The sequence below is a fragment of the Sciurus carolinensis genome, chromosome 3 (assembly GCF_902686445.1).
Source record: "Sciurus carolinensis chromosome 3, mSciCar1.2, whole genome shotgun sequence".
NCBI classification, from domain to species: Eukaryota; Metazoa; Chordata; class Mammalia; order Rodentia; family Sciuridae; genus Sciurus; species Sciurus carolinensis.
The window spans coordinates 91,540,355-92,117,070 of NC_062215.1; the positions used below are offsets into that span (position 1 = coordinate 91,540,355).

The following is a 576,716-nucleotide window of genomic DNA, read 5'->3' on the forward strand; positions in this document are numbered from 1 at the left end:
TGTCTAATTATATTCACAAATGATAGTATGGCAAGCAAATTTACTCCATTCCTGAAAATAAAGTTAAACCTAGTAAAGAATGTATTCTATGGAACTTTAATCAATTTTCAATTATAGTTAGGATTAATGAAGTAACAGTTTATTAGGCAAAAAGTATGAATCTAATGCAATGTTGTTTATAGGGATAGATAGATGGTATAGCTGTAGCTATAGCTATAGTTATAGATATATAGCTTTCCTGTACAGGAGATCAATAATGCCAAATTATAGTGGAGTGATTTAGATCAGGAATCCCACATCTGTATTATTTCTCCCATTGTAAGAGTCAGAGTTAGAATCTGACAACCACCAGTACCACACACACACACACACACACACACACACACACACCAAAAGGATACATCCTGAGCAGAATTTCAGTGGTTTCTCTGCAAAATAAAATTCAGGCAGAATTGAAAACTGACTCCAAGTAAAGTAGCAAGAATCACATGCAGTTTAATGTGCTCTGTTTTCCAGAAGAATCACAAGTTCTAAAGAATGCCAATTATAATTTAAAAAAAGAAGGAAGATACACATATAGGGTGAAAAGAGACTTTTTGCATTATGCTTAAAGTGAAATTCTCTGAATCTATTAGCTTTTTTTTTTTTTTTTTTTTTTTTTTGTGTGTGTGTGTGTATTCTATTTGTTTTGAATTCAGGAGCTTTGAAGACCAGAAAACTATGTTCTAATATAGGCTGTACCCATGTCACTTAACAGCTAATGAAGCTTAAGAAATCATTTTCTTTTCATGAACTATAATTTCTTCTTCTGCAAAGCATGAATAATACTGCCTACTTTCAGAGAATTTTTAAAGAGCAGAAGCAACATATATAAATTCTAGCACAAAACCTGGAAATAGTTGTTTTTATAAATTATAGTTATTATTCCCATTATTATAACTTTTCTCCTTTTTATACCCCCATTTCAGTTTTCAGCTTAAGGATTTTCTGCTGATTCATTGCCTCCCTTCTTTATCATTCTGAAATGGTATCTCTCTCATATAAAGCATTAGAAGACATTAACAACGCTGTGGTAGGCACCCTTCTAGGATGGCTTTCAATGACTTTGAACACCTAGTTCACAGTCCCCATGGAAATCCTTTCTTTTCTTAATGTGGGCAAGTGACTGGCCCCTAATGAATTTAATATGTAAAAGTTATAGGATGTCACCTTCCAGGATAGGGTATGATGAGCTGACCTCATTTTGTCCTACACTCATTTTTTTTTTTTTTTTTTTTTTTTGTGGTTAGCTCACTCTGATGAACCCATCTGGGATATTGCCAGCTGATCCATGAAACATTCCACGTATCATACATGAAGGAGGCTTCAGACCACGAGCTCGTGAGGAAGCAAGGCTTCCAGTTCAACAACGTGTAAAGATTTGACCTCTGCTGACAATCACTTGACTGAGCTTAGAAGTGAATCTAACCACAGTTGAGCCTTAAAAAGATTACAATGTCTGCCAATACTTTTATTCAACCTTGTAAGAAACGCAGAGTCAATGGATTGAACCATATTACTTACTCACAAAAACTGAGATAATGACTGTTAGTTTTTTGGAAAGCCACTAGATTTTAGAGTTACTTGGTATATAGCAATAAATAACTCATGGAAATTCATTTGTACTATACTCCTACTTCCCAAACTGTTCTATTTGTAATTCATTTTCTCCTGAGTGTTTAAAAACAGACTAGCTTTTATAGTTAACATATTTTCTTACATACAAATGTTCTTTTTTCTCTTACTTTCTGCCTTTTCTTTTCAGTCTGCTTCCAGAGCTTAAACCAAGGACTGCTTTGCCATTGAGCTACATATCCAGGCCTTTTTATTGATTTATTTTTGTTTTTTTGAGACAAAATCTCATGAAGTTGCTCTGAGTCTCACTAAGTCGTTGAGACTGGCCTCGAACTTGTAGTCCTTCTGCCTCTGCCTCATGAGTTGACATAAGTCTTTTAATAGCTATTTCCTCTCTATCTTTATTTCCAAAAAAATGATCAGGCAGTATTTTTCTTCAAAGTAGATATCAAGTGAAAGAAAAAAATATTTGATGTTCCAGGAGGGATAAAATACTGTATTTGGATAAATCAATTATGTAATAGAAAATGATTTTGAGCATCTAATTCTTTAAGACACCTCAGAAATACAAATAAAAATAAACTACTTCTTTTCTCATAGAGATTACATTCTAATTATGAAAATAAGATCTATACAGATTAAAAGTTTACTAATATTCCAAGGTAATAAGTGAAAAATGGGGTTCACAGACAGCAAACAATCTGGAAATAAAGAGGAAAAGTCACTTTCTAGTAGGAAGGAGAACATGTTTTAATCCTTTAAAACTCTTAGAATTAGGAATTAGCTCAATTTTTATGCCTCTGCTTTTGCAATACTAGTGCTCTGTTGCTAGTTCATTTCAACCCTGATTATGTATTTCAACATGATATCAATTCGTTTTACTTACGAATCTATAGAATGCTACAGAAAGTTTAAATAGTTTCCCTAAGGTTGGCAGCAGGGTTAAAATAAATCAAGGTAGAAGAACCATTAAATAAATAGGAATAAGAAATAAGGTCAATCAATTTATTTTTAAAAATTAGCTTAAAAAGGAACAAAACAATCTATATCTATCATATTGCTTGTTTGATATTGCATAGATATAATATCAAAATTCACTTTCCAGTAAATTGTTTTTAAACATTTCCATGTTAAATTTCAGAAGATATATAAAATATCCAATCAAATAAATATCTTAATTTTGTGGTACGGATGAAGTGCTCCTCGTAAACAATCTTCTAACCATTATGAAATTGTGATGTTCTTAAAGAGAAATAGTTGAGAAGGAGTGTATAATGCCATTTTAAACAAAAAGAAATGACTAATAAAAACAACTTCAAAACATTATAAAGACTTGGAAATTCCTGCCAGATTTAGAACTTTGGAGGCTCTTTGTTAGATAACATTAGTAAAGTCATGGGACAAAAGTTGGAATTTAATGGATTAAGAGTGAATATGAATATAAATATAAAACTAAGTTTTATATTTGGCACTATGGTTTGTTGCTTACCTAGATGAATATATAATACCAGCTTATCCTAAGGCTATCCACGTACTTAGTATACTTAAGTGTTCATTTTAAGTAAAGTACTCACTATGTATAGGAATTTGTATTTTGGAGGTGCTTGATCTATCTACAAGGGAAAATTAGGAATTACTTTATTACAAAATGCTACTAGTAGTCTTAACTGTATTTATTTTTTAAAAATACTATAATGTTAGACTTGTATGCATGGAAGTAATTAAGGTACATCATTATCATTATTGTAGTTTAAAAGTTGTACCCAATAAGACATTTTTTGTTTTTACCATATGTTTTTATCAAATGATCTAGTCCCCATCCCAAGGCAAGCATAAATAAACTTAGATTAAATATAGCATGTGGCACCACAGTCTCTTAGAATTTGTTTCATCTATTTTATTTTACTGAATACTATCTGTTTCTTTGGCTATCCTGTTTGAAGAAAAAGGACAAATAAAACATGAACAGCAAAAAAAAAAAAAAAAAGTGGTTAAAAGATAGTGACGATAAGAATAGATCATTGTTTTAAAAAATTTAGACAAAAAGCACAGAAGAAAGATATGGATATTGGTTATTGGAAGACATTCATAAGTTAATGAGGAGGAGGAGTGAGTGATGTCCAAAAGAGAACCTAAAGCAAAACTAGGAAGTAGAGTCAGGTATACAAGAAGGAGAAAAGCCATTGCCTTTGAATAGGAGGGTGGCAGTGTCTCCTGAAGGTGGAGGAAAGCACTGCAAAGGGGCAAACTTCAAAGTGTGGTTGTGTGAGAGGGACATTGTATTTGAGAAGAAAAACAGCCTCCCACTTTTCTCTTTGCAGTGTGTACTAGGTGGAGGGATAGAAGATAGAGACTGTGAGGAAGATACATGAAGAGAATGTATTGACCAAAGTCAAATAGAAGACTTTATCTGTATTTACCTTTATGAATTTATTAGAAAATTGTTTCTGTTTTAGGCTGGGGGTGGGAAGCTGTTGTTGTCTTATGTTTTATATCAGAGTCGACTTCAGTGTCTACTATGAAAACGTTTGCATTTCAATTTCTTATATTCATGTCATTTTATGGGATAACAGAAAAACATTATGAGTTATGGAAAGAAGGCAATTTGTGACCTGTAGAAGAAATACTACAGTTTACATTAAAAATTTTATGCATTATTTTAAGTGGAACATCAAATGGGAGTTTTCTAGAATCGAAGCAAATATTTTGTATACAACTGTAGGCAAAAAAAAAAAAAAAACAAAAAAAAAAAAAACAAAAAAAAAAACTGCTTGTAAAACAATTGTAAAAATATTTTTTATTTTCCCAAATAATTTGTCATGACATACAGGTGCAGTCAGAGGTTATTCATGTACTAAGAGATAATATGTGCAGAAAAATGTCTTGGGTTCAGAGTTATGAAATGGGAATTTGAGGCTCAGTTCTGACATTTACTAAATCTTTGGTCTGGGACAAGTCATTTAACCTGAGTCAGAATTTCCTGATTGTGAAACAAGGATAATGCTTATTGCCCAGGGAGATTGTGTGAAAAACACGATGACATATATTTCTGAAAGTATTTGTTGAAATATAAAGCATTGTGAGATATCACTTTTATTTGAAGAGTTCAGTAAGAAAAATTCTATCTGCAATCAGTTTGTTTCTGTACATTTCTGACAGTGTAAAGGTTCTTTATCCTAGGTTGTGGGGAAGTCCATGTAGGCAAACCAATATTAAATTCAAGTGAGACATAATTCATTTTTGTATCATGAAAATATTTTTAGGAAATTTGGTGAATACAGAAGAGAAAAAATCTATGGTCCTGTCAGTTAAGATAATGTAGGCTATTGTCCTTTCCATTGGGGATTTTTTTTTTTTTTTTGAGAACACTACAGAGTATCTAGCTATTATTTAACACAGGGAGGACATAAATATCATTTATTATTAATTAAAAGAAAATATACATATACATCAAATGTTCTGTTACTGCAATCTTTGTAGACATGTTCAGAAGGTTCTGTTATTTGCCATTGACTATCCATTGGTACTGTATAACAAATAATAGTTATTACTATTATTATATACTACTAATAAAATAGTAATAAATGTTATTGATAAATTAGTATATTTGCAGTGTTTCACTGCTTTGTTTAATATATCTACATATAAACATATATATAGATTTATTTATATGTCATTGTTGTATTTATCATTTTGTTTTTATCCCCATGGAACTGATTCCTTAGGATTCAATTCCTAGATAGCTGAACAAGCTATGTTTTAATATATTTTTTTTTTAAATTTTGAACTTCTACTTTCATTTATTTTCTTTAAAATCGTGTCTTTAAAAACAATGGATTGATAGAATAAATGTTCTATAGTAGGTACTCTCATTCTTAGGAGACTATTCTTTGTAAAGATTCAGATTGGTTCATTCACTTTTTGGAGTCCCCCAAGGCACTCAGAACAGTATTTTAGAGAGAGATGGTACTAAATATTTTCAAAAAAAGTTGTTTGTCAGTCTAAAAGATTGGTTCATTCCCAATGCTAAAGAAGTTGGTCTGTTACAATGACTACATAAAAAAAACGGTGTCATGGCAAGGTCCGTAAAGTTTCCTCATATAAAATAGATCATTTCAAGGCTAGTTGGACAAATGATAATGTAGGCAGAACACATCCACAAATAGGATAAACAGATGGACTTTTATTGCTGGAAATAATTTGTTCTTGGAAGGAACATCTAACACTGGTGACTGTCATATTCTGACAGCAGAGTGACATTTGGGATTGGAGTCAGAACTGATCTGGCACATTTCTGATAGAAGGAGTCCCTGAAGCAAATGAAGATCAATTATTTATTAAGATAGCAAATTTAGTAAATTATTTATCTCAAATCATATTTACTTAGGTTTATTATTCATTCCTAAATGTATTACCTTTTTATAACAAATAAGTACCTGAAGTCTCATTTGTGCTAAAACTCATCTTTGTTTATACATTAGACAACTCTAATGCCAAGTGACTACATTCAGAAGCATTTCATTACAGTGAAATGCTAAGATAAAAATCTGATGTCACATCTTAATGCCAACTTAAAATTGATGTGGAATCTTCAAATTCTAGGTAAGCAAAAAATAAAACTACTATTATTTATATTTGTTTATATTATGAACAATGTGAGGTTAGGAGCTAGCATAGTTCATCTGCTTTATTTGTATTTTCCCATGTCCACTATTGATATCACTAACAGATTTTCAAAAAATCTTGATGGTTGATTGACAAATTGGCCCAACATCTCCAGTTATTGCCAAACTTGTCCCGTTTTATCTTTAATACCTGAGCTTCTTTGAATTCTGAAGTGTTAGTGACGATGATCATTAACTTATCTTTCTATTCACTCAATGACTATGTTTTGAAGGTCTACCATGAGCTCAACACTGCAAATGATTCAATACTCTTAACATTGCAATGGCAAACAAAGAATCAGTGCTTCAAGATTACAATGTAGTAGACAAATGGCATGCATGTTCTAAGAAGTCTTAGAGGATGCAACCAAAGTACTTATGACAGGTGCTTAAATTGCAGGTGGAAGGTAGTAGAGGGGAGGGTGAAGAGTCAGAGAGATAATTAGAGAATGTGAGAGACAGAATGGCTTCGAGGAGTAACCATGAAACCATTCAGTGAATACATCCATTAAAGATGTTTTATGGCATCAACTTGTGTCAGGCACTATGACAGAATTCAGAGAAGCTGTAGTGAACAAGAAATATACAGTTGCTACCATTGTAGACTTTGCAATAAAAGGACCTAAGTGTATGGTCTGATTGAAGCAGAGGATGGATGCAAATAAATGAGACAAAGACTGGCAGTTCTCAGTGAATAAAATTCCCAAATGCACCAAATGACTGAACAACATCTGATATAATAATAAATGAAAAAAATTAATCTTCATAATATCCTCAAGCAACCTAATTAACTTGAAATAACTATACATAGGAAAGTCAAAACTCCTTTATTGAACACCTACGATATGCCCGACTTTTTCTCAATACTGTCTCCTTACTTATTTTTAAAGTGACATAAACTTTATTTTGCAAATGAGGTCATTAAGATTAAGAAATATTAAAAATTACAAAGACTAAATTACAACTGGATGATTAATTAGGAATTCAAAACAGATTGCAGCATTCTGATCACTCTCGGCCACATGCATTTAAAATAAACTTTTTTAAACCAAAAGGAAAAGAGAAGGTGATGAAAGTTTTTGTCCTTACTAAGATTTTGTGTTTCGGCTCTTGATTAGAAAAATACAATGCAATAAAAAGAAACTGCAATAGTGAGACTTCAAGAGAAAATATAGTTAAATACATTTGTGGCCTTAAGAGAGTGTTTATTGTTTTTTAAAATATAGATGCTCAACCTGATTTTCTGAGCATAATCTTCTCAGTTTCTATTAAATATCCCCTTTCTAAGCATAATACATTATACAACCCTGTGCTTACTATAATTTATAGATGCCCATGGCCCCAGGAGGGGAATGACCTCTGTCAATACTGTATAAATAAGACATAATACTGCAAGGATTTTCAAAACAGAGAAATGAAATTCTTTCAGGCATTTTGCTGAAAGAGTGTCAGATTATAGTTTTATTTATTAAAGATAAAATAGTTTGACTAACATAAATGTTACCAATATATTATCTGCAAAAACAAAATCAGTGTCTAGAGTAAAATTGAAAAGAAAGAAAAGGAGAAGCACATTTGAACCTTATGAAGAAATATCTCTCCTGGTTTTTGCTGGGAGAAAGTCAATAAAAGTTCAAACGATAATGTGATACTAAATCTCAATTACTCTTTGTGGTACCATTAAAACTATTACATAGTTTCATTTATTTGGGAAAGCATATTGATGGTTCCTCTGTTCTTGGTTTTAGTAGTTACCTACTGCGGAAGCTGTAGAAGAGGACATATAGCATATCAATTATTTCAAGGGTTTTGTTTAACACATCTTTTATTTTATCAAGTGGTGACCGTCTAGCATGAAACAGGAACCTATAGTTTAGCCATTTGGACAATGAAATGTACAGCATATGAGCAATTCACAGAATGCCAAACGAGTATGGATCAAATTAGTATAAAATGGTGAAAATTTAATACTATATATTTACACAGTTCTTTCTTTCCAAAAGTGAAAGATGATTCAATTTAAGCATTATAAAGTGGGTATATATTAATTGTAATAATCACTTTATACATGTAATTGAATATGAACTTATAGGTTGTTTTTAAGAGTGTAGTTTCAATTTTAATCACTTATAATGAGCATGAGGATCCTCAACTGCAGAAGGAAATGAAAGAATAGGCAGATAGAGCTAGAGAGAAGGTAAATAAATTTTTATATTGCTAAAATGTTTTGCTTTATTGTATCTGAAATATATATGGTGGGAGAGATAGGGAGTGAATTAGAACATCTCACCCTAGAGAGCTTTATATATAATGTGGCAATAGAATAGATAGATGAACTATAACAGATTTTACTTATTTATTTCATTTCAACTGCTAAGGAAAGATTTGAGTCAGTTGGTATATTCGTCATTCATAATATAAGTAGTATTATATTTTAGTATGTACATTTTTAACTGGTTGTTTTAATTAATAATGTATCATTTCTAACAGAAAGTGGAACATAGACAAATATAAATACATTTCAGAGTCTACTAGAAAAAGAAACATTGCCTAGTCCCATTTTTAAAAACTTTTCTAATAGGTTATGAAATTAGTAACACATTTTTATTATACAAATATTGGAAAATTTACATGAACTAATAAACAGTTATATTTTTATCCTGTCCTAGAAATAATTATAACCAACATTTTCATAAAGATTCTCTCCAACTTTTTTCTTTACATATTATTAATTATTGTAATTTTTAAATTTAATTTTATTTATTTTACTTTTTGAGATGGTGGTCTCATCTCACTTTGAACTCCTCATTCAAGTGATTTTTTTGTCTCAGCCTCTGAAGCATCTGGGACTACAAGTGTGTGCCACTACATCCAGCTCTTTGTTAAATGTTTTTATAGGACCAGACAATATGCTTTTCCTTACTAAACTACATATAAGAACAATGTTTCTATGTTATAAAAGTCCTCGAAAATATTATTTAATTCATAAATTAATCACAGTTTTTTAAATTGTTATAAAAAGAATGAGAAAATTTAAATGCCTAAGAGACCAATATTGGTCTGAATTATACAATAGGGGCCTGTGAAACAACCATGGAATCTAAGTTCAGCTTAATGGAATTTAGGATTAATTTAACATGAAAATAGAAATAAAAGTTACAATTCTATCCAAAACAAATTCACCTTTTGGGGAGTAAACAAACCTACTAAAAATTTTAGAGTAAAGATTGTTTAGAGCATTCTATGTGTCAGACACATAGACCTCAGAACAGCCGTAGTGAATGGCAAAAACACAGCAGCTAACACCTGCCATCTTAACAATTTAAAGGTCAAACTTTACAATCCAGTTTAGCAAATGAATTGCTGTAAATAAATCAGGCAAGGAGCAGCGAGTTTCAGAAGTTCAAATTCCCAAATACTGCCTGAGGATTACTAGATTGTCTCCATTTAAACCAAAATATGTAGTTGTTGATATCTAGTTTTGCAAAAGATAGCTTACTAAAATTAACCACGTATAGATTAGTTAAATATTACCACTTTACCCTATAAGAGACAAAGCAGATAGTATTTAAAATTCCTTCTCTTGAAGGAAACAGAGGGGATACAAATAGGAAAGAAAGAAGTCAAATTATCATTGTTTGCAGATGACATGATCCTGTATTTGGAAGCTCCAAAAAATTCCACCAGAAGACATGCAGAGCTAACAAACAAATTCAGCAAAGTAACAGGATATAAGATCAATGCACAAAACTCAATATCTTTCCCATGCATCAGCAAAAAAAAAAAAAAAAATCATTGAAAAAGAAATCAGGAGAAAAACAATAATGAAATTTATTTGAAAACATAAGAGGCTCAGAATAGCCAAAGCAATCCTTAGTGAGAAAAGTGAAGCTGGAGGCATCACAATATCAGACTTTAAATTAAAATACAAAACAAAAACAGCATGGTATTGGTACCAAAACAGACATGAAGACCAAGGGAACAGAATAGAAAACAGAGAGAGAGAACCACATAAATACAGTTATCTCATACTAGACAAAGACACTATAAACATACGCTGGAGAAAAGATAGCCTCTTCAACACATAGTGTTGGGAAAACTAGAAATTCACATATAACAGAATGAAATTTAACCCCCATCTCTTACACTGCACAAAACTCAAAGTGGATCAAAGACCTAGGTATTAGACCAGAAACCCTGTGACTACTAGAAGAAAATGTAGGCCCAATGTGCCTTCATGTCAGCTTAGGAACAGACTTCCTCAATAAGACTCCTAAAATGCAAGAAGTAAAATCAAGAATCAACAAATGGGATGGTATCAAACTAAAAAGCTTCATCACAACAAAGGAAACAATCAAGAGTGTGAAGAAAGAACCTACAGAATTGGAGACAATGTTTGCCACCTGCACCTCAGATAGAGCATTAATCTTCAGGACATATAAAGAAATCAAAAAACTTAACATCAAAAAACCCAAATAACCCAATAAATGAATTGGCAAAGGAACTGAACAGGCACTTCACAAAAGAAGAAATATGAATGGCCAACAAATACGTGAAAAATTGTTGATCATCTTCAGCAATTAAAGAAATGCAAATTAAAACTACACTGAGATTCCACTTCACTCTAATCAGAATGGCAGTTATAAAGAATACAAGTAACAATAATATTGGCAAGGATGTAAAGGGCTACACTCATGCATCCCTAGTGGGACTGCAAATTGGTACAACCACTATGGAAAGTGGTATGGCAATTGCTCAGAAAACTTGGACTATAACCGCTATTTGACTCAGTTATCCCACTCCTCATCAAAGACCCAAAATCTTAAAATAATTATACTATAGTTACCTGCCACATCAAAATTTATAGCAGCTCAATTCACAATAGTTAAGCTATGGAACCAATCTAGGTGCCCTTCGACAGATGAATAGATAAAGAAAATGTGGGGTATATTCACAGTAGAATATTACTCAGTCATAAAAAGGAATGGTTATGACTTTTGCCAATAAATGGATTATCTGGAGACTGTCATTCTAAGCTAAATAAGCCAATTCCAAAATACCAAAGGTTGGATGTTCTCTCTGACAAGACGGTTAGAGGGTTAGACAAAGGGGATTGAAGGGAAGGGATAGAAAGGAATAGGAAGATAGTGGAATAAATCTGACTTAACTTGCTTATGTACATACATGAATACACCACAGTGAAACTCAATATTATGCACAACCACAAGACTGGGATCCTAATTAGAATAAGATGTACTCCACGTTTGTATAAATATGTCAAAACATACTCTACTGTCAAGTAAAACTAAAAGAATAAAACAATGATATTATGAAGACGATTTCATTTGCAATAGCCTCAAATAAATAAATAAATTAAATATATAGGACGAAATCAAATAATGAAGGTGAAAAATATCTACAATCAAAATTATAGAACGCTGAAAAAAGAAATTCAAGAAGATACTAGAAGGTGGAAAGACTTCCTATTTTCATGGATAAGCAAAATTAATATTGTTAAAATTACCATATTATCAAAAGTGTAGTGAAAATTCAGTAGACTCTCCATAAAAATACCAATGAAATTCTTTACAGAATTAGAAAACAATCCTAAATTCATATAAAAGAATAAAATACCCAGAATAACCAAAGCAATTCTAAAAGAAAAAGAAAAAGAAAGCAGCAATTCTGCAGACATCATGATCATCAATTTTTAAATTATACTACAGAGTTATAGTAACAAAAAAAAATGCATGGCATTGACTTAAAAAACTGACACATAGACCTATGGAATAGAAGACAGAGACAAACCTACATAAATACATCCATTTGATCTCTGATAAAGTTACAAAAAATGTTGAAGAAAAGGAAAAACAATGCTGCTGGAAAAATTGATGTCCATATGTAGAGGAATGAAACCATGTCCCAATATCCTATAGGGAACATTCCTCAAGCTTATCTGACAGCAGTCACTGACACCATGGTCTAAGTAAGCCAAACAGTCTGAACAGAGAAACTGAGGTAATGGTAAAGACTCACCATGGAATGAAGAAGGTCTTTGTAGCTGTTGAGGCTGAGTTTGAACTGAGGGGAGGCCTCTTTCTGACATGCATCACAGAAAGCTGTGATGTGAGCTCTCCTGAGCTGCCCTGCCTCATGCTGTGTGCTGGAGCTTGCCATTCCCCCAGTCCTTTGTCTCAGACCTGTTGCTGGGCAGAATTGCTTAGGCATGGTTGGTTTGTTCACACTACCTGGACCCTCGACGTATAGTTCACCTGACTATACTACAGTTCAGGCTGACTCTGCTATACTTTAACAAGCATGTTAACCTGATTGGATAATGTGCCTATATATGTCCTGTGCAACCCTAAATAAAATTAGATTTGTGCCTTCAGAGCTCGATCTCTGATGCCTGAGTAAGCGCGCTGGGTAAGGCTAGGTAGGGTAGGCATTGTTCGTCCTCACCCTCAGCAAACCCGTCTCTGAACATCTACAATATCCCACCCTGAACAAAAGTAAACTCAAAATATATCAAGTACCTAAGAATTAGAGCATGTATTAGTCATGGTTGTCTAGAGGAACAGACCAACATGACAGATACGTAGGTATGATTATAAAAACGGGATTTATTAGAATGGCTTATCGAATGAGAGACTGGGTAGACCCACAATGACTGTAGGCTGGAGAGTTATAGGAACCAGAAGATGCTCAGTCCAAGAAGTTGGAGCCTCAGAACAAGAAGGATCAATGATACAGCTCCAGTCCAGGACTGAAGGCCTGGAGCCTCCTTGGAGAGTCACCAGAGTTCACTTTGTAAGAATGAAGGAGCTGGGGCAGTGAACATGGCTTAGTGGGAGAGAGCTGTGCCTGGTATACCTGAGGCCCTGGGTTGGATCCCTAGCACCTGATAAAAGGAAAAAAAGTGAAGAAATTTGAGTCTGATGTTCTCAGGCCCTTGCCACAGCAATCCAAACACCAGCTAAAGATGAATCTTGCCTGCATCTGTTCCATCCAGACCCCCAATATATTAGATTGTGCTGCTCACATTTAGGATGAGTATTCCCCTCAGTTTGCTGTCCCACATGCCAGTCTTACCCAGAAACAACCTCATTGACATACTCAGAAGTCTCATAATATTAGGCATCTCTTAATTCAAGCAAAGTGACAATTCGGATTAATCATCAAAGACCAGAATGTTTGCTATTGCTAGAAGAAAGCTTAAGGTCAATGTGCAAAAATAGAGGGAGGCAATAACTTTTTCAATAAGATTCTAAAATTCAGAAACTAATGATAAGAATTAATAAATGGGATGGTATCAAATTAAAAAGTTTCTGCACACACAGCAAAGGAAACAATTAGGAATATGAAGAGGGAGACTATAGAGGGGGAGAAAATCTTTGCCAACTAGTCTTCTGTAAGAGAAGGAATATCCAGAGTTAAGAACTTAAAACTTCAAATAACCTTAATCGATAAATGACCAATGAACTGAACAGACACACCTCAAAAGAAGAAATATAAATGGCCAACAAATATATTAAAAAGAAAGTTCAACAATTTTCATCGATCAGAAAACTATAAATCAAAATTATATTGAGATTTCATCTCACTTAAATAGAACGGCAGTCTTTAAGAATATAGATAATAATTAATGCTGGCAAGGTTGTGGAGGAAAAGGAATATTTACATACTGTTGACAGGATTGTAAATTAGAACAAACATTATGAAAATCAATACAGAGATTCTTCGAAAGTCTACGAGTGGAAACAGTGTACAACCCAACTCTGTCACTCCTCAGTCTTAATCCAAAAGAATTAAAGTAAGTATACTATAATCATATTTGCATACCATGTTTATAGCAACACAATTCACAATAGCCAAATTATGGAGATAGCCTAGGTGTCCCACCAACAGATGAATGAAAAATGTGATACATACACACGATAGAGTTTTATTCAGCCATGAAGAATTAAATTACACCATTTGTAAGAAAATGGATGAATTTTTGAGAATATTATATTGAGTGAAATAAACCAGATTGAGAAAGTTAAGGTTCAGATATTTTCTCGTATACGTGGAAGCTATGTGAGAAAAGGTGGATGGAAATAGAAGGGAGAACAGTAAAGTCAAGGAAGAGGAACAGGGAGCAGGAGGAGGGGAGAAAAACGAGAGGTACTGGGGAATAAAATTGACCAAATTATGTTATTTGCATGCACGAATATTTAACATCAAATCCCACTATTGTGTATAATTATAATTTACCAATAAAAATTAATTTAAAAAAAGAACTAATAACATTCTCATTTTAGTGGAAATTTCTGCTTTTCAAAGTTGGATGATTAATATTGAAATGTGTCTTTAAAAATTAATATGAAATACAAAAATCTGGAAGTGGATAAATACATGCTACACACATGCTACAAAATGGTAAGAGTAATTGTCTCAGGAGCAGCTAGTATGCTTAGTTTTCCTTGTATACTCTGATCTGTAATATTGAGTTTAATCATGGTTTGACTTGGTATGGCTATTTTTTTTTAGTGTTTTGATATCTGTTAGACTTTTGAATAAGAGACTTCAATTTCTTCATTAATTCTGAAATTTTCTTAACCCTAACACTTATGTTAGTATCAAAACAAATGACCATAAACTAAGTAATTTAAAACAAAGCAAAATTTATTTTCTCACTGTTCTGAAGGTCAGAAGTCTGAAATCAAAGTGTCAGTGTGTCAATTCCTTTTGGAGGCTCTCAAGTTAAATTCATGCCTCACCTCTCTCCTGGCTTCTGGTAACACTCCTTGGTTCTTGGCATTTTCAGCTCAGATGACTCCCTGATCTCTGCCTCTTTCTGCACTTGGTCTGCCATTCTTCAAAGACAACCCTAATGGGATTTCATGGTCCATCCTAATTCAGGATGATCTCATTTTGGTGTTTCTTATCATAATTATATCTGCAAAAAATCTTATAAATAAGATGACATTTTGAGATTCTTAGTAGATTTATCTTTAAGGAAAGTGAGACACATTTAATCACTTCACATTTTTTTCTTGAAATATTATCTCTTCCCCATTCTATGGTTTTCTCTAGAATTTCAGTTAAGAGAGCATTAGATCTTTGAGTAGTATCTTTCCTGTCTCAAAATCCATCTCAAAATTTCTATATCTATGTCCAGGATACTCTGTATGACTTCTTCACATACATATCAGCTAGTTTTACTGCTTATCAACTGCTCTGAACTTGGAGATCTAATTTATTCAGCTCATGATTCTGGTACTTTGGTCTGTTCCCTGGGGGTTGGTGCTTTTCCTATGTGCAGGCTTAGCTGAGGCAAGCAAGGTGTGCTTATACATCTGTGATACATTGCAGGGCCTGTTGCCTGCTTTGGAATATGCCTGGAACAATTTTTACTGCTTTGGTCTCTCATCATTCAGCATCTCAGCCTGGACTCATTACTATCAGAGAAGTATAGTTTGGAGAGCATGAACAGAAGCTTTGTAATGCTATTTTGAAATCTGAATTTGGAACAAACTCAGTGTGGATTCATTGACATACCGTTGGCAAAATCAAGTTATAAATTCAGAATTTTACTCTTGTTGACTTTTAATTTTAGTGATTTTACTTTTTATTTATAGAAGTTCCACTGGAATATGTTTCAAAATTGGATTTTAATAGGGTCTTTTCATGTATCATGCTTTAACTTTCATTTTTAATGGTTTTAGTCAGGAACATATAAAAAAGTACATATAATTTAATTCAATATTTTTGGGTTTTGCCAGGTAGTACTGCATTATATAGATATACCACAATGTGTTTATCCATTCACCTTCTAAATGACATCCTGAGTGTTTCACATTTGAACTCTACTTTTACCTTTATCTGTGTTTGGTGCTGGGATTAAAACCAGGACTTCTCACATGCTAGTCAAGTTCTCTACCAGTAAGCCACACCTGAAGTACCTAAGTCTGATAATCTTTTTCTTAAATGCTGCTGTGTATATCCATATTCAAATCTTTTTATGAACATATGTTTTTATTTGTCTGGGATAAGTATCTAGGAAATAATGGCTGGATGATATGATTGACGTGTATTTAACTTTTCAGAGATAGTATGCTTTCTTTCCAAAGGGTTGTGTCATTTTGCATTCTGACTAGCAATATATGGAGCATTTTAATAGATATGTGTTTGTCATTCTATAATGACTGATTTTATTGAATATCTTATCTGCCTATATCTGTGTGTTTTTCAGTAAAGTGCACCAGTGTATTGCATATTTTTTGTGGGTTGTTTGCTGTCATATTTCTGATTTTAGACACAATATATTCTTTTTAAAAAATACTCTTAGTCGTAGATGAACACATGCTCTTATTTATTTATGTGGTGCTGAGAATCGAACCCAGTGCCTCACATGTGGTAGGCAAGTGCTCTACCACTGAGCCACAATTCCAGCCCTAAAATATTCTTGATATTCTTTATCAAAAATATTATTTTCAATGATTTATGTTTAACTTCCCACCAATTCTATGGCTTTCCTTCTAATAAGCTATTTTGTTTTCTTGGCAGTACTGGGAATTGATCCTGGGGGCACTTTATTACTAAGCTACATCCCTGCCACATCCACCCCTTTTTATATATATATTTTTAAGACAGAGTTATCCTAAGTTGCCTGAAGTGGCCTTGAACTTGTGATTCACTGCCTCTGCCTTCCAATCACTGGGATTATATGCGTGCACCAATGCTCCTGGCCTTCTAACTTCCATCTTAATAATAATTTTGGGGAGAGGTTACTGGGGATTGAACTCAAGGACACCTGACCACTGTGCCACATCCCCAGCCTTTTTTAAAAATTTTATTCAGAAACAGGGTCTTACTGAGTTCTTGGTGCCTCACTTTTGCTAAGACTGGCTTTGAATTTGAGATCCTCCTGCCTCAGTCTCCAGAGCTGCTGGGATTAATGCATACACCACCATGCCTGGTTTAATGATAGTTTTAGGAGAATGGAAATTCTTAATTTTGATGAAGCATATTTGCTTTTGTAAAATTTTTGGTTTTGGTGTTGTATAAAAAATATGTGGTTCTGCAAATGAGGTGCTTGGAAGTCATCATTTCATGTTAAAAGCAAATAAAAAGCTAAACAAACTGAAAAATAGAAAATATTCTTAGAGGACTGGGGGACTAGCTCAGTGGCAGTGTTTGGCATGTATGAGATCCTGGGTTTGTTCCCCAGCAACACACACACACACACACACACACACACACACACACACACACACAATCTTCTTAGTTCCATAAGAGAAATGAAGCCTCAGGCAAAGCCACTATCCCCTAAATTGTAGAAATCAACAAGAGGAATCATAGAACATCAGAATGGAAAACCCTGAGAGAAGTGTGCCAGATTAGAAGAATCTGAACTGTAATTAGTGTATTGCTCAAGGACACATGTGCACAAACCTGAGCATAAATAACTCCTTTAAGATCCAGTCATCAGGGAGAGGAGGTCCCGCAGTTTTGTGAATTTAACCTCCAGGAATTCAACCAGGTTACTATAGGAAATACTGGAGAAAAATCCTCTTGGACAGAAAAACAAAGTTGTTGGGAACAAGAGGAAAGACAATTCTGGTATAAGGTAGAGAGAAGACGGGGGCACTTGGTTGAACCGAATTGTATTTATGTCCGACTCTTCTGTAGAAGGTAGAACTTATGAGGAGTTAATTGAATATTTGACTGAAGAGATGTCTAAGCAATGTGCTGAAGATGTGACTTGGTTCCTAATACATAAAACAAAGTGTGAAAAAAGGAGATGATTTCAAATGAATTTCTGCTTCCAAAAGGAAACAGAATTAAATATTTGAAAAATTCTCAGCCTACCCATATTGAATGGAAAGATAAATTAAGTTTAGCAGAAAACAAGGGGTTAGACAACAGCACTGTTTGATAAGGAGATTGATGTGAACTTCCACCCCTACAGAAGCCAGGTTCTGTTCATCAAGATGATGGAAGACTGACCCTGAAGTCATTTCAGTGATGATTGAGGTTTCTCCCATTACAGGTCTAGAGTACCCAGGTCAGGGAACAGAACAATTTCAAGGTTATGCTCCCTGCATTCCAGCACAGTGCTCCATGGCTGCCCCAGGTGTGGCACATGGCATTATGCATTTCTCTAGACCCATAAATTACACCAAATCACCAGCGAGCCCTGGTAAGTTCTATTGAATTTGGTGATAATGATGCATTGATGTAGTTACATCAGGTAGAACAATTGTTCCACTCTGGTAGGAGATGTTCATGATGTGGGAGGCTGTACAAGTGTGGGCAGAGGGAGTATATGAGAAATCTCTGTACTCTCCTCTCAATTTTGCGGTGAACCTAAAGCTACTCTAAAAAAATAAAACCTTTAAATCAAAATGTAGTCTGTAAAAAATTAAAAAAAAATAAATAATTTTAAAAACTGTATAGTGGGCCAAGAATGCATCTCTATGTTTTCCCAGCATGGCCAGGCCCTTGGTTCAATCCCCAGCACTGCAAAAATGAACAAATGAATAAATGAACGAATGAATGAAAAGATATGTTAGAACATCCCATCACTTCACATATTTCTTTTGTGTCTCTTTTCAGGGATCCCCCCACTATTCTCATTCTTGCCTGTCTAGAGTTAATCAATATTCTGATTATTATAAACAACAAATAGTTCTTACTGTTATTGATCTTTATATAAAAACAGAATTATATAATACTACCCCCCAAAATTCGCTGAAACCATAACCACAAAAGTTTTCCAGTATAATTCATTTCAGAATTTTTATTATTCTACCTTTAAAGTTTAGATCTTTGTTCTGTTTTTAGTTCATTTTTATAGGGTATAAGTTATGAAATCAATTTCACTTTTATTATTGCATATGACTAGTCAATAGTTGTGCCATTTGTTGAAAAGTTTATTCTTTCTCCACAAAATTGATTTGGCATATTTGTTAAAATCAATTAACTATTTGAGCATGATTTTACTTCTTATCCTCTAACTTTATTCTATTGATCTATTTTTGTATCTTCTAACACTGTACAATCTTTATTACTACAAGATCATATAATCAATCTTGAATTCAAATAATATAAGTTCTCTTTTTCCTTTTCAAAATTGCTTTGACTATTTGTAGGCCATTTAAAATCTTTTATGAACTTAAATATTTGTCACTTTCTATAATAAGGATCTGTGATTATTTTTAGTGAGATTATTTTGAATCTATGGACTAATTTTGTGAGAATTGACATTTAAATATTGCAGTTTCTGAGCCAGGAACATGGAATAAGTCTCTAATAATTTTGGCTGTCCTTAATTCTTAGTAATATTTCCAGCATTTCAGCATATAGGTTTAAAGTATATATTTCTACAATTTATCCCTAAATATTTTGTACTCGATTTTATATAAATGATATTTTAAACATCAATTTCTTGTTGTAATTATTGTATCTAAAAAAGGAATTAATTTATGCAAGTTAGTTATATTACTAAACTCAATTATTGTTTCCTATAGAGTATTTTTTATTTGTTTATTTTTGTAGACATCACAAGATCTTGAACAAGAACAATTACTCACATGATCTTCAAATAAAGATACTTTTGCTTTCCAGTGCATCTTTTATTTCTTATATCAACATTGTAGTGGCTAGATGATACTGATTTAATAAAACAGGAAGGAGAATACATTTTTGCCTTCTTCCTTACATGATGGGAAAACTGTTGTTTTAACCCATTAAGTGAGATACTAAAATCATCAGAATTTTTGTTTCATTTTGTTTTTGATGCTACCATTTCTTTGTCTGAGGAGATTCCCTTGTATATACTCTTCTGAGATTTTAACATTGAGAATGTATGGTAATTTTTCTCAAATCATAAAATGACACTCTTTTATATCTAATAATATCCTTTATTCTAAAATCCAATTGGTCTGGTTTTGACATAGACACTCTATTATTCTTTACTTAGTGCTCATTTTTGTGTCTTCACTCATTCTTTTACTTTTACCTTATTTTTGTCTTTACATTTTTAACTAATCTCCTGTGACTGGGAGTGTAGCTCAGTGATTGAGTGCTTGCCTAGTATGTATAATGCCCTGAATTCAATCAGCAGAACCACAAAAAATAAAAAGTAAAAAATATGAATAAACAAATCATTGAAATCATTGTTTAAATAAAATGAATTTTTTTATAGGCAGCATTGAGTTAGGTCTTGTTTATTTATCCAATCTGAAAACACCTCTTTTTTTATTGCAATCTTAAGATCGCTTATATTTTATATGATTATCGATGTGGTCAGTTTTAAAACTTCTTCCTTATAATTTGTTTTCTAATGATTCTGATTTTTTTTCTTTTCTTTTTTTATATTTTTGTATTTTGTCATATTTTGGGTTAATTACATAATTTTTTTGTCATTGTCATATTATTGGTTGCTTTAGGTTCAATGTCTACATCTTCTTTTCATCACAGTCTACATTCAAGTCTACATATAAGTGATTCTTATACCATTTTACATATGGTATAAGAATCTAAGAACTATACACATATTTGTTCTAGTCTTTATGCTTATTGTATACAATTTACTATTTCATATGTTTTAAATATTATGCTGTTAAAATTTTATTCAAATAGTCCATTATTTAATTGTTTTATTTTTTCCATAGCTCTATTGATGTAAAATTGAAGTACAATAAAATACACATATTCGAAGTACATAGTTTGATCAGTTTTGACATGCATGTAACCAATACAATCAAAATAAAAAGCATATCCATTACTTTTTTAAATTAAAATTCAAGCAGTTTTTCTTACATGATTTATCACAGTATAAATCAATCACCTTAAGATATATAGAACCCCACCCCCAATGCCAACGAGTTTTATTTTTTTTGAGAGCTGGAGATTGAACCCAAGGCAAGCCCTCTACCAACTGAGCTATATCCCCAGCCCCAATGTCAGCTATTTAAAAATTAAATGCACACTTATAAATATCTCAGAGGTCAAGGAAGAAAGCACAAGAAAAGTAAACAAAAAGTGCTTTGAACTACATGATAATAAAAGCTTAAAATATCAGGATCTCTGGGATGAAACAGTACTCAGATGAACATTTAAAACTTAAAGTACTTTTATAAGAAAGAAGCTAGAATAACAATCAAAGTACTTTCAAATTTTGTAGTAGGAAGGAGAAAATAAGAGTAGAAGCAGAATTATATGAAGTAGAGAAGAAATAATACAGATAAAATTTGATAAAAATCAAACAAGACTAATAAAGAAAAAAGAAAAACATAAAAATTAATATCAATGGAAAGGGAACTATCAAAATAACCCTATGGACGGTAACAATATGTTAAGGTAATATTACAATTGTATGGCAACATACGTGTTAGCTTACATAACATTATCAATATTAGAGAAAGATCTGTGTGCTGAGAAGAAAGTGTATTCAGTCATTGATGAATGAAATATTCTATATTACTGTTAAATCTAAATTATCACCATATTTTTCACTTCTATAACATCTTTATTTAGTTTTTGTTTGTAATATCTATCCAGTCATGACAGAGGCATGTTAAAGTTGCCCAAAATTATTGTGTTGTGGTCTGTTTGATTCTTGAAATTGAGAATGTTTTGTTTGATATATGTAGATGCTCCTTGTTTGCAGGATAAATATTTACAATTATTATGTGTTGTTGATAGATAATTCCCTTAAGCAGTATGAAATGGCTTCCTTTGTCCCTTCTGATTAACTTTGGTTTAAAGTCCACTTTATCTGATATGATAATAGAAACTCCTTTTTGTTTATGTTATCCATGTGAGTGATATATCCATTCTTTCACCTCCAGTCTGTGGATATCTTTACCTATGAGTTGAGTATTTTGGAGAGAGTATATTGTTGGGTTTTGTTTTTTAATCCAATCTGCTAGTCTGTGTCTTTTGATTGATTAGTTTAAGCCATTAATGTTCAAGATTATTATTGAGATATAATTTGTATTCCAATCATTTGGGTTTATTTCTAGTTTTTAATTTGACTTAGTTTCTCCTTTGATTGACTATTCCTTTAGTGTAGTTTCTTCCTTTGCTGGTTTTCACTTTTTTTTTTTTTTATTTCGTCTTTATGGAATATTTTGTTGAGAGTGTTCGGCAGTGCAGGCTTTCTAGTTACAAATTCTTTTAACTTTCATTTATCATGGAAGGTTTTTACTTCATTTTCAATTCCAACGCTTAATTTTCCCTGATATAGGATTCTTGGTTGGCATCCATTTTCTTTCAGAGTTTGGTATATGTTATTCCAGTACCTACTAGCTTTGAGGGTCTGGGTTGAGAAATCACCTGAGATCCAAAATGGTTTCTCCCCATATATAACCTGATATTTTTCTCTCACAACCTTTAAAATTCTATCCCTATTCTGTATGTTAGATATTTTCATTATAATGTGCCTTGGAGTGGTTCTGTTGAAATTGTATACATTTGGGCTCCTGTAAGCCTCTTATATTTGATTTTCCACTTCATTCTTTTGGTTTGGGAAATTTTCTGATATTATTTCATTGAAAAGATTGTGCATTTCTTTGATTTCTATCTCTATGCTTTCCACTATCCCAATAAATCTTAAATTTGGTCTTTTAGTGTTATTCGATAATTCTTGGAAGTTCTGTTCATGGTTTTTTAGCATCTTATCTCCATGGTCAACTCTATTTTCAAGATTAAATATTTTGTCTTTATTGTCTGAGGTCTGTCTTCCAAGTGGTCTAGTCTGTTGGTAATGCTTTCCATTGAATTTTTAATTTGGTTTATTGTTTCCTCCATTTTGAGAATTTCTGCTTGTTTTCTTTTTTCCCAGAATGTCTGCCTCTTTATTGAAGTGATCTTTCATTTTCTGTATTTTGTCTCTGATTTCATTTCTTATACTGTCCTTTTCTTTGCAGAGCATTATAACTATATACATTCTAAACTACTTCTCTGGCTTTTTTTGCACTGTGGTGTTGACAGATTCTGTTATTGGAGTATCTTGGTTTGCTTGGGGCAATTTTTTCCCTTGCTTTTTCATGTTGTTTGTGTGTCTACCTATCTAACAGTATGAATCTGTGGCAGCAGATTTTCTACCCTGTGGATTTATAGTGTCTCTGAAGGTTTCCAGTACCTCTCCCTCACTGTTCAGGGGAAGAAAAATAGTAACAACAACCAATGCAAACAGTGCACAGCATTAAACCAAATAGTTCCTAAGACATCTACAATGTTAATTATCACAACAAACAGAAATGATATGATCAGTTATTGCCTACAATAAAAACAGCAAGTTTGAAAAAGGGTTTATAATTTCAAATGATGGACAGGGAGAAAACAGAAGTGATGTAGGATGTGATGATTATGAGAGATAAGGAGAGAATAAAAAGTAAAAATTAAAGGGTGAATGAAAGAGAGAACGATAGAGATTGGCTGTTAGCAGAAGAAAGAAGAAAATCAAGGGAAATAGGTAGGAGAAAAATATATATATATAAAGTAAAAATTTTTAAAAATTAAAAATAAAAATAAAGAATACAAAACAAAACTAGAATATACTAATCAACATTCTAGTTCACAATAAACTAATTCATGAAAAATAACTGGCTTAAAAAATGCTAGAAATGAGAAAAAAACAAATATCAATATGTATAAATGTTCATGTACAATTAAGGTCACCATTAGGGGAAAGACTAAAAAAAATATTGACGAAAAGTCAAAGAATTCTTTCCATTTGAGTTCAAAAGTTTCTCAGTTTCTCTTCTCAGCAGTTGTCTGGAGTGTGATGCTCCATTCTCTGGATTGCTGGAGTGAGAGAGGTAATCTCTTAGGCAGAATTCCTGAGGCAGGGTTTAGGCTTAGGTGGGCTCCCGGCTCGTTGTTAAATGCCAATTGGTCTGGAGATTTCAAATAAGCACACCTCCAGTGCCTAGTACTTGGTGGAAGACTACACCCAGGGATCTCCCCTGGGTTCCACTCATGTGGTAGGGGACACTTAAACCCCTAAGTCACCTTTAGACCCCACATTTCCTGATCTCAGGTTCACTCTCCAAACAATCGCTCCCTTCACACCCCCCATCCTTCCGAGTTCCTGGCCAGATGCATCTCTCCCAATTGGTTCTGGAAGCAGTTGGATTGGAGGAGGAGGGATAGAACCAGGTGGGTTTCCATGACCAATTGTCCCCTGTGCAAACTTCTCTCCACGTTTGAGTTTTCTCTGGGTCACTTAAGCACACTCTGTGTCATGCAGTGTGTGTGTTTACCGGTCCTGTATTTTGGGCCAAACTAGGATTTACCACACATTTCCTCCTCCCCCCACAACCCCTGCCCACCAGACCCTGTGCTGAGGCTGCAGATTTGTTTCTTCTATTGTCCTTCAAACACTGCCTGGAGAGATGGCAACTTCTTTCTCTGCATGTGGATATTGTACAGCTCATCTTTCAGGTTTGCAGGGCAATGTCCTTGATCTCTAAATGCTCTGTACCCAGACATGCCTCAGGCCTCCCCGAAATGCAGGTTCCTTCAATTCCCTTGTCTATCTACTATGCTCACGAGGGACCCCTCTGGCTGGTGCTTCCTGCCTGACTGAGGCATTGGCTATGCTACTGGGAATTTCTTCCTTACTTTATTACATTCAAACTCTTGAGTGCTTAATCTGCTTTGAAGTGCAGTTTTATATTCCAGTAAAGTCCCCCCACTATTTTCTGTTCACCCAGCTTGCTGAGAAGGTTCCTGTCTGCTTTCTTGGTTTCACTCCATGGAGCCAGCACTCGCACTATTTTAAGGGCGTTTAAATAATAGAAAACATTATTTTCATATTTATTCAAATACTTGTCATTTTTGGAGATTCAGATTTTCATTTGGTGTTGCTTTTTCTCTGAAAGACATTCTTAATATTTTTGTTTTATAGTTTCAATAGCAGTGGATTATTTAAGCTGTATGTTTTGTAAAAGCCTTTATTATTTCCTGGGTTTTGAGTAACATTTTCATTGGATATCAAATTTTAGGTTAACACATTAATTTCACTTTATATACTTTAAAGGTATTTTCCCACTGGTTCCTGGATTTCAATTTCTCCTAAAAGCGATTTGCTTTCTTTCATATTTTGTCTTCTATGTGTAATTGGTCTTTTTTGTTTAATTGTCTTTAAAATTTCCCTTTTGTCATCAGTTTTAAGAAACTTGATTATGATATGTGTTCATGTAGTTCCTTGTTTTGGAAGTCTGTTGACGTTCTTGGATATGTGAAATTTAAAATTTATAAATTTTGGAAATTTTTTGTCATTTTCTCTAATATTTTTTCTTTCAACCCTCCACTCTCCATTTATGGGTGCCAATTAGACACATATTTGACTGCTTGGATTTCTTCTACCGTTTTCTTATATTCTGGGTGATTTTTTTTTTTTTATTTTAAGTTTTTTCTTCCTCTTTGTGTTTCACTTGTATGGTTTCCCATTAATTTGTTGAGTTCATTAATCTTTTCTTCTCTATTAACTTTCTGTTCCTCCTACCCACTGTGTTTACACTTCAGATACTGCATTTCTAAGTTTTAGAAGTTCAATTTGTGTTTTTGTCTTTTAAACTCCTCTTGTCCATACTTAACCATGATCAATTTTTCCTCTGATTTTTGAATGTGTGAAATAGTTGCATAATGACCAGTGTGCTAATTTTGCCATCTGTTCTTCTTAGGTCAATTTGAAATAATTATTTATTTCCTCTTATGAATAAAGCCACAGTGTTTTATTGTTTTCTATTGTTTTTCAGTCATTAATTTTACCATGTTGGGTGATGCATATTTTTTTTTATTTTCATAAAAGTTCTTCAGTTTTATTTTGAAGAATTTTTATTTTTTATTTATATTGCCTACCTTTCTAGGCAATATTTTTTTTCAAGTTTGCTTTTAAATTTTGTTAGGTGAGATTAATAGCATTCTATTCCATTCTAAGGGTAATGTTTTTCTCACTACTCAGTCAAATTCTTTGGGGATACTTTATCTGATACCCATAAATTGTTAGGTTTCCCACTATATTTTTTGGAAAACCATGACTATCTTTGGCAGTATTTGAATTTCAACAATATTTCCCTAGAATCCTTTTATGAGGATCATATTGGCTTATGCAATGATCAGTACTCATATGGACTCAAATAGGAAAATCTGAATATAACCAGAAATTCACTGGGCGACTTTTACTTCTTTATTATTGTGTACTTTGCAACCTTCAAACTTTTCTCCAGATACCACTCTCTGTTTTCTTTACTCAGGGCGAGTGGTGAACTTATCCTGGGATTTCTGTCCCTGCACAGAAGACTAGACATTTTCTACAGACAGTAATCTGGGCAATCATAAAGCTCATTTTGTTTCTTGCCTACAAAGCATTGCTGTTCTTCATTGTCTGATATCCAATGTCAGGATGACAATTGTTTCATATTTGTCTGGATATTTTTCAGTATTTTTCAAGTAGGAGGGTAAATCCAGTCCCTTTTACTCTATATTAGTCAGCAATGGAAGTCTTCATTTTTTAAGTGAAAAAAATTCTTTAGGAATTTTATTTTATAGTATACATCTGATAGTTTATATGTAAGGCCTTTAGCGGATCTAATTCAGTTAAGTGCCATTCTATTTTCTGCTTTCACACTTTTGAGTCTGTGATTTTCTAGTAAGGAAGCACTATTCTGAGAATTCCAGGTTGGGGAAGGTATCCTTCTGGAACAGATTTTATTATCCTTCAGCTAGATTTCCTAGTATTTGGCAATTAATTTTTTTGAAACAATTTCAGACAAGTTGCAGAAGTAGTATATTTCCCCCTGACTATAATCCAAAATTAATATATTTTCTCCCTGTATATATGTGTATACATGTGTTTACAAAACTCATTTGTGTTTAAAAATATGAATATGTACATGTGAGTTTGCAAATATATAAATTTATATGTGACTGTAATTTGGTTTTTTGACTTGGGGTTTTCTAAAGTACACATGTATTCTTTATTTGGTCTGAACCCCTTCTAATTTTGTTCAATGTTTTCATACTTTTACCACCAAAAGTCTTATCTAAAACAAAGGAAAAATGTGTGTTATTTTACTTTGAGGTCTCATTGTATGTGTTTTACAGGTATTATTTTTTCAGCTCACTTTTCATGAGAATGTTATGGTTGAAGAAGTTTGGATGCATATGATTCTGATTGACTCCATTCATTTCTCCTTTCCTCAGGTAATTATTAATATACACAACTTTAGGTTCCTGGTATCAGTACATGTCAGTAGAAAATATATGGTTTCCATCCTTGTTTATCACTTTGGTTTCAGCGTTCTTTTCATTTTTGCTTTTTCTGGGTTTTCATTCAGCTTCTTTGAGAACTCTGTGATACATTTAAAATATATTTTCAGCATTTCTAGATATTTAATAGTGCATGGTTTTTCAGAAAATCAAAGGTGTCATAATACCAAAACAATTTGAACAAAAATCTTAAAGGTATCATTTACAACTATTCTCTCCAATATAATTTTGATTATTTTAATCATGATTTTGGGGAACAAAAATTAGCTAGAACTCATCATCCTGTTGTAAACTCTTCCTCATGAAGTACTTATGAAATCAATAAATGTGACTTTAAGTGATATCAATAATTTGCTGATAATCTCCCCTACCAATTAAATTCAATCTTTCTTCTGATATTATGAAGATAAATCCTATGTTGGTCTACATATGCTTGGTTGTTTTCCAAATATCTAAGTAAGTTATTATATTTTTAAAGTTTTTTGTAATGATATAATTTTGTATACAAAACAACTAACAAATAATGAATATCTGAGCAACACAGTAAAGAAAATGAAAGTTTACGAGATATTTGCTACTAACTGATAAATGGGTAAGTGAATTATTCAGAATCATGTTGGTTATTTTAGAAAATGAGTTTTTAATGGAAAACAAATTTGGCAATGCCAACTCTGAAGTACTTGTTGGACATGGTATCATTTGACATTATAATAATTCCCCTCATACCCCAAGTACTAATTGTTCATATTTCATAAGAATGGTGTTATATTTTGGCTTCCCATGTCATCTCCTGCAGAGTGAAAAAGTTGGTCAAGAAAACCATAAATCTCATCTTCTTCCCAGTCATATTTTTATAATTTATAAAATTAACTTTTTCAATTTTGCATTCCTTTATATGAGCTTGTCTAGTCTGAGACAATATGGGAAAGATTGGAAGATTAAGAAAGAAACCCAAAGTAGTGTGAACACATCGACTCTGGAATGTTATAGACATCTCCAGCTAGTTAGCCACTTCCTGGATGACTCCTGTGCCTTATGGATAAAAGCAGTCATTTATTTTCACCATTATTCATTTAATCATGCACCTTCAATTCATTCATGTATTTATCCATTTATTCATTCACTAAGCAAGAACTTGTTATGGATCTCTTGTATATGTAGTTCTGTGTTATTTGGTAATAATAAAGAGACAAATTGCTATTCCCCTGAATTTATTTTTAAATTGTGGAAATGAATAAGTAAAGTACATAAACTTAATCTTACATTATAAAAATAGAAATGGAAAAATGTATGGTATTCAGAGGAGTCACAAAGAAAGAGTGATAGGTTCTAGTTTACCCTGTTTGAAGTAAAAAGTGAGGGACTGTGGATTTGCAACTCTCACTTTCCTTACTTCTTTATTTTCTCTGAAATTATATTTATGACTGTGAGAGGGTAAGAATTGATCCTGGGCATACATTTTACAGGGAAAAACTTATAAATAAGTAACAATTCAGTGAATAAAAAGGTCATACCAAGGTAGCAATAATTTTTAAGAGGATTTCTTCATTTAAAAATATGTTGAACATTTAAGTTTGATTTTAATCTTTAAAATATATATTTTATAGAGATGTATTTATCTCTTTATATATCTGCATATCTATGTATATATTAAAATAGCATGAAACAATGTTTGTTTTCCCAAGTAAGTTTCTGCTCAGTAATTATGCAATAAAATGAAAGGAACACAGAAATTTAACAGGCATATTGGTTGTTAGCTAACACTTTGGATTTCCACAAATTATAAGATCTCAAACTATTCATCTGCAATTTAGAAGTTTTGTTTCCAAAATTTGATTGCCTTTGTAAATATCTGACCACATGTTAAGAATTTTTAATGTTATTTTATACTGTAATGCTCCTGAAGAAATGGATACTGTCTTCCTAATACAGTCCTTGCAGGTTTTGGAAATTTTATTCTAATGACTGATACTGAGAAATCAAGCAGTAATCAATTGCTTTAAAATTTTTTACTACACTGACTAACATGAATCCTTTGCCTGTTCTTAAAGTAGTTTATTAAGGTAAATAAAATAAAAATCAACACATGAAAAGTATATTCACTCAAAAACACAAATTTCAAAGTGTTTGATTTGTACATCCATCCTGAGCATTTCCAATGTTTAGTGTTTGGTAATGGAAGGAAGAACTTGACATAAACCTTATTTCATGTTGACTTAAATATGATAATTCATAAATTCAAATGACAGAACAAATGTATAAAGCAAGGTGATAATGCAGAAAAGGGAGGGATTAATTATTCTTGATACAATGTAGTATTTGGGAATGAAGTCTTGCTTGAACTGGGCTTTTGATTATAGACAGAAATTGATGGGGAAATGGGGGTAGTGAAAAAGAATATTGGCTATAAAGTGAAGTGGAATATCATATTTCAGAAGCATATAATTCAGTGTCTTGAAATGCAAGGTGAAGGTTTATAGCAAGTGATGAGGGATGAATCTGGAATATAAATATAATTTAATTCTGCAGGGTCATGTGACCCACACTATTGCCTTCCTCACATGGAGAGTGGCAAGCCAGAAACTGATGTAAAAATAGTTACAAACACAAAATACTTCTTGCTTTTGAAAATAAGTTATGTAACTTATATTTCCAAGAGAAAAAAGAAAATGGTTAAATCTTGAAGTCATGCAAATTTTAATTCTGGATAGAGCCAAAAAGCCACAGGAGTTTTCAAGGCCAATTCCCATTTTGTGCAGATAAAGAAGTACGGTTCTTAGAAACTTAATGAGTTTTTTTTTTTTTTTTTTTTTTTGAAGATTGCCACCAACCAGGTGCATTTCACTGGACTGGAATACAGTTATCCTAATTGAAAGTCCAGAGTTGTTTGGAGATTCCAAATGCTGTGCGTTGGGAAGATTGTTGTAAAATGTCAGGGCTTGGCACTGCTTGGTTCCAGTCATCATTCCCTCAGAATGGCTTTTGTCTTCAGCTTTCATTAATGTCTGCTTTTAGGGTTTCTTGCCTTTCAGATGAATATTTGACATATGCTTTGCTAATGTGGTATTTATATGACTTCCTTTAATCTGAATCTGATGGAAAACAAAGTGAAATCTTTGTGACTATCTTTACCCCAACCCCAGCACTGAAGTCCTAATACAAAAAAAAAAAAAACCTGTGCATTGGCAGAGGCCCAAGATTGAAGCAGAAGGAAGTGCCAAAGGTCTTATGACAGAGTCAAGGTTTTTGGCTTATCTATGAAGGAAAATTAACACATGGGTTTTTAAATGAAAAATACCCATCTTCATGCAAAATGCAACCACATTAATTACAAGGGTAAAGTCTATTCATATCTTATTTCAGAAGGAGGTAGGTTATTTTTCATTTTGGATGTACTGATTGTTATTCAATAACCTTGCTGGATTTTGCCCTTAACAACATTTATCAACTATGAGAGTTGCTCAGAAAATAAGTTTATAAGGTTAATTGCCAGTGCATTATGCAGAATGCAGAAAATGTGATGGTGGCTGAATATTCTCCTGGCATGGAAAAGAATATTTCAAAGGACTCAACTGTGATTGTTTGTGACATGTTGTTTTCTTAATTAGGAATGGCTGCTCTCCTACATATGTGCTTTCCACACAAGATACATGCCAAGATTTAGCTTTTTTTTTCCAACCACAGTTTTTTTTAACCATGAAACAATCAAGATCAATCTGCTGGACTGATGAAAAATGACAATACCTAAAAATTTTAAATTGCTTTTTAAGATATGAGATTTTCCACCAGTGTAAATAGACTTGATTTTTAAAATGTTCATATTTGTGCTTCTGAATGTGTGTGTGTATGTGTGTGTTTAATTATGTGACAATGACAGACTGCTCAGTTCCCTTAAAGATGTGGATATGCCATGGAGTGCTTTGGCTATGGCTTACAGTATTTTCCCCTGCCATTTAAATGAAATGTATGCGTTGAATGTTTTTGGAGTACATGATTAAGATGTAAGCATTAGTTTGCTTCCTGAGATTCATGAACTGAATAACTCATATCTTGAATAAAACGATGTACAAGAAGAGAAGACTCTGAACAGAAGTATATGTACAAGTACCATCTTCCATGTCCACACAATTAAAATTTATGGTCAATATTAACAACTATTAGTTAAACTTAACATATATGATTGTTTAAAAATAATCTCAGTTTGTTAGATTATTGAGCATTCATCCACAAGCAGTAATCAGCCATTTCACTTATTTTTAGAAACTGAAGTTTTATGGAAACAGACAAAAAAAGAGGATTTTTTTTTCTAGTCCCAGGGAAACTGGAGGAATTCTTAGGTAGCTGTAGCCACAAAGCCCTGGACAATATGAACCCTGTCTATTTCTCTGACCTCTTCTGTTATCTCTGCTCCCCAGGCTCACCATGTTCCTGCCATACCAATCATCTTCCTGCTCCTCAAACATTCCATGCTCATCTTCACTGTATGTTATTTGTTCTTGCCATTTCCTCCACCTGAATAACCTCCCCTTAGGTCTTGAATATCTAACTTCTGGTTGTCATTCGGGTCTTATTAAAAATGGTCTCTCTTCAGGGAATTTTTTCTCATAATTCAATCTTTAAGATCCCACTTCCTAATGTCAGTCAATTTTTTTTTTTTTTCTTTTGGTACTGGGGATTGAACCCAGGGGCACTCAACCACTGAACCACATCCCCAGCCCATTTTTGTTTATTATTAGAGAAAGGGTTTCACTGAGTTGCTTAGAGCCTCACTAAGTTGCTGAGACTGACTTTGAACTCTTGATCCTCCTGCCTCAGCCTCCCCACCTGCTGGGATCATAGGCATGTGCCATCACACTAGGCTGCCAATCACTCCTTTTCCCTTCACACTTATTTCACTCATTTCTTAGCACTTAAAATTATCAGAAAGTGCCTAATTACAATTCTGTTTACTTGACTATTGTCTTTCTTCTCCCTCCAAAATGCAAGGAATTTGTTGTGCTTAGAACCACCATATCCCCATGATTTAGAATGACAATAGTTAGAAAAATATTGGTTAAGTTGAATAAAAAAACAAGGGAAACTTTTTATATGTGGAGATTTCAAAAGTAAATACATTGAGTATGCATTTATTTCCTGAAATGATGGTTATAATTTCAAATGTCCAAAGAGGTCAGACAAATAATATAAGTGTGTGAAACAGCCAAGACATAATGACTAGAGAGATCAGGAGGAATTAATCAAGACTGACACATTGCCTAACATTCCTCATTCAAACTCAGCTTTAACTAACACTCAGTATGATGAGTTGGGACCCACAAAAGCCAACTTTTAATGTTTGTCAAGTGTATTTCTTTAACTCTTATTGGCAAAAATAAAATGTGTCTGTATGTTATGTAAATCTCTGTTGCAATCTCCCTTATAAAATTAAATGTGACAGAAACAGAATATCAAAAAATCTAGAAAATTTGGGAAGGTATGCCACCTCATGTAAGGTATGTATTAATTGGCATTTGCACCCCAATGCAGTGATAAAAGAAACTAACACATAACCATAATTTGAATAAAACATATTTTGTCTCATAATGAGATATGGTATGTTGACTTCACAGAGTCAATTATCTAATAGCCTTTAATTTAGGTGATTTTACTATCTTTACAAATGAGTTCTATCTCATGGTTCTCAATGGCTACTGTAGCTCCAGTCATAAGTTCTGTACTACAACAAACAGAAAAAGAAAGAGATGGGAGCAAAGTACTGAAGGTTGTCTGTCACTCAATTCTTAAGAAATTTTCCTGGAATCTGATATATACATTTTCTACATATTCAGTTGATATATTCAAATATATGTACTGAGAGAAATTGGAGATAAATACATAACCTATTTTACATCTAACCTCCAGGATGTGATACATTCCAGGAGATGAAGAAACACCATGAGTAAGACTAAAATATCTGCCTACATGAAATTTATGTTCAGGTAGAAAAAAGATAAAAAGAGGGGCAGAAACTACATTGCACAGTGTGAAGTACCCAGGACTATTTGTTAGTTATATACCATAATGTACAAGTGAGACATCAAGGTCAAGAGCATGGAGTAAATTGTTAAAATAATCCAAGTAGGAAGTGTGCAGGAGGCCGTATCTGAAGTACAACCACAAAGATGATTTTGAGGTGAAAGCAGGGGTACACAGTGGTCAGTTGAGGAGAGTAGATGTTTGAAGTTTTTGAGATCATGGTTCTCCTTGTAATATCAATATTTGTCTTTAAAAAGAATACCTCTAATGGACTCTTTGGGCAACATGTCTTTATTTTTAGTACTTTAATGTGAGTAGGAAAAAAAACAAAAAAACAAAAAACCTCTTTAGAGCCATAGGATCACAGAATAAGTAGATGATCTTTCTAGTTTGTGTTCCACAACAAATACAGTCCCATCTGCTCCCTGTGGTTTTCATCTCTGCTCCTGAAAGATGTCCCATAGTGTGTTCATGAGGACCAGCTTTAGCTTGTTCAGAGTCTGTGACCTACAATTTGGCAAGCAGACAACCATAGGGTAAATAGTCATGTATTTTAAAAACCCGGCATCTTTCAATCTTGAGGGGAAAAAATGGTGCAAATTAGACCATATGCCTGTTCTCTGAATGTGATTATTACTGGCTCTAGCTAATGTCGCCTGAGTCTCAGATACAACTAATGAAGATCTATGGCCTCAGTTTGCACTAAGATCCTTTCTAATGGTGTAACCAAGGATCTGTATCAGAAAGCAGGAAGCAACTTTAACTCTTCGTGTTCCATATAATGAAATTTAGTAAATATCTTGTATATTGTATGATTTGTAGGGAGGTGTGTGTATATTTCTGGATGATGGGTTGGAAGTAAAGTGAAGAAAAGCAGTCATTTCTAAGTAGATATCAGGCTATCATTTTGACTGACATTGTCATTCAATTCCCCAGGATGGCTACTTGTTATGATATTGCCTTGACATGCCTTACAGAAGAATGTCAAATCTCAAAATAGAAATATTCAAAATGGGAAAACCGTCAAGATAAAAAACCCATATTCCAGGATAAATGGTTTTGCATCCTGGGAATGAGTCATTTTCAGTTGCATATCAACAGAGAAGTTTAGAAAACTGAAAAAAATGGTCAGAGGCTTCTGGTTGTTTAGAACAGGTACATTTATTCACCTTTCTTGTGATTTTGAAAATGTTCCTAAGTTTCCTGTACCTTAGTTTCCTCATTTATCAACTGAATGTTGCACTTCAAAAATAGTAAGGCATTACATTTGTATAATGCTAAGTCTCTAGCAGGAAAAATAAATCTTTCAATTCACTTTTTTCCTGGTTTCTGCCTTTGTAACTAAAAGAATTTAGAAATATGATTCTCTAGGAAAAGAGGAATATTCCCATTCAGATTATCCACCACTGATGTTGGCCACACTTGTTTTTCCTGGAGCTTGGAGGAGATGGGAAAAAATGTGTTCTTATGCAATTTTATAGAGATAGAACTGTTTGATGTGTGAGGAGAGGCGTAGATTTGAGATGAATTATGAAGGGTCATCGAAAAGTGACTTAGCCAAAAAGTCATTTTCTCAGCTTGGCTTGCTCAACAGAAAAGCCATAGTTAGAAATATTCCCATGAATTAGAGCACAGAATCATAAAATTTGTCTTAGTCACATGAAAACAATCGCCTGATGCAAATCTTCATTGAAACTCTTTAATTTCAATATACATTAACTCATATGAACTAGAAACCATTTGACAGAGAACACTTTCTTTTAAAATCATTTATCTATTTTTTTTATTTTTTACAGACTGCATTTTGATTCATTGGACACAAATGGGGTACACCATTTTGCTTCTATGGTTCTACACGATGTAGATTCATACCATTTGTGTAATCATACATGTACATAGGATAATGATATCTGTCTCATTCCACCATTTTTCATAACCCACCTCTTTCTCATTTCCTTCTACATAATCTAAAGTTCCTCCATTCTTCTCTCATTCCCCACCCCCTCATCCCCATTTTATATCATCATCCACTTATCAGGGAAAACATTCAACCTTTGGCTTATTTCACTTAGCATGATATTCTCCAATTACATTCATTTATTTGTAAATGCCACAATATTATTCTTCTTTATGTCTGAATAATATTCTATTGTGCATATATACCACAGTTTCTTTATCTATTCATCCATTGAAGGGCATTTAGGTTGGTTCCACAATCTAGTTATTGTGAATTGAGCTGCTATAAACATTGATGTGGCTGTGTTATTGCAGTATGCTAATTTTAAGTTCTTTGGGTATAAATCAAAGAGTGGGATAACTGGGTCAAATTGTGGGTCCACTCCAAGTTTTCTGAGGAATCTCCACACTGCTTTCCAGAGTTACTGCGCCAATTTCCAACTCCACCAGCAGTGTACAAGTGTGCCTTTTTCCCCACATCCACACCAACATCTATTATTGTTTGTTTTCTTGATAATAGCCATTCTAATTGGAGTAAGATGAAATCTTAGAGTTGTTTAAATTTGTATTTCTCTAATTACTAGAGATATTGAACACTTCTTTCTAACTATCTTAATGTTTCTGTCCTCAGAAGCCCCTTTCAAAATTACTTAGGATATATATTTGTGTTAGAAAAAAGAAACATCTTTGCTGCAAGGACTTCCTACCTCAAACTGCTGCCCCCTTCTTTCTTATCTCATCTTAATTTCTTAACTTTTCATCTGGTTCTTGCTGCGTCCTTCCACTGAAATATTCACTACTACCTCTCTCTCTCTTTATGCTTTCATCTTTAGTTTGTACCTCTTTCTTCCTAGACATTCAGTGGCATTTAGCACTTGAATATCCTTCTTTACTTGGAATTCTTTTCTGTCTTTTTTGTCTTGGACAAACTAATTCACCTCGTGCTTCTTTGGATAATCTTTCAGTCTCTTTGGGTGACTTGCCTTCTTTTTTCTCCTACATTTAGTATTTCTCACATCGGATTTCTCTCAACATTGGAAGGTCAGGGTTAATTTTTTTAAGACTGATTTTTTTCCTAGTGGGCCACGGTAATGCTCTGTGGAAGCTGCAGCACTGAATGCTTTATGCAATCAGTCCTGGAAGAGAGCTGCAGGGTCACTTGAGGACAATGGTTCTGCCAGGACAAATAGCTATAACCACAGGCTATGAGCTTCACACCCTGACAATGACTCAGAGGGGACAAGACTCCCACACTCGTGAATACCGGAGAAATAGATCAGAACACCACTACTTTTACAGCTGTTCATTTGAGGCTCTCAGTCAATCAGGGTGTCGATGCCAGGTTAGGATTGCAGCCAAGGTTCTGCTGCATTGTACTGTGAATCTAAGTCTCTGGTCATGCCACAGAAAGTCGGCACCTCACCAGTTAAGGCGCTTAGCAGGCCTGGGGTCCCTCTCCAGAAGTCTAATGTGTTTGCGTGCTGCCAGATTGCACAAACCAAAAAGAGGACTGCCTACCTCTTGCCATTGTTTTCTCTCTCTGAGCTTTCCCCAGCCGGTTCTGTTCCAGAAGGTTAGAGTGTGTGCTTCCTGATAATTCACCTTTGCTTGATCCATAGCATTCTGTTACTCGAGGAATCCGTCCACTCTCATGACTTCACTTACACTGAGTTCAAGGGCAGAGAGTACAGTTTATTAAATCTTGTGTCACTACTCCTAGCATGAAGACTGGAAAAGGAAATCATTTTGCTCTACAGAACTCAACATACAGGCAGCATGAAGCCATGGACATTTTTTTTTTTTTTGGAGGAGAGTAATGCCATCTAAGCTGTTTCTTGAGATTCATTTTTCCTTTCAAGAATAGCTCCCTTTGTTTACTTCCTCTCTCTGTGAAAAGTGCAATCATTAACTCTGTCACCCAAGTCTGATACCTTGGAGTCATTTCTGAATCTCCTCTCTGTCATTTCCTGTGTTGGAGACAGTGGGATTAGGGGATATAATGCTAGTTATAAATTTTGATTGCTCTCCATTGTCATTTCCTGTTGACATCAGACAAATTCTGGGCAGAAACCAAACTACCTAAAAACTGTCTGGTAGTAACATTTTACCTTTTATTGTTATTAACCTTTTACTTTTAAATACTTTCTCCTCATGTAAATTAAAAGCTATTTAAGGACAATGACCCTGTTCTGCCATACCTAGAAGAGTTTTGTACGTAATGGCTGCTTAAAAAATGTTATTTCTTAATTTTCATTAGATGTACAGAGTGCCAAGGCCAGTTCCCCTTCAGTTACAGGAAAGTAAACCATGAGGGCAAGAGAAGCACCACAGGGTACTCAGAAGTAAAAAGAAGGTAGAAGGTGTTTAAAGATGTCACCCATATACAATTTTTATTAGAATGAGACCTTCCTAAAAAGCTGATTTCCCATCCTGACTGGCTGTCAGAAGCATACATCGACCTCCGTTATATCTTTCATCACTGATGCATTTTAGTCTGATGATAGTGTTCTTTCTAATCTAATCAAGAAAACTGAATTTTCTGTTAGAAACCATATGAAAGTTAAGCATGGGAATATTCAGGATGTTTTCTTATACATGTAAAATTCATGTAAATGCAATCTCAAGACAAAATACAAAAGGAGAACAAGGCAGACAGAATAAACAAGCACATATTTTCCTGGAGGGCAACAGCTCGAACAAACGTCTGACCTTGTTTGTAGAGTTCAGGACAACATTACGAGATTTCCCCATCTGAAATTAACGTCATCCATCTACACCACCTGCAAGTGTCTAGAGAGGCAGCACCCAAGGAATCTGCTTGCATGCTGAATAAAAACAGAATGCCCAAGTTACTTGGATCTCAGATGAAAATATCTTTATATGAGCTCATCGGGCGGGCCCTTGTTCTATCTGTAATCTCATTTTGTAAACTTGTTAAAAATTTTATTAGGATTATATAAAATCTTCCAACAGAGGCCTGGATTTACCTGTGAAGGCTCCAGTATTATCACATGTGTGTGGGTCTATATCTCAAAGACTATATGTGTAAAAAGGAATCAGGTGTATAGAAATGCACTATTTACCTTTCTCTTCTTGTCTCAAAGAACCAAGGCAATGTTTATTTGCATTTCTTTCTCTGTAGTGGGTGGTTGTGTTTTACATGGTTATATGGATTTTGTAGCTCAGGAACAACATACTCCTGTCTTTGATTGCAGTTTCTATACACTTTCTTTTTGAGTCTGTATCACTCATGGCCAAACTGAAAAACATCTCTTAAAAGATATTCTGTGAACTGTCACCTTTCCTACTTCTCCAGCTTCATATGGATTGATTGGGAATCTTTTCTTCTAGAAATGAACTGTGTGTTGTCCTCTCAAATACCAGGTACCACACTCCTGGGTCCTCACGTTTGCTATTTCCTCTGCCTAGAATGCTATTTACTTTCTGTACAAATACAAAAAACAGGTTCATCTGGTTTGAGGAAGAGACTCAGATATATGAAGATTTCTCATCTTTATCATGAAGGGCAGTAGGAGAAAAAGTGTATAAAAGTATAGAGTATTTTTCCATCAATGTTATAGAAGGTATTTTTACTTTACCACTTTTCTCTGTGAAAGTTATGAGGACTCTTTGAGTCTTAGTTTCTCATCTGTAAAAATGAGGATCATAATGTATTTGTCATGCAGTTGTTATGAGGATTAAATAGGTCATATGAAATGTTATGGGCAAAGTAAATACTAGGCTCTTTTTTTTTTTTTTTTTTTCCAGACTATCATTCCTATGACTTTAAGACTTTCTCCTAGTTAAGGTTCTTATGATTCTGCAAGTGTTATTTTCCCCCTCAGGACTCTCCAAGTACTGTTACCAGGAGGCATCAATCTCCTATATATCTATGTTTTTGCATTTGTCATCAGGAGGTTTATCTAAAACAAGATTATTAATGAATAAAACAGAAATACCACTCAATTTTGCTGAAGACTTTCAGCAAACATGCAGAGGGTAAGGTTAGAGGTACTTTCAGAATTTAGGGACCTTAGTGCAACTGTATTTCACAAGAAGAAAGTCAATGAATAAGGTCTTTCTCCGCATTTCTCTTTTTCTTTCCAGGATCACAAGTTCCCTTTTCTTGATTTTCTATATGTGCTTTTCTCATTTTTTTCTCTACAGATAAGTCTCCTTCCAACAGTTTGTAATTTTTGCTCAGCCATGACCTCAGGCCATCTGCACCTGTTTATGATGCCACTTTATAGCCCTAGTATCTAGCAGCAGAGGAACAGAATGTCTTTGCTCCTCAGTTTCAATTCTTATTATGTGGTAAAAAAATCTTTTTTTCTATCATGTTCTGGGCAGGAAAGCTAGAGTTAAAAGGTACAATATGGCCTCTGATGATCACCCAACACACCCTGATGAGTATCATAGAAGACATTTTAGGTCTGAAGGCAAAAAATAACATCTGTATTAAATGTTTTAGTTTCAAATCTTAGCAGGATTTTAGACTACCTAAAAGGTGATAAATTTTTCAGGACCTATCACAGTGCCCTGGTTGGATCATGGACAGGGTAGAATGCAGTTCCAAAGGACTGACCTCAACTTTGGGGTCTGAGGAAGTTCTTCTGACCTATTTTGGTTTACAGCTTACTTTCTAGAAAGCTTCTTTCTAAGGCAAATAACCCTCTCCGCTTCATCTCATCTAGATATCTGGGCTTCCTACAGCTTTGCTAAAAGAAGGACTGAAGAATAAGATAAAAGAGAAACTGTAGATTTCAGTCTCTCCTTCAGGTTTGATCTACAACTATCAAAGAGGTGTTGTGGAAACTAAGGTATAAATCAAATGAGATACTGTGTTGTGGAAGCATCAGGTGCTCATGACAGGAAACACTCCCAGGTGACCATGGTGGCCACTGTGGTTGTCACCCAGCAGCGTGCTCACCCCTTTCCTGATTTGTACCCCCGATGTAACATGGATAAGATTGACCCACTCCACCCTCTGGGTGGGTAAGTCTAGACAGGTTTATGCCACAAGATTATAGTTATGGCTTTAGCGAATCTAGTTCTAAAATCAACCACGATTTTCCTCTGGCCACAGGGATCAGGTAAGAATGAACATTTCACCAAATTTGGCCAATACAACATAAAGGTAATATTTTATAGGGAAAACATTTTTTCAGACATATTTACTAAAAGGGAAGATCACTCTTGCTTTGGGCAAGGAAGTATATAAATCAGATTGCAAATTACCTTTTTATAACTATTAGCTTTATATGAAACTGTTGTTATTGAAATCAGAGAGGAGAAATCAAAAGAAAGAGGGTCTTGATGACATCATTGACTGCCTAAAAAACCTGAAGCTCTTCCTTCCTTTGTACTTGTGACCCATGTTATTAAAACCATTTATGGTAATATATTTTTACTTGTTCAAAACTGTCTTAACTGAACAGCTAACTTCAGCATGAATAAAAGCAGCTCTTGATTTGCATAACTGCTATGTTCCTAGTATTCTATCTTCAAGCATGGCTAGATATAGGAACTCAAATGAAGAACATCAGGATTTGTTTTGTCTGTCTTAAGTTTCTCCTCCACTTCATTGGGTTCATTTTGTAGATTCATGCATTGGTTCCTGGAAACTCACCCAACCCCAGTATAAAGAGTGTTGTTTATTTCACAAATTCTCAGCCATGCAGCAAAGGAGAAATTCTTGTCTAAAATTCCAGTAAAAACCTTTTTGCTTCTTATGTACTCTCATTCCATCTCGCACCTATCATTGAGCAATCAATGTGAACAAGAGAATATGCTGCTCAGATAGTAGTACATCTCCTTGGGAACCACCCAACAAACATAATAAGAATAAAGAGAGTGGTGGTTCTTCGCAGGAAAGTCAGGAATGGTGATCAGAAGAATGGATGAACTCTGGGCAGGAACAAAACTAGACATATATTAAAGATGACATCACATCAAACCAAATTACATTAAAATCAAAATAAACCTTAAAGGTTGCTAAGGTTATTAACTTCACCACTGAAAACCAAATTTGAAAGCATATAAGTGACTTTTCCAAGGTCATATCTAGTGAATTGCAGAACAGTTGCAATTAAAACTCAGGACTTCTTCTTCTTAGTCACAATCTGTCCTTAAAATGAAAAGGAAGTAGTAAGCCAGTAAGTTTAAAAAAAAAAAAAAAAAAAAAAAACTGACAAGTACCTCATTCAGGTTTCTTATACTGTATCACTCTGGGTCATTAACCTCACTGAGGGAATGAAGTTTTTTTCCTTCTTTTTCATTTTGGGAAAATAAAAAAATAAATGTGTACATTTTCAAAACATATAATCTAGGACAAAAATCAAATCAGTATATTAGATCACATCTCTGTGGAGGTCCTTTCTATTTCTTGAGATGTTTGCATTCTAATTCATTTCAGTGTTAGATTTGTTTGTGGATTTCTCCTGCTGCCTGATAGTCATTAGAAATGAAGGTAGTGGCTTTGATGTAGCCAGAACATTTTCTTCCATGAGAGGAATTAAATACAAGTCAGTGAGTTTTATCTGTTTTAGCAGGGCATCTGAGTCCCTGGCTCTGAATTAGAAACAAGAAGGGGAAGGAAAACATGTTTTTCCAGGATAAGGAATCCCTTCTTGTACCATTTTCCAACAACATGTAATTGATCCTTTAGTAACAAAAGGAAAAAGAAACAAAGACAGTTGTACAACGACTACAAGCTCAATTGCATAGATTCAGAGAGGAACATGTAGTAAAAATTGAAATATTTTGAGGGAGTTCAAGGGCTCAATTCAAGAGCCAGTGAGATATATTTTGAAATCATGAGGTTTGTCCTTTGGCTTCCAAAGCTACTGCATATAGGTTACTCATCTGACACTGTTAAAAAGAATTCTGAGTATTTTGTAGGCAACTCACATGTTCAAATCCCAAAGAGCTTTTGAAAGTATTATAAAGGTTGTGATAATACATTTTTTTTTCTTAAAGAATAGGTCAGAGGTTCTATTTTAAATCTTATTTAATAGGAAATGAACATAAGAAATTTTTAGACAGAAGCTCTATGCAGCACAGAGAATGTCTAATATAATGACATTGGATTTTGTCCCAACAGAGGGATCAAGAAGTTTCAATGGGGGAACTTCAGCAGCAGTAATTTTGTGTCACTAATATTCCATTTGTGGAGACTTTGAAGGAGTTTGGTTGAAAAAAGGGGGATAACAACCATCAAGTTATTGGACTTGGACATTGTTTATGTGAAAAAACAAAACAAAACTATGCATCTATGTAGGGGTGGTAGACAGAAAGAAGAAACACAACAATAGCATGATATTCTGCCCATAGTAATGTGAACAAAAGTCAGTCATCCACATGTACACTCATTCATCTCTATCAAATGTTTCTGAATGTTTCCTACAAGCCAAGCTCTAGTGTTATTCTGCTTCTCCTAGGATATGAAGTACATTGATTGGAAGAAATTATTTTTAAAAAAGGTGTAAGGAAACAGCTGTGAGTGTGTGTGTGTGTGTGTGTGTGTGTGTGTGTGTGTACATACACACATATGCACATGTAATTTGACACATTTGTTTTTAACATTAATTTTGAAATCATTTTACATTTTCAGTGGTGGTGCATAAAGAACTTATTTCTTCTATGAATTTGTGTTAAAGAAATAATAAGGCATGCATGCACAGATATATTATTTAAAAACATTAATTTTGATCTTTTTATGAGAGCAAAATTGTGAAAAAACTAAAATAAAATCATTTAAAGGCTACTTAAATAAAGATGTATTTGTGTTATCACATATTTTATAGCCATTAAAATCATGATGTTAAAAATTGAATAATTATTTTTATATTACAACATTAATGTTATGATGTATGTTTATAGACATATACAACACTTAATGAAAACTTATACCCAAACATGGTTATTTCTAGGTATACCTATGGCGTTTCCTATACAGTAAGTCTCAGGAACAGTACCTTAGATACAAGGCAAGATTGGGGGAATGGATAACAAGGAAACATGAAGTCAGGACTGCTGGGTCACAGTCCTCTATTTTGTATGGTATTGTCTCACCTAAGTTCAGGTTTTTATGTAAGCAGAGAATGAATAGAATGATATCTTCTTCAACATGTACTCACTGCACAGAAATGCCACCCGCCTGCTTCCTGGAGCAATGAGTTCCATAAACAGACAGTGGGATTAAACGCTGACACATCTCAAAGACTTAGCTCAATGAGTAAAATTCATATTGTCTGTTAATAAATGATACTAAATTTTTGAAGAGAGGAATTTTGAAATAGGCTGAAGGAAATGAATGAAGGTGAGTTTGCTCTAAAAAAAAAAAAAAAAAAGAAGGGAGGGAAGTTACAGGAAAACAAAGACAACCAAAACTTATTCCCAATTTCACATCTTTTCTGAGAGTTGACTTACATTTCAATCATAAAAAAGACCACGTTGCCAGGTGCAGTGGTGCATGCCTCTAATCCCAGTGCCTCAGGGGACTGAGGCAGGATGATCAGAAGTTCACAGCAAACCTCAGCAACTTAGTGAGACCCTGCCTCTAAATGAAAAATATAATGGGCTGGGGATGTGACTTAGTGGTTAAGTACCCCTGGATCAGTCTCTGATTAAAAAAAAAAAAAAAAAGATCATGTTTTCTGATCTATAAGTGTTCATTTTTAATTTAGAATTAAATTTGATATGTTGACTTATGGACATTCCCATTAGATTGTAAGATTCTTGAAGGTGGAGCTTCTGTTATACATATCCTTATAATCCCAGCACTCAATAACTTTGCAAATAAAATACATCTGAATGTATTAATTGAGTCCATGCACATTTTTAGTAGTAATAAAAGTTTCTAGAACCAGAAAGTACTCTTTCAGCACACAGGTTCTTCCACTTCCTGTTTGGTCATTCTTCTTTCCTCATTCCTTCACTTTCTCTCTTATTCTATCCCTACTTTACTTTTGCCTGCCATCTAGAAATCTTTGTTAAACCAACCCCTGACAGCATGTGTGGTTCTGTGCAAAATTTTGTGCAAGCAAGTTAAAATCTTGTAGCCTCAAATTTTTTTTTTTTTGATCAATGGCAAGCAAAGATAATAGTCCTCATCTTCTTGAATAGTTGTGGATATTCAAATAAAATAAGAAAATATGGATTATAGGCCTCTTGTACTATTTTCAAAGCATCTTAATTTAATGATAAATGATACTTATGAATAGTATAATTATTTATAATAATGCATTCTTTTTACATTTTCTCATTATTCAAAACACCAATACTTATTGAACAATCACTGTGGGCCAGCAGTATTCTATAGATTGAGAATATAACAATGACAAAGTCCCTGTACTGATCTTGATGTTTGTCAAGTTATTTGAATGCACTCTTTGTCTGACTCAGTTAGATGACCTCTAAACATATTACATTTTTCCAAAGTACAGATCCTTAAAGCTAAGTTTGTCTATGTCACTTATGGAAGTTACATGCTATACTCTAATTCACCACTTAAATGACTATTAGTCTGAAAGAGTGGGGACCATTGGAGAGGAAGAAAAGGAGATTTGCAACATGACTGGGGCTAAGGTTTGTATCTCAGTATAGAATAGATGAAAAAATATGTCCTCAATAGTTCTAGACATGGAAGAGTCAGAGGTAAATAGACCAAGAGCCTTCCAAAGGGTCCTAGAAACAACAGATATTCATGGGAAAGAAAAATGCAATTTGTGAATAGAGCTGAGTTTTATATAGAATAAAATCAGAGCAACTGAGTAGACTATCAGAAATATATCTGTCATATGAATTTTCCTCTTTACTGGGTCTCACTCACAGCATACGGGGATGGGTCATGGTAGCTTAATGGTAGAGCAGTGAGGTACACTCTTGATCCCTGCAAAGTGTTGACATCCCTAGAGTGAGGAAACAGAGACCATTGATTACACAAAGAGACAAGAAAAGACTGCCTTAAATCTTCAGACAGGAATCCAAGGCAAGAGCTTCTAGGTGAGCCCTACAAAATGAAAATTTTTCTGCTGGCTGCAGAGAGATATGTCAGCTGACATGCTACTGTCAACTCAATGGAATTTTTAGGTTAGTACTTCAGTTAAAATAAAATGTTAGGGGATATCAATAGTATACAAATTTGGGGGGGACATGAAGGATTTTACTGATTATATAGGAACTTTCTTTTGGTTCCAAATAGGGATGAGTTGATCTGTCATGACAAGTCTTTTTAATTATCTTTCAAAAATAATTGGGAGCTTAGGAGGTAAATCTGTGTGACAGCAAGTACAGGATTCCTGGGTGGAATTCCTTCCTTTAAACGTGAATAGTTCATAAGGTTGGCACCAAAGAGAAGCAGCTATTTGCCTTCCCTGTTTCCTAGCTACATACTGCAGCATGCTCCCACATAGGCAGCTGGAAATGAGTTCTGACTGGGGCAATTATATAAATGTCACTGTAAGCTGTTATCTTATCAGATTTTTTTTTTCTTTTAGAGTCCCAGCATCATCTTTCTGGGGTACTGGATTATTTAAGATAAAGAAAAGTCTGAGATATATTGCCACAATAAGAACAAAGATTCCTCAGACACTGGCTTTATAATATTAGCTACAGATGGGGACTGCTTGAAATCCAGCTCACTCATTGCTCCGGTGATAATGATAGCCATACTTTCCAAAGACCTTTGACAGTGACTGATTTACCCATTACACACTCTGCATCTTACTCCAGGCAATTGTTTTAAATGCAAGGTCATTACTTTGCATGGCACAATGCCTTTTAACATATATTAGGAGCACCCAGAATCTTATCAATAAATCTAGATTCTGTGAAACCCACTAACCTCTCTGAACAAAATATGCATACCCAAGAGTGAGATCGCAGAGAATAACTACAGACTTGCCACTTTGTCTGACTTAGATATGTTAGGAATGGACAGCAGTCTCCGAGGTGCCCCACAGAACAGGCAAGTAAAACAGATAAGTGCAATTTTGTACATCTGTGAAATAGAGATGAACTTAGAGAAGCTAAAGTGACATGCTAGATTTGAGCTACATATTCCATTAGAGAGTGAGGACAAAGTAATCGTATGTTAATTCTTAGAAAACTTTAATTCAGATACTTAAGGTTATGATAGTTTGTACGTTTGTTCCTGGTTGCTCATTTCCTCATTTGTAGGAGGATGGTACTTCACTCTCCATTGATATGCATCTTGAAGTGCCTCCTTTGGTAGAGTGCACTTCCCTGTTGCACTTGACTTTCTTTGACCATTGTAAAATAAACAGAAGTGCAGAACACCCCTGGTAACCAGACTTTGAGAGTGGTTACAAGGTGACCATATCCCTTTTCCCTCTGCCACAAGACCACTTCTGCAATCTGAGTCCTGGAATCAGAGCACAAGTTAAGCTACCTGAAATCAACATTCAATAGATAGATATGAGTGAGAAATAAATACTGTTGTAAACCTCGATATTTGGAGGCCATTTTTTTTTTTTTTTATCATGACATGACTTAGTAAAAGCTAATTGATGTGTGATTTGAGAATGTACCTAAGTTCAAACTGCATTCTGTAGGGAATGCGAACTGTTTTCCTCTGCTCTCACACCACAACAATTAACTTGGTGGACTCATTTGATCTCAAAAGATGTAGGGATTTCTCCCCAACAGTAAGTAAACAATCAGTTTTACAGTGGACACCAGCTGTGTCCTCTTAGCAAGTCAGTTCTGACACCATCTACAGAGGTAGTGTCAGATCCCACAGCATAAGACCTCAGTCCCAAGACAGCCCACTCCTTGTGCCAGATGCCAATTGTAAGCCCCAGGTTATCTCACCAGTGCTTCTGATCCACTATGTATTAAGGTGGAGCTTCTATAACCCTGTCCATGGTCTCAATTCATTTGCCAGAATGGCACACAGAACTCAGGAAAACACACTTTTCAGTGAAGAAGCATATTAAAGAGGATATAGATGAAGAGATGCATAGGCTAAGGTATAGGAAAGAAGTATGGAGCGCCCATACCCTTTCTGCATGCATAAACTTCTAGGAACCTCTATGTGTTTGGTTATCTGAAAGCTCTCTGAATGCTTCCTTTATGTTTTTATGGAGGCTTCATTACATGGGAATAATCGATTAAATCATTGGCCAATGTTAATCAGCTTTACCTTTAGCCCCTCTCCTCTCCACGAGGTTAAAGCATGGGACTGAAAGTTCTAACCTTCTAATCATGCTTTAATCTCTTTTTGACTAACCCCATTCTGAAACTACCTACTGGCTGCTTGCCTCCACTCAACTCATTTGCATACAGGACGAAGCTATCATTGTGGAGATTACAAAGATTTTAGTAGTTGGAAACAAGAAAATAGGGAGGAAGACCAAATGTATATTTACAATATCACATGCATTCACATCCACTTGAGTGCATCAGGCTCTTCTACTGAATTTACCCATATACGTATTCATTCAGTAACCTACTTTCACCTACCATTTGTATTTTTTCCCCTCTGTCTTTATCAACTTTTATGTCGTAGTGACCTATTGATTTGGCTTTGTGTAGGCATCACTAAGAAGTGAATTTAAGCGAATTCAACAAAAAAGAAACTAAGAATTCAAATTTAGGTAGAAAATCCTGAAATTCAGATTCTATTAAGATGGGTGAATTAGCATAGGCAGATCAGAGTGACCTTATGAACCACAAGAAGAAATGGCTCCTCCTCACTGCAGTTCGCTATCAAAGTGATAGATTATTCTTAGCCTGGTCTCTGCACTCTTCTCTGAACACTCTTCTCTATCATTACCATGCCTTCTCTTTGCCTTGCCTATTCTAGAACTCAGTCATTAAGGGAGCGACTAGTGTGGGTCAGGCACTGCACTGTTCTCTGTCATATATATTATCTTACTGAATACTCTCAATTATATTATCTCATGATAATGAAATAATTACCTCCTTATTGTCACCTTACTTAGTAGAGGGTAAACTGAAAGTCAATGAGTTTTACATTTTATTTCCAACTTGGTTAGCAATTTTTGTCTCAATGTCAATATAATTCTTTCACATTGCAATGGCCTCTTCATTAACCTTAGAAAACTCTACCAAGAACTCAAGGCACAGAATAAGTCCTGTTCCTCTATGAAGTCCTTTCCCATTAATTTAACTCAAACTTTTCTCTCTCTTTCCTCAAATTGTTACTATGAAAATGTCTTCACTATAGTATTTAAGCAAACATTATATGACTACTTTTATAAATTTTATGCATGCATGATATCCCTGATTAGCTCAAAATTCATTAGAATTAGGCAAATGCCTTTCTCAGGCATCAACTTGCTCAATCCTTTCTGAATAAGTAACTCACTTCCTTTTTCAGGAAAATTTCTATGAGGAAGGAGAGTGATTGGACAGGACAAGTCAACATTACTATAGATGCTTACATTCAGTTAGGGTAAAAGGAGGGAAACAAAACAGAAAAACATGATACATGACTATTAAGAGGTATAAATGGCATTTAAGGATTTTAGCATATATCTTCAAATACCAAGTTTAAGATGTTTTCTACTGTACTATGAGGCCCCTTTACTGAGTTCTATAATATTTTTTTTATTTTCTAAATCAAGAAAATCTCTGGTTGTCCTCATTCTCCCAATTGCCCAAGAAAAAGACATATTGGAAATAAAACTCCCAGATTTGTTATAAGTCGCTTATGAAAAATTGCTTAAGAAATAATTCCTCAACTCATTCAGTCTCATTAGCTTTTCCCGTTGAGGGATGGAAAAAAATGGGTCTTTCTAGCAAAAATCAAATTTGTGCATGACAGCCATTTGAGCTTGGAGGTCAAAGGATGAATTTGGGTTGCTTCAGTGCATTCCCATCCCTTCAATCTTTTGTAGTGCTTGCACAGCAGGTAGGATTTGAATGAGAATTTGCCCTTGCCTAAAAGAAATTTTAAAAATAAAGGAAAAGGTGGAAAATAATCAAATTTAAACTTGAGAGGAGACACAGTCAATGCCACTTTCAATGCTAATGTAAACCTTTTGCCAATCCTTAGGATTGGAAAAATATTTCAAAAGTGTCACATTTCATGTAGAAGGCTATGCCCCATTTCGTGGAATTTGTTAATGCTGGAGGAAAGAGTAAGAGAGTAAGAAAAGCATGATTAAATCTCCCAAGGGAAAAATCTCAAAAAAGATAGGGCACATCCACAAAGGTGTGCAAGTGGATTCAGACAGAAAAGCCTAAAGTTAATATCACCAAACACCAATATCCCTGTCAAGATTTAAGGTCTGGGTGACTTTCCTAGTGCAATTTCAATTTTAGCTTTTATGCTCTTGTTCTTACTAAGGCTTACTAAAACGTAAAGGACAAAAGTCAAAAATAGGAATGAACACTGGAAATGGAAATCAAAAGCAGAAACCTCTGGTCACCTCTTGTTGTAACTTAGCTTGTAAATAACTCTGTATCCAGGTACATGGCACTTACTTTTAGACAAAAACTGCTTTGTGCATTCAGAAAAACCATGGTGGTTTTAAACAACTGAAGGTTTCCTGAGTCCTAGACTTCAGGGTCAAGGCAATTCTCTCTGCTGAAGCAGTGGGATGCCGACATTTGGTAAGATACGGCAGTATTGTTTTCTTGAAACGTAATACACACTCTAATTTGCTGGATATTTATGATGTTTAAACTCACAGAGGTAAAAGACGTGATCAAATTTATTTGAAAATTTTGGTCTTCCATTGCTATGTGGGCCATGCTTTTCCCAAGTCATGTGGTTTCTGGCTCTAAAGGGCTTCCAATTGCCACATCCTTGGCAACAGTTCTTTCCTCAGCAACCAGAGTCTTAAAAAGGCATAATCTTAATTTACATGTCCTCCAGTCCCTGGCACCAGAATGAGAAGTCTCACCTCCTTTAACACTGGTAAATGAGACAAATAACAGCAGCTTTCCACCTGAAGAATTTCAGTCCAATATCTACTGCCAATGAGTCAATGGTGTGGAGGGGGTTTTAAGTTTCAATGGACTAGAGAATAATTAATGATCTCAAAGCTATACTTACCTAGTGAGGGAGAAAATCGAGATGGTATTTTCATCTACAGTTATTAATACTTCAAGTATATGAGAATATTTTTAAAGATTACATTAAGAGATGACATTAAAATTTTATTTGTATACTGAGATTATTTTTTAAAGAGAAAAGTTGAAACATTTGATATTCTAGGAGAAGCTCTGGTTAATTTAATACTAAAATTATAGATATTTAATTTGGAAAAAGAAACTTACTTTAATTAGGTCCTCTTGATATTTACTGATGTTTCTATGTTAACAATGATGGAAGCATACTGGTAACTAACAATTGTAAATATTATATGCACATGCATATTAAACATATACATATTTTTATCTATATTGGTCTATGTATATATAAGTACATATATAAAGTATGTATGTGAGTAAATGCATACATACACACACACACACACACACATATATATATAAACACTTTAGTTTCAAAATCTAAATTTTCATTTTTATTTTTAAAATATTTCCAAAATTCTACATATTACTATTACTCTAAAAGCACATGTAAAAAATAAAATATCAAACTAAAACTGTACAGAACTTTCTCAAATGTCAGTTATGTTTTATTATTTACAAACCTTAAAAATATCTTCCTTTAGCATAATAAAAATATTAGGAATAAAGAGTACATTTCATTCATTTGTGGGTATGTTTTCTCACTGCTGATTATGCAGTAGGCACACAGTGAATGCTGTTGAATAAATGAATACATGTTTTGGATAATAATAATATTTTCAAAAACACAAAGTTGGAAAAATTTTACTATTCATGGGAAATTACGGGCAGGATTTTCCAAGGGAGCTCCTTAGAAAGAAGTCAGCTTACATTCACACACGCACACACACACAATGATTGCAAATACCTAATAGTGTAAGGTTCTTCACTGCCAGGAGCAGGGGCTGACTTTGGCAAAAGTGAACAGAAAAGGAACTTACTGGAAAACTAATGAATACCTCACAACATGTTTGAGAATCTGAATTTTGAGGTCTTGATGTATAGGCAGGGAAATAAGTTAAATGAGAAGCAGAAACCACAGCTAGCATCCATCAATAAGAAGGGTTTGGATAGAATTCTACCATAGGGCAATAGATACCGGCCATACTAGGCATCTGTGTGACCATTTAGCCAGGTTAGTGTAAATTACATTTTAACTTCCTATGTATTTTTGTCACTCAAGAAAGTTTAAAAATCATTGGTGGAAGCCTCTTCTTGACAAAATCAAATTTGTACACCTCCAATCAAGCCACCAAGGTCCATAGAAAGGGAATTACCTTCATTAGTTACCATAATGCTCATGATAAAAAAAAAAAAAAAAACCTTCAAAATAGTATAGACACTGAAAGAATGACTTACATCCTTGACTTCCCTTATACTTCCCCAGCATACAGGTATACCTTCATTTCCATACTAATATTTTAGGGGAAGCAAGTAACAAAATCTCCCCTACTACATGAGGAAACTTGAGAACGCATTTATCCTATCTCCATAGAGATGAAACCCCAAATCTAATTAGATAATTTGTAAAACTTGGTTTCCAGATGCTATGGACTGGATGTTCATTTGCCTCATGGATTTACAATGCTATCTCAAATTTTATAAACTATTACTTAGCTACATTATAGAGATTTCCACCATTAACACATTGGATGTAAAATTTTACACTGGATATAAAATTTTAGTAAAAGAGAAGAGATGAACAAAAAAATTAAACAGAGTAATAACCAAATTTGTTATTACCACAAATTATCCTGAGTTGCTGTTTATGAGTTAATGTCACTGATACCTTTTGCATACACTCTTTCTTATTCTCTCTGTTTTTTAAAATTTATCTTCTTGTAAACAAATGGGATACATCTTGTTTCTCTGTACATGAAGTAGAGGCATACCATTTTTGTAATCATACATTTACATAGGGTAATGGTGTTTGATTCATTCTGTTATTTTTTCCTTCCGCCCCACCCCTCCCACCCCTCTTTTCCCTCTATATAGTCCCTCCTTCCTCCATTTTTGCCTCCCTCCCACCCCCCATTATGTGTCATCATCCACTTATCAGTGAGATCATTCTTCCTTTGTTTTTTTGAGATTGGCTTATTTCACTTAACATGATATTATCCAATTTCATCCATTTGCATGCAAATGCCATAATTTTATTATTCTTTATGGCTGAGTAATATTCCATTGTATACGTACACCACAGTTTCTTTATTCATTCATCAACTGAGGGCATCTAGGTTGGTTCCACAATCTGGCTATTGTGAATTGAGCAGCTATGAACATTGATGTGACTGCATCACTGTAGTATGCTGATTTTAAGTCCTTTGGGTATCGGCCAAGGAGTGGGATAGCTGGGTCAAATGGTGGTTCTATTCCAAGTTTTCTAAGGAATCTCCACACTCCTTTCCAGAGTGGTTGCACTAATGTGCAGCCCCACCAGCAATATATGAGTGTACCCTTCCCCCCACATCCTTGCCAACATATATTGTTGCTTGTATTCTTGATAATCACCATTCTAATTGGGGTATACTAGACAAAGATGTCAAAAATATGCAATGGAGAAAAGATAGCCTCTTCAACAAATGGTGCTGGGAAAACTGGAAATCCATATGCAGCAGAATGAAACTAAACCCCTATCTCTCACCCTGCACAAAACTCAACTCAAAATGGATCAAGGACCTTGGAATCAGGCCAGAGACCCTGCATCTTACAGAAGAAAAAGTAGGTCCAAATCTTTAACATGTCAGCTTAGGATCAGACTTCCTTAACAGGACTCCCATAGCACAAGAAATAAAAGCAAGAATCAATAACTGGGATAGATTCAAACTAAAAAGCTTTTTCTCAGCAAAGGAAACTATCAGATGTGAAGAGAGAGCCTACAGAGTGGGAGAAAATCTTTGCCACTCATACTTCAGACAGAGCACTAATTTCCAGAATATATAATGAACTCAAAAAACTCTACACCAAGAATACAAATAACCCAATCAACAAATGGGCTAAGGGAATGAACAGACACTTCACAGAAGAAGATGTACAAGCAATCAACAGACATATGAAAAAATGTTCAACATCTCTAGTAATAAGAGAAATGCAAATCAAAACCACCCTAAGATTCCATCTTTCTTATTCTCTTTAACCAGCACCTCAGTTGATTGGGATCCTTTTTGCAGTGAATGAGTGAAATCTTAGTCACTGAGCGTTATAAACATGAAAAGTATTTGACCATATAAATTAGTGTGATACAAGAAGGCACACTGAGGATCCACTAGACTCCTGCTTTTCCTCCCTGTTCTCATTATACACCAACAATCTTATTCCTTTGATGATTACAATCAGTCCCCCCAATCTGAACATTTTTTGTCTATTCATGCTGCACCTGGAGGATCCTAAAACAGAGGAACAGACTAAACTTTCGATTCAATGGAATCATTGCTGCTCCTCTGGTGGAAGTATTCTCCTTTAAATAAATAAATAAATACAAATAATAAGATTCAATGGCAATATGATTGGAAACAGAAACCCAAATCATAAGATTAAATCACATGGATTATCTAACCATCTGTGAATTTATGTCAGTTGTCTTTTGGAGAGATGTACATTAAATCTGTCATCTTTTCATCTAATGTATACTCATACACACAGGCACACACATTCTTCTCTCTTTCTCTCTCTCCCCGCTATGTATTCAAAGTCAATTGTAGACATGGAGACAATATGAGTGTATGGGACAGGTAGGGAGGAATGGTCCAATTAAAGATCCATAATTCAAAGAAGGGGTTTCTAAGCAGTAAACTAAGAAGACAAATATGATCAACTACTGAAGTGGTTTGCAATATGGGAGCTCATGGAGAGAGCTAAGGGAAGCTGTGTCTCTGTGTAGCTACTGCCTCTGTGGGTTCACCGACAAGTGTCTGTCTGGTGTTAGACCTGCAATCACCCTTCGTCATGAGGGAAGAAAATAGGGTAGCTGGACAGAAAGCATAGAGAGAGTTTAAGCTGGGAGCAACCTTCACCTGTTAATCACTGTGTAGGACTGTGAATATAAGTTCAGGGAGAAATGACTACTACTTCACCTCTGCTTTCTAGTTTTGTGCAATAATTCTACCAAAGGACCATCAGTGAATCTTTTACAAAACACTGAAGTAGAAGAACAATTATTCCCCATTAAACCAAATGGACACAATGCAGCCTTCCACATTGTGTATCTGTATGTGTATGTGTGTGTGTAAAAACTTGATACAAAAATAGATCAATAATTATAGCAATGTGCATACCACTATTGTTTAAATTGTGGATATTTGCTCATGTCATTAAATTTTTCCCCCTTTCAAATAAACAAACGAATCAACAACATGAGATAAAACAGAAAAAGCACATTTTAACAGATAAGTAGAAGTAACTTTGTGTGTGTGTATGTGTGTGTGTGTGTGTGTGTGTGTGTGTGTGTAGGGAAGTGAATCCAGGGCCACATGCTAGTTAGGTAAGCACTCTACCACTGAACCACATTCCCAGTCCTTCATTTTTATTTTTATTTTGAGATAGGGTTTTATTAAGTTACCCAAGCTTGCCTCAAACTTGCAATCTTCCTGCATCAACTCCCTCATAACTGAGATTATAGATATGTGATACTACACCCACCTAGATGCAACATTTCAATTGTCCCTTCATGAGAATATAATAATAATAATAATTTAGACAGAAGGTAACTTTTGGGTAGAGGAAATAACAAACAAAAATGAGTAGAATGTATAATGTGTTTAGGGAATGGCTTTAGCTTGCCATGGACAAAAAAGGGTAAATATAACTTTAGAGACAGCATATAAAAGTAAATTCAACTAGATTAAGGATGACCTTCAATTTTATGTCATGGAGTTTAGACTTAATGCTATAGACTCCAGAGAGCCAATTAATATTTTAAATTTGGGAGTGGTGATCATCTTCTCTTTCAGATAAATCAGTTATGAGGAAGTTTAGGCACTGAGTTACAGGTCCAAGGGACTAGAGTAGAGAAAACCATTGAGATAATTGCAAGAGTTTTGGAGAGATATTATTCAGAATTAACTAGGGCAGGGGCTGTGGGGAATGAAATGATAGAAGAAATTTGAAATTCATGATCGTTGCCAAATTCAATGGCTTGATTTCTAAATAAGGAGACATGAACACAAAAATATGTAAAAGATGATTCTGAACATTCTATTTTGTGTAGAAGTGTGGAGAGTGAAGCAAATTTAAATTCATTTTAAATGCAGTTTAAGTTTGAAATATTGGAAAGAGTATTACACAATGTATACAGAATTGTTCCTGGGATTCTCAAGGAAGTCTCCACAGAGCCAATCCTCAATGACCTAGAGAAATCTTTCCCAGACTTTAGTGAGTCATCAGAATCACAGTGTCAAGGGATGAGGGGTGGGTTAGTGGGGAATGGAGAGGATGGAGACAGGAGGGGAAGGGCTTTAAATACATCATATATTAGTCTCATTTCAGGTTTACAAATTAATTTTTGACAAAGAGCTTCAAAATGCATAAATTTAAGCTCCCCACAGTGAATGTGATCACTAATAAGGTTCTAGAGCTTGGATGTGGACTTCCATAATTTTGACAGTGCCAATCCTGTCAGTTGTAAATATGGAGAACACACAATGTACACCGCAGAAAGCAATGGACTTGCTTATTAACACCCAACAGCAGTTGACTAATGGAACAGAATGCAAAGAATAAGATGAAAAAAGTATGATTGAAATAATAAAAATATAAATGTTTCCAGGGATATCCAGAGAGCAATTCATAAGGTACTAAAATAACAGCAGTAACAAAGCTTCTGTAGTATAGAGTTGCAAATTTGTCTTTATGAACTTTGAACACTAGATTCATTAAGTGGGGATTTTTATCTTCACAAATGTGACCCCAGTGGCTAATACAGAGACTAGAATATAGGAAGTGCTCAATAAATAGTCACAGACGACTCTGGTCATTTAATTTCAAACACACTATCAAGTTTCATGAGTTGTCTCTGCTAGGTGTCATGACATATGAGCCAATAACATACTTCCTCTAACAAAAGGGAACCAAAAGTTTAAGAATAGAACATAGATCTATATATGAACAAATAAGATCAGCAAAGTATTACTGGCATGTGGATATGGAACAATGAGACCTTTCACGGTTAGAAGTAGAGAAGATCATTTAGGGTCAGTTATCCTAAGACACAGATGACAATGCAGTAGAGACATGCAAGTGCACAATAGCAGCAGTATTACCTGGCCAACAGTAAGCAGGCATATTCAGAGCTAAATCATTTCTATAAGCCTATTTACATATTTGTCAATGTGCATGTGCTCAGTTATTGCTATATACCTATAAGGACCTCTAAGACAGTCTGTCAGTCTACTCCATGCACTGTGTGCTTGTTATGGTGAAGCTCATGTGAGATAATACAAGAACATTTTGAGGTAAAATGATTAAATTATGAGAGTTGTAACCTAATCAATGGCTTAATTCATTAACATGCATTAACTGGATACTAATTGTTAGCAGGCAGGGTGTGGCTGGAGGAAGTAGGTCACTGGTAACATGCATTTGGGGTATATAGTATATACTTTTATCCCTGGAAGGCAGAGCTCTATCTCTGCTTCCTTATTGCCATGTCCTGAACAGCTTCTCCCCACCACCCCTGATACCTTCCCGCCGTGATGTTCTACTTTGTCTCAAACCCAGACCTATGGAGTGTACTGTTCATGGACTGAGACCTCTGAAACTGTAAATAAAAATAAACTGTACCTCCTCTAATTGCTCTAGTCATGTCTTTTGGTCACAGAGAAGAAAAAAATGACTAAAACAGTATTCAACTTCAGTACACACTTAAAGAAGCTCTTGGCACCAATAATTCTGTTGGTAAATAAGATGTTCTACGATTCTGATTTTTTTCATTACTCCTGCATGTTTTCAGTCAAATAAATTTCATTATGCCAACATTTTTTGAAACAGTGCTTTGTCCTATAACAAAGTATCACAATGAAGGAAGGTACATAATAGTAGAGGGGCCATAATACTAGAGAGAGAAGTTCTCTAAATCTACCAACCTGGAAGACCCAGGGCTTTTCTGCTATCCCATTGCAAGTTATCAGCCTTCCTTGACATTATAGAGTAGAATTAAGTTAAGCAGGGTTTTAGAAGATAATTAGAGATCAGCAGGTAGATGGAGCAAGCAAAGAGAAAATTATGATGACATACATATAAGGTTATGTTAGGAAGTACTATGCAGGAAGAATTAGGAATTTTGAGCTCAAAAGAGAAGTATGATCTGGAGAAGACTTGAGAGTAAACATTGTACATGGACCTCTTAGTCTCATGTGTCTGGTAGGCAAAACATGGGAGTGGATGATATCTGTCAAGGAAAATCCTAAAAGTGAGAAAAATAAGGTATAATACTAGTACTGTAGTGTGGTAGAGAAGGAAGAACCATTAAAAAGAATTTGAGAATCTCTTAGTGTAACATTAAAGTCAAGCAAAGAAAAAAAGTGAGTCGTAGTCAAGTAGCAGTCTGTGATGTAGGACAACCAAGTCCCTAACTCTAACAACCCATGACCGAATAATAGTCAATAGTTTGAAAAAAAAGCACTATTTATCAAACCAATCAAACCTGTTCTTTGGAGTTGTGCCATAATTAATGTTTTTATGAAATAAGCAATCTACTAAGTAAGCATTTTTGTCATTTTTACCAACCTTTTTGTCTTCTCAAATCTTTTTTGTTGTTGTTATTTTTAAAAAATTTATGAATTAGAAGATCTCTCCAGGTACTTTAAATTTTAAAAAATGCATGAAATTTCAGAGACTCAGTAATTTATTAGAATTTACAAGAGAAATCACTTTCTTAGGACTGCTGCACACCCAGAGAACGTTCAGAATTATTTGGATGGATGACATTTCTCTGTCCAAAAGTAACTGTTGATGATTAAATGTGGAAAGTATGGGTTCCATAAGCTCAGGGGTTTCATGTTGCTCTATAAATATGGACATAATTGTATTAGCCTAGAATCTCAGACCTTGATATGTTGAGCTATAATATGAATAAAAATAGGAAACTTGACATTAACTATAAGCAGAACTGTCATATCAGGTTATTTGCACCCCCATTCTAGCTGACCTTTAAAGAAAGATGAGTCTTAATGGATATATCCGCATAATGGCTTTTTCCTTTACTTTCACTTAATGCTAATTGAGTATAGATTAAGAAAAATTAAAAATGGATGTTTATGTCCTGGAGGGTTAAGGAATTTGACCATTCCTCTATGAACTATCAACTTTCCAGAAAAGCTATAAACTTTGCAGAAGCAAACTACTTACTGATCTTCAAACTACTATTTATATGGGTCACTGTAGTTTTTGTATTAGGGAGGGAAAAAAAATTGGGCTTTATAGTAGGCTGAACATTTATAAAATTTATTGTGAATTTCTGTCACTTTAGGTCAAGTGTAGACAAGAACATCACCCATATCTCAAGTCATTCAGTAATCCATATGAAATATTAATTCCCTTAGATTTGACTAACAAAAAGACATAGAGCCCTATAATCTTTTTAATTATGTCAGATTTCTAGTGATGATGACTAGTGGAGTCATGAGTTTTGTATTTTAACAAAAAATGTAAATTAAATAAGAAATACCAAGTAAATTGGCCAGAGGAAAAGCATTGAGAGTATATATGAGACTAGAATTCAAATATCCATTCTCTATGACTAGGGCTTATTTTTCTATTTGTATATTTTTTGTTTTAACCACATTATGCTGTCTTGACAGCAACTCAGGAAAATCAAATGTACCAATGGAAACCTATTAACCTATGAAATAATTTTGTTGTGCCAAGAGCTATGTTATTGAATAATTGATCTCCCCAAGCTAAGCCAAAAAGTTTTGTGATAAAAAGTCAGATTGTGATAAAACTAAGTTAAGAAGACACATAATTGGCTGCATACATGCTAATACATCATTGAGCTCTCACTAATCTTTTAATCTATTTAATTCAGAAAACTTAAATTAGATGTTGAAGAAACTCATGCTATTAACCACAACAGTGGAACAACCCATTAGCAATGGACCACGGAGGTACATCTTTTTCCCTTCTAGTGATAAAGAGTGATCAAGTGCTCTGATTGATTGGAACATCATAGGTGTTTTCTAATTGCATGAAGAAGTTGAATCTAATTTGCTGTATTTTATGTGAATGGCATTAAAATGGGGTGAAGAAAAAAGTGCATCCTGTAATTCATTCTACCTTATAATATATTCCGGAATCAGGATAAATGTTTGTCTTGAATAGATTTTAAATGACTTGGAGTAGAAATAGAGAAAACATTATGCTATCTCAAGCTATCAGCTAATCAGTCATGCTCTATAACTTAACACTTCTTGTTATGTACATGCACAAACATGCATGTAATGTACACACATGTTATGGTTTGGATGTGAGGTGTTCCCAAAAACTCACATGTGAGACAATGCAAGAAGGTTCAGAGGAGAAAAGATTGGGTTGTAACAGTCTTAACTAAATCAGTGAATTAATCACTTGATAGGGATTAACTGAGTGGTAACCAAAGTGGTAGGATATGACTAGAGGAGATGAGAATTGGGACATGGCTTTGGAGTATATATTCGTATCTGGGAAGTGGATACCTCTCTTTCTGCTTTCTAATCATCATGTGAGCTGCTTCTCTCAAACCCCAGGGAATAAAGTTTTCTGTCTATGGAGGAAGACCTCTGAACTATGAGCCCTTAAATAAACTCTTCTTCCTCTACAATTGTTCTGGTGGGGTCTTTTAGTCACAGCAGTGAAAAAGGTGTCTAAAACAACACAAATGTATGCAAACTTGGTATTTCTTTTCTCTTAGATATTCAACACAGTTGGAGTATCTGAATTGCTTTGTTTTTCAACTAAGTTTAACCCTATACAAGAGTTCTTCTTTAAGAAGAATATCTTTGCCAGGTATGGGGAGCACTCCCGTAATCCCAGTGGGTTGGGAGGCTGAGGCAAAAGGATGGATCGAGAGTTCAAAGTCAGCAATATCAATTTAGCAAGGCCCTAAGCAACTCAGTGAGACCCTACCTCTAAATAAAGTTCAAAAATGACTGGAAATGTGGTTCAGTGATTGAGTGCCCCAGGGTTTAATCTCTAGTACCAAAAATAAAAAAAAAAAAAGTTTAACTAAAGTAATAATCACAAATATTATTACCCAATTTCATGTTATTAATTGAACTTGACCTTTACAGAGAAAAACTTTCCTTTAATCATTCTGTGTAATGAAAATGGAAGAACTACCAGGCTGGCAGTCTGGTGAGTCTTAGACACCCCTGAATTCCCTATTGCCTAATAGTCCCTGCCTGAAAGGAGAAACTTAATAGATATCCTTTGTATATTCATCTATTAAAAGACTGAAATAACAAACTTTTATACAAACTTAATGATAAAATCATCTAAAATACATGACTTATAACCATATCATTACTAAAGTCTCATTTACAAACACTAAAAAATTATATCTAAAGTCAATAAAAAATCTTTTCCAAGCGATAAAGCAGAAACTCACAAAGTAAACAAACACAAGTACATAAATATATGTGATTATGTGAAAAGCCAGGAATGGGTCCAGTTACCTTGTCTTTCATGAAATATTTGTTTAGTTCATGATTAGTCATGGCACACATGCAATTTTAAATATGGATTCAGATAATGTACATTCTTTAGGTATCTATCATGTATCCATCAGTCCCTAATCTTTACCTATATCCAATTTAGAAAAAAAATAATCTTAGATAAATTTTAATTCTCTGAACATAGTTCTTAAGAGAACAAGCATTAAGAACAGTATTTGGGCCTTTCAGAAAAAAAATATTTAAAGAATATTTAAAACAATCTTTGCAATGAAAAGACATGGAATTAAGAGGACTACTGACCTCCTCTCAGAGATCTAAAGGGATAGAAAGAGCATCAACCCCATTTGTAAAGTGAAGCAAAATGTTACATCCCATTAGAGGCTGTAACAAAGCATACTAAGAACAATGCAAGGATTTTAAAACTATTTGGAATAAAAAGAAAAAGAAGAAATAAATCCAGAACTCAAGTTGTAATATTAATAGCCAATAGACATGGAACTGAGGGACACAGCTTTAATTGTGCTCCTATTTTTTCTTCCAAGAACAATAAAAATTCATCTAAAATGTTCCCTTAAATACCAAAATAGTAAAAAAGTTTGAACTTTCTAGAAAGAAAATAGGGGGAAAAAAAGAACTTAATAAATGAATTACTTGGTTTCCAAAAAGGTGAAACACTAAAGATGCCCCAAATTATAGCACCAATTATAAACTCCCCAGAACACCCAATCCATATTACAAAACTGATGTGTGAACAGTCCAAAATAAAACACATATATATGGACTCTGCATGATGTCAGCAAATGAAACATGGCAAATTTATTTCCCTTTTTTGATACAGCAACCAGAAGACTACATGAGAGAAGTGCCCCAGAAAATAATGCATCTGGATTTTAGAAAGTCATTTGACAAGTGTCTCAACTGTCCTTGAAGACAACCAAAGCAATGTGGGCCAGCAGATAGTGCACTGGTTGGATGTAAGCCTGCTTCTTGTGCCCACACCCAGGGTGGTGATTTATGGATCAGGGTCAGACAGGTAGAAACTGTCTCACACCATGCCCCAGTTGTAGATTATTGGCCTCGTTTAGCTTAACCTATATATCAATATCTTCTTGAGTTCTGCTGCAGCTGTTTATTAAATATAGAAAACCAGAAGAGAAGTTCACTAACATTTATTCTGCAGAGGATCACTATATGTTTGTCATAATGCATACATTAACAAAATTTATTCTTACAAAAACTCTATATGGTCTAGGGTATTATTCCCATTTTAGTGGGAAAGAAATTGGAACACAGAGATCTGAAATATTTGTCCTATAGCTAATGTTAGTCAAACAAGGAAATAAGTTGGCATAATTCCAAAGTTTATGACTTTTCCACTGTATTATGCTATCTCAAAATGAAGATCATCTACGCAATGTGGTTATCATAAAAATTATTGCTGGCTTCTGCTACATTTGTAAATATTTACTGACCAGATTAATCGAGATCACACTCTGCAGTGATCCGGCTATATCTAGAAGCACATGTGCAGGTCTGTATTACAGAGAGCTGCATAAAATGCAGAGCATTGAGAAAACAACCAAGGTTGGGAAACCAGTTATATGACTAGTCAGATCAATAGAAAACATTCAAAGCTATGATAGTTTAAAAAATACCAGAGGCTCAAATAGGGAGAGGAAACTAAACAGTGGGTTATAAGTGGTAAGATATCAAATCAATAAGCAGTGGTTATAAAACAGGTCACTATGTGAGAATAACTTTGTAAATAACAGGACATTACAAGGAAGAGACTATTCTACTTTGTGAGGAAGCAAACTCTCTACAATTGGACAAGTCACAAGGATAACTAATTTTCTGGTCTGTTGTGGTAAAGATTTTTTTCAATGAATGTAAAGTTAGACCAAATGACTCCCAGAGACTATAAATTTCTATGCATATTCATCCACAGTTGCCCTGTACTATCTCATACTCTCAGATTTTAAAATTTATTGTGGACTACGCTAGCAAAAGAATTTTATATTAATAATTATATTTCTATTTCATATAATGTACTATGAATACACTAAAATTGGATAAGTCATTTATTTTATTCATTTCAATGAGGCCCTTGCTGCACTATCATTATGCCCAACCTACCTCATCTTATTCCCAGGTACACACCAACACAATCCATATAGAAGCACAGTCCTGCCCATCAAATTGTATTCTTTCAAGATACTACTCAACTCTTTTCTTTGAAACCACTCCAGCCTACAATGACCTTCTACTTTGAAGTTTTTTATTATTTTCTCTATTAGTTATTTAACTACCATCTTGTATTATGCCTTTTTCATCAGTTTTTTTTCCCCTTCTGAAAAAAGAGAAAATGACTTAAACACTTGTGGAATCACACAATAATTCTATTTTATCAAAATTAATCATAAAGGGAACACCTCAATGTTTCCAAAGCCTTAAAAATATTCATAATTTGAAAAATTTCTTGGCTCTTAACTACAAAAAATTAACTGCACATTAAATTAATTAATGTTTAACGAATGATCTTAAAGTACATTTGGAAATGAATTTTGCTCTAATTATATATACATTTTATTTAGCATAATGTGTGGGTGTGGTGTTTTATATCCTGTGGGTTGAGAGGGGTACTTAGAAAGAGGGGAAAGTGATCTTCCACAATAAGTCACTCTGGGTTAGCTCACAGTAATTGCTGAAATAATCCTTGCTCAATTAAACTGTATTCATTTTAACATTGCCTGAGACTAAGACTTAATTTAAAGCAACATTAATAAAGACAGCATGATAAAAGTAAAATATTAAACATAAACAAATGGAAGTAAACAAAGAATTCAGGAATAGAGGTGCTCATTTACGGCCGACTGACTTTTGGGAAAGATGTAAAGGCAATTTAAGGAGAAAAGGGAAATCTTTTCAACAATTTTTGCTGGAACATCTAGTATTTGTAAGAGAAGGAAAATAAAATTAACCCTTATCTACCAATAAATTGAGCTGGCATGGTGACACATGCCTGTAATCTCAGTAATTTGGGAGGCTGAGTCAGGAGGATGGCAAGTTCCAGGCAAGCCTCAGCAAATTCACAAAACCCTATTTCAAAAAAAAAAAAAAAAAATTCTGAGAATGTAACTCAATGGTTAAACACCCCTGAGTTTGATCATTAGTGCCACCCAAAATTTAAAAATTAAAATAATAAAATAAAATAAAGTGAATCAAAGACATAAATGTAATGCTGAAACAACAAACCAAGATAGAATGAACATAGGAGAATGATTTATTACTTTCGGGTGAACAGATTAGTACACACACCCTAAAAGCATCACTTAAAATGAATTTTACTTCATAAAATTAAGCATGTTGCTCTTTGAAAGGTTTTCATAATATGTATAATTACTGTTAACTAAAAATAAAATAAAACTTGAAAAAGCAAGGTTAAAAAATGAGGGCATATTTTCAATACATGTATTTAGCAAAGAATTTATATACCAAATATATGGAAAAATTCTTGTAATTCAGTAACAATAAGAGAAGTGATCCCATTAAAAATAAGCCAAATATTTTGAGACACTTAAAAAAAGAAGATGTACAAATGGTTAAAAAAGAAGTGCATGTAAAGATGTGTAATATCACTAGTCTTCAGGGAAATGCAAACCGATCTCTCTTTGAGAGAAACTTCCACTTCTCACCAACATGGATCCACTGTTAATGGATTTAATCTATCATTTGAAATAAGAGCAACACTACCAGAAAGAAAAACAGACAAACCGCATGAAACAATACTTGATCAAAACCTGAACACCAGGCAATGAAGTACTATGATCCCTGCATAAAGGAAATCAAGCAAGGGGAGCCCTTTGATCTGACCAGCTCACAGTACTGTGAGAATTTCCAAACAATGGCACTCGGAGAGGGAAGTCAGGCAAAGTTTACCAAGATACTGGAGTTGAAGAGTCAGGGGGTCCAGAGGCACCAAGATGTCTAGAGTTTGTAGGGCAGAAAACTACTGAGAAAAGAGGAGAAAACAGGGCAGAAAGAACTCACGAAATTTGCAAGATGTCTTTCCTGAGCATTCAGCTGAGTGCTAAACAGGAAGTATATGTGAGGAAATACCCAGGGTTGGGGAAAGACCACCAATAAAGATAACAGCACTCAATGCTCACAGAAAGTTGGAAATAGTGCTTGCTTCCATTGTCTAAAATGGCATCATGTGGCATCATGTGGCACTGGGTCATATGCACAAAAAGATTTGTCTCAGTAGGGAGGAACAGTTAGTTCTATAGTGAATACTGTACCTGCTCTACTTAACGAATCCTGAGAATAAAATCAGGATAGATTTAACTGCTTCTAAGTAATGTAGAACAAGAATATCAGAACAAAATTTAAAAATATGTTTTGGAATGTACAAATCCCTGTACCCAAAAAAGGTAAATTTTATAATTCAATGTTACCAGACATGCAGAGAAAAAGAGGCCAGAAAATTGAGCTCATAACAAGGGGAAAAACTTAACTGAAACTAACCCATAATTGGCAGGTGTTACAATAATAAACAAGAACATTACAAAAATTATTTTAATTAATTTTGTATACTCAGAAGTCACATCATAAGGTTGGCTCCGTAGAGCATGTCTGTAATCTCAGTGACTCAGGAGGCTGAGGCTAAAGGATTGCAAGTTCAAAGCCAGCCTCAGCAAATTAATGAGGCCCTAGGAAACTTAGCAAAATCCTGCCTCAAAAAAAAGGTGGGGAGTGGAGGATGCTCCTAGTGTGATGTCACATGCCTGTAATCGCAGCAGCTTGGGAGGCTAAGGCAGAAGGATTGCCAGTTCAAAACCAGCCTTGGCAACAGGGAGGATCTAAGCAACACAGTGAGACCCTGTCTCTAAATAAAATACAAAATAGGGCTGGGGATGTGGCTCAGTGGCCGAGTGCCCCTGAATTCAATCACCACTACTTCCCACACCCACAGAAAAAGGCCAGGGATGTGGCTCAGTGGTTAATTGCCCCTGGGTTCAATTCCTGATACAAAAAAAAAAAAAAAAATTCATAGAGGAAATGTAAAAAGGACTCAAATTTAACTTCTATAGAAGAAAATGAAAAAGTGCAAGATGAAAATTACCCTGGATAGAATTTACAACAAATATGATATTGGAATAAATGTATTGAACTTGAAGACATAGCAACAGAAATTATCCAAAATCAAACACGGTACAAATAACAACCCCTACAACAACAAAACAGGGATCCGTAAACCGCGATAGAAGTGATCTCATAGATATGTAATGGAAGATCCCAAATGAGAGAGAGATTTAAAAAATTCTTAAAGAAGTAGGTTCCCTTTTTTTTTTTTTTTTTTTTTTAGCTGTGTCTGAGTCATACATTCCTTTCAAGTTTCAGCTCTGGAAGAAAATAAGCAGGTGGAGGTGTGTGTGTCCAGTGGCTGTGAGGCATGCCCGACCAGCAGCTGTCCCTGGTGTGAGTGTGTATGAATGGAGCTGTGCAATCTTCCCTCAGAAAGCCAGAGCACGTGAGGGAAGTGGCTCACTCTCTGTGCTCCCCCTCAGCTAGTACCCCCTCCCCATCATGTTCTTGCCTCCTCAGAAGGATGGTACCTCCAAAACTGCCAGAGGCAAGGCCCTGACCTTTGGACCCACAGCGAAGAACACAGAGGTGTCCTCAGACAGCAGTGGCGGAGAGTTGCCATCAAGCCAGGTAGGCAGCACCTTGTCTGAAGACACTCCAGGCTTAGCTCAGAGAGGGGTGGTGAACTGGGGGTAGGGTGCTGATCTTTCCCACACGGAAAATTGACCCCTTTCAAATAGCACTTCACAGTTTCCAGAGCTCTCTCCTTTGATACATTCACTGGGACAGTAACACCATGAGGCAGACTACAGAGAACAGTTGAACACACAGGCTTCCAAGCAGGCTGGCAAAGGGTAGAAGAAGGTCCACCCCTACCAGCCTGGGACCCCAGCAAAGGCTGTGACCTCCTGAGGCTCAGAGTTTCAGTTGTAAGATGGATGGGGTGGGTAATGGCGCCTGTCTCCTCGTCTGTACTGCCACAGGTAGCTCAGGTCCTGTGCAGGAATGCCTGTGATTGTCAGGCGGGCAGGTATTTGACAGTTTGGGAATGGAGGCCCTGAGAGTTGAGGCAGTTTCCCCAGATTCTCAGGAAAAGTCTGAGAAGGACACAAACACTGGCTCCTGGCCTCCATATGTCCCTGTTCCTGCTTGAGATCAGAACTTCTCTTTGGGGACCCATCAGAATCCCATGGGCCTCACCCAGGACCCCAACCTGAGCAACTGTGGCACCTTAGTGTGCCCTACTTTTACCCTGGTCCTTCTCAGACCACATCTTCAAGGCAGGGACCAAGCCCACCTTCTCTGACTACAGAGGCCAAGGAGCTTGGTTTCCATTCGAACTGAGGCCTTTCTAGCAGCCTCACTGCCCTTTGTCCCCTGGCCCAGTGCTTCTGGAAGCACCTGCCTGGCCTCACCAAAGATGCTGGAATCTAGTAGCCCCCACACCAGGGCTTCACTACTGCCCTTCTGTATCAGGTGTCAGTCCATAACTCAGGTCCTCCCAACGCTGCTCATATACCTCCACAAAGACAATGGTGAACAACTAATATTATTGGGTGCTGAACCCCATTTTGAAGTATTCTATTTAATCCCCATAAGAACCCTGAGGGGAGGTCCTTTTGTTATTTCCTTTTTTTTTTTTTTCACTTTCAAGCATGCAGGTCTTTAATTATTATTTTTTATCTTATGTTACTGGCTAGAGATATTAACAAAAGGTAGAATAGAAGTGATAAAGTGAGTTTTGTCATTATTTAAACCAATATATATTATTCAAGTCATTACTGAGTACCCAAGATACAGAAACAACCTAAATGTCTACTTAGAGATGAAAGGATAGAACAAATGTGTTATACACGCATATTGAAATATTATTCAGCCTTGAAAAAAAAGAGATCCTGCCAGGTGAGGTGGCACATGACTGTAATCCCAGCAACTCCGGAGGCTGAGGCAGGAGGAGGTTCCATTTTGATGAACACAAGTCCACAGACCACAAAACTCTGAGAAAATGACACCAAGGTGTATCATAATTAAATGGTTCAAAATTACTAATAAGGAAAAAATCAAAAAAGAAGCCAGGTTAAAATACACAGTACGTACGGACAATAAAAATATGACTTCAGATTACTCATAGGAAACAATGTAAGTAAAAAAGAAGTGAGCAACATCATTAAAATATCAAAAAAAGACAACTGTCAAGCATGTAAGTTAAAAGCTATCAATATCTTTAAATAATTAAGGAAAATGAAAGACATTTCCAGGCATGTAAAAATGGAAAGAATTTATCACCAAGAGAACCACACAATGAAAAATGTTAACCAAAGTCCTTCAGAAAAGAAAAATAACACTCCATGAAAATATGGATCTGTATCAGATAACCACCCTAGACATGGTAGCTGCATGGTCTACTCCAGTGCTGGAACTGAACAGCAGCTGTGGACAGAACTCACAGAGATCAGTATCTTTGCTCTTCTTGGACCTGCCACGGGTGCTCCAGCCTCACGTCTCTGCACTTGCCCTTCTTCCTTATGTAGGTACAGGAATGACTCCCTCTGTTCCTTAATGCAGTCATCTTCTGTTCCAACATATTTTCCTTAGAGAGACTTTTCCTGAGTTAAGATGATGCTCCCTACAGTCTTTAAACCCTCACACTGTTATAACTTATCACTTTAATAAAATGCATCATATTTAACTTTGTGTTCTACCTTCTATTTTTTTTTATCTAGTGGTTGAACTAAGGGGTTCACTTCATGAAAATTTGTCCAACTACACATTTTCATATTTTCTATATGTTGCATTATTCTTCAATAAAAACATGTATTTAAATAAAACCATAGTATGACAAAACCATATTCCCATTAATTAGCAAGACTAAAATTACAACCACTGTCAATACCAAGTATTGAGGAAGGTGATGCTGATAGGAATAAAAAAAATTCTACTGAAACTTCTTGAAACTGATGTGGCAGTTTTTTAATTGTTAGCCTCTCCTAACTGTTCTTTACCTGGAATTGAAATATATTCTATGCCACTAAATTTACATATATATTCACTCAAAGATTTAGCTATAACTGCCCCTATAGCCATGTAAGAACTGGGAATAATTACTCATTAAATGGTGACTATCCATTAAAATGATTTCAGTGGTAAAATAACATATATAATTCTATATGATTGGATTCTACTCAATAGTTAAAAAAAAGAATTACTGTACATGCAACACTATGAATATATTTCAAAATTAATAAGTTAGTGAAAGGCCAAACAGAGGAATATATACTATATGATCCCACTTATATACAATAATAAAGCTACAAAGTAACCTTTGGTAATGAAAAGCACGTTGATGATTTCCTGCATCAAGAAGTAGACAGATGTCCACAAAGGGGTTTGAGGAGATTTTTGTAACAATATAAAATATTATGTATTTTGGTTGCTTTGTGGGTACACATCTTTCAGCATACATCAGATTATTCTCTTTAAATGAATGAATGATGTTATACATAAATCATATCTCATTGGCATTGCCTCAGAATTTAGTTTTGCTGGGTGCTCCCGTGTAGAGAGTTCTATCTTCAGTACTTTTACCATTCTTCTCATCTTTTCCCCATTGTTGACAGTAGAAAGACACAAATTATGCACAGAACTTTCTCACACTTGGCCTCAAATTACATACTGGCCCAGGTTAGAAGCCTGAGTATGCGTTAGTCAAGTTATTTTCTCTTGAAACTCTACTATGCTAAGAAATTTATTTTTGTAGCTTCCAATATGTGACACTGCCCGAGTTTAGCTTTCCTACTTTACAGGGAAAGCGAAATAGCAATATGCTAGTAATGGATATTCATTGCATAGGTGCAATTACCATTCTGAACCACACGGATCAGAGTGAATTCCATCACCTGAAGCCTTCTGCTGTGTATGTGAAACCCATAAAAATGGTAATTTGAGAAAAGGCAGGATTTAGTAAGTTTGGGGAACAGGGGCCTGCTCTCGGGCATTATTATGTAATGAGAGTTTGTTCTCACAAAGTAAGGCTTTTAACTAGCAGTTTCATTTGCCAAATGTGGATTCCCTCTGGATTTCTCTGTTAGTACGCCACAGTGCAATCATGCAGTCTTCCGCGAGATGAAAGGTGTTGCCGCAGAGGCAGCCAGACTTTCCATCGTGACGAGTTCTACAAGCAGACCAATCAATTTGGCTCTTCCTCTTTAGAGCTGATGGTAGTTCGCTTGCTACTGAAAGCATCTCTCATTTGTCTTTTTTTTTTTAAATGTCTTTTTTCTTTAATTTTAACCTCACCACAGTCTTGTATATTAAATGAAGCAGGCAATTATATAATTTGATGTGTTAAAAAATAAACCCATGTCATGTAGACCAAGTGAAGGCCGTCAGATCTGAATTAGGATAGCCGCAGTGCCGGTTTTCTCTGAGTAAATCATAATCTATTGAAGCTTCGTGCATTTTTCTCTGCAAATGAAGATGCACACACTTACCTGACAGACAACACGTACTAAGGATAAGTACAATATGCATAAGGTCCTTGATACACCTTTCAATATCATCCAAGATATAACCTATATGATTCACATAATAGCCAAACACCTAAGGTATATTTTATGTAAATTATACTACGAAGAACTAATTTCAAATTATGAGCTAAACATGATAGTTATAGAATGTTTTTATTAAGTATGCATGGTGGGTGGGGAGTCTATCATGCTGAGAAAAATCAAGAAATATCCAAATGTTTTAAAAGAAAAGACTTACTACCACTATGAGTACTGCCAAATTCTGTGTCTAGGGAAAGCCAAATAATTGCCAGGTAGGATGATAAAGCATTACATTTTTAAGACAAATGTAGATGTAGCACAACCTGAAAAACTCAAATATCTTAGGCTCACTTAAAGCAATTGTGAATTGACAGAAACTAATGACTGCAATAACCCTTAAAATTAATGAGTGTTACACAGAGTTCATTCTCTGATTCAGCAGCAACTCTGCAGAAACTCATTCTATAAAACGATGAGAGGTAATTTGTAACTTATTTACATAATCTTACATTTTGAATGTGATGAAAGTGATGGCTAGCACGTCATTTTGGCAGCAGATTTGATTCCTTCAAATTTAATAGACTGTATAGGGACATCTTATTTTGGATTATTTTGTTATATACGGGTATAACAATTTTTCATTATTTATAATAAAACAATATATTCTCTAATATACCTTCAGGATGCCTTCTACAGAGGGAGGCCAATTATTCTATTGGGTTTAAATAGGTGCTACAGGCAAGACTTCTAAAACAAGACAGCATGTTCAAGAGAATTCAGAGGCTATGAACTCATGCAGATACTGGATTGATTCTCTGTCCTAATATGTACTTTGTGTGCAATTATGGATTAAACATTCAACTTTATCCTGCCAGTTTCTTTACCTATTAAGTGAGAATACTAATATTTCACAGGGATGTTGAAAAATTAAGATTTGTAAATTGCCTATAATATAGTAGGCACTCAAAAAATTATATTTATCCTTTTATCACAGGGAAGAAAAATAACCTACGTACTTTCTAATGCTTCCTTTCCCTAATATTATATTCTTCAAGTCACTTTCATATATGTGTGTTTATTACTTTTTTTTAGTAACATTGATTTACTATTGATAGGTAAATATAACCCATAGGCTCTGCAAAATTATCCGAAGACAGAAAATAACCATGTCCTCATGTTTCTAAGGACACAGAATTCACAATGTACTTGGAGGGTAATTTATTGACCAGTGAGGTAATCCAGATTTGTAACCTTCAGTGCCCCTTGCTGTAGTGGGATGTGCCTTGCAGAATCAGCAAAATAGCTTGGCAAACAACTGAGGTTATATTAATCCTTCAAGGTCCAAATTCTTCCAAATGTTGGGAGGGGGAGTTGAGGACAGTTGACTCCTCTCTCTCTCCAAGTCATCTGACAGATGTCTCAGAGGAACTATGTTGGAGATGGATTCCGACCTCTGAAGCATATCTCTCTTTAGAAATTTAAAGACACAGAAGAAGGAAATAAAATCTTATCTCTTTACCTTTCTTCTTCCCTTCAACAAATATATTCTGAGAAAAGATGGATCCAGCACTACTCTAGACACTGAGGATAATAACAAACAAATAGAAGCAAACATATGTATTAGTAAGGGAATCAGACAAAAATAAATAAACAGGTAGTTATCCAGCATTGCACATGGTGAGAAGAGAAGCACAGAGCAGTTTCAGGAGGACGGGGAAACTTGGGTGGGGATGTTCTTGTTGGTACTTCACTAAATGTGGTCAGGAAGATTTCACTGAGAAGATGATGTCTGAGGAGAGGAAGTGAACAATGGGAAATATGGAAAAGAACATTCTTTACTTCACTGATGAAGAGCATGTGTTTCTTGAGGCCCATCAGTGAGGGAAAAATGACTAGATAGGGTAAGGGAAGGAAAAATTGAGCATTAGAGTTAATGAGGAACAGATTGCTAAGGATCTCCTAGATCATGGTCACGACAGAAGCTATGAAGTATTTTGAGCAGTGGCCTGATGTTTCTGGCATTAATTTTTTTAAAACACTACTCTGATTTCTCTTTTGACAAGACTATTTGAAGAATCTAAGTACATCAAGATTATGTGGAGACAATAGCAATAATCCAAAAGAGCTTCAGCATTAATTTGTACTTTAATAGCAGCAGAAGGGTTGAGGAAAATTATTGAATTTTGAAGGTAATTGAAAGAATAAGCTTTTGGTTTGGTTTTTCAATGTAAGATAAAGAAAAAAGTAAATTTTACTTTTAATAAGTAGAATAGACTTGACATTTAGAAAGATTGAGGGGAAAAAGGTTTTGTATTAGTAGAGGAGAGAAAATATGTTTGGCTTGGACTTTTCAAATTTAAGATATCTATTAGACATCCAAGTGTGGATATGAACAAAACAATGCATTACATTTTTCCTAAAAAGGTTATATGTCCATTTAAAAAGTAAATATTGCAACAGTCTTTAAAGACAGCATGGTTAATATTGTATACAGTTCTAAATTCTCAATAAAATATTAAAACATCTTTGAAGGACTGTAATCCTTTTAGTTTTCTCAGTGGAGGGAATTTATTTAAGATTTTTAATATATAAAATTTTAGAAGCAAAATATTAAATCAAAAAACTTTATTTCAGAGCTTACCTCCAAGCCCTTTGTAAACTGACCATATATATGTTCTGCCTCCTTTCAAAAGATAAGAAAGAGAAATGGCTTTGAGTATGTATTACATGGTAGAGAGTTTGCAAAGCTGACTACCTTTAATCTTCACAAGAACCCTACAAGTAAGGAGTTATAATTTCTGTTTGAAAAATAAGGGACTAGCCTTCGACTAATTTAAGGGGCTTAAACAAAGATGTTCAAATAACAAATAGAGTTGGGAATCAAATTTAGAAGTCTTTGCAATCTTTTTCACTAAAAAAAAAGAAAACTGAAGAAATTTCATATTTGGTTGCTCACTAAGTGATGAAACTAGCCATGCAGAGTCAAAACTAAACTGACCACTTAAACTAAATTGAGAAAGAGTGATGAGATTGAGCCTGGGTTGCAATGTGACTGTTATTTCTCTCGTTCTTTTTAGATCATGCCTCATCAAAGACCAGTCTTAGTGTATGATAGATTCTTATGCTATTATGGAACCAGTTTCAGACATGTTTCAATCTACGATTTACAGACAATTTAATTTGTATATTCAAGATTTGCTCCATAGAGATTCTCTTCCAGTTCTTTCCTTTTCCCATAGGACACTTAATTGCTCTATCACCTCCATGTGGTGCTTCTCCAGCCATGACTCAAAGACTTTAAATGACTGTATTTATTTTAAGAGAAACTTTAGTGCCTATAAAATCAGCATGTTCTCCTGCAGCACATCTGTTGTCTCTCTGAGTTTTATATTATCACTTTGCTAGAGATTTTACTTGCTAGATCAAGGAAGCTTGGTGTGCTTTGATTCAACTGGATTCTTATTGGTACTGAGTATAATTAACATTCAGGATATGCTGATATTTTTGTAATTGTTTGATCTTTTCCCACTGCCTCAACTCCTCTGATCTGGAAAGTCTTCCTCTGTGAAAAGAAAATGATTGTCTTTTCCTTGCAAGGAAGGATCCTGGCATTGAAATTTCCTACTGTTTTACTTACACTTAAGACTGGTGACATATAAATGGTTTTATTTTACATTTTACATAACTGTGTACTGGGTTGCTTTCTTATCTTGTATTTACTGTCTGTAGAACCCTATTGACTTGAGTATTTTAAAATGAAGAAAACGGTGGAATGATTTTTGGTGAGCTATATGTATTTGCACCGGATTCTGAGAAATGACTCCACCTTGCCTTAAAATGTGCCTTGCCACTCAACTACTTCTTGGCAGAGCCTCATTTGAATTTAATGACTGTGTTTTCACCTTTGCATACCTCACTTAAAATAAGAGCTGAGATCATACTAACTCTTAAGCACAGATGTATTAGATCAAATTTAGTGTGCCATCCCAACAAACCCCTAAAATCTGGTGAAGATCAGCCAGTTGTTCTCCATCTTTCACTTTGCCATCTGAAGTGTATAACTTCCAAGGTATGGTAACAGAGAAGGAAGACGTGTGGGAGGTCCTTGCCTGTACCTGCTAAGAAGTGACAGCAACTCTACTCACAGTTCATAGGCCAGGAGTACCAATAAGCCTCCAATTTAAATGTAAGGAAACTCAGTAAGTGCCAAATCACCAATAAAGAGGAAATTTCTATTTCTCCTTCAGAAGTTAGCATCAAATTCCTCCATATGCCATCTGGATTCTATTGCTTTAAAGAGAGAAAATCCCAGGCTAGTAGTTCTGCAACTTTTGGAATTTTACAGTATACAACAATAAAATGCTAACAATGAAATTCATAGCTGGAACGCAGAACATTGGAAGAAACTAACCTATTTTAAAATAAGATTATACACATATAAGTGAATATATGTGTAATGGTATAAAACTATTTATCCTCTCTTATAGTAATTATACTAAAAGTATTAATGGTTTCTATAATTGTGTATCATGGGATTTGGCTTATTTTATTAGTAACTAGTAATTTTCAATAATTCATAAACTTCCATTAACTCTCAGCTAGAACTAACAATATAACCAGAAATGAGAGTTGTAGTTTAGTTTTGCTTTCAAGTTCCGTATAGTTGCAAAATATATTTTAATGTATGAGATTTCTTAAAAACATAGGATAAATTTCTGAAGTATCAATCAAAGATGGATTTTAATTTTGAACAAAAATACTTTAGGCACAAAACTGTTTTTTTAATCTTTAAAATATTGTCAACTTAGAAATTGACTTTTTTCTTAAAGGTTGATGTCTTCTGAAATAAAACAAATCTGACAAAAACTATCACAAAATAGCTGAACAATATCTGAAGGGCAAGAAAAAGAAAAGAAAAAAAGCCATAATATTTAGTCTCTTTGAGGACAGTCAGTTCACTTGGATTTTTTAATATAGAATTAATTTATTCAGAAATATGTTTACTATTGGCTTTATGCATCCAAGGAGGTCACAGTAAAATGAGAGATGAAACCATTTCTGGATAACACCAGAAAACTAACAAGTCTGGGTCCTTATGTGGATTGAAGCTTAACTTCAGTTTAGACTTCATCCATTCAAATGCTTGCTCACACATAGATACATGGCATTAAGACAACTAACTTTTCAAGTTTCCAGGGAATGTTTATTAAATCCTATAACAAAGTTCCTAAACAGTTACAATGATAGAAAATAGCCCAATTGATATGCATATCTGTATAAATATAATTTATGTAGTATAAGATGCTTGGTGCATTTCTGAAAGTTCAAAAGATTGAGAGGGTTGTGTGTGTGTGTGTATAACACTGCATATTTGAATTAGTTTTATATTTTGGTTCTTAAAACAATAGTACAATTAATGGGAAGAGTTTCAATCAGAACAAAGCTTTTTGTGGTCCTGTCCTATCCTATGTATTGCATCGCCATATACTCATGGATAAGTAGCTTAACTAACCGCATGTACTAGAATCAGTTTTTAAGGACAATACCCTAGATTTTCTCTCTAAATGTTTATTTCTTGACTTCTGGGAGAAATATTTTAACTGACAAACAGGTTTTCAGTTACTATATGAGGTTACTATACCTGTAAGTGATATTGTTCTCCAACTCTGCAGTAAATGGTTAAATTATATGTCTCTGTAGAATATTTTTAAAAAGGTGTCTTAAAGATGCTCATTTATATTTATACCTATTTTGAAGGAGAAAAATACACTTAAATGAAGGATTAGTAAAATAAATTATGTCATACCAATATAATGAAAGTCTATGTAGGTATAAAAAATGTGTTTTATGTATATATATTTATATATGTATAAAATGCATATGTGTTATAAAATTGCTTTTTATATATGATGTATTTTATCTTTACATAACCATACATGATCAATTTATGTTAAATGATGTACCCCATTTGTGTACAATTAGTTGAAATGCAATCTGTAAAAACTGAAAAAATAAAAATAAATAAATTATAAAAAAATAGAGAAATTGCAAATATTAAAAAAAAAGAACAGTATGGGGACTGGAGTGTGGCTCAGTGATAGAGCACATGCCTGGCATATGTGAGGCATTGGGTTCAATCCTCAGCAACATATAAAAATAAATAAATAAAATAAAAGTATTTAGCTCATCTACAACTAAAAAAATATTTTTTAAAAAAGAATAATATGTATCTTTTTTTTTGCCAGTTATATATTTATAGAAAGATAGTCCCTGGCTTTAAATAGATATGTACATACAAATATGAACAAACTTAAAAAAAACACAAACCCTTGGATCACAAGAGGGCTTCTAGGAACCCTCTTATCCTTTTCCCTCATCCAAAGGCAGAGGGCATGAGTCTGCTTCTTAAAAATTATTAATTTTGGCCATCCTTGCAGCAATAAGCCTAAAGTAGGGTGATTTTCCCACAAGGTGAAAGTCAAAGGAAAAGTTCAGTTTACACTCTTTGAACTCTATGCATCTTCAAAATTAGGGCTACATGTTTTCTTGTTCTGTCTTAACTAGTATATCAGAGTAAAGGAGGGGGTTTCCCCCTGAAATGGGTCAAGAAATAAGATTGACTCAGTTTAAAAAGCAGGGGTGGGGTAATATCATCTGCTATAAAAGCAAATGACAAGACAAAGGCATACATACCCCAGGGAAATACCCAGTTCCCATACCTCAAAGGGATACCTTGTCCAGCCTAGGTCCAGGCCTTAGGTTCTTTGCTCTAACCACCCCCTATTTCTTTGGTATTGTCAGAAGACAAGATTCAGTTCCTGGGTGCTGGGGGAGGAAGGCGAATGGTTCAGGGGCTTCTTATGAGTACTGAGTGAACAATTTAAGCTTAACATTTTCCCTTTTTAAAATATTTAAAAATAATCAAATGAAACTCCATCATGTGCTGTACAGAGCCCTTTTGACTCCCTGACATTGATTTGAGGAAAAAAGAGAAGGGACTTCAAAGTTGGAAGTGTCTCCTCACTTTCTTCCGCCACTTCAGTTTGGCTTCTCCCTTAGGTACTGTGCTGTTGGGCTTGGAGGCTGCAGTGGCCCCAGGGCCAGGCTGAGGAGCTGCAAAGAAGTTCCCATTGGACATCTGGCCAGGGGATACTTGAAAGATCCGACTCAAGAAATACTGAAGGTCAGCAGGAGGGGCATCTGGGGTGGCCCTCTGGTGACCACTGGTGCCTGGGATCCGAGAACCAAATGAGATGTGATAGGTAACTCTGTGGGTATCTGGGGAGATTCCGACATGCTGGCATCCAGCCCACTCTGTGATGTCATACACCTTTCCATCCATCAGTGCAACGTAGGCAATCTTGAGGCCCAACATGCTTGATTCTGCCCAAAAGTCTCCTTCTTCAGCAGGGTGCAGCCTATTACATTCAGCACAATATCTGGCACTTTTAGGTTCCCGGTCCATTTCAAACCTCCTGTGCTTTCCTTGGTATCAGCTACGCATCATAGTATTCATCGCCTCCTTGAGGTCATCTTGCAGCTTGGACAGAAACTCATTCACAGACCGGCTCAACTCATTTTCTGCCATTCGTTTCATCTCATATTCCTTCCGCCTTTCAGGGTTGCTGACAATGTCCCAAGCTGCCCGCAAAACCTTGAAGGCCTCTTCAGCCTGGGAATGTTGATTTTTATCGGGATGAACCATCACCGCCAGCTGCCTATAGGCCTTCTTCAGTTCAATATCTGATGCTGTGGTTTCAACCCCAAGCACATGGAAAGGGTTTAACTCATCCTCAGGAACCTGTCATACTCAAGAGTCGAGCCACTTCCTCTTCAGGATGGCAATAGCGTCCACTAGCTAAGGGTGCATTCCCCTGTCTATTAGTCCTCTGCTTGCCCCAAGGCAACTCTAGCCAACCCCACTGAACTATTCTTACCAGCTGCTGCCATGGCCTGCTATCTCTCAGCACAGTCAAGTAACACTGCAAAGCTGGAGAATCTAGCCAAGAGAAGAGCCAGGTGGCCTTAACCCTCCAGCCTAAACGGTCACCCAGTCCCATCAGAAACTGCCAGCCCAACTGTAGACAACCCAAAAAGTGGGCCAGAGCCAGGAGCAGCAAAGCACCCAGTAACCTAAGAAAACGGGTTAACAGTCCAACCCCATAGTAAAGCCCTTGGCTTAGAAAATGGAACATCATCGGGGCCCAGCCCCCCACCCAACCTGCCCAGGCTCCCACCCCAACTCAAAAAGGTCCAGATCACTGCCTTTCAGCTGCCTGCATGCGTAGATGAGATGGCCACAAGTTTCCACATATTCTCCCACCAATACCAGCAGTTCAATCAGCCACCAGAAGCCTGCCTATCCAAGTTGACATAGTTCCTCTGCTCCCCACAATCCCAGGCCTCTGCGCTTATCTGCCTGACTTCGTTTCCTGCCCAGTCGATGTCGACCAGCGGACCTGGGATCTCTACGGCCACCCTCCCGAGTATCCTCCTTGGTTGGAAAGCGATGCTGCTGTCTTCGAGATGGGGGTTTCTTTCCGCTGGACACACGTGAAAAAATCACTGGGGAATTTAAAAGTTTCTTCATCATCGTATTCCTCTTCCAACTCTTTATCTTCCCCCAAGGCTGGAGAGGTACAATGGTGGCAAAAGTTGCTAGAAGAGCCATCTCCTCGCTCAGAATTTGTCCCTTCAGGGATTCCAGGGGTTCCCTGGCAGTTACAAGCAGATGGAATGGAAAGAAAAGAAGGGTTCCCATCCTCTTGGTACCCGGCCTCATTCTCTCTTGAGAGTTCCTGGTCCACTCCTGACTCTTTTGAAGATGCTTCACTCTGATCAGGGTCCTCTCCTTCCCTAGGTGGTCCTGAACCCCTTGGGGGGGGCATGGCTTGGATCCGACGAGTGGGCTGGGTTTGGGGGCTGTGTGTACTTAGGACCAGAGTGCTCTGTGAGGCAGCGGGTACCATTAGGAGCAGTCCCTGCTGAGTCCCTGAGTCCTGAGAATGAAAGTATTTCAGGGTCCGCGGAGGATCCTAAAGTTCTGAGGGAGGCACCAACACTTTGGTGGGCTCCACACAACCCTCTTTCTCCCGGGTGCTTCTGGGCCATGACCCCAGGGCTTCCTGAGGGTTTTAGGTCACAGCCATCATTATATTATGTGCTGATGCCGAAGAGCAGCGGTAACTCCTCCCCCTGGAGCAGCTGGGCCTGGGGCCAGAGGGAGCTACGAGAGCAGCTCCCTCGGCTCCAATAATATGTATCTTGATATTAATTCTTATTTTATGCACTTATGTATTATACATAGGTATATAATATAGATATAGTATATTTACATCTATATATATATAATTCTAGGATATACAAGATATAGTGTGTATATATGATATATGTACATATGTATATATGTACATTTTATATATGCATTATACATATACAACATGTATATATAAAATTCCAAAATTTACTAGAACTTAGGTGTAAGAAACGTATAATCATTTGCAAAAGATGATCCATTTGTGTAAAAAATAGAGAAATCAGTAAGAATCTATAAAGGATACACCTTGCTGCACGCAAAATTATGTATTTCTATGCAGAAATTTCAAAAATGATACACTATAAACTATTAATATTAATAGGTGGTAAGTAGCTTCCACCTAGGATTATCAATGAAGAATAGGAATTTTCAGGTCAGGAAATATTTATTGCTGACATTTGCTATTCTGTATTTTGTAGTTTGATCTTATAAAGTTTACACTTAAAAATTACCTTAGTATTGTTATTATTATTTCATTGGTGGCATGTATACATAATACCTCAAGTTCACTTGTCAATATTCCAAGTGTTCTGAATATGCAAAACTATATATGTATATATATGTGTGTGTGTGTATATATATATATATATATATATATATATACTTTTGGATACTTTTGGGCATATATATATCCAAATTTGATAAACATATTATCCTGATTTTCTATATTCCTACTAATATTTTAGGCTCTTCGATCTATTAGGTTATGAGAAGTGTGTCAAAATAGGGGTTAATATATCTGTTCTATCATATCTGGCAATTTTTACTTTACATGATTGAGGCTTTATTTGAATTCATGTCCAGCCTATACAAGATAAATACATATTCTTGACAATCTATTTTATTTTTTATATTTATTGAAAAGTTCTTTATTATTTTTCCTGCAATTTTTAGTGTTAAAAGTTATACTAAACTCAACAAGGCCAAGTTTTACAGTGAATGTGAAGCAGCTTGGATTCTCATATATCACTGGTTGGAGTGCAAATTTTGCAACCACTTTGGGAAGCTATATATTTGAATATAACAACTAAAATTAAATATATGCATTCTTTCTGATATGTCAATTCTACTCCCAAATGTATACTCACTATGCACATATCTTTTAAGACACTGTATATAAGAATATTCATAGTGGCATTTTGTATATTATCCTCAAATTGGAAACATGCCAGGTATCAATCAACAATGAATGAGGTATACAAAATGTAGTAAATTTATACATTTGACTTTATAGTCCAGTAAAAACAAACACAATCACATGGATGAATTCCACAAACTTTATATTGAAAGTAAACCCTAAAAAATACTTGCAAGCAACACTAAACTACATAGTTATAAGTGAGAAAAGGGCTCAGCTTTAGTCATAAAGTAGTGAGAAAGAGGGGAAAGTTGGCCATTACCTTTTCTTTGTTCTGGCTGATACTTACATAGCTTTTCATTTTATTGCAGTTTTTTTACTCACATACACATTTACATTTTGTGTACCTTCTCAAATCTTTAAAATACTAAAAAATAAAAAGTAAAATATTCAAGAATTAGAGATAGGTGAATTCTTCTAAAACTGTAAAAATTATTTATCCCCTTTACTAAGCCAGTATGGCTAATAAGAAAACAATAGAGCATTCACTATTGAATCAGAAACAAGAAAAATAGGCCTATGACACTATTTTTGTTGTTGTTGTTGTTGTTTGTTACATACTGGGAATTGAAATGCTACAGACTCTACAATGGAACTATACCTGTAGCTCTTTTTTTAGTGAGATAGCGTCTCTCTAAGTACTCAGGCTGTCATTGAATTTGTGACCCTCCTGTTTCAGCCTTCCAAGTAGGTGGGATTAGAGGTATGCACCACTACACCCAGCTTCTTTTTGAATAACTTTTGCCCAAAGGTACTAAGCAATGCATTCAAACAAGAAAAAATTAGAAATTAAAACCAAATATGAAGAGTTCAAAAGATTTATGATTTTATTTAAATAATAAAGTTGACTTTTATTTGCAGATATTCTATGATTTTATCAGTGTGATTGATATACAAAAGAAAAACAAATAAAATAATAAATGAGTAACAGAAGTATGAAATTGGCATTGACATCAAAATCAGCAGCTGCCATTTAGAAGATAAATGGAAAGAAAAATCATTTACCATGACAATGACAACAAAAAAACAAACTATTGGAAGTACAGTAAATAAAAAAGTCAATCACACATTTACAAAATATTTTAAAATACTGGTGAAAGACAGTGAGTCTTGAACAAATGGAAATAAATACAAGATACTTGGGTAATAAGATAAAATCATAAAGCTTCCAATTTTTCCTACATTATTTTATGTTTATTGAAATTCCACTAAAAATACTCCGTTTGTTCTTTTAACTCTATTTTACGTGGAATAAGGGATCCACCAGAAAAACTTAAAAAATTCTAAACAGAAGAAAAATGAGGAAAAGACTGAAACCTCCACATGTCGATACATGTATTTTAAAGCCTCAAAGTTAAAAGACAATGGAGAGTTTTATTAGTCAAGAAATAGACCAAAATAAAAGAATAGAAAATTCTAAATAGACCAAATTATGTATGAGCATTTACATATTACTATATCATAAAATTAGCACAAATTTTTTTTTGATATTCAGATGCTAATTCCTAATGTGGGGGTGCTACGGAAGAATAGAGATACTTTGCATTAGGCAGAGGGGAGTGAAGGGAGGAGAAGGGGTGTAGGAAGAATAGTAGAATGAATCTGATATTATTACCCTATGTGCATATATGAGTACAAGACCAGTGTGATCCTACATCGTGTACAACCAGAATGAGAAATTATACTCCTTCTATGTATGATGCATCAAAATGCATTCTAATGTCATGTAAAACTAATTAGAACAAATAAAAAATAATTCTCAAAAAGAAAAATTAGCACGTGAAAATGGGTGGGGAGTAGGTTTAATTATATAGTAGAAAGTATTGATCAGATGGAGACAGAGCTTTGAAAATATTTCAAGGGGATAAAATTAAAAAATTTTTTTGTGTGTGTGTTTTGTTTGTTGGTTTTGCAGTACTTACAATTGAACCCAGGGCCTTGTGAATGCTAGGCAAGCAGTTCTGCCACTAAGGTGCACCTTCAACCCTTGACCAAAGATTTAAATAGGATAATAATAGATAATTTAAATAGTAGAAGAAAACATGGATCTTTTCTTTATAGGATCGAGGGAGGGAAAAAGTCCTTCTAACTGTCTCAGAAACCAGAAAGCACAACACAATAAATTGTAAATTGTTCTAAATCATCAAATACTGAGAGAGTGGTTCTCTGCCACAATCATAAAAAAATGAAGTTTCTTAAATCATATTTCAAACACATCAGAAAACTACAAATGATAAGAACGAGATAAAATAAAAAACAACTTGTTAAAGGAAGCGAAAATGACCAACCACTTCCTTCACTGGAAGAATTTATCAATTCTAGGCATTGTCTGAGGCATGACCTAAGCAGAAGCACTCTCCTGGAATACTGACGTGATAGATCATTCTCTACAGGAGCCCCAAGTGCTCACCTGACTTTCCCCCTGAGAAATTTATTGCAAGTTGTAATAAAGCAGAAAGTTTGAGGGCTTGGTCTGAAGCATCTAAAAAGACAAAGTAAAATCTCTGTCCCCTTGTGATATTTACAAATCAAAGTCCTGCTTAAAGAGGGACCTGCTTTAAATAGGCAATGTCTTTTTCTCCTTTAAGATAAGTACCAGATTCTGAACTTTTGTATGTGGACGCTAACACACAAAGCTCAAAACCTGCAAAGCACAGAACTGATTCTTTTGGAATGTTCATGACTAAGGAGACAGAAACCATCACATTGTACAGAAACAGAGAGGAAGTTCATGCCAAAGGAGGACAAAACAAAGTAGACAAATTGTTCCTAAAATTGCAATTCAATCTAAACGAACTCAATTCCTGATTGGTTAAGGTTGCTAGTAAATTACCTCATTTGTTGTCTTAGTTTGGACTGCTGTAACAAAGTACTATAGACTAGATAGATTATAAACCACAGAGATTTATTTTTCATAATTCTGGAGGCTGGAAGTCCAAGGTCATGGACTTGCATGGATCAGCATGGTTGAGTTATAGCAAGTGCTCTCTTTCAGGTTGCATATTGCTTACTTCTTTCTATACCAACACATGGGAGAAAGAGAGTAAACTAGCTCTCCATCCTTGTTCTATGAGAGCCCTAATCCTAGTCATAAAGCCTCCATATCATAACCTAATTATCTCCCAAGGCCCCACCTCCAAACACCATCACACTGGGGATTAAATTTCAACACAATGAATTTTGAGGGGGCCCAAACATCCAATCCACAGCATTTGACTAACAGAGACAAGGGAATGGCTTTCTGGTGGAAAGTAGCATTACTGCAGGATCTTTAAATCTCTTATATACATATCTGGCATACAATTAAAAATCAGAAGAAAAGTGGAGACAAGAAAGTATGGTTCATTTTCAAGAAAAAAAGCAAATAATGAAAATCATTGATGATCACCATTCTCCAACCTCTTCCCAACCACAGGCTGGGTCCGCCAAGGTTATTGTCCAGTGAGGCATTCATCTGAGGGGGCAAATTCTACCTGATACCCATCACCATGCCAGAAGCTTTCATAGAACCGTGTCATCTTCAGAAGCAGTCCACCTGTTCCTTCCCTCCTTGCCTCCCTTCCGGGGCAGGAGTCAGACCTTTACCGCAGTTGTAAGCATCTCCCTATTTACCCCTGCTTTTTCATAAGTGTCTCTTCCAATAAATATCTTGCACGTCTAATTCTATCCTGACCTCTCTTTTTCAAAGAATCAAAATGAGACATATAGTGTAATAAATTTAAATCTATCACTTTGCCTATTGAGAGTCTAGTATAAAGGGACCAATGTTGTGAAGCTAACCTTAATACTAATCTAGAAAAATGTGAAGTAGAGAGCAAATCTTTTATTGAAAAAAATGCTTTTAAGCCAGTCTAAGCTCTACTGTATAACATCATTTGCTGTTTATGATTATCAAGGTCATTGCTCTCTTCTATGGCCTAGAAATTTGACAGCTTTCTGCAATAGATGTGAGGACTGGAACTTCAAAAACAAGTTGTTGAAGGTAAGCCATGTAGTGAGCAGTTCACTCAGATCATATTTGGCAGAATTCAGGTCCCCCTATAATATAATTGAATAGCTCTAACCAGCCAGATTGAGAGTCCCTTGGAGCTTAACTCCACAATATTCACTTTTTTCACCATCTATTGATAGTGATACACCACCAGACTCTTGAGCAACTCTTCTGTAGACCAGTGATAACTGACTTCTAGTACTAAATGAAAACATTTTCAGAGATCTAGCTCCACCTCAGGAGTTGATGGGAAACAGTGCACAGACACCTCAGCCATCCACAGCTACAGAATCTTACAACTACTCCAGAGCTCCTAATCCATCAGCTCTCCCTGATTGCACCCTGTCAACTGTAGATATATGTTAACAATGGTAAGTTCAGCAAACTGGCTAACATACCAGTTCAGATAGTCACAATAGAAACAAATAAAAATTTCTACATTAAGCTTTATAAAAATTTCAGGATACTGTCTACCAAAGAGGTTCCCACAAAGCAGAAAGAAATCTTGAATTTCAAAAGTAGATCTCCAGGCCCTTCCTTGCTCTGTCAGAAATGTACTTCTGGGCCTGAAAAGTGAGGTGTCAGAGTGAGGTTCAGGAGTTCCTCAGACAGCAGGGAGTGCTTGCAGAGAGTAGTGCAGCTTGTAACACATTCTCTGGGGATCCAGGCCTGGTTGTTTCTGAACTAAAGCTAATAGGACAGAGCCTGCTGGGAGATATCCCAGCATAGGCCTCTTCCTTCTAGAAAAGATCATTTACCTACTTACCTGAAGGTCAAATTGACAGTGTGATTAAACTTGGTCACCTGTCTTCTTTCTTGTCTCCCAGGATCATGTCCTTACTGCCATCTCCCTGAAGGGCATGAATGGATGGGAGGTCAACTAGTTTAGTTCTTCGTGGGAGACTAGAAGAAGTGAGTATGCCAATAAAGAAATAACTCCAAAGAAAATGTCTGATAGTGAGAGATAGGTCTTAAAGATACATAAAGAGACAAGACCATGAAATCATTAGCAATTAGAAGGAGAGTGATTTAGGCAAAAATACAAGTTCTGAACTTCAAACTTGGAAACCAGTTCCCACTTAATTTTTTCTAACTTTTCTCATGTTCCCCCATGTTATGTCACCTCTTCAGCCTTAGATTCAACATAAAATGGCAATAACATTTTCCCACATGAATGCTTTGATGATCTAAATGAATTATATAAAGATGCTTAGTACTGAATAGAAGAAAATTAAATTTTTTTATTAAATTTTACTCTAAAAATTAGATGATAATTTTTTATACTTCTCCCCTCTTAATGGACATAACACAAATATCTCAAATATCTGTCATTTTTATTCTTATATTGCTTTATTTGTTCTCAAAATATATGTTATATTCCCTTGGGAGAAATTTAATTGGACTTACTGATTACAGAAATGTAAAGACTAAAGAGGTCAGGTGTCAATTCTATTGCAGTCTATTGCTATGAAACTAAGTATATATGGTGTTTTTGACTAATGTTATTTCACTAGAATCACCAGGAAAATCATAATTTATAAATTAAGAGTCAGGGAAAGGTCAGATAATTAACCAGCTTCATTCCAACTCTTGTCCCTTTTGCACCAATAATAGTGATATTTGTATGACTTGATAACACATGCTGAAGCTAAATCTAAAGCTTCTCTCTAGTACATGTGACTTTCTGCTACATAACATGGTATAAATCTGAATAAAATGCAAGAGAACTTCACTTGCTATCACTGATGGACAAAAGTTAGATACGAACATCACTCAAGGCATTGAGCAAAATCTCCAAATTGGCAATTGTTCTCAATGTGTTAGAAAACAATGATAAAGCAGAGTGCCTCTGGCTTGTACCAGATTACTGCTATTTTCCAGTGAGGTGCTTTCAAGGTTGCGTCAATTGGAAAAGAAAGTATTATTTTAGGGGTTCATGGGTATACTTATGTGTCCATGTGTGTGCATAAAATCTTATGAGATTTCTCACCTAATTATATTTTATTTCACAGTGATAGTGATGTCTTTAGAAAATAGGAAAATGAAGAGTGACACTGCATCTCCATTTCCTAGAGTTTCCACAGTTTCCAGCACAGATGAGCACAATGTTGTGGTTTACTTTGTGTCCACAAAAAAGTTGAGTTTGGAAACGGTCCTGCCACTAGTGATTTTGCAATAATTTCAAGCTACAGTGAACTCAGAATTATTTCCCTATCTTATTAGATTTTAAATCTTTTAAAAATGAATTTTTCCTGCTTTTACTTCTTGTGCTTTGGGAGTCTTGTTAAGGAAGTCTGATCCTAAGCCAACATGATGAAAATTTGGGCCCACTTTTTCTTCTATTTGGTGCAGGGTCTCTGGTCTAATTCCTAAGTCTTTGGATTGAATTTTGTACAGGATGAGAAATAGGAGTTTGATTTCATTTTGCTGCATATGAATTTCCAGTTTTCCCAGCACTGTATGTTGAACAGGTTATCTTTTCTCCATTGTATGTTTTTGGCACCTTTGTCTAGTATGAGGTGACTGTATCTGTGTGGGTTTGTCTCTGTTTCCTTTTTTCCGTACCATTGGTCTACCTATTTTGGTGCCAATACCATGTCATTTTTGTTACTGTTGCTATGTAGTATAGTTGAAGTTCTGGTATTGTGATACCCCCTGCTTCACTCTTCCCGCTAAGGATTGCTTTGACTCTTGTGGGTCTCTTATTCTTCCAAATGAATTTCATGATTGCTTTCTCTATTTCTATGAGGAAAGTCATTGGGATTTTAATTGGAATTGCATTGAATCTGTATAGCCCTTTCAGTAGTATGGCCATCTTGACAATATTAATTCTGCCTATCTAAGAATATGGAGATCCTTCCGTCTTCTAAGGTTTGCTTTCATTTCTTTCTTTAGTGTTCTGTAGTTTTCATTGTAGAGGTCTTTCACCTCTTTTGTTAGATTGAGTCCCATTTTCTTTTCTGAGGCTATTGTGAATGGTCTAATTTCTTTTTCAGAGGATTCATCACTTAGAAATAGAAATGTATTACATTTATGAGTGTTGATTTTATATCCTGCTACTTTGCTGAATTCATTTGCATAAGAAATAAAAGCATAAATCAATAAATGGTATAGATTCAAACTAAAAAGCTTTTTCTCAGCAAAGGAAATAATCAACAATGTGAAGAGAGAGTATACAGAGTGGGAGAAAATCTTTACCACACACACTTTAGATAGAGCACTAATCTCCAGAATTTATAAACAACTCAAAAAACTTTATACCAAGAATACAAATAACCCAATCAATAAATGGGCTAAGGAACTGAGTAGACACTTCACAGAAGATTTATAAGCAATCAAGAGATATATGAAAAAACATTCAACATCTCTAGTAAAAGAGAAATGCAAATCAAAACTACCCTAAGATTCCATCTCACCCCAATTAGAATGACTATTATGAAGAATACAAGCAACAATAGGTGTTGGTGAGAATGTGGGGGAGAAGTACACTCAAACATTGCTGGTGGTATTTCAAATTGGGACAGCTACATTGGAAAGCAGTATGGAGATTCCTTAGAAAACTTGGAATGGAAACACCATTGGACCCAGCTATCCCACTCCTTGGTCTATACACAAATGACTTAAAATCAGCATACTATAGTGATGCAACTACATCAATGTTTATAGCAGCTCAACTCAAAATAGGTAGATTGTGGAACCAACGCAGATGCCCTTCAGTAGATGAATGGATAAAGAAATTGTGGTATAAATATACAATGGAATATTATTCAACCATAAAGAATAATAAAATTATGGCATTTGCAGGTAAATGAAGTTGGAAAATATCATTCTAAGTGAAATAAGCCAATCCCCAAAACCCAAAGACCAAATGTTTTTTCTGATAAGTGGATGATGAAACATAATGTGGGGTGACGGGGGAAGGAAAGAATGGAGGAAGGATGGATTGTGTAGAGGAAAATGAGGGGTGGGGAAGGGGTAAGGGGAAGGAAAGATAATGGAATGAGACAAACATTATTACCCTATGTACATGTATGATTATGCAAACAGTGTGACTCTACTTTATGTACAACCAGAGAAATGAAAGTTGTACCCCATTGGTGTACAATGAATCAAAAATATATTAATAAAAAATATTCTTTTTCATTTTAAAGAACTCCACAGAAAATAAAAATTTTAAAGATTTTTGTCAGAGACCTTGCATATTCTACTAAATTTAAATTGTTCATTTCTCATTAAGTGACACTATTCTGATAAATGTAGCATAAGACTGATGATTTACTATGCTAGTTGAGTGTCACAATGAGGAAGTCAGACTTTTCAGAAGAAAGGAGACTAGAATGTTTTCAGAACTTTAAACCTTGTTTGAAGCCCATTGCTTTGTTTTTGTTAATTTTTAGTTAATAGGCTTTATTCTTAGAGTAACTCTATGTTTTAAGAAAATGGAGCAAATATACCATAACATCTCAAGTTTCCATATAACCACTCTTTCCTCCATAATCATTTAACTTGGTACTAAAACCAAGCATTGGTATGGTACCTTTATTTTAATAGATGGATGGATATTATTGTATTATGAGCTAAAATCCATAATGTGCCTTATGGTTCATTCTGTTGTGTACAGTTCTGTTTTTTTTTTTTTTTTTTTTTTTTTTAACAAATGCATGGTATCATCTATTCCTTAATTATAGTATCAAACAGAATAGTGCCATCACACTAAAATTCTTCTGTACTCCACTTCTTCATTCCTGCTCTGCTATCTCCACTGGAGTCTGATCTTTCTACTGTCTCTATAGTTTTGCCTTTTACCATATCATAAAATTGGAATCACATAGTATCCAGTATTGCCACTGGCTATTTTCACTAAGCAAAATCCATTTAAGTTTCCTCCATGTCTTTTTGTGACTTAATAGCTCATTCCTTTAATCAATGAAAAATAGTGAAATGCAAAGAAAAGCTAGTTTATTTATTCACTTCTTGAAGGACATTTTTGTTGATTCTACTTTTTTTAACAACCATGAATAAAGCTATTGAAACTTTCAAGTGTGGATTTTGGTGTGGAAAATAATTTCAGTTGATTCAGGTAAATATCTAGGAGCATAGTTGTTGGATGATAGGGTAAGCTTATGCTCAGCTTCATAAGAAACTGCCAACCTGTCATCCAAAGGAGTGATTCCAGTTTGCATTTCCAACAGCAATGAATGAGATTTCCCATTCCTCCTCTCTTTGCTGATATTTGTTTTACCAGTGTTTTGAATACTACTGAATTTTTAAGAATAAATATGTAGCCCTGCACCTAGGTCGATGCCATCACTGGTAGGTCGCAGTGGCGAAGCGAGCTGGGGGGGAGCCAGGCAGCCTACATCATGGAGGTAGGCGGCAGGCCGCAATCCCGCCCAGCCAGCAGGCCAAGGACAGACGTCATAACCGAGCGATCCCGCCTGAGCCCTGCACCTAGGTCAGTGCCATCACTGGTTGGTCACAGTCACAGAGCCCACCCAATCACCACGCTGAAGTTTGTCGCCATCAGGGAGTTAGCCAGAGGCTTCTTTATAGGCTGGTGCAGGCATTTTGAATTACTCCTGAGGGTGTGGCCATCATCATTAGAAGGGCAACTCCCTTCCTGAGACACCTACAGGAGGCTAGAGGGCCTTTAACAAGACCCAGGAGCCAAGAAGAGGAACTATTGAGAGACTCGGGACCAACTCAGAGCCACTGGGGAATAAACCCCACCTAAAGGCCACCACTACTAGAAGGTCAGCTTCCTAGTGGTGCACTGCATTATCAAGTTTCTCCAAGACTTCAGGCTACTGAAGGCTAAGAGGTGAGTTATTGGAAATCTACAGAGAAAATATTAGTCAATAGAGAGAATCTGCAATATCCCAGAGTTTCACTACTAGAGGGGTAGATACCTGAGCAATATGAGAAAACAAGGGAAGAAAATGTCCCAAACAAACCTAGATGGTATAGCAATAAAATCCAATGACAGCATGGTAGAAGAAATGTCAGAAAGGGAGTTCAGAATGTACATAATCAAAATGATCAGAAAAGCAAACGAGGAGTTGAAAGAGCAAATGCTGGCATTGAAGGATGAGATGAAAGGGCAAATGCAGGCATTGAATGATCGCACCAATCGACAGTTAAAAGAGCAAATACAGGAAGCAAAAGATCATTTCAATAAAGAGTTAGAGATATTGAAAAAAAAAAAAAACAGAAATCCTTGAAGTGAAGGAAACAATAAACCAAATTAAAAACTCCATAGAAAGCATAACCAAAAGGATAGAACACCTGGAAGACAGAACCTCAGATATCGAAGAAAAGATATTTAATCTTGAAAACAGTGTTGACAAAACAGAGAAGATGGTAAGAAATCATGAACAGAATCTACAAGAATTATGGGATATTATGAAAAGGTCAAATTTAAGAATTATCAGGACTGAGGAAGGCTTAGAAAAACAAACCAAAGGAATGAACAATCTATTCAATGAAATAATATCAGAAAATTTCCCAAATCTGAAGAATGAAATGGAAAATCAAGTACAAGAAGTTTATAGGACTCCAAATACACAAAATTACAATAGACCCACACCAAGGCACATTATAATGGAAATACCTAACATACAAAATAAAGACAGAATTTAAAGGCTGTGAGAGAAAAGAACCAAATTACATTCAGGGGGAAACCAATATGGATATAAGCAGATTTTTCAGTCCAGACCCTAAAAGCTAGAAGGGCCTGGAACAACATTTTTCAAGTTCTGAAAGAAAATGGATGCCAACCAAGAATCTTATACCCAGCAAAACTTACCTTCAAATTTGAAGATGAAATAAAATCATTCCATGATAAACAAAAGCTAAAAGAATTTACAAAAAGAAAGCTGGAATTACAGAATATTCTCAGCAAAATATTCCATGAGGAAGAGGTGAAAAAACAACGATGTAAATCAGCAAAGGGAGGAACTACCCTAAAGGAACAACCAAATAAAGGAGAAATCAAGTTGTGTCAAAAAAAAAAAAAAAAAAAAAAAAAAGAGCCAAATGGCCAGGAATACAAATCATATCTCAATAATAACCCTGAATGTTAATGGCCTGAAGTCATCAATCAAAAGACATAGATTGGCAGATTGGATTAAAAAGAAAGATCCAATAATTTGCTGCCTGCAAGAGACTCATCTCATAGAAAGAGATACCCACAGACTAAAGGTGATAGGATGGGGAAAAACATACCATGCAAATGGACACAGCAAAAAAGCCGGAGTATCCATCCTCATATCAGATAAAGTGGACTTCAAGCCAAAGTTAGTCAGAAGGGATAAAGAAGGACATTTCATACTGCTTAAGGGAAGCATAAATCGGCAAGACATAACAATCATAAATAGCTATGCCCCAAACAGTGACTCATCCATATACGTCAAACAAATCCTTCTCAATGCCAGAATTCAAATAGACCACAACACAATAATACTAGGTGATTTTAACACACCTCTCTCACCACTGGACAGATCCTCCAAACAAAAATTGAACAAAGAAACCACAGATCTCAAAAACACAATCAATAATTTAGACTTAACGGACATTTATAGAATATAACATCCAAGAAAGAGTGAATACACTTTCTTCTCAGCAGCACATGGATCCTTCTATAAAATAGACCATATATTATGCCACAAAGCTATGGTTAGAAATACAAGAAGATAGAGATACTACCTTGTATTCTATCAGATCATAATGGATTGAAATTAGAAATAAATGACAGAGTAAAAAACAGAAACTACTCCAACACCTGGAGATTAAATAATACACTATTGTATAATGAATGGATAACAGAAGATATCAGGAAGGAAATTAAAAAATTCTTAGAAGTAAATAAGAACAAAGAAACAATATATCAAAATCTCTGGGACACTACGAAAGCAGTTCTTAGCGGAAAATTTATTTCATAGAGCGCATTCAATAAAAGAAGAAAAAAAAATCAATAAATAAATGACCTGACACTATGGCTCAAAGCCCTTGAAAAAGAAGAACAGAGCCACACGAAAAGTAGTAGAAGACAGGAAATACTTAAAATCAGAGCTGAAATCAACGAAATTGAAACAAAAGAAACAATACAAAAAATTGACAAAATAAATAGTTGGTTGTTTGAAAAAATAAACAAAATTGATAAACCCTTAGCCACACAAACACAGAGAAGAAGAGAGAAAACCCAAATTACTAAAATTCAGAATGAAGAAGGAAATATCACAACAGACAAGATTGAAATACAAAACATAATTAGAAGCTATTTTGAAAATCTATACTCCAACAAAATAGAAAGTCTCAAAGACATCAAAAGGTTTCTAGAGACATATGAATTACCTAAACTGAACCAGGAGGACATACACAATTTAAAAAGATCAATTTCAAGTAATGAAATAGAAGAAGTCATCAAAAGCCTAACAACAAAGTACCTTGGAATCAGACCAGAGACCCTGCTTCTTACAGAAGAAAAAGTAGGTTCAAATCTTCAACTTGTTGGCTTAGGATCAGACTTCCTTAACAGGACTCCCATAGCACAAGAAATAAAAGCAAGAATCAACAACTGGGATAGATTCAAACTAAGTAGCTTTCTCTCAGCAAAGGAAACTATCAGCAATGCAAAGAAAGAGCCTACAGAGTGGGGGAATATCTTTGCCACTCTTACTTCAGATAGGGCACTAATTTCCAGAATTTATAAAGAACTCAAAAAACTCTACACCAAGAATACAAATAATCCAATGAACAAATGGGCTAAGGAAATGAACAGACACTTCACAGAAGAAGATGTACAAGCAATCAACAGATATATGAAAAAATGTTCAGCATCCCTAGTAATAAGGGAAATGCAAATCAAAACTACCCTAAGATTTCATCTCACCCCAATTACAATGGCGATTATCAAGAACACAAGCAACAATAGGTGTTGGCGAGGATGTGGTGAAAAAGGAACACTCATACATTGCTGGTGGGGTTGCAAATTAGTGCAGCCACTCTGGAAAGCAGTATGGAGATTCCTCAGAAAGCTTGGAATGGAATCACCATTTGACCCAGCTATCCCACTCCTTGGCCTATACCCGAAGGACTTAAAATCAGTATACTACAGAGATACAGCCACATCAATGTTCATTGCTGCTCAATTCACCATAGCCAGATTGTGGAACCAACCTAGATGCCCTTCAGTTGATGAATGGATAAAGAAACTATGGCATATATATACAATGGAATATTACTCCGCAATGAAGAATGATAAAATTATGGCATTTGCAGGCAAATGGATGAAATTGGAGAATATCATGCTAAGTGAGATAAGCCAATCTCAAAAAACTAAAGGACAAATGATCTCGCTGATAAGCGGATGAGGACATATATTGGGGGGTGGGAGGGGTTAGCATTAGGTTTAGGGTTAGGTTTAGGGTTAGGGATAAGGAGAGTGGTAAGAATGAAGGAAAGAAGGACTGTATAGAGGGAAAAGAGGGGTGGGAGGGTTGTGGGGGAAGGGAAAAAATAATGAATCAAACATCATTGTCCTATGTAGAAGTATGATTACACAAATGGTATGCCTTGACTCCATGTACAAATAGAAAAACAACATGTATCCCATTTGTATACAATAATAATAATAAAAAAAAATAAATTAAAAAAAAACAAAACAAAACAAAAAAAAACCTACCAACAAAGAAAAGTCTGGGACCAGATGGGTTCTCAGTTGAGTTCTACAAAACCTTTAAAGAAGAGCTCATTCCAATACTTCTCAAAGTATTTCATGAAATAGAAGAAGAGAGAACCCTCTCAAACTCATTCTATGAAGCCATTATCACCCTGATACCTAAACCAGACAGAGACACATCGAGGAAAGAAAATTTCAGACCGATATCCTTAATGAACATTGATGCAAAAATTCTCAACAAAATCTTAGCAAATCGCATACAAAAACATATTAAAAAGATAGTGCACCATGATGAACTGGGTTTTATCCCAGGGATGCAAGGTTGGTTCAACATTCGGAAATCAATAAATGTCATTCACCATATCAACAGACTTAAAGTCAAGAATCGCATGATTATTTTGATAGATGCAGAAAAAGCATTTGATAAAATACAGCACCCCTTCATGCTCAAAACACTGGAAAAAATAGGGATAGTGGGAACATTCCTTCACATTGTAAAGGCCATCTAAGCTAAGCCCATGGCCAATATCATTCTAAATGGTGAAAAACTGAAAGCATTCCCCCTAAAAACTGGAACAAGGCAGGGATGCCCTCTTTCACCACTTCTATTCAACATTGTCCTCGAAACTCTAGCCAGAGAAATTAGACAGACCAAGAAAATTAATGGGATACGAATAGGAAAAGAAGAACTCAAACTATCCCTATTTGCTGATGACATGATTATATATTTAGAGGAACCAGAAAATTCCACCAGAAAACTTTTAGAACTCATAAGTGAATTCAGTGAAGTAGCAGGTTACAAGATCAATGCTCATAAATCCAATGCATTTTTATACATAAGTGATGAATCTTCAAAAAGAGAAATTAGAAAAACTACCCCATTTACAATAGCATCAAAAAAAATAAAATACTTGGGAATCAATCTCACAAAAGAGGTGAAAGACCTCTACAATGAGAACTTCAGAACACTAAAGAAAGAAATGAAAGAAAACCTTAGAAGATGGAAAGATCTCCCATGTTCTTGGATAGGCAGAATTAATATTGTCAAAATGGCCATGCAGATTCAGTGCAATTCCAATTAAAATCCCAATGACATACCTTACAGAAATAGAGCAAACCGTCATGAAATTCATCTGGAAAAATAAGAAACCCAGAATAGCTAACGCAATCCTTAGCAGGAAGAGTGAAGCAGGGGGTATCACAATACCAGACTTTCAAGTATACTACAAAGCAATAGTAACAATGACAGCATACTATTGGCACCAAAGTAGACAGGTAGATCAATGGTACAGAATAGAGGACACGGACACAAGCCCAAATAATTACAATTTTCTCATACTAGAGAAAGGTGCCAAAAAATATGCAATGGAGAAAAGATAGCCTCTTCAACAAATGGTGCTTGGAAAACTGGAAATCCATATCCAACAGAATGAACCTAAACCCCTATCTCTCACCCTGCACAAAACTCAACTCGAAATGGATCAAGGACCTTGAAATCATACCAGAGACCCTGCATCATATAGAAGAAAAAGTAGGTCCAAATCTTCAACTTGTTGGCTTAGGATCAGACTTCCTTAACAGGACTCCCATAGTACAAGAAATAAAAGCAAGAATCAACAACTGGGATAGATTCAAACTAAGTAGCTTTCTCTCAGCAAAGGAAACTATCAGCAATGCAAAGAAAGAGCCTACAGAGTGGAAGAAAATTTTTGCCACTCATACTTCAGATAGAGCACTAATTTCCAGAATACATAAAGAACTCAAAAAACTCTACACCAAGAATACAAATAACCCAATCAACAAATGTGCTAAGGATATGAACAGACACTTCACAGAAGAAGATGTACAAGCAATCAACAAACATATGAAAAAATTTTCAACATCTTTAGTAATAAGAGAAATGCAAATTGAAACTACCCTAAGATTTCATCTCATCCCAATTACAATGGCGATTATCAAGAATACAAGCAACAGTAGGTGTTGGAGAGGATGTGGGAAAAAAGGTACACTCATACATTGCTGGTGGGGTTGCAAATTAGTGCAGCCACTCTGGAAAGCAGTATGGAGATTCCTCAGAAAGCTTGGAATGGAATCACCATTTGACCCAGCTATCCCACTCGTTGGCCTATACCCAAAGGACTTAAAATCAGCATACTACAGAGATACAGTCACATCAATGTTCATTGCTGCTCAATTCACAATAGCCAGATTGTGGATCCAACCTATATGCCCTTCAATTGATGAATGGATAAAGAAACTGTGGTATATATATGCAATGGACTATTACTCAGTCATAAAGAATAATAATATTATGGCATTTGCAGGCAAATGGATGCAGTTGGAGAATATCATGCTACGTGAGATAAGCCAATCTCAAAAAACCAAAGGACAAATGATCTCACTGATAAGAGGATGATGACACATATAGGGTGTGGGAAGGGGGCAAGCATGGAGGAAGGAGGGACTTTATATAGAGGGATAAGAGGGGTTGGAGGGGTGGGTGTAGAAAAAAATAACAGAATGAATCAAAAACTATTACCCTAGGTAAATGTATGATTACACAAATGGTATGCCTCTACTTCATGTACAAACAGAGAAACAAGATGTATCCCATTTGTTTACAATAAAAATGAATTTAAAAAAAAGAATCAATATGTAGTGGTGTTATGGTTTCATTTTATTATTTCATAAAGACTTATGATATTAATCATCTTTTCATATACTTACTTACCATACGTGTATATTTTTATTATATGCCTATTGAGAAGTTTTGCACGTTTTTAAATTGGGTTACTTTTTTTCTTATTCTTCAATTTTAAGATCTCTTTGTATGTGTTTTGCACATATTTTCTCCCAGTCTGTGTCTTGTCTTAATTTTCTGAGTCATGTGTGTCCCAGAGCAAAATTTAATTTTAATTTGAAGATTTTATTTTAATTTAAATAAAATTTTAATTTTATTTAAGTCTAATTTATCAATTATTCTTTCATGGATCATATTTTTGATGTCTCTAAAATTCATTGAGAAATTCAAGGTTATTTAGATTATAAGTTAACTTTTGAAAGAATATGAAGACTTTTTTTGTTTGCATGTGGATATCCATGTGCTCCAGGATTGTTAAATTATTCCTTCTCTACAGGATCATTTCTGCTTCTTTTACAAAGATCAGTTGCATCTATCTCTTTGAGTTTATTTCTGGACTATCTTTCTGTTCCATTAATCTGTCTATTTTTTTTTTTTTTTTAACCAACGTGACACTACCTTGATTTAAGTAAATTTTGAGCTCAGGTATTGCCAGTATTCAGAGTTACTTCTTCAGTATAGTGTTGACTCTTCTGAGCCTTCTGCCCTTTTTACATGAAGTTCAGAATAAGTTTATCAACATAGGTAAAATAATGGAATTTTGAATGAGATTGCTTTGCATCTATAACTCAAATTTGTAAGGACTTATCTCTTGATGACTCTGTCTTCCTTTCATGAACATAAGATATGTCAACGTTTATCTAGTTTTTCTTTCATATCTTTCATATATTTTGTCTCTTTTCTCATGTAGACACTGACAATAGTTTGTTAAGTATATTACATTTTTTCATTTTTGGGAGAATGCTAATATAAATGGCAATCTGTTTTAAATTTCATATTCCTATTGTTATTCCTATTTCATATTCATATTGTTATTTCTGACATATAGAAACTTTTGAACATTGACCTAATATCCAATAAAATTTCATAATTGCTTATTAGTTCTAAGAGTTGTTTTTGTCAATTTTTTGTATATTCTACATAGACAATCATCTGTGAATGATGACAGTTTTAGCTATTCCTTTAGTATACCTTCTTCTTTTCTGATCTTACTGTATTTCCAGTATGATGTTGAATAGGATTGGTGACATCTCTCCTTATGAGGAAACATCTAATTTCTCTCCTCTATGGATGAGGTTAGCTGTAGAATTCCTTGTAAGTGTTCATTTATTTATTTATTTATTACAGACTGCATTTTGATTCATTGTACACAAATGGGGAACATCATTTCATTTCTATGGTGGTTCACAATGTAGATTCATACCATTCGTGTAATCATACATGTACATAGGGTAATGTTGTCTGTCTCATTCCAGGATTTTTCATACCCCCCCATTTCCTTCTACATAATCTAAAGTTCCTCCATTCTCTCTCACTCCCCACCCCCCACCCCCATTATATTTCGTCATCCACTTATCAGTGAAAACATTTGGCCTTTGGTTTTTTGGGATTGGCTTATTTTGCTTAGCACAATATTCTCCAGCTCCATCCATTTACCTGCAAATACCATAATATTATTCTTTATGGCTGAATAATATTCCATTGTGTATATATACCACAGTTTCTTTATCCATTTGTCAGTTGAAGGGCATCTAGGTTGGTTCCACAATCTAGCTATTGTGAATTACACTACTATAAACAGTGATGTGACTGCTTTACTTTAGTATGGTGATTTTACATTCTTTGGGTATAAACAGAGGAGTGGGATAACTGGGTCAAATGGTGGGTCCATTCCAAGTTTTCTGAGGCTTCTCCATACTGCTTTTCAGAGTTTATAAAGAACTAACAAAACTTTGTGCCAAAATACAAAGAACCCAATCAATAAATGGGTCAAGGAACTGGACAGACACTTTACAGAAGAGACATACAGCCAATTAATAAATATATGAAAAAATGTTCAACATCTTTAGTAATTAGAGAAATGCAAATTAAAAGAACTCTAAGATTTCATCTAATTCCAGTTAGAATGGCTATTATCAAGAACACAAGAAATAATAGGTGTTGGCGTGGATGTGGGGAAAAAGGCACACTTTGACATTGTTGGTAGAGTTGCAAATTGGTGTAAGTCTTTATCAACTTGAGAAATCTATCCTCCTCTATGTTTATCAACTTGAGAAATCTATCCTCCTCTATGTTTACTAGAATGAAAATATTTATTATGAAATGAATTTTGTCAAATGTTTATTCTGCTTCAAAAGATAGATTGTATAATTCTCTTTTGATAAAATAGTTTAACATTAATTCATTTTCAAATGTTGAATCAGTCTCAAATACCTGAAACAAACCTCATTCAATCATGAAACATTTCTTTTCATGCATTGTTGGATTCAGTACACTAACATTTTCTTGAGGATTTTGGAAACATGTTCATGAGAGGTATTGTTATATAGATTTCCTTGTTGGCACGTCTTATCTTTTTTGGAAATAAATGTAACACTTGCCTTATAGAATTAATTGGGAAGCATCCTCTCTGTTTCTATATTCTGCAAAAAATTTTAGAGAACTGGTATGTTTTCATTAAATGTTTGGTAGATTTCACAGGGACCCCATCAAGCTCCTGTGTTTTCTGTTTTGGAAGATTATTAACTATTGATTCAATTTCTCTAATAAATATCATTCTTCTTATATTACCTATATCTCTTTGTGTGTGTTTTTTAAAATTGTACCTTTCCCAAAGTTGTTATTTCATCTAAATTATCAAATCTGAGATCACAGAACTTTTTCTTATAATATTCTTCTACTTTTCTTTCTTAATTCTCTATTATATCTATTTTTCTCTCAATACTAATGAAATCAGTAACGAAAGCCCCTGTTTCATTTCTCATGTTAGTAATTTGTGTCTTCTTTGTTATTCTTGGATTTATCCTGACGTTTTTTTTAAGTGTATGTGTGTGTGTGTGTGTGTGTGTGTGTGTGTGTTTTCATTCTTGAGATAAGCTTATAAAAATGCATATTGTGGAAGATTAATAACACTTTTTGCCTTTGTTAGTGATCAATGTGAACAACAGGGAGAAATCTCATCATGGTTACCAAACCCAGGCATGCACCACGTGGAATTTGAGAAAATAATAATTTTTTTTGTTTCTTTTTTGTTTTTTTTTTTTAATTTTTATTATTATTGTATACATATGAGATACATGTTGTTTCTCTATTTGTACATGGAGTCAAGACATACCATTTGTGTAATCATACTTTTACATAGGGCAATGATGTTTGATTCATTTTTTTTCTCCCTTCCCCCTCCCACCCCGCCCAGCCCTCTTTTCCCTCTATACAGTCCTTCTTTCCTTCATTCTTACCACACTCCTTATCCCTAACCCTAAACCTAACCCTAACCCTAATGCTAACCCCTGCCACCCCCCATTATATGTCCTCATCCGCTTATCAGTGAGATCATTCGTCCTTTAGTGTTTTGAGATTGGCTTATCTCACTTAGCATGATATTCTCCAATTTCATCCATTTGCCTGCAAATGCCATAATTTTATCATTCTTCATTGCGGAGTAATATTCCATTGTATATATATGCCACAGTTTCTTTATCCATTCATCAACTGAAGGGCATCTAGGTTGGTTCCACAATCTGGCTATGGTGAATTGAGCAGCAATGAACATTGATGTGGCTGTATCTCTGTAGTATACTGATTTTAAGTCCTTCGGGTATAGGCCAAGGAGTGGGATAGTTGGGTCAAATGGTGATTCCATTCCAAGCTTTCTGAGGAATCTCCATATTGCTTTCCAGAGTGGCTGCACTAATTTGCAACCCCACCAGCAATGTATGAGTGTTCCTTTTTCACCACATCCTTGCCAACACCTATTGTTGCTTGTGTTCTTGATAATCGCCATTGTAATTGGGGTGAGATGAAATCTTAGGGTAGTTTTGATTTGCATTTCCCTTATTACTAGGGATGCTGAACGTTTTTTCATATATCTGTTGATTGCTTGTACATCTTCTTCTGTGAAGTGTCTGTTCATATCCTTAGCCCATTTGTTGATTGGATTATTTGTATTCTTGGTGTAGAGTTTTTTGGTTCGTTATAGATTCTGGAAATTAGTGCCCTATCTGAAGTAAGAGTGGCAAAATTTTTCTTCCACTCTGTAGGCTCTTTCTTTGCATTGCTGATAGTTTCCTCTGCTGAGAGAAAGCTACTTAGTTTGAATCTGTCCCAGCTATTGATTCTTGCTTTTATTTCTTGTACTATGGGAGTCCTGTTAAGGAAGTCTGATCCTAAGCCAACAAATTGAAGATTTGTACCTACTTTTTCTTCTATAAGATGCAGGGTCTCTGGTCTGATTCTGAGGTCCTTGATCCATTTTGAGTTGAGTTTTGTGTAGGGTGAGAGATAGGGGTTTAATTTCATTCTGTTGCATATGGATTTCCAGTTTTCCAAGCACCATTTGTTGAAGAGGCTATCTTTTCTCCATTGCATATTTTTGGACCCTTTGTCTAGTATGAGAAAATTGTATTTATTTGGGTTTGTGTCCATGTCCTCTATTCTGTGCCATTGATCTACCTGTCTATTTTGGTACCAATACCATGCCGTTTTTGTTACTATTGCTTTGTAGTAGAGTTGAAGATCTGGTATTGCGATACCCCCTGTTTCGCTCTTGCTACTGAGGATTGCTTTAGCTATTCTAGGTTTTTTATTCTTCCAGATGAATTTCATAATTGCTTGCTCTATTTCTGCAAGGTACATCATTGGGATTTTAATTGGAATTGCATTGAATCTGTATAGCACTTTAGGTAGTATGGACATTTTGACAATATTAATTCTGCCTATCCAGGAACATGGGAGATCTTTCCATCTTCTAAGGTTTTCCTTAATTTCTTTCTTTAGTGTTCTGTAGTTCTCATCGTAGAGGTCTTTCACCTCTTTTGTGAGATTGATTCCCAAGTATTTTATTTTTTTCGATGCTATTGTGAATGGGGTAGTTTTCCTAATTTCTCTTTCTGAAGATTCATCACTTATGTATAAAAATGCATTGGATTTATGAGCATTGATCTTGTAACCTGCTACTTTACTGAATTCACTTATGAGTTCTAAAAGTTTTCTGGTGGAATTTCCAGGTTCCTCTAAATATATAATCATGTCATCAGCGAACAGGGATAGTTTGAATTCTTCTTTTCCAATTTGTATCCCTTTAATTTCTTTGGTTTGTCTAATTGCTCTGGCTAGAGTCTCAAGGACAATGTTGAATAGAAGTGGTGAAAGAGGGCATCCCTGCCTTGTTCCAGTTTTTAGGGGGAACGCTTTCAGTTTTTCACCATTTAGAAAGATATTGGCCATGGGCTTAGCGTAGATGGCCTTTATAATGTTAAGGAATGTTCCCACTACCCCAATTTTGTCTAGTGTTTAGAGCATGAAGGGGTGCTGTATTTTATTGAATGCTTTTTATGCATCAATCAAAATAATCATGTGATTCTTAACTTTAATTCTGTTGATATGGTGAATGACATTTATTGATTTCCAAATGTTGAACCAACCTTGCATCCCTGGGATAAAACCCCCTTGATTGTGGTGCACTATCTTTTTAATATATTTTTGTATGCAATTTGCTAAAATTCTGTTGAGAATTTTTGCATCGATGTTCATTAAGGATATTGGTCTGAAATTTTCTTTCCTCGATGTGTCTCTGTCAGGTTTAGGTATCAGGGTGGTATTGGCTTCATAGAACGAGTTTGGGAGGGTTCCCTCTTCTTCTATTTCATGGAATACTTTGAGCAATATTGGAATGAGCTCTTCTATAAAGGTTTTGTAGAACTCGGCTGAGAACCCATCTGGTCCCGGACTTTTCTTTGTTGGTAGGCTTTTGATGACCTCTTCTATTTCATTACTTGAAATTGATTTATTTAAGTTGTGTATGTCCTCCTCATTCAGTTTAGGTAATTCATATGTCTCTAGAAATTTGTTGATGTCTTTGAGGTTTTCTGTTTTGTTGGAGTATAGATTTTCAAAATAGCTTCTAATTATGTTTTGCATTTCAATCGTGTCTGTTGTGATGTTTCCTTGTTCATTCCGAATTTTAGTAATTTGAGTTTTCCCCCTCTTTCTCTTTTTTAGTGTGGCTAAGGGTTTTTCGATTTTATTTATTTTTTCAAAGAACAAACTATTTATTTTGTTAAATTTTCCACTTGTTTCTTTTGTTTCAATTTCTTTGATTTGGGCTCTGATTTTAACTATTTCCTGTCTTCTACTACTTTTGGTATTAGTCTGCTCTTCTTTTTCTAGGGCTTTCAGCTGTAGTGTTAAGCCATTTATTTGTTGATTTCTACTTCTTTTGTTGAATGCACCCCATGAAATAAATCTTCCTCTAAGTACTGCTTTCATAGTGTCACAGAGATTTTGATATGATGTGTCTTTGTTCTCATTTACTTCTAAGAATTTTTTTATTTCCCTCCTGATGTCTTCTGTTATCCATTCATCATATAATAGTGTATTATTTAATCTCCAGATATTGGAGAAGTTTCTGTTTTTTATTCTGTCATTTATTTCTAATTTCAATCCATTATGATCTGATAGAATACAAAGTAGTATCTCTATCTTCTTGTATTTGCTAACAGTAGCTTTGTGGCATAAAATATGGTCTATTTTAGAGAAGGATCCATATGCTGCTGAGAACAAAGTGTATCCGTTCTTTGTTGGATGGTATATTCTATATATGTCGGTTAAGTCTAAATTGTTGATTGTGTTATTGAGATCTATGATTTCTTTATTCAATTTTTGTTTGGAAGATCTATCCAGTGGTGAGAGAGGTGTGTTAAAATAGCCTAGTATTATTGTGTTGTGGTCTATTTGATTTCTGGAATTGAGAAGGATTTGTTTGACGTACGTGGATGAGCCAATGTTCGGGGCATAGATATTTATGATTGTTATGTCTTGCTGATTTATGCTTCCCTTAAGCAGCATGTAATGTCCTTCTTTATGCCTTCTGATTAGTTTTGGCTTGAAGTCCACATTATCTGAAATGAGGATGGATACTCCAGCTTTTTTGCTGTGTCCGTGTGCATGGTATGTTTTCCCCCATCCTTTCACCTTTAGTCTATGGGTGTCTCTTTCTATGAGATGAGTCTCTTGCAGGCAGCATCTTGTTGGATTTTTCTTTTTAATCCAATCTGCTAGTCTATGTCTTTTGATTGATGAGTTCAGGCCATTAACATTCAGGGTTATTATTGTGATATGATTTGTATTCCCAGACATTTGACTCATATTTGTTTTTTGACATGATTTGGTTTCTCCTTTATTTGGTTGTTCCTTTAGAGTAGCACCTCCTGTTGCTGATTTGCATCGTTGTTTTTCATCTCTTCCTCATGGAATATTTTGCTGAGAATGTTCTGTAATGCTGGCTTTCTTTTTGTAAATTCCTTTAGCTTTTGTTTATCATGGAAGGATCTTATTTCATCGTCAAATTTGAAGGTAAGTTTTGCTGGGTATAAGATTCTTGGTTGGCATCCATTTTCTTTCAGGGCTTGGTAAATGTTGTTCCAGGCCCTTCTAGCTTTTAGGGTCTAGATTGAAAAATCTGCTGATATTCTTATTGGTTTCCCTCTGAATGTAATTTGATTCTTTTCTCTCGCAGCCTTTAAAATTCTGTCTTTATTTGTATGTTAGGTATTTTCATAATAATGTGCCTTGGTGTGGGTCTGTTGTAATTTTGTATATTTGGAGTCCTATAAGCCTCTTGTACTTGGTTTTCCATTTCATTCTTCAGATTTGGGAAATTTTCTGTTATTATTTCATTGAATAGATTGTTCATTCCTTTGGTTTGTTTCTCTAAGCCTTCCTCAATCCCAATAATTCTTAAATTTGGCCTTTTCATGATATCCCATAATTCTTGTTGATTCTGTTCATGATTTCTTACCATCTTCTCTGTTTGGCTAACTTTGTTTTCAAGATTAAATATTTTGTCTTCAATGTCTGAGGTTCTGTCTTCCAGGTGTTCTATCCTATTGGTTATGCTTTCTATGGAGTTTTTAACTTGGTTTATTGTTTCCTTCATTTCAAGTATTTCAGTTTGTTTTTTTTTTCAGTATCTCAGACTCTTTATTGAAATGATCTCTTGCTTCCCGTATTTGGTCTTTTAACTGTTGATTGGTGCGATCATTTAATGCCTGCATTTGCTCTTTCATCTCCTCCTTCAATGCCTGCATTTGCTCTTTCATCTCCTCATTTGCTTCCCTTATTTTTTAATTATGTACATTCTGAACTCCCTTTCTGTCATTTCTTCTGCTGTGCTGTCATTGGGTTTTATTGATGTAGTATCTAGGTTTATTTGGGGCATTTTCTTCCCTTGTTTTCTCATATTGGTCAGCTGTCAGTGGGACCCTGAGATATTGCAGATTTCCTCTATTGGCTTATAGTGTCCCGGTAGATTTCCAGTGTATCACCTCCCAGCCTTCAGTAGCCTGAAGCCTTGGAGGCACTTGATAATGCAGTGCTTCCAAAGAAAGCTGCCCCTAGCCCCCTACTGGTTCTAGGGCTTGGAGCTGGCTCTGTGCAGAAAGGCTCTCACTGGGAGCCTGCACGGTGCAGCTGGCCGTGTGGGAGGAGCCCAGCGCCGGAGTGCGCAGGGCTGCCTGTGGAAGACTCTAGCTGCCCTGCCCTGCTCCGATAAGCCACCTCTATCTGGGCCTGCCACCCGGGCCGAGGTTTTACCCAGTGGGCAGACTCACCCGTGGCTCTATTTTAGTCTGAGTCTTTCAATGCCTCCCCTTCTTGACTCCTGGGTTCTGGTGTGACTGGGGATGCAGTCACCCTCTAGTCCGCTATCTTGGATCACCCCGTGGAAAGAGCTTGCGGTCAGAGTGGGCAGAGCCGCCTGAAGAAGTCTCTGGCTGCCGTGCCCTAATCTCAGAGGCTGCTTGCAGATCGAAGCTCTCCATTGGCTCCGGGACTTTTGGCTGGCTCTGTGTAGAAAGGCTCTCACTGGGCGGTCTGCTCCGAGAAGCTATCCTTGAAAGGTGCCTCCCACCGCAGGGGACCAGGTGCTTGGGGAAGTCTCTGGCTGCCCTTTCCTGGTCCCCAAAGCTGCTTGTGGTCCGGAGCATGCCGCGCTGGCTCCGGGACTCGGAGCCTGCTCTGTTCAGACAGGCTCTCACTAGCGGGCCTGCTCCGAGAACCTGGAGAAGCTGGCTGTGTGGGAGGGGCCCAGCACCGGAGTGCACAGGACTGCCTGTGGAAGACTCTAGCTGCCCTGCCCTGCTCCGATAAGCCACCTCTATCTGGGCCTGCCACCCGGGCCAAGCTTTACCCAGTGGGCAGACTTACCGTGGCTCTATTTTAGTCCGAGTCTCTCAATGCCTCCCCTTCTTGACCCCTGGGTTCTGGATTGGCTGGGGATGCAGTCACCCTCTAGTCCGCCATCTTGGATCACCGAAAATAATATTAACAAGCATGTTTTTGAGGGACTACTCGGTAGCCAAAGTCATCAACAGAAATTTTCTTTTTCTTTTTTCTAGATTCACACAGTTTACAGGGAAAACTTATATTCATATAAGTGAAATATCAACCATGTAAGTGGCAAGGCAAGGCTTTGAATCCATGCTTCTTAGATTTAGAAAACTATCATCTTTTAACACTTCGTTGCTCATAATGATTCAATCCCTATTACCCTGAGCTGTAACTTCTCAGAAAAAAAGTGAAACTAGTATAATTCTTGCCCTTTAACATAATATAAAGTAGATGGCTCTGTAGCAGATCCTGGATTACAGCTGCTTGTCTGCTTATTAAGCTATCGTAACATTGTTGTCTACTGCTAAGTTCTGGTGAAAGAAAAAATGAATATGGCAATAATTCTGAAAATATTTGCATAGCTTATTGAAAATATAAATAATTTTTATAAAAAGTGGTTTGTGCTATATAAAAACCAATGAACAAATATGTTTGATCGAATACATTGATAACATGTCTAGAATTCTGTGCAAATTATATGGTATCATGTCATTGGTGATGTAAGTGGTTACAAATCAGTCAAAGAGATGGGCCAGATGTCTTATGGTCATTCTCCTCATTGATTCATCTTCATTATTATAATTATTGCATTTGTTAGTGGCAGCTATAGTCTTAGAGACCACTAGATACAACCTCTTAAATCAGTTCTAGATATAAAATTGTTTTTTCATTTCACAAAGTTTTGGGTGCATTTTAGCAAAAGTACACTTGGAAACACATTAAAATCTACAGAATAAATGTTTAGCACAAAGAATGTGGGCTCAAAGAAAAAAAATTTTCTTATCATAACCCAAAGATTATAATAAATTTTAATATGCATGAAACTTTTATAAATCTTCACATAAATTAGAAGCAGCTTTGCTAGGTGTTTAGGTCGAAAGCTATTTATTTCCCTCCTATGGATGTATGAGAAACAGGGACTTGATATCAGGTATAGAATGCATGTTTTATTCAAAGCCATTCTCTATTACCATACTTGTCAGGAGAGCTCCCAAGAGAAACTTAACAGAAATTGACAATACAAGCTGGGAGAAAAATAGAGGGATTCAGAAACAAGACAAAGAAAAGAAATGGGAAAAAGAAAATGAACAAACAGGACATCTTCAGAAGCAGTGACTCCTTCCTTTGGGAATAGTCACAAATCTCCCATCTGATTTTTATTAGCTTTTCCTTGTTTGAAAAGGGAATGAGGATGGTGGAAAGAGTGTGGAAGAGTGTAAGGACAGAGTGTACTAGATGACAGGGAGAGGGGTACAGATTCCTTCAGTGGCATATTGAGATCCCTTCATCATGTATTTCAAATTTGCAGTATGTCTTTATTTGACTTTTCAATCCTGATAAAAACTTTGCAATTACACTTTGTAGTTCCTGATTTACATAGCTGATTTCCTATTTTCAACAGTCTGTCAAACTTCTGACAGGTGTTAACTTTTCTCCTGTGGAACACCAGCAAGAGACAGTGTGGGAAATTGTGCTGGTAAAGCAGTGAGTCATATTAGAATTCTGAGAGGTTTGGGAGCAAATGCCTTTGCAGCTGCACATGGATGCTTGTGGCTAAGGAGTTGACTCACAGATTTAGGGCCTCTGCAAACAAATGATTCTCATTGTCAGGTGCACCTTAGTCAATCTGCCTAGGAAGCACTTTCCAGTGCCTAGGAGTCACCTTGGAATAGTGAAATCACAGTCTCTGAGACGAGACATTCACCTACACATGTATGTGTATATAATCATATATCATATTTCATTTTAATATGTACACAATGTTTAGAATGATTTTCCCAATATGTCAATAAGGTCAGTATATTAGTATGATATGGATTGATGGGTAATAGTAGCAGGGTGCCTGGTCCATCTAGTTTGGGTTTAAATCTATCTACTATGAGGTACTATCTACACTCTTAATAGGGTACACAAGTAGGTTTTCCAAAGGCATCAGAAATTGAGTTTGAAAAAATAGGGCATTTCTAAAGAAGAGTGGAATCAAACATTCAAACTGATTTTCAGAGTGAGTATCATCTGCATAACCAATGCCGTCCCATTTAATGGTCTCTGTTCTAAAAAAAAGTGATCACAAACTATAACCTACAGACTAAATTTGGCCCATTGCCTGTTCTTGCACATCCCGTAAGCCAAGAATGTTTACATTTTTTAATGTTAAAAAAAATCAAAGAAGAGTAATATTTTTTGACATAGAAAAATTCAAATTTCCATAGACAAAGTTTATTGGATCACAGTCATGCTCATTTTTTGTATATTGCTTTCACACTACAAAGCATAGTTAATAGTTGCTATGGAGACTACGTGACTCACAAAACCTAAATATTTACTCTTTAGATCTTATATGTGTTTCATAGGGCTACTATAACAAATGGTATCAAACTTTGTCCTCAAACATCAGAAATTTAGTCTCTCACTGTTCTAGAGGCTAAAAGTCCATAATCAGTGAGATGAGCCCACTCCAGGGGTTCTGGGGGAGATTCTGTGCCCTGCCTTTGCCAGCTTTGGTGGTTCCAGTGATTCCATCACACTGACCTCTGCCTTGGCCTGCCATCAGCTACCCTTTCTGTATTCTATTCAAACACATATTTATCGTTGGATTTAGGGTCTACCAGAATGATCTTTTTTGAAATTTGTGACAATTTTATCTGTAAAGGCCTTTTCTTTTGTTCCCAAATAAGTTCACATTAACAGGTTCTAAGTGGTAATAACTTCAGTGGAACTACCATTCAACCCACTGGAACTCCTTGTAGAAAACACATCAAGTTTTGGGATTTTAAATCTCAATTGTGGGAAAATGGGAATGTGGGAGAGAGAAAGGGTATATTATGAGAACTATTGTGTTTTGCATGTGAGGGTTGCTGTTTTATCCTAAAGGGACAGGGAATTCTGCCAGTAGCTTGATGATCTTTACACACAGTTGAAAGCATGCTTTTCTGGGAAAGATAGGTATTAAGTCCACCTTTCCTTCTTTTCCAACAATGACTCCTAAAGTATACCATATGCCAGTGGATTGACAACTAGCCTAGAAACTTGCCTACAAAAAAAATAGTTTCTTATTTAGAAAACACCAGTACATGCAAACAATTGATACCCTGCTAAGAGAAGCTATAACAAAGTAGTAGGTCTGGCTCAATTAAGACAACCTACTTACAGCTACATCCTCTTTTTATTTAACTTCATATGACTGTAAAATTTGATTATCTCTAATTGTCCTCCCAAAAAAGGAGTTCAGGGAAATTATGTATTTAGGAACACCAAAAGGGTATCTTGCAGGATCTCTAGGAATGTGTAGGTTAGGGGAGGAATCAGAATCTAATGGCAGACCTCCCTCTGTGTGTATTGAGCCTATGGATTTTTCTTGAAAGAGTCCCTTTAAGGGGACACACTCTGAGTATTCAGCTGCAGCACCTCAAGACAGCTAGAACTCTGCCAAAACTGTGGTGTCACTGTAGGCAGCTGGCTGACCACAAGTTAGGATGCCTGCTTGTGGAGAAAAGCAAAGGGGAGCTTCAGCCAAAAGAAAGGGATGGATTGTCAAGGAATCAGGAAGTTTTGAGGTCTGATTCCTCCACAAATCAGTGATGAAGAGGATAAGAATTTTTGTCTGTCTAGGTCTTAGGTGAATAGACTAAGAGGTAGAAATGCCATTTTTCATTGCATCAATGCAGACATCAAAGAACCTAGAGTTTGGAGGACAGCAATGGAGAATGCCCATGGAAAGGAAAATTAGTAGAAATAAATATGAAATAGTACTGATTTTTCTCTGTAGATGGAAAAAGGAATTTATCCCAATGAATGTTTCTTTGCTACTGATAAGACCTGTGGGACATCTATAGGGTTTTATAATAGGTCCTAAAAAAGATGACCATTTAGCATAATTATGTAATGGTAAATATATAAATGTATACACACATACATGTATATCTAGATGTGTACATGTGTATATAGGTTATTTGTGTATACTAAATGTATACATACACACTGGAATATTAGCCACTGTTTAAATTTTATATATATGAGTGTTTAAATGTCTATATATAATGGAACTATATATAAAAATATATGACTAAATATAGGTAATAATATAACTGTAAAATCATTTGGATGGTAGGAAATTACAACTTGCCTGTCATGAAAATGTTGAGGAGGGAGGTCAATAAAGAACTGATATTCAATTAAATTCACTGAATCTCCCAGACTCCCCAGGCACAGAATTGGGACCAATTGCTATGAGAAGTTAAGACTGGAGTATCACTTCAACAGGACCTTTAGATGTAAAGACAAAAGTATTGACTATTTTCTTGGCAAAGACTTAAGTGCAATGAACAAATCTAAAATAAGATGTTATGATCGTGATGTCATATTCTATAAAGGAATGTAAAATAGATTCATTTTAGTGGAATTACGCCCATGCAAGTTAAATAGTCTTTTTTTCTAAATCTAGATTTATTCCTGCTTCTATTGGAACATCACATTTTTTCAAAAGATAGACATTCTTATTTTCTTTTTCAAACATTTGTTGCAAGGCATTGAAGATTTCAAATTATAGTTCTAAAGAGGTACAACCCTGGTCTATAAAAGAATGAGAAAAGTAACTGAACAAGCCTTATTCTGTTGCTGGCTATACTGTAACAAGAGTCTCAGGCCTGGTGTCATTTAAAATAGTAAGTTACAGGAAGGAATACAATGGATTAAAGCTTTTAGGAGGCCATAGGTAGTCTATGAGGTTCACTTAGGGAGTGATGGATTTTGATAAGTGGCAGAAAGGCTGGGTTGGGTAGCTTGGGGTCCTTCCCTACGGTGTGAGTATGTGAGATATCTAATAGCAACATCCATTGCTCAGTGCATGCTACACCTTTAGTATATCACATTAAACCTTCATTGGACTTCTTCTCAAAGACAAAAGAGGCAGAAGTCTGTTTCATTTTGACTTTAGGGTGGAATAAATTGAAACATTAGGGACAAAAAGGAGAGAGAGAAAATAAGAAGTAATTAATTCAATAATTCAAAATTATATTTGAGACTTGGGTTTGCCTATCCTATAAAATCAAGGGATCAAAGCAGGATTATCTAAATGAAGAAACGATTAGAAAGCTCTCACCTTCTAAAAACAAACAAAAGAAAACAAAAACAAAAGTAAACTTATGATAGAAATCTCCTGGAGAATAGGAACGGGTAAGGAAAAAAAATCACTTTCCATAAGAATAACTATAGGTAGGACATCATTAGTCCAAGGGAGAGTGCATCATTGACTTTCTCTTTTAGGTAACATGAAGAACGAAGCAGCAGAAGTCCTAAGTGTCATGTGGAATAAATCAGGATTCTGTCAATGACTACACATATAGTGGCAAGTAATTAATGGCTTAGGAGGAAGTTAGAAATGCAAAAGTAAATAGATGAGGAGGTGCATAGTATGAAGTAATTTTGTGTTTAAAATAATAAACTGACACATCTAGATCCAGACACTTCTTTTAGTCTTTGCAAATATCAGAAAGATGCTTTTGAATCGATAAGAATGTTTGTTTATCTTGAACATGAGCCAAACAGCATCAACAGTTGGCAGAGGATTATGCATGAAAAAGGAGACTGGGGAATCAGGGACATATGTTTGTTGTGAGAAAATGCTACTGCCCATGCACAGGGCCTTCCCCAGAGGGATCAGGAGACCAGGGCAAATCAATCACACAGTAGAATCCCTCCCCTGTCAATTTTATATAGCTGAACTTGGATTGAATCGAACAACTTTTTTCCTTTAAAGAAGAAGGAAAAAAAAAAAAAAGACTTAAGGCTTTTTATGGGTCTATAGGCTTTCCTGGGCACCACTCCCCCGGTAGTGCAATACCAATTCCTTCTGGACTTGGGCTCTGCTCTGAGCAGCATCACCCTTTACATTGGAAACCTGTCAGGCATTATGGGGAAAAAACAAAAGAAAAAGAAGATAGAGGAAGTACTAGAAGAAGAGTAAGAGGAATATGTGGTGGGAAAAGTTCTTGATCGTCGGGTCGTAAAGGGCAAAGTGGAGTACCTCCTAAAGTGGAAAGGTTTCTCAGGTGAGGACAACACACAGCACACTGTCGCCAGAAGACAATCTGGACTGTCCTGACCTCATTGCTGAGCTTCTACAGTGGCAGAAAACAACACATGAGACAGATAAATCAGAGCGAGTCAAGTGGAAAGCTGATTCTGATTCTGAAGATAAGGGAGGGGAGAGCAAACCAAAGAAGTAAAATGTAGTCTGAAAAGCCACTGGGCTTTACCCAGTGTTTGGAGCCAGAGCCGATTATTGGAGCTACAGATTCCAGTAGAGAGCTCATGTTCCTGATGAGACCTGGTCTCTGCCAAGGAAGCCAATGTCAAGTACCCACAGGTTGTCATATCCTTCTATGAGGAACAGCTGATGTGGCATTCTTACCCCTCAGGATGATGACAAAAAAGATGACAAGAATTAATGTTCCTGAGTGCCAGCCCCTGTCGCCTCAGACTGTGGTTTTAAGTGGGGAGGGAAGGAGTTCTACTTGTCTTGACACCATAAAGGTAGTTGAGAAGGTGTCCTTTGAAGAGCCAGTCTAATTTCTGTGCCCTGCAGCAGTCCAGATGCTTTTAAGCCATTCCAAGCTGTCTAGTTTGTACACCATTACACTGGAGGGACAAGGGGTGTTTCAAAGTGACCCATTCTGCACCTTACTGAGAAAAGCAAAGGGCCTCCTACTAAGGACAAAATTTGCAGAATTGGGTGTGTGGGAAGGCAGAAAGAAACAGTTGATCATCAAACCCACAGCCTTGTAACCTATAATGTTAGTTCTGCATTTTTAAAAAGGGTGATAATCATGAAGAACAATTTATGGACTGACTGTAATATTAATAAAGCTAATATGTGCTGATTATATATGCCAGGAGATGTGTTAAGAACTCTCTGTGCACTGTTTTACTTCATCTTCATCACAAACTTTAAATGGATAATAGAAATATTCAGGTTTTATAGAAAAAGAAAAAAATAGAGAAGTAGAAGTACTTTGCTGAAGTACAGAAGTACTATCACTAGTAGTACTATCACAGGTATTAAACACTTAATGCCAATAATTAGTATAATTTCTCCTACATTAGGTCACATAATTTTCATTATTCCCTACCTGTGAATACTATTATTCCCGTTTTTAAAATGATAAGATAAAACGACTGACTTGGATTCTAAATCCAATTAGCAAATCCCCGAGCCCATATGTTTAACTTTTGGACTAGCCTGCTCATGTGTTACTGCCCACGAACCTGCCAGAAGAAGACACACTCAAATCTCTGTGTACCAATTTAACTGATGATGAATTTAAGCCTCCTTCCAATTCAAGTGGGAACTGAAGATGTTTTGATATAGTAAATAATGATGGGACTCAAAAATCTTGCAGCTAGTTATTATTTTTGCATGTTATCATTTTACACATATTATTAAAATAATGACAGTTAAAGAAAAAAATCAATATGAAACTAGATTAATCTAAACTATGGCCATTGACCTTTTCCAAGAGTATTAAGCATGATATAAAATTTTAAGCAAAGTTTATGAAATACATAGAAATTCATTTTCCTTAACAGAAAACTAGAATGTATGGCACACACATTTCAGTTCCCATTTTTTAATAAAATTTTTACCAATTCCCAAGGACATAAAATATGGTAACTTTGCATAAATACAAAGAATTGAATTCACTGATTTGAATCGCATGAACTTGCCATTGTAATTAAGATATAATGACATATTCAAATGATATTTTCAGAAAGTAAAAGTAATTGACAAAATAAATTTATTTCATTGCTTTGCTAAAAACATAATTTTCATAAAATAATAAAATATGTGGTTAGTCATTTATCAGCTAACATTTAGTGACCCTCACTGAGAACAGATGCCCAGAGTATGTGAAATACTACTTGGATCTCAGCATCTGTCAGATGCTTTTATATAAATAATTTCACAACAATTTATCATAAAAATATAAGCAAAAAACTTATGCTGAATTTATAATTATGTAATTAAATTGATCAATTAAAGTATCTTACCTGAAAAACAGAAACCCTATGAGCATAAAATAAAGTCTAGAGGGACGTTGGCATTAGGAGTAAGACTTTTAAATATTTTGCTTCCTGTTTCTAATTATAAAATAAAAGAAGTGTAATGATTGCAGAAGATAAAGGCATGGGCTTCAAAACATTTACAGACCTCAGAATATCTTAGAGATATTTGAAAGACACTTTAGAAGCAACAGCTCTTTTTAGCAATATTTTTATTATTTGTTTTTTGTTATTATTCATCCTTTCATTTATGGACAATAATTATCCATTGAGGTTCTCAACACAGTAATAAGTGTATAACAGGTCTACTTCTCTGACGATTCCAGTCTTACTGAAAGTGTCAAATGTTGATATAGAGCCATAAAATCATTATCTACTCTGGCGTAAGATTAGTTCTCATTAAATTGTATGTATAATTTCCTAGGCATTGCAGTATTCTGAAGTTACCCTATAATTTTTTTTCCTTCTTTAAACAAAACCATAATGTTTCCTGACACCAGAGAAGTCATCTTCTGAAACTTCTACAGAGGGTAAAAGCACACTTCATTCAATCATTTATTTTCCCTTTTTTGGACAATGAATGAATATATTTATACTCCCTGATAAAAACCTACCCTCCTATTATCTCCCCCTAGATATGAGTGAATATTTATCAAAAATCATCGAGTCAGATTGATGAATACACTACTTTGTCTCCCTGCTTCTTTGCTTATCTAAGAACGAGTTACTATGGGAACAGTGGCAGATCAGTGAATAGCCCGGTAAAAATATTCCATTTTAACAGGGATTCCTAGTATTTCATTTCTAAGAAAGTTTGCTTAAAACCTGACATTTTCAAAAACCAAACATTTAAAAAGTCATCTAAAACCTAGGCTTTCAAAAATGTTTCTTAACATTAGAAAGAAAACCTCTGATTAGGAAGTCTACAAAATACTGATTGGCACATGGCATGCTCAGCGATACTCTGATAGACATTTTGGCAGGAGTGCAAAATGATTTTATCCATGGAAAATCTGTGATAATGGGAGCAAAAACAGACAGTAATAATCTTTCAGAACTAATAACCAATTGCAATAAAAAAGAATAAGCAGTAGAGCCAGGAGTTTTCTTTATACATTCTTACAAGAGGTTTGATCACAAGAAATATGCACCTCTATCCACATCTGGAGAAGTGTTACCTGAGGCCCCTTTTATTTATAAGTCTATTTTGTAGTAAGTTTCCCTCTACCCCACAGAAAATAACCATACCTGGAATTATTGAACTGCAAAGCTATTCAGTAACAACAGTACACTTCACAACATACTGTTAGAGTGATCACATTTCCCAAGTGGTCAGAAAAGAAGCTCAGTGAAATTATTAAATATTTTCTATAAATGACACTAAAAATGGTTTTAATTAGCATATAGCCTCAAAATAATTTTGGCGTTTTGTGTCAGTGTTGACAAATATTACAAATACAGAAACGTTTCAGAGTCAATTAAGTTTTCATATCTTGCTTTCTTTTTTTTTTAGTGTGGTTGTCAATTTGCCTAGCAAATGCTACATTAATTTCCCTTTTCCTCATTGTTGAATCCCAAGTACCTAGCAGAGTGCTTGACACATTGACAACATCAACAAATATCAACTAAATAAATACTCTCATTTGGGAGGAGGAGTTGAAGAAAAATAAATGGAAAAGAATAAAAATTTTAGTGCCCATTTATGTGGCGCCAGGTGTTAGGCTTTACTATTTACCTCTTCTCAACAAACATTCAAAAACCAGGGACTTGAGAAAGAGTAAAATGAATTGCTTAATTAAATGTTAACAATTGAAATTCAACATTTCATTTTTAAAATTGGCAATAATAGAGATAATTTCATTTTCACTCTTAATTATTTCACCTTTTAATTACTGCCTTTAGAAAAGCACTCTTATAATGCATAAATTATTTTTCATCTCTATTCTAACCTATTATAATCAAAGTCACCATTTTACTAATTTTGTAGCATTCAAGTACAAGAATCAGGCATAAAGACTTGGTTAGAAGAAAAGGAAATGCCCCACTGATTTACAAATGCTGTTATCTTTGAAGGAAATGATGACATATAAGAAGGTATTTGAGTTGATAGCAAAAGAAAAGTATAATTATTGATTATACTACTCTACTAAGAATGAAAAACTAAAAGCCAATGACAAAAATTTCTTTCTTGTCAGTAATCTCAAATAAACATTCAAGTGCTATTTTTCTAGAACAGTAGCAAAATGAACTAAGATGCTTTGATTCTTGAGCCCTTTGAGCTCCATTCTGATGTAAATTAATTTCTATTGTTTCTTCTATTGAGAATGTAGGTCTCCAATGCAGGCACTCTTACATGATTTAATTAACAAATACAAATCAAATGTATTCATAGTTTATACAAGAATAGTGGATTCTAGCAACATTTATAAGCTGTTAGAAATTATTCTTTATCTTGCTTCCAGTTCTGCAAAGAAAGACCTTCCACCATGTTGGAGATCTTAGCAACAGAGTAACATGCAAATTAGTTTTCCCAAATTCATGAAACGGAACCAAAAGTACTAGAAAAATCAACTTTTTAATGACTGAAGATCAAGCTGTAATTTTTTTCTGACCCAGTGTCAGATGCCTCTCACTGAACTTAAAATTCCTTAAGTATTTTAGCTTTTGGCTTTGACTTTATATAAATGACATTGGGTTCTAGGAGACTGGAAGACTAACTAGTTAATGTGTATAAATCTTTTCTTAAAAGATCTCATATTTATTATGGAAAAAAAATTGACACTTATCTTTCACAGTCCTGGGTTCAGTTTACTTTGGTTCAGAAAACATCCTCTAGATCCTCCCATAGGTTTATAGGGCCCAGGTATAGTCCCCTTTCTTCCAAGAGTTTATGTTAACTGTGACACTACCCATATTGACAGATTCTTAAATTTTACTCATCAAAACCAGTCACTGGTAGTTTGTTGATGTTTGTTTTGCACTATTTCTCACTGAGATCAAACCTGTTGCATGTCTATTAAGTTTAGGTATGAATTCCTTGAGGATTGTGTTTACTCCCTATTTTCTCATGAGTGCTAAGTGCAGGGCCCAGCACACAATGTATGTGAGTTGAACAAATATCTTCTGTGGAATGGAGTAGGAATCTTTCTTCAGTTTGGGTGTTAGCAATCAGGAGGATTGCTGAAATATAGGCGTCCATTACTTCCCTTCAGAATTTTAGTGTTTCTGAACATTAATAAGTTTAGAAGGATTTGTTTCTATTCATTTATGCAAATTTCTTCTATTCCATTGTTTATAATATTTTTGTTTGACTTTTTTCCACTCAAATTATTTGATGTGAATTGCCAAGGATTCTTCTTGCTGCATAAGCATGTAATCGACAGTAGAAGAAGATATTCTATATTGTCATGTTGGAGTATCTTTTAAAATGTCAAGGAAATAATTCAGAAACAAAAATACATAAGTCTGTCTGGCCAGCATGATAAGCTATGACTTTATGCTCCCAAGCATGAGTGAAAGCATTAATTCCAATAGCTTTTTCTTGTAACAGGGGTTTATCACAAATCCTCAGTGTTCAATTTTTCAGCATTTGCCAAATGTGCTGCCTAGACTCATGGTAATGATTTGCTCTGAATATTCAAATACTTGAGCTCTTTATTGCATTTTATAATTAATATTATAACAAAATGATTTTGTCCTCTGTTGGCAGTTTTGCTATACCCATGTGGTGTTACTTTAGGAATTCTTGTGCGTTTGATTCTGGGGGAAAATGGACTTCTCTGTGAGCAGATGAATGCTAGTTATTACAGAGATACAAAACATGAAACAGCATGTCTGTGGCATCTCTGAAAAACAGTTAAAATAACAAAATATCTGTTGGATAGATACACATTTTCTATTATTTCCTTCAGGAGAAAACTTGGCTCTTTTATGATGTAAGGCAGTCTCCAAATGAGTTACATAATCTCCACTTGAAATTGGCCAACAGCAATAGATTTGCTTAGAACAAAAAACTTACTTAAGAATTCCAAAATCATTTAAATGCATTTTGATAAGTTCAAAGGTTGTTGATTTAAACTCCTATTCCAATGTTCTAAGGGCATTAATCATGACCATCTTTGGGAGACAATCTTTCTTCAGTTTTGCCATTTTTGACCATGATAAACATAGGATTTAGGATTCTAAGAAATGATGTTCCAAATATGAGCCTCAGATGGATAATCTGTCAAAAATCTCCTTTAATTTAAAAGATTTGATTAATAGTAGAATGAATTGATAAGTTTCTCAAATATAGGTTTAAAAACAATGTTGCTACTTCAAAGTGTACCTGATGAGAAAAACAGTGAAACCATAACTCCTAACCAGAGTTAACATAATGAATGGCGTCATTATTTTCATGTAAACCAAATGTTCATTCACTGACCAGATCATATTCAAACTATCAAATTGCATTATTCACAACTTTTTGAAAAAGTTTGTACACATCTAGGAAACAAACACAAAGGAAAAAAACAAAAGAATGAGGTGTCTATGTTTTCTTCTCTCAAAAACATTTTAGAGGAAAAAAAATAGTAGTTAAATCAAGTATTTTGCAAGTTTATTGGTGAATTTGGTTCAATGTTGCATATTTTTACAGAGTTATGGACAGGGAGCCTTTCCCAACCAATCCAAGACATATATGCAGTGAGGTAAAAAAAAAAAATACAGGCACCTATCTGAGGAACAAGCCAGGGGTCAACCATGCCATTCAAATGAATGATATGTCTGGAAGTTTCACCCAAGTGAAATTGATGATTGAGGCAAAATGATTCAGAGTCTGAAAGTTTTTAAATGAGTGTGTTAATGAGGCCGGAGAATATATTGTTTTTCAGGAAAAAAATAAAATAAAATCTAACATGCCCAATTCCAGCCAACCCTTCTGCTAACAAGGAGGAAGAAAAATGCAGAATGCCTGTTTCCTTTTGAAATCATTTCTCCAGCAAAAGAATCACCTCAAAAAACTGTCCATAGTAACATGAAATGAGCATTCTTATCTTTTATGAAGGAGAACATTTATGAAAGAGAGTATAGTCTAATCTACTTTGATAAGAAATTACTCCTAAAAAATAGCTCATTAGAAATAAAAATGAAAAGTACATTTTATTACTAAGTGAAAGAAAATAACTTTGGTACCTGAGACAGAAAATTGACACAGAAAGATTTCATTTTCTCAGATTTTATCAATGAAAGCATTGAATTAGATGATCATAATGATACCTTGTAACTTTAAAACTTCATAAGATTTTGTAAATTGTTAAAGAAGTATAATTTTTCAGGTCACAGAAGTTACAAAGATATCAATAACCCATAGTAGCATCTGATTTTTCTTCTGCATTATAGATAATAGTAATTCCAGAAGCTTAGGTGAAATAAACATCAGCTGCAAAACTGATTAAGGAGGTGGAAGACCGAGAATTTGCAGTTACAAAGTTTCCAGAGTTAATTAAACTCATACTTAAAAATGCAACATTTTTACATTATGGCATGTAAAGTATTTGACCCACTAGGTAAAATGAATCCCAACGCCGATTTCCATCACCAATTAGGGGATCAATGTTTTTCTCACAGTTGCTTTGTGAGCAGGGGTGTCACAAACAATCACATTTAATTTTATTTTCCTGCTTTTGATAATCAGTGCTATTACCCACAGACAGAGCTTCTCGGAGAATGGATAAGGATACAGAAACTTTTAGAAAGCATGAGCCTATGTATAAAGATTCCCCTTCTTAAAACGTCTACTGTTAGCTTTTTCTCTCTCACCTGCTCCATCCCCCTCTCGTTTTCTGCTTTCTCTCTCTCTCTTTGCGCCATATTATTTAGTAAAGGCCAACTACATGCCAGGATGTGAGCTCTCTGGATGACCTAGTTAAAGTCGGCTTGCACTTCGTCAGTTCGAAATCAAAGACCCAAGAGGCTGAGCGAGGGCTAGGGAGGTCGTTTATCTCAGACCCCTGCGTTGACTAGTAGCTGCTCCAACCCTTCCTAGACTGAGGTTGGAGAGTCGCTTCCAAAGCACCCCAGGGTGCTATAGAAGCTGTGCTGGTGGCTCAGTTCTCTGCATTCTCCTTCGCAGTCAGGGGCCAATCAAAGTTCCCGAGAGGTGGAAAGGCCACTATACCTTTAGATGTTTTGCCTTTCAAACGAACTCGAAATGAGTTCCTCACAATGAGCGGCCATTTAAAACTTCCTAGGCTATCTGAAAACGACTGAGATTTAACTGTCACTTTAGAGAACTATATTTCACTTGACATATCAAGTCTTCTTTCTGTTCCTTTAATGGCAGTTGCTTGCCAATCTTCCATTTTTCTCTCCACGTTGGCCATTTAGTGAATGTCTGGACTTCATCTAGTTAATAATTTCCCCTCATAATGAAGGATGTGTGCAAACGAGTAAGCTGTTTGTCATAGAATTCGCAAAAGTAATAAAATATTTTATTTAAATATTTTAGGCAATTAAAAATAAAAATATAGCAACTCACATTCTGTATAATATGCAGCAAAATTAATATATACCATAAAAAGATAATAAATATATATGTGTATATATATTTCTCTTATTCATGTAGGAGGAGAAGGGAATCAAATATTGACAAGTAAATCTTTAGTGAACATACAGTTTTGTGTTTGGAACCCTGAATTCAGATATTACTCATGACAACAGGAAGGTCATGGTAGATTCTAAATCAAGATGTAACTAAATTAGCATGGTTCAAAGCTCACTCATTATTCAAAGATGCCTTTTATATACAAAACTCTCATAACCAGGAGTTGCAGCATAAGTTTTTGACCATGAATTTTTAATTGCTATTTGGGAGATTTTTACATTTATATGAATATCATTTTCCCCTTTCAGTATTTTTATTACATACTTTAGGAGCCAGAAAACTGTTTTCTCTAAAGGTACTAGTAGGAAATATTTTCTGTTTTACAAGTCTCTGTCACTCTATTCAATTCTACCTTCATAAAGTATTCATAAAGTAATTGGCATGGCTGAATTTGGCTTTCTCTGAACCTACTTGGCCCATAGCCCACAATTTTCCAACCCTTTACTTAGAACATAACATTTCAAGAAATACTAAAGATTTAAATGTAAAATAATAAAACTATAAAAGTACTAGAAGAAAACTTAAAGAGCAAAGCTTTCTAATGTTAATGTTAAAAATATATATTTATTTTTCACTTTTTAAATTTATTTATATTTTTTACAGACTGTATTTTGATTCATTGTACACAAATGGAGTACATCACTTTGTTTCTATGGTTGTACACAATGTAGATTCATACCATTCGTGTAATCATACATGTACTTAGGGTAATGATGTCTATCTCATTCCGCCATTTTTCATACGCCCCTCCCTCTCATTTTCCTCTATGTATTCTAAAGTTCCTCCAGTCTTCTCTCACCCCCCACACCTCCACCCCCATTATATATCATCATCCACTTATCAGGGAAAACATCCAACCTCTGGTTCTTTAATTATGAACTCAAACTCAGGAATTCAAAATAAACAAATGATAAACTTGACCACATTATTTTTTTTAAATGGCAAATGCTGAGAAAAACTGTAGAGTATATATTCATAACTCATACCATAGATACTAGGTTGATGTCTTTACTATTTTAAAAATATCCTCCTCTAAAAGGAAAAAAGGCACAAAATAGGAAGATAACTCATACAAAAAATAGATATAAGGGACTTTAAGCATATGATCTCAATGCTTAGCCTCTTTCATAGTAGGTAAATTTGAAATTAAAATGACCATAAGTTACCATTTTCATCTCTAAGAACAGAAAAAACAAATCAAAAAATATGATAGCATATTATATTTCTGAGTATATTTGGATATACAAACTCTCGAATACTGCTTGTGTTCGTATAAGTCAGTGTATTTTCTACAGAGATCAATCAACTTTTGATGTAAATTTTTATAGAAACATTTTAAATAACAAACAGTTGATGTATATACCTTTTCACTGATATTTAAAAACATATTTTGGTTGAAATTGAAAATTTGGTTAAAATCTGATAATGTGAGCTGAGGTAGAGGCCCTGGGTTCAATGACCAACATTCAATTAAAAAAAAGAAAGAATATTTGATTAAGTAATATATAAAGCAACTACAGAACATTCACTCTCACTTCCTCATAAATTATTATGGTTTCATACAAATAAGAATTTTAAAAGTATTGTCAAACATATTATTTAAATGTCTTTCAACCTGCATTTTAATGACAACTTTGTAGAACTCTGACATCTCTAAAGGCCGTGGCACATTATGCCTAATTCATCTAGTGTTGGTTAATTCATAAAATTTTTTAATTGTGTAAGTAGTTTTAATTTGAATGCTACAGTTGTATGTTTCTGTTTTTTTGAACTTCTTGTTTTCTACATTTTTCTAAAACTTTAATTTTTGATAATTCCATGACTCACAACATATAAAAAATCCCCACATGACTACTTTTAGTTCACAATTATCACATAGCCTTGCTCAGTGTTCTTTAGGACAGTGTGTAACTTATCCTTACATTGCTATTCTCATATTGTTTTCTGAACCTTTCAGTAAAGAAAAATACAGAACTTTTAGAGTGAAGCCTGGAGAAGTTAGAGCAAAAGCTAAGGTTCTTGAGTTACATATTTAAGAATGTGGTATCCTATCAGAAAATCAAACTTCTGCTGATTGTTTTTAAGCACTGAAATAAACAAATGAGATGTCATTCAGAAACTTACATGAGATAATTGGGTAGAGGCTGGGTTAGAGGCCTGAGGAATTTCAGGAAGAAGGTTCAACTAGAAAGCTGGTAAAGCAACCCGCTGAAAGGAAAGGAGGGACTGACTAGAGACTGAAGTTGAGAATCAGAAAACTATTAAGGATTTGTGTGTTTATGGGAAGAGTATTTAAAAGACTCAAATATCTTTTATAAAACTATATACTTACTCTGATAGGTAACTGTTCTGGCTTTCTGGAGAAGAGTTTTAAGCAAGGACATATTTCTTAGCCCGTTTGGATAATAAAGCCATCATCTGCACAGCGTGAGGCCCTTTGCTACATTAACAAGTTGTGAGCATTAAGGCAGTGCTGTCCTACAGTTAGGCCCCATTGCTGCTGATTCATAGGTGACCTCATAATTTAGGGAAATTTTCCACTTTGAAACCTTAAAACGGACCCCATGAAAGTAAGGGTTTCCCCTAATTTTTTTTTTTTTTTTTTAATGAAAGTGTTGCAAACTGCACAAAATGCGACTTCAAGTATATAAAAGTTTTTTGGTTTGGGGCAAAACAATGGTTTGGAGCAAGAAATTTAAGAAATTCTTTCATGTTGATGATATATCTTGCATGATTACAGCCTGTTAATCTGATAGGACATTGCTGGTGCTCTTCACTTCATTAATAATTGTCATCATCACCAGTCCAATACTCTAGGAATGTCTGTCTACGTCAACCAGACAGCCTGAATATAAGTAACAGTTAAATACTTCCTAACTGTGAGAAATGTCCAGATTTACAAGAGAGTGAGTTTATTTTTCCAGTAGTGTTGAATGGTTAGTGGGGTTCATGCAGAAGTATAATAAGCAGTTGGTGGTAGATTAGCATTGTTAGTCTACATGTTCCTATAATTCTCTGACCTGAATATAATATTCAGTGCCAATCCACCAATATTATCACTACAGAGAAGATATAGTTGAAGATACTAGGGACTGGACACTCAGATTTGAACCTAACTTCATCACTTTAGGTTTAGTTGACTATGGACAAGTTTACAAGTTATTTAATTTCTCAGTGCCTCAGTTTTCTCACATGTACATTGTAAATGACAATAGTAACTTTTGTGGTATATTGTATACTAGGTTAGTAAAGACAGGTAAAATGCTTAGAATATATCTTAGTGAATAGTCAGTATTGATTAACTGTAGTAACAATAATATTTCTTGTAAAGGGTAATAGAGTTGGCTGAGACCATTAGATTGCTGAAGATGAATCTAAATGATTTTCTGATGAAAACCACTGTTTCTGGAAATTTCTAATTCAGTTCAGCTAAGTTGATCTAACATTTGATTAAAATTTCTATCCAGAAGTAGAAAAAGCAAGTTTATAAGGCAAGGAAAATTCTGGGGCAAAAGGCAGTATCTACATCAGAAGCAGTGATGTCCATATTGCCTAAGATGTTTTTTGTATTACTTTACAAAAGGTTTGTGTGTGTTTATTGTTGCTTCCTGAGTCACATATAAGGTGTTTGCATGCCATCAGCTTAAACCAAAGGGGGATTCTGACTTTTCAGGAAAGCACAGAATGATATATTAGAAAGACTGAAAGTCATATGATTAATAGCAAAGCCAGAAATCAAATTATATTTTGGCCCTTTCGTTCACATAATTCCCTGTAATAAATAGTTAATTTCTTTCTTGAAAAACTTCCACACAAATCTTTTCCTTCTCATTTAGTCAGAAGGGAAAAGAAACTTCTATTTCAATATATTTTTTTGTAGGTCAAACAGTACTAAAAAGGATCTGGGAAGTTTAGGAAATAATTTAATAATGAACAGAAAAAGAGCTCTGTGCAAAGAGCATCCATAGGAATCTCCAGAGGTCACTCAAGGGACCACAGTTGCTTGACATATATTTTTTCTTTAAAGGAATTTTTATTTCCCAATAAGAATATTGGTATTCATTATTCCATGAACTTTGCTACTGTTATGCCTTTGTGTAAGTTCAAGAACACTGCTTTTGTGAGTTCATGAGTTTTATACTGACTTTGGATAGCCATGTTAGTTGCAATAAAAAAGGATTTGGAGAATGAATATCTTAAGATCTATTCAATTAATAAGGTATTCATTCTTCAGCATGGGTACCACTCTGGCTAATGCATGAAATAACTTTATGGGAATTAAGAATGGAAACTTTCCAGGGCAGGACAAATGGCAGAGCAACAGAACTACCTCTTTGGTGATCTTGTGCAGTGCACAATTTATGCAACTACATGTGGCAGCTTGAACTTTGAAGAAAATAAACTATTCCTTGACAATTATCCTTTGTAACTTGATAGTAGAGGCAAAAAATAAGTGTCACTGAGAAATGAACTAGCATTTTAGTCCAACAGATTAATTTCTGGTCCAACAAAATTAGAAGTATTTTAAATAATTGTATGTTTTAGTATACAAATTCTACCATCATCTCACAACTATATCTGTTTTGCATATTGTGTTAGACATTTATTCTACTTATTATGTATACTTGTCCAAAAAGTGTATCTTTAGAAAATTGTTCTCAATGTTAGTCATAAATATATATGCTTCATGTAATTTTAGCATCATTTTGATGAACAAATAACATTTCATTTTAAGAAAATCATTTGTGCTAATTTGTGCTATGTTTTCATTGTTTAACTTCTTAGTTTTTAAAAACATAATTCTTTAGCAATCACCTTTTTTACAATCTGATCTTAAATTGTTGGTATTTCAATGAATTTACCAAGATTTCTCTCTCTGGAATTTTTCATGTATTATTCTCCTGATCTGAAATTTTTTTTTTCTCAATTTCTCTCTCTGATCCCCATATTTTTTTTTGCTAGCTAATCCTACTTATCCACCACATTTTATCTTCTAGGTTACATTCTGTGGCAGATAATGTCAGTTTTCCAATAACCAAATCCTACTTGATGATCTTATTTAAATGAAGGATCTTATTTAAGTAAAGAGTTAATTTTAAAATGGGTGTTGTATTTCCATCAGCACCGTGGTATAAATCAGTGTAATATTAACTTATTCTTGGAAATTCCATGCTCTAATGGCAGAACCTCACTTTATCTCTCACTATTGCGGCTTGTGACATCATTCTGGCAAATGCATTCATGTACTCCCCTAATAAAGAGAATTTCTTGAGGAAAAAGCCTAAGATCACTCTCCATCTTTTTTTTTTCTTTTCTTTAATGTGATTGTATGAAGCTGCAGTATCCAACCTTACTCAGAACTAAAGAGCCAGCTGGCTAAAGATGACAGAGCAGGAAGACAAAGGCACATTTTATGGTCTCACTGGGTCCTTGAAGGCAGCACTAATTTTTTTTTTTCCAAATTTAATATCACCTGCCTCTCATCTTGTTCAGTTTGATAATTCAGCATATTTATTTAAAATCACTGTCTGATAGCCAAATATTTTTATATTTGAAACACTATAATATTTTGTTATTCTGTTTTTTTCTGGTCAACTCTATTTTTTCATTTCATTTGAAAAACATACACTGGATTCCCAGTGTCTTAGTTGGGTGCCATTTCTACATTATAGGATTGCAGTAGGTTCACCCTCTAACAAGAAAGATGTTGGAGAATATTAAAATTTCCTATTCATCTAAATGAACAAGCTTCTATATTCTGTTAGAGTTGACAATATTTCTATCTATTTTTTTCAATATTATATCATTGACTTCTCACCCAGTACCTGGTCTATAATTAAGACTAAATAAATATTGAGAAAGATTTAATTTCTATTTTTTACTATCAAAAATAAACGTTGATATACCTATACCTTAGTATGAACTTTCAGTCTTAGAATTGCTGTGTAATAGATGCCGTACCTTTTTTTCATCTTTATCATAGTGCTCTCATTTTGATGCTATCTGCTACCCAAAGTTAGTCCAAACTTGAGACTGTTTGAGGTACAATCCTTTGTATTGCCAAGTCTTCCCATAATTTTAATTCCAGTTGCAATTTGCAACAATTGGGGTCCCCAGGGCCACCTTCAATAAAGACAGACTGTCTACATCAATCAGGGGTCTACATGACCACCTTCTTGTTTGATAGATCAAAGATCTCAATAAAGCACTATTTTTACCATTACTTTCACTATTATATTTATCTAAAGGGCAAAAATTAGAAACCAGCAAAAGGAAGAAACATAGGGCAGAACGTGGGCTATAAGGAACATTCCAGTTATAAGCCTTTTGTGTGTTAAAGGAAGATGTTACTGTGAGCTTCCAATTGTGACAATGTGCACGAGGATTTTTGCCAATCCAGGATGTTCACTCTGGCTCTGGTGTCCTTTATCGAGATTTTATTAGGCAGTCATGATTGATTAATTTCCCACATAGTCGTACTCAATCTCCAGCTCCTATCTCTGGAGGTTGGACGTGTATCACGTAGTCCAAAGTCCCAACTCTTTAATTACATGGTTCATTTTTCTAGCATAGCCAGTCCCATGAGTTATCTTTTTAACATAAACTTTCAGGTCAGGTCTGATAAGAACTGAGAAACTGAGTATCTCTATAGAGATTCTGAATCAAAGCTGGAAATTGCAGCCTATCACCTATTATTTCAAGTACAATATTATTAGAACATGCTGCTGTCCTTTCATATACATATCTATACCTGCTTTTGCATTATAATATCAGACTTGAGTGTAGTTGCAAAGACCGTATGGATCACATAACCTAAAATATTTACATCTTATCTGTTATAGAAAATGTTTTCCAACACTTGGTCCAAATGATGTAAGTGTATCATCATGGGATATGAAAAGGGTCTACTTTGATTATAGGAAGGCTATTAAAATTTATGGAAAAATGGAGTATACACACAAATCAGGCACCACAGAAAGCTTTGAAGGAATGGACAATATCATGGTAGTCACAGTGTGCTCCAGTTTTCAATTCTTGTTTAGAATATCTTATGCTACTTGAAAAAAATATAGAAGGATTATCTAACTGTATCCAACTTACCAACATAATTATGCTAATTTATATGTGCAAACATTTTATTAATAGAATCTATGGTGTGAAATAAATTTATAGCACATATAGACAAGATCTAATTGTTACAAAAGAGGACTTAAACAGATAAATAATATTGCACGTTTAAGAACTGTACAAGTGATTTCTAAAAATTGAATAATGGAGGAAAGTCAAGTTCAAAAGCTGAGTAAATGTAGACATCTTGGTCAGAAAATATGTTAGCACTTTGACATTTGTAATTATGAAATATGTCAAGCTTTGATAAATAGGTAGAGAATAACCAAGATATTGCTCACATATTTGTATGCATCTTTTTCTTCAGGTCAGTTTTTTTGAGGAAATAAAATCCAATTAAGGATGTATACCCATATATTTCCTGTGCATGTTTTTGTACTTTAATTATACTACTACATATCCATTAATGGTACATAGTCCTTTTTGGAGTATTAAAATTATGTACATGCTATCACACTTTATACATTATTCTTTTAAAATCTTCAATGTAGTTTGTTTTAACTCATTCAGATTGATATAAATTCAGTCTATTCATATAATATGCTGTATAGTCGACTCTCATATAACTAATATTAATAAGAGCTCACATTTATTATATGCCCATTATGTGTTTGATTATACATGCTGAACTCTATATTAAACATTTAATGTTTAAACAAAGATATATGATTGGTACAATTTTTATTCCACAAATGAAGAACACTGGAGCATTGAGTTACTATTTGCTCAAAGTTGACAGAACTTGACTTCAAAATTGAGAGTTTGGCTCCAAAAGAAGTATCGCTTTTAATAATTATGCCAAAAATGTCTGCCTTAAGCACAATTTAATTATTATCTTTGATGTCAGTGGAAATTTGGGTTGATTATGATGTTTGTCATTATATTTTACTAAACATGATTGAGCATGTCTTCTTTTTCCAGTGTGAAAATTCCTCTAGGTTTATAGCAGTAGAATTGCTGAGTTGTAAGATATATAAGTCTCCAACTTCATTAGATATTGACAAATGTGCTCTTCCAAGTAGTGCATTTAAAATCACATCAATATATACGCAAATGTAGGTGGTATTTGCAGATTTAAATGTGCTTTTTTCACCTCATGTGATGGATTGAAAGTGGTAGTTGCTGGCTTTTTAAATAGCTATTTCTTTAATTACTAGTGGTTTTGAGCAACTTTACATGCTTATTGAGCATTCATATTATAGGGAGGACTTCAGCCTATTATTTGCAAGTACTACTCCATAAATAATAGTTTTATGTGTACACTGCCTTTTTCAAAACATGAAAAACTGATGTTTTATTACTATAGTATAATGTTTAATATCTAATACCATTCTCCTCTCTTATGCACCATCCTACCATTCTTTGTTTAATCCAAGTTCATTACTCCAGAAATTCTTCCTTGTCTCACCAGTTTTCCACTCTTCAATGCATTTATCAACACACGGATATATTGTTTTCCTCATATAAAGGATTTTTCTTATGTATCACTATAATGCACTAATGAAAATATTTAAACAAAAGAGTTTTTCAGCTCTCAATTTTCCTGACAACTGCTTTCCTGGTGCTTTGCTCCCCTTTGTAGCAAACCAACTAGAAAGTTTAATTTACTCTCTTCACACATTCTAGTGAATTCATTCCAATCATGATTTCTCTTACCTCACCCCATTAACAATGCTAACATCAATATCACCATAAAAATGACCAAAGTCAAATTTTTTGACCTGTAGGTAGCATCTGAAGAAGTTGATCACTTCCTTTGCCCTTATCTACTTTCCCATGTCTCTTCCAAGATGGCTCTTCTCCCTGACTCTATATTTATACTCCACACTACTTGGGTATGTATCCTCCCTCATTAGTCTTTCATTTCAGTCTTTTTTTGCTGGTTCTCCCAGTCTCCAAATTGAAGTTTTCTGTATCTTAGCCTTTGGTCTCACTCTCTTCTTCATTCATCCATTGCTTTGGAAATCTCGTCTATTCTCATAGATGCAAAAATTGGTATATTTCAAATATATTAAAATTTCACTTCCCACATATGGTGCTCCACCAGATAGCCAATGTATAAATTCACTTGTCAACTTGGTATCTCCACTGGATGTCTACTAGAAAATGAGTTAATTATCTGTCCCCAAATCTGCTTTAAACATAGCCCTTCCCACACCATTTTTCTAATGCTCATGCCAGTATCATTTTAGTTATCCTTGAATTCTCATTTTCTTTCATGACACATATCCAGTTGGTCAGAAAATTCTGTTAACCAAAATCTAAACATTTCTATTTCTTCCACTGCAACCACCAAAATTATTCCCAGAATTATTACAATATCCTCCCAACTGATCTCTGCACTTATACTTTTCCCATTGGAGACCATTCTCAACATAAGACCCAAAGTTTATTATGAACCATTCTCAGAATTAGCACCTGGAAATGAAGAGAGTTTGGTAAAGGAGAGAAACATCTTTGAGCAGAGAGAGAAGTTGGGCTATAAGCAAGAACTTCTAAAGCTATGATTGCCTTCCTTCCAAGTTGTCCCAAGGTGGCAAGGAATGGCGAAGTTTTTACTTACCCTTTTAACTATTCATGCAATACAGACTGGCCCAGAGACAGAATGAGACTTTGGGTGAATAAGTGTCCTTCAGCTGAGAGCAAATATAGGAACTCTTGAAGCTAAAGACTATCAAGGAGCAGCACTGCCAGAAGCTATAAAATAAATCCTTCAGTACTGGTGGGGAATGTAGTTGAAACATCACAATATATACTACAGAACTCATTGAAAATGATTAGTCTTAGGGAGCTCAATAAGAGAGTTAGGAGGTAGAATTTATGTCTTATTTCTTCTAATTGAAGAATAGAATATTGTAAGAACATTTGTCTTTCCAACAAAATATAAATTCATTCCTTTTCCTTCCTTGTGCATTTCAATTATACTGTGTGTACCCCCCCAAAAAAAGGAAAAAAAAAAAAAGAAAGAAAAGAAAAGAAAGAAAGATTTTAAAAAATAGTGTGCTCCAAGTGCATATGTGATTGGTGGTTCAAAAGAAAATAGTTCTACTGTGTTATAATTTTGTCTTCTCAATGGTTACAGGAAGGTTTGCTTATTACCAGATATCTTTCAACATTGCTACTGAGTGAAATCAGTTCTATAAATAGCCATTTAGTTTTAGACTGATTTAAAGACCTAAGAGTTTAGAAAATCTTAGGTGTTTAGCCTAAAGATTTTCCTTTGCTTAATTTAAAACACATTCACTATAAGAAGAAAAGTTACTAAACCTTTTTGGCTACTGCAATTTATTTTTTCCAGGTCATCAACCATTCCATAAAAATAATTGACCCCTTATGCTCCAGATAGGTTGTGAGACTGTGTGCTTGCTGACTTGAATAAAGTTAACAATGTGGTAAGAGAAAAAAGTAAAAACATTTTTTAATGCAGCTTGATATTCTTATTGACAGAGATTTGCCCAGAGTCTTGCTTGAAGATCACCAGAGAGGAGTCCTGGAGGACAAGTAAGGTTAATCAGTTGAAGACCAGAAGTTCAGATAATGTTTCAGACAGGAAAAGTGGTGTCTGTAGAGGGTAAGAGGTCAGAGAAGACACAAAACACACTGGAAATTGCAGGGGTCAATAAACCCAGGGCTGAGAGCCTGAGGGGGACAAGCTGTGACATGATGGAGGTTGGTGACAGAGGCAGAAAGGAGGGCAGTAGTATTTATGATTTTTTTTTTTCAGATTAGAATTTTCTTAGTGAAACAGTGTGTGTGCTTAGAAAGAAAAGGAAGTTGTAACACGCAGAAGTCAAAAATTGTAGGAGAATTCTGTTCTTTATTAGTACCTTATAACACTTGAAAGCATCACCATGTAAAACTATGTGAATCCTTCTTTTCTTAATTCCCAAATTATTTAAAAAAAGTATTTAACCCTTTTGTATATGACTGTAGATTATAAAAATTATCCCATGAAAGATGTAGACCTTCTTCTTTCATAAAAATGCACACATGCATGTAAAATTGCATGTAGTTGATTTCAAGGTGTTTATAGGTTTGAAAAATCTCACCCATTGTTGCTTTAGGACACTGAATCAAGAATCCAGGATCTACTTTGTATCTATCAGTTTGAAGAAATAGAACTAGTATGTCTTTCCCCTCCCTCATGTACACAATAACTTTTATTGCCAATTCATTCATTTGGTGACGCCCAGAATCATGAAATACTACATCACTTGACATCTGGGCAGGGTCAGCTGTATATCACCCTGGTCACATAACCTCTTATCTATGAGTGTATAAACTTTCAGAGAGAAGTGCCTTTCCTTATGACTCTTCTAAATCACTCAGATGGTATTATGGCCTTATTTTCCCCTGTTTTGCCCTCACTGGAGTTGGAGGCCAAATGTGAACACAGCTTCAAGAGCCATTTTGCTGTAGTAAGTATTGGTGCTTGAAGCAGGAGCCCCATCATTTATAGTTACGAGTTGTCACAATAATTTTATTGGAGGGATAGATTTTGCCCATGTCACTGGTGAAGCTCAATTAAATAATTACTTCTACACTTTTAGGTACTTTTCCTCCAGCTGGCACTGGAAACAGCTATCTTTTGCTCTAATGGGTAGTGGAAATCTTTTGTTAAAGTAAAAAAGATGAAAAATTTTTGTTTTCATTTATTTCTCATCTATCACTTTCATCTACCTTCCATTGTAAGCTTAATTTACACCAGTACACACAAGCTCATTTGATTAAATGCCTATATTTGAACAAATCTTGGATAATCATAAATCTAACATGAAAATGAACCAATCTTTTGTATACATCTTTTCCAAATTGGAAAGACGCCATTCCTTGTCAGATATTTTGACCACTAAGCTGTAAACCTACTGTGATAGACAAGAATGCAACTTATGAAATGTCCTTCATCTACAGATCATGTAACATTTTACTCAATGAAAGTCAGACTGAAAATGTCTGGGACACTTAGGAGTTGTATGCTTTTGGACAGTCATGTTTGCAAAACTCAGAGATTATTGGGGACTTAGCTGTGAAGGTGGGCTATGAAGAATATTTTATTATCTTGAGCCAAGTATTTGAATGCATGAAAAGCTGCCTATGGAGAGGGGCTATAAAGTTACACAAAAATCTTTTTATCCCAAGGTAAGTCTTCCATGTACTAACAAAATGCCTTTCATTTAGAAACAGTCTTTGGAAAATATTGGGAATTACAACATTGAAGCCTACTTGTTAACTACATTGAGATGAATTAATTAAATGTATCAGTCTCATTCAGCATGATTCTGAGGGTATATGATTAAAGAGGTATCAAAACTACCATTTTATCTGCATAAGGACACAATGTGAATTTTCTGATCTCTAAAACATGCCAAGATAAAGGTAAAGCAAGAAATAAAGACAAACTTGGCTTACATCATTCAGTTTTTTCCCTTACTGTACTAGATTTTTCTTTACCCATCTATATAATTATATGCATATTTGTATTTTTTCACTCAATATTAACTGAAGACCAACAGTCTACTTAAGGCATTAAGAAATAGTCATGTTTCTTACCTTTATGGAGCTTACATTGTGTTATTATGGATGTAATCACACATAATTCGTGTAATAGCCAGAACATCACATTTCTGATGCAATCAATTCAAACTGGTTATTTGAATTAATCACCACGTGCAAATGCAAACATAGAACTAAATACTAATCATGTATCTCCATATATCATCATGGAATAAAAAGTATAAATTAATTTAAAATTTTCAGATATTAGACCTAATGTGTGAATTAGATATTTGTAATTTCACAACTTATGAATACAAAAATAAAATTTTGTCTTTAGAAAAATTAATAATTTGAATCCCACTCCTTCAACATAGCAGAATCTTGAATACATGAAATTTTGGATTTCTTCTCCCCTCCCCCAAACTAGGGCACTAAGTTCTTAGTGAAGTACATTTATATGGAACCAAAACTTTGGTTAGATTGCCAGGTCATTGGCTATCAGTGTATTAACAAAATGCCCTTCATTCATCCAACTTCAGTCATTCTTTAATGATCTGTAAGCCATGCTTTGGGGCATATAGCAAATTATTATTCAGTGCAATTATAGGTTATAGAGATCTATTTTAGGTTTTCTTTGACCCTCTCCAATGAGTTTCACGGTTTCACTGCAGTAAATGGGAAGTGAGGCAATACATCCCAGTGATTTTGGAATCTAATCTTAATTCTAATTTTGGATTTGCTTTCCTTTCTAAAACTAAAAAAATAAAAAGGGCTGTGGATATGACTTATTGGTAAAGTGCCCCTGGGTTCAATTCCTGAGTACCAAAAAACAAAACAAGGAAAGAATTGTTTAGCTTCCTTAATCTTTCATTCCTTTACTTGTAAAATATAAATATTAGTATGCATTTCATCAGAATTCTATAAGAGTTAAGTAAGACAAAATCTAAGCTTAATGCCTAACACAAATAAAATTTTGGTGAACATATCATTATTATTGCAATTCAAATATTCTATATAAAATATACATTATAATATATATTATATATGCCCATATATTAAAGGCAAAATTACAACAAATTTAGTTATAGATCTAATTAGCTTTTATTCTCATTTCATGAATCAGTGCAACATCCTTCTACAAAATAGAATGAGTGCTCATAGTGAGCGAGGGCAGAAGAGAAGGTGGTTTTATAAGGAGAGGACAAGTAAGTAGAACAATAAGGAAAAAACTGATTGGTTAATGTCAGGTGACAACAAGACACTCTTTGGGTAAGGATTAAAGCAGAGAGGACTTCCACATTAGACTGGCAATAGTAGACTGAAATCTCCTATTCTCAAAAAACTAATCTGTTTTGGGGTCTACCTAATTCCTTAAAGTTTCAATTTGATTACATAGCAATTAGCATGAGTGCGACATTTTGGTTTGAACTGGTTCAGTAACTCAGTTCAAAATGATATCCTCTTATAATTTTTGTTTAACATATAGATTATAATAGTCATTATAATTATTTTTATACATCACTGTTCAGTGTTGCTTCATCTTGGTGATATCTAGAAATGAGTTTCTTTTTTTAATCAATGTTTTTATTTGTTCTAATTAGTTGTATACGACAGTAGAATGTATTTATACATTTTGAAAAATCATACATAAATGAAGTGTAATTTCTCATTTTTCTGTTATACATACTGTAGGATCTCATTAGTCGTGCAGACATTTATGTGTATGAGGTAATGTCTGTTTCACTCTACCGTCCTTCCTATCCCATTACCCCTTCCCTCCCTTCACTGCCCTCTACCTAATATAATGTAACTCTTTTCTTCCCTAGTACCCCAAGCTTATTATGAATTAGTGTCTACATATCAGAGAAAACATTTGGCCTTTGGTTTTTCGGGTTTGGCTTACTTCACTTAGGCTGATATTCCTCTACTCTGTCCATTTACTGGCAAATGCCATCATTTCCCTTTAACATTGAGTAACATTGCATTGTATATATATACAAATATATATATACTGCATTTTCTTTATCCATGTATCTATTGAAGGGATATAGGCTAAGGAACTGAATAGACACTTCATAGAAGAAGATATATGATGGATCAAGAAATACATGAAAGGCGATCCAAGATGGCGGCCTAGAGGGAGACTGCACCCCCAGTCGCTCCAGAACCCTGGAGTTAAGAAGGGGGAGGCATTGAGAGACTCGGACTGAAATAGAGCCACGGGTGAGTCTGCCCACTGGGTAAAGCTCGGCCCGGGTGGCAGGCCCAGATAGAGGTGGCTTATTGGAGCCGGGCAGGGCAGCTAGAGTCATCCACAGGCAGCCCTGCGCACTCCGGCGGAGGGCCCCGCCCACACAGCCAGCTTCTCCAGGTTCTCATAAAGGAACTGGCCCGCTAGTGAGAGCCTTTCTGACCAGAACAAGCTCCGAGTCCCGGAGCCCCTGCAGCGCAGCGTACTCCGGTAACGAACCAGCGGAGAGCCGCGATCAGCAAGCAGCCTCTGGGATTAGGGTAGGGCAGCCAGAGACCTCTTCAGGCGGCTCTGCCCACTCCGGCAGCAGGCTCTCTTCACGGGGCAATCCAAGATGGCAGCCTAGAGGGAGACTGCACCCCTAGTCGCTCCAGAACCCAGGAGTTAAGAAGGGGAGGCATTGAGAGACTCGGACTGAAATAGAGTCACAGGTGAGTCTGCCCACTGGGTAAAGCTTCGCCCGGGTGGCAGGCCCAGATAGAGGTGGCTTATTGGAGCCGGGCAGGGCAGCTAGAGTCTTCCCAAGCTAGCCTTCCACACTCCGGCAGTGGGCTCCTCCCACACGGCCAGCTGCACGGCGCAGGCCCACAGTGAGAGCATTTCCGCACAGAACCAGTTCCAAACCGTGGAACCAGTAGGGGGCTAGGGGCAGTTTTCTTCAGATGAGCTGCTTTATCAGATTCCTCCAAGACATCAGGCTACTGAAGGCTGGGAGGTGATACACTGGAAATCTACCGGGACACTATAAGCCAGTAGCGGAAAACTGCAATATCTCAGGGTCCCACTGACAACTGACCAATATGAGAAAACAAGGGAAGAAAATGTCCCAAACAAACCTAGATACTACATCAATAAAACCCAATGACAGCACAACAGAAGAAATGTCAGAAAGGGAGTTCAGAATGTACGTAATTAAAACGATCAGGGAAGTTAATGAGGAGATGAAAGAGCAAATGCAGGCATTGAAGGAGGAGATGAAAGAGCAAATGCAGGCATTAAATGATCGCACCAATCAACAGTTAAAAGACCAAATACGGGAAGCAAGAGATCATTTCAATAAAGAGTTAGAGATACTGAAAAAAAAAACAAACTGAAATCCTTGAAATGAAGGAAACAATAAACCAAGTTAAAAACTCCATAGAAAGCATAACAAATAGGATAGAACACCTGGAAGACAGAACCTCAGACATTGAAGACAAATTATTTAATCTTGAAAGCAAAGTTGGCCAAACAGAAAAGATGGTAAGAAATCATGAACAGAATCTACAAGAATTATGGGATATCATGAAAAGGCCAAATTTAAGAATTATTGGGATTGAGGAAGGCTTAGAGAAACAAACCAAAGGAATGAACAATCTATTCAATGAAATAATATCAGAAAATTTCCCAAATCTGAAGAATGAAATGGAAAACCAGGTACAAGAGGCTTATAGAACTCCAAACATACAAAATTACAACAGACCCACACCAAGGCACATTATTATGAAAATACCTAACATACAAAATAAAGACAGAATTTTAAAGGCCGCGAGAGAAAAGAATCAAATTACATTCAGAGGGAAACCAATAAGAATATCAGCAGATTTTTCAATCCAGACCCTAAAAGCTAGAAGGGCCTGGAACAACATATACCAAGCCCTGAAAGAAAACGGATGCCAACCAAGAATCTTATACCCAGCAAAACTTACCTTCAAATTTGACGATGAAATAAGATCCTTCCATGATAAACAAAAGCTAAAGGAATTTACAAAAAGAAAGCCAGCATTACAGAACATTCTCAGCAAAATATTCCATGAGGAAGAGATGAAAAACAACGATGCAAATCAGCAACAGGAGGCGCTAGCCTAAAGGAATAGCCAAATAAAGGAGAAACCAAATCATGTCAAAAACAAATATGAGTCAATTGACTGGGAATACAAATCATATCACAATAATAACCCTGAATGTTAATGGCTGAATTCATCAATCAAAAGACACAGACTGGCAGATTGGATTAAAAAGAAAAATCCAACAATATGCTGCCTGCAAGAGACTCACCTCATAGAAAGAGACACCCATAGACTAAAGGTGAAAGGATGGGGAAAAACATACCATGCACACGAACACAGCAAAAAAGCTGGAGTATCCATCCTCATCTCAGATAATGTGGACTTCAAACCAAAACTAATCAGAAGGGATAAAGAAGGACATTATATGCTGCTTAAGGGAAGCATAAATCAGCAAGACATAACAATCATAAATATCTATGCCCCGAACATTGGCTCATCCACGTACGTCAAACAAATCCTTCTCAATTCCAGAAATCAAATAGACCACAACACAATAATACTAGGCGATTTTAACACACCTCTCTCACCACTGGATAGATCGTCCAAACAAAAATTGAATAAAGAAACTATAGATCTCAACAACACAATCAGCAATTTAGACTTAACGGACATATATAGAATATACCATCCAACAAAGAACGAATACACTTTCTTCTCAGCAGCACATGGATCCTTCTCCAAAATAGACCATATTTTATGCCACAAAGCTACTGTTAGCAAATACAAGAAGATAGAGATACTACCTTGTACTCTATCAGATCATAATGGATTGAAATTAGAAATGAATGACAGAATAAGAAACAGAAACTTCTCCAATACCTGGAGACTAAATAATACACTATTATATGATGAATGGATAACAGAAGACATCAGGAGGGAAATAAAAAAATTCTTAGAAGTAAACGAGAACAAAGACACATCATATCAAAATCTCTGGGACACTATGAAAGCAGTACTTAGAGGAAGATTTATTTCAGGGGCGCATTCAAAAAAAGAAGTAGAAATCAACAAATAAACGACTTAACACTACAGCTCAAAGCCCTAGAAAAAGAAGAGCAGACCAATACCAAAAGTAGTAGAAGACAGGAAATAGTTAAAATCAGAGCCGAAATCAACGAAATCGAAACAAAAGAAACAATTGGAAAAATTAACAAAATAAATAGTTGGTTCTTTGAAAAAATAAATAAAATTGATAAACCCTTAGCCACACTAACAAAGAGAAAGAGGGAGAAAACTCATATTACTAAAATTCGGAATGAACAAGGAAACATCACAACAGACATGAGTGAAATACAAAACATAATTAGAAGCTATTTCGAAAATCTATACTCCAACAAAACAGAAAACCTTGAAGACATCAACAAATTTCTAGAGACATATGAACTACCTAAACTGAACGAGGAGGACATAAACAACTTAAATAAACCATTTCAAGCAATGAAATAGAAGAGGTCATCAAAAGCCTACCAACAAAGAAAAGTCCAAGACCAGATGGGTTCTCAGCCGAGTTCTACAAAACCTTTAAAGAAGAGCTCATTCCAATACTTCTCAAACTATTCCATGAAATAGAAGAGGAGGGAACCCTCCCAAACTTGTTCTATGAAGCCAATATCACCCTGATACCTAAACCAGACAGAGACACATCGAGGAAAGAAAATTTCAGACCAATATCCTTAATGAATATCGATGCAAAAATTCTCAACAAAATTTTAGCAAATCGCATACAAATATATATTAAAAAGATAGTGCACCACGATCAAGTGGGTTTTATCCCAGGGATGCAAGGTTGGTTCAGCATTCGGAAATCAATAAATGTCATTCACCATATCAACAGACTTAAAGTTAAGAATCACATGATTATTTCAATAGATGCAGAAAAAGCATTTGATAAAATACAGCATCCCTTCATGCTCAAAACACTAGAAAAAATTGGGGTAGTGGGAACATTCCTAAACATTATAAAGGCAATCTACGCTAAGCCCATGGCTAATATCATTCTAAATGGTGAAAAACTGAAAGCGTTCCCCCTAAAAACTGGAACAAGGCAGGGATACCCTCTTTCACCGCTTCTATTCAACATCGTCCTTGAGACTCTAGCCAGAGCAATCAGACAAACCAAAGAAATTAAAGGGATACGAATAGGGAAAGAAGAACTCAAACTATCCCTGTTTGCTGATGACATGATTATATATTTAGAGGAACCTGGAAATTCCACCAGAAAACTTTTAGAACTCATAAGTGAATTCAGTAAAGTAGCAGGTTATAAGATCAATGCTCATAAATCCAATGCATTTTTATACATAAGTGATGAATCTTCAGAAAGAGAAATTAGGAAAACTACCCCCATTCACAATAGCATCGAAAAAAATAAAATACTTGGGAATCAATCTCACAAAAGAGGTGAAAGACCTCTACAATGAGAACTACAGAACACTAAAGAAAGAAATTCAAGAAAACCTTAGAAGATGGAAAGATCTCCCATGTTCCTGGATAGGCAGAATTAATATCGTCAAAATGGCTATACTACCTAAAGTGCTATACAGATTCAATGCAATTCCAATTAAAATCCCAATGATGTACCTTGCAGAAATAGAGCAAGCAATTATGAAATTCATCTGGAAGAATAAAAAACCTAGAATAGCTAAAGCAATCCTCAGTAGCAAGAGCGAAGCAGGGGGTATTGCAATACCAGATCTTCAACTCTACTACAACGCAATAGTAACAAAAACGTCATGGTATTGGTACCAAAATAGACAGGTAGATCAATGGTACAGAATAGAGGACATGGACACAAACCCAAATAAATACAATTTTCTCATACTAGACAAAGGTTCCAGCAATATGCAATGGAGAAAAGATAGCCTCTTCAACAAATGGTGCTGGGAAAACTGGAAAACTATATGCAATAGAATGAAATTAAACCCCTATCTCTCACCCTACACAAAACTCAACTCAAAATGGATCAAGGACCTCGGAATCAGATCAGAGACCCTGCATCTTATAGAAGAAAAAGTAGGTCCAAATCTTCAACTTGTTGGCTTAGGATCAGACTTCCTTAACAGGACTCCCATAGCACAAGAAATAAAAGCAAGAATCAACAACTGGGATAGATTCAAACTTAAAAGCTTTCTCTCAGCAAAGGAAACTATCAGAAATGTGAAGAGAAAGCCTACAGAGTGGGAGAATATCTTTGCCAACCATACCTCAGATAGAGCGCTAATTTCCAGAATCTATAAAGAACTCAAAAAACTCTACACGAAGAATACAAATAATCCAATCAACAAATGGGCTAAGGAAATGAACAGACACTTCACAGAAGAAGATGTACAAGTAATCAACAGATATATGAAAAAATGTTCAACATCCCTAGTAATAAGGGAAATGCAAATCAAAACTACCCTAAGATTTCATCTCACCCCAATTAGAATGGCGATTATCAAGAATACAAGCAACAATAGGTGTTGGCGAGGATGTGGTGAAAAAGGAACACTCATACATTGCTGGTGGGGTTGCAAATTAGTGCAGCCACTCTGGAAAGCAGTATGGAGATTTCTCAGAAAGCTTGGAATGGAAACACCATTTGACCCAGCTATCCCACTCCTTGGCCTATACCCAAAGGACTTAAAATCAGCATACTACAGAGATACAGCCACATCAATGTTCATTGCTGCTCAATTCACCATAGCCAGATTGTGGAACCAACCTAGATGCCCTTCAGTTGATGAATGGATAAAGAAACTGTGGCATATTTATACAATGGAATATTACTCCGCAATGAAGAATGATAAAATTATGGCATTTGTAGGCAAATGGTCGAAATTGGAGAATATCATGCTAAGTGAGATAAGCCAATCTCAAAAAACTAAAGGACGAATGATCTCGCTGATAAGCGGATGAGGACATATAATGGTGGGTGGGAGGGGCTAGCATTAGGTTTAGGGTTAGGTTTAGAGTTAGGCTAAGGAGAGCGGCAAGAATGAAGGAAAGAAGGACTGTGTAGAGGGAAAAGAGGGGTGGGAGGGGTGGGGGGAGGGGAAAAATAAAATAAACATCATTACCCTATGTAAATGTAAAAAAAAAAAAAAAAAAAAAGAAATACATGAAAAAATGTTCAACATTTCTAGCAATTAGAGAAATTCAAATTAAGATTACTCTAAGAATTCACCTCACTCCAATCAGAATGACAATTATCCAGAATACAAGCAACAATAAATATTGGTGAAAATGTGGGGAAAACGGTACACTCATACATTGCTGATGGGAATGCAAAATGGTGCAACCATTATGGAAAACAGTATGGAGATTCCTCAGAAAACTTGAAATGGGACCACCATTTGACCCAGCTATCCCATTCGTTTTATACCCAAAGGACTGAAAATCGGCATACTACAGTGACTCAGCCACATCAAAGCTTATAGCAGCTCAATTCACAATAGAAATGAGTTTGTTAGACAGCAACAGACTCCCTTCTATTCACCCTCACCTGAGTCACTCTCTAATTTTTGTTTTAGAAATGTCATTAAAAAAAAAAAAACTAAATTAGTAAATCCTCTTAGGTAAACTAGAATGTTTAAAATATTTAAATTTCAAATCTCTTGAATGTTTGAATTAGGTTTAAAATGATAAATTTAAATGATGAAATCATAAAAGTAGGAAAAACTTTGAGTAACATTTTAATCCATACTACCTTCATATAGTATATCATGTAGAAAATCGTTTTGCAGGTACATGATGATCAAATCTGTACTCAAAAGCCTTCATGAAAAGAGGAGATGCATTAGGCTCCCTCAACAGGCTCTTCTTGAATTTCACAAACAGAATGACTAAATTAAGGAATTCCTGATACTGCTTGATTTGCCCATCCTCACCCCACAAAGGAAAAGGAAAACAACAATTCCTTATCTAAATGCCTTAAGATACTAAATAAAACCTTCTGCCCTGATTATTAGACAGGCTTTCTGAAATATACCTTAACATTTGCCACTAATTGTAGACATTTTTAAGACCTATGATTTGAAGAGTTAACTTCAATAGTGGTAAAGGTAACTTCTCATCAATTTCTTAAACCTGAAATTTAGTAATTCATTCTCTGTATGTAACTTTGTAAATTTAAATCCTTTATTTCAAAGAATTTTTAGAACCTGAGTTCTTACTTCAATTATTTCTTTTCTCCTCTCTTTTCTACGAAGCAGAAAACTCTCATCCCTTCAATATGACACTTTCTAGCCTATTTCCCAGACTCAAAAATGTACTGGTTCTATATAAAGCCAGAGATTTTTTGGAGACAAAGACAACTGGATTGTTATATGTATATATACAAATCCTAAATTTTCTCGCTGTCTGGTGTTTTTCTTGTAATTTATTAATATAGACTGCATAGTTATCTACAATGCTCATACAGAGGAAAATCAATGTAACTAAAATGAGCATGCTTGAAAAGAATTGAAGTATAACCCCAACACGAATGAACTACCTAATCTCATTAATCTCTCCAAACATCAATTTATTCAAGTACAAAATTGCATATATATTTTATTGTGCTACCCATTTGCAAGATTTTAAGTTGAATTTCAGTTCAGACAACAAACATGAAAGCACTGTACTCTGACTTTCACTGTTATTATTGTTAGTATATATGTACAATACCCTTACCATGTCAAAACCACATGGTATACCCAAAGAAACAATCTTTACTTAGTATTAATATAATAGTTTATTCTAATTTCAAAGATTAAAAAATAAATTTTCCCTGACAATTAAATAACAGGACACATAGATTAGAAAAAAATTTCTTAGCTTATTTATAGAGATTCTCAAAGCAATGCTGGGCCAGAAATTAATGAATTAATTTTGGAACAGCCTTGCTTTGCCATGTTGCAAATTGTTACAACAGTAACAATGTTGATACGGTGTTGTTCACCAGTAAAAACAAAGACCATTTCATTTTTCAGTAGCATTCTCTTCCTATCTTTTGGTCAACATTTTGTCCAGTGCTTAATATTGATCTAATCATCAGCTCAGGATCACCATGATTAATTGTACTGTTTTGTCCACTATGGCAATCAATATTCCATGCATCTAAAGTTCAATTCATATGAATTAAATTATTTAAAATAAAATAAAATAAAAAGTTCAGTTCTCAGTCTTCTTAACATATTTCAAGTACTCAAAAACTCCATACTGCATTGGACGGTACAGACATCATGCAAATACTTACTGCACAGTACTGGAACTTTAGAAAAATTAGGATTTATTCTTCAGCTAGAGAGAGAAGGCAATATTTGAAAGTTGGATATGTGAGCAAATTGTTTTCTATCAGCAAGAAATATGAGCAGGTTGAATTTAAGTGTGCAATGTGATGCATCTGCCCCACCATTTTTAAGGACCAAAGACTGACCTATTGCACTAACTTTAATCCCAGAATGCCCTACTCTATATACTTCTCTCCTGCACTTTATTTTTGCTGGCAAATGGAGCCATTGCAGAGAGATGTACATAATATCTATGAATTAGAGTTGGTCCTATAAATTGGACATGAGACAACTACTTAAAACTAAAAATAAAACAATGTCTCCACGGGTAACAGAAAACTTATGGATGAATTATACCATTCTCCAGAGCAAAAGAAATGTGTGCATGTTTTATTTTCTGAAAATATAAATGCATGGGTTTGTTTTCATATTGCCAGATATTAAGTGAAAACATATTTTGTATTTAGAAGGAATAGTCCATTGTTTAAAACTAATGGCCTGTATTATCTATATGGAGATGTTTGTAAGTGTCCAATGGGAAATTGAGTTTGTGTATAGTTTACTCCCTTGTCTTCAAGGCAAATTAACTATCTAACCAGAAGAAATGTGACCCCAAATGAATTCCAGTTTGTTCTAAGAGCACCTACCTTCCCTTGGTGCTCCACAATGCTCCTCTACACCAACATAAAATGCATGCATAGTTAAACTATGTAAATTATTTAAAAAGACGGAGGCAAAGAATCACTGACAATAATTGACTTATGTAAATGGAGAAGATAATCTTAATTTTAGTAAAATTATGAAGAAATGAATGGGAACCTGGGAAAAAAATGTTACAGTGCTTTTTGGTAACTGAGATAAAGGATGATCTCTCTTATACAGGAAAGAATAGCAGGGCAAATATATCTCTCAGGTCACAAGGCACCAAGGCAATTTACTCCTGTCCGTATTTTTATCAATGTCCCTTCGTTTATAATCCCTGACCTCTGAGAAAATTTGGACTCAGCTTGTCCTCTCCCTAGCTGAAGGTCATGCTCTTGTTCTGTTTGCTGTGTCTGAAACAGCTGAGTGCTTTTATCCTAAATCCATGCTTTGGTTCCTGGACCATCTAAGCATCTGATTAGCTCCATCTTTTATCTCCCATCTCAGTGGCTTTAGACCCTTGGCCTTGCTGTTTCTGATGCTCCCTCCATGCTCTGCTTGATACAGAACAGCAGAGGTTGACTTCAGAGTCCGAAGCAGGGCTGGCCTATCCTCCTTGCATTCTACTTAATACCTATCCAAAAGAATTGTAGTCTCTGGAGAATTCTCATCCATTTTTTAAAAATATTTTTTAAACTTTGTCTTTCTTTTGTACTCCTTTTTTCATGCTTTATTAATCATTAATATGTAAAATAAGTTAAAAACTGAGAGCCTATTAAAGGTAACCATAATTGTAACCATTATTGTAGTTACATTTCCTATCACATATTTTATAGCAGATATTAGCTTCCCTCCCTTATTTTGTCTGACACAAATTTTAATATATTGGTCACGTTCAAATATATTTATGATTTGCATTTTCTTTGGTAATTTCCTTAATCACAAAATAATAAACTTCATATTGATGGCTTTCATATTGTGTTTAATATATATTCTTCTAATTATTTTTATTAAAACACATTAACATTACAAAGTCAAATTATGTGCTCATCATTTTAAAGTATTTAAGACTCCCTTAGGCTGTCATCATTCTTTCAGCATTATAGATTACCCTATTAATCCCAGTCAACTTTCTTGAAATCCCTTTCTATGCCATGATATCATATAAAAGAAGAGGATAGGGAGCACTTAAACCCCAGGAAGACTACACACCTGCCTCTGAGTCTCAGGTTTAGTAACAATGGGGTAGATTTGGTCATGCCACGTAACTTCCCATTTTCTCACTGTTATGGTTTAGATATTAGGTGTCCCCCCAAAGCTCATGTATGAGAAAATGCAAGAAAATTTAGAGGTGAAACTATTGGATTATAAGAGACTACACCTAATCAGTGCATTAGTCCCCTGACAGAGATTAAGTGGGTAGTAACTACAGGTAGGTAGGATATGGCTGGTGGAGGTGGGTTGGTGGATTGATGAAGGTGTGTCCTATTTTGTCTGTGGTGAGGGGAGGTCTTTTTCTCTCTGAATCCTGGTGCCATGTCCTTTGCTGTTTTTCTCTGTCACATTCTTCTGCCTGATATTCTACCTTACCTCAGGCCCCCAGGAATGAAGACAGCCATTTATGTACTGAGACTTCTGAAACTATGAATCCCGCACAATAAACTTTTCTTCTTCTAATTGTTCTTGTTGGGCATTTTGATCACAGTGACGAAAAGTATGAGTAAAACCCTCACTCCCCTTTTTTGAAAGACTGGAGTGTGTTGTTCAAGATAATTTCAAATTTACTCTCATCTTCAAAATTTTATGGTTTAACAACAGAGACACAACCAACCCAAATTTTAAAATGTGCAAAGGGCTTGAATAACCATTCTGCAAAGAAAATATTCACATGGTTGACAAGTAAAGATTTTCAGCATCCTCAGTTGTTAGGAAAATGCAAACCCAAACCACAATGATATAGTACTTCTTACCCAGAAATATGTCTATGATTAATAACACCAATAACAACCCAAAACCCAAAATAACAAACATAGTGAAGAGGTGGAGGAACTGGAACCCTCACACGACTGGTAAGAATGTAAACTGTGCGACCTCTGGGGAAAACAGTTTGGCAGTTCCTTAATAGTATATTTACAGAATTATCATACAATCAAGAAATTCTACTTCTAGGTATTCATCCAAGAGATATTCAAACAAAAACTTATATACAAATATTTATCACATCTCTACTCACAGTAGCCAAAAAAGATAGAAACAACCCAAATGTCTTTCACCAAATGAATGTATAACAATATGTTCATATCCATACAATGGAATATCATACAACCATGAAAGGAAAGAAGTACTGCTCCCTGCTACAACATGGATGAACCTTGAAAACATAACACTAAGTAAATGGAACTAGACAAAAATGGTTATGTGTTATGTTTCCACTTACATGAAATATCCACAAGAGATAAAGTCATAGAGACAGAGAGTAGGCTAGTGGTTGCCAAGGAATGAATGGAGGAAAGGGGGAGTGCAGAGTAATTGCTTAATGGGTACAGAGTAGTGATGAAAAAGTTCTGGAAGTAGGTAGTTGAGATCAGTGAGCAATATTATGAATGCACTTCATGCTACTGGTTGTACACTTTACATCTGTTAGGATGATAAATTCTAAGTGTATGTTATTCTGTTTACACAAAGTAATGTTCATCCTGTAATATTGGAAAGACCTTAGGTGGAAAGAAAAAAACCTACTTTTGGTCATTGGCAGCAGGAGAATTTTTGTTTGTTTATATAATTTTTGTAACAAAAAACCCAGCATAATAGGAAGTAAAGCTCTAAAATTGGTTTTCAAAATAAGCATGAACTTCTGATCTTCAAGAAACCAAACCTACATTGGTTACATGGTACCTTGTTCTAATTGCTAAGTGACCTCCTCTCTTTTTCTCTTGTCTTAGCCTCATCTTTCTCCTGAGGCATCTGCTGGGCCTTCCCCTGATTTAATATTAAATCTAAGAAACTCTCAGTTATGATGTACTTTTTTTTTTCATTTAGTTTTGTACCAGTAGTTCTAACACACTATTGTGTTTTATAATAAGTTCAAATGCTTCTAAATAAAATATTAGCAGACAGTGAAATAATGGATTTAGGCCCTCTAACCATACTTTCGTGTTTGTGAAAATTATTAACTGTACAGTTTTTGACATAATGGGTATAATGATGCAAGTAACTGATCAAGAATCTGGTTTACTTTAATCTTCTTTGATAAGTAATACTCATGTATATACATTTAGTAAAATTACAACCCCAATGACAGACTTGGAGATATAGATTATAAAATATACATATAATTTATATAATAATATATGTGTATATATATGTATTAAATTTTTTTTCTTGTCTTGGCTTTACCTGGTTGTCACTTGTGGCTGTTTAATTTTTTTCATTTCTGAGGATAATTTCTGCAAAACACAGTGGTTTGTTTCTCATTCAATTCAGGATTTTTTGTTCAGTCCCAGTCTAGTTTAACATTCTTTCCCAGGTTTTTTAATTTGCTTACATCATTGTACTTCCTTTCTTGTTTCTGGGTTATTTCACATTTTGGGTGGTCTATACACCTATGTTCTTGTGCTGTCTGTCTCCACTGATGTATTTACCCAGTCTCTACTCATCTAAGGTGGTACTTATGATAGCTTGGGTTGAGGCTCCTGGGAACTCTGCATGCTCCACTTGCAGAGAAGCAGCTTTGCTTCTCTTGACCTCACTAGGGATTCAGTTTTTATGTATATGAACAATTTGCCTAATCAAGTCACAACTAGACAAGAAATTGACTCTTTTTCTTAATAACCTCAGAATTACACTTGGCACAAATGCTGTGGGCATTCTGAGGATGATCTCCACTTCCATCAGTGGGTCTGGATTTTTCCTTCAGCTCCCACACTAAGGCTTCTGCATGTACACCCCTTTCAGGAATCCAGACAAGAAGCAAGATCCATACAGTGTAACATCCTCTTATTTCTCCAAAAATCTCCAGAGGAAACTAGTATGATTCCAAACTAACAATACACTCAAAACTTGATACTATTACAAAGATTTCTTAACTAAGAAAAATACAATTAATTCTTATGCACAATAAGGTAAAATTATTTCTATCCAGGAGGAAAAGCGACTGTGTTAGAATATCAGTAAATTTTATATATAACTGTGACTTCTTTTCGGCTTTTCTTTGACAATTTGTCTACCTAAAACTTCATCTTTTGAATTCTGTTTTGAATGAGTTTTAACTTCTCACTGTTTCCTGTGTTAGTTTTTGAGATAAATTAAATCTTTGACATGTTTATTCATAACCTTTTGAGAACTATACTTTAATAACAGATACATACTATGTAATGATAATGGAAATAAATTATGCACACTTATCCCCACCTAAGGGACCTAATTGGTTCCAGAAAACTTTACCTATATAGTTGCTTAACAAATAAAGGGAATGCATTCTGAAAAATGCATCATTAAGTAATTTTTGTCTGTGCAAGTATTATAGAAAGTCGTTACACAAACCTGGATAATATAGATCAATCATTTGATGTAGACTCTTGATGTAATAAAGAGACAAAATAAACACAAGATATATGAGGCTATTGGTGTAGCATGGCATATTGATTTACAATAAATATTTTTTAATAAGTAGAAGCAAAACACTAAAATAACGATTATGGGTATAGTATAATACATATATTAAGCAGCTACATGCTCACTTATTATCAAGTATTATATGTATTATATATTATGCAAAATTGATATGCTTTCACAAAACTGTTGGATCAGTAGTTCTGTTTATACCAGCAGCACCACAAACACGTAGGTAATATGTTTCGCTACAAGGTAATGATAGTCACCATGTTACTACATCATAGGAATATTTAAACTCCTTTATCATTTTAGGACCACTGCTGTTATGCTATTCATAATAGAATGGAACATCATTATGTGGTGCTTGATTATAAGTGAAAAACATGAAGCTAAAAATTATGAATATTTATATTGATTTTAATGGAAAAATGGAAAATTCTATATTAAATCAATATATACAATGTTTACAAATGAAGTGTCCATTGAATTATGCAAAAAATATGTAATATTTGATATAACTAAATGTGGCTTATAAATGAATTATAATTAGTGAAAGTTTACTGTTCTCACTCAGAAGAAGGTTGATTTGGGGTTATTGGTGAAATTGATGGAGAAGTAATGAAAGAGAATAACTCTTTTGAAGATGCCTCTTTACACTTTTGAAGGAGCATGTTTATCTTTCACTCAAATTGCAGTTAGAAATGAGGGATGGAACAGAAAAACACCTTTAGGGAAAAATAAAAGCTACACACAAGAATTCTTTGAAAAATGTGGAAATAGTCCACACATTCACAACCCTGACAAATCCTAGAAAACATTGACTTTTCATCACTTTCGTTTGGCATAGAATTCAAAGAAAAACCTCTTTGGTTCATTCAAACAGTGCACAAATTCAATTTTGTTCGTTGTTATATTTGCTAATGAGAATTTATGTTGAGTAAATTGGTGAGTGCCTCTCTACTTGAAACCAACATGTTAAAATATAACTTCCTTCAGAATATCTGTGTAGTATATTTGAAGGGTAAATAATGTATTATTCTAAAACACAAGTCCTTATCTCAAGTCATGTATGTTTTGCAGAATCATTCTGACAAAAAAATTAAAAGTAAACAGTCGTGTGAGACAGGTCTACGGAAATCAAATAAGCCTCACTGTAGATACTGATATAGACGCAGAAATGGATGTAGATATAATAATACTGGATTTTAGTATATTATTTCTTTCAACATGTTGGATATCTTTGCCTTGAAAACTTCAATGAAGTACTTGAGTATTTTTGTTCAGTGCAGCACATAGTTTTATCTGGAAGATAATCTGAACTAAGATGAATTAAGATTGACTTGTGCAGAACGGTGGAGAACAGACAGACTTACAATAAAAGCCCTTACAATAAAGCCCTCCCAAATTATTTGTTTCCAAACTGCTTTAAATATCTTTTTATGGTCAAGGTAACCTTCAAAAGGTTGAAAAAGTGAGTGAAAATGAAATGCTAGGGAAGGTCATGGCTACATAGGGCTCAGAAGTTGAGCTCAACCAAAAGTGATCAGAGAATATGAGACAACTTTATTGGGGTTTATTCTTGACATTGTTTATGAAATCATTTTATTTGGGGGGGTTGATTAAAATTATCCCCACATTTGGGTGATGTTGTGCTTCCTGGTGGTAAGGGACAGATGGTGGATATGTCATATCTATACATATCTGTGCTGCATCTACTCCACAGCACCCCTTTACTCTTCATTTCTGTGTCCTACACCTCTTGCTTTGACACATCATTTCTATTTATCTCTACGAAAAGGTTCTCTAAGTGCTTATTTGCTTTTCACCTTCCTGTTGAAATCATTTCCATTTTCATTTCATGTCTACCTATGTGATTACCATGGTTGCAGGATGATGAATTGAATACATGTTACAGTCCATCTCCCTTATGTTCCTGGTCCTTCTAAATAATTTAAACTTGTAATAAATTTCGAATCACAGTGCAAATCACAATGAAAAAGACTCATCAGCTCACAAGCTATGAGAAATTCTTATAAATTCAAAACAGTTGAGAGAGAATTGCAGAAGAAAATCACTATTCCAAATACCTGAAGGAGATTGTCTTAGTCCATTTAGTGTTACTGTCACAAAATACCTGTTGCTCAGTGAATTATTTTTTAAATAAAGGGTTTATGTGGCTCATAGTGCTAGAGGCCCAAGAGCAAGGTTCTAACATCTGTATGGTATATGGTAAGGGCCTTATAGTGAATGATATCACACAATCAGAGCTTATGCAAGAGGGGCAGGTGAGCATATGCTGAAGAGGCTGAACTTTTGGAGTGCTCTTGCTTCATAATCAACTACTCTCTTAATAACTAATCCATTCTCTTGAAACCTAAATCACTTCCACCAGATAGGATTTCATCCCTTCTAAAGGTAGTGCCTCCATGACCTAATTACCTCCCTATAGTCTGCACCTCTTAAAAGTTATACCATTTCTCAATATGTTTACATGAAGGACCAAACTTTCAGCACTTGAAACACTGGGGGATAAACCATATTCCAACCATAGCAGAGATTATTTTTGCAAAAACCCAATAGTGGATTCCTGAAAGATATTTTTTGCAGTGACTGGGAGCTGAGAGAGAGTTCAGGAACTACACCAGACTACTTTGGTGAATGCACCCCTGCAGGAGTAACCAAGCAGTACTATCCTTGCACATGAACACTGAATTCAGTGTAGTATAGAAGCAGTTGTGAGACAGTATAGAAACAGAGCTTGATTTAGATACTCAGGATCTAAAACTAATTTTTTAAAAAATTAATCTGCCACACATATACTTTACCTGTGTACTGCATACTGGATTCATGTTTCTTACATGGCATAAGGAGATCAGTTCTAATTAACTCCTCATCCCCAAACAAAGCAAATACAAGTTAAATACAATAAAGAGAAAACCAAATGAGCAAAGCAATAAAGAGGGATAAACTCTCACTTTTGACTCTAGGTTTCAAATCTCACTATGGTAGAATAAAGAAGATTTAAAGCTTAATATTTCTTTATGTTTTGAAATGTTTATTATATTTACTATTACCAGTTACAGTGATATAGAAGGTACGAATCTTTTCCCACTTAAATGTTGGTTACTCCAAAAAACCATTTGAAATAAATGTAATTCAATTCTCATTGAGATATATCTGAGGGTCAGAGTAAGCAGTATTTGGAGTTGGAATTAATCAACTCTTGTCCTCTGACCCCCAACTATCAGGTATCTTTCCGAGATAGGTTACTTTCATTGAGATGAATCTGAAAGTCTGTGTAACTAATCTGAGGAGTTGATCAACAGTTTCTCCTGCTCCCAAACAATCTTCATGACTTCAATAAATTTCTCAGTGTGCTTTGGCAAACAAAGTTAATTCTTTTCTAACGTGTTCTACAAACTTCTGAAGTGCTATGAAATGCTTATTGTAGACACTTTAAACAGATGTATAGAATTATGATAAATCAGTAATGTGGACGACTGACATAATGGATCTAACAACAGTGACAGGCAAATGCATACAAGAAAATAGACCTTTCACATCTAACTGGCTCATTTAGGTGATGCTGCACAACTCCACAACATTCATCAGAGAAGAGGGAGCAGGCATTAGTCTTAGAGGTAAGTTCTTTAATTGATGAATAAATAAACTGTAATTTAGAGTAATTAAGTGATATATGAAGTTTCACAGTCATTTAGAGGTGAAGGAAGACTAAAACCAAGATTTCCTAACCCTCAATCCTGTGTTCACTCACTACATTGCACTAAATAACTACAGGAAGGTGATTGATGAACTACAATTATTTAATCCAATCTCCCTTTGTCTGAAATCTCCAATTCAATATTTTATTCAAGCCAACTACAAACCAATGAAGCAAACCAAAACTTAAAAATATTGAAGGGAATTACTATTCAATCCATTGTACAGTTAATAAACATTTCAAGAAAATATAGTATGTATTTCTAAGTAATTCTTCCTCTCCAAAACACATGAATTCTGGGTACTATACTTTCTATTTAATAGGACAAATTGTGACAAGCAGATAAGCATGCACAGAATTTTCTGAAGTGTCTATTGAGGAAGTTCAGCTACTACCGAATCAATGCACCATTAGCTAGGAGTTCTATGTATCTAAGAATTTGGAGGGTAGGGAAAATGGTGCAACAAAACACAAGAGGGAATCCAAGGTGGAGGAGGAGTAAAATTACACAGGTACTGAAAGAAGTGGTAGAATTTTACTTTCTTTAAAATTCTCTCAGGATCGGCCATGTAAATCACAGTTAGCAATTACCTTAGGCATGTCTGGTGCTCCTACTCAATAGTAAGAGGTGATCTCTATTCTCCCTAGCAGATGTATTTGATGTTAGTTTTGTGAATCTATAGGTGACTGAATTCACGGGCAGTCTGGTTTCACTACCAGGACTGGGAGTTAAGGCTGTTTCCATCAACCTGACTTTACATTTGTTCTGGAAAATTCTTCCCAGAAAGAGTGTAAATCGGTAAACAATATCTTTGTTTGTTTCAAGTAGATTCAACCACTTTCATTCTAGGATAATAATTTGCCTCCTTTTTAGGACAAGAATTTGCTCAAATGCACAGAGATCACTTGTCTATAAACAAGGAACCAGGATATTTTTTTTCTAAGAACCTCAACTTGTTTGTTCCCCAATTCTGGACTATTTTATTAAAATCTGTGCCCAATCCCTATCACACTCAGGGATGGAATACTTGCCTTTATACAGAGAAGCCTTAAGTCCCATAAATATCCTATCTTCATTCTTTAATTCACTACTAAATCTCTTTTAAGGTGGAACCATTCCTTCCTGTAATAAGTTAGTAAACTTGGCCTCTCTTGATCAGTGGGATACTTTGATGTCTCTTTAGAGAGTTGACAGCTGACACTATCAATAGCAGAGCTTACGTCTTTCCTTCCTTCCTTCCTTCCTTCCTTCCTTCCTTCCTTCCTTCCTTCCTTCCTTCCTTCTCTTTCCCTGGTACTAGGGATTTAACTGAGGGGCATTCTCCCACTGAATTATATCTTCAGCCACCCCTCCACCCCACCCCACCCCTGCAATCTTTTTTTTTGAGATTCAGTCTTGCTCAATTACCAAGGCTGGCCTTGCACTTGCAATCCTCCTGCTTCAACCTCCAGAACTGCTGGATTACAATTGCGTCCCAGTGTATTGGCTGTGAAGAGTTTTCAATACAGAAGTTAAAACTACTGTATTATTTACAAGCTGTATATGTCCTAAAGTTCCTGATAAGATTTTTACTTTACCGCATGTCACTTATTTGTGAGACAAATTAATACATAAAGTATTCGTTTGCATCAGAATAATCTTCACCAGCATTTTCTGCCCTTCTTTCCAATGACCACTCCATAGAGACCAGTAAACTGAAGCTGCTGGATTCTAGGCCTTTGCTGAACTTCCCTGAGGCTGGGCAGTTTGCCTGGCCCTCTCCTCCTTCATTCACTACTCTGCCTAGGATTAACCCCCTCCCCAGATCCAGTGGAAGCCTCATTATCCTTCAGAGTCTCCTTTCCTCTTCTTGGAAGCACAAGAGGTCCTGCTGACATTACAAAAGAAGATGGAGCTCTGCAAAGCCCTGCACTGCATGACCAAGCTGTGAGCTACTGATTTCTCCTTGAAGTGACCTCCTCAGGGTGGGGGAGGGGGAGGGGTACTGCTGCAAAGCAATGTAAGCAATATCACCATCCCTAGTTCTAAATGTGAAATGTGTGTGAAGGAAAATAACCTCTCTCCCTAGCAACTTCCCTAAACCTACAACGTGTTCACCCAGCACTGTACTTTGAGACCAAGAGGGAAAATGAGAGCACATCTCTAATCATCAGGCTCTTTTTTTTTTTTTTTTTTTTTTTTTTTGCTTCAAAACTCTCCATTCCTCAGGATTTTTTTTAATTAAAATATTTTTTATTTTTCCAGACTGCATTTTGATTCATGGTATACAAATGAGGTACAACTTTTCATTTCTATGATTGTACACAATGTAGATTCTCACCATTCATTTAATCATACATATACATAGGGTAATACTGTCTGTTTCATTCTACTATCTTTTCATCCCCCACCCCTCCCACTTCATTTTCCTCTACACCATCCAAATTTTCTTCATTCTTCTCTCCCCTCCATCACCCCCCATTATATATTGTCATGCACTTATCAGAGAAAACATTCAGCCTTTGGTATTTTGGGCTTGGCCTGTTTCACTTAGCATGATATTTTCCAACTTCATCCATTTACCAGCAAATGCCATAATTTTATTCTTCCTTATGGCCCAGTAATATTCCATTGTGTATATATACCACAGTTTCTTTATCCATATACCAATTGAAGGACATCTAGATTGGTTCTACAACCTAGCTATTGTGAATTGAGCTGCTATGAACATTGATGTGGCTGCATCACTGTAGTATGCTGATTTTAAGTCCTTTGGGTATAAACTGAAGAGTGGGATAGCCATCAGGTTCTTCTTATTTTGTCTCCCCTCTTCCCACATCCAACAGGGTCAGAAGAGGCTGACTCAAGTTGATTCTCTGGATATGCAAACTGTACCACTGTACAGGGCCACATACTTGACTTAATTCTGTTTTGTGACCATCTTGAAATTCTTGACTTTTTTTGAACAAAGAATTCCTGCATTTTCGTTTTGTACTCAGCTCTTTAAGTTACAGACCCAAGGTGGACTTATTCCTCTTTATCTAGAATTCTAGACAACATGCCCCCTACACAGAGCTCTATAATCCAACATTAAATATAAAAGAATGAATTATTCAAAATCATTTCTTGAAAATCTGAAAATTTCTTGCTGTAAAATATGGTGAAGAAACAAAAATCCATATTTGGATGAGGAAATTGGAACAACTTTACACTTTGAATACTGTTTCTAATCATCTTTACCTCTACTCTAGCTGATCTAAAGCAAAAGAATTCTTTAGCTGTGTAAGGAGAATGTCATCTACACAGAAAGTATTAGTATGGTTTTCCTTTCATATTTTCACTTTAAAATAAAATAATTGGGTTATATATTGACAATAAAAATGACAAACCATCATCTCTTTGAACAAATACTTTTGGACTAATAAAAAAAAGATAAATGCCAAGGCAGAAAAAAATCACACATATACAAATAATCCAAAAACATGTAAAGTAGTAGTCAAACTTGATAAAATGAATGCAAATTAATGCAAGAAAGTATTTCATTTGACCAGCAGTTTTAAAGTAATCTTAAGATACATAAGAAATACAATCGATCAACAAATATAAGAAAAAATGTGCAACATCTTTAGCAATTAGAGAAATGCAAATCAAAGCTAGGATTTCATCTCATCCCAATCAGAATGGCAATTATCAAGAATACAAGAAACAATAAATGTTGGCAAGGATATGCAGGAAAGATACACTCATACATTGCTGGTAGGAATGCAAATTGGTACAACCATTATAGAAAGCAGTATGGACATTGCTCAGTAAACTTGGAATGGAACCACCATTTGACCCAGCTATCCCACTATTCAGTTTATACCCAAAGTACTTAAACTCAGCATACTACTGTGATACAGTCACATCAATGTTTATAGCAGCTCAACTCACAATAGCTAAACTATGGAAACAAACTACATGTCCTTCAACAGATGAAAAGATAAAGAAAAAAAAAATATATATATATCACATACACACATATATATTCATACACACACATGATGGAATATTACTCAGCTTTAAAGAAGGATGAAATTTTGGCATTTGCTGGCAAATGAATGGAGTTGGAGAGTATCATACTAAGTTAAATAAGCCAAACCCAAAAAACCAAAAGTGGAATGTTTTATCTGATATGTGGATGTTAATTCACAATAAGGGGGTTAGTGCTTGGGAAGAATAGAGTTACTTTATATTAGGTAGCAGGGAGTGAAGGGAGAGGAAGGGGTATGGGGGTAGGAAGGATAGTAGAGTGAAACAGACATTATTACCTCATGTACCTATATGATTGCATGACTGATATGAACCTACAACAGGTATAATCAGAGAAATGAGAAATTATACTCCATTTATGTATGACTTATCAAAATGCATAAATACACTACTCTCATGTATAACTAATTAGAACAAATATAAAATTTAAAAAATAAAATTTAAAAAAAGAAATAATGATGGGGGACTAGAGTTGTAGCTCAGTGATAGAGCATTTGCCTAGCATGTGTGAGACACAGGATTAGACCCTCAGTACCACATAAAAATAAAGGTATTGTGTCCATATATAACAAAAAAAAAAGAAAGAAAGAAATAATGATGGGTATTGCCTAAAACTTTTATAAAAAAAAATTCACAGCAAGGTCATTTGTAGTGCAGGTATTTGTGACCTGGTGAAATAATCACAGATATAGCAAAATTTATATGTAAAGATGTTCATTGCACCTCTTCTCTTGCTTTTCTCTCCTACACACTTGCTTACTTTCTCTTCCTCGCTTTTCCACTCTCTCTAGTGCATGCCCTTTCTCTTTCCCTTTCTTTTCCTCTCATTTTATCTCTTACCCTGCAGGGAGACACTCTGTTTGCTTAATAAACTCCCGTATGTGATTTCCCGTGTCCAGCGTGGTTTTCATGGGATTCCTTATATTGGTGCCGTGACTCAGATGGGTTCTTCCACTGTCTCTTAAGCAAGTGGAACCCCATCTGAGCCCCAGTGCCCCCTGGACACAGCCTCACCTTCCATTCTGCCCATACATTCTGCTCTGCATCCATCACCGGACTTCAGATTGGTGAGTCCTCTAGGTGGGTTTGGGGTGAGGGTACCCCCAGCCACAACTTTTATAGTTATGGCTGGCCCCTTAGTCAGTCTTATCTGCCAGGTGGATTCCTGATTTTATTGTGGACATTCTCTCTCAGGGTTGAGGCTCATCTTGCACTTGCACTCGCACTTGCAAACCCTGATGTCAGGTCCTCAACCCTTCTCTGCTTTTGCCTGGCCCCACATTGATTTTTGTGTGACGACACCATCTATGTGCTAACTTCTCGTCTCCAGTCAACTACTCTGGCCTCGGGATGCCCTGGCCACAGACTCGTCTGTATCAGTCTCCACCATGGAATCTGGATCCTCCAATCTGGCAGATTCAACCCTGGGAACCCTTTGCCTGACCCCTGGCTTAAAGTCATCAAAATTCGTTTGTGTAATGGCACACAGCTTCTGTGAGCGAGCGGGCAGATGGAAAGGGATTCCTTATCTTCAAGTCTCTTCTTTCTTGCGCTTCTATGATCTTCCTGCAAATTTGAAAGCCTCCTTCTTCTCCCCCTCTTAATCCCTCCTCCTCCTCCAACTTCAACTCAGCTGCTTCTGCTTCCATTACCCGGCCCAGCCCACCTAGTCCTCCTGCTATGAGGTCCCACATATGCCGGTGTGGACGGAATAACCAGCCCAACCATCAGTGGCATGTCCCAGTAAGGAGTATGATATAGCAGCTCCATTCCCCACAAGTAGTGGGAGATTGTTTCACAATTTTCTGCATTCAAACCTGAATTGATTACTAACCAGGAAAGAGGGTTAAAATGCCCTAGGCATCAAGTTTCTGCTAGAACCTGTTTGCTGCTTTCAGATCTCAGTCAAGGCTTACATTGAAATGTAAATGGAGGAAGGCACAGTGGGAGACCAGTCTCAAACCCAAGAAAAGGAAAAAAGTGTCCATTTAAAATTTCTTCTGGGCTGCAACATAGATCACTTTATATCTCCTCATCTTTTCTTTCTGCCCTTCTCTCTCATTTTCTCATGCTATAATTAATGGCCATTATCATTTTTCTTCTAGGACTTTTGTTTTTCTTAAATATATTTTTGAACTCACAATTTTGATCCTACATACCTAGGTTAATTATTTTTGATCAGTTCTTTTTATCCAACTCTAGTGCTATTTTTAAACATCTGTTACATTGCAATGGAGATAAGCATTACAAGGCCTTTGTGCTGGTGTTAAATATAAGCACGCGTAAAAATTAAAATAAAAAAAAAATGGACCCAAATACTTTTAATTCATGTGATTTAAAAAGGTTCAATTTAAATTGGGTAAACTAATAGAAGTAAAATATCTTTAAAATTAACTCACAAGTCTGTAGGTGGTCAAACTAATAAAATGTTGATGTTTATAAAATGTCTAACATCAATTTTTCTAGGACTTTTCTTCAACAGGAAAGAGACAGCAAATACTTTTGGTACACTTGTCTGATACCTTGGTTTTTTTACAATAAGATGAGTGAATTAGAGTTGACATGTATGGGGTTACTCAAACATGTTTGTTAGAGACATCTGATTAATTTACAAAGTTATTCCATGGAGTAACATACTTAAAAACATTATTCTTTTTATATTAAATGTGTTCATATTCCAGGTATACAAGCCTTTAAAGCAGAAAATTTATCAAGCTGTTATTCTCCAAATTAAACTCATCTGTAATGGTAAACCTATCATTTAATGTTCTATTATAGGACCTGTCATCAATAGGGTATATGTAAAATTTGTTAAATGTATATAATGAATAACTCAGCCAAAATTCAAGATAGCTATTGCACAAATTGAACACTGTAGATTAACTTGAAATAAATAGTAAGCCATCACCTATAGGACAGATAATGTAGACGCCAATTAGATAAATGGGGGTAAATAACCGTAAAGTTATAGACATTGAAGTTAAAGCCCAGTACTCTTAATTTATGACTGGTGAGACTGACTTGCTTGATGGTTAAGATCAGACTTAGAGATTGAGATTAAATACACAGATTAAGAAAAGGCCATATTTGGGTCTTGCCCTCAAAGTAGCCTGAACCCAGGGAACAAGAGGAGTTCTCTAAGGAGCTTTGCAACTCTGGGTGGGTCACATAATCGCCTGATCAAGGAGATTGATTGAGGCCACTAGAGAATGAAAAGCCACTCAGTGCACCTGCTGCAGAGGAGGGTCATGGAAAAAGGGAGACACCCCTAATGCTTCCAAAGTAAGCCACCTCATCGAGGAGACCCTGCCTAACCAATGGCACTGATGGAGCTAAGAAGTTGCTCTTAAGTTCTCTATGAGTGACCCCCATGGGAACTCAGCTGACTCTTTAACAGACAGATACAGGTCACTTTGACCAGCTTGGTCTTAAACACCTAGCAAAACAGTTAAAACCAAAATGTAGCCATTCTTGCGCATTTAAAAGAAATAATAGTTAAATGTAACTTAAGAAGTACACTTGTGTTAGTCCACTAGAATAAAGACTAAAAGCTACAAAAGAGAGATTCTTAGGCAAACGTGCCTGATAACTATCAAGAGAAACTGCCAGAGTCAGAAGTTTTTAGCCAGTTTAAGGCCTACAGACACAGGTAGGCTTATGTTTGCTAGTATCTCTACTAAATGTTGTGTTTACATTCCTGATAACCTAGACAATGTTGAAGTTCCCAAATAAAGTCCTTGTCCTCTCCAACCTTTGCTAGTCCTTGTTATGGGAACAACTTCTCAGTTCTTTCACCCCCTGGTGAGGAATTATTGACTTTTGTCATCTTTATGATATTCATTGACATGTTCCAACTTCTGCAACATTTATATTGTATTAATCTCATGTCAGTACTCAGGTCTTTTTGTTCTTCTCTCATAGAAGCACCCACCCCCAGATGACTTTACAACCTGCTCTTCCCAACCAGACTTCTACCATGGACCCCTTGATTAACCCAATTTCTAAAAAGGGAACTCCAAACTGCTTGCCCCACGCTGCCCCCTTCCAGCTCGAAGAAGCCAGAACATTCATTGCCCCCCTTTCCCTACAGCAGTAAAGGAGTTCCTAAAATTAGAGGGGTGAATGAAGTCAGAATTGGGGACAGGCAGTTAGTGTAGAAACAGGGGATCAGTCAAATTGAGGAAATGAAGTCCATGAAAACCATCTGCCTCTGGAAGTTGAAGACTGCCCCTGGGAGAATGGACTTTTTACATCTCACCTGCAAAACCAGCCCCAGTTACTTAGGCAGGAAGGAGAGAGAAGGCTTTGGAAAGAACTGGAAAGAACTGGAGAACAAAAGATTTTCTTATAAAAACAGAAACGGGAGAATCTAATGTACAAAACTGTTCTTCCCACCCTTTCCATTGCAACCATTTCCCCGCCTCCCAACTACTATCATTCTGTGAACAGCTTAGCTAGCTGTTGGTTCATCAGTCAGCTTGTAAGTATCCTTCTCCGTTATTGGTCCCCTGTTAGCCTGGCAGAATTCAATTGCTTCAGGGAGCTACTCCGCTATCTCTTCTCTTGCTTTTCTCTCCTACACACTTGCTTACTTTCACTTCCTCGCTTTTCCACTTTCTTTAGCGCATGCCCTTTCTCTTTCCTTTCTCTTTTCCTCTCATTTTCTCTCTTACCCTTCAGGAAGACACTCTATTTGCTTAATAAACCCTCTTATGTGGAAAAAAAAAAAAAAAAAAAGATGTTCCTTGCAGTATTTTCATACGAAAGTTTCTTTCTTTGTATATAAGACTTTAAAAATATGCATGCATTCTGCGTATCAGCAAAATAAAAAGCAACTTAAATGAAATAAAGACATTTCTATTCTGTGAGAACTAGAAATATCATAAATCTCTAATAAAACCTTGTCAAGCCAGAAGCAATGGCTCATGCCTGTGATCCCAACAGCTCCAGAGACTGAGGTAGGAGGATTGCAAGTTCAAAGCCAGCATCATCAACTTGGCCAGGTCCTAAGTAACTTAACAAGAACCTGTCTCAAAATAAAAAATTAAAAGAATTGGGGATGTGGCTCAGTGGTTAAGTGCCTCTGGGTTCAATCCCTAGTACCAATAACATAAAGTAATAAAACCTTGTCCAGTTGCAATTTCAGTGAAATATTTCTAGGTATCAGGCTTTATATCATACTTTGTTTCTGTTTTAAGAATGATAAATTTATTTATTATGATCTATGTTTTTTCACTCATATTTTTCACACACTAGAGTAAGTATAAAATTCAATAAATTCTTCAATTAATTGTACAAACTTTCTGAAACAAAACTCAGATAGCCAGTGTGTTTGTACATTATATGATTTACCTGCATTCAAGATTCAGTTCAGCATATAAGTTGATTTAAAAGTGGGAGTGCAGAGTTTATGAGAGTCTGGATTTTTAAGAGTCAAACATTTTATCAAGGATCATGAATACAAAAAGCAAAAAATCAAAAACATAGTACCCAGCATAATTTTTAAAATATAAGAATTATAACTATTTCAGTCTTTCTTTTGTTTACTGGAACAGCTATTCCTAAGTGGAAAAATTCCAGTTCATGTGCTTTCTGGGTAATCTACACAATCTTGACAGTTTTAGGAGTTAGTGAACAGTGATTCCAACGAAGTCCAGGTCTAGAGGCTCATGATCATGGAGGAGACAGTGTTTCTGTTGACACCATGTTCCACAACTTTCCTTAATTGCTCTCAGCAATAGGAGCAAACTCAGTTTGTAACACAGTTGGCATTTTTAAAGATTATTTTTAAGTTGTAGATGGACACAATTCCTCTACTGATTTATTTATTGTATGTGGTGCTGAGGATTGAACCTAGTGTCTCACACGTGGTAGGCAAGTGCTCTACCACTGAGCAACAACCCCAGCCCCCAGAGCTGGTATTCTTATGATTTAGTGAGTAGTGCCACTCAAGGCAAATTTTTCTCCTGGGCTTGGTGAAATAAATGTATAATACTATGTATTAACAGCATACAATTGTAAGTCTTAGACACAGATAAGAAGTCAAATAATAAATATTTAGAAAATTACTGAAATTTCTTCTTGGTCTCTTAATTTCTAGGACTTTAACATTAAATATTAAGCCTTTGTGTATTTTCTTGGCAATTTCTGTTATACATGTCATCAATTTGCTGCAAATATTTATTTTTCTCCTGTCTGATGCCATCTCCTTAAGGGTAGAGAATATTTTTCAATTATTTTATTTATTAACAAATAGACATCAAAAAATAGCAAGAGGGAAATACTATGTGTTCAGTTAATAGGTATTCAGTACAGGAATAAATAAGCAACTGGATTTTTAGTAAATGAGTGATTGAGCTCCAACCTGGGAATTTCTGGGAATCTGCCTAATATCAAGTTCTATAGCCCAAGTTTTGCTGTGATCTAATGAATTTGTCATTATTAGCCCTAGTACTCCATATACTCAGTTTCCATCCTAACAAACTACCCTTGGGTGTTTCTTCCTTCTCAAAATGAACCATACATTTTCAGATGTACTCCTAGGGCTTATTAAAGAATATATTACAGGGCTGGGGTTGTGGTTCAGCAGTACAGCACTTGCCTAGCATGTGTGAGGTACTGGGTTCAATTCTCATCACTGCATATAAATAAATAAATAAAATTAAAGGTCCATTGAAAACTAAAAAAGATAAAAATAGAAATAAAAATAAAAAAGAATATATTACAAAATATATTTTGTTTATTAACATTGTTTTAGTGTTATTGTTTAATAATATTGAGTTACTTGGAAATATACAGAAGGAAAGCATTTCCTCTACCCTGTTAGAGTTTGTGCTTGGAACACAAGCACAATGTTGGCAAAAGATAGATTAAAAAGAGAAGCATACAAGTTGCATTTTATAATAATATTTGTATTTGTACAAAGTCTTCCAAAAAAAAAAAAGTAAAAAGACCAAATAAACAATTAAATTTGGAAGCTTATGTATCATTTTAGCAAAGTGCAATAAATTGTTGGAAAATAACAGGAAACATATGGCCAATAAGGCTAGATTAATAAGGTTTGTTACTGCAGACTCAACTCAGTGCTGTCTCTAAAGCTTCCTGATGTGAGAGAGGGGAACATCTTTACAAATGGAAATTTATGTTACCTTTACAAAGGGAAACTTATGCCCTCCTTTGTGCAGAAAATGTAGGGAAGAGGTTTTTCCTGTGTCTGTTTTTTGTCAAGTAACTTTGGCTCTGAGTAATCCTATGCCAAAGTGGAACATTTTGGGATGGCATATTTTCATCCACTTAGTTTCTATCATCTAAAACTTTACAGAAAGTTCAACATAATAAAATTGAGTTACTAGCTATGGAGAGAGGAGTCTGGCTGGTACCTGAGTGGTAGAAATCTGCAAAGAGAGAGAAAAACATAAATTATAACTAGAAGAAATAAGCAAGAAAACAAAACCCAGTTAAGCACACATCCTCATATTCCATTAAACAATTTTTCCAATCCTGGAATTAGCCCCCCGAAATGACTAAATTTCATGTATTTGTAGGAGAACAATAATTATTTCTTTTAAAAGGTGTAAATTACATACTCATTGTCCCAACATCATTTTTCACCAAGGATCGCACAAGCTCCTTCTTCATGGGCAGGCAGTGTATCCAGAAGTATAGCAAAGGTGAAATTTTTAACTTCCAATTGGGGTGCTTCCAATTTGCACAATGGCATTGAATTCTTATGTATCATCATGGAGAGATATAGAACTACCTTTTCCAAATCATAAGTTCCAAAACTTGGGGAAAAATATCATCATTATTGAAAAGAAGTTGGGAGTTACAATTTTTAAGCAAGTTCCTCTTCTGGTATGTTTATGTGATGCTACCTTGTAAACAAGCCTGAATTTGTAATCTGGCTGGCATTTAAGGTAGAGTACCAGGTATTCAAGTTAACTTCATCCTTAGAATTTAGGTAGAAATCTTTGTTACCTCATAATATAAAAAGTTCACAGACAAGTTTAGAATGGAACCTACAACCCACCAAATTAAGTTTTGGTGTGTTTTTGAATCTGTCATATTGTCTACTATCTACCTTTATTTTTTATATACCCCAGTAAGCCTATAAAAGCAAAGCTGTTTCCAAAATAACTCATACAAGAAACCTGCAGTCTGCCATTTTTAAGGCTTGCTTTTGTCCCAAGTTTTCATCTACCTACATATTATTTATGGTGTTAGGCATCCTAATTGAGAAAATGACTAAGCTATTCATACAACAGTGGTTGGTAAGTTGTACAACCAGAACATTTGGTAACTTGACAAATGTTTGTGCCCTAAGAATTATTGCCGAAGTCACTATGACTTCTGTTAGAGGCATAAAGATGGCACCTTTGGAAACAAATCACAGTAATTACAATATTGCTTTGAGGTACCACCTAGGAAGGACCTAGCACTATTGATACCGCTATTTACTGGTGACGAGTTCTGCTTCCACAGGTGTTCAAGTTTGAACACTAGAGAAGCACGTCACGGCAAGCATATTAAGCAGGTTTTATTTAAAAGTAGTAATAACACAGACTTCTCCTGGGAGGGAGAAGTGGGTCATGGCTGATGTTCTAGAATCCCAAGAAGTGAGCACACCCTACATCTTTTATAGGTTTAGGTCTCTTTTGTTCTCCAGTTCTCTCCCGCCTTATCTCTCCTTCCTGCCTACATGACTAGGCCCAGGAGTTGCTGGTGACATAGCAAAAAGGTGAGCAGCAGATGGAGGGGGAGTGATTCAGCCAGGTAAGGGCCCAGGGGGTGTTAATTAACCCTTGCCTGTAGCCCCTGACAAGCACAGGTAAATTTGGTAATCAATGAGCTCTGGAGATCCTTGACATTCCATTCTTCCAGGAGCCATCTCCAACTTCCAGAGGCAGATAGCTTTTATGGCTTCCATTTCCTTGATTTGACCTGATCCCCTATTTCTAACTAACTGCCTGTCCCCAATTCTGACTTCACTATGTGTGCTTGCAATGAAAAAGGGGAAATTCTCCTCAAAGTATATTACCTGAGCAGGGGAAAGTTCTTGGGCTTCCATGGAGGTTTTTCTGGGCTCAATTACTTCACCCAAAGGAAAAGAAGTTTGATGTTACTTCTCTGGTCATATATATATGCTCTTCTCTCCCATTCATCTATCCTCTGTAGTTCATCCTGTGGATGCTCCAATTTGCAAACATGAGAACTAGTTCAGGGGTTTTTTGTGTTATGCTCTCAAGACATAACCATCAATCTGATTGATTAGTTAAGACTGGTTTTATGCTTGACTTGTTGAAAGGTAGTAAAGGCTAACAAGACTAAGACACAGTCTGACAAAGAGCCTGGAGTGAAGGATCAGAGGGAAAATGGGATGCACTGAGACCAAAAAAAAAAAAAAAAAAAAAAAAATCTGTAGTCAGCATTTCAACATGTGGGAGATGAAGAGGTCTTTATTTAAAAAGTCAAAGGGATTTACTGCTTTCTTGGGGAGGAGACAGATCTCCAGTATAGAAAAGAAATGAGGATATAGCTGGGAGCAGTGGCACACAACTGTTTAACCCCAGTGACTCTAGATGCTGAGGCAGGAGGATCATAAGTTTGAGGCTAGCCTCCACAATTCTAGCTTGCTGTGGCTCTCATGAACCAAGAAGATGATTGATTCCTTCTTTCATTTTAATGGCAGTATGTGAGGTTAGCCAAACTTCCCAATAGCGATTCCTACCACTCAAGAATTGGGAAGGAGCTTCAAGAACATTACTTGTTCATCCAGCCACAAGATTTTTGGATATGTTCCTTTATAACAGGGAGAATATTTCAAACTAAGATGAAAATTAAAACATTGTTTTCTTATTTTCTTCAGCCTTTGGGTTAAATGAAAAACATCTTTAGCAATCTGACAAAACCTTCCTTAAAGTTTTACTATGTTAGTCTTCTTTCTGAGTACACAATTCAACCTTCAACCGGGGACCACCAGACAGAGGTCAATGACCTGTACTCCCAGCAGGTGGAAAATCAAAGTGCTTTTACTAGATCCAAACCAAACACTCAGAATACAAAATCAGATGAAAGGAGAATCTGATCCACTTTTATTGGTGACCCACAGCAGAATTTGTACAAGCAGATAACAGTCTGATGTCAACATAAACATACCATTCTGTGAGGCTTTAAACAACAGGCTTATAAAACCTGTGCCTATATTCTGTCCTATAATTATCTCCTTTGTTAAAAAGGATACAAAAGAGCAAAAGAAAAATTATAACTGTCCCTGGGAAAGAACCAATCAATAACGAAAGCAAAAAAAAAAAAAAAAAAAAAATTAAACTGCATTATACCAAAAACAAGTTCACACAAATAATTTTTCCCAATAATATAAATTTGGAAATGAAAAGACAAGGGTAGACTCTTACTATCCTCTCTCAACTAGACTCTGAAGGCATAAATGTAGAGACTTCTTCAACAAAATTTTGACCTTTCACTGACATTGTCAGTTGTTCTGAAATATAAGCTATGACCTCTGTCTAAAGTAAGCAGTGTGTCTGAGGTGATCCATTCTTATTGACATAACTGGAGAGGAGAAAAATCTTTCCCTCCATGGTCTTAGATTCTATGACTGGCCTGAGAATTAAGTTAACAAAAGGCAATTCATCAGGGGAATAAAGCATATTATAATGGTGAATTTGAATTGTTGACTTGATTGGATTAAGAGATGCCAATGATTAAGAGACTTCTGGGTGTGTCAATGAGGACATGTGGGATAGTGACATGAAGTGGAGCTCCTCCGTAAGTGTGGGTAGCACCACCCAATAGGATGGAATAAAAGTATGAAGGACAAGAAAGCAAGCAGAGGCAGATGCAAGCTTGATCCTTCTTGAACGAGTTCTTGACTGCTGCTTAGATCATCTGAGGATATCGAACTCTCGCTTCTTCACTCTTCTGAAGTGGTCTCTGCCAGTGATTTTCCAGGGAGTTTCCAGAAGCTTTGGTCTTAGAGTAGGGTATCACTGTTGATCCCTCTTGTTCTGGTACTTCCGCCTCTTAGACTGCGCAGTACTGGTTCTTACAGCTCTCAAGGCTGCAGATGCTAATGTGGACTATCCAACAACTGGTTGTGTAAACCAATCTAATAAATCCCCTTTTTATAGTCATACTTCCTGTTGATTCTGTTCCTCTAGAGAACCCTAATACACACATTTTATGTTTTAGGTTAATATTTTTATATGTAGACCACCAGGACTTCATAGAAAAGAAAAGAATAACAGAAGAAGAAAGCAAGCTCCAAAAAAGTGTTTAGAGTCAGAGGCTCTATTAATATCTTTTAAACAAAAATAAATACATAGATAAATAAATAAATAATTAAATTGTGGGAGGGAGAGCAGGGGATGAGTAGAAAATAAAGGTTTAGCAAAGCTTTTTATGCAGACTCATTTCATTGTCATCTCTACTCTTCTAGCTCCAGAAGACAGAAACCCTGTTTGCAAATGTAAGCCCCACTTTAAAGAAATAAGAAAATATTTATTCTGAGCCAAATGGGAGTGACCAAGGCATGAGAACATGGATTCATGTTATCCTGAATGATGTGTTCTAATGGAAGAGGTTTCAGAAACTTTTATAGCCAGAGAAGAAAGAAAGTCACAAATCAATACATTTGATAAATACATAGGTGGGGACATTAGGTAGGTGAATGACAGCACAGTGGGGGAATCTTTTGTATGAATTTCAGATATTAGGTCATTCTTAGAATTAGAGGAGGCTAGGAGTTTGCTGTGGTTAAAGATATTGGTATTGGTGGACTGTCCAGTTGGGTTTTAGCTTCCTGGTTTCCTGAACAAAGTACTGAGCAAGAAACACGTAAGTTAACAGGTAGAGTACTGATTTATTGACCGTGAATGTATGCTCCCTAAAGTAGAGCCGAGTGGGCCTAGCAAGAGAGCATGGCTCAAGACCTCTGTCTTCGCAAGTCTAATCTTACATGTCAAACTCTGTCTTGTTCCGCTCACCATGAAACTGAATGAAGGTCTTGCCTATTTGTTTCCACTTGTTACTTAATTTTCATCTAATTAGAATACAAAACTTTTGGCAGGATATGCTTGGTGATAAGCCTTCCATGGTAGGAGTTGCCATGGTTTTGTGATTTATTATAAACAGGAACATGACTCATTTCCTTATCTTGTACTACAGTTAGAATTTTTTGTGTACCTGCCCCTGCCATGTTGATGTCCCTAAAGTCTTATCACAATAATTTCTAAGAAGTTAATCCAATAGTCATGAGAATATTAAGTCAGACCAAAAAATTTAAGCTAATGGCTACTAAAGTGCTTACAATAGCCCAAGGTGATTTGGTTCAATGATGATGTTCTGGTAAACAAAGTTAAATAGTAACTTCTTAAGAGAACTTCAATTCCACATGTCCAGTGGAAATTTATGCCCTATTAATAAGCAGAGAAAGGAGGCTAGAGGGTTTGTCCTCTGTCTGCTGTTGCTCAGTTTCCTTCAGCACTAAAGAATCCTATGCCAAAGTGACATATTTGGGGATGGCAAATTCTGATGGAAGTTCAAATTTCCCTTTTTGAATATCCTGGCACTTGACCATGTGATGGTGGTATATTTGTACTAAAGAAATTGGCTAAGAACTGAACACACCTGGCCACAAGTTCCTAAATAATCAAGTGCTTAAGTTGTTTTTCAGGAAAAGTCTCCAGAATCCACTCAAGAATTGTTTGGAACCAGCATTTCACAGAATGAATGTGCACAAAAAAATTGAGTTTGCTGGTCAATGACCATTTAATCTTAAAAGCTCAAAAATTTTTTCACAGAAAAAAACTCCCTCAGAAAAGAAACATGTGACCTGTGAGGAAGCTTAATGACCGCCTTGCCTGTGTGAAAGAACCCTAGGACTCCTCTTCTCACCATCTCACAAGCAACTTTTCTGCCTTCCTTCTTATACCTTCCCTTGCTACAGTTGCAGGCTAGGGCCAGAAACTGAGGCGACATGAAGACCCCCCTTCAAGCCCTAATTCTTGCCATCAAGTCAGAAATCTTTCAGACATGTCATTGCTCAGAGTAGCAGGAATGAGTTTATTAGAAGGGATGGGAAAGGGAGACAATGGGTCATCTCAGAGAGGAGAGAGACAGTGTGCCTCTCCTGCAATCCAGTTTTATTGGAGATCCCAAAGAAGTTTCCAGAGACCTACCCAGGTCATATATATATATATATATATATATATATATATATATATATATAATTTTTTTTTTTTTTTTGGTACTGGGGATTGAACTCAGGGGTACTCAACCACTAAGCCACATCCCCAGCCCTATTTTGTATTTTATTTTATTTAGAGATAGTGTCTCGCTGAGTTGCTTAGCACCTCACTTTGGCTAAGACTGGCTTTGAACTTTCAATCCTCCTGCCTCAGCCTCCTGAGCCACTGGTATTACAGGCATATGTCACCATGCTCGACTACCCCTTGATTTTTGATTGACAGCAGAAAGACATGTGACTTTCAGTTCCCCACTGTTGTGACAATTCTGGGTCACTCTGGCCCATGTTGACTAGAACTAATTGGATTCTTAAGCATAAATTCTTAGATTTTATGGTTAGGAGAAATTATCCTTATCTCCCTGAATTTCAGGATCTGGTCTATGAAAAGGATCACAGAATTCCTCCTTTTAGGGAAACTTGGGTTCCTCTTATTGACACTACTTTGGGCCTGCATTTCTCCTGCAGATTGCAGGTAGTTTGCTGAGAAATGTGACAAGTCCTGTCCACTTAAACTAGGCAGGGCTGCAGGTAAATTGCTTCTTGGAAAAAAAGTATGGCCGAGTATAGTACTACATGCCTGTAATCCCAGCAGCTCAGGAGGTTGAGGCAGGAGGATCATAATTTCAAGTCTTCCTCAGTAACTTATCAAAGCCCTACCCAACTTATTGAGACTCTGTCTCAAAATAAAAAGGGCTGAGTATGTGACTAAGTGGTTAAGCACCCCTGGGCTCAAACCCTAGTACCAAGATATAAAATGAAATTAAAAAAAGACAGAAAGTATATGGAGGTAAGCACAGTAGGCCTATTTTATAGAATTAGTCCCTTAACCTCCTGTTCCCACCACTCACATCTATTTGTATCTTATCACTATCTACCAATCAGTGAGGCAGATTTGTGTTTCTTTGAGTTCCTGGCCTCCTTGCTTGGTGGGTTGTGCAGTAAAGCTTTTTCTTCTTCTCAAAACCCAGTATTATTGAAAGCTCAGTCCTTGTCCCCATGCCAATCCAATAATGAAGATAAGGATTTGAGAAAAAGGAACAAGTTTTATTGCTTTGCTATCAAGGAAGAAACACAGGAGATTCCGGTCCCAGAGACTGATTCTGCCTATCATGGCAAACAGGGAGTTTTTAAAGACGTGAATCAAAGGCTAAACTTCATGTGTTCTCTGTCCAAGGTTGTAAATCCTTTGTCAATTCAGGAAAGAGCCATTTTTTATATCTTCTGGTTCCCTCCCAGAAGTAAGTTAGAATTCCTTCCTGTGGTGGGAGCATGCTTAAGGTCAGATAACTCTGCCTAGGATGGGGAAGAAAGATAATAGTGTTTCCCACAAGATTAGGAAGGGAGAGAGAATAGGAAGAGGGAAGGGAAAGAGAATAGGAAGAGGGAAGGAGAGAGGAAGAGAAACAAACATGTCCATTTAAAAAATAAGTTGCAGTGGCAGAGAAGCCAGGGCTATATTCAAAGCATCAAAGTGGACCACTGTTACACCAGAGCCATAGTATAGACTTCTATGCTCCTCAGGTAGTGAGTAAGCCCTTGCATGACAACACTTGGCTGATTTTCATGGCATCTAAAAGAACTTATTATTAAACAGAGTTCATTTTGTTTTAAATTCTAAAACCTTTCATTTATCTTTTTAGCATGCCAGTTCATTCTGTCTCTGTAATCCTGGAGAAAAGACTACATATTAACTATTCCCAAAACCTATTCTGGAAAACTTCTCTGGACCAGTAAAACTGCCTCAGATTGGAAAAAACGGTGTAAATCACTTTTATGAACATGTGAAGTGAGAAACAATTTGAAAAGAGAAAAATAAAATTATACCTTCAAGGTATATTGGCTTATTTTTCTCCAAGTCTTACTATGTTAGTATGTTTCATTTCTTTCTTGAAAATTAAATTTCTTCTAAGTAGAATGTCATTCCAGACCTTCTTCAGTTGGCCTCTGATATTTGCATATAACTGCCATTCCAGTGAAAATGGGTTTTGCTTAGCAATTAATCAGTGTCAGGATGCCTTCCGTTGAAGAAAGCAATTCACATGCAGGTACTTCCCTAACTTTCTTCATTGAATTCCAAAGGAAATGTATGAAGCATCTGGATTTTTGACATACCTCTGTCTCAACAGCTAAAGTGATAATGTTTTTATTGAAGAGATGTAAAACACCTGGGGTGTTAACATTTAATTGAAGCTTGTTTTTTTTTTGAAAGAACAGAAATGAATTTGTACTTTGTCATAATCCATTTCCCCAAAGAAGCAGTCACTCCACAGAAATCAGACAATAGAACTGATACCTCATTTGATTTTTAACTGAATGATCAGAGTACTCATTATCTAAAGAATACTAATGCAATTGTAATGATAACATTGGAATTAGAATAAAAAGCATCTTGTGATACATATATATTTCATTCAACAAAGTATGTATTGTGAATATTGTGAACATAACTTTTTTTTTTTCCAGTCAGAAAATGTTTAAAGTCAAGTATTCTAGAATGATGTTATCTTATGAATCTGGAAGAAAGTGAATTTGTAATAGTGGCTGCCCCTGTAGGTGTTTTTCTTTGACTTCACTTTCCTCAGCAGTCTAAATTCTTCAATAAGAAAAAAACAACAACAACAACAACAAACACACCTAAATGATGAAGATGTTAACTGCTAAATAATCTTTCTGGAGATTCCCAGAACCAAGAGCATCTGATGACTTTCAAGTAACAACAGAAGGTGTAATGCTTCTCTTTATTCTAGTCCTGTGCATCAAAAAATGCAAAGCATCCAAATTGCTGTGAGATTCCACTTGAAGAAATGTAATAGGTTTGTTTAAATAACTACAGGAACCAGCCCTAAAACTACAAGGTCCATAGTAATATTCTGGCCAGGAGGAGGAGGAAGAAGAGGAAGAGGAGGGGAAGTAGACACATACCCTGGTTGGCAAAGCACCCACTCAGCACACAGCCTTCTTGTATGCTATCCCACTTTTGGGACTAATGACACATTAACTAACTCAGGCTGACTCCTTACTTCCTGGCGAGTGAGCAAGATCAAGGTCTCAAAGGCGGTTTCAAAAGTTACATAATGGGGGGTGGGAGGGGTTAGTGTTAGGATTAGAGTTAGGGTTAGGGAGGGGGGCAAGAATGGAGGAAGAAAGGACTGTTTAGAGGGAAAAGAGGGGTGGGAGGAGTGGGGGGAAGGGAAAAAATGACAGAATGAATCAAACAAAATTACCCTATGTAAATTTATGATTACACAAATGGTATGCCTTTACGCCATGTACAAACAGAGAAACAACATGTATGCCATTTGTTTACAATAAAAAAAAATAAAAAAAAAAAGTTAATGATGATAAATCGGACCACCGTCAGGGATTGGTTAAAAAGAGTTCCGAGAACGTGATCAGCTCGTGCTTGCCATATAGTCCTATGGGACTCTCGCCTGCGTGAACCCCCGTGCCTTGCTGACCTTTAAGCTGATTGGTTCCTGCTTAGCCTTCACCTACATAAAAGCTGTGTGAGTGGGGTCAGTATTACTATTGAAATTCATCTTTATATCCTGCCTTATAGGTAATGGTTTATTGTCTCAAATTAACTCAGGTTGTTCTACTAGAAGCAGTGGTTCTGTGAAACATTACTAAGCAACAGTTATGCTTTTTACAAGGAAAATACAAAATAAAATTAACAAGAGCAAAAATTTGTATAAAAATATATATAAAAATAAATAAATAAAAATTTGTATAAGAAGTTTGTTATGAACCAAAAAACATGATTTTTATAATCATAAAACTTTACTTAGTTATGTATCATATCCCCTGTTTATTTTGAGATCACAACAATCTTTACAAAAAAAATCTATCCTTGGGCTAGTGATGTGGCTCAGTGGTAGAGTGCTCACCTAGCATGTGTGAGGCACTGGGTTCGATTCTCAGCACCACATTAAAAAAAATTTATAAAATGAAGATACTAAATTCATCTACAACTAAAAAAAAAATCTAACCTTTGAACATAACATTAAATGAATTTAAATCTAGCCTACTTTGCATCTATCCTAACATGGAGTAGAGTGAGAGACAGAGTCTTACGCCAGGTAAGGTGGAGCTCTTGAGAAACAACACTATACACTATGCAACTTTACATCTGAAACATGAATCAAACAAAAACTAAAAGAGCTCCTAACTTCCATTTTGTGGAAAAGTGGCAGACTGCTTCCATGTTTTACAAGGTCAATCTTTAAGCAAATTAGGCTTTCCTTATTATCTTTCAAAAAATGTATTTACATTTCCATCTCAGTGTAAAAAGTACAAAATTCTATATCTATCTTATTGATAACAGGTTACCTTTATTCAGTTACAGAACATTAAATGACATACATAAATCCCCAATTAAATTTGCTCTTTCTATATAAATCAGGAGGAGATTACCACTACAGACCACTTTAGCTTAGAGAATACCAATTTGGCAAAGTGCTCCCGCTAAGCTTTTAGATGAATATGTATGTTTAGTCACATGTATTTAGGGTGTCTGGCAAAGCTCACTCAATTCTTGTTTTAATAATTTGTTCAGAAGAGAATAGATCCCTCTCTATTAAGAATATATTAATTTCTCTTAAGGGATATATCTTTGAGCAAAATCTTGGTTAAGACAGCATTAATTAGCACTTCTGCCCTCTGGCTGGGACTTGGGTTGTGTGGAGAAGACTTGGTGATGTGGACCGAAGACTGATTTGGAATTGAACTGGGCTGACCAACTGCAAGGGGAAGGAGAGGATGACAAATGTGTCACCAGTGAGCTCCTCAAGGGCATCCCTCTGGCCACTAGTGACACCAGTCCAGAGCCTGAGCGACTGCAAAGAGCTCCACTGCCACCTCCTAAGGAGGTTATCAATGCACACAGAAAGACAGCGATTGAATACAAGATACATGAAGATGGCAAGAAGTTCAAGATTGTCTGCACCTTCAGGATGGAGACCCCAAAGGCCTTGAAGGCTGCTACATGGAGGAAGAACTGGAAGAAGTTTGGGAACTCAGATTTAACCCACCAGGTCCCAATGTGGCCACCATCACAGTCAGTGACTACATCTCTATGACATTCATCACTAGCAAAGAGGACTTGAAGCACCAGGAGGAAGAGAAGCCAATGAACAAGCTCAAGGGTCAGAAGACAGTATCCTGTCACATCAGCAAGGGTGACCACTGCCCATACAAGAACACACAGAGGCCCTTGCAGAAGGAGCTGGCAGAACAGTTAGGCCTGTCAACTGGCCAGGAGAACTGGAGCCAGTGCAGGCCACCCAGAAAAAGACCAGGAAGTACGTGCCACCAAGCTTACAGTAGGGGCCAGCAGCCATGGGGAGTCCTTGCAGTCCAACCACAGAGCCAATGCCAATGCCACCATCTGTGTCACCAACCTATCTGAGGATACACATGAGAATGCAGGAACATTTTAGGCCCTTTGGCTCCATCTCTTGCATCTACCTGGCTAAGGACAAGACCACTGGCCAGTCCCAGAACTTTCTTTTCATAAGCTTCCTCCACCCACAGGGTTCTGCACATGCCATCACCAGGGTGTCTGACTTCCACTACAATCACCTCATCCTCAATGTGGAATGGACCAAACCATTAGCTAGCTGAGCCAGCTATCATCACTGCTACTGCTCTCTAAGCTAGACACTGTGACCAAAAGGAACCTCCAAGAGCAGGGGACTCCAAGGGCAGAAAAAGACTCAAAGCACCAAAAACCAAAACCAAACAAAAGATAGCATTAATCACCTTTCTCAAGGTCCCTCTGGCAAAAATAGCTTTATTCACTTTTCAAAGACCTCTAGCATAGCAGACTTTGTTTCCTTTTGCCAGGAGGAAAAGGAAACTATTTATCTGAGGAGAGGGATTGGACAATCTGGCATATACCAACAAACAAACAAACAATGAACAAACAAAAAACATTGCCTTATTCTCCCCACTCCACATTGCATTTACAGGGTAGGAGCATAGGATGTTGTTGAACCTGACCTGTATCCCTTATCATTATCATAATTCCATCAACTTTGAGTTTCCTGTTGTCAGTTCTACCCAGAAGGTCCCTTTGAGCCCTTTTCATACAGTAGGCATACTGATATTCAAGGAGGAGGCCCTTCCCATCTGTCGCATAGGTAAACAAGAAACCATAGCTTGGACTTTGTTTCTGTTCCTCCCAGGCTTTACATACCACAAACACAATCAACTAGTTCTGAAGGGTTTATGTCAGTATTCCCCCTCTGACCATTAATTTTTTTTTTTTTTCTTATGTTTAAGACACTATGTCAACTGAAGACCACATTGACCATAAAGAGACTTTTAGGGACCTCTCCATTACAGAAATCAGCATGACAAAGACATAGATGTGTGCATACATGGGGATTCTGGGAGGCCCGTGTGTTTTAATAAGCAGTGCTCCACCCAGAAGTATCTCCTGATCAAATGGGGCATACTGTCAAATCTTAAAAGGGAAGACCATTTTTGTTCCCAGGTTATAATCAATAGTGCTGGAACCCATTGCTATATCCTGTGTAACTGGATACTTTCACCTCCTAAATAAGTTAGGATAGTTAATCATCAGGCACTCAGGGCAATGAGCCCCAACTGAGGTATTTTTCCAAATGTAAAGGCCACCCAGTGAGGTTAAACATTCCAGTGAACTCATTTGTCCCAGAGCTTTGGGAAAATGGAAGTAGAGGTGGATCCAAATGGAGGTCATAGAAAAATTCAGACTCAAGGACTAAAAGGGCATAGTCAATTAGAAAGTCATGGGCCAAGCCATTGGCCTTGTTACCCTCCCAAAGCCTGTGCACCATAGATTTCAAACATTAGCCCCAAAACTTTTCTTAATATCTGTTCAGCATGGACTCTGATCAATGCCTTTGTCCAAAAGTCATAAGTCCAAGGTTAGTATTCCCAAGTGGAAAAAAATAAAATAAACACCTCTGTTAGGCTCCTCCATAAATCATAGGAACTTCATCTTTTCTCATTCAAACAAATCTTACTCCTTTTTAATAAGATGAAATACTTTCTTCTTTTTATAGTAGTATAATCAAAACTTAGCTAAAACTTTTTGTACACATGTTACACCTGTTAGAATTTTAACTCTTAGTAAACTTGCATTTGGGTTAAGATCCATAAACAAGCAATCTTAAACCCTTTTTTATTATTATGTAAAAAAGACATTTAGCAGATCCAAATATACATTACCTTCTGGCATCCAAGAAACCAAGAGTACATGAATGTATACTTAGTCAATGTTTTAGTGTTTTAACTTTGCAAATTAATCAGACATCTCCTCTAACAAACACATTTATGAATATTAATCCCATTCATGTTAAACCTATTTACCCATTGCTGACTTAGATTATCCATGAAAACCAAGGTATCAAACAAGTCTAGTTCACACTTTAAGTAAGTTATTCCTGATGAAGAAAAATCCTTCGAAGTAATGGATATTGCACTTTAAACATTTTATAGAAACCAACCCTGATTGTCTGGCAACCTAGAAAGATGTGTGTATTAGCAGTGTCAAAGGCATCTTTATTCTTGCCAATTTAGATTTACCCATTTGTTAATTTTTTATTTAAGTCCCATGAACTGAAAGCCATTTAGACCCATTCATTAAGTTCATTAAATTTGTTTAATCATTTATTTATAAGCCAGTTTTGATATTAGGTACATGATATAGATATAAGCATATGTATAGATTTGAAATATAATACCAAGTATGTACATATATACATAAAACAGACCGGAAACAAAGATCTTATAGCTCTTTAATAGGTATTAAATTTCCACAGGTAGGAGGCAAAAGAACTGTCAGATTTAACCCTTTAAAAGTTAAAACAGAGTCCGTCACAGATTTTTACAGTATGACTCAGACATGAAAAGGGTCTGAGCAATGGGGAACCTTAAGAATAGAGTCTGTCATCCATGGTGGATTCGGGTGGCCACTTGTCCTCCATGGAGGCAGATTTACTGCCCCCATCACCATTATTTGTTTTCCCTCCTTAAGACTTTTCAAAGGAAAAAAAATCTTGCACATTGGGATCTTTCCATTGTCCTTCCCTGTCCATAGGCCTAGAATTTTTATTTCTCATTTTCTTGTAGGTACCTGCAATTAAGTTTCCCTCTGTGTACTCAACACCCCCCTGCTTATAGGAGGTTTCCTGTATACTCTAGGTCCCCCATTTGCTCAATCCTCCTTATGGGGGATTTTTCTTTTTTGCACACACCCCACCCTGCTTTCCTGGGTGTGCTCTTGTGTTTCTACATAGAATTTCAATCCCTCCTCTTTTGGGGCTTTTTTGTGCACCCATGTCTCAGTCACACACATACACATAATCTCCAGGATATCCCAACCAGCAAGGAAGTAGTTCTTTCCTTAGACTAGACTTTCCTACCTTGTTCCATGCTCAGTATTACCTGGTCATGGTGGTGTTTTCTAAAGCCCTTTCCCAGCGTTGCCAATACACTCTTGATTTGGGGTTGGTTGTCAGCCTCAGGGATCACAGGTTTCCTCTTCCACTACAAGGCTGCTGCAAGGAAGCAGCAGGACAGTCTCCTCTAAGAAGGGAGTCCCCGTGACTCCCTAGGTAATGTATGGAGCCTTATGTCAGGTGCCAAAACTGTTAGAAATACCAGGATGCTGCAAGGAAAAAATGTGCTTGGAAGTAGCTTGGCAAAGTAAACTTCACTTCTGCAGAGGGCATGTTACCAAAGAAAATCCAGCAAACAAGCACACTTGGGCAATAGTCCACCTGCTTTTATCCCTAATGTAGTGCTGCCCCTTGCCCTGATAGGAGGAACTACAAGGTATAATCTACAAGATTGGCTAATTTTAAAATTGGGGTGGGCAAAGGGAAGGGCTATAGTTAAAATGGCTACAATTGGATCTTACGTTCCAATTAAGGCTTAGTACTATATTTTGAAAATGAACCACTGAACTTTTTATTTCTCACATGTTAGAGTTCATATGTAGACTACCTTGTGAATGCCTCCCCCCAAATTGCACAATGTGGTACACTTGTTAAATTTGCCCAAACTCCTATTCAAGGACTGTATCTAAAGTTTTCATCAGATTTTTAATGACAGTCACAATTACTGAAAGGTTAAAAACTTCTATTCCTGAAACAAATTATTCAGACGTACTTGTCTGCTGATTTTATTCCATTCAATCTTTTGGACTATTTATAGAAGAGAAGACTGCTGAGCCATCACAGAAACTCAAGAAAACTGGCGAGACAGGCAGATCTGTTGGAAAATCACCCTGGAAACTCATGCTCCGTTGCCTGAACACTAAGTAATTTGGAAGCCCTATCTTCCCACCCACTTATGCTATATTCCAGAAAAACAGGAGGCATCATGATTGAGTTCCTCTTAGGACTAATAGCCTTTTCTCCCTGTTCAGGAGGAGTCACAATTACTCCTTACCAGCAACTCCTGCAAAGCTTTGGTGCCTCTATTCAGGATGCTTGGTACCTCATTCAGCAGATTATTTGCCAATTGCTTTATCAGGAGGGAGGGAAATGGAATGAAGGCATCCCTGTCCTACAAAGTAGACATATATATTCTGTACAGACCCCTGCTCTGAGGACCGTGTGTTGATATTGAGAATCAGAAGGCCTATGTCTTTAAGAATTTTGGGTGCTATTATGGTTTGGATGTGAGATGTCCCCCAAAGGCTCATGTGTGAGACAATGCAAGAAGTTTTAGAGAAGAAATGATTGGGTTTTAACCTTAACCTAATCAGTGAATTAATTCCTAATGTAATTAACTGAGTGGTAACTGGAAGCAGGTGTGGTGTGGTGGAGGAAGTGGTTCATTGGGGGCACAGCTGTGGAAAATATATTTTGTATCTCGAGCATGGAGTCTCTCTTTGCTTCCTGATCAATATGTGAGCTACTTCCCTCTGCCACACACTCTGCCATGATGGTCAGCCAGAATTCGACCCCCAAGGAATGGAACTTGCTGTCCATGGACTGAGACCTCTGCAATTATAAGCCCCAAAGAAAGCTTTCCTCCCCTATAGTTGTTCTGGTCAGGTCTTTCAGTCACAGCACTGAAAAAGCTGACTAAAACAGGTTCCAATTTCCTCAGTAAAGACTCTTCCTATTTGTCAATGCATTTGTCAATTTCAGTGCATACTGAAAGATGCTATGGAATTTTTGCATAATTTTAGGGAAATTCAGTTGGTGATACAAAAGGAAAATACATTTATGAAGTTTTTTTTTTTTGGCAGGGGGAACCAGCGATTGAACCCAGGGGTGCTTAATCACCGAGCTACATTCCCAGCCCATTTTAAATTTTGTATTTTATTTAGAGACAGGGTTTCCTGAGTTGCTTAGGTCCTCACTAAGTTGCTGAGTCTGGTCTTAAACTCACAGTCCTCCTGCCTCAGCCTCCCAAATCACTTGGATTACAGGCATGCACCACCATACCAGGCTTATGAAGAATTGTGATCACAAAAATATTCAGATGTATACTTTAACCATATAATATATTTATGGAGATATTTTTCTCTGATTTTCATGCTGTTCATGAGCTTGCTGAGAAGAAAATTCTGTGCAATTTAGGATTTTAAAGACAGAAACTCAAAGAACTTGAAAGAGAGCATCAGAAGGTAAATAGTAGGCAGGATTCCACACATGCTGGGAGAAGGAGACAAGTGTGGCCATCAGGATTCAACAACTGGGATAAACTTAGGATATTATGGTGGCTGTCATTTGAATATATTCCAAATTCAGCCAATGTGGCTGAATAGGTAGATACCATGTGCAAGAAAGTATTGCTTACAAAACAAAAAGGTCAGTGTCACCTAAGCTCAGGGACCCTAGTAGCTCACACATGGTGACCCTTATAAAAAAAATACAATATAAAGTGGTAGAGATATGTCTCTATCGATACTAGAAAATTAAACACAGCTTGTCCAAAGTATTAAAAGACATTTGTCAAATGCCCGAGATGAGTAGCATTTGTGAGAATAGCAGATGAGGGAGATCAATTGAATTTGAAAAGACTACAAGTGAGTTGTGAGACATCACCTGGAGCAGCCCAGGAGCAGTGACAAGGGCAAGTGTCTGGGCGACATACAGCAGGATGTCAGCAACTGAAGCCACAGATGTCAGGAATTTCAAGGGCAATAACATAATCGGAACTGTCCATCCAAAAATGTTTGCAATCATTGAAATATAAATGTAGGGATAGATTTTAACATAGCAAGTTAATTACAACAAAAATGGCATGAACCATACTTTTTAAAGCCCGCTCTTTCACTTGATTATTTGTCTCTTAGATTTCTTTCCAACTCACCTTCAGACTGTGGACTCATGCAGCTCTAGTTCTTACCAGGCTGAGCACATTCTCACACTGGGCTTTATTCATGTTCACTAGGCTCTGGAGATCCTTTCTCCATCAACATGATTTACATCATCCCTTGTGCAGATCACTTCTCATTTGCCAACAAACACCCTTTTACACATAGTCCCCTGTTCTTTTTGGACACATAATCACCCATCTCTCTTTAGCCATTGACCCTCCTTCACTTATCTTCAAAGTGTATATCCTTCTCTCCTTGACGTTGTATATGTATGTGTTTATTGTATACCCTTTCTACCAAAATATGAGCTCCAGGAGTCAAAGGAATTTTTAGGTTTAGTTCACTGCCATATTCCCCATGACCACAGGATATAAGTAGGTTCTTGATAAATACTGTTGAAAGGATGAATATATCAGTCATTTAAGTTGCTTATCAATGGTGTGACCTTGTGATACCCAACTTCATCTTTCATACATTAAAATGGTGATAATCCTGCTACCTCAGTTACATTGTAAATGTAAAGATAACAAGAGATTGTTACCAATAATAATAGCTAATACTTAATGAGAATATACTGAGAGGATTTCATATTTAATCTTCTCTCTACTTACACAATTGATTATAGTTAAACCCACTGTGAAAGAGGAAACTGAGGCTCACAGAATTCAGAAGTTATGAGAATGCTATTTTAACACAGTCAGTGAGCTTCCAGAGTACAATCCTCCAAACTGTACCATGCTAGTTCCTTTAATACATATAGCATGAGCATAACTAAGATGATTAACGTTCTAAGGTCATTACTGTTGTTATTGTATTATTGTCTTTTATGATCACATAGTGTTCCATCACAGGGATATATTATATTTTATTTTACAAGTTCCCTATTGTTGTTTGTTTAAGCTGTTTTTATTTTTTAAAAAAATAATTGCAGGCAGTGTTTCAATGGAATCCTTGTATATCTGTGAGTATCTAGAAAATATACCTATAGAACACATTTTCAGAAGTGTAACAAGTGGGTCAAGCTTTTTAAGCTTTGATAGTTTTCACTAACTTACATTTCCAACAGATAGCACTTTCAACTTTTCCATACCCAGACAGTGCCTTTTGTATATTTGTTTTCCTCTTATGCTTTGTTTTCACCATCATTATTCCATTTCCAAAAAAAAAAAAAGCTTGGAATTTAGTATTAAGAATTTACAAAATCATAATCTTTGCAAAACCCAACAAATTTACCACACCTCTCTCTCTCTCTCTCTCTCTCTCTCTGTTTTTTGTTTGTTTGTTTGTTTTGTTAAGAGGTATTGAACCCAGAGGCACTTTACCACTGAACCACATCTCTGGCATTTTTTATTTTTTATTTTGAGTCAGGGTCTCAATAAGTTGCTTAGGGCCTAGCTAAGTTGCTGAGTTTGACCTTGAACTTGTGATCCTCCTGCCTCAGCCTCCTGAATCACTGAGATTACAGGTGAGTCCCACCACATCCAGCTTCATACTAGCCTCAATACCTGAACCATGTTATATGACTTTCCTATTTTTTTAAGACACTGTTACAATATCTTTGAAACTTTTGATTCCAAAAGGAAGTCTCGGTATTTATTTCCATTTTAATAAAGGTGTAAATGTCTTTGCTGTTTAATCTTCAAATTTCTAAGTGATATAAAAGACTCTAGTAAATTATCCGCTATTCACACCAGTAAATATCTTATATGAGTTGCCCTAAATTGTCTTGAGCAAGGAACTTCTGAAATGTTTACTCAGCTGCTATAAATGTACTTTCTGACTTTATATTATTCCACAAAATACGTAAGCAAAAAATAATAATTTCAATACATTTATTAACCTATGAAAACCAAAACTCACTTAAAAAAATACATACTTTAAAGATATCCAAATCATATTTCTGAACTTCAGCCTACTGAAGGAAGCAATACAAGTCACTATACTATCTTCATTTTTCTTTCCTTTTTTTTTTCAGGTACTAAAGTTTGAACCTAGGTCCTTGCTCATGTGAGACAAGTGTCCTGCCACTGAGCTACATCCCCAGCTGCTGTAGTAGCATCTTAAAGATGATATACCCTAACTATATCACTAAAGACATCATTGAAAGTTTACATAAATATACCCTAACTATATCACTAAAGACATCATTGAAAGTTTACATAAATATTGAAAACATTTGAAAATTAGTTATAGCTTAAGATTATAATTAGCATTTATGAATAAAATAGAGTACCAATAAGATGCTAACTGGTATAAACAAAATTTAAAATATCAGTAGAATGAGCTTAATTTCTCTTTTCCAGTGAACCTTTCAAAAGATCTTGAAGAGATTTTCTAAGTTAAATTGTGCAATTATTTGGAAAGCCTTGAAAAGTACCACTTTCAAAGATCTTATAAAACGAATTAAATCCAGATTCCATATATCTTATTACTTCTCCAACTTCTATACAGACAAGCTAGGAATATACATAAATATGATATAAAATATACATAGATAAATCGATAGGTAGATGTCAATCATTTGGGCTACTGTAACAAAATATCTTCGACTGAGTTATTTATAAATAAAAGGTATTTATTTCTCAAAGTTCTGGGTGTTGGGAGGCCCAAGATTAGGGCACCAGTAGATTTGGTGTCCACTAAAGCCCTTTTGCCATGATCAGTGGCTTGTTGCATCCTCACAGGGTGAAAGCAGTCAAGACAGGTCACTTTAATCTATCTCATATGTTCATTAATCCCATGAGGGCTTTGTCATCATGAATTAAACACTTCCCCAAAGCCCTATCTTAGCACTAACATATTGTACTAGGTTACAATGTAATGAAACATTGGGTAGGGGACCTCAATATTAATGACCAACAGTAAAGATAATTATTCAAAATTCAGAATGGATTCTTATAACATTTCTCATGTTTATTATAAACCATGGCAATTGCTGGAAATTTCACATTTTAGTATGTGCATAATTATTTTTTGTGTGCAGTGCAAGTGTAGCACAATTTGGGGATAAGAATAAGGAAGAAAACCTCTCTTGCTTCTTCTTCTTCATTCTCCGTGACATCCTCCTAGTCCAGGCCCTGATTACTTGTGCTAAGTCAATTGTACCAACCTCCTCTCTCCACACAGCTACAAATTGTTTGAATTTGACAGTAAGTCAGTTTTATCCACAATGAAAGATAAACCAGTTCAGTAAGTAAAAATATAAGATTTTATCTAAGCCATAATCCAAAAAGAACACCTAATATATTTTTTAAAACTTGTTGTGCCTGCAGTATGTGTAAAACATCATCGAAGATGATTTTATTCATTAATTTCCTGAGATATTTATTTGATGAATAAATCACCTTGTGGTTTTTTTTCCCTTCTCAAATGTGTGACTCAAAGGACCATGAAAAAATGCATTCCAAAAAAACCTAAAAAAAAACCAATTAAATTTTCATTTTGTACCTATACATTCACCATCATATTCAAATAATTTGGAAACATGTTTATTATAGTGGGAAACTGCTATTATGTAAACAATATAGTTGGACACATTGAAAGGAATGAAAAGCTTTAGAAGCTGTAGTCTCTGTCACAGAGAGCTCACAATTTAGTTGAAGCAATATGGTAGATACATATGAAAATAAAATTTAAGGGAGTGTGCAATTTTGCATTAGGTGAGAGATGTAGACAATAAGTACTACGGAAATTCATAGGATGAAGACAGTACTTAGTACTTTGCGGCTGAAAACCCTCTGATTTACTCTCATCTTCAACAGAATCACTCTGCTTTTATCTGTTTCATTTGTTTATGCTCCTGGCTAAGATTCTATCTAAACAGAGGGTTCTGTAGAAAAAAAATAAGTTTGAAAATCACTTCTGCCGTAATGAAGTGGAGCAATGGCAAGGATACTTAAAACACTATTGGGTAATACATGCATGTGCCTGTTTTTATGATGCATCGTGTGGAGTTTGGAAGTATATTGATTTACTTTTCTAACCTGCCATCCTGCTATGGATCTCAAAGTAAATGTAGACACCAGTGCCTTTTCAAATACTTGTGCTACCTGACATTGGCAAAATATGAAATCCATAATTTTTAGCACAGCACCATCCCCATTCAGGCTCCAAATCCCCTTTTTCTCTTTCATTTCTCCTCAATGCAACCTACTACTATAACCGTGACTCACTATGAGGTGTCTATTTAAAATTTTTATTTTACAAATGAGAAAACTGAGGATCAGTATGGGCAGTCATCAGTAGATGAGAGCCCATTACAAAAATGGGTTAATGTTTTAAACACATGCTCTTTCCTTAACACTGTTTTACTTCCCATTACTCAAGCACCTCAATAACCGCAGCATTAAGAGCATAAGCCTGCTTAATACATGTTTGATAAATGAATAATGAAGCAAATAAATGGATATAAAAGAGAAATTTAAGATACAATTTCACCTTCAAGTTTACCTTTTCATTGTAGAAAAAATGGCTTAAAGTTGTGAAAGTCTTTTCTATTTTCCTATTATATATATATAATATATATATATACGCTTTTTTTTTTTTTTTTTTGGAAAAGGGATACAGTTTTCCAGTCTTTGATGCTCTCGGAGGCAACTATTAGACTCTGAGAGCAACCTTTTGAGAACCTGTTACTCCCTTTAAGATCACTACAACGTCAAGAGTTTTCTAGAATATTGTGTGGATGCCGTGGAATTGTGAGAATGGGAAGAGAAGAAAGGAAGCAGAACATAATTCACGATCTTATTGAAAAAGCCCAGACTGATTTCTATTGTTCTGTCACCAAATGCGTATATTTCATTATTTTGAGAGTAGAATGAAGTTGAGGAAAAGCTTTGTCCTAATTTGTTTCTTCATTTTAAACAGAACCCAGATGAAATGCCAAATTGACAATACTTCAAATGATAGATATTTTCATCCAGTCTAGATAGTATTTTAAAAAAATAAAAAAACCTCTTTCAGATATTTTCATCCAATCTAGATAGTATTTAAAAAACAAAACAAAACAAAATCTCCTTTTTTTTTCTTCTTTTTTTTTAATTCAATATACATATTTTTAATTCTTTTCATATATATATATGACAGTAGAATGTATTTTGACAGACACACATAGAATATAACTTATTCTAATTAGATTCCCATTCTTATAGTTATGTATTATGTGGAGTTTAAGTGGTCGTGTATTCATATATGAACATAGGAAAGTTACACCTGATTTATTCTACTCTCTTCCTATTCCCATTCGCCCTCTTCCTTTCATTGCCCTATGTCTAATCCATTGAACTTCTATTCTTCCCTCCATGTCCCTTTATTGTGTGTTAACATCCACATGTCAGAGAGAGCATTCAGCCTTTTATTTTTGGGGACTGACTTATTTCATGTAGCTTGATAGTGTCCAGTTCCATCCATTTACTGAAAAATGCCATAATTTCATTCTTCTTTATGACTGAGTAATATTCCATAGTATATATACATATATGCCACATTTTCTTTATCCATTCATCTGTTAAAGGGCAGCTAGGTTGGTTCCTTAGCTTAGCTAGTTGATTTTTAGACAGAGCAGGCAAAGCTTATTCAAATCTCCCAGGTATGGCTTAAGAAATGACTTTTCTTTTGACTGACAATTCAGGATAACATAAGCATTTGTAGAGTTTTCTCATAGTCCTCCAAATTAGAGAAAATGTAAATACCATTTTTAAAAGATGCAAAAAGAACTAGAAAGAATTCCATTTCCTCCATAACAGTTCTTAATAAAATGAAAGCAATCTATTTCTATTACCAAGAGGACACTGAGTTAGATATATATTAGGTTTCTCTTTAAGAACATCCAGGCATATGCACTTGTATGTGTAGTCCCAGGGAATTAGGAGCCATAGAGAAATAATGGGAAATACTATTATACTCTGTATATTAACCAGGTAAAATGTGATAGAAAATAATATTTAATGACAAATTTTCTTTATTTGGTTTCATGACAAAAAAAAGAAAGAAACAGAAAACAACTACACTTATATCTTGATTTGTCTCAAGATAATCAAACTTTCCCAAATCTTCCCTGAAATGGATTAAAGCTCGGACATACCTCACGATAAATTTTTTAGATAACAAAACTACTTGAGTTGTCTTTCAAGACAAGACTCCAGAATCCACTCAGGGAGGGTTTTTAACTGACTTTTCACAAATGAACATGTGCAGAAGAGGCTAGTTCATCTGGTTAATGATCCTTTACCACCACAAGTCCAAAATCTCTCATTCAGAACATCATAGTCCCCACAAAGGAAATAAGTGACATACGAAGAGACTAATGACCATCTATGCCTAAACGGAAGAAACTTAATAAAATGAAAGCAATCTATTTCTATTACCAAGAAGACACTGAGTTAGATATATTCAAAGCCTTTCTCTTTAAGAACATTCAGGCATATGCACTTGTATGTGTAGTCCCATACACATACTCATTGTCATTCAAACAACAAGTAGCACCCCACCAGTTTCTTTTTTGTATAAATCTTTCTCATATCAACTGATTGGGGAGGTAGATTTTAGTGGTAGCTCATGACCTCATTGCTGGTCTGTGGGACACAGTAAAGCTGTTCCTGTTTGCTAAAACTTGGTGCTGTAGTATTGGGTTCTATTTGCCTTGAACAGCAAGCCCTTGCTCAATATCATTAGTATGTACTATTAAGTACAATATTTCTATGTATTTTATCTCTGATAATTGCCCTGTGAAGGTAAAAAAGAGTTTTGCTTTGTTATGAAAAGTTAAAAAGTCATTTTATCCTTGATGCAAACCTTTGTTTCTGGAGGAGGTGGTGTTGTACCTTAGCAAAACTAGCAACCCTTCAAAAGGGTTCTGAAAGCAACTGTGATATTTGAAGATAAAAAGGATGAGGGCATTGCCTGCATTCTGTCCTGCAAACCTTAGGGGTAAATCCTTTGATGTTCAAATGAGAGAACCTTAAGTTCCTTTATCTTTCTACTTAAAAAAAAACCCCCAAACTACCCAGGAATTCTTTTTATCAACACTGTATTACATTTCTATACTAAATCACTACTATTTTGTATGCAGACTAGATAATAAGTGTATTCCATTTGAATGTCAATGTCTCATTACATTTATTTTTCATATATTCACTGAGGCAGACTATTTCACAGTAAATGGAAATCTTGGGTATCATTCATTATATTAGAGACTTGAAATAACCTACAAAATTCAACACCATTAACTTATCCATTAATCCATTATCAATCAGCATTTTGTTGTATTTAAAAATGAACAAAACTTAAAATTCTAATTTTATGGTCTTCTATGGGTGCCATTAAGCATCAGAGAATAACTACACAAAGAAATAATACATAATCTGAATTGTCCTACTGTGTAAATCTATTTACTTACACAGATATCTAATGATCTGCAAATCCCCATACCTACAATTATTTCCCAGATTTTCTGGGTAAGTTTCAAATATACTCAAAAATTAGCCAGCTCCACATAGTTACAGAACTATTGCACCAGGTGTAGCTGTGACTTTTTTTATAAGGGTGATCTTATTAATGGGATACTCAGGATTTCCCTCTGCTCCTCTAGACCAGAATCTTATTGTTTAGGGAATAATCTGAAGCAGTGACTTAGGCACTTTGAAATAAGGGACAAGACATATTATTTTAATACTATCAAATATACAAAAAAAAAAAACCCATAATGTAATCTCTGTATATCTACCACCTACAGGTACACAACTTCCACCCAGCTAGGGAAAGAAAAATATTACCAATCGATTTGTAGCCCCTGAATAACCTGCCCTTGTAACATTCCATTTTCCCCCATCATTAAAACATTCATTCACAGTTTTAATATGTATATGGGTACATATATGTACCCATATGTGTGTACTCATATACATACATATATATATACATCATCAAGTAATATATAATTTTGTATGGATTTTAAATATCATAGAGATCATATAAATTAGTATTATTGTATATATACTTCTATCTTTGCATTTCTTCCATCTTATGTTAATATTGTTCAATATGTAAATATTGTTCAATATTTAATTATTCAATATTAATTTTGCTTGCCTTTCATTTTTCAGGAATTTTCATCGCCATATAGTTTTCCTTTATACATCCTACCAGGTTTATTACAAATCTAAATTGATTTAAACAGTTCTGTGAAAATTAGAGCAAAGCAACAAAAGAAAGAAAGTATAAATGTATGTATGTATACATCTTTGTTACGGTAACTTGTTCTGTGACAAATGTTACTCAATTGGGAATGAGGGAAAAAAAATTATTGGCTGGAAGAATTGGTTATTCATATTCATGTGAGGAGGGAAACATAGGACTTCTACCTCATAACACATACATGAATCAATTTCAAATGTAAACAAAAACTTAAAAAGTTTTACAATTAAATACATGATACTGCTATTCCCAGGACAGTGAGTTCATAAGATGAATTTGCAATCTTTGTGATGTGTCCGTTTGGTACACTGAACTTCATTTTCCCCAGTTCCCTTGATATCTGCTTCCAGCTGGGCTAGGAAGGAGATTCTTGGCTCCTTGGAGCACAGAGGGCAGCAGGAGCTGGGCCTAGGATTGCTCAGTCTCTGTTGGATTTTTTTCTTGAGTTTCTCTCACTATTGTGCAAAGCATTATGTGTTTACCTGTGTGACAGAGGGCCCTAGCTTTTGCTCTATTCGCAGCTGATTCGCAGTCACTGAAGTCAGAGGCAAGAAGAACAGAAGTAGCTTTAGTCCATCTCTGTGGGGTTCCAGCCCATGCTAGTGAGCTTCCTGCCTGTTTGTGATCTTCCCTTTCTGACTGCCTGACAAGTGGACTTCAAACTCCAGAATCAGACACAGAGACAGTCCTCCCAGAGAGCGCTTAGACCTCGTGTGTCAATCCTAAGTACAGTCACAAGTTACCTTATTCTCTGGAAGTTTCTTCAACTGTAAATCAAATAGAATTTGATTCACAGCACACTTCAACACTTCACCGACATATGTAAACTCTCAGCAGAATTTTACAACTTTCCTAGAAATATTCTATACCAACATACTAAGGTATCTTCTCCATTCCTGAACTATGAATCTAATTCTACTTTGAATTAAATTGTAAATGTTTTTAAAAAAAGGTAAAATTTGAATTTTCTGTTACATAAATTTAAAGAAAAATAGCAGTCATATATATCCATATTTTGTCTAAAATATTACTTCACTTAAAAAATTAATCTTTTTTTATGACTTCAATAGTTTTTCCCTAAATGAAACAAACATGTTATATATTATTTAAAATTTAAAGATTATTTTAGGAAACCAAATCTGTTAGAGAATCCAGGAAACTAGTGTCTAAATATTTAACAAGTAGGGGGGAGAAAAAATTCCAAGTTAAATCATTATCACTTTCTGGCCGTTAGAATCGTGGACTTCTAAATATTTAACTTTCAAAATTTAAAGTTGAAAGGAAGGTAGCATAGTGAATTACAGGTTTTAATATTCCTTCTTCCCCATGCTTGCAGATGTCTTTCTCCATGGTTTATACTGTACACTTTCTAACACTAATAATGTAAATATTGATACAAACCAACTTTGTCTTGCCTCTTGTAACTTTGCATTCCATCATATTTATCAAGCATTCAGATTTATTAAAATTGATTCAGTAGGCCCTCTTTCCCTCTCTTATACCTTCCCCCTTTCCCTTCACCCTACCACCCTTTCAGATTTTCCAGATATTCCTTCTTCAGTCAAAAATATTGCCTCCATCCTTGTGGGCAAGGATTAGGTCTGATTTACTCATCATTGCATAAGAAAAATGACTCAACTGCTGCACCATGTCTGACACATCCTAAACATAGAATAAAATGTTTATTGAATTGATAAATTCTTGATGGCTTCTTATACTGTTCTGTAATTTACCTATAGTCAGCCATCCTCTTTCCAAAACCTTCTTCAATCAAGCTTCATGAGCAGTGCCTATATTTTCCTCCCTAATGTGCAACATAAAAGAGAAAGTATCTCAACAAAGCATCTCTAGATTTTTCCTTTTGTCACTTCCAACAAAGACAGCCAATAGTTTATGATCTTGAAATTGTTATTTGCAAATTATTTTTATTATTTTCTTAAAGTAACTACAGTTATTCACCAGACTTCTAGAAGGAACCAGGTACCTAAGTTACACTGCATAATGAATTGAGTTTAATAAAGAGAATATTTACAAAAGAATAGGTAGGATGATGATAAAATGTAAGATCTACTGTAATACTGTGGGTGAGTTGCACTCTAAGGAAAGGGAGTGACTTATTTGAATCTGGAAGAAATATGTCATATGAAAAGAACTACCTTGAAAGAGTTGCAACATTTGGTCTAGAGAAACAGCCAGGACTATGTAACCCTATAAGAAGTGGGCAAGAGATGGAATCTTTGCAGTCTTTCTACCCTCTCTCTGATTTTTTACAGAGGATTTCTACTTATCACTTACAATCTAAGCTAGATGGTAGCAAAACTTACTGGCATTATATTCTACACAGGTCATCCTTGATGCATAGAGAGCAGATGAAGAAGTTTGAAGAGTTTTCTAAAGAACAAAAGGGAAATATCAAGCAATGTTATTAGTTATCATTAGTATAAATAAGAAAACTCTGAATTTACTTAATGTTTATGTATTGGTAGACAAAAATTCCTGACATAAGCAATTTAAAGGAGGAAAGGTTTCTTTAGGCTCATGGTTTCACAGGTTTTGGTCTAGGATCAGCTGTCTCTACTCCTTTGAGCTTGAGGCAAAGCAGAAAGTTTTGATGAGAGGGTGTGACTGAGGAAAGCTGTTTAACTCATGGAAGACAGGAAGCAGAATGAAAGAGAGAGAATGAGGAAGGAGCTAGTGACAAGGTATAGTCTGTAAGGCACAAATTCAGTGACTTTCCTCCAGTCATGCTCACCCACATACAGTTTTTACCACCTCCTAATACTCCACTACAATTATTTATTTATTTATTTATTTATTTATTTAGTACAAGGGATTGAACCCAGGAGTGCTTAACCATTGAGCCACATCCCCAACCTATTTTTTTAATTTTTATCTTTTTTTTTTTTTTTTTTTTTTTTGAGACAGGATCTTGCTAATGTCGTTCAGGGCCTTGCTAAGTTGCTAAGGCCAGCTTTGAACTGGTGAATCTTCTGCCTCGGTCTCTTGAGTCACTGGGATTACAGGCATGCACCACCATGCCTAGCCATTCAAATTATTAATCTTTCAAATGAATTAATTTCCTGATGCAGTTAGAGCCCTCATTATCCAGTCAAGTCCCAAAAGTTCCATATCTTAACATTATTATATTGGGAACCAAGCCTGCAATACATGAACTTTTTGTGGAATATTCCAGATCTAAATCATAATATTCCACCCTTGGTCCTCAAAGTTTTATACCATCTCACAATGAAATATGCACTCAGTTCATCATTAATAGTCCCCATGAACTTAATGGTTTCATCGTTGCTCAATAGTCCAAGTCTAAATTCTCCTCTACCTTCAAAGTAAACTCTTAGCCATGAGCCCCTATAATAATCAAGAACAAGTTGCATGCTTCCAACATACAGTGACACATAGTAAACATTCTCATTTCAAAAGAAAGAAATAAGGGCATGGAAAGAAGGGATGGTACACTACAAAGATGGAAACCCAGAAGGCCAATATTAATTATTGCAGATCCATGTCAGCATTGTGGGATGTAGTGGTGGTGAGACATAAGCAGCAAAGGGCTGGGGCAGCCCTACCCCTATGGCATTTCCAATTGCAGCCCATATTGCCTCTTTCTTGGGCTGGCTCTCCACACTTCGTATAATTTTTCTCAGCTGATGTTTAACATTCTGGAATCTCTAACTTCATGGGGACTCCATTGTAGCTTAGGCTTCACTGTCACAGAATCATGCATCATCCTCTCAGGGCCTTACTGTGACAGTACAACGCTGACAAATATAGACTGACTTCTTAGACCTTCCTTTGAAATCTAGATGGAACCCCTTAGTGCCCCCATTACTCTTACATTCTTTATGACTACAAATCAGCAAACATGTAGACCATCCCAAGGATTACCATCAGCAGGAGCAGTAACTAGGCCCATGTGGACTATGGCTGTAGCAGTTTCTGAGGTCCTGGATGAATAACAAGGTGAAATTATTTCTGCAAAAACAACTTCTAGATGACCTGTGAGCAGGGCACTATATAGCTCTCTTACCAAAGCTAAGTATTTTAAAAGAAGTTTTTACTTTTATACCCTTGAGCTTTTTAAAGATATGGTCTGTTGATTCCCTAAATGCCCCAATGTAACTTTTCTATTGTCTCAGGGAAAACTACTTGGTTTCTCTTTAATGTTACTAATCTCTTGAGCATTCATACCTTCCTTAAACCCAACTTTAAACTTGTCTCTTTTTAGACCAAACTTCAAATTTTTCAAATCTTTCTACTCTTCTCCTTGCTTCTAATTCTCACTGTAAATCTGGCTAAAATCTGTAATACTCATGCCACTGCCTGAATGGTGTGCTGCCTTGATATTCCCAATGGCAGATTAACTAGTCCATTAACTTTCAATTCAGCTTTACTCAAAGTGTCAATACATGGACAAAATCTTGACAAGCACTTAGCCAGAATGTAGCATATGTGGTCTTTAGTCCAATTACCAGTGGAGGTCCTCATTCCTATCCAAAACCCCATGAGCACAAACCTTACTGTCTGTGTTTCTATCATCACTGTGGTCTTCTGAGCTCTCATCACAATTGCTCATTAAGCTCTGTTTACAACATTGCAGGGTTTTCCCAGCCTGCATCTGCAGACTTTTTCAAATTCCTCCCACAAACCAGTTTCAAAAGGCTTCTGAACTATGTGGTCCAGTATAGTCACAGAAGTGATAACAATTCTATTAATTTTCTGTGTTAGTCAGTTTTTCACTGTTAAGATCTACATACCTGACATAAGTAACTTAAAGTAGGAAAGATTTCTTTTGGTTCATGGTTTCATGGTTGACTAACTACACTACTTTGTGCATGAGGTAAAGCAGAACACTATGCAGAAGAGTATAGCCAGGAAAGTGCTCAGCTCAAGGTAAGCAGGAAGCAGAGAGGCAAAATAGAGAGAGAGGAAGAGGCCAAACATAAGATATAGTCCCCAAGGGCAGGCTCCCAGTGACACACTTCTTCCATCTCGGTCCCTCCTCCTAAAATTTTTGTCACATCCCAGTGGTTCATTCAAAGTATTAACCCATCAAATGGATTAGTCTTCTGAACAATTAGAGTCCTTATGATCCAACCACTTTTTGTAGCCCTAGCCTCTTAACATTGCTGCATTGGGGACGAAGCTTTCAATGCATGAGACTTTGTGGGACATTTTAGATCCACACCATAACAATTTATACTTCAATTATTTCATATTTGTATTTAACCAGAAAAGTTTGCAAAATATCATTAATGCACTAAAATGTAGATTTCAAAAATGAACCTTAAAATCATGGATTGGAATCAAACTTGTTTTAGATTAGGATTAAATTAGAAACCATAGAATTTCTGTATCTAGACATCTCTCTCATAAGTGAAACAAATTTTGGAATTTCCTTTATACTGTGAGAAATATCTATGTTATAAAGCTGTTGTGATGTGGTTCATGAATTCTGAGTGCAAACCTAATCTGCTTGATATAACTGTGCTCTCAATTTAATCTATATTTTGAAGAAATTGCTTTCATATCTCAAACTCCACTCTGTTCCATCTGGCATATGGGCTGTAGTATTCTGTACTCCTACTTACTTGTCCTTGTGTTCTTACTTTTTTATTTGTGACATTTCAATCTGATTAGTTGCTGCACGTTCTTTTAGGGCAATGCTTTCAACTTTAGTATGCATTACATCACCTGGAAGCCTTGCTAAAACATAAGAGTTGGCCCTTCCATACAGCTTCTGATATAGTCAGTTTGGAGTGGAGTCCAATAATTTTAAAATGATTAAAATACATGATTAATCTGGGTTTAGAATAGTGAATACAAGTAGATTTGACTAAATATTGGTTTCTAATTAATATTTAAAATTTTGGAATTCTTATATAAAAAACAGTATTGCTTCATCAAGTTATTACATTATTTGCAGAGAACTCACAGTTGTTGTATAAAAAGATATAATATCTTTAGTGGGCTTATATTCAAATGACTGGATGAGTTTTTTTTTAGTAATACATTCAAAAGTACATTTCTCATTGATAAAATTAATCATATAACTTTCAAATGATTAATGGTAATTCTATTTTGAATTTAGAGCTATGAATTTAAGGAGTGGTCTGATATTAAAAATGGAAAGAGAGTTCATGTTTATGAATATTTATTGATTCATTTGTTAAATAAGGTATGATTCATTAAGAATTTAACTTTTTCTAAGCCCTATTGTATTTAATTAAAAATAACCTGATATGCTTGGACAAATCTTTGTTTTTTTCAACACTTAGCATAATTTACAACATAAAATAGAACCTGTGGGTGGAATGAAGTATGTAAATATGTATATATGTGAAAAGAAGTGTTGTGTATGTTAAATAGAAGTATATTGGTGACAAAAATAATAAAAATACTGATTAATTTAAATGCTAGATCAGTACTATACAGCAGAATTCCCATAATGATGGAATTGCCCTATACCTACACTATCTCATAAGATGACCTCTAGTACTTGAAACATGGTTAGTAGAATTAAAATGATGAAATAAATTTTAAATTGAATTTAGTTAATTTAAATGTTTTTTAAATAGCCACGCATGGATAGTGGTACCATATTTTAATGCATTTGCAGAGCATAGTACCTGAGAAGAATTTGGGTCTGAAAACTTTTTCAATAAAAGGTGCACAAGAAGTCCGGTAAAATTTTCTTTATTTTCTGTTTTACTTTTTTTTTGCAGTGCAAGGGATTGAACCCAGGGCCTCATGCATGCTAGACACTCAACCACTGAGACACATCCCCAGTCCCTCTGTTTTTACTTTTGAGTCTCAGTTTATATGTTATTGAATCAGAAAACGTTCTTTAACTTAGGTTCCACTCGTGTGCTGTCACATCCTGATCATTTCACTTCAAGACACTACTCAATCCATTAATTGACCATTAACTTTTCCAAAATTTCTTTGAGTAAATTATGTAATTGATTTTCTAATACTTAACACATAGCAAGTGTTTGATCAATTTTGATAGACTGAATCAAAACTTTAGTTATAAGTAATATTTTGCATTATTTATATTTTTCTAAATGTTTTTAAAATGAGCATTTTATGTTACTTTTATTATCTAAAAAAGTTATATAATTATAAAATATAGTCATATGAAGTATATATATATAAATCATAACATATTTTGAATTATTTCTATTGAGTCTACTTAATTATATCAAGTAAGTTTCACTTATAAAATATTTGGTTTTTAATTTCTTAATTAAAAATATTTTTTAAAATTTTTTAGATGCTGAAGAGCAGAAATATAAAATTATTTAAAAAGTATGATTTTGATGATTTTTTTTAGCATAGAGAAAAAGGCCTTTAAAATACCTTTCCAGTGGCAGCTTTTTTTGTGAGATAAATTTTTTTATATTCTTGTTCTCTACAATAAAAATGACATGTTGTATTATAAGAAGATTTTTATTTTGGAAAGTAGCATTCATTTTTTTGCACTGAGTTCTTTTTCAACAAAAAGCCTCATAAGCTGGATTTAGATTTCAAGGAGTGGTGAAAGTTCACTAAACAGAAAACATGAATACTATAATCTGAAAAGTTAAAAATAAAGCCCCTAGTGTGCAATGAACACATTGTCATTCTAGAGCTTTATTTAATAAATCAGTCACTGATAGTATGATTGAATCTCAATGAAATAATACAATTGAGCTTTCACATCTATAAAATTAAGGACCCATGTGTGGTGACACTTCAAGGTATTGCCATCTTTTAGGACTTGGTCTAAAGCTGGCAGCCAGTATTCCTCTATGACACATCTATTTTATTCCTTGAAACTTTACTCAAATATACAATGCGATTAAATATTTGTGGCTCAGATTTTGAATTTCTTCCAATACATAAGAATGTATTTTGAAAAGAGTGAACTTCAGCAAGTGAGTCTATTTTGATGGCTTCATGCAGTGTCTTTTACCCAAATACAAGAATGATTAAGAGATGACACTGTAGCCAGGAATTACACAGCTCTTAGTAAAAATTTCAGCTCTGCATCTGTGGGAACTTAATCCTATTACTAATTTGTCTGTTCCTCAGTTTTCTCACTTGTAAAATGGGTACTGAGTAGCCACCTCATATGATTCATGTGAGGATTACATGTGCAAAAGCTTTTACAATGATATGTATGCAGGAAATCCACTTGTAAATATTAGCTGAAATTAATGTATCTATTAATTTTGCCAGTGACTAGATTCCTTTTAAAGTCTGATTTTATTTTCTTTAAATCAATCTATAATTTTAGAAATTTCACTAATTTAGTCTATCACATCCCGAAGGACTTCAAAATATTGAAAACATATGATTTTCAATGTCTTCTTCACTTATTTTTTTAAACCAAATAGCCTAATTATGCAGATAAATTTAAGTCGAAAATATATTTATTTTCCTTCTTTTTATTTTGTCCATAATGTTAGATAATATTCCAACACAGCAAAAAGCAGTCATAAACCCTAAACCATATTGAAGTTGATAAAATGTTCCATTACTTGTGGATATTAATGTTCTGGACATACCTTTACATGTTTAGAGAAGAGACTATAATTAGAAAAAAATTTTAAAAGTACTTCATTTTTTAATTAAATGTGGAAAGCACTATAACCTCAGATTACATATGAGCAGCCTCTGGTAAGTGAATGAAAGAGGCCTTTAAAAAATCACCATTGGGGAATTTAAGGAAATAACTTCCACATTAATAAGTTAAAGCTATCAATGTAGAGTTTTGTCCAATCTCCCTTGAGCTGCTATTACTTGCACTGCCAAGGGAATAGTTATATTAAAAGCCAAGTTTAGATTTTTCTTTTTTAATAAGTGCTGTGCATTGATCATTCTTTTAATCATTCTTTTTCAGTTACTATTGCCTTTCAGGAGCAACAGGGCTTAATGTTCTGCAAAAAGAAATGACAAATGACTGGGCAAAAAAGCCAAGGTAAAAATGTTTCTGAACTCTGCCTAAGGGGTCAGTGTGTTGCCTTTAAGGGGGTGGAGGGTATCCTCTGCAGGCTGTCTTGTGGATATAACTCTCTGACATCACTGCAAAGATTCTTAATCTTTGTAGCACTGTAGAATCAATTGGGAGCTATTGTAATTTGAAGACTGTTTGTTTTTCCAGTGGTGGGGTCTAAACTCAGGGCTTTGCCCAGGATGATAAAGTACTCTACCACTGAGCTATACCTCAGATCTATATTGGGAGCTTTTATAAACCTCCATGCCCAGACTGTAGCCCAGACTAATTAGGTCAGAATCTCTGAATATGAGAGTGAGACCAGGTATCAGTACTTTGTAAAATTCCAGAAAAAGATTTTTGCAACTAAGGTAGAGGACTACAGTTATGAAAAATTTCTTCCATCACTTCGTGAAAGTAAATTAGGGACTGTTTTAGTTAGCTTTTTCACTGCTGTGACCAAAAGACCTAATATGAACAATTTTAGGAGAGAAAAAGTATATTTGAGGGCTCAGGCTTTCAGAAGTCTTAGTCCATAGATGACAGCCTTCATTCTTTGGGGTCCAAGGTGAGGCAGAACATCATAGCAGAATAGTGTGGCAGAGAAAAGCAGCTCAGGACACGTAACCAGGAAGAGAGAGAGAGAGTCCTCTGCCCAACAAGGACAAAATATATACCCCAAAGGCACACCCCCAGGGACCCATCTCTTCCAACCAAACCCTACAGGCCTTCAATTGCCATATAATTAATCCCTATCAGCAGATTATGTTAAGGTTCTCATAATTCAATCATTTTACCTCTAAACTTTCTGGCATTGTCTCACACATGAGTTTTTGGGGTACATCTCACATCTAAACCATAACAGCGACCATTTCCCATAAATTGACTCTGTTCATCAGTAATTGTATCATTGTTCACCCAAGAATTGGGGGAAATACTGGCAAGCTCATTTTCTTCCTTTCTGGCAACCTAGAAGCATTCCATCTTTACTAATTCTTTAAAGATTAGTGAAGCTCAGCTCATTACATACTAATAGAATTCTCTTAGATATTTCAGAAGCCTTGGGCAAGAAATGATTTTAAAAGAAAAAGAAGAAAGAAAAAGGAGGGATTGAGGGGGGAGAAGGAAAGGAGAGGAAAAATGTGCACCACTGATTATTCAAAATATGACAAAAGAAATTTTGTTAAACACAATAAAATGTTAAAATCACTGTTTTATTGTGGTTTGTCTCAATTTATTATGTGGTTGGAAAAATAGTGTTGATCCTCACCAAATAATAATAACAATGGTGGTAGATGCTTTGCAGATATTTTGAGACTCTGGAGAGAAGCCTCCACATGTAGCCTCAGGAAGGCTTCACAGTCCGAGAAGTCAGTGAGCTACTTCTGCTTCCGGTTCAGAACACAGGACCTGAGCTCCAGCACTTCCCCAGCCTTATTCAGCTGTCATGTGGCAAAAGCTCTGCTCCAGGACTTCGAACCCTCCTTCTCATTCTCTCTTCAATAGACTTTATTCAGACTGTGTTACTCAAGTGTCTCTTTAATGGTCCTGGGTCAGTTCTCTTGCTTCGTCTTATTCTTCTTCTAAGAATATTCAATACAGATACACAGCTGATTACACTTTTCTTCTTCAGCCTTTTTTTGTTTGTGTGTTTTTTATAATACCAGACTCTCCTGATTTTCCTCACATCCTAATAGTTATTTCTCAGTTTGTCTGCCTTTTCCTCCTCCATCCAATCATGAGATAATTGACCCCCCACAGGTACTAACCCTCTAGAGTACTCTGTCTTTCTTTCCTATGATTTTAAATATCATCTACAAGATAATAAGGTCCAAATTTATATTTCAAGTTGACCTCTCCTCAAAACTTCTATTTTCACAACTCTTCTTGCAAATCTACTAGACATTTCAAACTTCACTGACAGTCTACTAGATTTTATCATTAGGTCTACTACTCTACTGCCCAAGTCATAATTAATTTCATCTGAAGTACTTAAGATTTTAACTCTTTGTCTCTGCTTTTGTTCCTATCTTTCTAGAGTTAATTTCTATACATTAATTTCCATACATACAGAAAGTGTGCTGATATTTTAAAATTTTGTTTTAGACCACAGCACTCCCTTGTTTAGTATAATCCAATGACTTCCATATTCTTTGCCATGAGCTAAAATCCATACATAATCTAATTTCTTCCTTCTACTTTTATCTATTCATTCTGTCAAAAAATATGAATTTTTCACCTATCCTATGCATCTAAAGATTAATAATGTGTCTGCTCATGTGGAAATGGCATGCCATTTGGAAAAGAACAACTTAGAAGGAAAAGAGTGTGTGTGTGTATGTGTGTATGTGTGTGTGTGCAGGTAAATATTCTTTTAATACATGATGGTCAGGGAAACTTGTCTATCTCTGATGAAATGACATTTAGCAGATACTTAAATAAGATCAGCGAGAAAAATCAGGGTCTTGTTATTGAAAACTTAGTCCTTGTCTCCAGTGTTGATCCAATAACTAGTACACAGTTTGGAGGAAAAGGAAAAAGAAGTTTATTGCTCTTGCTAGCAAAGGAGAAATACAAGCGACTCCTGTCCCAGAGGCTGTGATTCTGCCCATCAGGCGAAACAGACTACATTCCACATTTTCTCTGTCTGGAGTTGTAATTCATTCATTAATTTGTTAGACAGTAATTTCTTAGGTCTTCTGGTGTCATCCCAAGTCTGAATAACTTTGTTCCTGTAGTGAGTGTGTGCTCAAGGACAAATAACTGCCTAGGATGGAGAAGAAAGATAATCCTGTTTCCCCTGAAATTAGGGAGGGGGAGAGATTAGGGAAGAGAAGGTACAGAGGGAGAGAAAGAAACATGTCTGCTCTAAAAATACATTGCAGTGGCAGAGTGGCAAGGGCTATATTCAAAGCATAAATTACACCACTGTTACAGTCTGCCTAGAGAAATATAATACTGAACTCTTTTTTTCACCCACACATTGTCCGTATCCTTCAGATGTAGTAACCCTTCTTCTGTACCTTTTGCAACTCAAGATTTTTACTACACTGAAGTCCTTGAACTCATTCTTTCCTTTGTTTAATAATTACCACCAACTGGTTACATGTTTGGGTTCACATCATCATTTGAATTGCAACCAAACATTACCTCCTCAAGTACCCCTTCCTGAGCACCTAAGTACATCTACATCCACAGGGACTGTCACTCTCTAGTTCACTGTCATGGTCTCATTAAGAAATCTACAACTTCCTTTATTGCTATATGAAATGTTTGTTTTTTCATTGTGAAGTGGGATTTTATTTACTTTTATTTTTGTCTAGCAACTTTCATGAGAGCAGTAAACCTAGTAGTTTTATTCATTGCTTTGTACCCAGAACATAGAAAAGTACCTATAATTTTATATACATATATATGTATGTGTACATATAAATATTTACATATGTGTATAAATATAAATATATGTATATATAATTGTTAATGAAGGGTTGGACCTGAACCCTAATCCTTAGACTCTATGATTTTCCTGCTATATTAATGGTTATTAATGATTATTAATGGCTGTAATGTACAAAACTGCTCCCCCCGCCCTTTCCATTGCAGCCATTTCTGTGAACATCCTAGCTATTGGGTCATCAGTCAGCTTGCAAGTATCCTTCTCTGTTATTGGTCCCCTGTTAGCCCGGCGGAATTCAACTGCTTTAGGGAAGCTACCCCCGCCATCTTCTCATGCTTTTCTCTCCCCCTGACTCACTTTCTTTCTCCTCCTCGCTTTTCCACTCTCTCTAGCATGCACCCTTTCTCTTTCCCTTCCTTTTCCTCTTATTTTCTCTCTTACCCTGCAGGGAGACACTCTGTTTGCTTAATAAACCCTCTTTTGTGATTTCCTGTGTCCGGTGTGGTTTCTGTGGGATTCATTACATTGGTGCCGTGACTTGGATGGATTCTTCCACTGTCTCTTAAGCAAGTGGAACCCCATCTGAGCCCCAGTGCCCCCGGACACAGCCCCACCTTCCATTCTGCCCATACATTCTGCTCTGCATTCATCACTGGACTTCAGATTGGTGAGTTCTCTAGGTGGGTTCCCCTAGGCCGGTTTATCTGGGACCCTCGAGGCAGCTGAGGGGTGGGGGTACCCCCAGTCACAACTTTTATAGTTACGGCTAGCCCCTTGGTCTTATCTGCCGGGTGGGTTCCTGATTATATGGTGTAGATTCTCTCTCAGGGTTGAGGCTCATCTCGCACTCACACTGGCACTTGAAAACCCTGATATCAGGTCCTCAAACCCTTTTCAGCTTTTGCCTGGCACACACATTGGTGCTTGTGTAAAGACACAATCAATGTGCTGCCCCTCATCTCCATCCCAGTACTCTGGCCTCGACGGACGCCCTGGCCACAGACTCAGCTGTATCAGCTCCCACCATGGGATCTGGGTCCTCCAATCTGGCAGATTCAACCCTGGGAACCCTTCGCCTGACCCCCAGCTTAAAGCCATCAAAATCCGTTTGTGTAATGGCACACAGCTTCCGTGAGTGAGCGGGCAGATGGAAAGGGATTCCTTATCTTCAAGTCTCTTCTTTCTTGTTTCTTGGCTCTTCCTGCAGGCTCAGGCGCCTCCGGCCCCTGTTTCTCCATCTTCTCCTGCTTCTGCATCTCCTTTACCCCGTTCTGTTTCTGCTTCCATTCCCCGACCCAACTTCTCAATTCTTCCACCCCCTGGTGAGGGATTCATTGGCATGTTCCAGATTCTGCAACATTTGTATTATATTAATCTCATGTCAGTACTCATATCTTTTTGTTCTTCTCTCATAGAAGCACCCACCCCCAGATGCCTTTACAACCTGCTCTTCCCCAACCAGATTTCTACCATGGACCCCTCCACTGACCCGATTTCTAAAAAGGGAACTCCAAACTGCTTGCCCCCACTGCCCTCTTCCAGCTCAAAGAAGCCAGAGTGGTCATCGACCCCCTTTCCCTACAGCAGTAAAGGAGTTCCTAGAATTAGAGGGGTGAATGAAGCCAGAATTGGGGACAGGCATTTAGTGTAGAAATAGGGGATCAGTCAAATTGAGGAAAAACCATCTGCCTTTGGAAATCTGGAAGGAGAATGGACTTTTTACATCTCACCTGCAAAACCAGCCCCAGTCACTTAGGCAGGAAGGAGAGAGAAGGCTTCAGAAAGAACTGGAGAACAAAAGATTTTCTTATAAAAACAGAAATGGGGGAATCTAATGTACAAAGCTGCTCCCCCCGGCCCTTTCTGCTGCACCCATATCCCCGCCTCCCAACTATTGTCAGTCTGTGAACATCCTAGCTAGCTATTGGTTCATCAACTTGCAAGTATCCTTCTCCATTATTGGTTCCCTGTTAGCCCAGCAGAATTCAACTGCTTTAGGGAAGCTATCCCTGCCAACTTTTCTCATGCTTTTCTCTCCCCCTGACTCACTTTCTTTCTCCTCCTTGCTTTTCCACTCTAGCACGTGCCCTTTCTCTTTCCCTTTCTTTCCCTCTCTTTTTCTCTCTTACCCTGCAGGGAGACACTCTGTTTGCTTAATAAACTCCCTTATGTGATTTCCCATGTCCAGCTGTGGTTTTCGTGGGAATCCTTACAATGGCTACATTTCACATTTTCTCTGGAGTTGTAATTCATTTGTTACAAGCTTCCCAGTATCTTATTACCACTTCTTACTTAGGCTATTTTTACTTGTACACATCTGTTTGTGATATATTCAGCAGTAGACTCTACACTGGCAAAATAAGAAAATGGATATAATCTTTAGAAAATATCAATTACAATATTTATATGGCCCTCTTCTCTTTTTAGTATGAATTATTTAATCAGAATATTAAAATGAAGCAATCTCAACCCTTAGAAGACAGGATTGGAGTGAGAAAATATCAGTGTTGAGACATCTGGGGAGATTAGAATGATAATTTCAGGGCACTTAACAATTTTTTTTTAACCTATTGGAAACCCTTAACAATCTAATAAAGTGTCAATCAACAGCTTTAAGTTGTTCACATAAGCTGATTCATGGGGTTGTTTTGCTTAGCTAGGCTAGCTGTTAGCCCAAGAAAAAATAGATCAGTTTCCAAGGGACAGTGATTCTCTACCCTATCTCCATATGAGAATCTCCTGGGGAGACTTTGTGATGAACCTGGGCTTGCGCCTTGGCTCCAGAGATTGTGATATATCCAGCTGCAGCCTGGGAGGTGGGGAGGAGGGGCTGCAGCAAGGGCATTGCATTGTAAAAATCCTCCAGTGATTTTAATGTACAACCAAGATTGAGAAACACTACTTTAGAAAAAAGTAGCCCACCCAAAATGAAGTGATATAGTAAGAGAAGTGGTAATTTAGCTGACAGTTTACACAAAACATTGCTCTGAAAAGTGCTTTGAGGATTACACACAACTCTTCTTAAATTACCTCGATAAAATCAGAATGGCATATAGAATGTATGGGGTGCATCATAGAAAAGTGTATGAGTATCACTATCAGGAAACAGGTTTACGTACCCTAATAGGATGAGAGAGATTCTCAGCGGCTTCTCTGCAGGCAAGTAATGCTTTTTTCTCCCTGTACCCTTTCCTCATGGCCTTGAGTTATGGTAAAGGAAAATAAAATGGAGCCCTGGAGAAGGCCCACAGGTAATCCATATGAGAAAACTACCACACTTTATACGTGCGTGCTGCATAAGTAAAAGCAAAAGAATCATTTCTGTACCTGATTTTTGCTATACTTCTAACATTTCTGATCTCAGTAATTATTTAATACAACAAAATATTGTTAAATAACTATTATAATAAAACAAATATAATGTGTTTAGGGCTGATTATTTAAAGCAGTACTGGAATAGGTGCTTCCTATACATTAACTGGTTTTATCTTCAAATAATCCAAATTGGTATCTTGAACAATTAGACTGAGAAAGATAACAATGTGTTTAAGATCATACAGATAATAAGTAGTGGAATGCGTGTACAAATTCATGTTTTTAGACTACAAAATCTGTGCCCTTTAACAACAGTAATTCTGTGGTGCTACTAGGATAGATACAATGATATGTCAGGTGCAGATTAGGTATAGGAACACTTATAGAGGGAAAATTAGAAACAACCAAAGGCCCATGAAAACTGTTTGAACCTTCAAGTTACCAGGTCTCTCTCCATCTCTTTCCAAACAATTTGAATTGATTGTCTCTGGACATATATCTCTTGAGAATTATAGCATGAGGATAAACAACCTGCCTTAGAAAAGAAATACATAAACCTCAAAGCCAAATACAGAGATCACAATGGACCTGAGTCATAGGTTAAGATTAAGGAGTAGAGATGGGGTAATGGAGTTAAGAGTTCACAACTAGAGTGAGAAGATGAACTGCCTAGTCAGCAGAGTCCTCATCAGTTGGAATTCAAACCACCAAAGAGCATGACTTTATCTGATGACAGGGTATTTATCTAGTCAGGGTTTGGGATTCCAAACTCTAGATTGCAGAAAAGTGAAAGTACATCTTATAACCTGATGACATTGAGACACTTAAAAATGGATGTGAAGGTTACAGAAAGATAGGGAAACCCTTTTATTCCCCTGCCTTTTGAGATCTACCTGAAGAGAAATTCCAATAATTCATTTTATCTCACTCATAACCCTTTAAGCAAAGCATACCAATAGCCTGTAAATAATAGAAGAGGGTATGTGAGAGCCTGTGGCACAGGCTTTGAGAAAACCCACACACATATGCCATTCTTCTAACTAGATTTTGTGCTTTTTATGTGTTCAGTCAAGAATGAAAACAATATTATAAATGCTATGCTTTCCAGGCTTGACAGATGCTCATCTTGGGATGGAATCACATACGCAGATAGAAAATGAGCTGTAGCAAGTTTTTTGCAGAGGATAAGTGGGTGTTTTTGGAATCCATGATGAAAAACCACTGTAGCATGTATATATATATATATATTTTTTTCCCTTATTACCCAGATTTATTCTGAAAATTTCCTTCCACCATTTTCACCATTCAACTGACAATTCTCACTGTCCCTATGTTATTACTGCTTACTTGTTATAAAGCAGAAATCATGTTTTACAGAAGCTATAAGAAGTCCCATTGAGAATTAAATTGCTTTCCTTTCTTCCTCATCATTGTGAATTTGGTACAGATGAAAGATGGAGGATTGGCAGCCAGGGAGTCGAAAGTCCTGTGTTATCTATGAGATGCACATGATACAGGCAGAAGCAGCTCAAACCTCCCTCTTCACAACAGCCATATGCCAGCTTTCAAATCTTGGAGAAAGAGCTCTGTGGGAGAGTGTGTCATTTGTAAAAGACAGGATTTAAAGATAAGATTTCTTTAAAAAAAAAAAAAAAAAAAAAAAAAAGAGTTGAGATTTACAAAGCAGTCAGGAGGAAAAAAAATAATAAGTTGGGGAAAAGACTCACAAAGATGCCTTCTGGGTTCCTGTTTAGCTTGAGAACGATGTGAGCTCTACTCCTTCTTTTATTTCGCTCTTCACCTTCATCTGTGTGTCTGTTTGCCACCCTGGAATTCTCTGCCCATTTTTGTTGTGTCTGAACAGGCTCAGTTCCTGTAGCAAACTCCCTTACCAGCCATAGCCAAGTCCTGAGGCTCCCTATAAAAAGGCACAGTCTGAAACTCCAGACCGTCCTGGAATGAATGTCTCCGCATGCGGCTGCTTCCGCTTCTGCTTCCAATCTGCCTCTTCTTGCCTAGGTGATTTAACTTTCTCATTGCTTTGCACCTGGTCTCTGCCTTGCAGCTTAGCTTGATTCCAGCTTTGTTCCTGGACCAATCTTTGAGCTCTCTTCTCTGAGCTTGGCCGCCGGTTGCATACCACTCTATACTAAACTCAAGCTTTTGAAAACCAGGCCTAGGGTCAGGGAGCTCTGACAGGATACATCACAGGCAAAATTTATCATTTTTTTTTTTTTTTTCCATCCTGCCTAGATTCTTCTTTCCTTCCTCTCCCTCTCTTCTGACTGATTTCAAAGTCTCAAAGCTGCCCAGGGCTTCACTAGGAGGGAGTTTATCCAATGCTCTGGTCAAAGCTTTTGGTCTCACTTTTCCTCAGCATCCTGCCTGCTGTGCTTCAATATGCAACATTTACTGTTTTTCTCCCCCACTGTTGGAGTTTGGTGGACAGATCTATTTAGCTTGCTCTGTTAAGCTGAGGCTTAATGTCATTATGCTTTATTTAATAATTGATTTTCATTTTGATGATGAGTGTGCTGACCCTGTAATTACACTTTGTCTAAATTAAAATTTTAATCTCACCAGTACAAACCTGCTACTCCTCCTGTGATCCCTATTTTTGTTCATAGTGCCACCATTTTTCCAGGCTTCCAGCCTAATTGCATGGCCACGTCTTTAAATCCTCCCTTGCTGCCACATTGAAATTCCTTTCAAATCCCATTGATTCTCCTCTCCTTAAATTTCCTATTCCTGCTGTCATTACTCAATGTGTTTGGATGGAATATTCAGTTTCCTCCTGCCTTCAGACTTTTCTCCTTTGAAACCATTTTATGTCCTACAGAGGACTTTAGATTTCAGAAGCCTTTGAATTTCTGCTCTTCACTTGCTTTCTATGTGATACCAGGATAGAGAGTTAATTCCTTTCAATTTCAGCTTCTCATCCATAAAATTATGATAGTCATACTTCAAAATAATATTATTATTTATAATTAATCTCTAGTGCTACATTTTGAGAAAGAATCTTTAGTTAGGCTTCTGAAACTTCTTTTAGGCCCCTCTGTGTACTTCTTTGTGAAAACCAGTTTTAACTAGAATCTACTATCCTTGCTATCTGATTCCTCTCTACATTTGATCCATCACCCAAGTGATAGCTAATCACCCTAGCCTGTCTTCAGCAACTATCACTCCTGTTACATAGGTTTGGAAGAATCCACCTTGTCCTTGAGATTTCCTCTTACTAATTTTTCATCCATGACCCTCACACTTCTCCTTAGCTATACATTCATACTTGCCCAGGATATACTTGGAGTTGAGCCCAATCTCCTCCTCAATGCATAATTCCATGGCCATCTTTATGAGGCTGGTCTGGAATAAAGTTTTTCTTACTGAACTATTTTTTGGGAGTGTGGATACCAGGGATTGTACTCAGGGGCACTCAACCACTGAGCCACATCCCCAGCCCTATTTTATATTTTATTTATAGACAGGATCTCACTGAGTTGCTTTATGTCTCACTTTCTGCTGAGGCTGACTTTGAACTCAAGATCCTCCTGCCTCAGCCTCCCTATCCACTGGGATTACAGGGGTGTGACATCACTCCCAGCCCTCACTGAAAAACAAGTATCATTTATTTAATTTTTATTTAGCAATTGCCATATAAATAAATAAATAAAACAATCTACACTGAGGAGATAATTTTAAATTATTTCCCAATGGTTTCTCCTTCTTTTGTATTTCTAATGGTCTAATGATAATGAAGATGATGATATTTATACCTTATAGTTATTGAAAACTTCATATGGACAGAAACCAATTTAAACATTTTTATATGTATTAGCGCAGTTAAATCTTAAGATTAAATGTAGAAATAATTATACTACTGTTATGGTTGGATCTGGAATGTTCCCCAAAGATTCATGTGTTAAATAATGGCTTAGTGTTCAATGCAGCAGTGTCCAGAGGAGGGGTTCTTGGGAATTGTTTGGATTATTAGGGCTCTGGCCTTATTAGTGGACTAATGTATTAATAGATTAATTGAGAGGTAGAAGAAACTGTTAGAGGCCTATTTGGAAGAAATAGATAACTGGGGGCATACCCTGGTAGAGTATACCTTGTCTCTCGCCCCTTCCACATTCTCTCTTTTCCCAGCTGCCATGAGGAAAGCAATTTGATCACCATACCTTCCACCACAATATTCTGCCTCACCTCAGGCCCAAAGCAATGGGGCCCCAACCGTGGATTGAAACCTATGAAACTATGAGCCAAAATGAATCATTCTTTCTCTAAGCTGATTTTCTCAGTTGTTTTGGTCATGGTGATGAAAAATGATAGCACAACTACCCTTTACAAAATTACAAAATTAAAGCCAGAAGAAATTAAACTTACCACAATCCACATAGCTATGAAGCAGAGGAGGTAGGATTCAAATTCAGAATATCTCATAGGTTATATTTCTGGATAGTATTCTAGGTGCTTTTCACAAATCAACTATGTAATTGTCCCCAATATTATTCTTTTCTATTTTTTATGATTGTGAAACAGATAGACAAAAATGTAAGCAAATATGTATGTCTCATTAAGTTATTTAAAAAGCACCCAGTTTAAATATAGAAAGTTAACAATCTTTCATGTGCCTTCCTATTACTACTTCTCCCATTTGCAAATATAACTACTCTCTTAATTTCTTGTTTTATGGTAAATATTTTCTTATTTTATAGATTTATAGTCTTGTCAGTTAAACATATTCTCTGATCACTGCCAAAGAGGTTTATATTTCTGATATATATTTTTTCATATTTAAAAATGTTTTATGTATTATTTGTGGTGGGCTCCATGGACTCCACCATGGAGTCCATAAATTTTTTTTTTTTGCAAAGATCATCCTTGTGGATGCATGTATCTGTAGTTAATTGATTTTGTTCTATATGGTATGTCATGCAGAAATATACCATTCTTTACCTGTTTTACCTTTGATGCAGCTTTGAACTGATACTGCTATATATATCTTTGACACATATCTTTTTGGAAGCATATGCATGCATTTCTGTTGGGAAAATACCTAGGAATGAAATTTCTGGGTCATAGGAAATAAATATATTGAACCCCAATAGAATATGTTAAACTTATTTTTTAAAAATGTGTATATATTTATATTACCACCAGAAATATTTGTAAACTTCTCATTGTTTTCCATTCTCACCAATATTTGGTCTAATAAAGACTTGCTAATTTTGTCATTCTGATAGACACACAGTGGTATCTCATTGCAATTTTAATTTGCATTTCCTAGATTACTAATGAGAATAAGTAGTTTCACGTATTGACGGGCTAATTTGAATATCTTCTTTGGTGAATTCCCTGTTTAATGTCTTTGAACATTTTTCTATAGAGGTTTTTTTTAAATCTAGTTTTTGAAGACAGTTCTGTTGAGATTTTTATCTTTACTTTTACCTATTCTAAGGTCATGATGATGTTTTTCTTTGTTATCTTCTAGAAGCTTCATCATTTTAAATTTTATGTTAATATCTACCATAATTTTAAAATTGATTTTCTAAGTATGGTATGGTTTGTGTGTTGCTTCATTTATGAAGCTTCAATTGCTCCATTATCATTTATTGTTAGAATTCTTCTCTGCAATGTAACCATTACTGGAAGGATCCATCTTTGCGTGAATTTATTTCTTGGCTTCCTGTATTTTTTACCATTTTTTCATTATAAAAATTTCCAAACATACTGAAAAATTAAAAGAATTAATCTTTAATCACCCATATACTATACTCCTGGACTCCACAATTAATATTTTGTTATGATTTCACATATTTACCCCCATAATCATCTATAAATTCATCTTCTGAAGGATTTCAAAGTAAGTTATTGAAATCAGCGTACTTCATTGCTAAACCCTCAAACATTTATAAAATAAATTAGAATTGAGTTAAAGTTTATAAGGGTTTTTGAGGTCAATTTAGGTAAATTAAGATGTACAAATTTTAAATGTACTATAATAAATTTTGATATAAGCATATATAGTTTGTTTTGGCCTATTCTCCAAATTTTCACCAATGAAGTGTTGCAATACATTTTTCTTTAGGCATAACTTTCATAGTATGTTTTGGGGATTTTTTTTCACATATGTGGATTTTTTTCACATATGTGTACATATTGCTTTTGTTATTGATGGAACAAAACTCAACAGTATTGATTTGTATTAATACACAATTGTCACATCACTATATCTCTGTTCATGAGCACATGAACTCTTTCCAGTTTTCAACTAAACTGATATAAAGCTACTATCGACATTCTTGAAAAAACTTCCTAGTGAATGTATTGCTTCTCTATATTTTGTGTAAATATAAGTAAACGGCTACCTAACAGTCAAGCAGTGATTGAGATTTATAAAAACTGACAGAAGTTTCCAAAGTATTTCATACTCTTCTTAATAATGACAGAAATTTCTTACTCTGTATCTTTGTCAATGGTTAATTTTATCAAGATTCTGTTTGATTTAAAAATTCTAGGGAATATAATAACTTCCTTAATGACTAATGCTCTTTAAACCTTTTCATGACTTTATATGCTTTTTGAGTATCTTCTGTGAAGTCATTATTCAATTCTTTTGCTTATTTGAAAATTTGAGTTTGTCTTTTTGTTGCTGTTATAGTTATTTTTCTTTTATGTATATTCTGAATTCTATTTTAAATATATGTTTTACAAATACTTCTCTCATCCATAGATGCTTACTCATATTCTCAATAGTATCTTTGAAAAAGTGCTATTTAAAAAAATTTTTTTTAGTTGTAGATGGACACAATGTCTTTATTTATTTATTTTTATGTGATGCTGAGGTTTGAACCCACTGCCTCACACATACTTGGCAAGCGTTCTACCACTGAGGCACAACTCTAGCCAAAAAAAAAAGTGCAATTTTTAAAACAAATATGAAAACTAGTTTTACTTTTTCCTCCTTCTATGGTTATGCCTTTCTGTATCCTGTCTAAAGTATTTTTCTTACTACCAACTTAATATTTATTGTCTTTTGTGTTAAAAATATTTTTTAGATGATGATAGACCTTTATTTTATTCATTTATTTATATGTGGTGCTGAGAATCAAACCCAGTGCCTCATACATGCTAGGCAAGCACTCTTACCAGTGAGCCACAACCCCCACCCTTTATTGTCTTTTTCATAAGCTTAAAGATTTATTTTCAATTCATATCTCTATGCTCATCCAAAATTAATATTCGTTTGTGGTAGAGTTGCAGCTAATTTATTTTTTATTAAACTTCAATTTGTTTCAATGTGATTTATTAGTAGACCTTCCTTTCTCCATTGGATTGCTTTGACAATTTTATTGAGAATTTATTGAACATATAATTGAAGAATTGTTTCTGAGTTCTCCCTTCTGTTCCACTGACCTATTTGTCTGTCTTTTTATTAGTGCCATTCTGTCTTGATTACTGTAGCATTATAGTAAATTTTGAAGTCTAATCAATTTTGTTAAACATTATTATTCAAGGTTGCTTGGATATTATTATTCTAAGTTCTTTGCATTTCCACAAGAATTTTTTATTTAACTTGGATTTTTATCACAAAATCTGCTAGGATTAAAACAATTATATTGAATCTCTAGATCAATCTAATTTTCAGCTTAACAATATTAAATATTCTAATCCATGAATATGATATATTTCTCTATACATTTACATTTTCTTTAATCATTTTCAACAATGCTTTTATGTTTTTAATGTACATGTCTTTTTTGTTTTTGTCATTAAATATGTACCCAAATATTTTGTTTAATGTTATTTTTCATTGGCTGCTTTGAAATTTTTATCTTTATCTGTAGTATCTGTATATTTGATTTTAATGTGGCAGTTGTGGTTATCTAGGTATTTTATTCACAGCATGTACTGAATTTGTAATTTTATGTAATTCACAAAATATGAAAATTTTTAGCCATTATTATTTCAGAGAATTTTCTTTTCTTGGTTTTTCTTCTTTTCAGTAATTCTTTATGCCATGCCTTGTTATTAGTTTTGTTTTATATTTTCATGGTTGGTGTCCATAGCGTTATTGATCTTTGTCTTTTTTTTTTTTTTTTGCCATTTATTTTAGACATTTGTCTCACATACAAGTTTTCAAGAAGTTATCTCAATGAACATTAATACCAAACAATGACAGACATACAGTTATACTTGGTCTTGGAACATTCATACAGAGGCAAATGTTTATGCTATGCTTATTACTCAGACACTCTTTCATTTTTCCCAGTTCCCTCAGCATTGGTGGTGTCTTCATTTTTTAAATTCACTTTGAGAAGTACTCAACCACTACTTCTTAAAATATCCCTTTTAGCCTCATTCTTACCTTTTGCCTTCTAGAACCAAAAAGATGTATGCTAGACCTTTTCACTGTAATCTTTATATCCAATATTCTGTTCTATAATTTGAATCTTTTTTCTTTTTATTCTGGAAGTTTTCTTTGGCTATATAGTCTAACTTACTAATTCTTACTTTAGCTATATCTTAGAAACATTACACTGTTTTCTTGGATTATTTATATTTGTTCCAGGACTAATTCCCTTCACTGCTATCTCTTTAACTTCTGTAAAGTCGAATGCAAACTTTCAGTTCATCTACTTCTCCCCACAATATTCCCCAAGGGAAATGATGGCACTCATTTTCTTGGGACAGCATTCTTTCCCGTGTTTTGATATAATATGTGTTTACTATCTTTTTAGATTTCTATGCCTTTCATCTGACATATTGAAAGATATCTAAAGAGCAGTTTTAGAGTTACAGATAAATGAAAGAGAAAGCATGAGATTTCTCATATGCCACCTTCCCCTGTATCACCATACCACACACTTTCCTCTATTAATGACATCTAGCATTAATATGAAAAGTTTATTACAATTGACAAATCATTATTTATTTGTTATTTTTAGTTATATATGACATTAGAATGCATTTTGACATATAGTACATACATGGAGTATAGTGTCCCATTCTTGAGATTGTACATGATGTGGAATTGCACTGGTTGTGTATTCATATACTAATATAGGAAAGTTATGTCTGATTCATTCTACTATCTTTCCTATTTCCATCTCCCTTGCTGAATCATTTTTAATATATTATTCTAACTAAAGTTCATAATTTGCATTTGTGTTCACTTTATATATTTTAAAAAACAAATAATATGTGTATACAACATTATAGTATCATATAGAACAGTTTCACTACCAAAAAAATTCCCTATAGTCAACACATTAATCTCTTTCTCCTTCCCTGGATTACCTGTTATAATTTTCCTCTAATTTATTCTTTTTTTTTTTTTTTTTTTTTTTGTGATGCTGGGGATCGAACCCAGGGCCTTGTGCATGTGAGGCAAGCACTCTACCAACTAAGTTATATCCCCAGTCCCTCTAATTTATTCTTGATAACTTTCTTTTGAGCATGACCACTATCAATATGAAGAATACTCCTTAGAACTGAAGGGATTTCAGGTAAATCAGTATACAAGGGAGCGAAAGTCCTTTGAGTTGAGCAAACTCCTCAGGACAATATAGGCCCCCTGTTTGAATGGCTTAGAAATACTCTGCAACTTCTCTGTCCTTGAGACCTGGAGACATTATCTTATTATAATAACATTTGGTACTAATGGACTTTGAGAAGCAAGCCAGTTATGTGATCTGCAAATGCGCAAAGCTAACTGCACTGTGTAGCCTAGTGTAACTTGATATGACCCTGGAATAGATAATAAACTGGACTGGCTTTCCCATGGAAGCCAATTGTTCTTGCTCTTTGCCATCCTGTGTGCTTACCTCTTTATTGCTCTACCCTTAACCCTTATAGCTGGACCCTCATTAACTTTTACAAAGAACCCTGACTGGGAGAAGAGTTAGGTTCATGTGTGGTTGTCAGGTTAGAGACAATAGAAGTATTATTATTGTTGTTGTTGTTATTGTTGTTATAAACCAGTCTCAGAGAGGGTAGGACAACACACATTGCAAAGCCAACAGGAATGTCAACTGAGATACAAATACTCAACCCGAGAATGCAGAATGAAGGGGCGGGGATGAGTATGAGGGACGTGTGGGTCAAAGCCTTTATTAGGGTTCAGTACATTCCTTAAGAAAGATTTCTGAAAGACTTTACAATTCATGAATTTAAAGGAAGCAAATATTAGTCCCAGAAAGTCAGGGAAGTCATGTTATACCTGAGAAGTGGTCATTATATCATATCTGCATAGTCAATGTGGGATGGGGGGTGGCGGGTCGGTGGGGCAAGTCAGGTAGGTTATATGAAGCTATCTCATAGGGAGATAGTCACAGGAGTTAACTAAATAAGGCAGGCTTCAGAATTAATCTCATTGAGAAAGTGGAAGGAAGTAGAAAATTTAGAGATGTCAAGAGTGACTAAATCCCGTTATGGTTTGGGAAGTCCTACTAATCTTTAAAAGGGATTCCAAAGCAACCTATAATTATAAGAATTCACTACAATTCTTCAAAACCATAACCTATTACTGTCCCTATGGTTTTGTCTTTTTCAAAATGTTCAGTCTTTCCTCCCCCCAGGTGGAACATTAGTGAGGGCTAACTTGAGTATTTACCTTCTCACAGGTGGATAAACTCTGGTAAATCCCTAGGTGCCAAAATCTTGGGCAAAATCTTTTACCTTCAGGGCAGGCTTTTGTAAAGGAGAGCAGAATGTTCTGTCATGTTTCAGAATGGTTACTTTACCTCTCCCCTTGCCAGAAGCACAAGGGAGTTTTCCTTTGATCTTCACCCTGAGAAACTGGAGGAGACCCTGGAGATAAACTATAGGAATTTCATTCTCGACTTACCCATTCTGAGTCTCCTGCAATTCACCAATTACTGTTTATCATTTCCCTGGCACTGAATCCAGGAGGAAGCCTCTGCTAGGGGCTTCTGTGACCTATGATTCTCCATATGCACCTGACCTCCATCTGGAGCCAGCAGTTTGTCTTGTTACATGAGACATAGTTAAGGAAAGTTGTTGACTTTCAGTTAGTTTATGATTTTCTTTGTTTGAGTAAAGGAGTGATTACTTCCAACTCCCTCCATACTAACTCGGAAATGAAGTCAACAGAATAATCCATATACTTAAAAATGTTTACCCCAATTTTTTTCTGAGTTGAGTAGTTAGGCTCAAGGAAATATTTAGATATTATTTAAATAGTTAATTTCCTTTATCATCTACCTTACTATTGATATCAACTCTATGAATTGTTAATTAATGCATTATTCTTCAGGAGTTTCCATTAATGCTATGTTTCTGTCTTTGCTATAATTCCCTCTTAATGATGTGAAATGCCTCTCCACTATCAAACCTAACCTTTTAAGAAATTTAATGTGTCTAAATTCTATACATTATATATAACTTAGTTGAAATAGTATCTCTTCCAGAAATGATTGAAAGCATTACCTTACTTTTAAAAATCTCTCAGCACTTTATTTGTACTTTTATCATGGTCCATATAATATTCTTTTGTGTATTTCCTATACAAGTGCAGACATATCACTATGTAAATTATAAAAATTCATCTTCCAATAATTAATTTTTATTTACCTTCAACAAACTAAATCAGTACCCTATAATTAATCAGATATGCTTATTAATATTTTAACAGTATATTCCACATCTTTAAAAATGAAAATAAGGTCTAGAATCAAATTCAATTCTAGATAACCATATCAAGTTTTAACAATGACAATTCAGGAACTCCTCTTCACAATTTACTATGATTTCCTTTTTATATTTCTTACGTAGTCTTAAATTCCCCTTCTAGCATGAATATAGTCACAAATTTAATTGCATTTCAAGTAAATGGAAATCATTATTATCTTCTCAAGACTCTTCCAGTTTTCTATCAAATGCCTTCAGATTAACATTATAGAGTTATAGCAACAGCAAGGTAGGAAGTAGGGAAAAAGAGATTTTATAAAAAATATATATGTTCTGTACTAGAAAGGGAAGTGAATGCTCATACGTTCTATGGAAGAAAAGTCTCTATGACTATCAAACTGGCAAATACTAGATCAACTAAAAATAAGGAATGTTTATTTTTAAGTCTGCACTGGGAATCTCTAAGACAAAGCTATTTTTGGTTTAATTTCATTGTGCATAGAACTCATTTCTAACAGAAAACTCAGGGGACTAATAACCTCAAAGGCATTTTGTGAATAGCTTTTCTAGACCTTAAGCTTTATCCCAGGCCCTAGGAACAGGCTGCCTGCAAATCAAGATAAATATGGGTAATATGTGAAAGTAGGAAATCATTTTTCCCTATGTTAAAGAAAAGCTAGGACTTACCAGAATGAAGGAAAAATGGAGTTGACAAGTAATAATGAGAATTTTTTCTCAAAATTGAAAATCTATTAGAATTTGCACTAGTTATACTTTTCTCAGAATATTATATCTGTTTTTCAGTTTCATACCTTAAGAGATTTAGATAAAGAAAAGAAGGTCAAGAAAAGTTACAAAAGCAATTAAAGAATTTACAAATCAAAAAACTTGTGAAAAATTAAAGGCACTGTATTACTTAATTTAAATAAATTTAATTTCATGACATATATCAAATGTGATTTTCTAGTCTCAATGATTGTATTGTATGATGTAAAAGAAAATGTACAGAATAAGTTAAGCACAGAGTAAGTAACTTTAGCATTTTCAAATGACACCTTTTTTCCTAGATTATTTGGATACCATTTCGTTTTACTGATATGCTGTTTCACTTGGAAACTGCATAGTATGAATAATTAGGAGCACACATTAGTGTTTAGGAGCACAGACACTGGCCTTAGATAGATCTGATTCATGTTCCAGTTCTAAAATATACTCAGTGTAAGAATTGGGATTGAATACTTTTAGTTTCTACGTGTTTTTACTTCTGTCTAAGGAGGAAGAGATAATAGCACTTATTTCAGTGGATTGAATGAAAATACATTTAATATAAATGCATATGCATTTCCTAAACTCTTGACTAGCAAATATTGAATACTTAAAAAATGCAATTCTTTTCTGTTGTAACAGATTTGAAACAGGTTACATGGAATACCAATTATGTGGGTCTATAAACAAGTTTTGCAGCTCTTCTGGAGGCCAAAATGGAGGTAATTAACTTGAATTCAGATAAATGTCTACTTTTAGGGAAAAAAAAAAAAGTAAGCTGACAGTAATGATACACAATAATCATTGAGCCCTCACTATATAATACTTTCCATTATAAGCACTTTACATGAATTAGCTTATTTAATTTTCACAAAAATTATGTGAGGTGATAATTCCCATTATGCCTAGTTTACATATAAAGAAGAGAGAAACCATAATAGCTAGAGCATTGCATGAGTAAGACAGGAGGAGTTAGGATTTGAATCCAGGGAGTCTTGACCCATGGATATCATCTCAGTAATGGCAAGGCAAATGTGTTAAGGGATTCTTTCATACTGGGGCTAGACAGTGTTCTTGAATACATTTACTTTTACATTAAATAAAAATGTATGAGGTGACACATTGTCAAATAGCTGAGAAATCTTAAAATTTTAGGATACCTGCATAAGTATCATTCTTAAAATACAACCTAAAAATATACAAACTTAACCTATTGAAAATAAAATGAAATTTACATTTTCTACATCAGTGATGTATTGGGACTTGGCCAGGTTGTTGTGGAAATTTCTGGGTTTTGAGCATTGTCTTATTGATGATATGTTTTATAGTGTGTTGTTATAGTGTTCTCTAATTCCACAGTACAAAAATGAAAAGTAATTTTTACTGGAGCAAAGGTTTTCAGGCATGAATCCATGTACTCTGTGTTTGACAATTTCAGTTTCATTTTTGAAAATGATGAAGATACAGGAAATATACAGTTTAAAAACATTAATTTTAAAAATTATTTCAGATGTAGAGTGAATCTATCCAAAATATGAAAATTATAAAGTGGCTTGAACCTATATAAAAATAGAAAGAAGACTTAGAAATATTTCATTCTGGCATGCAAACATAAATATCTTCTCCCTAATATGTCAGATCCAAAGATAGTGGCAAATAGATGAAATAGCACACCCCAGAGACACAAGCTCATCCTGCTTGGTATGGTGCACAGCTACAATTTCCCTGCTTGATTCCATTACTTGGATCTTAAATGACAAACATGAAAAAATGATATTGGAAATGCGAATCAGCCAAGGCTAAAGACTTTTCTTAGCTCTGTAGATAGAACCTTTGTCCAGATGCTGTAGAAGACATTTTAAGTAGATAAGGTAGAGCCTATAATTGACCTGTCCTCTGAACAAAAAAACTCTGAAATGGAAGCGTGACATTCTTTGTTTATCTGTTTTTCTCTATTGACATTTGATTTGCATATTCACACTTGAGGATTAGGTTGATGTAAATGTAAAAATCATATTCATTGCCATTTTTGCTGTTTCATAAATGGAAACTGATTTGAGTTATTGGATCTTTGGAGAAGGATTTTTTCTTTTATTCTCTATTCTTGGTAAAATTAAGATAGGCTTACGGTTAAGTTTCCATATTTGGATACTCCTGAATTTTTTACATAATGAGAGGTATACAATGACAACACACATGAAAAGAATATTTCCTGGAAGAAATGCATAGGCCATTATTTTTTATTGTGACCTTAAGCAAATTATTCTTAAAAGTTTGTGCTTGAAAAGATACTTCTCATTTGCGTAATTTTTATTTGATGATTTGACTTGCACTGGTGACGATACCATCATCCCAAAATATGAAGTGTATATTATGTATTTAGTGATCTATATTTAACCCCATGGAGACCACACTGTTTAAGGTGAAAATTGTGTTATTATATTGAATATGATAGTGAAATACACTTAACAAAAATGAAAGTGGTCCTTCACCTGCATTGAACAGAAATTCACTTGCACTTATCAATCAGGCAGCAGGTATTTAGAGTTCTTATTTATACTTAGTATTAGATTAAGTCAAAGGGAAGACAACCTATAATTGTAGAGAGCGTGCTGTGTATCCATTGGTATGTCCAGTACTTTGTGTACATCACATTTAGTAGTCAGAAAACTCAAATAAGTTGGGTATAGTTGTATCTACTTTATGTAAAATCTAACTGAAGTGCTGTAACTGTTACTTGTCTAAGATCCTATGCTAGGAAATTGTGTAGACAGTATTTTACTCTAGTACTGTGTGGCTCTAAAGTTTATACTTTCTTTATCTGCATCATGCTTTCTGCCTTAATTTTGGTGGTGAGAAATTAAAATAGTGAAATAATAAACAAAAAAGATAAATGGTTATCAGTAAGAAATGGGAACTGAAAAGAGGTAGACAACTTGCTATAGATAATGGAAAGAGGACAAATGTATTCCTATACTATTTCATTCCTATACCTTGTATAATGTAGGTTGAAGATACCTGCTGCTTGATTGATAAGTGTTAAGTAAATTTCTGAAGATGCATATGAAGTTATAAATGGAGATTTGAGTGGAATAAGGTCAAAAATTTGTAGAACTTATTTACTGTTTCATAAATGGAAGCTAATTTGAGTTATTGGATTATGTTGGGTACATTTTGGTGACCTACAATAGTTAGTCATAGATGAAGACTTAATTCCTTGCCTCCCACTCCACTATCAAAGCAAATCTCAGAATGAGTTCTGCCACACTTACAGGCACTGACTACAAGCATGTATGAATTTGTTCATGAAATTTACCTTTTAGCTCAGTGGATCACAAACTCTTATCTTTTCATGCATTCCACTAACACATTGAATGAAAAGTTTGCTCAAAGTTTTATATCCTCCTACAAGAGGGAATTGGGACTTGTTCATATTCTAAATGGGATCACTTGAACAATTTGTCTCACAGATGTATTCAGTTGAAGAACTTGTCCCTGGATATTTATGATAAAATTAAAAGTCAAAAGAAATATACAATAAATGGAAATATTACATTAGTTAAAAGGAATCTGATATATATGCAGTAAATGGTAATTGAAGTATTATTTCTAAATTAATCATTATACTTAAATTCAGTCATGTATGAGTACAAAATATCACAACAAACTTCTCTGGGTCTCATATTTTTGCTTTACATTTGTTCCAATAATGCATGGCAAGACTTGACATGAAATGGAAAATGAAATCATTATGATTAACTTGAGCACATTGGAAATCATAAGAGGCTGAATGTTAGTTATCCATTTTGAGACATAAAATAAAAAAAAACTTCCCAAATATAAAACCATGAAAAAATTAAATTTGACTGGACATTGTGGAACACTCCTCTTATTGCTGCTAATGGAGAGGCTGAAGAAGAAGGAAGATATGTACTAGACCAGTCTTGGCAACTTATTGTGTCCCTTTCTTAAAATAAAAAATAGGAAGGGAGAGGGTCAATGCTCAGTGGTAGAGTGCCCCTGGGTTTGATCCTCAATATTAATTAATAACTAAGCAATAAATAAATAAATAAAAACTTGCATTTGATTGATGAAAGTTGATTACAATTGAGAAGTTTGACCCAGGGATGCAGATTGTTCACTGAAACATTTTGATCTGCCAGAACAAATTATTCAATCAATCTAATAGATGTGAAATTCCCAAAGGAAATAATGTCCTGGTCTTTATTATGCTCAATAGCAAAGTTACTGGATTTGAGCTGAAAATTGCTTTTACATTTAAATAATAACCATATGCCCCTAGTATGGCTGTGTAGTTGTTGTGGTGGTAATGGTGGCGTGTTGAGTGTGTATTATATCTATATGTATTTCAATCATTTTATCAACTGAAGAAGTTTTAAAAAAAATTTGTAGAAAAAATTTAACAATTAGTCCTACAAGGCTTTTTGTTTATCTTGAAATTCCAGCAGAAAAAAGTAGAGACCCTTTGAGACAATTGGCATGTTTGAAGATCTGGAGGTAGGAACTAATTTATTAGTAAATAACCAGTCACACTACAGAGATCATTATTTTTATGCTCTCTTAACTTGCTCTCCATTTTTGACTCCTGTGCTGAAGCTGATGATAGGAGTACATCTTTGACAGAGAGTGCCATCTTTGTGGAAATTAAAATTTGGCAAGTAGGAAAGCCCTATTTAAGGGATGGCATTTAGTAGGTTCAATCTCAGGAGGACTTACATCTTTTCAAGTTGCTTTCCCCAGTGAAGGTTTTAGTGAGGGAATGAGTTGCCTAAGCAGACCACCCTAGGCTCATGCTGTCAAGCATTGGCTTTCCAGGGGTCACAAGACTGATCATGCCTGAAATCAAGGTTTCTCTCAGCCTCCCTGAATCTGTAAATGAGAAAGACTTTGAAAAAAGCCTGTAATTTATTTCAGTGATTTCTTAGTAATGCATTTCTCAAGAGTAAGGCCCTAAGGCCACCTCCTAGAAGATACTACTACATAACAAGTTTCCTTTGAAAAGTCTCTCTCCTTAATGATCTTTTTGTGTTCCTTTGAAAAGAGTTGATGTTTCAGGGCAAGTCCTAGAGAATCTCAGCTCTGCATGCTTTGCGTTCCTTAGCTACTGCCAAGCGACTTGTGTTTTTGATTATTGTACTTTAGGCTCAGTGATTAGAATTATTTCAGGTATGGATTTTGCAGAAAGGATAATCCACTTAGTAATTGCAAACATTTCTCTCTGTTAAAAATGAAATAAAAATAAACTGTTCAAAAATACAATAACATATAAATATGACTTAAAATTTTAAGCCGTGTTTAAAACTACAGAATGCACTAGCTAAAGCAAGTGTTAGAAGAAATAAAAACTGCAGACAACTGTATAATTTGTATTGTATTTTTTTTTTTCTCTCAACATTGGTTTATTATCTTTTTCTCACTCATGAGATGCCTTAGGCTTCGTTTACAACTTTTGGTTGATGTGTTTCAACTTCTCGGCTGCAATAATGCTATGTTGTTAAATTCATCATTAATTCCATTCTGCTCCTTATGTGGAAGCAGGAAATTCTCTCAAGATTCTTTTACTTTATTCTCAAATTATTATTTTATTCTCAAGTAAATCATTCATTTAACCTTGTGTTTGCAAAGCTTACGTTAGCCCTGTATGTGCTTATTCCAATTTGAAAGACATCGAATGGCCATTGATAAGGGTTATGTATTATCTTACCACTTTAGAAGGAAGGTTGGTTAATTTCGAAAGGGAAAACTCAATGGTATTAAGGTGGGGACTTTAGGAGATGATCAGGTTAAGGAGCTCTGCTCTTATGGATGGGTTAAGTGCCTTATCAAAGGACTGGAGGTTAACTACTAGTGCCCTTTCCCTTTTTGCCCTTCAGACCGGTTAGAACATAACATCAGGATCTCTGGCACTAGTAGTCTTTGTAGGCTCTGCATTGTGAGTAGACTGATCCCTTACCAGACACCAAACACTGATCTTGGATTTCCCAGACTTTAAAACTGTGAGAAATAGATTTTTGTTATTTATAAATTTTAAAAAGATGAAAGGACAAATACTTTTAAGAAAAGAATAAGTGAAAGAAAAAATATTTGCTACTCACTAATACATGACAACCACTAAGCTGTAAATTGCATATATCATGTACCCTTATAATAACTGAAATAAATAAATGCTTTCAAATTGTTAATGGACTTATGGAAACCCAAAGTTCTTCAACAAATTCCTTAACACTGCACAGCTGATTAGTATCAGAACTGAAATTTGAAGAGATGTCACATACCTTCTGTCTATATTTTTTTGCTTGTTTGTTTGCTGTATTTGTTGTTGTGGTAGGGATCAAACCCATGGCCTCATTCATGTTAGGCAAGTGCTCCACCACTAAGCCATGCTCCCAACTCCTCCTCTATGATACTTATCTCTAGGTACAAAATCCTATTAATCAGTTGGGTGTTCATTTTTAAGAGTCTAGAGACCCTTACTCAATCTGCATAATTATAAATAATCTATTTAGCATCCTCGCCACATAGATGACTGTACAGATTATCTTTTACTAATACGTCACTCTCAGGATATCATGAAACCTTTTGTTTTCCTAGATTTATTCATGGTAAAGCATAACCTTTAAAAACAATACAGAGAAAAGTATGTATTTTTAGTCATAGCTTTCATCAGTTCTTTTCCCTTCTTATAAATATCCAGACTTTCTAAATGTTGCCTCCTTTCTTGAATTTTAAGTCCCCTTACAACTTGAGTATAACTTTCTAAAATTAACTTTTATTTTCCTTTTCCCCTTATTTTTATTGGTGCATTACAATTGTATATAATGATAGAGATCATTTGTACTTATTCATGCATACATAGGAAATAACAATAAAATTTGCCTGATATCATTCCCCATTTTTTATTCTTTTTTTTTCTCCCTTTCTCCTGCCCTATTCTCTCCTTTATGATCTCCCTTTGATATTCAGGAGAGCCCACTTAGTTTTTCCTTTTCCACTCTCACTTTCACATAGGAAAGAAAACATATAACCCTTGGCTTTCTGAGTTTGGCTTATTTCACTTAATATGATGTTCTCCAGTTCTATTCATTTCCTGAAAGTGGCATGATTTTACTCTTCTTCATTCTGAATAAAACTCCACTGTAAAAAACTCTAATATACCACTTTTTTTTTTAACCCACAAATTCATTGATGGATACCTAGGCTGATTACGTAGCTCGGTTATTGTGAATTGTGTTGCATAAACATGGGTATGCATGTATTGCTATAGTATGCCCTTCCTTCTGTATTCACCCCTCTTTCATTCCTTTTAGACTTTCTGTCTTTCTTGAAGAGAACAGTTGCTAATACTTTTACTTAGTGTTTTTTTTAATCTGATACTAATTCTTAATTCTTAATTCAGTTTTTTTTAAAAATGGAATTTAATTGGTTATTTATATTTTCCATTATTTTTTCCCTTTGGAGAATATTTTTTTATGGAACTTTCCAGTCTTCTATCCAGGTTGGAGGCTAACCACCTCTCTTATACAATTTACTTGGGAATGTCTTTTGTTGTTATTTTCTTCTCCCTTTCACTGGGGTTGCAATCCCTGATTGAAGTAATTCATATAGTCTCTTTTTTTATCATTATCTCACACCCTTCTTTTATGGATAGCATTCTCTAGAAATTCTTTCAGCTTAAACATTAAACAGGAGAAAACATGGTGATGGCACTATAAAATTCTCAAGTCAACTGTTCCATTCTGGACTGGTTGCCCCACACCAGATACCTCTTGGCAGTCTGGTGCTCAGTTATTCTGAGCACTCTCTGCCAAAGTCTGTTTGTTTCCTGTGTTTCTTTTTGTTTAATCCTCTATTTTTATACCCCTTATTGTAGTTTTAGCTCCACTTATTTAATTGTAGAATAACCTCCAATGACTTTTGGGCAAAAATGACTTGTAAGTGTGCTCACACTATTCTATTTTCACTTTTGAGTGATAAATTGGCTGCTCTATAATGTGTTGAAAACTTTTTCATTCAGAATTTGGAAGCATTCCCCCATTGCTGAGAAGCTAGGAGACATGATAAATCCTCCTTCTTTGTATATTGCTTTTTTTGTTTTTTTTTTGGCTTTGTTTTGTTTTTTGTTTTTTTTTTTTTTAAATTCAACTATCATCATTTTATTCCCCAAAGTAGTGGAATTTTACACTCATGTGCCTTAGAGTATGTCTGTTTGTAACCATGATGTTATGTACTTAGTGAACATTTTTAATCTAGAAATTTGTTTTCTTCAGTTCAGGAAAATTTTCATTAAACCTTTTATTATTTACCTTTCATCTTCTTTCCTATTCCCTTCTTTGGAATCTCTTATATTCTTATATTTTTAAATTCTGTGCTTCCTGGATTTGTAATCTAATTTTACGTGTTTTTATCTTGATTTGGTTATCTGTTGTTGTTTAACAAACTATGTTAAGTCTTAATGACATTAAAATAAAAACAACAACTTCATCTTACCATGTGATTTTGGCGATTGGGAATTCAGGATTGGTTTCCCTGGACAGTTCTCCTATTCCTCTTTAATTTATTAAAGTACCTTGGAGAAGTCATCTGATGGACTAGATGAGTTGAGATGTTTTCACATGACCTGATACCTGGGTGGAGAAAGAATAGGGATGGTCTTATCTAAGACTATTTACTAGGGAGCTTATACTTGATTTCTTGAATAAGTTATATAAGGTATTCAAACTTTTGATATGATGCCTTGAGTTTCCCTGAGAGAAGGTTTGAAACCTATCTTGAAGTGACCGGAAAGGCAGCTGTTATTCTTTAAGGTCCAGGTCTGGAAGTTGGCAGAGCATCTTGAATTAGCACATGGGATTAGGCTGTCAAATAAGTTACATAAAACAAAGATCTTTACACAATGACTTAGTCAGCATGGGCTGCCATAATAAAATACCATAGACTAGGTAGTTTAAACAATAGAAGTGTATTTTTATAATGCTGGAAGCCGGGAAGATCAATATCAAGCTGCTGGTTGATGATTCCTGGAGAGGATACTCTTCCTTTCAGAAGGCTCCTTTTTTTCTATGTCCTTATACAGTCTTTTTGCAATGCATGCAAGGAGACAGAGAAAGATTAAGCACTCAAACACTCTGGTGTTTCATGTTATAAGGGCACTAATCCCATCATGAGGGCTTCACCCTCATGACCACATTTAACCCTAATTATTTTCCAAAGACTCCATCTTCAAATATAATCACATTGAAGGCTAGGGATTTAACCTATTAATTGAGAGGGGGCAAAATTCAGTTACTAGCACCCAATATGAGCTTTGCTACTTCTGGGAAGAATGCAAAAATTGGAAAGGCTCAAACCATTATAATCACTCCTTCATATCATTCTCTTCCAATGCTTAACAAAAGATGAAATTTCTGCATAGAAATGGTCCTGGGTAAGAACATGACAGATTCATGCTATTCTTTTTTGAAATTCAGTATTTTCATGCACATACTTTTAATTTTTTTGTACTTTTGGTTGATTTATAAAATGCTGAAATGGTTGTTTTGACAGTTTGCCCAGCTTATATCACAAAAAGTTGTATGATTTATATGACATTCCCCAAGAAATCAAATCAAATTGTTGGTTCTATCTCTTTTTTTTTTTTTTAATAAAGCTCTAAATGATTCTTCAGTTAGATTCTTCAGTTAAGGTATTATAGTCAGCTTTTTACTGCTGTGACTAAGAGATCTGACCAGAACAATTTTAAATGAGGAAAAGTTTATTTGAGGGCTCGTGGTTTCAGAGGTCTTATTCTTAGTCCATAGAAGGCCAGCTCATTCCTCAGGGCTTGAGGTGAAGCTGATCATCATGGTAGGAGAGGTGACAGAAGGAAGCATCTGACATCATGGTGATTAGGAAGCAAAGAGAGTCTGCACTCTCAAAATATGTACCCCAAAGTCACATCACAATTCCAGTCTCCTCCAGCCACCCTACCACTTCGGTTACCACTCAGTTAATCCCTATCAGGGGATTAAATAACTGGGTTAAGATTTACAATCCAATCATTTCTCCTCTGAATCTTCTTGTATTTCTCACAAGTGAACTTTTGGGGGACAACTCATATCCAAACCATAACAGAGGGCATCCTACTAAGGGGTATTAAAAAATAAAGTCTCTTCCTCTAAGCAAATAATACTAGTTTATGTGTTCATGGTTTCATACATTAGACTAGGTATACTTCATTCATTTCTTCCCAAGGAACATGCCACTGATCAAGGAATTGAATAGATGACAAGCCAGCTCTGTTCAACTTTTCTTCTCATGTCTATTCTGTCATAATCTATTTGTTAAAGCAGTCACTGCATACTGTCCAAATTGAAGAGTTGGGAAACTAAACTTTATTTTCAATGAGAGCCATAAATTTTGGCAACCATTCTTAATCTGCCCAATGCCTAGTGTCCAATGTCTCATTTTCAACATTTTTATGTTGCTTTTTTTTAACCTATAACTTTGATTGGTTCTTTTGTGAATTCTCATTACCACTTTTCTTAAATTGTAAGCAAATAATCATAGGATTTCAAATGATGAGAGCATATTTTTGTTCCTGTTCAATATTTCAGAGTTAGTTTGTAAATGGAATTTTGAAAGTGTTTTTAAATGAGATTCCAATAATAAGTATAATGTTTATTGTAGGTTAAGGAAGTTTGTATTACTGCATTGTTAAAGTGTTTCACTATGTGCTAAATTACATTAATGTTTGTATCTCTTAAGGTGTTAATTTTGACGTTAACCTGTTAATAAGGAAAATTGCATTACTAAATGTTTTGTTAGAACATTCTTACATTTTAAAGCAACATATTTGATTATGGTGATGTTTTATATGTATCCTTGAATTTTCCTTGCTGTTTTTTAAAATTGAATCTTCATAAGATATGTCTCTAATTTTCCTTTCTCATAACCAATTTCATGTTAGTATCAGATTATACTTAACCTGCGAAATGAATAAGGACAATTCTATCACTTTCTTTAGTCTGAAACAACTTAAATAAATTGGATAATCTTGCCTTCAAACCCGTTTGTAGAATTTAAGTTTTATATGGCCTTAATGCAGCCCTTATGCCTAATGTACAGTTATTAATACTGATGGATTACACTTCCTTAATTCTTATAGAAGTAGCCAGAATTTCATTTTTTTCTTTAATTGACTCCTTTAATTTTCACCCAAAAATGTTACCATTAAGATGATGGTATTTGTTTTAATAGTTTAATTTCTACTCCCACTGTAAGTATGTAGAATTTTTCAATGATAGTATTGGTTTTAACTTCATTACTACATAGTATTTTACTTTCTTTTATTAAAATTCAAACTGTTTTTAGTTATTATTGCTTATGTATTTAACACATATTTAAATGCATCTATACAGTTAGCAATTTATTTGTTCAACAGTTTTATTAGTGTCTCATTTTTTTTTGTGTGCTTCTAATTTCCTTTATCTCAAGGGTGGTTGTGTTGGACGCTCAGTTACTATGTCTGAAAATCATTTATTTTTCAGTATCAATCATCAGTCATTATTTGCTAGGGTACAGATTTCTGTGAGATTAGTTACTTTTTTCAGTATGTTGAGCACATTATTTCACTGTATTTTACCTTCTTAAAGAAGTTTGCTGTAATCTAATTTTTATACGCTATAGGTAATTTATCCAGTCCTTCCATTGATCTCTAAGTCCTTCTTTCTATCGTTTCTAAATTTACATCTGTATTTGTTTTGGGGCAGATGTATTATATCTAACCTAGTTGGTACATACAAATTATGAATTCAAATCCATGAATTCATATGAATTCAAATCCATGGATCTCTGGAAAATTCTAATTCATAATCCCCTTAAATATTCACTCCTTTTCCATCTCCCAATGGACAAAGGCTGGAGGTAAACATTGCTTTGGAGTCTTACTCCTGACTCTTTTAAAAAGCTATACTCATCTCCTGTCCCTGGGAGGCCATCAAACCACAATTCCATTTTTTGTTTCCCAATAGAAAATCCTCATCATCTCCCCATTAAATTTCTAGTACAATTTATATTTATCATTCTCTTTGATTCCTTCTTTGTGATTTTTCCCTTGGTGTTTCCATTACTTCATTAAGAATTGAACTGCACATATAAAGGGAATATATTGTATTTCATGCATCATTTCTGGGTATTGTGATACTAGGGCTTTCATAGATCTCATCTGAATATTCTTATTCAAAACACAATGAAGAGATGGAGGCTTCTGTGTCCCAAAAGGCCTATAGAAAGCCCACATGCTCAGGCCCCATGGTTCCAGGGTGGCCCCTGAGATGCCTGGATAAACTGCCCTCAGGAGAATACAGTGGAGGGGAGCAGATGCCTGAGGAGATCACTGCAGAGGGGAGCAGATGTCCCTGACTCGTGGCCATAGGCAGCGAGAGCTCAGATGCTGGTGGGTCAACTGGCTCTCCTATCCTGTCATAGGGACAGTACCCAAGTGATCTAGATCAGCGTGGATGGAGACTTCTGTGCCTCATATAGTCCCAGGTGAGTCAAGGGCACTACAGTTGCAAGCAGTCACTAGGTGCTTAGATAACATTGCTCTAAGTGACATTTTACAACTGCCAGAAGTGGGAGCTCAGACACATTGAGCCAAGTGACTCTATATTGTAATCCTAGGAACAGTACCCTTAGGATACACAGACCACCCACAGAGAGTTCTTTTTTATGGGTCTCACATTACAGATAGCCTCTAACTCCATGCCACTTTTAAGAAGAACTTGTGGAGAGGAACAAGTGCCTAGCTTCCCACAGCAGTCAGAACAACAGTACTGAACCTTACATCCTATGTTTCTGCACCCAATAGAAACAGCCAGCAGATGCGACACAGTACCCTCTTAACGAGAAACCTTGTACCCCTGGGCTGATGAATAAGAACCATCGCCTGAGAAATGCATAGCAACCAGGGAAGTTGCTTGGGTGCCCCAGCACCTCTAGGAAGATCTGACTATGATGGGCATCTTCTAACAGTTCCAAATCCTGATGAAATCTACCAGGAAGACTCTATAAGAATTTTTAACACCTTAGCATGGATTAATGTAAATGACTCTAATATCAACTTTGATCATACATATATTATTTTTATTTTTATTTAATAGTTGCTTCCTTAGTATTTGATAATTGTGCCCCCAACCAAATTGTTGTATTTCTTCAAATGTTTTAAAGCATTAATTGGAATAATTCTTTGTTTTCCTAGCACAGGTTTGCACTTGCTCCTCTTAGCCCCTCTTTTCGATCTTATATTTACCTTCTTTTATATTATATTATATTATTTATACTATTACCTGCTATTGCCTCAAAACCCTTTTTTTTTTACCTTGGTTTGTATTAGCGTCTTCTCTCTTTCCTTTTCTTTTGCCCAATTTTTCTCTCCTCCCCTTTTCATTCCTATATAACATAATAATCATTTTGTCTTTAATGACTAATTTCTCAACCTATTCCAGAACATTATTATAACTTTATATAGGAACCATGAAGAATACTATAAACAAATTTTTATTTTTCCCAGGACTGATTAATATGACGATTTTCTCTACAGTGATTGTAGTAAACAGGGTTTAGTGTGTTCTGTCAAAGTGATGCTGATACTGGGAAAAGCAGAGGGCACATATTGAGAGAAAGTATTAACACCTGGATATTTACCCAATGCAGGGCTCTGAAGAGAAAGGAGCTCATTAAACAGTCCCTTGCATAAAAATAGAAGTGATAATCTTTCCAGCAGATGGTAAACACACAAGCAGTATAAAAAAGCAAGGGAACAAACCACCTCAAACAGCCCACAGCACTTCAACTACCAATTCCATCGACACCACAGTGGAGGAAATTTCAGAGAAAGAATTTAGAAAGTTCATAGCTAATATGTTCAATGAGCTAAAATAAGATGGGAGGAATCAATTTAGAGAGAAAATACAGGACATGAAATATTATTTCAATAAAGAGAGATTTTGAAAAAGAACCAAGTGGGAATCCTGGAAATGACTCAATAAATCAAATTTAAAATTCAATGGAAAGCATCATCTAGATCAGAACACTTTGAAGACAGATTCTCAGGACTTGAAGACAAAATATATAATCTTGAAAATAAAGCCAATGATAAAGAAAATATGTTGAGAAATGATGACAAGATTGTTCGAGAAATAGGAATGACATTAAGAGATGAAATTTAAGAATTATTGTTGTAGACAAAGACTTAGGAATGCAAACTAAAGCAATGCACAACCTTTTGAAATAGACATGAACACCAATGAAAATAGAAGACACAGAAAAGAATCCTCATTGATAAAGTCATCTAATTCATGACAAATTGCCAAAAATCATGTTGGAGAAAAGATAGCCTTTTTAAAAAAATGGTGCTAGGAAAACTGGATATACTTATGTAGAAGAATTAAACTAGATCATTATCTCTGACTCTGCATAAACATTAACTCAAAATCAATCAAAGATCTAGGAATTAGAACAGAATCTCCACAATTACTAAAAAAAAAAAAAAAATAGAGACTCAAAACTCTAACATATTGACACAGGCACTGACTTCCTTAACAAGCCTCCTAAAGCACAAAAAATAAAACCAGAAATCAATAACTAGAAGGGCATTACATTGAAAAGCTTTTACACAGTAAAGGAAATGAGAGGTGATAAGAGAGTCTATAGTATAGGAGATCTTTGCCACCTGATCCTCAGACAGGGGATTAATATCCAAAATATATGAAGAACTGAAAAATCTTAACAGCAAAAAAAAAAAAAAAAAAAAAAAAATGCCATAAGTGTGTCAAAGAACTAAACAGATCCTTCTCAAAAGAAGAAATATAAATGGCCAACAAATATATGAAAAAATGTTTGATATCTCTAGCAATCAAAGTAATGGAAATTAAAACTCTGTCAAGATTTCATTTCAATATAGTCAGAATGGAAAATATAAAGAATAAAAATAATCATAAATGTTGACAAGAATGTGAGGAGAAAAGTACACATATACATTGTTTCTGGAACTGTGAATTAGTACAACCACTCTGAAAAGAATTATGGAGATTCCTCAGGAAAACTAAGATTGGAATCACCATTTGAACCAGCTATCTCACTTCTTAGTATTTATCCAAAAAGAACCAAGATAAACATACTATAGCAAAACAACCATGTCAATGTTTACAGCAGCACAATTAACAATAACCAAATTATGGAACCACCCCAGATGCCCATCAACAAATGAATGGATAAAAAAAAATGTGGTACACATAAACAATGAAGTTTTATTTAGCCATAAAGAAGAACAAAATTATGGCATTTGCTGGTAAATGGATGGAACTAGAAAATATCATGATAATTAAATAAATCAGATTCAGAAAGTGAAGGGTCAAATATTTTCTCTTTTATTCAGAAACTAGATCAAAATAAGGGGGAAAAAGGGAAGCCAGAAATTCTAAGAACATAGAAAAGAGGAAAAGGATTAAAGGGGAGGAAGATGGAATGGGAAAAGGCATCAAGTGGAATTGACCAAACTATCCTATTTACATATTAGATATACCACAGTGAATTTTATCCATATATATTTATATAAATTAGTGCTTTATATATGTATATGTATATATATGTGTAATTTTTAAAACTCTAAATAAATAGAAGATAAGTAGAGAAGAGGAGAGGAAAGGGGAAGGAGAAAAGGAGGGAAATAGAAGTACTTAGGGACTGAATTGGAGCAAATTATATTCTATGCTTCTGTAGTTATGTCAGAATGAATCCCAATATAATATATAACTATAATACACTAATTTAAGGAAAAAAAAAACTGATGAAGAGAGAAGGGATCAGTGTTTATTGGGCATTGCCCTGGACCTTTCACATACATCACTTCTCTTAATGTTCACACGGAAAATGCTGGAGAATGTATGGTAATATTAACAATAACATGATAAGGCCCTGGTCTGGGATGAGCTGGCTAGCAGCACAGCTCTTCATTTTGACAGATAGGTTTCCTCTCAGCCCTTCTCTGCTCTAGCAATTAGATATGCATAGAGTACACATTTTATTTATAGAGAAATCATGGTAGAGACTATTTGAGAAATAGTTTGATCATCCTTCGGTGCACTTGGAGATGCAGGGAGGTGGAGAATAAAAAATATATTTGTTTGATTGTGGCTCACAGCAACATGGTGATGTAACTGTTATGTTCTGGAGGGCTATGAAATAGGAAAAACTCCTTATGAAATTGAAAATGCATTACCAGGTGATATAGAGTGAAATTTGGTGTAAACTAGGTTCACATTCTAAATTTCAGGGATTATGTCATCAAAGAAGTAAAGAAAACTAACTCTGAGGAAGCCTCTCTTACAAGGATCCTAGGTGGAAATGTGACACAACCCTGATAGATTCTCCTAAAGCAAAAAATCACATACAGATTACACTCATTTGGGTGATTTTCTAAAAATTATTATCTTTACATTGGTATATCTGCATTGTTAATACCTGAGGGATGGGAAAAAATCAGCAGACCTCACCTTCAGCAATCCTCTTTCCACTTTGGTCTGCAACCCCTGAGTGTGTTTCCTGCTGCTCCGCTCTTCTGTTCTTTAACCTTGTCTGGATTTTCTGTCTTTTGGCCAACTTTTATTAGAGGCCTTTACTGAGTTTTCCACCTTAACCTCCTAATATTTGCCAACCTTTAAACTTCTTAGCTCAGTACAGGTTCATCATCTTCAGAAGCCACTTGATATGGTCACATTTTCTAGGCTAGCCTTTGAACTTTTAAGTGAGGGCAGGACCTGTTCCCTTGCATGTGCTGCTGCATGAGGTATTTTGAAAATCTGAAATCTGCAGTTGTTAACTCAAGGACAACCCAAGTTGTCCTTTTCCTATAAACTTGTGAAAAAATTTCTTTAGGCTCTGTTATTATTTGTATGTGAGGTACCCCTCAAAAGCTCATTTGTGAGACAATGTGACAGAGTTGAGAGGGAAAATGATTAAGTAGTGAGAACATTAAACTAATCAGCGAATTAATCCTATCAGTGATTAACTGAGTGGTAACTGGAGGCAGGTGGGGCATTGGGGGTGTTGATTTGGGGTATATATTTGTATCTGGCCAGTGGAATCTCTCCCTGCTTTCTGATCATCTTGTGAGCTGTTTCCTTCTGCAACACTTTCCACCACCATGATGTTCAGCCTCACCTCAAGCCCCAAGGAATGGAGACTGCTGTTTATGGATTGAGACCCTGAAACCATGAGCCTCAAAATAAATGTTTCCTCCTCTGTATTTGTTCTGATCGGATCTTTCAGTCACAGCAGCAAAAAAAAAAAAAAAAAAAAAAAAACTAAAACAGGCTCAGTGCAGACAGAGGAAGGGGACATATAGTCAATGTAATGGTCAGACATCCTGAATCCAAATCTTTCAAGTCAAAAAGCTTTCTCCCCCTTCTCCTTAAGGAAGCAAATAGCTTCAGGAAGGACAAGGCATCAAAGTACATCATGATTTTTCTTTACAAGATACATATGCATCTACTTTAAAACAAGATAATAAAAGGGCTTGCAATAATAGGAGAAAAAGAAACCCAAATTCGAATTTTTATTCTTTTAAAAATCTTAACAATGTTCCTCCTTCTAGTTTTGAGAGTAATTAAAGGTCCAAATAAAACAAAAGAAAACAAAACAAAATCTCAGAAAAGTGACATTTTCTGTTTCCTGCAGCAGACTAGCATCTACCTGGGATATCTAATGACCACACAATAGTACCTTATGTGTATGAATCCATAACAGGTATGTTTCAATCCTTTCCTTTGGCTCATCTTATCGTGCAAAAGAAGATATAATGTTCTGTAATTGGTTACAAATCTTATTATTTATATAATAGAATATGGGCATGTTATAGGAATAGGGACAAAGGAGGAGAAAGTAAAGATTATTTAATAACAAAGTCTCAGAGGAATAACCCAAAGAAAAGAACCAAACTATTTTCAGATAGTTATCAACTGCTACATTTTTTTAAAAGAACCAAGGGACTCCAACAGGACCATACCACCTATTCACCAAGCTCTTCCATCAAGTGGGGAGACAGCTAATGCCTAAGTTAAAGAGAATTCAAAGGAGATGTCATTGTCTATATTTGAGAGCAAATTGTGGGCAAAAAGGTGGTATTTGCTATGGACTTCAGAAAAGTCTTAATAAGACTTGAACTTATATTTACAGATAAGCTATAGCTAAGTTTCTTGATGAAGAGGAGAGTCACATGACTGTGGAGTTTATGTGTGGGGTGGGAATGTGGGCAAAGAGAAGGCCTCATTGAAGTACTGAGGGAAGTTAACCTGGTGAAAAGAATATTGTCATACATCTCTCAGAACACACTAGTGAAAAACCTTATAGAGCCTTTTCCAATTCCATGCCAGAATTCATCACTTCCTTATTGTTTCACTTCAAATTATTTTGATAAGATTTAATATCAAGAATTATTTTAATAAAGCAAGCTCATTTTATTACCAAAGAGGTCTCCTTACCCCATCTCAACTAGGTAGTGGTCCCTAAAGCCAGTACCAAACTATGAACCATAGATTTGTTTTAACTCTAAGAGAAAATATTTTCCATCGACCCAAATAATTTTGGCCAAACATCCTTTTCCCAAATTCAACATAATTAAGCCAATTGGGAATTTGGTTTAGATGAATCAACTTTTGACTGACTTCTTTTTTCCCACTGTCAGCTAAGTTGCTTCAGCATCAAAAGCATGCAGCCACTGTTTCTTCCTGCCTAAACGTAGCTGCCACCACTATTGTGTTTGCTGTGGGCCTCTTTTGCTTAGTATTGTCCTGGTTCACATTTATACTTAAGAAATAAATGTTTCTATTATTGTTAGAACTTTTGAAAATTATTTCTTATTTCCTTGTCTTTTTCACAGAGGGCATTTGCAAAACACATTATAATAACCCAAACCCTGATATATTCAAATGCCATCTTTAGACTAGGTTTTGACTAGTTTCTAGTAATAGTTGCACTGATGGTCTTGGTTTTCCAGAATCAGTTCATCTTAGAACAAATGGTGTTATCATTGAATTGCTAAGATTTTCCAAAACCTGAGAAAAATTTAATATACATGCTGTGACTATTACTAAAGAATTTGACACCCACTTCCACCCTTTAGAGAAGGTATGTAAGTGCTAATTAAAATTAACATCAATTTTTATCAGCCCATACACTTAACTAGTTGATGTACCTGGTATGCTTCTAAGTGAGTGAGAGGTTGTAGACGTACATCATTGATAAGATAGTATTCCTCTGTTTTCTCTCCATTAGCAATCCAACTCCCTTAAAGACTGCTCTCAGGACTATCTTGCCTCAGGCAGAATAATGCCAGCTCTAATACAACTCAAAAGCCCCCAAGAAAAAAAATCCTGCCTTATAATACACTCTGATAGGCTCTTAGTTCTCACTTAAAAGTCAAGGAAGCGGGTGGATTGTGAAGAACAAAACTGTCAAAATGAACACTGTCTTTTTCCAGTAAAAGGGAAAGGTCACTGGGAAGAATGCTTAAATTAAAATTGAAATCTAGGGCTTAAGGATCTAAATGTGGCTCTAACCTTTTACAAAATAAGCACAGAATTGTAAGATGAGGTTCTCCTTTAAACTTCCCTTTCTCATCATTGCCTCCTCAGTGAAAATGTCATATATGATATATAGATATTAACTCTTCTCTTTGGCTTAGGTGGGAAGAAATATATAAAGATGACCAACATGAAAAATAAGACCCTGAATGATATCCCAATTTCTAACACAAGGGTAGTTTGGTGGGTGAGAGTTTATATCAATCTATAACCAAAAGATCAACATTGGTGGAGATGGTGTATAGAGTTATAGACTCTGAACATCAATGCTTCTCTGTTGCTGGTGACTCAAGATGTGGTCAATTTAATGGTGTATTTTTGAGATGGGGTCTCTGTTGTACAAATCTTCACTGAGTTCTGGCCTAAATCCAAACAAACAAATCTGTGTATCAGTTTGCCATACTTTTAAACTTGATACCTATAGGTTTCTCTTATGGCATTTTCTTAATTTATCTAAATACATTATATTGACTTGGCCATGATTTATATTCTGGATGTGTTACTATTACAAATGAATACCACCAACATTAATATAATCTGAAGCAAAAAAGTATTCTGAGAAAAGAATGTATATCTCTTAGAATCAAAAGTATGTATTATGTGTTTTTCTTTTATTAATTAAAATTGAAAAGTTAGAAAACACACCATTCTAGATCAATTTCACAAATATGTTGAGTACACATGGTGTATCTGACTTGTTAAGTATTGCTTAGGATTGAAATTCAAGAAGCAATAATACATAAAAACTGGTTTCTAAGAAGGGAATTTATCCTGAAGGAAAAAAAAAAAATCAAAAACAAGATCTGATGATACTCCTCAGTCCCTAGTGATTTTTTATTTATAGACTGGTATAACCTCTCATCCATACCCTGCAAAAAATACTCTTAGTCTCAGTCCTCAGTGGCTTCTTGAACACCATAGCATGCTGACTCTTAAATTAGTGGTACCAAGAAGGACATATTTGAATTTGTGATATAAAGTTGGATTAGAAGAATAAATGTGGATTATTTAAAAAGAGGTATGAATCTTATGTGAGGATTCTTAAGACAAAGTACTATAAACTTAATACATTGGGTATTTTTTTCCTATTAGTATGTAGAGCAGTAATCACTAGATTTGTTGTTCTACTTGTGGAAATTATCAAGTATTTATTATTTTGAAGTAATATTATTATAACTCTTTGGAATCAGCTTTCATCTATGAATCTATCTGAATACCTTAAATTACTTTCAGATGACATCTGTTCTTGTTTATTTTCCTTCATTGTATTGATCCTTCTGAAGTAAACAAACAATAGTAAAAAAATACAAAAAAATAGGAGATGATTTTGAATGTGGAAATAACAGAACTTCTGCTGAGTAATAAACTGTACAATAACAGCTAGGAACTGACTGAATGCTTGTGTCCCTCGCCCCCAAATTCAGATGTTGAAATTCTAATCCCCAATATAATGTTATTATTTAATAGTTCCCTTCCTAGGTAATTTGGTCATGAAATTGAAGTCTGTTTGTGGAACTAGTGCAATTATATAAAACACACCAGAGAGTGAAACTCTTTATTCTGTCCACTCTCCACCATATGAGGATACCAGAAGAGATTAGCTATTTGCAAACCAAGAAGCATACACTCACCAGAACCAACCATCTAAGAACTCTGAGCTTAGCCTTCCCAGCCCTCCAGAATTGTGAAAAATAAATTTCCACTGTTTAAAACACACAGTCAATGGTATTCCATTAGGAAAGTCCAAGATAAGTTATTAACTTAGAGGATTAAATGAAATTTAGCTTTTTTATTATTGTTGTTACTATATCTCACAATGTAGAAGGTCAAGAATTCAGACAGGGCTGAGTGAGAATAGATCATTGCTGTTTCCTGGTGTCTGTAATCTCTAAACATCTGAGACTGGAATAGTTAAGGGTAAACCTCTCTTGGGTTTACATATAGCATAGTGACTTTAGGATAGTTAGAATTCTTGCATGGAAATAAAGGGTTCCGCAAAATAAGTATCGCAAAAGTCCTTGCAAAAGCTGCTCAAACTCTGACTCACACTATGTCTTGCTCATCACTTCTTATAAGTCATGCAAGTCACTAATGCCTGTCCAGTTACAAGGGGAAGGGAATTAGATTGTATTTTCATAGGAGGGGAAGAAAGGAAACTTGGTTACATTTAATCTGTCAATACTGGCAAGCATATGAATTCTCTGGTTGAATTATTAACAAGCTATGACTTAAAATAATTCAAGGATTGTTTATGCCCTATAGGCATAAAGTCCATGACCCTCCAGAATAAATGCTCCACTGGACTCAAAGTTCCATGAGCCATGCCCAGGGCAAGCTCTGGTTAAACAGAAGATGCTCAGTAAATGTTTTCTAAATGAAAAGACACAATAAAATAATAAACTGAAAACAAATAATGATTTAAAACAATTGAGAATTTTATTAACAAAACAGTCAAAATGAAATGATAAACCCCATGTCACATGGACTTGTGTGTTAAGGTGAAAGTGCTGGAACTGGTTTTTATTGGGTCACAGCAGCCAATTGTGAACATTTTTACAAAGTTTATGAGCAAGTTAAATAACACAATAGTAGCTTGAAATCAGACACAAGGAAATTTTTATATGAAAGAGTCAGCAAATGTTCCAGATCATACTTTTTTTTTAAATCCCTCTGCCCTTGTACCTCATCCCTTATTGAGCTGGTTGTTAGCTATTTACCAGCATGCCTCTAATAGCATAGCATCAGCATTGTGCAGGTCTTACCTGGTTCCTTGTGTCTAAGTCTTATACTTAGACTCGTTCATCAAAACCCAGCCTCTTGGAAAAATTCTTTACTTGATTAATAATGATTTAAGAAAACTTTGCCCCATACTTTACATTTTGAAAGATCAAGTCACCTTGAATTTTCCACCTTGAATTTCATTTTGATTTTCTAGCTTAAGATGTCTGAAGCTCCACCACCCATTTCTTGGATTCTTAATTGGCTCCTAAACTTGTTTTGTTCTATTCACAGGTTCATACTGTGGAATCAGATGATGTATATTTCTTCCTATAAGACTAAGGTTTGCCTTGTTCTGAGTCTTCCTATAACCCACATTTTTGACTCAGAAATTCAACTCTGTGACAGATCTTGTTTGTTAGGGTTTCAACCTTCTTAATCAGTCTTCTAGGAAAATAATCTCTCACTCATTCTGGGATCCCCTTGACTTTACTTTCCCTGTGCCTGCACTATTCTTAAGAAGAGTTAACTGACAGATACTTCTATGGTTTACTTTTCTTTATTTTTATTGTACCTATGTGGGTTTTCCAACCCTGATGACACCCCTCCTAGACACATTAGCACATCTTATTGACCTCTTTCACTGATAAGGAAGACTGCATTTAGCCAAAACTAGAATTAAATACTTTGATTTGCTGGATCTGTTTTGACATTGAAATAATGATGGCATGACCAATTTGGTCATATCAGATTCATAAATTCATGTTGCTCATGCATGATTAATTGACAAGATGGCAGCCACATGTAAATAGTTACTGGGCGCTCTGCCACATGCAGATATTATTAGATTATATCTGTATCAAATGCTTAAGCTGTGAGCATTTTATCTCAGACAAAATGTTAGGAAGTAGTTCCTTGTTCAATACATTTCAAATCTCATTTTTTTTACAGAGGTACTAAATATTGTGCAAAGAATTATCTGGCTCATTGTATAAAGATTTGACAACTATTCATACAATAGAACAATAAATTATCTTAATGGCAAAGAAATCACATTAGCTAGAGCACTTGAAACTCTTTGCTTATTGATAATAGACACTAATCTAAAAAGCAGTAATCTCTCCACTTACTTTCATTTTGATATACATTTGTTTGAGCAGTAGAAGTCGTGTTTCATCAAGCATGATAATGTTCCACTAGTTCTGCCAGCTGCAGAGTAAACCTACAGCCATAAAATATTGTGCCTATCCAAAAGAATGATACCAGAAACAAATCCTACTTTTCCCCCAAAGTAATTTGTATATCTAAAGGTACACTAGATAATTATTCAAAGAGTCTGGAGTTAATACTGCTTATTTGTGCTAATTTATATTAGAAGGATACCCCTCATATTTTATCACTGAAAAGACTTCCAGTGAAATGTGTAGCCCAGTTCTTCAGATACATATTAATAATTACATGTACAGTACATCCTCTCTAAAAGCATTAACTTAAGCATTAACTGTGCAGTGATTTATGAGGGATGCGAACTAACACACACTGAAAACTTACATATGTCAGGTAATGTGTCTTGTCCTTGTAATATAATGTGTCAGAGGTCCCAGGTTGAGGTGAGTACCATTCTTTTTGCTATTTTTTCAAAAATTTCCTACATTTGTATTTGTCAGGACATTCAACATTCAGCAAGTTATGCATGGCTGTTATGAGGATTCTCATTTTAGAGTTATTACACACACACACAGAGAAAGTGACTTGTGCATCACACAATTCATTCTTGGCATACCAAGAGCTATAACCTAGATTCTCTGAATCATAGTTTCTGAATTATGAGAAGTGAGAAGGTAGGGGTAGGGATAGTTTCAAGGAAGAGTGATCTCACTCTACACATTTGTTTGAAGAACTGTTAGTAGTCAGATAAAATTGGAGAACTCGGAAGAAACAGGAGAGAGTAACGGGAGGGCAAGGAATCATGAGAAGTTCAGAGTAGGTTTACCAGAGCACTTAGGAGGCAGCAATATGAAAGGAACTTATGTGGTCTCTCTTGATTCTCAGTTTCTGAATTTGTTCTGAGAACAATGAGCACCATGAATTCAGTTAAAGTGGTAAGACAATTGGTGTTGACCTAAAAATCAAGAATTCAGATAGTTGCCAAGGTCTTTCTTCAACATGCCTGTGCTTCATTATCAGGATCCTTATAGTTAATAGGCATATTACTAAGCAGAATATGGTAATAGCCATATGAGGCTTTGAATGTGACTCCACTTATAATTTGCATTTCATTTTATTCTAAGAAAAGATTTCAAACAACAAATTGCCTACTTAATCTACACTCTAGCCTATATGGGAAAAGACAGGTCTCTACAACAGACTCCTCAGTTCAATTCAACCATTGGTTTGTACTTTTAGTTTTGACTACAACAGCAATGATTTAAATTAAGAATGCTAAATATTTGATGATACTTGAAGAGGTAATGATATTCTAGCAAAGCTAGATCACATGTATATAGCACATAAGGGAAAAAAGAAATCTTTGAAACACCATGTGGTAAAATCATTTGGGCCCAGGGGAAAGAGACTGGATAGAGAAAAAATTATTGCTAATCATTATCGAAAGCTGAGTGGTAGGTACCGAGGGGTTCATTATGCACTTTTCTCTACTTTTGTATCTTTGATGCTAAAAAAATTAAATTAATATCCTGCTTAGCATTTGCCTCTTTAAAATTATTAGTAAACGTATGAACTCTTAGCTAGCTAGGGAAAGTCTTACCTCTTTGAAACATTAAGGGCACTTCTGATACTACCTTACGCTGAAGAGCCTAGGTTGTTGCCATTAATTTTAGTCAATATATAATATTAATTTTATTTTTTAAAAAAATCCTGGCAAAGTTTCTTTTTTTGGAGGAAGGAAATTAGTTAAAAGTTCAAATAAGAAAGGTAAATATCCAAGAATTAGGAAAAGCCTGAAAAATTACAGAAATGGAAGGAGATAATAGCAAATATTAAAATGACATATAATCATAATAATTATGTTATATTTGGTACATTAATAGGCATACAGATCAATAGAATATTCTGTGAAACAACAACCATCTTGATTTTCACATGAAGGTGAAAACAGAAAAATTTAGGAAGTGTGTTATTGATTATCATGCAGACATGAAAATCAAACATAAATATGCAATTAGATTCTAAATTTTTATATGATATCATAATGAACATTTCAGGGGTCACTGGATTTTTTTTTTTTTTAATGGTGCTGGAGATCAAACTCAAGACTCAGACATGCTAGATAAGTAAGCCACATCTAACCTGCAAATTAGGTAAATTTAACTATGGATTGAATATTATTTAATATATGATACAAATTTCAAATATCTTTGGTGTTATAGGTGTATCTTGTTTATGTTCTGGGAAGACAATGCTGAAATATTTTGGGAGAAAATTTGAGTATCCCACAAATTAAAAAATCTAATATGTAGGGCATTATGGTTAAAAAAAAATCCAGAACTGACTGAAACTCAGTTACTGAGTTTAATAAAACTCATAACCTTAATAAAACTCTCTGCTTGCAGATTCAAGGATGTAGAAGGTCCTGACCAACCATTAGGCCTCTGTGTGTTCACAGATACTTAAGTTTCTGCAGAAGTAACAAACAAAGCAATTTGATGAAATACTAATGAATCTTGTAAGTAAAAGTTCATCTTGGTAGATAATAAGAATTATCTTTCTGAAAAAGAGAAGGCAAGATAGACTGCTAGCAGTTAATCTTCTTGGGCTCAGTGGGACTGTGCCCCATTCCACATGATTCTGGAATGGTATTCCTGCTGTAGGACCAAAATCATGGCTGCCTCTCCCAACTATTTTCTGAAAGGTTGGAATCATGACCCTGAAGGCATTAAGTCACAAACAAAAGACAGAGTTATATTGCAGTTGCCCTTATGCCATAAATGTTTAAGCATCTGTTAAGAATTGATCCAAAGAACATTAACTTTGGAAGAATGGAAGCCAGAGCTGACAGTTCACTCTGCTTTGAACATTGCTATGCACTTGACATCATGCACAGTAAGGAGAAGAAGCACTTGATACCTGGACATAAAGCAAAGATCACAGAGTCATTCTCTGTTTTTGGTCCTCAAAATAAATCCTGTAGCTTTTATCTTAACCTGAACATTGTAGAAAAGTAGTTTTACAAACCCTGATCTGTATATTTTGATGTCTGTAGATACAACATGACCTTCATGAATAGGGCCATCAGATGAAGATTTTTCCAAAATGTGAAGAGTAATGTAAAGTTGGTAATCATGGAAATTTTGTGTTTTATTAAATTTTTATTTATGCTGTGCTTTTTATTTGGTGAGACAGATGTTTAAATCTCAGAGTCTCTTTCAGTTTTACAAGTAAACTTTTCCTTCAGCACTGCCTCGATTTCAATAAAGATGGGCAGCAGTGCAAGTAGGAATAGTGGTAGCTGAGCTCTGGAGGACAGTTTCATCAACTGATCACATCAGCATTAGGAGGTAGCTTCCTGTTTTTCACAGTTCATCAAGAGAAAGAACAACTGAAAGTGGATGTCTTCTGGAGACAGGGCAACAGAAGAGAAGAGGAAAAGCTCTGTGGTTGGAGATTCAGAATGCTGGACGAAGGAACATAGCTTGATACCAGCTACTTGTGTGAATTCTTGGCTTTTATAGTCTCCAAGTAGTGAAAAAATTGTAAGTCCGATGCATATTAGTGTGTTCTGTATATACTTCAAAGTCCATAACGATAGTATTTAATGAGAAATAAATTTGTTGTCATTCAAAAGGAAGAAACCTTTTTTGAATTTCACAAGGGTCTCATTTGAGATAAAGATGAACATGCAAAGAGATATCTTAAGAGCCAAACTAAATAAGATGCAACTCAGGAGAGTACAGCCATGAATCTAGAAGCCAAACTCTGTCCCTGGGGCCAGATGGATTATGTCACAGCTGGATTTCTGGGAAAATAGTCTGTCCAACTGCATATTACCTGCACCCAAGAGGGTCCTGCATGTGAATTAATACTCTGCTATCACCATCTTAAAATTCATAATAATTTTATCTTCTGTTGCATAAGTAAAGCATAATAGTGGAGCATGTTCAAAGGTGTTAAGGATAAGACAACATGCATGTTCCTTGCTGTATGTTTTCCATATGGCACATGCAATGACCCTCTACATAGAATTCCAGTGAACACATGATGTGTGATTATTAGGTAAGAGTAAAGAATACAAGTTAATGTGTTACCTCTATGTTTGAGGAAGTGAATGACTTGAGAAGACAGTGCCATTTGAATCAGAAACTGTTTCAAGTAAGCACATACATATAAGGTAATATCGTTCTAAGTAGCATGAATGTACAAAGAATCCTACCGTATCCTTTCTTACTCATGTTACATTTTTATTTTATTTTAACAATGTAGAATTAAATATTCCTATTCAAAAATAAATGGGAAACAAGGCAAAATCTAGAAAAAACAACCAAAAAACCTTAGAAAATTAATAATAAATTAATAAATTTAGAACAAATATGATAGACCATAAATAATTTACCATAGAATTGTAAAAAAAATGTAATAATTAGCAATGCATTCATGAGAAATACATAAATTGCATGCAAAAGTGTACAACTTTCAATGATTCTACATGCACACTTGCAAATTCTCTTTTTAATTAAGAACTACCTAACTTGAGATTCCTGTGAAAAATACACCATATTAAATAAGTTGAACCATTTGAAGTAAAGTTGCATAAAATGAGCCTATAACCAATCAAGATTAATGTAGTAGTCATGGGGATACATAGTAAAACTGTCTAACCTGAGAATAGAACTAAGAGCAGCTGAAGGGGAACCAAACACATCTGACTACTGTTTGGGGAAAAAGTTTAACAGTTTCCACAATAGAGAACCCAAGCATTCCAAGTACTGATGCTCAGAAACATGTCATTGCACTGGTCCAGTGGGCTCAGTTGAACATTCCTTAGGACCAAGGTGGTAATACTGGACACTCATCAATGTTAGATCAGGCAGTTTCATCACTACAAACAATGGTTTGTACACATGTAAAGTAGGGACAAAGAGTGCATATCTATCAAGGTTGATGTAAAAAAAAAAGTTGATAGGCAAAAAGATCCTAACTCAATTTCTAACATAGAATTGATAATGTTTTTTGCTGATGTATGAACAATTATTATTGCCCATGCTCATCTTATGAGTTATTATTCATCCTTATTATCATTGTATGTGCATACTCAATATTTGCTATTATTTTGTTGCAAGATCATTACCTAGCTAAATAGCATTGTAGGAAATATACCAAATAGATTATAGTTACACTATTGGAAGTATCTTCCATCACATGGTTAAGGGTACTGAGATTTAAAATTGTTTCCTTTATTCCAGGTAAATGACCTGGAGGACGGCATATTGTTTGAATCAATTTCAAGTCAGGGCACTCTCACTGAGACAAGCTGCTGAGAGGTGACTCCTTCAAATACATGCCAGAAGATGAGCAAAAATTAATCTGTGGAAAGAAATTAAAAAATGAAGAAGAAAAGAAAAGAAAGAGACATTCTTAATGCACAAAGATTGCAATCTTCAATTAAGCCGTAGTAGACCTTAAGGAATCTGTGGGTTATTTGAGGGATCTGGAACACTTTAACAAGTCTGTGATGATAGAGGATTGGAAAGGGTAGAATTTTACCAAAGTAGAAGGGGCAACAGTGTTTTTGAGGTCACTTTTATTTATTTTAGTGAACACAGAAAAAAATTGAGAATAAGAATTAAAATGGCAGAGGTGGGTAATTTATGTTAGAAGAGTAAGGGACTTTTTAAAACTTTTTATGTTTTATCTATTTATTTATTTGAAACTGGTGATTGAACCCAGAGGTTCTTTAACCACTGAGTCACATCCCCAACCCTTTTTTATTTTTATTTTTTATTTTTTGAGATGGAGTCTCACTAAATTGCTTAGGGCTTTGCTAAGTTGCTGAGTTGCTAAGGTTAGCTTTGATTCTGAGATCCTCTTGTCTCAGCCTCCTGAGCTGCTAAAGGGACTTTATTTATATCAAAATAGGAATCAAACTGTGGTAAACCAAATTACCTCAGTCCTTCTCTTTCTCCCTTCCTTCCTTCTCTCCTTTATTTCTTCCTACCTTCCTTTTTATTCTTCCTTATTTCAAACATCTAATAGACAACAATAATTGTACTAAGTGTTGGATGAATAAAAAAAAACACAGTCCTAACACTGTAGGAGCTCATAGCCTGAAAGCAAATCCAAGATATATACAACAAAATTTATGGATGCACAGTATAGAAACACCAAGGGATGATTATGGCTTCCCTGAGTAAATGGGTCTGTCAAGAAAGACTTTAAAGGAATAGAGACTCAGCTTGAAAATTCAGACTGATTTTAAACTGTCATTTGTCATATAAATGAAGGAAGAGCTGGCATCTTAGGCAAGAAAAGCATCATAGAAATTAATTGATGGATATTACAACATGTCATGTCACATGTGAGAAAAACATATAGTATAATGAAATGCCTGATTATTTTAAAGGAAGTGGATTAGTTTCAGGCATGCCTATAATGAGTCATGCCTTCATTTTGAAGGTCTTCATTTACCAGGCTCAGGTATTCAGAGAAAAAAAAAACTTTTATACAAATAAATATCAATGATAAATTTTTCAGAGATGTTGGCAATTATCAAAAACAATACTACCTGCTTTTTCTGCTCTAAGTTTTATTTGGCAGACATTTCATAAGACGTAAGGGAAAGCAGCTACTGAAAACTATTATCTCAGCTATTTAAATACTTTTAGGACCTGTATTTGATGATGTTTTGAGGTCGGAGTTGTTACAATTATGAGACTGATGCCAGTGGAATCATTGGCTTAATCAATAAAGTTTTCTAAGTTTCTGTTGATGTTTTACTGTGGACTAAATCATAAATATGAATGGTTGTGAGCTCCAAACAGAAAAAATAAAGAAAGATGTTACTCAAGTGGATGACCTCAAAAATTAATTTACTCACAGACAACAGGCTTACAGAGTAACTTATTTTGTCTAATTACTTACAAGCTGTATTTTATATTTTAAGTTATTTACCAATTCAAAAGGAAATCATGGTAGCTTAAAGAAGATATTCCATGGCAATATTACAGAAATTCTTCCATGGATCGTGTGGTTGATTTTTTTGTGGGGGTGGGTACCCAGGATTGATCAGGGGTACTGAACCACTGAGCCACATCCCCAGCTCTATTTTGTATTTTATTTAGATACAGGGTCTCACTGAGTTGCTTAGCACTTCACTTTTACTGAGGCTGGCTTTGAACCTGCGATCCTCTGGAGCCACTGGGATTACAGGCATGCACCTCCATGCCAGGTGGCATGGTTGATTTTTAACACGTGAAGTAAAAATGATTGGTAAATGTTATCTTGGATCTTGTAATAAGGAAGTTAACTACAAATTTTGATGTTAAACCATAGCTTTTACAATCTCATTTTTCTTCCCTGCCTGCATTGTATTTCATCTATCAGGATAAAAAGACTCACACAGGCCCTCTATCTCTGCAAAGCAGAGGGAATTTTAAACAGTAAAGCCTGGAGCCCTACATGGGAATCCTCTTCCTAACTCTACTTCCAAACCACAATGAAAGTTCCAGATAACCTCCTTTTCTCAATTGACTGTGTCTACCTTCTCAGAGAATTCTCCTTGGGTCCCTCCCTTCCCAGGAATTTCCAAGATTTTTTTTTTTTTAATTGTAAACAAATGGGATACATGTTGTTTCTCTGTTTGTACATGGCGTAAAGGCATACCATTTGTGTAATCATAAATTTACATAGGGTAATGTTGTTTGATTCATTCTGTTATTTTTTTCCCTTCCCCCCCACCCCTCCCACCCCTCTTTTCCCTCTATACAGTCCTTCCTTCCTACATTCTTGCCCCCCTCCCTAACCCTAACTCTAACCCTAACACTAACTCCTCACACCCCCCATTATGTGTCATCATCCACTTATTAGCAATATCATTTGTCCTTTGGTTTTTTGAGAATGGCTTATCTCACTTAGCACGATATTCTCCAGTTTCATCCATTTGCCTGCAAATGCCATAATTTTATCATTCTTTATGGCTGAGTAATATTCCATTGTATATATATATATATATATATACCGCAGTTTCCTAATCCATTCATCAATTGAAGGACATCTAGGTTGGTTCCACAATCTGGCTATTCTGAACTGAGCAGCTATGAACATTGATGTGGCTGTATCTCTGTAATATGCTGATTTTAAGTCCTTTGGGTATAGGCCAAGGAGTGGGATCGCTGGGTCAAATGGTGGTTCCATTCCAAGTTTTCTATGGAGTCTCCACACTGCTTTCCAGAGTGGCTGCACTAATTTGCAGGCCCACCAGCAATGTATGAGTGTACTTTTCTCCCCACATCCTTGCCAACACCTGTTGTTGCTTGTATTCTTGATAATCGCCATTCTAATTGGGGTGAGATGGAATCTTAGGGTGGTTTTGATTTGCATTTCTCTTATTACTAGAGATGTTGAACATTTTTCCATATGTTTGTTGATTGCTTGTAGATCTTGTTCTGTGAAGTGTCTGTTCATTTCCTTAGCCCATTTGTCGATTGAATTATTTGCATTCTTGGTGTAGAGTTTTTTGAGTTCTTTATAGATTCTGGAGATTAGTGCTCTATCTGAAGTATGATTGGCAAAGATTTTCTCCTACTCTGTAGGCTCTTTCTTCGCATTGCTGATAGTTTCCTTTGATCAATGGTACAGAATAGAGGACACGGATACAAACCCAAATAAATACAATTTTCTCATACTAGACAAAGGGGCCAAAAATATGCAATGGAGAAAAGACAGTCTCTTCAACAAATGGTGCTGGGAGAATTGGAAATCCTATGCAACAGAATGAAACTAAACCCATATCTCTCACCATGCACGAAACTAAACTCAAAATGGATTAAGGACCTCGGAATCAGACCAGAGACCTTGCATCTTATAGAAGAAAAAGTAGGTTCAGAGCTTCAACATGTCGGCTTAGGACCAGACTTCCTCAACAGGACTCCCATAGCACAAGAAATAAAAGCAAGAATTAATAAGTGGGATAGATTCAAACTAGAAAGCTTTCTCTCAGCAAAGGAATTTTCAAGATTATTGTGAGTACTAACTTCCTGTAATTCCCAGTCACTGGTAAGCACATTATGTCATCAGCCTGGATATCTAAATAAACACCTGAGTGATGCTCAAAACAACCTTGCTCCACACTTAGTCCTTGCTGATCTTCAAGTTTCTCTGTGAATAAGTACACCCAAAGGACCTAATTAACACTCACAGCCCTCAATAACAACATTGCCAGAGCTGGGAGAAGAAGGTAAGCCCTTGATGTGAAGAGCTAGTATGAACTATGTACCTTTCGTAGCCAATTCTGCCATGTCTGCAAAGAAGCTACCATGAGTTCCTATAGAAGAATGATTAATGGTAACAAGAAACTCTCTTGACATACTTCTAGGGAAAAAAAGCAAAAGTTAAAAATATTTTGTCAATTAGAATCTAATTTAAAAATAATATCTATGCAAAAACAATACTAAATGTAAAGTGATATCTTACTAAAATTATTGGCAATTTTAATTCTTAATTTTCAGAACATTCCATATAATGTTATTCTAATTCCTTTTTAAAAAGGTTTTTTGAAATAAAATTCTCTAATTTAAAGTGCATTTTCTTTTTTAAATAATTTATTTATTTTGATTCATTGTAAACAAATGGGGTACAACTTGTTTCTCTGGTTGCACATGAAGTAGAGTCATACCATTTGTGTAATCAAGTGCATTTTCAATTCTTATTTTTTCCATTTTTGGTATCTTCACAAGATTGTGCAAACATCCATTCCCTAATGGTCAATTCTTGATTCCCCCCATCACTGCCTCAGCCTCTAAGCAGCCATTCATTTACTTTTTGTTTCCATAAATTTGTCCATTTAAGACATTTCAAATCAAATAACTTTTGTGTTGGTTTCTTTCACTTAGTGTAGTACTTTCAAGGTTTATTTGTGTCTTTAATTCACACTCTGAGTGTATTAGTGGACCCTAGTACATTAATGGGCTCAGACCATAAAATAGAATACCACAGACTAAATGGCTTGGAAACCAGAAATTTGTTTGTTAAGGTTCTGAGACTGGAAGTTCAAGTTCAAGGTGGTGGCAGAATGGCTTCTGGCAAGGCCCCTTTCTGGTTTGGAGATGGCTGCCTGCTCACTGTATCTTTTTGTGGTGTGCATGTTCTTTGCCCTTTCTTACAGGACACCAATCCTATTGGATAAGGGCCCCACCTTCCTTTAATCTCAATTATATCCTTAGAGGCCTTATCTCCAAGCATGGTCAACATGCAGATTTTAGGGAGGCACAATTCAGTCCATAATACAGAGGAATGTTATTTCTTTTAAAAGTTATGCCATAATGCAATTTTGCTCTCCTGAAGAATGACTTAGCTCTTGCTCTTTCACAATCATGGCTATTACTTTTTTGTTGTTGTTGTTTTAGCTGCCAGTAATTATTGCCAGTGTCAATAATCACAAATATGTGTACTCTGAATACATGGATTTCATTCTCTGCCACCCCTTTTGTTCTCACCTCAACTCTACCCAGCAATAACCATGAACTTCTGCTTATATTTTCCCTTATTTCCAATTCTTGCTTGCTTCTTGTTTCTTTATACTAACATTTCATTATTCACGTTCTAGTTTTTGGATGTCTCAAATATTTTCAGAAACAGGGCAAAAATACGTAAAGAACAAAACAATAGGAGTAGTCAATACACTCAGAGAACTTGAATCAATTCAGGCACACAGCCGAAGTCCATTATACGCCTACAAGCTGTGTGCCTGTACCTGAAATTGTAGTTTACAGTTTCTACTCTTTTTCAGTATTTCACTTTCCTTTTTGTGTCTTCCCATTAAGCAGAAAGTTAAAAGGATTTTGAGAGAATACATTTCCATTCATTATAGCAAAAATGTGTTGGGAGACTTTTATATGCAAGTATCAAAAGAATCACACCAGTGCTAACAAGAAGGAACTGCATTATAATGTCATTTTTGCAGTACCAACATGTTCTTTTTTCTAAGAGAACTTAGAGTAGCTTGTGGGGTGAGGAAGCAACCTAAGGACAGACACCACTCTCATGCTTTGTGTGCCTTATCCATATTTACCATGTGCCTGAGACATTTTCTGATTCCGGTAGGAAGACTATCATGCCAAGAATTTAAAAATCTCATTTTCTTAACTTCATTAAATATCTTCCAAAGATATATAGGCCAATAATGGAAAGAGAAAGAGAACACAGATAAAAACTTAGACCTTCCTAATGGGATTTAAAACTCAATAATATGTACTTTCAGGTGCAACTAATATTTACTTAGTGAAGAACAGGGTAATTAGGGCAGATGTTCTTCAATAGATGGGTACGAATGTGAGAGATCAAATACACCATTAAGAGCAGCATGAGACTGGTATTTGTTTTGGACTTCATTGAGCAAATTAACTCACTTGTGAGTATCTTATCAAAGAATGTAACTTACTCAAAGGAAGAAATGTATTGGCTAATAGATAATTTGTTGTATTTGCATAAAAATAAAATGTGCATAAAGGTTTTATGAAAACAAATTTTAATTTTTTTTATGAAAGGAAAATTCACATTGATACAGAGTGCAAAAAAAAATAGAAACATGTGTAATGCTTCTATCTAGGTCACTAATGAATTTGAGGATATTTCTAGAGGAGAATTGGGGATTTTAACTACAGATTTTATCAACCACATTAATATATAGTGCTATTACTGGTTAAAGACATTATGTTGTAGTGAAAAGTGTACTTGAATAGCAAGTAGTAATGGAGGCATTGAGCCAAGATCTAACTTTTATTTGCTATGTGACCTTGGGCATCTGATTCAATTTCCATAAGTCTCAGAAATATTTCCTATCTACCTGGTCCAATTGTTTAACAATAAAAGGACAAAGGAACAAAGGAGAATATGAAAGTGTTATCTATTCCAAAGATACTAGTGCTATTATTACTTTATTATTTAACACAATTAAGCTCTTATTTTCAATGTTGTACATTTGGCACATAAAAAATTCCTTTATTGATTTTAAGTATACCACAGATCCAACTGTAACATGAAAAGGCGACAGGAAAGAATTTCACTATTAGTATAAACAAAACAACATTTTGTGTGTTTTAATGTGCTATCATCTAGGGATGAAAATGGCAGTTATGCTCTAAGTGTACTAAGATTCAACACAGAGATAAATAGTTGCAGATAAACAGTAGAAGAGGCCATAGGATAATACTAGGAAAGAATTTAGGATTTATGAAGACATGATGACAGAATGGCAAACGCTTTTCCTTAGCTCTTATTGACTGTTGCCTTGTATTTTAGAAGATCCACTTCATAGAACATTCTAAAACAGGATTGTAAAAACTATGGCCTGAAGACCAAATCAGCATGCTTCCTGTTGTTGCAAATAAAGTTTTACTGGAACATAGTCATGCTCATTCAATTATGTATTCCCATGCTTTCATGCCACATTGGCAGAGTTGAGTAATTAAAAAAGAAACTATGTGACCAAAAATATTTACTCTTAAGCCCTTTATAAAAAGTCTGGTGAACTTGTTCCAGATCATTGCCTTATTGATATAAATGGAAATCTCTCAGAATTTGAGCAAGAAGTGTGATTGAACCCTTAAATCTGTATATGTAGTTATAGCCTTGGGTATTGTCAAATGATCAATTTTAAATTCTTGTTTTCATTTGCTTTTAAATATTATAATTCTCAAATGTCAATGTGAACTTCATTTCGGTAGCATAAGAGTAAAATGATGAAATTTTCTTGGAGCAGAGCAGGCACTGCCTACACTGCCTCCCCTCCTTAGGATGTCTCCTTGAGAATACAATAGGCCTCATAAAAGCCTTGACCTTTACATTTTACAAAGCAAGTTCATGGGTTTTCTAATCCTTGGAACTAAGAACACCTACCTCCAGAATTAGTTCACGCCTTTCTAACTGGCACAGATGAAGAAAAGCACAAATTCTGCCCTATGTCTCTCAAGGAAGTAAGTGAGGTTTTGATTGTTCTCTTCTACTTTTCTGTATAAATTTTTACAAGTTTTGTCTAGAATTTGTACATGCATGAAATGATGACACTGCTTGCCTAATATTAAAATTATGTCCTTTCTCTCCCTTCTCCTACATTAGTATGGGGAAGACTTTTTGTGGGAAGAGCTGTCTTATTTCTTTCACAGAAGGGATTTACTAAAAGTAGTCTCTTTGTAGCTGTGGTGTGGTAACTAAGATTCTGCATTTCTAATAAGCACCCAACTGATGCTGAAGCTGTTGCTCCAAGATCACACTTTGGAGTTACTAGATGCAAATAGGAAAAATATACTTTATATTTCTAAAGCTAAACTTAGTTTTTGAAACTCCTACTGCCACTCAGGGTCACTTGCAATTTAACATTCTTCTCTTTTGGATCACAAATGAGTCAAATGCATAGTTCTCTTCTTTTCTTCTTCCCTAAGTGGTTTTGATTCTGAGATGCAGGGAACCCTTATAGTTGACTCAGGTATCATTTGTGTGCCTTTTCTCTGTGCTCTGATGACATCAGCCAAGACTCACTTTGCTTCCAGGGTGTTGTCATCTGCTTGGCTTCTGTTGCAGGTGTAGTCTTCACAGCAAGGTGAATGCTGGGTCCATCCATGTCCTCTTTGTCTCAGGCTTAGAATATTGATTTCATCTTGGCTTTTTCAGGACTTCTTGAACCTTATAAAATCCCTAGCTATTTACTGTTCATAATCCTAAAGTCTCTGACTTTAGATGGCATCCTTTGGAGTCAACAAAGTACCCATGTATATATGCATGGATCCTTCAAAATCCTTACAGTCACCTGGATTATGATAGGGTGAGTGGGAATGTAAAACAAATTCTGCCATTTCCCAGTCTCTTGAAACCCAACTATGGCTTCTATCATCTATAGTCTCTACTGCATTCCTCCTGAAACTCACTTAGGATACAATCATAACTGTGTTCCTTCTGGAGAAATTTACCCACCCTTATGGTCCCCGTTTTTATTTAAAATATTACATATCATTTATCATGAATTTCTTACCTGGATTTTGATTTTTTAACACATTGATTTAAACTGTTATTTTTTTATTGATTACTGAATTTTAGGGGGGTCCCTTAAATTTTACTCTCAAGGCAAGTGTCTCACTTGTTTCCCACTGTCATCAGCTGTCTCTTCTCTTCTGACTTTCTCCTTTCTCTTCATGACTGGTGAGACCCATTAGGTGGGAAACTAACACTTAAATTATTCACAATCATTACCTATACTTCTTAGTTGATGATCTCACTCTTTGGCTGCCTTTGGAGCTTGGCTGTTTTGACTCTCAAGATACTTCTTGGAGTTTGGGAATGTAATTCAGAGGTAGAACATTTGCCTTGCTTGTGCTAAGGCCCTGGGATCAATTCCAGCAATGAAAAAACAAAACAAAAAATTCCTCTTCCTCTTTCAGATAACAACTCTAACTTGTAAACTAAATGTCTTGACTTTTAAAACTTTCTTTCTGCAATTACTTTTTAAAAGATATTTTGTAACTCAGTTGGTTTTTTTTTATTGATTGATAAACAGCTGGCTCCAGTTTTTACACAGAAAGTCATTATAACCCATGAATTCTACTCTGTGAATAATAAAAAAAATTAATATCTGAAAATACTATGTTATGATTTGGATATGAAGCATCCCCCAAAACTCATGTGATGAAGACTTGACTCCCAATGCAGCAATGTTCAGAGGTGGGGCTTTTAGGAAATTATTGCATCATGAGGACCCATCACCTCATCAGTGATTAATACATTTAATGGATTAAAATTTTGAATGGCTATTGAGAGATGGTAAAGGGCTTCATTGTAGGATGTGAATATGTCATTGGAGAATATATCTTGTCCTGGGACCATTCCTCTCTCTGCTTCCTGATGTCATGAGTTGAGCAGCTTTCCTATATCACTCCTTTCTGCAACAATGTTCTGCCTCACCTCAGGTCCAAAGAAAGAGAGAAGTTCCAAAGAAATGGAGATGGTAACCAGGAACTGAGCTCTCTGTCACCATGAGCCAAAATAAATATTTTTTTTTTCCTTCATGAAATTTATGTCAGGCATTTTGGTCAGAGTAATGAAAAACTGACTAACACACTATCCTATGATATTTATAATAATAACTATGGTAAGATTGAGCTAAGTAAAAAACTGAGGAATTAACCAGTATCTAGCGTCTACATTGGAACTAAAGGATAATAAAGTAACTTTAAAAAAAAAAAAAGGGAGAGAGAGAGGGAGGACAGATAGTATTGAGGGCAGAGCAAGTGTCAGCATACAAGGTTCTGAGTTCAATTCCCAGGACAAAAAATAAAAAAACAAAACAAAACAGAGAGAATAAGGAAGGATTTATTTGTCTTTGAGCTTCTCTGAGGTTGGGATTGGATTGCATATATTTTGGCAGATAGAGGAGGTTTTAAAAATATCTGGTAAATAATTGTAGGATCATACCTGACATTTTCACAATGCCATTTCTCGGTTTCTCAAAGAAATTGACCAGAATAAGAAAATCAATCGTGACATCATATGTTTTCTCCAACTATTTATTTTATACCAAGGCCACAAGTTACTTAAAAATACAGAATTTTTAAAAACATAAAAAAGTAAAGAATTTTGATGCAGTTTCCCTTTGAAATCAAAGATGAAGTAGAATGTGAGTGGGAGGAAAAGAAGCAGGAGGCCAGAGAGAGAAAAGAAATCTTCCAAACTGATTTAGAAAAGGGATAATGAACCAGACAGAAGGAAAACATAAAAGATCCTCTATATGTGGAATGACTTGATACCATTTCCAGAGGGAGAGAGTGGCACAGCCTGAGGCGGATGTGTGGGAGGCAAGACAGTCTCCGGCAGCCACGAGGTTAAGGAAACAGCTGTGTACGCAGCAGGATGACAACCGACCTCCTACTCATTGAAGGAAATCAGTACGAAGGAGAACTGGAGGATGTCTGACTTCCCCACTATGGCTTTCAAATAGCTGATGGCTTATTACTATGAGAGCCCTGAGACATACTTTCAATGATCATCTATCCACACAGTTGAGTTTTTTAATGACCTAACATTATTCCTCCGGGAGAGTGACTTGAGGACAGGGAACAGTCGGGTCTACAAGCAACTCCCACCAGGAGCGCTCCAGAGAGCTGACTTGCACTGGAGCACAAATTCAGCACCTCCCCTTTACATCTGACGCGTGGCTCCGAAACAGGGATGTCTTTAAGGTGTTTCTCTTAATCTCCTCTCCTACCCTTCAACTTCACCTAAATGCAAATAAAATAAGTCCAAGAGAGCGGAAGACTACAATAATAATGACAATGATAATGCCAACATTGTCTTATTATGAATTTTAATACTATCTTCCAGTACTGTTTAATGGAAAAGGACAATTTATAATGTTTATTTAATGTAGCTGCCTCCGGATGTGATTAGTCTTGTTTTCATGTTTTAGGTGAGGATTTTCAGAGTTTTTATTTGTATACTGTTTACTTAGAGTCACATAATTAAGAAGCTTAGAGCACCTCCTCCATGGCCACCAACTTCACTTGCTTAACGTGATGAATGAATAGAAGATCAGACGGTAGATGGTGCTGTTATTTCAAAGACCACACAGATTTCAAGATTCTCTTAAGAGGACAGGAAACAAGTGAGAGAAAAGTGTGAAAACTTGACTGACATAATTTTTTGGTTTACAAAGTTTATGGAGTAGAAAGTTATATTTTGTAGTGACCTCTTCTGTCCTTTTTGGGGGTAAAATAATGATCATAGTTTCCCTTAGTAATTAATAATGTCTGGCTTCCTAGAAAAGAAAAAATAATAATAAGAAGAACAAGAAAAAAAGAAAGAAAGAAAAAGAAAACCACGGTTAATTTTCTCCTTGAAGCAGTAACCGTCACAGATGCTGTTGCTCATACCGACTGCCATTACAGACAGATAGCAATTCACAAGCACTCAGCAATGCAGAAGATATTAAAATGTAAAACACATGAATGTGAAGTTTCCTTAAAAATACTGAAAAAAGCTTTTTCTAATATAAAGCAATTTATATGTAAAACATCTGTAATCACAAAAGCACCTTAAATACAATATTCAAATGCAAGCAATAAAAGCCTTGTATCTGAAGATGATAAATCAACATATTAAAAGCTTGCCTCTCCTGGCAGCAGATGCTCTTTGAAAGAGAATTGGTAACAGATGCATACCATAGAGGGGGTTCAGACCATGGTGACACAGGCAAGGGACTGCATGCAGCCAGAGTTACATGGCTGGATTGTAGGACCTGCAGCTAAAGCACAATTGCTGTCGAGGTTCCTAAAGAGCAACACTAAAAGTTGTCTCTTTAAAACCCCATTACTCACACTTAATGGCCATTGATGGAAAGTTTTTGCCTCTCCGTTGCAAAGGCTTAGGTTATGTTCATTTTTCATGCCCTCCCCAAACATATGGTGGTAGGTTGTCTAAAGTGTTAATCAAACCATCTCTCTAAATTTGCAAACATAAACATCTAAGTGTAAAGAACAATTTAAACCAAATGCCTGGTGGTATTATGAAAATGATGACAAACACTGATATTTAACATTTGGGTAATTAGTTGCATCATTTGTAATCTGCACATTCTTTGCATTAGAGAACCAGATATAATTTCAAACATTCATTTCTAAGAAATATCAAACAGTGCTTTATAGAATGTTTGAAACACTTGAGCTTCTAATAGGATAATTTTAAGTTAGAAATAACAGTTTTCAATTGTTGATTCAGTGTTGTTATTACTTCAGCATTGCTAATGTCTCTATGTCCATTCCCTGCTTTCTGATTTTGATTATTGTAGGAGGAAAATAAATATTTTCCTCACTTGCAACTAGGTTCACAACTGAAAACCCTTTAACAAAAGACAGGTAACAGGATAAAGGCCTATGAATTTATTTAATATACATTTTCAATGATAGACTATCCTTTAGAAATGAAGTCTCAAACAATTCAAGAATATGTCTATTTTAATGGTTAGGTTTAATGAAGAGAGCACAGTGTTGAGAAGTATAATTAGAAAATGGGATGTGACCTAATGCTCATGAGCTGGGAAGACCTTAGCAAGGCCTGCTTGCTCAGATTCTTCTCTTCTTCCTGGCATCTTTTTTATAAGAATGTTCCTTTCCTCTGGGTATAGGGAAGATGCCTCCAAATGAGGATCTTCTGACCTGCCTCAGAGAAAGGTCAGAAAATTCTTTCTAGGTTTTATGACCTCCTTCACGGGAGAAGCAGGATGTGGGTATGAGAGGGATACCTGACTTCTGTTTTTCTCAAATGTCAAAGTACTATATTTTGGGTAAGTGTGTCCTGAACACCTTTACTATTACAGAATCATATGAATAATCTAAAAAATGAGGAGTTTGTAATTTTTGATAGATTGTTTGAAAAGACTTGCTAATGTTGCTTTTATTTCACCATTGTATTAGTCAGGGTTCTTTAGAAGGATAGAACCAACAGAATGTACATAATTGTAAGTGGGAATTTACTCCTTCAGCTTACACAATCATAGGTTGTGTAATGGTTACAATGGTTGTCTGCAGACTGGAAAGCTGGGGAAACCAGGAACTGCTCAGTCCAAGCACCTGGAAGGCTCAGAACAAGAGGGACCAAAATGCAGCCCCAGCTACAAGGCCAAAGAACTGGAAATTCCCTGGAGAGTTACTTGTTACAGGTTCACAGTTAAAGTCTTAAGAATCTTGGATCTGATGTCTGAGGTGTCTGAGGATGATGGTAGTAGCAAAAAATGCACTCACTCAAGAAGAGCGGAAGCTTCTGCGTGCCTTTGAGCTTCTTTCTCTTAAACTTTTGTTCCATCTGAGCTCCCAGGCTATTGGATAACGATATCCACATTCAGGGTGGGTTTCCCCTCAGTTTGATGACCCACATGAAAATCATCTCTGGAAGCACCTTTACAGACACATCCAGAAGTGTACTTTACCAACTGTTAGGCATTTCTCAATGCAATCAGTTTCTTATATAAGATTTGTCATCACAACAGTAAGACTTTGTTTCTCTCTTATCATCTATGTGTGGCAACTTGAAAGCATGGCCTCAAACTCTTGGACATTCCTGCTATTGGGAGGTTATGTCTGTGCCCTCTTCTCTTGAATCTTGGTGGCTGATGCACAGAATGCAGAGGTAACAATGCTGCGTTGCTTTGACCTTTGGATAAGTGAAGAAGTCTGGCAACTTTCACCCCGGTCTCTCAGAATGCTCACTCACTCTCCAGAGGCTCTTTCCCAGACCCCAAGTGCCACATTCTGATAAGCCTAAGCTGCATGAAAAAGTCCTGCCTTGATGTCCTTAGTCCCAGTTGAAGTCAGCCTTCCTGCATGTCAGCCCATCTACCAGAATGAGTAAAAATAATCTCTAAATAATTCCAATCTCTAGAAGTTGAACCACCTCACTGTTTAAATCATTCCAGCTGAGACCCCAGTGTGACCTTAAATAGCTGACACACAAATCATTGAAAGAGAATGCATATGTGTGTGTGTGTGTGTGTGTTTTACTCAGCAGTAGATGCTTGGAAAACTGTAGTTGAGTTATAACTATATCACTGTTGGTCATAAACTGACAAGACATTCAGGTGAGCATACTTAGTTTTAGACATTTTCAATATTCCCAAAGGGTCTCCCCATTCATTGGTTTCCTAATTTCTCTCTCTCTCTCTCTCTCTCTCTCTCTCTCTCTATATATATATATATATATATATATATATATATATATATATATATTACTCTGCACTACTGTACCCACCTTTCATCTGTAGTTCGTACTCCTGAGATGGATATTTACTGACCCACATATAGGCAAAATGCTACAAATTTACTAAATTCTGTGAAGTTCAAAAGAAAAGAAGGACCAAAAGAAGTTTCAAAGTCATACTTAATCTACCTGTCCTTTCTGCAAAGTCTACATCAAATCCACTAGTTCCTGGAGAATCCTGACTTTAGTTTTTCAGTATGGTTGATGAGATTCTGGCCAATCCTTAACATATAATAAAGAATGAAAATTTTAATTAAGAACCTCTGAGTATTCATGTTCTACATATTGTTTCTCATTAACTTTGCTTCTCCTTTTCTCAGTTCCTAGGAAACTATCCTTTGGTGCTTGCCCTGAAGGTTATTCAAGTCAAATTCCTGTCCTGTCAAGCAAGATTTCCCCTGCTTTGGTGGCCTAGCTAGGATTTATAAAGCATAATGTTCCTAGGTATCATAAGTTGCCCACTTATGAACTTCCAGGTCCTTAAGCTCCATTCTTTAAATATGGTGGATCACCTATCCACCCCAGTTTCTCAAATATTTCTCTGCCAATCATTTGGCAATTGCCGTACTGCTCTCCTCTCTGCTTTTTAGCATTTTTACTCATTGAAGGTATTTTATGATCGTCTAAGGACAAGAATTTTGTTTTCTCCTTTTCTTTCATATTTCTAGGATACTTATAGAGTGAACATGAGCAATACCTAATGACAATTTGTAAGGAAAAAAATCCCCCTAAAAAATTACACACTGTTAGTACCTAGTCTATCAGAATTTCTAGATATCATGAAATATTGACTTTTCATTATATCAATCAGTGCTTAATTATTGTAATGAGATTTAATTTTGTTAGTAATTTTATAATTTTATTGAAGCCTTTTCCAAATATGGTTTATTCACAGGTGACACTTCTTATATTATAAATTAGATAAAGATTTTTAAAAATATTTTTAAATTATTTTTTAGGATAGAAGATAAGACAATAAGATATTTCTTGCCTTTTGGTGTTGATGAATTTCTACAGTACTTTAATGCATAATCCTTCTTACTCCTACCTCATGCCAAGTACTAATAATATAGATTTTAAATAAAGAATAATCTCTTCTACATTCAATTTCTAAAAATGTGTAATAAACTTTCATATTCATGATGCCTTTGAGAAACCTATAAAGAAATTTAGTGAGAAATCATAAATTCCCTATGGTTAGCAATATTTTCACCCAATTTTCCTGTTCAAAGTGCACTGAAACTTGATAATGCTTTAGAAAACATAGTGTGTGTCTTTCAAAGACTTCTTATGTTTTTAATATGCTGCTTTCTCGCTCTTCTTTCTCTCTTTTACTCTTTTTTTCTTTTAACACCTAATACCACAAATACATGCAGAAAAATACATTTTCAATGTTTTTCTCTACTACCATTTGATGAAATTAGGGTGCTCATAAGATCCATGGGAGAAAAAAGACAAAGATACTCTGGGCTATGGATGTGTTTAGAAAAACTTGTTTTGGAATTTTTACTTGGTTATAAATGTGAAAGATAAAACACTGTATAATTAAGGAGATGATATCATTTAAGCTATTGGAATAGGGGGAACTTTCATTAATGAGGAATGTTTCAAAAGAAAAAAAAATGGAAGGAATCCATGGTTTTGTGAAGGTCTACCAGGGAGTCCTCTGTCAGTTACAGTCTACTTATAGGAAGAATGGAGAGGAGTCTTTCCTGAGTTATTGAGGGACATGGAAGTGGGATTATCTGGGAATATTCAAGGATAGGGTGACCCTCTGCTATCCTCCAAAGAGCTCACATAAAGTTCAAGATTGTTACAGAGAATTGTGATGGGAGACTACTAGGAAAGTTTAATACATACAACTAGAAAAGAAGTCTGAGGTCTCTGAGGTCAAAAACAAAAGATTTGAATCTGAGTGTAGTTGCCATAATGGCAAATCTTATGTCTGGAGGAAGAAATGATTTTAATTGTATAAATTAGAGACTGCAGAGAATGTGTTTCTAATTCTCTTAGCTTAATTTTCTCCACCCCCAATCTTTAAATTTTTAATTAGAGATGTGGAATTATGGTTCCCTTAGAACATGAAAGGTCCCTGAAATGAAAACTAGAATAATGAGAAGAGATAGAGCATAGGAGGATTCTGAAAGTGTCCTTTGAAAGTGACTGTGTTGGAAATTTTTATTAAACATTCCATAAACAAGATTAGAATTTCAAAGACAAATGAAAACATGTTTCTGGCCTTAAAGTTCTAGTAAAGGTTTTAACCTAATTTCCAAGAAGCATAGGCTGTGCAATGATTGTTCCCTAAGCTCTTTCCGCCTGGCCCTGAAATAAGCCATCACACAGCTCTGCTTAGTGTCAGCTAACCCCGCATTACTTATAGATACATGCTAATTAGCAAGGCCTACAGACTACCAATAAATAGGACCCGTTTCACAAAATTGGTGTGTTTGTGTTGGTCATTGTGGAAAGAAAATAAGAAATGAAACTCAAGTTCGAACACTCACCCAGGCTAACTGTAGCTAGTGTTTTGTGTCAAAGAGACAAATGAGGATTTGTCTGAGAGGACATCCTATAGATAGCTGTGACATAATAATTACCTGTTATGCCCAAGTGTGTTAAACACATTTCCTCACACTTACACACACATACACACACAATTAGACTAAATATCTCCCAGACAATTATTCCAGTCAGCTTTGAGACAGAGTTTTGCTAAATTGTCCAGAATGTTCTTGAACACATGAGGTTAAGTAAGCAATAGAGTGGTTTGGACTATAGTCATGGGCCACCACACCTGGTATTATTCTTCATATTTCTCTTATTCATCTAACTTACTATTGATGAGGAAAGTGAACTTCAGCCTAATGAAAAGCATTATTCAAGATAATTTGATCACATATCTAAAGCTACAACCTGGAGTTACAAATTACATTTTAAAGCAACAAATAAATAATAAATACCATATTAAATGAATGATTGACAAATGGAGGTAGGTAAGTGACAAATGGATAATCTATTCATGTTTATAAAGTTTAGAATGAGAAATAATTTATTTGGTATTGTTATTTTTAACTATTGAACGAGGAGGAGAAAAAGATGCCAACAAGTGCATTTCAGCTGTGTTGCTTCTCTTTACTTAGTCACTATTTGTGATACCCACTTGCTATTTTAATAACAAAACTCTGCATATAACTCTGTGATTTATGGGAAATTTACATATAGCACAGTTCTACTGAAACCTAAGATAGATTGAGCTTTTAATGTAAAACATAACTTCGCTCTGTAGCGTATGCTCTGCCTCAGCATATGCTGACTACCATTTCCATTTCAGCTTTGCTCTGAGATGTAGAAGACAATCTTCTTTTTCACATAACATTTAGGTGGTCTATGGTCAGGTAATTTTATTATTAATCTCAAATATATGAAGGATATAGAAATATTTCATTACAGATATACACAATAAGATCTGCAAGTTTCATTTTCTGAAACTTTCATATCAGTATCTTACAATTCACACATTTGGGAAATAATTTATGGTGATCTATCAATTATAATAATACAACTTCAGACAGAGATCAAATATAGGAATTTTAAGGTACCTTAGAAACGAATACAACTAATTCTTCATTATCTTAAGAAGTCAGGTTTTCACTTTCTAAAATATATTCAGGATTAAATAAATAAATATATATATATATGTTTTATATATATGTTATATATGTATATATGTTTCTGAATATATGTTTTTATTCAATTAATTCAACATAATATGCCCTATGACTTTGTCCAAAGTGTGAATGCCAAAGAGAGAGAGAGAGAGAGAGAGACTGAGAAAGAGAGAATTGACCATGGAAGAAGAGGAGGATATGATATTGATGAGGAGAAGAACTGGGAGACTATGAGAAAATAAACATGAATGAGGTCAATGAAATGGGCAAATGAAGGAGGTATGTGAGGAAGAGTAGCTGAAGGATCTGGTGACTGGAATTGCAGTGGAAAGGTTTATGGTGATTTGAGAAGGGAGAGCCTTAAATGCCAGGATAAAGTATATGATTACGACTCTGTGTAATGGAAAAAAAGTAGGCATTTGATTATAAAACTTGTCAATATCACTCCTGGCTTAAGTAGAAGAGTGCAATGACAATGTGAATCATAAATTAGAGAACAAGAGACTGGAAGCAAATGCAATGAAAAGGAAACTGTTGAAATATTCCTGACACACAGTTCAGATCCTCTGGCTCAGCAGCATTGGGCACAGAAGAGAGATCACAAAGACACATGGAAAAGATACAAATGGCAAGGGTTAGGCAAGGGAACTAGAGAGAAAAGCTAATGGTGACTTGAAACCTAGTAGAGAGAAGAAGCAGCATGCAGAAGGAGGTCATGAAGTCCCCTCTGGATTAGAGGAGCTGGCAGAGCAGTCAGATTGAGATATTTAACAACTAGCCAGGAAGGAAGGCTTGAAACATGGACTTAGGTGATATAAAATTATAAGTGAAAGTTGAAACTCTGAAGTTAAGATGATACTTTCAAAAGAAAAACATGAAACAAAAATGAAAAGATTGATGTTCAAATAGAAGATAAAGCTACATTTATAAAGCAATTAGAGGAAGAAGAATGAACAAAAGCACCTGTGAAAGAATATTCTTAGAAGTCACTGTAGGTACAAGAAGTGGAGAAACACTTTAAAAGTATACCTATTAAGGAAGTAAATGTAGGCCTGGTGCTGTGGCGCATGCCTCTAATCCCAGAGATTCTGAAGTCTGAGGCATGGGGATCACAAGTTAGAGGCCAGCTTCAGCATTGCAGTGAGACTTTGTCTCAAAATAAAAGAAATAAAAAGGGCTGGGAATGTAGCTCAGTGCTAGAGCACCTCTGAGTTCAGTCCCAGGATGGGGTGGAGGAGTGAAAGGTGGAAAGCCATGTCCAAAAATTTCATTAATTACAGTCAAGAATACATCAATTAGGAGGCCATGGTTATCTCTAGGAGAGCATGACCATTTGGGCAGAGCTGTGGAAAACCAGATTCTGTGCTGTGGCTGGTGTATTGAGAAACAATGATAGAGACTCCTTTTCTGAGTTACATAGTAATAAAGGGGAAGAAATTTGAAAGTGAAATAGCATTAGGACAATCGATCTTTTAAAAACATGGAAGACAAAATACTTTAAAAGGTTCTGTGTCTTGGGTCAACAACCTAGGAGTTTATGAAAAGTAAATTAGAGAAAAACGAGAAAAGAATAAAAACTTTTCAGCAGGGACATCAAGAGTAATTCCAGGATTGGTAGGGGGAAGACAGTGGGAAAGAGTTCAAATGTGGGTTTAAATGAGAAGCGGATGCAAGATGGTATGTTTAAAAATACAGAAACATTTTCAAAATAGGGTGGGATTGAAGAAATTTAAGTGAAAGGACCTAAATTAATATTGTTTTGGAAGAACAATACTAGAATTTAGGTTGGTGGCTAAAGAAGCCTGGGAGATATTTGGATTTCCCCTGAGGAAGAATGGAATGGGGCTTAATTTTAGATAAATACTAGAAAATAGATTAACAGCAGGGATTCCCAGTAAAGATCATTTAATGCAGGAGTCATAATCATTCTTTAACCTTCTCCTCACTCTCACTTCCTTCTGTAAGCACAGGACAGAAAGAAAGAACATCAAAGTCATAAAGTAACTTCCTTTGAGTGGTAAGTCAATCAAGATACCAGATAGCAATAACAATGTTAGTGTTAGATCACAACTTCAATTAATATTTAGATTATAGGTAGAATTGCAATGTGAAAATCACGTTCAGCCTAGTCCATATATTTACTATGTTTTTAAGTCAGTTTGTTCTCCCTTGTTATATTATTGCACTCCATAAAATAGTGACATTTGTTTGAACAATTTTTTAGTATTCAAAAGTGGAAGATAACCTATAAGGAATCTTCTTCCTCTAGCTGTCTTTCTCCTCACATGTTATAAAACTTTTAAGAAGAAAGAGTTTTTGATTAATATTGATCTGAGATCTAACAATGTAAGTGAGACAGTGGGTCAACTTTCAAATACTTATATTCTGTATTTTATACAAGGGAAGCACAAATTCCAGTGTGAAGAGCACAGATCCGGATGTAGTCTGCATGAGAGTTGGTCCTAGTTTTAGCACTTTTGGGCAAAATAAGACTCTGTCTTCTCATTTGTAAAAGGGGAATAGTGAAAGTACCAAACTCACAAGACACAGTGACTGTGTAATGAATGTACAGTTAATGAGAAATTCATCACCCACAGTAAGTAGTAGGTGAGCACTGACTGTATTTAACAAATTTATCATTTATGGTATAGGAATTATACTTTCAGTATCACACTTTTAACCCTAGTGAATCTCTTGAGACCAGTTATGTTCATATCCTTTAACTCTATCCCCTATTTTAAAAGATCACACCAGAATGTAAGTTTCACAAGGGAAGGCATCTTTGTTCAATTATGTTCACCGTTCTGCAATCAGAAGTTAAAATGGCACCAAGTACATCATAGCCTTTTAGTAAGTATTTCTGAATAAATTTACCCCATTTCAGTGCTTTATAATGAAAAAATGAGACTATGATTGAATCAATATGCTTCTCTCTCCTCTTATGTATCTTTTTGTTAACAGAAACAAGTGTATTACTTCCAATCATAGTGGTTTGATGGGTTTATACTTTTAGTCAGATAAAATGGGTGCATATTCTATGATAGAAAATAAAATCAAAGGGCCAAGGTAGAAGTACTATTTTAATTGTCTGGACAAACACTAATAAAATAGTTTTGTTGGACACTCTTTTTAATAAAAGCGAATATGTCACCTTATCACAAAGAACCTAGAAGCTCATAGGTATGAAGATGAAAAGGCAGAGATAATTCTAACAGAAAAAAAAAAAAAAAAAAAAAAAACAAAAAACAAAGCACTGGGGACTGTGTTTTGTCTTTACTATTTAAGTGTTATCAAAGGTGCTATTCTGGACTTGAAATTCATCATTTATGTTAGTATCAAGCAAAAATAAGTTTGATCTTAATGGTAGACATACTGACCTTCTTTACATTTCTCCCCTGCTGCCCAAAAAGAAATACTTCTCATGCAGTAGTCAGGAGAAGCATGAAAGGGTGTGGTGTAAAGTTTCAGTGATCTGGATTGATGTATGTTGAAGTAGTTATATTCAGCCTGTCTAAAGATTTTTTGATATTTGAAATGAAAAAAAAATGATTCTCTTATTTAAGATTTTGATTTGCTTTTGCATAGTTATGTTCTTTGTATCCATTACTCATTGGAAAGGAAAATATTCAACTATGATTAGCTGAAAAAATAACTTTGAAAAGTTTTTTTCTCTCTCCTCCTTCTTGTTCTTCTTCCCTTTCTCAAAATAAATCTCCATTATCAAATCAACCACTGTGAAAGCCTTAGATATACTTTCCCAGGGGTCATGTAGTTGATGGTTCTAAATCACATCAATACTATCCCTATATCCATTATTTTTTCCAAATTGTCTCAGCAGAAATTTGATCATAATCTGAAGAAGAGAGAAGAAAAATCCACTAAGATCTGAAATAAAATCAAGCCACCTGATAATCATTTTGGTTCTCCAAAACTGACTCATGCAAACATGATAATAAAACTTGGGACGAATTCCATTTTCACCCCAATCTCAGAATATTTATGGTTCATAAGGATGGACTGTGGCACTCAAGATGGTCCTGTCCACAGAGAAATTGCCCTTGGTAGTTTGGTAAGAGAATAAAGAAAAGAAAGTTACATTTTGGTCAAGTCTCATGAAAAAAATAAAAGGATTCTATTTTTAGGACAATCTATAATTGTCTCTACTCCTGAGTGAGAATTTTAAAAGATAGGCAGACTTTTGATGCAAAGAAAATCACTTCACCTCTTAAAACAACCCTGGAAAAACTATCCTTCTCTACTCCCCACTATGCCTAACTTAGATCTTTGCTCTAAGGCAGTGATTCTAACCCTACCTGTACATTATAATCTCCTAAGAAGTTTAAAAAGTTGCCAGTATCCTGGTTTCAACTTTGCAGATCCTGATTTAATTGGTTTGAACTGGAGCCAGGCATGGGTTCTTTTATGGGGTGCCCCAGGTAATGATGATGTGCAGCATGGCTGGGAGCTACTGATTTACATAGAGGTATCTTTTCTTCCCTCGTTTAGTATCATTCCTCCTCTAACATCCTTAGTTAAAACAAACTCTATGCATCTTTTTATGTAAAAGGAAATTATGAAAGAAAATAAGAGGTATTTAATAATTCCATTAAAATCTAATATGTGTGTTATATTTATTAACATCAAAGCTATGCAGTCACACTCACTCTGCCCATGACTTAACATTAGGCACAATAATAAGATTTGCCCAAACTACTCCTGTTTGCTGCTTTCCTTATATACCTCTTCCCCTCTCATCTTCTTCTCACAGTGCCCTCATGCTGTACCTAAATTTTTGTATTTCCTCCATCTGGATTGCCCTCTTGACTATGACCCATACCACTAATAGCATGCTGTGTTTCCATCTGTCCATGTGCTTCTTTTCTTCTAGGTGGGAGCTTATAAACTGCTCAGGTGGTTATACTCTGGAGACTCAAAGTTTTTGCTATACCTACATGTGATCTATCAGTTCTTCAAGTAGTGCTTTTTCTCAAAGAAGTGAGAATTTCAAGTTCATTAGTAGAGCACATAAGGGGAATGTTAGCAAAGCACAGTATTTCCCAAATTGGTTTTCCAGAAATATGGTCCTCCAGATGATTTTAAAGAGACTTTTAAAAGAATTGGTAAGACAGGTTTGTTAAAGTCTGCATTCTATGACCCTTCTTTAATCAATTCATATGTATGTTAACATACTAAAAGCACTGAAAAATTCTTTTAATAGCTTGGTTTTCACTTTACTTTGTGCAGCCTTTCCCCAACTTACTTAAATTCCTTATTCAATTGTTCTCCATACAACTGCTCTTATCACACATTGTGCATAAAATTGCTGTCCAATAAACAATGTCTTTTGAGTTACAACTAGAACAGTTGAGAATAAAGGTTAGTATTTATGATGACCTCATTGTTCCTGAAAGAGAAACAACAAAGAATAAAAATAATAGAGCAAAGTTATTTACTGAATAATTATTATATAATGGTAACATATTATTCTGTTGTAGGGGAGCAAAAATTATTCCTCTACTCTCTTAGGATCAGGTCCATGGCTTGTAAATTAGATTAACAACAGACAAATAAACAGAAGAAGTGACATACAATTTTATTTGTTGATAATATTTTAATTTTATGTGCAAGGAGGCCTTCAAGAAAAGAAGTGAATATCCAAAGACATTTTGGGACATATGTACAATTTTAACAAAAGGTAATAAATTGTGGAGAAGTACCAAGATAAGTTTCTAGAGGTAGTGAATTGTGGGAAGGTAAATGTATGAGGCACACTATTGGAAAACAACAGTTAGTAAGATTTGGTTCACACAGACTCATCTTAGTGCCATTTCCATCTTAAGGGATAAAGGCTGTTCTTCCATTTCTAGCAAAAAACAAAGGGACAATTTCACAGGGGAAATATATGATTTGCTTTTAGCAGATAGCAAAAAGGCAGAGAGATTTTTCTGTCTGCATTTATCAGTTGTCTTCAGGTTAAAATAATTTTTATGCCAAAGTGGCATATTTTCAGATAGCATATTCTGATCCTTCTCACTATATTATCTCTCTCTATATATACATGTGTGTGTATATATATCATATGATATATACACACATTTACCCATATGTGATATCTATCAGTCATTGTGTTAAGTATATTTATAACTGAAGAGGATACTAAAATATTTTTGTTACATATCACTGCATCCAATTCTCACTTATTCATGAAAGAAGTATGATTATATTCTGTATTTTGTAGCACACATATCCAAGATAATGCAGGTAAAACATAAGGAACATGGAAGTCAAAAATTCTGTTCAATTCAGGCCCATTTCTTTATTCTCTGAAAGTCTACATCCTATGCCACCAAGGTAAAAGCACAAGTGGAAATTTGCATAGTAAGAAAATAATGGATATTCTCTGATATACATGGTACATTAACCAATTCCTTTATCAATATAAGCAGTTTATCTTATTTTAAGTATTAAAATATTTTATTCTCATTTGTAACAAAAGCATATTATTGGCAATAACATAAAATAAAATTTATAGTAAGTGAAGGCATTCCTCTATGCTTATTACAGGAAGACTTCAAAATTGATTCTTATCTTTTTAGTAGGCATTGTAAAAAGGGAAACAGAATCCATTGCAAGATCCATAGCTTCCAAAACATAAAAAACAAACAAGTGACTAAACACAAGCTTTGTTTTTCTTGATACTGAGATAAAAGATTATTGTTTCCCAAGGATACAATTAACACTGTGAACAATATCCTCACAGTAGATACCAAAAGCATTTTACCAAGTTTTTCAATGCACCAAAGCGTGATTTAGTAGAATGAATCCCCTGGCGATGTGGTGGTAGTAGTGGTGGTGGGCGGGAGATAAAGGAAGAAAATGGGTTACTATGCAATCCAGATGAGCCATTCTCCGTTGGTGTCTGTGAATTGAAGCATGGATTAGTTTAGAGTATTGAGAGAGATGGAGGAATTGTAATACATTCAAGTAAATCTTCATAAATATTGCTTTTCTCAGGTCCAGGCAGACTTTGTTATTTTACAGCAATGAGTTTCAGGTTATATCTCTAGTATATTCCTAGACCATCTATTATCCAATAGAGAAAGGCTGATCATCAAAGTAAAACATGTCTTTCTGGCCATTTCTTTTAAGTCTCTTTGAGCCCTTTCTCCTGACCTTCCCCTTCTCTGTTACATAAAGACAAAGAAACACCCCTGCCCCAATGCTTCTGAAGGGGTCAAGGTAGTACTTATATGTTAGAATCCAGAAATGGTTAAAAGATACTTTGCTGTACTCTTCATATTTTGACTTTGCTTTCTTGCCAAAAATTGGAAAGGGGGGTTGTTGGCAATAAGGAGTTCATGGTATAGTGATTGATCTCTCCTGCAACTGTTCCCCATCTGTCTCTTTTCCAGAAAGGATGCTGACTCTTCTTTAGTCATTCACCAACTGGCCTCATCCATCCAGCAATATCAACATGGTTCAAACACAGGAAAGATCATTACAATCTCTCTAATGAAATTTGTATGATCATTTACTATGGCATATGACTCTGGCTCTTTTACTTGGTGTGAGCTATAAGAGGAAACTCCTCCTCTTCTTCCTATGTTAGTTCTGAAACTTTCATAAGCACATGTAGGATTGGTTCAATTTAGTTCCTGAAATTACAGAATTATATGAGCTTAAGAGCTAGTTGTTGAAAAAATACAGAAAATTCTTCCTATCACATCCATCATGTAGTCATGCAGGGTTTGTTCAAAAAGAGCAAGTTATGGAGATTCCAGAAACTAAAATATTATTTATATTTTGCCTTCTTTACAGGTCATCTATGTGATAGGTATATCTGGTACAATGCAACCAGGGCCCATTAGTGTGTGTGTGTGTGTGTGTGTATATAGAAGATAGAGAGAGAGAGAGAGAAAGAGAGAAGGTGTGGAGAGAGCGAGTGGAGGGAAAAGATGAGTTGAAGATATTTTTCTTCTTGTTTCCTCCTAGAAATTCTGAAATTGGCTAGTTTCCTTTCACAGGGAAATAAAGCCAAGGACAAATCAGTCATATTTCCTGAAATATGTAGTTGAAAAGAAAAACAATTTTTCTGACTTTGATTTTTCTATTAGATAGCAAAAAGATTTGGTGCAAGGTTGAGACATTACATGTTATTTGAAGGTTTTTCAATGTAAATCCTTGCCATAGGTGCTCAGAGAATGTTTAAAAAGATGGAATAGTCCTTCCTTCAGAAAGTTTTAATTTTTTTTTTACTCTTTAATTATTTATTAGTGTTTTATTTTAATTTCAGTTTTTATTTTTTTGAGAATATTGGTGAGTTTCAGAGTGAGAACTAATGAACAGCGTAGCATGTGGTGTCTGCTGATGGTGTCATTGTATAGGTAGGCGACTGGGTTGTGGGGGATTAAATAATTCTTATTTCTAAAAGGTCAAGAGATTTACTTGTTATGTCATGTGCTTCAAAGTTGAGGTGTCCAAGAATGATGACAGGATTTTGCAGAATCCCACAACCGAGGGACAGGATAGAGGTACAAACAAGGAGGTGGGACACTGGTGACGTTTGATAACACACAGCAAGACTGTGGAGAAACAGCAAGAAGGCCGCAGAGAAAGGTGAGGTTACTAAGAAGGCAACAAACCTCTGCACCAGAAATTTACTGCAAGCAAAAAAAGACAAGGTTTAATTGTGGCTAGGATGCTGTCCCAGACTGGACATGTGATGGGGGTCTGAAAGCATGTAAGAAGCAACAGCCTGGACAGGCTGAGCAGGCAATAGCCAGAGTGGGGCTGAGCTGTCCAGCCACGGTAGTAAAGGCACAACTATTCTTAGTCAACTGACAGGATCTTCCCATTTTTACAAAGTACACAAGCATCTTATAAAAGTAGCATTCTCAGAGCTGCAATAGTAATCAAAACTGCTAGATTTGAAGCACGTGATAAGTGTGATGCACTCAATAAAACAGTCTCAAATATTTTCAGTGAAATACTTTATAATCCTTACAACAGTACCTCTTGACATTAGATACTATGATCTTCATTTGGCTTTGAGGTAACTTTGGCTCTTTCAGGGTAAGGCTATCAGTCGCTGAAACATGACAAATCTAGAAATCTAGTGAAGGTTTTTCTGGCTTCAAAACTAATGATCTTTCCAACCTTTCCAAATTGATTTTTACTTTATGGCTTGAATCAAAGCCTAATAAAATCCATTTGCCACTTTATTCTGGAAGTTCTCAAAGTGTTGTCCCTGAACTATCAGCTGCAGTTTTGCCTGTGAACTTCTTGGAAAGACAAATTCTCTTTTCCCCAGACCTACTAAAGCTGAATTGTACAGTGAGACACAGAAATCTGCATTTAAACAAGCTCTTTAATTTGGAGGCATACTAAGTTTCAAAAGTACTGTTTTACTCATAAATCTTTATGGAATGAAAGGACACAATATTAACACCCAATCTTTTTGTGTGTGAACAGGATTTCAGCAATTGCTCAGTGTAGTAAGAGCATGGTTTCTCCTACAATTCTAAATTTCCACTTTGCAGTAAAATCTTATAAAAGACATTGTTTGGAAAATGGTCCCTCAGCTTTTTATAGCTCTGTTAGAGATACCCCATGCCTCAAAAATCTATCCAACCAGGGGTCAGGTCTTAAAGAATCACAAGTTGACTACATCTTTTGCAACTCTGTCAGGTCTTTCTCATGATATTTCATCCATTCTTTGACCTCTATTTTCAAGTTATTTTCTCTTTCATGCCTCTGAAGACTTAGATCTGTTTCTAGGTTGCTTTCTGCCTAAAGGAAAGGTGTATCCAAGGCTACAGTTTACTTCCGCAATGAGCCTGAGGAAATCTGAGCAGAGAAAGGTCATCACGTCATTACCTACAATCAGATATTGGTGTGCTGATATGAAAGTTTAGGCACTAACTTGATAAGCACTGATATTATTGGCAAACACTCCCTAGCAGATAGCAGTGAGCAAATTTATTCTGTGAAATAACTTCACTGAAATAAGGTTTTAAAGGTTCTGGCCTGAATGACCAAACCTTTAAAAAAAATGACACTGTGCCAACTATAGGACAAATAAATAATGTGGAATTGGATAAATGAATATCTGAATGTATTTTCAGAAACAGAAATTCAGACTACATTCTGAGGACAGAAGGCAGGAGGCTAATAAATCCCATGAGAGGAGGTTGATATGGAGATGTAATCAAGGTTGTGGAAGAGCGAACATATCTAATAAGTTATTGTTAATCAAAAATAATTTTTCAGTAATCAGTATTCAATAAATATTTTGTCATTACTAATAATTAAGGATACATTTTTAGAAAATATTGTCTTTATTTGCAGATGGAGGTTTTGAGAATTACATTGAATACTGCATTCTGCAGTATCCATTCACTCCTCCTCACAAAGGTATAGGAATTCTGTACCTATACAGGTATAGTGTATTTGTAAGAGTAGTTAGTTTTTTGATTTCCCAAAATTGAACTGGAATAGTTGTAATATAAAAATACCTAATGAAAGTCACTGTGCCTCTTGACAATAGCTTTCATGTTCACTGCTCTCTGATGATTCCAGGCCGAATTTACTTCACATTTACAACAAAAACAACAACAAATTGATAAGACATCTGTGTGTAAAAAAGTGTTAATTTTTATTTCAACTTTGGGATTTTTCTGGAAAACTTACACTTATCTTTTTATAGAGAAAAAATTTAGCCTTAATTTTTTTCTTTTTTGCAGTACTGGGGACTAGAACCCAAGGCCTTGTGCTTGCAAGGCAAGCACTCTACCAACTGAGCTACATCCCCAACCCTAAGCTACATCCCCAGCCCTTAGCCTTAATTTTTTAAGATGAAAAACAAGCTTGTAATAACCTTCTGAGAACTCTAAATATCTACAGGTACCTAAATTAGAAGAAAGTACGATTCCTCCATACACAACCAGGATCACATAAGTACATGATGTGTGAAACTTGAGCTCTTTCACCTAAAAATGGGTTTAGGAAACAATTTCTCCTATTTATCATAGACTCAGTACCTAGCACTGTGATAGGTATTCTTCAATGTGTTACCTCATTTAACATTACCTATGAGATGTGAGGGGAATAATGTATTTGGATCTACACTTCAAATATTAAGTAAATGTTATACACCTTATTTCTTCATAACATTTCCATATGAAAAAAATGAGCAAATTCCTTAAGGAAAAAAAAAAATCCAAAGCACCACTCAACTACATGGTATTATTAATCACTCTTTATAGGCTCAGTTCCAAGGGATGTTGAAAGACACAAACTATATTGGAACACAAATATTCTTTATTCAAAGAAAGCCAACCATCCCAAAAGATTCTCTAATGACCATTTTAGCTTCCAAATAACATTTCCTAATAAACTTTTTAGCTTCCAAAACCTCATCTTCAAGCATCCCTGCCCATTTGATTAACACTAACAACATTTTGAAACTAGGAGGAGTTGCTAAGAATAGTAATAATACTTTTAATGTTGATGATGATAACAACCAAAAAAGCATTGCTGTAATTATAAATCCAAGTATGAATTCATTATTTGGGTCCTTGTTTAAAACATTTCCTAAGAGAGTAGCTTGAGAATACCAACAACTTGCACAGTTCAAAAGAACATGTGAAAAGTATTACAATGAAATCAGAAGCCATTGTGATATACAAACTTAGCTGTTGGAAGCAATTGAATTAACAAGATGTGCTTAAAGTTAAGTGGAGTTCACTTGGGGAAAAAGTTAGTATGGCTTACTTGTGCAGCATGAACCAGTGTTGAGTACTGACTTGCCTTAGTAGAGAGCATGGTCTCTTCTCTCAATTACTGTTTGATCTTCACATTTTTATTGAATTGAGAGATTTTTATTTTTGAATTTTTAATTTGCATTTTATTCCATCACATAATAGAATATTTAAATCTCAGGAGAATCTTGGTGAACTTCACTGAGACATAGATCATTGTGAATTCCTTTTGAAATAATAATCACAAACATTTTATCCAGATTCTTGGTAATCAACTCTGAGCCCTGAATAAATATCAGTAAATTCATGACATTTGATCTGATCAGTCATCCAGTTTTCCTTTTTGCTTCATACTGGTTTTTGGTAGTCTTTATTGTACTTTTTGCCTTCATTACTGACTGCAAAACTTTATTCAGAATCCTATACAATTTCTTGTTAAATTACCATCAAAGACTAATTCTCTGAAACCTGGAATTTTATGGGTCACACCTCACTGCGAAAATTTAAGTTCACTGAAAAGTGTGACCAAATACAGACTGAATTTTATTGAAGCATAACTAGATAAGTGAATATTGAATATAAATTTGAATGGGGAAAAATGATGCAACTATTTTCTCAGAAATAATTGGAATTTTAAAATGTGTACCCCATTGAAGAAATACTTATTGGAAGATTTTTGTAGTCATTAAGTTCAGTAGTACACATACTTAAAGCATGTCTAGTCTTCAAAGTCAGTTAAGTTAAACTTCCAATAAGCCTTCCCTGTTCACATTAGTCCATAGTGATTTATCTCCCTCCTAAACTGTAGAGTTACTCTCTGAAATACACAGCTAAATAGCATTGATATACTTCTAGGTATTCAGTCTCATTTAATCAACAGAACTATAATCTCTTTGAGGAAAGAGATAAGGTCTTATTTTGTTTTGTTTTCTCATATTCCTGCAGGTGCTTAGCCCAAGTTTTTGCATGAGATACTTTGTTGATGGATTCATTGAAACAAATGTCATACTATTATGCACTTTGGTAACTAGATGACCAATGAGCAGACAGAGAGATCCGGTCTCAAAGAGGGAAAAAGGAAAAGATATTTGTTTTGTAATAGAACTGGACAAACAATTCCAGTCAATTCAGATCAATGAACTTTATTACCCAGACTGCTGTGGGCCACATTGATCTCATCCTTCTCTGAACTTCTGGGCACTCTTGTCTCTAGTATTCAGCAAGACATTTCATCATGTACTCTCTTCTATCATGATTTAACTGTTCTGGGTAGGTTTACTTCTTCTCTTTCAGGTCATATTAAATTTGAATCAAATGATAATACCATTTTGATCTTAACAAATTGCAGTATTATGTGGTTCTATATAAGGTATGCTTGAAAGCAGGGTCTGTGTCATTTTTTTTTTTTTTTCAATCAGTCTTTCCAATCTTGAGAGCTTGCTTGGTAATTTTTTTTTTTTTTTTTTACTCATTTAATCAATTTAAACACAAATCAAGGGACAAATTCTCATAGAAACTATGCTTATAGAAAATGATTTAAATGACAATATGTAATATGTTACAAATACTTTATTACATTGCACATTCAAAAATGAAGGTATACATATTCACATTTTGTTATGCCTTTATATCTTTATATGAAATATATGAGTTTGGTTAAAAATTAAAGAATTAAGCAAGTTTCTTAATACTTAAAAATCAGAAAACATAGGCTCCTATAAGAAGTAAATGAGTGTACATTTTCTTGGCCAAAATGAGGAATCTAGTTATACTGCAGACGTTTGAATTCTAAGAAGTCTGCCATCTGAGCCAGCAAATCAGCAAGCAAACTCCTTGGAGCATATGGACAGTTCCATGTTCAATAAATCCTCTGCAATAGATTCTACTAACTGTGCTGATCACCTATTCAAGTGTCTCATTTTCCTGACCACCAGGAAATTTTCTATATGTCTAGCAGAAATGTCTTAGTAGGATTTCAGTCCATTTTTTTCTTATTTAGCCATCTGTAAAGCTATGTCACTATTGATCAACTGCTTCCTCCCCTTCCTTTGCTGCCTGAATGGTGAGAAGATTTAGGAATTGCCATCTAGTTAACAAGCACTAAGGAACCTGCCTGTACCATCTGTGCTCATTTAATATCTGCTTTAAAGAAATCTTAGTTTAAGAGAAAGAATTCATGGTAGTATTTCAAGGTGATGGAAAGGAAAATATATATGCAGTGACTTAGGTTCAAAATACTGGCCTTAGGAAGAATTGTTATTATAATTAGTGTCAACGGTGATAGACAACCTTTTTGCAACTGTCTATGAGAAACACCTGTGAAATATGTCCCCCAAACAGTCTGGCTATTGCATAACCGTCAAACACAGACTCAAATACCTGTAGTTCTCAAATATAGAATTCTGCCTTCACCAGTGCTCTGCCTCCTTTCTGAAATCTGTCAGCCAAAGTTGCCACTTACTTCCTTCTTCCCTTCCTCTTTTCCTGCCCAGCATGACATATCCTGAAGCTACAGTTTAAGACTGTCTCCCAGAGGATGCTTTTCTTTTTTCCAATCTCCTTCTGCAATTGTAATTTGGACTCTATTATTTTTGTTAGTTGCAGGTTTAGTCTATATTTTAATTGATTCATACAATTTATTCTCCTCTGTCTAGCAATATTATAAATTCTTTAGGGCAATAGTGCACATTAACTGATTAATAATCCTTGCTAGCACCATTCTTATTTCAGGTTTCTAACAGGCAAAAGAGCATGTTCTATACTGTAAAGTACACACATCAGAAATTATTGAAGATTCAGATGCAATATTATGAAACAAGCCTAACTTTCTCTAAATGTACCTCCTGGTTTCCCTTAACTTTTTTTTTTTTTTTTTTTTTTTTTTTTTTGGTACTGAGGATTGAACCCAGGGAGGCTTTACCATTAAGCCACATCCCAGTACTTTTTATTTTTTATTTTGAGACAGGGTCTCACTAAGTTGCTTAGGGTCTTGCTAAATTGCTGAGATTGGCTTTGAATTTTCAGTCCCTTGTGCCTCAGCCTCCCACGCTGCTGGGATTACAGGTACGTGCCACTGGGCCTGGCTTAATGTGACATTCTTGAGCTACCCATTCATTATCTGATCTAATTTTGCTAAGCAGTGCAGAAACAATGAAAGTATTCTAAATATGCTAGCACTGGTTTGGCAATGAACAGTGAAAAACATTTGAGTCTCTAGATACCACCTCAACATGCATGGGGTATGGTGTGACTATGTACTCATAATTTCCTCTTTTAATTTATATTTCATCCATAATCTGAAAAGTATTCTATATGACAGGTAACAAAAAGTAGAGACACTAGGTTAGGAGCAAGGGTTGCTGATCCAAACCACGAAGACTACCTGCGTTATTCATACACGTGTGGTCTTAGGTAGGTTATTTATTCTTTCTAAGCCTCAGTTTTTTCATCTCTAAAATGGAGCAAATATGAATGTTCTTTCTGATATGCAGATGCTACCACACAATAAGGGGCAAGGAATAGAAGTACCTTGGATTAGACAAAGGAGAATGAAGGGAAGGGAAAGGGAATGGGAATAGGAAAGACAGTAGAATGAATTAGACATTATTTTCCTATGTACATATATGAATAGAGAACCAGTGTGACTCCACATCTTGTACAACCACAAGAATGGGAAGTTATACTCCATGTATGTTTAATATATCAAAATACATTCCACTGTCATTTATAACTAGAAAGAACAAATTAAAAATTAAAAATAAATAAAAAGAACAAAGTAAAATGGGGCTAATACTTTTATCACAAGGTTATCTTAGGAATAAATAATGTGTGATAAGTATTAAATTAAAATTGTAGCTATTACTGAGAACTCTTGAATATTAGCTGTATATATTAAAAGTATTGTTAACTTTTTATAGTATTATTAAATACATTATGTTAAAATATTTTATAACAGTTTTAAAACATCTCAAGTATGTGCCTTGTGGGACAGTTAGAAAAGGTAAAATTGGGAAATAGAGAGTGCCTGACTTACCAAGGAACTCAAAGAAACTTCATAGAAATGCTGACATTTTAAGTAGAAAAGAAGTTTTTACACATACAAAGTATAAGGAAGCAATCTCCAGGCAGAGGAAACATTTACAAAATGGAATTATAACAGACTAGAGGCAATGCATATAGTACAAACAGATCACTAAAATGTAGTCTTTGCCCTCTGGAAACTTATGTTTAGAGAAGATGAAACACATGGAAGATAACCATAGCAACAGATAACATGTAATGAATTTCATGTAAGTACTAATAAGCATGTAATCATATCTGGCTTTTATTGTGTATCACTCAATCCCTAGAGCAACTCTATATGGTAGAGATTTTTTTCCACTTTACAATTAGAGAAAATGGCCTATAGAAAGATTGACAAAAGCTACCCAAGCTCATGAAACTAGTTGGTAGTAGAACAAGATTTTCAACAGAAAGTAATGCATCAAGGTTGTGAAACAAGCTGTTTATTTGTGGAGAGACATTGAGCCTCCCCAAAAGGGCATTTAAGCCCCATGGAAGAGTAGAATTTGCATAAGGAAAATTAGGGTTTGAGGCACAGTGTTAGGTACACAGGCCCTAAGAGTAATAATTTGGAAAAGCATGAAAAACAAATAATTCTTTTTCTCATAGTAGACTTGTCTTCTTTTCTCTTAAATAAAACATCTCTAAAATGGCTGTTTTATCATAAAATGTAAATACAATAAAATATAAATAAAATATTCAAGGATAAGTATAGCTATGTAGAAAGATATAGATATTGACAGATAAATCAAATTTTTCCTGCCCAAATTGGTAATTATTTACATATTATCTACCTGTGAACATTAAATTATTCTCTAAAATTGTTTTAAACTACATTTGTGAAGATAAGACAAAAACCTTAGTGAACATTAATCACTCTAGTATGAAATGTTGGTTTGAAAGTTGCATCTGAATTGTCTCTCTTAGATACCCTCAATCCAGAAAGAAAAAGAAAAAATGCTTTTTAAAAAGAAGGTAAAGAAAATTTGGAGAAACGGGTACGCTATTTTTCTACCAATTACCTCAATCCTATCGACCTTTTCTTCAATTTAAGTGATTCCAGGCCATTGTGTTTGCTTTTCATTCTCTGTGTTGATGTGTTTTTATTTCTGCCCTTTTGTTGACTTTGGGTTCCCATTCCACTGAAGTTCAAGGCTTTCTGACTGCTTCTTCCAGCCCTCAATTGAAAGCTGGGGCTTTTTTTTTTTTTTTTTCTGTGGTGCTGGGGATTCCAGGGCCTTGTGCTTGAGAGGCAAGCACTGTACCAACTGAGCTATATCCCCAGCCCTCCTAAGGCTGGGGTTTTATGCACAAAACTAAGTGGGAACACTAACCCAGTTATTCAAGTAGTTCAGACAATGGCATTTACAAATCTGAACCATTTATATAATTGCTTATTTTTGCCTCTTAACTTACAGCATCTGTCCTGTGAGTCCTGTCAATCACATTCTAGCTGAAGTCACAATTATGCCCAGGAACAGTCACTCCATTCAGTCCAACAATCAATTTAACTGACATCTTCCCCACTGACTTGAGTGGTCAGTGGGAGTGACAGATTTGTTGCTTCTAAGTCTTACAGAAATAGCTTTCAAATTTATCTTATAAAAGTGTCTCTTAAGCTAGTCCTGGGTGGCTCTCTGATGCTTATGCAGCAGAGCAGTTATTAAAGACTCTCTCCATGAGTGAGTGGCAGAGCAGCTTTAAAACAATTACAAGCATTTAAAAAGTAATTATCAGAGAATTCTAATGCAAACAGCATATCTATTTTGACTACCATGAACAACTCTGTACAAACATTTCTCCCTCTCTCTCTGTCATAGACGTGGTTATCCATTTCACAGAAGATTTAATTACAAATTTGTCTTCCTTATCTTCTGGGCACACACTGCTGCTTGGGAAAAACAGAAATAATACAGGTGGTGGTGGCAGAAGGGTTAGAGTGAAGAGAAGTAAAGAATAAAGATTTAGGGTTATGGAGGATTATTTTGCTTTTAAATAGAAGTACATGTTATCTTGTAACCATTAACCTAAAAAATGTCTAATTCACAATTCTTCAGTAATTAACACATTCTGAGAAAGCTAATACTTCATAACAAAAAGTTTTCTTTTTATGTACATTTAATGAATGATACTTTGAATGTTTTTTTTTTGTTGTTCTATTTTCATTTTCTATTTTCTGTTAGTAACTCGGTTATGCAACCTTTAGATACATATCCTTATTTACATGGGCATGCATGATACTATATCTGATTTATTTGCTATTTAATCTTAAATTCTATAGTTCATGGTATATTTTTGTGGAAGATAAATTAAGACACAGGCTACTATGTACTTGCTAAATTCATATGAACACTATTCTCTAAGACATTTACAAGCCTCTTGGCTTTTGTTATAAAACAGACCCTCTAGCCACATGAAGCTATTAAGTGCTTAAAATGTGGTTAGAGTGAATTGAGATGTGCTAGAAGTGTAAAATACACAGCGGATAGAAGACTTGCTTTACAAGACTACGAAATACCTTATCAGTATTTCTATATTGATTACCTTTTGAAATTATAATATTTCGGGTCAAATAAATTATATGTTAAAATTAATTTCACCTGTTTCTGATTTTTCACTGTAGCAAGTAGAAAAATTTTAAATTGCCCATGTGGCTTGACTTATATCTCTATCTAATAGCAGAAGTCTAGATAGGAAAGGTTGCATCAACATTTGCATTGAGAGGAGGGTTTATTCATTCTGAAAGATTGTGACCTTGATGGAGATAAAGGCAGGCACTTCTAAGAGAAGTGAAACTGATTCCTGACTGCAGTCATAATTAGTCTTGGAGTTAGAGGTTACTTAAGTCCAAAATAGTAACCACTGACCAAACTTTGGGCATAAAACTAATGCTTTTTCAGCTATGGAATAAAATACTGGGTCCATCAAAGAGAACATTTGCTTGGAGGGAACAGAGAAGAAGGGAGAGATGAAGCAATAAAGAAAGTCAAAGACCAAAAGAAATTAACCATTACATTTTAAAAGCAAATAATTGCCCAATTTTATCTGATTTAAGTAAAGCAATGTGTTTGATAAATTATGCACTTAATACCAAGAAGAAATCTAGACTTCCCTTTGTTTACCAAATCAGTGATCCATCCAACAAAGGCAGTTTCATAGCTTGTATAAAATAGTCTTGTTCATGTTGCATATTTTTGGAGAATTTTATATTTCTTTGGTAAGATCCTGTCCCCCTTCCACTATTGTTACCTTAATAAGCAGGAAATTTTTACTGCTATGTTGCCATTTTTTTCTTTTTATCCCTATCATCGAGCCTTGTATTTTGCTCAGAGAATAAATTACTTATCAGTGAATTCTCTCAGTATAATGCTAATGACCTGGGAGAGAGGGTTTACCACCACATAATATATTAAAAAATAACTGGAGAATAGAAGACCAATGCATGTATGAAAGGTTGTATGCTATAATAATCTCAGAAATTTATTTTAATATATCTCATCAAAAAATAGGCAGAAAATTACCATATCCAATCAGTCAAATTGAAAGTCTGACTCCTGTCTAACAATTCCTTGTTTAGAGACTACCTAACATTCTGGAGAATCATGCCTGAACACGGTTGTCATGAAAATGTAATGCTTCTCCTTGAAATGCTAATGACTGTTGCCACTTTATCATCCCAATGACCCCTCTAAAGGGAATTTCATTAAAATAATGCCATTCTTTGAGGTGTTTGGGGAGATAATCTCCTATGAAATGGATAAAACTCTAAATTATTCCCCAACATCACAGTGCCTTGCTGTGAGTCAGGCAATGGCACAAGTGGTCAGTTGATGCAGGAAAGTAATCAACAAGCAGAATGATTGCTGTTTCTTCATGTCTAGGTGGAAACCAGTATTTTTCAAACAATATGAAATCAATAAGTTGCACTTTCTCATGATTCACAATTAGTAAGTATGTCTAACTTACCTTTGCCAGCGTAGGTAAAACAACACTCAAGAACAACCAAGTGGAAGACACTCCAGAGGGTGTGGAGAGGAGGTGTTGGTCTTCCATGTCCTGTTTTGGTGCACCACCCTCCCTTTACTTGGGTGTGTTCACCAATCCAGACATTCTGGGAGATATATAAATAAAGAATTTGCTTATATTATTATATGCTTTAAGATTTTGTTCAGCTGTTATGGTTTGGATGTGAAGTGTCCCTCACTTCACTTTTTAATCAGAATCTATTACTAAGTTGCAAATATTTGCACTACCCATAGCTTCAATCTAAACATTATTCTACTACAGGGAAGTTTGTGCAATCTTTAAGTGTTTGGATTTCAAGAGTGCCTTTTGTCCTAACAGAAAGTGCATGCCTCTCACCATGAACTTTATCTTCCACGATATTACTTTTTTCCCTTACAGTATTACTTTTCATAATGATACTCAACTCTAGGAGTTCACAGTACCTCCTTCTCCACCCAACCAATCTGGATTAAGAGATCTTCCTTGGTAATTTTCAATACCCTGCACAGATTGCCATTATAGCTCTCCTACATCAAGCTTGAAATGATCTTTTGAATCTGGTTGTCAACTGCTTTAATTTTTCTCTTAAAATATGGACAAGCCTACTACATCACCAATACTTAGGACACTACCTATTACTGAGTAATATAGTTTCATTGGTTTTTGGTTTGTTGAAAAAAAGATTTCAGCCAAGAGACATAGTAGAAAGCATAAAGGGTTCCTTTATTGAACTGATAGTATGCTTCATGGAGAACATGGAGCAAATCCTGTAAAGAGAGAAAGGTTGGTGAGGTTTGTCACAATACCGGTTTTTATATTTGGTGTGTAAATCTCTTTCCTCATATCCTATATTTGGGAGGTTACCCATAGTTTCTCATAATCACTTAGTACCTCAGTGCTCTGTGTATGTTCCAAAGTCGGAAAGTCCTTACTTTTACTTTTTAATTTTAAGAAGGTATTGTTTGTCCCTGAAAGAGGTGTGTTTTGGGGTGAGTATTTTTCTTACTCAAGAATATATTACCTGACCATAAGTAATAAAAAAAAATTTACTTATAATTTGATTTGTCTTTATGAGAAATTTCAGAGATGTTTAAAAGTGTTGGACTGCACATAAATTTTCTCTGTTGTCCTATAGTGATCGAGAGCATAAACTTTTCATATCAGATGGATGTGTAGTCAATATCTGGTCCAATTCTGCTTGCTAATGTCTAGTGATCTATTCTGACACACCTAGGACATAGAAGGTGCTTTATGTATTGATGAACTTTTTACAAACAAATACTGGTCAAATTAGGTTCTTGCTCAGCATGACATTCTTTTCCCGGTGCTCTTATTTCTCATGTATTTTGCTTACCTCCAATAAAGAGCACTGTAAAAGGCATCATAACTGTACATACTTTATGCTAATGGAACAAATGGACTTGGGGAGTACAGGGAAGTGATATGGAGTAAGGGCTTGATGCCCACATGCATAGAAGCTAATGCTATGGAACTGGGTTCTGACAAAAAGAAAAAGCATTGTTGTAAGGTCAACCAGCAAGGAGGCCTTGCTAGATCTACCTTCCTAAAGAGTTGGTAGTGGGAGAATTTATAGGAAGGGAGAGAGGAGAAGTCTCTGGTTGACTGGATGGTAAGAAGGGCGAATTGTAGGGTTCTTTTGTGCAGGTGAATCCAGCTATCATGCTTCTTCACAGGTCACATTTCTTTTCTGGGGAGTTATCATGTTCTTTGTAGTGGATTACATTTTATGACAATAAAAGTCATTGTCATAAATTATAAACTAAATTAACTGACTAAAAGAACTGGCTAAATAAACTATTGACTAAATAAACTGTTTGCTGTGCATATCCAGGCTTGAAAAGTAGGTTCCAAATAGTCCTTGAGTAGATTCTGGAGACTTTTCCTGAAAGACAACTTCAGTACTTTGCTATTGAAGGAATTTATTCCTGGGTATTTACAGGTCTTAGTTGCTTTCTAGAGAAGAAAGGTACCATATATTTGGTGCTGGCGAGTACACCTGATAAAATGCTCAATGAATATTCAGCTTCAGAGTAAAGATGAAATGGGAACTCTCCACTTGTGATTCCTATAATTTACCTTAATTAGCAAGTTTCTCTGGGAATATGAACATCTTGCTATACAGTGTGTCTATCATATAAATTATCTATCCATTCTCTAACCATTCTAGGGAAATATTAAGAAACCCACTTAATTTAATACAAAAAAATAGTTATCTATTACTACACAGAATATATTACCTAACTATAAAGAATAAAAAAAGTATTTTCTGAATTGTAATTTTGTTTGTCTTTATGAGAAATTTCAGAGATGTTTAAAAGTTTTGGACTATACATAAATTTTCTCTATTGTCTTACAGTGATTAAGAGCATAAACTTTTCATATCAGATGGATGTGTAGTCAACATCTGGTGCAATTCTAAAGCAATTCTAACCTACAACAGAATAGTAGTTAAATTGAGAAAGCTATATAATATCTCAGCCTCCAGTTTTCCTATCTGCAAAATGGGGATAATAGGATTTTGGGGAGATTAAATGAAGTGTTACCTGCAGAAAACAGCTTATTCCATTGATTCTAATAAATATTCCATTAGGCGTTGGAATGGTTAGTTATTATCCTTCTTCATTCTAATGCCTGAGTTTCTCAATTGCTACCCTTAAAACTGAATAGTTTTCTTCCCTGGCAGTCACTTGTGATGGGCTAACAGATCTGACTCCATGAGAATGTTATACGACAGACTATAAGGGAATTAGCTAAACACACTCCATTTTGCTCTGAGACTCCATGTTATGTAGGAAATAAGTTTCTCCCATAGGAACACCCCGCCTCTGTGCCCATCACCAGTTACTTAGTGTGACATGTTTAACAATACAGAATGATAATTCCTATGTAAAGAAAAACTGCTCTCTTTTGATCCCTATTTCTCCTAAACAATGCACCATGTGAACAGTGATCCTGTGGATGTTAGCAACCGTTCTTTAGTTTGTACCTAGGTAAGTGTCATTTTGACCCACTTCCCCCTCTGTCGATGAACTCATGTTGTTAACATGTAATTTCGAATCATAGCAACAGACACTTATGATTAATGTGATTTTTGATATAAGAATCCCTACAACCCTGTGGTCGGGGCTGTTCTCCCAATAGCTATTTTTTGGGGCATTGTGTGAGACATTCAGCCGGCCAGCTTAATAAAGACTCTCAAATTTGGACTTCTCAGTGGTGATCGATCTGTTCTTAAGTTGCGCCCCATAATGCACTTTTCTGCAAAGTCCCAAAGTGTGATGGTAATTTTTTTTTTCAAATCTATGGAATAGAATATTGTTATAATTGCATTTAAATTTTAGGAAGGACATTTGACGTTTATATTTTTTTAAGCATTCTCAATATAAAAAAGTGATTTAGTGCCATATGTATATCCTTCATGTCATATTCTCCACAGGAATTTAATTTTTTTGAATTAATTTTATTCTAAAATTCTGAAAATAACTACAAAACATTAATAAATGTATCATTCATTAACCAGCTAAAGTATTAAAATATATTTCATAGTCATTTTGTACAATATTGATCAGTAGGAATCAACATAACAAAACCAGTGCTCTGTTTCTAAGAAGGAAAAAAATTTTCATTCTAAACTTGTGTTATTAATTTAGTATTTTATGCTAGTTGGAATAACGCCATTAATATATTTGTCATTTGTAAGCAATTAATGTTTTCAAAATTTTAAATTCATCACAGATATAATAATGAATAAAAATGCATTTGTAAATTGACTACGTTTAAAAATTCTAAATTATAACTTTATTGTTGGAGAAAAACCACTTACAGAGGAATGGGTGATTGATACACAAGTCCCATAAAGATGCCATGTTCAATACTGTTCTAATAAGGAATTTATCTTGGATCTGTGTTTCTAAAATTAATGATTAATTAGTTTAATTTAGTATAATACCTCATGGAGGCTCTGTCCTCTTTTTTCAAATTTCTTTTTTCTAGAGAGCAGCTTTAGCACAGGAAGAACTATTTAAGATTCAGGTTCATGCAAATTCCCAGTAGCAATCATCTTTTATTTGCAATATTTCTAGTGTACACATTAGTTACTTTTCTATTCCAGAGACATTTTGACATCTTAGCATTATACATTGTTGAACGTGTGAAATTAACATAACATTTTTTCATATCTTTTGGGGAAAAGTTATCTTTCATCTAAAGATCAGGAATAATGAGCATTTAGTTGAATGACATTCTACCTTACTTTCCAAAGTGAACCCAATTTGAAGGTCAATTTCTTCCTTTCTTTGTTAATAACAAAATAACTCATCCAGTTTGTGGTCAGATCACTAATGGAACCTCAATTATAGTCCTTCCAATTGGTTCAAATTGATAACATCTAATTTTCAAGAATCACCACCTGCAAAGGGGTTGTCAGATGCCTCCATTCATGCTCATCAACTGTGCTGATGTCCTGATATTGCAAAGAAAAGATAATGCCTGAGTAAGGGTTCACAGGAAATCAGACTAGCCCAGGTACTAATTAAAAAGTTTCTTCAGTTTAATACCAGAGATGAGGAAACATATTTGAATTTACATCAATAAAAGCTGTATTTAAAATATTTAAAGATATTTATTTATCATTTTTTGATGCACAAAGACAATTTAGCCTAACAAGGGTGAAATCCTGAGTTTAATTTCCAGCAATGATAAAAAAAGACATAATTGGTAGAATCAATGGTTAGATCCCTGTATTAAGAAATGTCCACTGTCAAATGTCTGATATGTGACTAAGTGCCTACTTACGTAGGATCATGTATTTTCAGATCTGGGTTATGGTCAAAACATATAGACTGAAAGGAAATAAGACATAGCAACAAGAGTGAAATCTACCACCAGGGAAGAGAATCCTACACAGGTGAATAATAGCAACATTGATACCAGCTGAGGAGGAAGTACTAATAAAATGAGTGCTTATAAAGTAAGCAAGCCATAATTTTCTGGAACCTAGAAGAATCAGTTTCTGAAAAGTACAGAGTAAGGCAAAGACAAGCATCAATACAGAAGCAGGACTTATGACTTATGTGGAACCTGCTCCCTGAAAGTTCAGAAAAGTTAACACAATGGGGAAGTGGAGAGCCCAGAAGGAGTAGCTTTTCCTACACATTACTCTTCTTCATTGCTTCAGTAAACATGCTCAAGCATGAAAATATTTACCCAGAATCTCTTAGGAATCAGTCCTTCTTGGACCAAGCATGGTCTTTGAATGAGCATCACAAGTATCAGTGATGAGTTTCTTTGACATCCAGAATCTCAGATCATAGCCCAAACTGACTGATTCAACCATGTAGAATAACCAGATGTTCAAGTGATTCACATTCCCATAGAAGTCTGGGAGGCAAGGGCCTAAAACTCAAGTTGAGTTGTAAAGAAATCACTGCCATTTCACCTTGTTTTGTTTCCTTGGAATGTTTTCCAATTCTATTTTTTCATGTTGGATCCCATTTCTTATATGAAGTCTTCCTAATGACCAGGGTTTCAGGAAATTCTCTCTGAAGAACGTATATGTTTTTAACTTGTGACCACTTCTACATTAGTTTGTATTTATGTTTTTATTTGAGAAAATATGTCACATGTATGTACATTTGTATCTTAAGTATTTTTCAGTTTACTTGACTTATAATTGGTGATTTATAGAAATTTATAGATTCAGAAGTCCAGAAGATATGGAACTCAAATGGTCTTCTCAAATATACCAAACCAATCACAAATAAAAGAATATGATGAGGTCTGTTGCCAAATGATAGCTCAATGAACATCGAAACTTAGCAAAATTATGACAATCCCTCTGTTTTTTATTTCCATTTATATATTCTATGTATTACTTCTTCAGAGGTCTCTCAAACTGACATATAAACTAATACCAGAAAAGTTAGACAAAATTTCTGGCTTTTTTGTCTATGAAATTTATTTTCTCTATAATTTTTGTTTATTCAAGTTAAAAAATGTATATTTTCAAATGGACAAATAAAGCAATATATGTCTGAAATGGAAATAACTTGCATTTTTTTTAATCTTTCCATTCCTCTTTTTTATTGGTCTCCTATGCAACTTCTACTATAGTTAACGTCTCTCCTGTGAAATTGTGGAGCAAAAAAATGACTATGTGCTACAATAACTGGAAATTTGGAGCTGGAATAACTTAGATGTCCAAGTTATAAATTTTATTTAAAAGAGTATGTGAGCTTATGCACAGAGTATTATAAAATGTTAAATTTCCTCCTGAGAATTCTGTCTCTGGAAAGTAAGTGTACACTAAAGCAAAATAGTGGTTTAAAAGGACCAGCCCTTGGATTCAAAGTGACTTTTATGGTTATTTTTTTGTTTGAGTCTCTACAATAAACAAGCATTTCTTTCTTAATAACATTTTTAAATGAAATGCAACAAAAAGCATCATCTAAACACCAAGAAATATTCATTAGATTCATTAGACTACATAATTACAATAAAGACATAGCTTTGAGCCATGGCTACACGATTTATGAATGTGATTATCTTTCCTCTTTTTAATGGCAAATTAGTTAGATAGATGGCAAATTAGTAGGATCTCTGGCAAATCACATTAAATGTAACCAGTTTAAATGAATTATCTCCTTTTTTTAATTTAATTTTATTTATTTATTTATTTTTATGTGGTGCTGACGCTCGAACCCAGTGCTTCAACTTGCTAGGCAAGTACTCTACCACTGAGCAACAACTCCAGCCCTAAATGTTATAAATCCACTTGGTTAAATAATATTTTATATAATTTTTAAAGCATATAATTTTTAAAGCAAAAATATTATTAAATAGTGCAAGAAGACCTAAAATGTAAATACACATTCTCTCATCACATTCTTTCCATTAGCTCAACATTTTATTGAAATATTTGATTGTTATTATAATAATTTTAAAGCATGAACTTGAACTATTCTTTCCTAATTTAGGCAAAAACCTTCTATGGTATAAGTTAATAATTTAACCTATATTATCTGTAACTTCTTTTCTCCTTTGTCTTCCTATTTATATAGTTTACAAATTGCCTTACATAATCAAACTCTACTTTATGTTTCATTTTCTTGCAATATTTTAACTTTATTTCTTCCTAAGATAAAGATGATATCACCATTTCAGTTTTTTCTCAAGGGTAGCAGAATATAACACCCCAAAATATGCTACATTGGCATAAAACATTATTTTAAGTTGAAGACTATTGAGAAGAAGCAGACATCAGATTTTGATACATAACTGTAGCAGATTTTATGACAATTTTTTTTTGAAAAAGTGTGGTGCAGCGATTATGTGAGTCACTTTTCTATAAATTGTGCAGGTATTACTTAAAAATAATTTATTACTAAACTTTATTTAGTGCAAGACTAGGATTTGTGGAATACTCATGAACATATATTAAAATTAAATATTCCAAATCAATGCACATCGTTTCTTCATGACAGTTACGTGAACATTTTCCCCAGTCTGAAAAAAAGTTAACAGTATTTGTTATTGACTTGTGCATAATAGTCAAAATATTACACTTGTGAAAATTTACTACAGTGCTATGAAGTATGGACTTACAAAATTTAATCTTTGTCCAAAGATAATGTGCCCCTATCATCGGTTACCCTTTCTGACTGCTGTCATCAATGCCACTCATGTAAGATGTGTTTACCATTACTACTGCAGTGCTCCAAAAAAACCTTTCAAGTTGACTTTCAGAAATACACTGACGAGACATGTGTGCTAGGAATTCTAGGCTCATGGCTCTCAGTACTCAAGAAGACAAATGTACATCCATACACCACTGGTGAATACATGCTGCTCCTTTTACCTTTCAAGCAGCATGATGAATAGAATTATACCAAGTGACAATTATGCAATAAAAGGTTATAAACCAGTTTTTGAACTAAAACAAAAGATTGCAACAATAATACTGTGTCAACAATTATGCAGTGAAATACCGTACTAGAGAAATTCTCTGCTTTCCTCTTATTTGCCTAAAAGTAGTAGGCAAATCTTTAAATTTGTCCCTCTACCCCTCTTTATTAGAAAGGACAAAATTTAATCACCAGAGACAATTCAGACCTTCTCAGCATGGAATCTGCAACAGAGGACTCTACATGACAAACTCAATTAACTAGCCTTGATCTACCATTAGTTTTCCATGCATTTGCCTTCCCACAATCCACTGCTCCAATAGTCTCAAAGTCCTTTTCCTTTGTCTTGTCACTTCTCTAAAAATGTAGTGTTATTTATTGAAGATGGTGTAAAAGTCAGATTTATAAGTTATCTCTCTGAGAGATAACCTTTCCCTGAGGTTATTTTCCCCCCTAAGTACATATAAGGCACTAGGTAAAAAAAAAAAAAAAAAAAATATATATATATATGTATATAAAATAAAATATATTTATATATATATAAATATATATATATATATATATATATATATATATATATTGAGAACTTGTTTGGAGATTCTAGCTGGGGAGCACAGCTACTCATATACCCTTGACCCAAGAATGGTCCTCTTCAACAGAGTGCTCAGTTTTGGGAGGGACTCACATGGAGTGGTGAGGAGGAAGGGGACGCCTGCTTAACCACTCAGATCAGCCTAATCAACCCTAGTGATCAATGGAGTGACAGATTTCACAGCCACTGCCTTAGAGTTATGCCACTGTAAATGGGTCTAATGTGATATTTATGATAAGACCAGAGAAATTGGATGTAAATTTACATTTTTCAATAATCTTGTTGTTTCACATGATTTTGTAGTTTTTATTTTTACTATTTAAGTTTGGAAATGATGCCAAATTTTTGTATTTTTTTTAATCAATGTATTCTCTTTGGTGATATATACTGTTACATATTGATGTGTGTATCAAAATAAACCATCACGTAAAACACTTACACATGCAAACACTCACATAAGGGGCGGGTGGAAATTGTGGACTTTGCATTCTCTATAACCTCTTCAGAGAGATCTAAGCAGTGAAATCTTGGTGTTGTGGTGTACAGAAATGGAGAACGGAATTAAACCATGTTAAAGAATTAAAAAAAAAATACATGTCCTTGTTTTTCTCTTGTTAATTTGTCTTTTGTTACTGGAGTCCCAGTTAATATTTAGAAATACAGAATAAAAATTAGTTTTTCCTCTCCTACTTCTTCAAATCTACTCACTCCTTCCATTTGCTAATTTGTATGACACGGGCTCTTTCTTTTTCATTTCCAGAGCAGTTTTACATTTACGTTTGTGTGTATACCTTTTTGCCAAATCTATATTTCTCTGGATTCAATTTTTTAGAGCTATTTCATTAGTATTTATGAAAAATAACTTTTGGATTTATTGATACAGTCTGCCATGCCTTCGTTGCATTCTTTTAATGTTCATAATCAGTCTTTGTCTTTTGGTTGTCTTCTATTTTCTACAAATTATCTCCTTCCTCCCAAGTCAGTTGTTTTCTTTCTTTAGTTGGTTTATACAGGTCTTTCTCATTTATTCAGCTGGTGACATTTTGATATCCATTCATATACAAGAATGGGGATTCTATGTATTTCTAGTGTTCCCATACCATTCTGATGTGAGATACCTGGGTCTGTGATTTTATCAAATCTCCCCTCCACTTAAGTAAGGGGAGTATCCTTGTGCATAGACAGGATTTGATAGCTAGTGCATTGTCAGCAGATAGAGATGATCTGCCATTGGAATACCGACCCCAAGATTATAGAATGAGAGTTTTACCCTTTGATGTTTATGTTAACAATTGGAGCACTTATTCTCCACAATCAGCTACGTATTTTCAATATAGAAATTTTAGCTTTTATTTAGGAGATTTACCAGGCTGCTTGTAGGTCTCATTGGAATTTCCAGGAGATAGAGGATATTGGTGAAAGGTGGAAGAGGAAAGACCAGAGCATCTAGTTCTATGACCAGCTTTCCAATGAAGTCCTCTTTTTCAGTTTGTTTCGTATGCCATCATCCAGCACTGTGGATGCTAACATGAAAGTCTGGTTTCTGAAGTTCCTTCAGTAGAGTCCCTTCTTCCTTTATATGGCTACTACATATTATTAATCATATTCCACTCTTCCCTGTGCTATTATGCTTTCATCAACGTTCTTTCAAAGTGTGTTGAAGGATCTTGTGTACTCATAGATCTCTCATTCTTTGGGGCTGCTATAGGATTATTGTGCTTGTTCTAATCTACTTTCCTTTTTATAAGGTATTGGAAGAAAAGGAAGATAAATATATGTGTTCATAAACTCTCTTGAATGGAAATTCTTTTTTTTTTTTTTTTTTTTTTTTTTTTTTTGGTACCAAGGATTGAACTGAAGGGGTGCTTAACCAATGAGTCATATCCCTAGCCCTTTTTATATTTTATTTTTGAAACAGGGTCTCATTAAATTGCTTAGAGTCTTGCTAAGTTGCTGAGGTTGGCTTTGAATTTGTGATTCTCCTACTTTGCCTCCCAAGCTGCTGGGATTACAGGCATACACTACTGTGCCTGGCTTTGAACTGGAATTCTTTATCAAGTAATTTTAATATACCAATATTTTTTAGTTGAATAAAATCACAATTTTATCTCTTATGTGATATTTAGATAGATATATACATATAATACAATAAAAGAGATGCCTTATATAAGTTAAGAAAAATGGACTCTTAAGCCTATAAATTATTTCTTAAAAATCATATTAGGTCAATTTATAGGTTAAGTTGATCCTTTAAACTGCAATGCTAATAAGAACTTAAATTAGATCTAGGACTCCATGAAAAAAGCTTCCGTGTCCCAAAAATATTATGGCAGAACTAATGATAAAAACATAGTAATTCCCACATAAAAATTTAAGCATATATTCTCCAAAGTTGAGCTGTGTGTGGTTTTCCTTTTGCTTCCCCAGAATACCTTTGTCATAATTTTCATGTTATCATTACATTTATGAAAAGACAAATGTATATTCTATTTATGTATGATCAAAATGTATAAATGCATTCTACTGTCATGTATAACTAATTAGAACAAACAAAACAATTAATATAAAAATCGTGTGAAATATCATATAAAACCAGAGCTAAGCACCTATATTTAGAATATATAGAATATATTGCTATCTATCACTCACTTTTATGCTGAAAGGCAAGGGGTTAAACATTTCACATTCCCATGTAAAATTCAGAACAATTCCTTGTGATAGTTAAAATATTTACTGCATTCTTAACAGTGAGAAAATTGAGACTCAGACTTGTTACATAATAATATCTGTTAGGCCTGTGGTGGTAGGGTCACCCCAACTTCAAGCTTTGGCAGCCATAGAGATAGAAGTTTCTAGAGCTGCAGGAAAGCTTTCAAGAGCAGGCTGAAAGAACAGAAAAGAAGCAACAGGAGGATGATGTCCAACAAAGACAGGTCATGACCCTCCACCCCTTTCTCAGCTGTGACAACTATTAAGTCAAAATCCCAGAAAAAGAAGTGAGACCTCATTCTGGACCTTCATGGGAAGTTGATATCCTTTGATCAGGATAAACTACCCTGTTACAGATATACTAAGGATGGGAAGGTAAATTTTCTGAGGAAAAAAAAAAAAAAACAGACTGGAGAGACTGACCACACCCAGCCCTACATCTATGAGAAAGAAAGTGATCCAGAGACAGACCAGTCTATACACAAAAGTTTCCAGTTTATTCTGATTAACCAGCACCCTACAGGCCTGATCATCCTGCCTAAACTGCTCAGACTTCCAAAAGCAACAATAACAAAAAAATTAATCTGAGCACAAATCACTGTCACATGCAAAAGATGATTGCCTGTCTTCTATATAACATACCTGGGTTTTGCTGTGGCAGTTTTCACATATACCCAGGGGTGATAGGTAGACAATGATTTTATTTTGAAATATGCATATATTTCTGAACATTAATTTACTTAATTTATTTGAAATTAATCTTAAAATTTTTAAAATGTGTTACTTGTGATATTTTGAAACTAACCTGCTTACATAATGCTGAAAATTTTTATTAATTTTGACTCTGTTCCAATAATAGATTTTCTATTAGTAGAATCTGCATTCAAAAACATACATTAGATCATACATTGCTCTTAGAGTTTTATTATTTTACATTGAAAAAGTATTACATAAATTACATTTGAAACGTGGAATATAACAACAACAAAAGGAATGAACTACCAATACACATACCAGCTTAATGGAGTGTGAGACTAAGTGAAAAAAACTAATTTCGAATGGTCATATATTCTGTGATTCCATTTATGTTACAATCTTAAAATGACAAAATCAGAGTGATGGAAAAGAGATTACTGGTGTTATGAGGTTAAGGATGATAGAAGGGGGGGGTGAACATTATAAAAGACCCAAGGGATGTTGGTAGGCATAGATTAATTTTGCATCTCGATTGATTTGATGATTACAGGAATCTACTAATGGTAATTTGAACATAAAATCTTATGTGCACGTCAAACCAAAGTAGGTTTCCTGGACTTCATATTACAGTTACATAAAATGAAGTAAACTGGAAGAATTTAGAGGAAACTGGATTTGGAATACATAGGACCACTCTGCACTAGCTTTAGAACTTCCTGTTAATTTACAGTCAAAAGCTAAAAAAGTTAAATATAAAAGACTCACTATATCTAAAAGAATGAAATTTGTTAGAATATTATGTTTGCTTGATATCATGACTAGAGAGACAGCATAACCTAATGGTTAAGTACATGGGCTCCCAAGATCTATGATTTTGTCAAACTGTTTAACATTCTATCCCTCTGTTCCCTTCCCTATATAAACTTAGGTCACTATAGTACATACCTCCTAGGGTTAAGTTGAGGATTGAACTCATTAAGACCTTTGAGGCATTTAAATAGTGACTGTAACATCATAAGGGCTCTAAGAGGACTTGTTAGGTAAACAAAAATGTATACAGTAATATTGTTACTATCATTTTTTTCTTTATCCTTTTTTTCATTTTTATTTTTACAGACTGCATTTTGATTCATTGTACACAAATGGCTTTTCATTTCTGTGATTGTAAAGGATGTTTCTCTTCAGATAGTATAAATTTTTTGCCTTATACTATCATTGTTACTAATTCTTAAAATAAATGTTTGTTGATTGTCTGTTTTAAGTGCTGTGGATAGAGCAGTTAATGAAATAAAGCCCTTGATCTCATCCTAAAATTTTCTTCTAGTAAAAGAAGAAAATAAATTAATCAGTGATGCAATATCAACTAAAACTAAAAAGAGGATAAAATATGGCAAAAGGAAAGCAAAACAAGGGTCAGAAACTATTAAAGGATACTATTTGAAAGCAGTGACCAGAGAAGTGTCCTTTAAGGATAAGACACCTGCACTGGGAGGGGAAAGAAGTGAGGGTATAATGACTGCCAGAGGCAGGGTGTGGTGGTTGTGTTCATGGAATATATATCATAGAGGCCACTGTAGTCGAAGTGGTGAGAAAGAGCATAAAGTAAGTTAGCGCCAAACCACTTCAGACCCTACAGGCCACAACATGTACTTTGGATTTTATTCTGATGGGAAGTCATGGGAGTATTTTGAGTAGGGAAATAAAATGATTTCATCTGCATTTTAAAAGGAACACTGAATACCTTATCACCACGAGGTTATACTGCTGTAAGAATGGAATATGGCAAATGTGTTAGTGTCCTGTTACTGCCGTAAAAATTGGCAAAACTGGATTTAAAATAACAAAAATTTATTAATCTCATTTTTTTCTCATTCTAGGGACAAGGTCAAAATAATTTTCATTAGGTTTATTTTACTGACCACAGGACTGCTTCCTCCAGCAGACTCCAGGAGTGTGGACAGTGAATCACTCATGCTCATCAACTGATCCTGAAGTATAGGCAAAAGTCAAACCTGGGAAACATTCCTTGCCAAAAGGTGAGGATATGTGAACAGACTTGACACAGCTCTGATACCAACAGTTATCAGATGTTCCAGTACTATGGGTTTTCTGGGTATAGCAGGATAGCTGCAAGATGTTCCTAACATTGTAACTTTTTAGTGCACAAAGAAGCATCTTTTTTAAATTTTGTATTTATTTATTCACTTATTATTTTTTACAGATTGCATTTTGATTCATTGTACACAAATGGGGTACATCATCTTGTTTCAATGGTTGTACATGATGTAGATTCATACCATTCATGTAGTCATACGTGCACATAGGGTAATGATGTCTATCTCATTCTACCATTTTTCATACACCCCCTCTCATTTCCCTCTACATAATCTAAAGTTTCTCCATTCTTCTCTCACTGCCTGCACCCCCACCCCCATTATATAGCATCATCTACTTATCAGGGAAAATATTTGACCTTTGGTTTTTTGGGATTGGCTTATTTCACTTAGTATGATATTCTTCGATTCCATCCATTTATCTGCAGATGCCATAAGAATGTTCTTTATGACTGAATAATATTCCATTGTGTATACATACCACAGTTTCTTTACCCATTCCACATTGCTGATGGAATTGCAAATTGGTGTAGCCACTCTGGAAAGCAGTGTGGAGAATCCTAAGAAACTTGGAATGGACCCACCTTTTGACCCAGTTATCCTGCTCCTCAGTTTATACCCAAAGAACTTAAAATTATCATACTACAGTAACTCAGCCACATCAATGTTTATGGCAGCTCAATTCACAATAGTTAGATTGTGGAACCAACCTAGATGCCCTTCAACAGATGAATGGACAAAGAAGCCTCTTGATAACTCACAGACCTTGAACAATTTGCAGAGCTTCTGTAGTTTAACTTCCTGATCATGAGACACTACATAATAAACATGCAGAGCTAGTTCTTGGTCTTTATTCCTCCATCAGAGGACAGTGTACCTCCTGGTCCCAGCTATACTTAAAAATGACTCTGTGTTTTTCTTAATCTCCTGTTGCCCCTCCTTGTGATCTTTTGTTGTTGCTCTGCAGCAGGGGAGAGCATCTCTTTCCTTGCCTTTGTAGTTTGAGGTCATCAGTACTGCTTGATTTAAGATCCCTTTGCTGGCCTCAATCTAAACGCTTACTTCTGTTGTCACATCTCCTATTTCTTTCTTTCATCTTCCTGCCTGTTTCTTATAAGACCCTCATGATTACATTTAGGTTTCATCTAGGTAATCCAGTGTACTTGCCTTCTCTCAAGATCCTTAATCGCATCTGCAAAAAACCCCTTTGCCATGTAAGGTAACATTCACATATTCTAGGGATCAGGACAAGACTATCTTTGGAGGTCACCACTCAGTCTATCAGACTAAAATTCTTAGAAATCTATCGTCAAAGTTAATGTCAAATGTAAGTAGATTGATGGTAGCAGAAGAGACAGGAATTTATTCAAGATACATTATCCTTGGGATGTGGAGTAGATCTACTGGGAGATTAGATACAGATGTGAGGAGTCAGGATAATGCCAGCATTCGACCTGAGCAAATAAGTGATTATAGGTGACATTAAATTAGATAAGGAAACCACAGAGGAGCCCCCAGGAAGGGTGTGATCTCTTGAGATTGTTTTGAGTTGGGTTAAGTTTGAGATTTCTACTACATATACAAATGAAATCAGCAATTCATCACATAAATCAGGAGTTCAGGAAAGAGGTCATTGTTAGAGATATTCATGTATTAGCTATTATAATATTGATAATATTAATGCCACAGGATAGAACATAGTTATCCTGAACATGAATGTAGATAATGAAAAACAGCCTATTGAGACATGCATCTTCCCATCTTTCTTAGCTGAAGAATTGAGGATTAAAGAGATAACTTGTCCACAGTATTATAACTGATAATTGTCAGCTTTGGGAATCCTAACCAGGAGAGTGATTTTGAAGGATACTCACTTTTAGTAATGCTACCCTACATTCTTCATATGGGAGTGGCTAAATCTACCATAGACTTTCACCTAGCAATTTTTATTCACTTAAGAGAGATGCATCTATGTTGAACAACTGGCTAATATTGATTTGATTCACCCAGGAAATTCCAGCCTGAAGAACTCAATATATTTTGAAGATCTTTCTTGTTGCTTTCTAACTGATGCCAAAATATCTGAATTAAAAGTGAAAAACTGCAATCACGATCCATCATCTCCAGATATTCTTGTGTCAAATAGCTACTGGCTTTGACAACTACTAGAACCTCTCCTTGGATGAATACCTCCTCTAATTATGTATACAAAGCCAAGAGATGATAGTAAATCCTTCACTGCTTTCTATTCAAGGTTCCATTCTGCAGTGATTTATCACATATCAATTTTAATTCTTGTTAAACTGAAGCTTGTCATGCACAATTCTATTTTGTTGTATTTTTTGGTGGATGAAAAATGCTTCTAAACACCTTTATTTAATTTAACATATTTATTTTTGAGTTGTAAATATAAGAGATGGATGTCTGTGATTTCAGGGCTAAGAATGAAGTCCTATTAAGCACCATATGGAATGAGTAGGATTGTCTCCAATGATGTATGAACTGTTATGGTTCTGAGTTGACATCTTGCTGAATATGAATGAGCCGTAGCATTTTCTGTGTAAACTGTCACTTTTAAAAAACAGGTTTCATACATTTGAATGCATACCCTGGATAAAAATTGTGCTTCAAGAGCAGTAAAAGAAGCAGTAGATTAACTTTGTCAACATACAAAAAAATATGAGGGTCTGAAGGTCATGTATGGTGTTCAATTCAGTTAAAGTTTATTTATTTTTTTTCTCTGCAAGGTAAAAAATTGGTCATTTTCAATAAATCCATATAGATAATAGGTTAATGTGAAGCCACTACAAAATTACTTACTACATATTGAGGGAGTAATTTTAAGAATTGTGAATAGACTTAAAAAAGAAAGTTGCCTAAAATGATGTAGATGACAAATTAAAAACTAATCAAAGATTAGATGGAAATAGATTGAGATCTTTTTTCAGTTTATATCCCTTCTTCATTTGTTGTTGTTCTCTGTTTTCTCTACAATTTTTGCTAAATAATTAAAGATAATAAATGTTTATACTTTTGTACATTTGACTAGGAATATTCATCTGCATTGTTTCACACACAAGACAACAATGATTATGATCTTATCCTAATAGTTTAGATAACTAATACTCAGAAATTAATGGATTTGCCAAGTTTATACGGAAGCTTGAAATAGAAATACAAATCACTCACTGTAAATTCTATGCTTTCTTCTTTATCATTCTATGAATTATGAAAACTCAATGCTTTATTAAATACATGGCTGCTAGCTTAAAAGTAGGCACTTACTAAATATCGCTGTGAATATGTTAAAAATTTTGTGCTTTGATTGACAATGGGTAATATGTCAATAAAAAATAAACAATCTTTTAAAGAGACAAAGAAAAAGGGCATTTTAAAGTCATCACATATACTTATAAATTTATCATATAATTTTTATTTACAAAGCATGCCAATTATTTGATGAATGGCTCATATTTCCAGTCTAAATTTCTCACCATGAATTTAAGGCACTAGATCTTTTTATTTACTCTCATCTATAATATCCAGAATCATGCAATATACACAGTAAGTGCAACATTCTGTGAACTGTCTGGGCATTTAGGTCATCTGAGTTGGTATTGTATGTAAGGGCTAAGTGCTTCTGATGAAGATTCAGTAGCGAGAGGGAGAGAGGAGTGATAAAGAAGTATAATATACGTAGAGTCTACACAACTGCACAAGGTGCTAGGAATGAGGACACAGCGTTCGAATGTGGAAGAACACAAGATATATAATGACAAGTGTGTTAGGAAAACGGGATTGCCACAATTTCAAAGAAAAAGTTTATTACAGATAATTACTTACTCTGTTTATGCTGTTTCTGTACAACTAGGATAAGCAATTTAGGTTACAAAGATTTATAACAGTTTTCATGAAGATGTATGAAATCCCAACCTTGCAAGCTTTTTTAATCCACCTATAAATCATTTTATACATTTAATTTCTTCCTGTATAAATTTTATGGGCATATATACAGACAGAAAGTTTAAATTACTACATGCTTTCTGAAAAAGGAGATATCTCTGGGATTCTCCCCCCATGTTTTCTATCTAATACATGATATAAATTTGAAGAGTTCAGTTGTAAACAGTTAACAAACATTACTTTCTTGTTAGAGCATCTGTGGTGCTGTGAGGTATTAGTCAAAACTTTTCTTTAAGAGAGAAGTAACTGAAAGTTGGGTTTGTCTACACTAAAGGAGACTGTAATATTATGTTCCATAAATCTAAAAAATAAGTTTTAATTGCTTCCTCAGATAGTATATTATTGGCATAAAAATTTGATATAGAAGTATAACATTTTTGACTTTCGAGCTGTTGTGTTTGAGATTGAATCATTATTGTACCCTGAGTGCTTTGCCTAGTTAGATACAGAAAACATTGTTTCTAATTCACTAGGAACGTTTAGACAGTTTTTCTATTTTGGAAGGGAAAGTCAAAGGGTTCTAGAATACTGTGACAAGTCCTAATGAGCTCAAAGAGAAACATTCTCACAGGCAGATTTATAGCTGGTAACCTGATCTTTGGAAGCTAAACATTAAAATCTGTGAAAGTTATAGTATTATTTTTCTATGGGATTTTTCTAGTAGTATTTAACTTAATTCTTTGGAACTAACTGACTTGTGGTCTGACTTAATATGAAGTGGGGAAGTTAAGCAAAAACACGGATTATCTATTAAAATGTATAAATACATTCTACTGTCATGTACAACTAATTAGAACATAAAAAATAATAAAGAAACAATATCATTTAGCTTGTGTAGATTTTTTTTTTTTTTAGATTGGAGAGGATGAAGAAGTAGTGGTAGGCTTGATTAAGTATAGCATATATATTTCTGAATCTTTTCGAAGCAGATATTGTAACTCCCTCTTTGACCAAACATATTAATAATCAGAGTAAGACTGAAAATCAAATTTGAACTCCTTGGGAAACCCCATGGATTTGACTCATCTTCCAAGGTAATGAATCTAGTGCATGTGGTTTTGTTCAGATGGGCTCACTGAAATGGGACTTTGATTTATTTAGCCTGCATCTTGTGTTTTCTTCAACGAGAACTTCTTTGGAAAATGCAATTTCCCTTTGGCACAATTTCAGCTCTTTATAGGGGATCTGTCTCCATTCATTTCTTCCACCTTTTCTTTAGGGAAAAAGCTTTTGCACTGTGAACATTTTAATTTCTGAAGAGTAACATGTCTATTCACACAGATACACAAATTAGAAAAGTACTGACTAACTTTTATGTCTGATTGCATGAAGAAAAAATGTCATTATATAAATACTTTTAAAAACTACTATTTTGGGTGTGATGAAGACTTTTTAAAAGAATCAAGTTTTTAATCTGTTTCTGCTTTAAATAGGTAAGTATAATCAAATATATTCGGGTTGGAATATAAATTATTAATTCAAAAATATCTTTTGAGGATGATTTATGTCACATGAAGACTTTTTGCTATCTGTGCCTGACATGACTCACCAAATATAAATTATTTAATTAGTTTGATGGATAGTGACCAACCTCTATATAGATCTATGGCATATGTATGCTTAGAATATTAAGCTTTACTCAGTGTACCTCTTATAATATGAAGTGACAGTGACTATTGTTCATGAAATAATAAAACCTAATTCATTTGAGTGATCAATAAAAATCTCAGAAACTACTTTAAAAATAAATATTTGGTTTAAAATATGAGTATGAGTGAGTGCCTATTTGGGTTTGTAGATCCTCAATTTTAAGCATATTTGGAAATATGTTTTAGAAGCTTGCATAGGAGCAGAATTTAGAAATTTGGTTACCTATGAGCAAGCCATCTAATTATTGTTTGTACCACTGGAAAAAGAAAGGGTTAATTTTTAAATTTCCTTTATACTTCAAAATTCTATAAAAACATGTTTGCTTTAGGATTGTGGTTCTCCGATTTTAGTATTTATTAGAATCACTGGAAATGTTTATTAAAATACAGATTCCGGGTTCCACTGCCAGAATTTATTATTCAATAGGTTTGTAGTGAGGCCTGTAAATTTGCATTTTTAACTGATTCCAAAGTGGGACTTTGGGACCATATTTTAGAACCAATAATCTAAGGATCTGACTCAATTTTTAATTTATTATTATATCAGAGTTTTATAATCATTACATTAATTGGAAGTGATTACATCTGATTTCAACAGGAAAAGAACAACTCTTATAATTGTGTGTGTTCCCCAATAGTAAGTAATATTTATAAACTCAATATGTCCCTTTGTGTGCATGTGTGAGATGCAATTTTGCCCAGGCTAGACTTAAGTTTAGCATCCTCCTGCCTCAGCTTTCTAAGTAGCTGGGATTATAGTCTCATGCCATAGCACCTGGCTATAAGCTATATCTTTAAGAGTCTTCCACATGTAAAGGTTTGGATATGCAACTAAGGATTCATCTATATATGCTTAATATAGTGGAATAGAATGATGTAAATTGAAGATAAAAAATAAAGGTACCTGTTTGGAGTTGGACTGTTCTCCAAAGCATCATGCATCAGAGGTTGAGCTTGGAGAAGTGGCTGGAGCATGAAGACTATGACCTTATCTGTGGATTGATCCATTGATGGCTGAGTGAGCTCTGGGGTAGTGGGACCTGGTTGAAGGATGCTGATCACTGAATGTGTGCCATGGAAGGGTTTATAGTCTCTTTGTCCTCTTTCTAATTCTGCCTCTACTTCCCAAATACCATGATCTGAGCAGCTTTCCTCTGCCATGCCCTTTCACCTTGATGTTCTGCCTTGCCTCAGTTCCAGAGCAATGGAACTAATTAACCACAGACTGAGATCTCTGAAACTATAAACCAAAGTAAAACTTTCCTGCTTTAAATTGTTCTTGACAGGCATTTTGGTCACAGTGGTGAAAAGTTGAATAACACAGAAATTGATATTAAGAAATGGGGTCATTGCCGTGATTACACTTGACCATGAGGATCAGAATCCTTTGGAACTGGCTTATAGGAGAAGTTTGGAAAAGTTTAGAGACGCAGGCTGGATGAGTCTTAGAATGTTCTAAGTAGGGCTAAATAAGCAATTCTGATGAGAGTTCAAAAATCCAGAATGGCAATAGGAATACAGATAGAAAAAATTGTACAAAATCATGAGGTTTCAGGTGGAAATGAGGATTCTGTTAGAAACTAGAGGGCATTTGTGTTACAGTCTGGCAAAGAACTTGTATATATTTAGTCCATGTTTTGAGACTTTCTGTGAAGCTGAATTTAAAGGTGACGGACTAACTAATATGGTAGAGGAAATTTCAAGGCTGTGCAGCATTCAGACAGTAGCATGCCTTTAGCCAAGTTTACCCGATAATCAGGAGCAAAAACCAGAGGGGAAAGATTTGAAAACTTGTGATTTGGCCAGAAAAGCATGTGTAAAATTGGGGCCAAGAAAACTATGGTTTCTGAAGGGATTAGCACCATTAAACAGAAACCAATTACTTTATACAGGGACAATAGAAAAGATGCCTCAAAGACATCTAAGTAACCAGCAAGACCTTACCCACAAGCTCAAGAGTGAAACACTGAAAACTCGTGTGCAAGACTTTTCTTTAAATAGAGAGTTCTGGGGTACCTTGACTAGATGGGGCTGCCTGGAAAGATTTTTCCCCTGGATTTGTTTCACCAAAATTAACAACTGAGGCACTCAAAGGCTGCTGCATAGATGGTTCAAGGGGGCGTGGCTACTGCTTGAGCTGGCAGCAGACATCGGAGTTGTCATGTGGTGGTGGTCTGCAGCGATGCAAATGATAAGTTATGGGGGCATGAAAGTTTTTACCCAGTCTCTCCTGGGAGACCAGGAAATATATGTCAGGTTTGGAATTCTTACAGGAAGTCCCTGAAAAGGCAGTGGGTGAAGCTGTGAGAGTAAAGCCTAAGTCAAGATAGGGGAAGTTAAGAAATACCAGGAGTGTGAACTGTTAGCCGAGGAAAGATGGAGACAGCAAGTTAAGCCAGCCTGAGAGAAGCCAGAAAGCATGCAACTGATTAAGCCACAGGGGTGGGGCTTCCCCAGGTCTTTTGGGTCCACATCTTATCACCAATTGCTCTGATGTTTGACATGGAGCTAAATGATTTAATGTTTGATCTACTGGGATTCCCATCTTGTTTTGATCCTGTCCCTTCTATGCTTCTATTAATCCATTTTGGAATGGGAATATTTAGTCTGTGGCATTTATATGTTAGAAGCATATAAACTGATTTTTTATTTTTATAGGGGATCACAGTTAAGAATGTGCCTTGGTTCTTGCGTATGCTAGGTGAGCACTCTCCAAGAGGAGCCATCTCTTCAGCTTTGTGCCTTGGTTCTTGAAGGAGACTTTGAACTTGGACTTTTGAGCAATGCTGGAACTGTTAAACTATGAAGACTCTTGGAGAAGGATTAAATGCACTTCTCATTGCAAGATGGACATAAACTTTTGTGGGTCAGGGCAGAATGTTATGGTTTGGATCTGGAATGTCCTCTAAAGTATAATGTGTTCAGAAGTGGGGTCTTTGGGAATCACTGGGTCATGAGGGTTCTGATCTTATCAGTGGATTAATTTATTGATGACTGAGTGAATTCATAGGAGGTAGGACCTGGTTGGAGGAAATTGGTCACTGTGTGGCCTGGAAGGTATTATTTTCTTGTTGGCCTCTTCCTAACTGTCTCTCCTCCGTAGTCACTATGAGCTGAGCAGCTTTCCTCTGCCTTGCCCTTACACTTTGATGTTTGACCTCACCTCACGCCCAGAGCAATGGAACTGGCTGACCATAGACTGAGACCTCTGAAACCATGAGCCAACATAAATCTTTCCTCCTTTAATTTGCTCCTGTCAGGTATTATGGTCACAGTGATAAAAAACTGAGTAACAAAGGTAGGTAAATAAATATGTAGGTAAATAAATGGACAATAGAGGCTTTGTATAATTACTGAATATACTAGAGACCTTAAACCAATTTGAATGTTTTAGAGACACCATAAAAACTAGACTTAAGTGTCTCTCCATTACTGTAATTTAGGTTACTTGTTGGGACACTCAAACACAAATAGTTAGCTACTTGAGCCAAAATCACACCATTGTTACTTATCAAGTTGCTTTTTAAAGCAATAAGTTAGCTAAATTGCATTATGTTTATTGTTGTCATCAAATATAACTGGCATCATTAATCTACTAGAATTTAATTTCACTCAGATTTTAATTCTGTTTCCCATGGTCGTAGGGATTTATTGCATTTTTTCATAGTAGACTTTATAGAGCTTCTACATGAGAAAATGATATGCCACAGTACTAAAGTAATTTTCTACTTGATAGTTTTAATATCATCCTCTTATTTTCCAATATTTTACATACAATAAAAGTTCTGTGCTAGTAAATTCTGACTTGGTTTAGCAGAAACATGATGACTGTAATACTCCTGTAACAAGATAATCGATTGTCAAACAATACAGCCACCACCAACAGCAACAAAAGTACTTTCAAATATATGCCAATATCTTTTTAGAAAAAAATAGCATTAACCTAAATTTTACACTACTTTATTTTCACTGTAGTACAATAGCAATTTAATTGATTTAGTGAAAAAAATAATTGCAGAGACCTGAATTCAAACACTGAGAATCCGTTTCTAAATTCATAATAATTTCATTTCAACAGTTTGTGTCATTTCAATTCATGAACATTTACTGAGCAAATATATCATCCTGGACTATCAGAATACAAAGTCAGCTCTAGTATCCTAAAAATGTTTACAAGATAAAAAATAAAAAACAAAAGCAAAGAAACCATGAAAATTCTGTAACAAGCAATAGATTTATGATACAGTAGAGGGGTATTTCAGAGAAGAGATTTTTTTTCTGGGAAAGGGAGCTGCATCATCACAAAGGTAATGGTATTTGATATTACCATATGATTTCAGTAAGTATTAGTTTTGATAAGAGTCACAGAAAGTGACTGTACCCAGAGGGAGTATATGTGCAAAGTCATGCTAGGATGAAAAGAATGCACATATTCAGGAACTATAGTTGTGATGGACGGTGTGGAGCTGTGAGTGTCAAGGTGGAGATGAAAATTCGGGTCAGGAAAGGCCTTTTCTGCTTTGCTAAGGAATTTTGTGAAAAGACATTCCAATGACGGTGTTGGGGAAATAGCAGTTAGTGTCTTAGTAAACCTTGCCTTGTGGTGAAATGAGAAGGCTTCAAAAAATGTGATAGGGAAGGTAAGGAGAAGGGAAACTGGCCAATTTCCTTACCTTCAATCTTGAGGTGGGGAATCAAAGCAGAAAAAAATCCTTGGTTGTAAGTAAGAGTGCACTAATAAAACAACTGAAGAAATCCATCTGTGTGGTGAGCGTGCAATATACCCTGTATATGGCCCCTGCTTGGTGGCACACTGCAACTTTGCTTTCTCCCAGACTGCCACTGCCATGAGTTATAACCCTCTCTGTTGAGTCCTCCCTGTTCTTTCTTTGGGATCTGCAAATAGTACACTGGGGCCTCTGCAGTCCTGGGTTTGAGCAAAAATTTTGAAGGAGATGAGTTTGAAGCAGTTCCTTTCAGAAGATAGTCCAACAATAGAAAAAATGAACTTCAGGCTTATGATCCTGGGGGTTAAATGAATCTGGTGAGGAGGTAATTTAGACAACTTTTCATCACTGTGACCAAAAGACCTGACAAGAACAACTTAGAGGAAGAAAAGTTTATTTTGACTCATAATTTCATAGGTTTAATTCATGCTTGACACACTGTATAGCTCTGGGCCCAAGGTGAGGTAGAGCGTCATGGGGGAAGTGTGTGGTGGAGGAAGCCGCTCAGTTCATAATAGTTGAGAAGCGAAGAAAGGGAGAGGAGACAGTAGGGACAGGGGGCAGAGAGATGTATGCCAGGGACACTATATAAAGTCCAAAAGCAAGCTCCTAGTGACGTACTTCCTTTAAACATAACTTATCTGCCTACAGTTACCACCCAGCTAATCCATTTAAATGGCTTTTTATCACTAATTAAGTTACAGCTCTCATGATGTGATCATTTCACCTCTGAATATTCTTGCATTGTCTCACACATGATCTCCTGGGAGATACCTCATACTCAAATCATAACAGGAGGCTATTCACAAAACCATTTCAATAATTATAAGCATTTTTATCTAAGATAATGAAAAAATAATAGAACAATGATGTCCCAGTTATTAAGAAATTTTGTAGCTAATTAGATGTGGTAGGCATAGAGTCACATAATGCATTTCAGAGAGTTTCCTTAGGTGACCAGGTGAATACTGATGCTAATGTCTGGGGTAGTGAAGACAGATTGAAGGATAGATTACAGAGACTTTATTCTCATATTCATGGTTACACTGAATCTCAGGGTCTGTGGAGCATCCATCTGAAAACATTTAATAGACAAGTCAATATGTAGGCCTAAAACCAGAGGAGGAAGTTAGGATCAAGCTGAATATATAATATTCATCAAAATATGGAAAATAATGTGTGAATGTGTGAAAAGGATTAGATTGACCGAGATTATTAGCAAGAACCAAACCTTGGGAGCACCAACGTTTATAGTGTGGACACTTCAAAACAGAATGGGGTGGAGTATCCAGAGAGGAAACAGAGAAGTCATGAAAAGAAAAGCCAAGATTGAGGCTCTTTGAATGCAGACCTTTTCTGCCATTTGCTGGATCATTTTCTGAGTGTCCTTGGACTCACCCAGTTTTCCTTCCTTTCTCACTTGCAATTATCTAGTGTAAGTGGAGAATGTGCTGGCAATACAACATCCTGAGATAGGGAGGGATTGGCCAGAAGAGCCCAGGAGTTGTTCCAGTGCCTCACAGAACAGGATGTACTTCAACAATTTAGCACAGTGATTCCTGTTGTTCCTGGGGTATAAAATCCATGTAGACTTCTGTCCTGAGTCCCTTCTGTAGTGCAAGAGAAGCAAGTGCAACCAAGATGTTAACGACCCTGGAAAGCATTACAGAAACTTGGGGGACTAACTCAACAGGAACCATAAGCTTCTGCTGCTGCCCTTGCTGCCCATCTGAGTAATAAACTTTCTTCATTTCAGTTGTGCGAGTGTTCAGTCTCACCAGACTCATGCAAGTAACCCAAAATGCAGTGGACTGAAATAGTAATCAATGTGCAGAGTTAATAAATCACGTCCTTGATTTATTAATTCAACATGTATTTATTAAGTTTTAGCATGTGTCAGTTCAACTGTTGGGGATATAGGACACTATAAATGTGATCCCAGACATTAGGATTACAGAGTTATAGGAAGGAATCACAGTTTTAAAATGTGATGATAATAATGAGTAGTGAATCTCAAGAAAAGTAAAGTTCAAGGAACACTGTACAGCATAGTTTGACTTCCAGACTTACCTTGGGGATGGTCTGAAAGGTTCTTCAGGAATAGTAACTACTTCTTTTTAAAAGCAACTGCTATTTTAATTTAAAAAAAAAAAACATGTAAATGTGTAACGAAAGACACATAATTCAATTTATGCAAATGATAGCAAAATGATTTTAACAGTAATAGAGTGACAGTTCCTAAAGGAAGTAATTAGCTATTCTATCATTGATCTCTCCAGATAATAAATGTACATTGTCTTAAATTTAATCACCAAGGGAATAGATAGGATAAGATTTATTTAATTGTGCATAGTATTTCATTGCTCTGGAGTTTTTTTTTAAATTTATTTATTTTGATTCATTGTACACAAACAGGGTACAATTGTTGTTTCTCTGGTTGTACATGAAGTAGTTGCACCATTTGTGTAATCATACATGTACATAGGGTAATGATGTTTGTCTCATTCTGTTGTTTTTCCTCCCCTCACCCCCTCCCCACACCTCTTTTTCCTCTATACAATCCATCCTTCCTCCATTCTTGCCTCCCTTCCACCCCCATTATGTATCATCATCTGCTTATGAGAGAGATCATTCAGTCTTTGGTTTTTTGGGACTGACTTATCTCACTTAGCATGATAATCTCCAACTGCATCCATTTACCTGCAAGTGCCATAATTTTATTCTTCTTTATGACTGAGTAACATTCCATTGTGTATATATACCACAGTTTCTTTATCCATTCATCAATTGAAGGACATCTAGGTTGGTTCCACAATCTGGCTATTGTGAACTGAGCAGCTATGAACATTGAAGTGGCTGTATCACTGTAGTATGCTGATTTTAAGTCCTTTAGGTATAGGCCAAGGAGTGGGAGAGCTGGGTCAAATGGTGGTTGCATTCCAAGTTTTCTAAGGAATCTCTATACTGCTTTTCAGAGTGGCTGCTCTAATTTGTAACCCTACCAGCAATGTATGAGTGTACCTTTTTCCCCACATCCTCGCCAACACCTGTTGTTGCTTGTATTCTTGATAATAGCCATTCTAATTGGGGTGGAGATGGAATCTTGGGGTAGTTTTGATTTGCATTTCTCTTATTACTAGAGATGTTAAACATTTTTTCATATATCTGTAGATTGCTTGTAGATCTTCTTCTGTGAAGTGTCTGCTGAGTCCCAGCTCAGAGAACCAGGCCCAGCCTAGTGCCGTCGGGTGAGATGTCTGTTCAAGGGAGGTCCGATTCAGAGCTGCTGCACAAATAGTAACTATTAAAAAAAATTTTTTTATTTGTTCTTTTTAGTTACACATGACAGTAGAATGTATTTTGACATATCATACATACATGGAATATAACTTCTCAGTTCTTGTGTTTGTGCATGATGTGTAGTTACATTGGTTGTGTATTCATATATGAACATAGGAAAGTTATTTCTGATTCATTCTACTGTCTTTCCCATTCCAGTTCCCCCAGTTCTCTTCTCTCCAATCTGGTGAAACTTCCCTCCTTCCTCCCCACTGCCTATTGTGAGTGAGCACCCATATATCAAAGATAACATTTAGCCTTTGGTTTTTGGAGATTGGCTTATTTCACTTAGAATGATAGTCTCCAATTCCATCCACTTACCAGCAAATGCAATAATCTCATTCTTTATGGCTGAGTAATATTCCATTGTGTATATGTACCACATTGTCTTTATCCATTCATCTGTTGAAGGGCACTTAGGTGGGTTCCATGGCTTAGCTATTGTGAATTGAGTTTCTGTATAGATTGATGTGGCAGTATCACGACAGTAGCTAATTTTAAGTCCTTTGAGTATATGCTGAGGAGTATGATAGTTGGGTCAAATGGAGGTTCCATTCCAGGTTTTCTGAGGAATCTCCATACTGCTTTCCAGAGTGGTTACACCAATTTGCAATCCCAGCAGCAATGTATGATTGTACCTTTTCCCCCACATCTTTACCAACAGTTATTGTTACTTGTACTCTTGATATTTGCCATTCTGACTGGTGTGAGATGAAATCTCAGTGTAGTTTTAATTTGCATTTCTCTGAATGATAGTGATGCTGAATAAGTTTTTTCATATCTTTGTTGACCACATATTTCTTCTTCTGTGAAGTGTCTGTTCAGTTCCTTTGCACAATTATTGAATGTGTGTGTGGTTTTTTTTTTTTTTTTTGGTGTTAAGTTCTTTGAGTTCTTTATATATCCTGAAGATTAATGTTCTATCTGAGTTGTAGGTAGTAAAAATTTACTACCTTTCTATGGGCTCTCTCTTCATGTTGTTGATTGTTTCCTTGCTGTGAAGAAGCTTTTCAGTTTGACACAATACCATGTATTGATTCTTGATTTTACTTTTTGTGCTTTAGTGTCTTGTTGAGGAATTCAGTTTCTAAGCTAACATGATGAAGATTTAAGCCTACTTTTTCTTCTAGTAGGTGCACAGTCTCTGGTCTAATGCCTAGGTCTTTGATCCACTTTGAATTGAATTGTGTACAGGGTGAGAGATAGGAGTCTTATTTCATTTTATTGCATATGGATTTCCAGTTTTCCTAGCACCATTTGTTGACGAGGCTATCTTTGCTCCATTGTATGTTTATAGTGCCTTTGTTTAGTATGAGAAAACTGCATTTGTGTGGGTTTGTCTCTGTGTCTTCTAGGAATAGTAACTTTTAAGGCAAAACCTTAAAGGCTAAATAATGACTAGTTCAGTATTATGGAAAGGAACAGACATATTGAATACCAGTTACAAAAGCAAAGATGAGAGAAATTATGGTACATTTAGGGAACTAAAATTGTATGGCCAGAGAGTAGCATGGGAAGATAAAATGAAATAAAAATTCTCACATTGCATGACATGTAAATAATAATGGATGCTGATGACGATTTTCTTCCTAGAGTACCATCTCCCTAGTTTGCTGATACCCTTCTCATTTTCCTTCTAATATTCTGCTCTCTTATTCACAGACATTTTTGCCATGCATCTTCCTGTATATAGGATTCAGTTCTATACAAAGTTAGTTTTCACTCCATGCTATTTCCCTTGATAATCTCTCCTATGCCCAAGGCTTTCCTTGGCATCTATGTCACCAGCATACAACCCTCTCATGTATTTATCTCTAGTTCACACTTCATTTCTTTAGACCTGATTATTTACCTTTGAAATATCTCTCATCTCAATTTGAACACATATAAATTGAAACCTTGATCTTTTGTGCTAAACCTAGATGTGTTCATGGCTATTCCCAACTCCTCATATCCAGGGGACTTAAACATTGAACCAGAATTGCAACCTTGGTATACTGCACATCTTCTTGAGCCTACCACTTTCTTCAGTTCAATATCCAAGACTAGCAGAGTAATTAGTGACAAAAGTAACTTGAGTATTTGTCCCTGTTCTTTTCTCTCATTTCAAGCAAGACTTTCTATTGCATCCCTCAGGCATGTTTGTTCTAGGACTGAAAGTAAAATTTAATCTAAAATGATGGTTATTTCTGCTTTTGGTAATAGCCTTATTGTTGTTTCTCACCTTCTGAGGGTGAGAGATAGTTCTATCAAGGAACTGAGCAGCCTGCAGGTAGGTGGCCTTAAGCTGGCCCTGAGAAAGTTGGATCTTAGGAAGGAGGGTAAACCTTACACAGAGTTGAATTGCAAGAGTTGGCATTCTGTGCTTAGTCAGTAACACAGGAGAATGAACTTTGAGAAAAGACATAAGAAGAATTTATAAACACAGTTCACAGATATGATTCATAATTATAGTCATGATTCCTAGTTTACAAATCTCTGCAACAATTAGCATCTCTATATTACTATAACCCTTCACTCATAGAGGTAACCTTAAAGTTCAAGACACTTATTTCAACTTTTATATTGAGAAAAGAGAATTTTTTCTTCTCATACTTTCCCATTTCTCACAATTTCAATGTGCTCCATGTTAGCAACTCCTTTTGTTTAAGGACCTACAAAATAGAGAGAGAATATTTGCATGAACATGAAAGGTGTCCACAAATGAGTGTCTTATTCTAGAAACACTCTTGAAAATACCATCCATTAAAGTGAGTTATTATAGTTTTATTTTCATTTTGTGAGACTCCTCTACAAGATAAATTGGCCTACATATCCTAGAAGAATACATTTTGTTATGAGTGTATAAGAGGAGTTTCTTAATGCAAGGGAAGTTAGGTTATAAAAATATTTTTATACTCTAATTTGAAGGCTCATATATAATCAGTCTTGAAATATTTATATCCCCTAGTAACTGAGTGACCCAACCATCTGTCACTGTACACAGTTCTGAAATAATAATGGACTGACACTGATACAGAAGAAGTTGTATGTTTAAGGTCCTTGAACTGAGTCATTATTTCTACTTGGTTGAAACTGGAAATCTAAACATTGGTTATGCATTTCTTTACTATTTTTTTAAATTAATATTTGAGGTGTAATAACCCAGACCTAGAATCATGGGAGAACCTTTATTATTTATTTATTTATGTATTTATTTATTTATTTATTTTTGTGCCAGGGATTGAACCCAGGGGCACTTATTTAATCACCAAGACTCATCCCCAGTCCTTTTAAATTGTTTTGTTTTGAGACAGGGTCTTACTAAGTTGTATAAAGGCCTTACTAAGTTGCTGAGCAAAAACTTTGAACTTGTGAGCCTCCTGCCTTGGCCTCCAGAGCTGCTAGGATTACAAGTGTGAGCCACTGCACCTGACAGTCTTGATCATTTTTGTCCTTATACATGTGATCTAGGAGTAATTCCCTTAATTACACAAACTTCAGTTTTTTACTAAGTAGTAGATTATCCCTTTACAGTTCACCATTTTATGATGATGACTTTCTCTCTCTCTTTCTCTCTCCCTACCTATTCCTCTCTCTCTATTGCTTTATTTGTGTATGACATATATTAGAAGAGTTATAGTCTATTCAGAAAAGAATAAAGAACATTTCATATAAGAATAATTTTTGCATTTACTAACCTTGCCCTTATATATGTGGAAATATCTATGGTTAGTGCAGACTCCTCAAACATCTGTTTCATTTTCACTCCAATTATCTATTTCCACATTAAAAACTACCAGCAAGTTACAGGTTTACAACAGTAGTAATGACTTTGCTTAGTAATCCACAGCAGGGCAACGCTTGTCTGACTCATGTGATAGTAGCAGGGGAACCTGACTGCCTGACCCATCTCTAATACTGCTTATCTCTGTGGATGAACATCTGATGCTGGGTGTGGATTGGGATCAAATTCCAATTCTCAGGGGGAGGTTTTGGTTCCTCATCATGCCATCTTCTACAGGAACTGCTTGACTTTCTTGTCACACAGGTTCTAAGTTTGAGTATTCCAAATGAAATGTCCTGACAAACAAGCTTATCAATAGGCCCAGGTAGAATCTACAAGGCCTCTTGTGATCTGGTATAGAACCCCAGAAAGTCATTTCCATAGAGTTCCCACTATATTCTCTTGGTGAAGCAAGTGGTAATATCAGGCAAATTCAAGGGAAGAAGAGTTTAGCTCCTTTCAAGGGGATACATAGCAAAGTATTCGGGCTTAATCTGTTTCCTTCAAGGTTCTTTAAGAAAACCTGCCAACTGAGGTCTCTGTGTTCATTTTCTATCTAAGGTGGAATCAATGATGGGATTATGTATATAATTTGCTATTTATATTGTTAAGAGATACACATAAAATCATTCATTAGGATTCTAAATGGTGAATTTAAAAATAAAATGAGTTATATATATAAAAAGCTGTGGAAACACAGTAAAAACATATCTAAATCTTGGAAGCTTGGAAATAATATTTTCAAGAGGAAATAATAATGAACTAATTCAGTGTGCCCATTGGGTCAGTATGTTCCCATGTACACATGTATATTTTGAATCCATGTTTTTGTACTAGAGTATCTTGGGTTATCAGGTAGGACAAAAAAATTCATTCCAAGCACCAAAAGCAGCATTGTCAAAGGTATGTACCCATGAAAAGCATTGTTTGTGTTCAGAGAGATGTAAGGATTTCCATATAGCTATAGAACATTCTCAGATTAATTTAGGGTATCAAGGCCTGAGATTATACCTGATGCACTATAGTAATTTTTAAACTTGACGTTGATAAATTTTATTTTTTGAAAGTATTTTCTTCATACCCTCATCCTTTCAAAGACATCAAGGCTACTGTTTTCTTGACTGCAAGACTGATAGCAGGGTTGCAAGTAGAGGTAATGGAATTTGAGAAGAAACAGCTTCTTTCCTCTTGGGTACATTAAATAATGATAAATCTAAATGAAGGTGTGGAGAAAGAAGTTAATAAAGTTAAGTAGCTGTTTGTTACTTCTGTATAATCTCTTCAAAACAATGTCGCACTAGAACAGCCAATTTATTTTCATCTATGTTATTCATTAGTCTTGTTTTTACATAGGCTCAAGTCTGGAGAGAAGAAATTACATTACACTCATTTTCTCCCTTTCTAGTCACCTTATGGAAATGTAGCCCACTACTTTGTGCACTTTAACTAAAATAGTCCTGCTGAGAGAGGCACTTCCCAGAGTGGGGTTTCATCTTTCATGCAGACCTCAGACACACTGTATAAATAATACATATACTCCTCCTGCCTGGGTAGGGTGATCTTTCACCTATGAGGCTGTCTCTCCAGGAAGTCATTGTCACTTCCCTTGTAGTTACGCTCTTCTAATTTTTGAAAAGGTTAGCACAGTTTTATCTTTAATAGCCACTTGATCATTGCAGAGATTAAGAAGTCATATTGGAGACATTAGTCAAGGAAGCCCAGGAATCCATCATGAGGTTTTCACATCCCCCAGACTGTGCAGTAGTACACTGATGAGTATTTTCATGTGACTATCCCTAAATTATATAAAGGAATTGAAAGGGTATGTTTATTAGATATGTGCCCATTGGATTTTAATCAAATTCAGAGAGTTGTGAACAGAGCTATCCACCCATCTTTAGCTTCCCCTGACAGTAATGGATTATTGTTTCCCACATGCTATTCCTCATTGGAAAGTTACACCATTTCCTATTAGATTCCCCTAAGGGCTCTGTGATGATCTAGGGGGCCTATGACTTATTGTGGTAAAGGCAGAGCTCCTGAATTAATGCCTGATTGTAATTTAGGCAACATTGACCTAGAATAAGGATAAGATACATAATGGATGCTTTAGAGATTCTTGCAAATAGCTGGTATTACAATAAATAAAATATAGTGAGAGAAATAATAAATTGCATCACTGAAAAGTATACCACACTTTGAAGATACTCAACTTAATGAAAAAAATTCCAGACTCTACCACTGAACTTATATGTTTCATTCCTCAAGATAAATTGTTATTTCAATAACTATACTGTAGAGTAAGGTTGACGAACTACAGCATGTGGGACAAACCTGGTCCTTCACCTATTAGTGTAAACAACACTACATTAAAACATGACCCCACCCACTTACGTACGTATTTCTGAATGGTTGCTTTCATGCTAAAATAGCAGAGTTCAGCAGTTGTGATAGGCCAAAAATGGTAGGAAAATTCTGAAACTATTTCCTAATTCACTTTACAAAAACTGTTTGCTAATACTTACAAAGGTATTAGTACCAAGAAAATAATTATATTGAGAAAATTATTCTTTACGGATATGTTAATTTAACAGAATTTTAAAGATTTTATTTAAGTCTTTCTCTTAGAAAGTACACACTTTTTATTATCTTAAGAGTTAATATAGAGCTTTCTTTAAATACACATTTTCTACCATTTTAAACAAAGTATATTCAAAATTATTTAAATTTGACTTTGATGATTATTTAAAAATCATATTATTTTTCATTATGAAGTACAGTGCTTCCACTCTGCTAGAGATATTCAGTAGTATGTGGAAGTAAATGAGCACTTCTAGAAATAGCCAGGCACTGACTTTAAAAAATAAAGAAACAAAATCCCCTGATATTAGCTGGAATTTTGCTCACTTGATTTTTTACACTAAAGGTAAAATGAAGGACAGAGAACCTTGTTTCACTGTAAGGCTGTCTTTCTGCAAAAATGAATTTTATAATGAAAGATTGAAGTAGACTTTTCCCTGGTGGTTTTTTCACCCTTCAGGAAATCATTATCATCTTAGTATTTCTATCCCTATCCTTAGATTTGTCATTGGCATCCCAAACACTGCCTGTGAGCTCTACATCACTGGAACAATGAAGATAAGGTACCTTCTTGTCAGCCTGTACTTATTTGCCAATTTCACAAGGTGGGAGGCAGACATGTCCAGAGTCACTGAAAAAAGAAATAGGATATTGTGGTAAGGACCAAGTCTTAGAAAATTCTTACCATTTGATGAAGTAATATTTTATTTGCATGAAAAGAATATTCATATTAAAGGAATACAACATGACTTTTCTCTTTTTAGAACATAGGCATATATGTATATAAAATTATAATGACAAGATGCTTGTATATTTGACAAACTTTCATATATAGTGATATTTTAAGATTTAATTATACTCAGATTTATAGGTTAAATAAGTGAAGGAAAATTAGCAAAGATAAAAATAAAACAAAAGTCATCTGTCATTAATTTTACTTTCAGAGCACAAGTTAAACAACAATCTTTGAATAGTTTCTCAATTTTGCCAACTCATGTGGCTACAAAATAATCTCTCACAGATAGAAATATGAGTCTGAAAAAATTATTTGTTAATTATGGTTTCTTTAGGTACAAAGAGAATTTCATATTTGTACATACCTCACACAATTATTTTGAGTAAAATATTTGTAAATCAAGTAGTAAGACTGATGCCTGGTGCATAAATAGACTCAAACAGTAGTAGGAAATATTATTATTATTATTTCTATCAGAGTTCTCATTAGAAGTACTAGATAAGCTGGGCATGGTGGCTCACATCTGTAATCCCAGTGTCTCTGGAGCCTGAGGCAGGAGAATTGTGAGTTCAAAGCCAGCCTCAGCAACTTAGCAAGGCCCTAAGCAACTCAGTGAGACCCTATCTCTAAATAAAATCCAAATGGGCTGGGGATGATGTGGCTCAGTGCTTAAAACATCCCTGGTTTCAATCCCTGGCACCAAAAAAAAAAAAAAGACTAGGTAAGTATAAGGCAGAATTTAACAATATTTTGGAATATTTTTAATTGCAAATAAATTACAAGTCTCATTTTATAATATTTTGTTATAATAGTGTAATGGTTACTTGAATTGTCAACTTGATTGGATTAAGATATGGCTATGATTAAAAGGCTTCTGGATGTGTCAGTGATTGGAATGTGGGATAGTGAACTGAAGTGGTCCCTCCCTATGAGTGGGTAGCACCACTGAATAGGATGGTGACTACAATGGAATAAAAGTTGGAAGAACAAGAAAGCAGATGCAGATGGAAGCTCGACTCTTTTCGAAGGGGTTCTTGATTGCTGCTTTGCTCATCTGAGGTTATCAGACTCTCGACTCTTCACTCTTCCAAAGTGGACTCTGCCAGTGATTCTCCAGGTAGTTTCCAGAAGCCTTGGTATCAGTCTAGGGTGTACTGTTGATCCTTTTTGTTCTGGGACTTCCACCTCTTGGACTGCTCAGTTACTGGTTCTTCCAGCTCTCTAGCCTGCAGAAGGCCATTGTGAACTATCCAGTTTCTGGTCATGTAAGCCAATCTAATAAATCTCCTTTTTATAATCATACTTCCTGTTGATTCTGTTCCTCTAGAGAACCCTGACTAATACAAATAGAATATTGAAAAAGATTATTAGAATATTGAAAAAAGTAGCATTGATATATTTAAATAAGTACATGCATTATTAGTACATACATAGAGAACTCAGAAATAATTTACTTTACCAGTATTTTAAAACTGTTCAGGAGATTAATTATACAAACCAATATTCTTTATAACATTGATATATCCAAAGTTCATATATAGCAACAGTAATATTTAATCATTTATTTATATGTGAATGTGACAAACACTATTTTACTTAACACACTAATTTAAAGATTACTATTCTTTCATTTTATGAGATATTTTTATATTTGATTTTCAAATGCACACAATAATCTCAATTCTTCAAATGCAGAAACTGAAGCACAAAAAGAATTTTTCAAAAGAAAAATATGATAATTGGGGTATCCATAATTTGACTCTGAGCAGTCTGTCAGGGTCTGTATTTTATAGCTCAATCATAAGTGTTAATTCAACACATTAAGCCTATGACTACATCAATATACTCACAAATTTGCTCCATTTTCTAGGCCAATTTTTCTTACTTAATTCATTATTTAAAAACAGATTACAGTAGTGACATGAGCATATGCAGCATAGGAAGCTCCAAAAATTTATTCTCTCATGGAAATATCAAAACCCACCAGAAATCAAATGGATTAGCTTATAGGACCCTTGTATACAATCAGAAGTCTATAGCAACCAACTGAACATCCAATCCAAAGAAGATTAAGGAAGAAATCAAAAAGGATAATGGAAATATTGGGAGATTAATGAAAATGAATACTACCACAAATATACTGCTAAGAAAAAAAATTGAGCTGAAAATAATTAAATTAAAAAAGAGGAGAAACAAAATTAACAACCTAACTTTGTACCTTATCAATGAAAAAGAAATATAAACTAATATATCAGAAGGAAGGAAATAATGAAGGTTAGAGAGGAAATAAGTAAAATAGAGAATTGAAAAGCAACTGAGGAAATCAATGAAACTGTAAGTTAGTTCTTTGAAAAAAATCAACAAAATTAAACACCTTCAGTTAAACTTACAAGAAAGAAAAAATAAAGATTATTAAACTTAGAAATTAAAATGATACAGCTACTTCCCATTTTCAGAAATAAAAATTATAAGAGAGTACTATGAAAAATTAAAAGCCAATAAATTGGATAAACTAGATGAAGAGGACTAGAAATAAACGGCATGTCAAGACAACCATGAATAAATGTAAATGCCGAACAGACTTACAACTAGGAAAGAGGCTGAATTGGTAGTTGAATCCTTTCCAAAAATAATAAAAAAGTTCTGGATCAGATGACTTTACTGGTGAGTTATATCAAACATAGAAAGAATTAGCACTCATCCTTTGCAAACTCCTTCAAATAATAAAAAGAGGAGGGAACACTTCCTAATTCCTCCTGTGAGACCAACATACCCTGATATCAAAGCCAGACAAGACATTCTGTGCTAATGAATTAGATGACTTAATAATGTTATGATTAGAAAAGTACTATCTAAAACAATCTGCAGATGCAAAGTGCTCCTTATGAAAATATTCATGATTTTGTTAATAAAAAATTTTAAAAAACAGCCAACCCTAAAATTCACATGGATTTTCAAGGAACCCTGAATATTCAAAACAATCTTGAGAAAAAATGGTAGAGGACTCACACTTTTCTGATTTTAAAACTCAGTCTAATGCTACAGTAATCAAAACAGTGTGAAACTGGCATAAAGAAAAATATACAGACAATGGAATAGACCAGAGAACTGCATACATGGTCAAATGATTTTTACCAAGAATGTCAATAGCATTCAATGTAGAAAGGATCATCTTTTCCAAAAATGGAATTTAAAAACTACTATCATTGCATGAAAGATTAAAATTAGACCATTACATTATACCACATACCAAAATTAAATAAAAATGGATCAAACACATGATAGAAAATATTGGACAAATAGTAATGATGTTGAATCTAGAATGACATCTTAGCTATGACACCAAAAGCACACACAATGAAAGAAAACAATATAGGTAAATTGAACTTCTTTAAAACAAACAAACAAACAAATAAAGACATTTTGTTCATCAAAAGTCTTGAAGGGAGTGAAAAGCAACCCTAGAATGAGATAAAATATCATCAAGTCATATATTTGGTAGGGGATTAATATTCAAAATGTTTAAAGAACTGCTAGTACTCAACAATAAAAGGCAAATAATATGATTGAAAAATAGACAAAGGACATGAATAGATACTTTTCTGATGGAGATGTAGAGAAGGACAATAAGTAGATGAAAAGAAACTCAATGTCACTAATTATTAAGGAAATGAAAATCAAAACCACAAGGAGATACCATATCAAACTCATTCAGATGTCTATTAAAAAGAAAAAAAAAAGAAAGAAAGAAAGCGTAAGTGGTGGTAAGAATTTGAAAATATCTGAATCCTGTTCATTGTGATTGGAAGGTTAATAGGTGCAGTAACTGTAAAAAACAATATGGCAGTTTTTCAAAAATTAAACCTGGAATTACCTTAAGATACAGTGATTCCTCCATATATAACCTAAAGTATTGAAGGCAGAAAGGCCAGGGTCAAATATTTTCTCTGATATGTGGAAGCAGTCAAAATAAGGAAAGAAAGAAAGAAAGGGGGGGAGAAAGGAAAGAAGGAAAGAAAGAAAGAAGGAAGGAAGGAAGGAAGGAAGGAAGGAAGGAAGGAAGGAAGGAAGGAAGAAAAGAAGGTGAATTCCATGAAAAAAGAAGAGAGATCAGTGGAGTAGAGAAAGAGGATTGAAGAAGAGGGAGGAGGGACTGCAAAGGAAAGAGCAGTAGAATGAACCTGACCAAACTTTCCTATGTACATATATGAATATACCACAGGAAATCTCACATTCATGTATATACACAAGGTACTAATTTTTTAAAAATGTCTATAAATAAATAGAAGAAAGATCAGTAGAATAGAGGAAAGGGAACAGTGGGAGGAAGGAAGGAAGGGAAAGGGGAAGTACTGGAAACTAAATTAGAACATATTATAGTTCATGCTTATATAATTATGTCCATAAAAAGTGCAAAAAACCCCTCAGAGTTACATAGCAATTGTGTTGGTCAGTTTTATATTGCTGTGACAAAATATCTAAGAATATGATTTAGAGGAGAAAAGGTTTATTCTGGCTCATAGTTTCAGAGGATTTAGTGCACAGTCACCTGGCTCCATTACTATGTGTTTGTGGTGAGGCACGGCATTATGGTGGAGAGGGCATGACAAAGTAGAGCAGCTCATATTATGGTGATTGTCATACAGAGAGAGTAGAAGGGGCCTGGACAAGATCTGGCCTCCAACAACACACCTTCAAGGGCTCAGTCCTTTATCTAAGTCCCACCTCCCACAGTTTCCAACACCTTCCAGTAGTCAATTCATACTATGAATTCAATGGACTAATCCATTGATGGTGTTACAGCCCTCATATTCCAGTCACTATCCATGAGCCCAACCACCAAACATCACTGCATCGGGGACCAGTCCTTCAACATGTGAACTTGTAGTGGACACTTCATGTCCAAACTATAACAACAATTTATATAGCAGCAGAATTCATGATAACTAAAATGTGGAAATAATTCAAGTTCCCATTGACAGATGAAGCAGTCAACAAAATGCTGCATATACATATAATGCACTATCATATATCCTTAAAAAAGAATGAAATTATGATTCATACCATGGCATGGATGAACTTTGAAAACATTAGTCTAGTTGAAAAATGGTGGACACAAATAACAATTATATGATTCCATTATATGAAATACTCAAAAGTAGTTAAATTCGTAGAGACAGAAAGTAGAATAATAATTATCAAGAGTGATGAGGAAGGGGTCATGAAGAGTTACCATTCAATGGGCACAGATTTTCAGTTAGGAATGATGAAAAAGTTCTAGACACAATTGCACCACAATGTGAATATACTTAATTCCCCTGAACTGTACCCTTGAAAATGATTTAAGTAAAGTAATAAATTATGTTATGTACATTTAGCTATAATTAAACAATAAAGGAACTTCCTGAGTACATATGTCCATTGAGATCATTTATTCAAATATTTATGATTGACAAAATGATTGGCAATACCCAGTAGGTCATATCTGTTCATGTTCTTTAGCTATAAAACAAACAAAGCAGGAAATAGCATTCAGCCTAAGAGCAGTTGAATGGGAGTCTCACAACATCTTACTACAATGTTCAGGATCTTCACTATAAAGGACATGCTTAGGTACAATATGATACTAGTACAGCTGAGGACAGATTATGTATCCTCTCCATTGCTTACTTACTCACTTTGTATAGTCCATTTGAAAAATTTTAACCAGAAATGAGTTTCTGGTATAATTTGTCAATCAAGAAATTCACAAAACCATGTTACTACACTGAGTATGACATGGAGTTGTTGGCATTCCACATTATCCCAAATCACTAAAATCAGAGAAATTTTGTGAGAAGAAAAATTCAGGGTCATATTTCAATTGTCTGAGATGGGGGTGTGATTTTATACTAGCTGCTCACCTTTATCTGCAGATGTTTGACTCTGCTAGTAAGTTGTATCCTCCAATTACAGCATTAACTTAAAGCTCAGAGAATGCAATTTCACACTTGGTTTTGTAATGACAATTTCAGTAGTTTTTGCTTGTCACTAACAAAGTGAATCAAATAAGCTAGAGCTTATTTCCCAAAAGAGAAATCCATACAAAGTGTGCAGATGCTCTGTTGTAGAATCAGCTGCTAGCCATGGGTGAATTTTGGAGAAGTTGGCAGACAAGCCACAAGATGTGCAGAACAGCAGTGCATCATGGCAGGCAACATTCGACTGTACAGGCAAAACTTCTCAGTCAGGGAGTCAGGTAGAGAGCTACCAAACGACGAGGATGTAAGAAGGAATGCTTGACAGTGGTAGTTTATTGAAGCTTGGACACTGGCCATCAGTTAGAAAATAGTAGGAATAAGATCATGGGTCTGGGATTCTGAAGAAGATCCTGGAAGGGTAATCTGCACAAGTCAGGACCCTTGACTCAGAGGGATGGTTTACCAATGTTGGGAATATTCTAACATCTGCAGGGAGATAGACATATGGGGAAAACAACTCCTGGAATCAAGGCACAACTTTTTAAAAAAGAAAGAACATCTGTAAGACAAGTCTTAGTGGAATGCTTGCAGAATAAAATACACATCCCTCTTACAAAAGAATAGTTACTAAATACTGATTTTCTCAAATAATGAAATATAAGATGTTCTTTAATGAAGTGATATAAAGTATGATACTGAGGGGAATAGTTTACAAAACCATGTATAACATAATTCCATTTTTATAAAAACATATAATAAGGTTATATTCTATAAATAAGTGAGTGATAAAAATGTGAAGTATATATTTGCTAGTTATTTTACTAAAATGCTATACATTTAAGTAGTATGTTTGAAATTATTAGTTAATTCTGAAATAAGGTCAATGAATAAAATTCCTAACATTGCTTTCATTTCTCCAAAGAGCTGAAGGACTTCATGCTTTACATAGGGAGAGCAGTGCTTGATAAATCTTGGTAGTCCTTAAGAGAACCAAAACTTGGAAACAAAAACTCACATTACTACTATAGTGAATGAGCCGGTGAGGTTGTTGGAAATGACTATGAAAACCAAAACATTCACCAGCATTTCTGAAAAAAACCGACAACACAAAAACTTTAGCCTTTCTAAAGACATTCCAGTGGTCTTAGCAAAAGAAAAAAAAAAAAAAAAACAGGTAGACATAGGCTCTCCTAGATGAAAACAGCTGGATTCTGAGTTGTCACATAGGAGGTATTCCTGTGAGCACCTGAGCTAAAGAAATGCTGAGAAGGGTTTTCTGATTTTTAAATTTGTTAAGAGTTTTTGGTTGAAGTCCTGACTTCATAGAGAATTTCCTTTATGTAAATTCTGGAAGAAGGGCAATTTTTTTCTATTTTAATTTTACCCCACATCTACTAATTTTGACTCTTCTGCTATGATACTTTGTCATTTCATCTCTTTTTTTCCTGAGTTATTTCCTAATTGTGAATATAAAACTTATTAGCCCCATCTTATCAAATGAACCGGAAAGTGCTTTGAGAAGTAAGTATATATTATGTTTCATCTATGTTCCAATTTCTAAGAACATTTTTGCATATTAGGGTTTTTCTGTGAATTTTGACTTAACCAAATTCTTTTGATTGAACAACAGGGAGAAAGGGCCCAACCCTAGTGATGGGTGGCATGATAATTATGATGTTTCTTACTTTTTTCACCTAATAATCACTAGAGTTTTAAGACTAATCACTAGAATTTTAATTATTTAAAATTTAAAACCCTCCTGTCCATTAACATTCTCATCTAGATATATTTAGACTTCTCCAAGTGGTTATTTTTTCCCTCACCATTTAGGCCTTAGAAAAATGTTTTATAATATGTGACTATATATTCTTTTCCCTAGGATGCTAAAATGTCTTTCATACATGCAGTTAGTATGTATGGAAACTTCCAAGCTTTGCCACCCAAATCTGAGATTTTGGAAAAAGAAGCAGAAGTGATTTCAAACTTTTGTTCGTTTGTTTGTTTCTACTAGAAAATTCTTACAAATTCTACCAATGACAGAAAACTATAATCATCACTAAATACTCAGAAAAATTATACTGTAATTAAATAAAATAGAAGTCCATCAGATTTTAAAGGCTTCAAATAAGACACAGTTAAAATTCAGTTCAGGTAATGATCAGAATCAAAGTAATATAAAGTGCTAAGAGCTTTATCTATGCAAATACTTGTACTTTAGAAATAAATGAAAGCTATAAATGAGGAACAAATAGTTTAAACTCCTTTCACTCTTCATTTTTATAATGTAACAAAATTCGTATTACTGTTTTAGAATTCAGCTTTCAAAAAGTGATATTAGCAGTCCAAACTTTTACTTCCTATCATACTTTGTTACTCAGATTGCTTCAAGATTCAGTATCTACCTCAAAAATCACGCCTCAGAAGAGTCAAAATCCATCTAGGGTGATTGTATCTAATGGTTCCACAATGATGGGCACTATATTGCTAAGGCGATTTTGCCCTTTGATGCCAGCTTTCAATAGTATTTCCATGGCTTCTAACAACAATAGTTTTTAAGAACTTGTATTTTTTCAGCAAGATCTAATGACCTCTAGTCAACCTACCAGAAAGAAAAAAAGAAGGAAAAAAAAAGGACATTTCTAACTTTTTTTAACTGCTTAACTGCTTAGAACAATGTGAAAGATACTTAAGAAAACAATGATAAAGAATAAAAACTTGATGAGACTTATTCTGAAAACCCCAGATTTCCTTGCTGATATAATCCTGATAATATCTGGTAAATGCTAAAAAAGAAGAATGTGTTTTTAAATTTTGGGTTCCTTCTCTTGTGTTTTCCCATCTCCTCTGTAGCATTTTATTTTCTGTGAACACTTGTAAACATGAGGCATTTTGACTAGTGAATCCTAAATAAATTTCAATTGTGCCATGTTTACTATGACCTTATGGTTATAACATAAAAGGCAAGTCAACCATCACTCAATTACATCTTAGAATGACAACGCTCTTCATTTTTTTAACCTAAATAAAAGAGAGACCTTAAAAAATATTCAACATGTATTTTGATAAGTTCAATGTTCACAATGGAGAATATAAATTGCTATTCTGAACTTGTTTTTGTTTGAATTTTGTGTTCTGATGTTTATTAACAAATACAGCCTCTAACATCACATGCATTGGATATCTAAGAAAGTATAACAAGACACTTTGGATACTTAAGTTTACATAAATATGGGACTCTATTAAAGAAAAAAGTATTTAAAAATTAAGTACAAATGTGAACATTTATTCAAGAGGAAGAAATACAACAAAATGCAAAATAGAAAGAATTCTGATTTATTACATGCACCATAAAATTCAGAAAATAATAAATTTTATTATTTGTGTCTAACATCCTTCTAAAATGTATTTCTCTACATTTTATTTTATTTTATTACTGTGAATTTTTGGTTACTTTTGAGTAGGACTGTAAGTTTATAGAGTTTTTGTACCTAACAAAAATATAAACATAGTTCAGTCTTTCCACTTTTAGACTTGTTTAAATTTTATTATTGTTGTTGATAGTTGGGATGTATAAGCTTCCTACACAAAAACACTTTGTGCTTATAGTGCTACTGTATGTTTTTACTCACAAACTCATTCATTGTAATAATTCTACTCTGAGTGATTTCTTAGAAAAAATAAAAATAATGCTTTGTGAATTTAAATTGCATGCCATGTGTGTCTATATTTCTGACAAAGCTTGCGCTTTCAGTAGACATTTTTAAGAATCTAGTCATTTGCTTATATTTTTATGTTTGATAAGAAAACGTTTCACATAGTAGCTTATGGTTACATACATTCCAGATCTTATTCCATCTGCACTTCCCATATATTTCTGGTGGTGTCCATTTCTATTGGACATACTCATTGCAAATGTCTTCCAACCCTGCACTTTTGGGTCTCCATGATGGGAGAATTCTATCAGTGGGGTAAGCATAATCCTGGAAGTCAGTCTTTTCTTGGACGATTGCAAACCATGGTCAGCAGAAACACAATGTTCTTAGTTCACCATCCTTAGTTGAATCTTAAAAATACCTGCTGTCATATCATATCAATAGACATGAAGAGGAGTGTGGCATAGCAGAAGTTACACTAGAATAAGTAATCAACTTATCTGGAGTAAAAATAATTTAATTTTGCAAATTTGGCAAACACATGTAACTCACTCCAGAGTCCAGAAAGGAGTATATGAAAATGAGTTATATTTAAAATATGCCTTTGAATATAGTAACAAAACAGCATGGTATTGGCATCAGAATAGACATGAAGATGAATGGAATAGCAAGGAAGACACAGAGATAAACACACATAGTTTCAGTCATCTCATACATGACAAAGGTGACAAAAATATATGTTGGTAAAAAAGAGTCTTTTTAACAAATGGTACTACTGGGAAAGCTAGATATCCATATATAGAAGAATAAAACTAGACCTCTCTCTCTCTTACCCTACACAAAAGTCAAACCAAAAAAGATCAAACACCTAGGAATTAGACAAGAAACTCTGTAGCAACTGCTAGAAGAGAACATAGGGTCAACAATACATTGGTGCAGACACCAAGTTCCTTAACAAGACACCTAATGCTCGAGAAACAAAACCAAGAGACAATAAGTGGGATGGCATCAAATTAAAAAACCTTCTGCACAGTAAAAAAAAAAAAAAAAAGCTTGAAGAGAAAGCCTACAGAAAAGGAGACAATATAAAGGAGTATTATCCAGAAAATATAAAGAACTAAAAAATCTTAACACTAAAAATCCAAATAACTTAATCAATAATTGGGCAAAAGAATTAAACAAACACTTCTCAAAAAAAGAAATACAAATGGCCAAGACATATATGAAAAAATGTTCAACATCATTAGCAATTAAGGAAATGCAAATCAGAATTACACTGAGATTTCATCTCACATCAGTCAGAATGGCAGTCATGAAGAATACAAATAATAAATGCTGATGAGAATGTGGGGAAAAAAAGTACATTGTTGATAGGACTTTTAATTAGTACGACCACTTTGGAAAGCAGCATGAAGTTTCCTCAAAAGATAGGAATAGAACCACTGTATGACCCAGCTATTGAACTCCTGGGTTTGGTCCAAAAGAACTAAAATCAGCATATCATAGTGATACAGCTAAATCAATGTTTATAGCAGCACAATTCACAATAGCCAAGTTAGGGAAATAGTCCAGGTGCCTACCAACAGATGAATGGATAAAGAGAATGTTACATGTGTACATAACAGAGTATTACTTAGCCATAAATAAGATTCAAATTTTGTCATTTGCTGGTAAATGGATGGAACTGAAGAAAATCAAGCTCAGTGAAATAAGCCAGACTCAGAAAGTCAAGGATCAAATGTCTCTCTCATATGAAGAAACTAGAAGAAAGTGAGGGGGAAAATGGAAAAGTGGGGGTCTCGAAATCTCACAAAAACTGGAGGGAAGATCAGTGCATTGGGGTATGGAGATAGAGGAGGAGGGAGGAAAGACATAAAAACAGAGGAAATGTGAAACTAATTAGACAAAATTAAGTTATGCACATGTACAAACATACCACAGTGAATTCCACTGTTACATATATTGATAAAGCACCAATGAAAAAAGAGTAAATGAATAGGAGAATGAAATAGAGCAGAGGAAGGTATTAGGGGGAGGGTGAAGAAGAGGGAAAGAGGAAGTACTGGGTACTGAAATGGAGAAAGTCAAATTTCATATATGTATGATTATGTCAAAATTAACCCCATTATACATAAGTATGACTATAGCACACTAATAAAAACATTTTAAAAAATCTGCTTCTGAGTACATACACATGTTTTAAGTACTTGGTCATTTCACATAAATTTTTCCATTTCATTTTTTTTAATCTTGAAATTTTAGAAGTATCCCTATTTTGTGTCTAACAAATCACACAGTTAAGTCATATGATTTCCCCAAATTCCATGAGTAGTAAATGACTAAGCCAAGATTGAACCAGGCCTGTTTCTCTTGAGCACATTTTAGGTTCTACATATGTATGAGTCACAGACAATAGTGGGCATAGCACTCAATTCTTCATAAAGGTAAATATCTGAACTGCACCCCATTCCTCTCAGGTGATTCTTACATAGGTGGTCTGAGGACAATCAGTAAGAAACATTGATACCCATCATGCTGCTCAGAGATACACTAATCCCTGAATGCTTTTAAAAAGTAAGTGCAAACCAAGTATTTTCCTCCCTGTTTAGAAATTTTCACTGGTTAACTTGACCTGAGATCAAAGTTCTTGATCAAAACCTAGTTTGATTATGGGGAAAACAATATGATTTCAAAGAGAGTCAAAGAACAACCTTCATTTAGGAATATTTCTCATGTGTCTCCTTACACTCTGAGGAAGCTTAGTATCAATATCAGGTCTACATAATTAAGTTAGTCTTAGAACATGGGCACCTGCTCCTCCTTTCAGCTCTTATCCACAGAAATTGTCTTCATCTGGCTCCTTGAGGTGAGTCCAGTCATTTCTACATACTGGTCCTGCAGTTGGCATGAATTGAGAAGCTGACTCTAGACAGTAGTCTCCATTTCAGTGAGGAAATTGATTCTGGGAGAGAACAGCAGCAGGACAATAGCAAGAAAGCAAGCCAACAAGATCACAGAAGAGCTTATAGAGTCCATGAATGAGCAAGTTGAAGGGACCAAGATAGGTGAAGTTCATATGTAGCAAAACTGTACTCAATATAATCTCTTTTACTGTCTTTATAGTTTCAATGACTACAGCAAAAAGCTCTGTGCTCACTGTTTCCTTTTGTTGTTAACCTTAGTGGGGGAAATAGCAATCAGAACCAATTATAGACATTTGTTTGAGATTGGAAAGCTATAGAAATATTTCTGAACTCACCTGGCTAGCATGCTTTCTTACATAAGTGAAAGGAGCACATGTGATCTGTCTAAAGAACAGGTAGAAACTTCCCTTTCTTATGACCAAAATGATTCATTCACAAATGTTATTTTCTTGAAATGACGTTTAATTTCACTATGATTCTCACCATCATTATTAAAATAACATTGTAGTTTTTCTATTCAAAGCAATAGTATATATTTCAAAATATTATATAGTATGCAATAAATACATTTAATTGTTTTACTTTGAAAAATAAGAGAAACAAAGCCTGGCAAATACATTTTCCTTATTCCTTATTCACTATGTAGATTGTGTAAATTTATTAAGATTATATCAACATACAAAATAGTACATAGGACCTCTAATCTGGCTTGTTGGAGTTCATATTTGACATGCAAAATGGCTATTCATAGAGATTAGGCTAGATCTCTCCCTTCTCTTTATTTATAGTTGTCATTTTGCATATGGCTAGTCAAATATAAACTTTGAGAAGCCAGATAAGAGGTTCAATATACTATTTTTCTATATCTTTTGGGTTTTGTTACAGTATATAATGACTCAGGGAATAATGATACTCTTTCTACCACAGAATACTATATAATTCTGTCCAGCTCTTACTGAGGTTTACATGTCCTATAAATCCAAAGCAAAGATGACTCTAGTGAAAACATAGAAAGAAAGAAAGGAAGAAAGAAAGAAAGAAAAAAAGAAAGAAAGAAAGAAAAAAAGAAAGAAAGAAAGAAAGATCCACAGAAAAATTGTTAGACCATTTTATCACCTTTGGAGTTGTACAAAATTGCCTAAGATCCTAGAACTATGGACACAAAGGGGTTACAAAGTCTCCTCCCTGTTTGCTGTAGTATGCTGTAGTGATGGTCACACAAGTTCGATTTTCTATATAATGTTGCCAGAAAAAAGAAGTTTTGAAAATTCACACAGTTGATTTTCCAATAATCCCTACTTTGTCAAGTTTAATATATAGTCATAAACCCCAAGCATGGATGAGAATTGAACAACATTCTTTTGGCACCAGATCTAGCAATCAATGTAAAGACAAACAGCATGCACGTACAGTTCTACAAAGGTTAAACACACCTGCTCTCTACCCGCAAAAATAGACCATGTGAAACCTGGGTCAAGGAGACAGAATGTGATTTACAGTTGACCATATCAATTTAATACATTTTTCCCCTTGGGAAAGAAAAGAATCGAATGCAGTTAAAATAGCAGTTCTTTAGTGTTCTTGAACTAAGTCTTCAAGTTCTCTTTATCAATGTCTGTCAGACTATTAAAAAATAAATCAAGTCATTAACAATTATGTATTAAGAATCTACTAGGCACATTACTATGAGAAAACAATTCTGTTTAAATAAGAAACTTCTGCAAAAAAATTAATAATGATATAACTCAGATTCTCAGAACTGTCTGGGTGAATAAGGAATAAAATATCCTGCTACATAATTTAAACACTAAATGAACACACATACATTGACTACATTAACTATTATATTGTATTAATTACTGAAATTCATTAACTACTATTTCCTTGTATAATTCTTTTAATTTTATAATTTCTCAATTTCTTTTTTATAAAGGAAGTTTCTGTGTGAGATCAATGTTTCCTAAATTTTGTTTTATAAACCAATAATACATTCTTCAAGATGTTAACAGGTATTTTGCAAAAATAAGCAAATGAATACAGGAGATGTGTGGCAATTGAATTGAACATTGGAAATATTGAGAAAATAAAATTGAACGTATTTTACATGCAGATACCCCATAATCTTCAATATGGTAAGGTGCATTTTGACTGTCCTAGATATGCTTAGTCTACAAATAATCTCAAGGAACAATTTGGGTAGGACCATGCTGATAGATTTCTAAGCTTCCCTTTCAACTTTTATAATCAAAATTATACAAATTCCAGTGACTTAGCTTCATAGTAGTTTCCTTGGCCTATTTTCTTAGTAATCTTATCATGTCCCACATCAAGATGAATCAAAGAAAATCACCAACTGGAAGAATTAGCAAACTCTAAGAAAATGCCACATAAATCTGTAGTATCTTTTGTTTCTTTCAATTAACATATAAATCACATTCACTTTTAAACTAACATGTCACATTACAGCATTCTACCTATGATGTATTTTTTTTTAGTTTAATTAAATTCTTATTTGTAATGAAAACATGCACTCCAATGTTATCCTTGGCATTTAGTGCTGTAATTCTATAGACAGCAATAACAATACGACTATTGAATAAGTCAACCTAATCTAATTTTGGGGTTAAGCAAAAGGCAAATTACTGCCACTGTATTATTCTAATAATGATAACAGTCATAACAATAGTAACAATAACATTTTATATTAGGCTTTGACTTATAAGTTAGGTTCAGTGTTAAACATTTTAGATACATTGACAATTTTAATTTGTTCACATTACCTTAAAAGATGGATATTAATTGCATTCACCTAGAAACTCAACATGTGGACAGTTTGCAAGTGGGAATGTTGCAACAGATCTTTGGAATAGTAGAATATTGTGAGCCTAGAGACAGTCATAAACTTGAACACTTTCATATTTGACCCCAAGTCAACCATCTTCTCTATGTAGATACAGTTTGTGCAGTATTTTAATTCTTTGCAGTTTTGAGGCATCTCAGTCACTTTGATACCGTTAACGCTCATCATTCCTTTCCAAAATCCTCAAATTTAGAGTTTTAACATATATAAGGACTAATCTCAAACCCATCAGACTTACATCCTGAGTCAAAATTTAAAATTTACTGAAATATTTTACTTAATAGAGAAGATTGTTCAAAGAGTTTCTGAAACTTGTTGTGTAAACAACCACCCGAGACAGTTGTTAAAATGCTGATTCTCAGGAACCTAGTCTGGATACAGTTTCTTAAGTCTTGGGAGATACTTGATAACAAGTGCTCTAGGGGACAAAGTCTAACAAGGTGAGCTTCAAACCATTATTCTGGCCAGGTGTGGTGGCACAAAGTTACTGTGATCTCAGTAACTTTGGAGGCTAAAGCAAAAGGATCAAAAGAGGCATCTTGAGATCAGCCTGGGCAACTTAGTGAGACCTCTGTCTCAAAAAGTTTTTAAAAATATGTTGAGTATGTTGCTCAGTGTACAGTGACCCTAGGTTCTATTCCCAGTACTGAAAAAAAAAAAAAAAAAAAAAAGAAAAGAAAAGAAACTCTCTGTATTATTATGTGAAAACTATTGTTGATTTTGAACCCAAACTAGATACAAAAACATGTAACACTAATGACAAACTTCGTGTAAGGGTTCACCTGGGTAACTGAATGTCTTTTATTTAGCTTGCATAGTCCAATTATCATCTTGGAGTGCTTTTAGCTTGAATTTAGCTTGAATTAAATTAAAACAACCTTCTCTGCTCTCTCTAAGTACAGTGCAAAATTTGGCATGTTTCACATAACTTAAATAACAAAACAACCTATTGGATAAAAGCCAACATTATTTCTGTGAGGGTAAAACTATTTGAAATTTTAACTAGCTGAAAGAAACATGTGGTATAGTATTCTAAGCAGATAGGATACACTTAAATTTTTTCAAAAGAGTTTTAAACCTCCAATGCCAGAAGCTGTGAATATAAAGGGCATTTTTATAGCATTGGAGGGTACTCCTATAATATACAGAAAATTGGATTAAGGAAAGAAAAAGTAGTGGTGAATTAAATGCATAAAAGAGAGGTAAAAACTGAAATGAATTTCATTGGTCTTTCTTTACATTGTCTAGCGGAGTATATAGTAAATTGAAAAAAAAATATCATCTTATATGTTGGCAAATTATTTCCTTCATAGCATAGGTAATATATATTGGCCAACATTTTCAAATAAATGTCTTGAAAGAAAAAAATCTTGTCTATAAATACACCAAGTAGAAATGGATATTTATATAACCCTGACTGCATCTCTTTTACACTGATCACTGCTCTTCAAAAAAAAAAAGGTCCACAAGTAATAAATCTGTTTTATATATGATGAACATTCAACTAGTTGTATAATTGAACATTTTATTCAAATGTTTAATATATAGAACCAAACATATCATAAATTATGAAGGAAGGAAAAATTTATGCATGATGGTATCTATAGAAATACCACAGAATGATTAAATATTTTTATTGAAGAATTTTTAAAATCAGATGAGATTTAAAAAAGTCCTGTAACTATATGAGTATAAGCAAAATAGCAACTAGTAACTAATATATTTCAAACTTGTAACTTTGTAATCAGGGTATTTTTCCTTTATGTTCAACAAATTTTTTTGTTTCCAGTTCACTAATTGCAAGAAGAAATCCTAAATATTTATTTCTATTTTAGAAACAGACATTTTCTAAATAATTTTTATTCCATAAAATAAATAGTATAAAAATTGAACTGAATTTAAGAAATACAATACTTGTAGCAGACACTGAATTCCTTTATTTAGTAGCCTATGAAGAGCCCATCAGTTCTATTATCAAGTCTGAAAAATCTTAAATTATTAAGTGAGTCATGTACATTGAGGAATTACTTTCTCATGAATTACTGAAACACTTGATTGCATTAGTAACAAATTCATTTCATTGTCGTATTTCAGGTCAAACCTTAACAAAATTTACGGTGCAAAGATAGACCTGCTGCAGTTCTAGATTTATTGAGAGAGATTTAAGAGGTCTCTGCTGTATTCAAATTACTTTATATCCATTTAACACATTTGCTCTAATTAAAAAGTAAGACTTCACTTTCTTGCAAGTCTCCCCATGTGTGTGCTGAGGCCATTTAGCTCAGAAGAGAAAGATCAAGTGACAGATCAAATGAAAATGTTAAAATATAAATTACATACTTTAAGTTGCTTTCTCTGAATTTAGAAGTGCTATCAGATTAAAATTGAAATTTGAGTGAATCAGTCCTGATGTTCTGTATATTCATTTTATTTCCCAAGTCATTTATACATTACATATAGGAAATTTCTAGAAGAAATTAAGAGACATGTGAGTTTCAATTAGTTTTGATTGAAGAGAAAATAATCCATTGTCAGGGTATTCAACTTATTTGTAGAGTCAACTTGAGACTATGAAGTGCCAGTACATTGCTTTATTTTAAATTCATTTACGTCTCAAGTTAAACCTAAGAATTTCCCAGAAAGAGAGGATAAGGCAAATTCTTCATCTCTTCTTTGAAAACAGCTATGATGACCTTGGATTTTGACCTCATCATTTTGTCTTAGTGCAGATTTACCTAAATAGTAGCTTTCACTTTTATCTCTTCTTCTGCCAGATTGGTTCTGATCTACATCAAGAGGCAGCTAACTCACTTTCTCTAAGTAGCAAGTCAGAGGATACTTTGCTGTCACAGAGAGGTAAAGAAACTTAATCATACCATGTTTCTTCTTAAAACTCCAACTGCTCTGGAGTATTCAACCAGAAGTACAGTTGATTAGCTCATTGATAACATTAAGCTAATGAGAGCAAAGGTCTAACCAGTTGCCTTTATTCTGTTCCACACTCACTGATTCCATTTATTTATTCATCTTTCACTTATGTTCTATAATGTGCCTGATGCACTATTGTGGACATTGGGGACGTTATTATTATATATAAGTGAAAGAACAAACACCAGGAAGACTTAAGACAATCTGACTTCACTATTTTGTTAAGTATTATTCTAACAGTAGGCTAAACTCCAAGGAAGTGAGTCCAAATCAAGATAATGTTTTATTTCTTTAAAAGAGATAGTTATCTGAATCCCAATGGCAAAATATTAATATTGGTTAATATGTGGATTTCTGTTAGATCACTTTGTGCACATTTTAAATATATCATAATTTAAATAAATATTTCAAGAGGTAAGACTGCAGCTTGCCAAACCTGATTAAAAAAAGGGGATTTTTATGTATTAAATATACTGATGGTGAAAATATTAAAAAAGGAAAACCCCAAAATGTATAGGTTGCAGAGAGGTTAAAAAAAAGTGAGTAAAAGGATAAGTGGGGATCCTAGCAGGCTTGAAGGTTGACTTGATTTGAAGAATTTCTGCCAACTCTGATTTTTAAGAAATACTGGCAAGTATTTTAATCAAAACTTTTATGATGTGTCGATAGTCATTAAATTTTTAAAAATAAATAAAACTTTGTGGGAGTCAAGCATTATTTGGTGTCCAGATTTGAATCACTAGCTACCATTTATCAAATACTAATTTTATTTTATTTTTTTTTAGTACTGGGAATTGAACTTATTTTAATTTGAGACAGGACCTTCTAAATTTCCCAGGTAAGTCTCAGACTTGCAATCCTTTTGCTTCATCCTCCTCACTAGCTGGGATTACAGTCATGGGGTGGGGGTAGCTGGAATTACAGGTGTGCACCATAACACCCAGTTTATCAAATATTCTAATCTCAAATCAGCAAAATTATTGAAACCATAGGTTACTTCATTTTCTAAATAGTAAATTTGGTGAGTGCTTTGAGCAGAGTAGGTATCTTCACCTATTTGAATATACATATTTTATGGTTGCTTTACTTTGAAAAATTAGATAATTTGGAGTTTAACATTTTTTGGTAGAACTGAAGTTTGAACCTAGGGTGCTCTACTGCTGAGCTACATTCCCAGCTATCTTCAAATTTGTAATCCTTCTGCCTCCCCTGCTGGGATTACAGACACCATACCCAGTCTGACTGAAAAAAAATTTAAAGTTGCTTTTCGTACTTCATATGTTTTGGAGATTATCCAGTGAAAGTGCATGAAGAACTATGTTTGTCACAATACTGTACTATAGTCCTAGGTTCCTTTATCAATTACTTTTTGTTGGATACTTAGATTATTTCCAGATATTGTTACTAAAAACAAGGCTGTAACAGAATACACCAATTAAGATCTTTGTATGCGTGTGCACTTCTAATTGATATACCTACACATAAAGTTGTGATTAAACTGCTCCGCATTTTTAAAAAAATTTAGTTGTAGAAATACACAATAACTTTATTTGTTTTTCTTTTTATGTGGTGCCAAGGGTTGAACTCAGTGCCTCACACATGCTAGGCAAGTGCTCTATCATGGAGCCACAACCCCAGCCCATGCTCTGCATTTTGATAAAAATAATGCCAAAATTCTTCTCAAATTTTCAAACTAATTTTCAGTACTGCTAAAAGTATACAAGAGTATCTATTATACCTATTCTAGTCCCTACTGAAACATAATACATTTTCTTATTATTTTGCCCACCAGATGGATAAAAAATCATATGCCATACAATTTGTGTTTTCATTACTACTGTAGAATTTGAATATTCCATATTCTTATTAATGCTTTATGTTTATTTTTATGTGTGTTATAAACTCATATTTCTCATTTTCTATTAGTTTCCTTCTTATTTTCTTATTGAGAACGTATAATAATACATTTTGACTATTAATCCTCTTTTAGCTACATAGGCTTGAAATACTTCATCTTGGTATGTTATTTTCTCCTTGTTTTAAAAATGTGTTGTCAAATCTGCCATGAATTTTTATGATGGCATCAATATTCTTGTTATACTCCAGAAGACCTTATCACAGACTCTTATATTTTGTTTTAATGTTTAAATATCTTTATCATGATTGCATTCATGATTTATTTCCTTATGTTATGAGAAATGAAAGTTTAATTTTACTTGTAAATGGATTGCCAATCTTTCCAACACATTGAATAAAACTATCCTTTCTCATCCCTTCTCAAAGTGCCTCCTTTATCATTCAATACATTCTTCCATATCCTCTGATCTGTCTTCCATTCTGTTGTGCTTCATTATCTGTCTATTTCCCAGTAACAAAAAACTGATTTCAATAACTTTCAAGTACATTTTGATAAACCTGTAGGGCCAGAATGGACTTTGTCAATCTGCTTGGTAGTGTCTGCTATTACCAACCTTTGGAGAACACGCTCTCTGGTCAACAAAGACTACAGAATGATGAAGAGAAACGTGCTGAATTGTTTTGTTTTATCTTAGTAAACTGAGAACCCTATTTCCCCAAGCCCTCTTTTCTTTATTTTTCCAGATTACAGCTGGCCAAAAGAGGAATGTGCATAGGATTTGGAAGGCACTTTGAAGTAGCATTCATAATTCTCAGATGTTTTTTGTGATACTATGGGGAGCCATCCATGCTTAGCAGAATTAGACTTGTGGGGAGCCGTCCATGCCTAGCAGAATCAGACTTGACTGAGCCATGGGATACAGAGGCCTGACTCCCATGAACTGGCAGCCAGGAGAGACTGTTCCAAACCACTGGGGAGTGGGTGGTCCTGTATGGGAGTGGCTTACCTTATGATGATATGCTAGTTCCCTAAGAAAATGGCTTCCCTAACTTCACCCCATCCTGTTCCTCACAGATTAAGCGCCTCCTGGCCTGGGCTCCTTTACCTGTATGACTATAAATAAAAGTAAAGGTGGGCTTCTCCATCTTGTTGGAGGACAGATATGCTATACCCCCTTTCCAATTGAAGAGGATGGGCTCGTATGTGTTTATTGATTAGATAAGTTTATTAGTAATTAATTAGTAATTAATTGATTTATTGCCGGCACAACCATCCTCCAGCAGTTAAACCTTCCCTCATCCACATTGGATGTGACTGAGCACAGAGTTGCCCAGAGGGTCACCCATTTTGCATCTCTTGTCCTTGTTTGTGTCGTTCCCTCCTGCTGACTAGCACTCCTTACAGGCTTATCTTCAGCTTGGCAGAGAACATAATAATCTCAAGAGACCACAGTTGCAAAGACCTCTGAAAGATTCAACTTTGTGATTCCACTTTGGCAGCTAGACTTGACTTCTTAGATTGGCTTAAATTCAGATGTATTCACCTGTATTGGTTGTCCATGAGAGTGGGCTAGTCCCCCTGTCTCTCATTTTACAATTCTGCTATCCAAATGTTCAGGTCCCCATCTTCTTTGATTTCATACATGATCTTATTTCTTTCGTAATTTTCTCAAGCCCTTAAAATTCAGTAATGTTGCTTCCTGAGCTGAACCCTGAAAGATGAGTTAAAAATAAGCTAATATTTAGATGAGATATTTGAAATGTCATCAAAACCAGAAAATCTTTTAAAATAACACTTTTAAATATAGTCTATGTTTAAGAAAAACTCATTTTATTTATGAACATTTTGGAAGCATGTCCTTTGTCTATACAAGATATGTCTTCTCAACATGAATTGAACTGCTTTTCTCCCCCCACTTACCTTTCCCTCCCTTCCCCCCAGCCCTCCCTCTCTCTGAAATTGTAAAAATAACTAAAGAAGTAATCTTGAAGTAAGAACATGATGTGTTTTATTTTTTTTCTAGATTCCTTGGGAAAATTCTGCTACTTTAGAGATATTTTAGAACTAACACGACCACAAAAATAGCAGTCCCTGAAAGCAGGTCATGTTAGTTCCTAAGCAAAAAGCTTAACATTCAATCGATGCAAATAGGGAAAAGAAAACAGAAAAAGAATTTAGGATTATTTTAGCTAACTTTATGCATAACATGTTATAAAGATATTTTACCATTTCATGGATTATTATGAAGTTTTTTATTGGCACTTAATTTTAGAGTTAAAAAAATGCAATTTCATATTTACATTTAAAAAGACAAATCTGAAGAATTTCAATAGCCTATAAGTAGTCAATAATTGAGATATTTTCATAAAGATAAATCACTCAAATATACCTGAAATTTTAAACAATAGACTACTGTCCAATTGATCTGAATACAAATATCTAATTTTATCCCAATAAGGAAGTCTCTATTATGAAATTAAGGCTATTATGACCCTGGAGAATATATCACAGGTAGTTGGCATATTAATCTCTGTCCTGTGTAAATAGTTCTTAGTACAAAAGCCCAAAGAGTTTATATTAGAGTCAGTTAATGTCAGGAGAGGAATAAAAACAGACAGAAAATGGAGGAAACTGTAAAAGTCTAATATAGCCAGGAAACTTAAAAGGGAGACTTATTGCAGCATGGAAAGGAGGAAGTCAGTTACATGAGGAAGGTATAGAAAGAACTGCATTCTAGTCTCTCTTTTGAAGTTTTTAGGAAGTTAAAATTGATGAGAGTTTCCTCTTACTGTACATCCACTAAAAAAGTCATGTAGTACAACATAACCTCAGTATTTGGGAGAACTTCCCTAAAGAAAACACAGGAACCATGTTGATAGGAGTAGTCAAAGGGAGTGAGGGTCCCAGTACCCGTGGCAGGACTGGACTACAGGCAGCTTCTCGGAGGAGGGCAACCAAGCGAGAGGCTTTGGCATAGGGTGAGGCTCCATGGCCCAGGCGGTAGCTCTGGACCCCAGGGAATGTCACAGAGGAGGGCTGCCCACCAAGAGACTCACTCACAGGGTGAGGCTCCCTGGCCCAGGAGGTAGGTCCAGACCCCTGGGAACATCACAGAGGAGGGCTGCCCAGGTGGTAGTTCTGGATCAAAGGAAACTTCTTGAAGAAGAGCTGCCCAGTAAGACTTCACCACTGGGTAAGTCTTCCCTGCTGGGTGAGGCTTTCCCACCAGGGTGGTAGAACCAGAGACACAGGCCCAGACCAGCCATGCCCCAGCTCACAGTCTAGTCCCCCATTTGACTGACCATTGGTCAATAAGTGGAGGTGCCTCGGCCCTCTTGCAGGGAATATACGCCACCTGAAGGCCACCACCCCTAGAGGAGCAGCTTCCTTGTGAAGCACTGCATTATCAAGTTCCTCCAAGAATTCAGGCTACTGAAGGCTAGGAGGAGAGTTATTGGAAATCTACAGGGACACTATAAGTCAATAGAGGAAATGTGCAATATCTCAGAGTTTCACTACTAGTGGGGTAGATACCTGACCAATATGAGAAAACAAGGGAAAATATGTCCCAAACAAACCTAGATGCTACATCAGTAAAATCCAATGACAACATGGCAGAAGAAATGTCAGAAAGGGAGTTCAGAATGTACATAATTAAAATGATCAGAGAAGCAAATGATGAGATGAAAGAGCAAATGCAGGCTTTGAATGATCGCACCAATCAACAGTGAATGAGCAAATGCGGAAAGAAAAAGATCATTTCAATAAAGAGTTAGAGATATTGAAAACAAAAACAAACAGAAATCCGTGAAATGAAGGAAACAATAAACCAAATGAAAAACTCCATAGAAAGCATAACAAATAGGATAGAACACCTGGAAGGCAGAACCTCAGACATTGAATACAAAATATTTAATCTTGAAAAAAAAGTTGACCAAATAGAGAAGATGGTAAGAAATCATGAACAGATTCTACAAGAATTATGGGATATCATGAAAAGACCAAATTTAACAATTATTGGGATTGAGGAAGGCACAGAGAAACAAACCAAAGAAATGAACAATCTATTCAATGAAATAATATCAGAAAATTTCCCAAATCTGAAGAATGAAATGGATAATCAAGTACAAGATTATAGGCCTTATAGGACTTATAGGACTCCAATTATACAAAATTGCAGCAGACCCACACCAAGACACATTATAATGAAAATACCTAACGTACAAAATAAAGATAGAATTTTAAAGGCTGCAAGAGAAAAAAATCAAATTATATTCAGGGGGAAACCAATATGTTTATCAGCAGATTTTTCAACCCAGACCCTACGAGATAGAAGGGCCTGTAACAAATTTTTCAAGTTCTGAAAGAAAATGGATGCCAACCAAGAATCTTATACCCAGCAAAACTTACCTTCGGATTTGACGATGAAATAAAATCCTTCCATTTATAAAAAAAAAAGCTAAAAGAATTTTTAAAAAGAAAGTCAACACTGCAGAACATTCTCAGCAAAATATTCCATCAGGAAGAGATGAAAAACAATGATGTAAATCAGAAAAGGGAGGAACTACCCTAAAGGAATAACCAAATAAAGTAGAAACCAATTCATGTCAAAAAAAAAAAAAAAAAAAAAAAAAAAGGAGCCAAATAACTGGGAATACAAATCTTATCTTAATAATAACCCTGAATGTTAATGGCCTGAACTCATCAGTCAAAAGACATAGACTGGCAGATTGGAATAAAGAGAAAGATCCAACAATATGCTGCCTGCAAGAAACTCATCTCATAGAAAGAGATACCCACAAACTAAAGGTGATAGGATAGGGAAAAACATACACACATGGACACAGCAAAAAAGTCGGAGTATCCATCCTCATATCACATAATGTGGACTTTAAGCCAAAGTTAGTCAGAAGGGATAAAGAAGGACATTTCATACTGCTTAAGGGAAACATAAAACAGCAAGACATAACAATCATAAATATCTATGCTCCAAACAGTGATTCATCCATGTACATCAAACAAAACCTTCTCAATGCCAGGAATCAAATAGACCACAACCCAATAATAATAGGTGACTATAACCTCTCTCCCCACAGGACAGATCTTCCAAACAAAAATTGAAGAAAGAAATCATAGATCTTAATAATACAGTCAATAATTTAGACTTAACAGATATTTATAGAATATACCATCCAACAAAGAGCGAACACACTTTCTTCTCAACAGCACATGGATCCTTCTCTAAAATAGAACATATATTATGCTACAAAGGTACTGTTAGGAAATATAAGAAGATAGAGATACTACCTTGTATTCTCTCAGATCATAAAGAATTGAAATTAGAAATAAATGAAAGAATAAAAAACAGAAACTACTCCAACACCTGGAGATTAAATACTACACTACTGAATGATGAATGGATAACAGAAGATATCGGGGGAAATAAAAAAAATTCTTAGAGATAAATGAGAGCAAAGATACATCCCAAAATCTCTGGGACACTATGAAAGCAGTACGTAGAGAAAGATTTATTTCATGGAGCACATTCAATAAAAGAAGAAAAAATCAACAAATGAATGACCTAACACTACAGCTCAAAGTCCTTGAAAAACAAGAACAGCAACACCAAACTAGTAGAAGACAGGAAATTGTTAAAATAGAGCTAAAATCAATGAAATTGAAACAAAAGAAACAATCAAAAATATTAACAAAATAAAAAGTTGGTTCTTCGAAAAAATAAACAAAATTGATAAACCCTTAGCCACACTAACAAAGAGAGGGAGAGAGAAAACTCAAATTACTAAAATTCGGAATGAACAAGGAAATATCACAACAGACACGAGTGAAATACAAAACATAATTAGAAGCTATTTTGAAAATCTATACTCCAATAAAATAGAAAATATTGAAGACACCAACAGGTTTCTAGAGACATATGAATTATCTAAACTGAACGAGGAAGGACATACAATTTAAATAGATCAATTTCAAGTAATGAAATAGAAGAAGTTATTAAAAGCCTACCAACAAAGAAAAGTCCGGGACCAGATGAGTTCTCAGCTGAGTTCTACAGAAAAACTCATTCCAACACTTCTCAAAGTATTCCATGAAATAGAAGAGGAGGGAACCTTCTCAAACTCATTCTATGAAGCCAGTATCACCCTGATACCTAAACCAGACAAAGACACATTGAGGAAAGATAATTTCAGACCAATATCCTTAATGAATATTGATGGAAACGTGCTCAACAAAATTTTAGCAAATCACATAAAAAATATATTCAAAAGATAGTGCACCATGATCAAGTGGGTTTTATTCCAGGGATTCAAGGTTAGTTCAACATCTGAAATCAATCAATGTAATCCATCATATCAATAAACTTAAGGATAAGAATCATATGATTGTTTCAATTGATGCAGAAAAAGTGTTCGACAAAATACAACACTCCTTCATGCTCAAAACACTAGAAAAAATAGGGATAGTGGGAACATTCCTTAACATTGTAAAGGACATCTATGCTAAACCCATGGCTAATATCATTCTAAATGGTGAAAAACTGAAACATTTCCCCTAAAAAGTGGAACAAAGTAGGATTGCCCTCTTTCACCACTTCTATTCAACATTGTCCTTGAAACTCTAACCAGAGCAATTAGACAGACCAAAGAAATTAAAGGGATATGAATAGGAAAAGAACTCAAGGTATCCCTATTTGCTGATGGCATGATTATATATTTAGAGGAACCAGGAAATTCCACCAGAAAACTTTTAGAACTCATAAGTGAATTCAGTAAAGTAGCAGGTTTTAAGATCAATGCTCATAAATCTAATGCATTTTTATACATATGTGATGAATCCTCTGAAAGAGAAGTTAGGAAATCTACCCCATTCACAATAGCCTCCATAAAAATAAAATACTTAGGAATTAATCTAACAAAAGCGGTGAAAGAAAAGACCTCTACAATGAGAACTACAGAACACTAAAGAAAGAAATTAAAACCTTAGAAGATGGAAAGATCTCCCATGTTCTTGGATAGGCAGAACTAATATTGTCAAAATGGTCATACTACCAAAAGTGCTATACAGATTCAATGCAATTCTAATCATAATCCCAAAGACTTACCTTACAGAAATAGAGGAAGCAATCATGAAATTCATCTGGAAGAATAAGAAACCCAGAATAGCTAAAGCAATCCTTAGCAGGAAGAGTGAAGCAGGGGGTATCGCAATACCAGAACTTTAACTATACTACAAAGCAATAGTAACAAAACGGCATGGTATTAGCACCAAAATAGAAAGGTAGATCAATGGTACAGAATACAGGACATGGACACAAACCCAAATACATTCAATTTTCTCATACTAGACAAAGGTACAAAAATATGCAATGGTGAAAAGATAGCCTTTTCAACAATTGGTGCTGGGAAAACTGGAAATCCATATGCAGCAGCATGAAACTAAACCCATATCTCTCACCCTGCACAAAACTCAACTCAAAATGATCAAGGACCTTAGAATCAGACCAGAGACCCTATTCTCTTATAGAAGAAAAAGTAGGTCCAAATCTTCAACATGTCATCTTAGGATAAGACTTCCTTAACAGGACTCCCATAGCACAAGAAATACAAGCAAGAATCAATAACTGGGACAGATTCAAACTAAAAAGCTTTCTCTCAGCAAGCAAAGGAAACTATCAGCAGTGTGAAGAGAGAGCCTACAGAGTGAGAGAACATCTTTGCCACTCATACTTCAGATAGAGCACTAATCTCCAGAATCTATAAAGAACTCAAGAAACTCCACACCAAGAATAAAAATAACCCAGTCAACAAATGGGCTAAGGAAATGAGCAGACACTTCACAGAAGAAGATCTACAAGCAATCAACAAACATATGAAAAAATGTTCAACATCTCTAGTGATAAGAGAAATGCAAATCAAAGCCACCCTAAGATTCCATCTCACCCTAATTAGAATGGTGATTATGAAGAATACAAGCAACAATAGGTGTTGGCGAGGATGTGGGGAGAAAGGTACACTCATACATTGCTGGTGGGGCTGCAAATTAGTGCAGCCACTCTGGAAAGCAGTGTGGAGACTCCTTAGAAAACTTGGAATGGAACCACCATTTGACCCAGCTATCCCACTCGTTGTCCTATACCCAAAGGACTTAAAATCAGCATACTATAGTGATGCAGTCACATCAATGTTCATATCTCCTCAATTCACAATAGCCAGATTGTGGAACCAACCTAGATGTCCTTCAGTTGATGAATGGACAAAGAAACTGTGGTATATATACACAATGGAATATTACTCATCCATAAAGAATAATAAAATTATGGCGTTTGCTGGCAAATGTATGAAATTGGAGAATATCAGGCTAAGTGAGATAAGCCAATCTCAAAAAAACAAAGGATGAATGATCTTGCTGATATGCAGCTCATGACACATAATGGGGAGTGGAAGGGAAGCAAGAATGGAGGAAGAAGGGACTATATAGGGGCAAAAGAGAAGTGGGAGGGGTGGGGGGAAAAACAAAAAATAACAGAATGAATCAAACACCATTACCCTATGTAAATGTATGATTACACAAATCGTATGCCTCTACTTCATGTACAAACAGAAAAACAAGATGTATCCCATTTTTTTTACAATAAAAATAAATTTTAAAAAAAAGTAGTCAAAGGTCAAAGGTCATGGTAAAAGTTGAGAGTGACTGGTCCTAGTGAGAGAATGTCAGAGTAAATTAGTCACGATGGGAAAAGTCAAGATGAAAGGTCATGCTGGCTGAAGTTTTGGTTGGCAAATTAAGGTAGAGAAATTAGAATTGCTGGGGTTGTGGTGGAAATTCAGAGATTTATAGGTGATGGTGAAGAAAGTGAGGTTCACAGGTGATAGTAGGAGAACTTGTTTGATGGATTACAGTGGAAATGGTCAGAGCTGACAGATCATATTCCCATTAGGAGGAAATTCTAGTAGACATTTCTTCCTTTGTGGAACACATGCAGTTTTCCTTTCATCTTTTTTTTTTCTAGAAAGATAAATGATGTAGTGAGTAGGAATGTTAAAGATTTATAAACATTACTTTTTTTTATTGTAAACAAATGGGATACATGCTGTTTCTCTGTTTGTACATGGAGTAAAGGAGTACCATTTGTTTAATCATAAATTTACATAGGGTAATGTTGTTTGATTCATTCTGTTATTTTTTCCCTTCCCCCCACCCCTCCCACCCCTCTTTTCCCTCTATTCAGTTCTTCCTTCCTCCATTCTTGCCCCCCTCCCTAACCCTAAATCTAACTCTAACACTAACCCCTCCCACCCCCCATTATGTGTCATCATCCACTTATCAGCAAGATCATTCGACCTTTGGTTTTTTGAGATTGGCTTATCTCACTTAGCCTGATATTCTCCAATTTCATACATTTGCCTGCAAATGCCATAATTTTATCATTCTTTGTGGCTGAGTAATATTCCATTGTATATATATACCACAGTTTCTTTATCCATTCATCAATTGAAGGACATCTAGGTTGGTTCCACAATCTGGCTATTGTGAATTGAGCAGCTATGAACATTGATGTGGCTATATCTCTGTAGTATGCTGATTTTAAGTCCTTTGGGTATAGGCCAAGGAGTGGGATAACTGGGTCAAATGGTGGTTCCATTCCAAGTTTTCTAAGGAGTCTCCACACTGCTTTCCAGAGAGGCTGCACTAATTTGCAGCCCCACCAGCAATGTATGAGTGTACCTTTCTCCCCACATCCTCGCCAACACCTATTGTTGCTACTATTCTTCATAATCACAATTCTAATTGGGGTGAGATGGCATCTTAGGGTAGTTTGATTTGTATTTCTCTTATCACTAGAGATGTTGAACATTTTTTCATATGTTTTCATATGTTTGTTGACTGCTTGTAGATCTTCTTCTGTGAAGTGTCTGCTCATTTCCTTAGCCCATTTGTCGATTGGGTTATTTTTATTCTTGGTGTGGAGTTTTTTGAGTTCTTTATAGATTCTGGAGATTAGTGCTCTATCTGAAGTATGAGTGGCAAAGATTTTCTCCCACTCTGTAGGCTCTTTCTTCGCATTGCTGATAGTTTCCTTTGCTGAGAGAAAGCTTTTTAGTTTAATTCTGTCCCCGTTATTGATTCTTGCTTTTTATTTCTTGTGCTATGGGAGTCCTGTTGAGGAAGTCTGGTCCTAATCCAACATGTTGAAGATCTGGACCTACTTTTTCTTCAACAATCTTCAGGGTCTCTGGTCTGATTCCGAGGTCCTTAATCCATTTTGAGGTTAGTTCATGCACGGTGAGAGATATGGGTTTAGTTTCATTTTGATGCATATGGATTTCCAATTTTTCCAGCACCATTTGTTGAAGAGGCTTTCTCCATTGCATATTTTTGGCACCTTTGTCTAGTATGTGAATAAACATTCCTTTTAAATGTAAGGTGAAGACCATATATGAATAAGTATGAGTCAAGAAAGGAGACTAGGATGCAAAATTTATGAAGACATTCACTCTCAGTACCATCAAACTGCTAAATCTGAGCTTGCATGACCCTTAGAGTGAGTAGCTGCTTGAATTTTCTGCACTGGGTTTCTCGCTTATATTACTAGTACTCCTGGTCCTACAGAGAGAGAGAACTTGTGGAAATTTGTTTATGAGGTAGAATATGGAAAGGATATAAAGCTGAAAGAGAGATAAATGTAGACTCAATGAGAGTTGGGGGGGGACAGAGAGAGAGATAGAGAGAGAGAGAGAGAGATTGAGATTTTGCTTAAAGAGGTAGGCTTAAAGATACTGCCCTCCCTTCCAAAATACACAGGTACACAGGCACATGCACACACACCCAACTCAGTTGTATGGTGTTGATTTCTCAAAGAGTGGATTCATTAAACAGAATGTTCAAGTATCATATTGCAACGTCTGTGGTGGCCTGAATGTAGAAGTCATTTAGGGAATGACTTAAAGCAATAAAGGAAACACTAATTAGAGTAAGTGGTTGATTTCAGAAAATTTAAGCCCAGAATATCAGTAGGGTCTAGGAACAAGATGACCATGGAGTCTGGAAACAGTCTTAGATAGAGGTTACATGAACTAGCCTAAAGCATAGTTCAGAGTAAAGGCAGACCTTTGGTATTAGGTGGGAAAACTTTAGAATAACGCAGGTGCCAGTCTTCAAAATGTTAGGTGCCAACATGAACTACTAAGATTAAAATAGGACCAACCAATGTTAGAAGTGGTACTTGATAAATCCTTGCTTGCAGAAATAAGAGATGTTTGACTGAATTAAGTGCCTCAACTGCAGAACTGACATTGTCCTCAACTATTGAACAAACTAGAGCCCAAAATGTGACAGAACTGAGCTTTCAGTCAGGTTACACTAGGTGACTATAAAGAGGGTCCTAAAAGTGATATACTGTGGCCAGCAGAAAGGTGTCCTCTCACAAATGTCTGTGTCCTAATTCTCAGAACCTGTGAACGCATTAAGATACATGAAAAGCAGATTATATTAATGTCAGGTGGAATTAATGTTGCTAATCAGTATACCTTATGTTACAGAGGTTATCCTGGAATGTCCGGATGAGCTCAAAGTGGAGCATAAGTGTCCTGAAGTGGCGGAACTGTCAATACTGGAGTGGTACAATATGAGAAGAACTCAGTCAACCATTTTTGGCTTAGAAAATGGTAGAACCCATAGGTCAAAGAATGTGAGGAACCTCTGGAAACTGAAATAGGCAAGACAATCTTTCCTTCCTTAGAACCTCTAGAAAGAAATGGATCCCGATTGACATTTTGATTTACATTAGCCCAGTGAGACTCATTTCAGATTTCTGAATTCCACAACTATAAGATAAATTCAAGTTGTTGTGCCACTATTCTTGTGTTAATTTGGCATAGTCATAACAGAAAATTAATACATAAACCAAGAGATGCTTTATTATTGATGAAAAGACAATCTAGCCCATTCCCTCCTGTCCTCAATGCACACTCTGGTGTCAAATTAAGACAGTTTATAAAACACACAGAAGCCAAAATGAACATAACCAAAGTATATAATGCAAGAGACAGATCTGGGATCATAACTTTAAGAATGTTAGTTTCTGTAAAAGAGTTTCACTTTAAAAGTAACTCAGAGACCTGGTTAATTTTGGAGAAAGAGAGAGTAAGAGAATAATATTTCAATTACAAAGACTCTTATGGCAAGACCAGAAATCTGGGAACTAGTTGTGCAGAGGGTGATGAAAACATAGAGAACTGAGAAAGATAGCTGTGAAGAATGATAATATAGATAGTGACTATGTATTGTGTGGAAGTTACTATTCCTTCATCAAACTCATACACATCTTAACATCTATCAAAGGCCAGGCATTGTTTAGATGATAGAGATTCCGTGGCCCCAGATAGTAAATAAATGTAATATGTTAATGGTTTGTTTTCACTTAAAAAGCAACTACACATATAATAACGAATACTGCAACTTGTAAAGCCATACTTTGGAATTACTCATTGTGCTATGTGTATATTTCATATAGTTCTTAATGCAATCCTTCATGAAGAGTATCACTGTATCTATTAACTCATGGAAATACTAAGTCTCAGAGAACTTAAGTGATTAACTAAGGATATTCAGTAGGAATAAGTTGTCAGAAGACTCAATTTAAAGCCACAATTGTGTGTGAAGAAAACAAATGGTGGGTGAAGAGATACTCTTGTCCAAACTTCACATACTTTTTAAAAACAAACCTTGATATAACAAAAGATTATTTTTCTAAGTATAATTACATCCTTATCAGGCATAAATTACACTTATTCTCTTTTATTTTAGCATGCAATGATATCCACAGGAAGATAGGCTGGACCCCAAGTCCACATTTGCATTCTCTAATAAATCCTTGGAAATAAAGTGTTTTGGAGATAGGCAAAACAAAGTCCAGGAGAGGCAAATAAGTGGAAGGTGTAGGCCTTGGAGCAAACAGCCCAATCTCCAGGGCATAAATACTTTCACTTTCTAGGCAAAACTCTTGATATCTCCTTGTATTCCTTGGCACTGCCATCTCATAGCATCATTGGAAAAGAAAACACAAATAAAATTGATGTTTAAGTTAAGAAATTGCCACAGAATTTTATTTCAAGCACTGAGGAAGACAGAATTTTTTTTCTCTTACTTGAATATATTGGAAAATATATTGAATGCTGTTTGAACAATAATTATTTCAGGAGTCAGAGAGATGGTTCTTCCATTAAGCTTATAACAAAACCTTTTAAAATAATATAGCCCATTATTATTTAATTTAATTGTTCTATTATATAGCATATAGTTTTTATTCTGTTTCCATGTGGATTGACAGATGAGCCTAAGGCATATGGGTTGAGAAGAGCTATTGAGAAAACCAACATTTTCGGTCCTACCGCCCTGAAAAATTCTGCTTTTTGTTGTTGTTGTTGTTGTTTATGCCATGTTATTAGTTTAATTTGGAAGTTCCTTTGCAAAAATATGATTTACATGTGTTTTATTCAGGAGGTGTTTTTCCCTCTCTCTTTCATAACTAGAATTTGAAGAAAGAAAGTATTTGTATTATCCTTGTCTCCTGTGTTTAACTCAGTTATGTACTTCCCTTACAGTGCATAATGCCAAACTGAGTGTTAAAAATGGGGAAAAAAACCAATAATTTTGACTTTGGGGAATATTAGGGTTTAAATTAAATGCATTTATTGAATAATACATTTTTGAGTACCTGCTGTGGATTGTCATAGATTAGAGGGTTCTTTCTTCACATGCAGGAATTTAGGGAGAAAAATACCAGTGGGTATGGAAGTCTGAGTGGTTAATCATGGAGTTCCATTCCCCAGCACACTTGCACAGCCCCTCCTATTAAAGTACTTTATAGTTACCATAATCCACTCTGCGGAGCCAGCTCTTGTCTTAGTCACAAGGAATAAAAATTCTACGAAATTACATTCTCAGGTCTTTTCACAGGAAGTTCATTAAACTCATTGGTGCTACTGGTTTATAAGATTTTCATCTCAGTCATTGGCAGCCCAGAGTATGTGTGATCATAGAATGAGAAGCTTGTCGACGTACGTCATATAGATAGCTTGGTCTTGGAAAGTAGAAAATCTTCTTTTTTAAATATAGTATATATTTATCAGACCATTAACACTTTAGTTTAGTTTGTTTGCAGGGAAACAAAATTATAAGTAGGAGATCATAATCTTATCTTTGGTGTTGCTACTTATTTCTACAAGTCAAAATTAAATAAAAAATTTAAACAGCATGAACACGGTGATTTTTGTTGAGTGGGAATTTGAATATATCACAACAGGTAGGAAAACAATTTCATTAAAACACCTGATTCCCAAATGGTATTTAAGAAAAGGGAGATGAAGATGAAAAACAAATAAAAATCAATAATGAAGCTGATCATGTGGATTATAAATGATGTACCTATTGGCAGAGTAACAAAAAAAGAAAAAAGTAATTGAGCTGAAGGTAGGAAGGGAAAATGATGCAAATAAAAAGAACCTGGTTAAAATAATCAAGACAAAGAGATTTGCTGATATAGAAAGAAATCATTTTAAATCACTGGTATAATTAATGCCTTTTTTGTAAGCTATTCTCAATGTGGATTCTATATGATATGAGGAACAATTGAGTTGCCCTATGTGTGCTACTCAAAACAGAAGACATTTTTTGTAAACTATATTTTCAAAGGGTTAGAGTCTCTTCAAAGAAGTTAAGTAGGGGGACAACTGGGATCATCCTAGAGGAGGAGGCTCAGCACAGCGCTTGGACACGGAGCAACCACTGGGGCTCTGGGCGGCTGCCTGAGGAGGAGCTGCGTGGCGAGCTGTGTGGACGCAGAACGACCGCTTCTGAACACCGGGGGACTGCCCGGAGGAAGAGGAGGAGTGCAGCGGGTCGCTTGGTCTAGGAGTGACTGCATCAGAGCCACAGGCAGTTGCCAGAGGAGGAGCTGCGTGGCGAGCTGTTTGAACTCAGAACGACTGCTCCAGAACACCGGTGGCCTGCCTGGAGGAGGAGAGTGGTGGGACGCTTGGTCTAGGAGTGACTGCATCAGAGCCACAGGTGGTTGCCAGAGGAGGAGGCGAGTGGTGAGTTGATTGGACTCAAAGCGACTGCTCCTGAACACTGGTGGCCTGCCTGGAGGAGGAGCGTGGTGGGTCACTTGGTCTCGGAGCCACTGCTCCTGAACACCCAGGGGGCTACTCCAAGGAGGAGGAGGAGGAACAGGGCGGGTCACTTGGACTTGGAGTGACTGCCTAGGGCTACGGGCGGTTGGCGGGAGGAGGAGACGCGAAGTGAGTTGCTTGGGCTCCTAGTGACTGCGTCGGAAACTGGGCAGCTGTCTGGAGGAGGAGGTGTGTGACGGGTCTCTGGGTCTCGGAGCTATTCTACGGGGCTCCAGGTGGTGGCTCAGGGGAGGGGCTGCATAGCCAGGTGATTGGTGCAGAGCAGGGTCCCAGGAGCTAGGTGGCTTCTTGCTGGAAGTGTCGCACAGAGACACGCCTAGGGGCGGAGCGAAGATTCCAGGGCTGCGGGCAGATTCTCTGGGAGAGGCAGCCTAAGGAGACTCGCCTGCAGAGGGTGAGGCTCCCAGGACCAGGACGTAGGTCCGGGCCCCTGGGATTGTTGCAGAGGAAGACAGCCCAGCCTAGGCGGTAGTTGTAGATGGAGGGGAACCTCTAGGAGGGCAACTGAACAGCAAGACGTCCCCACCGAGTGAGTCTTCCTGCCGGGGGAGGTTTTCCCACAGGGACGGTAAAACCAGAGACACAGGCACAAACAGGCCTTGCCTCAGCCCGCAGTCTAGTTCCCCTTTGGATGACCATTGGTCAACAAGTGGAGGCGCCTCTGCCCACTAGCAGGGAATGTACGCCACCTGAGGGTCACCACCCCTAGAGAGGCAGCTTCTTCGTGGAGCTCTGCATTATCAACCTCCTCCAAGACTTCAGAATACTGAAGGATAAGAGGGGATATACTAGCAATCTTCAGGGACATTATAAGTCAATAAAGGAAATCTGCAATATCTTAATGACCCACTGATTCCTGAACAATATGAGAAAACAAGGGAAGAAAATGCCCCAAACAAATCTAGATGTTACATCAATAAAATCCAACGACAGCATGGCAGAAGAAATGACAGAAAGGGAGTTCAGAATGTACATAATTAAAATGATTAGGGAAGCAAACGATGAGATGAAAGACAAATGCAGGCATTGAACGATTGCACCAATCGACAGTTAACAGAGCAAATGCAGGAAGCAAATGATTATTTCAATAAAGAGTTAGAGATATTGAAAAAAAACCAAACAGAAATCCTTGAAATGAAGGAAACAATAAACCAAATTAAGAACTCCATAGAAAGCATAACCAATAGGATAGAACAGCTGGAAGACAGAACTTCAGATATTGAAGACAAAATATTTAACCTCGAAAACAAAGTTGAACAGAGAATATGGTAAGAAATCATGAACAGAATCTCCAAGAACTATGGGATATCATGAAAAGGCCAAATTTGAGAATTATTGGGATTGAGGAAGGCTTAGAGAAACAAACCAAAGGAATGAACAATCTATTTGAAGAAATAATATCAGAAAATTTCCCAAATCTGAAGAATGAAATGGAAAATGAAGTCCAAGAGGCTTATAGGACTCCAAATACACAAAATTACAACAGACCCACACCAAGGCACATTATAATGAAAATACCTAACATACAAAATAAAGACAGAATTTTAAAGGCTGTGAGAGAAAAGAACCACATTACATTCAGGGGGAAGCCAATACGGATATTAGCAGATTTTTCAATCCAGACCCTAAAAGCTAGAAGGGCCTGGAACAACATTTTTCAAGCTCTGAAAGAAAATGGATGCCAACCAAGAATCTTATACCCAGCAAAACTTACCTTCAAATTTGACGATGAAATAAAATCATTCCATGATAAACAAAAGCTAAAAGAATTTACAAAAGAAAGCCAGCATTAGACAACATTCTCAGCAAAATATTTCATGAGGAAGAAATAAAAAACAAAGAAGCAAATCAGCAAAGGGAGGAATTATCCTAAAGGAACTGTCAAATAAAGGAAGAACCAAGATGTGTCAAAAATTTTAAATATGAACCAAATGACCAGGAATACAAATCATATCTCAATAATAACCCTGAATGTTAATGGCCTGAATTCATCAATCAAAAGACATAGACTGGCAGATTGGACTAAAAAGAAAGATCCAACAATATGTTGCCTGCAAGAGACTCACCTCATAGAAAGAGATACCTATAGACTAAAGGTGAAAGGATGGGGAAAAACATACCATGCACATGGACTCAGCAAAAAAGATGGAGTATCCATCCTCATTTCAGATAATGTGGACTTCAAGCCAATGTTAGTCAGAAGGGATAAAGAAGGACATTTCATACTGCTTAAGGGAAGCATAAATCAGCAATATATAACAATCATAAACATCTATGCCCCAAACAGTGGCTCATCCATGTATGTTAAACAAATCCTTCTCAATTTTAGAAACCAAATAGACCATAACACAATAATACTAGGTGATTTTAACACGCCTCTTTCACCACTGGACAGATCTTCCAAACAAAAATTGAACAAAGAAACCATAGATCTCAATAACACAATCAATAATTTAGACTTAACAGACATTTATAGAATATACCATCCAACCAAGAGCGAATACACTTTCTTCTCAGCAGCACATGGATCCTTCTCTAAAATAGACCATATATTATGCCACCAAGCTAATGTCAGCAAATACAAGAAGATAGAGATACTACCTTGTATTCTATCAGATCATATGGATTGAAGTTACAAATTAATGGAAGAGTAAAAAACAGAAACTACTCCAACACCTGGAGATTAAACAATATGCTACTATATGATGAATGGATAACAGAAGATATTAGGAAGGAAGTTTAAAAATTCTTAGAGGTAAACGAGAACAAAGAAACATCATATCAAAATCTCTGGGACACTATGAAAGCAGTACTTAGAGGAAGATTTATTTCATGGAGCGCATTTAATAAAGAAGTAAAACTCAAAAAATAAATGACCTAACACTACAGCTCAAAGCCCTAGAAAAAGAAGAACAGACCAACACCAAAAGTAGTAGAAGACAGGAAATAGTTACACTCGAACTGAAATCAACGAAATTGAAACAAAAGAAACAATACAAAAAATTGACAAAATAAATAGTTGGTTCTTCGAAAAAATAAACAAAATTGATAAACCTTTAGCCACACTAACAAAGAGAAGATGAGAGAAAACCCAAATCACTGAAATTCGGAATGAACAAGGAAATATCACAACACACACGATTGAAATACATAACATAATTAGAAGCTATTTTGAAAATCTATACTCCAACAAAATAGAAAATTTCGAAGACATCAACAGGTTTCTAGAGACATATGAATTGCCTAAACTGAACGAGGAGGACATACACAATTTAAATAGACCAATTTCAAGTAATGAAATAGAAGAAGTCATCAAAAGCCTACCAACAAAGAAAAGTCCAGGACCAGATTGGTTCTCAGCCGAGTTCTACAAAACTTTTAAAGAAGAGCTCATTCCAATACTTCTCAAAGTATTCCAGAAAATAGAAGGGAACTCTCCCAAACTCATTCTATGAAGCCAATATTACCCTGATTCCTAAACCAGACAGAGACACATCAAGGAAAGAAAATTTCAGACCAATATCCTTAATGAACATCGACGCCAAAATTCTAAACAAATTTTTAGCAAATCGCATACAAAAACATATTAAAAAGATAGTGCACCATGATCAAGTGGGTTTCATCCCAGGGATGCAAGGTTGGTTCAACATCAGGAAATCAATAAATGTAATTCACCATATCAATAGACTTAAAGTCAAGAATCACATGATTATTTCGATAGATGCAGAAAAAGCATTTGATAAAATACAGCACCCCTTCATGCTCAAAACACTAGAAAAAATAGGGATAGTGGGAACATTTCTTAACATTGTAAAGGCCATCTACGCTAAACCCATGGCTAATATAATTCTAAATGTTGAAAAACTGAAAGCATTCCCTCTAAAAACTGGAACAAGGCAGGGATGCCCTCTTTGACCACTTCTATTAAATATCGTCCTTGAAACTCTAGCCAGAGCAATTAGACAGGCCAAAGAAATTAAAGGATACGAATAGGAAAAGTAGAACTCAAACTATCCCTATTTGCTGAAGATATGATTGTATACTTAGAGGAACCAGGAAATTCCACCAGAAAACTTTTAGATCTCATAAGTGAATTCAGTAAAGTAGCGGGATATAAGATCAATGCACATAAATCTAAGGCCTTTTTATACATAAGCGATGAATCTTCAGAAAGAGAAATTAGGAAAACTACCCCATTCACAATAGCTTAGAAAAAAATAAAATATTTGGGAATCAATTTCACAAAAGAGGTGAAAGACCTCTACAATGAGAACTACAGAACACTAAAGAAAGAAATGAAAGAAAACCTTAGAAGATGGAAAGATCTCCCATGTTCTTGGATAGGAAGAATTAATATTGTCAAAATGGCCATACTACCAAAAGTGCTATACAGATTCAATGCAATTCCAATTAAAATCCCAATGATGTACCTTACAGAAATAGAGCAAGCAATTATGAAATTCATCTGGAAGAATAAAAAACCCAGAATAGCTAAAGCAATCCTTGGCAGAAAGAGTGAAGCAGGGGGTATGACAATACCAGATCTTCAACTCTACTACAAAGCAATAGTAACAAAAACGGCATGGTATTGGTACCAAAATAGAAAGGTAGATCAATGGTACAGAATAGAGGACACGGACACAAACCCAAATAAATACAATTTTCTCATACTAGACAAAGGGTCCAAAAATATGCAATGGAGAAAAGATAGCCTCTTCAACAAATGGTGCTGGGAGAATTGGAAATCCATATGCAACAGAATGAAACTAAACCCATATCTCTCACCATGCATGAAACTAAACTCAAAATGGATTAAGGATCTCGGAATCAGACCAGAGACCTTGCATCTTATAGAAGAAAAAGTAGGTCCAGAGCTTCAACATGTCAGCTTAGGACCAGACTTCCTCAACAGGACTCCCATAGCACAAGAAATAAAAGCAACAATTAATAACTGGGATAGATTCAAACTAAAAAGCCTTCTCTCAGCAAAGGAAACTATCAGCAATGCGAAGAAAGAGCCTACAGAGTGGGAGAAAATCTTTGCCAATCATACTTCTGATAGAACACTAATCTCCAGAATCTATAAAGAACTCAAAAAACTCTACACCAAGAATGCAAATAATCCAATCAACAAATGGGCTAAGGAAATGAATAAACACTTCACAGAAGAAGATCTACAAGCAATCAACAAACATATGGAAAAATGTTCAACATCTCTAGTAATAAGAGAAATGCAAATCAAAACCACCCTAAGATTCCATCTCACCCCAATTAGAATGGCGATTATCAAGTATACAAGCAACAACAGGTGTTGGCGAGGATGTGGGGAGAAAGGTATACTCATACATTGCTGGTGTGGGCTGCAAATTAGTGCAGCCACTCTGGAAAGCAGTATGGAAACTCCTTAGAAAACTTGGAATGGAACCACCATTTGACCCAGCGATCCCACTCCTTGGCCTATACCCAAAGGACTTAAAATCAGCATATTACAGAGATACAGCCACATCAATGTTCATAGCTGCTCAGTTCACAATAGCCAGATTGTGGAACCAACCTAGATGTCCTTCAATCGATGAATGGATAAAGAAAATGTGGTATATATATACAATGGAATATTACTCAGCCATAAAGAATGGTAAAATTATGGCATTTGCAGGCAAATGGATGAAACTGGAGAATATCATGCTAAGTGAGATAAGCCAATCTCAAAAAACCAAGGAAGAATGATATCGCTAATAAGTGGATGATGACACATAATGAGGGGTGGGAAGGGTTAGTGTTGGGGTTGGAGTTGGGTTTAGGGAGGGGGGCAGGATAGATGGAGGGGAGGAGTGGGAGGGGTGGGGGGGAAGGGAAAAAATGGCAGAATGAATCAAACAGCATTACCCTATGTAAATTTATGATTACACAAATGGTATGCCTTTACGCCATGTACAGGCAGAGAAACAACATGTATCCAATTTTTTACAATAAAAAAAAAAAGAATAAAAAAAAACTTGCATTCAAAAAAAAAAAAGAAGTTAAGTAGGACAATATCAAAGTAAATTGAAGTTTAATGCAATGCTATAGGTAACAACATTTCTAAAAAGAAAGAAGCCCCCCAAAATACTCTGGAAATCCTCAAGGAATATAGAGCAGTATGATCCTTTCCTATATCCAACTTCCCATGTTCTATGAAATACTTAAAGTATTTAGTTAAATGGTATTTACTAAATTGGTCTGGCAATGCTGCTAACAGCCGGTGTCTTCCATTTGTGAATGGTGGTTTATGTTAATCAGTATGAACCTGTTGCTAAGCTTGATCCATTTATATCTGTTAGGTTCAAAGGGAATATTAAAGAATTATGTCTGAACTGGATCAACCTTCTGGACTCAAAAAGTATACAAAATTTATGGAATCATAAGACTCTATCCATATGTAGGAAAATGAAATTAACCCCCTATCTCTTACCTTGCACAAACTGAACTGAAAGTGTATCACAGACTTAGGTACTAGAACAGAGATGCTGTGCCTAATAGAAGAAAAAGTAGGCCCAAATCTTCATCATATTTGCTTAGCACCTGACTTCCTTAGCAAGACTCCTAAAGCACAAGAAGTAAAATCAAGAATCCATAATTGGGATGGATGCAAACTAAAAAGTTTCTTCTCAGCAAAGGAAATAATCAATACCATGAAGAGAGAGCCTACAGAATGGGAGAAAACTTTACCACATGCACATCAGATAGAGCACTAATCTCTAATATATAAAGAATTCAAAAAACTTAACATCAAAAAAAAAAACCTCAAATAACCCAATCAATAAATGGAGTAGGGAACTGAACAGATACTTCACGGAAGAAGATATACAATTGATCAAAAAAATGTATCAAAAATACTCAACATCTCTAGCAATTAGAGAAATGCAAATCAAAACTACGTTAATATTTTATCTCACCCCAGTCAGAATGGCAATCATCAAAAATACAAGCAACAATGGCAATTATCAATAATACAAGCAACAATTAGTGTTGGTGAGGATGTGGGGAAATTTGCTGGTGGGACTGCAAATTGATGTAACCTCTCTGGAAAGCAGTATAGAGTTTCTTCAGAAAACTTGGAATGGAACCACCATTTGACCCAGCTATCCCACTCCTCACCTCAGTCCATACCCAAAGGACTTAAAATCATCATGCTACAGTGATGCAGCCACATCAATATTTATAGCAGCTCAATTCACAATAGCTAAACTGTGGAACCTACCTAGATGTCCTTCAATAGATGAATGGATAAAGAAAATATAGTACATATACACAGTGCCAATCTAAGCCTTAAAGAAGAATGAAATTTTGGCATTTACAGATAAATGGATAGAGGTGGAGAATATCATGCTAAGCGAAATAAACCAATCCCCAAAAACCAAAAGTCAAATGTTTTCTCTGAAAAGTGTATGCTGGTCCATAATGGGTGGTTGGGGGAGGCAAGGGAAGAATGGAAGAATTTTGGATTGGGCAGAGGGCAGTGAGGGGAGGAGAGGGAGTAGGGAGGTGGGAAGGATGGTGGAATGAGAAAGACATTATTACCCTATAGACATTTATGACTGCACACTGGTGTGACTCTGCACCATGTTCAGCCAGAGGAAGAAGTTGTGCTCCATTTGTGTACAATGTGTTAAAACTGCATTCTGCTGTCATGTATAACTAATTAGAACAAATAAAAACAAAGTTAGAAAAGATACTAAGAAATAAAAAGCAACAGTAATTTCTACCAGTTTGGTGTACCTGAAAGCATGTCTATGTATTTTAACACACTCAAATATGTATTTTGCATCTGAGACAAAATAAATTACACATTTTCGGTAAGAATAATGAGTCCATTTTTCCTCTTGGTGAAATAATTTACTATCTATGTGAATGGCATAGCATGAATATTCTCTTCTGAAGAACTTATTCTAATGATGTGTGCATTTTTCAACACATTTCAGTATTGCCTTCAGTTAAAATCCAAGGAAACAACCAGGAGCATGAAAGTGCCTACAAACACTAAAAATATTCTTTAAATAACATTTGGTAAGCATTTAAAAATGGAAAGAAATTAGCCATGTGCAGCAGCACATACCCATAATATCAGGGACTCTTGAGGCTAAGGGAGAAGGATCACAAGTTTCAGACCAACTTGGGCAACTTAGCAAGACCCTATCTCAACATAAAAATACAAGGGGCTGGATATGTAGCTCAGAGATAAATTACTGGGTTTACTTTCCAGTACCACAAACCAACCCCCCCCCCCACAAAAAAGAAACCAAAACATGCAACAATAACAAAATATATGAATCTTTTAAAATTGGCATTAAATCCTATTTGAACCTCAGGATCTTATCATGGACAAAAACTAAGCTTTCTGTGGGTCATTTTGTATTAGAATAGAAACATGTCCACAAAATCTGGGAATGATTATTGAAAAGTCATATGACTAGCATCTGTTTAGGTTGGTGATTTTTCAAAATTTTTGGTTTTGGGAAGTAGAAGAATTTCTTAAATCTTACCCAGAATCCAAGTGATTTCTGCTTCTATTGCTTCCTCAGTCCCATGACTTATCTCCCTGAAGGAAGCCCCTGAAATACTTCCAGGTGTCTTGGAACCAAACTCAGCTCTTAAGCCATCTATTCAAAGAAGGCATTTACTGCAACTGCTAACTATTACAGCCTGGCCACATTTGATTCAAATCCAACAGCCTATCAGCAGTTCTCTAGTAAGTTCAATAAGATTCAATCAATTAAGGTCAAAAATTGAAATCTATTTAACTCAAATAAACAAATGAGTTAAAAATGAGACCAATATAATTTCAAATCAATAGAGCTGGTATGCATTCTTATTGGTTTCTTTTTTTAATACACTGTGATTTCATTTTCTGTAATTCATTTTATTAGAACCATTTGATGCATATATCTCAACCAAAATTACGGTTGATGGAGTACTGCAGCCCTCTTATTAAAGAAACTCAAATTTTCTCTCTCCCTAAGTCATTTATGTATACACTGGATGAGTAGGTCAGACTGTTGACATCCATATGAATAAGCCACAGTTATGAGTTTGCTTGTCTGGTAATACTATTAGCATCTTTAGAAATAATTATGAACAACTTATTAAGTCACCTTATTGTTTTTTGTGTTTGGTACGAAGGATTGAATTCAGGGACACTTTACCACTGAGCCACATCCCAGCCCTTTTTATTTTTATTTTGAGACAGGGTCTTACTAAGTTGCTTAGGGCCTCACTAAGATGCTGAGGACTGGCCTCGAACTCACAATCCTCCTGCCTCAGTCTCCTAAGTTGCTGAGAGAACAGGAGTGCACCACTGCACCTGGCTTTAAATTCCTTTCAAATAGATTGTAGATTAAAGAACAAAAGAAATAACTGAACAATTAAATTGCATTTTTTTTTTTTTTTTTTTTGGTGCTGGGGATTGAACCCAGGGCCTTGTGCTTGCAAGGCAAGCACTCTACCAACTGAGGTATATCCCCAAACCTTAAAACTGTATTTTAAAAACTTTGAAAGATTTTTTTTTTCACAGTTTATTCTCCAATTTTTGTCACCAGGTATTATTTATCTTTTGAAATTTTATATTAAAAGTGAAATTAGACTTTAGATTTCACATAATGATGATTTCACCACATAACATAAAAACAAGATTATGATTTAAATCATGTAGACTTAAAGTTGACATTTTTTTAAAAACAAATTTCCCTTTTAAAACGTAACTGTCAATACTATTATATCCTGTATGATAACATTGAAATAAAAACCAGTTGTACATTATTATTAAAAAAGGATCTTCTCTGCAAAATTACATTCAACATAAATTTACATAATTATTGACTTTAAAAAGGATCTGAACAAGGAATTTTGGAATAATCAATAAATTTTGTTTTGTTTCTCAAGAAGTGTTTTTATTATTTGTCCTAAGAACAGAATTCCACAAGCTGTAAATGTAGAATGGGGCATAAATTAGGAACCTCTATTGCATAACAGAACATTACTTAACTTTTGACTTCAACTGGTTCTTCTATGTATTCATAACAGTTAGAATTGTGTTTTTATATGGCAATTAGAACGGGTTGCCAATCTGACAGGACTGATCTAGAAGACCCAAGATGTAAGATTTGTCAGTAGAACCATTCCTGAAATTCTAGGTACTGGTATGAAATACAGTACATCAAAATCAAAGGGTACTTTGCACTATTGGTCACTAATTGAAAAATAAAGAGAGTTTACTGTCTATTAGAAAATTCATCAAATCCAAATCTTATAAAAATATGACCATATGAATTGTACATAACAGAATGAAAAATGCTTCCAGAAATATATCCTCATTTTAATTTACTGAAATGAAGTACCACTCTGCCCATAATCAGAGTGTAACTACTGCAAATGTTAAGACTATAGTGACTGCAATAAAATGACCATTAATATGCATTCTCATTTGCTTCTAAGAAATGAGAACACAAATAAAACAAAAGAAACCCCATTATTTTGGTCTCATTAAAAGTAGAAATTTAATTTTTAGCATACTTCATAAATTAAGGATAAAAATTAATTTTCATATTTATTTCTACTCAGTCCATCCGTTACATAATCACATGTCAATCAAAAGAGAGCTAGATAAACAGTTGTCTTTGGCACTGATGATTGCTCATACCCAAGGGTACAAACAACGTATTAGTTTACATATAAAGAGATATCTTGGGAATTGTCATTTAGTCGTTTTCATTTCAAAGTTATGGTCATAAAAGCATAAATAAAAATCAAATGTACTCAGAAATGGTGGATAAGATCTCTCTATCACATTGTAGAATAAAGATCTCAAAAAGGAATTAGGATAATGATAAACTAGCAAAATGCAATTTAATGAAATGCTAATGTTAGCTACCACTTATCAATCTATTATTATATTCTAGGCTTATGCTCACCACCTTGAACATATATTCCTTGGATCTTGCAAAAACTCTATAAAGTGATTATTAATACCCAGTCTTAACAAATGGGAAAAGTGCTCAGAATTTTCAACAAGTTGGCCCAGTTCAGACAGGTACAAAGTCAGCATTTGAAGCCAGATGTGGCCACAATGCCAGTCTTTTATGATCTGTGTCACATTGCCTCTCATGTAAGTTAAAGACATCTTCAAATTCAGAAAAGGGGAGGAAAGACATACATGCAAAAAAAATAATAACACATTTAGTCTAAATAAGATCAATAACGTGCCATATTTTCACCAAAATCAATAAAACATTTTACACTTCAATTTTAAAATAAAGTATTGAGAACAAAAAAATTTCAATATTTTAAATGGATGATGTCAAGGCACACTTCTCAGAGTTCTGAATGAAATTCTGGAGCTGCATTCCAGAGGAGCATTAACAAAAAGGAGGGCTGCCAGAAAACAAGGGTAATAAGCATATAATAACAGTTATTAATTATTCTAACCACCTCTCATTTAACACATGCTATATGCCTGGTTCTGTTGTTGCACTTTATACATTTTTTTCACTTCATTCTAGAAAGCTGTGTGCAGTTTTCCTGATTTTACCAGAAATAAAACTAGTGTTCAAACAGATGAATTTCCCAATACCATGAATGTGTGGTAATATATTCAGCTAATACATACTAGCACTAGAGAAAAGACTAGGTTTATCTAACAACAAAGTCAGGATACTTCCTATTATATTGCCTTGTGGTGACAGGAATTATAGAAATTTAGTACTAAAGAAGGATAATCTTAAGGATCATGCTTAAATTGCACAGTTCCAAAGAACTAAACTTGAAGCATCTGGAAGGAGGTTAAAGAAGACATATTTTTACACACATGGATATTCTACCATACAGGCCAGTTAGAATACACGATTTCAAGCCATGTCAAGATGTTGACCTTGTCACTTGATGCAACTTTCCCATGTGTTCCATGTGTTTTCTGACTAAAGTAGCTTGTGCTTGTCCTTTTCTTTGCCTAGAGTGTTCTTTCCTTTCATCTTTTCTGAAGAGGCTGCAGCTGAGCTGTGTCTTAGCCATAACGAGCATCTCCATTAACATTTTTAGAAAATTAGCCCCAATCTCATCAGTATATTGCCTTTATGTGTATATTGTTAAGTGTTGATTCTCTTTCTCTTCAACTAGAAAGAACTTTCTAAGAAAAGAAAGATGAGAACTATGTAAGCATAAAGTGGGTACTTAGTGAATATTTGTGAACAATGATAAATTTTATCAAAGAGACTATTTCTTAGACACCATATGATTAGATCAAGTTCTCATTCATTCCAAGAACCTGTGACTCTCCCTTCAAGCCTAAAGTAGGAAAGACAGGATATGGAAGAGAGTCTGTATAAGAGCTGTATGGAGTGCTCAAAACAATTAAAAATTTCATAATGGTCACACCTACAAAATTTTAAAAGAAACAAATGTACAAAGAAATATAAAATCATCTTGAGGAACTTATTAAAAACATGAAAAGTTAGCAAGTTAGAAAGGAGATCTTAAGTTGTTGGCTGAACTCAATATGAATTTTCAAAATTCACGCGTGCTCCTTGTGTGACAGTATGTATAGATAACATGGAAATAAGATAATATTTTTGGTGCATATCTAAAATAAAAATAAAAGTAAGCCTTAGAATCATAACAAAAAACTTTAGGTATGTATATTGCTGGGAATTGAGCTCCAGGCCTTATGCATGCTAGACAGGCATTCTACCACTCAGCTCTATCCCAGCACAGGAGTAAGATTTTCTTAAGCTTCTGATATGTTTGGGATAGAATTGAGCATCACACGTACATTGTCCCTTTTAATCCTCAAAATATACCTATGATAGAGCATTTTTGACTCATTTATAATTTTCTGATTTTGTGGATGAGAAAAGTGAAAAATAAATGACTTAAGAAAATTTTCCTCAGCTAGCAGTTTAAAAGTGATGAACTTAGGCTTAAAATTTATGTTTGTATGGTCACACAGTTTCACTATTAAATGTTAGGCACTGCTTTATAAAATTTCATCAAAATTTCAATAGAGCAAATCAAATCTACCCAATGTATCTCAGAGTAGAAACATAGAACTGGAAAGTGTTTTGTTTTTTTTTTCCCTTGAAATGTCAGTTAAACATGGGAAATCATTTTGAGCTTAATTTGAATGAGATATTTCTTTAAAAATTTTAATTTGTTCTTTTAGTTATACATGAGAGTAGAATGTATTTTGACACATTTTACCATACATGGAACATAAGTTCCCATTCTTGTGGTTGTACAACATGTGGAGTACACTGGTCATGTATTCATACACAAACATAGGGAAGTAATATCTGATTAATTCTGCTGTCTTTCCTATTGCCATCACCCCTCCCTTCCCTTCATTTTCCTCAGATATTATTTTTAGGTTCTAACAAACATTTCAGGAAATTACTATACGAAAAAGAGAGCAAATCACAATACTTTGTGATGAGCAGGTGATGTAACTGACAGTAACATTTTTCTGACATCAAAAGTCCTGGGGTGTTTGAAGGCTGCTGTCTAGAAGAGGAGGCATCTTATTTTCTGAGATTGCATGGGACAGAACTGGCAGCAATGGATAGATATTACAGAGAAAGTGATGCTGCTCAATATGAGGAAGAAATTCCTGTCAAGTTGGAAATTTATGTCTACCACATTAATGAAGAAGCACTTCTAGAGACAGGGAAGCAATTATTAAGGTCATAGAAAAGGAGTCTGAAAGCTTCTTCCAAGATGGTTCAGGTACTAAATAGTTACTTTCCCTGGGTGTATCGTCACTATTGCACCCCCTCAGTTCTGCCTTGTTAGTGGAAAAGTCATCACAGAGAACAGGAAAGTAAATAGGTGTGGTTGTGTTTTAATAAATGTTTATATACACAAACAGGCTTCAGGCCATATTTGGTCTTTGGGATGAAGTTTGCCAACCTCTGTTACAGACTGTTAATTAGGGTATACTTACCAATTACATAACCACTTGTCAATGAGCTAATAGAGAAATTGTTAAAATTAGGATGCTTAGGCCTATCTTTCCCATTGCCTTCTTATACACCTCTTAAGCTATGGATTGTCAGGGGCGGGCTGAGGGCCCCAGAGCCGCCATCCTGGCCTGATCTCTAAGATGGTGCCTGGCAGCTTGCCATAATAAGCCGTACTCATAAACAAGTTTCAGGAAGTAACTCTGATTGGCTGCTGTATATGAGGCGATCTTTGTAATTGCCTAGTGACTGACCCTTGATAGGCTAATATCTCAGACTGACTCTGATTGGCTTATGCTTGCTAACTGCCTAGTGACTGACCCTTGATAGGCTAATATCTCAGACTGACTCTGATTGGCTTATGCTTGCTAATTGCCTAGTGACTGACCCTTGATAGGCTAATATCTCAGACTGACTCTGATTGGCTTATGCTTGCTAACTGCCTAGTGACTGACCCTTGATAGGCTAATATCTCAGACTGACTCTGATTGGCTTATGCTTGCTATCTAACCCAGACACTTCCTCTAATAAAGGTCTTTGGTCTTTTTGTTCCTGTGAAAAAAGAAGCCTATGCGTTGTCATTGTCCCGCGGGCGAATGGGCGATGATAATGGCTAATTTTGTCTTTGTTGTTTGTCTATATTTTTTAAAGGATAAAACAAATGAACTGAGCTCTGTGGTGCACACCTGTAATCCCAGCAGTTAGGGTGGCTATAACCGGGGATCACAAGTTCAAAGCCAGGCTAAGAAACCTTAGTGATGTCCTCAACAACTTTGCAAGAGCATGTCTTGAAATTAAAAAAAAAAAGAAAGAAAGAAAAAAGAAAAATTAAAAGGGCTGGAGCTCAGAGGTTACCTAGGTTCAATCTCTGGTTAAAAAAAAATGAAAAGAAGACAAAGGAAGAGGAGGAGGAGAAGGAGGAGGAGAAGAAAGAGATAAAGGAGTGTGTGTGGGGGGGGGAGGGGTGAAACAGATTGTGGCCCTAAACAAGTCAAAATAATTACAAATAGGAATTTTTCATAGAAAGTGTTCCAACCTATATTACTGTGCCTTATTAGATGACTTTCTTCTAAATAGATTGAAACATTCAGGAACTTTACCTTTTGTAATGCTGAAATCATGGTATGGGGAAAAAATCCAGAGGAAACATGAAGAGGATGCATAATTCTTATTCAGTTAGTGATGCTAATTGCATTTCCTCTATTTCATTAGGCAGAGTTAATCATGTTTCTGCTTAGGTATAAAAATGATCCTCAGAAATAAAATACTTAGCTAAATAGCTTTCTCCCAATACCTGCTTTATACTATGGATGAAGATCATGAATATTTCACCAAGATTAGTTGTTTCCACCATGAAAAAGAAATACACAATTATTCTGAGACTTGAACACAGCAATTTTAATTTAAAAAACATGATATTTCTGTTCATACAATCTTCAAAGTTGTAGCTATATCATTCTATGGGCTGAACACAGATAGATTCACCCTGACATACTGTCCCATAGCAACATTCTCTTTTTTCACAAGTGGCAGAAGAGTTCCTAAACATAGCATCTAATGACTTTTGTCTAACATAGCTCCTCTTATATTTATCCCTCTATAAGTAATCTCTGTATTATTTGACTGTATGAGTCATATCTGAGTCTCATGAGATACTTATAATCACATGAATTAGGATAAGGCAGTCATTCGGCAGGATGAGGGGTCTGGAAAACAAAAATGAATTGATCATGTAGTTTCAGAATTTTTCAATTTATCCTCTATTTTCCCCTTTTCACCTCATTTCAGAATCCCTGCCTTTGCACATTCACTAAGTCAACCCTTTTAAATAAATTGTTCCTAATTATTAAGTTTCTAAAGTTTCCAGTAACAAAAGATAGGAACACAATTTTTCAAAACTGTCATTTTCATCACATTGTTGTTTCAATGCTTATCCTTGTAGCTTTCATCAGGAGAGAGAGAGAAAAGGAGGAAGAGGGAAAGGAGAAATTTAAATTTGATATAAATATTGCTACATGCTATAGTAAACATTATTGAGTGTGTGAGATGCAAATTGAGAGGACATTAAAATAAATTTCTACTTTAAAGCAAATGGAATAATCACTAAAATAATTGGGAAGTACAGTGGGAGTAATAGAGACTGCAGACATGAGATCATCAAAATAGCCAATAAATCAGGGGAAAAACCCAAGGGATGACAGAAAGGACCAAATGATCAGTTAAGAAGAAAATAAATTAAACTTAAATTACTCTTCAGGATTTATTAAGACAGCAAAAGCAATAATAAATGCACCATATAATTCCACATAATTAGCTGAAGTTACTTTAAAGAAGTGGGATTAATCAATACTTTATTTTGAGTAACTGTGTGTACTAGTTTTTGACCAAAATATCTGACCAGAACAACTTAGAGGAAGAAATGTTTGTGACTCATGTTTCAGAGACCTCAGTCCATAGATTGCATACTCCATCACTCTGACTCTAGATAGATAGTACTCACAGCTGAAGGGTGCGGCAGAAAGGAGGTGCTCAACAGGCAGCCAGGAAGTGGAGAGAAGGGGAAGGGTCTGCAGGGAAGACAATGTCTCAAGGCACACTCCCCGTAACCCACCTCACCCATTCATGTCCCATCTGCTTACATTTCACAATCCAGTTGTTTCACCTCTGATTATTCTTCAGAAAACAGGAATTATGGGGGACACCTCATATCAACAGTGTAACATTCTGCCTGACCCTCAAAAGTTCATGTTCATCTCATCAGGCAAAATGCATTTAATCCAGCGCTAAGAGTGTCATAGTCCTCCGTTTCAGCATAGCCTGGAAATCCAAGTCCAAAATCTCCTCTGTGACTCAAGGCAAACTCTTACCCAAGTCTCTGTAAAAATCAAAAGCAAGTTATGTATATCCACTATAAGTGACAGAATAAATGTTCCATTCAGAAGGAGGGATAGAAGCATAGAAAGAAAAGTTGGGAATAAAACAAGAACAAACACAACTTTGCAGATAAGTTCCACAACACTACGTACAGCCTCTTGGATAGATGGTGGCAAGATGTGACTCCCAATGGACTGCAAACTTGTCCCTTGGCCTTGCTGATTGCAGTTCTTGTAGGCTCTGCTCTATCCTGGCTTCCTCCATAGTCAGCAGCTTTTCTCAGAAGATAGTTATTGTTATCTCTTAATTGCTCCATTCCAACTTTTGCTTCACCTTCACAATCTCACACATTGCTCTCTCAAAGGGAGCCCACAGGGATTCTGAGTCTGTCATACTGGCTTCCCAAAACTTTCTTTAAAATCCCAGTGGAAGCCTCATTAACCCTTTAACTCAAGCTCCTGCATTCTTGCACAATCAGCACCACATTTATGATGCCATGGTCTGTGTAGTACTTGGGCCCCCTGAAATCATGATTGCAGTAACCTCTGAGTACTTGCATGGTTGAGCACTTTGAAACAACTTCCTAGGTCCCCCTGTGTGTGCAGGTGCCCCCTACCATCTTTTCTCAAAAGAATTTTTTCTTCTACATCCAACAAAAATGGGTTGTAGTATTCCATATTCCTCAGGTGCCCTCAGTTATCTTTCCTATTGTCTCTGTGCAAACTACTTAGCTTCACTTTAGGGGCTGAATCTCTTTAAAAAGCACACATTTCTTGGCCCCAGTTTACATGCACTTTCTACTCAAACTGCAATTCTTTAAAATCCTTCAGCTCTGCTGTCTGCTGTGAATTTTCACAGCACGCTTGATTAAACCTGCCATCAAAATCCAGGCTATTGCCTGAATTCCCTACTACTTTGAAATTTTCCTCATCAGTTTCATTAATCCATCACCTTTAAACTCAGCCTCACCTAAAGTCTGAAAACATGAACAAAATGTAGACAAGTTATTTTCCATAATATAACAGGAATGGACTCTAGTCCATTTCCCAGCACAGTCCTCATTTTCTCTGAAACCACAAGAACACAGTCTGTATTCTATCTCATTCTATTATGTGAAATATTTGTTAAATGAGGTAAGTGTTGATTTGAATGTAGAACTAAGGGACTTATTTGTTAAAATGAATTACACAGTTGAAGATATCTGGAGTCATCAAATCAGAATATTAACTCTATTCAACTGTACCAAAGAAAAATTGCTATATGTTTTCTTAGTGGAATCATTGACCCAGTTGACGGTACTGTCTGACAGAATGATCACTGCTCTATACACTGGGACATTTTGAGATAAACAACGCCCTTTTCCCTATAGAAAAAGGTTATCTAGTCTTTTGAAGACCCACAGGTTTCTGACTATTCTTTCTTTTCCTACCTCAGTATGATTGTGCTCTGATGTCTTGACCCAGGGGGTTGTGTCCTCTAAATAAGGACCTATTTTCCCTATATCAGATGGTGGGAGAAGGCAGTTCATTAACTTGTGCTCCTTTCCTTAGGTTACATCAAAAAAATTAAACTTTTTTTTAAAAAAATCTAATATTTTATGAAATAATGAATGAAATTAGAGAACATCATGTTAAATGAAGTAAGTCAGACTCAGAAGATAAAGGGTCATGTGGAAGTTAAAGAGAAAAGAAGAAATCACAAGGGGATCTCATGAAAACAGAAGGGAGACCAGTAGACTATAGAAAGAGAATAATGGAAAGGGAAAAGGGGAAGGAAAGTTGAATGAAACTGATCAAATTATGTTATATGAATGTACAAATATAATGAACCCCACTATTATGTATAATTGTAAGACACCTATGAAATCATTTTTTCAGAAAATAAATTCTTAAATCCATATCCCTTTACTCAAGGTCTACTTTTTGAAAGAACTTCATGAAGAAAATCTGACCTCCATAATTCCCTTTTGGAATAAAGTCTTCCAGGGCAAAATTAGTTAGGCTAATTCTGATGCTAAGTTATGCTGATGATTAGTTATTTGGAAGCATACCTTAAGCTATGCATTATTTCTTTATTATGTATTTATTTCTGTCTGCCAATAATACCTCAGGTTTTCTAAAAAGAAAAAAAAACAAGATTAGTAATTTTTTTCAGTTTTTCATTTAATTTTCACATATAAATTTACAATGATCCCAATGAACGGTGGCAGAAATGAATGAGACTCCCCTAGTGACTAGCAGTTATTAAAGAATCTTGACTTCCTTTGTTGTTGAAGTAGCCAAAGAATGAAACTATCCACCTAATAAATATTACAAACAACATTGCAAACATAGCTTTGAAATGGTAATATCTTTCCATTATATATTCTTTTCAAAATTTATAATTTAACCTAAGTATGAAAGGAATAATTTTATTTCATGTATCTATAAAAATTAGGAACAGGTACTGAGACTATTAAATGCACTGTAATATAAGTTGCAAGCATAACTACCATGTGAAAACCTAATATATCTATTTATATATAGATATAGGGATACATATATATACACACATGTATATATATATATTATCTTATATATATATATACACACATTTTCAAGTGAAACCTTATATATATATATATATATATATATACACATATGTATACACACATGTAGTGTGTATATAGTAGGTTTCCACATGTTTATATATATATATGTGTATATATATATCATATATATATTAGATTTCCACATGCATATATGTGTGTGTATATATATATTGAAGATAATTTCAGAGTTTGTGAAGATACATTTATCTCAGTCTCACAGGGCAAGATTTTCTTGGTTTGTGGGGAAGTTATACGTTTAATGTGTAGAAAGTACAAATATTTCTACAGTCTCGACCTATGTAGTTCAGACCGAGGGCAGTGTTGCAGTTAAAATGACATAGTCCATGAAAACAGAACAAATTCAAAATAATTCAGTCTTTACTTGACTTGTACTTCTTGAAATAGCATGAAGGTGACAAATAGTGCAGTGCAGTGGTTTTTAAATTTCTTTTTATTTTTCTCTGTCTTTTGACAAGTTTCTCATATCCCAATATCTCCATCAAACTTCTCTGTAGAAAAAAATCTCCATCTAAAACCCCTAGCTTGAGCAACATCTATTTACATATTTTCTTTTCTCTATTTTATTTTTCCTATTTGGTTTTTTGAAATCAAGTAATTCTCCCTTTCAAGGGTCGGCAAATTTAAGGTGGATAATTCCCGATACATATTGATCACATGTAGCACCTTTGTCATTTTAATTGCTCATCGTCACAAGATCTGACATTCTTACAACTCTTCCACCATTCTCCCATATATAGGTCTAGGAAAAGAGCAAAGTAGGAAAGGAAACATGGTACTCAGGTGTCTGACATCCCTCATCCCCTATCCAGCTGTAATTTGAGAAGACAGAAGAGGAACAAGTCACATGCAGACAAAGGTCAAAATGAAAAGAAGCCTATGCTGAGTTTCCCCACACTTGAGGCTAAATCAAGAGTTTCAGATTTCATTCTGTGAATCTCCTACTGTATTAGTTTTGAAAGTTAATAAAGTGTGTTTGATTTCTCCAGGAAAAGATCATACTGTTTTATTGTACGTATAAAGCTCAGTGGAGTATAATGAGGGTGGCAACAGTGAGGGTGGCACATGGAAAAGCCCTGAGCACTCCAACCTCTTCTGGTTTGTTGGGTGATGGGTGGGAGGGTGGAAGGTATTTCACAGACAAAACTACCCATATGGACATATGAAATAGCACAATTAAATATTCTACATCAATTAAGTACTTGACCGTGTTACTAAGCTCTTTCCAAACCACAAAACTCTCCAGATACAGTGGCTTCATTATTAATTCCTTAACAAATAACATAGGGAAAAAACATATAAATGATTTTATCCAGAAGAATAGAAATAGAAGATTTCCAAATTTACAACTAATTTTTTTTTTTTCTTTTCCTTGGTGGTTTTGCTTGTTTTTTTTTTTGTTTTTGTTATTATTTATTTTTAACGTTTACATAGGGTAATGATGTTTATTTTCTTTTCCCTTCCCCCCAACCCCTCCCACCCCTCTTTTCCCTCTATACAGTCCTTCTTTCCTTCATTCTTACCGATCTCCTTAGCCTAACTCTAAACCTAACCCTAAACCTAATGCTACCCCTCCCAACCCCCATTATATGTCCTCATCCACTTATCAGCGAGATCATTCATCCTTTAGTTTTTTGAGATTGGCTTATCTCACTTAGCATGATATTCTCCAATTTCGTCCATTTGCCTACAAATGCCATAATTTTATCATTCTTCATTGCGGAGAGTAATATTCCTATTGTATAAATATGCACAGTTTCTTTATCCATTCATCAACTGAAGGGCATCTAGGTTGGTTCCACAATCTGGCTATGGTGAATTGAGCAGCAATGAACATTGAGTGGCTGTATCTCTGTAGTATGCTGATTTTAAGTCCTTTGGGTATAGACCAAGGAGTGGGATAGCTGGGTCAAATGGTGTTTCCATTCCAAGCTTTCTGAGGAATCTCCACACTGCTTTCCAGAGTGGCTGCACTAATTTGCAACCCCACCAGCAATGTATGAGTGTTCCTTTTTCACCACATCCTCGCCAACACCTATTATTGCTTGTATTCTTGATAGTCGCCATTCTAATTGGGGTGAGATGAAATCTTAGGGTAGTTTTGATTTGCATTTCCCTTATTACTAGGGATGTTGAACATTTTTTCATATGTCTGTTGATTACTTGTACATCTTCTTCTGTGAAGTGTCTGTTCATTTCCTTAGCCCATTTGTTGATTGGATTATTTGTATTCTTCGTGTAGAGTTTTTTGAGTTCTTCATAGATTCTGGAAATTAGCGCTCTATCTGAGGTATGGTTGGCAAAAATATTCTCCCACTCTGTAGACTCTCTCTTCACATTTCTGATAGTTTCCTTTGCTGAGAGAAATCTTTTTAGTTTGAATCTATCCCAGTTGTTCATTCTTGCTTTTATTTCTTGTGCTATGGGAGTTCTGTTAAGGAAGTCTGATCCTAAGCCAACAAGTTGAAGATTTGTACCTACTTTTCTTCTATAAGATGCAGGGTCTCTGGTTTGATTCCGAGGTCCTTGATCCATTTTGAGTTGAGTTTGTGTAGGGTGAGAGACAGGGGTTGAATTTCATTCTATTGCATATGGTTTTCCAGTTTTCCCAGCACCATTTGTTGAAGAGGCTATCTTTTCTCCATTGCATATTGCTGGAACCTTTGTCTAGTATGAGAAAATTGTATTTATTTGGGTTTGTGTCCATGTCCTCTATTCTGTACCATTGATCTACCTGTCTATTTTGGTACCAATACCATGCTGTTTTTGTTACTATTGCTTTGTAGTAGAGTTAAAGATCTGGTATTGCAATACTCCCTGCTTTGCTCTTGCTACTGAGGATTGCTTTAGCTATTCTAGGTTTTTTTATTCTTCCAGATGAATTTCATAATTGCTTGCTCTATTTCTGCAAGGTACATCATTGGGATTTTAATTGGAATTGCATGAATCTGTATAGCCCTTTAGGTAGTATGGCCATTTTGACAATATTAATTCTGCCTATCCAGGAACATGGGAGATCTTTCCATCTTCTAAGGTGTTCTTTAATTTCTTTCTTTAGTGTTCCTTAGTTCTCATTGTAGAGGTCTTTCACCTCTTTTGTGAGATTGATTCCCAAGTATTTTATTTTTTTCGATGCTATTGTGAATGGGGTAGTTTTCCTAATTTCTCTTCTGAAGATTCATCACTTATGTATAAAAATGCATTGGATTTATGAGCATTGATCTTGTAACCTGCTACTTTACTGAATTCACTTATGAGTTCTAAAGTTTTCTGGTGGAATTTCCAGGTTCCTCTAAATATATAATCATGTCATCAGCGAACAGGGATAGTTTGAGTTCTTCTTTTCCTATTCGTATCCCTTTAATTTCTTTGGTTTGTCTGATTGCTCTGGCTAGAGTCTCAAGGACGATGTTGAATAGAAGCGGTGAAAGAGGGCATCCCTGCCTTGTTCCAGTTTTTAGGGGGAACGCTTTCAGTTTTTCACCATTTAGAATGATATTAGCCATGGGCTTAGCGTAGATTGCCTTTATAATGTTTAGGAATGTTCCCACTACCCCAATTTTTTCTAGTGTTTTGAGCATGAAGGGATGCTGTATTTTATCAAATGCTTTTTCTGCATCTATTGAAATAATCATGTGATTCTTAACTTTAAGTCTGTTGATATGGTGAATGACACTTATTGATTTCCTGATGTTGAACCAACCTTGCATCCCTGGGATAAAACCCACTTGATCGTGGTGCACTATCTTTTTAATATATATTTGTATGCGATTTTCTAAAATTTTGTTGAGAATTTTTGCATCGATGTTCATTAAGGATATTGGTCTGAAATTTTCTTTCCTCGATGTGTCTCTGTCTGGTTTAGGTATCAGGGTGATATTGGCTTCATAGAACGAGTTTGGGAGGGTTCCCTCCTCTTCTATTTCATGGAATAGTTTGAGGAGTATTGGAATGAGCTCTTCTTTAAAGGTTTTGTAGAACTCGGCTGAGAACCCATCTGGTCCTGGACTTTTCTTTGTTGGTAGGCTTTTGATGACCTCTTCTATTTCATTGCTTGAAATTGGTTTATTTAAATTGTGCATGTCCTCCTCGTTCAGTTTAGGTAATTCATATGTCTCTAGAAATTTGTTGATGTCTTCGAGGTTTTCTTTTTTGTTGGAGTATAGATTTTCGAAATAGCTTCTAATTATGTTTTGTATTTCACTCGTGTCTGTTGTGATGTTTCCTTGTTCATTCCGAATTTTAGTAATTTGAGTTTTCTCCCTCTTTCTCTTTGTTAGTGTGGCTAAGGGTTTATCAATTTTATTTATTTTTTCAAAGAACCAACTATTTATTTTGTTAATTTTTCCAATTGTTTCTTTTGTTTTGATTTCGTTGATTTGGGCTCTGATTTTAACTATTTTCTGTCTTCTACTACTTTTGGTATTGGTCTGCTCTTCTTTTTCTAGTGCTTTGAGCTGTAGTGTTAAGTCGTTTATTTGTTGATTTCTACTTTTTTTTTTTGAATGCACCCCATGAAATAAATCTTCCTCTAAGTACTGCTTTCATAGTGTCCCAGAGATTTTGATATGATGTGTCTTTGTTCTCGTTTATTCTAAGAATTTTTTTATTTCCCTCCTGATGTCTTCTGTTATCCATTCATCGTATAATAGTGTATTATTTAGTCTCCAGGTATTGGAGAAGTTTCTGTTTTTTATTCTGTCATTTATTTCTAATTTCAATCCATTATGATCTGATAGAATACAAGGTAGTATCTCTATCTTCTTGTGTTTGCTAACAGTAGCTTTGTGGCATAAAAGATGGTCTATTTTAGAGGAGGATCCATGTGCTGCTGAGAAGAAAGTGTATTCGTTCTTTGTTGGATGGTATATTCTATATATGTCTGTTAAGTCTAACATGCTGATTGTGTTGTTGAGATCTATAGTTTCTTTATTCAATTTTTGTTTGGATGATCTATCCAGTGGTGAGAGAGGTGTGTTAAAATCGCCTAGTATTATTGTGTTGTGGTCTATTTGATTTCTGGAATTGAGAAGGATTTGTTTGACGTACGTGGATGAGCCAATGTTCGGGGCATAGATATTTATGATTGTTATGTCTTGCTGATTTATGCTTCCTTAAGCAGCATGTAATGTCCTTCTTTATCCCTTCTGACTAGTTTTGGTTTGAAGTCCACATTATCTGAGATGAGGATGGATACTCCAGCTTTTTTGCTGTGTCCGTGTGCATGGTATGTTTTTCCCCATCCTTTCACCTTTAGTCTATGGGTGTCTCTTTCTATGAGATGAGTCTCTTGCAGGCAGCATATTGTTGGATTTTTCTTTTTAATCCAGTCTGTGTCTTTTGATTGATGAATTCAGGCCATTAACATTCAGGGTTATTATTGTGATATGATTTGTATTCCCAGTCAATTGACTCATATTTGTTTTTGACATGATTTGGTTTCTCCTTCATTTGGCTATTCCTTTAGGCTAGCGCCTCCTGTTGCTGATTTGCATCGTTGTTTTTCTTCTCTTCCTCATGGAATATTTTGCTGAGAATGTTCTGTAATGCTGGCTTTCTTTTTGTAAATTCCTTTAGCTTTTGTTATCATGGAAGGATCTTATTTCATCGTCAAATTTGAAGGTAAGTTTTGCTGGGTATAAGATTCTTGGTTGGCATCCGTTTTCTTTCAGGGCTTGGTATATGTTGTTCCAGGCCCTTCTGGCTTTTAGTGTCTGGATTGAAAAATCTGCTGATATTCTTATTGGTTTCCCTCTGAATGTAATTTGATTCTTTTCTCTCGCGGCCTTTAAAATTCTGTCTTTATTTTGTATGTTAGGTATTTTCATAATAATGTGCCTTGGTGTGGGTCTGTTGTATTTTGTATGTTTGGAGTTCTATACGCCTCTTGTACTTGGTTTTCCATTTCATTCTTCAGATTTGGGAAATTTCTGTTATTATTTCATTGAATAGATTGTTCATTCCTTTGGTTTGTTTCTCTAAGCCTTCCTCAATCCCAATAATTCTTAAATTTGGCCTTTTCATGATATCCCATAATTCTTGTAGATTCTGTTCATGATTTCTTACCATCTTTTCTGTTTGGCCAACTTTGCTTTCAAGATTAAATAATTTGTCTTCAATGTCTGAGGTTCTGTCTTCCAGGTGTTCTATCCTATTGGTTATGCTTTCTATGGAGTTTTTAACTTGGTTTATTGTTTCCTTCATTTCAAGGATTTCAGTTTCGTTCTTTTTCAGTATCTCTAACTCTTTATTGAAATGATCTTTTGTGTCCCGTATTTGGTCTTTTAACTGTTGATTGGTGCGATCATGTAATGCCTGGATTTGCTCTTTCATCTCCTCCTTCAATGCCTGCATTTGCTCTTTCATCTCCTCACTTGCTTCCCTGATCGTTTTAATTACGTACATTCTGAACTCCCTTTCTGACATTTCTTCTGCTGTGCTGTCATTGGGTTTTATTGATGTAGTATCTAGGTTTGTTTGGGACATTTTCTTCCCTTGTTTTCTCATATTGGTCAGTTGTCAGTGGGACCCTGAGATATTACAGTTTTCCGCTATTGGCTTATACTGTCCCAGTAGATTTCCAGCGTATCACCTCCCAGCCTTCAGTAGCCTGATGTCTTGGAGGAATCTGATAAAGCAGCTCATCCAAAGAAAACTGCCCCTAGCCCTCTACTGGTTTCCATGGTTTTGGAACTGGCTCTGTGCGGAAATGCTCTCACTGTGGGCCTGCACCGTGCAGCTGGCCGTGTGGGAGGAGCCCACTGCCGGAGTGTGGAAGGCTACCTTGGGAAGACTCTAGCTGCCCTGCCCAGCTCCAATAAGCCACTTCTATCTGGGCCTGCCACCCGGGCTTAGCTTTACCCAGTGGGCAGACTCACCCGTGGCTCTATTTCAGTCCGAGTCTCTCAATGCCTCCCCCTCTTAACTCCTGGTTTTCTGGATCGACCGGGGGTTCAGTCTCCCTCTAGGCCGCCATCTTGGATCGCCCCGTGAAGAGAGCCCGCACCTGGAGTGGGCAGAGACGCCTGAAGAGGTCTCCGGCTGCCCTGCCCTGATCCCTGACGCTGCTTGCAGATCGAGGCTCTCCGCTGGTTCGTTGCCGGAGTACACTGCGCTACAGCGGCTCCGGGACTCGGAGCCTGCTCTGGTCAGAAAGGCTCTCACTAGCGGGCCAGTTCCGTTCCGAGAACCTGGAGAAGCTGGCTGTGTGGGCGGGGCCCACCGCCGGAGTGCGCAGGGCTGCCTGTGGATGACTCTAGCTGCCCTGCCCGGCTCCGATAAGCCACCTCTATCTGGGCCTGCCACCCGGGCCGAGCTTTACCCAGTGGGTAGACTCACCCGTGGCTCCACTTCAGTCCGAGTCTCTCAATGCCTCCCCTTCTTAACTCCTGGGTTCTGGAGCGACTGGGGGTGCAGTCTCCCTCTAGGCCACCATCTTGGATCGCCCTGTGAAGAGAGCCCGCAGCCGGAGTGGGCAGAGCTGCCTGAAGAGGTCTCTGGCTGCCCTGCCCTAATCCCAGAGGCTGCCTGCAGATCGAGGCTCTCTGCTGGTTTGTTGCCGGAGTATGCTGCGCTGCAGTGGCTCCGGGACTCGGAGCTTGTTCTGGTCAGAAAGGCTCTCACTAGCGGGCCAGTTCCGTTCCGAGAACCTGGAGAAGCTGGCTGTGTGGGCGGGGCCCTCCGCCGGAGTGAGCAGGGCTGCCTGTGGATGACTCTACCTGCCCTGCCCGGCTCCGATAAGCCACCTCTATCTGGGCCTGCCACCTGGGCCGCGCTTTACCCAGTGGGCAGACTCACCCGTGGCTCTATTTCAGTCCGAGTCTCTCAATGCCTCCCCTTCTTAACTCCTGGGTTCTGGAGCGACAGGGGGTGCAGTCTCCCTCTAGGCCGCCATCTTGGATCGCCCCGTGAAGAGACTACCAACTAATCTTAAAAATAAAACTTTAATATCAAAATTTGATGAAAATATTAATGAAAAAGGACAATTGCAGATTTGTAATTCTCATGATCATAGATTAAATTCATAAATTATTAGCAAATCAAATTGGACAGTTTACAAAGAGTATAATATATAACAAGCCATTTTTGTTCAATACAAGAATGTGAACTTGTTTTAAAATTTAAAAGTTGGTCCATTTATTTCACTATACATCTTAGTTTTCTATCACTGTCATACAGATTATGACAAATTTAGTAGTATAAGAAATTTTACATTTCTGTAGGTCCAACATGCAGATCCAATGCAGTTCTGGTGACTTGACTGATTAGAATCTCTCAAGACAGAAATAAAAATGTTGGTCTGTGCTCCGTTCAGGTAAATTCACTTCTGAGCTCATTCAAGCTGTTGACTAGATTCAATTCCTCCTAGGTAGGACTTAGATCCCTGTTTCCTCACTGACTCCCTGCCAGGAGCTAGTCCTAGAAGCTGCCTATTATGCCTCCTCTTGCTTTCTACATGACCTTCCTCCAGCAATGGTACATTTAATTTTTCAGGCTTCTCTTGCTTCCTACTGTATTTCCCTTGCATTCAGCTAGAGAATGTTCTCTGCTTTCAAGGGCTCTTGTGATAATCCAGGATAATCCATGGATTAATTATATCTGCCAACTTCCTTTTTACTACTAGTAATATAGCATATTCACAGTTTCTGCCTGGACCATTATTCTGTCTATACTGCATCAACAGAATAGAAGAGAAAATTTTTTACCAGTGATTCTAGACAGCAAAAAGGAAACAAAGAAGCTATGTCATTAGATATTAAAATAGTCATGATTATTTGCTTAGAAAATCTAGAAGAAACTAAAGAAAAACAGAATTAGTAGATGAATGTAAGTCATTGAATAAAAGATCAATATATAAAAGTCAACTGTTTTGTACATTTAGTATTGCATTTGATAATACCGAAAGTATTACCATTGCTAGGAACAATTAAAAAATGAAATTTGAAGAGATAGTACAATAAAATACTGTATTAAGAAAACCCTCAAATATCTAGAAAACATGTAATGAAAGAAAGGTAAGACCTATATAAAGAAAACTAAAAATGATTTAAAGAGATAATTCAAAAACTTAAGTAAACAGGCAAATTCTATTTCCTCAGTTTAAAAATAGAATCAGCATTTTAATGATGTCCAAAACTAAAAATATAGATTCAGAAAAACCTCAAACAAAATCTAACCCCTCAAACATCCAGATTCTGAAAATTAATAATCTGAATCTAATGTTTACATGGAAATTGATAAATCTAATAATGACTTAGAGTATATTGCCCATGCTATGATCTAAATGTCTTGGTCATTCCAAATTTTACATGTTGAAATTCTCCCCCTATGTTGATGGTGGGGCCTTTTGGGAGATGAATGAGATTAATGCCCTTAAATAAATAACCCCAGAGAACTGCCTTTCTTCCCAAGATCTGAGAACACAACAAGAAGGTGCCATCCATGAAAACTGACCCTCACCAGATACTGAATATGCTAGCACCTTGATTTTGGACTTCCCAGCCTCTGAAACAGTGAGAAACAGAGGTTATTTTTGTATATAAGTTACCCAGTCTGTGAAATTTCTGTTATAACAGCATGAATGGACTAAGACAACCACAGAAAAAGATTTATAAAGATACAAATAATTAAGACCATGGTGTTGACAATAAGATACACATACAAAATAATGGAACAGAAAGGAGCACAGAGCAGACCCCTACATAGGCAGGCCCTTGACTGATCACAAGGTGATACTGCAGTATGGCAGGTGGGAAGACTATGGTCTTTTTAGTAAATGTTTCTGAGTGAATTTGATATCTGAATAGAAGATGAAAACAAGTGTTTGGATATCAGGTTTCTTTAAGCTTCTGAAAAAATTGACAGGGAGAAGTCAGCTACTTCAATAATCTGACTTTATTTATATTTTCAGCTCCCTTTGGTATGTGATTTGTTTTTAAATAGAAATTAGCTGTTGGGTATAAACAAACTTTTTTTAAAACAGAGTCTTCACACTTGGAGTTTTAAAATAAAGCAAATGGTTTTATCAATGATAATTCTTACTGAGTTTTTCTATATTTTTTTAAAGGAATTATGCATGGGCTTGGTAAAAGGTCACATGCCAACATGTAACAGAAGAGAGGTGAGGTACAGTCCTCAATTATTTTTATTTTTAACCCAAAGGTGATTAGAAATGGGGTTAATTCATTTCTAAATCTTATTTTTTTCATAGTTTTATTGAAATAAAAGTAAAATTGAAATACAACAAAATGCACATATTTGAATATGCAATTTGATCAGTTTTGACATACTTTGACATGCATGTAACCAGTACAATCAATATAAAAAACATTTCCATTACTTTTTTTTTAAATTTGAAATCATGCAGACTGTGTTTCCTGCATGATTTATTACATTAGAAATCAATCGCCTTAAGATATATAGAACCCCACGACAACTACTTTAACTAGCACACTTATAAATATCTCACAGGTCACGAAAGAAAGCACAAGAGAAGTAAATAAAAAGTGCTTTGAACTAAGTAATAATAAAAATTTAAAATATCAGGATCTCTGGGATGAAACAGTACTCAGATGAACATTTATAACTTAAGGTACTTGTATTAGAAAGAAGCTAAAGTAACAAACAAATTATTTTCAAATTGGGTAGTAGGAAGGAACAAATAAGAGTAGGAGCTGAAATATATGATATAGAGAAGAAATAACACAGTTAAAAGTTGATAAAAATTAAACAAACTTGATAAAGAAAAATGCAAGAACACAAAGATTAATATCAAAGGAAAGGGGGCTATCAAAATTTAAATGCCTTACCACCATGTAACAAAGGTCACTAAGCTTTCAAATCCTTAATATCTAGTTCTTAAAAGTCAGTTACCCACATTCTGTCTTTAATTCTACCTTCTAAATTCAGTTTTCTGAGCATAACTTTTCTATTTATAATGCTTAATGAAATTAACAGAGTCCCTCCTCACACAACTGAATAAACGAACAACAAAATCCCAGTGGTGTAAATAAATTATATATATTTTTAAAATCACATTCTGTGAGAACAGAATCAACAGTGGTGAAATATAGTGCATGGAATATTAGAAGGAAGTGAATGAAGGTAGAAATTCTAGGAACAACTCCGTCTCAATTTATTTCTGCTGCTATAACAAAATACCACAGACTGAAAAAATTCATAAACAATAGAGATTCATTTCTCACTGCCTTTTGAATCTGGCAAGTCCTAAATAGTGACACAAGTATGTTTGGTGTCTGGTAAAGGACCATTCTCTCTGCTTCAAGATGATACTTTATTGTTGTATCTTCTAGAATGGACAAATACTTCACATGGCAGAAGGGACAAAGGAGGGTCAAACCAACCCTGAGAGCCCTTATCCCATGCATAAGGGGTGGGGATTCTAATCCTGTCCATGAGGACTCTGCCCTCATGGCTTCATCATCAATGAAAGTCCCTACCTCTTAATGCTATCATATTGGTGATTAAGTTTCAACATATGAACTTTAGGAAAAATATTCAGGTCACAGAAAATTCCCAGATTGCTACTGCAGTCTGCTCAGAAAGAAGATACTAATCCATGCTTCAGTCCATGGTATCTTGCTGTGATCATAGAGCTACCACACCAGACAACCAGTGCCAGATCTTTCAGTCCTAGAGGAATAAACCCATCCAATACATGCTTTCCAGAATTTCTAGTCTAATTTTTTATTAGAGTTTAATGTTCTGTTTCTGTTAAAGATAAGGGGACTAATAGAATAACTATAAATATAATAACAAACATTTAAAACCTTGCCCAGTTTTCCAAATCTGATAATGCCCATCTAAAACACAAAACCAGTGTGACTCAAGTTACAGAATTCTTCCTACCATTTCTTGCTTCCTCCAAAACTGGGATTAATATAAGAATTTTATTTTCAAGTTTAAACAGGACTTCAGGACTGCCTAAAACAAATTCATCATGTAAGAAAATGTTCTGTTAAAGGATGGATAAAATCAATAAGAAACAATGACTGACATGCTGCCTACACCATTCAAAGGGAAAACAAACAAACCCAAAGATGTTAATGTTGATGCATTCAGCAGGCCAGAATGTGAGTGCAATATAGCAGAAAGTTCTGGCTCCAGTTAATTGATATGTGCTTTTGGCAAAATAAGTGAGAATTTAGCCCAAGATAATAGCTTAGACATCTGTGTACTAAGACCTCTGGGCAACTGCTTAAAAGTGTCATCTATATTAAGTATCAGAAACTGGTATATCCAAGTTTACTTGTCAGTCATATGATTTGAAATATGACAGAAATAACCTTAAACAAATAGGACAATGAGGAATAGATCTAAAAATCATGGGCAAAAGCACAGTTCTGAACATCAAGTTCTTTTCTTTCTCCATAGACTATGCAATGCCAATATTTTTTTACCTTCTTCCATTCAAAAGAAAAAAAAAAGGAGAAAAAAAGCACTGAAATTTAAAATATAGTTACAAAATTGGAAGGCAAATGACAGTGAAAATACATGATTCATAATGGACCTTGATTTTAATAAGGTAAATGAACTCAATAATGTGAAAATCTACTAAGGACCTTGAGATTTGGCTGGAATTTCACCCAAGAAAGTATAGGATTTAATCAAAGCTGCTTTTGTTGAAAAGCAGATTTACATTCCAAATGAAAGCATTCAGAACAGCTGAAAGCACAAGGCAGGAGAAGAAGGAAACAGAAGGTCACCCCATAGAGTTCTCATTATTATCATGTCCTCTGCTTTCCTCCTTGCTCAGGTAAATCACAGAGAAAGGTGTTTGGCTGAAAAAACTTTATCCTAGGCTAGGTAGGAAAAGTAACACAGAGTAAAAGTAACCATATCCCTGTGAGATAGAAGATGGAAAATTAACATAAGCTAAATTGAATTAATGGATCAATGGAATAATTAATTGATGTAAGTTGTAGAAATCTACAAACACATAGCTGTAACTTAGTAACTAAAACCAGTAAAATATTTAAGATGCTAATTAATTGCCTTAATTTTCATTAAGTTGCTAATCTCATATATTGCATGTGGTAAGCAAAAACATAATTTTAATGAATGAATCCTATTGAATAACTTTTATTTTCTTATTGTTATTTGTTTATTGATACATTGACTTTTGAGACAGTGTTTCACTAAGTTTCTCAGGATAGCTTCAATGTAGTGATCCTTCTGTCTGAGTCTCCTGAGTAGCTGAGATTATAGGAATAAATTTTATTTATATATAAATATGCACAAGACATTCTATAAAGTGATTTCCATATGTAATCTTTTCTTTATCTGACTTTTAAATGTTGGATATTCTCACAGCTTGGCCAAAAAAATTTATTTTGTTACTTTTTAAAATTGAAATTTTTATGCTGTATAATGACATTTTCATATATGTATACTTTATGGAATGATTAAGTCAAGAAAATTAACATACTCATCACTTCATCAACTTAGTATGTTGTGTGTATGTGTGTGTGTGTGTGACAAGAACACTTAAAATTAACTCTCAACAATTTTTAAGGATACAACATATTATTATTAGATATAATTATCCTAGTGTACAATAGATCTCCACAACTTATTGTTCCTAACTGCAACTTTGTATCCTTTGACCAACATGTCCCAATTCTCTACCATTCTCCACCATACACTGAACTTGTTTATGTTCCACATGTAAGTGAGATGATACAATATATGTCTTCCTGTGTCTGGCTTAATTACTTAGCATAATGTCCTCCAGCTTCTTCTACATTGTAGCCAGTGACAACATTTCCTTCTTTTCAAGGTTTCTGAATATTCCATTGTGTATTTATATCACATTTTCTTTATTTGTTCATTAGTGGACACTGAGGTTGAGTCCATATCTTGGCTCTTGTGAATAATGCTAAGACAAACATAGGAGTGCAAATATCTCCTCAGAGGTACTGATTTCATTTCCTTTGGGCATATACCCAGAAGCGGGATTGCTAAATCATTTGGTAGTTCTATTTCTACTTTTTTGAGAGTCTCCATGCTCTTTTCCATAATGGGTATACTAATTCAATATCCCACTGATGTTTTAGCTCATCGGTGCACAAAGAACTCCAAACTTTATATCTCTAGAAAGGATTTCCTAAGAATTCTGCTTTTCTTTAGATAATAATGTACATGACATCTGTGTTTAGATATATTGTAAGATACTCAAAACGTTCAAAGCTTACCTCTTGAATTTCCCATGAGAATCAAATCTATTTTTAGTCTCTTTTCCTAAAGTTAACATCAACTCATCCATGTTTTCTTCCATGTGTCCTTATATATGTGATATCTTAGAAGACCTATAAATATTTCCTCTGATCATTAACTCAAATTCATCACCCCTTCTCCATTTCTGTTGACTTAGTCTGACCTATGGTCTCTTCTATGGCTTACTACATTGGACTTTATGTAAATGTGTGGGTCCACAAACACTTTCATTCTATCCCATTATACGTAGAATCTTGTCCATCCCTCTTTTAAAGTTTGTAGACTGTAAGAAAAACCAGCAAAAGCATCCTCAATATCCTAATGAGTGCTGAATACTCTGACCTTGTGTTAACCATGAGCAATATATATTGAGCCACTAAACAGTTCCGGGTAGAAAAGACATAGGAATGAAGCCAAAGGAAGAAAACATGTTTTTGTTTTTGTTTTTGTTTTTGTTTTTGTTTTATTCCCTTTTCCTAGCAAGTAATCAGATAAATCAAATGATCCCAAAATATATACTTCAGAAGAAACAAGAGCTATCAAGAAGCAAAGTTATTATATCATGGGTTGTGATCTTCTAAACCTCCATATCAATGATGATAATAATTATAATGCAATTTCATTCATAAAACATATTTTCTTTACTCTGCACAATTACCCCATAAGGTCCATACTAGATAATACCTAAATTAAAAGTATCATAGACTATTAAGAACTTAGATATAAATTCTATGTGACCATTAACAAAACTGGAATTTGTACCATTTTTGTTTGACTCTACAGCTCTTGCTCTTTTGTCTTTTCTGGGAAAATATTGAAAATAATCACAATGTCAGTAAAAGTGTCTGAGTTAGAATGTGTGATAATAATTTAATGTAGTCTTCCATGCTTTAATGAATTTCATTAAACCTTGGAATTTTAGTCGGGTAATAGCATCTCTGGCTTATCATTTAATATACTTGTTTTTAGAGATAAAATCTGCTGTTCTTTGAATGTTTGCAATATGTTTCAGTTTCTTTGAATATTTTCATATAGTAATAAGTTATATTTGGTTTTTTAAATATCAAAAAATTTAAATACAGGACTAGCACAAGTTCCAAATATTTCTTGGGGTGAAATTCTAGGAATTGGACTTTACATGTGATTCAATTACAGAAAATAAGAAGTTACTCTGTATGCGGCTATGCTTGTCACCCTGTGTCCATAGGACAAGCACCAAGAAATAATGGGTAGGACCCAGACTATAAAGAAAGACTGACCCATATTTCAATATTACTTTGCCATATTTTAGGCAAATTTTTGTCTTCTATGAACTTTAGATATGCTCATCTGTGAAACTGTGATAATACATAACTCACAGTATCCTTTAAAGATGAGAAACAGCAGTGTTCATTGTTTTTGTTATTATCACTGCTGTCATTATCATCATCACCATTATCAATAGCAGAAATGATACCTTTTTTTCCTCTTTTTTCCCCTCAAAGTATCTTCTTTGCTTTGTCCTATTTTTGTCTCTTTTATTCTCTCAGGAAAACAACAAAGGCATTAAGATTGATTACGTACTTTGCTTTTCCTTCTGGCCACCATTTGTCACTGTTGTAAGTAAACAGTAAAATAAAATCTCCTCTTATTAAATGAGACTCCATACAAATCCCACACAGTCGGTACTTGAAGGAAAAAGAAAAGTCTCTTTCTTCAAGTGCTCAGATTTGATCTATCTGTATAAATCAATAGCTACCTAGACATATACCACACACCATTCTGAGACACAGACCTTTAGTTACACATCATGGACAGTCTATATTACACACCAAAATATTTTAAGCAGTCTTCCAGTTTCTTATAAGGAAAAACCTCATTCAGTCCTGCTACTGCTCAGTTAATTTCTCTCTCCCTATGACATAAATCTAATTAAGATTTTGACAAACACAATTTAGAACTTAAACTTAAAAGTACAATTAAGTGGTTTAAATGTAAAGAAAGTGATTTTTGGTATTAAATGTAGATGACATTTTAATTCTAATTCATCAGTTTGGAAGTTAATGAAATTAATGAAGCAAGAAATAAGATGCAAATCCAAAAGTTTATGCTTTTCTGCCTAGTTGACTGTACTGGGTAAGCCCTAAAGAGGAAGCATACAATTATAGCTATAAGTAAGAATTTCTGCTTGTGTTTCCATTACACAGTTATATGCAATAACATAGTCTGAAAAAGAATTTTCTGAACTAAGAATCATGTGTTATGTAAATACGTTGAGGGAGTTGGTGGGCATGTGCATGAATGGCTATTAGTGAAAATTAATTTGTTGAAAAAAAAATAAAACAGCTACTTGAATGCCCTAATATTTCAAGGATGAAAACCTAAGACATAAGTTAAAAAACAGAAAGTAGAAAACTCAAAAATTCTGAAGTCTTGAAAAGTTCAAGAGCAATGATTATATTTATATCTGTAATATGAACAACTTTTTAACCTATATGGTAAATGTACAGGTCATCCAGAGAAAGCATGCATATTATCTATTATAAGAAAATGTCCTCACTAATTTTCTTTAAAAATTAGTGAACATCACAACATTTTTATACATTCATTTACAATCATTTTTTTTAAAATAAGCAAAAGTGGTTTTACGTCTCAAAAATTATTTCATGTATGACATGTTAACATAATTCACATACTAATGGTCTGAGGTCATGGCAATTTATCTAAAATATTTCCAAATATCTTTTACTTGCAAATATACACACCATTCTGAAGCTCCCCTTATTTTTCTTTTGGGTGGGACAGAATCTCAGGAGAGCTTCTGATGTTTATACAATAACAGAAGTAATAAGATAGAGTGCCTGAGATTAGGCTATGACATTCTGAACTTCTGTCTTACGAACTCTTATTTCTACCTGTGTCCTTACTCTGATGAATTGACTGGAGAGGTACATATGGCAAGGAGCTGAGAATGGCTTCTGGGCCACCCTCACCATGAAAAAGAGGTACTGAAGCAGAGTCTTCCCTCCTCTGGATTTTGGATGAGGCGCAGTCCTGTTTAACACCTTGATTGCAGCCTTGTGAAAAATCCTTAAAACCTGGACTATGTAAAACCACGCCGGATTCTTGGATTACAGGAAGAGTGAGACAATAGATGTTGTTTAAAGTTACCGAGTTTGGGGACAAATTGTTTTACAGCAATAAGTATTCTGGAACAACTAATTTAATAATGCCAGTGATCCTCTGTCTACTGTTACAGAAACCGGTTACTAAGAATCCTCAAGGAAATTAAATCTAACCACTTAATTGAATAGATCTATGCCAGAATGCTATTTGTCAAATGATGATGTTACTATAAACAGAAAATATCTTGTCATCATAAAAAGCATGAGAGAGAAAGAGAGAGAGAGAGAGAGAGAGAGAGAGAGAGAGAGAGAGAGAGAGAGAGAGAGAGAAAGGAAAGCAAGCAAGTTAACTTTCTTTTCTTTGGAACCTGAGTTACTGCCTTTGTTTTCGGTGTGAGTTCTTGAAGATATATTAATCTAACAGTCTTAATCTCTGAAAATAAAAGAAGAAAATGGTTTTAGTTCACATTTCTCCTCTTGAAAATCTTTTATAATGTGCTGGCTAACTTTCTTACCTTTATAAATATAATACGGTAAGCTTAGGTGTCTTCTTTTGATGGCTTTCATGCAGTATCTCGGAGTTATATTGAAAATCGTTTTTCACTGCACAGCAATTTGGGTGTAGAAATGAAAGGAAGGATGAGTAGACACTCAATCTAACATCCTCTGAAAAGTTTTTGGAATAAAACATTGGACTTAGTTACTTTCTTTCTGATTTGAATTTCTGAGTGAACTTCAACTACAGTAATAATAACAATAATAAACTAAATTGTGTATTCAAAGGTCTCAATTGTGTGTCTTTCATATTATTACTATAACCTGATTGTGTAAACATTACATTACTACTGTCACCTATATTTTTAATATAAGACTTTGTGAAAAATGAAAGTAAAAACTTCCAAATATGTTTTTAGTTAACCAAAGCATTCTTTGGTTATTGTATCATCATATCACAAACATATGGAAGAGCATTGAAAGGGAAGAAGTGTGTCATGACAGATAATAGAAGCTTCTGAGGCAACTCTTCATTCTTTTTTAATGTGGAAACACAAAGACACCACTTTTATTTGTAAAAGTCACCTTGTCCTTAGTTTTTCACTAATAAAATATATGCTTTTATATATATACATTCCTACTCTGCATTTATAATTTCATCCAAATTGTAAATATGCTAGGCCAAATGACTATACGAATTCTGAGTGAAGGTTTATAAAGACTATTATTAACACAAGAGTGGGAAGGAACACAGTTTGAGTTTGTTATCCCAGGTGGAGTTTGCTACTCTGGAAATTAGAAAAACAAAACCTTTGACATCCATGCTTGGGAATATAGATATGCATATTATTCTAAGAATTACCATGGAATCCCAATCTGTCAATTTCATTTTTACTTTTCTGATTATTACCACATCTGACATATTTTTACATATTTTTTTTTCTTACCAGAAAAAGATTTGTAATGATGAATTCAAAGCAGTCTGTTTATTACTGGAATTCCACCTCTCCACCTTCTTAATCCCTCCACGCAAACTTCCTTATTTTTATCACAAGTTGAAAATAGCTTAGTGTTCCATTTCTATTATTGATGAATCAAGGAAACCCTCAAACACATGAGGATCTTATTCTTCTGGTTTGTTTTATTTCTCTTCTAAAATAACTTATATTCCTTGACTAAGAGATATTAAGATGTGGAGACTAACTGTAAGAGGAATTTGCTAATTCATCAACTTGTCCTAGTTGAGGGTCACTGCTTCAATTTAGGCTTAGATTACTCACCCTATCAACCAGAAAGTCAAACACACAAACCAGAGTCATTATCATGGTTTACAACTGGAATTTATCTGTGATTTATCTCTAAAAGTCCATAAATAATGAGTTCTGACTTGATCTTCTGATTCTGACACTTGGTGAAATTTCCTTCAGAAAGGCATGAAGGTGGCTCTCAAAATATTTATGCATCAATGCTCCAAATCCTCAAGTTTGTTTTAAGCAGTAGAGTCATTTATGTATATAACCTGCATAAAGTCATAATACCCACATCCCAAATTCTAATGGAGATGAATTCATAGAGACTGAAACCAGCAAGTAAAAATTAATGAAAATAATTTGAATTTTTAAAAGCAGCTCACCAAAAGTACACCATTGACATACAATAAACTTCTTATTTTGACAAATATGGTAAATTGGAGAAAATCAGAACTAAGTATGGCAAGGAAATTCCTTACCCATTAACTGGTTGAAAGCAGAGAAACAAAATATTTACAATTTAACAACTTTTGACATGATATTCATTCATATTAGAAATATTGCAAATACCTGTCCATAGAGTTATATAAAGTAGTATAAAAAGATTTCTATACGCCCTAACAATAAATGAAAATCTCACCTCTATCAAATATGGAGCTATACCTTAATGTCAATAAAAGTTTTGGTGTACTTGTTACATTTCTAATAGGATATACAGTTGTATTAGTCAGAGTTCTCTAGAGGAACAGAATCAACAGGAAGTATAATTATAAAAAGGGGATTTTTTAGATTGACTTACAGGACCAGAAGCTGGATAGTCCACAATGGCTGTCTTCAGGCTAGGGAGATGGAAGAATAGTCCAAGAGGTGAAAGCCCCAGAACAAGAAGGAACAACAGTGCTATCCTAGTCTGATACCAAGGTTTTTGGAAACTACCGGGAGAATCACTGGCAGAGTCCACTTTGGAAGAGTGAAGAAATGAGAGTTCTATACTCTCAATCAAAGCAGCAATCAAGAACCCCACTCCAAATTTCTCTTTCAGAGGATTCATCACTTATGAATAGAAATGTATTAGATTTATGCATATTGATTTTATATCCTGCTACTTTGCTGAAGTTTTCTAGTGGAGTTTTTTGGATCCTCTAAATATAGAATCATGTCAGCAGCAAATAGTGACAGCTTGAATTCTTCTTTTCCCTTTAATTTCTTTGGTCTGTCTAATTGCTCTAGCTAGTGTTTCGAGGACAATGTTGAATAGAAACGGTGAAAGAGGGCATCCCTGCCTTGTTCCAGCTTTTAGAGGGAATGCTTTAAGTTTTTTCTCTGTTTAGAATGATGTTGGCTTTCTCTAGTGTTTTAAGCATGAAGGGGTGCTGTATTTTATCAAATGCTTTCTCAGCATCTATTGAAATACTCATATGATTCTTAACTTTAAGTCTACTGAAGGATACGATCAATAATGTGAAAAGAGAGCCTACAGAGTGGGAGAAAATCTTTTCCACACACACTTCAGATAGAGCACTTATCTCCAAAATTTCCAGTACAAACCATGACACTTTTTTGAGTGAAAGGAACACAGTAATTATTCTAGGACAACAGTCATAATTTAGGAATATTTTGGGAAAACTCACCTTCAAGGGTCAGAAGCCAACTTAGATGGTGTTTTCTAATTTTTTGCAATTATATTCTATATATCTCCCTACTTCATGAACTTCACAGGAGCAGAAGGTGGCCTGGGGCATTATTTCAAATAACTTAATGTAAAAAACTCATGAGCTCTAAAATAACATCATGTTTTGGTATCATCTTGGTTTCTTAGAAACTAAGTGACTTATTTAACTTTTCTTTCCTTCAGTTTTTCAGTCCATAAAATGAAAGTTAAAATAATATTTAATAGAAAGGTTAATATAAACCAGGTGTTCTGCTTTTGTAAGTTTTGCATGTGCAACTAAGAAGAATGTGCATTCAGCTCTCCCTATAGTATTCTGTAAATGGTTATCAGGTCAGATTGTATGATAGTGTTGTTCATGTCTTTCCATAAGCTCACTGACTTTCTGTCTACTGGTTCTATAAATTACTGAGAGAAGAATGTTTAAATCTTCACGTATGATTGTGGATTTGTCAATTCATACTTTCAGTTCTCTCAGTTTTTGCATTATGTAGTTTGAAGTCCTTCTATTAGGAACACACACATTTAGAAATGTTGTTTGGTTGGTGAATTGTACCTTTTCTCATTATGAAATATCACATTTTATTTCTGGAAATACTCCTGGTCCTGCAGTCTACCATGCCTATTATTAAGACATCTACTCCAACTTATAAAAGTTTGTTCTATGTAACCATTTTCCATCCTGTTACTTTTATCTCTATCTTTATATTTAAAGAGGGTTTCAGGTATTACATTTGTATCCAAACTGAACACTAGAGCTTTTCATTGGAGTTGTCATTCCCCTTTGTGTGTATGTGGGTGTATGCATATGATGACTATATATCTGATTAACTCAAATCTGTCTGATTGAGTTGATTAGATCCATACTGACTAGTTAAGTCTACATTCTTTCCATATATCCCATTTATTTATCATTTATTTGTTATTTCCCCTTTTCTTAGTAATTACTTAGGTCTTTTACTTTATCTATTGTGTTGTCATTTTAGCTATAATTCACCTAGCTTTTGCTCTAGAGTTTTCAATATGCATTTTTAATTAATCACAGCTGAGTTTCAAGTAACATTATTTTACTTTATATACCATAATTTATATATTTATAATACATTTCATTTCAGGTTATTTTATAAACTTTACAATGCATTATTATTTTCCATTAAGTAATTATATCTTTAAAAGACCAAAATATAAGGCAAGTAGTTTATTTTTTACTCTTTCATGAATCTTTTATCATTTATAGGAATATTCAATCCACTAGGTAGATCCAAGTTACTATTTGGTAACATTTCCTTCAGCCCAGAGACTTCCTTTTATGTAGATATGTTACAATGGATTTTACTAGTTTTTGATTACAAACATCTTTATTATGTCTTTATTTTGCTCCAAAATCTATATAACTATTATTTATATAGACTCTGAAGCTTTTTGCTGATTGATATTAGTATCATGTGTCTTTTTACATCTTATCACTTCTATCTATTAAGTTTATTATACATATAATGGATTTTTTAAGCAACACTGAGTTAGAATTTATTTTGTTCAATCTGAAAGAGCTCTGAATTTTAATTGGAGTTTTTGAATTGCTCATATTTAATTTACTAATGATATGGTTGTGTTCAAATATGCCATCTTCCCACTTAATTTCTATATGTATCACATATTTTTTGTTCTTTTTTTCTCGATTTCTGTCTTCTTTTGGATTGTATTTTTTTTATGATTCCATTTTAGCTTCTCAAAAAGCTTAATAACTGCTCCCAGCTCTTGTGCCACGCTGAACCTCCTGTGCCACACTGGACCTCCTGTGCAGCAGGCTCCCCATCTACCAATGAAGGGCTCCCCTGGATGCTTCCATCTTGGGACACTGCAGGCGCCACCATAGCCCCCTCGAAGTAGTAACCTCTGCCATGGGAAACCCGATAGGGCCTGCAGGCAGTCGCCCCTATAGCACTGCCCACCACAGCACTGCATCTCCAAACAGGCTGCCCAACACCACTGCACAGCCTGCCTTTACTGCCCCATCTCTGAAAGCTGTCACCTCCATCTTGGGACACCTTTACTGACATCTTGGGCTACATCCATTGCTGCCATCTCCATCTTTAGTTGGGGCAGCTCCCATCTTGGGACACCAGCTGGAGCCTAGAAGCCCAACATCAAGGTACTTGAGTCTTCCAAACCACCCCACCCCAGCCACAAACACAGCCCAGTGCTTGCAGGTATGTGGTCAGCATGCAGCTCTCAATACCTGGTCCTGATCTGCCCAACACAGAACAGCTTTCCACAACAGATGCACAGATTCCTGTGCTCAGCCCTCAAGACCCCTGGAGAGAAAGGCTCTTGATTGGGAAATTGAAAGGGCGGGGGAGGAGAGATACAGTTTAGAGACTAAATTAAAGACCAGGAATTGTGGAGTCCACAGATGATGTAAGAAGCTAAGACCGGGCTCCCACATCACAAGAATGAACCCCAAAGGAGATTCCTGGTGCACAGTCTTCCAACAGGAACAGCAATTGCTATATCACACATCCAGGAGTTCTGCTTTCAAATCTAACCTTCCCACCCTAGTAATCTTCACCATCCTGAGGGTGGAGATACCAGCAAACTTCAGACAATCACGCCAATCAGATGAGAAGGGAATCAGGGGAGATACTGAACTCCAACAGAAACAATTGTTCAATTTTCCTTCAAGAGTTTTTCTTTTTTGTTTTCCCACCCTCACATCTCCAATATTTGTGAAAACAAGTATTTTTCATGGATCAGGCTACTGACGACTGGGTTGTCTGAATATTACAATTTTTTTGTGTATTCTTTTGTTTTTCCATTTGTTTTCTCTTTTTCCCTTTTTTAATTCTCCTTTCTTTTTTTTATTTTTACTTTCTAAAATCCATTTATTTGTTTCTTTTTTTCCCCACTCTATATTTTCCTCTCACTTCTCTGTTTCCCTAGAGTCTCTCTCTTTTCTCTTGGTAACAGCCAGCATCTTGTGATTCCTGTTTCATGCTTCCTATGATCTAACACCTCTATAATCTTTCCTCCTACCTCATAAACATCTCATCAAGATGGAAAGATCTCCCATGTTCTTGGATACACAGAATTAATATTGTATAAATGGCCATACCACCAAAGCATTATAAAGATTTCATGCAATTCCAATTAAAATCCCAATGACTTTCCTCATAGAAATAGAAAAAGCAATCATGAAATTGATTTGGAAAAATAAGAGATCCAGAATAGCTAAAACAATATTTAGCAAGAAGAGTGAAGAAGGAGGCATTACAATACCAGAACTTAAATTATACTACAGAGTTATAGTAACAAAAATGGCATGGATTGGCCCAAAATAGACATGTAGACCAATGGTACAGAATAGAAGACACAGAGATAAACCCACATAAATACAGTTATCTCATACTAAACAAAGGCACCAAAAACTTACATGGGAGAAAAGATAGCCTCTTCAACAAATAGTGCTGGGAAAACTTGAAATCCATATGTAGTAAAATTAAATTAAATTCCTATTTCTTACCCTGTACAAAATTCAATTTAAAGTGGATCAAGGACCTTGGAATTAGACTAGAGACTCTGCGCCTGATGGAAGAAAAAGTAGGCTCAAATCTTCATCATGTCAGATTAGGACCTGACTTCTTCTTTAAAAGTCCCCTAGGGATCCAAGATGGCGGCCTACAGGGAGACTGCACCCCCGGTCGCTCCAGAACCCAGGAGTTAAGAGGGGGAGACATTGAGAGACTCGGACTGAAATAGAGCCACGAGTGAGTCTGCCCACTGGGTAAAGCTTGGCCCTGGTGGCAGGCCCAGATAGAGGTGGCTTATCGGAGCCGGGCAGGGCAGGTAGAGTCATCCACAGGCAGCCCTGCTCACTCCGGCGGAGGGCCCCGCCCACACAGCCAGCTTCTCCAGGTTCTCGGAACGGAACTGGCCCGCTAGTGAGAGCCTTTCTGACCAGAACAAGCTCCGAGTCCCGGAGCCACTGCAGCGCAGCGTACTCCGGCAACAAACCAGCAGAGAGCCTCGATCTGCAGGCAGCCTCTGGGATTAGGGCAGGGCAGCCAGAGACCTCTTCAGGCAGCTCTGCCCACTCCGGCTGCGGGCTCTCTTCACAGGGCGATCCAAGATGGTGGCCTAGAGGGAGACTGCACCCCCAGTCGCTCCAGAACCCAGGAGTTAAGAAGGGGAGGCATTGAGAGACTCGGACTGAAGTGGAGCCACGGGTGAGTCTACCCACTGGGTAAAGCTCGGCCCGGGTGGCAGGCCCAGATAGAGGTGGCTTATCGGAGCTGGGCAGGGCAGCTAGAGTCATCCACAGGCAGCCCTGCGCACTCCGGCGGTGGGCCCCGCCCACACAGCCAGCTTCTCCAGGTTCTCGGAACGGAACTGGCCCGCTAGTGAGAGCCTTTCTGACCAGAGCAGGCTCCGAGTCCCGGAGCCGCTGTAGCGCAGTGTACTCCGGCAACGAACCAGCGGAGAGCCTCGATCTGCAAGCAGCGTCAGGGATCAGGGCAGGGCAGCCGGAGACCTCTTCAGGCGTCTCTGCCCACTCCAGGTGCGGGCTCTCTTCACGGGGCGATCCAAGATGGCGGCCTAGAGGGAGACTGAACCCCCGGTCGATCCAGAAACCAGGAGTTAAGAGGGGGAGGCATTGAGAGACTCGGACTGAAATAGAGCCACGGGTGAGTCTGCCCACTGGGTAAAGCTAAGCCCGGGTGGCAGGCCCAGATAGAGGTGGCTTATTGGAGCTGGGCAGGGCAGCTAGAGTCTTCCCAAGGTAGCCTTCCACACTCCGGCAGTGGGCTCCTCCCACACGGCCAGCTGCACGGTGCAGGCCCACAGTGAGAGCATTTCCGCACAGAGCCAGTTCCAAACCATGGAACCAGTAGAGGGCTAGGGGCAGTTTTCTTTGGATGAGCTGCTTTATCAGATTCCTCCAAGACATCAGGCTACTGAAGGCTGGGAGGTGATACGCTGGAAATCTACTGGGACAGTATAAGCCAATAGCGGAAAACTGTAATATCTCAGGGTCCCACTGACAACTGACCAATATGAGAAAACAAGGGAAGAAAATGTCCCAAACAAACCTAGATACTACATCAATAAAACCCAATGACAGCACAGCAGAAGAAATGTCAGAAAGGGAGTTCAGAATGTACGTAATTAAAACGATCAGGGAAGCAAGTGAGGAGATGAAAGAGCAAATGCAGGCATTGAAGGAGGAGATGAAAGAGCAAATCCAGGCATTACATGATCGCACCAATCAACAGTTAAAAGACCAAATACGGGACACAAAAGATCATTTCAATAAAGAGTTAGAGATACTGAAAAAGAACGAAACTGAAATCCTTGAAATGAAGGAAACAATAAACCAAGTTAAAAACTCCATAGAAAGCATAACCAATAGGATAGAACACCTGGAAGACAGAACCTCAGACATTGAAGACAAATTATTTAATCTTGAAAGCAAAGTTGGCCAAACAGAAAAGATGGTAAGAAATCATGAACAGAATCTACAAGAATTATGGGATATCATGAAAAGGCCAAATTTAAGAATTATTGGGATTGAGGAAGGCTTAGAGAAACAAACCAAAGGAATGAACAATCTATTCAATGAAATAATAACAGAAAATTTCCCAAATCTGAAGAATGAAATGGAAAACCAAGTACAAGAGGCGTATAGAACTCCAAACATACAAAATTACAACAGACCCACACCAAGGCACATTATTATGAAAATACCTAACATACAAAATAAAGACAGAATTTTAAAGGCCGCGAGAGAAAAGAATCAAATTACATTCAGAGGGAAACCAATAAGAATATCAGCAGATTTTTCAATCCAGACACTAAAAGCCAGAAGGGCCTGGAACAACATATACCAAGCCCTGAAAGAAAACGGATGCCAACCAAGAATCTTATACCCAGCAAAACTTACCTTCAAATTTGACGATGAAATAAGATCCTTCCATGATAAACAAAAGCTAAAGGAATTTACAAAAAGAAAGCCAGCATTACAGAACATTCTCAGCAAAATATTCCATGAGGAAGAGAAGAAAAACAACGATGCAAATCAGCAACAGGAGGCGCTAGCCTAAAGGAATAGCCAAATGAAGGAGAAACCAAATCATGTCAAAAACAAATATGAGTCAATTGACTGGGAATACAAATCATATCACAATAATAACCCTGAATGTTAATGGCCTGAATTCATCAATCAAAAGACACAGACTGGCAGATGGATTAAAAAGAAAAATCCAACAATATGCTGCCTGCAAGAGACTCATCTCATAGAAAGAGACACCCATAGACTAAAGGTGAAAGGATGGGGAAAAACATACCATGCACACGGACACAGCAAAAAAGCTGGAGTATCCATCCTCATCTCAGATAATGTGGACTTCAAACCAAAACTAGTCAGAAGGGATAAAGAAGGACATTACATGCTGCTTAAGGGAAGCATAAATCAGCAAGACATAACAATCATAAATATCTATGCCCCGAACATTGGCTCATCCACGTACGTCAAACAAATCCTTCTCAATTCCAGAAATCAAATAGACCACAACACAATAATACTAGGCGATTTTAACACACCTCTCTCACCACTGGATAGATCATCCAAACAAAAATTGAATAAAGAAACTATAGATCTCAACAACACAATCAGCATGTTAGACTTAACAGACATATATAGAATATACCATCCAACAAAGAACGAATACACTTTCTTCTCAGCAGCACATGGATCCTCCTCTAAAATAGACCATCTTTTATGCCACAAAGCTACTGTTAGCAAACACAAGAAGATAGAGATACTACCTTGTATTCTATCAGATCATAATGGATTGAAATTAGAAATAAATGACAGAATAAAAAACAGAAACTTCTCCAATACCTGGAGACTAAATAATACACTATTATACGATGAATGGATAACAGAAGACATCAGGAGGGAAATAAAAAAATTCTTAGAAGTAAACGAGAACAAAGACACATCATATCAAAATCTCTGGGACACTATGAAAGCAGTACTTAGAGGAAGATTTATTTCATGGGGTGCATTCAAAAAAAAAAGTAGAAATCAACAAATAAACGACTTAACACTACAGCTCAAAGCACTAGAAAAAGAAGAGCAGACCAATACCAAAAGTAGTAGAAGACAGAAAATAGTTAAAATCAGAGCCCAAATCAACGAAATCAAAACAAAAGAAACAATTGGAAAAATTAACAAAATAAATAGTTGGTTCTTTGAAAAAATAAATAAAATTGATAAACCCTTAGCCACACTAACAAAGAGAAAGAGGGAGAAAACTCAAATTACTAAAATTCGGAATGAACAAGGAAACATCACAACAGACACGAGTGAAATACAAAACATAATTAGAAGCTATTTCGAAAATCTATACTCCAACAAAAAAGAAAACCTCGAAGACATCAACAAATTTCTAGAGACATATGAATTACCTAAACTGAACGAGGAGGACATGCACAATTTAAATAAACCAATTTCAAGCAATGAAATAGAAGAGGTCATCAAAAGCCTACCAACAAAGAAAAGTCCAGGACCAGATGGGTTCTCAGCCGAGTTCTACAAAACCTTTAAAGAAGAGCTCATTCCAATACTCCTCAAACTATTCCATGAAATAGAAGAGGAGGGAACCCTCCCAAACTCGTTCTATGAAGCCAATATCACCCTGATACCTAAACCAGACAGAGACACATCGAGGAAAGAAAATTTCAGACCAATATCCTTAATGAACATCGATGCAAAAATTCTCAACAAAATTTTAGAAAATCGCATACAAATATATATTAAAAAGATAGTGCACCACGATCAAGTGGGTTTTATCCCAGGGATGCAAGGTTGGTTCAACATTCGGAAATCAATAAATGTCATTCACCATATCAACAGACTTAAAGTTAAGAATCACATGATTATTTCAATAGATGCAGAAAAAGCATTTGATAAAATACAGCATCCCTTCATGCTCAAAACACTAGAAAAAATTGGGGTAGTGGGAACATTCCTAAACATTATAAAGGCAATCTACGCTAAGCCCATGGCTAATATCATTCTAAATGGTGAAAAACTGAAAGCGTTCCCCCTAAAAACTGGAACAAGGCAGGGATGCCCTCTTTCACCGCTTCTATTCAACATCGTCCTTGAGACTCTAGCCAGAGCAATCAGACAAACCAAAGAAATTAAAGGGATACGAATAGGAAAAGAAGAACTCAAACTATCCCTGTTCGCTGATGACATGATTATATATTTAGAGGAACCTGGAAATTCCACCAGAAAACTTTTAGAACTCATAAGTGAATTCAGTAAAGTAGCAGGTTACAAGATCAATGCTCATAAATCCAATGCATTTTTATACATAAGTGATGAATCTTCAGAAAGAGAAATTAGGAAAACTACCCCATTCACAATAGCATCGAAAAAAATAAAATACTTGGGAATCAATCTCACAAAAGAGGTGAAAGACCTCTACAATGAGAACTAAGGAACACTAAAGAAAGAAATTAAAGAACACCTTAGAAGATGGAAAGATCTCCCATGTTCCTGGATAGGCAGAATTAATATTGTCAAAATGGCCATACTACCTAAAGGGCTATACAGATTCAATGCAATTCCAATTAAAATCCCAATGATGTACCTTGCAGAAATAGAGCAAGCAATTATGAAATTCATCTGGAAGAATAAAAAACCTAGAATAGCTAAAGCAATCCTCAGTAGCAAGAGCGAAGCAGGGAGTATTGCAATACCAGATCTTTAACTCTACTACAAAGCAATAGTAACAAAAATGGCATGGTATTGGTACCAAAATAGACAGGTAGATCAATGGTACAGAATAGAGGACATGGACACAAACCCAAATAAATACAATTTTCTCATACTAGACAAAGGTTCCAGCAATATGCAATGGAGAAAAGATAGCCTCTTCAACAAATGGTGCTGGGAAAACTGGAAAACTATATGCTATAGAATGAAATTCAACCCCTATCTCTCACCCTACACAAAACTCAACTCAAAATGGATCAAGGACCTCGGAATCAGATCAGAGACCCTGCATCTTATAGAAGAAAAAGTAGGTACAAATCTTCAACTTGTTGGCTTAGGATCAGACTTCCTTAACAGGACTCCCATAGCACAAGAAATAAAAACAAGTATCAACAACTGTGATAGATTCAAACTAAAAAGCTTTCTCTCAGCAAAGGAAACTATCAGCAATGTGAAGAGAGAGCCTACAGAGTGGGAGAATATCTTTGCCAACCATACCTCAGATAGAGCGCTAATTTCCAGAATCTATAAAGAACTCAAAAAACTCTACACGAAGAATACAAATAATCCAATCAACAAATGGGCTAAGGAAATGAACAGACACTTCACAGAAGAAGACCTACAAACAATCAACAAACATATGGAAAAATGTTCAACATCTCTACTAATAAGAGAAATGCAAATCAAAACTACCCTAAGATTTCATCTCACCCCAATTAGAATGGCGATTATCAAGAATACAAGCAACAATAGGTGTTGGCGAGGATGTGGTGAAAAAGGAACACTCATACATTGCTGGTGGGGTTGCAAATTAGTGCAGCCACTCTGGAAAGCAGTGTGGAGATTCCTCAGAAAGCTTGGAATGGAAACACCATTTGACCCAGCTATCCCACTCCTTGGCCTATACCCAAAGGACTTAAAATCAGCATACTGCAGAGATACAGCCACATCAATGTTCATTGCTGCTCAATTTACCATAGCCAGATTGTGGAACCAACCTAGATGCCCTTCAGTTGATGAATGGATAAAGAAACTGTGGCATATTTATACAATAGAATATTACTCCGCAATGAAGAATGATAAAATTATGGCATTTGTAGGCAAATGGTCGAAATTGGAGAATATCATGCTAAGTGAGATAAGCCAATCTCAAAGGACGAATGATCTCGCTGATAAGCGGATGAGGACATATAATGGGGGGTGGGAGGGGCTAGCATTAGGTTTAGGGTTAGGTTTAGAGTTAGGCTAAGGAGAGCGGTAAGAATGAAGGAAAGAAGGACTGTATAGAGGGAAAAGAGGGGTGGTAGGGGTGGGGGGGAGGGGAAAAATAAAATAAACATCATTACCCTATGTAAACGTAAAAAAAATAAAAAAATAAAAAAAAGACAAAATAAATAAATAAATAAATAAAAGTCCCCTAAAGCACAAGAAGTAAAATCAAGAATCAATAAATGAGATGTATTCAAATTAAAAAGCTTTTTCTCAGCAAAGGAAACAATCAACAACATGAGCAGAGAGCCTACAGAATGGGAGAAAATCTTTACTGCAGGCTCATCAAATAGAGCACTAATCTCCAGGATATATACAAAACTCAAAAAACTTAACCCCCCCAAAACAAATAACCCAATCAATAAATGAGCTAGGAAACTGAACAGACACTTCATAGAAGATAAACAATTGATTAACAAACATATGAAAAAATACTCAACATCTCTAGCAATTCTAGAAATGCAAATCAAAACTACTCTAAGGTTTCATCTCACTCCAGTCAGAAATACAATTATCAAGAACACAAGCAACAATAATTATTGTCGAGGATGTGGGGGTAAAAGATACTCATACATTGTTGGTGGGACTGCAAATTGGTGCAATCACTCTGGAAAGCAGTATGGAAATTCCTCAGAAAATGTGGAATAAAACTATTTGACCCAGCTCTCTCACTCCTCAGTCTATACCCAAAGGACTTAAAATTAGGATACTACAGTGACACAGCCACATTAATATTTACAGCAGCTCAATTCACAATAGCTAAACTGTGGAACCAACCTAGATGCCCTTCAATGGATGAATGGATAAAGAAACTGTGGTACACAATGGAATGTTACTCAATCTTAAAGAAGAATGAAAGTATGGCAGTTGCAGGTAAGTTAATGAAGCTGGAGAATATCATGCTACGTGAAATAAGCCAATTCCAAAAAAACAAAGGCCAAATGTTTTCTCTGAAAAGTGGATGCTGATCCATAATGGCAGGTGCAGGGCAAGGGAAAAATGGAGGAACTTTGGGTTGGGCAGAGGGGAGTGAAGGGTATGGGGGTGGGAAAGATGGTGGGATGAGATGGACTTTACTACTGTACATGTATGATTGCATGAATGGTGTAACTCTGCATTGTGAACATCCAAAGAAATGAAAAGTTGTGCTCCATTTGTGTACAATGAGTGGAAGTGCATTCTGCTGTCATGTATAACTAATTAGAATAAATAATAAAAAAAGAAATAAAATCTACTTTTTAAAAACAAGCTTAATAGCTGTAACTGTTGTGTTCCTTTAGTGGTTAATTTAGAAACTCATAGTGCACATGTGCTTCATGTTTCACTTTCTTCCTTCTGTTATGTTGCATCACTTCATGAATAAAATAAGACCCTTACCATGGTGGAGTTTGCATTTTTTCCTCTCACAGGCTTTGTGCTATGATTTTCATAAATTTTACTTCTTTTTAATAAAATAAACCCACAATACATTTTTATTTTCCATTCAAGCAGTTGATTATGTTTTAAGAAATTTAAACAATAAAACTAATGTCTTTATTTTATCTATATGGTTACCATTCTCTGCTTTTCATTCCTTTGTGGAAACCAGTCTTTCATTTTATTTTGATTTTCCTCAAAAAATTCTGCTGGTTTTTTTGTTTTTTTTTTGTTTGTTTGTTTTTGTTTTTGTACCAGAGATTGAACTCAGGGGCACTCCACCACTGAGCCACATCCTCAGTCCTATTTTGTATTTTATTTAGAGATAGGGTCTCACCGAGTTGCTTTGGCCTTGCTTTCACTGACACTGGCTCTGAACTTGGGATCCTCTTTCCTCAGCCTTGTGAGCAGTTGGGATTACAGTGTACCCGTGGGTACCACTCCTGGCTGGAAAAATATTTGCTAGCATTTTTATATCACATGTTTTAGGGCTATGATGAATTCTTTCAACTTCTGTGTTTTTGGAAAATGGATTTTTTAAAAAGTTTTTGTGCCTTTATTATTTTTCACTTCTACTGGCCTATAATTAACTTTCCACATAACATTTATGTGTCCTGAAATTGAAATTAGAAAGGCAGTGAAAACAGTCACTGCTGACTGGGAAAATAATGCCAATGTATATAATAGACAAATGCTCATTGTTCAGAATATTAAAAAACAAAGATAAATAACCTAATGTGAAAAATAAATGAACAAAGAACAGGAAAACATAAGTAACAGAAAAAAAATATAAAGACAATAAACATGAAAGCTGATCAAACTTGGTGCTTTTTTGTGGTTATAAAAATCAATTTCATCCACTCAACTAGAATAAAACTTTAAAAACTGACTGTATCATATGTTGGCAAAGGTGTATCGAAGCATATGATCTGGTAGCTAGAGAATTTGTCCTAATGGTCCTTGTGAATAATAAAACTACCAGTTTATATGGGTAAGAAATCAAGTGAAATGCTCAGTGCAAATCTAAAAAAATATCATTCAGACAAATATATTTATCTCAACTATGTTGACTCTCATAGCTCTATGGAAAAAGACCACTTTTTAAAATTATTGGTTCTTTTTAGTTATATGTGATAGCAGAATTCATTTGATATAATTATACAAGCATGGAATAAATTTTTGGTATTCTAGTTAGGATCCCACTCTTTTTGATGAATGTACATGATGGTGGGATTCACTGTGTTGTATTGCTTTTCCAAAACTATTTTAATTATTTAAAGAATTCTAGTTGAGAGGTTTTGTTTGCTTTTGAGTCTTTTCTCCAATATCTTCTAGAGTTGTTTCCAGTAAGAAACCTATTATCCTGCTTGTATTTTTCTTTTGTCATGTAATATAGCATATTTTTTTCTGAATTCTTTATGTGTTTTAATCAGTAGTAAACAATTTGATGATGATGAATTTAAATATAATTTTTTTGGTTTTTTTGTGCTTAGTTTCACTATACTTAGATTTTAGATTTTTGATTTTCTTTTTTTTTATTATTTGTACAGTTTAGGTTATTATTTGTACTTTCCTTCTGCTCCCTCTTTTTTGGGACTCCAATTATATGTATATTCAGCTACTTGTACTTTTCTCAAAGTTCATCTTTACCCTCATATTTCCCTAGTCTTCTTTCTTGTATAATTTATATTACTGTATCTCAATTCACAAATCTTTTATTCTGCAATATTTATATTGATCTGATGCTCATCCATATATTTTTTCTTCTCTTAGTGCAGTTTTCAAGTTTAGAAGTTTGATTTTAGTATTTTACATCTTCCTTCTTTTCCTTGAACCCATTAGATCTTTTCCGTAGACCAGTGGTTTGATATCAGGTGCAATTTTACCACTTGAGGGGCATTTGGCAATGACTGATTAATTTTCGATAGTCACAAGGTGCGTGGAGGGTGTTCATTGAGTAGAATACTGCTAACTGTGATGTAATTCACAGGCAACTCCCCTGCAACAAACAAAATCAAAGTTGCTGACCATTAATGAAAGTGTTAAGTGTTAAGGTTGAGAAATCCTTGTCTAGCCTCTTCAACATAGGGAATATAGATAGAATAACTGCTTTAATATCTGTATTATGTGTCATTTTGGAGTTACTTTTGATTGATTTTACCCATTATTATTAGTTGTATTTTCTTGCTTCTTTTGATACTTATAATTTTTGTTGAATATCAGGCATATTTTTCTTTCTGGTTGCTGGACTTTTTTTGTTTGTTTGTTTTTGGCTTTTCTTTTAGTTTATTTATTTGCAGTGCTGGGGATTAAACCCAGGAAACTGTGCATGCTATGCAAGTATTCTACCACTGAGATACAACTCCCAGCCGTGTTTGCTGAGAGTTTGTATTTGTTAAGATTTGGATATGAGGTATCCTCCAAAAGCTCATGTGTTAATGCAGGTGAAATGATTGGATTGTGAGATCTATAACCTAATCTGTTCATATGAATTTGAATGGACTAACTAGGTGATCACTATAGGCAGGTAGGTCATGGCTAGAGGAGGTAGGTCACTGGAGGCATAATCTAGAAAGTCTGATCTTCCCTGAACCTCTTCCCTTTTCTTTCTATGCTCCTGGATTCCACAAATCGAGAGCGCTTCTCCCCACCCCCATCTACCATGGTGTTCTGTCTCACTATGGGCCCAGAACAATTTATTTGCTCCATAATGGACTAAACTTCTAAAACCATGAACCCAAATAAACTTTTCATCCTCTAAGTTTTTCTTGTCTTGTATTTTGGTCACAGTGACAAAGATGACCAACACAGTATTCTTAAAATTATTGTGATTTGTTCTGGAAGGCAGATGTGTTACTAGAAAATGATCTGATTCTTTTATGTTTAGTATTTTAGTTTTTCCAAGTGGGATCCAAGAAGCATTTAGTCTAGGTATAATTTTTTCCACCACTAAGGCAAGATCCATCCTAATTCCCAAATATTCACTGATGAATCATGAGCTTTTTTACTCTGGCTGCAGGATACTGACACCATTTCTACTCTAGTTTTAATATTTGAACTTTTTCTTCTAACCATTTGAGTTTGTTTCTCCCTGGCTTTAGGCAATTTTCTAATGTACATGTGCTAATAGGTAATCAACAGGACATTTAAGTGGGACTTTCTTCAGACCCTAGAGTTCTTTTTACTATATAGATTCCCAAACTTTGGTACTCATTTCTTATAAACTCTAGCTGCCTCATCTTCCCTGGACTCACAGCTCTATCTCCTGAAATTAGGGAGGCTCTCCTGAGCATCCATCCTACACTGTGAGTTGGAAACTTTCCCTAGGTAATAAGTTATACTAAGAAATCACCCATCTGATTGATTTCTCATCACTCTGGGGCTACTAACCTTCCTTGCCTAATGTTCATTTTATTTTAAGAGTTGTCAATTTATATTTTATTCTACTTTTTTTCTCAGGATAGTGTGAATATTATGTCTCTGTCTGGTTTCTGTTGCTGTTGCTACCTTCTTTTGCATACTCTTGTTTACAGGCAATGAATTTACTAATAGATTAGTTTGAGTTTTTTCCAGGCTCTTTTTTCTTCCCCCAAGGCATGTTTCCAGCCTGGTTAGGGAATGTTTGAAATCACCTTCATTCTAGTTCTATCTTATTCCCACTATTAAAGCAAAATGTTTGTGTGTTTCACATGTTCTAGAAGGCTTTTCTGTTCTGTTTTCAATTTATATGTCTTCTAGTCATCTGTGACACCTAGGAAATATTTACCGCATAGCTTCTTGGCAATTTTGCTTTTCCTGGCCATGCAGAATCTCAGCCTATACATGTACAGTTTAATGTTCAGGCAAAGACGCAAGGGAACTTTTATACATATCTCCAGAGTACTTGCTCTGCATAGTTTCTTTTTATAGAATACCTTGCCCCTAGATTTTTGTCCAATTTTCTAGTTGATCACAGAAATTGGGATGAATACAATCCCAAATACTTCATGATGGGTTAGAAATAAAATTGGTGATGTCAGGAAATAAAACATGGTGACCCTTGTAAGTGCTTATAACATTTTTTGGGCATATCCTGACTGTTACTGTGAGTTTTTAACTACATTTAGCCTTTCATCCTATTCTACCCTTTCTTCTGCTTTCTTAGTCACTGCTGAGCTAGGCCATCCTTAGCTTCATCAATGGAACAAGCCCCCTCCTCAAATCTATGATATTTGGACATGTCATATACCGCTACCTATGCCTAGAAAGTTCTTCCCAAATAAATTGTACTATGTATCCTCCAGGTAACTCCAAATCATACTTTTCTTATATAACGCAACTTAAATGTAATTTTCTCATTAATGAGTTTTTGCCACTCCCTCTACATATTAATTCCAGTGCCTCTTTTTTACTTTTTCAGAGAAGTTTATAATTTTCCCTCAAAGGAATCCTCATAGTTTGCAATAATATATTTTGTGTGTGTAATTATGATTAATGAATTTCACTCCCTCTAGAATCTATATTTGGTAGAGCTCTGGTATTAATTAGAAGGAATATGAACTTACATGAGGTCAAGGATATTACTCTCATTTACTCATCATTGTATCTCAGTGTTTGTTAAAGTCCTGGAGAGTTTGCTCAAGAAAAATGTTGATGAAGAAATAAATTAATGAATTCAACTTATGACTTTTCAAGGAATGTTTGGGGGTTTCTTTTGCCTTACCCTCGAGAGTAATTTCAAAAATGTAAAAACTACTACTTTATTTTACCTAAAAATAAAATTCAGTGAAATAAAATAAAATACAGTTTTATGAGATCATTTATTATTCCCTAGTCCTATAGTAGGACTCTGATAATGCAAAATGTTTTCCTCAGAGAGGATAATTCCATCATTTCCCCATATGAAACAGGAAATAGCACTGCTATCAACAACAAAAAGATTAAAACCCTGTGAAGTAGTCTAAAATAAATAAACTCCAAGTTATACAGCAAATACCAAAGGAAATAAACAAATTCAAACTTACTTAATCCCTTACCACATTTGAACATGTTTCAAAATGGGATTTAACTTTAGAGTTAGTTACAAATTCTTTAAATTAATCCAAGAAGAGTTAATTTCCTCAGTTGAATTGCAATCTCCTCCTGTTTACCTCAGGGTAAGAAGAATTCAAGGGATGAATCTTAACTCCAAGTAGGAAAAAGTTCAAAAAGAAAGCAAAATATAAAAACAATATTTATAGACACTTAAAAAATTCATACATAATAAAATTCCAACTTTAATATTTCTAAGTATGGTTGGCATCTGCTAAGGATGCAGAAAACTGGAAAACATGCTACATCATGCACCTTGACAACCACAACACAACTCAGCATCAGCAAAAACAACAAAACTCCAGGCAGTCTGCAAAAATCACAATTTCTTGTGATAACTGAGGTCATTAGGGATACTAACTAACCTGAAATTCAAGAAAAGACAGAATCTCGAAGAAGAAATTAAATATTAGCACATACCACACAAGCAGTAAGAATTTAGCTTAAGTTTGTAATGGATTGCTAAAGAGGGTCAGTGGACAGTCATGAGGGCATAGCAAGATGAACTGGATCCCAGTGGCAGATTCTTCTCCATGGGTTAGGTGCCCACAAAAAAGAATGGGATCTAGAAAAGATACATAAGAAAACCTTCTCTTGTGTAGGCCTAGTGGATTGGTATGGCAGGAAAGGAGTAAAGGTACTGCCAGATTCTTCTCTCCTACCTCTCCAACAGAAAAAAAAACAAAAAAAGATTTTAAATTGTGGGGCAAGGTAGCACACCTTTCACTTCTAAAGCACAGGTGAAGACACAGTGCAGCTGGGGAAAGAGAAAACAATAAAACTTTCTACCCACAGGAGAGACCAGAAAAATAGGCACAATGCTACAATTTATACCTTGTTCATTCACCTGATTCTTGAGACATCTGTCCTTTAATATAAGTGCCTAATGACATACCTTCGAAAACAATCTCAATATTTCTGTCATTAGTAGTCAGAACATACCAGGAAGGAATATTAACAAGAAATCTTCTGTCTGTTACCTAAGGAGAACACAGTGGAAAAAGGGCAATATTCTGCCTTGAAACCATAGATAACTTCATTCCTTCTTTATAGGTTGTATTAAAACCAACCAAACAAACATTTTCCCATTTATGAGTGCTTAATGTTTAGTTGAATTCAATTAGATCATTAGAATGGATCACGGTTGATTAAAATACTCTATTTTTGATTTTTCAAATTAACTTCTAAAACATCTAAACCAATTTCATGGAAATTAAAACACGAAGTGAAGTTTGATATTTTAACACAGTGAACTTCAAAACTTGTTTTGCCAATTTCTCCAAGAACTTAGAATAGTTTCACTAATGATAAAAGAAAAAAAAATGATGATATCATGTGCCATATATACATATATATAGTATGTATGTATATATATATGCCTATCTGTATGTGTGAATACTTAATAGAAGAAAGAAAAAGAAAAAAGAAGATTGAGAGATTGAGCAAGAGATTGACTTTTTAATTTATGTTTATTTATATTTTCTAATTTTTCTAAAATAAGCATATGTTATAGAAAAGGTAATGATTTCCTAGAAGAATAATTACTTATAGTACTCCAATTTACTGGGAAAATTTTATTTGTATAATAAATCATACAAAGTACAATGTAGGTATCACTTCAGTATAATTCAGGAAAAAAAAAAACAGTGAAAAACAACTACAAAATGACATAGATCTAACTATGTGAATGCAATTTGAAGGGGGTATGTAGAATTTGGTCCAACTTTAAATTTTTTTTTTTTTTTATGTTTACAGACTGCATTTTGATTCATTGTACACAAATGGGGTACATCTTTTTGTTTCTATGGTTGTACACAATGTAGATTCATACTGTTCATGTAATCATACATGTACATAGGGTAATGATGTCTGTTTCACACTTTTACCACACACAAGCCCACTCACAATTTTAACTGCATGAAAAGAATGAAGTCTTTGAAATTAGTATAACCTCTGAATAATAGCATAGTTTGTGAATACAATATATTAAAAAAGTACAAAATGTTCAAAGAAGCAACAATGGAAGATATAACTCCAAAGTTCAGACTCAGTTCACAAGTTTTGAGTAAGCATATATTTAAAGAGGTTTTTGAATTTTCTAACTTCTGAACTTGAAGTATGGGATTTCTAATTACAGTAGCAGAAATTATTAAACTTTTACAAATATCTTAAAAGCAGACCACCAAATTAAGTCCTTGTTCAAAGATAGTGAATTGACTTTTCACCTGAAATACCTTTGGCATTAATAGAAAAACCCAAACCATATAAACAAATATTTAAAAGATGCTTCAGAAGATAGTATTTCTAATAAGTTCTAAGCAGAAAATAGTCTTAAAATGAAATAATTACAAATCAATGCATCTTTAACTACAATTTTTCTACTTTTTGTCACATTTCTCTGTAGCAAACTCTATAAATGATTCCTGAAATTGTGTCTTTTACAGGGTGTCACATCAAATTCTCTCAGTCTAAGAACTTAGCTATAATCATCTTTCTACTCCTTTCCAATATTTTAATAACTACCTTCTACCTCTCTTCTGAGACACTTAAAGAAATTTAATTTAAAGTAGGTATTTTACTAAACCACTGAGGACCACAACATACACCAAAAGGTTTGTTCTTCATTACAATAGCATAGAACTGTGTTTTATTCAGCTTTTTTGCTGCTGCGACTAAACCAGAACAACTTTAGAGTATGAAAAGTTGATTTGGGGGCTCAAGGCTTCAGAGGTCTCAATCCACAGAGAGCAGTCTCCATTCCTTGGGGCTCCAGGTAAGGCAGAACATCATGGCAGAGGAGTGTAGTGAGGGAATGCAGCTCATATGATGATCAGAAGGCAGAGAGGCTCCACTCGCCAGATACAAAATATATACCCCAAAGTCACACCCCCAAAGTCCCACCTCATCCAGCCGCACCCTACCAGCCTTGAGTTACCACTCAGTTAATCATTATCAGGGGATTTATTCACTGATTGGGTTAGGACTTTTACAACCTAATCTTTTTTTCTCTGAACCTTCTTGCATTGTTTCACACATGAGCTTTTGTGGGGATACGTCATATTCAAACCATAGCAAACTGGGCATGGGATGGGTTGTCTTTAGGCCATAGAAAGACACTGCTGACCATGTCCATTGTCTATAAGATGAAGGGAGCCAGGACATTCAGAAACTGAGGTCAGTCAGCACAATTAACTCAGTTGCCTGGTAATAGCTAATAAACAATATGCTAATGAATGTTTCTTTTTTTTTCTTCATATGCTGCTTATTTTTTCAAAAATGAAAAGCCATTGCGTAGTATGCATATATATTTAATATCAGCAGATTTTGCTTTTGGATGCAACACATTAATGTAGATAGAGATATAGAATGGGGAAATGATCATCAAAAACATCTATTCTGAGAAAAATAAAATCTTAAAGGTTTTAGGGGATTATCAGCTCTCTACAAGTCAGAAATGTGATTCAATGGTGATGCAAAAAACTAAGATATAACAGAAATCCAGTGGCATATAGAGAATAAGATAAGAAATGATACCAACTTATACCCTGATTGCTGGAGAATGTATGAAATAGTGTATTCTGTTTTGAAATCCAGGGATTTAGAGAAACAGCTTAAAGCAAAATAAAAACACAAGAGCAAACAAACAAAATAAATACCAGTAATAGAATGACCACCAAAACAAAATCAAAACAGAAAATTGGAGCACATGCCTAGAGGAAGGAGTCAGATTGACCAAGTGTGAACTGACTGATGGTCCTGAGTTTCTTCACTTTTAGTGGGTTGCATATCTCTTTTCACCAATATGCAAAATAGTTCTGTGGAAATGAAGACAATTCAGTCAATGGGCTTCCACAAGGCATTTCTGGAAATTATAGATAAAGGAATATTGTATAAATGCAAGAAAACTATATAAAAGAGAGGGGTTCAAAATTGAATGAGACTGCCTTTTGAAACAAGGTGTTCCCCATCATTAAAGGTAAACTTTAGAGAAGTTTAATGCAATACAATAACGAAACCAACAACAACATTAAAGCTAATGTATCTGAGTACCTGTTATGTGCCAGGTACTGAGTGTTCTCTTTGTATTATGTCACTTGGCCTTCACAACGACTCTTTGGGACAGGCATTATTAGCTTTGTTAATAGGAGGAAACTACCTTGTCTAAGTTCATAAATCATTAAAAGACAAAGACAAAATTTATAGCCAAGCGCTCTAACTTTAGAATGTTTTCCACTTTCCAACAGTGTTAGCAATGCTACATAGATTAGCTAAATGCCTGAGTCAGACAAATCACTGTCATTTCTACTATTTCTATCAGTTCTACCATTCTCTGCTTCATAGTTTCTATGAAGGCTAGCAAGTTAATTCAATATGTTTTACAAAAAAACTACCAGTTACTCTCACTTTACTGTGGTTGAAAACGTCCCTGCCCAGCATGCAGTTCCTTCTGCACAGCACGCCTGAAGCTAAACAGCACCACGCTGAACTAAATACTGTGAGAAATACAGGAAACTGTTACTTTATCTCATCCCTCAAGCAACTTGCAATTTAATCAAGGAAGAGTCACCTTCAGGCTAGAGTTAACATCAAGTGAGAAAAAGGCTCATCCAGTTTGTTAAGTGAAAGGAAAAAGGGAGCAGTCAGCAAAGGTTTGTTTTCAGAGTTCTGCGAAGAATTTTGAATTTTAGCATGACTTTTTTTTTTTTTTTCCTAAGGAGAGAAGTCCAATCCCAATGCTTTCAAATGTTATATTTTGAAGGGAAGTATATTATTCCACAGCCAGACAAGAGGGAGAGCCACAGCATTTTCCAGTTTGAATTATCCAATGAAGCAGAGGACAGCTAGGATGGTTTAGTGAAATACTGGGTTAAGGAGACCTAATTATTTCTTGAACCAATTGTTTAGGAACAGAAATGAAAAATTACTCTGGGAGGAAAAAAAGATATTTGGAACTCAGAAATATGGACCATTCTCCACACCAAATATCCTTATCTAGGTGATATCTTTATATAGATGGATATTGCATATCCATCTGATGCCTCTCTTCTCATGGAGTGAAAATTTGTTGAGGTACAGATCATAACCTTATGGAGCATATAAAAAGTAACGTTAGTGATAAGAGCAGAGAATGTCATCCAGGAGTCAAATGTCCTAGGCACACTCCTGCAGAACTACTGAAAAATGTGTCAACATGCTGGAATCAGTCATCTTTGAAAAGTAGAAAGAGCTCAAATGAACTTAAATACACTTCATTAGGGCACAATAGTTTCCTACAGTGAAAAGGTAATAATACGCATGAATTTTGAAAATATTATATTGATGTGTTTTTATGCTGTTCCTAAGAAATCATATTCTCTGACTTTTTGTGCAATTACAGTTGCAAGAAAAGAAGGGTGGGTGAAACTTCATTGAGAAGGAAAAGGATATGACATATGTGACATCTAAGTTCTACTGGGAGAGGAAGTTGAAAGCTAATGTCTCATATCCTTAGTAAGAGGCCCTAAGCAACTCAGCCAGACCCTGTCTCAAAAAAATATATAAAAAGGGCTGGGGATGTGGCTCAGTGGCCAAGCACCCCTGGGTTCGATCCCTTGTATTAAACAAAAGGAAGAAAATAGAGCTATGATATGATCCCATCAAAAAGATGTGACTAAGTTTGTTGAAAATTTTTATGGCAGCAACAGAAGACAGATTCTTTATATTTCTTTAAACATGAAAAAGATAGCAAGTTGTAAATTAAAGATGGGCAGTGGCTGGGCATCATGGCACAAGCCTGTAATCCCAGAGGCTCAGGAGGCTGAGGCAGGAGGACTGTTCGTTCAAAGCCAGCTTCAGCAACTTAGCAAGGCCCTAAGTGACTTAGAGAGACCCTGTTTCATAATAAAACATAAAAAAAAAAGTACTGGGTATGTGGCTTCGTACTTAAGTGCCCTTAGGTACAATCCCCAGTACACACACACACACACAAACACACACACACACAAAATGTGGGGGTAAAGTGAATAGAAACAATGAGAGAAAACAAAAAGAAAGAAAGAGAGGAAGAAGAATTCTTAAGTTGAGAGAGTACTATTTAAATGTGTTCAAAGGAAGAACTAATGACTTATTTTATACTCACTAACATTTTGCCTGATTCTGAATTTTTACCTAGAAACAAAAGACGGTCGTCACAGGGTTTCACTACTTTTTTTCCTGAGTATTTTGAACAGATATTTTAGATGAACACTGCTTTTTGAAACTGCAGTGAAGCTGTAAAATTGCAAATAATATTGATAATGACAGAATCAGAACTAAAGCTTCTGGAAGGCAGAATGTCTGTAAACCTAAAAATGATGTTGCAATTTTATTATCCCCTTAGGAAGAACAGGTGCATCACAAAAAAGGAGAAAAACTGTGGTATATATACACAATGGAATATTATTCAGTCATAAAGAAGAATAATATGGCATGGATGGAATTGGAGAATATCATGCTAAGTGAAATAAGCCAATCCCCAAAAACAAAAAGCTGAATGTTTTCCCTATTAAGTGGATGATAATATATAATGGGGGGTGGCGAGAGAAGAATGGAGGAACTTTACATTACATAGAGGGAAATGAGGGGGAGTATGAAAAATAATGGACTGAGACAGACATCATTATCCTATGTACATGTATGATTACACGAATTGTATGAATTTACATCATGTACAATCATAGAAATGAAATGATGTACAATGAATCAAAATGCAGTCTGTAAAAGTTAAAAAATATATATAAATAAAAAAAGAAAAAAGGAGATGGTAATTTTTACATGATGGTTTATCAGCATACTAATATGGACTCCAAAGACATGCTAAGGATCTTTCATTGAATATTATCTGGAACCTCAAGAAAACTAGAGTTGTCAAACCCACTAATGTGCATCTTATCAATAATTCTTTGATGATTCACTTATGAATATGCCAATTCATGTTTCATTCAGATGAGCAAATAAAATTGTAGCTTTTCTTTCAGTAGCTGATCTAATTTTCCTCATCTGTTCCAGCCTCTCTTTTACTTGGTTTTGGTAAATTCAGTCCTATGCAATTAAAAACAAAAATTTCTTGTTCTATTCTTGGGCTAAATACTCCTTTTCCCTTCTTACTCTGCTGAAGCTGCCCTAACTTTCTGTGAGGCACTGAGGTTGAAGAATTCTGAAATTTGTCTTTTCCTCTAGAATCACAAGTGGAAGTGTGACTGGGGTTTGGGGCTGCTTCTACATCTCTGTTTCCCCTTTCTAAGATATCCCACAGAAGAGAGGTCAGAATTCATGAGTGTCACACTTCTCTCTCCTTCTCTACTCTACTTTTGAGAGTGAGTGTAAAATTTGTTATTAACACTTCCTTTAAACACATTTAAATAATACTCTTTCAATTTAAAATTCCTTCTTTTTGTTTTCTCCCATTGTTCCTATTCATTTCACTCTCCATATATATATATATTTTTTTTAACCAGAGATTGAACCCAGGGGCACTTACACTCAATCATATCCCCAGTCTTTTTATATTTTATTTTGAGACAGGGTTTCACTCAGCTACTTAGGGCCTTGCTAAGCAGCTGAGGCTGGCTTTGAAGTCACAATCCTCCTACCTCAGTCTCCCAAGTTGCTGGAATTAAAGGCATGTGCCACCATGCCTGCCTTTTCTTAAATCCATTCTTATCCTCTCTATTCCATAAGTTTTGATTATACATGTCCTCAGTAAACTGTCTCAAGAGATTGCTTCTGGAGCAAGGCAATGAGAAACACTAAATAATGCTTTATTAGCATGGAAGAAGGTTGTGCTTATTATTACTGGTATGCAGAAAAACCGATGCAAATTAAGTTCACCTGGAATTTAAAAAAAAAAATGATGGTGACGATGATGATGCAAGTGTCAACAATTTTCGAAAAAGATGAGGACTTCCAAGTCCCATATTATATGATATGTAGTATACAAATAAATCAACTTTATTTTGTACTAAAATATAAAGCATAATCAATAGAATAATTGGTCACAAAGATTTGCTCTATCATATCCTCTCCATAACCTAATGGGAATATACCTAGGTCTTCTTTATTAGGGTGACTCCCTGATGATTAGTTATATTATGTTTGTTTTTAAGAATCATCTTAACATAAGACAGAAGCTCATACATTTCCTACTAGTGGCGTAAATTATTATTTAGAAATATATTGATCAAAGATGTTTTTCTCAATTTTATGGGATAATGTAAGTAAAGTAGACATTCAGTAGAACTAATGCAAGGATTTTCTGTTGCTGAAAAATTTATGGTACTTTTCAATAGAGTGTCACAACCCAAATTATGCTTTCCCAGAACCAACCAGAGAACCACAGATGATATTATTGTGAAAAGAAAGAGATGAAAAGCAATGCAAAAATGTAGAACACTTTGCAACTGACAGATATTAAGAAAATCAACTAGAAGAAAGAAGGAATTGGTGTGGAAGTCTTTGTAGCAGAAGATACAAGTAGTTCTGGTGTCTGAATGTAGGAGGCAAATTACAGAGTTCAAGAACTTTGGAGAATCCTTGGTTATGGGTAACGGAGCAGTATGCTACTTAACAAACTGAAATAGGAAGTATGGAAAATATTTCTAGGGATAAAAGTTGACATGTTTGATTTTGAACTGTTGAGTTACAGATTTATCAAATTTAGGAGTAAAATACAGAAGCTGTCTAAATAGTTTAACAGTAATGCACTTAAGATATTCCATGGAAAAGTATGTTTTACAAAAAAATAAATATATAAATTCAAACAGGCATAGATAATTTAAATGGAGAATGTTTTTCTTTTGTTTGAAACTTGTATTATATAAAAGATAGCAGAGCAAGAGCAAACATTAGTTTATTGTAATGTTTATTTCAATGTAATGCAATTACAAATTCAACTAAAGATAACACTATCTTCTATTATCTCCCCTCACAAATGAGAGAAAATAGTATCATTAATTGAAAACAGTTGATAACACAAAAGAGCAGCTGTCCAAAGCACATATATTAGGATGTGGATATGTTTTTACAATGGCTATGATTGCTGGTTTGGAATTGAATTACACATCAAAAGCAATAGTAAGGAATTCACCAAGAGGAAGCTAGTGTACCAAATTCTTTCATTCAAATTGTCCTCATTTCTTTCATGCAGTGGGGCAGAGCTAGCTGAATGGAGCTTGCACAGGATGACCAGTATGGAAGGGCTGACATCATCCTAGTGCAGAAGGGAGGAGACTCAGGGTACCAAAACACCTGCAGGGAAATACTAAGAGTCAGGGTCTCTTGGAAGCTGATTGAAGCATGAGGGAATTCATTCTCCTTAATGGGATTAATGCCCTTAGAAAAGGACTGCAAGGAACTCACCAGATCCTTTTACCCTTCTCCTCTTCCACCATTAGGGGACACAAAGTGGTTCTTTTTCCTCCAGAGCATGCAGTAACAAAGTGCCGCATTGGAAGCAGAGAATGGGTGCTCACCAGATACCAAATGGGCTGATACCTTGATCTTGGGCTGCCCAGGCATGAATGCACAAAAACAACTACTAATTATAAATAAGATTTATTATTTCACTCAGACTTGGATGATATTTAGTAAAAATATTCTATTAAATTACTATGTGTATGCAAAAGAAACAGAACAATTCTATACATTTGTAAAACACTATACTTAATCAGTTCTGTCGGAGAAAAATGTTTCAGCCAATTTCCTAAATACATTTATTTTTTAAAACAAAATTTAAGTTGAAATGCACATTATACTTAAAATGCACAGGATATCAAATTCAGTTAAAGGTAATTGGTACTTTTCAATACTTTGTAATCAATTAGTTCCTCACTGCTCTTTTTATTTTATTTTCCCCACTCTTGTAGAATGGGTACAAAATTGTCTATATGGGCACATGTACACATACACACACTCCTTACACACAACGTGGATGCTGTTATGGTTTGGATGCAAAGTGTCCCCCAAAAACTCATGTGTGAGACAATATAACATTGAGACAATATAAGAAGTTTGGAGGAGAGATGATTGGGCTATAACTTTAACCTAAATAGTGAAATGAACCCTGATTGGATTAACTGAGTGGTAATTGGAAGGATGCGGGGTATGGCTGGAGTAAGTGATTCTTTGGGGATGTGGATATGGGGTATGTATCTTATATCTGGAGAGTGGAGTCTCTCTCTCTCTCTGCTTCCTGATCATCAAGTAAGCTGCTTCCACCTGCTACACTCTTCTGCCATCATGCTCAGCCTCACCTCAAGCCCTAAGGAATGGAATTGACCTATGAACTAAGATCTCTGAAACTGTGACCCCTCAGATAAACTTTTCCTTCCCTAAAATTGTTCTGGTCAGATCTTTTAGTCACAGCAGCAAAATAGCTGACTAAAAAACAAATGTGAAAATATTAGGTAGGCTGCAGAAATAGGCATGACCACCTTCTCCCAATAAAATGGTTATTTAACTGATATTTAAAAGGAAAGGGAAATTTAGGTTTAATCTTTCAGTCACTTACATTTAATCCTTCTATTCTTTTTCCATCATGCAAGCCTCCTAAACTTGCCTGAAAATGAACTTTCAAGAATTAAAACTTATGAAGAACACAATTTCAGTAATATAATTAGGAATTTTCAGAACATAATTAAACAGCTTTTACTTTATATTTGTTTTTTCAACATGGTCCTTTCATAAATTAGAGTAAAAAATATCAAAAATTTTGGAGACTAAGGCAGGAGGATTGCAAGTTCAAAGTCAGCCTCAGCAACTTAGCAAGGCCCTAAGCAACTCAGTGAGGCCCTGTCTCTAAATAAAAATATTAGAAAGGGCTGTGGATGTGGTTCAGTGGTTAACCACCTCTGGGTTCAATCCCCAGTACCAAACAAACAAACAAAAAATTAATGAAATTTACCCTAGGGTGGCATCTAGATGATATTCTTCCCCTCTCCTTTTTAAATTACAAAGATTAAAGGAAGGAGATCCTTTTATGAGTTAAATATAAAATTCTGTAAAGGAAATCTGTTTTCTTTTAATTTATTTTGACTACAGTATTAATTACATTAGCTCCTGTTGAATTATGCATCAGAAAACAAATTTTCTGATTTAAATTTTCAATTCCTGCCCTTTATTGATAAAGTATTTCTTTAAATTCTACCGCTGGATTCTGATTGGTTGTTTATTGTCTGAATGAAAAAAAAAATAGTATTTTTGTGAATTTACTGGCATTATTTCAAGTACTTGAGTTTTCCCTGGACTTAAAGAAGTAAATCTTGATTATACCTGTACAGATACTGCTGATACCCAATATATATTTTTCACTTATTTGATTACTACTGGACTACATTTTCTAGTCCTTTGAATCTAAATGGTGTCACGTGACCATTTCTCATCAATACAATATGAGAAGAAGATGGGCATGGTGGCACTAGCCTGTAATTCCAGCAGCTCTGGACACTGAGGCAGGAGGATCATAAGTTCAAAACTAATCTGCATCATTTAGTGAGACCCTAAGCAACATAGCATAATTCTGTCTCAAAAGTTAAAAAATAAAATAAAAAAGGGCTTGAGATGTGGCTCAGTGGTTAAGTGCATCCCTGGGTTCAATCCCCATTACCTATATCAGTACACACACACACACACACACACATACACACACACACAGAAGCAACATGGCATCTTCTGGCTAAGGTGGTTAAAAAGCAGGTGTGCTTTTTCCATGCTCTACTGCCACCTCCTATCTAACAAATAAAAGGAGAGGACCTCAAAGATGCAAAAGGAACTAAGTTAGAGGCTGGTAAGAGTCCAAGTCCCTAGATTCTTTGCCAGCCAAGAAATCTCTCCTCTCCTCTGGTGCCCCTTTTTTTTGACCTGAACAAACTATGGTCAGTAAGAAACAGAATTTTATTATGAACCACTGATATTTAGAGGATTAAAAAAAAATCAGAGAACTCAAAGTGATTCAAGGAAAAACTCACTTGGTATGTTGAAAGATTCAGAAACCCACAACTTTATGCTGTATTAAAATTGAATGTATTGCCCATTGCGGTGGTACACACCTGTAATCCCAGCAACTTGGGAGGCTGAGACAGGAGGATTGTGAGTTCAAAGCTAGCCTCAGCAAAAAGTGAGGCGCTATGCAATTCAGTGACTCTGTCTCTAAATAAAACACGAAATAGGGCTGGGGATGTGGCTCACTGGCTGAGTGCCTCTGAGTTCAATCCCTAACACTCGCTCCCCCCAAAAAGAATGTATTTAGCAAAATAATTATAAATGTATATTTTCTGGGTTTTATTGACTGATTCTGACATTTGCCTTTCTTCATCATTCAAATTGGGTCTTTTTATTTGCTTTAAAATTTGTCCCTATATTTTTATATTTATACCATGACTGCCAAAGCACAAATAAAGCAGAAACAAAGGCTTTTGGACATGTGAAGAACAAGAAGTTCTTGCAAAGGTTTTTCTAGTCATCAAAGTAAAGTTAGAATTCAAAAGAGGGAGAGAGGGAGGAGAAGAAAGAGAGAGGAAGGAGAAAGAGGTTTCAAATCACAATCACGCCAAGAATAATGAGAGGACACCCAGTTGTTGAAATTAATTCAGTTATTTTAATTCATCGAATACATTATATTTGTCCTGACACTTTTTGATAATAGAAATAAACCAGATCAAACTTTCATGAAGATTTTATCATTACACTATTTAGCTGGTTTCTGAAATGAGAAAAAGAGCATTGGTGTTTAACAAAATTTTGCATGACATAAAGCCTCAAAATTATAGAAAATTTCTTGCAAAAAATTTATACTGAACATTCTCTGGTTACATCAGACATTGATTATTTAAAAATCAAACTTCTTGTTATTATATCCTTCTTTAAATTTTCTAAACCAATTTTTGATACCATATTCAATCAAGTATCTTATATATTTCAATTAGAATTTAAACTAGAGAATATCCAGAATCTAATAGTTCATATTTCCCAAGGTACCTGCAAAAATGGTTGATATATAATAAGCATGAAATGAACATATGCCTGTCTTTGTAAAATAGATGACTTTGAGAATTGATTATTAATGCCTAGAAATGGCTATCATGGTGATTGTGTAAACAACCACAGCAATAAAAAGTCCAGGGTGTTGTCTTCTACTATCTCTTAAGCAAAAGGTAAAAACAACCTGGTAGGATACTATTTAGATAAAGAAAATCAAGGAGAAAAAAATGAACAATGTTGGTCAATTTCTGGTGTAGCTGTAGCCTGTTAGCAAATAATTTGCATATAATATTGACAATAGTATTGAGAGACTTTATATTCCTGAGTTTATATATTTAATTTTTTCAGATAACACAATTAGCAACAGAAATATTCATTTTGTTTATATAAAATTAAAATATCTAAAGATTCCTCTTTTGGCATGAAATAGTAATGTCTGAACATACCTATACGAATGGAGTTTCTGTAAACACTTATAAACTTTCCTTTGGCAACCATACCTTTTGCCTGACTAGAAAGATACCATTAATAAGAATCGTGTCATTCAGCAGCATTTCAAATGTCAGCCTTTATTTAATCCTCATTGTTGTATTCTTGTTACATTGCATCTGTAAAACCTTAGAATTCAAAGTTACACTAGACCAAGGTTACAATAAGATAAATTGACCATTGATAAAACTATCATTAAAAATAAATTAATATTAATGCCTTAAGAAGAAATTATTGCATAATTTATATTTCAATTTAACTAGTTTTCATAATCATATATTTTTACTAACAATTATGGAAGTACTTCAGAGTTATATAATATATAAATAAAAATAAATTGTGATTAGGAAGTTAAGAAATCTTGAAAAAAGCTTACTAATTGCAGAAAAATGAGTTCATGTCTTTTAAGGTCTATGTGCATAAATTCATGGTATGTCTTATTAGTTACTGATAATGAACTTTACAAAATACACAAATATTTGTTAAGTGTTTACCTGGTAAGGATTTAGAAGATAAATGTTTTTAGGCATGAAGTTTACATCCATTCACTAAGCAACAGACCCAGTTTGTCTCTGCAACTTTCAAAGACTTGTGCATATATGAGTCTGTTCAATGAATCTTCATTCGAATCCAGTAGACCTACCAAGCCCTGGGCAAGACATTTTCATACAAAGTATCTTTTTTGGGGGAATGCCTCATGGGTAGGTCATGATATACTTTTATTGCTGTGACAAATTCTCAGAAGTTCTAATAAAGTATCAGTCCCTCTTCCAGTGAAGTGGGCAAGGTGACTGGTTAGGAAGAGTCCACAAGCCCACTTTTCTCTGCTTCAGCAGTTGCATTTGAGTGTTCCTTAAAGGGCTGCGCAAGTGGAGCAGAGTAGTGTGAGTACAACTGTTTCTTGATGTTCTGTTGCAGTATCCTGAACATATTCAATAAGTTGATACAATTTTGGGCATATATATATATTTCCACCTTCTGAACTACTATGTACCACACTAATTCTTGGATGACATAATCTATGGAGCCATCAGGGAGTTTATTTATATTCCATTGTGCTCCGCTGGTTTCAAAGTCTTCATTAAGAAAAAATGTAGACTTACTGCATAGCCTCCTTCCAGCACTATTCACATTAGCCAAATCTGGAAACAATCTAAAAGTCCACAGATTAATAAAAGAATAAAAGATTCTATATCTACATACTATGGAATAATAGTCAACTTTACTAAAGAAGGAAATCTTGAGATTTCCAATATCATAGAAGAACCTGGAGAATATAATGCTAAGCAAAATAAGCCAGATACAGAAGGAAAAATACTATATGTTTCCACATACATAAGAAATCTAAAATAATTAAACTGCTAGAAGCATAGAGTAGAACACTGGTTGCCACTGGATGGGGAGGGGAGTAACAGGAGGTATTATTCAAAGGGCATAAAGTTTCAATTATGTAAGGCAAGTCCTAGAGATCTAGTCTACAGCTTAACACCTATGGTCAACAGTAATGTTGATGCTTTTCTCACACATCATTGGTAAAGAGGACAGGAAGAAATTTTTCAAGTTATAAATATGTTTATGCCATTTGGGGTGGTGATAGTTTCACAGGTGTATACTTATTTCCAAACTCTTCAAGTTACATTCATTGAATATGTACAGCTTTTTGTATATCAATCGTATCTTAACAAAAAGGTTTTAAAAATTTGTAACTTTTTGTAGAAAGAAGATCAAATTTTTATGAGGTACACATTTTACTAACATTTTAATTTTCCTTATAACTATATTATTAATGCTTTTCTCACTGTGTCTGAAACAGATATACCAAATGCTCTTCATCTTATCCTGATGTGTCCCATGGGTGACTCAATTTAAAAAAGCATTGTAAAGTTTATAATACTTTATCATTAACAAATACAAACATGTATATTAATTTCTATTAATATTTAAATACTAAGGTATGAACTTTACAAAAAACATAAAAAATTTAGAGCTATAGTTTATGAGTTGATAATTTGAAGTTTGAAATGAATTTGCCATCACTTATCAGCTCATAGTATTTACATGACATTTATTAATACAGTATTATTTGATTTTTATAACAACTCCATGAAAAAAAATATTTTGTGGACACATGAATCAACTAAATTTCTAAGGTCAATAAATAGTAAAGTTTAAACTTAAACTATGGTCTTGGCTGACAATATATACTCTCTCCAAATCCTTAGTTATATTAAGTTGGTTTTCTATTTAATTATTTTGAAAAAATTATGGCATAAATTCCCATTGTAAACCAGAAATAAAGAACATATTAACAAGCATCACTAATCTCTGCCATAATACTTATTTGCTTTGCAGTCACTTCCTTTCAATTTGATCAATATCTGTATTCAGCCTTATGTTGCCAACTCTTGGGGATAATGAGAAGTAGAACAGGGTGGAGGAAAAGGACTTGAAATTGGTATCTTAACTAAGCCAATTTTGGCGCTCCACCCATTTGAAGAAGCTAATTCTAGGCAATGTTTATTATTATAAGTTAAAAAATTCAAAAGAATAAATATTTGTCAAAATTTGAACTATAACTTTGCTGAAATTTGTTTTTATCAATGTTTACATAAAACCATTTTGTTTTCCAGTTTGGTTAAATTACTCCAAATATTAGCCATTTCCAAAAGTCTTTCATGACAACAAGCTATAACCACAGTTGACCTAAGTCTCTTCACTCCCATGTCCTGCTGGCTTTAGTAATCAATTTTCATTCTCACTGGACCATGTATAAAGTAAATCTCAATCACCAAATTATTAATAAGTCTCTACAATATGTTCCTTTAGATCCTGAAGATAAATTAGAAAGAATTTTAGATCAGCATTACCTCCAGGGGAGAACTGACTTGCCCAAAGTCACACAGTAAGTTAATGGCAGACTTGTTTAATGTCACCTCTCTTAATATTATATCATTGCTCTTGCTGTCACTAGAGCGAAAATAGCTCCACTTGTCTGTGAACTAGACAGTAAGGTTTACTGAACACTTAATGGGAGTGAGCATTAGACTAACGTTCTCTCTACTTCCATGGCAAGGTTTTTGAAATAGAGCCTCCTCCACTGCACCCTTCTTGATTGAACAGAAATGAGTACAAATTGCCTTGCCCTACTTCTCATTCCAGAGGGCAACTTGCATTTCCACTGTGTGAGAAATCACAGGAAGCTCTAGCAAGGCTTTGGATAATTCTAGAGCCTAATATATGACTACTGACTTCTCTGAATATAACTTTTCGGAATCATTCAATGTAGTTTATGCTCTTTCTACTAACCTTATGTACACACTTGTTTATTAACTTTGTGTTTTGGCAAAGCCTAAGGAACACAACTTAATTTCTCTGGAAGAACAGTTTAACTCAAGTTGACCATGGGAGACAGTCTACCATATGTACAACAGAGACTCGGAGGAATATCAGCAATCCCCAGTCTGAAATTCTCTTTCTACAATGGAGGAAATGATTGCACAGAGAGGTTAATGACTTGCATAAGTAGCCTTGTTAGGAGCAGAGTCTAGATCCTGACTTCCACCTCTGTGTTTTTCTCATGATAACACATATTTCCAATTGCATGTTATCATTTTGAACATAACAAATGCAATAAAGTATATATAAAATGTCAATCACTTCATATTTCTTTTTACTATTGATTCTTTTGGCAAATGCCAATTGTTCATCTACAACACAGTTCATTCAGAACATAGACTTTGCAGTTAAAACTCCTGGGTTTGAATGACTCTTCCACAATATTAGGTTATGCATGAAAGACATTAAATAAAACACAGGTACAAAAAGTTCTGTAGACTGCTATATATATATCAGATAAATACTATTTCTACATAGTACATAGTACATAAAGCAGGGTATATATTTATAACACATTTGAACCTTAATTTATAAGCTAAAAATCAACTATTTAATTTTATGCAAGGTACCATTTGTTGTAAGAAATAGTATTTTATATAGTAATTATAGGTCAAAAAAGAATAACATGTAGCCATGACATAATGCTAAAATGCAACCAAGAGCAGACATGAATATCTCAGACATAATGAAATGTGAAGAAATGTGTCATAGAATTTATAAATTGTTCTCTATTTTCCTCTATTTTCTCTCTCTCTTGTGAGAGAGAGATAACTACAAGAAGAGGCTATGTTTCCGGCACTATATTCATTAATTTTACATGCAGAATCTCATTCAATTCTCACAACTGCTCTTTGAGATAGTTGCTTTTTGTTTGTTTTGTTTTTTTTTTAGATTAAAGACCTGATATCAAGAGATTTTTTGAAAGACTACATTCTTTCAATAAGAATAATAAGTACATGGTACCAATCATTGGTTAGGCGGTCACAGTTCCACTAGGTGACTTGTGGATATATCAGTACTGCCTTCAGGTAAGTTAACTTTGGTTGAGGAATCAAGCCATACACACCTGAAATGGGCCATAATTTCACATCTTAACATACCTCGGTCCAAGATCACCTTGCCTAATGTTCTTTTGTAATGACAAAAAATGAGTGAATTAACTAAAGTACATATATTTTGGGTGATTGAACCCATACATAGAATAAAGAATCTGAAACAGAGATTTGCTTCAAAGGACTGCAAATGAGAATGAGCCCAACTTTCCTATGTTTACAAGAAATAAAGAAAAAAAGAAAAAACAGTAAACTTAAAACTAGAGTCTTACATTTTGATTACACTAGTTTCTGCATTTATTTTCTTTGATTTCTGTCTTCCAGAAACAATAAAATCAGTTAAATCTTGAAGATGGGAAAGTTTTCACTATACACAAGAGGTATTCAAATTTCTTCAATTGGATGATTAGGGAATAGGAATGCTTTAGTTCTCTTTCTTTATCTTTTTTTTTTTTTTTTTAACACCATGGACAATTTTTAGCAAGTTTAATTGGGTTTTGCGAGTTAATTGGGTTTTATGCATTACCATTCATGTGTTTATTTAAAAAAATTAAAAAGAGAAAAGAAAGAAAAGACACACACATATCAAACTGGTATGCATGCCAGACTATCACAGAGAATTCAAACTGAATTGGGAGCTTTTGCACTTGGGAACCTATTTACTGAAGTGGAAAGCATCTTCTGTGTGAATAAGTTTCTCCAAAATATCTTGGCATAAACGTATGTACACTCATTGAAGATAGCAAGCTATGAATCTCCTTGTTTGTCAAGTTCTAAAAACTATACTGCAAGCTACTCCTCATGGCATTACTCTATTTTGAAATACTTGTAATGTTTATTCAAAATTCCACAACAATATTTTTAAGTTAATTAATCATCATTTTCAAATTTTCATTTGCTAATATCATTTGTTCTAATAGGTTTTTGAAATCAGACCTTCTCTAAACATCAATTTATATTATATAAATATATCTTGTAAAATTGTTCAAACTCATCCATTAATCTCAGTTTACTCATGTAAATTATTCAGACTTCTATTTTACTTACCACCTAGAGATATAAGGAGGGATTATGTAAGTCTAAAAATTGTTTGAGAACCTCAATTAATTTGTCCTAGGTAGGCCATTCCCATGTGATTCTAGTGTGCTTTTCAGGTTTAGAAACTACTGACTGATACAATGAAAGGTTGCTTATTATGAAGGCTACTAGTTAATAGAGGTGTATTTTGTGGAAGTTCATGCGATGATGCAGCTGAATTACGGCAAAGATTGTAATCGGGATACAAAAAGGATTGGGAGGACGTTGGATGTCTTTTCTCTGTTCTCTTTGCTTTTCTTTTCTTGTTACCTTTACTCTCTAAGATTGTTCTGCTACTTAGTCCACACGATTGAAATAAGGCTGCCAATAATTCAGAAATTGAAGGTTTAGCCAGGACTATTCTGTAGCATCTCAGTCTCTATTGCAAATTGATGGGAGAATGTTATTGAGTATTATTGAATCACATATGTACCCTTAGAACAATCAACTTTAGCTTGAGGCCTGCATCATATTTTGTTAAGTGGCTCTCTCTCTTATGAGTATAGGTAAGTAGATAGAGATAGATGCCAAGAGACTATAGGCAACCCCAATGCTGATTTAAAAAAAAAAAAAAAGCCTAATATTTTACCTTGAATGCTCAGTATTATGGATATAGTAGAGCATTAGAACCTGGAGTACATAGATTTTGATTGTGAGCATGCAAAAAAGGCAATTTGAAAACTCACCTAAACTACTAATTCCATCAATATTCTATCACTTATTCTTCATAAAGTCAAATGATGCTCTTCAATTGAACACTGACTTCTCTCTAATGATCACTTTAATTATCACTGATATATCAGTGATAAATTTCTCCTCTGTAACTATATTCAATTACTAATTATGCCACTTAAGTAGTACTTCTCATTTTGTCCCCTTATGATATTATTATTATTTATAATCGTAGTATGTTTTTCCTATTCAGTCTTTTAAAATGATAGTCTCAAGGTAATAGGAAAATATAAATAACACCTAAGTAAGATTCCATTCAGTCAATTTTGGTAGATTTCTTTAAAGGAAATTAATTAGCAATCATAAATACAAAACTAAGTCTGAAAAGTAATATTTATTTACATAAAGTTATAAAACCGGAAAATTAAAATTTTAAAAAATATGGAAAATATCAATATTACAAAAAAGAGAAACATCATTTTTAAAATAAATTATATCTTATAATACTTTATAATATTTTAAAACTTTAAAATACTTTATTTCTACATATTTTGACTCTTATTCCTTGATTACCTCTTCCTATGTCATAATTTTAATGTTCTATGTAGAGACTAGAAAGATGATTTATTTCTTCTAGCATGCTTGATTAAATGTTTCTTATTTATATAAAACATATAGTAGTCTAATATAGTTAATTATTTAGTAATGGAGTTCTATAACAAAGTTATGAGCTAAAATCACACAAAAAATTTGATAAACTATGTTTTGTGTTATTTCAACCAAAAAGTGGGGGCTTTGATTCTGTAATATTAGTAAGTGCACAGAACATAATTTCATCAATCTATATATAATTATAATGTACCAATAAAATTTTAAAAATTAAAGTTGACTAACAAAAAATATCCTCTATACTATTTTGGAGAGCCACAGAAGAACTTAATTATGAAAAATCTGTCTCTGAGAAGTGATACTGTAGTTAGAAGGGTTAGAATAAGTGATATTGCTGTTGATAAAAAAAAGTCTCTTCTGTTTTATTTGCTTCATTAAAAAGTGAATATTACTTCTTGATTAAAATTTATAAGATTAATAAAAATATAAAATTAAAATAAACATTGTGCCCATAGAAAGGTGGGAGGATATTTATATATATATATATATATATATTAATAACTATATAGTGCTTTATCAATAACATACCTGAAATGAAAGAACTTCTGCAGGGTAGGAAAAAATTAAAACTAGTTTCTCTGCTTGTAACTTTACAGGTCTGGTAATTGAAAGAATTTCCTAGGTTGGTTTCTCCCTCTCTCTGTTTCCTAACTTTCCATTACCCACATACTTTGTTGCCAGTCTCCTATGGACAAGTTAGCTTTGCAATAGGACCTCTTGGTCTAAACTTCACAACTGTAAGTCATTGTGATCAGTAGAGATATTCTCAAAATTTGTCCACAGCAGTTGGATTATAATGATCTTTTTTATGATTTGGATGTGAGGAGTCTCCTAAAATCTCATGTGTGAGATGATGCAAGAAAATTTAGAGGTGAAATGATTGGGTTATGAGAGTCTTAACCCAATCAACGTATAAATCTCCTGATCAGGATTAAGTGAGAGGAAACTGCAGGCACCCTACGGTGTTACTTGAGAAGATGGTTTCCTGAGGGGCATGCCGTTGAAGTATTTATTTTGTGAGCTGAGTTTATTCTCTCTCTCTGCTTCACGATGGCCATGTCCTGAGCTAATTTTCTCCACCACACTCATCTGCTGCGATGTTCTGCTGCACCTCAGGCCCTGAGAAATGGAGTCGGCCATCTGTGGACTGATACCTCTGAAACGTGAGCCCCAAAATAAACTTTTCCTCCTCTAATTGTTCTTGTCAGGTCTTTTCATCAGAGCACTGAAAAAGCTAACTAAAACAATCTTGACCAGGGACTACAAATACATGATATATGTCACAAACTCAAAATCACTATATCCCCCTTCAACTTCCTCATAGCTGATCCTTCCAAATGTTAGCATTCACTCCAATATTCCAGCTCACAAGAATAAAACTGACTGAAGAAATATTGAATAGGAAGAGACAGGAGTTAGTTGATTGTGATTGGCAAAAACATAGGATCACTTAAAAAAATTGCTCTGGATTCTGTTTATGACTTTCAGGGGCTTGTGTAAGTGAAGGGCTACTTACAAAATTTTGAATTATAAGATTCATTAGTTTTATAGAATATCTTCTCTAGAACTAGCCTCTTCCTCCTGCCCAACTGAATGGAAGCATGTATTAATGGAGAATGAATAAATAAATATGATAGATTTCTGATCATTTCAGGATATTCTGTAGTGTGAATTGGAAAATGAGGATTAAGATTAGGACTGTGGCATCTGGTGCTTCCTCCTCCACTTTCTATTAAGTAGGATATGAAGAATGATGTGAAACCGTGTGATAATCACCAGTTTTTACACGAGGGAGATTTCAAATATTGTTGGTAAAGGTCAGTTTTAATTGCATGATAATGTAAAGATGACACAAGAATGGAAATGAAAGATTGAAATCAAAACAAAACACCCTAGAGCTGAAATTTATAATTGGGGAATTAGTTCAAGAATAATGATTTCTTAAATCAGGAGTTAAGGTTGATGGGCTATGGCCAATACTAAGTATTGTCATACCAACAGGAAAGAGAGAAAAAGTAACATAATAAAGCAAGGGGAAAAAAAAAACCCTACAAGCATGGAATTGGACCATTAAATCAAGAAGATTAGAAATAATGGTCAAAAAATATCAAGAAGGAAGTGAAGAAGAGGTTGAGTGCAGCATGATCTTTTTGTATAAATTCCAGTCCTCTCATAAACCTGATAATTCAGGTACATTAATAAAAGAGGCTTTATGAAAAGGAATTCATCAATTTGTTAAAGCATTGCCAGTTGTACATTAGTTTCCTACTATTTGTTAATCACTACATTTCTCTTTGCAGTTACAACTCATGAAGAAACTAACCTTATGTCAATCTAGATGGCCGTATTTGGCCTTCCAAAATGACAGAGAGAAATATGAGGCCTGAAAATGTCCATGAAAGTAAATACATAGTAAAAATCTAGATCTTTTAGCAAAAACTTAAAATGCCAGAGTTCATTGACATATTATCTTAGAAAGAGTACTTGGCATTATCAAATGGATTCCAAAGACACATAGTTTTAGAACGAGAGGGATTTTCCTTTTGCTTGTGTGTGGGAGGAGAAGAGAACTTTACAAATTTATTCTTAAATATCTAAACATAATATTGAGAATATTTCTATATGTATATATATATATATATATATATATATATTTTTTTTTTTTTTTTTTTTTTTGTGGTGCTGAGGATCGAACCCAGGGCCTTGTGCTTGCAAGGCAAGCACTCTACCAACTGAGCTATCTCCCCAACCCTATTTCTATATATTCTTAGGAATTAATGTATAACCTTAAAATAGAATTGTACAGATGATGATGATGTTAAATTTAAAATTTACTTAATATCCAAAATTTTTTATTGTACTCTATTGTTTATGAACTCCACTAACAAATTAAAAAAAAAACCTCAAACATTAAAAGCAAGCAAGACAAAATTCTAATTATCTTTTGCTACAAAGAGCCATATGTTGCTGCTTTAACATCAGAAAAGACAATGAAGACCATTGAGATTTTAAACAAAACTTTGGTAAATCTAGCTGGGGTGAAAAAATTAAATTGGTCAATTAGTTTCATAATGAATCTATTTATGATATATTTAATCATGCCAAAATATTTACTACTCAGCATTAGCACCCATCAATGCAAAATGAAGATGTGATATATCATTTTAATACTGAATATACTTGTTTATCCAGCTGTGGGCCTCAGATAATTTGAAAACTTTTTGTGCAGGATTTGAGTTTTGTATAGGAGAGAAGATGGAGGAAGAGAAAGACAGATGGATCCCCTTACCAAGCAACCAGATGTTTAATCTGGTACTTTGCATAAAAAGTTAAATGAATATTAAAAATGGATTGTGTACATGCACTTTGAATAAAACAATCTTTAAGCCTTCCTTTATGATTTAGTGATGTCTTGCAGAGAAAAAAAAATTAAAGTTCAAGTCTCTTCAAGAATTTTAAGATAAATATGCATCTGATTTTGTTTTGGGAAATACTGTATTCTATATATGTATTTTCAACTATTATAAAAACCTGAAAAGAAATTTTTATCAACCACTGAACACTAGTGTGCTTCAGACACCTTCCTTGGATTCAAAGTAGCTGGGACTCTTGAAGCCAGAATTAAAGACAGGCAGACAGTGTAGATAAAAGATTGGGTTGGATCGAGAAAATGGAGACTGCTTTGGATCTGGGAAGTTGGAGACCACCCCTGGGAGATTGGAATGTCAATGTCTCCAGAGCTCTTTGATTACCGAGATTACCTGCCTATACTGCCCTCCCAAAAGGTTAGGAACAGGGAATTACTAATGCCTCCTGGGCTGCTTCCTGCCTGGATCACTCCATTTGGCCCTTCCCTCTGTCCATCTGCTCCTCGCCTTTTGGCCATCCACTGGCATCCCCTTGGTCCAGTCACATATGCAGGAAGGAGAGAGATAAGTGGGGGAGAGGGCAGGAGAACAAAGAAAGTAAAAGTCTATAAGAGGGGCAGAGTGCTCCCACTATTTTTGGAATACCAGAATACCAGCTATGGCCCACTTCTCCACTTGGGAGGAGAAGGAGGAGACTTCTCCTCCTGGGACAAATCTGTGTTACTACTTTTAAATGAAACCTGCGTTATATGCTTTCCTCAGTGTGCTTCTCTAATGTTTAGACTTTAACATTTGAGGAAACAGAACTCGTCACCAATAACTGGTGGCATCACTCCTGGCCTCAGGTAAAAAACAAACAACCAAAATAAGAACCAAACAGAGATTGAGATCCTGCGTGTGCTAGGTTCTAAATCTGTGTTTTAGTCATCTCTTTTGCTACTGTGACTAAAGGACCTGACCAGCACAATTGTAGAGGAGAAAAGGCTTATTTAAGGGCTCACAGTTTCAGAGGTCTTAATCCATAGGAGGCTAACTCCATTCCTTGGGGCTCAAGGTAAGGCAGAAGAATATCATGGTGAATGAGTGTGGCAGAGGGAACAGATCACATCACGATCAGAAAGGAGAGCGAGGTCTCTACTTGTCAGATACAAATATATACCCCAAAGCCACACCTCAGTTCCCACTGCCTCCAGCCATGCCCTACCACTTCAATTACCATTTAGTTAATCCCTGAGGGGATTAACTCACTAATTGGGTGAGTTAATTTTTTCTCCTCTGAATCTTCTTACATTGCCTCACATATGAGATTTTGGGGGACACCTCACATCCAAACTATGACAACCTCTACTAATAAATCCACAATCCAAGTATCAGTTGTTCAAAGTCAGAGAGTCTTTCTGTGACTTCCTTTAAAAATTTGAAAAATTTGAAAAATTTGAAACAATATGTTTCTTCAAGTTGAAGCTTCTATTTGAGACCCATACAATCAATATGGTTGAAAGAGCATGAAAAGTCTGTATCAAGATAATCTCAATGAAGGATCATTAACAACATATCCTAAGGCATTTTTACAGATCTGAACCTTATTTTCTGAGGTTTTTCAATCCAAAGGTATAATCAATTTTGAAAAAAAGAAATACTTATTTCAGAGTTTTTTGAGAACAGCCTAGAAGTGAAAAAATATTGATTTTTTTGGTAGAATTTATCAATTTTTATTGAGATATTTCTGTACTGTCTAGATTTGTAGCCAGGATGGGCACTTTGCTTTGCTAAATAATTTATCTGATTTGACTTCTACCCCATATTCTGGTTTTCAACATTTAAAACATTTTTGACATCTTCAAGTAATTTCTCTGTCTTAAACATTTTTGAATTTGTGGGGACTACAACTCAAATGACTGCCTTTCTATGAATAGACACATATAAACTGAGGTGTGAAAAAAACTTCATAGCATGGTCAGTCTCAGTATGGATATTAAGGTAGTGAATCATGTCTTTGTTATTTTCTAGGTTCTATACTTTGTACCTTCTTTATAGCTGGAAGCTTCCTGTCTTCCACCAAAACTACCAAAATGCACTTCCCATTCTCTTTTGAAAGCCCACCAGAGCCCCAACCTGACAGCAGGACACCATGCTCCACAATTTACAAGGTTCATACACTCCGGAGTTGCCTTTCAGATTCTATCTTCACTTCTATTCCTCCATCATTGAATATTCCATCTTCTTGGGGGAATTTTAGTTACCTGCCATATAAATGAGTCATATTAAATAGTTAATTCACACATTAAAAGATGAGTGATTCATATCCAATCTTTCCTGTCAAATTGATATCTGAACTGAGTTTATTTTCAAACTATATTCTAGTCAGGTAGATTATAAAGTGTGTTTTTATGGAAAATATTTTCAGAAGACTTTAAAATTAAACTATAGAAACAAATGAACAATTTGTAGTATTAACAAATTTTTACTTCAGACAGACAGGTTTTGAGTAGTTTTCCAAATGTGGCATATCTCCAAAATATATTTTGCCTTATTAGATATTCTTATTTCTCTTCTGTTCTTGCTTAACTTGAAAAAAAACTGTACCCAGAATATAAACCAGCAAAGTCTCTTGAGAACTAATCATGTTCCCCCACCTCTGAGCAAAGCCCTCTGGAACCCCAAAAACCACTGAGAGAAAGGTGTCAATGGCCAATCACAGGAGGACTTCTACTTCTTAGAAAATCACTAAAGAATGCTACTACCAGCTAACAATAACAAAAACATAAAACAATCTTCCTAATCTGCTAAACATCAACAATTAGTTTTTAAAATTATTTTCAAAATAAAAATTATAGCAATTAATGCTTAAGAATTTAATGGGAAAAACAATGTGGAAACCTTAGGAATGACAAGTTTCTGAAGAAATTCTTCAAATAATGTATTTTTAATATAAAATTTCCTGTATATTACTGGATGATGATACTCGAGAAACTGAGGGCATTCCTTGAATGAGGGAAGCCTCTGCCCTCCATTCGAACAGAGTAAATCTTCAGACTTTACCTGTTACCAGACCATGCTACTGGATGTTGACACTTCTTCAATTCCTTCCCTAAGTGAAGTCAGAATTCCACCTTTATCAGTCAATCAATCTGCCAGCGGAGACTTTTGTCCTCCCCTTGTATTCTCTAAGTTAATTCAGACTTCATAGACTACTAAGTGAGAGCCGGGCAATAGGGAGCTGAGCAAAAAGGCCACCTTTCTCATGTTTTTATACTCTAAAAATGCCTGTCTACGTGATGATCATTGCCACTTATTAACAGGCATCCAATGTCAGAGTACATTCAGTATGGGATATAAAGACATCCCTGGACTTATTAACTTGCATTCCTGAGCTTTGAGGGAAAGAATTTTATCATTTTGGTCACTAGAGGAAATAACAAGAAAAGACATAATTATTACTGAAGGTTAATACAAATTCAATTTTAAAAATAATGCTGAATATTCTTAATATTTAATAATATTTTGCTTATCCTTCAAAACTGCTTGTGATAAAGATTTTGGTTTAAGAAATGCTTATTAAATAAAACATTGCATCTCTGAAAATTTGCATTTTTAGTCAGTTGCATCTTTTAATAGGAAAAAAATTATTTGACTTTTGAAAGAAAGGTAATTAAAAGAAATTATTCCCAAATTTTGTTATCATCTCTTTCCCCTGGAAAGAAATTTGCTTTTGTGGGCACCAAAAATTACATTTCATACAAGTTTTTGTAAAACTCTTACTAATTTTTTTTTTGTTTACTACTGGGCTGAAATAGTTACTGATGGTTATGGTTTGAATATGAGGTGTGGCACAAAAGCTTATGTGTGAGACAATGCAGGAATGTTCAGATGTGATATGATTGAATTCTGAGAGTTATAACCCAATCAATGGATTACTTCATTTGATTGATAATTTGAATAGATTATTGGGAGGTAACTATAGACAGATAGGCTGGAGGAAGGTCACTGAGATGTGCTATTGGGGATTATATTATTCATGACTCCTCACACACTCTCCCTCTGCTTGCTGGCTGTCATGAACTAAGCAGCTTTCTTCCCTCTTTCCCTTCTGCCATGATGTTTGGTTTTACCTTGTGTCCAGAGTAATGCAATTAACTGACCAAGGACTGAACACATGTGCTGAAAATCTGACTAGCACGTCAGTTGTTTTGTTCTTTGATGGTTGGTTTTATCAAGAGATATGCTATGTGAAAGATAATTGTATACTCATCTTTTCCTTTTAAAATGGAATCACATACTTATAAGTGATTAGGAATTACAGAGCAGACCAGCGTGTAGCTCAGAACACTTGCTTAGCATGAGTAAGGCTTTGGATTGAATCTCCAGCACCAAAAAGAAAAAGAAAGAATTTACAGAGAAAAAAGGTACTATTCAAATTCCAAAACAATAATACAAAATTTATGCCTTTGGTTTTGCAGATGACTATCTCATCTATTTTGTGAAGGATCAGGCTGGGAAATATAACTTAACACTGAGGGGGTGCCTCTAGATTAAGGAGACTGATTTGTACACCTATTCAATCAAGCAGCAGTAACTTGTTTCATTGGAAGAGTGTTTGCATCAGCTTTTTCCCTGTTGTGAGTAAATGATCTCACCAGCACAATTATAGAGAAGGAAAGTTTCATTTGAGGGCTCAGGGTTTCAGAGGTCTTAGTACACAGAAGGCCAGCTCCATTCCTCAGGGTTCCAGGTGAGGCAGGACATCATGGCGGAGGAGCGTGGCAGAGGGAAGCAGCTTGCCTCATCAGGAAGCAGAGCGAGACGGAGAGAGAGTTCACTCTCCAGACACAAAATATATATTCCAAAGCCATCCCCAATTCCCACCTCCTCCAGTCACATCCTACCAGTTCAATTAATCCTATCAGGGATTAATTCACTGGTTGGGTTAAGACTCTTACAACCCAATCATTTCTCCTCTGAAACTTCCTGCATTGTCTCACATGTGAGCTTTTGCTGGACACTTCACATCCAAATCATAACAGAGAGGGAAAGTCCCATTTCAAATAAAAGCAACATTGAGATTTGTTGAGAATTATCATCTTTATATTTCTTTCTTAATACAACTTTGCAGGATAACTGGCATTATACCAGTCCATAGTAACTGTCCTTTACATGTTCATTAATTTTAGTTGTGGTAGCAATGTAAACATGTGAATTTCAATATGTCTCGTGCCTCAAGGTCTACTGCGTATCTTATGTCTACAGAAAGGAATGATTTTGTGATACATCAGGTAACATCAGCTCCACTGAATAGAGAACCTGTTGGTCTGTTCCTCCATACTGTCTTTTTCTATGCCTAGAACTAAGTCTCATCCATGGCATATCCTGAAGAAGTATTTCCTAGGAATATGGGAATGAATGAAGGTAAATTCCCAAGTTATTTATGTCATCTCTCAGAATTACTTCATGCTACTCTTGATTGAACACCTAAAGAATGATCCTGAATCTCCCAGGGTTCAAGCAGCCCACAGGAAGTTCCATTCACATGATTGTGGGAGAAGGACCCTTTAGGAGAGAGTAGGATGGAAACAACTTCTATAAGTAAAGAAAGTGCTTAATCTTCTTAGCCTGGGGATTTGCATGTTGATCCTACAAGCATACCTCACCCTCTCCTGCTTATTTTAGTATTTCTTAAAGGAAAGTGCCACAAGCATAGTCTTATTTTTAACTTTAAAGGTAAGTACCATGCACAGGTGACAGGCATGCTAGGATTTGGATGGATTTAAAATGTTAATATGTAGAGAATTATGGATATTAAATAGAAGCCGGAAACTTGGGCCCTTAGTTTTGCTCACTCTGCAAGACTAATCAGATGACATTTCTCAAGTTATTGATGTATAAAATGAGATTTCCCTACTATAGCTCCTTCTGTGTAAAAATACTCACTATGATTTAGGTTGAAATGAGAACCATACAATGTGTAATGTGCAATTAAAATAAGGTAATACCATGAATTATCCAACAATTTTTAGACGCTGTAATCATGATTTGTTCTTTCTCATTTCTCCTGAAGGAATGGCATGCTGCTGATAAAGCATTTTCTACACCTTCAGTTAAAATAAATAATGATTAAATATCACAATATAAATTCAATCATATGAGAAATTCAGTAGATTATTTTTTAGATAAATAAATGTCATTATGAATGAGGATAATTTAAAATCAGATTGATTTTATTATAGCTTTAGAAAATATATACTTAAAAAACAATGAAGAAAAATTATTACGGGATGATAGCAACAGCCACGTATTTGCAACTCTGTGTATTCCATGCCCCCAAATCAACAAATATATCAATTGAGTATATCTTCTGAACATAAGATTAAAATATAAAAATCAATTGTACTTCTATATACTACCAGTAAACACTAATAAATTAGATTTTTTAAAATATAGCTTTTAACAACAAAAATATACAATTTAGAGAAATAAATCTAACCTAGGTGTAGAATCTCTGTTCTGAAATCTATAAAACATGACCAAGAATAATTAACAAAAGTTTATTTGTATCCCTTCTTTGGAGAAATGTCTGTTCAAGTGCTTTGTCCACTTTTTAAGTTGGGCTATTTAGGATTTAGTTATTGAGTTGAAGGAGTCATTAATATATTTTTAAAACTAATTTCTTATCAGGTACATTTTGTAGGTAGCTAAAAATTATGTGAAAAGATGCTCAATATCATTCATTATCAGAGAAATACAAATAAATATTACACTGACATATCACCTCAGAGTGATTAGAATGGCCATCTATAAAAGAAAGAAGGAAAAGAAACCAACTATGGATAATGATGTGGAGAAATTGGAAAACTTGTATCCTGGTGATAGGAATGTAAAACAGTTCAGAATCTGTGAAAACAGTATGGATATGCTTAAAAAAATAGAAATACCATATGATCTAGTAATTACACTTCTTGGTATATAACCAAAATAAATGAAATCAAGATCTTGAAGAGATGTCTGTATTCCCATGTTAATTGCATCATTATTTGCAGTAGGCAAGATATGGAAAACATTGGAGTGCCTATTGACAGATGAATGAATAAAAAATTTGGTACATACATACAAGGGAATATTATTTAGCCCTTAAAAGAAGGAAATACTGCCATTTGGGATAAAATGAATGAATCTGAAAAACTTTCTTCAGTTGAAAGATTAAACTTCCAATTTATGCTAAGTGAAATAAACAGACACAAAAGGACAACCATGATTCCACCTCTAAGTGGCATCTAAATAGATCCATAAAATCAAAGAAACAGTAATAGTTGTCAGGGGCTGAGGAAATGAAGAGTTACAATTTACTAGTTGAAAAGTTTTAAGAATAAGTAAGTTCTAAAGATGCCGTGTAGAACAGGGAGCTTATGGTTAATAATATGGCATTCTATATTTCCAAATTTTTCAAGAGAACAGATTCCATACTGAATAGTTTTTACAGTGCAATAAAAGAAAAAGAAAAAGGAAATATAAAAACAAAGGACACAGGGAAACTCTGGAAGATGTTAGGCTAGTATGTGACATCGGTTATGGTGATGGTGTCACAGGGCTTTTATGTGTTAAAACTCATCAAATTGTGCACATTAAAATGAATAGTTCTTTATACATCAATTGCACATCAGTAAAACTGTTTTAAAAACAAATAATCAAATAAATAAACATTTAAAGTCTGAAATTAAGGGAGAAATATAATGAATTATGACAATAACATTGATAATATGTTTTCTCCAAATGGAAACTGAAAAAATGAAACATCTGTTATGCTCCTAATACTGATCATGATTTGAAGCAACCCCAAGAGACACTTTATTTTATCCTCCCTGAGATGGAGATTGTCTGCTGCCTAACAATACCTGTAATCATAATGCTCAAGGTCCTCAAAGGTACCCTCTAGACTGGAAACCTGGATATAAGTATGAATAAGAGTTTAGTCTGTTATTCAGCCATTGCTAAGAGGGAAAGGGACAGAATTGCAATATTTTTCTATTGATTCCTCATCTTTCATTTTTTTTCTACAAGCAGGTGTGAAATACGAGTTTGACGTGCAGACTGTGTGACTTATTATATGTGTGGGGACATGCACACATGTTAATAGCAAGATATTTGTCATGAAATTATTAGGAGGTCATCTCCTGATTTCTTCATGTGCAGATGTGGAGGTTGAAGGAGGACATCCTTCCTGCAACAATGTTTTTCTTGAAGTACCACGTCAGCTGTAATTCTGATAAGTGGAGAAGAATCCATCCATATTCATGTCAGTTCTCAAAAAAGAATTTCTACTTTCCACAAACAGTTAACTGTCTCCATGAACAAAATGTTAATTGAACTCAAGAATAAAAACACATACACACACACACACACACAAATATGGAGAAAAAAGAGGAAAGATGAAGCTGTTTCTAGTTCATGGCTAAAGCAGAAAGGCAGCATCTTACAAAATTCTTCAGAATTATCTACTATTCATATACATTGCTCAAAACTGATTGCATACAGACTAATAATTAAATGAGGTATGAGGATGTTTTCCCCCTACACCTCCACGTGGGAAACATGAAATGACAGAGAGAAGAAAAAGTAATCAAGATACTGACCAGAAAGGACAAGAACAATGTGTCAGAAGAAAGAGTGAATGAAAGTTTCCTGCCAGATTTTAGAAAGATGGAAAAGTGGTAAATGACCATAGAGTCAAGGCAGTTAAACATGTTTCTGTAGAGGCAAATACCTTCAAGATGTGACACTATTAGCTCTGAAGATGGACCAAGAATCTCAGAGCCTAATGGCATGGCGCTTACCTTGGCATGTGAGATGCACAGATTACATTAGTGTCTGTAAACAGTCTTCTGGATCCGATCTCTGCCTCACACAAAAGTTGGTTATTCTTCCTCTTCAGCACCAGGAGAGACAAAGTGTATTACTCTATAGAACAAAAAAGCAAAGAGATGTCCCTAAGAGGAAGAGAAGCAGCAGAGACTGAAAGAACAAATTTTGCGAAAGTATTCGTCATGAACTACATACCCTCAGCATCCTCCTACCTGACCCCTACTACTTTCAATGAAGATTGCCATCCAAGCAAATTACAGCTCCATTCTCAGGAGATGCAGGCAAGAGATGGAAGACTTGCTCTAGAGAAACTGAATTACCCATCCAGAAAAAAAATATTTTTCAAACTGAATTTGCATCTTATTGCATTCATTTCAAGGGTTACCTGTTACCTAGAAGTAATTTTTCCTAGCACCTCTGATCAATGACACTGATACTGACATGTTTTCAAGAAGAGCACACTGACCATGAAGCTGCTGTAGACATTGCAGTTATCTGCCCTACAGCACCAACACACTCACTTGCTCTAAATGGATGTTAATAAATATTTTCTGAGTCTATTAACAAATTCTGCCACATACTTGTCAAATCCCTGTTATCAAAAATCACAAAGTGTTGGGAGAAACTTCTGTAGGTCAACTAATATGTTCCCTGGGCACAGTAATTTCTAAACCAAGTTTTCTATCACATTTCTGCACAATGTCAAAATACAAGTGAACAAACCCACATGGAACTTTAGGGCTTTTATATTTTGCTTCAGTGAAGCTAAACCAAATTATTTAATAGCTTAAAGTCAATCTCCTATCTTTTCAAAATTTCAGCATCAGCATTCATGAAAGGTTTCAGTAGAGTTTCAGTCTAACAACTAAAAAAGACACTGGTAGTCTGTGTATCCATGGAAATAGGAAATGAGTCGAGTTTTTGATAAGATTTTGCTATCTTTGGGATAGGTCATAATGACACCTAGTGAAAGGAAATGCAGGACAGAAAAGGGCCTCGAGCAAGCCTGTCCTCATTAATTTTATCTCAACTTCATTGCTCTCATTTGTCATTGGCAGTGCATTCTTTAACACTTCAGCTCCATGAGAAAATATCCAATTGCTTCTAAAATTTATTTGAAGTTTTGTCTTTTATGAACTATTTTGATAACTCATTTCTATTTACAAGAAACGGTTAAAGAAATCTAAATAAATTTGATTCTTACTATAGTTGATTTTTCAGTTTTAGAATACATTATTGTACTTCTTTTCCCTGGTTTCCTTAGTATAGCAGTCATCTTTCTAAAACTTCCCAGTTATATATACTGCCTCATTGATTCCTATGAGAATTAAATAAAATAAAGTGCAAAAAGTGCTCAGCACAGGGCTGGTATGAGTAAGTGCAATATTATCCAGTAGCATTTTGGGTAGCTATATTATCATCTTTCAGTTTTATGTACTTTACATTTAATGTCTATGACAAAACAATATTCTATATTTGGATTAAAGCATGTAGAATCATGAGAAAATGATTTTTCTTTCAACATGATTTTTTTATGAGAGCTAATTATTAAACATCAAATGTAGGGGTTCCCGGGACCCCCAGCCTTGGGCACGGTCAAGATGGCGCCTGGCGCTGAGCCAAAAGCGGCCAGCTATACAATAAACAACCAGCGAATTCCAATGATTGGCTAGTTAACGATGTGATTAGAGCATGCCCCCCTCGTGTACCTATTCTATGCTTGCAGCTGTCCGCGCGTTTACCTCGTGTGCTCTCCCCTGATTGGTTGAAGTGTATATAAGCTTGGTGGGTGGGGGAGGGAGTAGGCGGCGGCTGAAGCGGAAGCTGGGAGGAAGCTGAAGCTGAGAGCAAGGGAAGCTGAGAGTAGGAGAAGAAGAGAGGAAGAAGAGTGCGAGCGAGGACGTGAGCCGAGCGGGAGAAGCGGAGCGGCCGAAGTAGGCGTGAGCCGAGCGGGAGAAGCGGAGCGGCCAAAGCAGGTGTGAGCCGAGCGGGAGGAGCGGAGTGACCAGAGCAGGCGAGAGTTAAGCAGAGGGAAAGAGAGCGAGAGAAAGAAAAGAGAGAAAGGGATTAGAAAAGAGGGAAAGAAAGGAAGACTGTGCACAATAAACTTCCAAAGCTTCAGACGTTTGTCGTGTCTCTCTCTACGGCCAGAGGGAACGCGATAATCAAAGTTTAAGTTCACATAGTTAGTTTTCAGAAAACTTATTTTCCTATTTACTTTTCAAAAATTGAAATTGAATACATTTAAGGTATACAGTTGATATCAAAGCATGTACAGACCAAATGTTTTCTCTGATATGTGGATGTTAATTCACCATAAGGGGGGGGGGCTAGCGAAGAATAGAGTTACTTTATATCAGAGGGGAGTGAAGGAAGGGGAAGGGGTTTTGGGGTAAGAAGGATAGTAGATTAAAACAAACATTATTACTCTATGTACATATATGACTACATGACTGATGTGATCCTATAATATGTATAATCAGAAAAATGAGAGATTAGACTCCATTTATGTATGACCTATCAAAATGTATAAATGCATTCTACTGTCAAGTACAACTAATTAGAAAAAATAAAAAATTAATTAAAAAACACATACAGTAAATTTATCAGTAAAATCATACTAATTAATGGAATCCCCTATAGACATAATTGTGCATGTGCACATGTGTACGTGTTGAGAATCCATAGGGTCTACTTTCTTAGAATTTCAAATAGTAGGGTTTTGTTAAATATAGACTTATGTTATACTTTAGATCTCAAGATCTCATGTTTACTGAAATTCTGTATGAAATATTATACCATTTCATCCATCCCCAACCCTGTTGACCACTACTGTGCTCTTTGCTTCTGAGATGCAAGAAGATACCTTATAGAAGAAGAATCATTCTTTTTTTTTTTTTTTTTGCAGTGCTGGGGATTGAACCCAGGGCCTTGTGCTTGTGAGGCAAGCACTCTACCAACTGAGCTATTTCCCCAGCCCAAGGAATCATTCTTGATGAATCTCATTTCCCCGTGCATTCCCTTTTCTTTCCCTCCTCCCTCCCAGATCCACTTACTTTACTCTGCCCTCACAATTTCTTTATCTACACATCCATCACCAGGACAGACACTTAGGTTGTCTCTAAATCTTGGCTTTTGGGAATAGCCAACTGACTAATACTGCAAGGAACAGGGGGATGCAGATATATCTTTGAGACCCTACCCTAGTATTTTGTATGTATGCTCGGAAAGCATTGCTGGATCATGTGATGATTTTTCCAATATTTTAGGAATTTCCATATTGTTTTTCATAATGACTCCACCAAATTATTTTATCAAAAAGAAGTTACAAAGTGTCCTTGCTCCATTGTGTCCCATTACCTTTTAAAATAAAAGACTTGCTACCAAAAGACTTGCTACCTTTTGTTTGACTTTGAAAAAATTCTATTAGGAAGTATTAGTCTCTTTTATTCCCTAAAACTTGATACAGAAAAATACACAATTCATGTAATTCAGGTGAATCAGTTTTTTACTTAAATATGCTCATTAGTAGTTCTTAGAATATAGAATTTAGCTGTTCTTAGTATATTTACTTACTTTCTCTTGCTCAGTTTAATTTCTTCCGTAAAACTAAACACACTTTCACTTATCTTTTATAATTAGAGTTACCAAACATCCTCATCTACCTTGGACACACCCATTCATTTCCATTCTATTTTCATGGTATTCTCTCTAGTATGAATTTGCACATGATTTTCAATATTTTAACACGGTATGATAATGAAAAGTAGCATTAATTTATGTCACTAAGGTTTTGGCAGATCTCCACACATTGACTTTAAGTTTCTGCCTTGTTCTGAACATTCTCAATTTAAAACTTAGTGAACTCTGTAAAACTACCAGTGATAACTGATGCCTCTTTTCTGAGATCATCTCAAATTCAGTGCAGTATTATGTGCATTTATTACACACACACACACACACACACACACACACATTCATACACTATACAGATAGAAAAAGAGAGAGAGAGAGTGTTTGCTCATAAAATGAACATGTTGAAGAATGATCGTACCTATTACTAAATATAATACCAGGGACAGTTTAAGAACCATAGAAAGAATTTGCCCATACTTGTCAATATATGAAATACTTGAAAACATTAAAGATAGAATAGATGTTTTAGTTAAAAAACCCACTTCCCTCCAACATTTTCCCTGCTGACACACACTTTGTTCTGCCTTCTTTTTTTTTTTTTTTATTGTAAACAAATGGGATACATGTTGTTTCTCTGTTTGTACATGGCGTAAGGCGTACCATTTGTTTAGTCATAAATTTACATAGGGTAAAGTTGTTTGATTCATTCTGTTATTTTTTCCCTTCCCCCCATCCCGCCAACCCCCACCCCTCTTTTCCCTCTATACAGTCCTTCCTTCCTCCATTCTTGCCCCCCTCCCTAACCCTAACTCTAACCCTAACACTAACCCCTCCCACCCCCCATTATGTGTCATCATCCACTTATTGGCGATATCATTCATCCTTTGGTTTTTTGAGATTGGCTTATCTCACTTAGCATGATATTCTCCAATTTCATCCAATTGCCTGCAAATGCCATAATTTTATCATTCTTTATGGCTGAGTAATATTCCATTGTGTATATATATATATATATATATATATATATATATATATATATATACCACATTGTATATATATATATATACAACAGTTTCTTTATCCATTCATCAATTGAAGGACATCTAGGTTTGTACCACAATCTGGTTGTGAATTGAGCAGCTATGAACATTGATGTGGCTGTATCTCTGTAGTATGCTGATTTTAAGTCCTTTGGGTATAGGCCAAGAAGTGGGATAGCTGGGTCAAATGGTGGTTCCATTCCAAGTTTTCTAAGGAATCTCCACACTGCTTTCCAGAGTGGCTGCACTAATTTTCAGCCCCACCAGCAATGTATGAGTGTACCTTTCTCTCCACATCCTCACCAACACCTGTTGTTGCTAGTATTCTTGATAATCACCATTCTAATTGGGGTGAGATGGAATCTTAGGGTGGTTTTGATTTGCATTGCTCTTATTACTAAAGATGTTGAACATTTTTCCATATGTTTATTGATTGCTTGTAGATCTTCTTCTGTGAAGTGTCTATTCATTTCCTCAGTCCATTTGTCAATTGGATTATTTGCTTTCTTGGTATAGAGTTTTTGAGTTCTTTATAGATTCTGGAGATTAGTGCTCTATCTGAAGTATGATTGGCAAAGATTTTCTCCCACTCTGTAGGCAATTTCTTTGGATTGTTGATAGTTTCCTTTGCTGAGAGAAAGCTTTTTAGTTTGAATCTATCCCAATTATTGATTCTTGCTTTTATTTCTTGTGCTATGGTAATCCTATTGAGGAACTCTGGTCCTAAGCCGACATGTTGAAGCTCTGGACCTACTTTTTCTTCTATAAGATGCAAGGTCTCTGGTCTGATTCCAAGGTCCTTAATCCATTTTGAGTTTAGTTTCGTGCATGGTGAGAGATATGGGTTTAGTTTCATTCTGTTGTATATGGATTTCCAGTTTTCCCAGCACCATTTGTTGAAGGGGCTATCTTTTCCACATTGCATATTTTTGGTCCCTTTGTCTAGTGTGAGAAAATTGTATTTATTTGGGTGTGTGCCCGTGTCCTCTATTCTGTACCGTTGATCTACCTTTCTATTTTGGTACTAATACCATGCTGTTTTTGTTACTATTGCTTTGTAGTAGAGTTGAAGATCTGGTATTGTGATACCCCCTGCTTCACTCTTTCTGCTAAGGATTGTTTTAGCTATTCTGGGTTTCTTTTTGTTCCAGATGAATTTCATGATTGCTTGCTCTATTTCTGTAAGGTACATCATTGGGATTTTAATTGGAATTGCATTGAATCTGTATAGCACTTTTGGTAGTGTGGCCATTTTGACAATATTAATTCTGCCTATCCAAGAACATAGGAGACCTTTCCATCTTCTAAAGTTTTCTTTAATTTCTTTCTTTAGTGTTCTATAGTTCTCATTGTAGAGGTCTTTCACCTCTTTTGTGAGATTGATTCCAAAGTATTTTATTTTTTTCGATGCTATTGTGAATGGGGTAGTTTTCCTAATTTCTCTTTCTGAAGATTCATCGCTTATGTATAAAAAGGCCTTAGATTTATGTGCATTGATCTTATATCCCACTACTTTACTGAATTCACTTATGAGTTCTAAAAGTTTTCTGGTGGAATTTTCTGGTTCCTCTAAGTATATAATCATATCATCAGCAAATATGGATAGTTTGAGTTCTTCTTTTCCTATTTGTATTCCTTTAATTTCTTTGGTCTGTCTAATTGCTCTGGCTAGAGTTTCAAGGACTATATTGAATAGAAGTGGTGAAAGAGGGCATCCCTGCCTTTTTCCAGATTTTAGGGGGAATGCTTTCAGTTTTTCACCATTTAGAATGATATTAGCCATGGGCTTAGCATAGATGGCCTTTACAATGTTAAGGAATTTTCCCACTATCCTTAATTTTTCTACTGTTTTGAGCATGAAGGGATGCTGTATTTTATCAAATGCTTTTTCTGCATCTATTATAATAATCATGTGATTCTTGACTTTAAGTCTATTGATATGGTGAATTACATTTATTGATTTCCTGATGTTGAACCAACCTTGCATCCCTGGGATGAAACCCACTTGATCATGGTGCACTATCTTTTTAATATGTTTTTGTATGCGATTTGCTAAAATTTTGTTGAGAATTTTTGCATCAATGTTCATTAAGGATATTGGTCTGAAATTTTCTTTCCTCGATGTGTCTCTGTCTGGTTTAGGTATCAGGGTAATACTGGCTTCATAGAATGAGTTTCGGAGGGTTCCCTCCTCTTCTATTTTATGGAATACTTTGAGAAGTATTGGAATGAGCTCTTCTGTAAAGGTTTTGTAGAACTTGGATGACAACCCATTTGGTCCTGGACTTTTCTTTGTTGGTAGGCTTTTGATGACTTCTTCTATTTCATTACTTGAAATTGGTCTATTTAAATTGTGTATGTCCTCCTCGTTCAGTTTAGGCAATTCATATATCTCTAGAAACCTGTTGATGTCTTCGAAATTTTCTATTTTGTTGGAGTATAGATTTTCAAAATAGCTTCTAATTATGTTATGTATTTCAATCGTGTGTGTTGTGATATTTCCTTGTTCATTCCGAATTTTAGTGATTTGGGTTTTCTCTCGACTTCTCTTTGTTAGTGTGGCTAAAGGTTTATCAATTTTGTTAATTTTTTCGAAGAACTATTTATTTTGTCAATTTTTTGTATTGTTTCTTTTGTTTCAATTTCATTGACTTCAGCTGAGTTTAACTATTTCCTGTCTTCTACTACTTTTGGTGTTGGTCTGTTCTTCTTTTTCTAGGGCTTTGAGCTGTAGTGTTAGGTCATTTATTTATTGAGTTTTACTTCTTTTATTAAATGCGCTCCATGAAATAAATTTTCCTCTAAGTACTGCTTTCATAGTGTCCCAGAGATTTTGATATGATGTTTCTTTGTTCTCATTTACCTCTAAGAATTTTTAAATTTCCTTCCTAATATCTTCTGTTATCCATTCATCATATAATAGCATATTGTTTAATCTCCAGGTGTTGGAGTAGTTTCTGTTTTTTACTCTTTCATTTATTTCAACTTCAATCCATTATGATCTGATAGAATACAAGGTAGTGTCTCTATCTTCTTGTATTTGCTAACATTAGCTTTGTGGCATAATATATGGTCTATCTTGGAGAAGGATCTATGTGCTGCTGAGAAGAAAGTGTAATCGCTCTTGGTTGGATGGTATATTCCATAAATGTCTGTTAAATCTAAATTATTGATTGTGTTATTGAGATCTATGGTTTCTTTGTTCAATTTTTGTTTGGAAGATCTGTCCAGAGACTAGAGAGGCATGTTAAAATCACCTAGTATTATTGTGTTATGGTCTATTTGGTTTCTGAAATTGAGAAGGATTTGTTTGACATACATGGGTGAGGCACTGTTTGGGGCATAGATGTTTATGATTGCTATATCTTGCTGATTTATGCTTCCCTTAAGCATTATGAAATGTCCTTCTTTATCCCTTCTGACTAACATTGGCTTGAAGTCCACATTATCTGAAATGAGGATGGATACTCCAGCTTTTTTGCTGAGTTCATGTGCATGGTATGTTTTTCCCCATCCTTTCACCTTTTGTCTATGGGTATCTCTTTCTATGAGGTGAGTCTCTTGCAGGCAACATATTGTTGGATCTTTCTTTTTAATCCAATCTGCCCGTCTATGTCTTTTGATTGATGAGTTCAGGTCATTAACATTCAGGGTTATTATTGAGATATGATTTGTATTCCCAGTCATTTGGTTCATTTTGTTTTTTTTAATTTTACTTATTTATTTTTTTGACATGACTTGGTTCCTCCTTTATTTGACAATTCCTTTAGGATAATTCCTCCTTTTGCTGATTTGCTTCTTTGTTTTTCATCTCTTCCTCATGGAATATTTTGCTGAGACTGTTCTGTAATACTGGCTTTCTTTTTGTTAATTCTTTTAGCTTTTGTTTATCATGGAATGATTTTATTTCATTGTCAAATTTGAAGGTAAGTTTTGTTGGGTGTAAGATTCTTGGTTGGCATCCATTTTCTTTCAGGGCTTGAAAAATGTTGTTCCAGGCCCTTCTAGCTTTTAGGGTCTGGATTGAAAAATCTACTGATATCCGTAGTGGTTTCTCCCTGAATGTAATTTGGTTCTTTTCTCTCAGTCTTTAAAATTCTGTCTTTATTTTGTATGTTCGGTACTTTCATTATAATGTGCCTTGATGTGGGTCTGTTGTAATTTTGTGTATTTGGAGTCCTGTAAGCCTCTTGAACTTGATTTTCCATTTCATTCTTCAGATTTGGGAAATTTTCTGATATTATTTCATTGAAAGATTGTTCATTCCTTTGGTTTGTTTCTCTAAGCCTTCCTCAATCCCAATAATTCTCAAATTTGGCCTTTTCATGATATCCCATAGTTCTTGGAGATTCTGTTCATGATTTCTTACCATATTCTCTGTTTGTTCAACTTTGTTTTCAAGGTTAAATATTTTGTCTTTAATATCTGAGGTTCTGCCTTCCAGGTGTTCTATCCTATTGGTTATGCTTTCTATGGAGATCTTAATTTGGTTTATTGTTTCCTTCATTTCAAGGATTTCTGCTTGATTCTTTTTTCAATATCTCTAACTCTTTATTGAAATGGTCTTTTGCTTCCTGTATTTGCTCTTTTAACTGTCGATTGGTGTGATCATTCAATGCCTGCATTTGCTCTTTCATCTCATCATTCAATGCCTGCATTTGCTCTTTCATCTCATCATTCAATGCCTGCATTTGCTGTTTCATCTCATCGTTTGCTTCCCTGATCATTTTAATTATGTACATTCTGAACTCCCTTTCTGTCATTTCTTCTGCCATGCTGTCATTGGTTTTTATTGATGTAACATCTAGATTTGTTTGGGGCATTTTCTTCCCTTGTTTTCTCATATTGTTCAGGAATCAGTGGGTCATTAAGATATTGCAGATTTCCTCTATTGACTTATAATGTCCCTGAATATTTCTAGTATATCCCCTCTTATCCTTCAGTAGCCTGAAGTCTTGGAGGAAGTTGATAATGCCGTGCTCCACAAGGAAGCTGCCTCTCTATGGGTGGTGACCTTCAGGTGGGGTATATTCCCTGATAGTGGGCAGAGGTGCCTCCACTTGTTGACCAATGGTCATCCAAAGGGGAACTAGGCTGCGGACTAAGGCAAGGCCTGTTTGGGCCTGTGTCTCTGGTTTTACTGTCCTTATGGGAAAACCTCACCTGGCAGGGAAGACTCACCCGGTGGGGAGGTCTCACTGGTCAGTTCCCCTCCTAGAGGTTCCCCTCGATCTACAACTACCGCCCGGGCTGGGCTGCCTTCCTCTGCAATGTTTCCAGGGGCCCAAACCTACCTCCTGGGCCTGGGAGCATCACCCTTCGCAGACGAGTCTCCTTAGGCTGCCTCTCCTCAGAGAATCTGCCGGCAGTCCTGGAAACTTCACTCCGCCCTAAGCATGTCTCTGTGGGGCTCTTCCACCAAGAAGTCGCCTAGGTCCTGGGATCCTGCTCTGTACCTAATCGCCTGGCTATGCGGCCCCTCCCCTGAGCAGCCACCTGGAGCCCTGTATAGTCGCTCCGAGTCCCAGCGACCCGCCTCATGCCTCTTCCTCCGGACAGCCGCCCGGTGTTCCGACGCAGTCACTAAGAGTCCAGGCAACTCACTTTGTGTCTCCTCCTCCCGCCAACCATCCGTAGCCCTAGGAAGTCACTCCGAGTCCAAGTGTCCCACCCCGTTCTTCCTCCTTCTCCGGGTAGCCCCCTGGGTGTTCAGGAGCGGTCGCTCCAAGACCAAGCAACCCATCGCGCTCCTCCTCCGGGCGGGCCCTCGGTGTTCAGGAGTGGTCGCTTTGAGTCCAAACAACTTATCACTCGCCTCCTCCTGTGAGCAGCCACCCGGAGCTCTGATGCAGTCACTCCTAGTCCAAGCAACCCACCACACTCCTCCTCTTCCTCTGGGCAGCCCCCCAGTGTTCAGAAGCAGTCACTCTGAGTTTAAACAGCTCGCCATGCAGCTCCTCCTCTGGCAACCACCTGTAGCTCTGATGCAGTCACTCCGAGTCCAAGCGACCCACCGCGCTCCTCCTCCTCCTCTGGGCAGGCCCCAGTCTGCCTTATTCTTGAAGTAAATATATGTTACATTAAAATATTTTTTCAGAATTATCACTTTTCCAGAATTTCCTCAGTGTCTTCTTCCTAAACTAACCTAACAATTTAAGTCTGCATAAAGCTATTTTTACATACTGCTTTTTTATTAGAGCATTATAATTATATGTAATAGTTGAGTTCATCCCAACAAAATCATACATGTAAGAAATTCAATTTCAGTTCATGATCCCACCTTTTTTCTTACTCTCCACCTCCCCTCATTTTCCTTCCTCTATATACAGATCTTCCTTTCACTCATCTATATTTTACTCATTCTTACTACTTATACATAAAGGTGAAATTCCCTGTGGTATATTTATATATTCACATAGCATGAGTTTTAAAAATTTGTTACACATTTCCTTCCCTTTCCTGTTCCTCTCTCCTCTCAATCTCCTTCTACTCTACTCATTTCCCTAAATCTTTATGATATCTGGTCCTCTCCTCCTTCTTTCTCTTATTTTACTCTACCTCCCACATATAAGAGAAAACATAAGATCCTTGATTTTCTGAGTCTGGCTTATTTTACTTAGCATGATGTTTACCAATTCCATTCATTTACCAGCAAATGCCATAATTTCAATCGTCTTTATGACTAAAACTCCATTGTGTATATGCACCACAATTTCTTAATTAATTCATTTATTGATGGTCATCTGAGTTGATTCTACAATTTGCCTATTGTGAATTGTGCTGCTATAAACAATGAGGTGGATATATTGCTATAGTATGCTGATTTTAGCCCTTCTGGATAAATACCAAGGAGTAGGACAGATGGTTCATATGGCGGTTCTATTCCTAGTTTTTTGAGGAGTCTCCTTCCTGCTCTCCCAAGTGATGTACTAATCTGCAGTCTCACTGAAAATATAGAATATACCTTTTCTCCCACACCCTCATCAACCGTTATCACTGTTTGTGTTTTTGACATTTACCATTCTGACTATAGTGAGATAAAATATTTGATTTTTTGGTGTTTAGTTTTTTAAGTTCTTTATGTTTTCTGTATATAAATCCCCTGTCAGAGGAGCAGCTGGCAAAGATTTTCATCTGTTCTGTGGGCTCTCCCTTCACTCTCTTAATCATTTCCTCTGTGTTTAGAAATTTTGTTTGTTTTGTTTTGTTTTAATTTGACAGCTTCCAACTTCTGGATGCTTGGTTTCAATCACTGAGTTACACAAGTCTTGTTAAAGAAGTGAGGGCCAAAAACAACATGATAGAGGGTTGACCTTGTTTTCTTCAAGCAATAGCAAGATTCCTGGTTTAATTCCTTACTCCTTGATCCATTTTGATTTGTATTTTATGAAGGGTGAGAGATAGCATTCTTCTGCATATGGTTATTCAAATTTCCCAGCACCATTTGTTAAAAAGACAGTCTTTTCTCTAACATATATTTTTGTCACCTTTGGCTATAAATATGTGAATTTGTCTTGGTGTCTTCAATTCTGTTCCATTGTCTTTGATGCCAATACCAGGGTGCTTCTGTTACTAAAGCTCCAATAAAATTTCAGATCAGATAATGCCTACTGCATCACTCTTCTTGTTCAGTATTGCTTTGGCTATTCTGGGTCACTTATTTTTTCAAATGAATCTAAGAATCATGTTTTTCTAATTGGTATTTTGATGGGGATTGCATTGAATCCATATATTCCTTTTGAGAGTAAGGCCATTTTGACAATATTAATTCTGCCTATCCAAGAACATGTAGGTCTTTCCATCTTTGCGTGTCTTCTTCAATTTATTTCTCAGCATTCTATAATTTTTATTGTAGAGATCTGTCAGCTGCTTAGATAAATTAATTCTCAAGTACTTTATTTTATCTTATTTTACTTAGGCTATTGAGAATGGAATATTTTACTGATTTATTCCTCAGCAGAATCATAAGAATTGATTTATGGGGATTGATCTTGTATCTGACTATTTTGATGAACTCATTTATCAGCTTTTGAAGTCATGGTGGAGTTTTAGAGTCTTCTAGATATAGGATCATGTCATCAGCAAACAGATAGTTTGACTTCTTTTTCCTAATTGTATCCCTTTAATTTTCTTCCCTTGACTGATTGCTCTTGCTAGTGTTTTGAGAACTATATTAAATAGAAGTAGTGAGAATGGCATCCTTGTCCTGTTTCTAATTTTAGAAAAAACATTTTCGGTTTCTCTCCTTTCAGTATTATGTTGGTTTTAGATTTGTCATAAATAGACTTTATAATGTTGAGGTAATTTTTTTTTTCCTATACCTCACTCCTCCTCTTTAACATGAATGGCTCCTGGATTTTTCCAAAGATTTTTTCTGCATCTATTGAGATGATCATGTGATTCTTGTCCATAATTCTATTTAAGAGGTGAGTTACACTTATTGATTTGCACCCCAAAGATGAAACTCACTTGTTTTGGTGTACTGTCTTTTCTATGTGTTTTTTTTTTTTAATGTGATTTGCTAACATTTTATTAAGTATTTTTGCATCTATGTTCAAGAAGGATATGGGTCTACAGTTTTCTTTACTTGATGTGTTTTTGTCTGGTTTTGGTGTCAGTGTTACACTGACTTCAAAGAATGTATTTAGGAGTGTTGCCTCCCTTTCAATTTCATGGACTAATTTGAGAAAGACTGGTGATAGTGTTAAAGGTCTGTTGGAATTTAGCTGAGAATCCATCTGATTCTGGGATTTTCTTTTTTGGAAGAATTCTAATTGAATTTTTTATTTTATCACTGGATAATAGCCTGTTTAGGTATTCTATATCTTCCTGGTTCAATTTGGGAAGGTGATATGTGCCTAAAAATTTTTCAATGTCTTATAGATTTTCCAGTTTTTTAGAATATAAATCTTCAAAGTGTTTTCTAATAATCCTCTTGATTTCAGAAATGTCTGTGGTGATACTTATTTTTTTTATATTTAATGTGTTGATTTGGGTCTTCTCTCTGTTTTGGTTAGTTTGGTTAAGGGTTTATCATCCTACTTATATTTTTAGGAAACAGCTGTTCACTACATTGATCCTGGGCGCTATTTTTATTCTCAATTTCATTAATTTTGGCTCTTCTCTTAATTATTTCCTGTCTTCAACTGGTTTGGGCATGAATTTGTTATTCCTTTTCCAAGGTTATGCTTAAGTTTCTTTATTCAGGATCTCTGTTTTTTCAATGTAGAACTTCAATGCTGTATATGTTCCTCTTAGAACCACTTTCATACAATCACAGAGATTTTGGTATATCTTATCTCTGATCTTATTTAGTTTTAAATAAATAAAACTTCTCTCATTTCTTCTTTGATCTATTCATGTTATTGAATTTCCTGTATTTATATAGTTTCCTATTATTTTTCTGACTTGATTTCTTGCTTCACTCCATTATGATCCAATAAGATGCACAGGATTATATTGATTTTTTTTGTATTTTCTAAGAATTACATTGTGACTTAGAACATGGCCTATCTTGGGAAAGGTTGCATGAGTTAATGAGAAGAATGTAAATTTATTGTTTTAGCATGGAATATTCTCTAAATGTCTATTAGGTTCATTTGATTTATAGTATTATTTAGGTTGGAAATATCTTTATTGATTTCATGCTTGATTACTTATATATTGGTGATATGGATGTGTTGAAATCACCTAGTATCATTGTATTGTGGTCTGAGTTTTAATATTAAGGAGTATTTTTTATGTAATTGATTGTGCTGACATGTGGGGCATACATATTTACTATTGTTCTATCTTCTTGCTGGATTGCTCCTTTTACTAGAATGTATAGTGCTCTTCTTTGTCTCTTGTGATTAATTTTTGCTTGAAGTCTTTTTTGTTTGATGTGAGATTATCTACTCCAGCTTGTTTTCTAACTTCCATGGTGTGGAATATTATTTTCATCTTTTCACCTTCAACCTGTGAGTGTCTTTGCCTAAGAGATGAGTCTCTTGCAAATGGCATATATTCGAGTCTCATTTCTTGATCCATTTCCCTAATCAGTGTCTTTTAATTGGGGTGTTGAGACCATTTCGATTCTGTGTTATTATGGATATGTTTGTGGTTTCCTGACATTTTGATTTTTTTGCTATATTTAATTCTGTCTTGATTCTCATTTTGTTGATTACTCTTCTATTGAACTTTCTCTATTTGGGAACTTTGAGATTTATTTGTGGGTTCCTCTATGTGAAGTTTGAGTATTTTCTGTAGTGCTATCTTGGTGGTCATGAATTTTTTTAGTTTGTCCTTATCATGGAAGAATTTTATTTCCTCCTCAAAATTGATAGAGAGCTGTATTAGTCAGTATTCTCTAGAGGAACAAAATTAACAGGAAGTATGATTATAAAAAGGAGATTTATTAGATTGGCTTACCCAACCAAAAACTGGGTAGTCCACAATGGCTGTCTGTAGGCTAGAGAGTTGGAAGAACCAGTAGTTGTACAGTCCAAGAGGTGGAAGCCCCAGAACAAGAAGGATAAACAATTCTACCCTAGTCCAAGACCAAGGCTTCTGGAAACACTGGAGAACACTGGAGAACCTGGAGAACACTGGCAGAGTCAGCTTTGGAAGAGTAAAGAAGCCAGAGTCTGATATCCTCAGATGATTGAAGTAGTAATTAAGAACCCATTCAAGAAGAGTTGAGCTTGCATCTGCATCTGATTCCTTATTCTTCCAACTTTTATTCCATCCAAGCCACCATCCTATTGGGCAGTGCTGTCCACACTTAGGGAAGGTCTCCACTTTAGTTCACTATCCCACATTCCAATCATTCCTAGACATGCTCTCACTGACACACCCAGAAGCACCTTAATCATGGCATCTCTTAATCCAATCACATTGACAATTCAAAATAACCATTACAAGAGCTTTGCTGGGTAAAAATGATCTTGACTGGCAACTATTTATTTTTAGAGCTTGGAATATCTCATTCCAAGTCCTGCTTGGTTGTAGGGTATACATTGAAAAGTAAGAAGTGAGTCATATAGTTTTGCCTGTAAATGTGGACTAATGGTTCTCTCTTTCAGTTTTCAATATTCTTTCATTGTTGTCTATGTTAAAGATTTTGATTATGATAGCTTGGAGATCTTCTTTTCTGATCTGGTCTATTTGAGGTCCTGTCCATTTGTGGATGTCTATCTCATTTCTGATAGAGGAAAGTTTTTTGATACTACCTAATTGAAAATATTTTTAATGCCTTTAGCTTATATCTCCATATTCTTTTCTATCCCAATTATACTCAAACTTGGCCCCTAGGTGTTGTCCTAGAGTTCTTGTATATTCTGATCATACGCTATCATTTTTCTCTTTATTGCATACTGTATACTCAAATTTATGTAGCCTGTCTTCAAGTCCTGAAGTTCTGTCTTCAATGGCTAAAGTTCTACTTTCTGAATAATCTAATTTGTTGGTGATACTTTCAAGTGAATTTTAAATTTGATTCAATGTCTTTCATTTCCAGAAGTTCTGATTGGTATCTCTTCAATATTTCTATTTCTTTACTGAAAAGGTCTTCCATTTCCTGTATTTGTTCTCTTAATTTATTCCATAGATCTTCTTGTAGTTCGTTGAATATTTTAATAATCAGTTTTATATCATCTTTCTCTGGAATCTCATTTACTTCCATATCTGTGAGATCCTTAGTGGGGGATTATGAATTGGGGGGGGGGGAGATTTGTGTGCCTGTTTCCTCATTTCTTCAGAGGTCATGGACTTACACATCAACTGAAAAGATTATTTTTCCTGTTTTATATGTATGTCCTTTTTTGTGTAGTTATCTTTTCTGTTCTAGGAATTCTCTCTGTTTTTACTACATGAGTTGATATCAAGGGGAGGGACATGAAGACCCCCTATGTTTATTCCTCCTTGGGGCCTGGTTGTTGGTTTGGGGATTATCTCCCTGGTTCTATGAGTTCAAGTACTGTTATAGCTCAGGTGGAGATAGATCAAACGTGGGGTAAGATTCACTGTTTCTTGACTGAGTTTGAATGTTTCTCAGCAGCAGGATCTCTACTCTGTGATCTTGAAATGTCCAATCACTTTCAGTCACTATTAGAGAGAGAGGAATAGCAGTAATATCAACAGATGTACTGCCTTAAGATAAATGTCTGGTGTCTACTTTGAAACCTATGACACTATTTATAAACTATATAGGAATGGTGGGGTCAGGATTTGGCATCAGTACCAACAATATAAACTGAACTAGACCAGGCATACAACAGCAGGTGTCTACTGTGTCATCCCCACTGTGACATAATAATCACAATGTGAATGGTGGAAGAATTAAATAAACTATATAATTATATTATTTAATGGGATTAGTTTCTTTAATAATAGAAAATAGGGTAGGAAGGTGACAGAAAATTTTAAATATTTAAACAATTGACCAGAGGAGAGGCAGGAGGTAGGTAGCAGATGTTGACTGTGAAGAGGAAAGTATAAAAAAAATTAAAAGTAATGGAATAAAGAGAAAAAAAAGAAAAAGGGAGGGAATAGGAAAATTCAGCCATTAGTTGGGGAAAAGAGTGAAGAAGGGGAGATAGAAGAAATAAGAACCATGATATGAACAAACCCACAAATGTAAGATCAGAATAACTCAAGCTCTCATGTAATTATGCTCCACCTAAGTTAAAATCTAAATAATAAACAAGTTAAAAAGAAAGCTGTTACTATGAAAATGAAATTAAATGAATGCATATTTTTTCAAACCTGTCCACGCACAGTGATAACATACATAGAGGTACAAATACACAAACATTCATGCATAATATCAAAAAAATTTAAAATACAATATGTTTCACAAATTTTTTTAAAATGAAATTTTTAAAAAGAATGAAAAATTAGAATGCAGAGGGATAAAGGAAAGAAGAAAATAGAAAGAGAAAAAGTCTTAATGAGAATAAAGGGCTTATTTCCACTGTGATGTTCAAAACCATTGGCAGGGATGCAATTTCATTCTTCATATTTATTTTTGACTCTGTTACCCTTGGGTCAAAGGCTGGTGGTTATTAAGTTCAATGTCTTTGTGTTCCTCAACCTAATTGCCAACTAGTCAAAATTACTCTCAGCTTCCAGTCTCCTGGTAAAGGAGAGGATAGACTAGGGAGGGCTAATGAAATATATAATCCTATAGCAGAAGTGATGTGGAGTTCTGAATTGGAATCTAGTAGCTGCTTTTTAGTCTTGGATGAATCTTGAATCTTTGTTGGTGTCTGAGATATGGTCCACTCCAGTTATTGGTGGAGAGATACCAGTTTCTGCTGGGTCTCCAGTAAAATCCACTTTTAAGCATTAGGAACTAACCTGCGACAGGTTTAAACTTCACTGCTATGAATGTGAATTACTAGGTATCCTCCCTAGAGTTCAGATGCTCCTGTGTGGCTATTAGAGATGTCTTCCCAATAGTTCTTATGGGGTGCCAGCAACAAAGGAAGCATTTCCCTTTTGGTATCCAAAGCCTCTGTAAGCCAGATATAATTTCCACTGTGATGATGTCAGTTACTCTGGTTAAGGCACACTCTGCAGGTCATAATATGTGACTACTGGCAACTTCCTTTATGTGTTTTGGATCTATCTCAACTTGCTGCTGCACAGCAATAATATGTGGTTTGCAGGCTGTGGCCACAGTTGTTTTCTGGGTCACGGATCTCGGTTCCCACTGAATTATCTATCCTGGGTGTTCCAGCAATTTTTGGTTGGTTTCAATAAAATACTTTCCCCACCAAGTCTGTGTTCATTAAGATTAGTCTCCCTCTCTAATCCACTAGGTCCCCTAATCCAAAATTTAAAAAAAAATAAATTGTTGTTCTTATTCTCCATGCCTTCCTCTCTCTCTCTCTCTGCATTCCTCACTCCCCTCAGCAGCCACTGCCACTAGTCAAGCTGGTGCATTGCTAACACATTATTTCTTACAGTCTGTTCAAATTTCCTATTTTGTCTCTATGGTATCTTTTCCATTGAGTATATTCAATGAATTCACCTTAAAATCTACATTGCTGAGAAGCAGCCTTCCCACTTTGTAACTGGTGCTGAGGAGCTGCTGGGAGGTGCATCCTTCCTCTAATTCACCAATCTTTCCCAAGTAGAGGAGGAAAAGTTTTTTTTTTAGTGGGGCTTATGGTTTCAGAGATGTCAGTCCATAGAGGCCTAACTCCATTCCTTGGGGCCTGAGGTGAGGCAGAACATCATGGCCAAAGTGTGTGGTGGAGGAAAACAGCAGGGAACACGAAAACAGGAAGCAGAAAGAGAGAACTCCCCTTACCATGGACAAAATATAAAACCCAAGGGCACAACCCCATCCTCCCACCTCTCCAGCCACATTCTACCTGCCTATGGTTACCACCCAGTTAATCCCTATCAGGGGATTAGTTCACAGATTCGATTAAGATTCTCATAATCTAATCATTTCACCTCTAGACTCTCATGCATTGTCTCACATGTGAGTTTTTTTGGGGATGCTTAATAGCTAAACCATACCCTCCCCCCTGTTGCTATATTAAAGCATTTGTTCTTACTTACTTTTGAGTACAAGAGAATATAAATGTCTAAATTTGTGATTGTTCTGAGAAAAAGGGATCTCTGGTTCCCAAATTATTCCCACATGTAGAATGTGTTTCTGGAATAATGTACCTGTTTGGGTAGTTGGAAATTGGAGAAAATAATAAACTTTAATATATTTTTATTAAGTTTTTATTAAGTTATCCATATTTATTAAGTTAAAATCATTCAAAACAATTGTTCTATTTTTTAAATATATTAGTCTGGTTAGGGTTAGATACATTAATCCAGCTGGGGTTAGTTTGTGAAAGATACATAGAACAGTCCTTGCAAATACCAACAACCTAGAAACCAAAAAAATATTTTCAGACTGGAATTCTGCTTTTGTTTGGCTCACCATTCACTTGCTGCATTTTTCCCTGGTTTAAAAATGCTAGGAATCTGAAGCAGTAAATTCTGTTTTTCCTCCTCATTTAGCAAACATTTATTGACTACTTGTTAGGGTCCAGATGCTGTGTTAAATGTCTTAATTAAATTCTGACAAAAGCTATAGAATGCTGTTTTGTGATCCCAAAACTCTAAATTATCAGAAAGATGGCTCAGGCAAGTCATTGAAAACTGAAATGTACATATCCTAAAACTTCAAACTTATTGTGTCCTTCTGCAGGGTCAGTAATGAGCAGTGCACAAATATGTCTTCTTGGAAGTAAATGTGTTATTCACACTGGAATAAAAAAAGAACAAACATACTTATCAACTACATTTAATTTTTTTTAATATTTTGAATACAAGTTGATGTTTGATTTTGAAAATACAGATGGATAGTTTAGAAAAAAATGTGAGATTGTCCAAACAAAAGAAGAGCTCCTCTCCATCTAATGTCAATCATTTTCGCTTGTCTTAAAGTATTGTTTGATACTGTAAAAACATAATTCTAATGTTTTTCCTAACACTGAAATGATTTGAGTTAGAATTGGTGTTCTTCAGTCATGAATGCTCCTTCTTCCCTCTCGCCCTCCTCCCTCCCTTTCTTACCCTTCCTTTCCCTTATCTCTGTTCCCCCAATAATTCTATATTCAGGAGTAGGAATACAACCTCACCATAAGGGAAATCAAATACTTAAATCCCCCCAGTTCTTTCCCTACTATTATGCCTACTGGGTCTTAGAAATTTCAGAGACTCAGTTGTGGTGGAGATGAAGATAAAAGTATACCCTTGATAAGGTCACTGAATAAACTGTGTTCTCTGCTTTCAGACATTTGCTCAAAGGTCATCAGAACTAGTCATGCCACTCAATGATATCTTTAGAAGACCCCTGCATTGTTATTTCTGATTTCCTTCTTCTTTGCACGTTCAAGTCTCTCTACCTCAAAAGACAGCATACTGATCCAAAAGACAGTTTCTGATCTTAATTTCTAATGGATCCAAATGTTCTTCAACTAAGAAGCTTTTCCTTACAATTTAGCCGGCTGCCTATTTGCAATAGAATTTTTAACTTTCTGTCTCAAGGAGAAAGAACAACACAACTTAGGAAGATCAACAGCTTCCCAGGGTTATTTTAGTTCCTCAGGCATCTCTCAACTGATAGGGATTAAGAGAAATAAATAGAAGAGCTTTGTCCCATAATTATTCTTCCCTTCATGGCTCTTCTTCTCCTTTTGACTGTGAAATTTGACCCTAATATATGAATTTCTCTGATTCTATTCTTCAAGATTCTTGGAAGATGAGGACTTGGGTGTTCTCCACTCATATTTCTGAGAGGAAGTCCCTTACTTATTGCTTTGGTATGACAGTGAATGCCTGCTTACCAACTTTTAACCAATTCAACTTCTGGCTAGCACAGAGGAGGTGTAGTGTCTTGAACTACAACTTCTCTCCTTTATTTCCCCAATTTCTCTTTCTCAATTTCTCAAAATTCCCTCTTTCTCAGAATAGTTAAAAATTTAGGCATTTCTATTCCATTATCATTCAAGCAAGTGAAAAGTTAATGCTTTAAAAGGGCAATATATAAGGGATTTGTGTTTTTTGGTGCACATTTAAATTGCTAGGAAGCAGACACTGAGGGTAGTTCCAAGAATACGGTAATTCTCAAGAAATGTTTTAATGTAGTGTACATTTAACTTGGGGAAAAAGGCATAACAGTGTTTGCTGGGGGTGACTGGGGAGCATTGGAAGGAAGGAAGTTTTAGTGATCTTGAATATGAATGCTCTAGTCAATGTTTTCTGCTTTACTATATTTTTATATATTGAAAAGCGTGGACAAATTATCCCCATTGTTCGTACAGTAATCCTCCGTACTATATGTAGAATTGCAAATAATGTAGTTATGGCTAAGTTGACAAAACCATTTTGAGATTATTTTTCCTGGAAAATGTATTTAGTCTTTGCAAGTCTCAGTTTCCTCATTACTGTGGAAATTGTGTAGGAAAATATATATTAAATTATCTTATAATTCTTGAATGAGGGAAAAAATATAAAAATGTGGTAGATAATCAGCAAATAAAACCTTCACTGTGTGTATTATCATTTTTCTACCAGTGGACTTTAAAATTCTTTCAGGGAATTCACACTATTGAAGGTAGTAACAAGGTCAAATTCCATTTTATTTTCATACTAACAAACAAAATAATTACTTTAAAGGTCTTGCTTTTAGATGTAATTTTCTCAGAACCCTCAAGTACTCATATCAGTAAGCATGCATAGGGTCATTTGAGAGCATGTGTGCATGTTCATAATTCATTTGCTCTGTCAATTGATTACTCAGCAGACTAACCTATGCAATAGTTTTCAACCATTAACAAACTCTAAATTATTTTTTATTCACTCATGCATTTTTTGGGTTCTACAATGTATTAATGGTTAATGATAGAATGTACATATGATATTGGTATTGATATAGGAAGATTACTGTTTTAAATGTTAAAAAGAGCAAGTGGCATCATACAATATTTCAAAAAGATTGGTAAATATTCAGTAATCAGAAAACTATGTGTATTGGAAATGCTCAGATCCCAGCCAATGAGTGCTTCTCCATTTTTATGGTTCTTACATGAAAGCTCAGGAAATTAGATTGAAAACAAGCACAGGAGATAGATTTTTTCTAATAGTTCCAAATATAAAAGGTAATTTGGATTACAAAGAGCTATACCTCAGTAGCCAAGAGACTATTTCTTTCGAATATATTGTTGTAGTTCACTCAGATAACACTAGATATTCTTTAATAATTTTTTAAAAATTAATAAGCTTCTCCCAGATTCTGCCCAGCCAGCAGGCCAAGGACAGACATCATAACTGAGTGACCCCATCTGACCCCTACACCTAGGTCGGTGCCATAACTGGTTGGTTGCAGACACCAAGCAAGCTGGTGGGTGAGCCAGGCCGCCTACATTGTGGAGGTAGCAAGCGGGCACCCATCCCGCCTGCCTTGTGGACCTCGGCAGTGGGTAGTCAACCCGCCCAACCACCAGGTCAAAGACAGACGCCATCTCTGAACAACCCTGCCCGATCACCACGCCAAGGTTTGTTGCCATCACAGAGCTAGCCAGAGCTTCTTTATAGGCTGGTGCAATAATTTTTAATTACTCCTGAGGGCGTGGCCATCATCATTGGAAGGGCAAATCCCTTTCTGAGACACCTACAGAAGGCTAGAGGACCTTTGACAAGACCCAGGAGCCAAGAAGAGGAACTATTGAGAGACTCAGGACCAACTCAGAGCCACTGCGGAATATACCCCACGTGAAGGCCACCACCCCTAGAAGGCCAGCTTCCAAGTGGAGCACCACATTATCAAGTTCCTCCAAGACTTCAGGCTACTGAAGGTTAAGAGGTGAATTATTGGAAATCTACAGAGACAATATCAGTCAATAGAGGAAATCTGCAATAGTCCAGAGTTTCACTAGAAGAGGGGTAGATACTTGAAAAATATGAGAAAACAAGGGAAGAAAATGTCCCAAACAAACTTAGATGGTATAGCAATAAAATCCAATGACAGCATGGCAGAAGAAATGTCAGAAAGAGAGTTCAGACTGTACATAATCAAAACGATCAGGGAAGCAAACAAGGAGATGAAAGAGCAGATGCAGGCATTGAAGGATGAGATGAAAGGGCAAATGCAGGCATTGAATGATTGCACCAATCGACAGTTAAAAGAGCAAATACAGGAAGCAAAAGACCATTTCAATAAAGAGTTAGAGATATTGAAAAAAATCCAAACAGAAATCCTTGAAATGAAGGAAACAATAAACCAAATTAAAAACTCCATAGAAAGCATAACCAATAGGGTAGAACACATGGAAGACAGAACATAAGATATCGAAGACAAAATATTTAATCTTGAAAACAAAGTTGACCAAACAGAGAAGACGGTAAGAAATCATGAACAGAATCTACAAGAACTATGGGATATCATGAAAAGGCCAAATTTAGAATTATAGGGATTGAGGAAGGCTTAGAGAAAAAAAACGAAGGAATGAATAATTTATTCAATGAAATAATATCAGAAAATTTCCCAAATATGAAGAATGAAATGGAAAACCAAGTATGAGAGGCTTGTAGGACTCCAAATACACAAAGTATCAATTTACCCACACCAAGGCACATTATAATGAAAATAACTAACATACAAAATAAGGACAGAATTTTAAAGGTTGCAAGAGGAAAAAAATCAAATTATATTCAGGGGGAAACCAATATGGATATCAGCAGATTTTTCGACCTAGACCCTAAAAGCTGGAACAACATTGTCAAGTTCTGAAAGAAAATGGATGCCAACCAAGAATCTTATACCCAGCAAAATTTATCTTCAGACTTGACGACAAAATAAAATCCTTCCATGATAAACAAAAGATAAAAAAATTTTCAAAAAGAAAGCCAGTATTACAGACATTCTCAGCAAAATATTCCATGAGGAAGAGATGAAAAACAACAATGTAAATAAGCAAAGGGAGGAACTACCCTAAAGGAAAGCCAAATAAAGGAGAAATCAAGTCGTATCAAAAAAAAAAAAAATGAGCCAAATGACAGGGAATACAAATCATAACTCAATAATAACCCAGAGTGTTAATGGCCTGAACTCATCAATCAAAAGGCAGATTGGATTAAAAAGAAAGATCCAACAATTTGCTGCCTGCAAGAGACTCATCTCATAGAAAGAGATTCCCACAGACTAAAGGTGGAAGGATGGGGAAAAACATACCATGCACATGGACACAGCAAAAAAGCCAGAGTATCCATCCTCATATCAGATAATGTGGACTTCAAGCCAAAGTTAGTTAGAATGGATAAAGAAGGACATTCCATACTGCTTAAGGAAAGCATAAATCAGACATAACAATCATAAATATCTATGCCCCAAACAGTGGCTCATCCATATACATCAAACAAATCCTTCTCAAAGCCAGAAATCAAATAGACCACAACACAATAATGCTAGGTGATTTTAACACATCTCTCTCCCCGCAGGACAGATTCTCCAAACAAAAATTGAACAAAGAAACCATAGATCTCAATAACACAATCAATAATTTAGACTTAACAGACATTTATAGAATATACCATCCAACAAAGAGCGAATACACTTTCTTCTCAGCAGCACATGGATCCTTCTCTAAAATAGACCATATATTATGCCGCAAAGCTACTGTTAGCAAATACAAGAAGGTAGAGATAATACCTTGTATTCTCTCGGATCATAATGGATTGAAATTAGAAATAAATGACAGAGTGAAAAACTGAAAATACTCCAACACCTGAAGATCAAATAATATGCTATTGTATGATGAATGGATAACAGAAGACATCAGGAAGGAAATTAAAAAATCCTTAGATGTAAATGAGAAAAAAGAAACAACATATCAAAATCTCTGGGACACTAAGAAAGCAGTTCTTAGAGGAAAATTTTTTTCATGGAGCGCATTCAATAAAAGAAGAAAAAACCAACAAATAAGTAACCTAGCACTACGGCTCAAAGTCCTAGAAAAAGAAGAACAAAGCAACACCAAAAATAGTAGAAGACAGGAAATAGTTAAAATCAGAGCTGAAATCAACGAAATTGAAACAAAAGAAACAATACAAAAAATTGACAAAATAAATAGTTGGTTCTTCGAAAAAATAAACAAAATTGATAAGCCCTTAGCCACACTAACACAAAGAAGAGAAAAAACCCAAATTACTAAAATTCGGAATGAACAAGGAAATATCACAACACACACGATTGAAATACAAAACATAATTAGAAGCTATTTTGAAAATCTATACTCCAACAAAATAGAAAATTTCGAAGACATCAACAGGTTTCTAGAGACATATGAATTACCTAAACTAAACCTGGAGGACATAAACAATTTAAATAGATCAATTTCAAGTAATGAAATAGAAGAAGTCATCAAAAGTCTACCAACAAAGAAAATTCCAGGACCAGATGGGTTCTCATCTGAGTTCTACAAAACCTTTAATGAAGAACTCATTCCAATACTTCTCAAAGTATTTCATGAAGTAGAAGAGGAGGGAACCCTCCCAAACTCATTCTATGAAGCCAATATCATCCTGGTACTTAAACCAGACAGAGACACATTGAGGAAAGAAAATTTCAGACCAATATCCTTAATGAACATTGATGCAAAAATTCTCAACAAAATTTTAGCAAATCGCATACAAAAACATATTAAACAGATAGTGCACCATGATCAAGTGGCTTTTATCCCAGGGATGCAAGGTTGGTTCAACATCAGGAAATCAATAAGTGTAATTCACCATATCAATAGACTTAAAGTCAAGAATCACATGATTATTTCAATAGATGCAGAAAAAGCATTTGATAAACTATAGCATCCCTTCATGCTCAAAACACTAGAAAAAATAGGGATAGTTGGAACATTCCTTAACATTGTAAAGGCCATCTATGCTAAGCCCATGCCCAATATCATTCGAAATGGTAAAAAACTGAAAGCATTCCCCCTAAAAAGTGGAACAAGGCAGGGATGCCTTCTTTCACCACTTCTATTTAACATTGTCCTCGAAACTCTAGCCAGAGCAATTAGACAGACCAAGGAAATTAAAGGGATATGAATAGGAAAAGTAGAACTCAAACTATCCCTGTTTGCTGATGACATGATTATATATTTAGAGGAACTGGGAAATTCCACCAGAAAACTTTTATAACTCATAAGTGAATTCAGTAAAGTAGCAGCATATAAGATTAATGCTCATAAATCCAATGCATTTTTATACGTAAGTGATGAATCTTCAGAAAGAGAAGTTAGGAAAACTACCCCATTCACAATAGCTTCAAAAAAATTAAAATACTTGGGAATCAATCTAACAAAAGAGATGAAAGACCTCTACAATGAGAACTACAGAACACTAAAGAAAGAAATTAAAGAAAACCTTACAAGATGGAAAGATCTCCCATATTCTTGGATAGGCAGAACTAATATTGTCAAAATGGCCATACTACCAAAAGTGCTATACAGATTCAATGCAATTCCAATTAAAATCCCAATGACGTACCTTACAGAAATAGAGCAAGCAATTATGAAATTCATCTGGAAGAATAAGAAACCCAGAATAGCTAAAGCAATCCTTAGCAGGAAGAGTGAAGCAGGGGATATCGCAATACCAGACCTTCAACTCTACTACAAAGCAATAGTAACAAAAATGGCATGGTATTTGGACCAAAATAGACAGAATCAATGGTACAGAATAGAGGATATGGACACAAACCCAAATAAGTACAATTTTCTCATACTGGACAAAGGTGCCAAAAATATGCAATGGAGAAAAGATAGCCTCTTCAACAAATGGTGCTGGGAAAACCAGAAATCTATATGCAACGGAATGAAACTAAACCGCTATGTCTCACCGTGCACAAAAATCAACACACAGTGGATCAAGGACCTTGAAATCAGACCAGAGACCCTGCATCTTATAGAAGAAAAAGTAGGTCCAAATCTTCAACTTGTTGGCTTAGGATCAGATTTCCTTAACAGGACTCTCATAGCACAAGAAATAAAAGCAAGAATTAATAACTGGGACAGAATCAAACTAAATAGCTTTCTTTCAGCAAAGGAAACTTATCAGCAATGCAAAGAGAGAGCCTACAGAGTGGAAGAAAGTCTTTGCCACTCATACTTCAGATAGAGCACTAATCTCCAAAATATATAAAGAACTCAAAAAACTCTACACCAAGAATACAAATAACTCAATCAACAAATGGGCTAAGGAAATGAACAGACACTTCACAGAAGAAGATCTACAAGCAATCAACAAACATATGAAAAAATGTTCAACATCTTTAGTAATAAGAGAAATGCAAATCAAAACTACCCTAAGATTCCATCTCACCCCAATTAGAATGGCAATTATCAAGAATACAAGCAACAATACGTGTTGGAGAGGATGTGGGGAAAAAGGTACACTCATACATTGCTGGTAGGTCTGGAAATTATTGCAGCCACTCTGGAAAGCAGTGCCGAGATTCCTTAGAAAACTTGGAATGAACCCATCATTTGACCCAGCTATCCCACTCCTTGGCCTATACCCAAAGGACTTAAAATCAGCATACTACAGAGATACAGCCACAACAATGTTCATAGCTGCCCAATTCACAATAGCCAGATTGTGGAACCAACCTAGATGCCCTTCAATTGATGAATGGATAAAGAAACTGTGGCATATATATACATATATATACAGTCTTGTGCTTTGATTGGGAGTGGGGGTTTTCCCAGCCAATGTCCTTTGTCATCTCATTAGTCAGGACTGATCTTATGCCAAGAAAGAGTGAGACAAATCACATACCAAGGAATGGGTTACCCTGAGACTGGCGTGGACACATCAGCCCCTGTGGTGAGTATGGGGAGTCACCCTCCCTGAGATCAAAGTATCTCCACCTGCAGTCTAATAAAGTATGGTTCCATTAGTGAGAAAACAAGAGAGGTGAGGAGAGAAATATATATACACCATGGAATATTACTCAGTCATAAAGAATAATAAAATTATGCCATTTGCAGGCAAATGGATGCAGTTGGAGAATATTATGCTATGTGAGATAAGACAATCTCAAAAAACCAAAGGATGAATGATCTCACTGATAAGCGAATGATGACATATATAGGGGGTGGGAAGGGGGCAAGAATAGAGGAAGGAGGAACTCTATAGAGGGATAAGAGGGGTAGGAGAGGTAGGGGGGATAAAAAAATAAGAGAATGAAGAAAAAACTATTAACCTATGTAAATGTATTATTACACAAATGGTATGCCTCTACTTCATATACAAACAGAGAAACAAGATGTATCCCATTTGTTTACAATAAAAATGAATTAAAAAAAATAAGCTTTTCCCAGTTACCAGAAAAAATATAGCTCCAGTCTTTATAGGATCTGATGTGGTCATCATAATCATAATGCTCCTTGTGTAACAACTAAATCTGATGTTTAATGAGGAAAATTATCTTAATAAGAGGAAAGACACCTGGGACTCTTGTAAAAATTATATTTGATATTTTAAAAATGGATATGTTTTGTGTGAACACATTTAGGATTTCTGACAAGTAGAGTTATTAGAGATTATCTATTTTCTAATACTTTCATACTAAGGAAATGATAGGAACTTTGATGTGAACAGTAAAGAATATAGAAATATAACAACTAGCAATGAAGACAAAAGGAATAATAAAGAAGTAGTTAAGAATAAATAAGATCTCTTTAATTACACTGTACTATTTATTCCAGCTCCTTGTCTGACTAATGTCTGTCTAGACAAATCATTTATAATTGCTGAGCTTTATTTTCTCATTTCCAAAATGATGAATCTAATAGAATGTACTTTATTGATTTGTGAAAATTAAAAATAGAATTCATGCAAATATCACAATACCTGGGATATAAGAAATTCTCAATTGATGTTATAGCTCTTGTTATTAGGATCACTGAGGGTGGAGATGACAAGAAAGCTGCATGCTTCAAAAGAATTATGTGTATGCAAATCAGCATCTCCCCAGCATCCAAAACTTGCCTGAAGTGCAAAGGGTGAATTTTTATTATGTCAACATTTTCTTTTACTAGGATTTTCATCTATAAGCCTGCTATATGAAAATGAGATATCCATAATTGTATAAAGCACAATAGCATAATTGAGGAAATAATTCACATTCGCTTTAAAACAAATCTCATTTTTAGTACTATAATAAAATCCTTTCACAAATAGCATCAGGACAAATAATAAATTTATAAAACTAATTGGCTCTACACAAACTGAGCTAATGAGTGTCATTTGGGTCAAGTCTTCAAATTACAAATAAATGTTATCGTTTATCAACTGAACACTTTCTTCAATAAATCTTTGTTCTGCTTTTATTACTTCTGAGGCACATTGTTTGAGATTCCCTTCTGATTTAGTAAACCACTTTACCTGTGCCTGACCTCTCACCCAGTAGAAACTTTTATATTCAGACAGGAGCTAATACAAATATTGCATAATACAAAAAGTAATTTGGAAAGAAATCACAGTTCAGTTGCATTAACATGATCATTTTCATCTTCCCCAAATAAATCTAGCATAGGAAAAGTGTCTGATCAGTAGAGAAACTTCTTATGCACCTACACAAAGAAGCCTTTTTCTGTGTTTGCTAACAGAGACCACCCTCAGAGAGGACAGCAAGTTTTCTTTACTATGTGATTCATGAGATGTTTATGGGGTAATTCCCTTGAAATCCAGCTTGATTTATGAACAATCTTCTGTGCTCTATTGAACCATTAAATCCCGGGTATTTGTGCATTTGGAAAACACACAGAGATAATAAAGGCATTCAGAAGAAGAGACCAGAAAAAAATTATTTCATGATAATTTTTTCAGAGGGATGAAGTAATATTAACTACAGAGGTAAACAATGTAAGATTTCTCAAATGGAGTTGAGAATAATGGCATGCCTGTGGTCCTGAGGATAAACATTGCCCTAGGAAATGCATTTGAACCATACGAAGGAACTTAGGATCCGTGGCTCACACCTCCATCTCAGTTTAAACCAAAAGTTCATTTTGTTCAGATTGTCTCACTTACCTTTTTGTTTTGTTTAAATATATATTTCATGTGATATTATAAACTTCCATTCCTTCTGAAACATGTCCAGAAATAAATGCACAAATGAACAAATAAATAATGATAAATGATGAACTAATACAGAGTGCTGAATATATCTACAAATAAAAGAATGAGTACAAATAGAATGCATTATTTCATCGATAAATTTCCTCCAGAATAGGAAAGTGTGAAAGGATTTGGGCTTCAATAAGGAAAATGATGTAAAGCAAGGTAGAAACAAATACCTAAGATAATCACTTTTACAGTTTTTCCAAGTGCCTGTCATGCATTTTGTATATTTTTCTTCTTTTATTATCTTTGTTTTTTTTTTCTTATATCTCACTTCTCTTTAAAAGTATTCATGTTACTTAACAGTTCAAAGATATTAAGATATCAAACCATCACAGGAATGTGATGTAATTAGCCATTTGGGTCATTCAGATCCCTAATATTAAGAGCTGTCTATAGGTGGGATGTGACAATGGGGTGGGATGCTGCAGGAAGAGACAGAGGAGCTGCTATAAAGCTAGATGGGTGAGGGGTTATGAAGAGAACCGATTACTCATTGAAGGTGCCAGGGAGAGAAATGATGACATGAATTCATAGCTCCCCACCATAAAGTTGAATAATGACACAGACACTTAGATTGGGGAATGAGACGAAAAAGGTGCATGCAAGGTTCTTCTATTTATACCTGATTGAGATATGAAAAGAAAATGAGGGACGGGTTTACTAAAGAAAAATTCCAGACAGTTAAGCAATTTTAGGAATGATTCATTTTAAGATATTGCTATCAATTATTTATAAGGGATAATAAATAGATTTATAAGCAAGAGGTACATGGAATCTAGAAATACATAAATGCCCTACAAATTATTTACAACCCCGACAAGTCATAACACATGAACTACCGCTGAAAACACCATTTGCTTGACTTTAAAATTTGCACCATAAACTATAAATGGACCAGTTATGGAGCATCAGCCATTTGTAATGTGCTATGCAATATTTAACACCAACTAAATGTGTTTTCACTAGTTGCTGACCACTTGGACTAATTTAATAAGAATTTCTAGTGCCTAATGATTTATTTGTAAGTGAAATGATCTCAACTATTTAATGGCCTTAATATTGGAGAAGCAATCCTGAACCAGAATATCATAACTTGGGTTTTAGTCCATGCATTTGACTATCTGGCATCCAAAATTTAAAAAAATAAGAACAATGGCCAGAAAAATAATATACACCTATTAATAATATATTCTCACAGTTCTCTAGCTTTTCAGATTTCTTCATCCCTTTTTTTCACATCTAGGTCATCTTTGAATATTATTTTCACCTGCACATACTAGTCATTCTATGCACACTCTTTTGTTTTAATTCTCTAATCATTCTGTAGAGAGCTTTGGTTCTCAAAGGGGACTCTGTTATTATTAATTATGGCAATAAACAATTGGAAATGTACTTTACTTATTCTGCTTTCTGAATGAATGTTTGCAAACATTTGTAGAGAATCAGAATCAAAGTCCCTGATGTCATCTTAGAAATATTGATTCTCATTCTCAGACTGGAGGAATCTGTACTTTTTCTTTGCTCAAGATACACCCCTTGCCCAATTTGTAATGTGAAGAAATGCACGTAATTTTACGACAACTATTCTGGAATGATACCTACATTTTAGTATTTTGTATAGTATTGGGATTTCTAATAATTTGCCATTGAAAGTTCATCTGTTATAGGTTCAACACGTCCTCTTTAAAATGCGGGAATTAAAAAAATGTAATATCCAATGTGATAGTATTAAGAGTGGGTCTGTTAAGAGGTGATTGGGCCCCGAGGGCTCCTCCCTCATGAATGAGATTAAGGCCCTGATAAAAGAGTCTTCATGCAGTGTTTCCTTCCCTTCCTTTCCACCTTCTGCCATATGAGTACACAGCGTTCCTCTGCTCTGGAGGATTCAGAAACTAGGCACCTTCTTGAAGGCAGAAAGCAGCCTTGATCTTGGACTTCTCAGACTTCTGAACTGTAAGAAAAATAAATTTCTGTTCTGTATAAGTTATCAGTTTCAGGTATTCTGCTATAGCTACACAAAAGGACTAAGGTACTATGCCATCACAATCTCTGCTACCTTGTTTCATTAGTCAGCAAGAGCTAAGTTATGCTGTGGAAATAAAAAAGAAACCTAAGTTACTGGACTAAATATAAGTTTGTGTCTACATGTCAAATATTAAGTTTCAAAGGACACTGTTCATTATAGATACTCAGGGACCCAAACTGGAGGAGTTTCCTTCCTAAACCAGGGTTCTAAAATACTGTGCTAAGGGAAAAAAAACAATGCATTTAGATTTCTTATGTTTCTATTTCTATCAATATTATTAATTATTATTATTATCTGTGGTATTAGGGATGGAATCCAGGGCACTTTACCACTGACTACATCCCCATCCCTTTTTATTTTAATTTATTCTGAGACCATCTCCATAAGACCTGCCTGGAAATTGAGATTCTCCTGCCTCGGTCTCCTAGCTGGAGCTTGGTTTATAGGCATTCACCATAGCAACCAGTTAGTTTAACTAAATTTTTAATATGTCAAATATAAACATGGTTTACAAGTAAAATCTGTATAAAGCAAGATATATGCATATACATCAACACAATGTAATCATTCATTTTCATTCTTTTATGGTTTATTTTACCTGAATTTTTATTTGCAAAAATTAAACATAATAAGATTAATATTAATAATAATTCTGTCTTTCAGAATATGTGACACTAACTTATTGTATTTTCATCTATAAATATCCCAGTAATAATTCACATCTGCTCACAGAACTCATCCTTATTCTGTTTCTATCCTTTCACAGTTTTCCACTGTGAGAATACACCATTTTTTATTTAACTATCTCCTCTGTGTGATTATGCTTGTGCTCTGATATTTCACTGGTAAAATAATGCTACAGTGACTATATTGTGTATGCTTGTTTTTCTATTGTTGGATTTGTATCTTCAGATTTAATTCCTAGAAGTGAAATTACTAAGACAATGGGTAAATATGTAAGTAGTTTTACTCAATATGTCCAAATTCTCTTTCAATAAGTGGTACCATATTTCAGTCCACAACAATGGATGAAATTGTTCTTTTCCCACGGTTTTGCCAGAGTACGTATCAGCAAACTTTTAACTTATTGCCAATTTGATAGAAAATTTCATAATCATTCCTTTATGAAATAATTTGGACATTGTTCTACATGTTTAAGGAAAATCAGATCATTTTCCTGTGATTGGTTCATGTTTTATCCATTTACTAAAACTTTTTGGTTATATGTCTTCATGTATTAAATTTTTTCTTATATTGGGGATAATAGCCTTCTAGCTCTGCTCTCTATTGTGTTTTTGTCTTTGACTTGTCTGCAAAGTTTTATTCCATTACTTCTTGCTTTCAAGTTATAGAAAAATTTCCCTCCACAACAAAATAATAAGGATTCACCTATGTTTCCTTCTAGTATTTTTATGGCTCCTTTATTTTTACATTTGCCTATTTCATAAGACTATTGATTTAAGATGTTCCATTCTAAATAAATCTAACAAATAACACTTCCCTCTTTTCATCTTCTCTAATCACTAGCACTTTTCTCTATCAAATTCTGATATTCAAAGATTCCTTTGTATTTAATATTATCAATATTAAGGTAATTGGTATTTTTGTCTTAGTTACATGATTTGTCCTTATATTGTTTTATACTTTTCTTTATATTAGTTTTTGCCTTGGGAGCAAACAATTGCAATATCTCAGTGGCAAAACAACACAAAAATTTACTTCCCACTCACATCAAGTAAGGTACTGGATTATTGTGGTCAGTTCATCTGCCCAGCTTAGTTCTGCTTCAAATAGCTTGGGCTTCTCCTCTTCACATCTTCTCATTCCATTGTCCAGGTATAAAAGGTAGCGCCTCTCTAGAATATGCCCTTATCCCATTTAGACATTCAGAGAATAGGAATGAGAGCATTCTCTGAACAATGGAATAACATTTAAAACTTCAATCAAATGACAAAATAACATTGCTCAGTTAGAATGTGCTACTCTTCCAAATTGAAAGTCAGTGAAAGAGGTAAGACAGAAACCATAGGAAGGAAAGTAGAATCTTCTGAGAAGGAAGGTGCAAATAGTTAGGGCTAATAATCCTGGTACAGCTCCTACATAGTTTTAATAAAATAAAGATGCTATCAAATATATTACTTTATTGATTTACAGAAATAAACTGAATCCACAGGAAATTTGAGTAATATTGTTTAAAAAAGTTAAAAAGGGAACTGGTGTGTGTGTGTGTGTGTGTGTGTGTGTGTGTGTGTCTTCACTCAGTGCCAGGAACAGTTTGTTAATATTGCACTTTATCAAAAATACCACAGTGTATTGTTCAAAGAACTACCAAAGTTTTATCTGATATTATTATTATAGAACACAAAATTATCTTTCAGCAGAGGAAATAATATTTGTGTGTGGTATATTAAAAACATATATACTTTAGGTATGTAAAACCATGCTTTAATTTATTGATTTCATTCTACCTTGTGTCTTTTAAGCTACTATTTCTGTTCCTTTAAATCTTGCCATGGAAAGAAACTTTTAAATGACAGTTCATTTATTTCTTATACCAGTCATTCAATTAAAGGACCTTTACCAAGGTTGTTAGACTCTCAAATTTACATAATTTGACAGTTGGCTCATTTGATGGCCCTTACTTTAAGGATATCATCTCTGTTAGTTGTCGATTTTATTGTTTTAAAATTATGCTTATGCTGCTGGAAACTGCATAATGAATAACTCCAAAATTTTAGTTAGAATATGAGGCCATAAGACAAGTAAGTGCTTAATTCACTTTATTCCAAGTTCCATGAGCTTCTCTGTATCCCTAAAACTCCTCACAGAGAATAGGTCGTTATAGAATTCAAAAGTTTGCCCTAATGAATATTTTTTTCCTGTGCAATGAAAATAAAAATAACCTTTGCAATACCAACACCAGGGTTCTACCCACAGAAATTCTAATTTAATTAGTATCTGATAGGGCTTATACATAGATAGTTTTAAAAGCTCCCCAGGTGAGTCTAGTTTGCATCCTGGTTCAGAGTGATGGGTATAGTTAAATCAGTACCTTGCCATGATAAATGTGGCTCATGGGTTGAGGCTGCTAAAATGGCAGACTCAGGCCTCACCTCAAACTCACTTCTTCAGAATCTACATAAGGACAAGATCTACCAGGTGATTTACGAACACATTAGGGTGCTGTGTTGACTGTATAAGACATTAATGTCAAAGTGATGTCTGGAGGATGGTTGCATGAAAGGATATCAGGACTTTTTCTTGTTCATATATATACATAATGGAATATTATTCAGCCATAAAGAAGAAGAATATTATGGTATTTGCGGATAAATGGATGGAATTGGAGAATATCATGCTAAGTGAAATAAACCAATCCCAAAACAACCAAAGGCCAAATGTTTTCCCTGGTAAGTGTATGATGATATATAATAGGGGTGGCAGGTGGGGGTGAAAGAAAAATGGAGGAACTTCACATTACATAGAGGGGAATGAGGGAGGATACGAAAAATGGTGGAATGAGACAGATATCATTACCCTATGTACATGTATGATTACACGAATGGTATAAATCTACATCGTGCACAACCATAGAAATGAAAAGATGTACCCCTTTTGTGTACAATGAATCAAAATGTAGTCTGTAAAATAAAAAAAAATTAAGTAAACTAGGTGAAATTAAAAAGTATATTAACAAAAAAATACAAAGTATCTGATCTATAGATGTAAGTCAATAATAATCAGCATTTACATCCTCTTTATAAGTGTAATACTTTGTGTGTTAATTTTGAAACAGTTTTTTGCATATTGACCATAAGCATAGCTTATATCTAAGAGTAGAACAATGAAAAATATGAAGAAATCTAGGAAAACTAACTATGTTCATAAAACAAGAGAGTAAAATTGACCTTTCTTCATTAAAAGGGAAAAAATTAAAAACATAGGGCCTTTTGAGATTTGTTAACATGATTTAAAGAAATTGTGTTCAAGATACAGAGGGTAATTAATCTTTGTAGAAGTTATTTTTTTACAAGAAATAGATCTAAATTTTAAATATCACTAGCATTTTATTATTAATATTTCAAAGAAATATAAAGTTGGGCACCTGTAATCTGTTATTTGGTAGACTTAAGAGCCCAGGATTTCAAGATCAGCTGGAATAAGAGAGAGAGGCCCCATCTCAACAAACAAACAAACAAACAACAACAACAACAAAAAACTCATGAAAATATGGACTCAAAAAGAAAAAGAGAAAAATATATTTAGATGTTGATATGAAGGTTAAGGTAATTGAGATGTAGTCAGTCATGCACAAAAAGCTAAAGTTAGAATAGGTGATGAAACATTTCAAAGAAATTACATGAGCAGACATAAAAATCTGTACATACAAAAAGATCACAATGAGATGACAGAAAATTGAAGAAGTGCTACACACATCTAGATGTTCTTTAAAATATGTAGTAGAAATGGGCACAAGGAAAACAGTGGAATAATGACAGATACAAAATCTTAAAAAATGGCACTGAGAGTCATTATTATTTGGCCAGGCTGAAGAACAGATGAAAGTGAATGGATTAGAAGTAGTCAAGAAACAATATCAAAACTAGAAAATAGCTCAGGCATTTTCCTTATCAAAGTCACCATAAAGCCAAAGCCAATACACTCTCACAGGCCTTACTAAACATAGCACCTTCCATGGGAAGCCATCAAACCTGTGATCCCTGAGGTCTGCTATACTTTTCAGATGTGATTGAGATTATTAAATATTCACTTAAATGCCCATACCTGTTTTACCATTGAATTTTTTCTCATTTAAATTTATATCCCTCGCATCTTTATATAGGACACTAGTATCTTTAGGTTCATATTTAAAATAATTTTCTTTGGTCAATTTTACTTGTCTATATGAAAAAAATCTTCTCTCAGAGTCTGCATTATTATATTTTTTTAGCATAAGTCTGACAAAAATAGGAATGAGGTATTCCTATTCTGTTATCATGTGACTCTGCTGACAAAATTTTATATTTTTGTTATTTGGATTATTTGAAAGTTCTAATACCTTATCCTCAACTAGAAAGAGCAAATGAAAGTATTTGGTCTACTGAGTGGTACCTTTTTTCTTTATATTAATATTTGGCATAGTACACTAAATATTAATATATTTTTACATTGTCAACTTTATATGAGAATTTAAAATTCACATCTGTTGGTTCCTTCCATTCCCTTTACTTTACTAAATTCTTCTACTATAGCTTCTGTTGCAATTGCTACGGCTACTACTAATCCCACAATTTATTCACAACTTAATGCATTCTGGATAACAAAAGAAGGTCACATACAAGTTTTAATTGAATACTTAGAACAACTGTGAGGTAGGTATTATTATTCACTTATTTACAGATGAATAAACACGTTTCTGCAAATGGTAGCACATAAATATGTACAAAGTAATGAAAATGATAGGTAATGATTGCAAATGCTTACTATGGTTCAATGACAGTTGAAAGCTTTATACATGTTAATTTATTTAATCTTTACACCATTCTGAAGAGATAGATTAACCATGTTTCAAAGCAAAGGAAATAAGGCTAAGCAGCTTGCCCACTATCACTTATGGAAGTGAGGATGCAAACAATGACTTTGTGTGAAGGCTTTGGAAATAGGAATTACTTTCAATCTTAGAAAGCAACATCCATCCCTTAGTACAGATTCTTGCCGTTTTAAAGGTCCCCCAAATCTCTGAGTTACTAGAAAGAAGCCCAGGCATCCTCTTTACCAAAGCCACTTTACAACTAAAGTCACTACCATCTCAAAGGCCTTGTCAAACACAGCTCTCTCCATGAGAAAACATCACATCTATGATCTTTAGATAAAGAGTTGCTGCCTTCTCTGTGGTAAGATGGATGGAAATTATCTCTCCCTGTCTAACTGCTATGCTCTGCCCTTAGGAATAAACTGCATTTCCCAGGAATTACATCCTTAGATGTCATTCTGGGACTGGAAGATTGTACAGTCTCACCTCTTTGTTGATTTAACAGTTTGCGTTGTTTCCTCAGGTTTTAGGAGCATCCAAAGGAAATGTGAATTAAACATATTACCTGACTACCATCGTATCAAGAAGTCCATGAAGAATTTTATTACTCTATAAATAACTTGTAATATTTTGTAGTATGGATTTTTCTTGGTTAAAAGAATTTAAGAGGCTGGGTGCATTGACATATACTTGTAATCCCTGCAGTTCAGGAGGCTCTAAGCAACTCAATGAGATCCTATCTCTAAATAAAATTTTAAAAAGAACTGGAGATTTTGCTCAGTGGTTAAGTACCCCTGGGTTCAATCCCTGGAACAAAATACATATATATATTTATATATATATATTAAAGAAAATTCCTCTTTGAAAATTGTTAAGAACCACTCCATCAATTCATGTGTCTTTAGTTTTCTTGTTTATTATATTTTCCTAGAATATAAATCTTATTTTGCTAAATCTTTGTACAGGACTTTTCAATGGCTCTTGATTGGCTTTAAGACAACTAATTGATCACCTAGCAGGCAATGCACTTCATGATCTGGTTGCTGATCAAATATATACCTTTATATACTCACACTACTACCCTTTTTATTTTGAATCTCAACAATACATAACTACTTGGTTTTTTCTCCATGTTTTAATAAATGCTACAAACATGACTCTGTCATCCTTTGGATGTTTGTAGATTCTTCCCTAAATTTTTCAGTGCTCTTCACTTTATGTTTCCTCTTATATTTTCTTGGTACTTTGTGCTATGTGTCTATGATAGCAAATATCCTATTTATTCACAGTATAATTAAGTACTGGGAGCTCCGTAATATACCAGGTGTCCATATCTAGCAAGATTCCTGACTCCTCATAGGGCCAACTTGTCACAGGAATTTCAGAAAAATTCCCTTTTCAACATTCAACTCTGTTTTAAACCCAGATGCTCCATTGCTTGTCTCTACTCCTTGTCCCACAGCATTGTGTTGAAATCCTCTCCTCTTCTGAGAACATTGGAATTTCTGATTGACTTATTCCTTTGAATTCTGTCTTTCTAATTTCCCTCCTTGACCAGAAATTTACTCAGTAACAGTCCAGACTGAGTTCCGGTCTAGGAAAAGTACTAACGGTGTCAATACAAATGGCAGTCACCTATATTACTAACAACAGCAGTTTAATTTATCTTGAAAGGAGGGATTCTGTTTATGTCACAAAAAGATACGGATATTCATGAATTAACTAAATAAATGAACAACTAAATTAATTTGCTTTGTTGTGGTGGTGGTGGTGGTTTGGTTTGGTTACAGGGATCAAACCCAGGATGCTTAACCACTGAGTCACATCCCCAGCCCTTTTTTAATTTTTTATTTTGAGACAGGGTTTCACTAAGTTGCTGAGGCTGGTTGTGAACTCACTATACCTCCTGCCTCAGCCTCTTCAGTCACTGGGATTATAAGCATGTGCCACCATACCCGGCAATTAATTTACTTTGCTACCTTGGTTACTGCAAGATGATTTTGACGCTGTTATTCAACTCAAATTTTCCTCAGATAGCAATGGTCTAGGACACTGTTTTATAAATTGTATCCGGTGGAGTACTCAGAGGGTTATACTGGTGTGCAGAATCAGAAAATGAAAACAAGGAGGACTTAGTAGAGAGGGCTACAGGCAGCTCACATGAATTTCAAGCAGAGAAAATCCCCTTGTGTCCACTTTATATATTGGACTTCTACCAAATATTTTAGTTGAATAAATGTTTCCAAGACTTAAAAGTATATATTAAAAAAAAAAAAAAAAAAGCCCAAGACTACTGATCCAAATCTATACTAGAGAGTGGCAAAGGGTAACTTTCCATCCACTTAAATCTGCTAAGCTGTCTCTATTGTACTTTAATAAATTTTCATGAACTTAAAACTTTTTGAGTTATGATACTGAATTTGCCAAGAAGACAAACAAAGCATTACATGCTTGGCAAAGTTGCTTCTATGTCTTTAATGATGACAGACTTCCCAAGAATATCTGATGGACCCAATCTGCATAAACAAAAGGATTTGTTTACCCAGGCATTTCTACACATAGGAAAGTCAATGATTTAATAATTCCATACCACTCGAACTCCTTGGCACCTAGAACTTCAGGGACCTCCTGCCTGGAAGAGAATTGCCAACAAGGAACGCCTTGGAAAGCACTAATGCAAAAGGATTAGTGAGCTAGTGCAGACAAAATGAATTATGCTTAGCACTTACAGGTTTTCTATGGGCCATAGCAGGATGAATGAGGTATTATTAGTACTGTACATTTTGTGCCAAAGGCAATATTCCACACTGTAGTACTTTCAACTCCTTGACAGCCCAGCCTCCATAGTGTGTACTTGCAGGCTGATGCTGGTAGAAGCAAAGTAACACACAGAGACAAAATCCTTTAAGTTCTGCTGTTCCTTGAAATAAAGAACGATAAAAATCAATGCATTATGTTAATTTGAGAATCAAATAAAACTGTACTGTGGATTTTTTTTTAACATGGTTCCTATAGCTATTAATCTGCACCACAAAATCAAAAGGAGTGCTTAATCTGCCAAAAAGGACTTAAAACACTCAGAGATACTTTTGAATTTTATTTTGTTCTTTTCTTTTCTCAGCAAGAATGATTCCCACATTTTCAAAGGAAAGGGGCCTCTAAGGAATTGAAGGCAATGACTTTTCTCATGGCATAGATATCTGAAGCAGAGACATCCAGAGACAGTTTGCAATTTTATGACTCTTTAAGGAAAAATGGTGAATTGTCATCCCTGTTCTCTCCAAATAGATGACATGTTGATAGCAGGGAACATTATTTGCCCACATTAGCCCAGAAAGAATGCCCCATTTCAGTACTGAGAAAATAAGGACACAAAACAGAAGAATGAAGACACTGGATATTTATGGAAGTGACACTTTGATTCAATGAGACCTAAATTGATATGTCATACACTTTGCCTTCATTAATGTGTATTATAACTCAACTTCCTGCCAGAAAGTTCCACATCATCTTCCACTTTTTAAATTAGGCACAGTAGACTAGACAAGAACATCACATTAGTGTGAGAAATATATTTGCCAGCAAATGGTTTTTATGTAAGAAAATATGTACCCCAAATATTTGAAAATTAGCCTATTGTAAACACTACAAATCATTTAAAAATTACCTATATCCTCACAGAGTGCAGTCTGCTAGAGCATAATTTTTAAAAGTATGGCACTAGATAATAAAATATTGCAGAATGCAGCTTTTACTTTCCTTTTTTACCTATCAATGCATGGTCTAAGCCTGCATGCTTAGTAAGGAAGGTCAATCCTATCTGGTCAACTGCAACAATCAATGAAATGGATTTATGCATCTACATATCCATCCATCCATTCATGCATCTGACACATTGAATGTCTACTCTGGGGTAGACAACTGTACTAGGAGCTGAGGACCAGACATGCATGGATGCTGCAGTTTCTGCTCTTATGGGGCTTAAAAAATAATAACATGGCCAGTATAACTATAATAGGAGCTAAGGTAGAGGTAAATATCAGGCACTGTGGCAGCAGAAATCAAGCATTAATTCAGTGAGTCCTTTAATTTCAGTGACCAAATATTTCCAGTTAAATAAGAGAAGACTGATGTTCCCCTTGGGGATCTTTCTTGGACTTGAAGCAAACCCTGTGTCTGGGACTTCTCAGGCAAAGGCTTTCTATACTCAGGGCTTTACTGTCCAAGTGCTTGGAGAAGTTATCTTCATGGGATAATCTTTTGTTAGCTCCTTTATACTTGGGAAAAAAATTTTTTTCCCTTTTCTTTCTCTAAAATCAACACTTCCTTGTCACAGCTTCACAGAGCTTCCCTTTGCTTCTCAACATGTAGCCATAATTTCAGTTTCCACTGTTGGAGCTAGCTCTGGAGAGTGTAGTCCTTATTTAAACTGACACTTGCAGCTCTACACCTTGCTTGCATTTTTCACACTCTTGATTTGCTTTTGTCTGCTCATTATAGTTAAAAACTGCACCAGTCCTGCATAATATTAGAGCCCTCTTCTAAACCAGTGACATGTCAGTATTGAAATTTCTACTCAAGGCTTTTAGCTCAGTGTTAAGATATTTTTAAAGCCATAATCATCCTTGAAATTTACTGTGAGATAAATGGCATGATATTACATGGTTTTCAAAGAGAGAACTTATACAAAAATTTAAGTTTGTAATTACTTCACTTTGAAAGCATTCAGATGTTTAAAAAAAAGTTTCTTGTAAGCTGCCTTCCTGTACTATTAATTGACTGTTGCATACCCAGAAAATACTAGATATTCCCTGGATAGCATTTAGTCATTGCTTTATCATTATCAAGAATCCTAGACACTGTCCCATATGATTTTCTTCCTCTATATCTTATTAGAGATGTGCATTAATTCATAACAAATTCCAAAATGTGCTTTCACTTACTCCTGTGGTTATCTCTTGTATAGGGCAATTCAGAATTTCACATTAAATCCATATACTACCATATTTCTTGTATAGTAATTTATTCAGGAAGGCAGGTGAGTATATAATATGAAGTTATATTTATTCTTAATTGAAAAGTGAGAAGAAGAAAAAGGAAAAGAAAAAGAAGACCCCCTTGGCATGCTGGCAATTCAATAACACTTTTCTATCTCTTGAACTCTTTCCTTTCCTCTTTACAAAGGACAGTGAAACACATTATTTTTTTCCAGTGAATACTAATACCCTGTTAATCACCAATATTTATAATATCTGAGTCCACAACATCTTGACAGTTATAATCCAATCGATCATCAATTGTTACTGTAGTCAACTCATCTGTTTAAACCGTATTTATTCAGTAGAGTTACTAGTGTCTATCCCATGTAAGAACTGAAAATGTAGCAATGACCATGATAGACATGATCCCTGGCTTCACAGACCTTGTGATTTACTAGAAAAGACATCTTCAAACAACATTCACTCACATAATTCATGGAAGTCAATAGAAAGAAATAAAGTGAAATTAGAAAGCTGAAGCCAAGAAAAATCTCTGGATGGTTAAAGATAATTTCTATGAGAAAACTGAATATAAAAGATGAAGTAGTCACCTGAGTACAGAGGTAACAACTTTGCAGGGTGTTAATAGTAAGGAAAAGTGTGCTTGAAGACCCTTGCAGCACAGGAAAATCCAACTTCTTTAGCTGTTAAAAAGTCAGTACTGCTAGAGGGAAGAGAACAAGAGTGAAATATGCTAAGTGAAAAGGATCAAGGTAAAAAACAACTCCACATTATATAATTCAATTTACCTAATCCAGATAAGGCAAATATATATATATATATATAAACAAGAAAAAGATTAATGATTTACAGAGAAATAGGTACGGGAATAGGTTTATTGTAAATGAACCTAAAGCATCCTATATGGGTCATGAAAACTAGAAAATGAATTATGGTGATCATTGTAAAACTTAGCAATTGACTAATTATTGAATCATAAAGTCAAAATGGATCAATTTAATGATATGTAAGTTATACTTTGAAGCAGTTGTAGAAATTAAAAATTTTATAGATGGATGGATAGATTCAAATGATAATTAGGTAACGCAGTAGTTTAGGTATTGTGATTGGGTAAAATTGTTGTGGGAGAGGCTGGTGTGGCTACTTCAACAAGAATGGATTGTTCATTGACTGGGACTTGGATGATTCTGCCAGTTATTTGTACCTCCACATGATTCCACTTTCATAATTCAAGTCATTACTCTTTTAAAACTGCAATGCTAACACTTAAAGCTAAGACTAAAACATAAAATCCTGACACCAAATGTAGCACCATCATGTAGCCACACCATTCTATAGCATCTTGTGCACAAATATCCCTCACCAAAGATGCAGGATATGATAGGTGACCCTGATAATACTGTATGCAGTAGATGCCATGGTGGCTTTCAGCCTGTGCTTTGCAGGTACCTACTCAGAATGTGTCGGAGTATATTGTGTTGACTTGAGCCAGCAACACACCACCATGGTTTAAAAGAGTCAGACAATGCATATATGTACCAATCTCTGATCACTCAAAAGAAAAGAAAGGAGAGAATAAAACAGACACACACATTGCAGTATTCTTATTCTAATTAAAATGTATTCTGAGAAAAACATACCACATGCCTTTCTTCTACTCCCATCAATGTATTTTGATTTTGTACCCAGGCAACCTGCATATTTGAATTTTCAGTGTTACTGCTAAATAATATATGAAGATGCACAATTACAGACTGTAGTTCACATCTATTTTAAAGGAAGGGAAGTTTTTTCACAATTCACTTTAATCTTTCCTACAACATAATATACAACTTTCCATTACTTTAGAACTGAACATGTAGATGCACATGGAAAGAAGAGTTCCAAATACTGAAAGCAGAAAATTATTATCTCTTAGTTACATTAAAAGACAATTGATCTGAACACTGAAAAATCAATTTTTCTTTTACAAGCAGTCAAGATTAAATTTTACACATCATCCCAGTTGCATTCACAGATGTACAAAATATTTTATTTTACCATTTTCTCCTGTAATGATGATAATTAATGCATGTTTACTACATGTCAGACATGTACTACATGTAAGACACATACCATATCTTCTCAGGTATTATCTAATTAATTAATAAATGGCAATGTAAATAGAACTGAATGAAGGCTTTCTGCTCTTATAGGTCCTATGTTTTAATTTGCAATACCTATATACCTATTCTATAACTTTTAATTTTTCTTTTACTTTTAAAAATTACTTCTTTACTCAACCAGTTTAACTGATATGACATTCAGAGTTTTAGAAACCCAGTTCTTAATTTACAAATAATAAAGAATCTTGAATTCTCAGTTGTTTTTTTTCTTATCTATTGCTTCACCAGAACCTGAGAACAACCAAATAAAGGCAAAATCACTTGCTTTGGAGCAAGAGTTGTCCTTGAAACAGAATCAGAAATACTTTGTCCAATTATTTTACACAGAACTTAGTTGATCCATCTGCAAACTTCATTCACTTACTCACAATCAAAAATCAAAGTCTTTTTTTTTTTTTTTCAGTATTGGGGATTGAACCTAGGGCCTTGTGCTTTTGAGGCAAGCACTCTACCAACTGAGCTATATCCCCAATCCTCAAAATCATTTCTGATCTTTAAAATACTATGCAGAATGAATAAAGTTATTAAACTGTATCATATGCTAGAAATCACAAGATAATAAATGTGATGGAAAGTAGTTCACAAAGCAGAGAGTATTAGGAGGCAGAGGAAAGATCATGGAGAGCCTTACATGTCACTGAAAGGAGTGTCTGTTTTATGAAATGTCTGTTTTATTCTGAAGATGCTTTATACACAATTAAAAGTTTAAAGTGTGCAAATAATGAGGTAATGGTTGCATATTTAGAAAGATTGACCTGATAGTACAGTAGCCTATTAATTTGAAACAGACAGGACATCAAGTTATTTAGAAGATGTCAAAATAGTCAAGGTGAATGATGATTGTGACTTACGTTAGAGCTGAAGCTGAGATGATTATGAAAGAATTCATTAAGAAATATTTTAGAGCTGAGCATGGTGATGCATTCCTGTAATCTCAGCGGCTTGGGAGGCTTAGGTAAGTTCAAAAGTCAGCCTCAGGAACTTAGCAGAGCCCTAAACAACTTAGCGAGACCCTGATCGAAATAAAAAATAAAGGGATGGGGATGTGGCTCAGTGGCTAAACACCCCTGGCTCCCTGCATTCAAACCCCAAAACTATTTCAGAGGTTGGATGTGAGAAGGAGTGAAAAGTCAAGTATAATTCCCAGGGAACTAAATTAAGTGACCCATTGAATGGAGAGGTCTCCAACAGAGATACAGAATGCACAAAGAAGACAAGGATTGAGGAATAATTAAATCTTTACAATCTATATATGATGTTCTGTCAAAAAAATTTGAAGGGACAGAGGGTGAGTTAATTCTGGAAATAGTTATAAAAGAGGTTTCTTAATTTCTATTCCTATGTATTGATAATGGTATGTTTTCATCCTCTCTCAAACACTATCTTTATTATTCTTGACACTTTAATTAATTTTAAGGAGTCTTGTAATTTTCAGTTTCCAAATAATATTATTTCACATATTTTTACCAAATAACAAACTGGAAAAAATATCTGGAAACCTCCATGTTTCTATTTTATCTAAGAGAGATTGAAATAGGATTGAAATTTATAAATAGAAGTATATCAGCTTCTTTTTAAATTTCAATAAGTTTTCTTTTCTTTTAAGCTTATTTAGCAAATAATAATTGCATCTGTCTTAGCCTTACTCTGGTTTTGATGAATTACTTCTGTCATACTCAAATGAAGTAAAAACACCTCAACCTCTCCCTCAGTCTAACAAAACATTCCTCTTGTTTCCTTGATTCTTCCAATTTCTGAGCTACTATCTCTATCAGTTTGATTGGTCTTCAACTTTCCTTATCATCTCCATAGATTGCATACTTAAGAATGTAATCAATTTTGACATAGATTAAGAATACCCTAAGCCAATAAAATTTAAGAATCATGTCCATTAATGATACACATACAATGTTTTATACAATCAATGAAAAGATCTCTTTTTGTTCAATAATCATTTGCCTTTTGAGTACAGAAATAATATACAATTTACGTGGAATTTATAATTATTTATTTTAAATGATAATAATTTGTCAACATACAGACTGTTTTACCCACTTCACAGATAAGAATATGCAAAGGTCAGAATAGTCACAGATTACATAATGTTTATCAGTCTTAAAATGCTATAAAGTACAGTTATTGCTCTAAAATACTCATTCTTTTTGCATAATTAAGTCTTTCATGTATTTTTTTTCCCCTCCACATACTTTTGATTCTCTTTGTAGTTTTCAAAGGAACAATGTGAGAGTCTTAAAAAGTCTAACCAGGGACATTTATTTGACTCTGCTAACTTTTCCACAGAGACTGTATTAAGATTAACACTTAATGTTTAGAGTAAAAGCATAATGCTTCTGAATTTCATTGATACTGCACTTTGTCTGCTTTTGACTGCTGCAAAGTGCCCATTTCTTCTAAAAGGTTATGAACAATAAATCTCTTCGAGCTCATATTTTTCCACAGGGAATTGAAAGACACAATTGCTAGTATTTATTTCACCAAATAGTTTATTTCTGTTTTGGGAAAACTGTCAAGTTTTGGAATCTGAACTGACTATTTTCAAATTTTGTATCCCTTCACTCTGACCAAAATAAGAAAAAGAAAACCTTGTATTCCTGTTTCTGAAATGAATTAAAACACATGCAATTCTCAAGGTGCTGTTTCTATCTCCATAATTATATTACTAACTTTCCAAAGCCTTATATGGCAGCGAGTTTCTGAAAACAGTAGTGGTGGGTAATAGCATGTGTATACTCCTGAATGGGGCCAATGGAATTTCAGATGCAAAAAGTATCTTTTGACTAATTTAACAAAACTTTTTCATTTCCCTTATGATGAAATTAAGATGGAGAGAAATGCTATCATTTACTTAGACCTTTGTCACAATCCATGCAATAAATAAACAAAAAAATTAACCCTGCCTCTTGCAGCTGCTATCAATGCACATTTCATGCTAGATTTAGCCAAAGAATGGAGATGGGGAATGGGATGATAAAAATTGTTCTTCAGAAAAAAATCAATAGCTAAACAATCTGCAAACAATGAGTATGGACTCTATCTAACTCTGTCATATTTATCAGGAAGTTGCCAACTAACTGGCTTTTGGAATAGATTGCTTGTAGTAATAGTCTTAATTCAGTAATGTTTAGAGTCAGCTTAATTCCCTTCATTCTCGCTCTCCAACTGTGATAAAAGATAATATAGAAAATATGTTTAAAGGTCATATTATGTCAAAACCATGAATTTTATTTCAATTTCTAAAAGGACTTTGTGTGGGTGTTTTAACATTCACTAATTGCATTTGAGTCATGTTCTTAAAGCATCTTACCTTACCTGAATGTCTTTCACATAGGTTCCCCAAGGACACTACAAATGAGCAACAGTCACTTTCAAGTTTCAAAACAGTTCTGCTTAGACTGACTAATGGGGTTGAAAGGTCCCCAAATCAAGATGATACAAAATTCAGTGGACTTCTGAGCAGACAGTTGCAATAAGGATTTGAAACGAGATTATAATCATCATTGGAGGGTGGACATAATAAAAGAAAGATGGAAGCAAGTCTTAGGGGAAAGAGTTAGCAAAAACAGGCTCACACCTTTGCATGAAATTTTAGCATTTCAGAACTGGAAGGAAAATTAGCTGTCACTTACTTTAAATTACTTCCCACTACATGTGAAGAAATTGAGGCCAAGAGAGGGCAAGGGACATATTCCTCAACATACAGCTAGGTAGAAAGGAAGCAAGAATGAAAATGTAATCATTCTGATTCTAAAGCACCATTTTTCTTATCTTTCCTTCCCCCTTTTTTTTCTGTTGCTCTTCTCTCTCTTTCTCTCTCTCTGTCAATGGGGATCAGACTCAGGGGCTTTACGTACTATGCATATACTCTGCCATTACATCACTAGTCCCCTCCTCTGATTTTAACTGTTAAAACTATACAAAATGCATGTGCTTCTTTGTGAGACAATCCAATATAAAATAAGTTCATTTGGTAATTATTTTGAGTATAATCTTCTTTTTCAAACTATTCATAGTTATGTATGAAATTAACCCAAACATACTTCTTCATCCAATAAATCTCAGATATATGAAGACACTCTTATATCTCATTATTTTCTAAATGCCCTCTTCCCTTTTGTCCCCAATCTATCCTACAAATTTCAAATTCCTTTACCCATATTGATCTAACTTAAACAAAGCATAGTAAAACTACTACTTGTTTTCTCCCTTTCCCCTACAACTGGGTTTTTAGTTTACATTTTTAAAAATTCAGTTTTAATTCACACTGACTTTGCAGTTAAATATAGTCCCTAGGAATAAAGATACAGAATCTTTGGGTTTGGATGAGAATGTTAACTCTACTCTCATTCAACTCTCTCTTATGCTGGAGTCTTCCCTGCAATTTCTCCCTTGAAGTGGCTGTCTACATTTGAATAGTTCTAGTGACAGGCTACATATTACCTCCTGAGAAGGCTTGCTTCATGTTCAAATAGCTCTGCTTCTTATCTCTTCCTTATTTCATGCTAAATCTCTGTCCCCATAGTGGCAAAATATTGGTCCTAGTTTGCATCCTTGGGGCTTTATAGCCACAAGGCAATACTTCAGATATTTATAAGCAGCTTTCTTATTCACACTGAATCATTTCCCCTCCAAGCAAAATATTCTTATTCTCCTCAACTATTCTTACATAAGACTTAGAGTCAACCTTAACTCTCTTGATTACCTAATTTGTGTTCTCTGTAACAAATTCAATTTGTTCATAACTCAAGTACTGAATAACGAATGAAACATGTTTCTACAGATTTATCATAATGCCAAATAGCCTACTTAATAGATGTATTGCAATAGAATCTAAAGTCCTGTCTTGACAGCTATGTTCTTCTAATGATTCATAGGAAACTTACTAATTGACATCTCTTATGTCAGTTTTAGAGAAATTGTAACTCTCCCATTCTGAATCACTGCCATTAGAACTTCAGAACCAAATAAATATCTGTGAATTTGCCTAGAGCTTTATTTTCTGAAGTAGAGTTATGCTGGTCATATTATTTTGTGGGAGAAATCTTGGTTTGGTCATCAACACATTTATTATTTCTTCTATTTTACTTTATCAGCCTATAGCATCAACATAGCTTGAATTGATTAATTAAGTCACTGACTAAAAAAAAAAACAGAGCAGGATGAATTAAGTGTAAAGTCTAAAATACACACCTAGAAACTTCTCTTGAGTCTATGATTCTATTCATCAAGCTTATGGACCTTTCTTCAAATAAAATAGTGTAGAAGATTGGGTGTGGTGGTACATGCCTGTAGTCCCAGCCGCTTGGGAGGCTTAGACAGGAGGATCGCAAGTTCAAGATGAGCCTCAGCAACTTAACAAGGCTCTAAGCATCTTAGTAAGGTCCTGTCTCAATGTAAAATGTAAAAAGGGCTGGAGATGTGACTCAGTGGTTAAGTACCCTGGGTTTAATTCCCAGTACCAAAAAAGAAAAAAAAAAAAAAAAAGAAAAAAAGAGAAAGGTGTTAAAATCCAATTCAGGGAGATAAAGGTAGAGCTGATAGTTTTGAAGATCTGTCCATATGAATTCTCTTTCTCTCTCCTTCCCTCTCTCTCTGTCTCTAATTCCCTGACATTCTAGGTCAATATCATCATCCAAAGTACCTTCTCCATGGAATCTTTAGGAAACTTTGGAATATGATTTGAATCATAGCAATTACCACAATTTGGAAATGATTATAAGCAATGATTCATTTCATATTCTATTATACATAGATTACTATGACAAATAGGAAAATGTTCAATAGAAATAAAATTACAGTATGCATTCTTCCATAAATTAATCTTTAGATTTAATTTATTTCATTAGAAACCCCCAAATAAATTTATAAACACATAGAATATTTTGATAATAGTCATAAAGCTACAAAAGTAAAAGAGAAAGAATACCACTGATCATTGAAAGAAAATAAACAGCTTAGAATAATGCCCAAATAGATATAATACCAAGTAGTATATGTTTTCTGTAATTAGGGGAAACATTTGATTGTTTATTAAATTAGAAATCCACTTTGAAAAGAAAGCAAAAATATTTTACTAAAATAAATTCCAGATATAATATTTATTTTACTGGGAGTGTTTTCTATGAATTGAATCCAAGGGTGCTTTACCACCAAGTCATATCCCCATCCCTTTTTTCTCTTGGTGAGACTAGGTCTTACTAAGTTGCCTATGGCCTTTCTAATTTATTAAGGCAGCCTTGAACTTGCAATCTTCCTGCCTCAGCCACCAGAGTCATTAGGATTACTGGCGTGTACCTCCATGTCCTACTACAATGATTTTATTATAGACATAAAAGTTCATAATTTCTAGGACAAAATATAAGGGATTGTTTATTATGCTTAATGCCCTGACAACATGGCAGAAATTAAAAATTATGTAACTTTTAAAAACAACATATGGCAAAAGACAACACAATTACAAATCAAATTGTACAAATAACAATATTGGAAATGATATAAAGAGTCTTAGAAAGTAAGAAAATCATGAACTACATAAGAAAATTAATGTGAAAGTACAAATAAGTAATTTGAGAAATAAGAATTACAAATGAACAAAAACATTAGAGTCATCAATCTCTCCACCCTTGAACTGACAAGAATATGAGTTTTCCATCACTTCTTACTTTGGCAAATATTTAAAGGATTGCTAGTACTGGTAATACTTCATGGGAGTAACAGATCAGCTTTTGAATGAGGTCAGTTTGGAGACAGGTTTCTGTAAATTTTGGAATACCTCTACAATGAATAACAAAAGCTTTAAGAATGCAACACAGGTGCATAACTATGACTTGGAAGGAGGTTCAGAATATATAATAAATGACAAATAAAAATTACTAAAGAAGGGTACATAGCCCCCCACTTCAGTAAAAATATGTACCATACCAAAATCTATGTCTATCCTAGAATTTACTTTTTCTCTCTTCAATAAATACTTCCAGACTTTTGTTTCATCTTCCATTATTCACTTCTATTTACAAATTTTTAACATTTTTTAAGTGTGGTTGTAATCAATAAATTTTTTTTTATGCTGGGTGGGAGGTAGAGGTTTAATTTTATTTTACTGAATATGGATTTCCAGTTTTGCCAGCACCATTTGTTGAACAGGCTATCTTTTCTCCATTGTATGTTTTTGGCTCCTTTGTCTAGTATGAGGTGACTATATTTATGTGGTTTTGTCTCTGCGTCTTCTATTCTGTACCATTGGTCTGCCTATCTATTTTGGTGCCAATACCATGCTGCTTTTGTTATGATTGCTCTGTAGTATAGTTTAATGTCTGGTATTGTGACACCTCCTGTTTCACTTTTTCTATTCAGGATTGTTTTGGCTATTCGAGTTCTCTTGTTCTTCCAGATGAAGTTCATGATTGCTTTCTCTATTTCTATGAAGAATGTCATTGGGATTTTAATTGGAATTGCATTGAATCTGTATAGTGCCTTTGGTAGAACCTCTACCTCTCACCCTGCACAAAACTCAATTCAAATGGATCAAGGACATAGGATTTAGACCAGAGACCCTGCACCTAATAGAAGACAAAGTAGGCCCAAATCTTCATTATGTTGGCTTAGGATCAGACTTCCTCAATAAGACTCCCAAAGCACAAGAAATCAAAGTAAGAATCAATAAATGGGATGGACTCAAACTAAAAAGCTTTTTCTAAGCAAAGGATACAATCAAGAATGTGAAGAGAGAGCCTATAGAGTGGGAGAAAATCTTTTCCACACGCACTTCAGATAGAGCACTTATCTCCAAAATTTATAAAGAACTTACAAAATTTTACAACAAAAATACAAAGAACCCAATCAATAAATTGGGCCAAGGACCTGGATAGACACTTTACAGAAGAAGACACAGAGGCAATTAATAAATATATGAAAAAGTGTTCAACATCTCTAGTAGTTAGAGAAATGCAAATTAAAACAACTCTAAGATTTCATCTTACTCCAATTAGAATGGCTTTTATCAAGAACACAAACAATAATAGATGTTGGCATGGATGTGGGGAAAAAGGCACACTTTTACATTGCTGGTGGAGTTGCAAATTGGTGCAGCCACTCTGGAAAGCAGTATGGAGAATCCTAAGAAAACTTGGAATGGACCCACCTTTTGACCCAGTTATCCCGCTCCTCGGTTTATACCCAAAGGACCTAAAATCAGCAAACTACAGTAACAGAGCCACATCAATGTTTATAGCAGCTCAGTTCACAATAACTAGATTGTGGAACCAACCTAGATGCCCTTCAACAGATGAATGGATAAAGAAACTCTGGTATATATACACAATGGAATACTATTCAGCCATAAAGAAGAATAATATTATGGCATTTGCAAATAAATGGATGGAATCGGAGAATATCATGCTAAGTGAAATAATTCGAGTCCAAAAAACCAAAGGTCGAATGTTTTCCCTGATAAGTGGAGGATGATATATAATGAGGGTTGGGGTGGGGAATGAGAGAATAATGGGGGAACTTTAGAATATGTAGAAGAAAATGACAGGGAGGGGGTATGAAAAATGGTGGAATGAGACAAACATCATTGCCCTATGTACATGTATGATTACACGAATGGTATGAATCTGCATTGTGTACAACTATAGAAATGAAATTATGTACCCCATTTGTGTACGATGAATCAAAATGCAGTCTGTAAAAAATTAAAAGCTAAATAAAAATAATAAAAAAAGAATTTTTTTATTACTTTAACACACAAATTACCAATAAATACAAAATACTTAAGGAAGTTAAAATTGGATACTATTGTACAACTTAATATTTTATAAAATCTCAAGTTACTAAAAATATATGTGAGGTAATATTGTTATTATGAAAGTTTGCTAAGTTAAGGAAAATGACAAACACTGTAATTTTTCACATGCCCGGTCAGACTGCAGTTTTCATTTATACCTAGGGTCAATGACCCAGAAAACTATGCATCATTATTTTTCACAATTTCATATGTAAATAATCATTATCACTCATGATTATTAATCATATTCTACTAAATTGATACTGGAGAAATTAAATTTCTTCCTTTAATGAAAAATTTTGCATATATTACTTAATGTCAACTTTTCATATAACTGTTAGATAAATTATCTCCATTTTTTTAATATGGAAAGATAATTATAGAGGCACTAAGTAAATTCCTCAAGGCTGATTACATAAATACACAAAGGACAGCACCAAGGATAAAGTCCAGCATGTCATTATTTGGAATGCTGAGCTCTTTGTAACTCAGTGCTTACTATGTTACAGGAATAACTCTGTGTAAGTAAACTTATAAAGGAAGGAACATATTAGCAGGACCAATTCTCATGAAAATAAAGTTACATAAGCTCTATAGTAAAGGAGTTTTGAAGAGTAGGTATTTAAACAAATAAAAATAATAAAATAGAATGCTGACACAACTTTCCCAGAATTTTCTGTCTTGGAAAAAAGTTGAGGTACAAAGGTCCGCTTATCAAATGAAAAAAGCAAAAGAGTTTATCCAGCCCCTATGAACAGCAACCCATCATGGTGAGAAGTAATAGACTGAGAATAAACAGCAATCTATTTTTGTCCTTCTTCCTATATTTCAGGCCCTTGATCAATGCTGAGACATCATGACAGTATTTAAGTTCTGAAATGAGTAAGTGGCATTAATCTTTAACTAATTTTCTTACCTAGAATTTCAAATACATTTTGATTTAAAAGGAAAATGGTACATAAACTCCATAAATGAATAGTTGTATCTTTTATGGGTTCATTAGGTAAAGACATACTTTTTTTTTTTTTTTTTTTAGATCTCAATCACCATTTTGGCAAAAATTAAGGCGTAATGTTTAAGACCATGACTTCATATTTGCAGTATCTGTTTGAATCCCAAATTCACTAATCCTTTATACGTAAAAACATATCCATAGACAGTAAGCCACATTAAAGCAAAGACTGCGTCTATATTCTTTTCAGTGATTTTCAGGGATAATCAAAATATTTATAAGTTGTTTCTCAACAAAATGAAAAAAAATCAGAATGCACAAACTTAACTCTCTAAACTAATATAGCACTAATAATACCTGCATTATATGATTGTTGAAACAATGGGATTAAATAATACATTTAAAGGGAATCATAAAGTACCTGACAAATAGTAAAAATATAGAAATAACCTAGAAAAACTCAACATCAAAAAACAAATAATTCAATAAATGGGTAAGTGAACTAAGCAGACACTTCTCATAAGAAAAAGTACAAATGTCTAACAATTATATGAAAAAATGTTACATACCTTCAGCCATCAAAGAAATGCAAATCAAAAATACACTGAGATTTCATCCACTACAGGTAGAATGGCAATGATCAAGAATACAAATAACATGAGAGTCTCCAGATTTATCCATTTACTGGCTAAAATCATAAAATCATTCTTTTTTATGACTGATTAATATTCCATTCTGTATATATACCACATTTTCTTTATCAATTCTTCTGTTGAAGGTCACCTAGGTTGGTTCCATAGCTTAGCTATTGTAAATTGAGCAGTTATTATAAACATTGATGTGGCTACATCACTGTAGTTTGCTGATTTTAAGTCCTTTGAATATATACCAAGGAGAGGATAACTGGGTCAAATGGTAGTTCCAAGTTTTCTGAGTTCTTTCCCCTGCTTTCCAGAATGGTCCCCCCAAAACAAAGGTTGAATGTTTTTTCTGATATGTGGATGATAACCCACCACTAGGGTGGAGGGAGTGAAAAATAGAAGTTCAGTGGATTAGACAAAGGGGAATGAAGGAAAGGAAGGGTGTTGGGAATAGGAAAGACAGTAGAATCAGTCGGACATACTTTCCTATACTCATATATGAATACGCTACCAGTGAAACTCCACATAATGTACAACTCCAAGAATGAGATCCTAATTAGAATTAGTTATTCTCCATGTATGTATATGTCAAATTACACTCTATTGTCATTACATCTAAGAAGAACAAAATTTTTAAAAGAATACGAATAACAATAAATGCTGGAAAGGATGCAGGGGGAAAGGGGCTCTTACACACTGTTAGTAGGATGCAAATTAGTACAACCACTGCAAAAATCACTGTGGAGCTACCTCAGAAGACTGGGAATGGAACTACCATGTGACCTAGATATATAACTCATCAGTATTTACCCAAAAGACCTAAAGACAGCATACTATAGGCACACAAGCACATGCATGTTTATAGCCGCATAATTCACAATAGCCAAGTTAAGGAACCAGCCTAGGTGTCTATCAACAGATTAATTCATAAAGAAAATGTGGTATATATACACAATGGAGTTTTATTCAGTCATAAGAAGAATGAAATTATGTCATTTTCTAGAAAATGTATGAAACTAGAGATCATCATGTTAAAACAATCCAGACTCAAAAATTAAGGAATATGTATTTTCTCTTATACATGGAAACTAGAGTGAAAAAAAGACAAAAAAAAAAAAAGAATCTCAAGAAAATAGAAGGGAGACCAGTAGTGTAGAGGAAGGGGATCAGAGGAAAGACAGGAGGGAAAAGAAAGTTGAGGTGCTGGTGAGTGAAATCCATCAAAACATTTTATGCATATGTAGAAATATGCCACTATGAAACTCACTATTCTGTATAACTTTTATGCACCAATACAAAAGAACTATATTAATAAAAAGAAACTATGTGAATCCTAATTATGCAGCTCAACATAATTATTACACCGTTTGGAATTATCAAATTTGAGAAAATGTTTCCAAGAAGGCTCTGTAGCTCACCTACACTTTGTAAATTGGTGGTCTCTAACTCATTGATATATTTTCCTTCTTCCATTTTCCAACATGAAGACTGTAGAATTGTGAGCATATTTGCCACAGATTGCTAAATATCACTACATTTTTCTACTGAGAATTTGCAGTTCAACTAACCATCCAACTGTGCGTTTCTGTGTTTGATTTGAATGATGACTGCATGTGTGCACACACCTAGCGTCTTTGTATTCTTTTCAGTTGACACTTTTTTTAATAGTAAATTACTTGCAATTCCTTCTTTTCTTAAAACAAACAAAAACATCAAAACATAAGACCAAAAAGGCCACCCGTATATATTAACCATCATTTTTTTCTTTCTTCCTGAGAATCAGCATGTGAAAACGACAAAGATGATCTCTTAAACTTCATTCAACCTCAGGTAATTTAGCATCAACCTTGGGTAATTACATACTCAATTTTCTCTCTCCTCTAATTTCAAAGAATCCAAATAAGAGCTTTATATCAATAGACACCCTACCAAAATAGCATGCCCTTTTAATTTGTATGAATAGTAAAGTAGGTAAAAGTGCAATTGCAGCTTCATTTCTATGACATAGAAATCAGATTGATTATAAAGTGTTGCTGTCACTGTTCTTTGTTCACTAGAAATGAGTTGAGTATAGCAATATCATCTAACACGCATGTACAGATAAATCCAGTGTCTATCTACATGTATGTATATGTGCATGCACATGTATGGAATCACATAACTTGAATCAAAGAATAGTAGAGGATAAAGGGACCTCAGTTCACATCTTACTTACAGGGACCTGGGAATGGGCTCCACAGAAGAAGAAACCTACATGAAGATTTTCAGCAAGTAATGTATGAAAGAAGTGCTCTCAGGGAAGACTGGTAAGAATTTAGGGAAGTGGGATGGGGAAAAAATCTAGAAACAGAATGATTTCCAGCAAAGTACTCCCCTCAGCCTGATGCTAACTGGTAGTTCTGGGGTATAAATAACAGCCGGGTCTATCCCATTTAGAGAACAAGTAGGCTGAACTTTCACATTTCTGTCTGGAGAGCAATGTTAGGCTGAGGGTCCCCTCCCTGAAATGTAAATTCCAAAGTGATTCTGGTTGTATTTTCTGCAAGGTGTTTCCTGTCTTATGAAGAGAGACAGAGGTGCAGAAAAATAGAAATAAAAGACTAGAGAGTAGGCAAAGAGCATAGAGAAAGAATAGAAAGGATCCAAGGCCAACTTGGTGTTGCAGTGCCAATGTAAGGGACATCCAACAGTAGGGAAACTTTGTCCCTTGACGTTTAGGCCCAAAGACCAAAGATGCGAAACCTTTTGATTCCTGAACAGGACTATTTCTCTTGGTTTGCAGTATCAGTTAATTACAAATAATTAACGAATAGCAGGTTTGTTACTTCATGGCTTGTTTTGCAATTTCCCAATACAAAAAGAGACAATAGTAGTGTTAAAATTATTTCTGTGGAGGCCTTGACTTGTAAAGAGATTTGCGTTTCTAATTCTCTTTGAGAAATAAGTTGCATACAAAATGCAATCTCAGTTTTAGAGGACATTTTATTAAAAAAAAAAAAAAAAAACTTCTCTTGAGAACAATAAAAATTACATGAACTTCTAAGAAAAGTTTATGTTCATAAACAAGACTTAAAAATTACAAATCTTTTCAAATTTTTTTGCCAATTTCCTAATGAAGTATGTTATCTCATTTTTATTCCACAATCTCCAAATGTAAAATTTTGCACTTATTAATCATGTGAATATGGTTGTGAATTTCATAAAGGATGTAGGTCTACTTACAGCTCATTGTTTTCACTATTCTAGAAAATTCATTAGCCTAGTGTGTAGTTTTCACCTTTGAATTTATATTAACTATCATTCGATGAGGATCTACTCCATGTTCCTGATTTATAGAGAATACCAATGAAATTGGTAATGATGCGATCATTGTTTCAACTTTCCTTAAAATCAGGCAGTATCAAAAATAATTCTTTCTAAATGAAAGAGAAAATAGGGGAGAAAATTACAAAAGTATATTAAAGGATGTCTGGTAGCCTGCTGTTTTTCTCTTGTGTTGAGTAGATTTCCATTGCTTATTTAGTTGAAGAAAAAGTAGATAGAAACCTTGGTTTCTGACTATTTCTCTTCTCTTTTGTATTAAGGTAGGAGGGAGGTGGAGCCTGACTGCTCCGAGGACAGATAACATGCAAGAGGGTGGTTATCTCTTCACTAGGAGGACGGAAACTGGTTTGACAGTTGCAAATGTAATTTATTTTAATAGCACAAAAGGACATAGGAAGTCTTTTCAAGTTCACCCTGCTATGTTTTGCCTCAGACTTGTGAAGACTATTGAAAGAAATATGAAAGACATAAAATTATGGTTAACACCTGGTTTGATGCTTTTGCACAGCATATTCAATCTGCAAATGTTTTTCTTTTAAAAATACAAATGCAAGATCAATCCTTGGTAATACAAAATGAATATAATTTTCACATAGGTTTTGTTTCATTGTGTTGTTTTTTGATTCCTCTGATTCTTATTTAGTTTGGTATTTTCCCCTATCTCAAGCTTTCTGAGTAGAAGTGGATCTTGAATTACAAATACCTAATAACTCTCTCTCCTATCTAGTTCATTAACCATATAAAAATATTGCTGTAATTTTAGACACAGGGTTTCATTTGATCTCCTTCCCTCTCCCTCACACCCTTTCTCCCTCCCTCTCTTTCTTTCCTTTCCCTTCCTTTTCTATTTCCATCTTTTCCTTTCTTTCACTTTTTAGCTTAAGTTATTTTTATTTTGTTTTCTCCTTTATAGGCATAAAGAATATGCCTATATTCTTTATGAAAATTAGGAACAGATGAAACCTGGCCTAGTCATCCTCACCTGTTCATCACAATGGTTTAATTTAAAGTAAAGTGACCAGCTAGGATTTTAGACAACCACACACATATCAAGTAAAAATTCAAAAAAATTTCCAACATCATATAGAAAAAACATTTTTATTCCTTAACTTTTGAGATATTTCATACTACTGTTTTCTTGATTGGTGTTCATAACGGAGACTGGATTTTATTTATGTGCTCTATAAAGGAGTCTCTTAGAATGAAATAAAATATCTTAGGAAATAGATACTGTATAAATAGAAAGATGGGTAGAATTTCTGGTATACTTTATTTAATTAGTAGTTGAGACACAAGGTAACAGTCTTTTCTTTGAGTAAGGGAATGAAAGGGAACTGTTTATTTTTTTGTATGTTAGGAACACATGCTATTATTATTTTTTTCAATTGAGGATTTCTAACTTGCTTAGATTATAAAAAGATTTTAGAATCTTCCAATACTATGTAAGAAAACAATCTCATGAATGTTTATTCAAGATATTAATTAACCTCTTCTATGAATTGCCTATTTAAGATAATTATATCCTTGTGTCAAAAAATGAAACAAGCAAAACAAAACACAATTTTAAGACACTTGGAAAATAGAACCCAAGTTTTAAAGTGATCAGTTAATAAAGAGCTAATTTTGAAATCCACTTATAGCAGCATGTATCTGAAAGCCAGAATCTTCTTCCCATGGATCATCTTGTCAGAGTTCCATCTAGAGATGTTGCCCCACTTGATTTCATCAGAAAGGGAAACCAAAGACAAACCCCACCACTCCGAAGTTAGTCAGTGAAAGATTGTTAAGGTTTTCTCTTACTTTGAAAAATATTGTTAAGAAATGAAATTGAAAAAGAAGGGACAAAATAAAACCATGGTGATAAAAGAAAAACCCATAATAGTGAGGTTGGGAAAAGGAGCGAGTTGAAAAGGATTCACTTTATCCTATGGTTATGTGGAATATTTTGCTTCACTCACTATCATGTTTGCAGAATGGCCCAGAATCCATGGCAATTGCAATGTCACATTTGAGAAAAGCTAAAGCAACACAGGAAGTGTCTTCATTTTTCTATTAAAATTATTATCATGTCTTTATATTGCAGATGATTCTAGATGAAACTGTCCTCATTTTAATAGAAGCTATTTTGTTTCTGTTTTAATTTTAGATTGCTTTAATTTCTTACTTTATGGCTTAAAATTCTTCATCTAATAGATTATTTCAACCCCATATGTTCATACTGTGCTTGGAAGTGTACTGATATTCACAAAACTTGTTGCTTTCGGAGACCATTTTTGCATTACCTAAAAAAAATTCCATGTTGTGATAATGATTATAATTATCACTCAACACCTACTGATATGGGATTCTCCAGTTATTCTCATTTTGAAATTTTAGTCCTTTCTAAACAACCACTGAAGTCTGTTATAGCACAGTCATTAGCACTCACTAAATTTTTTTGCAAACATTCCCCAGAACAACCCCAATCTAACACTTTCTTTTGGTGTCAGAGACTTCACTTATTTTATATAGTAATTAAGAAAAGGTCCCCAACAACATGGTGGGGAAGGGGGTGTTGAGCAAATTTCTGGAATACATGGACTTCCCACTCTCACATAGTAAACTCAAAGATATAAACTGGGGGATATACATATATCCCCCAGGAAAAAGAATATTTTTAAAGGTTCCAGCACTAAGACATACTGTGGAATTCCAGGAGTCATCTGGGAGAAGAAAAGCAACTGAGAGCCTAAGTGAATGTTTTCTTCATGTATCTTCCTTCTTGCTGCAAACAGTCTCCAATTCACTTCATGAGAAATTACGAGGAAGGAAAGAAGCTAACATTTGTTTGAACATCTTCTGAATGCTAAGTAATGTATGCTTACATTTTTCATGTTTTATTTTTCTCCCACTCTTATTTTAATTTGTATTAAGGTGTGAGTGAAGGACATGCAAAAAATATTTAAAGTATAACTTTTGATGGATTTAAAGTATGTACACTTATGACCCTGTCACCATGCACAATGTCTTAAAATAACCATCATCTTTAAAATTTCACTGTCTCTTTTTATGATAAAAATATTATGCAAAAGACTGAGGATATAGGTCAGTGGAGGAGCACTTGCCTAGCAGGTATGACACCCTGGGTTAGATCTCCAACACTGTAAAAAAAAAAAAAAAAAAAAGGAAGACAATTTAACCTCAGATCTATCATCCTACATTTTTAAGCATACAATAGTATTGCAAAGACTTGCTGCTTGTGTAATTGAAGCTATGTTCCTTTCAATCATCAGCTTTGTTCCTGTGACCAATCATGTTAGACACCATTCTACTTTCTTCCATAGTCTGACTCTTTTAGATCACACAGTGGTTGGTCTTCTGTGTGTGGCTTATTTCACTTAGCATAATGTCTTCAGAATTACTCAAAAGCCAATAGACCTAGGGGTAGGAAGTACTTGCCTCCAGCTCCTTCAAGTCTTCCTGTCTCACCTATGGAGAAAGGAGAACTGAAAAGCATTTGTGAAGGTCAGCCCAGGAACACCACTCACTAAAAGACAGATCCAATCATAGGATTTATTAAAAACAGTTACCCCCATACGCGTTACAACTACATGCTTAGGATTTCTATGTCATAACAGATGACAGTTGAAATTACTGCATTTGGGCCATTATACTACCAAGACAGAGTATCCTGGGACATGCAAAGGTAATAAGTGAGACTCCTGCTACAAACAAGACAGAGAGACAAAATAAGTTTAGACTATAACATCACAACAATAGCAAACAGTAAGAGTCATGTGACTCTTAGGCACAAAAATAAAAATGTTACAGCAAAGGCCTATTTACTTCAATTTATTTTACCCAGTATATCATGGATTGTTTTCAAGAAAAAAATATCAAGGCATGCTAAGAGGAAAAACAAAGTCAAAATAAACCAAGTAAGCATCAGATGTGGCAGAGAATTCGGAATTATCAAACTGGGAATTTTTAAGAAGTTTCTAATCAAATGCTGAGTACTCTAATGGCAAAAATTGACAGTATGCAATGGTAGATGGAAATGTAAGCAGAGAGATAGAAACTCCAAGAAGAATCAAAAGGAAATCCTATAACTAGAATTAATCTAGTGGAAATGAAGAATACACTGATGGATTTATCAGAATTAACAAAATTAAAGAAATCACTAATCTTAAAGGAAGTCTCATAGAAATTTTCCCATCTTAAAAGCAAAGAAGCAAAGAGACATTTTTTTTCTTTTCTTTTCTTTTTTTTTTTTTTTTTTTTTTTTACAAATATTGAAACAGGCTATATAAGAAATGTTGGGCCATTACAAAAGTGTGACATATCTGCAATGTTTACACCAGAAGAAGAAGAAAGTGAAAAGGAATAAGAAATTTTTCACTTTGGTATATTGTATTTAAACTGAAGAACATACAAGAAAGAGAAAAACCTTGGAAAGAAGTTAGATTGAGAATGAAGGGTGATGAACCCTTACCTATTAGAGAGCAAGTGTAGGAGTTACATCACAATTTTCTTCAACTAAGAAGGGCATAGAGTGAAATATTAAATTTCAGAAGAAAAAAACCCACCAACATATAATTCTGTATCCAGAAAAATTATCCTTCAAAGTTAACAAGAAATAAGTTGTCAGACATGAAAATTGACAAAATTTGTCACCATCATAGATGAATACATCTATGATGTATGTATGTCACATACATAGATGAATACATAGATGAATAGGTCATGAACTAAACTCTACATACAGTAAGAGCATTAGAAAAGAAATAAATGAAAAGAAAAGCAAATCTTTTGTTTTTTAAGTAAAATGTTAGATTTCTAGATTACTATAATTAAGGGCAGTTTGTTTTAAATAATAATAGCAACAATGTATCAGTTTATTATTCTTTATGGATAAGTGACATGAACTATGGCAATATAACAAGGGACAGAAAGGAACTGGCAATACTCCATCATAAGCTACCTGCACTGCCAGGAAAGCAGTGTAGTGTTATGTGAAATACTAACATCTGTAGATTAGTTGTGAACACATTGAAACTCTAGGCAACCACTGAGAAAATTAAAAGTCACAGGTGTGTGAGACAATCTTCCTCCTCCTTCTTCCACCAACTTTGTCTAACTCACTTTTCTGTGTCTGTGCTTAGTTAAGCAGATCTCACAGGTTTCGTTCTGGCTTATTGGTAGGAAAGAAATGTACTATAATTTTCAATAACTTCAAAAGAATGGAAAAAAAGCTGAATTCTAAAAATTGAAGATACAATATGTCCTTTACTTTGGCTTAATAAGAGTGAAATACTCCAGGGATATAAAAATGCATGCATGATAGAATAGGATGTTTGGGTTCATTTGTCAAAAGAGTGTTTAAAAGTCTTCTACTAAAAGCATTCTGCTCCAAAATATGAAAATGCAGCTTAGCAGCTGCTGATCTCAGATGAAGAATATTGATTCATCAAAAGTCTATGCCTGCCTGTCATTTTCAATAGTAACTTCCATATAAACAGTGAGTTTAAAGGAATTGGTGGTTTGACAGATGAAGAAATCAATACATTCTTAACACGAAATGTTTCCTGCTCCTTTTTATGATTTTTCCTGTATCCTTTAATTCATGTCTCCTTGAGCTTCAAAGCAAACTATTAAAAAGTAAAATGCAAATTTTAAACTGTAAATCGGTTAAAAATAACTCCACCAAATCCACCAATCTCAGAAAAACGTGACTGTAAAATAGTTATATACTTAAAGAGAATGTGTGATTGTGATTTGTTTCTTTTCTTGCCAAACCAAATATGAGTGGACTGATGCACACATTATGCTATTGGTATTGAAATGAGTATTTCAATGATCATTTCCTCTAATCTCTAATCAGAAATCCAAGCTGTTCTTTCAGAAAAAGCTCCTGGCTTAAAAAAATTTTAATCTCTGCAAAACTGTTTTACACCACATTGTTTTCTTTAATAGCTCCATCCTCTTGACTGCTGAAGTTTTATGTGCATTTATGGAAGGCATGCAGTGTGCTGCATGCATTTTGCATCCCGCTGCTAGCTTCAGGGGAATGGGACAGTGCTCCACAAATCCAAGGGCATCCATCGAAAATTTATGGGTGTTTCTGCATCTTTCCTCCCAATTAGTAATGATTTTTCAAACTGAAAAGAAAAAAAAAAAAAAAAGGATCCTAATGTAAGAAGAGAAAATACTGTGTAAGAGGGAATAAAGTAAAAATGTTTTCCAGGTCTTCTGCTCTAACATATATCATCATTTCTTTTATCTTGGATTTGAGATTTTATTTCAATCAGAGTCCAAATATCATTTGTCCTGACCCAACTCTTGAACCCAATCAAGTCATCTGATTCCCTAACTTCCTACACCTCTGGTGTGAAGTACCCTCCCTGGTCTCTGTGCCTTTTCCTGTCCCATAATCTGTACCTAATGCAGAGTAATTCTTACTAACATGTAAGTCAACTCATGAGGCCCTTGCTGAGAGACTTCCACAGTGCCCCATCTTTTCAACGAGCTCATCAAACCTTCATGAACCTCCTCAGATCTTTCAGAGGACCTCCAGTCCCTTCACCTTCTACATGGCTCTTCCTCACACTTTTCCTCTCCCTCAGCTCATGTTCCTCCTCACTCTGCTCCTACCCTCTACCAGTTGCTGTTTCACTTAAACACACTGACCGTACACCAGTCTCAGGGAATTTTCATTGCTCATTCCTTCAGCTGGGGTGGCTCTGTCCCAACTTACCCCATGTTGCTAATTTCTTCACTATCATTAGATACTTGCACAAATGTCACCCTCATCAAGTGACTACCTTGAGTGCTTGATTCCAAGTAACTGTTCAAGTATGATCTCATATTTGTTCAAATTTTGAACTATTTATTTTATTTGTTGACTGTGTATTATCTATTTTCCCAGCTACGTTGTAAGACAGACTAGGCAGGAAACTGTGAACTTGGTTAGCTGACACCCTTAGTAACTAGAATGCTACCTGAAACACATTAGGAACCTAAAGTGTTTGTTGAATCTAACTGTTGAATTCATTAACACTTTCCCCAGTGTTATGGTTTGGATGTAAAGTATCCCTCAAAAGCTCACGAGTGAGACAATGGAAGGAGGTTTAGAGGAAAACTATTGGGTTATGAGAGTCTTAAACCAATCAGTGAGTTGATTCCCTGAGGATTAACTGAGTGGTGACTGAAGGCTGGTAGGATATGGCTGGAGGAGGTGGGACATTGAGGGCGTGCCTTTGGGGTATATATTTTGAATCTGGCAAGTGGAGTCTTTCTCTGCTTTCTGATCATCATGTGAACTGCTTCCCTCCACCACACTCTTTTGCCATTACATTCTGCCTCACCTTGTGCCCCAAGGAATGGAGCCAACTGTCTATGGACTGAGACCTCTAAAACCCTGAGCCTTTGAATAAACTTTTCCTCATTAAAATCATTGTTGTCAGGTCTTTTAGTCACAGCAACGAAAAAGCTAACTAAAATACCCAGCAACTTACTTCAAGCACCACTCCTCTTTTATGCCCAATCTTTTGCCACATACTCAGTCTCACATATGATGAAAATGCTTCTTTTCATCCTTATTTTATCTAGGAATTTGTAACTCTTAGGTTGATGACTGTAATAACAGGTGATGCAAGCAATGTATTTTGTTTTTCCAAATGAGCAGCAGAAGAACAAATCAATGTAAAATAATCACCACTTATATTTCTACTTACTGCACTTATTCTGACAAGAACCAGAGACCAACAACCCTTTTAAATAGTAGACGTCAGCATCAATTGAGACCAAAAAACTAGGCCTTTGAAAAACATGATTCAAATAGAATGGTATTGGCACAATTTGCCCTACCATATATTTAAGGCTTATGTTAATCTTAATAACATCTGACAATTCTTTGATTATGAAAGAATTATAACATTAAGTCATCTTGTCCTGCACGAGGTAAGGAGATTTCTTCACTATCATCAATTGTCAGAGACCTGTCAGTTTTGGAACACTGAAGGACTGTATTCTTTTGCTTTCTTTGGATATGTCAGATTGCTTATTTTTATTTGTATATATATACAAATAAATATACATATGTATATATTGGAGACGGGTAGTTGGTGTGATGTGCAGAATATAAAAATCTAACATTTACATTATTTGAGGACCTAAAAGCATTGAAATAAATGATAGTTTGATTTCCCAGACTCATTCTTAAATATCCAGATAAGGTGTTGCTTGATCCATCCACCCTCAGTATTACATGTGGTTGAGACAGCATTTCACATTAAGAAATATACATCTTAGTTTCTCTCAAACTTCCAAGTTCTAGATTTGGCTTCCTGACCCAGAAAAAAAAAATGCTATTCATACTCTTTACAAAGAAGGAAGACATTCTTTAACTCCTTTGACTGGCACTAGAGTTGCTGCATGACATTGAACTCTTCAAACCTCCTTGAGCAAATAATAAGGTGTTGTTGGAGCATGAACTAGAGATTGTTGTATCTCCTTTTAGTTGTCAAGTTAGGCTTAATCACACTTTCCATGCTTTCTGTCGTTTCAAAGGAGTTTCCACTTTTTATCTTTATGTAGTTTTATAATGGTCTTGTAAAAAAGAAAAATCACACATCCTACTCCCCAAATGTTATTTGAAAAAAAAAATGAAGATACAAATGGTAAAATGATTTTCATGACAAACACTGAGGCAATTGTATGTTAGGAAACAACCTTTATACCTCATCTTTCAGTTCTGTATTTTTAATATTATTAAAAACGACACTCAGTAATATATATCACTGAGTATACACACATGCAAAATCATTCCTGTGGAAAAATATAACATGAGTTAAATGAAAAATTTAGAATGCTCTCTGAGCCTCCATCTGTACTCGCTCATTCACATCTCCACTATTACTTCCGTTTGTTCCCCAGGAGATTTTCACAAGTGCTTACAAACAAGCCAGTATTCACCTAGCAGGGATTCTTCTGCCAGGGTGTATTACGTAGCCCCATGCCCACTGAGTATGGCGTCAGCTCACATGCATACACAGCTAGTTCTTCCTTGCCTGCTGTCTTCCAAATCCTGACCAATATCCTCCTCCTTCTCATGGTCCTAATGGACTATGTCTGCAGAAATGGAAAGGGTCAACTCTCTTCCATGGGGAACTTAACATAATCAATGGTATCAGAATAGGAACAGGGACCTAATAATCTTCCTCCTTTTCTCCACTTACATTTTGTCTTACTTTTAAAAGCAGATGAAAAGCATCTCTAATATTAGAAAAGATGTAAATAAAAACCATAATGAGTATGGTCTTTTTAAAAAAACCATTAGTTTAAAATTAGTGAAAAAATTCACTAATTTGCTTCTCACACCCATTAGTATGACAGAGTTATTCTGCTATATTTTCACTTTTGTAATTTTACTAGAAAAGCAACTATTTTGTTGCTTTGCCAATTTACAGAATCTATATACCATTAAATATATATTTGTAATTTGTTTCCAAGTATACTTTAAGTTTTTGATGTTTATTTCAGGTGGAGATGTCTCATTAATTTTAGCTACCTTGAATTTCACAGCAATAATTCACTAGATTTATCTAGACGTACATGATGGGAAATTCACTAATTTTTTTGTTTCTCTAATGGTGTTCCTAAGAGCACTTTTGGAGAAGTTTGTCTAGGGTGTCATAAGTAGAAGCAAAAGTGATAGACATTAGAATATGAGATATGAGTATCTTCAATGTTGCTATTTTGTCAAATTGAGTTTTGGAGTACTTACAATTTATTATCTCATAAGCCACACATAAATAAGTTTATTTCCCTGTATTCTTAAAATGTTATTTTCCGTAAGAACCATTTTTTTCAAATTTCAAAGGTGAGAAATTATTATTTTTTATATTTATATTTTACAGGTAAATAGTGAAGTTTATTATCCTTTTATATGCATACTTGGGACATTTACTGTTATCTAATTTGATCATTTGAATCTTCCTTCCATTTTCCAATTGTGTTAATATGTCCTTACTAAGTTTTAGAGCTCTTTATATGTATCCTTTGTCACTTGTGTGTGTTAATCTTTGCAAGGTTTTGCTCTGTATTTCTATTTTATATTTTTCTACAGTTTTTAAGTTTGGTAGTATGTATTCATCTAGGATTTTTGTTTACTTAATTTTATGTAAGAAATCCTCTATTCTAGAGTCATGTTGTTATTTTTGTAATATTTGTGTAGGAGTATAAAATTTTAATTATAGTGTATAGAGTAAAGTAAGGATCTATTGTCCCCCTGAGATGAATACAACAGCATTTGTAAGAGGCCTACATTATTCTTAACATGATAGGCCTTCTTCTGTATTACCTAGGTCCCCAAAACATGTAAGCTACTATTGAGAGTTTCTGTTGTGTTCCTTTGTTCTCTTTATCTAGCTCATTGATAGCATCATAGTGTTTTCAATTACTTTCACTTTAATTAAATCTTGATATCCTGTAAGAAAAGTCCTTACTCATATTTTTTTCTTCATTTCCTTTAATATTCTTATCCTTTAATCATCTATGAACATTAAGATACACTTATAATTCTTTAATATCTTCTACTAGTTACAGAAGTTTCCTGAATCTCTTTCATTTTTGTATACAATCTAATTACTTGTGAATAATGACAATTTTGTCTCTTCCTCTTTAATCTACACATACTTTATTTTTCTTATTTTTTTCAACATTCCCGTAAAATGGTGGTTCAGAACGAAGAAATGGAGATGCAGTTCTTGTGTATGATATTAAAGGAATCCAACAAATATTCCATCAAAGCAATGCATTTTGCCAATTTGATTAGAGATCTGTTATACCTTCAAGAATATTCTGTTTACTTGGAAGTTTATGTCATAGATGGGTGTTGACTCTTATCCAAATGTTTTTTTTCTCTCATGTATTTGTTTTTCTCCTTTAATTTGAGAATATGATGAATTGCTTTAATAGATTTTCAAAATCAAATCATCTCTGCTATCTGAAATAAATACTTCTGGATTTAATACATTCCTAAGTTGAATTTTGTATTATTTTATTTAGTATTGCATCAAGGCTAATATGTGAAGTTTCCACATAATTTTTCTGTCTGTTTCTGAAACCAGAATTATTTTGGCATTATAACATGACTTGGAAGCATGTTGTACATAGCAGCACTGTCTGCTGTTGGAGCCTGGTGAATGTTTTTTCTTAAATTCTTTTCCACATTTTTTAATTGGTGCATTCTAGTTGTGCATATTTATGGGATTTGTTGTTACATATTCATACATGCACACAAGATAACAATGTAATCTGATCGATACCCCTCCCTAGCACTTTCTCTTCTCCCTCCCAACCTCACTATCTTTGGTTCCTTTCCTCTACTTATTTCCCATTGATTTTTAGGAGATGTATCTCCCACCTTTGTTTTGCATTTTCCTTTCTAGCTTGTGAATATGAGAGAAAACACAACCCTTAACCTGTTGAGTTTGACTTGTTTTGCTTAACATGATAGTCTCAACTTCTATTCATTTTCCTGCAAATGCCATAATTTCATTTTTCCTTTATGACTGAATAAAAGTGCATTGTGTATGTATACCACATTTTTTTTTATCCATTCATCTGTTGACAGACACTAGCCTGATTCCATAGGATGGCTATTATGAATGGTGCTGCTATAAATATGGGTATCCATGTATCGCTGTTGTAAGATGACTTTATTTCTTCAGGATAAACACTGAGGAGTGGTATAGCTGGGTCATATGGTAGTTTCATGACAGTCCTCAAACTGAGTTCATAGTGGTTGTAATGGTTTGGATGTGAGGCCTTCCCCACAACCTCACATTTGAGACAATGCAGGAAGGTTCAGAAGCGAAACTAGGTTGTAAGAGTTTTGACCCAATCAGTGAATTATTCCCTGATGGGATTAATTGAAGTGGTACAGTGTGGCGGGAGAAGGTGGGAATTTGGGGAGTGGCTATGAGGTATATATTTTGTATCTAGAGAGTGGAGACTCTCTGCTTCCTGATGATTTGAGCTGCTTCCACCTGCACACTCTCCTGCCATGATCTTCAGCCTCACCTCGAGACCAGAGGAATGGAGCCTGACCTTCTATGGACTAAGACTTCTGAACTGTAAGCCCTTAAATATACTCTTCCTCCTGTATAATTGTGCTGGTCAGATCATTTAGTCACAGCCACAAAAAAGTTGGCTAAGACAGTGGTCGTACTAATCTGCAGTCCCCTGGTTAGTTTTTGAGGGTGGAACAGTAGGGAATTTGTGAATTACTACTTTAACATGTTTTTTGGTGGTGGGACTGGTGATTGAACTAAGGAGTGCTATTCCACTGAGCTACATCCCAAGCTCTTTCTATATTTTTAATTTTGATTCAGGGTCTTACTAAGTTGCTGAGGCTGGCCTCAACTTGTCATCCTCACCCTCCTGAATCACTGGGATTAAAGCTTATGCCACTGGGCCCAGCACTTATTCAAACTTTTGATGATTTTAGACTCTTCTAGTTTTCTGTTACTTTTAAAAGTCAATGGATATGCTAATGAGAATGATTTCTGATTGAATTTTTCTATGATGTATCTAGATCAAAACATCATGTTACCACATAAATATGCACAATTATTTTTTGTTAATTAAAGGTAAGACAATAAATATTGTTTCTATTACATTGTGAATTGATACAAACTTCATTTGGACATCCAGACATCGGATACATAATGTCCTCATCATTCTCCCCTTTTCAGGAGCATTTGGTACAATTGATCAGACCCTTCACCAGATTCCTGACCCCTCTCTGCCTGTTGTCCCTCCTATCTCTTTACCACCTTCATTCTAGTCCTCCTCATCCAGGAATCAGCCCCAGCAATCAGTCTTGTGTCTTTCCAATCTGTACTTATTAATAGGTGGTTTCATCTGGCCTCTTGCTTTTATATCTCCAGCTGAGAATTCTTTCCCTACCCATATATCTACCTGACTGCTTGACATCTTCAGCATCTCAAAGTTAAAATGGCCAAACTCCTGCCCTGATTTCACCTACCTAATTACTCTTCTTGTAGTCTTCTCCCTTGGTTAATAGCAACTCCTCCTTGATTGCAGTCTTGGGAAAGACCTTGAGCCAGAGGTCTCAGTGAAGCCCTGCCTAGATTTCTGAACTATGGGAACTGTGAGATGATTAATGTGTGTTGTTCTAAGCCCTTAAGCTCTGGGATGTGTTATATAGCCATAGATGACTAACACCAAGTATAATGCATTTCCTTTCTCTTCTTTGAAAGAACTTGTATAAGATGGATGTTACTCCTTCCTTAACAGATTTATGGAATTTACATGTAAAACATTTGTCCTACAGTTTTCTTTGTGGGAACATTTATAATCACAATTTGAAATTTTCTTTGTCACATTAACTATTTCTCCTAGTGATAGATTTGGTGAGCTTTATTTTGCATAGGAGTCACATACTTAGAAATTATAGCTACAGGATGAATGTGGACAATGAGTTGTTAACTGAAATGAGAGGATGGAATTTTGGTTTTCTTAGGGGCAAGATGTCATAAATTGAAGTTCAGGATTTTATCCCCGTTCTCCAAACTTTCTTAACCATAAGAAACATCAATTGAATGTGTATACAGCTTGTTTTGGTTTGGATGCGAGAAGGTTCAGAGGAGAAATGAGAGGGTTGTGAGAGCCTTAATCAATCAGTGATTTAATCCCCTGAATGGGATTAACTGAGTGGTTAATGAAATGGTATGGTGTGGTTGGAGGAGGTGGAAATTTGGGTGTGGCTATGGGGTATATATCATGTGAACTGCTTCCCTCTGCCACACTCTTCCGCCATGATCTTCTGCCTCACCTCAAGCCCTGAGGAATGGAGCCTGCCTTCTATGGACTAAGACATCTGAAACAGTGAATTCCTAAATAAACCTTTCCCCCTTTACAGTTGTTCCGTTTGAGAACTTTAGTCACAGCAGTAAAAAAGCTGACTAAAACACAGCTGATTATGACTTCTATTTCAACACTATGAAAACTATAGTTTGAAAAAAAAGTATCTCCAAGTTTCTGAAATGAAATTTTTTTGCTGTAATTTTCAATGTTTCTGTGTGTTTTTTTTTTAGTTTCTTGGAATTTTCAGGAATGTTATAAGGGTAATATATGTCATAGAATGCTGCTTGATTCCAAATTCAACCAAAAATAAATTAATAAGTAAATAAAGGCTGATTTGGCATGGAACAAATAATTTTAATATTTATTATATACTTAAAGAAAAATTAAGTGCTGGAAGTAAATATTTATGAGTGAAAATGGTAATAGTATGTCTACCATATTATAATTGCCATTAAGTTGTGTGTCATTTATCAAAAGATCAAAATTACAAAAGAAAAAAATGTGTAAACTGATGCATCTATCAGAAAAAAAAGGGAGTTCTCTTGAAGGACGTTGGGAAGTATATTTTCGGGTACCTCATAATAGGAATTCTGACCATTTCTCTAACTGTACAAAGGTATGTTTACTTAACATCTGAATCAATTTATTTGTAAGGATTTGGATTGACACAAAAGAAACTAAACATCTAATGTGCAGACCTAAAAGATTACTTCTATGAAATGGCTCTCAAACATAAGCTTTGCTGCAACTCAGAGAATCTTTAATACTTTAGATATATGGTAAACACTTCAATACCTAAGAAGTTCTTGAAACAGGCCAGTGCATTTTTATTTTAACCTCCTAAGCTCAGTAAATTCTCTTTTTTAGTAAAGAAAAAAGGAAAAAGACAGTGAGGAAATTACCTTAGTAAATAGGGTGAGGTCAGCACTATGAGAGTGGACGGCTGCAGTTGTCTTTCTCAATATTTTTGCCTTTCATAACAAGCTCTCACTCCTATAGGTAACCATCCTTGATGACTCTGATTTTGGTGTTTCATGGTGTGGCAAAGAAAGTCCACCTTCCCTCCACCCACACCAACCCTACTACATGCTTCAACTTGTCTTATTTGTCATTCATAATAACATGGTATTCATTTACAGAAATGAATAGGCAGTTTTTATTGATTTTTATTTGGTGCCATGAAAGTATTATTTTTTTGCCTCTAGATATTTGTATTAATGAGATATCAAGAAGAGAGAGGAAAAAGCATGTTTCCTCTTTGCTGTCATGAATTTGTTATTTTCTGATAGATCTAATATTCAAATATATTTTGAAGTTACTAGACAGAAACTTACTTCTATTTAGGGATATTTTTTCTTATAAAAGTCTGAGTGCATTAAAAAAATTGAGCATTATCAGATCTCTAAAAGTGCCAGGCACTGTGGATTCCAGACCAAGATGGACTGTAATCTACATATGTGAGAAAAAACAGGGCAGGTTAAAGGGGAAAAGTATAGGGAAACACCCCTGTGAATGAGTAATAGTTAAATAGTTCTTAATTTAAAACTAAAAAGTGCCAATAATAAAAGGACAAGATAATCTATACTAAATCTGGAAATATTCTTAATCAAGACATTATTAAGAAAGTTGAAAGGTAACATAAATCATAGAAGAAACAGAATAAAGAATTACAAAAAATTATATCAAAGAAAAATAACCAAAAGATTGAGAAAACTCTTTATGCAAGAAGATATACAAATAGTTGAATAAGAAGGAGAAACAGAAAGAGATGGCAAAAGAAAAAGAGGAGGAAAGTGATAAGCTTCATGAGTCTCTATGAAATGCAAATTAAAACCATAATGGGACATACTGCTCAAACCTTAGAAAGCAACAGTGAAACAAACATGCAAGTCTAGATGAGAATGTGGAGCAAAGGGAAATGCATAATCTGCTACTGTAAGAATAATTTCTCCCTGTGTTGGAAAAGATTTAGCATTATCTATCAAAGATAAATATGCTCATACCTGACATAATATTTTTCATTAAAAGGTACAAATATGAATGTTTATACAAGCACTATTTTAGCCCCAAACTGAGACTATGAATACTCATGTATATAATGGATTAAAAAGAAAGTATGGCATATTCACATGATATATTATTATACAGAAATGAGAATGAGTAACCTAAAACTACATGCAAAAATATGGGTGAAACCCTTCAACATAACTTTGAAAAAAAAATTCAGGCACAAAGAACTATGTTCTATGTAATCCCATGATCCTATAGTTTGAATAAAGTAAAGAATGTATAGTAATAGGCAAAATTAATAAACAAGGACTCTTCTGAGGATTAGTACTATATTATATATTGATCTGGATACTGGATTCACGAATATATTCAATTTGTAAAAGTTCGTTGATATTATATTACACTTTTGTATGTGTTTTTGATAGTTCAATAATAAATTAAAAATAAAAACAAGGGATAGATATGTGAGGAGAGAGTTTATAGCAAAGGATATTTGGGTATAAATTTATAATTTATAAGGTGCAAAATGCAAAAGAATTTATTCTATCCTCTTTTCTTCTGTATAAATTTGAAAATTTTCATAATAAAAGGTAAAAGAGGTTAAAGTATGAAAAAAATCAATGAAAAAATAAAAATAAAATGAAAAAACCTCCTTCTCACCAGCAGATATATCTGGAATCTAACACCACCACAAAATGACATCTGGAACTGTCAATATATTTGAATATGGTGTTCACTGATACATCCCAAGTGCCTGACCAATATGCACAATATAGTAGGCACTCAATAAATACTTGCATTGGAAATAATGATTGAACTTGGAAGACCCATAGTAGGGGCGTTCACATAGTACTAATGAGGTATAATAAGTCTCTTACTCCAAAACAGGAAATTTTGGTTATGCTCTAGATGTACAAAAATGGTAGCATCTGGTTTTCCTTTACTCTGGCTCTACATTCTTCATTTTAGGCACAGAAATCCAAATCATTTCCTTAAGCAAAATAAGCATGTTTGTCTTGGTCTGCAAGCCCATCTAAGTCCCACACAAAAGCTTTCTTTCATCACACATATGGGCCCTTTTCCTCCGGGTTGCCAGGAGCATATTTTATTTCAAAATACTGTGACTAGCTAATTTCAAGCAATGAAAATACATTCAAATTTATAAAGTATTTAATTTTAAAAGATCATTTGGAAAATTTACCTTATTTTGTGCAGACTAATTTTTATTAAATTAATATCTGTTCAGATTTCACATTTCTCACAAAACACATACCCAATGAACTCTTTTCTTTTAAAATGGCAATATCAAATGTCAAAAAAAAAAAGCAAATCCCTCTGGTAAATATTTTTATAGTAGGATAGTCATAATTTCACTGATACTTTGTTTTGGAACTATAGTTACAATTTACTGATAATTCACTTCCATTATAAAGGTCAATAAAAATCTTTGGTATTAGCCTGGCTTGGTGCACACTTACAATTCCAGTGACTTGGGAAGCTGAGTAGGAGGATCACAAACTTTGATGCCTGGGCAATTTAAGGAGATCCTGCCTCAAAATAAAAATTAAAAAGTGTAGGGTGTGCCAGGCTAGCGAGCAACCTGCAAACTCGTTTATTGCAGGAAAAACCATACATTTTATAGACTTTTAGCCCAATCACAATGTGCTACAGGGGATCAGACCACCAGGCCCCTATATAGGTTCCCTTGGTAACACTAGGTAAGTTTGGGGACAGTTGTTTACTTTCCTAAGTGACCAAAACGGAATGCTCCTCTCTGTAGGTATTCCTGACAGGCGTGAATGTGTGAAGGTTTTCCTTTCACACACTTGAGACATTCACAGCTGCTAGCCAAGACTTAGGATTTCTCCCAACAAAAAAGTACAGAGTATATAGCTCAGTAGTAGAGCACCCCTGATTTGAACCCCAAATTTGGCAAAACAATTAAAAATAAATAAATAAGAACTTTGATACAGAATCCCCTGGTTTTATTTTATGTACTCTACCTTAAACTATATTGCTCAGAAATGTAAACAAAACATATCAATTATGATTATTCACGAATATTACTAAAAGATATTTAAAAGACTACATAAATGCAATTATAATATTCTTAAAGTTTCAAGCTCACCTATTTCAGATGCTTTAGATATGACAGATAACATGTAATGTTTACATAAATAATTGACAAAACATGGAAAACTTGGACCCAAACTTAAGAGGATGCCCCACTCAAAAGTAAGCCAGTAGAAGAGGTGTGGTACCTCACTATTTAAAATGAAATCCTAAATTGTAAAATACTCATTGGTTTTAAGATAAGAGTAAGTATACTCAGACCATTAAATATTAAAATATTATAAAGTCATGCCTAACAGTAAATACCTGAATTTGAACATTTACATCTTTCAAACTGCCTGTTTTTCATTCACACTAGTAGGTTTACACACAAATTTACTTTGATAGTTTCCACAAGGTTGTCCATTTGGGTGTGGCTTTAAGCAGCAGCAGTAATGATTACAGGAAACTTATTTTGATGGCAGCAATTAGGAGTGGAATTTTATCACCTACCTTAATGCAATCTGTTTTACAGTACAAGTGCATCTCTTCAAAAACTGGGAACCTGAGGCAACAAATTAAAGAAAGGATGATTTCCATCCAATCCATTATCACGTTTTCTCAGAAAGTGAGTGTTCTAAGATGTAAATTTGATGAAATTTCTAGTTAGATCCTTCACTGACTCCCTATTTCCCTAAGGATACAATCCCTCATCATTTCTGAGGCCTTTATCCTCAGAAATGCTACCTGCAAACAACTCTCACTATTGTTTTTGAAGATTGCTTCCCTCATATTCTACTTTTTTTTCTTCTTACGTGTCCTACTTTCTTTTCTCCTCAATGTATTTGGTCATCTTTGCCTGATATTCCCCCCAGGGTTCTAATGAAGTGTGCTCTTTCGAATTCCAATTCATGTTTGCCTTTCAACTTGAAATTTTTTGGGGGACTGGGTAGCAGGGATTGAACTCAGGGGCACCAGGCCACTGAGCCACATCCCCAGTTCTATTTTGTATTTTATTTAGACACAGGGTCTCAATGAGTTGCTTAGTCCCTTGCTTTTGTTGAGGCTGGCTTTGAACTCACAATTCTCCTGCCTCAGCCTCCCAAGCCACTGCACACGGCTCGACTTAACTTCGAGTGTGTTAATATCCCCTTGCAAGGCTTCCATAACGTGTATTTATTGCGTTCATCAAGATTTTCTCTGCCTGTTGCAATTGCCTATTTCCTTGTGTCTTTCTAACCTTTCTCTGGCAACTCCCTATGGGTTGCTACAGAGTTACTCTTTCCATGTAGTCTTTCCATAGTAGCACTCTTTGTGTTACTCTTTCCATGTAGTCATGTATAAAATATTTAAAACAAAATCCACCTCGCAAGTTCTTAATTAGTTCTTCCTAAAATAACAAAGGAATGTATTATTAGAAATACGTAAGTTTGTCTTAAGACCTAAAAATACAAGTCCTTAAAATTACAAATTTTACAAATACATTATTACAAATATATTACATACATAATTTTTACAAATACGCTATTGTAAATGTTCACCATCCCAAAGATTTCAGAATCCCTTTAATTGCACTCCAGGCAATATATACTTCTCCACAGTTAAACTTGAAACATTCAGTGTAGTTCTCTTTTAAATATTTATGTGCTAAGGTTTTAAATGTGATTCCCTCCTCCTTACTGAATTCAGTGTTGAGTGACTTTTACAGATAGTTGAATATTTCTCACAATTTCCTCTTAAAGAGATAGAAGCAAGAAAATTTGAGCAGCTACGGTTAAGTTTAAGAAAGATGAATGATTCATCATATTCTCTGTCTTGGTTTGTTTTCCTGTTCCAAGTTGCATAAATTGTTTGCCACCTGAGTATTTGTCATTTTATTTTAATGTTTGCAGATGTCAGATACAACTTGGACCACTGACCAACAAATAATTTATGATCAGGATGTCTTTTTAGATAGAAAAAAAAAAAAAAAACTTGTCCTTTGCAGAGTCAGCTGTGCCAATTATAAAAATTAGCCAATTCTGAACAAAAACAACCACCTGAAAGTTCCTGTTAGAGCTGGTACAATAAACAAAGCTTATACATAAAAGCAGAGCATTAAAGCACCAATAAATGAATTTGATGAGGGAAAGAATTGTCTGTATAACTGTTTTCCAAAGTGCCTCTCCATGTCCAGCCAATTGTGTCAAGAAAACTAAATAAAACTGCTTAAATTCAATGAAACTGGAAAAGGCCAGAGAATTTCTCCAGTTGGACTTCTGTAAAGCAGAGGGTTCTTTTGGGCTTAATTGGCTCATACCAGATTACTTCAGAATACCCAACGAACCATGTTCATCAGCCTTTAGTGACTATACTGTCTTAGTTATGGTTGAGACTGTATCACCTGGCTAGAGGTAAGGCAATTTTCAATTAGAAATTTAAATCGTATTTTCTCAAGGATGCTTATCCATTAGATATGAAAGAAACAAAGAAGAAACAGGGAGAGAGGGATGAAGGAAACAAGTTTCAAATTGCAAGTTCATTAAGTTTTAATTGTACCTTTTCTACTAAATGTTTTGTAATTTTTACTTTTAATTTTTTTTCTTTACAAATCATTTTTTGCATAGTATGATATAGAGGTCAATATTTGTTATTTTTTCTATTGGAAATTCTTTTGTTTCAATAGCATTAATAGAAATAAATAACTAATTATTAGATTACTATAGTATCTTTTTAGAAAAAATATGAACATGTATGTGTGGGGATCTTCATGTACTTTTTTCTATTCCATCCATATGTTTATCCATACACAGACACCATATAGTCTTGATCAGTGCAACTTCCCAAAACACTTGAAATCAAAATTTATGTAAGTCCTACCCTGTGTGTGTGTGTGTACGCATGTATGTGTTTCCCCAAAATTGATTTTGCTTTTCTACTTGGTTTGCATTTCCAAATAAACTTTAAAAGCAATTCCTGTTTCAATAAAAATAATTTCTTGGATTTTCTGTTGAATTTACAGATCAACTCTAAGAAAATGGACATCTTAACCACATTATAACTCAAGAACACAGTATATTTCAGAATTCAATTTTTCTCAGCAATGTTGTGTAAATTTTCCACATGGAGGTCTTGGAGAATTTTACTTACATTTATTCCTAATTATTTTTTTATATGCTCTTATAAATGAAAACTGCTAAAGTTACCTGGTAGTTCTTGCAACTTCTTTGTGGATTGCTTAGATTTCCCTTTGTAAATGACTATTCTATCTATAAATAACAATGAATTTATTTCTTCTCTTCTAGTTTTTATGTCTCTTATTTCTTATTAGTACTTTATAGTACTATTTAATGCCAAGAGCACAACTTTGAATAGAAGATATAGAGTGTGGGCACCCTTGACTAAGATGTACACATCTTAGGGAGAAGGCATTCCACATGAACCACTAAGTGCAGGATCAACAGGAGTTTTCATGTACATCCTTTATCAGGTTTCTGAGAGTTTCTGTCTTAGATAAGGCTGAGGTTTTGTTAAATCTTTCCCTGCTTTTATTGAATCAACAGAATTATTTGTCTCTTTTATTCTGTTAATATGGTGAAATGAAGTGTTGGATTCTTGAATATTGGTCCTCCCCTCTCCCCTGGGCATACCAATGCACCCATCTAATGTATGAGTTTTAACTTGGTTTTCTTCAAGAAGATTTATGGAAAGATAGGGTTATTTCCCAAGGCTTTCTACCTTGGCAAGACTCCAACACTAACCTCTGTTTTTCATGTGAATGTTGTTGAGGTTTTGTTTTAGATTTTCTTAGGGCAGGTATAAAGAAACTCTTTCAGGCTATTGATCATTAGTCCCTAAGTTATGTTGGTTGCTGCTGTTGTCTTTATTGCATGTCCAAAGTGTTAGATTTGTCTCTTCATTCAGACTAATCCAGAATTCCATGATCTTCCAGCATAGCACAAATTCTGGTCTCTCTATTGTACTTTTGGTTCTGTAGCAGCCAATTTCTGGTAAAAAGTACATAATCTCACCCTTTGCATCTGTATCTGTAATCTTGATGAAGGATCCATGAGAGTCTCCTCCATAGTTCTACACACACTTCTTTTTGCGGTTCACTGCTTGCAGTAGCCTTCACATCAGATGCCAGCCACTATGCAATCTGAATGCTGACTTACTCAACTCAGTGGTTCTCCACCATGATCTTCTTGTACTCTAGCTGTGTGTCTTGTAGTGACACAACTGTCTCCATGCACAGAGGCAGGCAGAAAATTAGTTTCTCTTTTCTGATTGATCAATCTTGTTCTGCCTATTGCCTAATATCTGCTATCTTGTATAGCTTCCTAATGTTAACAGACTTTTTTTTTTAAGAGAAGGGTAGTCCAGGGACAATTACTCTAATACTTTATTTTTTTTATTAAAACCTTTTTTTTTATTTTTACAGACTGCATTTTGATTCACTGTATACATGGGGTACAACTTTTCATTTCTATGATTGTACACAATGTAGATTCACACCATTTGTGTAATCATTCATGTACATAGAGTAATACTGTCTTTTTCATTCTACTATTTTTCTGTCCCCCAACCTCCTACCCTGTTTTCCTCTACACCATCCAAAGTTCCTTCATTCTTCTCTTACCCCCTTCACCCCCCCCTCATTATATATTTTCATGCACTTATAAGAGAAAACATTCAGCCTTTGGTTTTTTTGGGCTTGATCTATTTCACTTAGCAGGATATTTTCCAACTTCATCCATTTACCAGCAAATACCATAATTTTATTCTTTTTTATGGCTAAGTAATATTCCATTGTGTATATATTCCACAGTTTCTTTATCCCTTTGTCAGTTGAAGGGCATCTAGGTTGGTTCCACAATCTAGCTATTATGAATTGAGCTGCTATGAACATTGATGTGACTGCATCACTGTAGTATTCTGGCTTTATGTCCTTTGGGTATAAACCGAGGACTGAGATAGCTGGGTCAAATGGTGGGTTCATTCCAAGCTTTCTGAGGAATCTCCATACTGCTTTCCAGAGTGGCTGTACCAATTTGCAACTCCACCAACAATGTGTGAGTGTACCTTTTTCCCCACATCCACACCAACACTTATTATTGCTTGTGTTCTTGATAATAGCCATTCTAATTGGAGTTAGATGAAATCTTAGGGTAGTTTTAATTTGCATTTCTCTAATTACTAGGGATGATGAGCACTTTTTCATATATTTGTTGATCACCTGTATATCTTCTTCTATGAAGTGTCTGCCCATTTTCTTAGCCCATTTATTGACGGGTTCTTTGTATTTTGGGTGTAAAATTTTTTAAGTTCTTTATAAACTTTGGAGATGAGTGCTATGTCTGAAGTGTTTGTGGAAAAGATTTTCTCCCACTCTGTAGGCTCTCTTTTCACATTATTGATTGTTTCCTGTGCTGAGAAAAAAACTTTTTAGTTTGAATCTATCCCATTTACTGATTTTTTCTTTTGTTTCTTACACTATGGGAGTTTTGTTAAGGAAGTCTGGTCCTAAGCCAACGTGATGGAGATTCAGGCCTACTTTTTCTTCTATTTGGTAAAGGGTCTCAGGTCTAATTCCTAGATCCTTGATTCATTTTGAGTTGAGTTTTAAACAGGGTGAGAGATAGGAGTTTAGTTTCATTTTATTGCATATGGATTTCCAGTTTTCCCAGCACCATTTGTTGAAAAGGCTATCTTTTCTCCATTTTAAGTTTTTGGCACCCTTGTCTAGTATGAGGTTACTGTACTTATGTGGGTATGTCTCTGTGTCTTCTATCCTGTACCACTGTTCTACCTGTCTATTTTGGTGCCAGTACCATGCCGTTTTTGTTACTATTGCTCTAGAGTAGAGTTTAAGGTCTGGTATAGTGATACCTCCTGCATCCCTCTTCCTACCCAGGATTGCTTTGGCTATTCCGAGTCTTTTGTTCTTCCAGATGAATTTCATGATTGCTTTTTCTGTTTCTATGAGAAATGCCATAGGGATTTTAATTGGAATTGTGTTATATCTGTATAGCACCTTTGGAAGTATGGCCATTTTGATAATATTAATTCTGACTATCCAAGAACATGAGAGGTCTTTCCATCTTTTAAGGTCTTTTTCAATATCTTTCTTCAATGTTTTATAGTTTTTGTTGTACAGATCTTTCACCTCTTTGGTTAGATTGATTCCCAAGTATTTTATTTTTTTGAGGCTATTGTGAATGGAGTTTTTTTTCCCTCATTTCCCTTTAAGATGTTTAATGAAACATGTATGAAAATGCTTTAGATTTATGCATGTTGATTTTCTATCCTGTTATTTTGCTGAATTCATTTATAAGGTCTAGAAATTTTCTGGAGGCATTTTTTGGATCAACTAAATAGAGAATCATGTCATCAGCAAATAGTGACAGCTTGAGTTCCTCTTTTCCTATTCATATCCCTTTAATTTCTTTGGTCTGTCTAATTGCTCTGGCTAGTAATTCAAGGACAATATTGAATAGAAGTGGTGAAAGAGGGTATCCCTGTCTTGTTCCCATTTTTAAAGGGAATGTTTTCAGTTTTTCTCCATTAAGAATGATGTTGGCCATGGGTATAGCATAAATAGCCTTTACAAAGTTCAGGTGTGTTCCTACTATCCCTATTTTTTCTAGTGTTTTGAGCATGAAGGGATGCTGTATTTTGTCAAATGCTTTCTCTGCATCTATTGAAATAATCATGTGATTCTTGACTTTAAGTCTGTTGATATGGTGGGTTACATTTATTGATTTCCGGATGTTGAACCGACCTTGCATTCCCAGGATGAACCCCACTTGATCGTGGTACACTATCTTCTTAATATGGTTTTGGATATGGTTTGCCAGGATTTTGTTAAGAATTTTTGCATCTATATTCATCAAGGATATTGGTCTAAAATTTTCTTTCCTTGATGTGTCTTTGTCTGGTTTGGGTATGAGGGTGATATTGGCTTCATAGAATGAGTTTAGTAGGGTTCCCTCCTTTTCTATTTCCTGGAATACTTTGAGAAGTATTGGAATGAGTTCTTCTTTGAAGGTCTTGTAGAACTTGGCTGAAAATTCATCTGGTCTTGGCTTTTCTTGGTTGGTAGGTTTTTGATGGCTTCTTCTATTTCATTGCTTGATATTGATCTATTTAAATTGTGTATGTCCTCCTGGTTCAGTTTGGGAGGATCATATGTCTCTAGAAATTTGTTGATGTCCTCAGTATTTCCTATTTTGTTGGAATATAGATATTCAAAGTAGCTTCTTATTATGTTACGTATTTCAGTGGTGTCTGTCATGATATTTCCTTTTTCATCATGAATTTTCATAATTTGAGTTTTTTTCTCTCCTTTGTTAGTGTGGCTAAGGGTTCGTCTATTTTGTTTACTTTTTCAAAGAACCAACTTTTTGTTTTGTCAATTTTTTGGATGGTTTCTTTTGTTTTAATTTCATTGATTTCAACTCTGATTTTAATTATTTCCTGTCTTCTACTACTTTCAGTGTTGTTCTGTTCTTCTTTTTCTAGGGCTTTGAGCTGTAATGTTAGGTCATTTAGTTGTTGACTTTTTATTCTTTTCTTGAATGAGCTCCATGCATTGAATTTTCCTCGCAGCACTGCTTTCATAGTGTCCCAGAGATTTTGATATGTTGTATTGTCATTCTCATTTACCTCTAAGAATTTTTTTATCTCCTCCCTAATGTTTTCCATTATCCATTCTTCATTCAATAGCATATTTTTTAGTCTCTAGGTGTTGTAGTAATTTCTGTTTTTTATTTTGTCATTGATTTCTAATTTCATTCCGTTATGATCTGATAGAACACAAGGTAGTATCTCTATTTTTTTTTCAGTACTATGGGCTGCTTTGTGGCATAACAAATGGTCTATTTTCAGGAAGGTTCCATGTGCTGCTGAGAAGAAAGTGAATTTACTTGTTGATGGATGGAATGTTCTATATATGTCTGTTAAGTCTAAGTTATTGATTGCGTTATTGAGTTCTATGGTTTCTTTGTTTAGTTTTTGTTTGAAAGATCTATCCTGTGGTGACAGCAGTGTGTTAAAGTCACCCAGAATTATTGTGTTGTGGTCTATTTGATTCCTGGAATTGAGAAGTATTTGTTTGATGTACATGGATGCACCATTGTTTGGGGCATAAATTTACGATCGTTATGTCTTCCTGATTTATGTTTCCCTTAAGCAGTATAAAATGTCCTTCTTTATCCCTTCTAACTTGGGCTTGAAGTCCACTTTATCTGAAATGAGGATGGAAACCCCCACATTTTTTACTGAGTCCGTGTGCATGGTAGGTTTTTTCCCATCCTTTCAACTTTAGTCTGTGTATGTCTTTTTCTATGAGATGAATCTCTTGAAGGAGCATATTGTTGGATCTTTCTTTTTAATTCATTCTGCCAGTCTATGTCTTTTGATTGACGAGTTTAGGCCACTAACATTCAGGGTTATTATTGAGATATGATTTGTATTCCCAGTCATTTGGGCTTATTTTTGGTTTTTAACTTGACTTGGTTTCTCCTTTGAATAGTTTTTCCTTTAAGGTAGTTTCTCCCTTTTCTGACCTTCATTGTTGTTGTTCATTTCCTCCTCATGGAATATTTTGTTGAGAATATTCTATTTATAAATTCTTTTAACTTTTGTTTATCATAGAAGGATTTTATTTTGTCTTCAAATATGAAGGTTAGTTTTGCTGGATATAGGATTCTTGGTTGGCAACCATATTCTTTCAGAACTTGAAATATGTTGTTCCAGGCCCTTCTAGCTTTTAGAGTCTGGGCTGAGAACTTTGCTGATATCCATATTGGTTTCCCCCTATATGTAGTATGATGCTTTTCTATCGCAGTCTTCAAAATACTACCTTTATTTTGTATGTTAGGCATTTTTATTATAATGTGCCTTGATGTGGATCTGTTGTGATTTTGTGCATTTGGTGTTCTGTAAGCCTCTTGTATTTGATTTTCCATTTCATTCTTCAAGTTTCAGAAATTTTCTGTTATTATTTCATTGAATAGGTTGTTCATTACTTTGGTTTATATCTCTGTGCCTTCCTCAATCCCAATAATTATTAAATTTGGTCTTTTCATGATGTCCCATAGTTCTTGGAGGTTCTGTCCATGATTTCTTACCATCTTCTCTGTTGGTCAACTTTAGTTTCAAGATTAAAAATTTTGTCTTCATTATCTGAGGTTCTGTCTTCCAAGTGGTCTAGTCTGTTGGTGATGCTTTCCATTGAGTTTTTTATTTGGTTTATTTTTTCCTACATTTCAAGAGTTTCCATTTGTTTTTTTTTTTTTTTTCTTTTTTTGAGAATCTCTCTTTGTTGAAATGATCTTTTACTTCCTGCAGTTGCTCTTTCAACTGCTTATTGGTGTGATCATTCATTGCCTGCATTTGCTCTCTTATCTCATCCTCTGCTTCATGAATCATTTTTATTATGTATAATCTGAAGTCCTTTTCTGACTTTTTTTCTACCATACTGTTACTGGATACTATTAATATAGAATCTAGGTTTATTTGGATCATTTTCTTCCCTTGTTTTTCACCTTGTTCATGTATCTTCCCCTCTAGCAGTGCAGATCTGGGGTATTTCAGTTTCCCCCCTATAGGCCTATAGTGACCTTATAGGTTTCCAAAACCTTTTCTTTAAGGGGAAGATCAATATTAGCAGCACCCAGTTCAGACAGTATGCAACCCTAAACCAAATAGCCCCTATGAGGATGTTAGCAATATTGTCGTAATAAACAGAATGTGTTCAATTATTATCTTCAGTATAACAAATAGATTTGCAATAAGGTCTGCAGTTCCTAATGGATGACAAAGAGGATGCAGAGGGGTGTAAGATGTATAAGAAAAGAATATATAGAAGTTCTAGATCATAGAAAGAGTGAGAGTGTAATCAATAGAAGTTGATTATTAGCATGGGAAAAGGGAGAAAGAGACTCTGAGGGAACAGGTAAACAAAAGGAAAAGGGAGCGAGAAAAGTAAAGAAATAAAACTTTAAAATTTTTCAATAAGGGGAAAAAGAAAATCTGCACTATAACAGTCATATATTATTCAAACCTCCCAGTCTTCACTAGCCTGATGTATTAGAGGTACCTGAAAATGAGCTTCAATTCTCCAGCAGGTGTCTCAGGATGGGATTTGCCCCACCTAAAGATCAGAGTTATGGCTTCCAGGATTATCCGAGGTGGTTGCTCTGGCTTTCAAATGTATTGGCAAATGGGGAGCTGCAGCTTGGACACGGTTGGCTGGAAATCCTGGAGGCGGGGTGTGGTTGGTTGAGCAGGGGTCCTGGAAGTGGGGTGTGGTCAGTCTGAATGAAGGATCCTGGAAGCAGGGTGTAATCAGTCAGTCTGGGGGTCCTGGTGATAGGGCACAGTCATTTGGTCTCAGGGTCCTGGTGATGGGGAGCAGTCATTCGATGTGAGGGTCCAGGAGGCAGGGAGTGATCGGTCGGGCTGAGGGATCCTGGAGACAGGGTTCAGTCAGTTCAGTCCTGCCAGGGGTGCTAAATGTCCAAGCTGTTGTCTCAAAATGGCAGCAGCCATGTGTAACCAAACCTGCAGGTACTGTGACAGTGAACTTCCAGGCAACAGCAGGCAGCTGGTGCTCCACTGGTGGTCTGCAGTCAGTTTGCTGACTGCTGTCGGACAATCGGACAATCAGGAGGTGAATCTAGGCAGTGGGTGATGGGTATGTAAAAGGCAGGTATAGACAGGCAAGAGGCAGGCAAATGGCGGATAGTAGGTGCCTGACACTGAGCAATCTGCACTCAAAAAGTAGTGGATATGCTGGCAGACTGCAGGTGATCTCAGTAGACAAATGGGGTAAACAGCAGGGGATTGATAAGCAGCAAAAACTGCCTCGCCAAGAAACAGGTATCCTCTGCTTGAAACCCGAGTTACTGAGCGAAAAGGAACACACTCTCCCGCTAGTCCACCATCTTGGATCTCTCCTAATACTTTATAAAAGCCAAAAGTGAAGTCTGTTCAATTGAATTTGTTTGTTTTAAATCATGGGATCACCTTCTTCCATCAGATCTGATTATTTTCAAAATCTATACAAATACGTGTTATTTCTATGTAGTTTCATCTCCTTAAAATAACTCTTTTACAGAACTATTTTGAAATTACAAATGTATATACTTTTATAACTTGAAATAAATCATAAGCTTTCATCAATTCTAAGTTTAACACTATAATAAAGTTATGGAAAGTAAAATCTGTTCATTTTGTCTAGTGTAGCTCTCTATATGTAATCCACAAATTAAGAATCTAGAGGAACCATAAGAAGTGAGAAAGGATTCCATCCTGAGTTGGATCTCATCTGTATTACATTAAAATAAATTTCCTTCATTGCTTCCCTTAAGCTTATCCATACAAGAAAACATTGTATAAAACTGAAAGTTTATGTACATTATTTGTCACTGATATTATAAAATTTCTCACAGTATAATCAGGACAAAATTAATCCCCAAATTTACCTTCTAGCCAAGGATTTAATCACAGCTGAATTTGATATGCTACAAAAGTCTCAGCAGTACCTGAGGAAAAAAAAAAGGAAAAGCTAAACCACTCCAGAAAACTAGCCAGATGATTTATTCATAAAAGAAGGGCATTTTTTTTTTTTTGTTGTTGTTGTTTTAAAACATCTTCTCCAACTAAGAAAATGTGAAAGAATTGGAAAAGGAGTCTTATATAGTCAGGCACTCAAAAATTTTAAAGGCAGTACTACTTTGTCCAAAAAAGAAAAAAAAAAGCTTTATTACTCAGAAAGAAGCAAAAGGAAATTGAGAGAGTTTCTGCCTGAGATGGGTTAGCAAGAATACAGACCTGACCTTCCAACAATCTCTGAGCAAAAGAGGTTATTATGCAAATGGATGTGTCCAGCTGTTGTTCTTTTCCATAGTGGATAAAATAATAGGAAATGGGCTCAAATTGCAGCATGGGGGACTTAGGTTTGGCAGTTCTACAAATGGCCCATTGCCTACTAAGTGGAGAAAAAGGACAACTGATTGCAGGAGGGTATCAAGGAATACTGATTTCACTATTGATTTATAGTTTCTCCACTCCCATTTCAAATGCAGTCCAGTTAATAATAAACTGTCAGGATACTGTCTTCAACTTAACATGTAACACAGAATTTTTGCATAAAGTACACTAAGAAAATTTTACAGATATTTGAAAATTTAGAATTATATTCTAAGAAACATAAATTTCTTCCTCTATCCCTGATTTGATGTTTCTATTGGTGCATTATAATTATACATAATAGTGGGATTCATTATACTGTATTTGTATATGCACATAATTTCATCAAAATAATTCTCCAGTGTCTTCCCTTTCTCCCACCTCCTCCTGAATATTCTTGCTCTACTTAACTGATCTCCCTTCCATTATTATTGTTTTAATTAGTGTATTATAATTGTATATAGGCAGGATTCATATATTCATACATGGATAAAACATAATTTAGTAGGTATTATTCCCTAATACTTCCCCATGCCCTTACTATCTCCCTCCAAAATTCCCTCCCTATCTCTACTGGTCTCCTTCCTATTTTTGTGAGAGCTTTTGTTTTCACTTTTTCTTTTTTCTTTCTAGCTTCCACAGATGATCAAAAATATTCGACACTTGACTTTCTGAGACTGACTTGTTGCACTTAATGTGATGTTCTCCAGTTCCATCCATTTATCAGCAAATGACAAAATTTCAATCTTCCTTATGGCTGAATAAAACTCTAAACTGTGCACGTATCACATTTTCTTTACTCATTCATCTGTTGACAGACACCTAAGCTTGTTCCATAACCTGATTACTATGAATTGTGTTGCTATATACATTGGTTATGCATGTTTCCACCCAGTATGCTGATTTTTGTTCTTTTGGACAAATACCAAAGAGAGGGATAGTTGGGATCTGTTCTTAGTCTTTAAGGAATCTCCATACTGCTTCCCATGGTTATACTAATTTTCAGTGCCACAACAATTATAAGTGTATCTTTTACTTCAAATCCTTGCTAAAAATTTATATTTTTGATGATTGCCATTCTAACTGAAGTGAGTGAGATAAAATTTGAGTGTAGTTTTGACTTTCATTTCCCTGATTGTTAAGGAAGATGAACATTATTTCATACATTTGTTGGCCATTTGTATTTGTTCTTTCAAGAAATGTCTATTTAGATCATTTGTCCATTTGTTGATTGAGTTATTTTCTTCTTCCTGGTTAAGTGTGAATTCTTTATGTATTCTCAATATGAATCTCTTATCAGAAGAGTAGCTGGCAAAACTTTTCTTCATTCTGTAGGCTCTTTCTTCATACTCTTGTTTCCTGTGCTGTTCAGAAGCTTTTCCATTTCATGCCATTCCACTCTTTGATTCTTTTTGAGTTCTATGAGTTCTATATAATAAGGATGTTTCTTCCTGTACTATCTTAGAGTGTTGATCTTATGTTTTATTTTGCAAGTTGCAGTCTGTCTGGTCTAATTCCTAGGTATGTGATCCATTTTGAGTTGATTTTTGTGAAGGATGGGTGATAGGGACCTAGTTGCATTCTTCTACAAATGATTATCCACTTTTCCCTGTATCATTTATTAAAAAGTTTCTTTTCTCCAACATACATTTTTTGGCAACTTTATTAAGGATCAGATGCCTGTTACCTATGTGTATTTGAATCTCTGTCCTCTATTCTATTTCACTGATCTTCATGTCTTTTTTAATGTAATACTGTATTGTTTTCATTATTATAGTTCTGTGGTTTAATCTGAGATCAGGTATCACGTGCAATGCCTCCAGTATTGCTATTATTGAATGAGGAACAGATCATAGAAGAAAATAAGGAGAAATTTTAAAAATTTAGAATCAGATGAAAATAGTGATAAAACATAACAAAATCTATGGGACACTATGATGATAGTTCTAAGAAGAGAGTTTATAGCATTAAGTGGCTACATTAAAAAAAATAAATATACCAAGTAAATAATGTAATGTTATATCTCAAGCCTCTATAAAAGCAGGAACAACTTATTTTCAAAACCAATAGAAGACAGAAAATAATTAAGTGCCATAATCAATGAAATAGAAAATATTAAAAATAAAGAAAAATAAGATAAACACACATTTAAAAAATTAATGTAACAAACAGTTGGTTCCTTGAAAAGATAAGATTGATAAACCCTTAGACAAATTAACCAAAAGGAAGAGAGATAACCCAAACAACAAAATTAGGGATAAAAATGAGATAGCACCAGAGACATTTCTGAAATCCAGTGGTTCATTAGGAACTATTTTGAAACAGTATATTCCAAAAACATGGAAAATCTAGAAGATATTAAAAAAATTCTAGACAAATATGATCAAATTAAAGCACAATGATATAGAAAACCTTAACGGACCAATAATACATAGATTGAAGGAGTAACATAAAGTCTACCAACAAAGAAATGCAGCTAGATTCTCATCCAAATTCTATCAGACCTTTAAATAAGAACTTTTAAAACTCCAATCGTCCTCAAAATATTCCATAAAATAGAAAACTAGGGAACACTGCCAAATTCACTCTGTGAAGCCAGTATCATCCTGACAGCAAAACCAGATGAAGACATATCAAGGAAAGAACAATTCAGACCAATATCCCTAATACATGCAAAAATCCTTAATAAAGTGTTTGCAAACCACATTTTAAAAGATAGTAAAGCATGATCAAGTGGGTTTCATCCTAGAGGTGCATGGTTGGTACAAAAAACTCAAATTAATACATGTAATTCATATAAATTGAAGTGGGGTCAAATATCAATGATCATCTAAACAGATGCAGAAAAAGACTGCCAAAATCTAGCATCTGTTTATGTTAAACACGCTGAAGAAACTGTGGGTAGAAGGAACTTACCTGAACGTCTTAAAAGTCAACATCATACTCAATGTGGAAAAACTGAAAGCATTTCCTCTGTAATCAGCAACAAGACAAGGATGTCCACTCTCACCTCTTCTATTCAATACAGTCCTTGAAACTCTAACCAGAAAAATCATTAAAGTCCTACAAATAGGAAAAGAATGCTAGGTGTCAATTTGTCGATGACATGATCCTGTACACAGAAGACCCAAAAATCTTCAACAAATTACTTCTAGATCTGATAAAAAAAATTAAATAAAGTAGCAGAATACAAGATTAGCATACAAAAATCAATAATTTTTCTATACTCTAGTAATGAATTTGCTGGAGAAGAAATCATGAAAACTACTTCATTCAAAATAACCTAATATATATACATATATAGTGATAATCTAACCAAGGAGGTAAAAGACTTTCATAACAACCCTGATTTCATTTTTTTAAAAATCACTTTATTTCAATGATTTTGACTCTCACAGAGGGAAAGAAGAGTAGTAGAAATAGTTTATAAACATGCAGGAGTTTAATAAACTTTTTCATAATTTTCACCTATATTACCTCTTTTTATGGATTAGATGTGTTCATTTCCCTTATTTTGTAGAGAAGGAAACCATGGTCCAAGGAAGAATAGTGACTTGGCATAGGTGTGGCAGCAGATCTTGATTTACAATCAGCATGTGCCTCTCGTAAGTCCAAAGGCCTTTCCCTGAGGCTCCTGGTGCTGTCCACAGTGTGGTGATATAGGCCTCGAAGTTGCCTTTGGAGGTGCCAACAGGCCTGACGAGAAAAGCCACTCACACTGCTTGTCATGGCCTTAGACCCTTCTGGAAACTCTTCTTAGGAACATAGTCTAGAAATATAAAGAAAATAAAGCCATCGAGAAAGCTGAGAAACTTTCACAGCCTGTAGTCAAGAATAGGCAGAAATAAAAAATGTTCAGAATAAAACGTACAACGAAGAAGGAAAGGTCAGTGATTAGAAAGTGAAAAAGGCAGATGATAGTTAAATACCATGAAGAAACAAAAAAGACAGAGGGAAGAGAAATTGGGTAACAAATTTGCAGTAAAATCAGTTAAATAGAACACCAAGAGATGAGAAGCCTATTGCTCCAGAGGCTCCTTACATTCTCTGATTTTCAGTACCCTCCCAGGAAGACTCTCCAGGGACAGGTTTCTTATGATTCCCATTCTTTGTAAAAGCAGGTCCCACTGCAGCCCCTTTTCTTGTGCTCTTTCTGAAGCTGCATTCTTGGCATATTCTGGCTCCTTGGGTCAATCTCTGTCAATCTTGGCAATCTCAGTATTTGGAATTTCTTGGATATTATTTGTCTTCTTGCTATCAAGAGACTTCAAATAAATGGTATCTCATAGTACTGACACTACCAGCTAATAAAAAATGAAGACTGAATGATCAGAACAGAAATTAGTGGGAATAATAGTTTAAAACAATACTAAAAGAGAGACTTTTAGTTATATCAAGACATTAAAATAGAGGTTATTTTGATGTGTACTTAGTTATAAAAGAAATGTATGTATCTGAGATGGGAAAATGAGTAGCTGAATGTCTCTACATATGTCCTGTTTCTTTGAAATCCTAGGGCAATTTTTTATAATCAGTGCTTTGAGATGTAATCTTTATTTTAATCATTTAAGATGCTCCATCTTGGTAATCTAGACTATTAAGCATCAACAATTCTTCAAGGTCAAGATTTTGTATCATTTTCTCTGTGTATTCCCCTACAGTGTGTAGACTGTATGCTGCCCTGAACTTATAACATTAAATATTAATAAAACATACATCTTACCATTATGCTATTATACATGAAAACAGGGTGTCTCACAATGACAATACATGACTGACATCACAAGTTTTATGGGGTAAAAATAGAGTTTGAAAACAGCATCTCTAGTTTAGTAGTCACTGATATTCTGACTACCTATCCATAGCTCTTCCCATCAATGCATCCATTCATTCATACAACAGAAATTAAGAGGAGACTTTATGCCAGGTTCTTCTGTGGGAGCTGGGTACAGTGTAGAACAACAGAAGACAAGACTCCTTGCCATTATTTAGCATCTAGACTGTCCATATATCAGTGATCTCCACTTACTGCTTCACCCTGATCTTGCATTTATGAAGTTCGAATTCCAAGGTTAGCATTTTGTATGGACAAAATTAAGTATCAAGTCCTACCACTTTTCTTCATACAGCCACATGTTACCCATACTGTGCCCAAGCACAGAACTTTCCAGGGTTAATGATTGGTTTTCTCCTTGAAATCAGTAAAAGTACACATATGTCCAAAAGTTTCCAATATACTAAATAACTTTTCAAAAGATGCTATGGTTTTCAATGAGAAATTTTATCTTTCCAGACCACATTTGAAATTGATTTTAATTGCCAAACCTTCTGTCATGGGTCCCGTTATGTCAAACTGATATTTTGAAATTCTTAACCCTGTTACTCAAAATGTAATCTTATTTGGAAATAGTATCATTGCAGATGCAGTTAGAATGAGCTTATACTAGAGTAGGGTGGGACCCTATACCAATATACGTGCCCTTATAGGAAGAAGAAAATGTTGACACAAAGATATGCAGAGGCAAGATGATGTGAGGAGACAGAGAGGACACCCCATGGCAATGGAGGCAGAGATGGGAGAAATATAACCCAAGGAATACAAAGTATTTCAAATAGCAAAAACTAAAAGAGACAATAAGGGATTTTGTCTTACAGGTTTCAGAGGGAGAATGACTGCTAATATGTTGGCTTCAGACTTCTTCCAAAACTGTGAGCTGATACATTTAATTTGTTTTAAAATTCCCAGTTTTTAGTAATTTGCTACACAGACCTCAGAAATACACTTTCCTACTTTGTTTTCCTCATCCTCTTCTTTCTCCTTCTCTCCTTCTTCCTAACTGCCTTCCTACTCTTCTTCCTCTTCCACTTCTTATCCCTTACTCTTACTTCTTACCTTCTAACATGGATTCTGTGGCAAGAACAATGACAACAACAAAATATCACTTAATTGCTATTGCTTCCAACTTGCTTGATTTCCCAGTTCTGACATCTTCGTAGTTATTATCTCACAGGAACTACTGCCTGAGTCATTTAACAAAGATCCTTCTTCTTAATGCCAAGGAATGCCTAAAAGTTTCAGAAATGTTCCTCTCAGTTCATGATTTTGCAAAATGCATCAACTGATAGAAATGTCTTGGAGCAAGGTTTCTGCTCCTATTTGAAGATGCCAAAGCATCTGCTTCATTGGTCCTTTGGCATCTTTATGTCTCCAAAGACATGTAATCTTCCTCCTTAAGAGAGTTATTAAAGCACACTGCAAACGATTAGCAAGTCCCAGAACATGTGAACATGTGGATGTTTACCAGTTTCAGGTAGACAGGGCATTTTTCCTTAGTGCTCAGTGTCACAACTAATCAAGTTCTGCCTCTCACAGAAGCCCTGGGCCACTTCAGGAGAGGATTTTCTACTCCAGGTAATCACACTGCCCTGCTACCTATGCAAATAATGCAGTATAGAGCTATCTTTCTGAAAACCTTTTCTCAAAGAAATGTCTTTTTCAAGACCTGATTTTATGTAACTGGAAGGAGTACCTGTCCTTGACTATTTCCTTCTATAAACAACTCATCTTGCAAAGTTTCTTGGTAACTTTACCCTTTTATGTCAAGAACAATAAAGAACAAGGAAAAGGCATGAAAACATTAAAGAGACTCCATTCTTTTCTTTAGGCTAATACAGTTTTAAATGTGTAATACATCTTTAAAATCAGTGACACACATACACATACACACGCATGCATATATATTTTAAATGCACGTGTGTGTGTTTTATTTAACAAACAATTATAAAATGTGTTTATTGTTTCCAGAGACTATAAGAGATACAAAGCCAAAAACAATGTAATCTATTTCCTTAAATAACTTTCAGTTGAGTGGGGGAAGCAGACACTATACCAATGACTGACTACCTTCCCTGTGCGGGATATATAGGGCAGGTTAGCTGACACATTGGAAAATGCACAGACTCTGAAGTCGGCTTTCCTGGATTCAAATCCAAGCTCAGCTATTTGCAGATCTCTGTCCTTTAGCAAGTTACTTAGACTTTCTAAGCCTCAGTATTCTTACTGGTAATCAGGTACCCGAGTGGTAAATCTGCTTGGAGTAGTTTAATTATTGCACATAAAGCCTTTGCATAGTAATGGACATATTGGAAACTCTTAGCTTTTAGTAGTTTTTCTTTTTTTTATAAAAGGGGTAAAAAGAAGTTGGGCAGAAAGATGAAATGAAAGTAGCCTATCACAGTAGGAATATTGGTGTGGAATATTAACAATCGGGAAACTATTCAACTTTGGCTGGGCTGAGTAGCCTCACAAATCTGTTTAATACTTTCCACAGAGACCAACTAGTGACAATAAACAAACAGGGGGGACTACCGGGAATAAGAAACAATGGTTAAAAAGAGGCAGTGACATTCTCACCACCTGCCCTCACCCCTTCTCCTGAGCTATCAGCAACTGCTCCAAGGAGAACAGTATCTGTGTCTTACATAGCAATTACTTGGATGATTTTCTGCAGGGAGTTGCTATTTTTCTGTTGACAAGGCACATTGAATTGATCATTTGGCATTACATCATATTCAATTTACTGTCTCATAACACTTTATTTGTTTTATATAAGGCGTTGTGTGCCAGAGGGCTTTGATGATGTTGAAAATGCACCATTTCAGTCACTCACCTCCACTGCTAATGGTTTTGCTGCCAGCTCTTTAAACTTGAATTAATTTGGCAACTTAGCTCTCAAGTAGAATTAGGAAATCTACTTTTGAACACAGAACAAGCCAGCTGGAAGCCAAAATACAAGGTAAGAGAACTTGCTTTGTTAGAGATTGTGATACCAGATTTTTACCATTTGTGAAACCAGCTTTTCAAAAACCATATTTTACATTTTAAAGTAGTTTTAGATTTGCAGAAAAATTGTGCAGATAATTCAGAAAGTTGCTGTGTATCTAACACCAACTTATTTTCACATCTTATGTATCATTTACTTGCTGTAACTATATGAACAGATATTGATGCATTATTATGAACCAAAGTCTTTATTGTATTTCCTTAGTTCTTGCCTAGTGTCCTTTTTCTGTTCCAGTCTATCATCTAGGATATATAGTACATTAAGTCATCATGTTTTCTTCATTTCCTCTTGACTGTGGCAATTCTTCAGTCTTGTTTTTAATAATGTTGGCAGTTTATAAGAGACAGGCATTTTGCAGAATATTCTTAATCTTTGTGATTTTTTTTCTTATAATTAGACTGAGTTTGGAGTTTTGGGGAGGAAGACCACAGATATAAAGCTCTGTTCTCATTATCACATTCTATCAAGGGCTCATGCCATACCTAAGGCTCCTTTTTTTTTTTTTTTTTTTTATCCTTCTGACTGAAATACTGTTTGTCAAATTCCTCTATTGTACAGTTACTCTTTCCTCTCCCCTTTCCAAACTGCTTCTTGGAAGGAAGTTAAAGGGTGGGGATTTATGTTCCATCTTCTTCAGGGCATAGTATCTATACACATTATTTGGACTTCTTCTGCACTTAGATTTTGTCTATTCTCTCCTCACCACCACATATTTATTTTTCAAGTGTTTACATCATTGTAGATATTTATTTTATACTTTGGGTTATATTCCAATGGTACATTGTCTATTTTGTTACTTGAATTGTTTGGCCATTGAAACTTTCTTTTGACTCTTGTCTCCCTTTTACATACTTAGGCTAGCATTGTTGGTTATTTTGTTTGAGTTTTTGTTTGCTTGTTTAGGGTTCTTTGTTTGTTTGTTTTTGATACCTCCTTACTATCTAAAATCACAAAGTATTCTGGATCCATTTCACCCCAAGAAGCACCCATTCCTTTATTGAAAATGGTTTTAGAAACTAGTCCTCAACAGTTGTGTGGACTCATTTCTCCTAGAATGCCATTGCTTCTGATACCAACTTTTTCTGTTTTTAAACCACTATCCTTCCTTTAAATTCCCTAGGATTCCACAATCCTCAGAATATCCAACACCTCATCCTAGTGACTCCTCAACAACTAGTCTTAGGTCATTTGGGCCGTACTATATTTTTTCATTTCTCTTTATCAAGTTATCTACCTGTGTACTATTCTTTTACTGCTCTTGCAATCAACTTTCTTAGATAATTAGTTATTTGAACCTTGAAAAGAATCTTAGAGCTGATTTAAAAAAAAATGTTTGTTACTTTGAGTTGAATCTGATAATCTAGTTCCCATTAAGTTGTCAAAAACTGATAATGGATTAAAGTGTCACTACTCACAGAAGATAATTGAATTTTTAATAGAGAATTTCTGAACACACAGCTATGCCCCAAGGAAATGACAGAAAAGGTGGCACATTCCTGCTTTGGAAGACACATGCAAGCAGGTCAGCATCAAATTAATAGGGTCCTAGTCAGCATTTTAAAAAATTAGAAAAGGATGGATAATACCCTAATTCATCAATAATAATAAGAATACACATCTTTGTATGATGTGTTTGTGGTTGTGTGCTTTTGTTCTGAGTTGTGATATATGTAACATTACAATTAAAAATGTACAAGAGGCTATTTTTCCTACCATTTTACATAATGATAGAAAGCATATTAGAAAATTTAAGAATTTCTACACCAACTCCTAATTTGGCAAAGCAAATCATTTTATTTTATTTTCTTCCTTTTTTTTTTTTCTTTGAAAATGTTTCACCAGTATTGATATAGTCAGTAGAATTTCATGTTGGTCAGATTTGCTATGCTGTGGTCTACTTTTAGACATATGGAAAGATAAGATTTACATGTGAAAGGAATTACATTTATTTTTATTTCCAGGTTTATTCTCTTTATTAGGGTACATTCTGGTCCATCTGGACAGTCAGGTAGCAATGAGCATGTATGCTCTGCCTTGTTCATGAAGCAAACCCTGCCATTTCTTTACTGTGTAAACATTAGTTAAGTGACCTTAGTTTACCCATTTTGAAAAAGGGACTGATGAGGTTATATACCGGGTGGGGTTATTATGATAGTCATAAATATTCAGTATGGTAGGCATTTAACAAATATTATCAGCAAGGAAGTCAATTTTCTGTAAACTGCAGATCAAAACTCCCAAGTGGATCCTAAAATCAATTTAAAGTTCTATCTGCAACATTAAAATAATGAAATAGATGAACATAGCATCACAGGATACATGTAAGTAAAATAAATTTGTTATTCAAAGCTTTTTACTCTCTCTCTTTCCTTGCATAAGTGTGTGTGTGTGTGTGTGTGTGTGTGTGTGTGTACATGTGCACACCTCTGAAGAGGTACCTATTCATTAGGTAAGATGAATGTCTTGCTGATGGTCATAATGAAAAACCTTAGAAATGTCAGGTAGATGCTTCCTTCCCAATAACTAAGTTAAACCTTCTCTAGTCTTCAACTTTAAGTTCAGTGTCTCTCTCTCTCAGGCAACCTTCATTCAAATTTCTGTTTGGGTTAAAACATTTATCACATAATGAATCCTTAAAGTCTACCTAAGAGAACTATAATTGCATACATGCTCATGTGATTGTTACATTAATAATGTTTGCTCATTCCTATTTTCCCGGAACCTAACATTTGCTGACACACAATAGAGAAAGAAAGAAAGAAAGAAAGAAAGAAAGAAAGAAAGAAAGAAAGAAAGAAAGAAAGAAAGAAAGAAAGAAAGAAAGAAAGAAAGAAGAGAGAGAGAGAGAGAGAGAGAGAGAGAGAGAGAGAGAGAGAGAGAGAGAGAGAAAGGAAGGAAGGAAGGAAGGAAGGAAGAAAGAAAGAAGGGAGGGAGGGAGAGAGGAAGGGAGGGAGGGAGAGAGGAAGGGAGGGAGGGAGAGAGGAAGGGAGGGAGGGAGAGAGGAAGGAAGGGAGGGAGAGAGGAAGGAAGGGAGGGAGAGAGGAAGGAAGGAAAGAAAGAGAAATTTTCCTTTCATTTTCTCTAGCACCACCTCATGTATAACCATTATTAGATTCTTTAAATTCTTTCTACTTAATATCTCTCAGGTTCATCTACTTGACTGCATTATTTAGGGAACTTAATTCTTCTTGCCTGAATTTCAACAATATTCTTCTAACTGGTCTCCTTATCTATGCCCTGCTGCTTTTCCTCCCACTCCAATTCAATTAATTTTCTCCCTAAGTGATTTTTTACTAAAATAAAAATCTGATCATGCCACCTTTCAGTTTAGTATCTTTCAACAGCATCTAATTGTCCTCAGGAAGAAGTTCAAACCCCTTATTATGTAGAGGGTGCAGACATTCACAGTCATAAATGCCATCATGAAAAATGTTAACTTTATTTTCTTTTAACTCAATTTTATTTTTTTTAATTCTTAACTACCCCTTTCTGAATCAGAATCAATAACTCACATTAACATAAACTCAGTCCAACTTAGTGTTGTCTTAGTCAATTCAGAATTACATTTCAGTCACATAAAGGATTATAACCCTTAAAGTTTATTTATTTATTTACATATTTATATGTTTTGTATTCCTTCTTCTACAAATTAAGTCTAATATTTGTGAGATTATGTGAGGATGAGAGGGACGACTTGCAAAATTCCTGTCACCTTGCTTTTGTTGGTGGAGAGGGTTGCTTCTACTTCTTGTTCTCCACCTACTTTAGATCCACATTGGTCAACTAAATATGGATATGGCTTCAGAATATCAGCTGGAAGTAAACAAATCCATAAGAGGTGATTTGGAACACCTGTTGATATTTATGACTTTCCATTGATTGGTGGTCCATGGAGAGGAGTTATATATTCTTCTGGTCTCTGCAGGCAATTATCTACTTCACAGCCTTCTGATGAATGACCCCTGAATCACCAAATAATATTCCAATCCAAATTTCTGGTATTTTTGACTCTGCATCTCTCTCTCTCTCTCTCTCTCTCTCTCCCTCCCTCCCCTCATTCCCTCCGTCTCCTCTCTGCCTCTGTGTTCTCCCTTAAACATGATGTCTTTTTTCTGGGAATGGTTATATTCCTAGTCTTTGAGAAGGCAGAACCTACTAATGAATGTTTACTCTTTTCCTAACTTTCATGTGGCATTCGATTGTCAGGACTATGCACAGTTTTTCTTTTTTTTTTTTTGTTATTTTTGTTTTTGTTTTTTACAGACTGCATTTTGCACTTTGATTCACTATATGCAAATGGGGTACAACTTTTTGATTGTATGGTTGTGTACAATGTAGAGTCATACCATTCACCATGCACACTTTTGATGACACGCTGCTTTACCCTTTCAAATTCCCCAAAGTTTAAGCCTCAAGGAAAGGAATCTATTCTGTAAGTGCCCCTGGTATTTCTCTGCACATACTTAAACCACTTAGGTTATGACGTAACTGAAATCTGTCTTCAAAGCTTATAGCTACTTTACCTTCTGGAGTGGAAGGAAAAGTTGAGTAGTGCTCACTTACATTCTTCATTTCAACATTGGATGGCAACTTTGAGATTTATATACCACAGATTTATCTCTATTTATTTTATTCCCCCAACTTGAAAAAGCTTTCTTCTGGAGTTAATGGTAATCCAAAGACCTCCTTGAGAAAATGGGTGGTTGGATTTGGGGGTTGTAGAGTTTATTTTATCAGGCACTATTTGAAGAACTTTATTATTTCATTTCATTCTTGAGAAACTTGTGAAGATGGTAAAATTACTTTCTTTATTTTACTGATGAGCAAACAAAAATGAGAAAAAGGAACAGCTTGTGTAGCATTTGACAAGGACAAAATTGCAACTGAAGGACCTCTTCTGTTGTTGTTTTGCTTTCTTTAATTCTGATAGTTTTTGTTTTGTTGTATTCTTTCCTTCTTTTCAGTAAACTATATCATGTATATTTGAAGTTAATAATATGATATTATGTGATACACATAGGTAGTAAAAATGGTTATTAGAGTGCAGCCCATTAAAAAATGTATTATCTCACCTAATTTTTGTGACAAGAGCTGCTAGAATCTACTTATTTAACAAAAATCCATAACACAATATAATTTTATTAATTATAATTTTGTTGATTACTGTTCTTATACTGTACTTACATATATATTCTTGTTCATCCTACTTATCTGCTATTTAATGTCCTTTTATCTACATCTCTTCATTTTCTACTCCCCCTGCTCCTGTCCTTGGCAATCACTATTTTATTCTCTTCTCTTTAAATTTTAAGTTCCTCTCTTCCTTCCTTCCTATTTTTCTTTTTCTTTTTATTTTTTAGATTCTACAAATGTCTGAGACTGTGCTGTGTTTTTCTGTCTGTTTTTCTGCATATTTCATTGATCATAATGTCTTTCAGCTGCATCCTTTTTGGGGTAAATGACAGCATCACCTCCTTTTTTAAGGTTTAAATAATTTCACTGTATGCATATTATCCATTTGCCTATCAGTGGACACTTAGGTTATTTCCAATATCTTGATCATTGTGAATAGTGTTGCAATAAACCTGTAGGTACAGACATCGTTATGAGGTGGAACACACCTCAGTATACATGAGGTGTATTGCCAGAAGAGGGACAACTGAATCATATAGTAGTTCAATTATTAATTTCCTCAAGAACCTTTTTTTAATGGCTGTATTCATCTGTTTTTCCACCAACAGTGTACTAGTTGCTCTACATTTTTGCCAGTATTTATCTCCTATCCTTTCTATTACAACCATCTGAACAGGTGTGAGGTGATATCTCACAGAGGTTTTAATTTTCATATTCCTGGTAATTAGTGATTTTGATCATTTTTTTTCATATATTTCTTGACCATTTTATGTCTTTTTTAGATAAATACCTGCTCAGCTACTTTGACCATTTTTAAATTGCTTCCTAGAGATTCTTAATCTCAAACCCTTGCTGTCATTTATTTTAATATATTGCAAATCATCTCCATGATTTACATCATCTCCCTATTTAGATGACAGGTTCCAACCTCCAAATGGAATGTTTTTTATGTTTCCTCTTATTCTTATCATTAGTGCACACTCCTTTCACCTGATCTTCCCAGGCCACTGGTTCCCTTTGACATTTTAAATATACATGAATCATTGTAGCCACTTTAACTACTCATGAGCCCACTAGACCCTCATTTTACAGAACTTATTTAAAGCAAGAACCGTGTCTTCTTCATATCTGTATTCCAAAGCTTAGTATAGTGCCTGACATGTAAGAAGTATTTAGAATAATGTATTGAATGAATTTATTATGAATAAAAAGTTCGAAGGTTAAAGATGTTCTGCGGCACTGATCTAGAGATAATAAAAACTGTAAAAATCAGAAACATAACAGATTTAAATGTGCCTATTTAATAATAAGGCAAAAATCTAGATTTTTAAATCTCTGAGATACTTGGGTTAAGTGCTGGGATTGTGTAGCTCAGTGGTAGAGCACTTACCTATTACATGTGAGGCACTGGGTTCAATCCTCAATACTACACAAAAATAAACAAATAAAGACAATGTGTCCTTCTGCAACTAAATTAATTAATTAATTAAAAATTAAAAAATAATTAAAAATAATAAAATGAAGAATAATTAACAAAAAAGACCAGTTTTATTATTTATCATTCTAAAGCTAATGATTCTCATATACTTAGATATCTATCTTCTTCCTTTTGCTTTGAATAAACATCCTGTACATCCAAAATGGTATGTTTTCTCAAAGTTGTCTATCATTAATGGATTTTGAGTGCACTGAAAGGTCAATAAAGGAATATCTACTGCTGCTTTCTAGGTCTATCTGTGCTCTTTCTTGGGATTATCCTTCGAATCCCAACAGGGGAAAGAGTACTACAGGTTATTGTAAGGACTACAATGTGTCTTTTTATAAGCAGTAGATGTGGAAAGAGTTGTGTGTGCATCAGCCAATGAGACCCGAAATAGTAAAGCAGTCACAGCTCTGGGCCACAATTAGTTAGAACACACCCGAGAGAAACAAAGGGTTCCATGGTCCAAGACACCTGGATTGCTGGTAAATTTCCCATCTCCTCTACCCACCAGAAATATCAGTGTTGGTTGGGTAAAAGGAAAGATGTGAATCATGCCTAGCAGAGCCAACATTCGTTATCTCTGGCCAAATGGCTAATTTTCAAGGCTACCCACAGCAAATGTTCAAGCCTACAATACTGCCAGAACTTGCTACTAGCTCATTCAGAGAAAACAAATCTGTCCTGTTGCCTGTATTCCCTAGGACAAGTACCTATTAAAGGTCAGTAGTTTATTTATTAAGGAAAGATAAATCAGGAATCCAAACAAAATGTTTGCAGAATGTCAGAAACACAAAAGCCTGAACTAATTACTTGAAAATAACTGCTTGGGATTTTACCAAGCATCCGTTTGTTAGCATTCAGCACCATCACTTTTGCATAAAGAAGGAAAAGAAAACATGCCAAAAAGAATGGAAATTTGGGGGAAGTGAATAAAGAAATAGCACTGCATAATCTGCTGTATATTTTAGGTGCAATTATCAAATGTTGATATGCTATTCAGCTTACTAATTGCATTTCTGAATTCAGCCTGTGAAATATTGAGGGCATTTAAGAATCACAATAGTGGGGAATGGTGTCCAAGTGCTAATAGGTAATGGCTGAGCAATTTGGGTATCATGAATGCCACTGAATTCTTCAGACAGCCACATATACCACTACATAAATAAATATAAAGAATCATAGTTTTGAAGATATTATCCTGGTTTGCTGGTAGATTTCCCATCTACTCTATTTTTATTTAAGCAATTGCTGCATGTACATTTTAATTAACTTTTAAAGTAAGTAGTATTTTCAAACTTTCTAATCATCAGTTTCTTAATCATTAATAGTACTATCCATGCAGGTGATTTTGCAAAACTATTATATGGACATTTGTTCTTCACTTATTTGGCATTTACATGACTGAATAAAAGCTTCTGCATACAATTCTAGCTACACAATTGTCTCCTAAACTCCCCCACTTAATTGGATTGTACAGAGGTACAAATTATCCACTTGTCCACAGATTTTAAGGACAAGGTATGTATCCTCTTTCCCTTGTCTCCAAAACCACAAAGCAATTGAAGTTTCACTGAATGCAATCAGTTCACATTCAACTGAATGACTCCACTGATATTTCTCCCTGAACCCTCAAAAGTTTGCCTGTGCTCTTATATAATGATCCTTCTTTTCTTGTATTTTTTGTTTGTTTGCTTTTTGTCCCAGGTATTCTTCAAGTCTAACTAATCAATCTTTAAGCCAGTGAAGAGTCATTACTGAATAATATTCTTTTTTCCAATGATATTAGACAGTTTCCAAATATTTAATAAGCTTGTTTTCAAGATGTAGTACATAGCAAGGAGTAATGAAAATTACTATGTGCTATAATCTGGGTATTAATGACCATCTGGGAAAGCTGATAGCCCAAGGAAATATCCTACAGTGACTTTTTGATTTCTATTATAGCTCATTTGTTTTCTTTTAATTAGGTAAGAAAAGAAAAGAAATTTCTTCCCCTACTGTGGCTGTCTGAAGGAATAATGGTACCCTAGGCAACAGGTATGGCTGTTTTAATAAATTGGCAACAAAAATAGGATTTGGTTCCTTAGAACTGATAACCTGCAGGGAAGGAAGATTTTGAAAGTCTATACAAATTGTCCTTGTGTAGCACTCAAGCATGTACAAACACACACAAGCACAACACAACTAACCTGTGTTGCTTATAAAACACTTGCAAAACTATTTTTGAATATGTTTTTAAGATATTCTGAAGAATCATTCACAGAATGTAGTGAATGTTTCCAGAATAAAATAATGTGCTTTCTGACACAATGTTATGGGAGTGCTTTTGATTATCATATCAAAAATAGTGTCTTTCTGACATAGCCAAAGATTTTTTTACAAAGATAAATAGAGCACATGTATTCAATAGTAAATAGTTACAAAAAATAGTTACAAAAATGTGCATAGTTTTAGTGCTGTTATTTGCTTGGTTAATTTTAAATAAATGAATGTCAAAAATTCGTGTGTCTTGAGAATTATTATTATTTATTATACTTTATAATCAGAGATAGAACATTTCAAAGCTTGAAGTACAAAGCAAGGTCCTTTGATCTATAAAACATCAAATGTAAATTAGAAATAAATAAATTGTTTACTAATGGCAATAGAGAAATATTTTGACTTGTTCATTGGAGCACAAAGAGATCATAAGAAAGATAAAACAGGATATACAAGAAAGTCTGAAGAAAGGTACTAAACAGAATGTGGAAGGGTAATAGCATATCATCCAACAAATATATAGATTAGAACAACAACAAAAAACCCTTCCTTGGAAACCTCCCTGATTTTCTTTTAAGGGATCATGAAAATGTGTATTTAAGTTTCCTTTTTTTTTTTTTCTAGAGCATTTTATATGAATACTTCATGGGCACCAACTCATTAATCTTTTTTTCCTTACTGTGCAGAATATAATTACTTTTGTTTTACATTTGAAGAAACATGTTTATGGTCTATTTTGATGTAGAACTCTGCTGTTGTTCAATGAACATGAATAGAGAATAAAGCTGAGACAAACTGGCTCCCTCTGCCAAAACATGGACAGCACTGTAAATTAGGAGACCCATATGCTTTTGTGTAGTTTTTGTGTATGTGAACTAAAGTGATAGATAAAAAAAGTGAGCAGTGTATCTCTTCCCCTACCCCCATTCTGAATTATATAATATGAAAACAGTGAGCTTTGTTAATGTTGGGGGAATATCACATTTATGAAAACTAATGAAACACATTTACAAAACAACTGAAATATCTAAAAGAAAATCAGTTACAATTACTTAAACTTATATACATGAGAAAATACTTGCTAAATAATACTGCTTCTTGGAGGAATTCCACTCATATTTTATTTTTGCTCTCATTGACCAAAACAATAGAGAACTTCACATTGAGATTACATATTGGTTCAGTGGGCAATCTTATGGCCGTCTCTGAGAATGATTAAAAAATTAATGTTAGATGAATATTATTTTTGAAAACCACTAACAGTCAACCAATGTCAAGTATGGAAACTTGCCAAAAGTTTCAGAAAGAAAGCACATGTTCTAGGAATACACAGAGGAGTTGGGACATTACACACTGAAAATGGAAAACTTTGAAGTTTTTCCTCTAGCAATAAGAAAGCATATATGAACAAGTTTAGTTGAAAATTTTTTGAAATTTCAAAATCTTGAAAACTTCTAAACGCCCATACATTAGATATTGGATGAATGAACAACAAATACAATGTAAATGCAGTTGTAAGTTGAAAGAGAAAGATATATAAATTGATATTGAGGAGTTCCAGGGTTTCACATTAAGTGAAAAAAATGAAAAGTGCAATAAAAGACCATATGGTATGTTCTCTGTCATGTAAGACTGAAAGAATGCAAAAAATGTATATGTCAATCTGCTGTTTTGTGAAAAATAAAATTTAAAAATACATTTAGAGAACCATAGGAAACTCAAACAGGAAGGAATAAGTTAGTTTGCCTATCAGAAATAATGAGAATGAGATCAAAAGAATGAAGAATAAATTTTGAGGAATGGAAACTTCTCTGAATATTTATTTTTGGTATGAATTTTAGAACCATGTTAATATTTCAGTTTCTAAAAATAAAGAAATTATATCAACAGGTCGGGTGGAAGAATAAAAAATACCTACACACAGTAAGACAAAAAGTTTCTGTATTCCAAATGAATAACAAAGATTTTGAAAGATTAAAGAAGAAAAAAATGAACCTAATTAACTTTAGACTATTGCACTTTGACTATGTCTCTAATTATTAATACAACAATTGTAATCTACCTAGTAAACTTTTTATATAGGTTTAGGCCATTGATTCTGAAATTATCTGTATTCTAGAATTGAGCAAACATGTATATATAATAGAAAAAATCAAATCAAAATTTCTGCCATTAAATGAAAGAGTTAAAGATAACCTAAAAGAATATTGTGGTGTAGGATTGTAAATAAAGTATTGAGATGAAATCATTATTTTTTCAAATTATTAATAGATAAATAAAAATTAAATATAGACTTCTGCGGGTTTGTGTGTTTCCATACATGCATTTCCTAGCTCTTATCATGGAAAAGACCTAGAAACAATGACACATCAGTAACACAGAGCACATTTGGTACTCCAGTCATGGTTTCTGGACACCACCTTCCAACAAAAGGAAATAATGTTCATTAGGAAAAAGTTAGATTTCAAGGCCAGTGTGAGGAAAAAATTACATAATAATGGAATTCTTTGTGGCCTGAGAAAGTGAGGAAGTATCAAAAAAGATGGAGATGTCAAAGGAGATAAAAGTTATTTTGAGGAGGCTCTTTATGCTTAATTCTAGGACAATTTAAATAAGAAAATAGATGATCATGGGAATGTGTTATAACCCATACTGTAATTGACTGATTGATTAAAACATGTAATGAAACAAACATCCATAAGTCCAAACAAACAAAAGAATAAACAAATGTGGGAAAGTGAAAACTTTCCAAAGATAAATATAAGGGATAAGTAGTAACTTTCTATTGGAAGGGAATTGTTTTAGATTTAAATAAACTAATACGATGTAGCAACTATATGATCCTGAACTAAAATCTGGCACAGAAAACAGGGGCATTACCCAGACAGTTGATTGAATTTAAACAGAGTCTGAAATTTACCTAGTAGTATTATATCAATGATAATTAACTCTGATTATGTAAGAAGTTAAAATTTGGGATGTCCTGGTAAAGTTTACAAGTACTCTCTTTGCAACTAAATTTATTTAAAAATAGAAAATTAAAATACAAATTAAAAAACTACAATGAGCAACTAACTGTAAATCACAAGAACCAATCAACAGTTTCAACTTTCTAAATCCCAAAGTGCCATTGAATGATAGTAAGACATAGCAATAGCAGAATGGCCAGCATGGGGCTGAGTCATCACTAAAGGGAAAATTCAGATCACACCACCTTTCAATGTAAGAAAAAGTTTCAAATCACAGACACTAAATTTATATTTTAAAAGACCATCTTTTCATGTCAAGATTGAATACAAATATCCATCCTATTTATCACTGTCCACAGGTACTTATAAAACTTGACTTCACCTTTAAGCGAAGACTAATGCTGTTAAGTCCAAAGCATTCCACACTATATAATGTAATGGTTTACACTGAAACAGAGGACCTGAGATATTTCACTTTTTGCATCATAATTGTGAACACTTAGTACACATATTTGTGCTGGTTCATTGACAAGTGTTGGACAAGGTAAACTAAAGAGACATTGGTCTCCCAGAACTGAAATAAGTCTGAGAATTGGAAGCGAACATTTCAGATCTAAGTTATAGGAGAATTGAGAAAGTTGGGGAGGGCACAAGAATATTGAATATCTACATAGCAGACCAGAAATCAGCAAGAAAAAAAATAACAAAACAAGATAACACAAAGAAATCAGGAAGGCAATTAGTGTGTCCAACAGGAGATCAGCACCAGATTATGAGAAATAGAAAGTCCAGTGGTCCATTTTCAGAATATAGTATTTAGGCTTAAATGTAAAATTGGGATGTAAGTAAAGCAGCTGAAGGGTAGAACAAAACAGAAGGTTCCAAGCACTTAACCCCAGAGTGTGAAAAATTCACAGCTCCTTGAGAGACAGGAGGTGAGAGGTAAGGGACTGGTCTAACCAAAAGAGATAAATTGCAAGATGCACTCAACCCAAGAAGGCCTTTCTGCCTCAAGAAAACAAAGGGAGGTGGGTAAAACTAAATTTTAAAAATAACCCAATAGGAGAGAGTAAACCTAGGCAATGTTCAGGAAGAAGGTATGCCCCATAGTACTCAGCTAATGAGCAATCAAGGGAGGAACCTTGCAGTCCCAGGAAGCAAAGAGCTGATTAAACCTGCTTTGGATATGCCTGCTCACCTGAGACTCCCCATCTTGCAAGACCATCATTAAAAGCCTTGCTTTCTCTGTACCTTTTTCCTCTCATTTCATTCTTTGAGTTTAGACAGCTGAGCATGTTTCTCACAACACAAATAAGGAATTGTGCACAATGATTTTCTTAGGCCATGATCCTTTGCAATATAAGAAAAATAGCATCTCTTTCATTTCATATCGTATTACATTTTGGATTTCTAATTTTATGAATGCTTTTTAATCAATACTACATAGGAGATTTATTTGTAATTTATAAATGAATATGCATACACGAAAATTACCAAAACATTTTTTACTGCCAAGAATGTGATTAAAAAGAGATATTAGTGATCTTAGGAATGTTCACTTTTATGTCCTAATTTGGTTTGGGAAAATATATATTAATGTTTGCAGTTTGACACATGTAGATTATATTTTGATTAAAGAAAAAGAAAAATGTTTGCAATCCTTTGGTTTAGAAGTTCACCAGATAGATAGGTTCAATCAGATAAAAGGACCATCCTGCTTGACGGTAATGGCCAAGGTGAACTTGTTTGCCCTACTTGGCTTGCCAGGCCTGTTCTGTCTCTGCCTCACCATACAGAACTATGGACAATTTTAAGAACTATGACAATAAACAGCAACACTGCCAAACTAACCTATGACCTGGTCTCTGGTCTAGCAGCATGTTTCCTGCTAGTTGAGAGCAGGGTCAAGCCTACAGGTGACCATCCTGGCAAGAAAGTAGGTCACAGACTGTGTGGTAAACCTTGTTTCTTGATAATGTAGGGTCAGAAAAACTCAGTTGACCACAGAAATACAAATCAGAAAATATTTATCCTTCTGGGTGCAGAAGTTTCAGGAACTAGGTCTACATAGCCTCCACTTAGATGAAAATGCATTCTGAAGCAACAACCTGGATAGCTGCAGGTAAAGAATGGTTTCTTCCTAAGATCATTTAGGTTCAGCAACCTCTATGTTTGGAACATTAATCTCTTGCTCTAAGGCCATCTCTGCTTAACAGAAATCCATGCAATACAAGAAGATAGCCTTAAACCTCAACAAGATTTAGCATTCAAAGATGGTGTCTTTCACCTTTGTTTTTGACCCACTTATTCACTGCAAATAACTTACAAGATCGTACTGTACATTTCCTTGTAATTACCTGTTGAGAGGATAAATCCATGTGCAACAAGGTGAGAGGTCCTCTGAAGATTAAAAGGGAGCCTTGAGGCAGGATTGGAAAATGCTTCCCTCTTCAGTGGGAAGGGTTTATACAACCAGAAGTCAGCCTCATTTGATGGTAAAAGAGGTAAAGAACTTTACACAGGAAAGAAAGAATATTCAGGAAGTTGTGTGTGGCTGGCAGGAGATGCCAGTATCTATTCTTGGACTGGGGTAGTCCACCTCATCGCTCACTGTGATAAAATCTTCCCTTCAAAAAATTACTGCCCAAAAAAGAAATTGACCTCCTTGCTGGCTGAAGAGACCTACTCTTTCTTCCATCTGTATGCAATTTGAAGGCAGTAAGAATCCTTGAAAAATTTTTTTCGAATATCAAAGATGAAAGATGTAAGCAAAAACCTGGCAAGTGGGTGCTGCAGAGCTGAGAGCTAGATGAGGTACTACTGATACAACTGGGGGGCCAGGCGCATAATGTCCCCAAGGATCCCACCAGGAACCTGCCAGCAGCCTTCATTGTCTGTATTCTAAACACCCTTCAACAAGGTCCTCACCCTTTAAAAGACATTGTTCATGTGACTATTTTATCCTGCCAGTTATAGTCTGAAGATGAATGATGTCTATGACACCCAGTTTCTGGCTGAAACTAACTGCATGGACATCTCCCTGACCACACTGCCACATTAACTCCATGCCACTGCCCCCTGTGACCTCTTCTATTTTTCCTACCATATTCCCTGAAGTACATATCTCAAATAGAGATCTATTTTGGATTTTCAGGATTCCAAAATACTCATTCTCTGATAAAGAGAAAACTCTTTTACTTGAATTCAATATGTTAAATGCTTATGTTACCTGGAACTGAGAAATAATAATCAGATGCTAATGTTTAATGGCAATTTTAAAGAAGGAAAGTTATTTAAAAAGGGGAAAGGAAGAAACAAATGGTGACATGCTCAAGAATCAAATATTGATTTTAGCTGACTTCGGGTCATCTAAGGATGCCTTTCAGTAACACAGCTAAGAAAGTGTTAATAAGCAACAAGTCCAGTGTTTTCATGAAGTATATTATATCTAATAAGGTCTTCAGTAGTGTGTTAAATTCCTGGAAATTCTGTCAAACAGTGAGTATCACATGTTGACAAGATTACACTTATTCATGATTATGATTAGGATGATTAGGCAAACTCTTTTAGTATTTCAAGTTAAAAACAAACAAACAGAAAGCAAGTCAGATCAATACTGAAAAAGCCTTCTCTGGTTGACCAGAAGTACAAGAAGCAAAGCATTTTTCCTATTGTACTTCACCCCGTCTTCCCCACCACTCCTACCTCTTCCCCTAAGCAGCCACTGTGGACACAGCTCCTTGCCTATAACTTTGCCTTACTCAGGAACCACAGCCTTCACTGTCTGCATGACCACCCACTTCCCAAGGAAAGTTAGGGGTCTTCTATGTACTTTAGAGTCTAATTATAAATCCCACTTGCTACAATCAACAAGTAAAGATTATAGATTCACCAGGAAAGCTCAGTGATTCTCTAATAATTGTCTACTAAGGGAAAAGCTTAGTGTCATGATCTCACTAAAATTACAGCCAAAAAGAGAAATTATTGATCACGCCGAGGTTGGTCGCCATTGCATTGCTAGCCGACCCGAGAGTCAGCCCACCCAACCCCCACAAGGAGATCGGATGCCATCACTGAGGAACCCCACCTGACCCCCACACCGAGGTCAGATGCCATTGCTGAGCCTACCTGCCTGACCGACCTACTGCTGAGGGACACTGCAGTTGCCTCTGTGCTGACTCAGCGCACCCTCACTGGGGCTCCCTAGCTTCTTTACAGGCTGGTACAGGCATTTTGAACTATTCCTGAGGGCATGGCCATCATCACTGGAAGAGAGGCTCCCTTCCTGAGACACCTACAGGAGATTGGAGGACCTTTGACAGGATCTAGGAGTCAAGAAGAGGAGGTAGTGAGAGACTAGGAACCAACTCAGAGCCACTGGATGAGTCTTTCCCACTGGGCAGGCTCCCTGGATGGGGCAGTAGTCCCAGAATGCAGGGAACTTCATGGAGTAGAACAGTCCAGTGAGACTCCCCTGCTGGAGCCATGAATCCGGTCAACGGGTAGCATTGCAGAGGAGGGCCGCACGGCGATAGACTTCGACCAAGAGTGAGGGTCCCAGGCCCAGGAGGCAGGACCAGACTACAGGCAGCTTCTAAGAGGAGAGCTGCACAGCAAGAGGCTTTGATGCAGGGCGAGGCTCCCTGACCCAGGCAGTAGCTCTGGTCCCCAGGGAATGTAGCAGAGGAGGGCCATGCTGCAAGGGAGTCCCTGGAAGGGTCAGGCTCCCCAGGCCAGGCGGTAGGTCCGAACCCCTACCGGAAGGTCACAGAGGTGGACTGCCCAGTCCAGGTGGTAGTTCTGGACCAAAGGTAACTTCTCAGAGGAGAGCTGTCCAGTGAAACTTCCACACTGGGTGAGTCTTCCCCACTGGGTGAGGTTCTCCCACCAGGAAAGCAGATCCAGAGACACAGGCCCAGACCAGACATGCCCCAGCCTGCAGTCTAGACCCCCTTTGACTGACCATCTGTCAATAAGTGGAGGCACCTCAGCCCACTTGCAGGGATTATACCCCACTGAAGGCCACTACCCTAGAGGGGCAGTTTCCTTGTGGAGCACTGCACGATCAAGTTCCTCCAAGACCTGAGGCTACTGAAGGCTAGGAGGAGAGTTATTGGAAATCTACAGGGACAATAGTCATCAATAGAGGAAATCTGCAATATCTCAGAGTCTTACTACTACAGGGGTAGATATCTGAGCAATATGAGAAAACAAGGGAAGAAAATGTCCCAAACAAACCTAGATGCTACATCAATAAAATCCAATGACAGCATGGCAGAAGGAAATTCAGAAGGGGAGTTCAGAATGTACATAATTAAAATGATCAGAGAAGCAAATGATGACATGAAAGAGCAAATGCAGTCTTTGAATGATCACACCACTCAACAGTTAAAAAGGCAGGTGCGGCAAGCAAAAGATTATTTCAATGAAGAGTTAGAGATATTGAAATAAAAAACAAACAGAAATCCTTGAAATGAAGGAAACAATAAACCAAACTAAAAACTCTGTAGAAAGCATAACCAATAGGATAGAATACCTGAAAGAAAGAACCTCAGACATTGAAGATAAAATATTTAACCATGAAAATAAAGTAGACCAAACAGAGAAAATGGTAAGAAATCATGAACAGAATCTATAAGAATTATGGGATATCATGAAAAAGTTAAATTTAAGGATTATTGGGATTGAGGAAGGCACAGAGAAACAAACCAAAGGAATGAACAATCTATTCAATGAAATAATATCATAAAACTTCCCAAATCAGAAGAATGAAATGGAAAATCAAATACAAGAGGCTTATAGTGTCAGGGGCGGGCTCTGAGGGCCCCAGAGCCGCACTGTGGCCTGATCTCTAAGATGGCGCCTGGTAGTTTGCCAGAATAAGCCGTACTTATAAACAAGTTTCAGGAAGTAACTCTGATTGACTGCTGTATATGAGGTGATTCTTCTAACTCCCTAGTGACTGACCCTTGATAGGCTAATATCTCAGACTGACTTTGATTGGCTTATGCTTGCTATATAACCCAGACACTTCCTCGAATAAAGTTGGTTGTTCGTTGTTTGTTGGTCTTTGGTCTTTGGTCTTTGGTCTTTTTTGTTCCTGTGAAAAAGAAGCGTACACGTTGTCATTGTCCCCACAGGTGGTGGGCGATCATAAGTGGTGCTGAAACCCAGGAATTCGAGTTACAAAGAAGGAACTGATCAGGTAAATACGGGGTAAGTAAAGTACAGTCTGGCCAGGTTAAAGTTCGCGGAATAAGCGACGGAGATTGAGTGTTTGTAAGTGCTTTCACTTTTGTTTTGCTAGTTAAAGTGCTTTGCATTCTGTTCGTTTAATAGAGAGATATGGGCACTGAAATGTCATGAATGGGCATGGAAGGTCCCTTAAAGGATTTGCTCCGGGCCAATGGAATTCCTCTTGAAGGCCAATGCTTAAAATAAAGATTAAAAATAGAGAATTTTCGGGACTCCTAGATACAGGAGCTGATACTAGCATTATTACCCTAAAAGATTGGCCAAAAGAATGGCCTTTACAAGTAGCGGAACAAACCCTGAGGGGATTGGGTGTAGCTATTAGACCACAAAGGAGTAGTTCTGTATTGACATGGAAAAAACGATGAGGGCCAACAGGGAACATTTCAACCTTATGTCTTAGACCATTTACCTGTTAATTTATGGGGCAGATATATTCTCATGCAAATGGATTTAGTACTCACTACAGAAGGCCATTATAGCCAAAAGACTCAAAATCTAATGGTAAAACAAGGTCATAAATGGGACAAAGGGATAGGCCGCTATGGCCAGGGAAATACCCAGCCAAGTAGTGTTAAAGGCAATCAAGGTCGCCAAGGCTTGGGTTTTTCCTTGGGGCTACTGAACAAAAGTATGTAAAAATAACTTGGAAATCCAATGCACCAGTGTGAGTCTCTCAGTGGCCCCTGATATTAGAAAAACTTAAAGCAGCCCAAGAACTGGTACAACAACAATTAGAAGCAAATCATATTAGACCTTCAACTTCTCCTTGGAATACCCCTATTTTTAATACTCCAAATATATTATTATGCCACTCTGAGGAAGATTATTTTAAAGGATATTTATTCTGAATTAATAGAACAACTCAAATTATGGGGACTCATTATAGCCCCTGAAAAAGTTCAAGTTGGTACTACACAAGAATTCTTAGGAGCCCAATTAATATCTTACAAGGGGATCCCCATCCCACATCTCCCAGAGAGCTCACTCCTGAAGCATGTCTGGTATACAAAAAAGATTAGATGAGGCCCAAGTAGATTGTATTAATCTCTCTCAGCCATTACAATTCATTGTTATTCCTAACAAGAAACTACCCACTGGAGTCTTTTGGCAAGAGGGTCCCTTGTTTTGGGTCCATCTAGCCTGTTCACCCAATAAAACTCTCTTACCCTACCCTGAAGCAGTAGCTCAAGTAATCTTAAAGGCACTTAAATCATCTATCACAGTGTTTGGAATTCATCCAGCTACTATCATTATTCCCGATGATAAGCATCAACTTTCTTGATTATGTAATTTCATGGATTCTTGGACTGTTGTTAGATGCTCCACTCAAGCTAACTTTGATATTCACTATCCTAAATATCCTTATATACAATTTTGTAGTAATAATTCTGTAATATTCCCAAGAGTTACCTGACAACAACCTATTCCTAAGGCTCCTGTGATTTTCACTGATGAATCCAAAACAGGGACTGGAGCTATTTGTTATCAAGATAAAGTCCAAACATTCCTTTTCCCTAACTCTTCTGCTCAACAAACAGAACTCTTAACAGTTCTTGAAGTTTTTAAAATGTTCCCTAATATTCCATTCAATGTTTACTCAGATAGTTTATATGTAGTTCAAGCTCTCAGTAACTTAGAATGTGCAGGGCTTATTGCCTCAAACTCTACTATTTTTCATCCTTTACGGACTTTACAACAAATGATTTGGGATGGTTATAATCCTTTCTTTATTGGACATATCAGAGCTCATACCAATTTACCTGGACCTTTAGCTCTAGGGAATAATGTAGCAGACATAGCAACTAAGGATCCCCACATTTTTTCTGCATTTGAGGCAGCAAAAAATTATCATCAACAATTCCATGTTAATTCTACAATATTAAAAGTGAAGTTTCCCATTACTAAAGAAACTGCACGTGCTATTGTCAAATCTTGTAGCCATTGTACAGTCCTCCATCATCCACCTTCTATAGGAGTTAATCCTAAAGGACTGTTACCTAATCATCTATGGCAAATGGATGTTACTCACATTCCTGAATTTGGTAACCTTAAACAACTTAAAATGGATAATGACCCTGCTTATACTTCAACCTCTTTTAACCAATTTCTCACTAAATTTGAAATAACTCTAACCACAGGTATACCTTATAACCCACAAGGACAATGTATTGTTAAACGTGCACATCTCACCCTCAAAAATACTCTTTATAAACAAAAAGGGGGAATAAGGGAGACCTTCAGTTCCCCTAAAGATAAACTTTCTCTTTGCCTCTTTATTTTAAATTTTTTAACTCTGGATAATGAGGGTCGCTCTGCCACTGAGAGACATGGCAATCATAAACAACATGTTAGAGAGACGGTAAAATGGAAGGATGTTTTTACTGGACAATGGAACGGCCTGGACCCGGTGCTTTGCTGGAGCCGCGACTCGGTTTGTGTGTTTCCACAGGATAAAACGTCACCTATCTGGGTTCCTGAACGGCTGACTCAACCAGTGACAACGCTACCAACAAGTAATTCGGATCAACAAAATGAAGACGCCAAAGACACTCCTGACGATCATGCTATTGACAGTCTTTCACCCCTTAGCCACGCTTTTTTTTCGCCCAGGTGAAAATGGTTCTACATTTCAAGAATACATAAAAAACTTAACAGGAGATGCTGTTTTATTTTCAGGATGGATACCTCGCAGACATAATGCTACAGGAACTACTTTCAAAACCCCTATAATCTTCCCTCCTTGTAATCCTAAACACAGTACACCTCCTATATGGACCGGTTGTCAACATGCAGGACCAGCGACTCCTGTACAAAATGGATTTTTTTTTTTCACTCCCAATTTCACTTCTTTCACTGCTAATGATAACTTCACTAATAATGTTCAATTAGGCATGAAACGTGTCAACCCCTTTGACAATTGGATGCTTTTCACTGCAGCTTCAGGATATACTAACTTACAATCTTCAGTCTCTTAGGAGGGGCATTTCGGCTATGTACTTGGAACTCCTCTACATGGACAAACAGTTCTAGGTTCACTGGTGCTGCCTCACAATCTACGTGTACCAGAAATATTACCTTTCCACCTACCCCAGTTTGTGTGTCCCCCCCTTTTTTATGTTTTTAACTTCTTCTCTTCTCAATTACACCTCAAGCAAATGCGTATTCCTACCTTCCTACCTGTTCCAGTCTCTGTTACAGATACAGAACTGCCAGTACTACTATCTAGAGACAAGAGAGATTTTGGCATCACAGCAGCTGTGGTCACTGCAATAGTGGTTTCTGCAACAGCAGCACTAGCAACTGCCATACCTACAGCAACAGCAGTCAATCACTTGGCCGAAAATACAGCTGCAGCCTTACAGACTCAAGAGACCCTAAACCAACATCTAAGAGCAGGCATACTCCTTGTAAATCAAAGAGTGAACTTACTACAAGAACAAGTGGACGTCTTACAAGAACTTTTGGGACTGGGATGTGTTTATCCTTTAAGAGCAGTGTGTGTCACCCCTATTGCTTATAATAACCTTAGCTCTGCGGCTATGTTATCTAAAAATCTCTCTGTCTACCTTACTGGCAATTGGTCATCTACGTTTGATAATTTAACCAGTCAGCTACGAGCTGAAATACTCAGAGTCAATGCCACCAGGGTTCAAGTTGCATCGGTATCCGAGATGTTCTCTTTGTTATCTAAAGCCCTGGGACTGACAAAACAGTGGGCTGAAACAGTAGTTGTTCTGATTATTATCTGCTTAGGGATAGCCTATGTTATACGCAGCCAAATCAGAGCTCGCCAAGATGTCCGATGTCATCGACAGGCTATAGTACAGGCTTTGACAGCCATTTAGACAGGCACATCTCCCCAAGTATGGCTAAGCATGCTGCACCAGTAGTCAAAGATGGGTAAGATCCGTGGAAATGCATACCAACCTAAGACAGGGTTCTGACGCCTGGAGGTCAGAATTCCAATGACCGGTAAGGATGTAATTTGCCATGGACAACCTAAGACAGGCATGGTCCCAAGTCATCTTTTCTTTATTTAAAGAATAAGGGGGATATAGGACTCCAAATATACAAAATTACAATAGACCCTCACGAAGGCACATTATAATGAAAATACCTAACATACAAAATGAAGACAGAATTTTAAAGACTGCGAGAGAAAAGACTCAAATTACTTTCAGGGGTAACCAATACGGATATCAGCAGAACACCCTAAAAGCTAGAAGGACCTGGAACAACATTTTCAAGCTCTGAGAGAAAATGAATGTCAACCAAGAATCTTATACCCCGCAAAACTTACCTTCAGATTTGACAATGAAATAAAATTCTTCCATGATGAACAAAAGCTAAAAGAATTTACAAAAAGAAAGCCTGCACTACAGAAACTTCTCAGCAAAATATTCCATGAGGAAGAGATGAAAAACGATGATGTAAATCGGCAAAGGGAGGAACTACCCTAACTACAGGAATAGCCAAATAAAGGAGAAACCAAGTCCTGTCAAAAAAAAAAAAAAAAAAAAAAAAAAACCAAATGACCTGGAATACAAATCATATCTCAATAATAATCTTGAATGCTAATGGTCTGAACTCATCAATCAAAATACATGACTGACAGATTTGATTTAAAAAAAAAGATCCAACAATATGCTGCCTGCAAGAGACTCATAGAAAGAGATACCCACAGACTAAAGCTGAAAGTATTGGAAAAAAACATATCATGCACAGGGACTCAGAAAAAAAGCCAGAGTATCCATCCTCATATCAGATAATGTGGACTTCAAGCCAAAGTTAGAAGGGATAAAGAAGGACATTTCATACTGCTTAAAGAAAGTATAAATCAGCAAGACATAACAATCATAAATATCTATGCCCCAAACAGTGGCTCATCCATATATACCAAACAAATCCTTCTTAATTCCAGAAATCAAATAGACCACAACACAATAATATTAGGTGATTTTAATACACCTCTCTCACCAATAGACAGATCTTCAAAACAAAAATTGAACAAAGAAAACATAGATCTCAATAACACAATCAATACTTTAGACTTAATGGACATTTATAGAATATAACATCCAACAAAGAGCCCATACACTTTCTTCTCAGCAGCACAGGGATCCTTCTCTAAAAGACCATATTTTAAGCCACAAAGCTAATGTCAGCAAATACAAGAAGATAGAGACACTACCTTGTATTCTATCAGATCATAATGGATTGAAATTAGAAATAAATGACAGGAAAAAAAAAAGAAACTACTCCAACACCTGGAGATTAAAAAATATGCTATTGAATGATGAATGGATGACAGAAGACATCAGAAGGGAAATACAAAAATTCTTAGAGGAAAATGAGAAAAAAGATACATCATATCAAAATATATGGTACACTATGAAAGCAGTACTTAGAGGAAAATTTATTTCATGGAGGACATTCAATAAAAGAAGAAAAAATCAACAAATAAACGACCTAACACTACAGCTCAAAGCCCTAGGAAAAGAAGAACACAGCAACACCAAAAGTGGTAGAAGACAGGAAATAGTTTAAATCAGAGCTGAAATCAATGAAATTGAAAGAAAAGAAACAATAAAAAATATTGACAAAATAAATAGTTGGTTCTTTGAAAAAATGAACAAAATTGATAAACCCTTAGCCAGACTAACAAAGAGAAGGAGAGAGAAAACTCAATTTACTAAAATTCAGAATGAACAAGGAAATATCAAAACAGACACGAGTGAAATACAAAACATAATTAGAAGCTATTTTGAAAATCTATACTCCAACAAAATAGAAAATCTCGAAGACATCAACAGGTTTCTAGAGACATATGACTTACCTAAACTGAACCAGGAAGACATATACAACTTAAATAGATCAATTTCAAGTAATGAAATAGAAGTCATCAAAAGCCTACCAACAAAGAAAAGTCTGGGACCAGATGGGTTCTCAGTCGAGTTCTACAAAATCCTTAAAGATGAGCTCATTCCAATACTCCTCGAAATATTCCATGAACTAGAAGAGGAGGGAAACCTCCCAAACTCATTCTATGAAGCCAATATCACCCTGATACCTAAACCAGATAGAGACACATCAAGGAAAGAAAATTTCAGACCAGTATCCTTAATGAACATTGATGCAAAAATTCTCAACAAAAATTTAGCAAATCGCATACAAAAATAAATTAAAAGATAGTGTATCACGATCAAGTGGGTTTTATCCCAGGGATGCAAGGTTGGTTCAACATACAGAAATCAATAAATGTAATTCACCATATCAATAGACTTAAAGTCAAGAATCACATGATTGGGTTGGGGATATAGCTCAGTTGGTAGAGTGCTTGCCTCACAAGCACAAGGCCCTGGGTTCAATCCCCAACACTGCAAAATAAAGAAAGAAAGAAAGAAAGAAAGAATCACATGATTATTTTGATAGATGCAGTAAAAGCATTTGATAAAATACAGCATCCCTTCATGCTCAAAACACTAGAAAACATAGAGAAAGTGGGAACATTCCTTAACATTGTAAAGGCCATCTGTGCTAAGCCCATGGTCAATACCATTCTAAATGGTGAAAAACTGAAAGCATTCCCCCTAAAAACTGGAACAAAGCAGGGATGCCCTCTTTCATCACTTCTATTCGACATTGTCCTTGAAACTCTAGCCAGAGCAATTAGACAGACCAAAGAAATTAAGGGAATACGAATAGGAAAAGAAGAAGAACTCAAACTATCCCTATTTGCTGATGACATGATTCTATATTTAGAGGAACCAGGAAATTCCACCAGAAAACTTTTAGGACTCATAAGTGAATTTTGTAAAGTAGCAGAATATAAGATCAATACTCATAAATCTAATTCTTTTTTATACATAAGTGATGAATCTTCAGAAAGAGAAGTTAGGAAAACTACCCCATTCACAATAGCCTCTAAAAAAATAAAATACTTGGGAATCAATCTAACAAAAGAGGTGAAGGACCTCTACAATGAGAACTACAGAGAACTAAATAAAGAAATTAAAGAAAACCTTAGGACATGAAAGGATCTCCCCTGTTCTTGGATAGGCAGAATTAATACTGTCAAAATGGCCATACTACCAAAAGTGCTATACAGATTCAATGCAATTCCAATTAAAATCCCAATGACATACTTCACAGAAATAGAGCAAGCAAAAATCATGAAATTCATCTGGAAGAATAAGAAACCCAGAATAACTAAAGTAATCCTTAGCAGGAAGAGTGAAGCAGGGGTTTTACAATACCAGAACTTCAACTATACTACCAAGCAATAGTAAAAAAAATGGCATGGAATTGGCACCAAAATAGACAGGTAGATCAATGGTACAGAATAGAGGACACAGACACAAGTCCAAATAAATACAATTTTCTCATACTAGACAAAGGTGCCAAAAATATGCAATGTGGAAAAGATAGCCTCTTCAGCAAATGGTTGAAAAATGGAGAAAACTGGAAATCCATATGCAGCAGCATGAAACTAAATCCCTGTTCTCACTCTGCAGAAAACTCAACTCAAAACGGATCAAGGACCTTGGAATCAGAGACCCTTCATCTTATAGAAGAAAAAGTAGGTCCAAGTCTTCAACAAGTCAGTTTAGGATCAGACTTCCTTAACAGGACTCCCATAGCAAGAAATAAAAGCAAGAATCAATAACTGGGGTAGATTCAAACTAAAAAGCTTTCTCTCAGCAAAGGAAACTATTGCTAATGTGAAGAGAAAGCCTACAGAGTGGGAGAAAATCTTTGCCACTCATACTTCAGATAGAGTTCTCATTTCCAGAATATATAAAGAACTCAAAAAACTCTACACCAAGAATAACCCAATCAACAAATGGGCTAAGGATATGAAGAGACACTTCACAGAAGAAGATCTACAAAGCAATCAACAGATATATGAAAAAATGTTCAATATCTCTAGTAATAAGAGAAATGCAAATCAAAACTACCCCAAGATTCCATCTCACCCCAATTAGAATGGCTATTATCAAGAATACAAGCAACAATAAGTGTTGGTGAGGATGTGGGGAAAAAGGTACACTTATACATTGCTGGTGGGTTTGCAAATTAGTGCAGCTACACTGGAAAGCAGTGTGGAGATTCCTTAGAAAACTTGGAATGGAACTACCGTTTGACCCACCTCTCCCACTCCTTGACCTAATCCCACAGGAGTTGAAATCAGCATACCACAGAGATACAGCCACATCAATGTTCCTAGATGCTCAATTCACAATAGCCAGATTGTGGAACCAACCTAGATGCCCTTCAATTGATGAATGGATAAAGAAACTGTGAGATATATATATATATAAACAATGGAGTATTACTCAGTCATAAAGAAGAATACAATTATGGCATTTGCAGGCAAATGGATGAAATTGGAGAATATCATGCTACATGAGATAAGCCAATCTCAAAAAACCAAAGGACAAATGATCTCGCTGATAAGCGGATGATGACACCTAATGGGGGTGCGAGGGGGGCAAGAATGGAGGAAGGAGAGACTACTGTATAGAAGGAAAAGTAGGGTGGGAGGGGTGCGGGGAAAGAAAAAAATAACACAATGAATCAAAAACTATTACCCTACGTAATACTCTACAAATGGTATGCCTCTACTTCATGTACGAACAGAGAAACAAGATGTATCCCATTTGTTTACAATAAAAATAAATTTTAAAAAGATAAAAAAAGAGAAAATATTAAAATAGTGATCCCATATCTGAAATTGAAGATAAGATATTGCTCTCCTTAAGAAATGAATTTTTTATTAACATAAATCTGTCATTCCTTTTCGCCGACATCTGTCTAATCCTTCCCACCTGGTTCGAATTTTCTCATCAAGTTCTCTATTGTGTTTTACATGTTCTGACCATGTCTGTTTCTGATATTTATTAATCAACTCCTTCAGGCAGGCATGTGCTTTATTCTTTATTATTAGCAGCCCACAGCAAAATGCACATATACAAACACACACAACACAAATGTCCCAAGTTTGCAAAAAAAAATGTAAATCAAAATTTTAAAGGCTAATTTGATTGCTTTTCTGCTACTCAGATTTAGGAACTTTTCAATAAGGTCTGTCATTTATTTGCTGTTCAGAAGAATCCCAGACAACTTTGAACAGAGAAAAGTATCAGCCTTTTTGTCGTCATGATTCTTTTCTCCTTCACTTTCTGAGGTTAAAAAAGTATTCTTGACATTTTCCAGTTCTCGGTCAACCCGGATCTCTTATTCACTTGGTTTTGCTCCTGTGGACTGTTTCTATGAATAGGTCGACTCATTCCCCTATCCCTCTCATATAATAACAGCATTCATTCAACCTGTATGCACAAATATCATAAAGAATATCGTGTAGCATCATTTTGAAATAATTAAAAATTAATAATCCGATTGAATATATTTCTATTTGTGTTTCTATGTGTGTGTGTGTGAGAGAGAGAGACAGAGACAGAGACAAAGACAGAGGATGAGGAAAGTGAAGGAAGGAGACTTAACGATTACATCTTTCAGAATTTCTGATACCTTGAGGACATTTTGAATTTTCTTTGCACATACAGATGGCATTAAGGATAGCATTCTGCCATCTCCACATATAATTGATCAAATGATGGTTTCCTTAGTATGTTTTGTACTGTGATCATAAAGTATCATGACTGGGTAACTGACAAACAACAAGCAGTTATTTGGCTCACAGTTCTGGAGGGTGTGAAGTCCAAGGTGGGTGGGGTGGTATCTGGTGAGGGTAGAAAGCATCACATGGCAAAAGAGCAGGCCAGAGAAAAAGAGCTGGAACTTGCAGCCTCAAACACTTTTATAATAGGCATGAATCCATTCATAAGGGTGGACTGACCTAAAGGTTCCTGTTAGGCTTCACCTTCCAACAGGATTGCACTGAGGATTGTTTCCACGACGTGTCTGTTTGGGGAACATATTTCAACCATACCTGTGATGATTTATTGTCCTCTACTAATATTTGACTTCTTCTATCATTTATTCTTTAAGAGTTTTTAAAATTTGGTTTAACAAACACTTTTGAATAAAGCTCATAATAACATTGTAGAAAAAAGTTGGCAAGAAAATATTGATTATACCCCAGTAAGATATTCGCATTGATGAGTGTACATTTTGAGTTCAGAATATCTGCAATCTTACACTAGCCTCACTTGTTTTGGTTAAAATTTCAGACATGTAGCTCTGTCAGCCTTTACAGTCACAATAGAAGTATCCATATTTAAAATTCAAGAACATTCTGGCAACCAATATGAACAGATTGCTAATTTTTTCACCCTCAAGGGATCTGCATCATTCATATGGTATGTTAAAAAGTATGGTTTACAAAGTCATCTATTTTCTGTTCTCATTTGCTAGTGTTAATAGATACAATGTTGCTTGTTTATTTGGTGAGATTCCTTCCAGCAGAGAACAGCTTTCTCACATTTCTACATTAAGTAGCAGTAGCAGAATGTACAGACACATTTCATGCTATGATATTGGACTTCAGTGATCATGTGTTTTATCTGATCAACAGTCAGGCACGTGTACCAGTCTTGAGAACTGAGTTATAGCAGAAAAAGATTTCACTCCATAATCCATTTTGCTTTGTGATGGATGAAGTTTTCCCTCCTCCAACACCATGCTTTAATCTGAGACATGGCAGTTTAAATTTTTCTAAAACCACGCCAATTTTTTTTTCTTATTTCCCAGAGAATGGTAAGCAAAGTTGTGAAACCAAACCTGACCCAGTTCATGCACTTTATTGTCATCAGTCATGTGTCTTCGGGCAAGCTATTTCTCCTAACACAGACCTTCAGACCTGGAAGGTAGGATGACAATACCTACCTTATGAATTTAGGATGAAAACTAAAAAGAAAAAATATAAAAATAATTTATAAAATGCTAACTGAACTACACATGCAATGAAGTAGTTATAAATACTATAAGAATAAGACACCCATCAAGAAGATCTTTATAACTTTATCTTGGATCATATCTGGATTATGGGAGGATGCTCACTGCCTGTAATCAGCAAATAAAACTAAAGAACTAGTGTATTTTGGTTATGTGGATCCCTATGTTATGTGGATCCCTATATAAATCTGGGATGAAAGAGAAACATGGAAAATATATTAAAAGTGAGGTAATATGAATTAAGATAAAAAGCTTAATGAACAAATTAACCAGAGGTTATTCATGTAGGGAATCAGAATAGGGGTTTGAGGGAAAAAAACTGTAAAATTACTAAAATGGGGGCCTAGAAAAAATTCAATTCCATGAAGACAGAAATTTGTAAAGTTGCTAGGATTGTGTTTGCAATATGGGATAACAGATTTTTTACATTCTGGGCTTCTGTTTTTCAAAGCTGGTAGTGCTTCCTACCTAACCCAAAGATTCAGTATAGCCTGTGATAGCATCCATAAGTAGTTTTTTAAATAAGTTTCTTAGAAGATGATCATATGAGTTTTACCAGTCAGTCATGCCCAATACAAAATGACACCCCTTGAGTATCCCATTCTGGTACATATTCTCTTTTCTTCTCTACTTTGGTTTTATCCCTCCCTCCTGCTTCTTGGCATTGCATGTCTAGTCAAGTAGCAGTAGATTTTTAAAATGGATCCAGAGTTTCTCTGAGAACTCCTATCTGAAAGAATATGAGGGAAAGGACATGGTTCTTCCAAGGTGTGGGTTAGGCTAGGTCCACCTCTTGATATTAAGCAGTGAAGGAAACATTTAAGGTGGGTAGGGAGAGAGTCTTGCTTCCCCTGACTGGTATATTTCACAATTAGAATGTCAGAGGAGCGTTTATTCCCCCCAATACTTTCACTTCCTATTGATTTGAATAAGGTATTTGATGAGAATTAAATTGCAAGTTTCTCCTTCCACCTATACTCCAGCAGTGATGTTCAGGGACGTTTCTGAGAAGGTATTTCCGATTTTTATTTAGATCTGCTTTAGGCAGGATGAGTTTGCAGACAAAGCTTGAAAAGTAGTTTCTGAAATGCCAAATTTACTAAATTTATTATCTCTTCTGTTCTGTAGTCTAAAAAACTTATTGGTATAGAGGACATAGAAATTAGTTCATTGGCTCCAAATATGGAGCAAAAGCTCAGCATGGAAAAGTCTTTTCCTCCTGCATTCTCTTTTCATGAAGACAAATATGGATATTTCTAAAAGAATTGTGTCTGTCCATTTTTTTTTTATATTTATTTATTTATTTTTTTTTACGTTTACATAGGGTAATGATGTTTATTATATTTTCCCCTCCCCCCCAACCCTCCCACCCCTCCCACCCCTCCCACCCCTCTTTTCCCTCTACACAGTCCTTCTTTCCTTCATTCTTACTGCTCTCCTTAGCCTAACTCTAAACCTAACCCTAAACCTAATGCTAGCCCGTCCCACCCCCCATTATATGTCCTCATCCGCTTATCAGCGAGATCATTCGTCCTTTAGTTTTTTGAGATTGGCTTATCTCACTTAGCATGATATTCTCCAATTTCGACCATTTGCCTACAAATGCCATAATTTTATCATTCTTCATTGCGGAGTAATATTCCATTGTATAAATATGCCACAGTTTCTTTATCCATTCATCAACCGAAGGACATCTAGGTTGGTTCCACAATCTGGCTATGGTGAATTGAGCAGCAATGAACATTGATGTGGCTGTATCTCTGTAGTATGCTGCTTTTAAGTCCTTTGGGTATAGGCCAAGGAGTGGGATAGCTGGGTCAAATGGTGTTTCCATTCCAAGCTTTCTGAGGAATCTCCACACTGCTTTCCAGAGTGGTTGCACTAATTTGCAACCCCACCAGCAATGTATGAGTGTTCCTTTTTCACCACATCCTCGCCAACACCTATTGTTGCTTGTATTCTTTTTTTTTTTTTTTTTTGCATTAATAAATAACCATTTTATTGTTTTTTTTGTTTTTTTTTTTGAATCATTGCATAAAGTTTATTATTTTCTCTTATTCCTACTGCCTTCACTTCCTCTTCTCTCCCTCACTTCCTTTCTTTCTCCCTCCCTTAATTCCTCCCTTCTTTTTTTTTTTTTTTTTTATTTACTTATTTTTTTTACGTTTACATAGGGTAATGATGTTTATTATATTTTTCCCCTCCCCCCCCACCCCTCCCACCCCTCCCACCCCTCCCACCCCTCTTTTCCCTCTACACAGTCCTTCTTTCCTTCATTCTTACTGCTCTCCTTAGCCTAACTCTAAACCTAACCCTAAACCTAATGCTAGCCCCTCCCACCCCCCATTATATGTCCTCATCCGCTTATCAGCGAGATCATTTGTCCTTTAGTTTTTTGAGATTGGCTTATCTCACTTAGCATGATATTCTCCAATTTCGACCATTTGCCTACAAATGCCATAATTTTATCATTCTTCATTGCGGAGTAATATTCCATTGTATAAATATGCCACAGTTTCTTTATCCATTCATCAACTGAAGGGCATCTAGGTTGGTTCCACAATCTGGCTATGGTGAATTGAGCAGCAATGAACATTGATGTGGCTGTATCTCTGTAGTATGCTGATTTTAAGTCCTTTGGGTATAGGCCAAGGAGTGGGATAGCTGGGTCAAATGGTGTTTCCATTCCAAGCTTTCTGAGGAATCTCCACACTGCTTTCCAGAGTGGCTGCACTAATTTGCAACCCCACCAGCAATGTATGAGTGTTCCTTTTTCACCACATCCTCGCCAACACCTATTGTTGCTTGTATTCTTGATAATCGCCATTCTAATTGGGGTGAGATGAAATCTTAGGGTAGTTTTGATTTGCATTTCCCTTATTACTAGGGATGTTGAACATTTTTTCATATATCTGGTGATTACTTGTACATCTTCTTCTGTGAAGTGTCTGTTCATTTCCTTAGCCCATTTGTTGATTAGATTATTTGTATTCTTCGTGTAGAGTTTTTTGAGTTCTTTATAGATTCTGGAAATTAGCGCTCTATCTGAGGTATGGTTGGCAAAGATATTCTCCCACTCTGTAGGCTCTCTCTTCACATTTCTGATAGTTTCCTTTGCTGACAGAAAGCTTTTTAGTTTGAATCTATCCCAGTTGTTTATTCTTGCTTTTATTTCTTGTGCTATGGGAGTCCTGTTAAGGAAATCTGATCCTGAGCCAACAAGTTGAAGATTTGGACCTACTTTTTCTTCTATAAGATGCAGGGTCTCTGGTCTGATTCCGAGGTCCTTGATCCATTTTGAGTTGAGTTTTGTGTAGGGTGAGAGATAGGGGTTTAGTTTCATTCTATTGCATATAGTTTTCCAGTTTTCCCAGCACCATTTGTTGAAGAGGCTATCTTTTCTCCATTGCATATTGTTGGAACCTTTGTCTAGTATGAGAAAATTGTATTTATTTGGGTTTGTGTCCATGTCCTCTATTCTGTACCATTGATCTACCTGTCTATTTTGGTACCAATACCATGCCGTTTTTGTTACTATTGCTTTGTAGTAGAGTTGAAGATCTGGTATTGCAATACCCCCTGCTTCGCTCTTGCTACTGAGGATTGCTTTAGCTATTCTAGGTTTTTTATTCTTCCAGATGAATTTCATAATTGCTTGCTCTATTTCTGCAAGGTACATCATTGGGATTTTAATTGGAATTGCATTGAATCTGTATAGAACTTTAGGTAGTATAGCCATTTTGACGATATTAATTCTGCCTATCCAGGAACATGGGAGATCTTTCCATCTTCTAAGGTTTTCTTGAATTTCTTTCTTTAGTGTTCTGTAGTTCTCATTGTAGAGGTCTTTCACCTCTTTTGTGAGATTGATTCCAAAGTATTTTATTTTCTTCGATGCTATTGTGAATGGGGTAGTTTTCCTAATTTCTCTTTCTGAAGATTCATCACTTATGTATAAAAATGCATTGGATTTATGAGCATTGATCTTGTAACCTGCTACTTTACTGAATTCACTTATGAGTTCTAAAAGTTTTCTGGTGGAATTTCCAGGTTCCTCTAAATATATAATCATGTCATCAGCGAACAGGGATAGTTTGAGTTCTTCTTTTCCTATTCGTATCCCTTTAATTTCTTTGGTTTGTCTGATTGCTCTGGCTAGAGTCTCAAGGACGATGTTGAATAGAAGCGGTGAAAGAGGGCATCCCTGCCTTGTTCCAGTTTTTAGGGGGAACGCTTTCAGTTTTTCACCATTTAGAATGATATTAGCCATGGGCTTAGCGTAGATGGCCTTTATAATGTTTAGGAATGTTCCCATTACCCCAATTTTTTCTAGTGTTTTGAGCATGAAGGGATGCTGTATTTTATCAAATGCTTTTTCTGCATCTATTGAAATAATCATGTGATTCTTAACTTTAAGTCTGTTGATATGGTGAATGACATTTATTGATTTCCGAATGTTGAACCAACCTTGCATCCCTGGGATAAAACCCACTTGATCGTGGTGCACTATCTTTTTAATATATATTTGTATGCGATTTGCTAAAATTTTGTTGAGAATTTTTGCATCGATGTTCATTAAGGATATTGGTCTGAAATTTTCTTTCCTTGATGTGTCTCTGTCTGGTTTAGGTATCAGGGTGATATTGGCTTCATAGAACGAGTTTGGTGTCTGTCCATTTTTGAAGGAGAAAATTACCATAAAGTATCAAGTGATAAGGAGTAATTTCTAAATTCTTTTAAAAATCCCCAAAATCTGGTTTGTGGAATCAGAAATCTACTAAGATAGTTAATTGCCACAAATGTTCCTTTCTCATTTTTCCCCCTTATTATCACGGAAATTTTACAAACAAGCTTGTAACCTAACAGTTCTGTAACCTTATACATGTTGAGACTGTCTGTACCTAATTAGCAAATTCTAACCTACCTACACAGGAAGAAGATAGACAAGGTATAAATTGTCACACATCCCATTTTTCAAGGAACCCACGATTGTCCAACATCTCTTTTACTGTACTATATCAGGGAAACAAGATGTCCCTGAAGACTCTGTCCTATGATTTTCAATGGGATAAAAAGCTTTCCACATATTTTTATTGCTTTTTTCATCACCAAAGGGAAAAGACTGAAAATCCAGGGTGGGTGTAAAGGTAAGTGTATGTAGAAGTCTTTTATCATAACTTTTGTACAGTTGCTGTTTCTCTCTCCAGCCTCCTCCGCACGTCTGTAGCTTGCCAGCCACCCACTTACCCTCAATCACTTTCTTAGGTCTGGCAAAAACAGCTGTGGGGAGGAAATGTAGTTTTTTTCCTCCTGCCCATTTTGGATTGTACTGTCTCCATTTGATAATTTTATCACATTACTGAGACACTAGCACAGAATTTTTCACAGTTCTCATTATCTGACTGTGGTCCTAATAACATATGGTAATATTTTTCTAATTATACTACTTTAAAATATAGTAAAAAGTTCATATTACTATGGCAATTATAAGGAATGTAACTTATCCACACTGTTTTCTAGCATAAGGGAGTCACTGGAGATAGGTATAGATTTAATATGTGATTTGTCTCTATAGATACATGATTTACGGCTTATACTCAAGAATGTTCTGTGACTCCTTTCTGTATCCCTCTTCTTCATCTGCTTTAAGGTATTTATTTCACTTATGACTTGTTTTTATCGATGTTGAAATCTTGTTCTGTTCTTTAAAATAAGATTTGATTATAAACAAGTATAATTTCTACAATTCAAGGTACATCTTGAACTGACAGACTTGACAAGTTTCATTATTTGTGCCAAAACAGTAAATTCTATAGCTAGACTTCATTTCTCCACTTACTCAAATTCCTCTTAAGTACTTCTTTGAGGATTTTACTTCATTAGCCTGTGGTTATCTCTTCTTTTTATTCATCCTCATCTCTAGCTTTGTTTGCATTCATTCAAGCATGTTAAGCTTTCTCTTGCATTTTTTAAATAAGTGATAGAACACTGGAAGCCAAGGAGTTCCCACAAATATAATCTTCCATGAGTGTCAGG

The 576,716-nt window shown here is 35.2% G+C and overlaps 3 pseudogenes; 2 read left to right on the top strand and 1 right to left on the bottom strand.

Annotated features, from left to right (window-relative positions):
- Positions 1-77,869: 77,869 nt before the first annotated feature.
- Positions 77,870-80,051, bottom strand: LOC124979454 (dnaJ homolog subfamily C member 14-like; annotated as a pseudogene).
- A 33,100-nt stretch (positions 80,052-113,151) lies between these two features.
- LOC124978921 (chromobox protein homolog 1-like) lies at positions 113,152-113,689 on the top strand (annotated as a pseudogene).
- A 54,951-nt stretch (positions 113,690-168,640) lies between these two features.
- Positions 168,641-176,774, top strand: LOC124979455 (eukaryotic translation initiation factor 3 subunit G-like; annotated as a pseudogene).
- Positions 176,775-576,716: the final 399,942 nt, after the last annotated feature.